The sequence below is a fragment of the Pleurodeles waltl genome, chromosome 10 (assembly GCF_031143425.1).
Source record: "Pleurodeles waltl isolate 20211129_DDA chromosome 10, aPleWal1.hap1.20221129, whole genome shotgun sequence".
NCBI lineage: Eukaryota > Metazoa > Chordata > Amphibia > Caudata > Salamandridae > Pleurodeles > Pleurodeles waltl.
The window spans coordinates 10,168,163-10,646,947 of record NC_090449.1 but is presented as its reverse complement, the minus strand read 5'-3'; the positions used below and the strand labels follow the sequence as shown (position 1 = coordinate 10,646,947).

Genomic DNA, 478,785 nt, shown 5'->3' with positions numbered 1-478,785 from the left:
ATGCATGCATTGTGCCACTTTGTAAATATGGCGCATGGGAAATGCTACCTTAACGCCACATTTGCGTCAAAATAAATGCCGTAAATGTGGAGTAAGGTGGCACTAGGGGTTTATAAATGTGCCCCCTAGTGACTAGCTTGGTACTTCATAAGGAATTACAAACATTGGGGAAGTCGATTGAGAACTGCAATGACAGATGTTTACAGACCCGAGAAGGTCCCTGAAGCGCGCCAGGACAGTTTTGTCCATTAGACTGCTAAGGGTGCACTAGTCCCTGGACCCGGGACCCTCGGATATGATAGGGCCCTATCTTTTGACTGTTTTAAAGCAGATTCACAGGTCATTCCCCCCTGTGATCCTGCTAATGATGTCAGGTTATCCAATCAAAAACTACAGAGACGTCTCCAATATTCACCCCAAAGCATGATGCAAAAACCAAGCATATACAGGATTGGATCCCTGGTTTACCCCTGATTTAAAACCACACACAAAAAATGGAAAGAGGAAAAAAAAAAGGTTTTTTAACCTCTAATTAAGGAAACTTGAGTGGTTTATAAAAATTGCCCTCACCCACTTGAAAGTGGCATGCTTCATCATAGGGCGTCCTACAACACACTGGTGCAGACCAGAGTGGATCAAAGTGTATTCTAAAGTTTATTCTGTGGGTCAATGCACCCGTTGTACAAGGGATCTACTATGCAGAATAAATGTAAAACTGAGTAAGAGGGTGCCCTCCCTAATTTTATTCAAGGTCGGCCTTAGCAGGATTAAAAACTATCATTCAGTGTGAACTCAGGGAGTTAATGCTCTGTCCCCCCCACTTCAATCAATATGTTTCGGCCTGTTGTCGCATCTCTGGGTCAACTGGCCTTCGTCAGGATTTAGATCCCTCACCTTGTCTTAGTACGCCCCATCTTTGCAGGTGGATGTGCAATGTATGGCCATACTTGCCCCTTCTTGTAACACCTTGGAACTTCCCGAGATTCACTTTGTTCTTTCCAAAAGCGGGCTAGGAGTGGGAGCATCGCTCTGTAGTCACACGTTCATCAAGGATTCGACACGGCCATCGCTGCCCACTGTTACCCCTGAATTAGCCAGATAAAAGCTTGAACCCTGTCATAGAGAGCGCCACTAGAAACAGCCCTACAGCTTCCCTTTGAGTCGTGATTAGCTGCAAGCATCCAGTCTTTCTAGAGTCCAGGGCACAAAGCCTCAGAAGGCGTCTGCGCAGGGCCTGAACCTATCCAGACACCAACCCAGGCCAAAGACCTGCTCTGCATTGTAAGCGAACCTCAGCCTCCTGCGTCATCATCTAGGGATCCAGTCCCCTCTGAAGACCTGAGTGGATCCTTTTCAACCAGTTTCCAAAGATCTTTATGAAGGAACCCCGTGACAGTCATCCTCCAGGCCCGCCTTCAGATCCCACCCTGCTGGTTGGGGACAGTCTTTCAGTTCCTTGACAATTAATGAACTTCTGACTATTTTTAAGGTCTGGATCTCATCTAGAATATTTCCTCGGGATGGAAAGTTGACAGCTGTGAAGGCATCCGTACATCTGTCTGATCATAATAAGTTTACACTGATTTCTTTCTTAACTTATTGGTCTAAATAATTGCAAAAACTGGAATCTGTCCAGCTTCAAAGCTACATTGAGCAGAACCACATCCTTGAGTCCTTTCGGGCAGGAGAACAGATTTAGGGGGCCATCCCGACTCCCGCCGGCTGCGGTAACCGCAGGGCCGGCGGGAGCCGCCGAATGTCCGCACCGCGGTCAAATGACCGCGGTGCACATTCTGGCTTTCCCGCTGGGCCGGCGGGCAACCGCCAGGAGGCCGCCCGCCGGCCCAGCGGGAAAGTGCCTTCAACGATGAAGCCGGTTCCGAATGCAGCCGGCGGAGTTGAAGGCGTGCGACGGGTGCAGTGGCACCCGTCGCGATTTTCAGTGTCTGCAATGCAGACACTGAAAATCTTTGTGGGGCCCTGTTAGGGGGCCCCACGACACCCGTTCCCGCCAGCCAGGTTCTGGCGGTCAAAACCGCCAGAACCAGGCTGGCGGGAAGGGGGTCGGAATCCCCATGGCAGCGCTGCAGGATTCTGCAGGCCAGGGGAAAACCGGCGGGAAACCGCCGGTTTCCCTTTTCTGACCGTGGCTTTACCGCCGTGGTCAGAATGGGCATGGATGCACCGCCAGCCTGTTGGCGGTGCATCCACGGTCCCCGGCCCTGGCGGTCTATGACCGCCAGGGTCGGAATGACCCCCTTAGTGTTTCTTAAGTCATCGATTGTTTGCAGAAGCTGGTGGACGTGGGGTGAAGTGGGGAGTTTTGATTTTTTTGGCCTTTCAGCACCTTCCATACCATCAGCCCTAGCGCCCTCTCCCTCAGACTTGAAAATGTGGCTATTTCTAGGAGAGGACTCAGTGGTTGAGGTTTTACCTGCTATGTGCACAGAGAAGATCAGGGGTCTCCCCCAGTCTCTTCATGAATTGGTGAGACCATATCAGCCGGCTCGTCCCCTACCTTCAGTGACCTAGCCCCGCGCACTGGTCCCAGAGTCGAATGGACACGCGTGGGAGGTTGGTCTTTCGCCTACCGAGCCCTGAGATGTGGACTGCCTCACCGGAACCCTTGAGGAGCTGCGCCTGGCTGGCCATTCGTCCAAATCAGCTGAAGAGATGGTGTTTTGAGCCAGCGGGGCCTGGATAGACCCTACCTGTTGTCAAAGCGCTAGGAAACCCTGCATGGGTAGCGAAGCGCTATGTAAGACTATTTAATAATAATAGTTTCTTGACCGGTAGTGAAGATATGGTCATTTTACCACCCTTTAAATCTAGGCCCAACATCTCAGTTGTGGTGTCCCACGGGGTTCTGTTCTCTCACTGATGTTCACGTCTCTATGAAACCTCTCGTCTCCTTCTCACTAATTGGGAGTGAGCTCTTACATGTATGCAGACAACACCCACTTGATCTTTGGGTTTCTGGGGAGTTGTGTAATCTTCCTGACATGGCACCTACCTTAACCTTGGTGAGCGGGATGTCAGAGAAGGGTCACATCTTCCAAGACACTGGATGATTCATGTCTTTGGATGGAGGGACTCCTGAGGCCGCCTGGGCACCTGGGGCTCCCATCCCTCTTCTTACCACACCTGGGGCCTTGCTGGCTTCAGCCTGAGGCTTGAAGCACCAGTGGGCGAGGAGGCCAGCGCTTGCCATAGGCAGTTGCAATAATCACAATGCTCTTTCCCTTTGTCCACAATAAATGCCACGTTTGTGGAATAAATGCCCGAGTCCAGACCCACTGGACTCCAGCAATGCCACCGCCTTGGAAGAAGAGAGACCTCCTGAGTCCTGTCAGCTGATTGAAGGTGCGGCTGCCAGGCTGGTCTAGGGTGGCGAGGAGGCACCAGAGGGTCCGTGGGACAGTCTGTAGGTGAATGATGACTGTAGATAAGACCATACTCCAAGAACTCACCTCTTCCAGATTCAGGCGGTACAAACCTGGGCGCAATCTCCGTCACTCCATCATATCTCCTGTGGGATCTGAGAGTTGGACCCCTCTCCAGTGGGTTCAGAGAGTTGGACCCATCTCCTGTACGTTCACAGAGTTAGACTCATCTCCAGTGGTTTCTCAGAGTTGGACCCATCTCCGTGAGATCTGAGAGTTAGACCCATCTCCTGTGAGATCTGAGAGTTGGACCCATCTCCTGTGGGTTCTCAGAGTTGGACCCATCTCCCGTGGGATCTGAGAGTTGGACCCATCTCCTGTGGGATCTGAGAGTTGGACCCATCTCCTGTGGGCTCTCAGAGTTGGACCCATCTCCTGTGGGTTCTGAGAGTTGGACCCATCTCCTGTGGGTTCTGAGAGTTGGACCCATCTCCTGTGGGATCTGAGAGTTAGAATCATCTCCTGTGGGTTCTTAGAGTTAGACCCATCTCCTGTGGGTTCTCAGAGTTAGACCCATCTCCTGTGGGTTCCCAGACTTGGACCCATCTCCCGCAGGTTCTCAGACTTGGACCCATCTCCCGCTGGTTCTCAGAGTTGGACCCATCTCCCGTGGATCCTCAGAGTTAGACCCATCTCCCGTGGGTTCTCAGAGTTAAACCCATCTCCCGTGGGTTTTCAGAGATACACTCATCTCCCGTGGGTTCTCAGAGTTGGACCCATCTCCCGTGGGTTCCGTGAGTTAGACCCATCTCCTGTGCGTTCTCAGAGTTAGACCCATCTCCAGTGGGTTCTCAGAGTTGGACCCATCTCCTACGGGTTCTCAGACTTGGACCCATCTCCCGCTGGTTCTCAGAGTTGGACCCATCTCCTGTGGGTTCTCAGAGTTAGACCAATCTCCAGGGGGTTCTGAGAGTTGGACCCATCTCCCGTGGGTTCTGAGAGTTGGACCCATCTCCAGTGGGTTCTGACAGATAAGCCCATCTCCCGTGGGTTCTCAGAGTTGGACCCATCTCCCGTGGGTTCTCAGAGTTTTACCCATTTTCCGTGGGTTCTGAGAGATGGACCCATCGCCCGTGGGTTCTGAGAGTTGGACCCATCTCCTGTGGGTTCTGAGAATTAGACCCATCTCCTGTGTGTTCTGAGAGTTAGACCCATCTCCCGTGGATCATCAGAGTTAGACCCATCTCCCGTGGGTTCTGAGAGTTGGACCCATCTCCAGTGGGTTCAGAGAGTTAGACCCATCTCCTGTGCGTTCACAGAGTTAGACCCATCTCCAGTGGTTTCTCAGAGTTAGACCCATCTCCTGTGAGATCTGAGAGTTGGACCCATCTCCTGTGGGTTCTCAGAGTTGGACCCATCTCCTGTGGGATCTGAGAGTTGGACCCATCTCCTGTGGGATCTGAGAGTTGGACCCATCTCCTGTGGGCTCTCAGAGTTGGACCCATCTCCTGTGGGTTCTGAGAGTTGGACCCATCTCCTGTGGGTTCTGAGAGTTGGACCCATCTCCTGTGGGATCTGAGAGTTGGACCCATATCCTGTGGGCTCTCAGAGTTGCACCCATCTCCCGTGGGATCTGAGAGTTGGACCCATCTCCCGTGGGATCTGAGAGTTAGAATCATCTCCTGTGGGTTCTCAGAGTTGGACCCATCTCCCATGGGTTCTTAGAGTTAGACCCATCTCCCGTGGGTTCTCAGAGTTAGACCCATCTCCTGTGGGTTCCCAGACTTGGACCCATCTCCCGCGGGTTCTCAGACTTGGACCCATCTCCCGCTGGTTCTCAGAGTTGGACCCATGTCCCGTGGATCCTCAGAGTTAGACCCATCTCCCGTGGGTTCTCAGAGTTAAACCCATCTCCCGTGGGTTTTCAGAGTTACACCCATCTCCCGTGGGTTCTCAGAGTTGGACCCAGCTCCCGTGGGTTCCGAGAGTTAGACCCATCTCCTGTGCGTTCTCAGAGTTAGACCCATCTCCAGTGGGTTCTCAGAGTTGGACCCATCTCCTACGGGTTCTCAGACTTGGACCCATCTCCCGCTGGTTCTCCAGAGTTGGACCCATCTCCCGTGGGTTCTCAGAGTTAGACCAATCTCCAGGGGGTTCTGAGAGTTGGACCCATCTCCCGTGGGTTCTGAGAGTTGGACCCATCTCCAGTGGGTTCTGAGAGATAAGCCCATCTCCCGTGGGTTCTCAGAGTTGGACCCATCTCCCGTGGGTTCTCAGAGTTTTACCCATTTTCCGTGGGTTCTGAGAGATGGACCCATCGCCCGTGGGTTCTGTGAGTTAGACCCATCTCCCGTGGGTTCTCAGAGTTGGACCCATCTCCCGTGGATCCTCAGAGTTAGACCCATCTCCCGTGAGTTCTGAGAGTTGGATCCATCTCCCGTGGGTTCTGTGAGTTAGACCCATCTCCCGTGGGTTCTCAGAGTTGGACCCATCTCCCGTGGGTTCTCAGAGTTGGACCGATGGGTCCAACCCGTGGGTTCTCAGAGTTAGGCCCATCTCCTGTGGGTTCTGAGAGTTAGATCCATCTCCCGTGGGTTCTGAGAGTTTGACCCATCTCTTGTGGGTTCTCAGAGTTAGGCCCCTCTCCCGTGGGTTCTGAGAGTTAGACCCATCTCCCGTGGGTTCTAAGAGTTGGACCCATCTCCAGTGGGTTCTCAGAGTTGGACCCATCTCCCGTGGGTTCTGAGAGTTGGACCCATCTCCCGTGGGTTCTCAGAGTTGGACCCATCTCCTGTGGGTTCTGAGAGTTGGACCCATCTCCCGTTGGTTCTGAGAGTTAGACTCATCTTCTGTGGGTTCTGAGAGTTAGGCCCATCTCCCGTGGGTTCTGAGAGTTAGACCCATCTCCTGTGGGTTCTCAGAGTTGGACCCATCTCCGGTGGGTTCTGAGGGTTGGACCCATCTCCCGTGGGTTCTGAAAGTTAGACCCATCTCTTGTGGGTTCTCAGAGTTGGACCCATCTCCCGTGGGTTCTGAGAGTTGGACCCATCTCCTGTGGGTTTTCAGAGTTGGACCCATCTCATGTGGGTTCTGAGAGTTGGACCCATCTCCCGTGAGTTCTGAGAGTTGGACCCATCTCCCGTTGGTTTTGAGAGTTCGTCCCATCTTCTGTGGGTTCTGAGAGTTAGACCCGTCTCCCGTGGGTTCTGAGAGTTAGACCCATCTCCCGTGGGTTGTGAGAGTTGGACCCGTCTCCCGTGGGTTCTGAGAGTTAGACCCATCTCCTGTGGGTTCTGAGAGTTAGACCCATCTCCTGTGGGTTCTGAGAGTTAGACCCATCTCCAGTGGGTTCTGAGAGTTGGACCCATCTCCTGTGGGTTCTGAGAGTTGGACCCATCTCCCGTGAGTTCTGAGAGTTGGACCCATCTCCCGTTGGTTCTGAGAGTTCGTCCCATCTTCTGTGGGTTCTGAGAGTTAGACCCATCTCCCGTGGGTTCTGAGAGTTGGACCCGTCTCCCGTGGGTTCTGAGAGTTAGACCCATCTCCAGTGGGTTCTGAGAGTTGGACCCATCTCCTGTGGGTTCTCAGAGTGAGACCTATCTCCTGTGGGTTCTGGGAGTTAGACCCATCTCCAGTGGGTTCTGAAAGTTGGACCCATCTCCCGTGGGTTCTGAGAGTTGGACCCATCTTCTGTGGGTTCTGAGAGTTAGACCCATCTCCCGTGGGTTCTCAGAGTTGGAACCAAATCCTGTAGGTTCTGAGAGTTAGACCCATCTCCCGTGGGTTCTGAGAGTGAGACCCGTCTTCCGTGGGTTGAGAGTGAGACCCATCTCCCGTGGGTTCTCAGAGTTAGACCCATCTCCAGTGGGTTCTGAGAGTTAGACCCATCTCCGTGGGTTCTGAGAGTTGGACCCATCTCCCGTGGGTTCTGAGAGTTAGACCCATCTCCGTGGGTTCTGAGAGTTGGACCCATCTCCTGTGGGCTCTCACAGTTAGACCCATCTCCCGTGGGTTCTCAGAGTTGGACCCGTCTTCTGTGGCAGGGATGGGGCAGAGAGGGTACACATGGCCGGTGACAGGCTGGCAGGGATGGGGCAGAGACGGTAACATGTTAGGTCGGTGACATGCTGGCAGGGATGGGGCAGAGACAGTAACATGTTAGACCTGTGACAGGCTGGCAGGGATGAGGCAGAGACAGTAACATGTTAGGCCGGTGACAGGCTGGCAGGGATGAGGCAGAGACAGTAACATGTTAGGCCGGTGACAGGCTGGCAGGGATGGGGCAGAGACGGTAACATGTTAGGCCGGTGACAGGCTGGCAGGGATGGGGCAGAGACGGTAACATGTTAGGTCGGTGACAGGCTGGCAGGGACGGGGAGAGACGGTAACACGTGAGACCTGTGAGAGGCTGGTAGGGATGGAGCAGAGACGGTAACACTTGAGACCTGTGAGAGGCTGGCAGCCACGGGGCAGAGACGGTAACACGTGAGACCTGTGACAGGCTGGCAGGGATGGAGCAGAGACAGTAACATGTGAGACCTGTGAGAGGCTGGCAGGGACGGGGAGAGACGGTAACACGTGAGACCTGTGAGAGGCTGGCAGGGACGGGGAGAGACGGTAACACGTGAGACCTGTGAGAGGCTGGCAGGGACGGGGCAGAGACGGTGTCATGTTAGGCCAGTGCCTCCAGCTTTGATGAGTCTGTTGGGCTGGGCAGGTGCCCGACACACATCAAGGTCTGGGGGTGAATGTGAGAGGCCGGCAGGCCTGGATGAAGGTAGCAGCTCTGCTACTCAGGTGCCCCAGGCTCTGCTGTGTGTCTCAGTAGCTGGGACACCTCTCACCACTGCCAAGCCCATCACAGGGGTGAGGGATACTGGGGCTGGGGTGGAGTCACGTGTGTACCCCCGGCACTATCGGGGTTTTGGAGCTCCAACATGGTCTGTGACTGATTCTACCCCAGTCCTGTTTGCTTGTGCAGGGCACCGGCCTCTCAGGGTCTCTAGGATCGGTCTTTGCCCGGCAGTGTCAGACGGGTGCCCCAGAAGGGCTGGTAGGGCTGGGGATGGGTCAGTGAACGTTGCCTTACAGGTGAATCATGCTGGCGTGTCCGTGGTCACTCGTCGCACAGGACAGTCAGAGGCCGGTTTCACAGAAGGGTCCCAGGCCGCTCTCAGGCCAGTCTCAGGCCGGTGCCAGTCCGGTCTCAGGCCGATGCCAGTCCGGTCTCAGGCTGGTGCCAGGTCTTTCTCAGGCCGGTCCTATGCAGCTCTCCGGCCAGTCCCAGGCCGGTGCCAGTCCGGTCTCAGGCCGGTCTCAGACCGGTGCCAGTCCGGTCTCAGGCCAATCTTAGGCCAGTGCCAGTCCGGTGCCAGTCCGGTCTCAGGCCGGTCTCAGGCCAATCTCAGGCCGGTGCCAGGCCGGTCTCAGGCCGGTCACGGGCCGGTCTCAGGCCAATCTCAGGCCGGTGCCAGCCAGTCTCAGGCCAGTCTCAGGCCGGTGCCAGCCAGTCTCAGGCCAGTCTCACCAGGGCAGGCCGCAGTGATGGGTTAATATGAACCAGTCCCCACACATGTGAAGAGGGCTGCCTTCATGTCTGGAGTCTGTGGGCGGGGGAGTGTGCGGGGGATGTTGGGGGGCTCACTCCTCAGAAGCCTCTTCCTGCCCGGGCCGGTTGCTTAAGAACAGTGCTCCCCCCGTGAATGAAATTCCATATCCTGCTGGAATCCAGAGCATTTCCGGTCACACTGGTCTCTTCTGATCTCCCTGTAACCAGGAAAGAAAACAAACTTCCCAAACTAGGACTGAGGGTTGTAAACATCACAAGACCGGCTCCTGGAGCACAGGCCTGGGCAGGAGCCAGGAGAGAGCTGTGGAATCAGAGGGGTGTCAGAGAGAGAGCTGTGGAACCAGAGGGGTATCAGAGAGAGAGCTGTGGAACCAGAGGGGTATCAGAGAGAGAGAGCTGTGGAACCAGAGGGGTATCAGAGAGAGAGCTGTGGAACCAGAGGGGTGTCAGAGAGAGAGAGCTGAGCAACCAGAGGGAGCCAGGAGAGAGCTGTGGAATCAGAGGGGTGTCAGAGAGAGAGAGAGCTGTGCAACCAGAGGGAGCCAGAAGAGAGCTGTGCAACCAGAGGGACCCAGGAGAGAGCCGTGCAACCAGAGGGAGCCAGGAGAGAGCTGTGCAACCAGGGGGAGGCAGGAGAGAGCTGTGCAACCAGAGGGAGCCAGAAGAGAGCTGTGCAACCAGAGGGGTGTCAGAGAGAGAGAGAGAGAGCTGAGCAACCAGAGGGAGCCAGGAGAGAGCTGTGGAATCAGAGGGGTGTCAGAGAGAGAGCTGTGGAACCAGAGGGGTGTCAGAGAGAGAGAGAGAGCTGAGCAACCAGAGGGAGCCAGGAGAGAGCTGTGGAATCAGAGGGGTGTCAGAGAGAGAGAGAGCTGTGCAACCAGAGGGAGCCAGAAGAGAGCTGTGCAACCAGAGGGACCCAGGAGAGAGCTGTGCAACCAGACGGAGCCAGGAGAGAGCTGTGCAACCAGGGGGAGGCAGGAGAGAGCTGTGCAACCAGAGGGAGCCAGAAGAGAGCTGTGCAACCAGAGGGGCGTCAGAGAGAGAGAGAGAGAGCTGAGCAACCAGAGGGAGCCAGGAGAGAGCTGTGGAATCAGAGGGGTGTCAGAGAGAGAGCTGTGGAACCAGAGGGGTGTCAGAGAGAGAGAGAGAGAGCTGAGCAACCAGAGGGAGCCAGGAGAGAGCTGTGGAATCAGAGGGGTGTCAGAGAGAGAGAGAGCTGTGCAACCAGAGGGAGCCAGAAGAGAGCTGTGCAACCAGAGGGACCCAGGAGAGAGCTGTGCAACCAGAGGGAGCCAGGAGAGAGCTGTGCAACCAGGGGGAGCCAGGAGAGAGCTGTGCAACCAGGGGGAGGCAGGAGAGAGCTGTGCAACCAGGGGGAGGCAGGAGAGAGCTGTGCAACCAGGGGGATGCAGGGGAGAGCTGTGCAACCAGAGGGAGACAGGAGAGGGCTGTGGAATCAGGGGGGGGGAGGGATCAGAGAGAGAGAGAGAGAGATGTCCAACCAGAGGGAGCCAGGAGAGAGCTGTGCAACTGGAGGGAGGCAGGTGAGAGCTGTGCAACCAGAGGGAGCCAGGAGAGAGCTGTGCAACCAGAGGGAGCCAGGAGAGAGATGTGCAACCAGAAGGAGGGAGGAGAGAGATGTGGCATCAGAGAGATGTCAGAGAGAGCTATGCAACCAGAGGGAGACAGGAGGGAGCTGTGCAACCGGAGGGAGGCAGGAGAGAGCTGTGCAACCGGAGGGAGACAGAAGAGAGCTGTGCAACCAGAGGGAGCCAGGAGAGAGCTGTGCAACCAGAGGGAGGCAGGAGAGAGCTGTGCAACCAGTGGGAGAAAGGAGAGAGCTGTGGAATCAGAGGGGTTTCAGAGAGAGAGAGAGCTGTGCAACCAGAGGGAGCCAGAAGAGAGCTGTGCAACCAGAGGGACCCAGGAGAGAGCTGTGCAACCAGAGGGAGCCAGGAGAGAGCTGTGCAACCAGGGGGAGACAGGAGAGAGCTGTGCAACCAGAGGGAGACAGGAGAGAGCTGTGCAACCAGGGGGAGGCAGGAGAGAGCTGTGCAACCAGAGGGAGACAGGAGAGGGCTGTGGAATCAGGGGGGAGGGGGAGGGATCAGAGAGAGAGAGATGTCCAACCAGAGGGAGCCAAGAGAGAGCTGTGCAACTGGAAGGAGGCAGGAGAGAGCTGTGCAACCAGAGGGAGCCAGGAGAGAGCTGTGCAACCAGAGGGAGCCAGGAGAGAGCTGTGCAACCAGAAGGAGGGAGGAGAGAGATGTGGCATCAGAGAGGTGTCAGAGAGAGTCATGCAACCAGAGGGAGACAGGAGAGAGCTGTGCAACCGGAGGGAGGCAGGAGAGAGCTGTGCAACCGGAGGGAGGCAGGAGAGAGCTGTGCAACCAGAGGGAGCCAGAAGAGAGCTGTGCAACCAGAGGGAGCCAGGAGAGAGCTGTGCTACCAGAGGGAGGCAGGAGAGAGCTGTGCAACCAGAAGGAGCCAGGAGAGGGCTGTGATGCGGTCACTCAGCGTGACACCCAAGCTTCAGGCTCCGCCTGCGTGACTCCAAAGCTTCAGACTCCCCCTGCATGAATCCCAGGCTTCAGGCTGCCCCTGCATGACTCCCCAGCTTCAGGCTCCCCCTGCATGACTCTCAGGCTTCAGGCTCCCCCTGCATGACTCCCAGGGTTCAGGCTCCCCCTGCATGACTCCCAGGCTCCCCCTGCATGAATCCCATGCTTCAGGCTCCCCCTGCATGACTCCCAGGCTTCAGGCTCCCCCTGAATGACTCCCAGGGTTCAGGCTCCCCCTGCATGACTCCCAGGCTCCCCCTGCATGAATCCCATGCTTCAGGCTCCCCTGCATGACTCCCAGGCTTCAGGCTCCCCACGCATGACTCCCAGGCTTCAGGCTGCCCCTGCATGACTCCCAGGCTTCAGGCTCCACCTGCATGACTCCCTAGCTCCAGGCACCCCCTGCACGACTCCCACGCTTCAGGCTCCCCCTGCATGACTCCCTAGCTCCAGGCTGCCCCTGCATGACTCCCAGACTTCAGGCTCCCCCTGCATGACTCCCAGGCTCCCCCTGCATGCCTCCCTGTCTTCAGGCTCCCCCTGCATGACTCCCAGACTTCAGGCTTCCCCTGCAAGACTCCCAGGCTTCAGGCTGCCCCTGCACGACTCCCAGGCTTCAGGCTCCCCCTGCATGGCTCCCAGGCTTCAGGCTGCTCCTGCATGACTCCCAGACTTCAGGCTCCCCCTGCATGACTCCCAAGCTTCAGTCTCCCCCTGCATGACTCCCAGACTTCAGGCTGGCCCTGCATGACTCCCAGGCTTCAGGCTCCCAAGCTTCAGGCTCCCCCTGCATGACTCCCAGGCTTCAGGCTCCCCCCGCATGACTCCCACGCTTCAGGCTCCCCCTGCATGGCTCCCAGGCTTCAGGCTGCTCCTGCATGACTCCCAGACTTCAGGCTCCCAAGCTTCAGGCTCCCCCTGCATGACTCCCAGGCTTCAGGCTCCCCCCGCATGACTCCCACGCTTCAAGTTCCCCCCGCAGGACTCCCACGCTTCAGGCTCCCCCTGCACAACTCCCAGGCTTCAGGCTTCACCTGCATGACTCCCAGGCTTCAGGCTGCCTCTGCATGACTCCCAGGCTTCAGGCTCCCCCTGCATGACTCCCAGACTTCAGGCTGGCCCTGCATGACTCCCAGACTTCAGGCTCCCCCTACAAATCTCCCAGGCTTCAGGCTGCCCCTGCATGACTCCCAGGCTTCAGGCTCCCCACGCATGACTCCCAGACTTCAGGCTCCCCCTGCACGGCTCCCAGGCTTCAGGCTCCCCCTGCATGACTCCCAGGCTTCAGGCTACCCCTGCATGACTCCCAGACTTCAGGCTCCCCACGCATGACTCCCAGACTTCAGGCTCCCCCTGCACGACTCTCAGGCTTCAGGCTCCCCCTGCACGGCTCCCAGACTTCAGGCTCCCCCTGCACGACTCCCAGGCTTCAGGCTCCCCACGCATGACTCCCAGACTTCAGGCTCCCCACGCATGACTCCCAGGCTTCAGGCTCCCCACGCATGACTCCCAGACTTCAGGCTCCCCCTGCATGACTCCCAGGCTTCAGGCTCCCCACGCATGACTCCCAGACTTCAGGCTCCCCCTGCATGACTCCCAGGCGTCAGGCTCCCCCTGCATGACTCCCAGGCTTCAGGCTGACCATGCATGACTCCCAGGCTTCAGGCTCCCCACGCATGACTCCCAGGCTTCAGGCTGACCATGCATGACTCCCAGGCTTCAGGCTCCCCCTGCATGACTCCCAGACTTCAGGCTCCCCCTGCATGACTCCCAGGCTTCAGGCTCCCCCTGCATGACTCCCAGGCTTCAGGCTCCCCCTGCAGGACTCCCAGGCTTCAGGCTCCCCCTGCATGACTCCCAGGCTTCAGGCTGCCCCTGCATGACTCCCAGGCTTCAGGCTGCCCCTGCATGACTCCCAGGCTTCAGCCCCCCCTGCATGACTCCGAGGCTTCAGGCTGACCCTGCATGACTCCCAGGCTTCAGGCTGCCCCTTGCTCTCCCTAAGGCAGGAAGGGCTTGAATAGAGTCAGTCACCTGGCGGAGGCAGGCAGGTTCACAGCTTTCAAACTTCACAGAGTCCCTTTAGGGATGTCTCTGGTCTGCATCCCCAGAGCAGACAGTCTCTTCTGGTCCCTCCACATCAGCCAGTAGCAGGTTCAGTCCTTGATGCTGACACCAATCCTGACCCCCCTCCCCCACCTTCCACTGCAGAGACCTTCTTCGGGGTCCCAGCGAGCAATGAGTGCACGCTGGCCCTGTCACTTACCAGTGCAACAGTCAACACTCACCAAGTACAGTGTCCACACAGTTATGACTGGTCAACTGGCCCACTTCCCAGAAGAACCTCTTAGGTGCCTGGCTTGTGTCCCTGGAAGCCCCCAGGTCAGCCTACCCGGGTCCTCGTGCAGAGGACAGCACCAATGCTTGTTTGTGGCGTTCACTCTCGCCCACAGGTCAGCAGTCTCTCCTTCTGCACCGCTGTCATCGGATATGTTATTTTAATATTTATTATATTTTTTGCAGTTCTGTGTAGCGTGAACTGGACCGGAGGGTACTGGAGCACTTTACATGACCACCAGGTACCTTGCACAAGGACAGGCTTCGTTTTTCGTAGACATGGGGGGATTAAGTCATTTGCCCAGAATCACAGGATGTTGAGCCGACGCCGAGACTCAAACCTGGTTTCCCAGCTCCAAAGTTGGTCCAAACCCAAAAAATATCCTGGCATTGAGTGTGTGCTAGGATCAACTTCTGGACATTGATAATGAAGCCCAGACTCCAAAGAAGGAGGATCATCCATTCCATACGAGTCAAGATGCCTGAGAGAGTTGGGCCATCAGAATGATGTTTTCTAGGTAGACGATCAAGCTCACTCCCTTTGCAGGAAGGCTCTCTACTACCAGCCTCAGAATCCTTTAGAAGCACCACGGTGCCAACGGTGCCAAGGAGAGAACCTTGAACTCGTAGCAGAGCCCTAGCTACTGAAACTGCAGGAAACGAGGGAACAGAATAGGGGCGGTCAAGTACGCATCCTTCGACTCACCATCCAATCTCCTTCTGGAAGTTTGCCCCGCAGAAGATGAATGCCCTCCATCTTGAAGTGTCGGTAAACTATCCAAGGTTTGAAGTGTTTCGGGTTCAGCACAAGGCGGGCAAGCTGCCTTTCTATTCTGGCTGAGAAAACCATTCGGGAGAGGAGAGGTGACCCTGATAGCTCTTTCCCAGGAAAACCCATATTTTCGAGGAGATGAAATCTTGCTCTTGGTTCTTGTATGGAAAACGACATCTTGAGGAGTGGGGAAACCTGGGAGGGGTGCTATAGAATTCCAACTTGTACCCTTGAATAGACTTGAGAACCCATGAGTCTTGGGTCATCGCTTGCCAGCTGTGAAGGAAAACACAGGTTCTGCCCCCCCCAAAGAACCATCTGAGAGAGGAGTAAGTCTCACCTGCAGATCCAGATTCCTGGGAGAATCCGTGCAGTCGCTGTGAGAATGTAGCTTCTTTCTAGCCTTGTTACCCCCACTTTTGGCCTGTTTGTGAGTTTATGTCAGGGTGTTTTCACTGTCTCACTGGTATCCTGCTAGCCAGGGCCCAGTGCTCATAGTTAAGACCCTATGTTGTCAGTGTGTTGTTATGTGTCACTGGGACCCTGCTCGCCAGGACCCCAGTGCTCATAAGTATGTGCCCTGTATGTGTTCCCTGTGTGATGCCTAACTGTATCACTGAGGGTCTGCTAACCAGAACCTCAGTGGTTATGCTCTCTCTGCTTTCCAAATTTGTCACTAACAGGCTAGTGACTAAATTTACCAATTCACATTGGCATACTGGTACCCCCATATAATTCCCTAGTATATGGTTCTGAGGTACCCGGGGTATTGGGGTTCCAGGAGATCCCTATGGGCTGCAGCATTTTTTTTGCCACCCATAGGGAGCTCTGACAATTCTTACACAGGCCTGCCATTGCAGCCTGAGTGAAATAACGTCCACGTTATTTCACAGCCATTTACCACTGCACTTAAGTAACTTATAAGTCACCTATATGTCTAACCTTTACCTGGTAAAGGTTGGGTGCTAAGTTACTTAGTGTGTGGGCACCCTGGCACTAGCCAAGGTGCCCCCACATTGTTCAGGGCAAATTCCCCGGACTTTGTGAGTGCGGGGACACCATTACATGCGTGCACTGTATATAGGTCAATACCTATGTACAGCGTCACAATGGTAACTCCGAACATGGCCATGTAACATGTCTAAGATCATGGAATTGTCACCCCAATACCATTCTGGCATTGGGGGGACAATTCCATGACCCCCCGGGTCTCTAGCACAGAACCCGGGTACTGCCAAACTGCCTTTCCGGGGTTTCCACTGCAGCTGCTGCCAACCCCTCAGACAGGTTTCTGCCCTCCTGGGGTCCAGGCAGCCCTGGCCCAGGAAGGCAGAACAAAGGATTTCCTCTGAGAGAGGGTGTTACACCCTCTCCCTTTGGAAATAGGTGTGAAGGTTGGGGAGGAGTAGCCTCCCCCAGCCTCTGGAAATGCTTTGAGGGGCACAGATGGTGCCCATCTCTGCATAAGCCAGTCCACACCGGTTTAGGGATCCCCCAGCCCTGCTCTGGCACGAAACTGGACAAAAGAAAGGGGAGTGACCACTCCCCTGACCTGCACCTCCCAGGGGAGGTTCCCAGAGCTCCACCAGTGTGTCCCAGACCTCTGCCATCTTGGAAACAGAGGTGTTTGTGGCACACTGGACTGCTCTGAGTGGCCAGTGCCAGCAGGTGACGTCAGAGGCTCCTTCTGATAGGCTCTTACCTCTCTTGGTAGCCAATCCTCCTTCCTTGGTAGCCAAACCTCCTTTTCTGGCTATTTCGGGTCTCTGCTTTGGGGAATTCTTTAGATACCGAATGCAAGTGCTCATCAGAGTTCCTCTGCATCCCCCCCTTCACCTTCTACCAAAGGATCGACCGCTGACTGCTCAGGACGCCTGCAAAACCACAACAAAGTAGCAAGACGACTACTAGCAACCTTGTATCGCTTCATCCTGCCGGCTTTCTCGACTGTTTCCAGGTGGTGCATGCTCTGGGGGTAGCCTGCCTCCTTCCTGCACCAGGAGCTCTGAAGAAATCTCCTGTGGGTCGACGGAATCTTCCCCCTGCAACCACAGGGACCAAAAGACTGCATCACCGGTCCTCTGGGTCCCCTCTCAGCACAACGAGCGTGGTCCCTGGAACTCAGCAACTCTGTCCAAGTGACTCCCACAGTCCAGTGACTCTTCAGTCCAAGTTTGGTGGAGGTAAGTCCTTGCCTCCCCATGCTAGACTGCATTGCTGGGTACCGCGTGATTTGCAGCTACTCCGGCTCCTGTGCACTCTTCCAGGATTTCCTTCATGCACGGCCAAGCCTGGGTCCCCGACACTCTAACCTGCAGTGCACAACCTTCTGAGTTGTCCTCCGGCATCATGGGACTCCCTTTTATGAGTTTGTGTGGACTCCGGTTCACTTTCCTTCCAAGTGCCTGTTCAGGTACTTTTGCGGGTGCTGCCTTCTTCTGTGAGGGCTCCCTGAGTTGCTGGGCGCCTCCTCTATCTCCTCCTCCAAGTTGCGACATCCTGGTCCCTCCTGGGCCACAGCAGCACCCAAAAACCTCTTCAGCGACCCTTGCAGCTAGAAAGGCTTGTTTGCGGTCTTTCTGCGTGGGAACACCTCTGCAAGCTTCATCGCGACGTGGGACATCCATCCTCCAAAGGAGAAGTCCCTAGTCCTCTTCTTTCTTGCAGAACTCTGAGCTTCTTCCAACAGGTGGCAGCTTCCTTGCACCCTCAGCTGGCATTTCCTGGGCTCCTGCCCACTCTCGACACTGTCGCGACTATTGAACTTGGTCCCCTTGTCTTACAGGTACTCAGGTCCTGAAATCCACTGTTGTTGCATTGCTGGTGTTTGTTCTTCCTGCAGAATCCCCCTATCACGACTTCTGTGCTCTCTGGGGGTAGTAGGTGCACTTTACACCTACCTTTCAGGGTCTTGGGGTGGGCTATTTTTCTAACCCTCACTGTTTTCTTACAGTCCCAGCGACCCTCTACAAGCTCACATAGGTTTGGGGTCCATTTGTGGTTCGCATTCCACTTTTGGAGTATATGGTTTGTGTTGCCCATATACCTATGTGCTCCAATTGCAATCTACTGTAATTCTACACTGTTTGCATTACTTTTCTTGCTATTACTTACCTACGTTTGGTTTGTGTACATATATCATGTGTATATAACTTATCCTCATACTGAGGGTACTCACTGATATACTTTTGGCATATTGTCATAAAAATAAAGTACCTTTATTTTTAGTACTTCTGTGTATTGTGTTATCTTATGATATTGTGCATATGACACCAGTGGTATAGTAGGAGCTTTACATGTCTCCTAGTTCAGCCTAAGCTGCTTTTCCATAGCTACCTTCTATCAGCCTTAGCTGCTAGAAACACCTCTTCTACACTAATAAGGGATAACTGGACCTGGCACAAGGTGTAAGTACCTCTGGTACCCACTACAAGCCAGGCCATCATCCTACAGTCGCTTGTAACGCTCCTTTCTGAAGCAGTTTCTGGCGCCTCAGGCATTGGAAGAGCAGAAGGTGGAGTTGTATGAGAAGTCCTGCCCACCACCTCTACTGCCCTGGTAGTAGTCTTGTTGCAGACCTTGGTAGTAACATCGGCAGAATGCACGCCCCCTGACGTGTCTTGTCCTGCAAAAAAAGGGACTGGTGGACCACCTTTTGAGAGACCCTTGGACCTTGTCAAGAGTGTTTTAAGTTAGAGCAAATTTGGAGAGCACTTTAAGGAACGGTGCCCCAAAGGGGCAACCCTGTGCCACTGGACCCGCATCTGAAGATACTACCTCAGTGAGTTTGTGGTAAATATTAATGAGCATTGATCAGCGAAGCTCAGTGGAGATTGTACAATTCGCATTACCCAGCTGGCACACAGCTCATTGAGCCCAACCCAAAAGTAGATCTGGGACGCTGAATCCTTTGCCTGAAGGCCAACTCCAGGATCTTGGTGAGAGGGCCAGAGATGTCCAACAATTTTTCCTGACAATTGTGCCAGGTATGGTCTAGTCCCTTCTTGGGACCTTTGGAATATTTCTTGACAAAAGTGACCAAAGAAGGGTCCACTTCAGGTGTTTGTCACCTTCCCAGGGATATCCGGTCTGGGGCAGTCAGAACATAGCCGGGCCATGACGTCATCAAATCTCTGGTGGATGTCGGACTGGACATAATCAGCCACTTCTTGTGTGGGAAGCCAGTTGGTGGAACATGGGTGGAGTATGTTCCCTAGGTCAAAATAAAGCACCCTAGAATGCTTTTGTAGCTCGTCATGGCGCAACTTATGCTTGCGTTTGCTAGGACTAGGCTTGTTGTCATGATCCGAGCTATCGGAACTAGAGAAATCCAAATCCCCAAGATTCTGGAAAGCTGAAGAGGGGTTCATAGTGGGATTACTGTAGACATGATCATCTGCAAGTGAGTCCACAAGCTCTTCTAAGGCCGCTGAGTGGGGTCCTTTGCAGATTTTCCTTTAAATTTACCTTGCCTGGGAGGAGGGTCAGCACACCAAGTAAAGAGGGGGAGGCAGGTGTCCACCCCTATTGGCTCCCATATCCACGCAGATGCCAGGTAATGGGGCCCAAAGCCATAACTAAGGCTTTATTCACTGACTGCTGGACTCCAGCGTGAAGCACTTCCACCAAGTCTGGCGCCAAACATCCCTCAGGGTCATCATGATATTGGTGAAGTTCCCCTTTAAATGCATCATGCATAGCAGGAGAGACTGCAAAGCAGTTGCTCCTCAGGGGAGGGAAGTCTGGTCAGTGCAACAAGGAGCCACAAGAGGGGGGAATGCAATACTTTATAACCCCCACGGAGGCACAGGATCGATGACAAACACAATAAGGCGTGGACGGAGCTGCCTGCAGCGCTCTAGGCCCAAGGTCTCAGAAATATAACACAACCCTGGAGAACGTCAACCAACCAAGCAATCAATCAAGCACTTGTAGAGCGCAGCTATTCACCCGTCAGGGTCTCAAGGCGCTAGTTGGGGAGCAGTAAGTGAACCACAGCGCCTTCGGGGAGCACACAGGGCCGGCGGCAGCGGCGAGAGGCAACGCGCCATGTATGCATTCACTATAGCCACGCTGAGTGAGCCGGCAGGGAGAGAAAGGTGCGCGCACGTGGTGAGGCGCTCTATCACTGACGTCATTATCTGCTCAGAGCGTGGTGCGCATGAGTTCTGTGTCCTCATGGAATGTTTGTCTTCGAAGCCAGGCTAGGAGTGGTCTCCTGGTGCTCTCCAGGTACTGCATGAATAAATACTCCTCTATTTTGCGTGTCTTGTGGTACACCGGAGTACTACAATTTGGCGACAAGCGGTTTTGTTCTGTTACTGAACCCCGCAGCAGCTGCACCCACTCAGTTCCAGGCATCTTGCCAAAAAAGGCGTCTTGGCATTCACCTCAACAAAGGTTTCTTCTACTCACAGTGTAGGTCATTGCAAGGTGAGAGTTGGCTAATCCCAGAGACTTTGGTGAGAGACCTTTTTGTAACTAAAACTAGAAATAGGACTGCGTGGCCGAAGAGGTGCGCGCGTCCTGCTCCCACTCCACTCTAATGGGTGCGTGCGGCACTGCCGAAACAAACCCGCAGTTCAAGCACAGCCTAGCTAAGGAGAAGCAGACAAAGGCCCAATGCAGTCACAAGATAAGCCCGCAACCATCTCAAGTCAGTGAGAACAGATATGCAAAGTCGGTGCATAGCGCTCAGAATGGGAATCGACAGTACAGCAATAAAGCGTCAAATAGTGCCATCATAGTAGTGGTAATACTATTAACTTCGAATGACACGTGATGGAATACACAGCACCCTTAAACAACACGAAAAAGGGGACGAGGCCCTCTACTGGGTGCGTAGGAGCAAAGAAAGAGGACGCAAGATGGCGTCCCTGAGTTACACAGGCTGAGAGCTCTAGTGGTGCATGTGACTCTGGGTGTTCATGGGAAATGTAGTTTTTTCCATTTAAAGTTCTGATTGGCTGCTGTGAAAATAAAGTAGTCAGAGGAGGGTAATCAGAGCCTCGGCCGGATGTCGAGTCATCCCTGGAGTGCCCAAGGACTGGCCTGGGTGCAAAGGAGCAGAGAGGGTCCAAGGCCTGCGCAGGGTGGGCCCTGGCCCCGGGCCCCAGCCTTTAAGTTATCTGCAGATAGACTTACCCTGATGAACTTGGATATTTCTTAAATAGATTGTTTTAAATACCGTTCTCCTTTTATTTATTTTTAATGTGGATAATGTGAGTCTATTCCACACATTTTGCAATGAAAAGCTGTCTTTAGGTTTCATGCAACATCCATAAAAAAGTTTCTTTTATATCAAAACAGGACCGCACATATCAGAAATGGGGGTGTCGCAGGGATTATTTGCAGTAATGTTACTGAGCTGCTGCTGTGTTAAAATATTGAAAACACACGTCACTGCCCCTGAATATTAGGTGTAGACACAGTTAGACTTTGGCCCAGTGTGTCTGCCACTCTCAGTGATCAGGACAAAGAGGGCAGGAAAGAGCTGAAACTGGATCATAAATTCCAAACAGGGTCCCCAAAATCCTTCCAATGTCTCTGCAGGGAGTACCCCCGAGATCCACGTGTCCCCTCTAAGAGCTGTTTCATGGATTCGCCCCGAAGGATCCTGCATTTGTATGTCAGCCCCTGATCCCCCCCGAGGATGGACAGACCCCCCGCTCTCAGTATCTATGTATTGTCCTTGTCTCGCGCATGGTTTAAAGGTGGAGACCTGGGCTGAGGGACCATTAGTGAGGTTCAGATTCTAATGTGTGTTATTCACTCTAGTTTACAGCCCTGTCCCTTCAGAAACTGACCTCACTCACAGAGAACACCAGGTGACGTCAGGAACGGGGAAAGTGCAATAACCCCGGGTACACTAGGCCTTTATTTCACAGAGAGCAGGTGTGTTTGAGCTCTGGAGAGACTCAGCTTCATCACATTTAGAGTTGGGAGCTGTGCAGTCTGTATCATAGCCGAAGGGAGCTCTGCAGTCTGTAGTACTGCAGGAGGGAGCTGTGCAGTCTGTAGTACTGCAGGAGGGGGCTGTGCAGTCTGTAGCATAGAAGGAGGGAGCTGTGCAGTCTGTAGAACTGCAGGAGAGGCTGTGCAGTCTGTAATACAGTAGGAGGGGGCTGTGCAGTCTGTAGCATAGCAGGAGGGAGCTGTGCAGTCTGTAGCATAGAAGGAGGGAGCTGTGCAGTCTGTAGTACTGCAGGAGGGGGCTGTGCAGTCTGTAATACAGTAGGAGGGGGCTGTGCAGTCTGTAGCATAGCAGGAGGGAGCTGTGCAGTCTGTAGCATAGAAGGAGGGAGCTGTGCAGTCTGTAGCATAGAAGGAGGGAGCTGTGCAGTCTGTAGTACTGCAGGAGGGGGCTGTGCAGTCTGTAATACAGTAGGAGGGGGCTGTGCAGTCTGTAGCATAGCAGGGTGGAGATGTGCAGTCTGTAGTATAGCAGGAGGGAGCTGTGCAGTCTGTAGTATAGCAGGAGGGAGCTGTGCAGTCTGTAGCATAGCAGGAGGGAGCTGTGCAATCTGTAATACAGCAGGAGGGAGCTGTGCAGTCTGTAATGCAGCAGGAGGGGGCTGTGCAGTCTGTAATACAGCAGGAGGGAGCTGTGCAGTCTGTAAAGCAGCAGGAGGGAGCTATGCAGTCTGCAGTACTGCAGGAGGGGGCTGTGCAGTCTGTAATACAGCAGGAGGGAGCTGTGCAGTCTGTAATGCAGCAGGAGGGGGCTGTGCAGTCTGTAATACAGCAGGAGGGAGCTGTGCAGTCTGTAATACAGCAGGAGGGAGCTGTGCAGTCTGTAATACAACAGGAGGGATCCGTGTAGTCTGCAGTACTGCAGGAGGGAGCTGTGCAGTCTGTAGCATAGCAGGAGGGCGGTGCAGTCTGTAGCATAGCAGGAGAGAGCTGTGCAGTCTGTAGTACATCAGGAGAGAGCTGTGCAGTCTGTAGTACAGCAGGAGGGAGCTGTGCAGTCTGTAATGCTGCAGAAGGGAGCTGTGCAGTCTGTAGTACAGCAGGAGGGAGCTGTGCAGTCTGTAGTACAGCAGGAGGGAGCTGTGCAGTCTGTAGCATAGCAGGAGGGGGTTGTGCAGTCTGTAATACAGCAGGGGAGAGCTGTGCAGTGTAGTACAGCAGGAGGGAGCTGTGCAGTCTGTAATACTGCAGGAGGGAGCTGTGCAGTCTGTAGCATAGCAGGAGGGATCTGTGCAGTCTGTAGTACAGCAGGAGGGAGCTGTGCAGTCTGTAATACAGCAGGAGGGAGCTGTGCAGTCTGTAGCATAGAAGGAGGGGGCTGTGCAGTCTGTAGTACAGCAGGATGGGGTTGTACAGTCTGTAGTACAGCAGGAGGGAGCTGTGCAGTCTGAAGGGCGTTGGCGAGAGGGAGCTGCACAGTCTGTACTATACAAGGAGGGAGCTCTGCAGTCTGTAGTACTGCAGGAGGGAGCTGTGCAGTCTGTAATACAGCAGGAGGGATCCGTGCAGTCTGTAGTACTGCAGGAGGGAGCTGTGCAGTCTGTAGTATAGCAGGAGGGAGCTGTGCAGTCTGTAGCAGAGCAGGAGGGAGCTGTGCAGTCTGTAATACAGCAGGAGGGAGCTGTGCAGTCTGTAATACAGCAGGAGGGAGCTGTGCAGTCTGTAGTACTGCAGGAGGGAGCTGTGCAGTCTGTAGTACTGCAGGTGGGAGCTGTGCAGTCTGTAGTACAGCAGGATGGAGCTGTGCAGTCTGTAGTACTGCAGGATGGAGCTGTGCAGTCTGTAGTATAGCAGGAGGGAGCTGTGCAGTCTGTAGTGTAGCAGGAGGGAGCTGTGCAGTCTGTAGCATAGCAGGAGGGAGCTGTGCAGTCTGTAGCATAGCAGGAGAGAGCTCTGCAGTCTGCAGTACTGCAGGAGGGGACTGTGCAGTCTGTAATACAGCAGGAGGGAGCTGTGCAGTCTGTAATGCAGCAGGAGGGGGCTGTGCAGTCTGTAATACATCAGGAGGGAGCTGTGCAGTCTGTAATGCAGCAGGAGGGAGCTGTGCAGTCTGTAATACAGCAGGAGGGATCCGTGTAGTCTGTAGTACTGCAGGAGGGAGCTGTGCAGTCTGTAGCATAGCAGGAGGGCTGTGAAGTCTGTAGCATAGCAGGAGAGAGCTGTGCAGTCTGTAGTACAGCAGGAGGGGGCTGTGCAGTCTGTAATGCTGCGGGAGGGAGCTGTGCAGTCTGTAGTACAGCAGGAGGGAGCTGTGCAGTCTGTAGTACAGCAGGAGGGAGCTGTGCAGTCTGTAGCATAGCAGGAGGGGGTTGTGCAGTCTGTAATACAGCAGGGGAGAGCTGTGCGGTCTAGTACGGCAGGAGGGAGCTGTGCAGTCTGTAGTACTGCAGGAGGGAGCTGTGCAGTCTGTAGCATAGCAGGAGGGATCTGTGCAGTCTGTAGTACAGCAAGATGGGGTTGTGCAGTCTGTAGTACAGCAGGCGGGAACTGTGCAGTCTGAAGGGCGTTGGCGAGAGGGAGCTGCGCAGTCTGTACTATACAAGGAGGGAGCTCTGCAGTCTGTAGTACTGCAGGAGGGAGCTGTGCAGTCTGTAATACAGCAGGAGGGATCCGTGCAGTCTGTAGTACTGCAGGAGAGAGCTGTGCAGTCTGTAGTATAGCAGGAGGGAGCTGTGCAGTCTATAGCAGAGCAGGAGGGAGCTGTGCAGTCTGTAATACAGCAGGAGGGAGATGTGCAGTCTGTAGTATAGCAGGAGGGAGCTGTGCAGTCGTTAGTATAGCAGGCGGGAGCTGTGCAGTCTGTAGCATAGCAGGAGGGAGCTGTACAATCTGTAGCATAGCAGGAGAGAGCTCTGCAGTCTGCAGTACTGCAGGAGGGGGCTGTGCAGTCTGTAATACAGCAGGAGGGAGCTGTGCAGTCTGTAATGCAGCAGGAGGGGGCTGTGCAGTCTGTAATACAGCAGGAGGGAGCTGTGCAGTCTGTAATGCAGCAGGAGGGAGCTGTGCAGTCTGTAATACAGCAGGAGGGATCCGTGTAGTCTGTAGTACTGCAGGAGGGAGCTGTGCAGTCTGTAGTACTGCAGGAGGGAGCTGTGCAGTCTGTAGCATAGCAGGAGGGATCTGTGCAGTCTGTAGTACAGCAAGATGGGGTTGTGCAGTCTGTAGTACAGCAGGCGGGAACTGTGCAGTCTGAAGGGCGTTGGCGAGAGGGAGCTGCGCAGTCTGTACTATACAAGGAGGGAGCTCTGCAGTCTGTAGTACTGCAGGAGGGAGCTGTGCAGTCTGTAATACAGCAGGAGGGATCCGTGCAGTCTGTAGTACTGCAGGAGAGAGCTGTGCAGTCTGTAGTATAGCAGGAGGGAGCTGTGCAGTGTATAGCAGAGCAGGAGGGAGCTGTGCAGTCTGTAGTACAGCAGGAGGGGGATGTGCAGGAGGGAGCTGTGCAGTCTGTAGTATAACCAAGAGGGAGCTGTGCAGTCTGTAGTATAGCAGGAGGGAGCTGTGCAGTCTGTAATACAGCAGGAGGGATCCGTGTAGTCTGTAGTACTGCAGGAGGGAGCTGTGCAGTCTGTAGCATAGCAGGAGGGCTGTGAAGTCTGTAGCATAGCAGGAGAGAGCTGTGCAGTCTGTAGCATAGCAGGAGGGCTGTGAAGTCTGTAGCATAGCAGGAGAGAGCTGTGCAGTCTGTAGTACAGCAGGAGGGAGCTGTGCAGTCTGTAGCATAGCAGGAGGGATCCGTGCAGTCTGTAGTACTGCAGGAGAGAGCTGTGCAGTCTGTAGTATAGCAGGAGGGAGCTGTGCAGTCTATAGCAGAGCAGGAGGGAGCTGTGCAGTCTGTAATACAGCAGGAGGGAGCTGTGCAGTCTGTAGTACAGCAGGAGGGGGATGTGCAGGAGGGAGCTGTGCAGTCTGTAGTATAACCAAGAGGGAGCTGTGCAGTCTGTAGTATAGCAGGAGGGAGCTGTGCAGTCTGTAATACAGCAGGAGGGATCCGTGTAGTCTGTAGTACTGCAGGAGGGAGCTGTGCAGTCTGTAGCATAGCAGGAGGGCTGTGAAGTCTGTAGCATAGCAGGAGAGAGCTGTGCAGTCTGTAGTACAGCAGGAGAGAGCTGTGCAGTCTGTAGTACAGCAGGAGGGGGCTGTGCAGTCTGTAATGCTGCGGGAGGGAGCTGTGCAGTCTGTAGTACAGCAGGAGGGAGCTGTGCAGTCTGTAGTATAGCAGGAGGGGGTTGTGCAGTCTGTAATACAGCAGGGGAGAGCTGTGCGGTCTAGTACAGCAGGAGGGAGCTGTGCAGTCTGTAGTACTGCAGGAGGGAGCTGTGCAGTCTGTAGCATAGCAGGAGGGATCTGTGCAGTCTGTAGCATAGCAGGAGGGGGTTGTGCAGTCTGTAATACAGCAGGGGAGAGCTGTGCGGTCTAGTACAGCAGGAGGGAGCTGTGCAGTCTGTAGTACAGCAGGAGGGAGCTGTGCAGTCTGTAGTACAGCAGGAGGGGGATGTGCAGGAGGGAGCTGTGCAGTCTGTAGTATAACCAAGAGGGAGCTGTGCAGTCTGTAGTATAGCAGGAGGGAGCTGTGCAGTCTGTAATACAGCAGGAGGGATCCGTGTAGTCTGTAGTACTGCAGGAGGGAGCTGTGCAGTCTGTAGCATAGCAGGAGGGCTGTGAAGTCTGTAGCATAGCAGGAGAGAGCTGTGCAGTCTGTAGTACAGCAGGAGAGAGCTGTGCAGTCTGTAGTACAGCAGGAGGGGGCTGTGCAGTCTGTAATGCTGCGGGAGGGAGCTGTGCAGTCTGTAGTACAGCAGGAGGGAGCTGTGCAGTCTGTAGTACAGCATGAGGGAGCTGTGCAGTCTGTAGTACAGCAGGAGGGAGCTGTGCAGTCTGTAGCATAGCAGGAGGGGGTTGTGCAGTCTGTAATACAGCAGGGGAGAGCTGTGCGGTCTAGTACAGCAGGAGGGAGCTGTGCAGTTTGTAGTACTGCAGGAGGGAGCTGTGCAGTCTGTAGCATAGCAGGAGGGATCTGTGCAGTCTGTAGTACAGCAAGATGGGGTTGTGCAGTCTGTAGTACAGCAGGCGGGAGCTGTCCAGTCTGAAGGGCGTTGGCGAGAGGGAGCTGCGTAGTCTGTACTATACAAGGAGGGAGCTCTGCAGTCTGTAGTACTGCAGGAGGGAGCTGTGCAGTCTGTAATACAGCAGGAGGGATCCGTGCAGTCTGTAGTACTGCAGGAGAGAGCTGTGCAGTCTGTAGTATAGCAGGAGGGAGCTGTGCAGTCTATAGCAGAGCAGGAGGGAGCTGTGCAGTCTGTAATACAGCAGGAGGGAGATGTGCAGTCTGTAGTATAGCAGGAGGGAGCAGTGCAGTCTGTAGTATAGCAGGCGGGAGCTGTGCAGTCTGTAGCATAGCAGGAGGGAGCTCTGCAGTCTGCAGTACTGCAGGAGGGGGCTGTGCAGTCTGTAGTATAGCAGGGGAGAGCTGTGCAGTCTAGTACAGCAGGAGGGAGCTGTGCAGTCTGTAGTACTGCAGAAGGGAGCTGTGCAGTCTGTAGCATAGCAGGAGGGAGCTGTGCAATCTGTAGCATAGCAGGAGGGAGCTGTGCAGTCTGCAGTACTGCAGGAGGGGACTGTGCAGTCTGTAATACAGCAGGAGGGAGCTGTGCAGTCTGTAATGCAGCAGGAGGGGGCTGTGCAGTCTGTAATACATCAGGAGGGAGCTGTGCAGTCTGTAATGCAGCAGGAGGGAGCTGTGCAGTCTGTAATACAGCAGGAGGGATCCGTGTAGTCTGTAGTACTGCAGGAGGGAGCTGTGCAGTCTGTAGCATAGCAGGAGGGCTGTGAAGTCTGTAGCATAGCAGGAGAGAGCTGTGCAGTCTGTAGTACAGCAGGAGGGGGCTGTGCAGTCTGTAATGCTGCGGGAGGGAGCTGTGCAGTCTGTAGTACAGCAGGAGGGAGCTGTGCAGTCTGTAGTACAGCAGGAGGGAGCTGTGCTGTCTGTAGCATAGCAGGAGGGGGTTGTGCAGTCTGTAATACAGCAGGGGAGAGCTGTGCGGTCTAGTACGGCAGGAGGGAGCTGTGCAGTCTGTAGTACTGCAGGAGGGAGCTGTGCAGTCTGTAGCATAGCAGGAGGGATCTGTGCAGTCTGTAGTACAGCAAGATGGGGTTGTGCAGTCTGTAGTACAGCAGGCGGGAACTGTGCAGTCTGAAGGGCGTTGGCGAGAGGGAGCTGCGCAGTCTGTACTATACAAGGAGGGAGCTCTGCAGTCTGTAGTACTGCAGGAGGGAGCTGTGCAGTCTGTAATACAGCAGGAGGGATCCGTGCAGTCTGTAGTACTGCAGGAGAGAGCTGTGCAGTCTGTAGTATAGCAGGAGGGAGCTGTGCAGTCTATAGCAGAGCAGGAGGGAGCTGTGCAGTCTGTAATACAGCAGGAGGGAGATGTGCAGTCTGTAGTATAGCAGGAGGGAGCTGTGCAGTCTGTAGTATAGCAGGCGGGAGCTGTGCAGTCTGTAGCATAGCAGGAGGGAGCTGTGCAATCTGTAGCATAGCAGGAGAGAGCTCTGCAGTCTGCAGTACTGCAGGAGGGGGCTGTGCAGTCTGTAATACAGCAGGAGGGAGCTGTGCAGTCTGTAATGCAGCAGGAGGGGGCTGTGCAGTCTGTAATACAGCAGGAGGGAGCTGTGCAGTCTGTAATGCAGCAGGAGGGAGCTGTGCAGTCTGTAATACAGCCGGAGGGATCCGTGTAGTCTGTAGTACTGCAGGAGGGAGCTGTGCAGTCTGTAGTACTGCAGGAGGGAGCTGTGCAGTCTGTAGCATAGCAGGAGGGATCTGTGCAGTCTGTAGTACAGCAAGATGGGGTTGTGCAGTCTGTAGTACAGCAGGCGGGAACTGTGCAGTCTGAAGGGCGTTGGCGAGAGGGAGCTGCGCAGTCTGTACTATACAAGGAGGGAGCTCTGCAGTCTGTAGTACTGCAGGAGGGAGCTGTGCAGTCTGTAATACAGCAGGAGGGATCCGTGCAGTCTGTAGTACTGCAGGAGAGAGCTGTGCAGTCTGTAGTATAGCAGGAGGGAGCTGTGCAGTCTATAGCAGAGCAGGAGGGAGCTGTGCAGTCTGTAATACAGCAGGAGGGAGATGTGCAGTCTGTAGTATAGCAGGAGGGAGCTGTGCAGTCTGTAGCATAGCAGGAGGGAGCTGTGCAATCTGTAGCATAGCAGGAGAGAGCTCTGCAGTCTGCAGTACTGCAGGAGGGGGCTGTGCAGTCTGTAATACAGCAGGAGGGAGCTGTGCAGTCTGTAATGCAGCAGGAGGGGGCTGTGCAGTCTGTAATACAGCAGGAGGGAGCTGTGCAATCTGTAATGCAGCAGGAGGGAGCTGTGCAGTCTGTAATACAGCAGGAGGGATCCGTGTAGTCTGTAGTACTGCAGGAGGGAGCTGTGCAGTCTGTAGCATAGCAGGAGGGCTGTGCAGTCTATAGCAGAGCAGGAGGGAGCTGTGCAGTCTGTAATACAGCAGGAGGGAGCTGTGCAGTCTGTAGTACAGCAGGAGGGGGATGTGCAGTCTGTAGTACAGCAGGAGGGAGCTGTGCAGTCTGTAGTACAGCAGGAGGGAGCTGTGCAGTCTGTAGTACAGCAGGAGGGAGCTGTGCAGTCTGTAGCATAGCAGGAGGGGGTTGTGCAGTCTGTAATACAGCAAGGGAGAGCTGTGCAGTCTAGTACAGCAGAAGGGAGCTGTGCAGTCTGTAGTACTGCAGAAGGGAGCTGTGCAGTCTGTAGCATAGCAGGAGGGATCTGTGCAGTCTGTAGTATAGCAAGATGGGGTTGTGCAGTCTGCAGTACAGCAGGCGGGAGCTGTGCAGTCTGAAGGGCGTTGGCGAGAGGGAGCTGCGCAGTCTGTACTATACAAGGAGGGAGCTCTGCAGTCTGTAGTACTGCAGGAGGGAGCTGTGCAGTCTGTAATACAGCAGGAGGGATCCGTGCAGTCTGTAGTACTGCAGGAGAGAGCTGTGCAGCCTGTAGTATAGCAGGAGGGAGCTGTGCAGTCTATAGCAGAGCAGGAGGGAGCTGTGCAGTCTGTAATAGAGCAGGAGGGAGATGTGCAGTCTGTAGTACTGCAGGAGGGAGCTGGGCAGTCTGTAGTACAGCAGGAGGAAGTTGTGCAGTCTGTAGTACAGCAGGAGGGAGCTGTGCAGTCTGTAGTACAGCAGGAGGGAGCTGTGCAGTCTGTGGTATACCAGAAGGGAGCTGTGCAGTCTGTAGTATAGCAGGAGGGAGCTGTGCAGTCTGTAGTACAGCAGGAGGGGGATGTGCAGGAGGGAGCTGTGCAGTCTGTAGTATAACCAAGAGGGAGCTGTGCAGTCTGTAGTATAGCAGGAGGGAGCTGTGCAGTCTGTAATACAGCAGGAGGGATCCGTGTAGTCTGTAGTACTGCAGGAGGGAGCTGTGCAGTCTGTAGCATAGCAGGAGGGCTGTGAAGTCTGTAGCATAGCAGGAGAGAGCTGTGCAGTCTGTAGTACAGCAGGAGAGAGCTGTGCAGTCTGTAGTACAGCAGGAGAGAGCTGTGCAGTCTGTAGTACAGCAGGAGGGGGCTGTGCAGTCTGTAATGCTGCGGGAGGGAGCTGTGCAGTCTGTAGTACAGCAGGAGGGAGCTGTGCAGTCTGTAGTACAGCAGGAGGGAGCTGTGCAGTCTGTAGCATAGCAGGAGGGGGTTGTGCAGTCTGTAATACAGCAGGGGAGAGCTGTGCGGTCTAGTACAGCAGGAGGGAGCTGTGCAGTCTGTAGTACTGCAGGAGGGAGCTGTGCAGTCTGTAGCATAGCAGGAGGGATCTGTGCAGTCTGTAGCATAGCAGGAGGGGGTTGTGCAGTCTGTAATACAGCAGGGGAGAGCTGTGCGGTCTAGTACAGCAGGAGGGAGCTGTGCAGTCTGTAGTACAGCAGGAGGGAGCTGTGCAGTCTGTAGTACAGCAGGAGGGGGATGTGCAGGAGGGAGCTGTGCAGTCTGTAGTATAACCAAGAGGGAGCTGTGCAGTCTGTAGTATAGCAGGAGGGAGCTGTGCAGTCTGTAATACAGCAGGAGGGATCCGTGTAGTCTGTAGTACTGCAGGAGGGAGCTGTGCAGTCTGTAGCATAGCAGGAGGGCTGTGAAGTCTGTAGCATAGCAGGAGAGAGCTGTGCAGTCTGTAGTACAGCAGGAGAGAGCTGTGCAGTCTGTAGTACAGCAGGAGGGGGCTGTGCAGTCTGTAATGCTGCGGGAGGGAGCTGTGCAGTCTGTAGTACAGCAGGAGGGAGCTGTGCAGTCTGTAGTACAGCAGGAGGGAGCTGTGCAGTCTGTAGTACAGCAGGAGGGAGCTGTGCAGTCTGTAGCATAGCAGGAGGGGGTTGTGCAGTCTGTAATACAGCAGGGGAGAGCTGTGCGGTCTAGTACAGCAGGAGGGAGCTGTGCAGTTTGTAGTACTGCAGGAGGGAGCTGTGCAGTCTGTAGCATAGCAGGAGGGAGCTGTGCAATCTGTAGCATAGCAGGAGAGAGCTCTGCAGTCTGCAGTACTGCAGGAGGGGGCTGTGCAGTCTGTAATACAGCAGGAGGGAGCTGTGCAGTCTGTAATGCAGCAGGAGGGGGCTGTGCAGTCTGTAATACAGCAGGAGGGAGCTGTGCAATCTGTAATGCAGCAGGAGGGAGCTGTGCAGTCTGTAATACAGCAGGAGGGATCTGTGTAGTCTGTAGTACTGCAGGAGGGAGCTGTGCAGTCTGTAGCATAGCAGGAGGGCTGTGCAGTCTGTAGCATAGCAGGAGAGAGCTGTGCAGTCTGTAGTACAGCAGGAGGGGGCTGTGCAGTCTGTAATGCTGCAGGAGGGAGCTGTGCAGTCTGTAGTACAGCAGGAGGGAGCTGTGCAGTCTGTAGTACAGCAGGAGGGAGCTGTGCAGTCTGTAGTACAGCAGGAGGGAGCTGTGCAGTCTGTAGCATAGCAGGAGGGGGTTGTGCAGTCTGTAATACAGCAAGGGAGAGCTGTGCAGTCTAGTACAGCAGAAGGGAGCTGTGCAGTCTGTAGTACTGCAGAAGGGAGCTGTGCAGTCTGTAGCATAGCAGGAGGGATCTGTGCAGTCTGTAGTATAGCAAGATGGGGTTGTGCAGTCTGCAGTACAGCAGGCGGGAGCTGTGCAGTCTGAAGGGCGTTGGCGAGAGGGAGCTGCGCAGTCTGTACTATACAAGGAGGGAGCTCTGCAGTCTGTAGTACTGCAGGAGGGAGCTGTGCAGTCTGTAATACAGCAGGAGGGATCCGTGCAGTCTGTAGTACTGCAGGAGAGAGCTGTGCAGCCTGTAGTATAGCAGGAGGGAGCTGTGCAGTCTATAGCAGAGCAGGAGGGAGCTGTGCAGTCTGTAATAGAGCAGGAGGGAGATGTGCAGTCTGTAGTACTGCAGGAGGGAGCTGGGCAGTCTGTAGTACAGCAGGAGGAAGTTGTGCAGTCTGTAGTACAGCAGGAGGGAGCTGTGCAGTCTGTAGTACAGCAGGAGGGAGCTGTGCAGTCTGTGGTATACCAGAAGGGAGCTGTGCAGTCTGTAGTATAGCAGGAGGGAGCTGTGCAGTCTGTAGTACAGCAGGAGGGGGATGTGCAGGAGGGAGCTGTGCAGTCTGTAGTATAACCAAGAGGGAGCTGTGCAGTCTGTAGTATAGCAGGAGGGAGCTGTGCAGTCTGTAATACAGCAGGAGGGATCCGTGTAGTCTGTAGTACTGCAGGAGGGAGCTGTGCAGTCTGTAGCATAGCAGGAGGGCTGTGAAGTCTGTAGCATAGCAGGAGAGAGCTGTGCAGTCTGTAGTACAGCAGGAGAGAGCTGTGCAGTCTGTAGTACAGCAGGAGGGGGCTGTGCAGTCTGTAATGCTGCGGGAGGGAGCTGTGCAGTCTGTAGTACAGCAGGAGGGAGCTGTGCAGTCTGTAGTACAGCAGGAGGGAGCTGTGCAGTCTGTAGCATAGCAGGAGGGGGTTGTGCAGTCTGTAATACAGCAGGGGAGAGCTGTGCGGTCTAGTACAGCAGGAGGGAGCTGTGCAGTCTGTAGTACTGCAGGAGGGAGCTGTGCAGTCTGTAGCATAGCAGGAGGGATCTGTGCAGTCTGTAGCATAGCAGGAGGGGGTTGTGCAGTCTGTAATACAGCAGGGGAGAGCTGTGCGGTCTAGTACAGCAGGAGGGAGCTGTGCAATCTGTAGTACAGCAGGAGGGAGCTGTGCAGTCTGTAGTACAGCAGGAGGGGGATGTGCAGGAGGGAGCTGTGCAGTCTGTAGTATAACCAAGAGGGAGCTGTGCAGTCTGTAGTATAGCAGGAGGGAGCTGTGCAGTCTGTAATACAGCAGGAGGGATCCGTGTAGTCTGTAGTACTGCAGGAGGGAGCTGTGCAGTCTGTAGCATAGCAGGAGGGCTGTGAAGTCTGTAGCATAGCAGGAGAGAGCTGTGCAGTCTGTAGTACAGCAGGAGAGAGCTGTGCAGTCTGTAGTACAGCAGGAGGGGGCTGTGCAGTCTGTAATGCTGCGGGAGGGAGCTGTGCAGTCTGTAGTAGGGCAGGAGGGAGCTGTGCAGTCTGTAGTACAGCAGGAGGGAGCTGTGCAGTCTGTAGTACAGCAGGAGGGAGCTGTGCAGTCTGTAGCATAGCAGGAGGGGGTTGTGCAGTCTGTAATACAGTAGGGGAGAGCTGTGCGGTCTAGTACAGCAGGAGGGAGCTGTGCAGTTTGTAGTACTGCAGGAGGGAGCTGTGCAGTCTGTAGCATAGCAGGAGGGATCTGTGCAGTCTGTAGTACAGCAAGATGGGGTTGTGCAGTCTGTAGTACAGCAGGCGGGAGCTGTCCAGTCTGAAGGGCGTTGGCGAGAGGGAGCTGCGTAGTCTGTACTATACAAGGAGGGAGCTCTGCAGTCTGTAGTACTGCAGGAGGGAGCTGTGCAGTCTGTAATACAGCAGGAGGGATCCGTGCAGTCTGTAGTACTGCAGGAGAGAGCTGTGCAGCCTGTAGTATAGCAGGAGGGAGCTGTGCAGTCTATAGCAGAGCAGGAGGGAGCTGTGCAGTCTGTAATAGAGCAGGAGGGAGATGTGCAGTCTGTAGTACTGCAGGAGGGAGCTGGGCAGTCTGTAGTACAGCAGGAGGAAGTTGTGCAGTCTGTAGTACAGCAGGAGGGAGCTGTGCAGTCTGTAGTACAGCAGGAGGGAGCTGTGCAGTCTGTGGTATACCAGAAGGGAGCTGTGCAGTCTGTAGTATAGCAGGAGGGAGCTGTGCAGTCTGTAGTACAGCAGGAGGGGGATGTGCAGGAGGGAGCTGTGCAGTCTGTAGTATAACCAAGAGGGAGCTGTGCAGTCTGTAGTATAGCAGGAGGGAGCTGTGCAGTCTGTAATACAGCAGGAGGGATCCGTGTAGTCTGTAGTACTGCAGGAGGGAGCTGTGCAGTCTGTAGCATAGCAGGAGGGCTGTGAAGTCTGTAGCATAGCAGGAGAGAGCTGTGCAGTCTGTAGTACAGCAGGAGAGAGCTGTGCAGTCTGTAGTACAGCAGGAGAGAGCTGTGCAGTCTGTAGTACAGCAGGAGAGAGCTGTGCAGTCTGTAGTACAGCAGGAGGGGGCTGTGCAGTCTGTAATGCTGCGGGAGGGAGCTGTGCAGTCTGTAGTACAGCAGGAGGGAGCTGTGCAGTCTGTAGTACAGCAGGAGGGAGCTGTGCAGTCTGTAGCATAGCAGGAGGGGGTTGTGCAGTCTGTAATACAGCAGGGGAGAGCTGTGCGGTCTAGTACAGCAGGAGGGAGCTGTGCAGTCTGTAGTACTGCAGGAGGGAGCTGTGCAGTCTGTAGCATAGCAGGAGGGATCTGTGCAGTCTGTAGCATAGCAGGAGGGGGTTGTGCAGTCTGTAATACAGCAGGGGAGAGCTGTGCGGTCTAGTACAGCAGGAGGGAGCTGTGCAGTCTGTAGTACAGCAGGAGGGAGCTGTGCAGTCTGTGGTATACCAGAAGGGAGCTGTGCAGTCTGTAGTATAGCAGGAGGGAGCTGTGCAGTCTGTAGTACAGCAGGAGGGGGATGTGCAGGAGGGAGCTGTGCAGTCTGTAGTATAACCAAGAGGGAGCTGTGCAATCTGTAGTATAGCAGGAGGGAGCTGTGCAGTCTGTAATACAGCAGGAGGGATCCGTGTAGTCTGTAGTACTGCAGGAGGGAGCTGTGCAGTCTGTAGCATAGCAGGAGGGCTGTGAAGTCTGTAGCATAGCAGGAGAGAGCTGTGCAGTCTGTAGTACAGCAGGAGAGAGCTGTGCAGTCTGTAGTACAGCAGGAGGGGGCTGTGCAGTCTGTAATGCTGCGGGAGGGAGCTGTGCAGTCTGTAGTACAGCAGGAGGGAGCTGTGCAGTCTGTAGTACAGCAGGAGGGAGCTGTGCAGTCTGTAGTACAGCAGGAGGGAGCTGTGCAGTCTGTAGCATAGCAGGAGGGGGATGTGCAGTCTGTAATACAGCAGGGGAGAGCTGTGCGGTCTAGTACAGCAGGAGGGAGCTGTGCAGTTTGTAGTACTGCAGGAGGGAGCTGTGCAGTCTGTAGCATAGCAGGAGGGATCTGTGCAGTCTGTAGTACAGCAAGATGGGGTTGTGCAGTCTGTAGTACAGCAGGCGGGAGCTGTCCAGTCTGAAGGGCGTTGGCGAGAGGGAGCTGCGTAGTCTGTACTATACAAGGAGGGAGCTCTGCAGTCTGTAGTACTGCAGGAGGGAGCTGTGCAGTCTGTAATACAGCAGGAGGGATCCGTGCAGTCTGTAGTACTGCAGGAGAGAGCTGTGCAGTCTGTAGTATAGCAGGAGGGAGCTGTGCAGTCTATAGCAGAGCAGGAGGGAGCTGTGCAGTCTGTAATACAGCAGGAGGGAGATGTGCAGTCTGTAGTATAGCAGGAGGGAGCAGTGCAGTCTGTAGTATAGCAGGCGGGAGCTGTGCAGTCTGTAGCATAGCAGGAGGGAGCTCTGCAGTCTGCAGTACTGCAGGAGGGGGCTGTGCAGTCTGTAATACAGCAGGAGGGAGCTGTGCAGTCTGTAGCATAGCAGGAGGGGGTTGTGCAGTCTGTAATACAGCAGGGGAGAGCTGTGCAGTCTAGTACAGCAGGAGGGAGCTGTGCAGTCTGTAGTACTGCAGGAGGGAGCTGTGCAGTCTGTAGCATAGCAGGAGGGATCTGTGCAGTCTGTAGTACAGCAAGATGGGGTTGTGCAGTCTGTAGTACAGCAGGCGGGAACTGTGCAGTCTGAAGGGCGTTGGCGAGAGGGAGCTGCGCAGTCTGTACTATACAAGGAGGGAGCTCTGCAGTCTGTAGTACTGCAGGAGGGAGCTGTGCAGTCTGTAATACAGCAGGAGGGATCCGTGCAGTCTGTAGTACTGCAGGAGAGAGCTGTGCAGTCTGTAGTATAGCAGGAGGGAGCTGTGCAGTCTATAGCAGAGCAGGAGGGAGCTGTGCAGTCTGTAATACAGCAGGAGGGAGATGTGCAGTCTGTAGTATAGCAGGAGGGAGCTGTGCAGTCTGTAGTATAGCAGGCGGGAGCTGTGCAGTCTGTAGCATAGCAGGAGGGAGCTGTGCAATCTGTAGCATAGCAGGAGAGAGCTCTGCAGTCTGCAGTACTGCAGGAGGGGGCTGTGCAGTCTGTAATACAGCAGGAGGGAGCTGTGCAGTCTGTAATGCAGCAGGAGGGGGCTGTGCAGTCTGTAATACAGCAGGAGGGAGCTGTGCAGTCTGTAATGCAGCAGGAGGGAGCTGTGCAGTCTGTAATACAGCCGGAGGGATCCGTGTAGTCTGTAGTACTGCAGGAGGGAGCTGTGCAGTCTGTAGTACTGCAGGAGGGAGCTGTGCAGTCTGTAGCATAGCAGGAGGGATCTGTGCAGTCTGTAGTACAGCAAGATGGGGTTGTGCAGTCTGTAGTACAGCAGGCGGGAACTGTGCAGTCTGAAGGGCGTTGGCGAGAGGGAGCTGCGCAGTCTGTACTATACAAGGAGGGAGCTCTGCAGTCTGTAGTACTGCAGGAGGGAGCTGTGCAGTCTGTAATACAGCAGGAGGGATCCGTGCAGTCTGTAGTACTGCAGGAGAGAGCTGTGCAGTCTGTAGTATAGCAGGAGGGAGCTGTGCAGTCTATAGCAGAGCAGGAGGGAGCTGTGCAGTCTGTAATACAGCAGGAGGGAGATGTGCAGTCTGTAGTATAGCAGGAGGGAGCTGTGCAGTCTGTAGCATAGCAGGAGGGAGCTGTGCAATCTGTAGCATAGCAGGAGAGAGCTCTGCAGTCTGCAGTACTGCAGGAGGGGGCTGTGCAGTCTGTAATACAGCAGGAGGGAGCTGTGCAGTCTGTAATGCAGCAGGAGGGGGCTGTGTAGTCTGTAATACAGCAGGAGGGAGCTGTGCAATCTGTAATGCAGCAGGAGGGAGCTGTGCAGTCTGTAATACAGCAGGAGGGATCCGTGTAGTCTGTAGTACTGCAGGAGGGAGCTGTGCAGTCTGTAGCATAGCAGGAGGGCTGTGCAGTCTGTAGCATAGCAGGAGAGAGCTGTGCAGTCTGTAGTACAGCAGGAGGGGGCTGTGCAGTCTGTAATGCTGCAGGAGGGAGCTGTGCAGTCTGTAGTACAGCAGGAGGGAGCTGTGCAGTCTGTAGTACAGCAGGAGGGAGCTGTGCAGTCTGTAGTACAGCAGGAGGGAGCTCTGCAGTCTGTAGCATAGCAGGAGGGGGTTGTGCAGTCTGTAATACAGCAAGGGAGAGCTGTGCAGTCTAGTACAGCAGAAGGGAGCTGTGCAGTCTGTAGTACTGCAGAAGGGAGCTGTGCAGTCTGTAGCATAGCAGGAGGGATCTGTGCAGTCTGTAGTATAGCAAGATGGGGTTGTGCAGTCTGCAGTACAGCAGGCGGGAGCTGTGCAGTCTGAAGGGCGTTGGCGAGAGGGAGCTGCGCAGTCTGTACTATACAAGGAGGGAGCTCTGCAGTCTGTAGTACTGCAGGAGGGAGCTGTGCAGTCTGTAATACAGCAGGAGGGATCCGTGCAGTCTGTAGTACTGCAGGAGAGAGCTGTGCAGCCTGTAGTATAGCAGGAGGGAGCTGTGCAGTCTATAGCAGAGCAGGAGGGAGCTGTGCAGTCTGTAATAGAGCAGGAGGGAGATGTGCAGTCTGTAGTACTGCAGGAGGGAGCTGGGCAGTCTGTAGTACAGCAGGAGGAAGTTGTGCAGTCTGTAGTACAGCAGGAGGGAGCTGTGCAGTCTGTAGTACAGCAGGAGGGAGCTGTGCAGTCTGTGGTATACCAGAAGGGAGCTGTGCAGTCTGTAGTATAGCAGGAGGGAGCTGTGCAGTCTGTAGTACAGCATGAGGGGGATGTGCAGGAGGGAGCTGTGCAGTCTGTAGTATAACCAAGAGGGAGCTGTGCAGTCTGTAGTATAGCAGGAGGGAGCTGTGCAGTCTGTAATACAGCAGGAGGGATCCGTGTAGTCTGTAGTACTGCAGGAGGGAGCTGTGCAGTCTGTAGCATAGCAGGAGGGCTGTGAAGTCTGTAGCATAGCAGGAGAGAGCTGTGCAGTCTGTAGTACAGCAGGCGAGAGCTGTGCAGTCTGTAGTACAGCAGGAGGGGGCTGTGCAGTCTGTAATGCTGCGGGAGGGAGCTGTGCAGTCTGTAGTACTGCAGAAGGGAGCTGTGCAGTCTGTAGCATAGCAGGAGGGATCTGTGCAGTCTGTAGTATAGCAAGATGGGGTTGTGCAGTCTGCAGTACAGCAGGCGGGAGCTGTGCAGTCTGAAGGGCGTTGGCGAGAGGGAGCTGCGCAGTCTGTACTATACAAGGAGGGAGCTCTGCAGTCTGTAGTACTGCAGGAGGGAGCTGTGCAGTCTGTAATACAGCAGGAGGGATCCGTGCAGTCTGTAGTACTGCAGGAGAGAGCTGTGCAGCCTGTAGTATAGCAGGAGGGAGCTGTGCAGTCTATAGCAGAGCAGGAGGGAGCTGTGCAGTCTGTAATAGAGCAGGAGGGAGATGTGCAGTCTGTAGTACTGCAGGAGGGAGCTGGGCAGTCTGTAGTACAGCAGGAGGAAGTTGTGCAGTCTGTAGTACAGCAGGAGGGAGCTGTGCAGTCTGTAGTACAGCAGGAGGGAGCTGTGCAGTCTGTGGTATACCAGAAGGGAGCTGTGCAGTCTGTAGTATAGCAGGAGGGAGCTGTGCAGTCTGTAGTACAGCATGAGGGGGATGTGCAGGAGGGAGCTGTGCAGTCTGTAGTATAACCAAGAGGGAGCTGTGCAGTCTGTAGTATAGCAGGAGGGAGCTGTGCAGTCTGTAATACAGCAGGAGGGATCCGTGTAGTCTGTAGTACTGCAGGAGGGAGCTGTGCAGTCTGTAGCATAGCAGGAGGGCTGTGAAGTCTGTAGCATAGCAGGAGAGAGCTGTGCAGTCTGTAGTACAGCAGGCGAGAGCTGTGCAGTCTGTAGTACAGCAGGAGGGGGCTGTGCAGTCTGTAATGCTGCGGGAGGGAGCTGTGCAGTCTGTAGTACAGCAGGAGGGAGCTGTGCAGTCTGTAGTACAGCAGGAGGGAGCTGTGCAGTCTGTAGCATAGCAGGAGGGGGTTGTGCAGTCTGTAATACAGCAGGGGAGAGCTGTGCGGTCTAGTACAGCAGGAGGGAGCTGTGCAGTCTGTAGTACTGCAGGAGGGAGCTGTGCAGTCTGTAGCATAGCAGGAGGGATCTGTGCAGTCTGTAGCATAGCAGGAGGGGGTTGTGCAGTCTGTAATACAGCAGGGGAGAGCTGTGCGGTCTAGAACAGCAGGAGGGAGCTGTGCAGTCTGTAGTACAGCAGGAGGGAGCTGTGCAGTCTGTAGTACAGCAGGAGGGGGATGTGCAGGAGGGAGCTGTGCAGTCTGTAGTATAACCAAGAGGGAGCTGTGCAGTCTGTAGTATAGCAGGAGGGAGCTGTGCAGTCTGTAATACAGCAGGAGGGATCCGTGTAGTCTGTAGTACTGCAGGAGGGAGCTGTGCAGTCTGTAGCATAGCAGGAGGGCTGTGAAGTCTGTAGCATAGCAGGAGAGAGCTGTGCAGTCTGTAGTACAGCAGGAGAGAGCTGTGCAGTCTGTAGTACAGCAGGAGGGGGCTGTGCAGTCTGTAATGCTGCGGGAGGGAGCTGTGCAGTCTGTAGTACAGCAGGAGGGAGCTGTGCAGTCTGTAGTACAGCAGGAGGGAGCTGCGCAGTCTGTAGTACAGCAGGAGGGAGCTGTGCAGTCTGTAGCATAGCAGGAGGGGGTTGTGCAGTCTGTAATACAGCAGGGGAGAGCTGTGCGGTCTAGTACAGCAGGAGGGAGCTGTGCAGTTTGTAGTACTGCAGGAGGGAGCTGTGCAGTCTGTAGCATAGCAGGAGGGATCTGTGCAGTCTGTAGTACAGCAAGATGGGGTTGTGCAGTCTGTAGTACAGCAGGCGGGAGCTGTCCAGTCTGAAGGGCGTTGGCGAGAGGGAGCTGCGTAGTCTGTACTATACAAGGAGGGAGCTCTGCAGTCTGTAGTACTGCAGGAGGGAGCTGTGCAGTCTGTAATACAGCAGGAGGGATCCGTGCAGTCTGTAGTACTGCAGGAGAGAGCTGTGCAGCCTGTAGTATAGCAGGAGGGAGCTGTGCAGTCTATAGCAGAGCAGGAGGGAGCTGTGCAGTCTGTAATAGAGCAGGAGGGAGATGTGCAGTCTGTAGTACTGCAGGAGGGAGCTGGGCAGTCTGTAGTACAGCAGGAGGAAGTTGTGCAGTCTGTAGTACAGCAGGAGGGAGCTGTGCAGTCTGTAGTACAGCAGGAGGGAGCTGTGCAGTCTGTGGTATACCAGAAGGGAGCTGTGCAGTCTGTAGTATAGCAGGAGGGAGCTGTGAAGTCTGTAGTACAGCAGGAGGGGGATGTGCAGGAGGGAGCTGTGCAGTCTGTAGTATAACCAAGAGGGAGCTGTGCAGTCTGTAGTATAGCAGGAGGGAGCTGTGCAGTCTGTAATACAGCAGGAGGGATCCGTGTAGTCTGTAGTACTGCAGGAGGGAGCTGTGCAGTCTGTAGCATAGCAGGAGGGTTGTGAAGTCTGTAGCATAGCAGGAGAGAGCTGTGCAGTCTGTAGTACAGCAGGAGAGAGCTGTGCAGTCTGTAGTACAGCAGGAGGGGGCTGTGCAGTCTGTAATGCTGCGGGAGGGAGCTGTGCAGTCTGTAGTACAGCAGGAGGGAGCTGTGCAGTCTGTAGTACAGCAGGAGGGAGCTGTGCAGTCTGTAGCATAGCAGGAGGGGGTTGTGCAGTCTGTAATACAGCAGGGGAGAGCTGTGCGGTCTAGTACAGCAGGAGGGAGCTGTGCAGTCTGTAGTACTGCAGGAGGGAGCTGTGCAGTCTGTAGCATAGCAGGAGGGATCTGTGCAGTCTGTAGCATAGCAGGAGGGGGTTGTGCAGTCTGTAATACAGCAGGGGAGAGCTGTGCGGTCTAGTACAGCAGGAGGGAGCTGTGCAGTCTGTAGTACAGCAGGAGGGAGCTGTGCAGTCTGTGGTATACCAGAAGGGAGCTGTGCAGTCTGTAGTATAGCAGGAGGGAGCTGTGCAGTCTGTAGTACAGCAGGAGGGGGATGTGCAGGAGGGAGCTGTGCAGTCTGTAGTATAACCAAGAGGGAGCTGTGCAGTCTGTAGTATAGCAGGAGGGAGCTGTGCAGTCTGTAATACAGCAGGAGGGATCCGTGTAGTCTGTAGTACTGCAGGAGGGAGCTGTGCAGTCTGTAGCATAGCAGGAGGGCTGTGAAGTCTGTAGCATAGCAGGAGAGAGCTGTGCAGTCTGTAGTACAGCAGGAGAGAGCTGTGCAGTCTGTAGTACAGCAGGAGGGGGCTGTGCAGTCTGTAATGCTGCGGGAGGGAGCTGTGCAGTCTGTAGTACAGCAGGAGGGAGCTGTGCAGTCTGTAGTACAGCAGGAGGGAGCTGTGCAGTCTGTAGTACAGCAGGAGGGAGCTGTGCAGTCTGTAGCATAGCAGGAGGGGGATGTGCAGTCTGTAATACAGCAGGGGAGAGCTGTGCGGTCTAGTACAGCAGGAGGGAGCTGTGCAGTTTGTAGTACTGCAGGAGGGAGCTGTGCAGTCTGTAGCATAGCAGGAGGGATCTGTGCAGTCTGTAGTACAGCAAGATGGGGTTGTGCAGTCTGTAGTACAGCAGGCGGGAGCTGTCCAGTCTGAAGGGCGTTGGCGAGAGGGAGCTGCGTAGTCTGTACTATACAAGGAGGGAGCTCTGCAGTCTGTAGTACTGCAGGAGGGAGCTGTGCAGTCTGTAATACAGCAGGAGGGATCCGTGCAGTCTGTAGTACTGCAGGAGAGAGCTGTGCAGTCTGTAGTATAGCAGGAGGGAGCTGTGCAGTCTATAGCAGAGCAGGAGGGAGCTGTGCAGTCTGTAATACAGCAGGAGGGAGATGTGCAGTCTGTAGTATAGCAGGAGGGAGCAGTGCAGTCTGTAGTATAGCAGGCGGGAGCTGTGCAGTCTGTAGCATAGCAGGAGGGAGCTCTGCAGTCTGCAGTACTGCAGGAGGGGGCTGTGCAGTCTGTAATACAGCAGGAGGGAGCTGTGCAGTCTGTAGCATAGCAGGAGGGGGTTGTGCAGTCTGTAATACAGCAGGGGAGAGCTGTGCAGTCTAGTACAGCAGGAGGGAGCTGTGCAGTCTGTAGTACTGCAGAAGGGAGCTGTGCAGTCTGTAGCATAGCAGGAGGGATCTGTGCAGTCTGTAGTACAGCAAGATGGGGTTGTGCAGTCTGTAGTACAGCAGGCGGGAGCTGTGCAGTCTGAAGGGCGTTGGCGAGAGGGAGCTGCGCAGTCTGTACTATACAAGGAGGGAGCTCAGCAGTCTGTAGTACTGCAGGAGGGAGCTGTGCAGTCTGTAATACAGCAGGAGGGATCCGTGCAGTCTGTAGTACTGCAGGAGAGAGCTGTGCAGCCTGTAGTATAGCAGGAGGGAGCTGTGCAGTCTATAGCAGAGCAGGAGGGAGCTGTGCAGTCTGTAATACAGCAGGAGGGAGATGTGCAGTCTGTAGTACTGCAGGAGGGAGCTGTGCAGTCTGTAGTACAGCAGGAGGAAGTTGTGCAGTCTGTAGTACAGCAGGAGGGAGCTGTGCAGTCTGTAGTACAGCAGGAGGGAGCTGTGCAGGAGGGAGCTGTGCAGTCTGTAGTATAACCAAGAGGGAGCTGTGCAGTCTGTAGTATAGCAGGAGGGAGCTATGCAGGAGGGAACTATGCAGTCTGTAGTACAGCAGGAGGGAGCTGTGCAGGAGAGAGCTGTGCAGCCTGTAGTATAGCAGGAGGGAGCTGTGCAGTCTATAGCAGAGCAGGAGGGAGCTGTGCAGTCTGTAATACAGCAGGAGGGAGATGTGCAGTCTGTAGTACTGCAGGAGGGAGCTGTGCAGTCTGTAGTACACTAGAAGGGAGCTGTGCAGTCTGTAGTATAGCAGGAGGGAGCTGTGCAGTCTGTAGTACAGCAGGAGGGGGATGTGCAGGAGGGAGCTGTGCAGTCTGTAGTACACCAGAAGGGAGCTGTGCAGTCTGTAGTATAGCAGGAGGGAATTGTGCAGTCTGTAGTACAGCAGGAGGGGGATGTGCAGGAGGGAGCTGTGCAGTCTGTAGTATAACCAAGAGGGAGCTGTGCAGTCTGTAGTATAGCAGGAGGGAGCTATGCAGGAGGGAACTGTGCAGACTGTAGACCAGCAGGAGGGAGCTGTGCAGGAGGGAGCTGTGCAGTCTGTAGTGTAACCAAAAGGGTGCTGTGCAGTCTGTAGTATAGCAGGAGGGAGCTATGCAGGAAGGAGCTGTGCAGTCTGTAGTACAGCAGGAGGGAGCTGTGCAGTCTGTAGTATAGCAGGAGGGAGCTGTGCAGGAGGGAGCTGTGCAGGAGGGAGCTGTGCAGTCTGTAGTATAACCAAGAGGGAGCTGTGCAGTCTGCAGTACAGCAGGAGGGAGCTGTGCAGGAGGGAGCTGTGCAGTCTTTAGTATAACCAAAAGGGAGCTGTGCAGTCTGTAGTATAGCAGGAGGGAGCTATGCAGGAAGAAGGAGCTATGCAGTCTGTAGTACAGCAGAAGGGAGCTGTGCAGGAGGGAGCTGTGTAGTCTGTAGTGTAACCAAAAGGGAGCTGTGCAGTCTGTAGTATAGCAGGAGGGAGCTATGCAGGAAGGAGCTGTGCAGTCTGTAGTACAGCAGGAGGGAGCTGTGCAGTCTGTAGCATAGCAGGAGGGAGCTGTGCAGGAGGGAGCTGTGCAGTCTGTAGTATAACCAAAAGGGAGCTGTGCAGTCTGTAGTACAGCAAGAGGGAGCTGTGCAGTCTGTAGTACTGCAGGAGGGAGCTGTGCAGTCTGTAGTACTGCAGGAGGGAGCTGTGCAGTCTGTAGTACTGCAGGAGGGAGCTGTGCAGTCTGTAGTACAGCAGGAGGGAACTGTGCAGTCCGTAATACTGCAGGAGGGGGCTGTGCAGTCTATAGTACAGAAGGCGCAGGAGGGAGCTGTGCAGTCTGTAGTACAGCAGGGGGGAGCTGTGCAGTCTGTAGTGTAACCAAAGGGGAGCTGTGCAGTCTGTAGTATAGCAGGAGAGAGCTATGCAGTAAGGAGCTGTGCAGTCTGTAGTACAGCAGGAGGGGGCTGTGCATTCTGTAGTACAGCAGGAGGGAGCTGTGCAGGAGGGAGCTGTGCAGTCTGTAGTGTAACCAAAAGGGAGCTGTGCAGTCTGTAGTATAGCAGGAGGGAGCTATGCAGGAAGGAGCTGTGCAGTCTGTAGTACAGCAGGAGGGAGCTGTGCAGTTTGTAGTATAGCAGGAGGGAGCTGTGCAGTCTGTAGTATAACCAAGAGGGAGCTGTGCAGTCTGTAGTACAGCAAGAGGGAGCTGTGCAGTCTGTAGTACTGCAGGAGGGAGCTGTGCAGTCTGTAGTACAGCAGGAGGGAACTGTGCAGTCCGTAATACTGCAGGAGGGGGCTGTGCAGTCTATAGTACAGAAGGCGCAGGAGGGAGCTGTGCAGTCTGTAGTATAGCAGGAGGGAGCTGTGCAGTCGGGAGCTGTGCAGTCTATAGTATAACCAAGAGGGAGCCGTGCAGTCTGTAGTACAGCAGGAGGGAGCTGTGCATTCTGTAGTATAGCAGGAGGGAGCTGTGCAGGAGGAAGCTGTGCAGTCTGAGGTACAGCAGGATGGAGCTGTGCAGTCTGAGGTACAGCAGGAGGGAGCTGTGCAGGAGGGGGTTGGCGAGGGGGAGCTGTGTCCCGGTTGATAAGTTTCTGTATTCCCTGTTTTTCAGTGCCTGGATCCCACCTCACAGGCCGGAGTGACAGGTGCCCTCGAGCCCACCGAGGGATGTCCGCACTGGGCACAACAGGTGCTGTGCACACGCACAATTGGGGGTGCTCCAAGCATCGGCAGCTTTGCTCCGGTGGGAACCTTTGTGAAGGTTGTTTACCCCTTCTTTAGTAGTGTACCCCTTCTTTGGTGGTGTACCCTTCCTTTGGTGATTTACTCCTTCTTTAGTGGTTTACCCCTTCTTTGGTGGTTTACCCCTTCTTTAGTGGTGTACCCTTTCTTTGGTGGTTTACCCCTTCTTTAGTGGCGTACCCCTTCTTTAGTGGTTTACCCCCTTCTTTGGTGGTTTGCCCCTTCTTCACTGGTGAACCTCTTCTTTGGTGGTGTACCCCTTATTTGGTGGTTTACCCCTTCTTTAGTATTGTACCCCTTCTTTAATGGTGTACCCCTTCTTCGGTGGTGTGTATTGTACATGTTATCAGGTAGTGTTTTTTAACGCACCCTCAGTGGTGTGTGCTGTAGATGTTCTTAGGTGGTGTGTGTTGCACACATTGTTTGGTGGTGTGTGTTGCACACATTCTTTGGTGGTGTGTGTTGCACACTTTCTTTGGTACTGTGTGTTGCACACATTCTTTAGTGGTGTATGTTGCACACATTCTTTGGTGCTGTGTGTTGCACACATTCTTTGGTACCGTGAGTTGCATACATTCTTTGGTGGTGTGAATTGCGCACGTACTTTGGTGGTGTGTGTTGCACACATTATTTGGTGGTGTGTGTTGCACACATTCTTTGGTGGTGTGAATTGCGCACGTACTTTGGTGGTGTGTGTTGCACACATTCTTTGGTGGTGTGAGTTGCACACATTCTTTGGTGCTGTGTGTTGCATACATTCTTTGGTGGTGTGTGTTGCACACATTCTTTGGTGGTGTGAGTTCCACACATTCTTTGGTGGGGTGAGTTGCACACATTCTATGGTGCTGTGTGTTGCATACATTCTTTGGTGGTGTGTGTTGCACACATTCTTTGGTGGTGTGTGTTGCACACATTCTTTGGTGCTGTGTGTTGCACACATTCTTTGGTGGTGTGATTTGCACACGTACTTTGGTGGTGTGTGTTGCACACGTACTTTTGTGCTGTGTGTTGCACACGTACTTTTGTGCTGTGTGTTGCACACGTACTTTTGTGCTGTGTGTTGCATACATTCTTTGGTGGTGTGTGTTGCACACATTCTTTGGTGCTGTGTGTTGCACACATTCTTTGGTGCTGTGTGTTGCACACATTCTTTGGTGCTGTGTGTTGCACACATTCTTTGGTGGCGTGATTTGCACACGTACTTTGGTGCTGTGTGTTGCACACGTACTTTGGTGCTGTGTGTTGCACACATTCTTTGGTGGCGTGATTTGCACACGTACTTTAGTGCTGTGTGTTGCACACGTACTTTGGTTCTGTGTGTTGCATACATTCTTTGGTGGTGTGATTTGCACACGTACTTTGGTTCTGTGTGTTGCATACATTCTTTGGTGGTGTGATTTGCACACGTACTTTGGTGCTGTGTGTTGCACACATTCTTTGGTGGTGTGTGTTGCACACATTCTTTGGTGGTGTGTGTTGCACACATTCTTTGGTGCTGTGTGTTGCACACATTCTTTGGTTCTGTGTGTTGCATACATTCTTTGGTGGTGTGATTTGCACACATTCTTTGGTGCTGTGTGTTGCACACATTCTTTGGTGCTGTGTGTTGCACACATTCTTTGGTGGTGTTTATTATACATTCTGTTCCGTTTCCGTGTACAGTGCACACATTGCAAAATATGGACCCTCCGGCCTTGTGATAAAAACAGAATGTTCAGGATCGCCTTTGAACACGGAGACTCCTGCTGGCTCTTGTGTAAGAGCCGGTTCCACAACATCTGGAGCCGAGCCAGGGGTCCGGAGAGTTGCCTGAAGAGCACGAACAGTGAAGGAGGGAAACATCACCTGCAAGGTGGCCACAGAAGTGCCCCTCTCGAGACAGCTGTGCCACGGGCCCAGGAGTGCCTCTCTAGAGACAGCTGTGCAATAGTCCCATAAGTGCCTCTCTAGAGACAGCTGTGCAATAGTCCCAGAAGTGCCTCTCTAGAGACAGCTGTGCAATAGTCCCAGAAGTGCCTCTCTAGAGACAGCTGTGCCACAGCCCCAGAAGTGCCTCTCTAGAGACAGCTGTGCAATAGTCCCAGAAGTGCCTCTCTAGAGACAGCTGTGCCACGGCCCCAGGAGTGCCTCTCTAGAGACAGCTGTGCAATAGTCCCAGAAGTGCCTCTCTAGAGACAGCTGTGCAATAGTCCCATAAGTGCCTCTCTAGAGACAGCTGTGCCACGGCCCCAGGAGTGCCTCTCTAGAGACAGCTGTGCAATAGTCCCATAAGTGCCTCTCTAGAGACAGCTGTGCCACGGCCCCAGGAGTGCCTCTCTAGAGACAGCTGTGCAATAGTCCCATAAGTGCCTCTCTAGAGACAGCTGTGCCACGGCCCCAGGAGTGCCTCTCTAGAGACAGCTGTGCAACAGCCCCAGAAGTGCCTCTCTAGAGACAGCTGTGCAACGGCCCAGAAGTGCCTCTCTAGAGACAGCTGTGCAACGGCCCAGAAGTGCCTCTCAAGAGACAGCTGTGCCACGGGCCCAGGAGTGCCCCTCTCGAGACAGGTGTACAACAGCCCCAGAAGTGCCTCTCTAGAGACAGCTGTGCAATAGTCCCAGAAGTGCCTCTCTAGAGACAGCTGTGCAATAGTCCCAGAAGTGCCTCTCTAGAGACAGCTGTGCCACGGCCCCAGGAGTGCCTCTCTAGAGACAGCTGTGCAATAGTCCCATAAGTGCCTCTCTAGAGACAGCTGTGCCACGGCCCCAGGAGTGCCTCTCTAGAGACAGCTGTGCAAGGGCCCCAGGGGTGCCTCTCTAGAGACAGGTGTGCAATAGTCCCAGAAGTGCCTCTCTAGAGACAGCTATGCCACGGCCCCAGGAGTGCCTCTCAAGAGACAGCTGTGCAATAGTCCCATAAGTGCCTCTCTAGTTACAGCTGTGCAATAGTCCCAGAAGTGCCTCTCTAGAGACAGCTGTGCCACGGCCCCAGGAGTGCCTCTCTAGAGACAGCTGTGCAATAGTCCCATAAGTGCCTCTCTAGAGACAGCTGTGCCACGGCCCCAGGAGTGCCTCTCTAGAGACAGCTGTGCAATAGTCCCAGAAGTGCCTCTCTAGAGACAGCTGTGCAAGGGCCCCAGGAGTGCCTCTCTAGAGACAGCTGTGCAAGGGCCTCCGGTGTGCAACGGCCCCAGAAGTGTCTCTCTAGAGGCGGCTGTGCAACGGCCCCAGAAGTGCCTCTCGAAAGGCAGGTGTGCAACGGCCCAAGAAGTGTCACTCTAGAGACAGGTCTGCAACTGCCACAGAAGTTGCTCTCTAGAGACAGGTGTGCAAGGGCCCAGAAGTGCCTCTCTAGAGACAGGTGTGCAACAGCCTCAGGTGTGCAATGGCCCCAGAAGTGCCTCTCTCGAGACAGGTGTGCAAGGGCCCAGAAGTGCCTCTCTAGAGACAGGTGTGCAATGGCCCCAGAATTGCCTTTTTAAGAGGCAGGTGTGCAATGGCCCCAGAAGTGCCTTTCTGTAGACAGGGTGCAAAGACCCAAGAAGAGCCTGTCTAGAGGCAGGTGTACAATGGCCCCAGAAGTGCCTCTGTACAGACAGGTGTGCAACGGCCCCAGAAATGCCTCTCTAGATGCAGCTGTTGCACGGCCCCAGAAGTGCCTCTCTAGAGACAGGTGTGCAACAGCCTCAGGTGTGCAACGGCCCCAGAAGTGCCTCTCTAGAGGAAGGTGTGCAATGGCCCCAGAAGTGCCTCTCTAGAGACAGCTGTGCAAGAGCCCCAGAAGTGGCTCTCTAGAGACATCTGTGCAACAGCCCCAGAGGTGCCTCTCTAGAGACAGTTGTGCAATGACCTCAGGTGTGCAATGGCCACAGAAGTGCCTCTCTAGAGAGGTGTACAACGGCCCCAGAAGTGCCTCTCTAGAGAGGTGTACAACGGCCACAGAAGTGCCTCTCTAGAGAGGTGTACAACGGCCACAGAAGTGCCTCTTTAGAGACAGCTGTGCAACAGCCCCAGAGGTGTCTCTTTAGAGACAGGTGTGCAGCGACCCCAGAGGTGTCTCTCTAGAGACGTGTACAGACCTCCAGAGGTATCCCTCCAGAGACAGGTGTGCAGTGGTCCAAGAGACAGGTGTGGAGCACCTCCAGTGGCATCACTGCCCTTGTCCTGGGATTTCTCACAGGGGTCAGTAGCCATGAGAGTTGGGATAACCAGTCACTTGCAAATATCGAGGGACAACTGTTAGCCACACACTCACCCTTAGGGCCCACACCATACCCATACACCAACACCTACTGGGTGGGAACCAGGGCTCACCTATTAGCCACACCCTGTGCCTCTGGAGTTGAGCCATCACATTTGGGATACTGCTATTCCTCAGGAAAAAGGCATCGTGCACAGACCCAGGATACCTTGCATTGACATGGGAGATGTACTGGTCCACCAGGCACACTATCTGCACATTCATCGGGTGAAAGCTCTTTCTATTCCTGAACACCTGTTCATTTCTCTGGGGGGAGGGGCACAAATGCAATATGTGTACCATCAATAGCCCCAATAATGTTGGGGATATGTCCCATTGCATAGAAGTCAGCTTTCACTGTGGCCAAATCCTCCACCTGGGGGAATACGATGTAGCTGCGCATGTGTTTCATCAGGGCAGACAACACTCTGGTCAGCACTATTGAGAACATCGGCTGTGACATTCCTGCTGCCAAGCCCACTGTCACTTGGAAGGAGCCAGTTGCCCAAAAATTTAGCATTGATAACACTTGCACAAGAGGGGGGATCCCGGTGGGGTGATACATAGCAGATATCAGGTCTGGTTCTAATTGGGCACACAGCTCTGTGATTGTGGCCCTGCCAAGTCTATAGGTGAGGATGATGTGCCTGTCCTCCAGTGTTGCCAAGTCCTCCAGGGGTCTGTACATGTGGGGATGTCTCCATTTCCCATTCATCCGCAGCGGTTGTAATCTAGGGGGCAAAACGGGGAGCAGCTGGTCAGTATTCCACATTTCCAAACACTACGCTGCATTGAATGTTGTGACTGTAACAGTATTTTGTTGGAAAGGCCCAAATGGTGCCTATGTGTACTGTGACGCAGTTAGGTGCCATGGCCTGCCCACCCCCTGAAATGGCGTCCACCTGTCCTGTGTGGATGGACATGTGGAAATGTAATTCCGCTGACGTTGTGTGCCGTTGCGGGAGGCGGTCGAGTACCACCGTCCAAATCCTCATTGGTTGTCATTGGGCCCTAGGGGTTACAGTGGCCAATGGTGATATATGCCGGCGGTTACGGTACGCACCGCCGCGGACGTGACCGCCATTTTCTATCTGTTCACTCACTTGCTACCTGACCTTCAACAGTCAAGGACCTACACTGCAAGTGCTGCTGTGACCTGTGTCTGGAACTGACCATGGCTCATGTGACTGGGGAAAGGGCTCCTGCCTTCACCTCGGCAGAGTTGGAGAGACTGGTGGATGGGGTCCTACCCCAGTACGGACTGCTGTGTGCGCCTCCAGACCAACAGGTGAGTACACTGTGAGCACGATGCATGGGGCATGAGTGCATGGAGTGCTGTGTGTGAGGGCCTCGTGTAAGGGAGGTGGTTGGTGAAAGGGTCCTGGGCAGCATGCTGCATGTATGGTGGGCAATGTTTGTGCATAAGGGGATGGGAGGGCTATGGTGGGCCATGAGTGTAAGAGGTGGGACGGTCTGACTGACACCTTTTCCTATGTGTATTTCTCTGCAGGTCAGCGCCCATCAGAAAAAGGGTATCTGGCGTCTCATCACCAAGGAGGTGCGGACCCTGGGGGTCTACGGCAGGCGGAGCACCCACTGTTGCAAACGGTGGGAGGACCTGAGACGCTGGGCAAGGAAGACGGCAGAGGCCCAGCTGGGGATGGCCTCCCAACAAGGAAGGGGTGCCCATCGAACCCTGACCCCCCTGATGGCCCGCATACTGGCGGTGGCCTATCCGGAGCTGGATGGCACTTGAGGGCATCACAGCAGCCACAGGGGGGTGAGTACAGTTTCCCAATATACTACTTGCGCGTGGTGGGGTGGTCTATGGGTGGGGGAAGAGCACCTGTGGGTGCCCCTAGGCCAGGTCGGACATTGCAGGGTAGGTCCCATGTTGGGCAGAGTATGATGTGAACCACTTCCAATCAAGCTAGTAGGCATCTACTACTGGGCAGGGGTCTGTGGGTCTCAGGTATGCTGCAATTGGCGTTAGGTATTCCTGTCCATGGCCTGGTGACTAGCATTGTGACTGTTAGTGCATTGCCTAGTGCGTAGGAATGTTCCCTGTGTGTGTGTGTGTGTGTCATGTACGCCAACGGTGGTGTTGGAGCAGCCATTGACCAAGTGTATCCTTTATCTCTCCCCCCTTTTTGTTTTGTCATCCTGTCCTTCTCTACATTAGCATCATCTGGCGTAGGAGCAGAGGCATTGGCGACGGAGGGAGCTGCATCCCACAGGGCCCAGGAGGCCGAATCCACCGACGGTGAGGGCACCAGTGGGGCAGAGGGCGAGGGGAGCATCACGGCAGAGACTGGAGGGGACAGTTCGGACACAGATACCTCCTCCGATGGAAGCTCCCTGGTGGTAGCGGACACCTCTGTGCCCACCGCAACAACAGGTACAGCCGCCACCCAGCGCACCAGCTCCGCCCTCTCAGCAGCCCCTCAGCCTTCGCCCCGTGCCCGCTCACCCAGGAGGGTGGGCATCTCCTTTGCCCCAGGCACCTCAGGCCCTGCCCAAGGTAGCCCTGCTGCCCTGAGTGAGGGGGCTACTGACCTCCTGAGATCCATCTCTGTTGGGTAGTCAACCATTGTGAATGCCATCCAGGGGCTGGCAGCCCATTTGCAACAAACAAATGCATTCATGGAGGGCATTCACTTTGGCATGGCAGCCCAAAAGAGATCAGTCCAGGCTCTGGCCTCCTCTCTGATGGCAAAAGGAGAGGTATGTATTCCTGTCCTAGCAAGTCTTGGCACTGCTTTCATGCTCTTTTAAATATAAACAGCGAGAGAGCAACATCTTGATTGGCTCAGGAGCCATGCGCAAGCCTCTAGTCTTGCGCTGAATTTGATGCAGTGCAGGGGTGTGAACAGTGAGTCCATCAACCTGAGCAACAAGATGGTTGCCACGAAGATGAGAGTGTGAACCCGGGATGGCAAATTGCAGGCTTATGCTGACTAGGTGAGTGTCCTCAAACCTTTGCGCTACGGCATAAAGTGTGCAAATGTGTATAAATGGCCAACAGCTGCACCTTCTGTGCACCCTACTTCAGGTTGAGTGGTACCAGCCCTGGAAAAGTAGCTTGGTGGGATTATGTGGAACTGGTAAAAGTTTGAAAGTTCTGTACCAGGTGAACAGTGCTAGGATGGGGCTGGTAGTGTGCACCTTTCTGTAGAAGGTCTGTACAGTGCATTGTGTGCAAATGAAAATGTGTTGTGAGAGGACTAAAAGTGTACAGTGTTGCACAGAATGCTGTGAGAGGTGTAATAGTTACTGTGGGGTCTATGATTGCTCAATACTGTACAAGGAGCGACCGTTTGCTTTAAAGACCCTACCCCAGTGTTTTCAAACCTCCTGGAGTGTGTATAATACTGTACAAGGAGTGACCGTCTGCTCTAAAGACCCTACCCCAGTGTTTTCAAACCTCCCGGAGTGTGTATAATACTGTACAAGGAGCGACCGTCTGCTTTACAGACCTTACCCCAGTGTTTTCAAACCTCCTGGAGTGTGTATAATACCGTACAAGGAGTGACCGTCTGCTCTAAAGACCCTACCCCCGTGTTTTCAAACCTCCTGGAGTGTGTATAATACTGTACAAGGAGTGACCGTCTGCTCTAAAGACCCTACCCCAGTGTTTTCAAACCTCCTGGAGTGTGTATAATACTGTACAAGGAGTGACCGTCTGCTCTAAAGACCCTACCCCAGTGTTTTCAAACCTCCCGGAGTGTGTATAATACTGTACAAGGAGCGACCGTCTGCTTTACAGACCTTACCCCAGTGTTTTCAAACCTCCTGGAGTGTGTATAATACCGTACAAGGAGTGACCGTCTGCTCTAAAGACCCTACCCCCGTGTTTTCAAACCTCCTGGAGTGTGTATAATACTGTACAAGGAGTGACCGTTTGCTCTAAAGACCCTACCCCAGTGTTTTCAAACCTCCTGGAGTGTGTATAATACCGTACAAGGAGTGACCGTCTGCTCTAAAGACCCTACCCCCGTGTTTTCAAACCTCCTGGAGTGTGTATAATACTGTACAAGGAGTGACCGTCTGCTCTAAAAACCCTACCCCAGTTTTTTCAAACATCCAGGAGTGTGTATAATACCGTACAAGGAGTGACCATCTGCTTTAAACACCCTACCCCAGTGTTTTCAAACCTCCTGAAGTGAGTATAATACTGTACAAGGAGTGACCGTCTGCTCTAAAGACCCTACCCCAGTGTTTTCAAACCTCCTGGAGTGTATATAATACCTGTGTTTTCAAACATCCTGGAGTATGTATAATACTGTTCAAGGAGTGACCGTCTGCTTTAAAGATCCAACCCCAGTGTTTTCAAACCTCCTGGAGTGTGTATAATACTGTACAAGGAGTGACCGTCTGCTCTAAAGATCCTCCCCCCATGTTTTCCAACCTCCTGAAGTGTGTATAATACTGTACAAGGAGTGACCGTCTGCTCTAAAGACCCTACCCCAGTGTTTTCAAACCTCCCGGAGTGTGTATAATACTGTACAAGGAGTGGCTGTCTGCTCTAAAGACCCTACCCCAGTGTTTTCAAATATCCCGGAGTGTGTATAATACTGTACAAGGAGCGACCATCTGCCTTAAAGACCTGTAGCAGGGCGTACACCGCCGCCACAGCTCGACATGACGCATCGGAGCAGGCCGATGCGTCATGTCCGCGTCTCCCCGTTGTCGGGGCAACGCGCTCCGACCGAGGCAGGGGGCAGGCCGTTGCCCGGGAAACCGGATGGATTTCCCGGCGCGGCGAATTTAAAAGGGAGGACGGCACCGACAGAGGGGGAGAGAGGAGGAGAGCGGAGACGAAGGAGTACAACGCCGAGGAGGAGAGGCAGGAGGAGGACGTGGAGAACAGGAGCCCTGAGGAGACCCAGGAGGAGCAGGAGAGGAGAGACCAGGAGGAGCAGGAGCAGGAGAGGAGAGCCCAGGAGAAGGAGAGGAGAGCCCAGGAGAAGGAGAGGAGAGACCAGGAGGAGCAGGAGCAGGAGAGGAGAGCCCAGGAGAAGGAGAGGAGAGCCCAGGAGAAGGAGAGGAGAGCCCAGGAGAAGGAGGGGAGAGCCCAGGAGAAGGAGAGGAGAGACCAGGAGAAGGAGACCCCGCAAGAGACGGAAGGAGAAGAGACCCCATCAGAGGAACGCTACAACGCCAGCCACGACCCAGGAGGGACGTGGCTTACCAAGGTACGGTCCTTGTGGACCAAAACCAAGTCCACTGTAGATTAAGGGAGGGAATATCACAACGTAAAGGGAAGGGATAAGAGGGCACGGTAACAAGCACATTCGGGCACACCACAAAATCTATCATAAGAAGAGTGAGAGCACCTATAACCCTTAGTTTTCTTCCTCACAGACACCCTCCTTACCGTTCCTACCCACACCCAGACAGGAATACAGAGAACGTATGAAATAATCCGTTTGGTAAAACCCCCTTATTTACCCGGGTGTTGTGTCCTTTTCTTTTCTTATGTTTTCCGGTACTGAGATTCCACCTGAGGGAACCGCCAGACGTCTCCCAGGAAAAGAACCATTGCAACTATATCAACTAGATCGACACTACAGGAACTGTACCGCAACCCCTAAAGAAAACCCGGACACTTGATTACTTAGCTTTTGTATTTTCTTTATTCCACCTTAACCTTAGAATAAACTTCAACGCAAACTAAAACGCATATCTCGTCATCATTGGTATAGTGTTCGATCTGTCACAGTGGTGTCAGAAGTGGGATCAAACTCTGGATCCTCCTCGACAATCGAACGGTATACACAATGAGTGACAACCCCACGCTGGAAGACATGATAAAACAGTTGGCCGAAGGCCAACGCCACCTACAGTTGGTGTGGGAGGCCCACCAGAGGGAGGCTAAGGAGGACCGTGAGGCCTTACAGTCGGCTTTGAAAAGTCAGGCAACCATACTGGCCAATAATCAACTAGTCCATGAGACGGCCATGAAAAAGCTAACCGAGACAATCGCTACCACTAAGGTACATCCTAATGTCCCAAGCTCCGTCCTACAAAAATATCAAGAAGGGGATGATCCCGATTCCTTTTTCACTAATTTTGAAAGGGTGGCCTCAACCGCACAATGGCCAGAAGATAGATGGGGCCAGTATATCGCCCCATTACTTACAGGAATCCTACAAGCCGCCTACCAAGCTGCGAATCCCGGGGGAACAACCCCATATTCCGAAATAAAAACTAGTATATTAGAGCGGGTGGGACATGACACGGAATATTATAGGATCAAATTCAGGAAAATCAAGTGGGGACCGAATGAGGATCCCCGAACCTTTTACTATCGGGTAAACGATTTAGCTTTAAAATGGTTGGGTCTGTCAGGGAATAGCCGGGAAGAAGTAATCCAAACCATTGTTCTCGAACAATATTTAGATGCCTTGCCTACGGCCACAAAACACTGGATCCGTCAACATCCCAAAGTGAATACGGAGACAGCCATTGACTTAGCCTGTGCATACCACCGTTCGGCGGATGTACGAAATATGCCCACCCGCCCCATCATAAAGTCAGGCCTCCTCAACCCCAAAAGCACTCCCAGAGTCCTTCCCGAAGAAACTGTCCCTCGCAGAACCTACGAGCATCCACCAGTACCGGGTCCCCAGTGTTATAACTGTGGAGAATGGGGACACATTGCCCGTATGTGTCCCCGGAAACAAGACACTAGTGAACCCATGGAGATTGGAGTTACCCGACGACGGGTGCTGTGTACAGGTCAGGGCAACCCCAAGTTTAAACATTCCTTAAATGTCAATGGTCGTATGGTTTACGCCCTTATAGATTCCGGATGCAGTCAATCCGTGATAAGGAGGGATTTCCTAGCCCCAGCAGACCAAGAAGTCGAACGTTGGGTAACTATTTGCTGCATCCATGGGGATAAGGAGAGATACCCCTTACAGGCCCTGACCGTAGAGTGGAGGAACTACAGGGATAGCCTTCCGATGGGTATAATCTCCGACCTGATAGAGGAATGTATTATTGGGACAGATTATGAACATTTTCAGGAGATCCTGGATCACGTTCGACAACCAATCCTGACCCAGGATTGGTGGAAGGGTGCCCCCTTTTCGGACAGCGACATAGAGCCCCCCCCTAACCGAAGGAAACTATCACGTAGAGAGAAACGTGTTGGAAAAGCAACCCACCGAGAGAACGAGGCACATAGCACCCCCTCAGGTCTGATTGCCGAGACACATGAAGTACCTGTCGGGTTTCCCCAAAGACAAAGAGAAGATCCTTCTCTCGCTCAAGCTTGGAAGTCAGCCAAAGCAGAAGAAACCGAAGAGGTGGGTCCCTACTTCTTAATTAAAAAGAACCTCTTATACCGCATAACCACTACTCGCTCCGGGGACCGTAAGCAACAGTTGTTAGTCCCCGAGCACTATAGAGAACATGTTTTAACCCTAGCCCACTGTCAACCCGGAGGAGGTCATTTCGGGAGGGAAAAAACAGAAGAGTATCTCCTCCGGCGGTTCTATTGGCCGGGGGTTTTTGCCCACATCCGAAAATTTTGCTCTCAATGTTCCAGGTGCCAACTTACCGAAGCCGGTAGACCTAGAAAAGCACCTCTTATACCATTACCCATAATAGACGTTCCATTTAGTAGAATGGGGATGGACTTGATAGGTCCCATAGTACCTTCCACGAAAGGACACACCTATATCCTAGTCATGGTGGATTATGCCACCCGATATCCAGAGGCCATTCCCTTGAAAAGTATGACAACCAAAACAGTAGCCCAAGCAATGATTAATGTATTTTCTCGAGTAGGATTTCCTCATGAAATACTCACTGATCAGGGAACCCCTTTCATGTCTACCCTCATGAAACAAGTGTGCAAAACGTTAGGCATTTCCCAAATTCGCACCTCAGTGTACCATCCACAGACCGATGGCCTGGTAGAACGGTACAACCGTACCATAAAGACCCTGCTGAGAAAAGTAGTAGAGGAGTCAGGAAGAAACTGGGATCAAAAATTGCCCTTGGTATTGTATGCCATACGTTCCCATGAACAGGCGTCTACTGGACACAGTCCTTTCGAACTCGTGTTCGGGAGACAGCCCCGTTCCCTACTAGACATGGCTATAGAAACTTGGGAAGAAGAGGCAGAAGAAGGGGGGAAACCCTTGTTAGAATATGCCCACGACTTACGATCTCAGTTACAAGGGTTATGGGATACAGTTCGAGTAAATATGGAACAGGCCCAACAGAACCAAAAACAATATTACGATCGAGGGAGTAAATTAAGAGTTCTACTGCCAGGGGACCAGGTACTTATAATGCGCCCCACGTCTGAACGCAAATTGGTGGCAAAATGGCAGGGTCCACATAAAGTATTACGAGCCGTTACCCCAGTCACTTACCTAATTGAAATCTCGACCACTCCACAGAAAACCCAGATTTATCACATAAATCTATTAAAAAAATGGGAAAAACCCGAGGGCCCTAACTCGACCGTAGCCGTGGGCCGGTTCCTATGTCCCAATGGGAGGGTTCAAATTGAATTTTGCCCGACCGAGGCCACTATTGGGGAGAATCTACCCACAGTGAACTCCTCATTAACAAAATTAGAGAGGGAACAGGTATTCAGCCTACTAGAACACTTCAGATCATTTTTCTCCATAGTGCCAGGCAAAACCTCATTGATCACCCATGAAATACGGACTGCCCCAGGTACAATTGTCCGGTTACGACCATACCGTATACCAGAGGCCAGGAAACAGATTATGGAGGATGAGGTCCAAAAGATGCTAGAGTTAGGAGTAATAGAGCCTTCTACTAGTCCCTGGTGCTCCCCAGTTGTCCTGGTACCAAAACCTGATGGTACTATCAGGTTCTGCATCGATTTCAGGAAACTCAACGAACATTCCATGTTCGATACTTATCCGATTCCCAGGGTGGATGATGTATTAGAAAAACTAGGAAAAGCAAAATTCATGTCCACCCTAGATTTAACTAAAGGATATTGGCAGATTCCACTAGCCCCAGAAGATAAAGAGAAAACAGCCTTTGCCACGCAGTCAGGCTTGTATCATTTCACAGTGTTGCCATTCGGGCTACATGGAGCCCCGGCCACATTTCAACGGCTAATGGATAGCCTCCTAAAACCCTTTCGACACTTTTCGGCTGCTTATTTAGATGACGTAGTTATTTTCAGTGAAACATGGAATGATCATCTACTACATTTGCAACAGATATTCCACACTCTGAGACAGGCAGGGTTAACTGCCAATCCAAAAAAATGTGTTATCGGCCAGCCTGACATATTGTACTTAGGATACAAAATCGGTCAAGGGAACCTCCAGCCACAATCTAAAAAGGTAGAGGCTATTCTTAATGCACCTAACCCTGCAACAAAGAAAGATTTGCGTTCCTTCCTAGGATTGGTCGGCTACTATCGAAGATTCATTCCCAATTATTCCACCCTAGCCGCCCCCCTTACAGATCTTCTGGCTAAATCTCGTCCTAATCAATTAGCCCCTTTCTCGGTTCAACAGGAGACTAGTTTCGAACAGTTAAAAATCTTTCTGACTAGAGAGCCCATCCTACGATGTCCCGATTTCTCGATGCCATTCCATCTCTATACAGACGCCTCTGATGTCGGACTAGGAGGGGTACTAACCCAGCCCGATGGGGAGGGGAGGGATCATCCGATAGTATACATTAGTAGGAAACTGTTTCCTCGGGAACGCCATTACCCCACGATTGAAAAAGAATGCTTGGCCATAAAATGGGCGGTAGACACCTTACAGTATTACCTGTTGGGTCGCCCTTTTATCCTCTATACGGATCATGCTCCCCTCACTTGGCTGTCGGCTCATAAAGATACGAATTCACGGATCTTGAGGTGGTTCCTTGAACTCCAACCCTTTTCATTTCAGGTCCGTCACATCCCTGGTCCCCAACAGATCCCGGCTGATTACCTCTCCAGGTACCCGAACTCTACCTCGGTCCTCGATCAGGACCGTTCTTGGGAAGGGGTGTGTAGCAGGGCGTACACCGCCGCCACAGCTCGACATGACGCATCGGAGCAGGCCGATGCGTCATGTCCGCGTCTCCCCGTTGTCGGGGCAACGCGCTCCGACCGAGGCAGGGGGCAGGCCGTTGCCCGGGAAACCGGATGGATTTCCCGGCGCGGCGAATTTAAAAGGGAGGACGGCACCGACAGAGGGGGAGAGAGGAGGAGAGCGGAGACGAAGGAGTACAACGCCGAGGAGGAGAGGCAGGAGGAGGACGTGGAGAACAGGAGCCCTGAGGAGACCCAGGAGGAGCAGGAGAGGAGAGACCAGGAGGAGCAGGAGCAGGAGAGGAGAGCCCAGGAGAAGGAGAGGAGAGCCCAGGAGAAGGAGAGGAGAGACCAGGAGGAGCAGGAGCAGGAGAGGAGAGCCCAGGAGAAGGAGAGGAGAGCCCAGGAGAAGGAGAGGAGAGCCCAGGAGAAGGAGGGGAGAGCCCAGGAGAAGGAGAGGAGAGACCAGGAGAAGGAGACCCCGCAAGAGACGGAAGGAGAAGAGACCCCATCAGAGGAACGCTACAACGCCAGCCACGACCCAGGAGGGACGTGGCTTACCAAGGTACGGTCCTTGTGGACCAAAACCAAGTCCACTGTAGATTAAGGGAGGGAATATCACAACGTAAAGGGAAGGGATAAGAGGGCACGGTAACAAGCACATTCGGGCACACCACAAAATCTATCATAAGAAGAGTGAGAGCACCTATAACCCTTAGTTTTCTTCCTCACAGACACCCTCCTTACCGTTCCTACCCACACCCAGACAGGAATACAGAGAACGTATGAAATAATCCGTTTGGTAAAACCCCCTTATTTACCCGGGTGTTGTGTCCTTTTCTTTTCTTATGTTTTCCGGTACTGAGATTCCACCTGAGGGAACCGCCAGACGTCTCCCAGGAAAAGAACCATTGCAACTATATCAACTAGATCGACACTACAGGAACTGTACCGCAACCCCTAAAGAAAACCCGGACACTTGATTACTTAGCTTTTGTATTTTCTTTATTCCACCTTAACCTTAGAATAAACTTCAACGCAAACTAAAACGCATATCTCGTCATCATTGGTATAGTGTTCGATCTGTCACAGACCCTACCCCAGTGTTTTCAAACTTCCTGGAGTGTGTATAATACTGTAGAAGGAGTGACCGCTTGTTCTAAAGACCCTACCCCAGTGTTTTCAAACCTCCTGAAGTGAGTATAATACTGTACAAGGAGTGACTGTCTGATCTAAAGACCCTACCCCAGTGTTTTCAAACCTCCGGGAGTGTGTACAATACCTGTGTTTTCAAACATCCTGGAGTGTGTATAATACTGTACAAGGAGTGACCGTCTGCTGTAAAGACCCTACCCCAGTGTTTTCAAACCTCCTCGAGTGTATATAATACTGTACAAGGAGTGACTCACTCCTGCTCATCCTTCCCTCCTTCCTGCTCATCCTTCTCTCCTTCCTGCTCATCCTTCTCTCCCTCCTGCTCATCCTTCTCTCCTCCTTCCCTCCCATCCTCCTCTCCTTTCAGCTCATCCTTCCCTCCTTCCTGCTCATCCTTCTCTCCTCCTTCCCTCCCATCCTTCTCTCTCCTTCCTGCTCATCCTTCTGGAAGGAGAGGAGGATGAACAGGGAGGAGAGAAGGATGAGCAGGAAGGAGAGAAGAATGAACAGGGAGGAGGGAAGGATGAGCAGGAAGGAGAGAAGGATGAGCAGGAAGGAGGGAAGGATGAGCAGGGATGAGAGAGAAGGATGAGCAGGAAGGGAGAAGGATGGGAGGGAAGGAGGAGAAAAGGATGAGCGGGAAAGAGAGAAGGATGAGCAGGAAGGAGAGGAGTGTAGGAGGCTTGCCTGGCTTGTAGTGGGTACCAAAGGTACTTACATCTTGTGCCAGGTCCAGTTATCCCTTATTAGTATAGAAGAGGTGTTTCTAGCAGTTTAGGCTGATAGAAGGTAACTATGGAAAAGCAGCTTAGGCTGAACTAGGAGACATGCAAAGCTTCTACTATACCACTTATATCATATGCACAATATCATAAGAAAACACAATACACAGAGGGGGTTATTCCAACTTTGGAGGAGGTGGTAATCCGTCCCAAATGTGACGGATTTACCACCAGCCGTATTACGAGTTCCATAGGATATAATGGACTTGTAATACGGCTGGTGGTATATCCGTCACTTTACCGTCACTTTTGGGACGGTTTACCACTTCCTCCAAAGTTGGAATAACCCCCAGAATTACTAAAAATAAAGGTACTTTATTTTTATGACAATATGCCAAAAGTATCTCAGTGAGTACCCTCAGTAAGAAGGTCAGTAATATACACAAGTTATATGTACACAAACCCAAAATAGGTAAGTAAGAGTCAGAAAAGTAATTCAAACAGTGTAGAATTACAATAGGTTGCAATAGGCAAGCATAGGTATAGGGGCAACACAAACCATATACTCCAAAAGTGGAATCCAAATTACGAATGGACCCCAGACCTATGGGAGCTTGTAGAGGGTCACTGGGACTGTAAGAAAACAGCCAAGGTGTCCAAGATACCCCACCCCAAGACCCTGAAAAGTAGCAGTAAAGTACACCTACTACCCCAAAAGAGCACAATAGTCGTGATAGGGGGATTCTGCAAGAACAAGAAACACCAGCAGTGTACTGACAATGGATTTCCGGACCTGAGGACCTGTAAGACAATGGGACCAAGTCCAATAGTTGCAACAGTGTCCAGGGGGGCAGGAGCCCAGGAAACCCCGGATGAAGGTGCAAGGAAGCTGCCTCCGGATGGAAGAAGATTGGAGTTCTTTAAGAAAGAAGAGGACTAGGAACTTCTCCTTTGGAGGAAAGATGTCCCACATCGCGATGAAGCTTGCAGAGGTGTTCCCACGCAGAATTACCACAAACAAGCCTTGCTAGCAGCAATGGTCGCGGTAGAGTCTTTTGGGTGCTGCTGAGGACCAGGAAGGACCAGGATGTCGCCACTTGGAGGAGGAGACAGAGCAACTCAGAGAGCCCTCACAGAAGCAGGCAGCACCCGCAGAAGTGCCCCAACAAGCACTTAGAAGATTAGTGAACCGGAGTCTATGTGAAGTTACAAAGGGGGGTCCCACGACGTCGGAGGCCAACTCAGAGGGTTGTGCACTGCAGGATGGAGTGCTGGGGACCCAGGCTAGGCTGTGCACGAAGGAAATCCTGGAAGAGTGCACAGGAGCCGGAGCAGCTGCAAATCACGCAGTACACAGCTTTGCAGTCTAGCGTGGGGAGGCAAGGACTCACCTCCACCAAACTTGGACTGAAGAGTCACTGGACTGTGGGAGTCACTTGGACAGAGTTGCTGTGTTCCAGGGACCACGCTCGTCAGGATGAGAGGGGACCCAGAGGACCACTGATGCAGTATTTTTGTGCCTGCATTAGCAGGGGGAAGATTCCGTCGACCCACGGGAGATTTCTTCTGAGCTTCTGGTGCAGGGTGAAGGCAGGCTACCCCCAGAGCATGCACCACCTGGAAACAGTCGAGAAAGCCAGCAGGATTAGGCGCTACAATGTTGCTGGTAGTCGTCTTGCTACTTTGTTGCAGTTTTGCAGGTGTCCTGGGGCAGTCAGCGGTCAATCCTTGGTAGAAGGTGAAGAGGGAGATGCAGAGGAACTCTGGTGAGCTCTTGCATTAATTATCTGAAGAATTCCCCAAAGGAGAGACCCTAAATAGCCAGAAAAGGAGGTTTGCTACCAAGAAAGGAGGATTGGCTACCAAGACAGGTAAGAGCCTATCAGAAGGAGTCTCTGATGTCACCTGCTGGCACTGTCCACTCAGAGCAGTCCAGTGTGCCCCCCAACACCTCTGTTTCCAAGATGGCTGAGGTCTGGGACACACCGGAGGAGCTCTGGGCACCTCCCCTGGGAGGCACTGGTCAGGGGAGTGGTCACTACCCTTTCCTTTGTCCAGTTTCGCCCCAGAGCAGGGCTGGGGGATCCCTGAACCGGTGTAGACTGGCTTATGCAGAGATGGGCACCATCTGTGCCCATCAAAGCGTTTCCAGAGGCTGGGGGAAGCTACTCTTGGTTTAGCATCTTCTGCCAATTTGATCTGCCAATACCCTGCAGTCAAATCAAAAGTGCTAAGATACTTGCCAGATGCCAGTGTATCAATGAACTCCTCTGCCCTGGATATAGGGTGAGCATTAGTTTTTGTTACCTGATTGAGACCTCTGTAGTCTACATAAAACCTCATCTCCCTTTTTCCATCTTTTGTGTGAGGTTTTGGTACAAGCACCACTGGGTTAGCCCATGGGCTTTCAGAAGGCTCAATCACTCCCAGATCCAACATTTTCTGCATCTCTTGTTTGATGCAGTCTCTGACATGGTCAGGCTGCCTATACATTTTACTTTTGACAGGCAGGCTGTCTCCAGTATGAATTGTGTGTTCACACCAGGATGTTGTACCTGGTACAATTGAAAAGAGGTTGGAAAATTGTCCTAGGAGATTGATGCCGTTGTCTTTCTGTTCTGCAGTCAGACAATCTGCCAAAACTACTCCCTCCACTAAGGCATCTGCTTCAGTGGTGGAAAAGAGATCAGGGAGAGGGTCACTCTCTTCTTCCTGTCCCTCATCTGTTGCCATGAGCAGGGTGAGATCAGCCCTGTCATAGTAGGGTTTCAGGCGGTTGACATGAATCACCCTAAGGGGACTCCTGGCAGTGCCCAGGTCTACCAAATAGGCAACCTCACCCTTCTTCTCAACAATTTGATGGAGTCCACTCCATTTGTCTTGGAGTGCTCTTTGGACCACAGGCTCCAATACCCACACCTTCTGTCCTGGTTGGTACTGGATCAGAACAGCCTTCTGGTCATGCCATTGCTTTTGTAGCTCCTGGCTGGCCTGAAGGTTTTTGCTGGCCTTTTTCAAGTACATAATCCACTATGTCCTGTTTAGGAGCTTTAAAAGGTTGTTCCCAACCCTCCTTCACAAGTGTTATTGGACCTCTTACAGGGTGCCCAAAGAGGAGTTCAAAGAGGCTGAATCCCACTCCTTTTTGGGGCACCTCCCTGTAAGCAAAAAGGAGGCAAGGTAACAGGACATCCCATCTCCTCCTGAGTTTTTCAGGGAGTCCCATTATCATACCTTTGAGAGTTTTATTAAACCTCTCTACCAGTCCATTAGTCTGTGGATGGTAAGGAGTGGTGAACTTGTAGGTAACACCACACTCCTTCCACATTGCTTTCAAGTATGCAGACATGAAGTTGCTACCCCTGTCTGATACTACCTCTTTAGGGAAACCCACCCTGGAAAAGATTCCCAGGAGGGCCTTTGCCACTGCAGGAGCTGTAGTGGTCTGTGACAGATCGAACAGTATAAATGCAATGGAGAGGCGGTGGTATTACTTAGGTAAGTGGTTTATTCAAATTAAATGGTGGAAAAATAAATGTTTATCTCAAAGGCGTGGCGGGGTTTTCCCGAAATTATGGCCTTGTTCGTCTTTTCTCCGGATTGGTGATGTCCTCTGTTTCTCTTGTTCTCTCTTTCAGGTGGAATTACCGGTTTGTTCTCTCAGGTGGATCCAGGACGGTACCGGAAACAGAAGGACAGAAAACGCTAGGGTAAGTATGGGGTTTATGACCGGGCTTTCACTCTCTCTATTTTCACTGATTGGGGAAAAAGGTGAGAACAATAGGATGGGGTTGGTGCCAGTGAGGAATTGGGGAATGACCTGACCATAATCTATGACGGGTGAGGGATAAAAGTGTCTCACATGTGGTGGTCGCGGTGCCCTTTTATTCCTCCCTTTCCACCCCTCCTTTATATCCCCTCCCCAATCCCCTTTAGACTAGTGCCCTTTCTTTGTGTCCAAAAGGACCGTACCTTGTTTAGCCACGACCCTCCAGGGTCGTGGCTGGCGTTGTGGTGGTCCTTCTGTTGATCTCTCCTTCCAGGGTTCTCCAGCTCGGGTTCCTCGTTATCTCCAGGATCTCCTCGTCCTCCCGTCCTCGTCGGTCGTTCTTTATGGGGCTCCTCCTCCTTGGGTCTCTCCTCCGGGTTTCTATCCTCCTCTCGCTCCACGGGTCTCTCTTCTCGTTGCGCCGCCGTCTCCTTTTCAATCCTGCCGTGCCGGAAAACCACACTGGTTTCCCTGGCAACGGCATCCCGCCAGCCTCGCTCTCGTTGCGTTTCCCCGACAACGGGGAGACGCGGAAGTGACGTATCGGAACCCTCCGATACGTCACTTGTAGTATTCTGTGCCGGGAACGCCCGGTCACACACCTCTCCCCATGAACGGTCCTGTTCGAGGACCGTAGTAGAATCCGGGAACCGAGACAAATAATCAGCCGGTGCCTGTTGGGGTCCCGGTATGTGACGGACCTGAAAGGAAAATGGTTGTAGTTCAAGGAACCATCTCAAAATCCGGGAATTTGTATCTTTATGAGCGGACAACCAAGTGAGGGGAGCATGATCCGTAAAAAGGTTAAAAGGTCGACCTAAAAGGTAATACTGTAAAGTGTCCACGGCCCATTTAATGGCCAAACATTCCCTTTCGATGGTAGGATAATGACGTTCCCGGGGAAACAGCTTTCTACTGACATATACTACCGGGTGATCCCTACCTTCCCCATCTGGTTGGGCCAGTACTCCCCCCAACCCTACATCAGAGACATCTGTGTAGAGATGGAAGGGTTTCGAGAAATCCGGGCATTGCAGTATTGGGTCTCTGGTCAGATAGGACTTCAGTTGTTCAAAGCTAGCCTTCTCGAGATCTGAAAAAGGGGCTAACCGATTAGGATGGGATTTAGACAAAAGATCTGTGAGGGGGGCGGCAAGGGTAGAATATTCGGGTATGAACCTTCGATAGTAGCCTACTAATCCTAGGAACGAGCGTAAATCCTTTTTCGTTTTAGGGTTAGGTGCATTCAGAATGGCGTCTACTTTCTTAGTTTGAGGTTGCAGAACCCCTTGCCCGATTTTGTATCCTAAATATGATATGTCGGGTTTTCCTATAACGCACTTTTTAGGGTTGGCAGTTAAACCAGCGTTTGCGAGAGTGTGGAATATCTGTTGCAAATGGATGAGATGATCATCCCAGGTTTCACTAAAGATAACTACGTCATCTAGGTAAGCTGCTGCAAAAGTTTGAAAGGGTTTTAAGAGTCTATCCATTAGCCGTTGGAACGTAGCTGGTGCTCCATGAAGTCCGAATGGTAGCACGGTGAAATGGTAAAGACCGGACTGAGTGGCAAAAGCCGTTTTCTCTTTATCCTCTGGGGCTAAGGGAATCTGCCAATATCCTTTAGTCAAATCTAGTGTGGACATATATTTTGCCTTTCCCAGTTTTTCCAGGACGTCATCCACTCTAGGTATTGGATATGTGTCAAACATTGAATTTTCGTTAAGCTTCCGGAAGTCAATACAGAATCTGATAGTACCGTCAGGTTTTGGCACCAGGACTACTGGGGAGCACCAGGGACTAGTCGAAGGCTCTATCACTCCTAGTTCTAGCATTTTCTGTATTTCGTCCTCCATAATCTGTTTCCTTGCCTCGGGTATACGATATGGCCGTAACCTAATAATTTTACCTGGTGTAGTCCTTATTTTATGGGTTATCAAGGTGGTTTTACCTGGCACCACTGAAAAGAACTTTCGGAAGTGCTCTAGTAGGCTATATACCTGTTCCTTTTCTGGTATCGTTAATGTTTCATTTACTGCGGGTAGCCTCTCCCCATCGTTATGTTCGGTTGGACAAAACTCGATATGCGAGTTTTTGCTAGGACATAGGAATCGGCCCATTTCTCCGGAAGTGTCGGAGGTTTCTGGTTCTTCCCATTTTTAAAAAAGATTTATATGATAAATCTGGGTTTTCTGAGGATTGTTCGAGATTTCAATCAGATAGGTGATAGGAGAAACGGCTCGTAGGACCCTATAGGGACCCTGCCATTGTGCAATCAGTTTTTGTTCAGACGTGGGACGCATTATTAGAACCTGATCTCCTGGTTGTAGAACCCTTAACTGACTCCCTCTGTCATAATACTGTTTTTGGGTTTGTTGAGCTCGTTCCATATTTACTCTAACCGTTTCCCATAAACTTTGTAGCTGAGACCGTAAGTTGTGGGCATATTCTATTAAGGGTCTTCCCTCTTCTTCCGCCTCTTCTTCCCATGTTTCAATTGCCATGTCTAAAAGGGAGCGAGGCTGTCTTCCGAACACGAGCTCAAAAGGGCTATGGCCTGTTTAGACCTGTTCATGGGTTCGTATAGCGTATAATACCAATGGTAATTTCTGATCCCAGTCTCTCCCTGAGTCCTGTACCACTTTCCTCAATAGGGTTTTTATTGTTCGGTTGTACTGTTCCACCAATCCATCCGTCTGTGGATGGTACACCGAAGTTTGGATTTGAGAAATACCTAATGTCTTACACACCTGCTTCATGAGAGTAGACATAAAGGGGGTCCCCTGGTCGGTGAGTATTTCATGTGGAAACCCGACTCGAGAGAAGACGTTTATCATTGCTTGGGCAACAGTTTTGGTTGTCATACTTTTCAGAGGAACAGCCTCGGGGTATCGGGTGGCATAGTCAACCATAACTAGGATATACATATGACCTTTCGTTGAGGGTACTACAGGTCCAATCAGATCCATCCCCATCCTACTAAAAGGGATGTCTATGATGGGTAAAGGCATTAGAGGGGCTTTCTTAGGTCTACCTGGTTCAGTAAGTTGGCACCTGGGACATTGGGAACAATACTTGCGTATGTGGGTGAAAACCCCCGGCCAATAAAACCGCCTAAGGAGGTACTCTTCGGTTTTTTCCCTCCCATAATGACCCCCACCTGGTTGACTATGAGCCAGAGTTAGGACGTGATCTCTATAATGCTCGGGTACCAGTAGTTGTTGTTTATGTACCCCTGTACGAGTAGTGGTTATCCTGTATAAGAGGTTTTTCTTAATTAGGAAGTAGGGACCCACCTCCTCGGTTTCTTCTGATTTGGCGGACTTCCAAGCTTGCGCAAGAGAAGGATCTTCTCTCTGTTGCTGGGGAAAACTGACAGGTGCCTCATGTGTTTCGGCTATAAGGCCTGGGTTTTGTCCTGGTGCTTCTTTTCCCCGGTGATTCGCTTTTTCGGCCCGTTTTTCCCTACGTGACAACTTCCTACGGGTTATAGGGCATTCAATAACACTGTCAGAAAAGGGAGCTTCCCTCCACCAGTCTTGTGTCAGTTTGGGTTTTCTAACATGATCCAGGACCTCTTGAAAATGTTCATAATCAGTCCCGATGATACATTCCTCAATCAGTTCTGTCATTATTCCCATAGGTAGGACATCTCAGTAATTTCCCCACTCAACTGTTAGTTTATGTAAGGGGTATTGCTCTTTGTCTCCGTGAATACAGCAAATATTCACCCATCGTTCTGCTCCCTGGTCTGCTATGTTTACTAGATCTCTCCTCACAACAGACTGGCTACAACCGGAATCAATAAGAGCCCATACCGCTCGTCCATTGATGCTCAGGGTCTGTTTAAACTTCAGGTTACCTCTTCCTGTACACAGTACCCTTCGCCGAGTTACTCCGATCTCCATTGGCTCACTGCTATCTTGTTTCCTCGGACACATGCGGGCGATGTGTCCCCATTCCCCACAGTTGTAACATTGGGGTCCTGGTACCGGTGGATGGTCGATTATTCTGCGGGGAACTGGCTCGTCGGGAAGGGCTCTGGGAGTACTTTTAGGGTTGGATAGCCCCGGTTTTATGCTGGGTCGGGGTGGTACACTCCTTATATCCACCGAGCGATGATAGGCACATGCTAAATCGATCGCCATGTCCGTATTCACTTTCGGATGTTGGCGGATCCAGTGTTTTGTAGCCGTAGGCAAGGCATCTAAATATTGTTCGAGAACGATCGTCTGGATCACTTCCTCCCTGCTATTCCCGGAAGGACCCAACCATTTCAACGCCAAATCCTTTACACAATAATAAAAGGTTCGGGGGTCCTCATTCGGTCCCCATTTGATTTTCCGGAATTTGACCCTATAGTATTCGGTGTCATGTCCCACACGTTCTAAGATACTAGTCTTTATCTCTTGATATGGTGTGGTTCCCCCCGGGTTTGCTGCTTGATACGCTGCTTGTAATATCCCCGTAAGTAGGGGTGCGACATACTGACCCCATCTATCCTCAGGCCATTGGGCTGATGAAGCCACTCTCTCAAAGTTAGTGAAAAAGGATTCGGGGTCTTCACCTTCTTGATATTTCTGTAACACAGAACTTGGGACATTGGGGTGAACCTTACTGACAGCAATAGTCTCGGTTAGTTTCTTCATGGCCGTCTCGTGGACCAGTTGATTATTTGCGAGGATTGTTGCCTGACTTTTCAAAGCCGACTGTAAGGCTTCCCTGTCCTCTTTTGCTTCTCGTTGGTGTGCCTCCCACACCATCTGCAGATGTCGCTGGCCTTCGGCCAGTTGTTTTATCATATCCTCCAACGAGGGGGTGTCACTCATTATGTATACTGTTCGGTTGTCTGGGAGGGGTCCTCAAAAATCCCACTTCTGACACCACTGTGACAGATCGAACAGTATACAGGGAGTGCAGAATTATTAGGCAAATGAGTATTTTGACCACATCATCCTCTTTATGCATGTTGTCTTACTCCAAGCTGTATAGGCTCGAAAGCCTACTACCAATTAAGCATATTAGGTGATGTGCATCTCTGTAATGAGAAGGGGTGTGGTCTAATGACATCAACACCCTATATCAGGTGTGCATAATTATTAGGCAACTTCCTTTCCTTTGGCAAAATGGGTCAAAAGAAGGACTTGACAGGCTCAGAAAAGTCAAAAATAGTGAGATATCTTGCAGAGGGATGCAGCACTCTTAAAATTGCAAAGCTTCTGAAGCGTGATCATCGAACAATCAAGCGTTTCATTCAAAATAGTCAACAGGGTCGCAAGAAGCGTGTGGAAAAACCAAGGCGCAAAATAACTGCCCATGAACTGAGAAAAGTCAAGCGTGCAGCTGCCACGATGCCACTTGCCACCAGTTTGGCCATATTTCAGAGCTGCAACATCACTGGAGTGCCCAAAAGCACAAGGTGTGCAATACTCAGAGACATGGCCAAGGTAAGAAAGGCTGAAAGACGACCACCACTGAACAAGACACACAAGCTGAAACGTCAAGACTGGGCCAAGAAATATCTCAAGACTGATTTTTCTAAGGTTTTATGGACTGATGAAATGAGAGTGAGTCTTGATGGGCCAGATGGATGGGCTCGTGGCTGGATTGGTAAAGGGCAGAGAGCTCCAGTCCGACTCAGACGCCAGCAAGGTGGAGGTGGAGTACTGGTTTGGGCTGGTATCATCAAAGATGAGCTTGTGGGGCCTTTTCGGGTTGAGGATGGAGTCAAGCTCAACTCCCAGTCCTACTGCCAGTTCCTGGAAGACACCTTCTTCAAGCAGTGGTACAAGAAGAAGTCTGCATCCTTCAAGAAAAACATGATTTTCATGCAGGACAATGCTCCATCACACGCGTCCAATTACTCCACAGCGTGGCTGGCAAGAAAGGGTATAAAAGAAGGAAATCTAATGACATGGCCTCCTTGTTCACCTGATCTGAACCCCATTGAGAACCTGTGGTCCATCATCAAATGTGAGATTTACAAGGAGGGAAAACAGTACACCTCTCTGAACAGTGTCTGGGAGGCTGTGGTTGCTGCTGCACGCAATGTTGATGGTGAACAGATCAAAACACTGACAGAATCCATGGATGGCAGGCTTTTGAGTGTCCTTGCAAAGAAAGGTGGCTATATTGGTCACTGATTTGTTTTTGTTTTGTTTTTGAATGTCAGAAATGTATATTTGTGAATGTTGAGATGTTATATTGGTTTCACTGGTAATAATAAATAATTGAAATGGGTATATATATTTTTTTGTTAAGTTGCCTAATAATTAAGCACAGTAATAGTCACCTGCACACACAGATATCCCCCTAACATAGCTAAAACTAAAAACAAACTAAAAACTACTTCCAAAAATATTCAGCTTTGATATTAATGAGTTTTTTGGGTTCATTGAGAACATGGATGTTGTTCAATAATAAAATTAATCCTCAATAATACAACTTGCCTAATAATTCTGCACTCCCTGTAAATGCAATGGAGAGGCGGTGGTATTACTTAGGTAAGTGGTTTATTCAAATTAAATGGTGGAAAAAGAAATGTTTATCTCAAAGGCGTGGCGGGGTTTTCCCGAAATTATGGCCTTGTTCGTCTTTTCTCCGGATTGGTGATGTCCTCTGTTTCTCTTGTTCTCTCTTTCAGGTGGAATTACCGGTTTGTTCTCTCAGGTGGATCCAGGACGGTACCAGAAACAGAAGGACAGAAAACGCTAGGGTAAGTATGGGGTTTATGACCGGGCTTTCACTCTCTCTATTTTCACTGATTGGGGAAAAAGGTGAGAACAAAAGGATGGGGTTGGTGCCAGTGAGGAATTGGGGAATGACCTGACCATAATCTATGACGGGTGAGGGATAAAAGTGTCTCACATGTGGTGGTCGCGGTGCCCTTTTATTCCTCCCTTTCCACCCCTCCTTTATATCCCCTCCCCAATCCCCTTTAGACTAGTGCCCTTTCTCTGTGTCCAAAAGGACCATACCTTGTTTAGCCACGACCCTCCAGGGTCGTGGCTGGCGTTGTGGTGGTCCTCCTGTTGATCTCTCCTTCCAGGGTTCTCCAGCTCGGGTTCCTCGTTATCTCCAGGATCTCTCGTCCTCCCATCCTCGTCGGTCGTTCTTTATGGGGCTCCTCCTCCTTGGGTCTCTCCTCCGGGTTTCTATCCTCCTCTCGCTCCACGGGTCTCTCTTCTCGTTGCGCCGCCGTCTCCTTTTCAATCCTGCCGTGCCGGAAAACCACACTGGTTTCCCTGGCAACGGCATCCCGCCAGCCTCGCTCTCGTTGCGTTTCCCCGACAACGGGGAGACGCGGAAGTGACGTATCGGAACCCTCCGATACGTCACTTGTAGTATTCTGTGCCGGGAAGGCCCGGTCACATGGTCCTTAGAGGAATTGCTTCAGGATATCTTGTGGCATGGTCCACAACCACCAAGATAAACCTATTGCCTGAAGCAGTAGGAGGGTCAAGGGGGCCAACTATGTCAACCCCTACCCTTTCAAAGGGCACCCCAACCACAGGAAGTGGAATTAGAGGGGCCTTTGGAGTGCCACCAGTCTTGCCACTGGCTTGGCAGGTCACACAAGACTTGCAAAAGTCTTTAGTGTCCTCTGACATCCTAGGCCAGTGAAACAAGGGGACAAGCCTTTCCCAAGTTTTGATCTGGCCTAAATGCCCAGCCAAAGGAATGTCATGTGCAAGAGTTAGGAGAAACTCTCTGTACTGCAGGGGAATGACCAATCTCCTGGCTTCTCCAGGTTTTGGGTCCCTTGCCTCTGTGCACAAGAGGTTATCCTCCCAGTATACTCTATGGCTGTCACTGACATCCCCATTTTGCTGTTTGACAGCTTGCTGTCTGAGACCCTCTAATGTGGGACAGGTTTGCTGTGCCACACTCAGCTCTTCCCTGGCAGGCCCCCCTCCTCCCAAAAGCTCAGCAGTGTCTGCTGCCAGCTCATCTGGTGAAGGTTCTGCACAGGGAGGAAATTCCTCTTCCTCAGAAGGGGAATCATCTGTAGAAGAAGGGATAGTGGGTAGGGATTTACCCTTGCTACCCCTAGCTTTAGGGAGCACTTGGTCCATTGTTCAAGGATCCAAGTTACCCTGTCCTTTTTGCTTTTTGGCCTGAGCCCTGGTTAAAGCAAATATATGCCCAGGAATGCCCAGCATTGCTGCATGAGCCTCCAACTCCACTTCTGCCCAAGCTGATGTCTCTAAATCATTCCCAGTAGACAGTCTACAGGTAAATCTGAGGCAACCACAACTTTCTTTGGACCAGTAAACCCCCCTCCCCCCCCCCAGTTGTGATTCACAACAGCCATGGGGTGGCTAAGAGTGTGGTTATGAGCGTCTGTCACTTGGTACTGCTGATCAAGTAGGTGTTGTTCAGGGTGGAACAGTTTTTCTATGACCATAGTTACACTGGCTCCTGTATCCCTGTAGGCCTGAACCTCAACACCATTTATTAGGGGAAGTTGCTTGTACTTATCCATATTAAGGGGACAAGCTACCAAAGTGGCCAAATCAATGGCACCTTCAGAGACTAAAACAGCCTCTGTGGTCTCCCGAACAAGACCAACCCCAACTACATTGCCAATAGTGAGCCCAGCTACACCCTTGGATTGGCTATTAGTAGATTTCCCACCACCACTGCTATTACTAGGGGCACTAGAATTTGCAGCAGGGGTTGTGTTAATGGGAGGTTTTGTGTTTTTCTTTGGACAACTGGAATCAGTTGCCCAATGGCCTTAGACTTTACTCAAATAACACCAAGGCTTTTTAGGTTGATTATTGGAAAAGGATTTGGACCCACCACCCCAGAGGATGTTTGGGGGCCTGATGAAGACTCAGAATGTTTACTTTTGTCCCCACCCTTGTCAGAAGACTTACCATCCTTCTTCTTGCCATCCTTGCCACCCCCTGTATGAACTTTTCTGTTCACCCTTGTTCTGACCCACTTGTCTGCCTTCTTTCCCAATTATTTGAGGAGGTCAGATCTGCGTCCACTAGGTATTGGTGCAACAAGTCAGACACACAGTTGTTCAGAATATGCTCTCTCGGAATAAGATTATACAGGCTTTCATAGTTGTAGGAGGCTGGACTGGCTTGTAGTGAGTACCTAGGGGTACTTGCACCTTGCACCAGGCCCAGTTATCCCTTATTAGTGTATAGGGTGTCTAGCAGCATAGGCTGATAGATAATGGTAGCTTAGCAGAGCAGCTTAGGCTGAACTAGGAGACGAGTGAAGCTCCTGCAGTACCACTTAGGCCCTCATTCTGACCTTGGCGGGCGGCGGAGGCCGACCGCCAAAGTCCCGCCGTCAGGTTACCGTTCCGCGGTCGAAAGACCGCGGCGGTAATTCTGACTTTCCCGCTGGGCTGGCGGGCGGTCGCCTTCAGACCGCCAGCCAGCCCAGCGGGAAAGAGGCTTCCACGATGAAGCCGGCTCGGAATCGAGCCGGCGGAGTGGAAGCTGTGCGACGGGTGCAGTTGCACCCGTCGCGTATTTCACTGTCTGCGCAGCAGACAGTGAAATACATTTAGGGGCCCTCTTACGGGGGCCCCTGCAGTGCCCATGCCAGTGGCATGGGCACTGCAGGGGCCCCCAGGGGCCCCGCGACCCCCCCTACCGCCATCCGGATCTCGGCGGTCCGACCGCCGGGATCTGGATGGCGGTAGGGGGGGTCGGAATCCCCGCGGCGGTGCAGCAAGCTGCGCCGCCGCGGAGGATTCAATGGGGCCGCGGTACACTGGCGGGACCCCGCCAGTGGTGCCGGTCCGACCGCGGCTTTACCGCCGCGGTCGGAATCCCCATTGGAGCACCGCCGGCCTGTCGGCGGTGCTCCCGCGGTCCTCCGCCCTGGCGGTCAAAGACCGCCAGGGTCAGAATGAGGGCCTTAGTGTCATATGCACAATATCATAAGAAAACACAATACACAGTTATACTAAAAATAAAGGTACTTTATTTTTATGACAATATGCCAAAGTATCTCAGAGTGTACCCTCAGTGAGAGGATAGGAAATATACACAAGATATATATACACAATAGCAAAAATATGCAGTATAGTCTTAGAAAACAGTGCAAACAATGTATAGTTACAATAGGATGCAATGGGGACACATAGGGATAGGGGCAACACAAACCATATACTCCAAAAGTGGAATGCGAACCACGAATGGACCCCAAACCTATGTGACCTTGTAGGGGGTCGCTGGGACTATTAGAAAATAGTGAGAGTTAGAAAAATAACTCTCGCCAAGACCCTGAAAAGTGAGTGCAAAGTGCACTAAAGTTCCCCTAAGGATAAAGAAGTCGTGTTAGAGGAATAATGCAGGAAAGACACAAACCAACAATGCAACAACGATGGATTTCCAATCTAGGGTACCTGTGGAACAAGGGGACCAAGTCCAAAAGTCACAAGCAAGTCGGAGATGGGCATATGCCCAGGAAATGCCAGCTGTGGGTGCAAAGAAGCTTCTACTGGACAGAAGAAGCTGAGGTTTCTGCAGGAACGAAAAGGGCTAGAGACTTCCCCTTTGGTGGACGGATTCCTCTCACCGTGGAGAGTCGTGCAGAAGTATTTTCCCGCCGAAAGAATGCCAACAAGCCTTGCTAGCTGCAAATCGTGCGGTTAGCGTTTTTGGATGCTGCTGTGGCCCAGGAGGGACCAGGAGGTCGCAAATTGGACCAGAAGGTAGAGGGGATGTCGAGCAAGACAAGGAGCTCTCTTAGCAGCAGGTAGCACCCGGAGAAGTGCCAGAAACAGGCACTACGAGGATGTGTGAAACAGTGCTCACCTGAAGTTGCACAAAGAAGTCCCACGTCGCCCGAGAACAACTTAGGAGGTCGTGCAATGCAGGTTAGAGTGCCGTGGACCCAGGCTGGACTGTGCACAAAGGATTTCCGCCGGAAGTGCACGGAGGCCGGAGTAGCTGCAAAAGTCGCGGTTCCCAGCAATGCAGTCCAGCGAGGTGAGGCAAGGACTTACCTCCACCAAACTTGGACTGAAGAGTCACTGGACTGTAGGGGTCACTTGGACAGAGTTGCTGGATTCGAGGGACCTCGCTCGTCGTGCTGAGAGGAGACCCAGGGGACCGGTAATGCAGCTTTTTGGTGCCTGCGGTTGCAGGGGGAAGATTCCGTCGACCCACGGGAGATTTCTTCGGAGCTTCTAGTGCAGAGAGGAGGCAGACTACCCCCACAGCATGCACCACCAGAAAAACAGTCGAGAAGGCGGCAGGATCAGCGTTACAGAGTTGCAGTAGTCGTCTTTGCTACTATGTTGCAGTTTTTCAGGCTTCCAGTGCGGTCAGCAGTCGATTCCTTGGCAGAAGGTGAAGAGAGAGATGCAGAGGAACTCGGATGAGCTCTTGCATTCGTTATCTAAAGTTTCCCCAGAGACAGAGACCCTAAATAGCCAGAAAAGAGGGTTTGGCTACCTAGGAGAGAGGATAGGCTACTAACACCTGAAGGAGCCTATCAGAAGGAGTCTCTGACGTCACCTGGTGGCACTGGCCACTCAGAGCAGTCCAGTGTGCCAGCAGCACCTCTGTTTCCAAGATGGCAGAGGTCTGGAGCACACTGGAGGAGCTCTGGACACCTCCCAGGGGAGGTGCAGGTCAGGGGAGTGGTCACTCCCCTTTCCTTTGTCCAGTTTCGCGCCAGAGCAGGGCTAAGGGGTCCCCTGAACCGGTGTAGACTGGCTTATGCAGAACTGGGCACATCTGTGCCCAAGAAAGCATTTCCAGAGGCTGGGGGAGGCTACTCCTCCCCTGCCTTCACACCATTTTCCAAAGGGAGAGGGTGTAACACCCTCTCTCAGAGGAAGTCCTTTGTTCTGCCATCCTGGGCCAGGCCTGGCTGGACCCCAGGAGGGCAGATGCCTGTCTGAGGGGTTGGCAGCAGCAGCAGCTGCAGTGAAACCCCAGGAAGGGCAGTTTGGCAGTACCAGGGTCTGTGCTACAGACCACTGGGATCATGGGATTGTGCCAATTATGCCAGGATGGCATAGAGGGGGCAATTCCATGATCATAGACATGTTACATGGCCATATTCGGAGTTACCATTGTGAAGCTACATATAGGTAGTGACCTATATGTAGTGCACGCGTGTAATGGTGTCCCCGCACTCACAAAGTCCGGGGAATTGGCCCTGAACAATGTGGGGGCACATTGGCTAGTGCCAGGGTGCCCTCACACTAAGTAACTTTGCACCTAACCTTTACCAGGTAAAGGTTAGACATATAGGTGACTTATAAGTTACTTAAGTGCAGTGGTAAATGGCTGTGAAATAACGTGGACGTTATTTCACGCAGGCTGCAGTGGCAGGCCTGTGTAAGAATTGTCAGAGCTCCCTATGGGTGGCAAAAGAAATGCTGCAGCCCATAGGGATCTCCTGGAACCCCAATACCCTGGGTACCTCAGTACCATATACTAGGGAATTATAAGGGTGTTCCAGTAAGCCAATGTAAATTGGTAAAATTGGTCACTAGCCTGTTAGTGACAATTTTAAAGCAATGAGAGAGCATAACCACGGAGGTTCTGGTTAGCAGAGCCTCAGTGAGACAGTTAGGCATCACACAGGGAACACATACATATAGGTCACAAACTTATGAGCACTGGGGTCCTGGCTAGCAGGGTCCCAGTGACACATAACAAACATACTGAAAACATAGGGTTTTCACTATGAGCACTGGGCCCTGGCTAGCAGGATCCCAGTGAGACAGTGAAAACACCCTGACATACACTCACAAACAGGCCAAAAGTGGGGGTAACAAGGCTAGAAAGAGGCTACTTTCTCACAATAGTCAGATACCTTACTGCCATGTAACCACCCTTCCAAGGCCTTCACTGAACAGTCCACAAAATCTTTCCAGTCTTGAGAGGACTCTTTTCTGGTGTCTCTGAACTTAATCCTGTATTGTTCAGTGGTTAAGCCAAATCCATCCAAGAGTGTATCCTTCAATACTGTGTAATTGTTAGTGTAGGAGGCTGGCCTGGCTTGTAGTGGGTACCAGAGGTTCTTACACCTTGTGCCAGGTCCAGTTATCCCTTATTAGTGTAGAAGAGGTGTTTCTAGCAGCTTTGGCTGATAGAAGGTAGCTATGGCAAAGCAGCTTAGGCTGAACTAGGAGACATGTAAAGCTCCAACTATACCACTGGTGTCATATGCACAATATCATAAGAAAACACAATACACGGAGTTACTAAAAATAAAGGTACTTTAATTTTTATGACAATATGCCAAAAGTATCTCAGTGAGTACCCTCAGTATGAGGATCAGATATCTACACAAGCTATATGTACACAAACCAAAATTAGGTAAGTAATAGCAAGAAAAGTAATGCAAACAGTGTAGAATTACAATAGATTGCAATAGGAGCACATAGGTATAGGGGCAACACAAACCATATACTCCAAAAGTGGAATGCAAACCACGAATGGACCCCAAACCTATGTGAGTTTGTAGAGGGTCGCTGGGACTGTAAGAAAACAGTGAGGGTTAGAAAAATAGCCCACCCCAAGACCCTGAAAGGTAGGTGTAAAGTGCACCTACTACCCCCAGAGAGCACAGAAGTCGTGATAGGGGGATTCTGCAGGAAGAACAAACACCAGCAATGCAACAACAGTGGATTTCCGGACCTGAGTACCTGTAAGACAAGGGGACCAAGTCCAATAGTCGCGACAGTGTCGAGAGTGGGCAGGAGCCCAAGAAATGCCAGCTGAGGGTGCAAGGAACTGTCACCAGTTGGAAGAAGCTTAGAGTTCTGCAAGAAAGAAGAGGACTAGGAACGTCTCCCTTGGAGGATGGATGTCCCACGTCGTGATGAATCTTGCAGAGGTGTTCCCACGCAGAAAGACCGCAAACAAGCCTTGCTAGCTGCGAGGGTTGCAGTAGAGGTTTTTGGGTGCTGCTGAGGCCCAGGAGGGACCAGGATGTCGCCACTTGGAGGAGGAGACAGAGGGGGTACCCAGCAACTCAGGGAGCCCTCACAGAAGCAGGCAGCACCCGCAAAAGTACCTGAACAGGCACTTGGAAGGAAAGAGAACCGGAGTCCATGTGAAGTCATAAAAGGGAGTCCCACGACGTCGGAGGCCAACTCAGAGGGTTGTGCACTGCAGAACGGAGTGCTGGGGACCCAGGCTAGGCTGTGAACGAAGGAAATCCTGGAAAAGTGCACAGGAGCCGGAGCAGCTGCAAATCACGCAGTACACAGCTTTGCAGTCTAGCGTGGGGAGGCAAGGACTTACTCCACTAAACTTGGACTGAAGAGTCACCGGACTGTGGGAGTCACTTGGACAGAGTTGCTGTGTTCCACGGACCACGCTCGTCAGGATGAGAGGGGACCCAGAGGACCACTGATGCAGTCTTTTGGTGCCTGCGTTAGCAGGGGGAAGATTCCGTCGACTCACAGGAGATTTCTTCGGAGCTTCTAGTGCAGGGTGAAGGCAGGCTACCCCCAGAGCATGCACCACCAGGAAACAGTTGAGAAAGCCGGCAGGATTAGGTGCTACAATGTTGCTGGTAGTCGTCTTGCTACTTTGTTGCAGTTTTGCAGGTGTCCTGGAGCAGTCAGCGGCCCATCCTTGGTAGAAGGCGAAGAGGGAGATGCAGAGGAACTCTGGTGAGCTCTTGCATTCGTTATCTGAAGAATTCCCCAAAGCAGAGACCCCAAATAGCCAGAAAATGAGGTTTGGCTACCAAGACAGGTAAGAGCCTATCAGAAGGAGTCTCTGACGTCACCTGCTGGCACTGGCCACTCAGTCCAGTGTGCCCCCGACACCCCTGTTTCCAAGATGGCAGAGGTCTGGGACACACTGGAGGAGCTCTGGGCACCTCCCCTGGGAGATGCAGGTCAGGGGAGTGGTCACTCCCCTTTCCTTTGTCCAGTTTCGCACCAGAGCTTGGCTGGGGGATCCCTGAACCGGTGTAGACTGGCTTATGCAGAGATGGGCACCATCTGTGCCCATCAAAGCATTTCCAGAGGCTGGGGGAGGCTACTCCTCCCCAGCCCTTCACACCTATTTCCAAAGGGAGAGGGTGTAACACCCTCTCTCAGAGGAAATCCTTTGTTCTGCCTTCCTGGGCCAGGGCTGCCTGGACCCAGGAGGGCAGAATCCTGTCTGAGGGGTTGGCAGCAGCTGCAGTGGAAACCCCAGAAAGGCAGTTTAGCACTACACGGGGATCATGGAATTGTCCCCCCAATACCAGAATGGTATTGGGGTGACAATTCCATGATCTTAGAAATGTTACATGGCCATATTCGGAGTTACTATTGTAACGCTATACATAGGTAGTGACCTATGTATAGTGCACGTGTGTAATGGTGTCCCCGCACTCACAAAGTCCGGGGAATTTGCCCTGAACGATGTGGGGGCACCTTGGCTAGTGCCTGGGTGCCCACACACTAAGTAACTTGTCACCCAACCTTCACCAGGTGAAGGTTAGACATATAGGTGACTTATAAGTTGCCAGGGTCCCAGAGACACATAGACTAAAACAACATATATACAGTGAAATATGGGGGTAACATGCCAGGCAAGATGGTACTTTCCTACAGGCACTCAGTAGCCAAAATGTGTATGTGGTACCTAAGGGGGCTCAGTACATTCCTCCCCCTTCTTGCAAGGGAGGCTCGTGAAGCGGTGATCTGGGCCACCATGTAATCTAGACTAGGCGAATGCCTTGTATCCGGGTTCACCTGCTTACCTGATTGGCTGTCAGCTGGTAATCTGCTGTTTAACCTTCAGAAGAGCTCCCCCGCCTCTCCTTAACTCACCCACTGCACTGGTTACCTGTCAGCGAAAGGAGCGCTAAGAGCGCTATTGGTCACTCATCTGGCCTTTATAGCACCGGCCCTTAGTACCGGAAGTGAAGTATTCAGGAGCTGCGCCTGCGGTGGTCTATGGGCCAAATGTGGCTCCTCCCCTCAGCTGAGGAGTTTAGCCAACAAATCTCCTTCCTCGATTTTTGAAGGGCTTCTCTTCAGTCAGTACTATTTTTAAATGTCCTCCTTGTTCCCTGCAGTAGCACCAGGACACTCTTGAGTAGCTGTGCGCTCTACAAGTAACGCCATTCATTCATTCATTCATTCGTACTGCAGATAGTGTGGGGAGCTGTGGACTGTGGATAGACGGTGTGGGGAGCTGTGACCTCTGGACAGAGAGTGTGGGGAGCTGTGACCCCAGACAGACACTATGGGGAGCTGTAATCCCTGGACAGACAGCATGGGGGGCTGTGACCCCCGGACAGACAGTGTGGGGAGCTGTGACCCCTGGACAGACAGCGTGGGGGGCTGTGACCCCAGACAGGCGGCGTGGGGGGCTGTGATTCCCGGACAGACGGCGTGGGGAGCTGTGACCCGTGGACAGACAGTGTGGGGAGCTGTGACCCCTGGACAGACAGCTTGGGGAGCTGTGACCCCCGGACAGACAGTCTAGGGAGCTATGACCCGTGGACAGACGGTGTGGGGAGCTGTGACCCCTGGACAGACAGCGTGGGGAGCTGTGACCCCTGGACAGACAGTTTAGGGAGCTGTGACCCATGGACAGACGGTGTGGGGAGCTGTGCACAGACAGTGTGGGGAGCTGTGACCCCTGGACAGACAGCATGGGGGGCTGTGACCCCCGGAGAGACAGCATGGGGAGCTGTGATCACTGGACAGACAGCGTGGGGAGCTGTGACCCCCGGACAGACAGTCTAGGGAGCTGTGACCCGTGGACAGATGGTGTGGGTGGCTGTGACCCCCGGATAGACAGTGTAGGGAGCTGTGACCGGTGGACAGACGGTGTGGGGAGCTGTGCACAGACAGTGTGGGGAGCTGTGACCCCCGGACACATGGTGTGGGGAGCTGTGACTTCTGGACAGACAGTGTGGGGAGCTGTGACCCCTGGACAGACAGCGTGGGGTGCTGTGACCCCAGGACAGACAGCGTGGGGAGCTGTGACCCCTGGACAGACAATGTGGGGAGCTGTGCACAGACAGTACGTGGAGCTGTGACCCCTGAACAGACAGCGTGGGGGGGCTGGGACCCCCGGACAGACAGTGTAGGGAGCTGTGACCCGTGGACAGACGGTGTGGGGAGCTGTTCACAGTGTGGGGAGCTGTGACCCCTAGACAGAAGGTGTGGGAGATGTGACCCCTGGACAGACAGTCTGGGGAGCTGTGCACAGACAGTGTGGGGAGCTGTGACCCCCGGACAGACGGTGTGGGGAGCTGTGACCCCTGGACAGACAGTGTGGGGAGCTGTGCCAGACAGTGTGGGGAGCTGTGACCCCTGGACAAACAGCGTGGGGGGCTTTGGCCCCCGGACAGACAGTGTGGGGAGCTGTGACCCCCGGACAGACAGCATGGGGGGCTGTGACCCCCGTAACGACAGCGTGGGTGGCTGTGAACCCCGGAAAGACAGTGTAGGGAACCATGATCCGTGGACAGACGGTGTGGGGAGCTGTGCACAGACAGCATGGGGATCTGTGACCCCTGGACAGACAGTGTGGGGAGCTGTGCACAGACAGTGTGGGGAGCTGTGCACAGACAATGTGGGGAGCTGTGACCCCTGGACAGACAGCGTGGGGTGCTGTGACCCCTGGACAGACAGCGTGGGGAGCTGTGACCCCTGGACAGACAATGTGGGGAGCTGTGCACAGACAGTGCGTGGAGCTGTGACCCCTGAACAGACAGCGTGGGGGGGCGGGGACCCCCGGACAGATGGTGGGGGAAGCTGTGACAGGTGGACAGACGGTGTGGGGAGCTGTGGTCTCTGGGTGGTCTGCTGGTTGTGGACGTTGTCAGGCCCGCAAGGCGCCTGCACACTTTGGCCGCACATCTGCACCGTGAGGCGCTAGCAGCGCCTAGGGCAGTTTGAGGCGCTAGCAGCGGAGGGCAGTGTGAGGCGCTAGACGCACGTGTACAGAGTGGATGAGGGGCGTGGGACCTAGAGAGATAGGACCCCTGATTTCCTCTGCATTATGGGATCTGTAGTTCTGCGTCCATGAGGGGCGGCGTCGCTTCAGCTCTGGTGAGAGTCCAGTACTTGGCGCTACATTGAACATCAACTTGTAGTGACATGAAACCTCGCGCCCTGATTGGCTGCAGCTGTGAGGGATGGGGGGCGGCGGGGGGGCTGGGCCATGTGGAGGGCTTCTAGGTAGGAGGGGCTGGCTTTGCTGATGTCACGAGGGGAGGGGGCAAGGGGGGTTCCGGTTGCACACAGTGGCAAAGAGAGAAAAAATAACTTCAAATAACTTTAAAAAAGTTTTGGGAGAAGGAAGGAGGAGCTGGGGTGCGGGTGCGCGGGCGGGGCGGCGGGCGCCCTTTTGTCTTCCAGCCTCAAAACTTTGCAGAAGTTTCTAAACTTTTACTTGTTATAAAAAGAAGAGCCGAGCAGCACCCCCGTGGCCCCCGGAGGGACCCCCGCCCTCGGCATCTGGAGAGGCGTCTATTTTGGGGTCCGGTTCCCCACGCTGAGGGTTGACGGATCTCCCGGTTCCTGGCGGAGCCCGGATCTGGGGGTTCGGGAGCGGGTCCTGGACGGGGGGGTCTGGAGCCAGTGGGGAGGGAGCTCCTTCCTGCAGGGATTGGGGGGCTGGAAATTAAAGAGGGGGCGGTACCGAGGCGGGTGACCGCAGGCGCCACCGGGAGAGGAGGACACGAGGGCAGGACAGGAGGTGGGGGAGCCGGAGGACCAGAGGCAGGGCCTGAGAACCGGAGACAGGGGACTGAGAACCGGAGACTGAGAACCGGAGACAGGGCCTGAGAACTGGAGACAGGGGAAGGAGAACCGGAGACAGGGGCCTGAGGACCAGAGACAGGGCCTGAGACCCTGAGACAGGGGCCTGAGAACCGAAGACAGGGGCCTGAGGACCAGAGACAGGGGCCTGAGGACCAGAGACAGGGGCCTGAGGACCAGAGACAGGGGCCTGAGACCCTGAGACAGGGGCCTGAGACCCTGAGACAGGGGCCTGAGACCCTGAGACAGGGGCCTGAGAACCGAAGACAGGGGCCTGAGGACCAGAGACAGGGGCCTGAGGACCAGAGACAGGGCCTGAGACCCTGAGACAGGGGCCTGAGAACCGGAGACAGGGGCCTGAGGACCAGAGACAGGGGCCTGAGACCCTGAGACAGGGGCCTGAGACCCTGAGACAGGGGCCTGAGAACCGGAGACAGGGGCCTGAGAACCGGAGACAGGGGACTGAGAACCGGAGACTGAGAACCGGAGACAGGGCCTGAGAACTGGAGACAGGGGAAGGAGAACCGGAGACAGGGGCCTGAGACCTAGAGACAGGGGCCTGGAGGACGAGAGGCAGGAGCCTGAGAACCGGAGGAGGACGAGAGACAGGAGCCTGAGAACCGGAGGAGGACCAGAGACAAGGGCCTGGAGGACCAGAGGAGGACCAGAGACAAGAGGATAAGAGACAGGGGCCTGGAGGACCAGATACAGGAGCCTGAGAACCAGGAGAGGACCAAAGACAGGGACCTGGACAGAAGAACCAGAGGAGAGACAAGGGAACCTGGCTGGAGAACCAGAGAAGAACCAGATATGGAGATTAAACAGAAGAACCAGAGGGGAAAGACAAGGGAGCACATTAGAGAACAATAAGAGAACCAGACTCGAGAGCCTGCACAGAAGCGCCATTGGGGCGCAGACCAGGGAACCGCGCTGGCGAACCAGGCACGAGGATATAGACAGTGGAGCCGGAAAGAGAACTAGACAAGGAAGCTCCGCAGGAGAACCAGGTGCAAGACCCTTGACGGTAGAACCAGAAAGGACAACTCGATAGAGAACTCCACTGGAGAACCAGGCAGAGCCAGAAGCAACAGGGTGGGCAGGAGAACCGGAGGGGAGCCGCAGAGAAGTGGAGCCCCTGAGGGACGACTGCCTGGGAAGTAGGACCTGGACCAGTTACAGGAACCTGGACAGTAGAACCGGAAAGGACAGCGAGACCAGTGAACGTAACTGAAGAACCAGACACAAGAGCCTGGGCAGGAGAACCAGGCAGAACCAGACACAAGAGCCTGGGCAGGAGCACCAGGCAGAACCAGACACAAGAGCCTGGGCAGGAGCACCAGGCAGAACCAGACACAAGAGCCTGGGCAGGAGCACCAGGCAGAACCAGACACAAGAGCCTGGGCAGGAGCACCAGGCAGAACCAGACACAAGAGCCTGGGCAGGAGCACCAGGCAGAACCAGACACAAGAGCCTGGGCAAGAGCACCAGGCAGAACCAGACACAGGGGCCTGGGCAGGAGAACCAGGCAGAACCAGACACAAGAGCCTGGGCATGAGAACCAGACACAAGAGCCTGGGCAGGAGAACCAGGCAGAACTAGACACAGGGGCCTGGGCAGGAGAACCAGGCAGAACCAAACACAAGAGCCTGGGCAGGAGAACCAGACACAAGAGCCTGGGCAGGAGAACCAGACACAAGAGCCTGGGCAGGAGCACCGGGCAGGAGACTAGGGCATGTAACTAAACGTCAGACGTGAAGAGTTTAATGAGGGACGGACCAGGAACAGAATAAGAGAACAGACCCGCGTTTACTGGATGAGGGAACCTGACCAGACAGGTGAACCAGAAACGGCACTGAGCGCGGCCTAGAGCCCCGGAGCGGGTAACCAGAAGTGGAGACCAGGCGTGAGGGCAGGAGTGAGCGCTAGGAGTGAGAGCCAGGCGGGAGAGACCAGGAGAGAGAGCCAGGCGGGAGAGACCAGGAGAGAGAGCCAGGCGGGAGAGACCAGGAGTGAGAGCCAGGCGGGAGAGACCAGGCGGGAGAGACCAGGAGTGAGAGACTAGGAGTGAGAGACTAGGAGTGAGAGCCAGGCGGGAGAGACCAGGAGAGAGAGCCAGGCGGGAGAGACCAGGAGTGAGAGCCAGGCGGGAGAGACCAGGAGTGAGAGCCAGGCGGGAGAGACCAGGAGTGAGAGCCAGGCGGGAGAGACCAGGTGGGAGAGCCAGGCGGGAGAGACCAGGAGTGAGAGACTAGGAGTGAGAGCCAGGCGGGAGAGACTAGGAGTGAGAGACTAGGAGTGAGAGCCAGGCGGGAGAGACCAGGAGAGAGAGCCAGGCGGGAGAGACCAGGAGTGAGAGCCAGGCGGGAGAGACCAGGAGTGAGAGCCAGGCGGGAGAGACCAGGAGTGAGAGACTAGGAGTGAGAGCCAGGCGGGAGAGACCAGGAGAGAGAGCCAGGCGGGAAAGACCAGGAGTGAGAGCCAGGCGGGAAAGACCAGGAGTGAGAGCCAGGCGGGAGAGACCAGGAGTGAGAGCCAGCCGGGAGAGACCAGGCGGGAGAGACTAGGAGTGAGAGCCAGGCGGGAGAGACTAGGAGTGAGAGCCAGGCGGGAGAGACTAGGAGTGAGAGCCAGGCGGGAGAGACTAGGAGTGAGAGCCAGGCGGGAGAGACCAGGAGTGAGAGCCAGGCGGGAGACCAGGAGTGAGCGCAGGAGTGAGAGCCAGGCGGGAGAGCTGGGCAGGAGGCCTGGAGGGAGCGAAGAATCTGGTTTGAGACCAAGATAGGGGAACCTGGAGGGAGCATTGACCAGGAGAAGGAGACCAGAGAACTGGTTGTGAAACACTATCAGGAGAACGCAAGAACCAGACGAGAGAGCGGCACAGCTGGGGAGAGAGGGGCAGCCATGAGAGCTTACACCGCACGACCAGGCCTCTGACACTGGGGAGCTGTGCACGACACTGGGGAGCTGTGCACGACACCGAGGAGCTGTGCACGACACCGAGGAGCTGTGCACGACACCGAGGAGCTGTGCACGACACCGAGGAGCTGTGCACGACACCGGGGAGCTGTGCACGACACCGAGGAGCTGTGCACGACACTGGGGAGCTGTGCACGACACTGGGGTGCTGTGCACAACACTGAGGAGCTGTGCACGACACTGGGGGGCTGTGCACAACACTGTGCATGACATTGTGCACGACACTGAGGAGGTGTGCACGACACTGAGGAGGTGTGCACGACACTGGGGAGCTGTGCACGACACTGGAGAGCTGTGTACGACACTGAGGAGCTGTGCACGACACAGGGGAGCTGTGCACGACACTAAAGATCTGTGCACAACACTGAGGAGGTGTGCTGTGCACGACACTGAGGAGGTGTGCACGACACTGGGGAGCTGTGCACGACACTGGGGAGCTGTGCACGACAATGGGGAGCTCTGCACGACACTGAGGAGGTGTGCACGACACTGGGGAGCTGTGCATGTCACCAAGGAGCTGTGCCAGTGGTGAGCTTTGACACCAGGGAGCTGTGCCACTGGTGAGCTGTGACACCAGGAATCTGTGCATGCCACCGGGGTGCTATGCCACCGGGGAGCTGTGCCACCGAGGAGCTGTGCATGACACCGAGGAGCTTTGACACCAGGGAGCTGTTACTGACACCAGGGAGCTGCAACCCTGGTGAGCTGTGACACCGAGGAGCTGTGCCTCTGACACAGGTACCACTGCCCCCTCTTGTTGTGACATCCCCCGGGCCGCAGGCGGCTGACAACGGGGAGCTGTGACTCTGGTGGTCTGTCGGACACCGCGGAGCTGTGACACCAGGGAGCTGTGACACAGAGGAGCTGTGCCTCTGCCCCCTCTTATTCTGACAGTCCCCGGGCCGCAGGCGGTGACACCGGGAGAAAGGATGCTATTTTGGGACAGTTGCTGACGTTTCCTGTCCCGGGGGGCTCCCTGCGCCCCGGTAGTCGGAGTGACACCCTGTATGCGCTGCCTTTAAAGCACGGACATCTCTTATCAAATAGTGACTGAGGCGTCGAGGCGCTGGACCAGACATCGAGGCGCTAGGCCAGGCACCAAGTATAACTGGTTGGCGCAGGCGGCGCTACAGCCCACCCGGCCCTGCTGTGGGGGTCCTTTGGAGCGCACGCCAGCTCTGGTTCCCCACTATATTTCTGGGCGCGCACCCCGGTGCTCAGGTGCCATGGGCCCCCCATCTGTGCAAGGATTTCGCCATAGACACCCCCTGGGCCAGGAGATGACCTGTCAAGGCCCCGCCCTGGACTGACCACTGATCCAGACCCCTGACCTTGGCACCCCCAAACCTGACCAGGAGCTGCCGTGACCTCTGACCCGGCCACCCATCACCACCTCATGTCCATGGAGCTCTTGGCCTGCCGGCTGGTGCGGTGCCTACCGGGCCCTTTCAGCCTGGACACTGGGGGGGCATCTGTGACACTGGGGGGTGCCTTTGGACGCCAGGACCTACTCTGATTCTGGTGGTGTTTGTGCCCCCCACAAAGGATGCAGGTGAACAGCCCACGGAGGATGGCACCGGTGACCTGCCCCCCTGCCAGCCCCACCGAGCACCGGGCCAGGGCCCCCCACCACCGCCCGCCAGAGGGGCCCCCTCCCGCGCCCCCGCCGCACAGACCAGGTAAGGCTGCAAGCTTCCTAGAACCAGCGGCATTAAACATTGTGAGTAGGGTGGCCATGCTCCCCGAATCTGCCGGGACTGTCCCGGGTTTTCACCAGCGCTCCTGACAGATTTCGGGAAATTTTAGCTCATGTACTGATTTCTAAAGAGTGTCGCCTGAATTAGCTGGGAAGTGATTTATTTTTCTTTTTATTTCCAAAGCAGAGATACTTAGCAGGTGTTATCAGAAAGCAGTTTAATTAACAGGCATTGCACTGGCTTTAAAAAAATTATTTTATGTTCCTGCTCTGCGCCCCTTCCCATGAGTGCTGTCACTCTGTGCCCTGGGTTGAAGTACAGTTTTGGACCCAGCCATATGCGAATCCGTCTTGACCCTGCTCCCCATGGGAACAGTCCAGCCCGAACTGCCAGGCCAGGTCCTCCCTGGACCGGAAACAAGCATCCTGGGACCGGTTTCAGGGTATCACCCTTCACCAGCCAGGCTAGCTGGAATCCAGTGGCACACTGAGCACGGGACCCACGTGTGGCCACGCCTTAGCCACTTAGGGTGCAAATAGCAACACCACAAAATATTCATGACAAAGGGGAGCGTCTGACACGTGTTTCGCTCAAGCTGAGCCAGCCCACACCTTTCCCAAGGTAAAATATTATTATAATAAACCGTCTCTAGCCCCCTCTCATGGGCAGCAGGTTCTAGGGTGTGGGACTGGGGTGTCCCTCCTCCTGGGCCAGTCACCTAGGGGCCTGTCCTTTGGATGTCGCAGCCAAGACCCCGGGCTTGGTCCTTGTGACCCCTGGAGCTGCCTTTGCGACCCCTGGCCTCAGAGGTGGCATATTCAGTGCCAGGGACACAGGTGCAGCCCCCCCCCCCTATCGACATTGGTCGGAGCCTCCACTCTCTTTGTTTTATGTCAAAATGTATTACACTAATAGTGAACAATAAAGTATTATTCACTATTAGTGCAATACAGATGGGCACAGTTAGCTGCAATATGCCCTTCCATGGCAGCTGAGGTGAGTAAGAATGCTTTTAGATGTATGCTGTGTGTGCTTGAAGGTGTGGGTTTATGTGAGAGTGTGTGTGTAAGGTTATATTTGTGTGGATGGGTAACTGTGTGAGTGAAAGTGGAGGCCCAAGGGCGCGTGGTGTCACTTCCGCCCCTGGCATTTGGGTGAATTGACGTCCACCCCGCCACCATCCATGGTGAAGTTTGTTCTTCTTCAAGTCCTTTGAGGGTCCCTGTGACCCCCAACGGGCGTGACCTTTGCCCTGCACTGCAATGGATGCCCCAGGGCACCTGAGGAAGCCGAGCTGGTGGGTTGGTTTATTCCGAGCGAAACACGTGTCCGATGGTACCAGTGTCTGGGCGACACTGCTGTGTCCGGCGTTTAAAAGGATCTGTCCAGGGGCTTTCTGAATAGTTTTGTCTTAGAGAGGCCTTATTGCTTTGTGCACTCAGCAATGTATCTGTTTTCCATGTAGCGCCTAGTAGCAGAGTCTACTATTTCACTGCACAGAGCAGGAGGTGCCATTAGACAAACTAAACTGCACTCGTTTTTATAAAAAACGAAAGATTGCAAAGGTGATTCGGGCCTGCCGGGCTCAGAACCTCAGCAGCGCGTGCATTAACCCAGTGGGGTCTTTTATGGAGGCTGGAAGCTGTGTCTGTTGGTTGCACTCAGTCCTTAGCTCATTCATCTAAAGTACTCATTCTGCACAGTACTCTTCGCACACCCAGCCCCTGCTTAGGTTTTCACCCCCCCCCCCCCCCCAGACACATACACACCAGGTGAGGCTGCTGTGCTCACAACCCCCTGCAGGGGGCGGCAGCACAGGGCTCCTGAGCAGATGCTGGACCGGATATTACCGCCGGAAGTGGGGGGCAGGATTAAAAGTAAACCGAAAAGCTTCAGTCCTACATTTATGTCTCACCTGCCTCGGTTTTTACTTCTCCAAGTCTGGTCACCCCGAGCAGCATGGGGGTGCACCCTGTGTGACGCCGCGGAGCTCCTCAAAGGGGGGCAGGACCCCGAAACTTCACTGCGAGGACGCCACACACTGAATCCTCGACACAAAATTAGCTGCATCCTAAAGCAGTGTTGTTATGTTGTGTTTTATTTGAAATTCGATGAAATGAAAACAGTGACACGTCACCCCACGGATCCGTGTCACTGCCCCCGACTTTTATCCTCTTCACTCAGTGCGTCTCCGCCCACCTTGAAAGGTACTCATTCATTCCTCGACAACAATATTCCTCTTTGTGGAACCCCACAATCCCTGGCTTCCAGTGTCAGCGGTTGTCGCAACAAAGAGCCTCGCTGACTATTGCCATGTCCTGCCATATAATCCATCACACGCTAGCGCCTCAAGCCTTGCCAAGCGCTTCATGCCCCACTAGATCGCAGGACTTGGAGGGGCGCTTGCGAACTGTTTTCAGTTTAATCTTCAGGCCCCAGAAGTATGTGCAACAACCTTAATCTCTCCATCATGGGACTAAGGCCCCCCCCCCCCCCCTCACTGGATAGTTATGTGTTCTGCTTTTTAGTGATCTGGGGAGAATGCCTCTGGCTCTGGTTCAGCTGCCCCAATCCTAGGGCGCTGGCACCAACCATCGATTTATTCTTCAGTTTCATGTCAAATAGTCTCTAAATACTTGTTTCTTTTTTCGTTATTTCGAAATAAGTTGTTTGTTGCTGACTCAGATTGAACTCTCCCCATTGCTCAACAATTTTGTTAGCAATGTTTTCCACAAAGGTTGTGTAGTATTCATCCAGGTCCACAGCCAATCTCAACTGGTGAAACCTGCTTTTCTCTTTTCTCTGGGGTTAGCCATGCATCTATCAGGCTGTTCAATGCTCTCAGCAAGACTTCTTCATGCTCCTTTTCTCTTCCCCTCCCTACACCAAGATGTCTTCTTAGAGGAGGTGTACTTGTGAGTGCCCCTTGAAAATGTTTAATATTAGCTTCTGAAAGATGCTGGTGGTAGACGTCAACCAAATGATAGAAGAGTAAATTCAGTCACATCCAATGTGATAAAAGCCGTCCATGCCTTGGAAGAGGGATGTAAACTAATGTATTGAGATGCAGATTATAAATCGAGACACACGGGAATCTTTGCTCGGTTGATTACCAGTACCAATTAATTTGTGGAACTTATCCATGACCGTGTTTTGATTTTAAACTCTTGAGATCCACACAAAACCTACAATGTCCATCACCTTTTTTCATAAACATGAATAGCGAAAACCATTCCGATATGTCAGCAGGACTTAGAACATGGTACTCACCACCTCATTTTGCATTCCCCTCACTAGCACTGAAATTCATCTGAAACCATGTCTGAATATTATGGCTCCCTCTCGAAATATAATTTTGTCAACTTTCCCCCCCGATTTAGACTTGTGAGTTCAGAGGGCACTTCATAATGACGATTAGACCACACCTTATTTGATTGACTTTATAATAAGTTATGAGAAGAGCCGCATTTCTAATTAATAGTGCAACTTGTGTTTTGTGAACAATGGTTGCTTCTTCTGGGCTTTGAAACAATTTAATAATGTATCAAAAGAGGAGCCCATGGTTATCAGTAATTTACTGACCGCTATGGGTTACCGTTCCCCGTGCTTCAACAAAAGGCATGCTGATACTCCAAGAATTTCTGGTGATGCACAGATCTTAGCACACTCACAAGAAATGAAATTTAAACAGTACTCTTAATGAGCTAATGAATTGTTTTACAAGTTCAGACTTAGCTACATTATTAAACACCGCTGACAGCGCTAGCTGCAGGTCACCGTTGCAACAGTCGAAGTGGATCCCTGCCAGAGTCCCTACTCTGTCGAGCACTCATAGAGGATGTTAGTGGGTTTCACACCTTCTTTGCTGGAGAATAGGGATTTAATAAAGTGTAGAGCGTACTGGAGCACTCAACCCTCTTTTACTAGACTTTACTTTGTGACCAGTGACGTAAGCCTTCCCTTTCACCTTACCCCCGTCATATCAATGCATGACCATACGCTGTCTAACAAACTGATTTCAGCATTTAGCTTCAGACTTTACAAATGGCATCGCAGTGCACGTGGAACCAATACTGACCTACTGTAAAGAAATGGCTCCCTGTTGCAGTTACCCCCCACTTTTTGCCTGATACTGATGATGACTTGACTGAGAAGTGTGCTGGGACCCTGCTAACCAGGCCCCAGCACCAGTGTTCTTTCACCTAAAATGTACCATTGTATCCACAATTGGCACAACCCTGGCACCCAGGTAAGTCCCTTGTAACTGGTACCCCTGGTACCAAGGGCCCTGATGCCAAGGAAGGTCTCTAAGGGCTGCAGCATGTCTTATGCCACCCTGGAGACCTCTCACTCAGCACAGACACACTGCTTGCCAGCTTGTGTGTGCTAGTGAGAACAAAACGAGTAAGTCGACATGGCACTCCCCTCAGGGTGCCATGCCAGCCTCTCACTGCCTATGCAAGTATAGGTCAGTCACCCCTCTAGCAGGCCTTACAGCCCTAAGGCAGGGTGCACTATACCATAGGTGAGGGTACCAGTGCATGAGCATGGTACCCCTACAGTGTCTAAACAAAACCTTAGACATTGTAAGTGCAGGGTAGCCATAAGAGTATATGGTCTGGGAGTTTGTCAAACACGAACTCCACAGCACCATAATGGCTACACTGAAAACTGGGAAGTTTGGTATCAAACTTCTCAGCACAATAAATGCACACTGATGCCAGTGTACATTTTATTGTAAAATACACCACAGAGGGCACCTTAGAGGTGCCCCCTGAAACTTAACCAACTATCTGTGTAGGCTGACTGGTTCCAGCAGCCTGCCACACTAGAGACATGTTGCTGGCCCCATGGGGAGAGTGCCTTTGTCACTCTGAGGCCAGTAACAAAGCCTGCACTGGGTGGAGATGCTAACACCTCCCCCAGGTAGGAGCTGTGACACCTGGCAGTGAGCCTCAAAGGCTCACCCCTTTGTCACAGCCCAGCAGGGCACTCCAGCTTAGTGGAGTTGCCCGCCCCCTCCGGCCACGGCCCCCACTTTTGGCGGCAAGGCTGGAGGGAACAAAGAAAGCAACAAGGAGGAGTCACTGGCCAGTCAGGACAGCCCCTAAGGTGTCCTGAGCTGAAGTGACTAACTTTTAGAAATCCTCCATCTTGCAGATGGAGGATTCCCCCAATAGGGTTAGGATTGTGACCCCCTCCCCTTGGGAGGAGGCACAAAGAGGGTGTACCCACCCTCAGGGCTAGTAGCCATTGGCTACTAACCCCCCAGACCTAAACACGCCCTTAAATTTAGTATTTAAGGGCTACCCTGAACCCTAGAAAACTAGATTCCTGCAACTACAAGAAGAAGGACTGCCCAGCTGAAAACCCCTGCAGCGGAAGACCAGAAGACGACAACTGCCTTGGCTCCAGAAACTCACCGGCCTGTCTCCTGCCTTCCAAAGATCCTGCTCCAGCGACGCCTTCCAAAGGGACCAGCGACCTCGACATCCTCTGAGGACTGCCCCTGCTTCGAAAAGACAAGAAACTCCCGAGGACAGCGGACCTGCTCCAAGAAAAGCTGCAACTTTGTTTCCGGCAACTTTAAAGAACCCTGCAAGCTCCCCGCAAGAAGCGTGAGACTTGCAACACTGCACCCGGCGACCCCGACTCGGCTGGTGGCGATCCAACACCTCAGGAGGGACCCCAGGACTACTCTGATACTGTGAGTACCAAAACCTGTCCCCCCTGAGCCCCCACAGCGCCGCCTGCAGAGGGAATCCCGAGGCTTCCCCTGACCGCGACTCTTTGAACCTAAAGTCCCGACGCCTGGGAGAGACCCTGCACCCGCAGCCCCCAGGACCTGAAGGACCGGACTTTCACTGGAGAAGTGACCCCCAGGAGTCCCTCTCCCTTGCCCAAGTGGAGGTTTCCCCGAGGAACCCCCCCCTTGCCTGCCTGCAGCGCTGAAGAGATCCCGAGATCTCTCATAGACTAACATTGCGAACCCGACGCTTGTTTCTACACTGCACCCGGCCGCCCCCGCGCCGCTGAGGGTGAAATTTCTGTGTGGACTTGTGTCCCCCCCCCGGTGCCCTACAAAACCCCCCTGGTCTGCCCTCCGAAGACGCGGGTACTTACCTGCAAGCAGACCGGAACTGGGGCACCCCCTTCTCTCCATTCTAGCCTATGCGTTTTGGGCACCACTTTGAACTCTGCACCTGACCGGCCCTGAGCTGCTGGTGTGGTGACTTTGGGGTTGCTCTGAACCCCCAACGGTGGGCTACCTTGGACCAAGAACTAAGCCCTGTAAGTGTCTTACTTACCTGGTTAACCTAACAAATACTTACCTCCCCTAGGAACTGTGAAAATTGCACTAAGTGTCCACTTTTAAAACAGCTATTTGTGAATAACTTGAAAAGTATACATGCAATTTTGATGATTTGAAGTTCCTAAAGTACTTACCTGCAATACCTTTCGAATGAGATATTACATGTAGAATTTGAACCTGTGGTTCTTAAAATAAACTAAGAAAAGATATTTTTCTATATAAAAACCTATTGGCTGGATTTGTCTCTGAGTGTGTGTACCTCATTTATTGTCTATGTGTATGTACAACAAATGCTTAACACTACTCCTTGGATAAGCCTACTGCTCGACCACACTACCACAAAATAGAGCATTAGTATTATCTCTTTTTGCCACTATCTTACCTCTAAGGGGAACCCTTGGACTCTGTGCATACTATTCCTCACTTTGAAATAGTGCATACAGAGCCAACTTCCTACACCTACGTTCAGCTTCCCTTAAACAAGCCCAGGGTCTCTACCTCTCCCACACATAGCGACCCTGCTCATATCCCCTAAGGTTCTCCTTCTAATCATGCAACTCTTCTATCTCCCGCCTCCCAGCAATACTTGCCATGTATCCTTCCTACCCGCACCTGCGACTGTCCTTGGAGACAGCTGAGCAGCCAGTAATCCAGAGCTTAATTTGAGCCAGTGGTTTCCAGTGCTCGGCACCACCACCTTATTGTCAACATCAGGACTTATGACAGCTGTCGCACAGTGGTGCTGTTTGTCTAATATTTTGATGAGCACAACAGTTGTTTAATAAGTCAATATACATTAAAAGGACTATTATCTGCCACCAAAGATATAAACAGGGCAACTAGAATTATGTGACAGATGAGGTCCAATTTATGCGGCAAAATTGAGTCAATTATGCAGCACGAAAAGGCAAATTATACAGTATAACGTGGGACATTTAGTAATAGTATCACTTCATTATTTTGTCATTTTTAAACTTGGTAACGCTGTCTTGGCATTAGTTGCAGTTTATTAGCACCAGTTCAATACCCAAAGCAGTGACCTGTCAGTAGTGACCTGTCATCAGTGGTGCATCACAGTCGGGTGTCAGACGTGTTGTGTCTGTCAGCCATGCCATGGTGTATCAGCCGTGGTGTGTCAGCAGAGGTCTGTCAGCAGTGACCGGTCAGCAATGGTGTGTCAGCAGTGACCTGTCAGCCATGGTGTGTCAGCAGTGGCCTGTCAGCAGTGGGTTGTCAGTAGTGGCCTGTCAGCAGTGGTGTGTCAGTAGTGACCTGTCAGCAGTAGGTTGTCAGCTGTGACCTGTCAGCAGTGGGTTGTCAGCAGAGACCAGTCAGCAGTGGCCTGTCAGCAGTGGGTTGTCAGCAGTGGCCTGTCAGCAGTGGGTTGTCAGCAGAGATCGGTCAGCAGCGGTGTGTCAGCAGTGACCTGTCAGCAGTGGCCTGTCATCAGTGGCCTGTTAGTAGTGGTGTATCAGCAGTGACCTGTCAGCAGTGACCTGTCAGCAGTGACCTGTCAGCAGTGGGTTGTCAGCTGTGACCTGTCAGCAGTGGGTTGTCAGCAGAGACCGGTCAGCAGTGGTGTGTCAGCAGTGGCCTGTCAGTAGTGGTGTATCCGCAGAGGCCTGTCAGCAGTGACCTGTCAGCAGTGGCCTTCTGCAGAGGCCTGTCAGCAGTGACCTGTCAGCAGTGGCCTTCTGCAGAGGCCCGTCAGTAGTGACCTGTCACCAGTGGGTTGTCAGCAGAGACCGGTCAGCAGTGGTGTGTCAGCTGTGACCTGTCAGCAGTGGGTTGTCAGCAGAGACCGGTCAGCAGTGGTGTGTCAGCAGTGACCTGTCAGCAGTGGGTGCTCAGCACTGACCTGCCAGCAGTGGGTTGTCAGCAGAGACCGGTCAGCAGCGGTCTGTCAGCAGTGGCCTGTCAGCAGTGGCCTGTCAGTAGCGGTGTATCAGCAGTGGCCTTCAGCAGTGACCTGTCAGCAGTGGCCTTCTGCAGAGGCCTGTCAGCAGTGGGTTGTCAGCAGAGACCGGTCAGCAGTGGGTTGTCAGCAGAGACCGGTCAGCAGTGGTGTGTCAGCAGTGGGTTCTCAGCAGTGACCTGCCAGCAGTGGGTTGTCAGAATAGACCGGTCAGCAGCGGTGTGTCAGCAGTGACCTGTCAGCAGTGGCCTTCTGCAGAGGCCTGTCAGCAGTGGCCTTCAGCAGTGACCTGTCAGCAGTGGGTTCTCAGCAGTGACCTGCCAGCAGTGGGTTGTCAGCAGAGACCGGTCAGCAGCGGTGTGTCAGCAGTGACCTGTCAGCAGTGGCCTTCTGCAGAGGCCGGTCAGCAGTGGTGTGTCAGCAGAGATCGGTCAGCAGTGGTGTGTCAGCAGTGACCTGCCAGCAGTGGGTTGTCAGCAGAGACCGGTCAGCAGCGGTGTGTCAGCAGTGACCTGTCAGCAGTGGTGTGTCAGCAGAGACCGGTCAGCAGTGGTGTGTCAGCAGAGACCGGTCAGCAGTGGGTTGTCAGCAGAGACCGGTCAGCAGTGGGTTGTCAGCAGAGACCGGTCAGCAGTGGTGTGTCAGCAGTGACCTGTCAGCAGTGGGTTCTCAGCAGTGACCTGCCAGCATTGGGTTGTCAGCAGAGACCGGTCAGCAGCGGTGTGTCAGCAGTGACCTGTCAGCAGTGGCCTTCTGCAGAGGCCTGTCAGCAGTGGCCTTCAGCAGTGACCTGTCAGCAGTGGGTTCTCAGCAGTGACCTGCCAGCAGTGGGTTGTCAGCAGAGACCGGTCAGCAGCGGTGTGTCAGCAGTGACCTGTCAGCAGTGCCTTCTGCAGAGGCCGGTCAGCAGTGGTGTGTCAGCAGAGACTGGTCAGCAGTGGTGTGTCAGCAGTGACCTGTCAGCAGTGGCCTGTCAGCAGTGGGTTGTCAGCAGAGACCGGTCAGCAGTGGGTTGTCAGCAGAGACCGGTCAGCAGTGGTGTGTCAGCTGTGACCTGTCAGCAGTGACCTGCCAGCAGTGGGTTGTCAGCAGAGACCGGTCAGCAGTGGGTTCTCAGCAGTGACCTGCCAGCAGTGGGTTGTCAGCAGAGACCGGTCAGCAGCGGCGTGTCAGCAGTGACCTGTCAGCAGTGCCTTCTGCAGAGGCCGGTCAGCAGTGGTGTGTCAGCAGAGACTGGTCAGCAGTGGTGTGTCAGCAGTGACCTGTCAGCAGTGGCCTGTCAGCAGTGGGTTGTCAGCAGAGACCGGTCAGCAGTGGGTTGTCAGCAGTGGGTTGTCAGCAGAGACCGGTCAGCAGTGGTGTGTCAGCTGTGACCTGTCAGCAGTGACCTGCCAGCAGTGGGTTGTCAGCAGAGACCGGTCAGCAGTGGGTTGTCAGCAGTGGGTTGTCAGCAGAGACCGGTCAGCAGTGGTGTGTCAGCAGTGACCTGTCAGCAGTGGGTTCTCAGCAGTGACCTGCCAGCATTGGGTTGTCAGCAGAGACCGGTCAGCAGCGGTGTGTCAGCAGAGACCTGTCAGCAGTGGCCTTCTGCAGAGGCCTGTCAGCAGTGGCCTTCAGCAGTGACCTGTCAGCAGTGGGTTCTCAGCAGTGACCTGCCAGCAGTGGGTTGTCAGCAGAGACCGGTCAGCAGCGGTGTGTCAGTAGTGACCTGTCAGCAGTGCCTTCTGCAGAGGCCGGTCAGCAGTGGTGTGTCAGCAGAGACTGGTCAGCAGTGGTGTGTCAGCAGTGACCTGTCAGCAGTGGGTTGTCAGCAGAGACCGGTCAGCAGTGGGTTGTCAGCAGTGGGTTGTCAGCAGAGACCGGTCAGCAGTGGTGTGTCAGCAGTGACCTGCCAGCAGTGGGCTGTCAGCAGAGACCGGTCAGCAGTGGGTTGTCAGCAGTGGGTTGTCAGCAGAGACCGGTCAGCAGTGGGTTGTCAGCAGAGACCGGTCAGCAATGGACCCCCCAGGGACAGGAGCCGTCGGTCGTCCTCGGACGGGGTCTTTCACCAGCTGCAATATTCACTATTGTTCTCCAGGTTGCCCCACAGGGCGTGTGTAGCAAGCAGGAGTAAAGCGCCTTACAGCTCCCCAGTGCCGCAGGTAGCGCTGTAAACACCAGACTTCATGTGACCCTTCCCAGCCTGCTGTCCCTGCCCGGGTGACGCGTTTGGCACGGGAACCAGAACCCAAGGACCAGTCAGAGATGTCACCTCACACTGAACATGTATGTATCCCAGCGCAGGTAACACACAGCTGACAAGTCTCCCGGGTCCATGCGGGAGGCGATGCGCCAGTCTCGCTTTGATTTCTGGGAGTTGTAGTCCTGTTGTATTAAGGAATTAACAAGACTACAGGTCCTAGGATTGAAAGAAAACAGATTACGCGTGGACCTGGGAGACGCAGGGCTGGTACCTGAGATGCTACAGTTAAATGCAAAATAAAGTGGGTCTTAGCGGCTTCCGGTTCAGAGGTGCGGCTCTAAGCAGCTTCATAGCGCTTAGACCACAGGGCGCTATAATTAGCATACTGTGGTGGGGTACTGTATCTGGCGACCACTGGTGCTCAGCAGTCTCTGGCCACTGCCTCCCCCCCTCAGTCCACAGATGGTGGGTCCCAGACTCGAGCCTCAGGGTTGAGTTGGGGGCCCTGTGACCCCCTGTGACAGGACCACTGTCGGGGTGACCTGAGTCAGCTGCCCCTCGTCGGATCAGGCGGTGCTGGGCTCCGGCATAGTGCCTAGCTAGAGTCTGCTGGAAGGGCTGAACTCTAGGCGCCTGCTGGTGGGGAGTTGTCACGGCTGGGGCGCTCCTCGGATATAGTCCCCCTGGTAGCAGAGGAAACGGGGTGCCCTGGGCTCCCACAAAGTCCGACAGGCCAGGGGCGATGCAGGCTCGCACTGACTGGGCTTTGTGAGCCTGGCTATCAATGGTGCGGCTGGTGCAACTGCACCGGGGCCTAGAAGCCTCAGGGAGGGGGCTGTTGAACCCAGATTATACGCGGTCTGTATGTGTGTGAGTGTATGTGTCTGTATGTGTGTGTGAGCGAATGTGTCTGTGTGTGTGAGTGTGTGTGTGAGCGAATGTGTGAGTGAATGTGTGTGTCTGTATGTAAGTATGTGTGGGTTAATGTGTGTGTATCTATTTGTGAGTGAATGTGTATATGTGAGTGAATGTCGATGTATGTGAGTGAATGTAAAGATGAAATGGCGTGTGACGTCACTTCCGCTACCCCTGCAGTTTGGTGAATTGCCCTCCATGCCACCAAGAGGGACCCATTGAGGTTGCAGGGAGCTCCCCCATGCGGCTCATTTCGAGGTGCTTGGACGCAGTCCTGGGTCCCTGGGCGGTCAGTGAGCAAGCGCCAGAGGGGGTTCACACTCAGGCGAGGCGCTATGTGGAACCTCATTGTGAAGGAGCGGGGGTTGAAGCGACCTTCACTGCCAGCAGCCGGTGACGCGCTGCAGGACCGGGGTTGGGGGGGGCTGCGTGTGTTGAAAGAATCCGCCATCACTGCATTATTCAGGTTGCCCCCCCCCCCACAAGTGCAGCTGCATGCAGCAGCCTGCCGGGCTGTGATTGGCTGACAGACCTGTTATTAGCTGAGTAAATTCCCGGGCGTGGGGATCGTTACCCAGCAGAAGGAATAAACACTTACATAGCGCTTTATGGTCCCTGCGAGACTTCAGATCGCTGCAAGTGACGGGGACATAAAGGGGTGGACGCGTGAGGTGGGAGTGGGGGTTACATTGTGTACCTTATTGGTCTCCATAGCGCTTAGATCTCTCACAGGCGGCTTGGCACCGTCGCAGGGGGTGCACCAGTGCCCCCATCTACCACGACTGAGAGCATCTGGGAAGCGCCGCTGAGAGACAGAGTAAAGCGCTGGGCAGCAGGGGCAGTTACACACCCTCAGGGGCAGGGCTGCCTTACCCCGCTACAGCTCGGGCACGGGTGTAAGTACTGGCACTGCCAGGTACCTGCCTCACGTGCCACCTCTCACCCCACAGTGGCCCAGATGGGGTATGAGGTCAGTGCCCAGGTGAGGGTCCCTGAGCCCCCTCCCTGCTCTGATGGGGGATGAGGGAAGAGCCCGAGCCAGGGTCTGTGAGCCCCCCCCCCCCCACGGGCTCTGATGAATGGTGAGGGTAGTACCCAGGTGAGGGCCTTAGAGCCCCACCCCTCACCTTCTCTGATGGATGATGCGGGCAGTGCCCAGGTGAGGGTCCCTGAGCCCACTCCCAGCCCTGCTGGGGGACGAGCCCGAGCCAGGGTCTGTGAGCCCCCCCCCCCCCCCACGAGCTCTGATGAATGGTGAGGGTAGTACCCAGGTGAGGGCCTTAGAGCCCCCCCCACCCCTCACCTTCTCTGATGGATGATGCGGGCAGTGCCCAGGTGAGGGTCCCTGAGCCCACTCCCAGCCCTGCTGGGGGACGAGCCCGAGCCAGGGTCTGTGAGCCCCCCCCCCCCCACGGGCTCTGATGAATGGTGAGGGTAGTACCCAGGTGAGGGCCTTAGAGCCCCCCCCCCCACCCCTCACCTGCTCTGATGGATGATGCGGGCAGTGCCCAGGTGAGGGTCCCTGAGCCCACTCCCAGCCCTGCTGGGGGACGAGCCCGAGCCAGGGTCTGTGAGCCTCCTCCCCCCCTCATTGATTATTGTAGATGGTGAAAGTAGTGCCCAGTTGAGGGCCTTAGTTCCCCTCCTCACCTGCTTTGATGGATGGTGAGGGCAGTGCCCAGGCTAGGGTCCCTGAACCCCCTCCCTGCTCTGATGGGGGATGAGGAAAGAGCCCGCGCCAGGGTCTGTGAGCCCCCCATTGGTTCTGATAGATAGTGAGAGTACTGCCCAGGTGACGGCCTTAGACCCCACCTCACCTACCCTGATGGATGAAGAGTGCAGTGCCCAGGTGAGACTCTCAGAACCCCCTCACCTTCAATGATGGATATGGAGGGCAGTGCCCAGGTGAGGGTTTCAGACCCCCTCCCCCCCCCGTCACCTGCTCTGATGGATGATGATGGCAGTGCTGTGCGGAGGGTCACAGAGCCCCCCCCCCCACCGTTCACCTGCCCTGATGGATGATTAGAGCAGTGCCCAGCTGAGAGTCTCAGACCCCCCCCCCCCCCATTTACCTGCCCTGATGGATGATGGGGGCAGTGCCCAGGTGAGCATCTCAGACCCCCCCTGGCTTGCTCTGATGGATGATGAGGGCAGTGCCCAGGTGGGAGTCTCAGACTTCCCCCCCACTTACCTGCCATGATGGATGATGAGGGCAGTGCCCTGGGAAGGGTCTCAGAGCCCCCCCTCACCTGCCCTGATGGATGATGGGAGCAGTGCCCAGGTGAGAGTCTCAGACCCCCCCGCCACTCACCTGCCCTGATGGATGATGGGGGCAGTGCCCCGGTGGGAGACTCAGACCCCCTCCCCGCAACTCACCTGCCCTGGTGGATGAAGAGGGCAGTGCCCAGCTGAGAGTCTCAGACCCCCCCCCCTCCCCATTTACCTGCCCTGTTGGATGATGGGGGCAGTGCCCAGGTGAGCATCTCAGACCCCCACTCTCTTGCCCTGATGGATGATGGGGGCAGTGCCCATGTGGGAGTCTCAGAGCCCCCCCCACTCACCTGTCCTGATGGATGATGAGGGCAGTGCCCTGGGGAGGGTCTCGGAGCCCCCCCCCGCACACCTGCCCTGATGGATGATGGGGCAGTGCCCAGGTGAGAGTCTCAGAGCTCTCTCATCTGCCCTCCCACAGCCCACGAAGGGCCGGTTCTACACGCTGGATGTTTGTAACATAACATTCCCAGCGCTGCGAGGACAGGAGGGTTCGAGGCGGAGCTGGACCTGACCTTTCCATCCACCTTCACTGTTTCACACGCGCCTCACGAGGCGCACCTTTTGTTTCACTTGTCTGTCTCAGTCCACGTGCAAGGCCTTCACCATCCAACGAGGAGGGTATTCCACTGGCCCCGCCCCTGGCAATCCTTCCTTCTAGGACCAGTCTGATGTCCTGGCAGTTGGTAACCTAGGCGGTTGCCTAGTCTTGCCTTGCCCCAGCTCTGGCTGTTTCTGGTCTTGACCATTGCCATCAATGTGTGGTCTCTTTAGAGCTCTCAGTAAATCTCCCTCTCCCCCCTGCTGGGCGAGCGTCTCATTTCAGGGTGTCAGGATTGGGCTCCTGTCCCATGTTGGGTTTATGGTCTCACCATTTAGCCAGAACTCTACTCTCCCGCTTAGCTGGGCTGTCTCAGGCACATCTCATGATCTCATTAAAGGGAAAGCCTTATCTCGTGGATTTACCATTGAGCCTGGTCTAACTCTTAGGTGGGTAGTCTGTCTCATTTTATGGTCTCAGGCTGGTAGTCTTGTCTCGTGGTCTCGCCATTTGATCGGTAGTCTCGTCTCATGGTCTCAAGTTGGGTAGGTAGTCTGTCTCATCTCATAGTCTCACCATTGGGCAGATAGTTTAATCTCATGGTTTTATCATTGGACAGATAGTTTTGTCTCATGGTCTCATCGTTGGACAGATGCTTTCATCTCATGGTCTTACCACTGGACAGATAGTTTCATCTCATGCTCACATCTCTGGACAGATAGTTTCATTTTATGGTCTTATCACTGGACAGATAGTTTCATCTCATCGTCTCGTCGTTGGACAGATAGTTTCATCTCATAGTCTCATTGTTGGACTGATACTTTCATCTCATACTCTCATCGTTGGACAGGCAGTTTCATCTCATGGTCTCATTGTTAAACAGATTGTTGCATCTCATAGTTGGGCAGATAGTCATCTCTCATGGTCTCATCTTCGGACAGATAGTTTAATCTCACATTCTCATCATTGGACAAATAGTTGCATCTCATGGTCACATCGTTGGGCAGATAGTTTCATCTCATGGTCTCATCGTTGAACAAATAGTTGCATGTCCTGGTCCCGTCGTTGGACAGATAGTTTAATCTCAGGTTCTCATTGTTGGACAGTTTCACCTCATGGCCTCATCGTTGGGCAGATAGTTTCATCTCAGGGTCTCTTAGTTTGGCAGATAGTTTCATCTCATGGTCTCATCACTGGACAGTTTTGTCTCATGGTCTCATCATTGGACAGACAGTTCATCTCATGGTCTCATCACTGGACAGATTGTTTCATCTCATGGCCTCATCATTAGGCAGATAGTTTTATCGCAGGATTAGGTAGATAGTTTCATCTCATGGTCTTATCGTTGGACAAATAGTTGCATCTCCTGGTCTCATCGTTGGACAAATATTTTTGTGTCATGTTTTCGTCATTGGACGGAGAGTTTCATCTCAAAGCCTCATAGTTGGCCAAATAGTTTCATTTCATGGTCTCATCGTTGGACATATAGTTTCATCTCATGAGCTCATAATTGGACAGATAATTCCATCTCAGGGTCTCATAGTTAAGGAGATCATTTTTTCTCATCATTAGACAGATAGTTCCATCTCATGGTCTCACCATTGGGCAGATAGTTTTATCTCATAGACTCATTGTTGGACAGATAGTTTCATCTCATGGTCTAATTTTTGGACGCTAGTTTAATCTCAGGGTCTCATAGTTAAGCAGGTAGTTTCATCTCATGCTCTCATCATTGGACAGTGTTTTATCTCATGGTCTCATCACTGGACAGAGTTTAATCTCAGGATCTCATCATTAGACAGATGGTTTCCTCTTATGGTCTCATCGATGGGCAGATGGTTTCATCTCATGGTCTTATCACTGAACAGATAGTTTCATCTCATGAAGCCATCATTGGCCAGATAGTTTCATCTTATGGTCTCATCGTTGGACAGATGGTTTCATCTCATGGTCTTATCACTGGACAGATAGTTTCATCTCATGGTCACATCCCTGGACAGATAGTTTCATCTTATGGTCTCATCGTTGGACATGTAGTTTCAGCTCATAGTCTCATTGTTGGACAGATAGTTTCATCTCATAGTTTAATCGTAGGACATAAAGTTTTGTTTCATGGTCTTATCGTTGGACAAACAGTTTCATCTCATGGTCTTATTGGTGGACAGATAGTTTCAGCTCATGGTCTCATCGTTTGACTCATACTTTCGTCTCATAGTTTCATCGTTGGACAGATAGTTTAATTTCAGAGTATCATAGTTAAGTAGGTAGTTTCATCACATGATCTCATCGTTGGACAGATAGTTTTGTTGCATGATCTCAGAGTTGGAGAGATAGTTTTATCTCCTGGCCTCATTGTTGGACAGATAGTTTAATCTCATGGCCTCATCGTTGGACAGATAGGTTTATCTCAGGATTGGACTGATAGTTTCCTCTTTTGGTCTCATCATTGGACAAATAGTTTCATCTCATGGTCTCATCGTTATACAGATAGTTTCATGTCATGTTCTCATCCTTGGACAGATAGTTTCATCTCATGGTCTCATAGTTGGACAGATAGTTTCATCTCATGGTCTCATTGTTGGACAGACAGTTTCATCTCCTGTTCTCATCATTGCACACATAGTTTAATCTCATGGCCTCATCAATGGACAGATAGTTTTATCTCAGGATTGGACAGATAGTTTCATCTTATGGTCTCACCATTGGGCAGATGGTTTCATCTCATGGTTTTACCACTGGACAAATAGTTTCATCTTACGGTCACATCCCTGGACAGATAGTTTGATCTCATGGTCTTATCATTGGACAGATAGTTTCATCTCATAGTCTCATCGTTGGACAGATAGTTTCATCTCATAGTCTCATTATTGGACTGATACTTTCATCTCATAGTCTCATCGTTGGACAGATAGTTTCATCTCATGGTCTCATTGTTGGACAGATTGTTGCATCTCATGGTCTTATTGATGGACAGTTAGTTTCAGCTCATGGTCTCATTGTTGGACTGATACTTTCATCTCATAGTCTCATCGTTGGACAGATGGTTTAATTTCAGGGTCTCATAGTTAAGCAGGTAGTTTCATCTCATGCTTTCATCATTGGACAGTGTTTCATCTCATGGTCTCATCACTGGACAGAGTTTAATCTCATGATCCCATCATTAGACAGATAGTTTCCTCTTATGGTCTCATCAATGGGCAGATGGTTTCATCTCATGGTCTTATCACTGGATAGATAGTTTCATCTCATGAAGCCATCATTGGCCAGATAGTTTCATCTTATGGTCTCATCGTTGGGCAGATGGTTTCATCTCATGGTCTTATCACTGGACAGATAGTTTCATCTCATGGTCACATCCCTGGACAGATAGTTTCATCTTATGGTCTCATCGTTGGACATGTAGTTTCAGCTCATAGTCTCATTGTTGGACAGATAGTTTCATCTCATAGTTTCATCGTAGGACATAAAGTTTTGTTTCATGGTCTTATCGTTGGACAAACAGTTTCATCTCATGGTCTTATTGGTGGACAGATAGTTTCAGCTCATGGTCTATCGTTTGACTGATACTTTCATCTCATAGTTTCATCGTTGGACAGATAGTTTAATTTCAGAGTATCATAGTTAAGTAGGTAGTTTCATCACATGATCTCATCGTTGGACAGATAGTTTTGTTGCATGGTCTCAGAGTTGGAGAGATAGTTTTATCTCCTGGCCTCATTGTTGGACAGATAGTTTAATCTCATGGCCTCATCGTTGGACAGATAGGTTTATCTCAGGATTGGACTGGTAGTTTCCTCTTTTGGTCTCATCATTGGACAAATAGTTTCATCTCATGTTCTCATCGTTGGACAGATAGTTTCATGTCATGTTCTCATCGTTGGACAGATAGTTTCATCTCATGGTCTCATAGTTGGACAGATAGTTTAATCTCATGGTCTCATAGTTGGACAGATAGTTTCATCTCATGGTCTCATTTTTGGACAGACAGTTTCATCTCCTGTTCTCATCATTGCACACATAGTTTAATCTCATGGCCTCATCAATGGACAGATAGTTTTATCTCAGGATTCGACAGATAGTTTCATCTTATGGCCTCACCATTGGCAGATGGTTTCATCTCATGGTTTTACCACTGGACAAATAGTTTCATCTTACGGTCACATCCCTGGACAGATAGTTTGATCTCATGGTCTTATCATTGGACAGATAGTTTAATCTCATAGTCTCATCGTTGGACAGATAGTTTCATCTCATAGTCTCATTATTGGACTGATACTTTCATCTCATAGTCTCATCGTTGGACAGACAGTTTCATCTCATGGTCTCATTGTTGGACAGATTGTTGCATCTCATGGTCTTATTGATGGACAGTTAGTTTCAGCTCATGGTCTCATTGTTGGACTGATACTTTAATCTCATAGTCTCATCGTTGGACAGATGGTTTAATTTCAGGGTCTCATAGTTAAGCAGGTAGTTTCGTCTCATGCTTTCATCATTGCACACATAGTTTAATCTCATGGCCTCATCAATGGACAGATAGTTTTATCTCAGGATTCGACAGATAGTTTCATCTTATGGCCTCACCATTGGCAGATGGTTTCATCTCATGGTTTTACCACTGGACAAATAGTTTCATCTTACGGTCACATCCCTGGACAGATAGTTTGATCTCATGGTCTTATCATTGGACAGATAGTTTAATCTCATAGTCTCATCGTTGGACAGATAGTTTCATCTCATAGTCTCATTATTGGACTGATACTTTCATCTCATAGTCTCATCGTTGGACAGACAGTTTCATCTCATGGTCTCATTGTTGGACAGATTGTTGCATCTCATGGTCTTATTGATGGACAGTTAGTTTCAGCTCATGGTCTCATTGTTGGACTGATACTTTAATCTCATAGTCTCATCGTTGGACAGATGGTTTAATTTCAGGGTCTCATAGTTAAGCAGGTAGTTTCGTCTCATGCTTTCATCATTGGACAGTGTTTCATCTCATGGTCTCATCACTGGACAGAGTTTAATCTCATGATCTCATCATTAGACAGATAGTTTCCTCTTATGGTCTCATCAATGGGCAGATGGTTTCATCTCATGGTCTTATCACTGGATAGATAGTGTCATCTCATGAAGCCATCATTGGCCAGATAGTTTCATCTTATGGTCTCATCGTTGGGCAGATGGTTTCATCTCATGGTCTTATCACTGGACAGATAGTTTCATCTCATGGTCACATCCCTGGACAGATAGTTTCATCTTATGGTCTCATTGTTGGACATGTAGTTTCAGCTCATAGTCTTATTGTTGGACAGATAGTTTCATCTCATAGTTTCATCGTTGGACATAAAGTTTCATTTCATGGTCTTATCGTTGGACAAACAGTTTCATCTCATGGTCTTATTGGTGGACAGATAGTTTCAGCTCATGGTCTCATCGTTTGACTGATACTTTCATCTCATAGTTTCATCGTTGGACAGATAGTTTAATTTCAGAGTATCATAGTTAGGCAGGTAGTTTCATCTCATGATCTCATCGTTGGACAGATAGTTTTGTTGCATGATCTCAGAGTTGGAGAGATAGTTTTATCTCCTGGCCTCATTGTTGGACAGATAGTTTCATCTCATGGCCTCATCGTTGGACAGATAGGTTTATCTCAGGATTGGACAGATAGTTTCATGTCATGTTCTCATCGTTGGACAGATAGTTTCATCTCATGGTCTCATAGTTGGACAGATAGTTTCATCTCATGGTCTCATAGTTGGACAGATAGTTTCATCTCATGGTCTCATTGTTGGACAGACAGTTTCATCTCCTGTTCTCATCATTGCACACATAGATTAATCTCATGGCCTCATCAATGGACAGATAGTTTTATCTCAGGATTGGACAGATAGTTTCCTCTCATGGTCTCATCGTTGGACATATAGTTTCATCTCATGAGCTCATCATTGGACAGATAGTTTCATCTTATGGTCTCACCATTGGGCAGATGGTTTCATCTCATGGTTTTACCACTGGACAAATAGTTTCATCTTATGGTCACATCCCTGTTTTATCTCCTGGCCTCATTGTTGGACAGATAGTTTCATCTCATGGCTTCATCATTGGACAGATAGGTTTATCTCAGGATTGGACTGATAGTTTCCTCTCATGGTCTCATCATTGGACAAATAGTTTCATCTCATGGTCTCATCGTTAGACAGATAGTTTCATGTCATGTTCTCATCATTGGACACATAGTTTTATCTCATGGTCTCATAGTTGGACAAATAGTTGCATTTCATGGTCTCCTAGTTGGACATATAGTTTCATCTCTCTATCTCATCATTGGACAGATAGTTTATTCTTATGGTTTCATCCCATGGTCTTATCGTTGGACAGATAGTTTCATCTCATGGTCTCATCATTTGACAGATAGTTTCATCCCATGGTCTCATTGTTGGACTGATAGTTTCATCTCATAGTCTCATCGTTGTATAGACCGTTTCATATCATGGTCTCATCGTTGGACAGTTTAATCTCAGGGTCTCATAGTTAGGCAGATAGTTTCATCTCATAGTCTCATCATTAGAAAGGTAGTTTCATCTCACGGTCTCACCGTTGGACAGATAGTTTCATCTCATAGACTCATTGTTGGACAGATAGTTTTATCTCATGGTCTCATCGGTGGACATTTAGTTTAATCTCATGGTCTCATTGTTGTACATGTAGCTTCAGCTCGTAGTCTCGTCATTGGACATGTAGTTTCAGCTCACTGTCATTGTTGGACAGATAGTTTCATCTCATGGTCTCATCATTGGGCAAATAGATGCTTCTTATGGTCTCATCATTGGACAGATTGCTTCATCTCATGGTCTCATTGTTGAGCAAGTATTCTTCTCTTATTGTCTCAGTGCTGGTTAGGTGATCTTACCTCATTGCTTCATCGTTGGGAGATACTCTGGTCTCTTGAACTCACAATTGGGCAGGCAGTCTTGTGGTATCACTGTCAGGCAGATAGTCTCAACCATGCGCAGCACATTGGGCAGTTGGCCTATTTTATGGTCCTGAGGATGGCTGAAATCGCTTCATTCATCCTGTTAGGGATTATTTTGTGCTGATGGGGTGTCCGTGCCCCTCCTTTGGCTGCTGGTTGTTTGTCCACAAGGTTTGTTCCCATGTCGCCCAGCAAATGCCTTTTTAGACCCCTCAGAGTTTTCCTTCCTTCTTGTGTGGTTTTGTTTCCTCCCTTTTATCTCCCTCTCAGGTAAGAACTTTAACGTTTTCACCTGGCATCACCCACCCAATGAGAGAGTAAGACTCACGATCCTGCCAACATTGGTAGTGGTGAACAAGCTGCCAATACGAAGCACCATAAAGATAGAAGCACTTCTATCAATGACCATTCAACAGGCAGTGCAGACTACCCGAAGCCTATTAGAGATTTGAGCACTGGTATCAATGACCATTCAACAAGCACCGTAGACTACCCGAAGTCTATTAGAGATACAAGCACCGCTATCAATGACCAGTCAACAAGCAGCGTAGACTACCCGAAGCTTATTAGAGATACAAGCACCGCTATCAATGACCATTCAACAAGCACCATAGACTACCCGAAGTCTATTAGATATACAGGCACCGTGATCAATGACCATTCAACAAGCACTGTAGACTACCCAAAGTCTATTAGAGATACGAGCACCGCTATCAGTGACCATTCAACAAGCACCATAGACTACCCGAAGTCTATTAGAGATACGAGCACCGCTATCAATGAACATTCAACAAGCACTGTAGACTACCGGAAGTCTACTAGAGATATGAGCACTGCTATCAATGACCATTTAACAACAAGCACCATAGACTACCCGAAGTCTATTAGAGATACAAGCAGTAATATCAATGACCATTCAACAAGCAGCATAGACTACCTGAAGTCTATTAGAGATACAAGCACCGCTATTAATGACCATTTAACAAGCAGCGTAGACTACCCAAAGCCTATTAGAGATACTAGCACCACGATCAATGACCATTTAACAACAAGCACCATAGACTACCCAAAGTCTATTAGCGATACAAGCACTGTGTCAGTGACTATTCAGCAAGCAGCGTAGACTATCCGAAGTCTATTGGAGATACGAGCACCGGTATTGTTGACCATTCAACAAGCACCGTAGACTACCCGAAGTCTATTGGAGATACGAGCACCGGTATTGTTGACCATTCAACAAGCACCGTAGACTACCCGAAGTCTATTGGAGATACAAGCACCGGTATTGTTGACCATTCAACAAGCAGCGTAGACTATCCGAAGTCTATTAGAGATACGAGCACTGCTATCAATGACCATTCAACAAGCACGTAGACTACCCGAAGTCTATTAGAGATACGAGCACCGCTATCGATGAACATTCAACAGGCAGCGAAGACTACCGGAAGTCTATTGGAGATACGAGCACCGGTATTGTTGACCATTCAACAAGCAGCGTAGACTACCCGAAGTCTATTAGAGATATGAGCACTGCTATCAATGACCATTCAACAAGCAACGTAGAATACCCGGTCTATTAGAGATACAAGCACCGCTATCAGTGACCATTTAACAAGCACCGTAGACTACCCGAAGTCTATTAGAGATACAAGCACCGCTATCAGTGACCATTCAACAACCACCGTAGACTACCCGAAGTCTATTAGAGATACAGGCACCGCTATCAGTGACCATTTAACAAGCACCGTAGACTACCCGAAGTCTATTAGAGATACAAGCACCGCTATCAGTGACCATTTAACAAGCACCGTAGACTACCCGAAGTCTATTAGAGATACAAGCACCGCTATCAATGACCATTCAACAACCACCGTAGACTACCTGAAGTTTATTAGAGATACCAGCACCGCTACCAATGACCATTCAACAAGCACCGTAGACTACCCGAAATCTATTAGAGATACAAGCACTGCTATCAGTGACCATTTAACAAGCACCGTAGACTACCCGAAGTCTATTAGAGATACAAGCACCGCTATCAGTGACCATTTAACAAGCGCCGTAGACTACCCGAAGTCTATTAGAGATACAAGCACTGCTATCAATGACCATTCAACAAGCGCCGTAGACTACCCGAAGTCGCCGTGAGATGGAAGGAGTGCTATCAACCACCAATCCACAAACAGCCCCGTAGACTGCAGAGTCGGCTGGAGACATAAGGCAGCTTTCAATGACCAAGGGGCACCAAGCAGGTGGACTTCCTCGGATAGGACAGTTGTTAGCGTTAAAACAACACCAGGCACCGTAGACTTCCTCAGATCCAGTCAGGATGGAAGGACCATCATGAATTACCCATCAACACCAAGGATCGGATGCCAGCCCAAGACTACTGGAGGTAGGATGGCCACAAGCGACCCATCAGAACCAAACAATTTAGAGCATCCCAAGACTACTGGAGATGGAAAGGTGGCCCTGAATGCTCCTTCCACACAGCACTGGAGACCACCCAAAGGGTACCGGAGATCAAAGGATGCCCGTGGGTGACCAATCAACACTAGACTCTGCAGGCGTAAGGACTGACTGAGGTGAAGCCCGCTGCCCCATCCCTCTCCCACCACCCGAGGGCCTGACGCCGTTTGCAGGAGTAAAGTACTGACTGAGGAGCCAATCCCCCAGACCTCTCTCACTCTGAGAGGACCTGTCACCCTATGTAGAAGTAAGGTACTGACAGAGGAGTGAAGCCCCCTGCACTACCTCCCCCTCCCTCCCCGAGGGCCTGCTGCCCTCTGCTGGAGTAAGATACTGACTGAGTGACGCCCACAGCCCTACCCCCGAGGGCCTGCCGCCCTCTGCAGAAGTAAGGTACTGGCTGAGGAGTGACGCCCCCTGTTCCAGCCCTCCCCTCCCGTTCCTGATGCCCTCTGCTGGAGTGAGGTACTGACTGAGGAGTGAAGCTCGCTGCTCCAACCCTCCAGTCCTCCGATGGCCTGATGCCCTCTGAAGGAATAAGTTACTGACAGGAGTGGCGCTTGCTGCCCCAGCCCCCCCTTTCTGATGGCCTGCCGCCCTCTACAGCAGTGATGTCCCCCCCCCCCTAGTTCCCCCTCCCCCCAGGGCGCTGAATGACTGCTCTCATTAAGTGAGTGGACAGCGGGTATTGATCTGCGCCGGGGACCCCGGGGCTGGTTTCAGGGGTCCGGAGGTGCGAGGGGCACAGTGAGGCTCACAGAGGGGGAGGGGCGTGGCCGCAAGAGGCCCCTGCTGGATGTGACTGGCTGGCCCAGCCCTGCCCCCTTTAAGTGATGGGGTTTATTTATCATTGTTTGTGATTTTACTTCACATGGACAGGACCAGTTGCGCACTGTAGAGCTCGGGGTCATGTCGGAGTTGGCCCAGTGCGGGGCTCCCACAATGCCCCGCTCTTCTCTGCCCATGGGCAGGGCAGAGAAGCATCTGTTCTGTGTAAAAAGGAAATCAGAGGCACAAGGATTCAAAGAAAACAAGCACTGGCGCGGCCAATAGGTCTGAGCTTGCCAAGCCTGCTTTTTTAAATGTATGTTTCAAGCAAATGCAATTTGCACAATTTTTTTATCAAACATATATATTTTTAAATATAAAGCTCGGGAAAGGCCCAGCACGTCAGTCCTGGCACTGAAGTACACGGCTTGTTTGGCACATGAGGATAACTGGTTAAAAATACTGTCAGTCACAGGGAGGCCAGCAATGGCAGAAGAGCACTGACCGCTCCCCCATGCTGAATAGTGTGGTGGGCAAGCACAATGTGAGTGACAGCTGAACAGACCAATGGATGAAGATGGCTAACAGAAAGCCCTCCCTTTTATTTACATATATATTACATTAATGTTTTTGTCTAGGGCAGACTTAAACTGGGGTAAGAGGGGCCACCTTAGAGCTGTCTGCACAGGGCAGGGGGTGTGCGCTCACTGAGCAGTGTGCCTGCTGGTGCTGCAGATCAAGGGCTCATGTGGGGTGCGCTGGGAGTTTTGTGGTGTCTGTGGAGATGTCCTGGAGGTCTGTGGCAGGACTAGGGTGTTCTGGGATCACTTGATGTACTAGGCTGGATTTGTGGGGGCAGTGGAGGAGGTTATGGTTGTAAGCTCACAGCTGTCTGTTGACATTGGTGTGACCTCTACACAGGGACTCGGAGGGCATGGGTGGACTGTTCTCATTGGTGGAGGACCAAGGATAATTTGCATATGGCTGGGTCCGAATTGAGGTGTCACAATGAGGGAATAAAGGGTGGATTGAAATTCTACCCAGAGTGATTGTCAGTGGTCAGACTATTTACAAGCATGTCACCACCACATTTTGTGTTTTTTTAGGACACTTCCAGAGACCTGCACTCAGCAGAGAGAGAGCGATTGAAGGGAAGGAGCCTGCAACCCAGTGCAGTCCTGCAGGACCAAACTGTTACCCGTGCAGGAGTTGTACATACTTAGTCCTGCAGGAGTACACTGTTACTCATGCAGGAGCTGTACATACCTAGTCCTGCAGGAGTACACTGTTACCCGTGTAAGATCTGTGCATACCTATTCCTGCCAGAGTGCACTGTTACCTGTGCCGGAGCTGTACATACTTACTCCTGCCTGCAGGAGTGCACTGTTACCCATGCAGGAGCTGTACATACCTAGTCCTGCAGAAGTTCGCTGTTACCCGTGAAAGTGCTACAAGACTACACTGTTACCCATGCAGGAATTGTACATACTTAGTCCTGCAGGAGTACGCTGTTACCTATGCAGGAGCAGTAGATACTTAGTCCTGCAGGATTACACTGTTACCTGTGCAGGAGCTGTACATACTTAGGCCTGCAGGAGTATGCTATTACCTGTGTAAGAGCTGTACATACTTAGTCCTGCAGGAGTACATGTAGGAGGCTGGCAGTACAGTGTTACCCGTGTAAGAACTGTACATACTTAGTCCTGCAGGAGAAAGCTGTTACCTGTGCAGGAGCTGTACATACTTAGTCCTGCAGGAGTACGGTGTTACCCGTGTAAGAACTGTACATACCTAGTCCTGCAGGAGTACACTGTTACCCCTGTAAGAGCTGTACATACTTATGCCTGCAGGAGTACATTGTTACCCTTGTAAGAACTGTACATACTTAGCCCTGCAGGAGAAAGCTGTTAGCTGTGCAGGAGCTGTACATACTTAGGCCTGCAGGAGTATGCTGTTACCTGTGTAGGAGCTCTATATACTTTATCCTGCAGGAGAAAGCTGCTACCTGTGCAGGAGCTGTACATAATTAGGCCTGCTGTAATAAACTGTTCCCTTTGCTTGACCTATACCCACTTAGCCTGCAGGAGTTCACTGTTACCTGTTTAGGAGATGTACATACTTAGTCCTGCATGACAAAGCTGTTCCCTTTGCAGGAACTACACCCACTTAGCCTGCAGGAGTATGCTGTTACCTGTGCAGGAGCTGTACATAATTAGGCCTGCTAGAGTAAACTGTTCCCTTTGCAGGAGCTATACCCACATAGCCTGCAGGAGTATGCTGTTACCTGTGCAGGAGCTGTGCACACCTAGGCCTGCAGGAGAAAGCTGTTACCTGTGCAGGAGCTGTACATACTTCGGCCCGCAGGAGTATGCTGATACCTGTATAGGAGTTGTACATACTTAGGCCTGCAGGATTACACTGTTACCTGTGCAGGAACTGTACATTCTTAGTCCTGCAGAAGTACACTGTTACCTGTGCAGGAGCTGTACATACTTAGTCCTGCAGGAGTACACTGTTACCTGTGCAGAAGCTGTAAATACTTAGGCCTGCAGGAGTATGGTATTACCTGTGCATTAGCTGTACGTACTTAGGGCTGCAGGAGTATGCTGTTACCTATGCAGAAGCTGTAGCTACTTAGGCCTGCAGGAGTGTACTATTTCCAGTGCAGGAGCTGTACATACTTAGGCCTGCAGGATTACACTGTTACCTGTGCAGGAGCTGTACATTCTTAGTCCTGCAGAAGTACACTGTTACCTGTGCAGGAGCTGTACATACTTAGTCCTGCAGGAGTACACAGTTACCTGTGCAGAAGCTGTAAATACGTAGGCCTACAGGAGAAAGCTGTTACCTGTGCAGGAGCTGTACATACTTTGGCCCGCAGGAGTATGCTGATACCTGTATAGGAGCTGTACATACTTAGGCCTGCAGGATTATGCTGTTACCTGTGTAGGAGCTGTACATACTTAGGCCTGCAGGAGTATGCTGTTACCTATGCAGAAGCTGTAGCTACGTAGGCCTGCAGGAGTGTACTGTTTCCTGTGCAGGAGCTGTACATACTTAGACCTGCAGGAGTATGCTGTTACCTGTGTAGGAGCTGTACATACTTAGGCCGGCAGGAGTATGCTGTTACCTATGCAGAAGCTGTAGCTACGTAGGCCTGCAGGAGTGTACTGTTTCCTGTGCAGGAGCTGTACATACTTAGGCCCGCAGGAGTATGCTGTTACCTGTGCAGGAGCTGTACATACTTAGACCTGCAGGAGTATGCTGTTACCTGTGTAGGAGATGTACATAATTAAGCCTGAAGGAGTACACTGTTACCTGTGCAGGAGGTGTACATACTTAGTCCTGCATGAGAAAGCTGTTCCCTTTGAAGGAACTACACCCACTTAGCCTGCAGGAGTATGCTGTTACCTGTGCAGGAGCTGTACATAATTAGGCCTGCTAGAGTAAACTGTTGCCTTTGCAGGAGCTATACCCACTTAGCCTGCAGGAGTATGCTGTTACCTGTGCAGGAGCTGTGCACACCTAGGCCTGCAGGAGAAAGCTGTTACCTGTGCAGGTGCTGTACATACTTCGGCCCGCAGGAGTATGCTTATACCTGTATAGGAGCTGTACATACTTAGGCCTGCAGGATTACACTGTTACCTGTGCAGGAACTGTACATTCTTAGTCCTGCAGAAGTACACTGTTACCTGTGCAGGAGCTGTACATACTTAGTCCTGCAGGAGTATACTGTTACCTGTGCAGAAGCTGTAAATACTTAGGCCTGCTGGAGTATGGTATTACCTGTGCATTAGCTGTACATACTTAGGCCTGCAGGAGTATGCTGTTACCTATGCAGAAGCTATAGCTACGTAGGCCTGCAGGAGTGTACTGTTTCCTGTGCAGGAGCTGTACATACTTAGGCCCGCAGGAGTATGCTGTTACCTGTGCAGGAGCTGTACATACTTAGACCTGCAGGAGTATGCTGTTACCTGTGTAGGAGCTGTACATATTTAGGCCCGCAGGAGTATGCTGTTACCTGTGTAGGAGCTGTACACACTTAGGGCCGCAGGAGTATGCTGTTACCTGTTCAGGAGCTGTACATACTTAGACCTGCAGGAGTATGCTGTTACCTGTGTAGGAGCTGTGCATACTTAGGCATGCAGGAGTATGCTGTTACCTGTGTAGGAGCTGTGCATACTTAGGCATGCAGGAGTATGCTGCTACCTATGCAGAAGCTGCAGCTACTTAGGCCTGCAGGAGTGCACTGCTTCCTGTGCAGGAGCTGTACATACTTAGGCCTGCAGGAGTATGCTGTTACCTGTGTAGAAGCTGTGCATACTTAGGCCTGCAGTAGTATGCTGCTACCTATGCAGAAGCTGCAGCTACTTAGGCCTGCAGGAGTGCACTGCTTCCTGTGCAGGAGCTGTACATACTTAGGCCTGCAGGAGTATGCTGTTACCTGTGTAGGAGCTGTGCATACTTAGGCCTGCAGGAGTATGCTGCTACCTATGCAGAAGCTGCAGCTACTTAGGCCTGCAGGAGTGCACTGCTTCCTGTGCAGGAGCTGTACATACTTAGGCCTGCAGGGGTATGCTGTTACCTGTGTAGGAGCTGTACATACTTAGGCCTGCAGGAGTATGCTGTTACCTATGCAGAAGCTGCAGCTACTTAGGCCTGCAGAAGTGCACTAACAATTGTGCCGAAGTTGTAAGAGTTTGCGCTGCAGGAGTACGTCTTTATACCCATCATGAATACACAGCTAGCTCTGCAGTACCTAAACCTAACAGGCATGGCGCCTTCCTTTGCCCAAGCCCCATTTTACAGTGTCTTTCTGAGCTCCTTTTCTGTAAACAGGCCTGTAAATCATGTTCTTATCTTGTCACATTTGCTGTGCATTCAAAGACTGAGGTCAAATGTCAGGCACTGACTTCAGAGGGCACTTTCCTTCGCTTTATTTAAAAATAAATACCATAAAAGCACACCACAATTCACAGTTTTACAAAACAGCAAGTTGTGTAGAAAAAGTTTCAAACATAAAAGGTTGGACTACATAAAAAAATATTAAACATGAGGATTTTCCCTATGGAAATTCGTACCGTATTATAAGATCGTATAATAGTGCAAGATTTTGTATGTTAGATATCAAGAATCAAATACAAGCCTAACCGAACATATCACATAAAATAGAACATTTCTATTTGAAAGTATAAAAATATCTAAGCATAAAAAATACTTTAGACAATAAAAGTGTGTATATTAAACATAAACATTTTCCCTTTAAGAGTTCAAACCATATTATAAGATCATATAAGAATGCAAAATTTTGCATAATAAGTATCAAGAATTAGATACAAGCTTAGCCAGACATATCACATATGATAAGACATTTCTATTTTAAAAAAATATAAAAAATATGTAGACATAAAAATACTTTAAGCAATAAAAAGTAATAGGTGCCTACATTAAAATTCACAAGTGAGTTCATCAACAGCCACTCCCCATGTCTATAGTTGAGTTTACCTCTATTTTTTTAAGCATGTTCAGTCTACAGTGCCAAATGGAATCTAAATATTTTGCCAGACAGCAAGCCACTAGAGCGGATGGATCAGATTTAAAAATTCTCAAAGCCAGTGGACAGTTCTTAAAACCCATTTTCCTACACAAAGGAATAATCCAACGAACTCTCTGATTATGATATGCAGGACATTGGAAAAGGACATGGGTTATAGATTCTTCCCTGGCACAACCCATCGGGCACATCTTCGAAGTGCAGCTAGTGTTGGCCCATTTATGTGTTAGAATGCGCAAGGGGAGAGAGCCTATCCTAAATCTAATATACAACGCACGTGCACGTGGAGAGAGAACTATGTCCATATATTGCGCGGATTCATAATGGCATTTTATTTGTGAGAAGCTGCCCGTCATGGAAGATGGTGAAACAACAGACAATTGTGAAAGATGCACATGGAGCCAAAACGCATCCTTTAGTGTCTGTGTTGCATTTTTTGGAATAGATGGCGGATCCTTCCAATAAGACCCCAAGCCAAGTAGTGTGAAAATCCCTTCTACGTACGCACACCACTGTTAACAAGGACCTTAAAAAAGAGTTTTCCACCTTTGTCAAATCATCTAGATTATAGTGGCTCCACAGCTCGGCTCCATAAAGGGCTCCCCCCCTTGCTTGTAATTTGTAGATTCCGATTGCGGGTGTCACGGCAAAGCTAGGAGATCTATCTGCAAATCTTACGATACCGCTCGTCCGTTGTTTCAAGCGGAGATTTGCTTTCTGAAGATGAGAATGCCATTTGTGCGAATCTTCTAGTTTCAGGCCTAGATATTCGAAATCGGCAACTCTTTCCAGTGCGGCACCCTCTAAATAAATGGGGCGCGGCATCCTACCTTTTCTATCCCCAAACACCATACACTTAGTTTTGGATCGGTTGATTTCCAGGCCGTGATCGTTACAAAAGGTCATGAATCTCGAAAGCAGGGTTGAGAGACCTGTGGCTGTTTGGGATATCAACAAGGTGTCATCAGCAAATAGGAGGCAGGGGATCTTCTGCCCTCCTATTTTGGGGGCGTCATTGGAGCACTCCATAAGATACGGAATCCATGCATTTATGAAAAGGAGAAATAAGGTAGGGGCGAGTACGCAGCCTTGCCTCACGCCACGGGCAGTGGGAAATTTTGCAGTTAGTTCACCTTGCCGACCCCATCTCATTCTACCATAATTGCCAGTATAGAGATCTCTGATGATATTTAAAATAGGGCAAGGGACTCCCGTTTTAGACAAGACCTCCCACAATTTATTGCGGGGTACCAAATCAAAAGCTGATTTTAGGTCAACAAATGCTACAAATAGGTGGCTTGAGTTAACATCAACAACTTTCCATTTAATAGAAATGAAGCGGAATATCTGGTCTATTGTACAGATTTTTTCTCTAAATCCCGCTTGGAGGTGGTTTAAAATTTGGTTTTCCACTATCCATTTACTCAGCCTACTCAACAATTGATAGCAAAATATTTTTGGGAGATTGTCGAGGAGGCTGATGGGTCTGTAGTTTCCCGGGGAATTCCTCTCTCCTTTCTTATAAATAGGCACAATGATTGCCTCTTTCCATGAGTCGGGGTAGGATCTGGTAGTCAAAATGGCATTAGAGATCCTATTGATATACGGGCTCCAGGTGTTCTGGTCCGCTTTAAACATATCGGACGGGATCCCGTCCGACCCAGGGGCCTTCGCTGCTTTTTGGGCAGTGATGGCCTGCGCAGTTTCACTCGGTGTAAAGGGAGGCAAAGAGGACGCAGGCGAATGAGATGTTATCGGCTGTCCCAAACCTGGGTCATCGAGGGCCAGTGGAGAGCCGTACAGTTCTTTGAAATGGTAAAGCCAGGCATCAGAGGTAATATGAGACTCCAAATAGGGGGCTCGGTTCTGATCACTGCGAGATACCAGAAGCCAAAATCGTTTGGAGTCGAGAGCCCTAGCTGCCTCAAATAGGTCACTCCAGAGCCCCTCTTCATACTCATGTTTGCTCTTATTGCATATTAAAGCATAATTACGTCTAGCATTAATAATACCTAGTCTGTCCTTTGTCCTTAATACACTAACCAGGGTATTTTTAGCCTCTCTACACCTCTTGTTAAACCATTTGGAGCAAGGTTGGGGACAAGAGTTAGTCAGCGGCCTTGCACGTTTAGAAAACAACTCTTTCAGGGTAGCGAAGAGGTCCAAATGGAGGGACGTAACTTCGATTGGAGAAAAAGTGAGACTATGGTCAAATAACTGGTGGGAAGAAATTAAAGCACACAGTTTTTCTCGGAGCTTGTTCGATCTCTCAAAAAAGTCCCATCTTACTGTGCGCCTGTTGCTAAACAACTCCATAACAACAGGAGAAGCAGAAAGCGATACAGCTCCTGCCAAGAGAGATCTCTTATACATAATCTGTAGAGGGGCATGATCACTAGTATGTGGATTACCCACTTCCACATCTAGTATGTGGTGCCAAACTCTTAAATCAAAAAAAATGTAATCTAGTTTATTGCTATAAGGACCCCAAAAAAAAGTTGGTCTTGCAGGAGTGTCAGATGGAAAACAGCCATTGCCAAGACGGAGACCATGTAATATCATGAGATCTATTACCTGCGTAGCCCTAACGCAAGGTTTGTATGAATTTTGCTGGGTAGAATGGGGAGGAATGTTCCATACACTATCTTCAGGCTGCATAACCTCTATAAGGTCTAGGTTAAATTCAAGTTGGACATTAAAATCCCCTGCTATTATAATATGATATTTAAGACGGAAGTCTGAAATTAGAGTGTTTAATAGCTCGATAATAGTAGAGCAATGGTTAGAGGGTCCCGGCCTACTATAAATATTTATACAGAGAACGGGGGAGCCTGAGATTGGTTGGATAGCAATAGCCAAAATATCATGGGAATCCACATATATCTCCTTTATTCCTCCCACCGCTGTCGATTTTACCCAGGTACATAAGCCCCCTACTGCCCTACCTGCTAAAGACGGCTTAGCCGGTTTAAAAAAAAACCTAAACCCCTGTCTATGTGTGCAGTGTTTGGCCCAAGTTTCCTGGAACATACATACATTAACATTTTCAACAAATGCCCCCCACTCGGTGTCTGCGAGTTTGCCATTGATGCCAGCCACATTCCAGGACAAAAGTTTTGCTGGTGTCTGGGCAATACAGAAGCTTGATTTCACAAGGGTGTCATCTGGAAGGTCGCTGTCAATAAGCTTCTCCATAAGCGGGTTTGTAAAATTATTGATGTTAACAAATTGTGAATCCAAAGGAGGAACAACACCTGGACTAGGTGAATAGAGTGAGGAACCTGTAGCCCGTCGGTCTGAGCTAAGAATGGAATTAGTGGAGTATAGTCAATCAATGTCAGAGGTGGCCCCTGGAGATTGAAATTGCATGCTGGTTGGCCACTAGAAACAGGACCGGAACTGGTCATTGGGGCAAGGCAGATGGTACACCTTTAGAGACCTGATGGCCTGATGGCCTGATGGTCTGTAGAACGGCTCGAGACCCAGTGGGCTGTTCTAGAGGGGAAGTTCGGCTTCATGTGACCAACAGTGGGGCAGCTGGCGCTGAGAGAAATAGCAGATGACTTCCTATTTGTGTTGCGTGCTTCCATATCTAGAAGACCTGTTACCAGATGAGGGTTTTTGAAATTGAGTTTTATGAAGTCTCGACAACCAGGAAGACCATTTACTCGTTCGGCAGATAAAATGTCATCGTGGATGACTGAGCCACAACCTCTAACGTGTCTTAGCCAATGCGAGGCCTTATTGGCTAGTGAGGCTTTATCTTCTCGCGTATTTGGGGGCAAAGGTGGAACATTACACATATATATATGTAGTTGTTCTTAGTTGGATTAAAATTTTGGCGGGAAGCTTTAGTAGTGTCCCATTTAAAAGGAACATTAGAAGGAAGAGGAATATTGCGTTCGAGAGAGGACATATGCTGGCTATAAGAACGCTGCCCTTCCATAAGGGCTGCTGCGCTTATTGGCGGTGGCAGGGGCTCGGTTGAGGAAACAATTTTTACATATGGGTGTTTGGGTGTTGCAGAATTTGGCTTAGGCTCACCGATAGGGAGAAGAAATTTGCTTTTAAGAAGAGTAGTGATTTCAAGCAATAAAGATTTCAGCTCACCTATTTCACTCTTAAGGCTAAACACCGGTGCTGGCAGGTCATTTAGTAAAGGAACACTCTCCGTATGTGACAAAGTCGTGGAAATTAATAAAGGATTTTCCAGAACTTGGGGGGCCAGAGAGGAAAAGCGGTTAGAACAAGGAATTGTGGAGTATGTAACATTGTCGTTTGCTCCTTCGGGATCAAGATGAGGTGCAGATGGAGAAGAAGAACTACCAATATTAGTAGGGCCTTGGAGAGCTGACACCTGATGAGGTGAAGTAACAGTTTGCGGTTTGGGGGCAGTATACGAACTTGAAGTCAAAAACGGGATGAGGGTACCAGATTTCGGCTCCTTTCGTCGGACCCTCTCCTTATTATTTAAGATCTGTTCAACTTCTTCAATCAAATCATCTATTTCCTTAGCAACACAGTTAGTATGTGGTAACGTGGCCTTATTAGTTTTAAGTATTTTAGATTTTGCAGAGCCCAGTGCGGGGCTGCCTTTCGCCTTACGCTTCCCCATTGAGGATTAGGGCTACAAAAACGATGCAAAAAGAGTTTTAAAAGTGCTTCCCAGCACTATGTAGACTAGTGGCATACCTTAGGGCCCAGAGGGGGGGACCAGGCCGGCCTCCTTCGGTCTCTGTCGGGCGCGGACGGACCCGCCCTTGGCCCGGGCGCGTCACGCGCAGCGGTGTTGCGCAGTGCGCTTTATAGCGCCCGCGATCAAAACAAACTGGCCCCAGGTGGGGGGGAGCAGGCAGCAACAGCAGCAAGAAGCAAGAACGAGCCTGGGACTTGGAGTCCCACCAGGCTCTTTGGCAGCAACCAGGAGCGGTGTTGCGCGGTGCGCTTTATAGCGCCCGCAATCAAAACAAAGTGGCCCCAGGTAGGGGGGAGCAGGCAGCAACAGCAGCAAGAAGCAAGAAGGAGCCTGGGACTTGGAGTCCCACCAGGCTCTTTGGCAGCAACCAGGAGCGGTGTTGCGCGGTGCGCTTTATAGCGCCCGCGATCAAAACAATGTGGCCCCAGGTGGGGGGGGAGCAGGCAGCAACAGCAGCAAGAAGGAGCCTGGGACTTGGAGTCCCCCCAGGCTCTTTGGCAGCAAGAGGGCACTTGTTTACTTTTATTTCTCTGACTTCAAAGTCAGAGGATTTATGTGACAATTGTGCTGGGTACTGGGGTAGCACAGAGTTTTTCTAGCAAACAACATTATTTAAATGCACCTTGTAAGTATTTCAGAATATATCAGAATTATGAACTCAAATGAAGGACATTTTTTGTTATTTCTGAAGCGTGGTGGAAACAAATACTTTAATATGATAAAAACAAATCACTAAACCAGGTGATGCAGTTTCCAGCATTATCATTAGTGCACTATGTAATTTATAAGTAATAATCTATGTGCAAGTAATGGTCATTTCAACTGAAAATGTGTCTGTAATGCCAGTGCAGTACCATACCGTGCACACTACACTCTATGCCACTCCACGTTACTCTGCACCAGTCCACTTTATACCACTTCATGCCACTGTAGCCACGCCCCTCCACTCTACTCTGCACCACTTCACTGTACGCTGCTGAGCTCTACGCCCTTCACGCTACGCCTCTCTAGTCTAATCTGTACCAATCTACTCTACGCCACTGCACTCTGCACCACTCTGCTCTACATTACTCCAGTCTCGGTGCACCAATCTACTCTGCACCACTCCACTCTACTCCACTGCACTCTTCCCCACTCTACTCTACATTACTCCAGTCTAGGCCGCGCCGATCTACTCTGCACCACTCCACTCTACTCCACTGTACTCTACGCCATTCTGCAGCACCGCACTCTGCGCCACAGCACTCTCTGCCAATACACTGTGCGCCAGTGGACTTTACTCTCTAACACTCAACTCTGTGTCCCTGCACTCTGCGCCACTGCACTCTGCGCCACTGTACTCTACGCCACTGTACTCTGCGCCACTCTACTCTACATTACTCCAGTCTAGGCCACAGCAATCTACTCTGCACCACTCCACTCTACTCCACTGTACTCTACGCCATTCTGCAGCACTGCACTCTGTGCCACAGCACTCTACGCCACTGCACTCTGCAACACTCTACTCTGCATTACTCCAGTCTAGGCCACACCAATCTACTCAGCACCTTTCCACTCTGCGCCACTGCACTCTATGCCATTCTGCAGCACTGCACTCTGCGGCACTGCAATCTATGCCACTGCACTCTTCCCCACTCTACTCTACATTACTCCAGTTTAGCCCGCACCGATCTACTCTGCACCACTCCACTCTACTCCACTGTACTCTACGCCATTCTGCAGCACCGCACTCTACTCCACTGCACTCTGTGTCCCTGCACTCTGCGCCACTGCACTCTACGCCACTGCACTCTGCGCCACTACACTGTGCGCCAGTGGACTTTATTCTCTAACAATCAACTCTGTGTCCCTGCACTCTGTGTCCCTGCACTCTGCGCCACTGTACTCTGCGCCACTGCACTCTGCGCCACTGCACTCTGCGTCACTGTACTCTGCGCCACTGTACTCTGCGCCACTGCACTCTGCGCCCCTCTATTCTGCGGCCCTCTCTTCTACGCTTTTAGCTTTCAGCCACGCTGAACAGCGCCCACGCTGGGGCACAACATGGCTGAATTACAGCCAGTATCTCTCCACATGTGAGACCTCTGGGCTTTGCCAATGCTTGTTATGGGACTGAGACGGTGGCACGGAGAGCAGGGTCTTGCAGTATCCTGTGTGTTGCGGTGCCACCTTACAGGGGCTCGCATGGCACAGAGTGCATGGCATGGGGCAGCTCTGCCTAGTCCGTGATGGGAGGGCTCGCCCAGCCGAGGGGCCACTTCCGGGGGGGTCTTGTCGCCAGAGCCCAGGCTCCTGCCAGAGGGGCAGCCGTGGGCCCTTCATACCTCACCAGCAGGATGGCAGCAGCCACGTGCACTCCTCAGACCGTTCCGGTGCCCTCGAGGGGGCGCTCCCGTGCAGGACTCCGGCTCCTGACTGAAGAAACTGGAAACGATCACAGGACGGGAGGGGAAAGAGAAACTTTTTTGCTGAAGCGCGTTAATCTGCAGACCCTTTAGAGGGGGTGATTAGGGGGTACATTCTAAAATGTTTCCAATTTACAACAAATAAAAACATGCTAGAGCAGTATTAACTTATTTTTAATTACATATTTTTTCATACATTCAATTAAAATTATCAAATAACAAAAACACTTAAACATATATGCGTATCATGTAGCAAATGTTATTTACATGTATTGTAAGAGTTAATTTAAATTAATGTAATTACGTTTTTAAATAAATAGATGTTTACAGTTGAAAAAAAGGTTATTAACATATTTTATAATATACTGGGTTTTACATTTTACTCATATATAAACTTTAACATTAATTGTATTTATATTATACAGAGTTAGAATAATTTAATTTAATGGTGCTTACTGTGGGATTTTAAACCACTAACTCCATTGCAGTCTATGGGGGTGTTGCAGTACCGTCGGCTGGCCGTGTGTGGCGCTAGAAGTACTCCCAGCTCTCAGCAGAAGGACATTTATGACTGGCGTCTTTTTGGTAATTGTATTGTATTGTATTGTAATAGTATTTATATAGCGCTTACTACCCCTGACGAGGCGTCGAATCGCTTTTCGGCGAGTAGCACGCTACTCCAGAACCCAACAAGAATTAGTGATGGATTAGTATCGGGAAATAATGAATACAGTTTTAGTATTATTATGAGTTAATTTGAGTCGCGGATATGAGAGTTTGTTAGTTAGATTGACTGGAGTAATGGAGGGGTGGAGGAGGAAAGAAATCCAGAAGTGTTAATTGGGAGTATATCCTTCATTTACTCAACCCAAAGGCTTGAGATGAATAAAAGGGGGGCGGAGGGGAAAGAGGATGTGGAAGGGTTAGGGAGAGCATAGTAGCAGAGTGAGATGAATGCAGGAGAATTTAGTAGGGTTGTGTGGGAGGTCACAGAGGTAGAGTGAGGTTTGGTGAGTTAGATGTGGAGGGAACAGCTTAGGCAGAGATATTTAGGAGATGAAAGTAGTAGAAGGGATTTGAGATGAGTCAGAGTGTGAATGGGAGATAGTTTGATAGAGACATGACATAAGAGTGATGAGTAGATAAGTGTGATAAGATGAGAGCAGGGATTCATAGATATCTAGTATATTAACCCACCCAGGAGCCATGCAATGACCCACGAACATGCCAGGCACAGCACAACATACACACATACATACATATATATATATAAACATACACACATACACACACACAAACACACATGAATACACACACACATATATGTACATACAATACATAATTAGAACCATGGGTAAATATACTTAGTCAAACAGGTTTAAAGAGTGTGTGTGTATTTTACTGTTATGACATAGTAGCGATACATATTTTCTAAAGAACTATACATAACTAGAAAATGTACACATAATCAGAAAAAATATTTATCAACATAGCCATATGCAGTCCATAGTTTCTGAATATGGTGGTTCTGAAGGAAAGAGCCAACTCTTGAGTAATTTTCTGAAGCCAATGAAGTTATCTGTGGCTCTTATAGTTGGGGGTAATAAATTCCATAGTTTGACTGCTTGAACGGAGAAGGATGTACCACCTATAGTCTTTTTCTTGTATGGTGGTGTTCTAAGGCGGGGTGCCAATCTTGAGCGGAGGTTTCTTTGTTGGATGTATTTGGTTATTTTGATTCTGATAAAGAGTGGTCCTGTTCCATATATAGCTTTGTGGGTGATACAAAGCAGCTTGAAGGTGCATCTTCTGGCAACGGCTAACCAGTGTAGTGCTCTCAAGGCAGGGGAGATGTGGGCTTGCGGCTTACATGTAATAGTAGCCTGGCTGCGGAGTTCTGAATACGTTGTAGTTTTTTCATAATAGATAGAGATGATTCATGGTAGAGGCCATTGGCATAATCCAGTTTGGATAGTACATCGAGATAGTAGCTTGCACCTTGTGTGGAAATCCGAAGTAGGGAAGATGTGTCGTAGAGTCTTCAAGGTGGTGAAGCTTGTTCGTAATAGTACCTTTTGAAGTGCAGTTTGACTAGCAAGGGGCTTACATCACTCGATGTGGGTGGGTACATGTCACTCTCCAACCCCTCCCTGAACCCCTCCCCAGCCCTCCCTGAACCCCTCTGTCCTTCCCTGAAGCCCCCTTAGCCCTCCCGGAACCCCTCCTGTCTCTCCCTGAACCCCTCCCTAGCCCTCCCTGAACCCCTCCTGTCTCTCCCTGAACCCCTCCCTAGCCCTCCCTGAACCCCTCCTGTCTCTCCCTGAACCCCTCCCCAGCCCTCCCTGAACCCCTCTGTCCTTCCCTGAACTCCCCTTAGCCCTCCCTGAACCCCTCCTGTCTCTCCCTGAACCCCTCCCTAGCCCTCCCTGAACCCCTCCTGTCTCTCCCTGAACCCCTCCCTAGCCCTCCCTGAACCCCTCCTGTCTCTCCCTGAACCCTTCCTTAGCATTCCCTGAACTACTCCATTCCCTCCCTGGAGCCCTCCATCCCTTCATTACCCCCTCCGTCCCTCCCTGAACCCCTCAGCCCCTCCCTGAACCCCTCCATGGACCCCTCAGTCCTTCCATAAACCGTGCTTGCCCCTACCTGGCCCTCCCTGAAACCCTCCATTTCCTCTCTGAACCCCTCCCAGGCCTCCCTGGACCCCTCTGTCCCTCTCAGAACCCCTCCCAGGCCTCCCTGGACCCCTACGTCCCTCTCAGAACCCCTCCCAGGCCTCTCTGGACCCCTCTGTCCCTCCCTGAACCCCTCCCAGGCCTCCCTGGGCCCCTCTGTCCCTCCCTGAACCCCCCCCCAGGCCTCCCTGGACCCCTCTGTCCCTCCCAGAACCCCTCACAGGCCTCCCTGGACCCCTACCTCCCTCTCAGAACCCCTCCCAGGCCTCCCTGGGCCCCTCTGTCCCTCTCAGAACCCCTCCCCAGCCCTCCCTGGACCCCTCTGTCCCTCCCTGAACCCCTCCCAGGCCTCCCTGGACCCCTCTGTCCCTCCCAGAACCCCTCACAGGCCTCCCTGGACCCCTACCTCCCTCTCAGAACCCCTCCCAGGCCTCCCTGGGCCCCTCTGTCCCTCTCAGAACCCCTCCCCAGCCTTCCCTGGACCCCTCTGTCCCTCCCTGAACCCCTCCCAGGCCTCCCTGGACCCCTACGTCCCTCTCAGAACCCCTCCCAGGCCTCCCTGGGCCCCTCTGTCCCTCTCAGAACCCCTCCCAGGCCTCCCTGGACCCCTCTGTCCCTCTCAGAACCCCTCCCAGGCCTCCCAGGGCCCCTCTGTCCCTCTCAGAACCCCTCCCAGGCCTCCCTGGACCCCTCTGTCCCTCTCAGAACCCCTCCCAGGCCTCCCTGGACCCCTCTGTCCCTCTCAGAACCCCTCCCAGGTCTCCCTGGACCCCCCTGTCCCTCTCAGAACCCCTCCCAGGCCTCCCTGGGCCCCTCTGTCCCTCTCAGAACCCCTCCCAGGCCTCCCTGGACCCCTCTGTCCCTCTCAGAACCCCTCCCAGGTCTCCCTGGACCCCTCTGTCCCTCCCTGAACCCCTCCCAGGCCTCCCTGGACCCCTACATCCCTCCCTGAACTGCTTCTGTCCCTCCATGAATCCCCCGTCCCCATTTTCCAGCCACAGCCCCGTCCCGCCTACATTTACTACTGAAATACATATCTACAGGCTGGAAATGTCTGAAGATGAAGAACGGGAGAGGCACTGCACAGGACGGGACAGGCACTGCAGAGGACGGGAGAGGCACTGCACAGGACGGGGGGGCACTGCACAGGTCGGGAGAGGCACTGCACAGGCCCGTGTGCGGGTTTGTGAGGATGAAGGACGGGACAGGCCCTGCACTGGCCTTTGTGCGGGTTTGTGAGGATGACGTGGAGAAGTGTGGCTCAATGGTTAGAGCGGCAGACCCTGAAGCAGAGATCTGGCTCAAGACCAGGGTTCAAGTCCTGCTTTGGCAGGTCTTGGGCTCAATTCCCCTTGACCAGATAATTCTCGCCTCGGTGCCTAATCTAATTCATGGGTCCCACTCTGCAACTCTGGGCAATAGCTTGCTTAATCTCCACAACGGCCCCAACAGCGCTTGGATGCCTGGCTTCACCCTGGGGGTGCTCAGGAGTGGGTGCCTCACAGGGAAAAGCCAGGAGGGGTTCCATAGCGGTATGAGTACAGCGCCTTGAGACCCTAACGGGTGAGTAGTGCGCTATACAAGTGCTAATTTACATTTTACGGACGGGAGAGGCACTGCACAGGACGTGACAGGCACTGCACAGGCCCGTGTGCGGGTTTGTGAGGATGAAGGACGGGACAGGCCCTACACTGGCCTTTGTGCGGGTTTGTGAGGATGAAGGACGGGAGAGGCACTGCACAGGACGGGACAGGCACTGCAGAGGACGGGACAGGCACTGCACAGGCCCGTGTGCGGGTTTGTGAGGATGAAGGACGGGAGAGGCACTGCACAGGCCAGTGTGCGGGTTTGTGAGGATGAAGGACGGGAGAGGCACTGCACAGGACGGGAGAGCCACTGCACAGGACGGGACAGGCACTGCACAGGCCCGTGTGCGGGTTTGTGAGGATGAAGGACGGGACAGGCACTGCACAGGACGGGAGAGCCACTGCACAGGCCCGTGTGCGTGTTTGTAAGGATGAAGGACGGGACAGGCCCTGCACAGGCCAGTGTGCGGGTTTGTGAGGCTGAAGGACGGGAGAGGCACTGCACAGGTCCGTGTGCGGGTTTGTGAGGATGAAGGACGGGACAGGCCCTGCACAGGCCAGTGTGCGGGTTTGTGAGGCTGAAGGACGGGAGAGGCCCTGCACAGGCCGGTGTGCGGGTTTGTGAGGATAAAGCACGGGAGAGGCCCTGCACAGGCCCGTGTGCGGGTTTGTGAACAGCCTCGTGTAACATGCTAGGAGGACCACTGCAGCTCTACGAGGGCCTGGCAAGTCGCCCAGGTCCATGCGTGATGGGCTGCCCCGACTCCATTCTTTCGTTGAATTTTGGGACCTAAGTATCTTATATGGTTTGAGATTATTTTAAATCTTTACAAATTAAAAACGAGCTCAATAAAACAAATTACATGTGTCCATGTTAAAACTAAGCAACTAGCAGTTTCCTACAAGTTAAAATTGTCACCTGCCTTTTGGGACATGTAGTCTTGTTGAGTCCATTATAACAGAGGACTACAAGTCCCAGGATTCAAAGAAGAAACCCTGGACTGGAGCAGCGCACACGGCATGGGCATGGGAAACGTGGCAGCTATGCAGTTAACATGTCACCACGTGCAGTTTGTGGACCGGCCCCCTGCATAGTTGTCCAGTGGGCCACGCCATGTGTGTTTGAAAACAGCATTTTGCATTCTATGATCTGTGAACGCATACTTCCAAGGTAAAAGCGAAACTACACTTCCCAAGATGCAATTGCTGTCGACAAATATCCCAGGGCAGCTGGCGGCGCGAGACGTGGCGTGGGGATGTTTGGCAGCTCTCTGTGCAGGCCAGGTTTTAAAAGTGTAAATCAAAGATTTTATTTAAAACACACAGAGGGTTGTGGTTTGCAGAGCAGGTTGAAAGATATACAATGTCCAAAAAAGGCAGCATGTCAGGTTCATGCATGGACCCCCCCCCCCTCCCCTGAGGTTTCTCTGACTTCTGGCATTCACCCTGAATCTTCCTGCCCCATCGGCCCCCACTTGTCTGGGACAGGGAGGTCTCGATAAGGAGTCACCGAGCTGTGTGTGGAAAATCAGCTCAACTGCTGCGTCCTGCAGCCTCTCACGGGGTGTCAGGGGGTCTCCCTGCATCATGTTTTGAGTTCCTTGCATCCTGCCGCCTCTAAGGGGGTCTCTCTGCATCATGTTTTGAGTTCCTTGCACCCTGCAGCCTCTCAGCGGTCTCCCTGCATCATGTTTTGAGTTCCTTACATCCTGCAGTCTCTCAGGGGTCTCCCTGCATCATGTTTTGAGTTCCTTTGCCTTCTGCGGCCTCTCAGGAGGTATCCCTGCATCATGTTTTGAGTTCCTTGCTTCCTGCAGCCTCTCAGGGGGTCTCCCTGCATCATGTTTTGAGTTCCTTGCACCCTGCAGCCTCTCAGGGGTCTCCCTGCATCATGTTTTGAGTTCCTTGCATCCTGCAGCCTCTCAGGGGGTCTCCCTGCATCATGTTTTGAGTTCCTTGCTTCCTGCAGCCTCTCAGGGGGTCTCCCTGCATCATGTTTTGAGTTCTTGCATCCTGCAGCCTCTCAGGAGGTATCCCTGCATCATGTTTTGAGTTCCTTACATCCTGCAGTCTCTCAGGGGTCTCCCTGCATCATGTTTTGAGTTCCTTTGCCTTCTGCGGCCTCTCAGGAGGTATCCCTGCATCATGTTTTGAGTTCCTTGCTTCCTTCAGCCTCTCAGGGGGTCTCCCTGCATCATGTTTTGAGTTCCTTGCACCCTGCAGCCTCTCAGGGGTCTCCCTGCATCATGTTTTGAGTTCCTTGCATCCTGCAGCCTCTCAGGAGGTATCCCTGCATAATGTTTTGAGTTCCTTGCTTCCTGCAGCCTCTCAGGGGGTCTCCCTGCATCATGTTTTGAGTTCCCTGCAGCCACTAAGGGGGTCTCTCTCAATCATGTTTTGAGAACCTGGCATCCTGCAGCCTCTCGTGGGCCTCCCTGCATCATGTTTTGAGTTCCTTACATCCTGCAGTCTCTCAGGGGTCTCCCTGCATCATGTTTTGAGTTCCTTCCTTCCCGCAGCCTCTCAGGGGGTCTCTCTGCATCATGTTTTGGGTTCCTTACATTTTGCAGTCTCTCAGGGGGTCTCTCTGCATCATGTTTTGGGCTCCTTGTACCCTACAGCCTCTCATCAGTCTCTGATTTGGCCTCGCTGCATCCCGTCTTATGTGTTCCGTGTATCCTGCAGACCTTCAGCGGGGTCTCCATGCATCATGTTTTGAGCTCCCTGCATCCTGCAGCCTCTCAGGGGGTCTCCCTGCATCATGTTTTGAGTTCCTTGCATCCTGCATCCTCCCAGGGGGTCTCCATGCATCATGTTTTGAGTTCCTTGCATCCTGCAGCCTCTAAGGGGGTCTCTCTGCATCATGTTTTGAGTTCCTTGCATCCTGCAGCCTCTCGGGGGTCTCCCTGCATCATGTTTTGAGTAACTTGCATCCTGCAGCCTCTCAGGAGGGATCCCTGCATCATGTTTTGAGTTCCTTGCTTCCTGCAGCCTCTCAGGGGGTCTCTCTGCATCATGTTTTGGGTTCCTTACATCCTGCAGTCTCTCGGGGGTATCTCTGCATCATGTTTTGGGCTCCTTGTACCCTACAGCCTCTCATCAGTCTCTGATTGGCCTCGCTGCATCCTGTCTTATGTAATCCGTGTATCCTGCAGACCTTCAGCGAGGTCTCCATGCATCATGTTTTGAGTTCCTTGCATCCTGCAGCTCCTAGGTGGTCTCCCTGCATCATATTTCGAGTTCCTTTCATCCTGAAGTCTCTCAGGGGGTCTCCCTGCATCATGTTTTGAGTTCCCTGCATCCTGCAGCCTCCCAGTGGGTCTCCCTGTATCATGTTTTGAGTTCCTTGCAGCCTCCCGGGGGTCTCCCTGCATCATGTTTTGAGCTCCATGCATCCTGCAGCCTGTCAGGGGTCTCCTTGCATCTTTTTTTAAGATCATTGCATCCAGCAGCTCCCAGGGGTTTCAGGGGTTCCACTGCATCCTCCAGGCGTTCAGGGGTTCCCTGCATCCTTGAGTATTTCAAGGGTTCCCCTGCATCCTTGAGTCTTCCAGGAGTTCCCTGCATCCTTCATGCTTTCAGGGGTTCCCCTGCATCATCCAGGCTTTCAGGGGTTCCCCTGCATCCTCACGGCTTTCAGGGGTTACCCTGCATCCTTCATGCTTTCAGGGGTCCCCTGCATCCTTGGGTCTTTCAGGGGTTGCACTGCATCCTTGCGTCTTTCAGGGGTTCCCTGCATCCTCCATGCTTTCCGGGGTTGGGTTCCCCTGAATTCCTCCGTTCCTTGAGTGGTGCGTCTGTTGGGTGGGTGGTGTCTGCCTGGGTGTGGTTGGTTTAAGGTGAGAGGCTCACTGCAAACAAAGACCCCCCTCTGCTGCGAGGTTAGGGCTCCAAGTCCCGGAGACATAGGAGGTCCCCTGCATCCTTGAGTCTTTCAGGGGTTCACCTGCATCCTCACGGCTTTCAGGGGTTCCACTGCATCCTTGAGTCTTTCAGGGGTTCCCTGCATCCTCATGCTTTCCGGGGTTGGGTTCCCCTGCATTCCGCAGTTCCTTGAGTGGTGCGTCTGTGGGGTGGGTAGTGTCTGCCTGGGTGTGGTTGGTTTAAGGTGAGAGGCTCACTGCAAACACAGACCCCCCTCGGCTGCGAGGTTAGGGCTCCAAGTCCCGGAGACATAGGAGGTCCCCTGCATCCTTGAGTCTTTCAGAGGTTCCCTGCATCCTCCATGCTTTCCGGGGTTGGGTTCCCCTGCATTCCTCAGTTCCTTGAGTGGTGCGTCTGTGGGGTGGGTGGTGTCTGCCTGGGTGTGGTTGGTCTCTGGTGACAGGCTCACTGCAAACACAGACCCCCTCTGCTGCGAGGTGAGGGCTCCAAGTCCCGGAGACATAGGGGGTCCCCTGCATCTGCTCAGGGCCACCCCACGGGCTCCCAGCTTCCTTCCTGTCACCTCTAGGGAGCTCTGAAAGTTTCAAATCCTGCCTGGCCCATTGCACACCTCCGGGCTCAGAGGAGCTGACACAGGAGGTCCAGGTGCCTGGGTGGTTAGTGGAAGGAGCGGGAGTCACAGGAGGTCCAGGTGCCTGGGTGGTGGTTAGTGGAAGGAGGTCCAGGTGTCTGGGTGGTTAGTGGAAGGAGCAGGAGTCACATGAGTTCCAGGTGCCTGGGTGGTTAGTGGAAAGAGAGGGAGTCACAGGAGGTCCAGGTGCCTGGGTGGTTAGTGGAAGGAGCGGGAGTCACAGGAGGTCCAGGTGCCTGGGTGGAGTCACAGGAGGTCCAGGTGTCTGGGTGGTTAGTGGAAGGAGCGGGAGTCACAGGAGGTCCAGGTGCCTGGGTGGTGGTTAGTGGAAGGAGGTCCAGGTGTCTGGGTGGTTAGTGGAAGGAGTGGGAGTCACATGAGGTCCAGGTGCCTGGGTGGTTAGTGGAAGGAGCGGGAGTCACAGGAGGTCCAGGTGCCTGGGTGGTGGTTAGTGGAAGGAGGTGCAGGTATCTGGGTGGTTAGTGGAAGGAGCGGGAGTCACAGGAGGTCCAGGTGCCTGGGTGGTGGTTAGTGGAAGGAGGTCCAGGTGTCTGGGTGGTTAGTGGAAAGAGTGGGAGTCACATGAGGTCCAGGTGCCTGGGTGGTTAGTGGAAGGAGCGGGAGTCACAGGAGGTCCAGGTGCCTGGGTGGTTAGTGGAAGGAGCGGGAGTCACAGGAGGTCCAGGTGCCTGGGTGGAGTCACAGGAAGTCCAGGTGTCTGGGTGGTTAGTGGAAAGAGCGGGAGTCACAGGAGGTCCAGGTGCCTGGGTGGTTAGTGGAAGGAGCGGGAGTCACAGGAGGTCCAGGTGTCTGGGTGGTTAGTGGAAGGAGCGGGAGTCACAGGAGGTCCAGGTGCCTGGGTGGAGTCACAGGAGGTCCAGGTGTCTGGGTGGTGAGCGGGAGTCACAGGAGGTCCAGGTGTCTGGGTGGTTAGTGGAAGGAGATGCAACTGTCCAGGTGGGTGGGGCCAAAGCTCTGTAGTGCCTTGAGTGTGTGTGAGGAGTTTGAAATGAGCGCTATTGTGCACCGGGAGCCAGTGGCGCTCCACAGGGGTGGGGTGGTGTGTGTTCCGTGTGAGAGGTTGAGGAGGAGTCTGAGTGCAGAGCTCAGGACGGTCTAGTCTTCTAGTGAGTTCTTTGGTGATCCCAGCGTGGAGGGTGTTCCCCTAGTCCAGCCTGCTGGTGACCAGGGTGTGAGTGAGTTTCTCTAGTGTTGCTTAGGGGCAGTGTGGGGCTGCCCCCAGTTGGAGTCCCAAAGACCCTCCTCTCAGCGTTGAGCTTGAGGCAGTGGGCCTCATTGGTTTAGTGGCTTTGAGGAGTAAGGCGCCAGACTGGCAGCTTGTGCTGTGTGCATTAAGGAATAGATCCATAGAGAGGGTCCTTGGTTGCCAATCTCCTGCAGGGGTGGGGTGGTGTGTGAGGCCCTGTCAAATGCTGCACAGAGGTCCAGGAGGCTGAGAGCTGTGTGCCCCCTCTCTCAAGGATCATGCCCATGTGTTTCTGCAGTGTGGGCAGATCTGAATCTGGACTGTGTGGCACCCAGGAGCTGGTGGTTGCTACTGTGGTCAGGCTTTGGTCAATGAGTCCCTTGCTGCATATGGCAGGAGGGAGATGGGCAGTGCTCCTGCAGAGTTAGGAATGACTGCCGTAGGCCGAGGGAAGGATGCTGCAGCCCTGGAGCTGGTGGGCCGACCCTGGGTGTCTCCTAACCAGGGAAGGTTCAGAGGCCACTCTTCAATGTTGGCTGCTCAGGCTAAGAGAGTCCGTGGCAGCTCAGCTTCCTGGGGGTCGGGGGGGACCAAAGAGGCTAAGCACGGCCCAGCTCAGCTTTCTGCAGGAGGGAACCGAAGAGACTAAGCGAGGCCCAGCTCAGCCTCCTGCAGAAGGAACCGAAGAGTCTAAGCCCGGCCCAGCTCAGCCTCCTGCAGAAGGAACCGAAGAGAATAAGCGAGGCCCAGCTCAGCCTCCTGCAGGAGGGAACTGAAGAGACTAAGCCCTGCCCAGCTCAGCCTCCTGCAGAAGGAACCGAAGAGACTAAGCGAGGCCTGTAGGAAAGTACCATCTTGCCTGGCATGTTACCCCCATATTTCACTGTATATATGTTGTTTTAGTTGTATGTGTCACTGGGACCCTGCCAGGCAGGGCCCCAGTGCTCAGAAGTATGTGCCCTGTATGTATTCCCTGTGTGATGACTAACTGTCTCACTGAGGCTCAGCTAACCAGAACCTCAGTGGTTATGCTCTCTCTGCTTTCCAAATTGTCACTAACAGGCTAGTGACCAATTTCACCAATTCACATTGGCATACTGGAACACCCTTATAATTCCCTAGTATATGGTACTGAGGTACCCAGGGTATTGGGGTTCCAGGAGATCCCTATGGGCTGCAGCATTTCTTTTGCCACCCATAGGGAGCTCTGACAATTCTTACACAGGCCTGCCAGTGCAGCCTGAGTGAAATAAGGTCCACGTTATTTCACAGCCATTTACCACTGCACTTAAGTAGCTTATAAGTCACCTATATGTCTAACCTTCACCTGGTGAAGGTTGGGTGCTAAGTTACTTAGTGTGTGGGCACCCTGGCACTAGCCAAGGTGCCCCCACATCGTTCAGGGCAAATTCCCCAAACTTTGTGAGTGCGGGGACACCATTACACGCGTGCACTACACATAGGTCACTACCTATGTATAGCGTCACAATGGTAACTCCGAACATGGCCATGTAACATGTCTAAGATGATGGAATTGTCACCCCAATGCCATTTTGGCATTGGGGAGACAATTCCATGATCCCCCGAGTCTCTAGCACAGACCCGGGTACTGCCAAACTACCTTTCCCGGGGTTTCACTGCAGCTGCTGCCAACCCCTCAGACAGGTTTCTGCCCTCCTGGGGTCCAGCCAGGCTTGGCCCAGGAAGGCAGAACAAAGGACTTCCTCAGAGAGAGGGTGTTACACCCTCTCCCTTTGGAAAAAGGTGTCAGGGCTGGGGAGGAGTAGCCTCCCCCAGCCTCTGGAAATGCTTTGATGGGCACAGATGGTGCATAAGCCCGGCCAGTCTACACCGGTTCAGGGATCCCCCAGCCCTGCTCTGGCACGAAACTGGACAAAGGAAAGGGGAGTGACCACTCCCCTGACATGCACCTCCCAGGGGAGGTGCCCAGAGCTCCTCCAGTGTGCTCCAAACCTCTGCCATCTTGGAAACAGAGGTGCTGCTGGCACACTGGACTGCTCTGAGTGGCCAGTGCCAGCAGGTGACGTCAGAGACTCCTCCTGATAGGCTCTTACCTGTGTTGCTAGCCTATCCTCCTTCCTAGGTAACCAAACCTCCTTTTCTGGCTATTTAGGGTCTCTGCTTTGGGGAATTCATTAGATAACGAATGCAGGATCTCATCAGAGTTCCTCTGCATCTCTCTCTTCACCTTCTGCCAAAGGATCGACTGCTGACTGCTGAGGACGCCTGCAAAACTGCAACAAAGTAGCAAAGACGACTACTGCAACCTTGTATCACTGATCCTGCGCCTTCTCGACTGTTTTCCTGGTGGTGCATGCTCTGGGGGTAGCCTGCCTCCTCTCTGCACTAGGAGCTCTGAAGAAATCTCCCGTGGGACAACGTAATCCTCCCCCTGCAACCGCAGGCAACAAAAGACTGCATCACCGGTCCTCTGGGTACCCTCTCAGCACGACGAGCATGGTCCCTGGAACTCAGCAACTCTGTCCAAGTGACTCCCACAGTCCAGTGACTCTTCAGTCCAAGTTTGGTGGAGGTAAGTCCTTGCCTCCCCAAGCTAGACTGCATTGCTGGGTACCGCGTGATTTGCAGCTGCTCCGGCTCCTGTGCACTCTTCCAGGATTTCCTTCGTGCACAGCCAAGCCTGGGTCCCCGACACTCTAACCTGCAGTACACAACCTCCTGAGTTGTCCTCCGGCGTCGTGGGACTCCCTTTTGTGTCTTCGGGTGAGCTCCGGTTCACTCCTATTTGTAGTGCCTGTTCTGGCACTTCTGCGGGTGCTGCCTGCTTCTGTGAGGGCTCCCTGACTTGCCGGGCGCCTACTCTGTCTCCTCATCCAAGTGGCGACATCCTGGTCCCTCCTGGGCCACAGCAGCATCCAAAAACCCTAACTGCGACCCTTGCAGCTAGAAAGGCTTGTTTGCGGTCTTTCTGCATGAGAACACCTCTGCAAGCTTCTTCACGACGTGGGACATCCATCCTCCAAAGGAGAAGTTTCTAGCCCTCTTCGTTCTTGCAGAATCCACAGCTTCTACCATCCGGTGGCATCTTCTTTGCACCCTCAGCTGGCATTTCCTGGGCATCTACCCAATCTCGACTTTGTCGCGACTCTTGGACTTGGTCCCCTTGTTCCACAGGTACTCTCGTCCGGAAATCCACTTTGGTTGCATTGCTGGTGTTGGTCTTCCTTGCAGAATTCCCCTATCATGACTTCTGTGCTCTCTGGGGGATATAGGTGCACTTTACACCTACTTTTCAGGGTCTTGGGGTGGGCTATTTTTCTAACCCTCACTGTTTTCTTACAGTCCCAGCGACCCTGTACAAGCTCACATAGGTTTGGGGTCCATTCGTGGTTCGCATTCCACTTTTGGAGTATATGGTTTGTGTTGCCCCTATACCTATGTTTCCCCATTGCATCCTATTGTAACTATACATTGTTTGCACTGTTTTCTAAGACCATACTGCATATTTTTGCTATTGTGTATATATATCTTGTGTATATTTCCTATCCTCTCACTGAGGGTACACTCTGAGATACTTTGGCATATTGTCATAAAAATAAAGTACCTTTATTTTTAGTATATCTGTGTATTGTGTTTTCTTATGATATTGGGCATATGACACCAGTGGTATAGTAGGAGCATTGCATGTCTCCTAGTTCAGCCTAAGCTGCTCTGCTATAGCTACCTTCTATCAGCCTATGCTGCTAGAAACACCTCTCTTCTACTAATAAGGGATAACTGGGCCTGGCACAGAGTGTAAGTACCCCTTGGTACCCACTACAATCCAGGCAGCCTCCTGCAGAAGAGACTAAGCGAGGCCCAGCTCAGCCTCCTGCAGGAGGGAACCGAAGAGACTAAGCGAGGCCCAGCTCAGCCTCCTGCAGAAGGGAACCGAAGAGACTAAGCGAGGCCCAGCTCAGCCTCCTGCAGGAGGGAACCGAAGAGACTAAGCCCGGCCCAGCTCAGCCTCCTGCAGAAGGAACCGAAGAGACTAAGCCCAGCTCAGCTTCCTGCAGGAGGGAACGGAAGAGACTAAGCGAGGCCCAGCTTAGCTTCCTGTAGGATGGAACGGAAGAGACTAAGCCCAGCCCAGCTCAGCTTCCTGCAGGAGGGAACCGAAGAGACTAAGCGAGGCCCAGCTTAGCTTCCTGCAGGAGGGAACCGAAGAGAATATGCCCTTTCCAATTTTCATTTTTATTTTAATAACTATTTCACTGGTATGATACTATTGTGCTCACTTATGATGTTATGAATTGTATACACAGCCTTGAAAAAGCCCCCGGCCTGCGCGCCCATGGGCGAAACACGTGTGTGGGCTGGTCATAGTTTTCAAACTCTTGTATCAAGTCAACAAGAATGTCTGAAGACCATCAAGAATTACATGAATAATAAAAAAAAAACTACAACCTCATATGGTAACTAATCTCCCTCCCACTTAACACTTTCAGAATGATCCGTTTTTAAATTCGGATTCATTTGTTGTGTATGACTGACCTATACCCTCGGTCGTTACCAGTCACAGGTCAGGGCAGTGGCACTCGGGCAGTATCAGTCGTGTTAGACCTGTGTCTCTGTAGCTCCACTGGGATTGGGACAGAGTAAGTCACGTGTTGGGCCGGTGCCAATGAAAGACTAGTGGGAATGGGACAGTCAGTCACAAGTTAGGCCTGTTCAGCGCAGGCAGGATCAGTCACGTGTTGGGCCTGGGCCTCTGAAGGGCTAGTAGGAATGGGACAGTCAGTCACAAGTTAGGCCTGTTCAGCGCAGGCAGGATCAGTCACGTGTTGGGCCTGGGCCTCTGAAGGGCTAGTGGGAATGGGACCGTCAGTCACAAGTTAGGCCTGTGCAGCGCAGGCAGGATCAGTCATGTGTTGGGCCTGGGCCTCTGAATGGCTTGTGGGAATGGGACAGTCAGTCACGTGTTAGGCCGGTAAAGTTGTGACTGAACCACATAGGCCAATAGGGTTGGGCCACCGTCCATCACAAGTAAGGCCAGTGGAATTAGGACAATGCCAATCTGTTGCCAGGCTGGTGCCTGTGAACACCCGGTGGCATTGGGAAAGAAGCAATAAGATGCCAATCAGCTACCTCTGAAAAGCCACCAGGACCACCAGTCAGTCACATGTCATTCAGTGCCCCTGCAAGGCTAGTGGGATTGGGACAGAGTCAGTCATACTTTAGGCCTGTGGAGGCCATGCAGTATCAGTCATATGTTAGACCAGTGCCTCTGAGGACTAGTTTGATTGGGACAGAGTCAGTCACATGTCAGCCTGTGCCCCTGAAAGGCCAGTGGGATTGGGACAGAGTCAGTCGAATGTTAGGCCTTTGGAGGCCATGCAGTATCAGTCATATGTTAGACCAGTGCATCTGAGGACTAGTGGGATTGGGTCAGTCACATGTCAGCCTGTGCCCCTGAAAGGCCAGTGGGATTTGGACAGAGTCAGTAACATGTCCGCTGGTGCCTCTGAGGACTATTGGGATTGGGACAGTCAGTCACATGTCATTCAGTGCCCCTGAAAGGCCAGTGGCATTGGGACAGAGTCAGTAACATGTCAGATGGTGCCTCTGAGGAATAGTGAGTGGGGTTGGGACAGAGTCAGTCACATGTCAGCCGGTGCCCCTGAAAGGCCAGTCCCTCTTGTGAGCTCTGCACAGGGAGCCCAGCCAGGCTGAGGCCTGTGCTGTGAGGCTCGGCTCCTCTCCCTCACTCACTCCTCCTCACCCCTCCTCACCCCAGCCTGTGTGGTTAGAGGGGAATGTGCTCTCCCAGTAGGAAATGCCATTGGGTTAGAGGGAGGAGAGATGAGGCAGGCCCAGGGCCTCTCTCCCCTTCCTGCTTCTATGCAGTGAACACTCTCTGACACCAGCTGTGGTGAGAGAAGCAGCCCCCCCTCCTGCCCCCCAGGCCCCTCCCTCTCTGGAGCCGGGAGCCAGACTCTGGATGCAGACTCTGGCGCCCCCTGGCTGCCAGCCTCAGGGTGTGTCACTTCTCCCTCCTCTGTCACACTGTGCCCTCACTCTCCCTCCTCTGTCACACTGTGCCCCCTCTCTTCTCTCTCTCTCCCTCCACTCTCACACTGTGCCTCTCTCTCCTCACTCTCCCTCCTCTGTCACACTGTGCCCTCTCTCTCTCACCCCCTCTCTCTTTCCCTCCTCTCTCACACTGTGCCCTCTCTCTCACCCTCTCTCTCTCTCCCTCCTCTTTTACACTGTGCCCTCTCTCTCTCTCACGCTCTCTCCCTCCTCTGTCACACTGTGCCCTCTCTCTCACCCTCTCTCTCTCTCCCTCCTCTGTCACAATGTGCCCTCTCTCTCTCACGCTCTCTCTCTCCTCTGTCACACTGTGCCCTCTCTCTCACCCTCTCTCTCTCTCCCTCCTCTTTTACACTGTGCCCTCTCTCTCTCTCACGCTCTCTCCCTCCTCTGTCACACTATGCCCTCTCTCTCACCCTCTCTCTCTCACCCTCCTCTGTCACACTGTGCCCCCTCTCTCTCACCCTCTCTCTCTCTCTCTCTCTCTCTCTCTCTCTCTCTCTCTCTCCCTCCTCTGTCATACTGTGCCCTCCCTCTCTCACCCTCTCTCACTTTCACTCCTCTGTCACACTGTGCCCCCTCTCTCTCTCTCCCTCCTCTGTCACACTATGCCCTCTCTTTCTCTCTCTCCCTCTCTCCCTCCTCTGTCACACTGTGCCCTCTCTATCTCTCAACCTCTCTCCATCCTCTGTCACAGTGTTCCCTCTCTCTCTCACCCTCTCTCCTCTGTCACACTGTGCCCTCCCTCTCCTCACTCTCCCTCTTCTGTCACACTGTGCCCTCTCTCTCACCCTCTCTCCATCCTCTGTCACACTGTGCCCTCTCTCTCCTCACTCTCCCTCCTCTGTCACACTGTGCCCTCTCTCTCTCTCACCCTCTCTCCATCCTCTGTCACACTGTGCCCTCTCTCTCCTCCTTTCCCCCTCGCTCACTTCTCCCTCCTCTGTCACACTGTGCCCTCTCTCTTCTCTCTCTCTCCACTCTCACACTGTGCCCTCTCTCTCCTCACTCTCCCTCCTCTGTCACACTGTGCCCTCTCTCTTCTCTCTCCCTCCCTCCACTCTCACACTGTGCCCTCTCTCTCCTCACTCTCCCTCCTCTGTCACACTGTGCCCTCTCTCTCTCACCCCCTCTCTTTCCCTCCTCTCACACTGTGCCCTCTCCTCACCCTCTCTCTCTCTCCCTCCTCTGTTACACTGTGCCCTCTCTCATGCTCTCTCCCTCCTCTGTCACACTGTGCCCTCTCTCTCACCCTCTCTCTCTCTCCCTCCTCTGTCACACTGTGCCCTCTCTCACGCTCTCTCTCTCCTCTGTCACACTGTGCTCTCTCTCTCACCCTCTCTCTCCCGCCTCTGTCACACTGTGCCCTCTGCTCTCCTCACTCTCCATCCTCTGTCACACTGTGCCCCTCTCTCTCTCACCTTCTCTCACCCTCTCTCACTCCTCTGTCACACTGTGCCCTCTCTCTCCTTCTCTCCACCTCTCTCCCTCCTCTGTCACACTGTGCCCTCTCTCTCCTTCTCTCTCACTGTCCCTCCTCTGTCACACTGTGCCCTTTCTCTCCTTCTCTACCCCTCTCTCACTGTCCCTCCTCTGTCACACTGTGCCCTCTCTCTCCTTCTCTTCCCTCTCTCTCCCTCCTCTGTCACACTGTGCCCTCTCTCTCCTTCTATCCCACTCTCACGCTGTCCCTCCTCTGTCACACTGTGCCCTCTCTCTCCTTCTCTTCCCTCTCTCTCCCTCCTCTGTCACACTGTGCCCTCTCTCTCCTTCTCTTCCCTCTCTCTCCCTCCTCTGTCACACTGTGCCCTCTCTCTCCTTCTCCCCCCTCTCACTGTCCCTCCTCTGTCACACTGTGCCCTCTCTCCTTCTCTCCCCCTCTCACTTCTCCCTCCTCTGTCACACTGTGCCCTCTCTCTCTCCTCTCCCCCTCTCATTTTCCCTCCACTGTCACACTGTGCCCTCTCTCACCTTCTCTCCCCTCTCTCTCCCTCCTCTGTCACACTGTGCCCTCTCTCTCCTTCTCTCCCCCTCTCTCACTGTCCCTCCTCTGTCACACTGTGCCCTCTCTCCCCCTCTCACTTCTCCCTCCTCTGTCACACTTTGCCCTCTCTCTCTCCTCTCCCCCTTCACTTTCCCTCCTCTGTCACACTGTGCCCCCTCTCTCCTTCTCTCCCTTCTCTCTCCCTCCTCTGTCACACTGTGCCCTCTCTATCCTTCTCTCCCCCTCTCTCACTGTCCCTCCTCTGTCACACTGTGCCCTCTCTCCCCTTCTCTCCCCTTTCTCTCCCTCCTCTATCACACTATGCCCTCTCTCCTCTCACCCTCTCTCACTTTCCCTCCTCTGTCACACTGGGCCCTCTCTCTCCTTCTCTCCCCCCTCTCACTTCTCCCTCCTCTGTCACACTGTGCCCTCTCATTTCTCACTCTCCCTCCTCTGTTACACTGTGCCCTCTCTCTCCTCCTCTCCCCCTCTCTCACTTCTCACTCCTCTGTCACACTGTGCCCTCTCTCCCCTTCTCTCCACCTCTCTCACTTTCCCTCCTCTGTCACACTGTGCCCTCTCTGTCCTTTTCTCGCCCTCTCACTTCTCCCTCCTCTGTCACACTGTGCCCTCTCTCTCCTTCTCTCCCATCTCTCTCTCCCTCCTCACTTTACCTATTCTCTTGTAGTCCTCCTTCCTCCTCTTCACTCTTTCACTCGCCCTTTCTCTCTCTCCATCCCTCTCCCCAGGATCCCCACCCCCAGGAGTGCATCCTTCTGTGTGTGGACCTGACTCCAAGGCAGGGGAGTGCCTAGGTCCAGAGAGCACTGTCCAAGGGCAGTGGAGGGGTTGCACTGGACACCTTGACAAACTCCAGGCGGGACGGAGGGTGACTGGGATGCTGGGGTCAGGTGAAGTGACGGTCTCTGTCTCTGCCCCTCTCTCTCCTTTGCTCCCTTCTCTCACTCTGTCTCTCCTCTCTTACTCTCCCCCTCTCCAGTTTTCCCTGCCCTTCCCTATCTCTCCCTCAGGCCAGGTCTCACTGGTTTGACTTCCCTTTTCATGGACGTTAGGCCTCTGGTGACCTCATGTGCTGACACATTGTTGGAAATGGCTCTTTTTGCAGGGCCATCCCCAGTCTTTTTGCCTCCTGCCTCCTATTTTTTCTGACCTGTTTTTGTTGGCTTTAGGACTCTGGGCACTTTACCACTGCTAACCAGTGCTAAAGTGCATATGCTCTCTGTGTAATTTGTACTGTTGATTGGTTTATCCATGAGTGGCATATTTGATTTACTGGTAGGTCCTTAATAAAGTGCACTAGAGGTGCCCAGGGCCTGTAAATCAAACGCTACTAGTGGGCCAGCAGCACTGGTTGTGCCTCCCACATGAGTAGCTCTGTAAACATGGTTCAGACCTGCCAGTGCAGTGTCTGTGTGTGCAGGTTTAAACTGCCAATTCGACTTGGCAAGTCTACCCACTTGCCAGGCCTAAACCTTCCCTTCTACTACATGTCAGGCACCCCTAAGGTAGGCCATAGGTAGCCCCAGGGGCAGGGCGCAGTGTATGTTTAAGGTAGGACATATACTAGTGTGTTTTATATGTTCTAACAATGAAATACTGCCAAATTCAGTTTTCACTGTGCAAGGCCGATCTCTCTCATAGGTTAACATGGGGTCTGCCTTTAAATATCCTTAAAGCGCAGATTCCCTTTGAGAGCAGATAAAAATGTGGAGTTTAGGGTCTCTGAACTCACAATTTAAAAATACATCTTTTAGTGAAGTTGGTTTTTAAATTGTCTGTTTGAAAATGCCACTTTTAGAAAGTAGGCATTTTCTTGCTTATACCATTCTGTGACTCTGTTCGTGGATTCCCGGTCTGGGTCAGTTTGACAGTTGGGCTGTTTTGCACCTCTCGAGACAGTGACACAAAAGGGGGTGGAGGTGTAGCCTGCATATCCTGATGAGCCATCTGAGCTACAGAGGAGTGAGGAGTGGTCGCTTACACCTGAAAGGACAGTGCCTGCCCTCACACAATGCAGTCTCTGACCCCCTGTTGTGCTTCTGGGGCCTGGCCTGAACAGGGAAGGATCTTGCAAATACTTGAGACTTTGCTTTGACGTTTGCCAACTTCAAAGACAGAACTGGGTATGAGAAGAAGACCCAAACCCCAGACTTTTAGAATCTTTCTGGAATCAAGAGCAACCTCTGCCCAGGAGAAGAGCTGAAGAGCTGAATGAGGAGTACTGTCCCTTTGCTATGTTGCTTTGCTGGACTGGCCTGCAAAGGGCTTGGAGTAGAGCTTGCCTCCTGTTGGAAGTCTCCGGGACACCAATGACTTCAGTTTCCTCGACCTGCAGCACTGCGAACGGTGTGTTTGTGCTGTTCAAGAGGAGAAACCACCGCAACGCCACCAATGACGCCGCTGGCCTGCACCGTGACGTGCCGATGCCACACGGAGTCGCATTGCCCCGCTTCACACCGCGACCCTGGTCTCCCTGACGCTGTCATCGGACGACTTCACCGAGCCGCTGCTCGCACCACAACCTGTGGGCCCCGCACTCCGGCATCGCCTGCTCACACCATAGCCTGGGCAGCCCCAACGACGCGGCTCCTGCTGAAACTGGCGCCGCTGCCTGCACCATGGACTGTGGACACCGCTTGTGAGGTACATGAAGCACCGTCCTGCACCGCAGCCCTGGTCCACCGACGCCAGCACCATCGACTTCTGTGTCATCACCAGGCATCCTGCCTGCACCGTGGACACCACTCGTGAGGGTCACGAAGCACCTACCCATCCCACTGGCTTGGGCCTACCAGCGACAGTGCTTCAGCAACGACGACGCCACTTCCTGCACCGTGACCTGTGGATACCGCACGTTGCACCACCCCGCTTCACACCACAGCCGTAATCTCAACGACGCCGCTGGACACCGCCACCGAGCCGCTGCCTGCACCGAGACCTGTGGGCACCGCACTTCGCATCGTCCTGTTTCGCACCGCAGCCCCGACGCCATCCACGCCGGCGCACCTGACTTCATCAGCCTGGAGTTCGATCTGCAACATGTGTGATCTCAAGGGCACGACGACTCCTGCACCGACTCCGCAACGTCAGCGACGCCAATCTCTGGAGCTCACTGCAAGGATCACAACACCCTGCAAATCCAAGGTACTGTTTGTGCATCTTCCCGACACCGTAGCTGGCCCGCAACGCCGCGGCCAGCCTGAACTGTTGGTTTTGTTGATCATGACACCATGATAGCCCCAGGTGGAGCTATCAACTTCAAGGAACTGTATTTTTGAGTAAATTTTGCAGAATTCATATTTTTATTACTGTATGTTGGATTTTTATCGTATTTTGTCTTGTTTTATATAGATAAATATTGGCTATTTTTCTAAAAACTGGTGTGGTGTCCGTTTGTAGTGTTTTCACTGTGTTACTGTGTATTATGTGCAAATGCTTTACACATTGCTTTTGAGATAAACCTGACTGCTCCGTGCCAAGCTGCGAAGGGGGTGAGCAGGGGTTATCTGAGCAGGTATCTCCCTTATCCTGACTAGAGTGAGGGTCCCTACTTGGACAGGGTGCAAACCGACTGCCAACTAGAGACCCCATTTCTAACACACACGTTCTACTCCATTTTTCCTGCTGGTCATTTTTTTGCCAGAATCTTCATTATGTGATCACCCTGGCCTGGGCGCTCACGAAGACTGAGATAGGACCTTGCGACCCCTGACACTGCCTTTACCACCCATGGCATCAGAGGTGGCAAAATCTGTGCTAAGAAAACACGGGCAGCTCCGGCTGTGTTCCATTTTCCTTGCCTTCTGCTCATTCTTAGTTCTGGCCTAAGACAGAGCGTATTCGCTATATAACTAAGGGCTTGGAGCCCGCCCATTGCTTTCCATCCGTTGGCTTCATTGGCACTTTTATTTGCTGCCTCCTAATTGGCCAGCGCATGCCGGCTTCACTTCCTCTTCCTTCATGTGGAGCATGGACCAAGCACTGAGTGCTTCATCTTGATTAGTGTCCTTCCTCTGCGTACCTTGTGGTTGACGTACTATTTTTTCTATCCCTTCCGTATCTCTGTTGCTTCTTCACTCACCCTCCCTTTTCTGTATTGCTTCTGCCCCTCCCACCCCTTTTTCTGTGGTGCTTCTTCCCTTACCTAGAAGGGGGCCTTCTCTGTTTTGCACCCCATCACCTCACAAACAGAACTGGTAATTACTCTGGCCCCATCCCATTCCATTGTGTTTTTGCTCACCAGACCACCTCAGTGTGGACCCAGCCGTAGGTAAATCAGTCTTGACCCTGCTCCAATGGGAAGAGTCCAGTCCGAAGTGCCAGGCCAGGGCCTCCCTGTGGGTCTGGGATTTACACTTCCTTTGTGCAAAGATTAATGTCTCTAAGATATTTTTGTCTCCAACATCTCTCCTGTGATTTATCAATTCCACTCTCACTCCCCCTTTCGCCTCTCCACTCTCTCTCTATTCTAGTTCTGTTTTTCTTTTTCCTCTTCTCTGATATTTCTCTTTTGTTTTATCTTTCTGTCACTCTCTGTAGCTCATTCGTTTTCTCCATTTCTTAGTCTCTTGCTGCTCATTAACCCTTCTCTATACTGTCTTTTCCTCTTTCTGCTTCAATCCCCTTCTCTCGCTCTCTTTAAATCTCTGTCCCTCCCCATCCTCTCTTCTCTTTAACTCTTTCATCCTCTTCCCTTTGCATTGTTTTTCCTCTCTCGCTCTCTTTCTCTCTCCATCTCTCCCTCTCCTCTCTCTGTCTCGGTCTCTCTCTCTTTCCCCTCTCTCTCTCTCTCATCTCTCTTTCTCCCTGTCTCTCTCTCTCTCTGTCTCTCTCTCTCTTCCTCTCTCTCTGTCTCTCTCTCTCGCTCTTCCTCTCTCTCCCTCTCTCTCTTCCTCTCTCTCTCTCTCTCTCTCTCTCTTTCTCTCTCTCTCCATTTGTCTCTCTCTCTCTCTCCCTGTCTGTCTCTCTCTCTCTCTTTCATCTCTCTCACTCTCTTCTCTCTCTCTCTCATTCTCTCTCTGTCTCTCTGTCTCTTTATTTCTCTGTCTCTCTCTTTCCTCTCTCTCTCTCTCTCTCTCTCTCTCTCCCTGTCTCTCTCTCTCTCTCTCTCTCTCTCTCTCTCTCTCTCTCTCTCCCTCTCTCTGTGTCTCTCGCTCTTCCTCTCTCTCTCTCTCTCTCTCTGTCTCTCGCTCTTTCTCTCTCTCCCTTTGTCTCTCTCTCTCCCTGTCTGTCTCTCTCTCTCTCTTCTCTCTTTCCTCTCGCACACTCTCTTCTCTCTCTCTCTGTCTCTTTCTGTCTCTCTTTTCCTGCCTGTCTTTTCCCCACTCCTCCCCCCCTTGGCCTGAAGTCCCCTCCCCAGCCCTGCAGTGTTTGGTGGCTGAGCCCCCGTCACAGCAGCAGATGTTGCCCCAGGGCCCACCCCCACCCCAGGGTGACATATGCTGCCCCGAGGCTGATGGGACTCAGCTGTTGATCTCCTGCCCCGGGTGAGACCCTCTCCCCTCGGCCCCCGGGATCCTCTGCTGGGGAGTGGGGTGGGAGAGTTAGTGCCCACATGGCCCCCGTTTCCTTCCTGTACCCTCTGACCTTTAACTTTCACCCTCTCCTTATCTGTCCGTTGTCCGCCATTAGCCCTCCAGACCTTGTCTTGGGGTTGGAACCGAGAACTCACCCTCGTGGAGGCAGACCTCAGTCGCAGAGAGCGTTGCCTGTGGGCTAGGTGGAGAGTGCAGCCTGGCAGCAGACCTCAGTCAGTGGAGGGGGGGGGGGGGAGGCAGGCGGCGGGCAGCCTAGCAGACCTCAGTCAGTAGTGGGGATGCACCCTGGCAGGTGGTGGGGTGTGCAGCCTGGCAGCAGACCTCAGTCAGTGGTGGTCGGGTGCAGCCTGGCAACAGACCTCAGTCAGTGGAGGGGGGGCAGCCTGGCAGACCTCAGTCAGTAGTGGTGTGAGGGGGGGTAGGCGGAGAATGCACCCTGGCAGCAGACCTCAGTCAGTGGGGGTGGGGGGCGGGAGGCTAGGTGGAGAGTGCAGCCTGGCAGCAGACCTCAGTCAGTGGGGGAGAGGGGGGCAGCCTGGCAGACCTCAGTCAGTGGTGGTGTGAGGGGGGGTAGGCGGAGAATGTACCCTGGCAGCAGACCTCAGTCAGGGTGGGAGGCTAGGTGGAGAGTGCAGCCTGGCAGCAGACCTCAGTCAGTGGTGGGAGGCTAGGCGGAGAATGCACCCTGACAGCAGACCTCAGTCAGGGTGGGAGGCTAGGTGGAGAATGCACCCTGGCAGCAGACCTCAGTCAGGGTGGGAGGCTAGGTGGAGAGTGCAGCCTGGCAGCAGACCTCAGTCAGTGGGGGTGGGGGGTGGGAGGCTAGGTGGAGAGTGCAGCCTGGCAGCAGACCTCAGTCAGTGGGGGAGGGGGGGCAGCCTGGCAGACCTCAGTCAGTGGTGGTGTGATGGGGGGTAGGCGGAGAGTGCAGCCTGGCAGCAGACCTCAGTCAGTGGTGGGAGGCTAGGCGGAGAATGCACCCTGGCAGCAGACCTCAGTCAGGGTGGGAGGCTAGGTGGAGAATGCACCCTGGCAGCAGACCTCAGTCAGGGTGGGAGGCTAGGTGGAGAGTGCAGCCTGGCAGCAGACCTCAGTCAGTGGGGGTGGGGGGTGGGAGGCTAGGTGGAGAGTGCAGCCTGGCAGCAGACCTCAGTCAGTGGGGGAGGGGGGGCAGCCTGGCAGACCTCAGTCAGTGGTGGTGTGATGGGGGGTAGGCGGAGAATGCACCCTGGCAGCAGACCTCAGTCAGTGGTGGGAGGCTAGGCGGAGAATGCACCCTGGCAGCAGACCTCAGTCAGGGTGGGAGGCTAGGTGGAGAATGCACCCTGGCAGCAGACCTCAGTCAGGGTGGGAGGCTAGGTGGAGAGTGCAGCCTGGCAGCAGACCTCAGTCAGTGGGGGTGGGGGGTGGGAGGCTAGGTGGAAAGTGCAGCCTGGCAGCAGACCTCAGTCAGTGGGGGAGGGGGGGCAGCCTGGCAGACCTCAGTCAGTGGTGGTGTGATGGGGGGTAGGCGGAGAATGCACCCTGGCAGCAGACCTCAGTCAGGGTGGGTGGGGGTGGGAGGCTAGGTGGAGAGTGCAGCCTGGCAGCAGACCTCAGTCAGTGGTGGTGTCTCTGGTGTTTGAGAGGTGCTGGTTGGTTCTGGTCTCTCAGGACAGCTGTACTTGTCTCTGATTTCGGGGGAAAGCTGCGCGTCTCTTACATGTATGGAGACATCTCGTGGCTATGTTTCAGGACTGTAATGTATGTGTTGTATAAGTACATTATGTTGGACTCCGGTGACTTGGTCGCAGCACCCTAACTTTGGTCCCGCAAGTATAAACATGTGGGGGAGGGGGACATGGATCTCATGCCTCCCCACCAACAATGTTACCAGATGACTCCATGCCACCAAAAGACACTTTTTCCAGTCCTGGAATTGTGTTTAATACTCTAATGCGTTTTTGGGAGCTGTAATCAGGTTTGTAGTGTGTTGCACTCTTCTCTGTGTTTCTGTAGCACTTTCTTGCCCCATAGCACTTTCAGGGCAGTTACATAGGTAGCTGCTCCCTGTGGGGGCTCCAGAAATCCACTTATGGTTCCCCAGGCTCCTTGAACCCACCTAGGGGGTTCCCTGGCTCCAGTGGCTCTAGGGGTCTCCTGCCTCATGCGATGCACTTAAGGGTTCCCTGTGATTTGCTTGGGGCACTGTGACTCCTGACCCCACGCTGAGGACCCACGGCTCCTCCAACCCACCCTGGGTCCCTCTGCTCCTGTGATCCACCCAGAGGCCACCTGGCTCCTGGGAGCCACCTAGGGGTGCTGCAGCTAATGCAACCCACCCAAGGGCACCGTGGCTCCTCCAACCCACCCAAGGGCACTGTGGCTCCTCCAACCCACCCAGGGGCACCGTGGCTCCTCCAACCCACCCAAGGGCACTGTGGCTCCTCCAACCCACCCAAGGGCACCGTGGCTCCTCCAACCCACCCAAGAGCACCGTGGCTCCTCCAACCCACCCAAGGGCACCGTGGCTCCTCCAACCCACCCAAGGGCACCGTGGCTCCTCCAACCCACCCAAGGGCACTGTGGCTCCTCCAACCCACCCAGGGGCACCGTGGCTCCTCCAACCCACCCAAGGGCACCGTGGCTACTACCAACCCACCCAAGGGCACCGTGGCTCCTCCAACCTACCCAGGGGCACCGTGGCTCCTCCAACCCACCCAGGGGCACTGTGGCTCCTCCAACCCACCCAAGGGCACCGTGGCTCCTCCAACCCACCCAGGGGCACCGTGGCTCCTCCAACCCACCCAGGGGCACCGTGGCTCCTCCAACCCACCTGGGGGTCCCTTGGCTCCTCCAACCCACTTAGGGGGTCCCCTGGCTCCTCCGATCCACTAAGGTGCTGCCTGGCTCTTGTGGCCCATCCGAGGTTGACCCTGTGATTTACTTGCGTTCTCAGGATGCTGTATCCATTGCGTAGGTCTCAGACGCTTTAATTTACTAGTAACTGCCCCTGAGGCTCACTTTGGGAGACCTATAGGCTCATATGGCCCTCCTGTTTCTCCCAAACTCCTGCCACACAATAGGGGATGCTGAGGTTCCTGCAAACCACCATGTCGTCTGCATCAGTTGACCCCAGTGTAGGAAGCTGGCCAGTGTGCGGTGGACACCTATGCCAGTTATGCACAGGTAAGTACTTAGAAAAAGCATAAATGTGCAAGGGCCCTATAGTGGAGCCAAACCACATGCTAAAAAAATGGATTGCACATGGGTGTCCCCCACCAGAGTGTATGGAGTAGTTAGACAAGCGCCGGGGGTGAGTAGATTCCCAAAGGATAAGCACCTACAAGATCCCCAGCGCCTGGGTGCAGAGAGATAAGTTACCCAGTTTTCCCATGGGCTAACATGGCGACGTCATGGTTGGAGAATGCAGAAGCTAGACCAGACCAGTGGAACCCAAGGGCGGATTCTGGGCTAGGAGGACCTTCAAAAGAAGGGGACAGAGTCCATTCCAAGCAGGAGTGTCCAGGTGGGGCAGGAGCCAATGCCAACGCGTCTGTAGCTGAAGACCCGGGTCGACAGTGAAGGATGAAGTCCAGCTGTAGGGTCCAGGAGCTGCAGAGGAGCCCCTGAAGTCACCTATGAGCTGTCCCTCGATGGTCGCCGGATTTCAGATGGGTCAGTGGTCAGGATGGCCACCAACAAGCACAAGCAAATACAAGAGGAGCTGTTGGAAGTTTTGCAGAGCTGAAGAAGACCAGCAAGGTCCTGAGGACTCGACCCTTGGAGGGGAGTCCGGGCTGACCCTCAGCAGTCGGGAGAGCCAGAAGAAGCAGTCAGAGCCCCCACAAGCAACCCCCGGGCAGCAGCCTCAGGAAGTCGCAGTGGGGCCCGGACAGCACACCTGGAGAGCTGGAGCAGCAGAGAGGAGACTGTTCTTGCAGAGGTAGAGTGCTGGGGGCCGGGGCTACCTGGAGCCAGAAGATCCCTTGGAGCAGGAGTTAACGAGCGTTGGTTGGTGCAACAGTCGCGCAACAGTTGCGGTGGACTTGGATTCTGTCCCATTGGCAGAGGCAAGGGCTTACCGTCTCCTACGTTGGACAGAAGGCAGAGAAGACCCAGGGCCTGTGTTGGACCTGTGTTGGAGAATCTTCGCGGATCCAGAGGACAGAAGATCCCACCAGCCGAACGTTGTTGTCTTAGGTGCCTGCGGATGCCGGGGGTAACTCTTTCACTCAAAGGGAGATTTGTTCTTTCTTCTTTGGTGCAGCTGAAGTCTTGCCAACCCCAGAGGATGCACAGCTGTGGAAATGTTGCAGATTGTTGACAGGAGCCACAGAAACAATGTTGCAGGGAGAGGTTGTCTCAATGTTGCAGTTTTGTTTTGTTCCTGTGGAATCCAGCAGCGGTACCTGGGACCAGGAGCAGAAGAGGTCTTTGCAGAGAGGTCCTGGTGGAGCCGCATGACGAATCTGGGGACCCACACTCAAGGGAGTCCATAAATAACCCAAAAAGGGGGGTTGATCACTCTCTGGAATGACCACCTATCAGGAGGGGTCTCTGACAACAGCTACCTGGCCTACCCAATCAGATGCTCCCAGTGGCCTCTGCCCACCTTGGTTTCAAAATGGCAGAACCAAGTGGCCACTTGAAGGAGCTCTGAGCACCGCCTCTGGGGTGTTGGACAGGGGTGTGGACACTCCCCCTTCCTTTATGAGTTTCGTGTCAGAGCGGGGACCTTTGGTCCCTGGACTGGTGAAAATCAAAATATAAAAGGAGGGCACCCAATGTGCCCTTCAAAGCAGTCCGGTGGCATGGGGAGGCTGCCCCTCCCAAGCCATGGAACACCTATTTCCAAAGGGAGAGGGTGTTGCCCCCCTCTCCCACAGGAAATCCTTTGTTCTGCCTTCCTAGGCATGAGCTGTTCAAACAGCAGGAGGGCAGAAACCTGTCTGAGGGGTGGCAGCAGCGGGGGCTGCCTGCAGACCCTGAAAGGCTAGTAGGAGCAGAACTGGGGGGTCCTCTAAGGAACCCCCAAAGTGCATGGAATCATGCTACCAATAATGGAATCAGTATTGGGGATTGATTCCGACATGTTTGATACCAAACATGTCCAGGTTCGGAGTTAACATTATGTAGCTGGGCACAGGTACTGAGTGACCTGTTCCCAGTACTTGGCTTAAATGGCTTCCCCTCACTTACGAAGTCCAGGGAATTGGAACTGGAGTTCATGGGGGCACCTCTGCTCATGCAGGGGTGCCTTCACACACATGTACGTGCACCATGCCCTCTGGGTTAGGAGGGCCTACCATAGGGGTGACTTACGGTGACCTTGTGCAGTGACCTGTAGTGAAAGGGTGCGTGCACCTTTCACACCGGCTGCAACGGCAGGCCTGCAGACACAGTGTGCATGGATGGGTTCCCATGGGTGGCACAATACATGCTACAGCCCATGGGGGACCCCTGGTCTACCAACGCCCTGGCTACCTAAGTACCATCTACCTGGGACTTACAGGGGTACACCAGTATGCCATTTGTGGGGTGTAAAGGGTACCAAAGCAACCAAATTTAGAAGTGAGAGCACAATCACTGGGGTCCTAGTTTGCAGGATCCAAGTGAAGTCTAAACACACTGACAACAAGCAAAAAGTGGGGGTAAACATGCCAGAAAGAGGGACTTTCCTACGTCCGGTGTCAGAGAGAGAGTCAGTCACTGGTCAGGGCAGTGTCCCTGAATGACAAGGTACCAGGAAGAGAGTCACTCACTGGTCCGGGCGGTGCCCCTGATAGGCCAGGTGCCAGGAAGAGAGTCAGTCACTGGTCAGGGCGGTGCCCCTGAACGATCAGTTGTCAAGAAGAGAGTCAGTCACTGGTCAGGACGGTGCCCCTGAAAGATCAGTTGTCAAGAAGAGAGTCAGTCACTGGTCATGACGGTGCCCCTGAAAGATTAGTTGTGCCCCTGAAAGATTAGTTGTGCCCCTGAAAGATCAGTTGTCAAGAAGAGAGTCAGTCACTGGTCAGGGCCGTGCCCCTGAAAGATCAGGAGTCAGAGAGAGAATCACCGGTCAGGCTAATGCTCTAGAAGGATGTCAGGCAGAGTGGGCCCCACCGTGGGTCACATGGCATGTGTGATCGTGGCACCCTGGTCCTGTGGGATCCGGGAGCCCCGGTGGGGCCGGTCCGCCTCTTCCCAGCCACACACCATAGTTTTTTAGCACCATAAAGGCGCCTTTGTTCTCAATGTTTTTGTGAAGCAAACGCTGCTAACACCTGCCCCTCCCCCGCCCCGGAGCGGGTAGAACCTGTTCTTCAAGGGCAGGACAGTGCAGCGCTTCTCCTGGGGGTAGGGCATCCCTGACACCCCCTCCCCCTCCACAAGGAATCACCTCACTCAGTAGGGACTCCCCGACCAGGAGAGCACAGCGAGTCAGTGTGAGTGCAGGGACTCGGGGAGCTGCGCCCCGAGATCTGCCACCTCCATCCATTGGCAAGAACTGTGAGGGGCAGAGAGACTTACCCCCTCCCTGCCCCCTTCAGATTGTGGAATAGGGGGACCCCCTGGTTGATATCAGCCCCACCCAGAGCGTAAAGTGGAAATTCGAGATTAAAGGCGACAGACAGAAGATTTCTCTCCAAAGCAGCGCTGCACAGCGCCTGTGTCTCCTCGAAGCGCTGTAACCAGAAGCAATCTCTGCAGAGGGGACGCCGAGACCCCTCTGGCTTGGTTATTGTTTGATTGGGGGTAACTGGATGTTGAGCCCCTCCTAAACCCTTCTGCATGTCATGGGGGGACCCAGCAGAGTAAAGGAAGGGGGAGACACCATTTCTAGGCCGCAGCCGCCCAGGCAGTGCAGCTGTCTGGTCTGCTAAAGCCTTCCAGGGTACATTCTGGAAGCTTCCCCCAGAATGCATTCCTCCCATTGCTTACCATTGGCTTTGTCACTCACATTTGCTTGCTTTCCGTTTGCTGGCTCTATTTGTTTTAGACTGTCCAGCTTGTCTCTGCCCATCCTGTTTACCATGGCTCCCTGTATTCTTCCACCAGGGCTCCCTTTCTGTAAACAGGCCTGTAAAGGTTGTTCTTATCTCCTCACATTTGCTGTGCATTGAAAGACTCTTCCAATGAAGCTTGGTGTTTACTTTTCTTTCTCTGACTTCAGAGTGAGAGGATTTATGTGACAATCATGCTGGATACTAAGGGTGATTCTGAAGTGCTACAAACAAATACTTTAACAGGATCAAACAAATCCCTGCACCAGGTGATGCCTCTAACACACATTCTCTTCAGTGCGCTGTACAGCTTTAAGAGTAAAATTGTATCTGCAAATGGATATTCCAATCGAAAATGCGTTGTCTGTAAAGGCAGTGCGCTACCACACCATGCATACTCGGTCTACGCCACTGCGCTCTGCTGTGCACCACTCCACTCTGCACCACTCCACTCTACGCCCCTCCACTCTACCCTGCGCCACTCCACTCTACGCCACTCCACTCTGCACCACTCTACGCCCCTCCACTCTACCCTGCGTCACTCCACTCTACGCCACTCCACTCTGCACCACTAAACTCTACGCCCCTCCACTCTACCCTGCGCCACTCCACTCTACGCCACTCCACTCTGCACCAGTTCACTCTACGCCACTCCACTCTGCGCCACTCACTCTATGCCACTCCACTCTGCACCACTCCACTCTACGCTACTCCACTCTGCACCAGTTCACTCTACGCCACTCCACTCTGCGCCACTCTACGCCCCTCCACTCTACCCTGCGCCACTCCACTCTACGCCACTCCACTCTGCACCACTCCACTCTACCCTGCGCCACTCCAGTCTGCACCAGTTCACTCTACGCCACTCCACTCTGCGCCACTCCGCTCTGCACCACTCCACGCCACTCCACTCTGCACCAGTTCACTCTACGCCACTCCACTCTGCGCCACTCCACTCTGCACCAGTTCACTCTACGCCACTCCACTCTGCACCACTCCACGCCACTTAATTCTACACCACTAAACTCTATGCCCCTCCACTCTACCCTGTGCCAATCCACTCTACGCCACTCCACTCTGCGCCACTCACTCTACGCCACTCCACTCTGCGCCACTCCACTCTACGCCACTTCATTCTACATCACTAAACTCTACGCCCCTCCACTCTACCCTGCGCCACTCTACTCTACGCCCCTCCACTCTACTCTGCGCCACTCCACTCTACGCCACTCCACTTTGCGCCACTCACTCTATGCCCCTCCACTTCACCCTGCGCCACTCCACCCTGCGCCACTCACTCTACGCCACTCCACTCTGCACCAGTTCACTCTACGCCACTTCATTCTACACCACTAAACTCTACGCCCCTCCACTCTACCCTGCGCCAATGCACTCTACGCTACTCCACTCTATACCACTCCACTCTATACCACTCCACTCTGCACCAGTTCACTCTACTCCACTCTGCACCACTCCACGCACTTAATTCTACACCACTAAACTCCACGCCCCTCCACTCTACCCTGTGCCAATCCACTCTACGCCACTCCACTCTGCGCCACTCACTCTACGCCACTTCATTCTACAGCACTAAACTCTATGCCCCTCCACCCTACCATGCGCCACTCTACTCTACGCCACTCCACTCTGCACCAGTTCACTCTACGCCCCCCCACTCTACCCTGCGCCACTCCACTCTACGCCACTCCACTCTGCGCCACTCACTCTACGCCCCTCCACTCTACCCTACGCCACTCCACTCTACGCCACTTCATTCTACACCACGAAACTCTACGCCCCTCCACTCTACCCTGCGCCACTCCACTCTACGCCACTCACTCTACATCACTAAACTCTATGCCCCTCCACTCTACTGTGAACCACTGCACTCTACGCCTCTCCACTCTACGCCCCTCCACTCTACACCACTAAACTCTACGCCACTGCACTCTACACCACTCCACTCTACATCACTAAACTCTACGCCCCTCCACTCCAGTCTACGCCACTCCACTCTGCGTCACTCACTCTACAGCACTAAACTCTACTCTGCATCACTCCACTCTACGCCACTAAACTCTGCACCGCTAAACTCTACGCCACTCCGCTCTGCACCACTCCACTCTACGCCCCTCCACTCTGCATGACTAAACTCTACTGTAGGAAGCTGGCCTGGCTTGTAGTGGGTACCAAGGGGTACTTACACTCTGTACCAGGTCCAGTTATCCCTTATTAGTGTAGAAGAGGTGTTTCTAGCAGCTTAGGCTCATAGAAGGTAGCTATAGCAGAGCAGCTTAGGCTGAACTAGGAGACGTGTAAATCTCCTACTATACCACTGGTGTCATATGCACAATATCATAAGAAAACACAATACACAGATATACTAAAAATAAAGGTAGTTTATTTTTATGACAATATGCTAAAAGTATCTTAGTGAGTATCCTCAGTATGAGGATGCCAAATATACACAAGATATATGTACACAATACCAAAAATATGCAGTAATAGCAAAAGGAAGTAATGCAAGCAATGTAAAGTTACAGTAGATTGCAATAGGAGCACATAGGTATAGGGGCAACACAAACCATATACTCCAAAAGTGGAATGCGAACCACAAATGGACCCCAAACGTATGTGAGCTTGTAGAGGGTCGCTAGGACTGTAAGAAAACAGTGAGGGTTAGAAAAATAGCCTACCCCAAGACCCTGAAAGGTAGGTGTAAAGTGCACCTACTACCCCCAAAGAGCACAGAAGTCGTGATAGGGGGATTCTGCAAGGAGAACAAACACCAGCAATGCAACAACAAGAGTGGATTTCCGGACCTGAGTACCTGTAACTCAAGGGGACCAAGTCCAAGAGTCGCGACAGTGTCGAGAGTGGGCAGGAGCCCAGGAAATGCCAGCTGAGGGTGCAAGGAAGCTGCCACCGGGTGGAAGAAGCTTGGTGTTCTGCAAGAACGAAGAGGACTAGGAACTTCCCCTTTGGAGGATGGATGTCTTACGTCGTGAAGAAGCTTGCAGAGGTGTTCCCACGCAGAAAGACCGCAAACAAGCCTTGCTAGCTGCAAGGGTCGCGGTTAGGGTTTTTGGATGCTGCTGTGGCCCAGGAGAGACCAGAATGTTGCCACTTGGATGAGGAGACAGAGGGGGCGCCCAGCAAGTCAGGGAGCCCACACAAAAGCAGGCAGCACCCACAGAAGTACCTGAACAGGCACTTAGAAGAAAAGTGAACCGGAGTCCACCCAAAGTCACAAAAGGGAGTCCCACGACGCCGGAGGACAACTCAGAAGGTTGTGCACTGCAGGTTAGAGTGTCGTGGACCCAGGCTTGGCTGTGCACGAAGGAAATCCTGGAAGAGTACACAGGAGCCGGAGCAGCTGCAAATCACGCGGTACCCAGCAATGCAGTCTAGCGTGGGGAGGCAAGGAGTTACCTCCACCAAACTTGGACTGAAGAGTCACTGGACTGTGGGAGTCACTTGGACAGAGTTGCTGAGTTCCAGGGACCACGCTCGTCGTGCTGAGAGGGGACCCAGAGGACCGGTGATGCAGTCTTTTGTTGCCTGCGGTTGCAGGGGGAAGATTCCGTCGACCCACAGGAGATTTCTTCAGAGCTCCTGGTGCAGAAAGGAGGCAGGCTACCCCCAGAGCATGCACCACCTGGAAACAGTCGAGAAAGCCGGCAGGATGAAGCGATACAAGGTTGCTAGTAGTCGTCTTGCTACTTTGTTGCGGTTTTGCAGGCGTCCTGAGCAGTCAGCAGTCGATCCTTTGGCAGAAGGTGAAGAGGGAGATGCAGAGGAACTCTGGTGAGCTCTTGCATTTGTTATCTGGTGAGATCCCCAAAGCAGAGACCCTAAATAGCCAGAAAAGGAGGTTTGGCTACCTAGGAAGGAGGATTGGCTACCAAGAGAGGTAAGAGCCTATCCAGAGCCTCTGACGTCACCTGCTGGCACTGGCCACTCAGAGGAGTCCAGTGTGCCACAAACACCTCTGTTTCCAAGATGGCAAAGGTCTGGGACGCACTGGAGGAGCTCTGTTCACCTCCCCTGGGAGGTGCAGGTCAGGGAAGTGGTCACTCCCCTTTCCTTTGTCCAGTTTCACACCAGAGCAGGGCTGGGGGATCCCTGAACCAGTGTAGACTGGCTTATGCAGAGATGGGCACCATCTGTGCCCATCAAAGCATTTCCAGAGGCTGGGGGAGGCTACTCCTCCCCAGCCTTCACACCTATTTCCAAAGGGAGAGGGTGTTACACCCTCTCTCAGAGGAAGTCCTTTGTTCTGTCTTCCTGGGCCAGGGCTGGCTGGACCCCAGGAGGGCAGAAACCTGTCTGAGGGGTTGGCAGCAGCTGCAGTGGAGACCCCAGAAAGGCAGTTTGGCAGTACCCGGGTTCTGTGCTGGAGACCCGGGGGATCATGGAATGGTCCCCCCAATGCCAGAATGGCATTGGGGTGACAATTCCATGATCTTAGACATGTTACATGGCCATGTTCGGAGTTACCATTGTGACGCTGTACATAGGTAGTGACCTATGTACAGTGCACACGTGTAATGGTGTCCCCGCACTCACAAAGTCCGAGGAATTTGCCCTGAACGATGTGGGGGCACCTTGGCTAGTGCTAGGGTGCCCACACACTAAGTAACTTTGCACCCAACCTTCACCAGGTGAAGGTTAGACATATAGGTGACTTATAAGTTACTTAAGTGCAGTGGTAAATGGCTGTGAAATAACGTGGATGTTATTTCACTCAGGCTGCACTGGCAGGCCTGTGTAAGAATTGTCAGAGCTCCCTATGGGTGGCAAAAGAAATGCTGCAGCTCATGGGGATCTCCTGGAACCCCAATACCCTGGGTACCTCAGTACAATATACTAGGGAATTATTTGGGTGTACCACTATGCCAATGTGAATTGGTGAAATTGGTCACTAGCCTGTTAGTGACAAATTTGAAAAGCAGCGAGAGCATAACCACTGAGGTTCTGGTTAGCAGAGCCTCAGTGAGACAGTTAGGGGGTGATTCTGACTGCGGCGGACGGCGGTCGCCGCCCGCCACGCGGTTCCCGCCGAAAGACCGCGGCGGTCATTCTGGCTTTCCCACTGGGCTGGCGGGCGACCGCCGAAAGTCCGCCCGCCAGCCCAGCGGGAAACACCCTTCCCACGAGGACGCCGGCTCAGAATTGAGCCGGCGGTGTGGGAAGGTGCGACGGGTGCAATTGCACCCGTCGCGAATTTCAGTGTCTGCTAGGCAGACACTGAAATTCTTTTTGGGGCCCTCTTACGGGGGCCCCTGCAGTGCCCATGCCATTGGCATGGGCACTGCAGGGGCCCCCAGGGGCCCCGCGGCACCCCCTACGGCCATCCTGTTCCCGGCGGGAGAACCGCCAGGAACTGGATGGCGGTAGGGGGTGTCAGAATCCCCATGGCGGCGGAGCGCGCTCCGCCGCCATGGAGGATTCTCAAGGGCAGCGGTGTCCCGCCGACTTTCAGTTTCTGGCCGCGGCTGAACCGCCGCGGTCAGAATGCCCAGCGGTGCACCGCCAGCCTGTTGGCGGTGCTACCGCCGACCTCCGCCATGGCGGTAATTACCGCCAGGGTCAGAATGCCCCCCTTAGTCATCACACAGGTAACACATACAGGGCACATACTTATGAGCACTGGGGCCCTGCCTGGCAGGGTCCCAGTGACACATAGACTAAAACAACATATATACAGTGAAATATGGGGGTAACATGCCAGGCAAGATGGTACTTTCCTACATCTACACCACTAAACTATACGCCACGCCACTCTGCACCACTCAACTCTATGCCACTTCGCTCTGCACCACTCTGCTCTACACTCTTCGCTACTGCACTGTGCACCAGTTTACGCTTTGTCACAGCACTCTACTCTGCAACATTCCACTGTACGCCTCTATAACCTGGATCACTTTACTGTGTGCAAATACACTCTACTCCACTCTACTCTACACCCCTGCACTCTTCACCACTGCACTCTGCACTGTACACTGCTCTATTCTACTCTGTACCACTCCACATACAGCACTGTACTTGATGCCTTTACACTCTACACCTCTGAACTCTACACCTCTGTAATGTCTCTACTGTCTATGCCACTTAAATGTACTGTAAACCACTGCACTCTACTCCACTTACTACGCACCTCTCTACTCTGCACCACTCTACCCCATTGCACTCTACTCTGAAACAATCTTCTCCACTCAATGCCCTTGCACTCTAGGCCAGCAGCTCTGCGCAATTATAGCCCACTCTACTCAAAACCTTTGCACTCTTGGCCAATGTACTCTACACCACTTCACTCAGAACAAATGCACTCTACGCCAACTACTCTGGACCACTGCACTATGTGCCACTGCACTCTACGCCAACTACTCTGACCACTGCACTCTGTGCCACTGCACTCTATGCCAACTACTCTGGACCACTGCACTCTGCACCACTGCACTGTATGGCAACTACTCTGGACCACTGCACTCTACGCCAACTACTCTGGACCACTGCACTCTGTGCCACCGCACTCTCCGCCAACTACTCTGGACCACTGCACTCTGCACCACTGCACTGTATGGCAACTACTCTGGACCACTGCACTCTGTACCAATGCACTCTACGCCAACTACTCTGCACCTCTGCACTCTACGCTACTGCACTTGACCGCAACTGCTCTGCATCACTGCACTCTGTGCCAGATACTCTTGACCAGTGCACTCTATGCCACTGCACTCTACGCCAACTACTCTGGACCACTGCACTCTGCATCACTGCACTGTATGGCAACTACTCTGGACCACTGCACTCTGTACCACTGCCCTCTATGCCACTACTCTGCACCACTGCACTCTGTGCTACTGCACTCTACCCCAACTGCTCTGCACCACTGCACTCTACGCCAACTACTCTTGACCAGTACACTCTATGCCTCTGCACTCTAAGCGAACTACTCTGGTCCACTGCAGACTATGCAATGCGACACCATTGCACACTGTCATTGCACTCTACGCCACTTTATTCTACTCTGCACCACTGTACTGCATGCCGCTGCTCTCTATGCCACTCTTCTCTGCACCACTCTACCCCACTGCACTCTACACCACTTTACTCTACTCCACTCAATGCCCTTGCACTCTAGGCCACCCTACCCTGCACCATTATAGCCCACTCTACTCTAAACCTTTACACTCTACGCCAGTGTTCTCTACACCACTTTACTCAGAACTAATGCACTCTATGCCAACTACTCTGGACCACTGCACTATGTGCCACTGCACTCTACGCCCACTACTCTGGACCACCGCACTCTACGCCAACTACACGCCAACCACTCTGGACCACTGCACTATGTGCCACTGCACTCTACGCCCACTATTCTGGACCACTGCACTCTACGCCAACTACACGCCAACTACTCTGGACCACTGCACTCTGTGCCACTGCACTCTACGCCAACTACTCTGGTCCACTGCACTCTGCGCCACTGCATTCTACGCCAGCTGCTCTGGACCACTGCACTCTAGGCTACTGCACTCTACGCCAACTACTCTGGACCACTGCACTCTGTGCCACTGCACTCTACGCCCACTACTCTGGAACACTGCACTCCGCACGACTACACTCTAATCTGCAACACTCTGCTCCACTGCAGACTATGCAATGCGACACCACTGCACACTGTCATTGCACTCTACGCCACTTTATTCTACTCTGCACCACTATACTGCATGCAGCTGCTCTCTACAGAACTCTTCTCTGCACCACTCAGGTCTATGCCACTCTGCTGCATTTTACGTCACTGTACTCTACACTTTTACTCTCTACCCTCCACCACTTCACTCTACTCTAAAATAATCTACTCTACACCACTGTACTCTACGCCTCTCTACTCTATCACTGCACTCTGCACCATTGTACTCAGAACCAATGTACTGTACACCCCTCTACTCTGCACCACTATACATTACGCCACTTCACTCTAGGGAACTCTCCTCTACGACACTCCACTCTACGACACTCTATCGTGACACTGTAGTTAACTGAACTCTACTTCCTTCTCCAACACTCTACTCCACTCTATGCCAGTCTACAACGGTCTACGCCTCTATGCCACTTTACTCCACTCAATGCTACACCACACTGTTCCACTTTACGCCACTCCACTCATGCACTCTGCGCCACTCTGTGCTGCTCCACTGTACAACTATCTACTCCACCCTGTTGCTCAGTGCTGTGACAATCTACTTCGCTTTACGACACTCTACTCGCCCTACAACACTCTTCTGTATCTGTCCTTCTCACCCCACCCTCTGTCCACCACAGACCGTATCTGTCCTCCTCACACGACCCTCTGTCCACCACAGACTGTATCTGTCCTCCTCACACGACCCTCTGTCCACCACAGACCGTATATATCCTTCTTGCATCACCCCCTGTCCATCACAGACCGTATCTGTCCTCCTCACCCCACCTCCTGTCCACCACAGACCGTATCTGTCCTCCTCACACGACCCTCTGTCCACCACAGACCGTATCTGTCCTTCTCAAACCATCCTTGTCCTCCACAGACTGTATCTTTCCTCCTCACACCACCCTCTGTCCACCACAGACCATATCTGTCCTTCTCACCCCACCCCCTGTCCACCACAGACCGTATCTGTCCTCCTCACACGACCCTCTGTCCACCACAGACCGTATCTGTCCTCCTCACATGACCCTCAGTCCACCACAGTATATATCCTTCTCGCACCACCCCCTGTCCACCATAGACCATATCTGTCCTTCTCAAACCATCCTTGTCCACCACAGACTGTATCTGTCCTCCTCACATCACCCTCTGTCCACCACAGACTGTATCTGTCCTTCTCACCCCACCCCCTGTCCACCACAGACTGTATCTGTCCTCCTCACACGGCCCCCTGTCCACCACAGACTGTATCTGTCCTTCTCGCACCACCCCCTGTCCACCACAGATGGTATCTGTTCTCCTCACACCACCCCCTGTCCACCACAGACTGTATCTGTCCTTCTCACACCACCCCCTGTCCACCAAAGACTGTATCTGCACACCACCCCCTGTCCACCACACACCGTATCTGTCCTTCTCACACCACCCTCTGTCCACCACAGACCGTATCTGTCCTCCTCACACCACCCCCTGTCCACCACAGACTGTATCTGTTCTCCTCACACAACCCCCTGTCCACCACAGATTGTATCTGTCCCTCTCACCCCACCCTGCCCACCACAGACCGTATCTGTTCTCCTCACACCACCCCCTGTCCACTACAGACTGTATCTGCACACCACCCTCTGCCAACCACAGACTGTATCTGTCCTTCTCACACCATCCTTGTGCACTACAGATCGTATCTGTCCTCACACCCCACCCTCTGTCCACCACGGACCGTATATGTCCTTTTCACACCACCCTCTGTCCACCACAGATGGTATCTGTCCTCCTCGCACCACTCCCTGTCCATCACAGACCGTATTTGTCCTTCTCACCCCACCCCCTGTCCACAGGGCTGGAAAAAAACGAAAGATGCCCAGAGCAGAGAGAAAGAGAAAAGGGGAAGAAAAAAGGAAGAGAGAAACAAGGGGTGGCATTGGAGGAGGAGAGGAACAATGAAGAAAGGGAGGGAGGCGGGGGGTTTAAAAACTAGAGGGAGGGCAGGGGGGAAAAAAGGAAAGAAACCAACAAAAGGGAGGAGGGGAAAAAGGAGAGAGTGAAAAGGAAGGGACAAGCAGGGGAATAGAAAGAAAATGACAATAGAAAGATGTATCAGAAAAAGTGTTGTCTCAAAAAAACGGGCACAGCCAGAGGTTGTCTGCTCAGCAAATGGAATTACACAAGGGGACTAAACAGCGGAAGAGATGGTAATCATGCTGAAGAATGATAGAGTGTATATATAGTATATATATATATATTGTGATAGAGTTTGATATGGCCATTCGCCTAAGGCGGACCACTGTATATTGTCATTCAGTCCAAAAGTGTTGGTATGCAATCTCCATACCCATCTCTGTTCGTACAATAAAAGCTTTTGTTTTACGTTACTCACTGTAGGTTTAAGTTGATCTAGTACCACCCATTTCATATGGTCGGGATGGTGATTGTTGGTGACGTAATGCTCTATCAGTCTCGTGGCATCTCTTTTGCAGCGAATGGTGCTTCTGTGTTCGCAGATGCGTGTGCCCACTCTTCTTGTTGTCATCCCGATGTATTTCAAATCACAGGGACAAGTAATCATATAGACGACATTCTTGCGGTTGCAGTTGGTCATCTATCTTAGTTCCCACGGTGTTTGTAGGCCCAAATCCACTGTGAGGGTTTTCTTGGTCAATGCACACACGCTACAGTTGCCACATGGGAAGTGTCCTTTTGGGGGTGGTAGATCCCACAGTGTTCCTTGTCTGTTTCTAACAGGACTATCCCGTGGGCGGTTGTGGACGATCTTATCTCGGATGCTCTTGGCCTTTCTGTAGGCATTCATGGGTAACTGAAAAGGAAGTCCACCAGAGGTAAGAATTTTCCAATCATCATTTATTATCTTTTTGATAATATTGGATGCTGGATTGAAAGTGGTCACACAAATTAGTGTGTCTTCCTTCCTGGTTCTGGTGGTGGGTTGTAGTAATGTTTCTCTGGGGCTGATGCAAGCACGTTTATCAGCTCTCCTCAAGAGGTAATCCAGGTATCCTCTTGATTGGAGTTTGTTAGTAAGCTGATGAGCATGTCTCTTGTAGTCTGTGAGTTCTGTTCAGTTCCGCCGAAGGCGGAGAAACTGTCCTACTGGTAGGTTCTCTCTAAGGGAACGAGGGTGAAAACTTTGAAATTGCAGAAGGTTATTTCTATCAGTTGGTTTGTAAAATACCTCTGTTATGAGGGAGCCATTCCTTTCAGTTATTAGAAGGTCAAGAAAAGAAATGGCCAGATCTCCCAAACTAGCTGTGAATCTTAGAAAAGAGTTCAAGGCATTTAACCATATGACAAAGGTGGTAGCTTCCTCCTTCGTGCCTTTCCAGATAAGGAGGATGTCATCGATATATCTTTTCCATATTTTGATGTTGTTGAAGAAAGGATTGTCTTCTGTGAGCACCATTTCTTTTTTGAAATGGTCCACATATAAACAAGCCAAACTCGGGGCGAATGTACTCCCCATTGAGTTACCCTGAATCTGTAAAAAGAAATTTTATCAAATTCAAAAAGAATTCTGGTCAGGGCCAAATGGGCTAGATCTAGGACGAATTCTGGTGGAGTAATAAAATTCCAGTCGCTATTGTTCAGTAGATCGCTGATCACTTCTAGAGTTGCCTCCTGTGGGATGTTGGTATACAGTGACTCCACATCCAGAGTCATCAGTTGTTCTTTGTCCGTGTCAAACTCGAGATTGCTTAGTAGTGAAAGGACATCTTTAGTGTCTTTTAGATAGGTAGGAATCCGTTTCACAAATGGTTGGAGGAAGCACTCGCAAAACTGAGACAGTGGTTCCAAAACGGAGCCAATCCCAGATACTCTTCGTCTCCCTGGGAGTGGGTGTTTATTCTTGTGGATCTTAGGTAAGATGTAGAAATAGGGTATTTTAGGGTTGGTTTGGTTTGGTGTCCTTCTCACACCATCCTTCTCCACCACAGATGGTATCTGTCCTCCTCGCACCACCTCCTGTCCACCACAGACCGTATCTGTCCTCCTCGCACCACCTCCTGTCCACCACAGACCGTATCTGTCCTTCTCACACCACCCCCTGTCCACCACAGACTGTATCTGTCCATCTCACACCACCCCCTGTCCACCACAGACTGTATCTGTCCTTTTCGCACCACCCTCTGTCCACCACAGACTGTATCTGTCCTTCTCACACCATCCTTCTCCACCACAGATGGTATCTGTCCTCCTCGCACCACCTCCTGTCCACCACAGACCGTATCTGTCCTTCTCACACCACCCTCTGTCCACCACAGACTGTATCTGTCCTTCTCACACCATCCTTGTCCGCCACAGACCTCATCTGTCCTTCTCACACCATCCTTGTCCACCACAGACGGTATCTGTCCTCCTCGCATCACCCCCTGTCCACCACAGACTGTATCTGTCCTTCTCACACCACCCTCTGTCCACCACAGACTGTATCTGTCCCTCTCACACCACCCCCTGTCCACCACAGACCGTATCTGTCCTTCTCACACCACCCTCTGTCCACCACAGACTGTATCTGTCCCTCTCACACCACCCCCTGTCCACCACAGACTGTATCTGTCCTTCTCACACCATCCTTGTCCGCCACAGACCTCATCTGTCCTTCTCACACCATCCTTGTCCACCACAGATGGTATCTGTCCTTCCCACACCATCCTTGTCCACCACAGACTGTGTCTGTACACCACCCCCTGTCCACCACAGACCATAACTGTCCTTCTCGCACCATCCTTGTCCACCACAGACTGTATCTGTCCATCTCACACCATCCTTGTGCACTACAGACCGTATCTGTCCTCACACCACCCTCTGTCCACCACAGACCGTATATGTACTTCTCACACCACCCTCTGTCCACCACAGACCGTATCTGTTCTTCCCACACCATCCTTGTCCACCACAGACTGTGTCTGTACACCACCCCCTGTCCACCACAGACCATAACTGTCCTTCTCGCACCATCCTTGTCCACCACAGACTGTATCTGTCCATCTCACACCATCCTTGTCCACCACAGACCGTATATGTACTTCTCACACCACCCCTGTCCACCACAGACTGTATCTGTTCTCCTCACACCACCCCTTGTCCACCACAGACTGTATCTGTCCCTCTCACATCACCCCCTGCCCACCACAGACCGTATCTCTTCTCCTCACACCACCCCCTGTCCACCACAGACTGTATCTGCACACCACCCTCTGCCCACCACAGACTGTATCTGTCCTTCTCACACCATCCTTGTCCACCACAGACTGTAGCTGTCCTTCTCACCCCAAACCCTGTCCACTGCAGACTGCATCTGCACACCACCCCCTGTCCACCACAGACTGTACAGGGAGTGCAGAATTATTAGGCAAATGAGTATTTTGACCACATCATCCTCTTCATGCATGTTGTCTTACTCCAAGCTGTATAGGCTCGAAAGCCTACTACCAATTAAGCATATTAGGTGATGTGCATCTCTGTAATGAGAAGGGGTGTGGTCTATTGACATCAACACCCTATATCAGGTGTGCATAATTATTAGGCAACTTCCTTTCCTTTGGCAAAATGGGTCAAAAGAAGGACTTGACAGGCTCAGAAAAGTCAAAAATAGAGAGATATCTTGCAGAGGGATGCAGCACTCTTAAAATTGCAAAGCTTCTGAAGCGTGATCATCGAACAATCAAGCGTTTCATTCAAAATAGTCAACAGGGTCGCAAGAAGCGTGTGGAAAAACCAAGGCGCAAAATAACTGCCCATGAACTGAGAAAAGTCAAGCGTGCAGCTGCCACGATGCCACTTGCCACCAGTTTGGCCATATTTCAGAGCTGCAACATCACTGGAGTGCCCAAAAGCACAAGGTGTGCAATACTCAGAGACATGGCCAAGGTAAGAAAGGCTGAAAGACGACCACCACTGAACAAGACACACAAGCTGAAACGTCAAGACTGGGCCAAGAAATATCTCAAGACTGATTTTTCTAAGGTTTTATGGACTGATGAAATGAGAGTGAGTCTTGATGGGCCAGATGGATGGGCCCGTGGCTGGATTGGTAAAGGGCAGAGAGCTCCAGTCCGACTCAGACGCCAGCAAGGTGGAGGTGGAGTACTGGTTTGGGCTGGTATCATCAAAGATGAGCTTGTGGGGCCTTTTCGGGTTGAGGATGGGGTCAAGCTCAACTCCCAGTCCTACTGCCAGTTCCTGGAAGACACCTTCTTCAAGCAGTGGTACAGGAAGAAGTCTGCATCCTTCAAGAAAAACATGATTTTCATGCAGGACAATGCTCCATCACACGCGTCCAAGTACTCCACAGCGTGGCTGGCAAGAAAGGGTATAAAAGAAGGAAATCTAATGACATGGCCTCCTTGTTCACCTGATCTGAACCCCATTGAGAACCTGTGGTCCATCATCAAATGTGAGATTTACAAGGAGGGAAAACAGTACACCTCTCTGAACAGTGTCTGGGAGGCTGTGGTTGCTGCTGCACGCAATGTTGATGGTGAACAGATCAAAACACTGACAGAATCCATGGATGGAAGGCTTTTGAGTGTCCTTGCAAAGAAAGGTGGCTATATTGGTCACTGATTTGTTTTTGTTTTGTTTTTGAATGTCAGAAATGTATATTAGTGAATGTTGAGATGTTATATTGGTTTCACTGGTAATAATAAATAATTGAAATGGGTATATATTTGTTTTTTGTTAAGTTGCCTAATAATTATGCACAGTAATAGTCACCTGCACACACAGATATCCCCCTAACATAGCTAAAACTAAAAACAAACTAAAAACTACTTCCAAAAATATTCAGCTTTGATATTTATGAGTTTTTTGGGTTCATTGAGAACATGGTTGTTGTTCAATAATAAAATTAATCCTCAAAAATACAACTTGCCTAATAATTCTGCACTCCCTGTATCTGTCCTCCTCACACCACCCCCTGTCCACCACAGACTGTATCTGTCCTTCTCACACCACCCCCATCCACCACAGACTGTATCTGTCCGTCTCACACCACCCCCATTCACCACAGACTGTATTTGTCCTTCTCACCCCACCCCCGCTCCAACACAGACTGTATCTGCACACCACCCCCTGTCCACCACAGAGTGTATTGGTCCTCCTCACACCCCCCTGTCCACCACAGACTGTATCTGTCCTTCTCACACCACCCCCTGTCCACCACACACTGTATCTGTCCTTCTCACACCTCCCCTTGCCCACCACAGACTGTACCTGTCCCTCTCACACCACCCCCAGTCCACCACAGACTGTATCTGTCCTCCTCACACCACCCCCTACCACCACAGACAGTATCTGTCCTCCTCACACCACCCACTGTCCACCACAGACTGTATCTGTCCTTCCCTCTGTACACCACAGACTGTATCTGTCCTTCTCACACCACCCCCTGTCCACCACAGACTGTATCTGTCCTTCTCACCCCACCCCCTGTCCAACACAGACCGTATCTGTTCCTCCCACACCACCCTCTGTCCCCCACAGACTGTATCTGTTCTCCTCACACCACCCCCTGTCCACCACAGATGGTATCTGTCCTCCTCACACCACCCCCTGCCCACCATCGACCGCATCTGTCCTCACCCCATCCCTCTGTCCACCACAGACTGTATTTGCACACCACCCCTGTCCACCAGACTGTATCTGTCCCTCTCACACCACCCCTGTCCACCAGACTGTATCTGTCCTTCTCACACCACCCCCTGTCCACCACAGACTGTATCTGTCCTTCTCACACCGCCCCCTGTCCACCACAGACTGTATCTGTCCCTCTCACACCACCCCCTGTCCACCACAGACCGTATCTGTCCTTCTCACACCACCCTCTGTCCACCACAGACTGTATCTGTCCCTCTCACACCACCCCCTGTCCACCACAGACTGTATCTGTCCTTCTCACACCATCCTTGTCCGCCACAGACCTCATCTGTCCTCACACCATCCTTGTCCACCACAGATGGTATCTGTCCTCCTCGCATCACCCCCTGTCCACCACAGACTGTATCTGTCCCTCTCACACCACCCCCTGTCCACCACAGACCGTATCTGTCCTTCTCACACCACCCTCTGTCCACCACAGACCGTATCTGTCCTTCCCACACCATCCTTGTCCACCACAGACTGTGTCTGTACACCACCCCCTGTCCACCACAGACCATAACTGTCCTTCTCGCACCATCCTTGTCCACCACAGACTGTATCTGTCCATCTCACACCATCCTTGTGCACTACAGACCGTATCTGTCCTCACACCACCCTCTGTCCACCACAGACCGTATATGTACTTCTCACACCACCCCTGTCCACCACAGACTGTATCTGTTCTCCTCACACCACCCCTTGTCCACCACAGACTGTATCAGTCCCTCTCACATCACCCCCTGCCCACCACAGACTGTATCTGTCCTTCTCACACCATCCTTGTCCACCACAGACTGTAGCTGTCCTTCTCACCCCAAACCCTGTCCACTGCAGACTGCATCAGCACACCACCCCCTGTCCACCACAGACTGTATCTGTCCTCCTCACACCACCCCCTGTCCACCACAGACTGTATCTGTCCTTCTCACACCACCCCCATCCACCACAGACTGTATCTGTCCTTCTCACACCACCCCCATTCACCACAGACTGTATTTGTCCTTCTCACCCCACCCCCGCTCCACCACAGACTGTATCTGCACACCACCCTCTGTCCACCACAGACTGTATCCGCCCTCCACATCACCACCCCCTGTCCACCACAGACTGTATTGATCCTCCTCACACCACCCCCTGTCCGCCACAGACTGTATCTGTCCTTCTCACACCACCCTCTATCCACCACAGACCGTATCTGTCCTTCTCACACCTCCCCTTGCCCACCACAGACCGTATCTGTCCTTCTCGCACCACCCCCTGTCCACCACAGACTGTATCTGTCCATCTCACACCATCCCCTGTCCACCACAGAGTGTATTGGTCCTCCTCACACCCCCCTGTCCACCACAGACTGTATCTGTCCTTCTCACACCACCCCCTGTCCACCACACACTGTATCTGTCCTTCTCACACCTCCCCTTGCCCACCACAGACTGTATCTGTCCCTCTCACACCACCCCCAGTCCACCACAGACTGTATCTGTCCTCCTCACACCACCCCCTACCACCACAGACAGTATCTGTCCTCCTCACACCACCCACTGTCCACCACAGACTGTATCTGTCCTTCCCTCTGTCCACCACAGACTGTATCTGTCCTTCTCACACCACCCCCTGTCCACCACAGACTGTATCTGTCCTTCTCACCCCACCCCCTGTCCAACACAGACCGTATCTGTTCCTCCCACACCACCCTCTGTCCCCCACAGACTGTATCTGTTCTCCTCACACCACCCCCTGTCCACCACAGATGGTATCTGTCCTCCTCACACCACCCCCTGCCCACCATCGACCGCATCTGTCCTCACCCCATCCCTCTGTCCACCACAGACTGTATTTGCACACCACCCCTGTCCACCAGACTGTATCTGTCCCTCTCACACCACCCCTGTCCACCAGACTGTATCTGTCCTTCTCACACCACCCCCTGTCCACCACAGACTGTATCTGTCCTTCTCACACCGCCCCCTGTCCACCACAGACCGTATTTGTCCTTCTCACCCCACCCCCTGCCCACCACAGACTGTATCTGTCCCTCTCACACCACCCCCTGCCCACTACAGACTTTCTGTCCTTCTCACACCATTCTCTGTCCACCACAGACTGTATCTGTCCTTCTCACACCATTCCCTGTCCACCACAGACTGTATCTGTCCTTCTCGCACCACCCCCGTCCACCATAGACTGTATCTGTTCCTCTCACACCACCCCCTGCCCACCACAACTGTATCTGTTCTGCTTACACCACCCCCTCTCCACCACACACTGTATCTGTTCCTCTCACACCACCCCCTGCCCACCACAGACTGTATCTGTCCCTCTCACCCACCCCCTGTCCACCACAGACTGTATCTGCACACCACCCCCTGTCCACCACAGACTGTATCTGTCCTTCTCACCACACCCCCTCTCCACCACAGATTGTATCCGTCAATCTCACACCACCCCATGTCCACCACAGACTGTATCTGTCCCTCTCACACCACCCTCTGTCCACCACTGACTGTATCTGTTCTCCTCACACCAACCCCAGCCAACCACAGACTGTATCCACCCTCCTCACACCACCCCCTGTCCACCACAGACTGTATCCGCCCTCCTCACACCACCCCCTGTCCACCACAGGCTGTATCTGTTCTCCTCACACTACCCCCTGCCCACCACAGGCTGTATCTGTTCTCCTCCCACACCCCCTGCCCACCACAGACTGTATCTGTCCTCCTCACACACCCCTTGTTCACCACAGACTGTAGCTGTCCTTCTCACCCCAAACCCTGTCCACCGCAGACTGAATCTGCACACCACCCCCTGTCCACCACAGACTGTATCTGTCCTCCTCACACCACCCCCTGTCCACCACAGACTGTATCTGTCCTTGTCACACCACCCCCATTCACCACAGACTGTATCTGTCCTTCTCACACCACCCCCATCCACCAAAGACTGTATCTGTCCTTCCCACACCACCCCCGTCCACCACAGACTGTATCTGTCCTTCTCACCCCACCCCTCTCCACCACAGACTGTATCTGCACACCACCCTCTGTCCACCACAGACTGTATCCGCCCTCCTCACACCGCCCCCTGTCCACCACAGACTTTATTGGTCCTCCTCACACCACCCCTGTCCACAACAGACTGTATCTGTCCTTCTCACACCACCCTCCGTCCACCACAGACCGTATCTGTCCTCCTCACACCTCCCCTTGCCAACCACAGACTGTATCTGTCCTTTTTGCACCACCCGCTGTCCACCACAGACTGTATCTGTCCTTCTCACACCACCCCCTGTCCACCAGACACTGTATCTCTCCTTCTCACACACCCCCTTCCCCACCACAGACTGTATCTGTCCCTCTCACACCACCCCCAGTCCACCACAGACTGTATCTGTTCTTCTCACCCCACCCCCTCTCCATCACAGACTGTATCTGCACAACACCCTCTGTCCACCACAGACTTCATCTGTCCTCGTCACACCACCCACTATCCACCACAGACTGTATCTGCACACCACCCTCTGTCCACCACAGACTGTATCCGCCCTCCTCACACCACCCCCGTCCACCACAGACTGTATCTGTCCTTCTCACACCACCCCCTGTCCACCACAGACTGTATCCGCCCTCCTCACACCACCCCCTGTTCACCACAGACTGTATTGGTCTTCCTCACACCACCCCCTGTCCACCACAGACTGTATCTGTCCTTCTCGCAAAACCCCCTGTCCACCACAGACTGTATCTGTCCCTCTCACACCATCCCCAGTCCACCACAGACTGTATCTGCCCTCCTTACACCACCCCCTGTCCACCACAGAGTGTATTGGTCCTTCTTACACCACCCCCTGTCCACCACACACTGTATCTGTCCTTCTCACACCTCCCCTTGCCCACCACAAACTGTATCTGTCCCTCTCACACCACCCCCAGTCCACCACAGACTGTATCTGTCCTCCTCACACCACCCCCTGTCCACCTCAGACCGTATTTGTCCCTCCCACACCATCCTCTGTCCCCCACAGACTGTATCTGTTCTCCTCACACCACCCCCTGTCCACCATAGATGGTATCTGTCCTCCTCACACCACCCCTGCCCACCACCGACCGTATCTGTCCTCACCCCATCCCTCTGTCCACCACAGACTGTATTTGCACACCACCCCTGTCCACCAGACTGTATCTGTCGCTCTCACACCACCCCTGTCCACCAGACTTTATCTGTCCTTCTCACACCACCCCCATTCACCACAGACTGTATTTGTCCTTCTCACCCCACCCCCGCTCCACCACAGACTGTATCTGCACACCACCCTCTGTCCACCACAGACTGTATCCGCCCTCCACATCACCACCCCCTGTCCACCACAGACTGTATTGATCCTCCTCACACCACCCCCTGTCCGCCACAGACTGTATCTGTCCTTCTCACACCACCCTCTATCCACCACAGACCGTATCTGTCCTTCTCACACCTCCCCTTGCCCACCACAGACCGTATCTGTCCTTCTCGCACCACCCCCTGTCCACCACAGACTGTATCTGTCCATCTCACACCATCCCCTGTCCACCACAGAGTGTATTGGTCCTCCTCACACCCCCCTGTCCACCATAGACTGTATCTGTCCTTCTCACACCACCCCCTGTCCACCACACACTGTATCTGTCCTTCTCACACCTCCCCTTGCCCACCACAGACTGTATCTGTCCCTCTCACACCACCCCCAGTCCACCACAGACTGTATCTGTCCTCCTCACACCACCCCCTACCACCACAGACAGTATCTGTCCTCCTCACACCACCCACTGTCCACCACAGACTGTATCTGTCCTTCCCTCTGTCCACCACAGACTGTATCTGTCCTTCTCACACCACCCCCTGTCCACCACAGACTGTATCTGTCCTTCTCACCCCACCCCCTGTCCAACACAGACCGTATCTGTTCCTCCCACACCACCCTCTGTCCCCCACAGACTGTATCTGTTCTCCTCACACCACCCCCTGTCCACCACAGATGGTATCTGTCCTCCTCACACCACCCCCTGCCCACCATCGACCGCATCTGTCCTCACCCCATCCCTCTGTCCACCACAGACTGTATTTGCACACCACCCCTGTCCACCAGACTGTATCTGTCCCTCTCACACCACCCCTGTCCACCAGACTGTATCTGTCCTTCTCACACCACCCCCTGTCCACCACAGACTGTATCTGTCCTTCTCACACCGCCCCCTGTCCACCACAGACCGTATTTGTCCTTCTCACCCCACCCCCTGCCCACCACAGACTGTATCTGTCCCTCTCACACCACCCCCTGCCCACTACAGACTTTCTGTCCTTCTCACACCATTCTCTGTCCACCACAGACTGTATCTGTCCTTCTCACACCATTCCCTGTCCACCACAGACTGTATCTGTCCTTCTCGCACCACCCCCTCTCCACCACACACTGTATCTGTTCCTCTCACACCACCCCCTGCCCACCACAGACTGTATCTGTCCCTCTCACCCACCCCCTGTCCACCACAGACTGTATCTGCACACCACCCCCTGTCCACCACAGACTGTATCTGTCCTTCTCACCACACCCCCTCTCCACCACAGATTGTATCCGTCAATCTCACACCACCCCATGTCCACCACAGACTGTATCTGTCCCTCTCACACCACCCTCTGTCCACCACTGACTGTATCTGTTCTCCTCACACCAACCCCAGCCAACCACAGACTGTATCCACCCTCCTCACACCACCCCCTGTCCACCACAGACTGTATCCGCCCTCCTCACACCACCCCCTGTCCACCACAGGCTGTATCTGTTCTCCTCACACTACCCCCTGCCCACCACAGGCTGTATCTGTTCTCCTCCCACCACCCCCTGCCCACCACAGACTGTATCTGTCCTCCTCACACACCCCTTGTTCACCACAGACTGTAGCTGTCCTTCTCACCCCAAACCCTGTCCACCGCAGACTGAATCTGCACACCACCCCCTGTCCACCACAGACTGTATCTGTCCTCCTCACACCACCCCCTGTCCACCACAGACTGTATCTGTCCTTGTCACACCACCCCCATTCACCACAGACTGTATCTGTCCTTCTCACACCACCCCCATCCACCAAAGACTGTATCTGACCTTCCCACACCACCCCCGTCCACCACAGACTGTATCTGTCCTTCTCACCCCACCCCTCTCCACCACAGACTGTATCTGCACACCACCCTCTGTCCACCACAGACTGTATCCGCCCTCCTCACACCGCCCCCTGTCCACCACAGACTTTATTGGTCCTCCTCACACCACCCCTGTCCACAACAGACTGTATCTGTCCTTCTCACACCACCCTCCGTCCACCACAGACCGTATCTGTCCTTCTCACACCTCCCCTTGCCAACCACAGACTGTATCTGTCCTTTTTGCACCACCCGCTGTCCACCACAGACTGTATCTGTCCTTCTCACACCACCCACTGTCCACCAGACACTGTATCTCTCCTTCTCACACACCCCCTTCCCCACCACAGACTGTATCTGTCCCTCTCACACCACCCCCAGTCCACCACAGACTGTATCTGTTCTTCTCACCCCACCCCCTCTCCATCACAGACTGTATCTGCACAACACCCTCTGTCCACCACAGACTTCATCTGTCCTCGTCACACCACCCACTATCCACCACAGACTGTATCTGCACACCACCCTCTGTCCACCACAGACTGTATCCGCCCTCCTCACACCACCCCCGTCCACCACAGACTGTATCTGTCCTTCTCACACCACCCCCTGTCCACCACAGACTGTATCCGCCCTCCTCACACCACCCCCTGTTCACCACAGACTGTATTGGTCTTCCTCACACCACCCCCTGTCCACCACAGACTGTATCTGTCCTTCTCGCAAAACCCCCTGTCCACCACAGACTGTATCTGTCCCTCTCACACCATCCCCAGTCCACCACAGACTGTATCTGCCCTCCTTACACCACCCCCTGTCCACCACAGAGTGTATTGGTCCTTCTTACACCACCCCCTGTCCACCACACACTGTATCTGTCCTTCTCACACCTCCCCTTGCCCACCACAAACTGTATCTGTCCCTCTCACACCACCCCCAGTCCACCACAGACTGTATCTGTCCTCCTCACACCACCCCCTGTCCACCTCAGACCGTATTTGTCCCTCCCACACCATCCTCTGTCCCCCACAGACTGTATCTGTTCTCCTCACACCACCCCCTGTCCACCATAGATGGTATCTGTCCTCCTCACACCACCCCTGCCCACCACCGACCGTATCTGTCCTCACCCCATCCCTCTGTCCACCACAGACTGTATTTGCACACCACCCCTGTCCACCAGACTGTATCTGTCGCTCTCACACCACCCCTGTCCACCAGACTTTATCTGTCCTTCTCACACCACCCCCTTTCCACCACAGACTGTATCTGTCCTTCTCACACAACCCCATGTCCACCACAGACTGTATCTGTCCTTCTCACACCACCCTCTGTCCACCACAGACCGTATCTGGCCTTCTCACCCCACCCCCTGTCCACCACAGACTGTATCTGTCCTTCTCGCACCACCCTGTCCACCATAGACTGTATCTGTTCCTCTCACACCACCCCCTGCCCACCACAGACTGTATCTGTTCTGCTTACACCACCCCCTCTCCACCACACACTGTATCTGTTCCTCTCACACCACCCCCTGCCCACGACAGACTGTATCTGTCCTTCTCACACCATCCTTGTCCTCCAAAGACTGTATTTGTCCTTCTCACCCCACCCCCTGTCCACCACAGACTGTATCTGCACACCACCCCCTGTCCACCACAGACTGTATCTGTCCTTCTCACACCACCCCCTCTCCACCACAGATTGTATCTGTCAATCTCACACCACCCCCTGTCTACCACAGACTGTATCTGTCCCTCTCACACCACCCTCTGTCCACCACTGACTGTATCTGTTCTCCTCACACCAACCCCAGCCACCACAGACGGTATCCGCCCTCCTCACACCACCCCCTGTCCACCACAGGCTGTATCTGTTCTCTTCACACCTCCCCCTGCCCACCACAGGCTGTATCTGTCCTCCTCACACCACCCCCCATCCACCACAGACTGTATCTGTCCTTCTCACACCACCCCATGCACCAAAGACTGTATCTGTCCTTCCCACACCACCCCCGTCCACCACAGACTGTATCTGTCCTGCTCACCCCACCCCTTTCCACAACAGACTGTATCTGCACACCACCCTCTGTCCACCACAGACTGTATCCGCCCTCCTCACACCATCCCCTGTCCACCACAGACTGTATCGGTCCTCCTCACACCACCCCCTGTCCACCACAGACTGTATCTGTCCTTCTCACACCACCCTCTGTCCACCACAGACCGTATCTGTCCGGGAAACATCCTTTTTTACGACTTTTTTATTACGAAAGTCGTGGTTAACGAAAGCGTAACAACACTTTTTTTAAGCACGACTTCTTATTTTTGTGCCTTAACTACGTATGTTCTGAACAACGAACATGCGTGGTTAAGGTACAAAGAAGGGAGTTGGCGAAGGTAAGTGGTGGGTTTAGGTTTTGGGGTGGGGGGTCAGGGGGTTTTAGGTTTCGGGGTGGGGTTGGGGGGGTGAGGCGTTTTTGGTTTTGGGGAGGGGGTGGGGGTTAGGGGGTTTTAGGTTTTGGGGTGGGGTTGGGGGGTGGGGCGTTTTTGGTTTTGGGGAGGGGTGGGGGGTTAGGGGGTTTTAGGTTTTGGGGTGGGGTTGGGGGGGTGGGGCGTTTTTGGTTTTGGAGAGTGGGTGGGGGGTCAGGGGGTTTTAGGTTTTTGGGTGGGGTTGGGGGGTGGGGCGTTTTTGGTTTTGGGGAGTGGGTGGGTGGTCAGGGGGTTTTAGGTTTTAGGGTGGGGTTGGGGGGTGGGGCGTTTTTGGTTTTGGGGAGTGGGTGGGGGGTCAGCGGGTTTTAGGTTTTGGGGTGGGGTTGGGGGGGTGGGGTGAGGGATGTAGGGTGAATGGTGCCTATTGCTAATGATTTTATCAGGAATGCCTTTACAACGAAATATTGTTGTTAAGGCATGTGGTAAAATCATTAGTAGTAAGGACGAGGTCGGTGTTCCGACCTCGTTGTTAAGGTTAGTAGTTGTTTTTAATTCGGTGTTCCGTCATATAATCTATCTGTCCTTCTCACACCTCCCCTTGCCCACCACAGACTGTATCTGTCCTTTTCGCACCACCCCCTGTCCACCACAGACTGTATCTGTCCCTCTCACACCACCCCCTGTCCACCACAGACTGTATCCGCCCTCCTCACACCACCCCCTGTCCACCACAGACTGTATCGGTCCTCCTCACACCACCCCCTGTCCACCACAGACTGTATCTGTCCTTCTCACACCACCCCCATTCACCACAGACTGTATCTGTCCTTCTCACACCACCCTCTGTCCACCACAGACTGTATCTGTCCTTCTCACACCACCCTCTGTCCACCACAGACTGTATCTGTCCTTCTCACTCCACCCCTCTCCACCACAGACTGTGGCAGTCATTCTGACCCTGGCGGTTGAAAACCACCAGGGCAGAGTGCCACGGAAGCACCGCCAACAGGCTGGCGGAGCTTCATTGCCAATTCTGACCGCAGCGGTAAAGCCGCAGTCAGAAAAGGGCAACCGGCGGTTTCCCGACGGTTTAACCCTGCCCCAAAGAATCCTCCATGGCGGCGCTGCTCGCAGCACCACCATGGGGATTCCGACCCCCTTCCCGCCATCCTGGTCCTGGCGGTAAAAACCGCCAGGAACAGGATGGCGGGAACGGGTGTCGTGGGGCCCCTGGGGGCCCCTGCACTGCCCATGCCACTGGCATGGGCAGTGGTGGGGCCCTCCTAACAGGGCCCCATAATGATTTTCAGTGTCTGCCTAGCAGACACTGAAAATCGCGACGGGTGCCACTGCACCCGTCGCACACCAGCAACTCCGCCGGCTCCATTCGGAGCCGGACTTCATCGTTGCTGGGGCTTTCCCGCTGGGCGGGCGGGCGGCCTTTTGGCGGTCGCCCGCCCGCCCAGCGGGAAAGTCAGAATGACCGCCGCGGTCATTTCACCACGGTGCGGTCTTCTGGTGGTCTCCGCCCGGCGGGTGGCGCCCGCCGCCCGCCGGGGTGGGAATGACCCCCTGTATCTGCACCCCACCCTCTGTCCACCACAGACTGTATCCGCCCTCCTCACACCGCCCCCTGTCCACCACAGACTTTATTGGTCCTCCTCACACCACCCCCTGTCCACAACAGACTGTATCTGTCCTTCTCACACCACCCTCTGTCCACCACAGACTGTATCTGTCCTTCTCACACCTCCCCTTGCCAACCACAGACTGTATCTGTCCTTTTCGCACCACCCGCTGTCCACCACAGACTGTATCTGTCCTTCTCACACCACCCCCTGTCCACCAGACACTGTATCTGTCCTTCTCACACACCCCCTTCCCCACCACAGACTGTATCTGTCCCTCTCACACCACCCCCAGTCCACCACAGACTGTATCTGTTCTTCTCACCCCACCCCCTCTCCACCACAGACTGTATCTGCACAACACCCTCTGTCCACCACAGACTGCATCTGTCCTCGTCACACCACCCACTGTCCACCACAGACTGTATCTGCACACCACCCCCTGTCCACCACAGACTGTATCTGTCCTTCTCATACCACCCCCTGTCCACCACAGACTGTATCTGCCCTCCTCACACCACCCCCTGTCCACCACAGACTGTATTGGTCTTCCTCACACCACCTCCTGTCCACCGCAGACTGTATCTGTCCTTCTCGCACCACCCCCTGTCCACCACAGACTGTATCTGTCCCTCTCACACCACCCCCTGTCCACCACAGAGTGTATTGGTCCTTCTTACACCACCCCCTGTCCACCACACACTGTATCTGTCCTTCTCACACCTCCCCTTGCCCACCACAAACTGTATCTGTCCCTCTCACACCACCCCCAGTCCACCACAGACTGTATCTGTCTTCCTCACACCACCCCCTGACCACCACAGACCGTATCTGTCCCTCCCACACCACCCTCTGTCCCCAACAGACTGTATCTGTTCTCCTCACACCACCCCCTGTCCACCATAGATGGTATCTGTCCTCCTCACACCACCCCTGCCCACCACCGACCGTATCTGTCCTCACCCCTTCCCTCTGTCCACCACAGACTGTATTTGCACACCACCCCTGTCCACCAGACTGTATCTGTCCCTGTCACACCACCCCTGTCCACCAGACTTTATCTGTCCTCACACCACCCCCTTTCCACCACAGACTGTATCTGTCCTTCTCACACAACCCCATGTCCACCACAGACTGTATCTGTCCTTCTCACACCACCCTCTGTCCACCACAGACCGTATCTGTCCTTCTCACCCCACCCCCTGTCCACCACAGACTGTATCTGTCCTTCTCGCACCACCCCGACCACCATAGACTGTATCTGTTCCTCTCACACCACCCCCTGCCCACCACAGACTGTATCTGTTCTGCTTACACCACCCCCTCTCCACCACACACTGTATCTGTTCCTCTCACACCACCCCCTGCCCACCACAGACTGTATCTGTTCCTCTCACACCATCCTTGTCCCCCACAGACTCTATTTGTCCTTCTCACCCCACCCCCTGTCCACCACAGGCTGTATCTGCACACCACCCCCTGTCCACCACAGACTGTATATGTCCTTCTCACCCCACCCCCTCTCCACCACAGACTGTATCCGCCCTCCTCACACCACCCCCTGTCCACCACAGACTGTATCTGTTCTGCTTACACCACCCCCTCTCCACCACACACTGTATCTGTTCCTCTCACACCACCCCCTTCCCACGACAGACTGTATCTGTCCTTCTCACACCATCCTTGTCCCCCACAGACTGTATTTGTCCTTCTCACCCCACCCCCTGTCCACCACAGACTGTATCTGCACCCCACCCCCTCTCCACCACAGATTGTATCTGTCAATCTCACACCACCCTCTGTCCACCACAGACTGTATCCGCTCTCCTCACACCCCCCTGTCCACCACAGACTGTATCTGTCCTTCTCACCCCACCCCTCTCCACCACAGACTGTATCTGCACACCACCCTCTGTCCACCACAGACTGTATCCGCCCTCCTCACACCATCCCCTGTCCACCACAGACTGTATTGGTCCTCCTCACACCACCCCCTGTCCACCACAGACTGTATCTGTCCTTCTCACACCACCCCCTGTCCACCACACGCTGTATCTGTCCCTGTCCACCACACACTGTATCTCTCCTTCTCACACCTCCCCTTGCCCACCACAGACCGTATCTGCCCCTCTCTGCTCTGCCTCTCGTCTCTCTGTCTCCGCCTTTCATCACACGCTTTGTCTCCCCATACTCTCCTCTGTCCGTATTGGGCTCGGTCTCTCGTCCCGTCACCCTGTCCATGTCTTCTTCACGAGCGCCCTCATTTTTCGGTCGTGCCGTCCATTCCTGATAGGATCTGTCATGCTACAGTGCATAGCGCCTAGACATCTGGAGCTATACTTGTGGCGCTCTACCACTACACACATGGTAGCACAGTGGGGGCGTATCCGGTTCGGTCAGACACCCTGGGTGTATGTTGCAGGCTGAGGGAGGGGTGGTCGAGTGACAGGCACATGGGCGCTGCATGGCAGACTTCTGTGAGAGGCGCTACAGAGCCAGGTATGTCCAGACTGACGAGAGGCTGCAGGGGCTGGGGCACATCCAGTCATGTTTGGCAGCCCCGCCCCCACCACATGGTCCCCCCCCCCCCATTATTGTCAGCAGTTCCTCCTCGGGCCTTCTTCCCGTCGCCATGGTAACGGGAGGAGAGGGGGCTGGGGAGGCAGAGGCGAGGCCAACACTACAGAGGGTGCAGGAGGGAGAAATAATGAAATAAAAAGCGGTGAGTGTGCAGACTGCGGGAGGAAGAGGAGGGCGGGAGGAGGAAAGGAGGAGGAAGAGGAGGGCGGAGAAGAGGAAGCAGGCGGCGGAGATCACTGCGGGGGCTACCTGCCTGAGGAGACCCGGCCTCCTCCAGCCTCCGTCCATCTGTCCTGCACGAGCCTCAACCAGCCACCGCCAGCCTCCACCAGCCTCTGTCCATCTGTCCTGCACGAGCCTCCGCCAGCCTCCGTCTCTCTGTCCTGCACGAGCCTCCACCAGCCTCCGTCTATCTGTCCTGCACGAGCCTCCACCAGCCTCTGTCCATCTGTCCTGCACGAGCCTCCGCCAGCCTCCGTCTCTCTGTCCTGCACGAGCCTCCACCAGCCTCCGTCTATCTGTCCTGCACGAGCCTCCGCCAGCCTCCGTCTCTCTGTCCTGCACGAGCCTCCACCAGCCTCCGTCTATCTGTCCTGCACGAGCCTCCACCAGCCTCCGTCTATCTGTCCTGCACGAGCCTCCACCAGCCTCGGTCTATCTGTCCTGCACGACTCACAACCAGCCTCCGCCAGCCTCCACCAGCCTCTGTTTATCTGTCCTGCACGAGCCTCCGCCAGCCTCCGTCTCTCTGTCCTGCACGAGCCTCCACCAGCCTCCGTCTATCTGTCCTGCACGAGCCTCCACCAGCCTCTGTCCATCTGTCCTGCACGAGCCTCCGCCAGCCTCCGTCTCTCTGTCCTGCACGAGCCTCCACCAGCCTCCGTCTATCTGTCCTGCACGAGCCTCCACCAGCCTCGGTCTATCTGTCCTGCACGACTCACAACCAGCCTCCGCCAGGCTCTGTCTATCTGTCCTGTACGAGCCTCCGTCCATCTGTCCTGCACGAGCCACAACCAGCCTCCGCCAGCCTCTATCTGTCCTGCACGACCCTCAACCAGCCTCCTCCAGCCTCTGTTTATCTGTTCTGCACGAGCCTCCGCCAGCCTCTGTCCATCTGTCCTGCACGAGCCTTAACCAGCCTCCGCCAGCCTCCGCCCATCTGTCCTGCACGAGCCTCAACCAGCCTTCGCCAGCCTCTGTTTGTCCTGCACGACCCGCAACCAGCCTCCGCCAGCCTCTGTTTATCTGTTCTGCACGAGCCTCCGCCAGCCTCTGTCCATCTGTCCTGCACGAGCCTCCGTCTATCTGTCCTGCACGACCCTCAACCAGCCTCCGCCAGCCTCAGTCCATCTGTCCTGCACGACCCTCAACCAGCCTCCGTCCATCTGTCCTGCAGGAGCCTTAACCAGCCTCCACCAGCCTCCGTCCATCTGTCCTGCAGGAGCCTCCACCCACCTGTCCTTCCCCAGCCTCCCTCGGTGTGACCGGGCGGGAGCCTCGTCTACCTCCCATCCCTCTGTGCCACGGGGGGGACAGAACCTTGTCTGAGGTGGGAGGGGGTGAGCTAAGGTTGATTTGACCAGCACGTGCCAGTGTCTCGAGGGTCCAGAGAGTCACCGGCCTCTACACTTGGGTGACCCCAGGATGTGCCTCGGTGCCAGTTGCGGGCGCAGACCCTAGTGCCTGGAGCCACAAGGTGGCACTGCGGTCTGCCTACCCTGTTTGAGGAAGGCAGACCTCTGGACTGTCATTGTATGCCCTGGTGTTGGCAGAATGATCATGCTCCCTGGCTCCACGGAGGTGCCAGTCCTGCTTGTAGGGTGCCAGCTCTGCTCCCGTGCCAGGCTCCTTAGTAAGGAACTGGCAGTCCGGCCATGATAAGTTCAGTCGTAAGGTGCCCGCATCGGTGCCAGGTGATGCTTACTAGAAGCTCTAGCAGTGGTGCCCCGATGCCTACAGTAGTAGATGTTGGGATTAAGACACTTTTGTAAGGCAAAGGTTTTTAAGACATGGCGTTTGGTGGTCACGGCTTGCTACTTTTACATGGAGTAGGCAAAGGGTCTTTCTTGACACCTACTAAGGCAGATCTTCGTTGACATTGTCCAAGGCGCGGTTGTCATTGGCTTGACTAAGGCAAGGTCTTTGTAGGACAGGAGAAAGGTAGTGTCTTTGTAGGCCTGGAGTAAGCTAGGGGTCTTTGTAGGCCTGGAGTAAGGTAGGGTATTTGTAGACCTGGAGTAAGGTACATTCTTTGTAGGCCTGGAGTAAGGTACATTCTTTGTAGACTTGGAGTAAGATATGGTCTTTGAGTAAGGTAGGGTCTTTGTAGGCTTGGGGTAAGGTAGGGTTTTTATAGGCTTGGAGCTAGATAGGATCTTTGTAGGCTTGGAGTAAGGTAGGGTCTTTGTAGGCTTGGAGTTGGATAGGATCTTTGTAGGCTTGGAGTAAGGTAGGGTCTTTGTAGGCTTGGAGTTTGATAGGATCTTTGTAGACTTGGGGTAAGGTAGGGTCTTTGTAGGCTTGGAGTTGGATAGGATCTTTGTAGACTTGGGGTAAGGTAGTGTCTTTGTAGGCTTGGAGTTGGATAGGATCTTTGTAGGCTTGGAGCTAGATAGGATCTTTGTAGGCTTGGAGTAAGGTAGGGTCTTTGTAGACTTGGAGTTGGATAGGATCTTTGTAGGCTTGGGGTAAGGTAGGGTCTTTGTAGGCTTGGAGCTAGGTAGGATCTTTGTAGGCTTGGAGTTGGATAGGATCTTTGTAGGCTTGGAGTTGGATAGGATCTTTGTACGCTTGGAGGAAGGTATGGTCTTTGTAGGCTTGGAGCAAGTTAGGGTCTTTGTAGGCTTGGAGTAAGGTATGGTCTTCATGATCATGGATTGAGAGAGGTTCCCAGTTGATGTGGGATAAGGTTGGGCTCTTCGTTTACATGTGCTGAGGGTCTGGACAACATCAGTCTTCACTGACACACGGTCCTTTGTTCCCATCAGCCAAGGGCTTGGACTGTGACCGGATCTTCTGTGGCACGTCCTCAGGTGTGTGGACTACTACAACAGCCTTTCTCAGCATGAAGTAAGAAGAGGGCACTTGTTGTGTCTTCGGTTTGGGTAACTGCACAGGTCCTAGCAGTGACTGAGATACCGGTCCTTTGTGGCATAGAGTAATGGACATACTCCTGCGATGCAGTAAGGCACAGGTCTTTGTTGGTGTGGTCGAACTGTCTGTCCATCCCCGGGTCATTGCTGATCCAGAAGAAGGCAGAAGCCACAATCGACCTGAACTAAGGGTAGGGTCCTCATTGCTCAGGACTGAGGCCGTGGTCAGCGTCTCAGGTGTGTTAAGATACTAATCGCCCTTCACACGGACCAAGGTAAGGGTCACTCTACGTAGAGAAATAGGAAATGATCATCACTGGCATGGAGTAGATGCCATTCATACTTGGTGAGGTCAAGGATAAAGGCCAGCAGTGCCATGGAATAAACCAAAGGGAGTTGTGTCGCGGACGAAGGCAAATGACTTACACTGGCATAGACTAAGCTTTCAGTCACCCTTGGTATTGTTTAAGATAAGGGCAGTATTGTCAAGGACTGAGGGAAAGGGTCACGGCATTGACTAAAGCATTGTCATCATTAGTGTGGTCTATGGTGCGGGCGAGCATCGGCAACAACTAAGGGAAAGAGGTCTTTGGCATGGGCTTGGGTAAAGGATCATTGCTGACATGGACTAAAATATTCATCTAAAATATTGATCTTCTTTGGTATAGGCTAAGATAACAGCCAATGCCCGCATGAACTGAGGCGAAGAAGTCTTTGGCATGGTCTAAGATGAAGGATCATCGTTGATATGGACGAAGATGAAGGACCATTGTTGATATGGACCAAGATATAGATCATCGTTGATATGGACCAAGATATCAATCATCAATGATATGGAATAAGATATCGATCATCATTGATATTGACTACGATATCGACCATCATTGATATGGAATAAGATACTGATCATTGTTGATATGGTATAAGATACATATAATCGTCCATATGGACTAAGATATTGATCATCGTTAATATGGACTATCATATCGATCATCATTGATATGGGCTATGATATCGATCGTTGTTGATATGGAATAAGATATCGATCATCGTTGATATGGACTAAGATATCGATCATTGTTCATATGGACTAAGATATCGATCATCGTTGGTATAGTCTAGGATACCGATTATTGTTGATATGGACTAAGCTATCGATCATCATTGATATAGTCCATGATATCGATCATCGTTGATATGGTCTGATATTGATCATTGTTGATGTGGACTTAGATGTCAATCATTGTTGGTATAATGTAAGATATCGATCATCCTTGATAATAGTCCATGCTACCGATCAAAGTGGAGATAGACTAAGATATCAATCATCATTGATATAGTCTATGATATCGATCTTCAGTATAGTCAATTATATCAATCACTGTTGATATGGCTTAAAGTAGGAGCCGACACCAGCATGGACTGAGGCAAAGAAGTCTTTAGCATGGACTTAGATGAAGGATCATCGTTAGTTAGGTCTGGGATGAGGGCCAATGTTGGCATGGAGTGAGTCAATGGATCATTGTTAACATTGTTTTAAAAAATGATGAATGATATGGTCGAAGATAAAAGTCAGCATGCACATGGCCTGAGGCAAAGAGTCTTAGGCATGGACTAAGGCAGAAGATCAGTGTTGGCATGGTCTATGATAAGAGCCGACACACGCATGGCCTGAGGCAAAGAGTCTGAGGCATGGAATAAGGCAGAAGATCAGTGTTGGCATGGTCTTTGATAAGAGCCGACACACGCATGGCCTGAGGCAAAGAGTCTGAGGCATGGACTAAGGCAGAAGATCAGTGTTGGCTTGGTCTTATGATAAGAGCCGACACACGCATGGCCTGAGGCAAAGAGTCTTAGGCATGGACTAAGGCAGAAGATCAGTGTTGGCTTGGTCTATGATAAGAGCCGACACACGCATGGCCTGAGGCAAAGAGTCTGAGGCATGGGCTAAGGCAGAAGATCAGTGTTGGCTTGGTCTATGATAAGAGCCGACACACGCATGGCCTGAGGCAAAGAGTCTGAGGCATGGGCTAAGGCAGAAGATCATCATTCACATGGACTAAGGCAAGGACTTTCATTGGCCAGCACCGAGGTGCCACTCTAGGGTGGCACGAAGCCTCTAGATGTACACGGAAAGGAGCAGCGTGCAGGGTAAGTCCCCATGCTCATGGCATGACCATCCTTTCCCACCTGGCACCAGCTGTGCACATGCATGGGAGAATGAGTGAGGGAGGGAGAGCTTGGAGCCACAGGGGGCCTGCAAGGGGCCTCTGAGGTATGTGGGCAAGAGGAAGCAAATGATGCAGCAAGTAATGAACTAAAGACATGTGTGAGAGGTGAATGAGTGGTGAGATAAAAATAAGGAATGACGTGAGTCATTGGATGAAGAATGGGGAGTGACATGAGTGGGGAAGTGAGTGATGAGATGAAAAATAGGGAGTGACATCAGTTGGGGAGTAAGTGATGAGATGAAGAATGGGGAATGACGTGTCATGAGATGAAGAATGGGGAGTGACGTGAGTCATGAGATGAAGAATGGAGAGTGACATGAGTCGGGGAGTGAGTGACGAGATGAAGAATGGGGAATGGTGCAAGTCAAGGGTGAATGAGTGAAGAGATGAAGAATAAGGAATGATGTGAGTCATGAGATGAAGAATGAGGTGTGACATGAGTGGGGGAGTCAGTGATGAGATGAAAAATAGGGAATGACATGAGTTGGGGAGTGAGTGATGACATGAATGGGGAATGACGTGAGTCATGAGATGAAGAATAGGGAGTGACGCGAGTCATGAGATGAAGAATGGGGAGTGACATGAGTCGGGGAGTGAGTGTTGAGATGAAGAATGGGGAATGGCGCAAGTCAGGGGTGAATGAGTGATGCGATGGAGAATGGGGAGTGACATGAGTTGGGGTGAGAGTGATGAGATAAAGAATAGGGAATGACGTGAGTCATGAGATGAAGAATAGGGAATGACGCGAGTCATGAGATGAAGAATAGGGAGTGACACGAGTCATGAGATGAAGAATGAGGAGTGACATGAATCAGGGGTGAACGAGTCATGAGATGAAGAATGGGGAGTGACATGAATCAGGGGTGAATGAGTGATGAGGGGAAGAATGGGGAGTGACATGAATCGGGTGAGTGAGTGATGAGATGAAGAATGGGGAGTGACATGAATCAGGGGTGCACGAGTGATGAAGAATGCGGAATTACAACACTCGGGATGAATGAGTGAGATGACAAATGGGAGTAGGGAGGGGAGCTTGTGGGGTGGAGGGGGAAATGGAGCTCAGTGAATGACTGAATATATGAAGAAATGAGAGGGGCGAATGAGTGCCTGAAGTGAGGGAATGAGGAAGTACCTCAGTTAAGGGGTGACTATTGAATGGCAGCACATGTATAGCGCCTCATAGCCTCCCAGTGAGTCTGGGCGCGCCTCGGGAAGAGTGCGCTTGGAAAGCTCGCATACGGTTTGACCTCTGAGGGAGATATCTGAGGGTCATTCGGCTTGAAGACGTGCTTCTAGGAGCATGGCATGCACTGCTGCACACGTGTGAAGCGTTGCAGAGAGTGAGGGAGAACAGGCGCTGCACTTGCCACTGTTACACGTCAAAAATCACACCTTCTGTCTGGAGGGTCGACAAGAGCCGGGATTCATGTCCCCGGGCCTGTGGTGGAACCAGTGCTCCAGAGTTAGGTTGTCTGGACAGAGCCGACCCCACTCGCCCGCTCTGATTGCAGGGACCGTTTAACACGAATCAGTGCGCCTAGAAGCAGGACTGAATGATACATGAGTGACGCCACAAGGGAAGGAACAGAACAATTCTTCCCCCCAACCTGTTGTAGGTCAGTCTGTCACTTACCTGTGCCTGAAGGAACTGTGTATGTGAATTGATTAATGAGTGTATGAATGCACGAAAATGCAAGAATACGTGATTAAATCCTTTATCACTCTATTCTTTAGGTGAATTCATTTGTGACTAAAGTATGAAAACGTGACCACATGCATTCTGAAACGAATGGAAGCATGATCCAGTGTTAGTATGCACGTGTAAGTGAAAGTATGGATGAGTGATTAAATGTGTGAATGCATTCAGGAGAGAGTGACCAAGAGCATGTGTGAATGAATGAGAAGAGGGTAAATGGATGGGGAAGGATGTTTCAGTGAAGATCACAAGTGAATGAATGGAAGGGCTCCTGACGTAGTGAATAATGTCTGAATGCATTAATGAGGGAATGACCGAGAGCATGTGTGAATGAATGAGACTGGGGTAAATGGATGGGGGGGGATGGTCCCGTGAAGATCACAAGTGAATTAATGAAAGGGCTCCCCACTTAGTGAATGAATGGGTGGGTTAGGGAAGTAGCAAGGTGAATGAATGTTTGACTGAATGAGTGAGGGTATTAATGGTCACCTTTGTCGTGGTACCACTCCCCGGACCTCCAGCTCAGACCCCATGTAGATGCCTCACCAGCAGGCATAAAGGAGCATTGGCAAATGCAATAGGTCTGTGGTGTGCCTAGTGCAGGCTTGGCCCCGAATGTGTTCTGTACCCCACATACCTCAGCTCAAGGCTGTGTGAGGTGTGTTTTCAGACAATCTGTAATGTTGGGTAGGTGCTGTGCAGAGCACGTGATCTGGCGGTTGTTGTGCTGAGACATGTTTTGTCATGTGATGGTGGCACACGAGTTCTGACATGGACAGAGGAGATGCAGACTTCACAGCCATGATTAATGCTTTCACACTGCGAGGGGGAGGGGCCTGTCCATCAGGGGTTGCCAGCTTCCCGGGACCTTGTGGACATCTTCTCTGGCTGTCAGATTCCTTCTCTGTTTCTGATACCCAGAGCCTCATCACTCCACATGCATTTGGAATGTGTAAGTCTCCATTTAGTTTACTTACTGATCTGTCACTCTCTGTCACAGGTGAAGCTGGTTCACGTGGACAGCAGATATCAGTCAAAAGGGTTTGCAGGAATGTCAGCAAGTTTCTTGATCAGTGGATTTTCCTTTTGATCTAATCCTTTGTAGGGACCTCAAAGCTTTTATAAGTGATGTGTGGGGGGTAGGAGGGTCTGGCTATGCCGACCCAGGCAATAATCCCCGCCCATTCCCCTAGCCCCGCTCCTCCAGTGTTAGAAGAACAGTGATGAACTCAAAGCCCCGCCCCCTCCCAAGACCTCAAGACACTCCTCCCCCTCTGATAGGGTAAAAATATTTTTATGGTTGACATGTCTGAGGCACATGTTGTGGGCGTTAAAATTGCCGTGATCTACCATGGTTTTCAAGTACTGTTTGGAAAATGACTTGAAACGCCGGAAATGTTTTTTCCATTTATTTCCTCATATTTTATAAACCACCGGAATGTGATGGAGGCTGCATTGTAGATGTTGGAGCCTGAAGGTTAGTTCTTGACTAACCCTCTCCCTAAGGAGTTCTACATTCCCGGTATTCCTACCCGACACTGTGTCTGGTTAAATATCAGGTAGGAAAGGACTGAAAAAAGGGTTAGTTTCCCAGGGGATCCACGCATCCTGAAATTGCATTCATGCATCCTGCATTCATGTATCATGTATTCATGCATCCCTTATGCATGCATCCCGCATTCATGCACCCTTCATTCATGCACCCCGTATTCATGCATCCCACATTCATGTATCCCGTATTCATGCATCCCCTCATTCATACATTCCGTATTCATGCATCCCGTATTCATGTATCCCGGATTCATGCATCCCGTATTCATGTATCCTGGATTCATGCATCCCTCATTCATGCACCCCTCATTCATGCATCATGCATCCCGTATTCATGTATCCCGTATTCATGCCTCCCGTATTCATGCTGCGTCCCGTATTCATGTACCCAGATTCATGCATCCCTCATTCATGCACCTCTCATTCATGCATCATGTATCCCGTTTTCATGCATCCCATATTCATGCATCCCCTCATTCATGCACCCCGTATTCATGCATCACACATTCATGTATCCCGTATTCATGCATCCCCTCATTCATGCATTCCGTATTCATGCATCCCGTATTCATGTATCCCGGATTCATGCACCCTGTATTCATGCATCCCGTATTCATGTATCCTGGATTCATGCATCCCTCATTCATGTACCCTTATTCATGCATCATGCATCCCGTATTCATGTATCCTGTATTCATGCGTCCCGTATTCATGAATCCCGCATTCATGCATCCCGTGTTCATGCGTCCCGTATTCATGCATCCCCTCATTCATGCACCCCGTAGTCATGCATCCCACATTCATGTATCCCGCATTCATGCATCCCGTATTCATGCACCTCGTATTCATGTATCCCGTATTCATGCACCCCGTATTCATGCACCCCGTATTCATGCACCCCCTATTCATGCTTCCTCAAATAGCTGATACAGTATAATTCATTTCAAAAGTAGGAATAACCATGAGGAATTCCCAAAGCAGTGTAGGGGTGGAAGGCAACATCTGGATTTGCTGGTCCAAGGGATCATAATATCAGACCTCACTCCTAGGTTCAGTGCTGCACAAGGGGGAGATGGGGGGCTCCTGGCTTGTTTGGACAGAAGAGTGGAAGGCTATGAATTGATTTCTTCTACTCTTGAAGTTCCTTCGATCTCAGAACTGTCCAGGGTCTTTCCTTCATGTGACATGCACCAGGGGTGTGGAGATGTTATTCTGCTCCTCAGACACAGATGTTGTCTGTGCACATTTCACAGGGAAGGCTGTCTTGTCATCACATCTGGCCCAGAGGTCTCTTGTAGATGGTGAAGATTGAAGGTACCAGGGGGGAGGTCCCCGGGGGGACTCCAAACCCTCACACAATATCTGTTTGACCCTTGATGAAATAATTAGTGTGAGGAGGCATGGAACAACCTTTTCCTGCTAGCTGCTTCATATGCAGGCAGTTAAAATGTTGACTAGCTGTGAGTATTATAAGATGAACTCATTGTAGGTTTTAACGCACTTGACACGTGCATTATGTTTTTTTAAATAACTAAAATGGGCATATTTGCCAATGCTTCGTGAAAATGCATGTGCAGCTACTGACCACCGAAATTCCATGTGTGTGTTACCTGTAACAGGTTCGAGCAGCTGTGTTACAATTAGGTTTTCTTTTACAGTCCGCCTGTAACTGTACGTTCGTGTATCTGGTGTATCTTTTCTGACAGTGCTCGATACAAAGGGGCGTTGAGGCGCTACAGGAGATGGGCCGCACACCAAGGTAGTGTTTGGTGGAGCTCCAAAGTTTGTAGCTAACAAAATAAATCACCGAATCTGCATGTGGTATATGTTATGTGAATATCAAAAGCTGCTGCAATTAGTTTGGCAAACTCGGGAGCCAAGGACGTGCCCTTGACCGTTCCTTTTAATAACATACAGCAATACGTTTCTCTTATACGTCCCATTTCAGCACATAACACCTGTAATATGCCTGTTCTTAAACCATGTACACATTTGCTATAAAAGCAAATGACGCATGATTTAGGTATATACCGTCGCACTTTGTACGACCGGACATTTAGCAGTAATGTAAAAACATATCTTTCTGGCTGTGAAGTGATCAGGAATGAAGCCACCCCGCCCCCCTTGAGGGAGCTCTGTATTTTGACTGTAATCGCAGTAAATCACGTCACTCCCTTATCTTACCTGTGCTGCTGTCAGGAAAGGCTCTGTTTGCAAGCCTCGGCCCACGTCAATATAAGATTCTGAGTTGGGGCTTGAAGAGTATCACACCTACTCCCTAAAAGTGTTTTTCTACATCTCCTGTGCCTTCATTCAGTCCTGCGGGTGTCAGATGTTAGTAATGAATCCTGCCCTTCTTATAACCTACTTCAGTGGATTAAAGATGCGCAGCTAACATCTGTACAGGGCCTTCAAGTCACTGGTTCAGAATGATTCACACGGTCAGCTCAGGCTCTCATCCTTCCAAAGTCAATACAATCAGTGCCAGTTTAAGCTGGCTAGTAACAACCCCACAACCAAAACACTCTTTTGAATTGCTTTGGGTAAAAATGCGCTCTAAAGAGTACACACTTTATGGAATTTTCGAAGTTTTAACCAAAGCATGTAGGGTCACCCCACTACCCAGGACAGACAGCCTCTCCTCTTTGAGGTCTGGCTACAGAAAGCAAGGGGTACATGCCTGGGGACCCTCTGCATCATGTGCACTGACACTGGAAGTGTGCGGGGGCACTGGCAGGAGAGGAGAGGAAGGGACCAGGCACTTACACAGCTTAACTGAGCTCCCAGAGCACCCCATTCCAGGTACCTGCAAGCAAAAGCGCTACATAGCGCCGAGTGAGCACCGGCCTGAGCGCAGTCAGCTTTCTAGGGAGGCAGAGCACAGGAAGGATATCAAAGGGCCCAAACAATGAAGAGAAAAAGACACCCCCCCTACCCGAGTCCTCATCACTGACAGTCATGACAGCAGGGGCTCTAGGACATGGCTTTGTTTGATGACGTCAGCAGGGGTTTCCAGACCTCTGGTGACGTCGTTCACCCTTTTAAAAAGTGGGGCTTGCGACTAAGGTAGAGTGACCCAGGAAGCAATCAGAATAACCCTTGACCTCACCCATCCCGCACAATGGGGTCAAAGTGCAATGGGAGAGAATTCTCAATCCTTCTGGGAAACAGTTGAAAATGTGAAATAGGAGACGTCATCACAGGAAGAGTCTGCAAAACCTGTGACAGTGAAAGGGAAGCCTGATGGAGGCAGGGTCCCCGCCGCCGGAAGGGGCAGGGCCCTAGACTGGTGAAGAGAGCTCCCTCTCACCTCGGCTTGTGGTCATGAAAAGCCAAACACTCCTCAGGTGTTTCTCGGATTCTTGTGGTCGAACTTTCCCAAGACACAGGAACAAACTCTGGTTCCACAACTTCCGGAAGCGCCTGGGTGAGGCTGGGAGCCAAGTTTCAACCAACAGTGGTGTGTCAGGGCACTGCTGCCAAGAGGAAGTCCCAGACTGGAGCAGTTTGGTGGGGATGGTGCCATGTCCTGGCCTGGGCCTTGCATCTCTAGACCTCCAGCGGTCTCGAAGAGACTTCAGAGTGGGCTGTCGCCTTGTCCTTCTCCCAAGGACCAGAGGAGCTCCATAGCTCCCAGGCACTGCTGCCAAGAGGAAGTCCCAGACTGGAGCAGTCTGGTGGGGATGGTGCCATGTCCTGGCCTGGGCCTTGCATCTCTAGACCTCCAGCGGTCTCGAAGAGACTTCAGAGTGGGCTGTCGCCTTGTCCTTCTCCCAACGACCAGAGGAGCTCCAGAGCTCCCAGGCACTGCTGCCAAGAGGAAGTCCCAGGCTGGAGCAGTCTGGTGGGGGTGGAGCCATGTCCTGGCCTGGGCCTTGCATCTCTAGACCTCCAGCAGTCTCAAAGAGACTACAGAGTGGGCTGTCGCCTTGTCCTTCTCCCAAGGACAAGAGGAGCTCCATAGCTCCCAGGCACTGCTGCCAAGAGAAAGTCCCAGGCCGGAGCAGTCTGGTGGGGATGGAGCCATGTCCTAGCCTGGGTCTTGCATCTCTAGACCTCCAGCGGCCTTGAAGAGACTACAGAGTGGGCTGTCGCCTTGTCCTTCTCCCAAGGGCCAGAGGGGCTCCATGGCTCCCAGACACTGCCTCACAGGCTTCCAGGCATTAGATCTGCTTGTAGACAGGCAACTCCTGGCTTCATATGTTTCTGCAGAGGATCACACTGTTACTGGTCAACACGAAGCCATCTTCGCTCATGCATGTGATTAGGCAGGGAACAAGCTCTTGAGAAGGGGAGAGGAGCTGACATTTGTAGGGCATTCCAACCCCAAAGTAGCCAGTAGAGGGGTTTGGCTGGCTGGAGACCCACCCAACTTCTTAGAAATCTTTCGTGGGAATTTGCTTTAAGCTGCCCAGATGTCTTGTCCCTGACCTTGTCTGTTCACAGTCACCTCCTCCAAACTTCCTGTTTAGCTGCTCACCGACCCCCTTTGAGGTCAAACATACCAGACACCCCTAGCAGTCTAAGTCCAGCTGTGGCCGAGCACGAGCGTACAGTGGGTTTCAGGCACGCCCCTTGCTTTCCATTGGTTGGCGTTATTGTCACTCTTTTCTACTTCCTTCTTCGATAACTTGCCCTGGTCATCTTGTGCGTGTTCTTCCATTCAGCGTACCCACTTTACTTGTGTATTTCCACTGCTCATTTCCAGAGAAAACTACTTTTGTGCTTAAACGCTTCTTGAGAGTGCATTTGTTTTCCATCTGTCTCCCTCGTGTGCTGCTTTCTCCCCCTCCCCCTCCATATTGCTCTCTCCCATCCATCTGCCTTTCCTCCCCTGCACTGCTCTCTCATTTCCTTTAGCTTATAAGCACTCCACGAAAGCATGTGTTTTTCAGCTTTCTCCCTCGTGTGCTGCTTCTCCTCCTCCATATTGCTCTCATTTCCTTTTGCTTATACGCACTCCTCGAGTGCATGTGTTTTTCAGCTTTCTCCCTTGTGTGCTTCTCTCTCGCCGTCTCCTCAGTGTTGCTCTCTGTCATCCATGTGCTTTCTTCCGCCCAGGTCCATGTGCATCACTGCTCCATGTTGCTCTCTCTCGCCCTTGTGCCTCGTGGTTTTCTCGTGTTCTCACTCTCTTGTGCTCCCCCCTTGGGTGCTGCCACAAGGACCCCTCAGTGGAATGATGCAGCTTCCATCCTGCCATAAAAAACATCTAAAAGTCTATTATTTTGACCATGCAGCACAGTCACATTCCTGTACAGCAGCAGCAAATGCAGAGCAGTAGGGCCTATTGACTGCACTGGCTTCTTGGGTCTGGAATGAAAGAGCAGCTGCTGTAAGAGCTTTATAATACACCTAAATCTGGCTTTCAGTCAGCCCCTTCAGCCATTGGCTTATTAGGATCCGCCTCTTTCAGCGAGTGGCTAGAGAAACCGCCAGTCGTAGGTTAGATCAGCCCAGAGCAATATGTCTGTCTCACTTTCATACTATTGGCTGTTTGGTGTGCCTGTCCACCTGCTGCACAGGGCTCCCATTGCAATGCACAAGGGGCTACTTTTCGTATGAAAAATACATTCAGACATTCCACCTTTCCTCATACTGCGTTCCTTGAATGCACTGGGTATATAAAGACCTTTACTTTACTGCAGCAGGCATTGCTAATACCACCCCTACGATATTAATACTGGCACAAATACCATCACAAGAATACCACCCCACCTGCACTGCTAGAGGGAGGCATCCACTGTCCCTGTCTGCCTGCCTCATGTGGTAAACAAACTCATGAGTAAAAAATACAGACTTTGGCCCTCATTACAACCCTGGCGGTCAAAGATCACCAGGGCTGTTTTGGAGGTTGCACCGCCAACAGGCTGGCGGTGCAAACTTGCATATTACGACTGTGGCGGAAGCGCCGCGGTGGCACTGACGGAACCGGCGGTTTTCCGCCACATTGGTCCTGGCGGTTCTCTGCCACGTTGGTCCCGGCGGATTTAATCCTCCAGGCCTAGGGGATTACGAGTCCCCCTACCGCCAGCCTTTTCATGGTGGTAGGAACCGTCATGGAAAGGCTGGTGGAAAGGGGAGTTGCGGGCCCATGCCTTTGGCATGGGCAGTGCAGGGGCCCCCTAGCACGGCCCCATAACGCTTTTCACTGTCTGCACAGCAGACAGTGAAAAGCGCGATGGGTGCAACTGCACCCGTCGCACGGCCGCAACACCGCCGGCTCCATTTGGAGCCGGCGGTGTTGCGGCCGACATAACTAGGTTTCCGCCCGCCGGCCCAGTGGGGATGTCATAATGGCCACTGCGGGAGTGCGGGCACATTGGCGGCCGCACAGTGGTTACAACTTGCCGGGCGGCGGTTGCCACCCGCCAAAGTTGTAATGAGGGCCATGGAACGCCCTCTTCATCCATTGGTCTGTGCGAGTGTCAATCATATTTCACTTCTCCCACCACAGCACAGGGCAGGGGTCAGCCCACTTCAGCCAATAGCTGTCTTGCCCTGTGAGTGGCAGCATTTTGCATGATCACTTGTGCACATCTGTGTAAACGGAAGTGATCTCCACTGCCAGGGCTCATGGAGCAACACTTTTTTCTTTCCAATTCTATCCTTTTTACAATTTACCTCCCAGACAGCGCATGCTGTCTGTTGTTACAAAGACCTACTGTCAGCTAACAGTGGGCTTAGAGCCAGCCCATTGCTTACCATTGGTTGTCTTTACTGTCACTCTCATTTGCTTGCTTTGTATTCGTTATCTTGTGTGAGCTTTCTTTCCTCTTGTTTGTCCCTCTCCTGGAGCCTGGACGTGTCACTCATGTCCTTTGACTGCTTGCTTTTCAAGCACTGTTTTGTTCTTTCAAGTTAAGCACTACAAAGGAGTGCATTTGTTTTCCAGCTCACTCCCTCATGTTTGGCTCTCTGTGGTGGCGTAACAATAGCCCCCGTAGTCCCCTCGGTGCAGGGTGGCCCGAGCTTCAGTGGGCCCCTTCAGGACGCTGTACGGCCAGTGGTCCCATGGCCTGAGAGCCCTTGACTGGTTCCAAAGCGTGAAGGGCTCCATCCTTTTATTTTGGTGTGGGGGGGGCGGGTGAAAGTGGTTCTATTGGAATTAGCATGGCAGATTTAAAGTAGGATGCTAAACGGCAACATTTTCATTTTTTGCTGCAGATCGAGGAAGAAGGTAAATATAAGTGCTTTAGTTGAATGTCGGCCACTGGGATTATAAATCAGGAAAAAAAGAAATTATGAGGCAGGGTTGAGCAATTTATGTGGCAAGAAAAGTCCAGTTACGAATTTACAAAGTCAATAGCTGTAACTCAAGCACATGTGAGACCTATTGCATTGCCAATGCTTGTTTTAAACATTTTTTTCCATAGTCATACTACACGGATCATCAGGGATGCTGTACAACATTGCTAAAAACCGTTGGCACAGCCAACAGGTCCCAAAGGCAAGACCTATTGGCTTTGCCAATGCTTGTTTATTGTTGTAGATCTCCTTTTGTCTTTAAACTTTCCTTTCAAGTCACAGTCAATTAAAGCCAATAGTAGTTTTTCTCTTCACCAAGTTAAGTTGTAAGGGCCCCTGCCACATATGAATCCCCATACTATTCTATTAAGACAAGTGATGGTCAGTTTTAGATTTTTTTTCAGTTAAACGTTTTTGTATTCTTCAAATTTTTGTGGCGTACGCTTGGAAAATAAATAATGATTAGTCCAGCATGCTAAGGTAAAACCTATTGATTTCGCCAATGCTTTTTGTTCTAGGCAGTGATGTATCGAGGTTGAAGGTTAGAAATTACCTTGGTCTGTTGCCATTCCATGCAGGGATATCACGTGATAGAACAGGGACACCAGTTGCTCATGTTTTTTCTGCATGAATTCATACAGTGAGAAGGAAGGATATAAATGCCTTTGATTTCTTAATTTCGCCTATATGACTTTGCATGGTCCATCTGCTATGATATGTACTGTTACCTTAGAGTTGGCTTAGAGCCCGCCAGTTATTTCCTATTTGTTGGCTTCATTGTCACTCAAATTAGTTTGCTTTTTATTTGTTAGCGGGTGTGGGCTTTACTTCCTCTTCTTGTGCGTTTCTCTCCCCTGAAGCATGGATGCATTACTGTGCCCTGACACAGATCACCATTTGGGGCACTATTTTTTTTTGTTTAAGCACTCTACTAGGGTGCATGTGTTTCCAGCTGTCCTTGTAGTGTGCTTCTCTTCCCCTTTCTGGCTGCTCTCTCTTGCTCATGTTGTTCTCCCACCACAACATACATGATGTGTTCTCCCTCATCTGTTCCACCCCGCCGCATTGTTTTCTCACCTGTGTCAGCAAATAAAAAGAAAAAAACAGCTGCATCATTTTGTAGGTTCACACATGCCTGGTTCACGTGCCTGCAAAATGATGCAATGGGCATTTTTCTTTAGCCATGAGGCACAGCATCAGGGTTACTGTAGAGCATAGCTCAAACACACTGACAAAGCCAGTAGGTCCAAAGGTGAGACTTATTGGTGTCTGGTAATAGCCAAGACCCTTTAATTTTACTAAAATTATGTAAACAATTTACCTACTTATACGGGCTTTTAGCCAGCCAGCTTCAGCCTTTGATCTTTTGATATCAGTCACATTTTTGTTCCACCCACCACAGACAGCATAGGGATGGGGGTCAGCCCACTTCAGCCATTGGCCGACTTCATTGCTAGAGACGGAATTCTGCTCTTTCACAAGGATCACGTCCCCTCACAAAGTAGTTTAATTCAGTTCCAGGGATTACTGTGGCAAAGTGGTTTCATGAGACCAAAAAGCACACACACCATTTAAGCAATGTTGTTAGGCTCCCCAAAAAATAAAGACATTGACAGGGCCAAAAAGCCTATTGTCTTTGCAAATGCTTGTTTAGCATGCAGTGGTGGAGAGGCATGAGAGGACACAAACGCCTGTGATCTGAAATTAGGTCCGGCCTGTGAAGTTGCATTAGCGCTATAGCCAGACCATGTTTTTCCTAGAAATCCATACACTCACACTATATACATCCACAGAGGGGCTTTTATCAGCGCGCATCATCCATTGGTGGGGTACACCTGAGATTGACATTTGGTTCCACCCACCACAGAGTGCAGCATGGGCCAGTGGCTTCACCTACTTTACCCATTGGCTTCCTTCACTTTGAGTGACTGTAGAGAGCCTGTGCACATTGTGAACATCCACCTAAAAGTAGTTCCATTTCATAAGCCCAGTTAGGTGATAATTCATTTTCATGGCAGTTCTAAAGGGGCTACAGTGGCATTTTAACCCCGTAGCTGGTCTGATTGCCTCGTCAGGTGGTGATTTATTCTTCTCTCCTTTAGTAATAATAATAATAAAATAGATGGTGCAGCTGAAAGGCTTGGTATTTAAAAAGCATCACTAGAAACCCGGCCACATTAGTGAATGTTTTTAACTTAGAAGGTTTATTGCAAGTTCTTGGTGGCCTCGTCGCATGTTTTTATTTTTTTCTGTTTATTTTTGTGTCCTGTGCTTCAAATAAAAAATAAAAAAAGCTATCCATCGAGCCAGCTTGCTAGTTCCTGTTTTCTATGCAGTGTTACCGTGACATAGCATTGAAATGCCTGTGGTCCTTAGTCCGTGCAGTGATACAGTGAGATTGGAGGTTGGAGATGTCTGTGGTCAGTTTTCATTCCCTGCAGCGTGCACTGAGGTGGTTGTGTATTATTCCTTTCAGTTTGCAGTGAGGTGGGTTATGTATTATTCCCTGCAGAGTGCAGTGCAGTGGGTTATGTATTATTCCCTGCAGTGTACAGTGAGGTTGGTTATGTATTATTCCCTGCAGTGTGCAGTGGGATGGGGTTACATATTATGCCTTGCAGCATGCAGTAAGATGTGCTATGTGTTATTCCCTGCAGCTTGCAGTGAAGTGGGTTATGTATTATTCCCTGCAGCGTGCAGTGAGGTGGGGTATGTATTATTCCATGCAGTTTGCACTGAGGTGTGTTATGTATTATTCCCTGCAGAGTGCAGTCCTGTGGGTGATGTATTAATCCCTGCAGCGTACAGTGAGGTGGATTATGTATTATTCCCTGCAGTTTGCAGTGAGGTGGGTTACATATTACTGCCTGCAAAGTCCAGTGAGGTTTATTATTCCCTGCAGCATGCAGTGAGGTGGGTTATGTATTATTCCCTGCTGTTTCCAGTGAGATGAGTTATGTATTATTCCCTGCAGTGGTTGGTTATATAATATTCCATGCAGTTTCAACTGAGGTGGGGTATGTATTATTTCCTGCACCATGCAATGAGGTGGGTTATGTATTATTCCCTGCAGCGTGAAGTGAGGTGGGTTCCATATTACTGCCTGCAGAGAGCAGTGAAGTGTATTATTCCCTGCAGCATGCATTGTGGTGGGTTATGCATTATTCCCTGTAGTGTACAGTGAGGTGAGGTATGTATTATTCCATGAAGAATGCAGTGAGGTGGGTTATTTATTATTCCATGCAGTTTGCAGTGAGATGGGTTATGTATAATTACCTGCAAAGTACAGTGAGGTGAGTTATGTATTATTCCCTGCAGCATGCAGTGAAGTGGGTTATGTATTATTTCCTGCAGCGTGCAGTGAGGTGGGTTAAGTATCATTCCCTTCTGTTTGCAGTGAGGCGAGTTATGTAATGTTCCTTGCAGTGAGGTGGGTTATGTATTATTCACTGCAGAGTGCAGTGAGGTGGGTTATGTATTATTCCCTGCAGTTTGCAGTGAGGTGAGTTATGTAATGTTCCTTGCAGTAAGGTGGGTTATGTATTATTCCCTGCAGCTTGCAGTGAGGTGGGCCATGTATTATTCCCTGTGGAGTGCAGTGAGGTGGGTTATGTATATTCCCCGCAGCGTGCAGAGAGGTGGGTTATGTATTATTTCCTGCAGAGTGCAGTGAGATTGGTTATGTATTATTCCCAGCAGCATTTAGTGAAGTGGGTTATGTATTCTTCCCTGCGGCGTGCAGTGAGGTGGGTTACATATTATTCCCTGCAGCGTGCAATGTGGTCGGTTCTGTATTATTCCCTGCAGATTCCAGTGAGGTAGATTATGTATTCTTTCCTGCAGTCTGGTGGGTTCTGTATTATTCTTCGCAGCGTGCAGTGTGGAGGGCTAAGTATTATTCCCTGCAGCTTGCAGTGAGGTGGGTTATGTATTATTAAATGCAGTGTGCTGTGAGGTGGGTTGTGCAGTATTCCCTTTAGCTTGCAGTGGAGTGGGTTATGTATTATTCCCTGCAGTTTGCAGTGAGATGGGTTATGTATAATTAACTGCAACATACAGTGAGGTGGGTCATGTATTGTTTCCTGCAGCATGCAGTGATGTGGGTTATGTATTATTCCCTGCAGCGTGCAGTGAGGTGGGTTATGTATCATTCCCTGCTGTTTGTAGTGAGATGAGTTATGTATAATTAACTGCAACGTACAGTGAGGTGGGTCATGTATTGTTTCCTGCAGCATGCAGTGAGGTGGGTAATGTATTATTCCCTGCAACGTGCAGTGAGATGTGTTATATATCATTCTCTGCTGTTTGTTGTGAGATGAGTTATGTATTATTCACTGCAGTGTGCAGTGAGGTGGATAATGTATTATTCCCTGCAGTTTGCAGTTAGGTGGCTATGTAATGTTCCTTTCAGTGAGGTGTGTTATGTATTATTCAATGCAGCTTGCAGTGAGGTGGGTCATGTATTATTCCCTGCAGAGTGCAGTGAGGTGGGTTATGTATTATTCCATGCAGTGAGGTGGGTTATGTATCATTCCCTGCAGCGTGCAGTGAGGTGGGTTATGTATTATTCCCTGCAGTGTGCAGTGAAGTGGGTTAAGTATTATTCCCTGCAGAGTGCAGTGAGATGGGTTATGTATTATTCCCAGCAGCATTTAGTTAAGTGAGTTGTGTATTCTTCCCTGTGGCGTGCAGTAAGGTGTGTTATGTATTATTCTCTGCAGCATGCAGTGATGTGCGTTATACATTATTCACTGCAGCGTGCAATGAGTTGGGTTACATATTGTTACCTGCAGCGTGCAATGTGATCGGTTCTGTATTATTCCCTGCAGTTTTCAGTGAGGTAGATTATGTATTCTTCCCTGCAGTGTGGTGGGTTCTGTATTATTCCTTGCAGCGTGCAGTGTGGTGGGTTATGTATTATTCCCTGCAGCTTGCAGTGAGGTGGTTTATGTATTATTCACTGCAGTTTGCAGTGAGGTGGGTTTTGCAGTGTCCCCTTCAGTTTGCAGTGAGGTGGGTTATGTATTATTCACCACAGTTTGCAGTGAGGTGGGTTATGTAACATTACCTGGAACGTACAGTGAGGTGGGTTATGTATTATTCCCTGCAGCGAGGTGGGTTATGTATAATTCTCTGCAGCGTGCAGTGAGGTAGGTTATGTATCATTCCCTGCGGCGTGCAGTGAGGTGAGTTAAGTAATATGCCTTGCAGTGAGGTAGGTTATGTATTATTCCCTGCAGCTTGCAGTGAGATGGGTTACATATTACTGCCTGCAGAGTGCAGTGAGGTGTATTATTCCCTGTAGCTTGTATTGAGGTGGATTATGTATTCTTCCCTGTAGCATGCACTGAGATCGTTCTGTATTATTCCCTGCATCATATAAAGAGGTGGGTTATGTATTCTTCCCTTTGGTGTGCAGTGAGGTGGGTCACATATTATTCCATGCAGCGTGCAGAGTGGTGGGTTCTGTATTATTCCCTCCAGTTTCTAGCGAGGTTAATTATGTATTCTTCCCTGCAGCACGCAGTGAGGTGGGTTATGTATTATTCCCTCCAGTTTCCAGCGAGGTTAATTATGTATTCTTCCCTGCAGCGTGCAGTGAGGTGGGTTATGTATTATTCCCTCCAGCGTGCAGTGAGGTGGGTTATGTATTCTTCCGTGTACCATGCAGTGAGGTGGGTTAGGCATTCTTCCCTGGATTATGCAGTGAGGTGGGGTATGCAATCTTCCCAGCAGCATGCAGTGAGGTGAGTTATGCATTATTCCCTGCAGCGTGCAGTGAGGTGGGTTATGCATTATTCCCTGCAGTGTGCGGTGAGGTTGATTATGCATTATTCCCTGCAGCGTGCAGTGAGGTAGGTTATGTATTATTCCCTACAGCGTGCGGCGAGGTGGCTTATGCCTTATTCCCTGCAGCATGCCACAAGGTGGGTTATGTGGTATTCCCTGCAGCTTGCGGCGAGGTGGGTTATGTATTAATCCCTTCAGCCTGCGGTGAGGTGGATTATGTATTCTTCCCTGCAGCGTGCGGTGAGGTGGTTTATGTATTATTCCCTGCAGCGTGCGGCTAGGTGGGTTATGTATTATTCCCTGCAGCGTGCAGTGAGTTATGTATTAATTATTTCCTGCAGCTTGCGGTAAGGTGGGTTATGTATTATTCCCTGCAAAGTGCAATGAGGTGGGTCATGTATTATTCACTGGGGCTTGCAGTGAGGTGGGTTATGCATTCTTCCCTGCAGCATGCAGTCAGGTGGGTTATGTATTCTTCCCTGCAGCGTGCGGTCAAGTGGGTTATGTATTATTCCCTGCAGCATGCAGTGAGGTGGGTTACATATTGTTCCCTTCAGTTTGCAGTGAGGTGTGTTATCTAATATTCCCTGCAGCGTGCAGTGAGATGGGTTATGTTTAATTCTCTGCAGCATGCGGTGAGGCGGGTTATGGATTATTCCCTGCAACATGCGGTGAGGTGTGTTATGCATTATTAATCTCTGCAGTGTGTGGTGAGGTGGGTTATGTATTATTCTCTGCAGCATGCAGCGAGGTGGGTTATGTGTTATTCCCTGCAACTTGCAACGAGGTGGGTTATGTATTATTCCCAGCAGCGTACGGCGAGGTGGGTTATGTATTATTCCCTGCAGCTTGTGGTGAGGTGGGTTATATATTATTCCCTGGAGCTTGCAGGGAGGTGGATTATGTATTCTTCCCTGCAGTGTGCAGGCAGGTTGGTTATGTATTCTTCCCTGCAGCATGCAGTTAGGTAGGTTATGTATTATTCCCTGCAGCATGCAGTGAGGTGATTATCTATTATTTCCTGCAGCTCGCGGTGAGGTGGGTTATATAATATTCCCTGCAGCTTGCAGTGAGGTAAGTTATGTATTGTTCCCTGCAGCATGCAGTGAGGTGGGTTATGTATTATTCCCTGCAGCGTGCAGTGAGGTGGGTTATGTATTATTCCCTGGAGCTTGCAGTGAGGTGGGTTATGTATTTTTCCCTGCAGCGTGTGGCGAGGTGTGTTAAGTATTGTTCCCTGCAGCGTGTAGTGAGGTAGCTATGTATTCTTCCCTGCAGCTTGCAGTCAGTTGGTTCATGTATTATTCCCTGCAGCGTGCAGTGAGGTGGGTTATGTATTCTTCCCTGGAGCTTGCAGTGAGGTAGGTTATGTATTCTTCCCTGCAGTGTGTGCTGAGGTGGGTTATGTATTGTTTCCTGCAGCGTGTAGTGAGGTCGGTTATGTATTCTTTCCTGCAGAATGCAGTGAGGTGGGTTATGTATTATTCCCATGCAGAGTGCGGTGAGGTGGGTTATGTATTCTTCCCTGCAGAATGCAGTGAGGTGGGTTCTGTATTATTCCCTGCAGCGTGTGGTGAGGTGGGTTATCTATTGTTTCCTGCAGATTGCGGTGAGGTGGGTTATATATTATTCCCTGCAGCGTGCAGCGAGGTGGGTTATGTATTATTCCCTGCAGCTTGCAGTGAGGTAGGTTATGTATTGTTCCCTGCAGCGTGCAGTGAGGTGGGTTATGTATTGTTCCCTGCAGTGTGCAGTGAGGTAGGTTATGTATTCTTCCCTGCAGCATGCAGTCAGATGGGTTATGTATTATTCCCTGCAGTATGCGGTGAGGTGGGTTATGTATTATTTCCTGCAGCTTGCAGTGAGGTGGGCTATATATTATTCCCTGCAGCTTGCAGTTAGGTAGGTTATGTATTGTTCCCTGCAGCATGCAGTGAGGTGGGTTATGTATTATTCCCTGCGGTGTGCGGTGAGGTGGGTTATGTATTATTTCCTGCAGCTTGCGGTGAGGTGGGTTATATATTATTCCCTGCAGCTTGCAGTGGGGTAGGTTATGTATTGTTCCCTGCAGCGTGCAGTGAGGTGGGTTATGTATTATTCCCTGCAGCGTGTGGTGAGGTGGGTTATGTATTATTCCCTGGAGCTTGCAGTGAGGTGGGTTATGTATTCGTCCCTGCAGTGTGCGGTGAGGTGGGTTATGTATTATTTGCTGCAGCTTGCAGTGCGGTATGTTATGTGTTGTTCCCTGCAGTGTGCAGTGAGGTGGGTTATGTATTATTCCCTACAGCTAGCAGTGAGGTAGGTTATGTATTATTCCCTGCAGTGTGCGGTGAGGTGGGTTATGTATTATTTCCTGCAGCTTGCGGTGAGGTGGGTTATATATTATTCCCTGCAGCTTGCAGTGAGGTAGGTTATGTATTGTTCCCTGCAGCGTGCAGTGAGGTGGGTTATGTATTATTCCCTGCAGCGTGCGGTGAAGTGGGTTATGTATTATTCCCTGCAGCGTGCAGTCGGGTGGGATATGTATTATTCCCTGCAGTGTGCGGTGAGGTGGGTTATGTATTATTTGCTGCAGCTTGCAGTGCGGTATGTTATGTGTTGTTCCCTGCAGTGTGCAGTGAGGTGGGTTATGTATTATTCCCTGCAGCTAGCAGTGAGGTAGGTTATGTATTATTCCCTGCAGCGTGCGGCGAGGTGGGTTATGGTTATTCCCTGCAACGTGCACTGAAGTGGGTTATGTATTCTTCCCAACAGCGTGCAGTGAGGTGGGTTATGTATTATTCCCTGCAGCGTGCGGCGAGGTGGGTTATGTATTATTCCCTGCAGTGTGCAGTGAGGTGGGTTATGTATTATTCCCTGCAGCTTGCAGTGAGGTAGGTTATGTATTGTTCCTTGCAGGCTGCAGTGAGGTAGGTTATGTATTCTTCCCTGCAGCATGTGGCGAGGTGGGTTATGTATTATTCCCTGCAGCGTGCAGCGAGGTGAGTTATATATTATTCCCTGCAGTGTGCAGTGATGTGGGTTATGTATGTTTCCCTGCAACTTGCAGTGAGGTAGGTTATGTATTGTTCCCTGCAGTGTGCAGTGAGGTGGGTTATGTATTCTTCCCAGCAGCGTGCAGTGAGGTGGGTTATGTATTATTCCCTGCAGCGTGCAGTGAGGTGGGTTATGTATTCGTCCCTGCAGTGTGCAGTCAGGTTGGCTATGTATTCTTCCCTGCAGCGTGAAGTCAGGTGGGATATGTATTATTCCCTGCAGTGTGCGGTGAGGTGGGTTATGTATTATTTGCTGCAGCTTGCAGTGAGGTATGTTATGGGTTATTCCCTGCAGTGTGCAGTGAGGTGTGTTATGTATTATTCCCTGCAGCATGCAGTTAGGTGGGTTATGTATTATTCCCTGCAGCATGCAGTGAGGTGATTATCTATTATTTCCTGCAGCTCGCGGTGAGGTGCGTTATATAATATTCCCTGCAGCATGCAGTGAGGTAAGTTATGTATTGTTCCCTGCAGCATGCAGTGAGGTGGGTTATGTATTATTCCCTGCAGCGTGCGGTGAGGTGGGTTATGCATTATTCCCTGGAGCTTGCAGTGAGGTGGGTTATGTATTTTTCCCTGCAGCGTGTGGCGAGGTGCGTTAAGTATTGTTCCCTGCAGCGTGTAGTGAGGTAGCTATGTATTCTTCCCTGCAGCATGCAGTCAGGTGGTTCATGTATTATTCCCTGCAGCGTGCAGTGAGGTGGGTTATGTATTCTTCCCTGGAGCTTGCAGTGAGGTAGGTTATGTATTCTTCCCTGCAGTGTGTGGTGAGGTGGGTTATGTATTGTTCCCTGCAGCGTGTAGTGAGGTAGGTTATGTATTCTTCCCTGCAGAATGCAGTGAGGTGGGTTATGTATTATTCCCTGCAGCGTGCGGTGAGGTGGGTTATGTATTCTTCCCTGCAGAATGCAGTGAGGTGGGTTCTGTATTATTCCCTGCAGCGTGTGGTGAGGTGGGTTATCTATTGTTTCCTGCAGCTTGCGGTGAGGTGGGTTATATATTATTCCCTGCAGCGTGCAGCGAGGTGGGTTATGTATTATTCCCTGCAGCTTGCAGTGAGGTAGGTTATGTATTGTTCCCTGCAGCGTGCAGTGAGGTGGGTTATGTATTGTTCCTTGCAGTGTGCAGTGAGGTAGGTTAAGTATTCTTCCCTGTAGCATGCAGTCAGATGGGTTATGTATTATTCCCTGCAGCATGCGGTGAGGTGGGTTATGTATTATTTCCTGCAGCTTGCAGTGAGGTGGGTTATATATTATTCCCTGCAGCTTGCAGTTAGGTAGATTATGTATTGTTCCCTGCAGTGTGCAGTGAGGTGGGTTATGTATTATTCCCTGCAGTGTGCGTTGAGGTGGGTTATGTATTATTTCCTGCAGCTTGCAGTGAGGTGGGTTATATATTATTCCCTGCAGCTTGCAGTGAGGTAGGTTAAGTATTGTTCCCTGCAGCGTGCAGTGAGGTGGGTTATGTATTATTCCCTGCAGCGTGCGGTGAGGTGGGTTATGTATTATTCCCTGGAGCTTGCAGTGAGGTGGGTTATGTATTCGTCCCTGCAGTGTGCGGTGAGGTGGGTTATGTATTATTTGCTGCAGCTTGCAGTGCGGTATGATATGTGTTGTTCCCTGCAGTGTGCAGTGAGGTGGGTTATGTATTATTCCCTGCAGCTAGCAGTGAGGTAGGTTATGTATTATTCCCTGCAGTGTGCGGTGAGGTGGGTTATGTATTAATTCCTGCAGCTTGCGGTGAGGTGGGTTATATATTATTACCTGCAGCTTGCAGTGAGGTAGGTTATGTATTGTTCCCTGCAGCGTGCAGTGAGGTGGGTTTTGTATTATTCCCTGCAGCGTGCGGTGAAGTGGGTTATGTATTATTCCCTGCAGCGTGCAGTCAGGTGGGATATGTATTATTCCCTGCAGTGTGCGGTGAGGTGGGTTATGTATTATTTGCTGCAGCTTGCAGTCCGGTATGTTATGTGTTGTTCCCTGCAGTGTGCAGTGAGGTGGGTTATGTATTATTCCCTGCAGCTAGCAGTGAGGTAGGTTATGTATTATTCCCTGCAGCGTGCGGCGAGGTGGGTTATGGTTATTCCCTGCAGCGTGCACTGAAGTGGGTTATGTATTCTTCCCAACAGCGTGCAGTGAGGTGGGTTATGTATTATTCCCTGCAGCGTGCGGCGAGGTGGGTTATGTATTATTCCCTGCAGTGTGCAGTGAGGTGGGTTTTGTATTATTCCCTGCAGCTTGCAGTAAGGTAGGTTATGTATTGTTCCTTGCAGGCTGCAGTGAGGTAGGTTATGTATTCTTCCCTGCAGCATGTGGCGAGGTGGATTATGTATTATTCCCTGCAGCGTGCAGCAAGGTGAGTTATATATTATTCCCTGCAGTGTGCAGTGATGTGGGTTATGTATTTTTCCCTGCAACTTGCAGTGAGGTAGGTTATGTATTGTTCCCTGCAGTGTGCAGTGAGGTGGCTTATGTATTCTTCCCAGCAGCGTGCAGGGAGGTGGGTTATGTATTATTCCCTGCAGCGTGCAGTGAGGTGGGTTATGTATTATTCCCTGGAGCTTGCAGTGAGGTGGGTTATGTATTCGTCCCTGCAGTGTGCAGTCAGGTTGGCTATGTATTATTCCCTGCAGTGTGCGGTGAGGTGGGTTATGTATTATTTGCTGCAGCTTGCAGTGAGGTATGTTATGGGTTGTTCCCTGCAGTGTGCAGTGAGGTGGGCTATGTATTCTTCCCAACCACACTCTCTCTACCTCACTCGCTGTCTCTACTTGTGCATGAATCTCACCTCAGTCTCTACCTCAGCTGTTCTCTCTCCACAGCTCCTCTTTTTGTTCTTAACCCGCACTGATCTATCTTTTTTCTGCCTCACTGCTCTCTCTGACCTGCCTGTCTCTCAGTCCCTCGCTTCTCATTTCGCCCCTCTCTCTAGCTCTCCTCTCTCTGGTTTACATTTTTGCTTAATTATGGACTCGCCATAATCTGGGGATTTTATCAGAAAATCATTTCTAACTCAAACAGAACAAAAGTTACAAAAAAATATTGCAGCTCGTGTTCCTGGGCACCAGAAGGCTTTTGGCAAAGGTTGGCTGGTCATCCTTCGATTGGTTATTGCTGTAGGTGGGGGTGAAATTGGTGCTAAGGCGATGAAGTCTTTTCCCAGACACTGTTACCGGGTGTGAAAATGCAAACCATTCAAGTAATATTATCAGAACATGTGCTGCATTATGTCACATAATTAGTCTTTTCTTGCTGCATAATTTAGTGACCCTGACACATGATTGGTCCCCTCTACCACGTAACTCCAGGGCCCTGCTCGCCAGTCTCCCTCCACCCCGCTCTGCCCCTTCCTCGCTCTAATTCACCTTTCTAACTTCCCTCTATCCACTGCAGGCGTCAGTGCACTTCCACCCTCCCACCAACACCTCACATTTCTTTCTCCCGCTTTACTGCCTCAGTATACTCAGGGCCACTGGAATTATGTGGCATGAGAGGGCTACGTTATAAAGCAGAATTATAAAGTGTCACCCCATGGACTGGTGGAGATCCTCTGACCCGCACTGTGACTTCCAGTAGGCCAGTCGTGAAGGGTGAGTCATCTTCAATGAATGACCTCTGCAAGTAAATCTACACTTACGAGCAGTGACTCCAGGACCCTGTTAAGGCATGGGCACAGTGGGTTCTGGCCCACGCATGTAAGGCCACGGGTGTCTGTCCTGTGGGGTCCCCAGGACAGATAGGTACCATCCTCCCTGTCCGAGTCACAGCTGTAAGGCCACGGGTGTCTGTCTGTCCTGTGGGGTCCCTAGGACAGATTGGTACCATCCTCCCTGTCTGAGTCACGCCTGTAAGGCCACGGGTGTCTGTCCTGTGGGGTCCCAAAGGGAAGATGTGTCCCACCCTCCCTGTCCGAGTCACGCCTGTAAGGCCACGGGTGTCTGTCCTGTGGGGTCCCAAAGGGAAGATGTGTCCCACCCTCCCTGTCCGAGTCACGCCTGTAAGGCCACGGGTGTCTGTCTGTCCTGTGGGGTCCCTAGGACAGATTGGTACCATCCTCCCTGTCTGAGTCACGCCTGTAAGGCCACGGGTGTCTGTCTGTCCTGTGGTGTCCCTAGGATAGATCGGTACCACCCTCCCTGTCTGAGTCACAGCTGTGAGGCCGCGGGTGTCTGTTTGTCCTGTGTGGGTAAAGGAGGACAGATCTCTGACACCCTCACTGCCCGAGTCACGTCTATGAGACAACGGGTGTCTGTCTGTCCTGGGGTCACAGAGGGCAGATCTGTGACGCCCTCCCTGTCCGAGTCACAGCTATAAGGCCGCGGGTGTCTGTCTGTCCTGGGGTCACAGAGGACAGATCTGAGCCACCCTCACTGCCCGCACACTGCGCTGCACGTCACCCACAGGCTGTGGTTTCTTTGACTTCTGTATCCCCGGCAGGAGGGCAGCCGGTGAAGGGGGTCAGTTATGGGCACACAGATCTCCGTCCGCCTGCAGTGGCCCGGCAGTGGCCCAGAAGAGATGCCCGTAGGCGGGCATTTAGCAGCCGCCAGCTTCTGCCCGGAGTGGGTCGTCTGCAAAGGGCAGAAGGTGGCCCTGGCGAGCTTCCCTGCAAGGGAAGGACTCTGAGAGGTCAGTGGGGCTTCGGAAAGCAAGGGTCCTGCCAGGCCAGCGGGGCTGGGGCACGGTCAGTCTCCTGTCTTTTTGTCCCTGTGAATGTAACTTGTTACTAAGCCTGTGCCAGTCTTCCTGTGTGACCTCCGGTGCCCCCTGCGGGCTGCTCCTGCTGCGTTGTATTTATGTAAACCCCGGGCACACAAGATACTTTACGACCTATAGGCCTGCCTGAGACCCCCACCACCCCCCCCCGCGCCCCTCTTCCAGGTTTCCCTGGGCTTGTGCCCCCCACCCCAGCTTCCCCTCTTCCAGGTGGTCCTAGCCTGTGCCCCACCGGCCGCCCCTCTTCCAGGTGGCCCTGGGCTTGGGCCCTCCAGCCGCCCCTCTCCCAGGTGGCCCTGGGCCTGGGCCCTCCAGCCGCCCCTCTCCCAGGTGGCCCTGGGCTTGGGCCCTCCAGCCGCCCCTCTCCCAGGTGGCCCTGGGCTTGGGCCCTCCAGCCGCCCCTCTCCCAGGTGGCCCTGGGCCTGGGCCCTCCAGCCGCCCCTCTCCCAGGTGGCCCTGGGCCTGGGCCCTCCAGCCGCCCCTCTCCCAGGTGGCCCTGGGCCTGGGCCCTCCAGCCGCCCCTCTCCCAGGTGGCCCTGGGCCTGGGCCCTCCAGCCGCCTCTCTCCCAGGTGGCCCTGGGCCTGGGCCCTCCAGCCGCCCCTCTCCCAGGTGGCCCTGGGCCTGGGCCCTCCAGCCGCCCCTCTCCCAGGTGGCCCTGGGCTTGGGCCCTCCAGCCGCCCCTCTCCCAGGTGGCCCTGGGCCTGGGCCCTCCAGCCGCCCCTCTCCCAGGTGGCCCTGGGCTTGGGCCCTCCAGCCGCCCCTCTCCCAGGTGGCCCTGGGCTTGGGCCCTCCAGCCGCCCCTCTCCCAGGTGGCCCTGGGCTTGGGCCCTCCAGCCGCCCCTCTCCCAGGTGGCCCTGGGCTTGGGCCCTCCAGCCGCCCCTCTCCCAGGTGGCCCTGGGCCTGGGCCCTCCAGCCGCCCCTCTCCCAGGTGGCCCTGGGCTTGGGCCCTCCAGCCGCCCCTCTCCCAGGTGGCCCTGGGCCTGGGCCCTCCAGCCGCCCCTCTCCCAGGTGGCCCTGGGCCTGGGCCCTCCAGCCGCCTCTCTCCCAGGTGGCCCTGGGCTTGAGCCCTCCAGCCGCCCCTCTCCCAGGTGGCCCTGGGCTTGGGCCCTCCAGCCGCCCCTCTCCCAGGTGGCCCTGGGCCTGGGCCCTCCAGCCGCCCCTCTCCCAGGTGGCCCTGGGCCTGGGCCCTCCAGCCGCCTCTCTCCCAGGTGGCCCTGGGCTTGGGCCCTCCAGCCGCCCCTCTCCCAGGTGGCCCTGGGCTTGGGCCCTCCAGCCGCCCCTCTCCCAGGTGGCCCTGGGCTTGGGCCCTCCAGCCGCCCCTCTCCCAGGTGGCCCTGGGCTTGGGCCCTCCAGCCGCCCCTCTCCCAGGTGGCCCTGGGCTTGGGCCCTCCAGCCGCCCCTCTCCCAGGTGGCCCTGGGCCTGGGCCCTCCAGCCGCCCCTCTCCCAGGTGGCCCTGGGCCTGGGCCCTCCAGCCGCCCCTCTCCCAGGTGGCCCTGGGCTTGAGCCCTCCAGCCGCCCCTCTCCCAGGTGGCCCTGGGCTTGGGCCCTCCAGCCGCCCCTCTCCCAGGTGGCCCTGGGCTTGGGCCCTCCAGCCGCCCCTCTCCCAGGTGGCCCTGGGCTTGGGCCCTCCAGCCGCCCCTCTCCCAGGTGGCCCTGGGCTTGGGCCCTCCAGCCGCCCCTCTCCCAGGTGGCCCTGGGCTTGAGCCCTCCAGCCGCCCCTCTCCCAGGTGGCCCTGGGCTTGAGCCCTCCAGCCGCCCCTCTCCCAGGTGGCCCTGGGCTTGGGCCCTCCAGCCGCCCCTCTCCCAGGTGGCCCTGGGCCTGGGCCCTCCAGCCGCCCCTCTCCCAGGTGGCCCTGGGCTTGGGCCCTCCAGCCGCCCCTCTCCCAGGTGGCCCTGGGCTTGGGCCCTCCAGCCGCCCCTCTCCCAGGTGGCCCTGGGCTTGGGCCCTCCAGCCGCCCCTCTCCCAGGTGGCCCTGGGCTTGGGCCCTCCAGCCGCCCCTCTCCCAGGTGGCCCTGGGCTTGGGCCCTCCAGCCGCCCCTCTCCCAGGTGGCCCTGGGCCTGGGCCCTCCAGCCGCCCCTCTCCCAGGTGGCCCTGGGCTTGGGCCCTCCAGCCGCCCCTCTCCCAGGTGGCCCTGGGCTTGGGCCCTCCAGCCGCCCCTCTCCCAGGTGGCCCTGGGCTTGGGCCCTCCAGCCGCCCCTCTCCCAGGTGGCCCTGGGCTTGAGCCCTCCAGCCGCCCCTCTCCCAGGTGGCCCTGGGCTTGAGCCCTCCAGCCGCCCCTCTCCCAGGTGGCCCTGGGCTTGGGCCCTCCAGCCGCCCCTCTCCCAGGTGGCCCTGGGCCTGGGCCCTCCAGCCGCCCCTCTCCCAGGTGGCCCTGGGCTTGAGCCCTCCAGCCGCCCCTCTCCCAGGTGGCCCTGGGCTTGGGCCCTCCAGCCGCCCCTCTCCCAGGTGGCCCTGGGCCTGGGCCCTCCAGCCGCCCCTCTCCCAGGTGGCCCTGGGCTTGGGCCCTCCAGCCGCCCCTCTCCCAGGTGGCCCTGGGCCTGGGCCCTCCAGCCGCCCCTCTCCCAGGTGGCCCTGGGCCTGGGCCCTCCAGCCGCCCCTCTCCCAGGTGGCCCTGGGCTTGAGCCCTCCAGCCGCCCCTCTCCCAGGTGGCCCTGGGCTTGGGCCCTCCAGCCGCCCCTCTCCCAGGTGGCCCTGGGCCTGTGCCCGGTGTCTGGATCCGCAGGAGGGAGGAAGAAGCCCAGCAGCAGATATCCAGGAAGGAAGCCCCCGCACACCCCAGTTTCAGAAGCTCAGGGTGACTGCCATGAGGTTGGGAAGTAAAAGGAACAAGCATTGGCAACGCCAACAGGCTGCTGGCCCTAAATGCAGAGCTGTTACCTTTGTCAATGCTTTTTGTCAATCACATCCGACGCGGCCGCACAGGCTGCATGGCGAGCAGTCATCAGCGTATTTCTGTACAAAAAACCCATTGCATGATGCCTGCCAGTGCACACGGACACGTGTGTTGGGACATATGCATGTGTGCGCATGCGTCCTGAGGCAGGGCGGCCTGTTTAGCTCGAGCGCGCAAGTGATTTGACCTGTTGTGATTTTTGTGGAGTGCTGGAGGCGGGCGAGCACACGAGGAGATAAAGGAAAAAAGCAGGAGAGAGTAAAGTAACGCATGTACTCCCTCAAGGTCCTGAATACTAAATAAGAGTCCCTGCAAGTATGCGGTGGAAGGATACAAGAACTCGTCCAATCAGAACTCTACAAGACCCAGGGCCTGATTTAGTTTGTCTGCAGGGGTTACTGCATCACAAACGTGACGGATATCCCATCAGCCATATTACGATCCCATTATATCCTACGGGAATCGTAATACAGCGAACAGAATATCCATCAGGTTTGTGACGAGTCACCCATCAGCCAAACTCCAAATCAGGCCCCAAAACGCTACTGGGTGGGACAAACACAAGAACAGGGAGGAAAGCCATACAATCAAGAGGAGGAAAGTAAGATAGACAGCAAAGCCATCCAATCAAAAGGAGGAAAGTAAGATAGACAGCAAAGCCATCCAATCAGGAGAAGGTAAGTAAGATAGACAAAAAAGCCACCCAATCAGAAGCAAGGGGCTGACGTAAAAAACATTCTATCTGTGTTCTGTATTGCAAACTTTATGTCTGGCCACAAACAGCTAAGGCTCTCTATAGCTGAGACTTAACATTTCCCTGAAACTCCTCATATTCTGACTGCTGAGAGGACACAGCAAAGTAATTGCGTAGAAATCTTTGAAATAAAAGTACATTGTTGTAAATTAATCTAACAGTAAAATGATCTAAAACATACCTGAGGAAGAGATGCGTACAACTTCGGTACAGTGAGTGGCATGTGTAGGATGGGGGAGAAACTGTAATGATGACGAAGAATTGTGGGGAAACGAGGAGACGGCTACCCACAGGAGTGAAACTGTGACACAACAGTTCCTACATTGAAAGTTCTTCGGTTTTGCGATGACTGGAGAACTCATTCCTAGGACCTTTTTTTATTGCTAAGGTAATAAGATGCCCAATAACAGTGTGACTCCGCCTGCTGGTTACAGTGTGACTCCGCCGGCTGGTTACAGTGTGACTCCACCTGCTGGTTACAGTGTGACTCCTGCTGGTCAGTGTGACTCCCCCTGCTGGTTACACTGTGATTCCCCCTGCTGGTCACAGTGTGACTCCGCCGGCTGGTTACAGTGTGAGTCTGCCTGCTGGTTACAGTGTGACCCCTGCTTGTTACAGTGTGACTCCTCCTGCTGGTTACAGTGTGACTCCGCCTGTTGGTTACAGTGTGACTCCGCCTGCTGGTTACAGTGTGACTCCTGCTGGTTACAGTGTGACTCCACCTGCTGGTTACAGTGTGGTGTGACTCCTGCTGGTTACAGTGTGACTCCTCCTGCTGGTTACAGTGTGACTCCGCCTGCTGGTTACAGTGTGACTCCGCCTGTTGGTTACAGTGTGACTCCTGCTGGTTACAGTGTGACTCCGCCGGCTGGTTACAGTGTGACTTCGCCTGCTGGTTACAGTGTGACTCCGCCTGTTGGTTACAGAGTGACTCCGCCTGCCGGTTACAGTGTGACTCCGCCTGCTGGTTACAGTGTGACTCCGCCTGTTGGTTACAGTGTGACTCCTGCTGGTTATAGTGTGACTCCGCCTGCCGGTTACAGTGTGACTTCGCCTGCTGGTTACAGTGTGACTCCGCCTGTTGGTTACAGTGTGACTCCGCCTGCCGGTTACAGTGTGACTCCGCCTGTTGGTTACAGTGTGACTCCGCCTGCCGGTTACAGTGTGACTCCGCCTGCCGGTTACAGTGTGACTCCACCTGCTGGTTACAGTGTGACTCCTCCTGCCGGGTACACTGTGACTCCGCCTGCCGGTTACAGTGTGACTCCTCCTGCTGGTTACAGTGTGACTCCGCCTGCTTGTTACAGTGTGACTCTGCCTGCTGGTTACATTGTGACTCCGTCTGTTGGTTACAGTGTGACTCCACCTGCTAGTTACATTGAGACTCCACCTGCCGGTTACAGTGTGACTCCACCTGTTGGTTACATTGTGACTCCGCCTGTTGGTTACAGTGTGATTCCACCTGCTGGTTACATTTTAACTCCGCCTGTTGGTTACATTGTGACTCCGCCTGTTGGTTACATTGTGACTCCTCCTGCTGGTTACAGTGTGACTCCACCTGCTGGTTACAGTGTGACTCTGCCTGCTGGTTACATTGTGACTCCGCCTGTTGGTTACAGTGTGACTCTGCCTGTTGGTTACATTGTGACTCCGCCTGCTGGTTACAGTGTGACTCCGCCTGCTGGTTAAAATGTGACTCCGCCTGCTTGGTACACTGTGACTCCGCCTGCCGGTTACAGTGTGACTCCGCCTGCCGGTTACAGTGTGACTCCGCCTGTTGGTTACAGTGTGACTCCGCTTGCTGGTTACAGTGTGACTCCGCCTGCCGGTTACAGTGTGACTCCGCCTGCTGGTTACAGTGTGACTCCGCCTGCTGGTTACAGTGTGACTCCACCTGCTGGTTACAGTGTGACTCCGCCTGTTGGTTACAGTGTGACTCCTGCTGGTTACAGTGTGACTCCGCCTGCTGGTTACAGTGTGACTCCGCCCGCTGGTTACAGTGTGACTCCGCCTGCTGGTTACAGTGTGACTCCACCTGCTGGTTACAGTGTGACTCCGCCTGTTGGTTACAGTGTGACTCCTGCTGGTTACAGTGTGACTCCACATGCTGGTTACAGTGTGACTCCGCCTGCTGGTTACAGTGTGACTCCGCCTGTTGGTTACAGTGTGGTGTGACTCCTGCTGGTTACAGTGTGACTCCGCCTGTTGCTTACAGTGTGACTCCGCCTGCTGGTTACAGTGTGACTCCACCTGCTGGTTACAGTGTGACTCCGCCTGTTGGTTACATTGTGACTCCACCTGTTGGTTACATTGTGACTCTTCCTGCCGGTTACACTGTGACTCCGCCTGCTGGTTACAGTGTGACTCCGCCTGCTGGTTATAGTGTGACTCCGCCTGCTGGTTACAGTGTGACTCCTGCTGGTTACAGTGTGACTCCTCCTGCTGGTTACAGTGTGACTCCACCTGCTGGTTACAGTGTGACTCCTGCTGGTTACAGTGTGACTCCTCCTGATGGTTACAGTGTGACTCCGCCTGTTGGTTACAGTGTGGTGTGACTCCTGCTGGTTACAGTGTGACTCCTCCTGCTGGTTACAGTGTGACTCCGTCTCCTGGTTACATTGTGACTCCGCCTGTTGGTTACAGTGTGACTCCGCCTGCTGGTTATAGTGTGACTCCCCCTGCTGGTTACAGTGTGACTCCTCCGGCTGGTTACAGTGTGGCTCCACCTGCTGGTTACAGTGTGACTCCTGCTGGTTACAGTGTAACTCTGCCTGCTGGTTACAGTGTGACTCCCCCTGCTGGTTACAGTGTGATTCCCCCTGCTGGTCACAGTGTGACTCCGCCGGCTGGTTACAGTGTGACTCCGCCTGCTGGTTACAGTGTGACTCCGCCTGTTGGTTACAGTGTGACTCCGCCTGCTGGTTACAGTGTGACTCCTGCTGGTTACAGTGTGACTCCTCCTGCTGGTTACAGTGGGACTCCGCCTGCTGGTTACAGTGGGACTCCGCCTGCTGGTTACAGTGGGACTCCGCCTGTTGGTTACAGTGTGACTCCTGCTGGTTACAGTGTGACTCCGCCGGCTGGTTACAGTGTGACTCCACCTGCTGGTTACAGTGTGACTCCTGCTGGTTACGGTGTGACTCCTCCTGCTGGTTACAGTGTGACTCCGCCTGCTTGTTACAGTGTGACTCCGCCTGTTGGTTACAGTGTGACTCCTGCTGGTTATAGTGTGACTCTGCCTGCCGGATACAGTGTGACTCCGCCTGCTGGTTACAGTGTGACTCCGCCTGTTGGTTACAGTGTGATTCCTGCTGGTTACAGTGTGACTCCGCCTGCCGGTTACAGTGTGACTCCGCCTGCTGGTTACAGTGTGACTCCGCCTGCTGGTTACAGTGTGACTCCGCCTGCTGGTTACAGTGTGACTCTGCCTGCTGGTTACATTGTGACTCCGCCTGTTGGTTACAGTGTGACTCCACCTGCTGGTTACATTGAGACTCCACCTGCCGGTTACAGTGTGACTCCACCTGTTGGTTACATTTTGACTCTGCCTGTTGGTTACAGTGTGATTGCACCTGCTGGTTACATTTTAACTCTGCCTGTTGGTTACATTGTGACTCCGCCTGCTGGTTACAGTGTGACTCCACCTGCTGGTTACAGTGTGACTCCGCCTGCTGGTTACATTGTGACTCCGCCTGTTGGTTACACTGTGACTCCGCCTGCCGGTTACAGTGTGACTCCGCCTGTTGGTTACAGTGTGACTCTGCCTGCTGGTTACAGTGTGACTCTGCCTGCTGGTTACAGTGTGACTCCGCCTGCTGGTTACAGTGTGACTCCGCCTGTTGGTTACAGTGTGACTCCTGCTGGTTACAGTGTGACTCCACATGCTGTGAGTGTTTGCAGCTGGTTACATTGTGACTGTTCACTGCTGATTACATTGGGAGTATTCACTGCTCGTTACATTGTGACTGTTCTCTGCTGGTTACATTGCGACTGTTCATTGCTGGTTACATTGTGATTGTTCACTGCTGGTTACATTGTGACTGTTCTCTGCTGGTTACATTGCGACTGTTCATTGCTGGTTACATTGTGATTGTTCACTGCTGGTTACATTGTGAGTGTTCACTGCTGGTTACATTGTGCCTGTTCACTGCTGGTTACATTGTGCCTGTTTGCGGCTGGTTACATTGTGACTGTCCGCAGCTGATTACATTGTGACTGTTCGCAGTTGGTTACCTTGTGCCTGTTCGCTGCTGGTTACATTGTGCCTGTTTGCAGCTGGTTACATTGTGACTGTTCACTGCTGATTACATTGTGAGTATTCACTGCTGGTTACATTGTGACTGTTCTCTGCTGGTTACCTTGTGCCTGTTCGCTGCTGGTTACATTGTGCCTGTTTGCGGCTGGTTACATTGTGACTGTTCACTGCTGATTACATTGTGAGTATTCACTGCTGGTTACATTGTGACTGTTCTCTGCTGGTTACATTGTGCCTGTTCACTGCTGGTTACATTGCGACTGTTCATTGCTGGTTACATTGTGATTGTTCACTGCTGGTTACATTGTGAGTGTTCACTGCTGGTTACATTGCGACTGTTCATTGCTGGTTACATTGTGACTGTTCGCAGCTGGTTACATTGTGCCTGTTCGCTGCTGGTTACATTGTGACTGTTCGCCGCTGGTTACATTGTGCCTGTTTGCTGCTGGTTACATTGTGACTGTGTACTGCTGGTTTCCTTGTGATTGTTCACTTCTGGTTACAATGTAACTGTTCCTTGCTGATTACATTGCTATTGTTCACTGCTCGTTATATTGTGACTGTTCAGTGTTGGTTACTGTTCAATTGTCCACTGCTGGTAGCATTGTGACTGTGTACTGCTGGTTACTGTACAACTCTTAGCTGCTGGTAGCATTGTGACTGTTCACTGCTGATTACATTGTGAGTATTCACTGCTCGTTACATTGTGACTGTTCTCTGCTGGTTACATTGCGACTGTTCATTGCTGGTTACATTGTGATTGTTCACTGCTGGTTACATTGTGACTGTTCACTGCTGATTACATTGTGAGTATTCACTGCTCGTTACATTGTGACTGTTCACTTCTGGTTACATTGTGACTGTTCACTGCTGATTACATTGTGAGTATTCACTGCTCGTTACATTGTGACTGTTCTCTGCTGGTTACATTGCGACTGTTCATTGCTGGTTACATTGTGATTGTTCACTGCTGGTTACATTGTGAGTGTTCACTGCTGGTTACATTGTGCCTGTTCACTGCTGATTACATTGTGAGTATTCACTGCTCGTTACATTGTGACTGTTCTCTGCTGGTTACATTGCGACTGTTCATTGCTGGTTACATTGTGACTGTTCACTGCTGGTTACATTGTGAGTGTTCACTGCTGGTTACATTGTGCCTGTTCACTGCTGGTTACATTGCGACTGTTCATTGCTGGTTACATTGTGCCTGTTTGCGGCTGGTTACATTGTGACTGTCCGCAGCTGATTACATTGTGACTGTTCGCAGTTGGTTACCTTGTGGCTGTTCGCTGCTGGTTACAATGTGCCTGTTTGCGGCTGGTTACATTGTGCCTGTTCGCTGCTGGTTACATTGTGACTGTTCACAGCTGGTTACATTGTGCCTGTTTGCGGCTGGTTACATTGTGAGTGGTCACTGCTGGTTACACTGTGACTGTGCACCGCTGGTTACATTGTGCCTGTTCACTGCTGGTTACATTGTGCCTGTTCACCGCTGGTTACGTTGCGACTGTTCACTGCTGGTTACATTGTGACTGCGCACTTCTGGTTACATTGTGAGTGTTCGCTGCTGGTTACATTGTGACTGCTCGTTGCTGGTTACATTGTGACTGCTCGCTGCTGGTTACATTGTGACTGTTAACTGCCGGTAACACTGTGACTGTTGGCTGGTTACAATGTGTCTGTGTCCGCAGTGACTGCTCGTTACTTAAACAAGCCTTGCTGCATAGTAACCTGAACAAGGTTGAAGGCTCCTCCTCCTGGGAGTACCGGGGCCATGATTACCACTTTCCCACTCTGCCCTTTGCACCAACCTGCAGTTTTACCCCTGCAGAGAGACTGCAGCTGGCTCCTGTCTTATCACCCAAGATAAGGGCATCTGGATGGCACCAGCAGCCAAAGGGCATTCATAATAGTTTGGGAACGTGGATGCTTGATGCATTGGGGGTGGGGGTCATTGAGTGTGTGGGCGGGGTCAAAGGTGTGGCTGAAAATATAATATCTTGTACAGTTTTTTGGTCTTTGAGCGTCAGGTAGTTGCATATAAAATAAAGTGTAGGTTAAATGAAAAATACATTTTGAATAAGTTGTTACTTAGTGGGAAATGCACCAGGGTACATTATGAAACCTCCATTAATGCCTGCAGGGGTCTGTGTGTAACCAGAGAGCCACGGAATTAAATCTTGTTTGTTGCAGAGGAGAATAGTCACTTGTGTAATTTTAGTGCTATGAGGTGGCACCCTGTGACAGAAAGCGCTGTGAATATGCAAGCCACTATTTTAAAATTGCATTAACCACAGTATAAGATGGGTGCTAGAAAATGCCCAAAAAAGATAAAATGGTGCTTCCTGCAGTTTCTTTTACATAACTGTCCCTTCACCACTTTTACAATTAAAATCAAGTAATTCACAGCACAGTTGTTCACTCTTTGCACTAACACTGGAAAAGAATAAGGCCCTCATTACAACCCTGGCGAAGACCGCTGGGCTGGAGATTGCGGTCTCCAGCCTGGTGGTCGTCACTAGACCGCCGACGGTATCAGGACCCTGCATACCGCCATGGATCTCAGGTGGTTGGGAACCGCCATGAGATCCATGGCGGTAGGCACTATCAGTGCCAGGGAATTCCTTCCCTGGCACTGATAGGGGTCTCCCCCACCCACCGCTACCCCCCCACCCCCCTGCTACCCCCCAAAGGTGGCACAACCCTCCTCCCCACCACGACCCCGAACATGCACATATACACACCCCTACATGCACACACCCCCAACATGCACATATACACACCCCTACATGCACACACCCCCAACATGCACATATACACACCCCTACACGCACACACCCCCAACATGCACATATAGACACCCCTACACGCACACACCCCCAACATGCACATATACACACCCCTACACGCACACACCCCCAACATGCACATATACACACCCCTACACGCACACACCCCCAACATGCACATATACACACCCCTACACGCACACATACACCCTGACAACACATACCTGCATACATACAAACAGACATGCACACCGTCCGACCCGCACACATTTCCCATACACACAACACCCCCCTGCACGCATACACTCACTCACTTACCCCTCTACACTCTCACACGCACACCCCCATGCACGCACACAACACACAACACCCCTCCACCCCCTTCCCTAACGGACGATCAACTTAGCTTGTCCGTTGATCCTCCGGGAGGGGACGGGATCTATGGGGGCAGCTCCACCACCAGAACACCCGTCACCAGAACACCGCCACACCGAATCATGGGACGTGAGTCAGTGGGCGGAGTTCTGTTGACGTGGCGGTGGAGGTTAAGCAACCTCCACTTTCCCGCCGTCCGCCAGTATGGCTGCTAGCGGCTTTCCGTACGAAAAAGGACGCCGGGCTGCCAGCAGTCATAATGCGCGGCACGGAATACCGCCACCACTGGCGGTCTTCAGCACGGCGGTACCTCGGCGGTCTTGCGAAAAGACCGCCGAGGTCGTAATGACCCCCTAAATCTCTGTCATCACAAAGCCTGGAGTGATTAGGTCAATGAAAGTCAGTACCCACCCCAAGCATCCTGTACATCTGCAGGTTAACTCAGAGGGCACATTGGCATTTCTTTGAGGTAGAGGATGTGGTGTAAGGGCCGGAGCTGCCAACTTCCAAGCTGGGGAGCTGGGGGCACCGGGTTTGGGTCTCAGCATTGTCCCAACAACCTGTGATCCTGAGCAAATCACTCAATCTCCTGTGCATACAATTCAGCGCCTTGAGACCCTTGTGGGTGATTTGCTGCACTTTACACATCCTAGCTTTTATTTCTTTTCAGGACAGCAGCCCCCCTGACAGGAAGGCTTGTTTAGCTGTCTGCCTGGCTGTGGTTCCACAACACAGGAGACTCCCTGAATGGCACTTCAGCGGAGGCGTTGAAACTATTAATAAACTGGGTGCTCCTCTTTTAACAAAAAGTAGGAGAGCGGTTTTCATAAATTAAAAAAGTATGAGCATGTCATGCGCCTCAGATCCCGCCCACTTCCATCTTCCACCTATGTAGCGCACACATGCTTGAAAAGATTCTAGGCACTAGTCTTGAGAGAGGCCCTACCTGCTGGAACTTGAAAAGTAATTCTTACATTCAGTGTTAAATGGACTTAAGTTCCCCTCCTGGTGAGGGGTAATGGAGGGAGCTGCACAGCTTGTCCCCCCCCCCCCCATTCGCTAGAAGTCAAACCCCAGAATGAAGCTAGCCTAAAATGGCTTTTCAGCACAAATATTCGCTCTGTGAGTTGACCGCCGAAGGAGGGGGAAAGCAATGGACTGTGAACTGCAGGGAGTCTAGTACGGCTCCTTGTCTGCAGCGGTCTGGGTCTATTCCTTGCCTGCAGCGGTCTGGGTCTGTTCCTTACCTGCAGCGGTCTGGGTCTGTTCCTTGCCTGCAGTGGTCTGGGTCTGTTCCTTGCCTGCAGCGGTCTGGGTCTGTTCCTTGCCTGCAGCGGTCTGGGTCTGTTCCTTGCCTGCAGCGGTCTGGACTGTTCCTTGTCTGCAGCGGTCTGGGTCTATTCCTTGTCTGCAGTGGTCTGGGTCTGTTCCTTGCCTGCAGCGGTCTGGGTCTGTCCCTTGTCTGCTGCGGTCTGTTCCTTGTCTGCAGAGGTCTGGGTCTGTTCCTTGCCTGCAGCGGTCTGGGTCTGTTCCTTGTCTGCTGCAGTCTGGGACTGTCTCTTGTCTGCCCGCAGCCGCCTGGGACTGACCCTTGTCTGCAGCAGTCTGGGACTGTCCTTGTCTGCAGCGATCTGGGACTGTTTGTTGTCTGCAGCGGTCTGAGACTGTCCCTTGTCTGCAGCGGTCTGGACTGTCCCTTGTTTGCAGTGGTCTGGGTCTGCCTTTTTGTCTGCAGCAGTCTGAGACTGTCCCTTGTCTGTAGCGGTCCGGACTGTCCCTTGTCTTCAGCGGTCTGGGACTGTCCCTTGTCTGCAGCGGACTGAGACAGTCCCTTATCTGCAGCAGTCTGAGACAGTCCCTTGTCTTCAGCGGTCTGGGTCTGTTCCTTGTCTACAGCGGTCTGGGTCTCTCCCTTGTCTACAGCGGTCTGGACTGTCCCTTATCTGCAGCGGTCTGGACTGTCCCTTGTCTGCAGCGGTCTGAGACAGTCCCTTGTCTGCAGCGGTCTGGGTCTGTTCCTTGTCTACAGCGGTCTGGGTCTGTCCCTTGTCTGCAGCAGTCTGGACTGTCCCTTGTCTGTAGCAGTCTGGACTGTCCCTTGTCTGCAGTGGTCTGGACTGTCCCTTGTCTGCAGCGGTCTGAGTCTGTCCTTTGTCTGCAGTGGTCTGTACTGTTCTGCAGCAGTCTGGGTCTGTCCCTTGTCTGCAGCGGTCTGAGTCTGTCCCTTGTCTGTAGTGGTCTGTACTGTTCTGCAGCGGTCTGGAGTGTTCCTTGTCTGCAGCATTCTGAGACTGCCCCTTGTCTGCAGCGGTCTGGACTGTCCCTTGTCTGCAGCAGTCTGAGACAGTCCCTTGTCTGCAGTGTCTGGGTTTACTCCTTCTCTGAAGCGTTCTGGGTCTGTCCCTTTTCTGCAGACAGTCTGGAGCTGTCCCTTGCCTGCAGCGGTCTGGACTGTCCCTTGTCTGCCACGGTCTGGACTGTCTCTTGTCTGTCTGCAGCCATCTTGACTGTCCCTTGTCTGCAGCGGTCTCGGTCTGTTCCTTGTCTACAGCGGTCTGGATCTGTCCCTTGTCTGCAGCAGTCTGGACTGTCCCTTGTCTGCATCGGTCTGGACTTTCCCTTGTCTGCAGCGGTCTGGGTCTGTTTCTTCTCTGCAGCAGTCTGGATCTGTCCCTTGTCTGCAGTGGTCTGGGTCTGTCCCTTGCCTGCAGCGGTCTGGACTGTCCCTTGTCTGCATCGGTCTAGACTTTCCCTTGTCTGCAGCGGTCTGGGTCTGTTTCTTCTCTGCAGCGGTCTGGGTCTGTCACTTCTCTGCAGCGGTCTGGGTCTGTCCCTTGTCTGGAGCTGTCTGGACTGTTCCTTGTCTGCAGCGGTCTGCATCTGTCCCTTGTCTGCAGCAGTCTGGGTCTGTCCCTTGTCTGCAGCGGTCTGGACTGTTCCTTGTGTGCAGCGGTCTGCATCTGTTCCTTGTCTGCAGCGGTCTGGACTGTCCCTTGTCTGCAGTGGTCTGGGTCTGTCCCTGTCTGCAGCAGTCGGGACTGTCCCTTATCTGCAGTGGTCCGGACTGTCCCTTGTCTGCAGTGGTCCGGACTGTCCCTTGTCTGCAGCGGTCTGGACTGTCCCTTGTCTGCAGCGGTCTGGACTGTCCCTTGTCTGCAGCGGTCTGGACTGTTCCTTGTCTGCAGCGGTCTGTATCTGTCCCTTGTCTGCAGCAGTCTGGGTCTGTCCCTTGTCTGCAGCGGTCTGGACTGTTCCTTGTCTGCAGCGGTCTGCATCTGTCCCTTGTCTGCAGTAGTCTGGGTCTGTCCCTTGTCTGCAGCGGTCTGGACTGTTCCTTGTCTACAGCGGTCTGCATCTGTTCCTTGTCTGCAGCAGTCTGGACTGTTCCTTGTCTGCAGCGGTCTGGACTGTCCCTTGTCTGCAGCGGTCTGGACTGTTCCTTGTCTACAGCGGCCTGGGACTGTTCCTTGTTTGCAGCGGTCTGACCTCTCCCTTGTCTGCATTTCTATTAAATAAAACAGGCACTGGGGATAGCGCCTAGAAGTTTTACGTAGTGGATGATGTGGACTGACCGATCTCCTCATATACGATTTTTTAGTGTGTGTGTGTGTGTGTTATTTTTTCTGAAAACATGAGACTGGCTGCACTCCTGAGGCTGCCCCTCGGCCAGACCTAGAGATGAAGGACTTCAAAGCAGCCGCTCAAGGGGGGGCCTTCACCTGGGACTACGGAGACACCCCCCCGCGTCAAGAAAAAACTGAACCCCTCTTTTTAGAATTTACTTATTTACTAGACGCCCCCCCCCCTTTTTTAGGTGCACTGCCCCCCACCACTTTTCCTCTCTGCTCCTCTCCTCATCACATCTTTTTAATTCCACCCCCCCCCCCCCCCCCCGCGCATCTAGATTTCTTCCTTTCTCATTTTTTTCACGACTTTTTGCCCTTTTTCCGTTTCAGACTTTTTCCCCTTCCCTTACCCCTCCTGCCGCCCACCTCACAACACGCCCAGCCGTAGAGGTGTCTCCTGCTCAGACACGTTGTCTCTGTGACCCCGGGGGCTGGTTCTGCACACGGTACCCTGGGGTTACCTCTTCACCTGTCTCAGAGTCAGAAGAGGCTAGCGCCTACTGCGTACACAGCGCTATAGGAGACCGCTAACCCAATGAAGGGCGTGCAGGCAACCACCGAGATCCGGGGGTGCAGGACGGGCAACTCCTGCCAAATGTAACCCAATAAAGGGGTGCAGACGAGAAGGAAGATCCGGGGGCGCAAGGCAGGCAGGTCCTGGCCTGTGTAAACCCAATAAAGGGGTGCAGACGAGAATGAAGATCCAGGGGCACAAGGCAGGCCCTGGCCTATATAAACCCAATAAAGGGGTGCAACGAGAAGGAAGAATCGCGGGCGCAAGGCAGGCCCTGGCCTATGTAAACCCAATAAAGGGGTGCAGACGAGAATGAAGATCCGGGGGTGCAGGACGGGCAGCCCCTGGCCCACAGGTCCCGGTGAGGGGCCGGGGACCCGCCTGTTGCCCGGTGCCACCCTGGGCCCGCCCGGCCTTTGTCCTCCCCATGGCTCACCTGCGCCTCTCCCTCACCTGCAGACAGTCAGCCCTCCAGGTGTGTGGGCCCCGCCCTCTCTGACAGCTGTTTGTAAGACTCCGCCCCCTGACACCTCACAGGGCTGGGCTCTCACCTCCTCTTCAAAGAAAGACACCTCCCCACCCACCCTCTCCTTCTGCTCCCTCTTCACTGAGGCAGGCACTGGGAACCGGCACTGGAGAGCTGTAGTCACCGCTCGGTCTGGCACTGGTGAGCTGTAGGAACCGCTCGGTCTGGCACTGGAGAGCTGTAGTCACCGCTCGGTCTGGCACTGGAGAGCCGTAGGCACCGCTCGGTCTGGCACTTGTGAGCTGTAGGAACCGCTCGGTCTGGCACTGGAGAGCTGTAGGAACCGCTCGGTCTGGCACTGGAGAGCTGTAGGAACCGCTCGGTCTGGCACTGGAGAGCTGTAGGCACCGCTTGGTCTGGTACTGGAGATCTGTAGTCACCACTGGATCTGGCCACTGGCACTGGAGAGCTGTAGTCACCACTACGTCTTCCCACTGGCACTGGAGAGCTGGAGTCACCACTGGGTCTGGTCACAGGCACTGGAGAGCTGGAGTCACCACTGGGCCTGGTCAGAGGCACTGGAGAGCTGGAGACACCACTGGGTCTTTCCACTGGCACTGGAGAGCTGTAGTCACCACTGTGTCTGACCACAGGCACTGGAGAGCTGGAGTCACCACTGGGTCTGACCACAGGCACTGGAGAGCTGTAGACCCCGTTGGCTCTGGCCACAGGCACTGGAGAGCTGCAGACCCCACTGGCTCTGTCCACAGGCAGTAGAGAGCTGGTGTCACCACTGGGTCTGACCACAGGCACTGGAGAGCTGTAGTCCCCGTTGGCTCTGGCCACAGGCACTGGAGAGCTGTAGAACCCACTGGCTCTGTCCACAGGCACTGGAGAGCTGTAGTCACCACTGGGCCTGACTACAGGCACTGGAGAGCTGTAGACCCCGTTGGCTCTGGCCACAGGCACTGGAGAGCTGGAGTCACCACTGCGTCTTCCCACTGGCACGGGAGAGCAGGAGTCACCACTGGGTCTGACCACAGGCACTGGAGAGCTGTAGACCCCACTGGCTCTGTCCACAGGCAGTAGGGAGCTGGAGTTACCACTGGGCCTGGTCACTGGCTCTGGAGAGCTGGAGACACAGGTGGGTCCGGATCACTGCTGAGAATACGAGTCGAGTTACGCTGCTCTGAACCACAGGCACTGGAGAGACGCAGCCACAGGTAGGCCCAAGCCACTGTCCAGCAGTGGGCAGTAGCCATCCGTTATTACAGGCCCTTGTTACTGGCACTGGAGACCTGTAGTCACTGCTAGTTCAGGCCACTGACCGCAGAGAGCTGTAGTCACTGCTGGTTCTGGCCACTAGCACCTGAGAGCTGTAGTCACTGGTGGTTCTGGCCACTGGCACCTGAGAGCTGTAGTCACTGCTGGTTCTGGTCACTAGAGCCAGAGAGCTGTAGTCACCTGTGGGTCTGGCCACTGTCACCTGAGAGCTGTACTCATCTGTGGACCTGACCACTAGTACCAGAGAGCTGTAGTCACCTGTGGGCCTGGCCACTAGTACCAGAGAGCTGTACTCATTTGTGGGCCTGGCCACTAGTACCAGAGAGCTGTAGTCACCTCTGGGCCTGGCCACTGGTACCAGAAAACTGTAGTCACATCTGGGCTTGGCCACCAGTACCAGAGGACTGTAGTCACCTGGGGGCCTGGCCACTAGTACCAGAGAGCTGTAGTCACCTGTGGGCCTGGCCACTGATACCAGAGAGCCATAGCCACATGTGGACCTGACCACTAGCACCAGAGAGCTGTAGTCACCTCTGGGCCTGGCCACTAGTACCAGAGAGCTGTAGTCACCTCTGGGCCTGGCCACCAGTACCAGAGAGCCGTAGCCACCTGTGGGCCTGGCCACTAGTACTAGAGAGCTGTAGTCCCCTGTGGGCCTGGCCACTGTCACCTGAGGGCTATAGTCATCTGTGGGCCTGGCCACTGTCATCAGAGATTAGTCACCTGTTGGCCTGGCCACCAATACCAGAAAGCTGTAGTTACCTATGGGCCTGGCCACCGTCAACAGAGAGCCATAGTCTCCTGCGGGCCTGGCCACTAGTACAGCTTGGCCACTAGTACCAGAGAGCTGTAGTCACCTGTGGGCCTGGCCACTGGTACCAGAGAGCTGTAGTCACCTGTGGACCATGCCACTAGTACCAGAGAGCTGTAGTCACCTGTGGCCCTCACCACTAGTACCAGAGAGCTGTAGTCATCTTTGGGCCTGGCCATTAGTACCAGAGATCTGTAGGCACCTGTGGGCCTGGCCACTAGCACCAAAGAGCTGTAATCACTTGTGGGCCTGGCCACTGTCACCAGAGATCTATAGTCGCCTGTGGGCCTGGCCACTATCGCCAGAGAGTGGTAGTCACCTGTGGTCATGGCCACTGTCAGTGAATAGCTGTAGTCACCTGCAGGCCTGGCCACTTTCACCAGAGGGCTGTAGTCATCTGTGGGCCTGGCTAATGTCCCCAGAGAGCTGTAGTCACCTGTGAGCCAGGCAGCTGTCACCAGAGAGCTGTAGTCACCTGTGGGCCTGGCCACTGTCACTTCAGAGCTGTAGTCACCTGTTAGCACGGCCACTGTCAGTGGAGAGCTATAGTCACCTGTGGGCCTGACCACTGTCACACGGAGATCTGTAGTCACCACTGGACTTGGCCACTGTTAGTGAAGAGCTGTAGTCATCTGTGGGCCCCGCCACCAGTACCAGAGAACTGTAGTCACCTGTGGGCCTGGCCACTAGTACCAGAGAGCTATAGTCACCTGTGGGCCTGGCCACTATTACCAGAGAGCTGTAGTCACCTGTGGGCCTGGCCACTGTCAGTGGAGAGTTGTAGTCCTTATGGGCCTGGCCACTGTCACTGGAGAGCTGTAGTCACCTGTGGGCCTGAGCTGTAGTCACATGTGGGCTTGGCCACTGTCACTTGAGAGCTGTAGTCACCTGTGGGCCTGGCCACTGTCACTAAAGAGCTGTAGTTACCACTAGGCCTGGCCACTGTCACCAGAGTGTGTCGTCACCTGTGGGTCTGGTCACTGTAACCAGAGAGCTGTAGCCACCACTGGGCCTGGTCACTGGCTCTGGAGAGCTGGAGACACAGGTGGGTCCGGATCACTGCTGAGAATACGAGTCGAGTTACGCTGCTCTGAACCACAGGCACTGGAGAGACGCAGCCACAGGTAGGCCCAAGCCACTGTCCAGCAGTGGGCAGTAGCCATCCGTTATTACAGGCACTTGTGACTGGCACTGGAGACCTGTAGTCACTGCTAGTTCAGGCCACTGACCGCAGAGAGCTGTAGTCACTGCTGGTTCTGGCCACTAGCACCTGAGAGCTGTAGTCACTGGTGGTTCTGGCCACTGGCACCTGAGAGCTGTAGTCACTGCTGGTTCTGGTCACTAGAGCCAGAGAGCTGTAGTCACCTGTGGGTCTGGCCACTGTCACCTGAGAGCTGTACTCATCTGTGGACCTGACCACTAGTACCAGAGAGCTGTAGTCACCTGTGGGCCTGGCCACTAGTACCAGAGAGCTGTACTCATTTGTGGGCCTGGCCACTAGTACCAGAGAGCTGTAGTCACCTCTCGGCCTGGCCACTGGTACCAGAAAACTGTAGTCACATCTGGGCTTGGCCACCAGTACCAGAGGACTGTAGTCACCTGGGGGCCTGGCCACTAGTACCAGAGAGCTGTAGTCACCTGTGGGCCTGGCCACTGATACCAGAGAGCCATAGCCACATGTGGACCTGACCACTAGCACCAGAGAGCTGTAGTCACCTCTGGGCCTGGCCACTAGTACCAGAGAGCTGTAGTCACCTCTGGGCCTGGCCACCAGTACCAGAGAGCCGTAGCCACCTGTGGGCCTGGCCACTAGTACTAGAGAGCTGTAGTCCCCTGTGGGCCTGGCCACTGTCACCTGAGGGCTATAGTCATCTGTGGGCCTGGCCACTGTCATCAGAGATTAGTCACCTGTTGGCCTGGCCACTAGTACCAGAAAGCTGTAGTTACCTGTGGGCCTGGCCACTGTCAACAGAGAGCCATAGTCTCCTGCGGGCCTGGCCACTAGTACAGCTTGGCCACTAGTACCAGAGAGCTGTAGTCACCTGTGGGCCTGGCCACTGGTACCAGAGAGCTGTAGTCACCTGTGGACCATGCCACTAGTACCAGAGAGCTGTAGTCACCTGTGGCCCTCACCACTAGTACCAGAGAGCTGTAGTCATCTTTGGGCCTGGCCATTAGTACCAGAGATCTGTAGGCACCTGTGGGCCTGGCCACTAGCACCAAAGAGCTGTAATCACTTGTGGGCCTGGCCACTGTCACCAGAGATCTATAGTCGCCTGTGGGCCTGGCCACTATCGCCAGAGAGTGGTAGTCACCTGTGGTCATGGCCACTGTCAGTGAATAGCTGTAGTCACCTGCAGGCCTGGCCACTTTCACCAGAGGGCTGTAGTCATCTGTGGGCCTGGCTAATGTCCCCAGAGAGCTGTAGTCACCTGTGAGCCAGGCAGCTGTCACCAGAGAGCTGTAGTCACCTGTGGGCCTGGCCACTGTCACTTCAGAGCTGTAGTCACCTGTTAGCACGGCCACTGTCAGTGGAGAGCTATAGTCACCTGTGGGCCTGACCACTGTCACACGGAGATCTGTAGTCACCACTGGACTTGGCCACTGTTAGTGAAGAGCTGTAGTCATCTGTGGGCCCCGCCACCAGTACCAGAGAACTGTAGTCACCTGTGGGCCTGGCCACTAGTACCAGAGAGCTACAGTCACCTGTGGGCCTGGCCACTATTACCAGAGAGCTGTAGTCACCTGTGGGCCTGGCCACTGTCAGTGGAGAGTTGTAGTCCTTATGGGCCTGGCCACTGTCACTGGAGAGCTGTAGTCACCTGTGGGCCTGAGCTGTAGTCACATGTGGGCTTGGCCACTGTCACTTGAGAGCTGTAGTCACCTGTGGGCCTGGCCACTGTCACTAAAGAGCTGTAGTTACCACTAGGCCTGGCCACTGTCACCAGAGTGTGTCGTCACCTGTGGGTCTGGTCACTGTAACCAGAGAGCTGTAGCCACCACTGGGCCTGGCCACTGTCACGTCACTGGAGAGCTGTCGTCACCTGTGGGCCTGGCCAATGTCACTGGAGAGCTGTGGTCACCTCTGGGCCTGGCCACTGCCACCAGAGAGCTGTCATCACTTGTGGTTCTGGCCACTGCCACTAAAGAGCTGTAGTCACCACAGGGCCTGGCCACTAGCACCAGAGAGCTGTAGTCACCACAGGGCCTGGCCACTAGCACCAGAGAGCTGTAGTCCCTATAGGACATGGTAACCGTCACCACAGTGTGTTGTCACTTGTGGGTCTGGCCACTGTCACCAGAGAGCATGTTCTGTGCTGCAGTTTCTCTTACATGCTGTATGCTGCAGGTCCTTTTCCATGTTCCATGCTGCAGGTTGTCGTCCATGTTCCGTGCTGCAGGTTCTCTTACATGATCAATGCTTCAGGTTCTCCTACATGTTCCGGGCTGCAGGTTCTGTTTCATATGTTCCTTGCTGCACATTCTTGTATATGTTCTATGCTGCAGATTCTCATATATGTTCTAAGCTGCAGGTTCTCTTGCATGTTCTGTGCTGCAGGTTCTCCCAAATGTTCTGTGATGCAGGTTCTCTTGCATGCTGTATGCTGTGTGTTCTCGTCCATGTTCCGTGCTGCAGTCTCTCTTCCATGTTCCGTGCTGCAAGTTCTCTTACATGATCCATGCTGCAGGTTCCCCTACATGTTCCGTGCTGCAGGTTCTCCTACATGCTCCATGCTGCAGGTTCTCTTACAAGTTGTATGATGCAGGTTCTCTTCCATGTTCCGTGCTGCAGGTTCTCTTCCATGTTTCGTGCTGCAAGTTCTCTTACATGATCCATGCTGCAGGTTCTCCTACATGTTCCATGCTGCAGGTTCTCTTACATGTTGTGTGATGCAGGTTCTCTTCCATGTTCTATGCTGCAGGTTCTTTCCATGTTCCATGCTGCAAGTTCTCTTATATGTTCCATGCTGTAGGTTCTGCTACATGTTCCGCGCTGCAGGTTCTGCTACGTGTTCCGTTCTGCAGGTTCTCCTACATGTTATATGCTGCAGGTTCTGCTACATGTTTTGTCCTGCAGGTTTTCCTACATGTTTATTGCTGCAGGTTCTCTTAAAAGTTCCGTGCTGCAGATTCTCCTACATGTTCCATGCTGCAGGTTCTCCTACATGTTCCATGCTGCAGGTTCTTCTACATGTTCTGTGCTGCAGGTTCTTCTACATGTTCCGTGCTGCAGGTTCTGCTACATGTTCCGTCCTGCAGGTTCTCCTACATGTTCCATGCTGTAGGTTTTCCTACAAGTTCCGTGCTGCAGGTTCTCCTACATGTTCTGTGCTGCAGGTTTTCTTACAACTTCCGCGCTGCAGGTTCTCCTACATGTTCAGCACTGCAGGTTCTCCTACATGTTCCGCGCTGCAGGTTCTCTTACAACTTCTGCGCTGCAGGTTCTCTTATATGTTCTGTGCTGCAGGTTCTCTTACAACATCCGCGCTGCAGGTTCTCCTACACGTTCCATGCTGCAGGTTCTCTTACAACTTCCGTGCTGCAGGTTCTTCTACATGTTCCGTGCTGCAGGTTCTCTTACAACTTCCGCGCTGCAGGTTCTCCTACATGTTCCATGCTGCAGGTTCTCTTACAATTTCCTCGCTGCAGGTTCTCCTACATGTTCTGTGTTGCAGGTTTTCTTACAACTTCCGTGCTGCAGGTTCTCCTACATGTTCTGTGCTGCAAGTTCTCCTACATGTTACATTCTGCAGGTTCTCCTACATGTTCCGTGCTGCAGGTTCTCCTACATGTTCCGTGCTGCAGGTTCCTCTACATGTTCCGTGCTGCAGGTTTCTTTCACCGCCTGTGGATTGATAGGGGTGCTCCAGATGCACAGAGGGGGAGACCCCTGTGGAGGGTGAGGCAGCTGCAAGACTTTGCACCCATGAGGCAGACTCCTGCTCCTCCGCCGACGCCTTTACTGCTCTGACGCACCGTGTGATCTGTGACCAGAGGTCCTCCTGCGCAGGGATTCACCTCCTGCTCCTCCCTGCCCCAGTCACTGATCCCTCATTCACCTCCCCATCCCTACCCCACCTCCTCGTGCCCAACCTACCTCCTCCTGCCACCCCTATCCCTGACTGACCTCATCTCCCCCTCCCCTACCTCATTCATCCTGACCCCATCCCTGCTCCCCAACCAACACCCTCTCCCTCTTTCTGCCATCTCCATCCCTGAATGACCTCACCCCACCCCCTCCATCACTGACAGACCTGACCCCATCCCCTCCATCCCTAACTGACCTCACCACAGCCCCTCCATCCCTAACTGACCTCACCCCATCACCTCCATCCCTGACTGACCTGAACTCAGCCCCTCCATCCATGACTGACCTCACCCAAGCCATCCATCCATAACTGACCTCACCCAGCTCCTCCATCGCTGACTGACCTGACCCTACCCCTCCATCCCTGACTGACCATGTAGTATCTGAGCAGGCACTGCTGTCTGAGGCATGTACGATCTCTGTGCCCTGAGAAGGCACTTCTGTCTGAGGCATGGAAGATCTCTGTGCCCTGAACAGGAACTGCTGTCTGAGGCATGTAAGATCTCTGTGCCCTGAGAAGGCACTGCTGTCTGAGGCATGTACGAGCCGTGTGCCCTGAGCAGGCACTGCTGTCTGAGGCATGTAAGATCTGTGTGCCCTGAGCAGGCACTGCTGTCTGAGGCATGTAATATCTGTGTGTCATGAGCAGGCACTGCTGTCTGAGGCACGCAAGATCTGTGTCCCCTGAGCAGGGACTGCCGACAGAGGCCTGTAGAATCTGAGTGCCCTGAACAGGCACTGCTGACAGAGGCATGTAGGATCTGTGTGCCCTGAAAAGGCACTGCTGACTAAGGCATATAGGATCTGTGTGCCCTGAAGGATATGTGTGACCTGAGCAGGCACTACTATCTGAGGGTGGGTCTCAGACCCACAGAGGGCTGTACTCCACCCTCCCTACCTCAGATCTACTCCTGCCCCCCCCCCCATGCAGTGGTAAATCAGCTGTTTCCGTGTTTACTCCCTCCAGAAGGGCCGGTCCTGCCTGGAATGCGCCTGTCCTTCCCTGGCCTGAGGCTGAGGGCGGCACTGCCTCACCTGCCTCACGTCACAGGGTGAGGTCTGGGCAGGTCACGCACACAGGTGAGGCCTCTCAGGTATGTAGCACACTCCCCCACAGGCACCTGAGGCAGGAAGTCTGCTCTCTGAGCCTGAGGTCACAGTGACATCTCAGTGAGCTGAAACACCCTGACATCAGGCAGCTTGTCTGGTGCTTTACTGCTCTAGGAGGGCTGGGGCAGTGTCAGACATATGGCAGGCTGGTGTCTGGTGCAGGGTAAGGCACACACAGGCTGGTGTCTGGGGCAGGGTCAGACACACACAGGCTGGTGTCTGAGGGTGTGTCAGGCACGCACAGGCTGGTGTCTGAGGGTGTGTCAGACACACACAGGCTGGTGTCTGAGGGTGTGTTAGACACACACAGGCTGGTGTCTGGGGCAGTGGCAGGCACACACAGGCTGGTGTCGGGGGCAGTGGCAGGCACGCACAGGCTGGTGTCTGAGGAAGTGGCAGGCACACACAGGCTGGTGTCTGGGGCAGTGGCAGGCACACACAGGCTTGTGTCTGAGGGTGTGTCAGGCACACACAGGCTGGTGTCTGGGGCAGTGGCAGGCACACACAGGCTGGTGTCTGAGGGTGTGTCAGGCACACACAGGCTGGTGTCTGGGGCAGTCGCAGGCACACACTGGCTGGTGTCTGGGGCAGGATCAGACACACACAGGCTGGTGTCTGGGGCAGGGTCAGTCACACACAGGCTGGTGTCTGGGGCAGGGTCAGACACACACAGGCTGGTGTCTGGGATGCCTCCCTCTACAGACTCCCCGCCTGGGGTGGATGTTAGCAGTGTTAGGTGGACAGGATGAACCTGCTGCCCTTCCTGCCAGAGCTGGGTCTGCCCACGAGGTTGCCAGACTGCTCTTCTCTGTGCCTTCATGTTATACACCCAGCACACACCCCACTTCCAATGACATATAAAGGTCACATCCGAGTGAATTTATGAAGCCAGGCTGCTCTGAGGGGCTTGTAACATGCACAGGGTGCACCACTGGGGTATGTTAATATTAAGGCTCCAGTTGCCCGTTTTCTTTTTACTGATTTTTATAGATAAATACAGACAGAAAAAGATGTGTTTCCTGTCTGTTTTTATTCTTAAAAGCGGAAAAATTCGGGTTGTCCTTCATGAATTCCAGGACAGCAGCTGCGCAGATAGACAGCCCGGGGAGTTCAAAACAGCACGAGATTTCCTTAAATACAGCCATGTGTTGACATAGATCTGTATATAATGCTGTTTACCCGAGGGTGTATTGTTTTGTTATATTTGGCTGTTTAATTTGCAGTAACTCAACAGGCATCAAAGTTTGAGCGCATGTTTATCAGTCAAAGAAATGTGGAAATTTACAATTTTATGACTCCTTTTATTCTCAAAACACAAAATAAATGTGGATAAATACAGAAGGAAATGGTTAAAAATAATAATTACCATAAAACTGGAACCATAATTATTATTTGTGATACCTAATACCTCAAGGGCTGAACTCCTAGGTCCTCCTTACAAGATCGCGGGACGGCGATATTCCTGGTCAGTTTTGGGCATCACGTGATCCTGCCCCCAGTGCACCCAATATTACCAGTTTCAGGTCTGTGTTTTCTTTTAGACCTTCGACCACTCCACCCTGTCGAGCCACAAGCGTTGCAGCCTCTGGACACCCCCTAACCAGAACATCCCCCCCCAAATCAACCTCCCCACCCCCAAAAAGTGCCTGGTGCTGGCTGTGGCAACTTTTGAGTTGGACCCAGTTACTGGGAGTAGAGTGCTCTTCAAGCCACTGATCTGCTGTTGTTATTTTTAGGTCTTGCCTGGTAGGCAGTGCTTGCTGTGTGTGTTGCAAGAAGTGTTGGGAGCTCACAGCGGATTAGAGCCCGCCCATTACTTCCCATTGGTTGGCTTCATTGTAACTCATTTGCTTGCTTTCTTTTGTTTTAGCTTGTGTGGGTTTGACTTTCTCTTCATGGGTTTGTCCCTCTCCTGGAGCATGGGCACATTACATGTATCCTTCCACTGCTCAATTTCAGGCACTACTTTTTTTTCTTTTTGTTGAAGCGCTCCACGCATGTGCCAGTGTTTTTCAGCTGTCTCTACCACGCACTTCACCCCTTCACTTTACTCGCAATGGTCTTTCTCTGCCTGTGTGCTTCTCCTCGCCCATGTGCTCACCCTTGTGTGCTTCCCCCACCTCTGCGTTGCGCTCTGTCTCATCCGTTTGCTGTCTCCGCTCCACGTTCCTCTCTGCTTGTTTGCCTACCTGTGCCACCCATTTTGCTTTCCTCCATGCTTTCCTGCCATGTTGCTTCTGCCTGTCCCCATGTTGCATCCCCCCACCCCTGCAGTCTGTGATTCTACCCCCTCCGAGTTGCTTCATCCAACCAGCGTTGCTTCCACCCTACCTATTTCTTTTCTCTTTGTTTACTGATCCAACTCGGAGCAAGTACTGACCCAAAACCCATCCATGTACCTTGCATTGCAGAAACAGGTCTTCCAGAAACAGCCAGAACTTTGAAAGAGGGTCAGTTCCTTACAAACCAGGGCTAGGTCATGATTAGTCATTAAATGCGAATGTATGTTTTATATTGTTTTTGTTTAAAAATATGCTTTTGTTTGGTTGGCTCAGAAAAACAGCAGCTGCCTTTTGATGTCATGAACAGCAACACATGATCTCAAAAACTCTTCATATTTCTGGCCCTATGAACCCATTTAAATATCTCTTTACATTTCTTTGCCTTTTTTTCCCTCTTCCAGGCCCCTCCCAAGGAGCCCCCTTGCTGGTGAAAAGCTTCTCTCTGGAGCCAGGACCTGGACAGGAGCAACGAGAGACCCCTCAGAGACTCTGCTCGGACCCCGGACCCTGCAGAAGCAATGGCACCCCCAAGGAGCCCCCCACACCCAAACCTGTAGCCTCTAAGCGCCCACCTGGCCCGAAACCTCAAGGTAAGGCGCTGTGCTGCTGTTCAAAGGCCAGGGCATGGGAGCCATGTATTCTACAAACAAGTTCAATGCTGAACTCTTGGTAAAGAATTAACAAGGGCCCCCCACAACGCATGCGATTCACTAACAAGTAACTGACTGAGGGCCTGATTTAGAACTTGGCAGACGGGTTACTCCATCACAAATTTGACAGATATTCTATTCGTCGTATTGCAATCCCCGTTGGATATAATGGGATCATAATATGGTGGACGGGATATCCGTTACTTTGGGGCGATGTATTCCTGTCTGCCAAATTCTAAATATGGCCCTTACTCCTGGAAATTCTAGTGTAACAATGTTGTTTACGCTGTCCGTGCCCTCTCAGTCACTGTTTGCCACTTTTCCAACGTGGCCCATTCAGGAGGAGCTGAGGGGGCTTCAGTGTTAAAAAGCGCCTATTTGAGTCTTCGTGCCCCGATCACTGTCCCTAGAGAATGACTGGCATCAGGGTAAGGCCAGTCCTGTGGGGCATGTGTGACTCAAGGGCAGATCACTGCTCCTAAAGAATGACTAACATCAGGGTAAGGCCAGAGGTGTGGGGCATGTGTGACTCAAGGGCAGATCACTGTTCCTAAAGAATGACTGACACCCGGGAAAGGCCAGTCCTGTGGGGCACGTGTAGCTCAAGGGCACAGGAGAGAGATGCTTCTGTGAGCTCACTCACCTGCCAGGTACCTTCTTTTGACATTCAGGGGACTGCAAAGTCAAAGACTGAAGGCTCAGTCTTGGACGGTGGTGTGTGGATCAGTCCATAGTACATTTTCCATGTGTATCAATCACTATAACTATATAGCACCCAAGCAGTGCCGCTGTCTATGAAACTCTCATCCCTGGGAGACGGTGCAGTTGTTGTAGATTGAGCAGCACAATGGCCTCTTGTGTGACTATAAAGGGCATCACCCCCTGCTAGACCGGGGAGTAATGTACTTACGTCCAGGCAGGATTCACCTGGGTCGTTGGTTTCACCAAAGTTTGCTTTAGGCGAATAGGCCAGACCATTAGAGACCTTTGGCCCAGAAGAAGGCCCTAGACCTGGATAGGCTAACTACAGGGGCTGAAACGTGTTGGCTTAGGGAGATGGATTGAGCCATTTTCCTCACCTGCCATCTCATTAATGTTTTTAGATATACCCAAGGTACCCAACATTAAGGGTGATGCATCTGGGTACCCCAAGGTATTTTTAACTTATCTGGATCCAACCATCTGTCCAGTTGTTCTTTATCTAAGAACTCCCTTCTTCTTCCGGGTCCATCACGAGGTCGAGACCGTCCTGGCGGAGCTGTGCTGCCGGAATTGGGAAAGGTTGCCTGTGACAAAACATGACACAAACTGTGTGTGAGGTTTCCTCTTCCCATGTGAGCTGACAGAATTCCTGTGACGTCAAACAGTTTCCAAATAAGAAAAAAGTCCCCTGTTTTTGTTCGAGCTGTCATAACTTGTGGTGTTGTAGCCCTTATCTAAGCGAAACATGCGTTGTCTACAGGGCAAACTGTAGATGTTTCAAAGTGTTGTCACCAGTAGTCCCTGGCACTGAAAGGGCACACACTGTGCATATTGTGCAGGAGCACGAGGCCACCACTCAGTCAGGTCCACCAATGGCTGAATGTGCCCTGTGCTCCAGGCTTTAATAAGTGGCGGGTGAAGCACAATGTGAATGGCGCTACAGCAGATCAGTGACTGAAAACCCCTATAAGTATAGCATATATATATATATGTTTTTATTGAAAGCAAAATGTTTTGTCTAATGCCAAACCTAAAGGAGAAAAGAGGCATGGGACAAAAAAGGATCGAGCCAGAGAGAAGAAGCGAAAAAGCTAAAAAATAAACAAATACCCAGCGAGAATGTACATTTTATAAATTGAAACTGTGAAGGGAAAAACCAAGAGGAGAGAGACATGCAGAGAGTGGAAGAAGGCGGAATCAGGGCACTGGGAGAGTGATAGACCAGGTGAAGAACAAACCTACAGATATAAAGGTTATAAGAAACCACAGTGAGACTAGAATAATGTGAAAAGAAATTGAGAGGGAGAAAAAAAGATTAAAAAAGAGGTCAAGACAGAAAAAGGCGAAAGAGAGAGATAGTCATGAGTAGGTGCATTCAAAATTGTATTTTCTCTTTTTGCAAAATGCCCTGAAAATTGCAATAATACTCAAATGGTGTGAAATGGGATTTGCCAATGTCTCACATGAAATTTTCATGCAAGAGCATTCCGTACATAAAAAAATATATAACGCAGGAAACTGGGAGGATTGTGCGGCAGAATCAGCAGAAAGTGGCCAGGATGGACAGAGAAGAAGCACATGGAGGGGAATTTGGATCAAAGGATGGGTTGAAAGACAGATGAAACAGCACATTAGGGAGAGAGCAACACAGAGCATGAGATGGGTATTTGGGAGGGGAGAAGAAGCACACAAGGGAGAGAGAACATCACATTAGGGAGAGAGCAACACGGAGCATAGGATGGGTATACGGGAGGGAAGAAGCACATAGGGGAGAGAGCTGAAAACACATGCTCACAGATTGACGAACTAAAAAGAAGAAAGTAGTTCCCTAAAAGTGAGCAGTTGAAGGATACAAGTCAGTTAAGCAAAGGGAGGGTTATGTTCCAAAGGAGGCACGAACACAAAAAGGACAAGATGAGATGAGGCAAGCCATCAGATACGAAACAAGCCGAATAAGCATGACAAAGCCAAGCACATGGTAAGCAATGGGCTGTAAACCCACTGGAAGTTCTTGGTAAGCCTGAATTATGTCTTTGGTAACTGTACAATTTGCATTGTCTGGTTGGTGAGACCTAGTGACACAGAATTGCATAATATTACATTTTGGTTGTTTCATGAATGTAATTTGTAGTGAGTGAGGGGGAAAAGACGAACAAAGAAGAAACAGATAAAAAATGAACGAGAAACAGGTGAAATGTGAAAATTAGAAACTGGAAATGATAAAAGGTAAAAAATGATTAGATAAGTTGAAGAGCTAAACCAGAGAAAGAGAAACACTGAAGCAAGAAGAGGGAAAACAAAGTAAAAAGGTGTAGCAGAAAAGAAGAGAAAAGTAAAAAATAAAGAACTAGAAGTAAATGTGCAAAAGAGGAAAAAATCAGAGAAAACCACGAGAGGAAAAAATGTGAAAAAAGAAAGGTAAGCCAAAAAAATGTGAAAAAGAGAGAAAGACCAAAAATAGTAACAGAGAAGAAAAAAGGATAAAGAAAAAAAACAGTAATACAACAAGAAAGACACAGCGAAAACAAGAAAGTGAGTGTGAAATTGTAAAAAAACAAAGAGAGAAAAAAGTGCAAAAAACAAATGATGTAATAACTGTCGGTAGATGGTAGAAAGACTAGAAAGAGACCCAGAAGGAGACAAGGCGAAGAAGAAGGGTCGAGAGAGACAACAAAGCCCTCCTTCCCCGGCCCAGAGAGAAGGGCAGGTAGCGACCAAAGGGCAGAGAAGGAGAAAAGGTACAAATGATAAACTGAGAGTAAATACTAAAAAAAGAAAAGAGAGGGACAAAGCATGAAAAGGAGAAACTGGGGGAGAGAAAAGGCAAAGGGGGATACTGAAACAGAAAAATGGCAAAACGAAACCTAGAGAAAGAGACAGCAGGTGAAAACGTGAACAATAAAGAAAGTGAAGATTGTGAAAGAGCTGCCCAGACATAGAGGGGGGGGGGATAAACGGAAAGAAACGTTGGAAAATAGAATGAAAAAGAAAGATGAGACATTGTAATGGGAACTTAATAGGAGAACTAGAAAATATGCAAAAAGAAAATGTGAAACAAGAGGAAGATAAATGTGAAAAGAGATGCGGGGGAAGGAGATCTGGGCCTCACAGGAGATGGAAATGGGAAAATAATCATTGAGAGGCAGAAAAGTATAAAAAGTCCACAGAGAGAGACAACATGAAAACGAGAGCACATAAGAGCCCTCTAGGAGAGAAAGTAAGAGAGTGCAAGGGGGGGAAGAGATGTTGTGAGGGAGACAAGAGAATAAGAACTGAAACGAGGAGAGTGAGTGTGAAAAAGAAACCAAACAGTGTGTAAAGGTGAAGGAAGAAACCCACTGAGAGAAGGAGGATGTGAGGAAGGGAGAAGTGGGAGTTCCGGAATGAGATGCCCGAGAGGGTGAGTGAGACACAGAGCTGTAATGGGAAGCAGGCTAAAGGCAGGTGCACAGTCAGTGTTCATGCTGATGAACAGACTAACCCCCCCCCCCTACACACAGGTGTGAGCAGGGTCATGCACTGAGTGAGCTATCAATCCATTAATTGCTGCCTGAGGGTGTCACTCAGTCCTTGGTACTCCTTCGCCAGGAGCGGTCTCCTCAGTGCCTAATTTGAGCCGGTGGTTTCTGGTGCTCGGCACTACCAGTTAATAGTCAACACCGCACTTATGACAGTCTGTCTCATGGTGGCGCTGTTTGTGCACTTTAAAGATGAGTAGAGCGATCGTTGTTTATTAATTCAATATACATTAATAAAAAAAAACAATACATGTTGCTTCCAACACTCTAAATATTCACACTTGTAGGAGTGTGATGGTTGGTAGTCGAGTAGGTCCTGTCATTAGCAGCGCTCACAGTGGCGATGTGTGGTGCAAGCGGCGGTGGCCTCCCGACGCAGGACCCGGCACTTATTTACTTACAAATTAAGCACTGCATCAGAGACTTCCTTCTAACCCACCTTCTCTCTCTTGCCATCTTAGTACCTCCCAAACCGGCCCACCTACAGAGCGCGAGGAAGACCCAGCTGCCTGACGCCATCCCGCCGCCCCCATCCCGGCCACTGCCTGCGGACCCCCGGCTACCCAAGAGCCCCCTGCCCCGGACCGACAGCAAGGATGAGCTGGGGCTGTCGGCAGTATCCTCTCTCATCGAGAAGTTTGAAAGGTGAGGCTGGGTGAGGGTTAGAGGTATGAGGTAGTGTCACAGGTGGGCAGGGGAGGGATCAGAGGTATGAGTAGCGTTCAGGGGTGGGCAGGTGAGGAATCAGAGGTATGAGTAATGTCATGGGTGGGCAGGGGAGGGATCAGAGGTATGAGTAGTGTCAGGGGTGGGCAGGTGAGGGATCAGAGGTATGAGTAGTGTCACCGGTGGGCAGGTGAGGGATCAGAGGTATGAGTAGTGTCAGGGGTGGGCAGGTGAGGAATCAGAGGTATGAGTATTGTCACCGGTGGGCAGGTGAGGAATCAGAGGTATGAGTATTGTCACCAGTGGGCAGGTGAGAGATCATAGGTATGAGTAGTGTCATGGGTGGACAGGTGAGGGATCCGAGGTATGAGTAGTGTCACTGAGGTAGGTAGGTGAGGGATCAGAGGTATGAGTAGTGTCACTGAGGTGGGCAGGTGAGGGATCAGAGGTATGATGTAGTGTCACTGAGGTGGGCAGGTGAGAGATCAGAGGTATGAGTAGTGTCACTGAGGTGGGCAGGTGAGAGATCAGAGGTATGATTTAGTGGCACTGAGGTGGGCAGGTGAAGAATCAGAGGTATGAGTAGTGTCACTGAGGTGGGCAGGTGAGGGATCAGAGGTATGAGTAGTGTCACCGGTGGGCAGGTGAGGGATCAGAGGTATGAGTAGTGTCAGGGGTGGGCAGGTGAGGGATCAGAGGTATGAGTAGCATCAGGGGTGGGCAGGTGAGGGATCAGAGGTATGAGTAGTGTCAGGGGTGGGCAGGTGAGGGATCAGAGGTATGAGTAGTGACACCGGTGGGCAGGTGAGGACTCAGAGGTATGAGTAGTGTCACCGTTGGGCAGGTGAGAGATCTGAGGTATGAGTAGTGTCAGGGGTGGGCAGGTGAGGAATCAGGGGTATGAGTAGTGTCACTGGTGGGCAGGTGAGCGATCAGGGGTATGAGTAGTATCACTGAGGTGGACAGGTGAGGGATAAGAGGTATGAGTAGTGTCACCGGTGGGCAGGTGAGGGATCAGAGGTATGAGTAGTGTCAGGGGTGGGCAGGTGAGGGATCAGAGGTATGATTAGCATCAGGGGTGGGCAGGTGAGGGATCAGAGGTATGAGTAGTGTCAGGGGTGGGCAGGTGAGGGATCAGAGGTATGAGTAGTGACACCGGTGGGCAGGTGAGGACTCAGAGGTATGAGTAGTGTCACCGTTGGGCAGGTGAGAGATCAGAGGTATAAGTAGTGTGACTGAGGTGGGCAGGTGAGGAATCGGAGGTATGAGTAGCCACCGGTGGGCAGGTGAGGGATCAGAGGTATGAGTAGTCCCGGTGGGCAGGTGAGAGATCTGAGGTATGAGTAGTGTCAGGGGTGGGCAGGTGAGGAATCAGGGGTATGAATAGTGTCAGGGGTGGGCAGGTGAGGGATCAGAGGTATGAGTAGTGACACTGAGGTGGGCAGGTGAGGGATCAGAGGTATGAGTAGTGTCACCGGTGGGCAGGTGAGGGATCAGAGGTATGATTAGCATCAGGGGTGGGCAGGTGAGGGATCAGAGGTATGAGTAGTGTCAGGGGTGGGCAGGTGAGGGATCAGAGGTATGAGTAGTGACACTGAGGTGGGCAGGTGAGGGATCAGAGGTATGAGTAGTGTCACCGGTGGGCAGGTGAGGGATCAGAGGTATGAGTAGTGTCAGGGGTGGGCAGGTGAGGGATCAGAGGTATGAGTAGCATCATGGGTGGGCAGGTGAGGGATCAGAGGTATGAGTAGTGTCAGGGGTGGGCAGGTGAGGGATCAGAGGTATGAGTAGTGACACCGGTGGGCAGGTGAGGACTCAGAGGTATGAGTAGTGTCACCGTTGGGCAGGTGAGAGATCTGAGGTATGAGTAGTGTCAGGGGTGGGCAGGTGAGGAATCAGGGGTATGAGTAGTGTCACTGGTGGGCAGGTGAGAGATCAGAGGTATAAGTAGTGTGACTGAGGTGGGCAGGTGAGGAATCAGAGGTATGAGTAGCCACCGGTGGGCAGGTGAGGGATCAGAGGTATGAGTAGTCCCGGTGGGCAGGTGAGAGATCTGAGATATGAGTAGTGTCAGGGGTGGGCAGGTGAGGAATCAGGGGTATGAATAGTGTCACCGGTGGGCAGGTGAGAGATCAGGGGTATGAGTAGTGTCACTGAGGTGGGCAGGTGAGAGATCAGAGGTATGAGTAGTGTCACCGGTGGGCAGGTGAGAGATAAGAGGTATGAGTAGTATCACTGAGGTGGGCAGGTGAGGGATCAGAGGTATGAGTAGTGTCATGGGTGGGCAGGTGAGAGATAAGAGGTATGAGTAGTATCACTGAGGTGGGCAGGTGAGGAATCAGAGGTATGAGGTAGTGTCACAGGTGGGCAGGGGAGGGATCAGAGGTATGAGTAGCGTTCAGGGGTGGGCAGGTGAGGAATCAGAGGTATGAGTAATGTCATGGGTGGGCAGGGGAGGGATCAGAGGTATGAGTAGTGTCAGGGGTGGGCAGGTGAGGGATCAGAGGTATGAGTAGTGTCACCGGTGGGCAGGTGAGGGATCAGAGGTATGAGTAGTGTCAGGGGTGGGCAGGTGAGGAATCAGAGGTATGAGTATTGTCACCGGTGGGCAGGTGAGGAATCAGAGGTATGAGTATTGTCACCAGTGGGCAGGTGAGAGATCATAGGTATGAGTAGTGTCATGGGTGGACAGGTGAGGGATCCGAGGTATGAGTAGTGTCACTGAGGTAGGTAGGTGAGGGATCAGAGGTATGAGTAGTGTCACTGAGGTGGGCAGGTGAGGGATCAGAGGTATGATGTAGTGTCACTGAGGTGGGCAGGTGAGAGATCAGAGGTATGAGTAGTGTCACTGAGGTGGGCAGGTGAGAGATCAGAGGTATGATTTAGTGGCACTGAGGTGGGCAGGTGAAGAATCAGAGGTATGAGTAGTGTCACTGAGGTGGGCAGGTGAGGGATCAGAGGTATGAGTAGTGTCACCGGTGGGCAGGTGAGGGATCAGAGGTATGAGTAGTGTCAGGGGTGGGCAGGTGAGGGATCAGAGGTATGAGTAGCATCAGGGGTGGGCAGGTGAGGGATCAGAGGTATGAGTAGTGTCAGGGGTGGGCAGGTGAGGGATCAGAGGTATGAGTAGTGACACCGGTGGGCAGGTGAGGACTCAGAGGTATGAGTAGTGTCACCGTTGGGCAGGTGAGAGATCTGAGGTATGAGTAGTGTCAGGGGTGGGCAGGTGAGGAATCAGGGGTATGAGTAGTGTCACTGGTGGGCAGGTGAGCGATCAGGGGTATGAGTAGTATCACTGAGGTGGACAGGTGAGGGATAAGAGGTATGAGTAGTGTCACCGGTGGGCAGGTGAGGGATCAGAGGTATGAGTAGTGTCAGGGGTGGGCAGGTGAGGGATCAGAGGTATGATTAGCATCAGGGGTGGGCAGGTGAGGGATCAGAGGTATGAGTAGTGTCAGGGGTGGGCAGGTGAGGGATCAGAGGTATGAGTAGTGACACCGGTGGGCAGGTGAGGACTCAGAGGTATGAGTAGTGTCACCGGTGGGCAGGTGAGGGATCAGAGGTATGAGTAGCGTTCAGGGGTGGGCAGGTGAGGAATCAGAGGTATGAGTAGTGTCAGGGGTGGGCAGGTGAGGGATCAGAGGTATGAGTAGTGTCACCGGTGGGCAGGTGAGGGATCAGAGGTATGAGTAGTGTCAGGGGTGGGCATGTGAGGAATCAGAGGTATGAGTATTGTCACCGGTGGGCAGGTGAGGAATCAGAGGTATGAGTATTGTCACCAGTGGGCAGGTGAGAGATCATAGGTATGAGTAGTGTCATGGGTGTGCAGGTGAGGGATCAGAGGTATGAGTAGTGTCATGGGTGGGCAGGTGAGGGATCCGAGGTATGAGTAGTGTCACTGAGGTAGGTAGGTGAGGGATCAGAGGTATGAGTAGTGTCACTGAGGTGGGCAGGTGAGGGATCAGAGGTATGATGTAGTGTCACTGAGGTGGGCAGGTGAGAGATCAGAGGTATGAGTAGTGTCACTGAGGTGGGCAGGTGAGAGATCAGAGGTATGATTTAGTGGCACTGAGATGGGCAGGTGAAGAATCAGAGGTATGAGTAGTGTCACTGAGGTGGGCAGGTGAGGGATCAGAGGTATGAGTAGTGTCACCGGTGGGCAGGTGAGGGATCAGAGGTATGAGTAGTGTCAGGGGTGGGCAGGTGAAGGATCAGAGGTATGAGTAGCATCAGGGGTGGGCAGGTGAGGGATCAGAGGTATGAGTAGTGTTGGGGGTGGGCAGGTGAGGGATCAGAGGTATGAGTAGCATCAGGGGTGGGCAGGTGAGGGATCAGAGGTATGAGTAGTGTCAGGGGTGGGCAGGTGAGGGATCAGAGGTATGAGTAGTGTCACCGTTGGGCAGGTGAGAGATCTGAGGTATGAGTAGTGTCAGGGGTGGGCAGGTGAGGAATCAGGGGTATGAGTAGTGTCACTGGTGGGCAGGTGAGCGATCAGGGGTATGAGTAGTATCACTGAGGTGGACAGGTGAGAGAGAGGTATGAGTAGTGTCACCGGTGGGCAGGTGAGAGATCAGAGGTATGAGTACTGTCACTGAGGTGGGCAGGTGAGGGATAAGAGGTATGAGTAGTGTCACCGGTGGGCAGGTGAGGGATCAGAGGTATGAGTAGTGTCAGGGGTGGGCAGGTGAGGGATCAGAGGTATGAGTAGCATCATGGGTGGGCAGGTGAGGGATCAGAGGTATGAGTAGTGTCAGGGGTGGGCAGGTGAGGGATCAGAGGTATGAGTAGTGACACCAAAATGGCAGGTGAGGACTCAGAGGTATGAGTAGTGTCACCGTTGGGCAGGTGAGAGATCAGAGGTATAAGTAGTGTGACTGAGGTGGGCAGGTGAGGAATCAGAGGTATGAGTAGCCACCGGTGGGCAGGTGAGGGATCAGAGGTATGAGTAGTCCCGGTGGGCAGGTGAGAGATCTGAGGTATGAGTAGTGTCAGGGGTGGGCAGGTGAGGAATCAGGGGTATGAATAGTGTCAGGGGTGGGCAGGTGAGGGATCAGAGGTATGAGTAGTGACACTGAGGTGGGCAGGTGAGGGATCAGAGGTATGAGTAGTGTCACCGGTGGGCAGGTGAGGGATCAGAGGTATGATTAGCATCAGGGGTGGGCAGGTGAGGGATCAGAGGTATGAGTAGTGTCAGGGGTGGGCAGGTGAGGGATCAGAGGTATGAGTAGTGACACTGAGGTGGGCAGGTGAGGGATCAGAGGTATGAGTAGTGTCACCGGTGGGCAGGTGAGGGATCAGAGGTATGAGTAGTGTCAGGGGTGGGCAGGTGAGGGATCAGAGGTATGAGTAGCATCATGGGTGGGCAGGTGAGGGATCAGAGGTATGAGTAGTGTCAGGGGTGGGCAGGTGAGGGATCAGAGGTATGAGTAGTGACACCGGTGGGCAGGTGAGGACTCAGAGGTATGAGTAGTGTCACCGTTGGGCAGGTGAGAGATCTGAGGTATGAGTAGTGTCAGGGGTGGGCAGGTGAGGAATCAAGGGTATGAGTAGTGTCACTGGTGGGCAGGTGAGAGATCAGAGGTATAAGTAGTGTGACTGAGGTGGGCAGGTGAGGAATCAGAGGTATGAGTAGCCACCGGTGGGCAGGTGAGGGATCAGAGGTATGAGTAGTCCCGGTGGGCAGGTGAGAGATCTGAGGTATGAGTAGTGTCAGGGGTGGGCAGGTGAGGAATCAGGGGTATGAATAGTGTCACCGGTGGGCAGGTGAGAGATCAGGGGTATGAGTAGTGTCACTGAGGTGGGCAGGTGAGAGATCAGAGGTATGAGTAGTGTCACCGGTGGGCAGGTGAGAGATAAGAGGTATGAGTAGTATCACTGAGGTGGGCAGGTGAGGGATCAGAGGTATGAGTAGTGTCATGGGTGGGCAGGTGAGGGATCAGAGGTATGAGTAGTGTCACTGAGGTGGGCAGGTGAGGAATCAAAGGTATGAGTAGCGTCACCGGTGGGCAGGTGAGGAATCAGATCTATGAGTTCATTATACAAAGCAATTAATTTCCAGTTCCAGATCTAGGCCTCCTTCGAAGGTGGTTGGCATCCCCTTGGGCTGATGGAAGGGGATGTACATCAGATAGAGAGAAAGTAAAACTGATCTGGGGCCCGGTTAGAAGGTGGCTTGAAGTCTTGTTGGGCTGATTCCATAGTATGTACAACAGGTAAACCTCAGACGACATACCTGCGGCCCTGTTTAGAGGTGATTTGATGTGTTGTTGGCTCAACTCCTTGTCTTGTGCATCAGATATGGAGCAGGTAATCTAAGCCTGAGGTCTTGCCTGAAGGTGGTTTGTTGCCTTATTTACTTAACCCCATGGATGTGTAGTTCATGGACATAAAAAATCATGGCTTCTGGTCCTCTATGGCAGCGGTTTGGCATCTCATTTGATTTAGCACATTAGTGATTCTCACATGGAGATCTTGGTTCACAGGTCCAAGAACATGATTGAAACATGTTTGAAGTTACCTTTGAACTTGTTTTAACTTGTTCCAGGAGTATGTCTTCAGTGCAGGTCCCACAGATGGTTGCTTGGTGCAGACCATCATCACATAGAATGAGTGCCTCTCATGAATGAGGATAGCATAACACAGAGACCTCCACATGCCTCTCCGTGCCTTGGTGGCACTCATCCCTGTGAGAACCTCTTTCAAGCAATGTGATCAGGTCCTTCAGCTGAGGCTCGCCCCTCGCGCCCACGCTACACTTCCACTCCTAGGCCATGGGTATGGGGTTGTGCTAGGTTGATTTGGGAAGGCACACAAGATCCTTTTGTTCCCTGGGTACTAGCTTGCACAATCTACAGGGGATCTGTAACATAACATTCTGATTGAGGTGGTCTTCTTTTCACAGAGAGCCCATAATCCTAGCGGTGGATCGAAGCGCCCTGTGTCCCAGCCCAGGGACAGACTCGACTCTGGAGACTGGATCCAACAGTGACGCATCGCAGGCCAGCGGTCCTCCTGAGCGGCGGGGCTCCTTGGAGTCCAGCTGCAGCCTGGGTGAACATTTGCACAAGCTGATGGACATGGCAGAGCTCCAGGACCCACCAGAGCGGGGAGGGTATACCACAGACAGCCTGGAGCGTCGGCACTGCTTGAGGGTCTCGGCCGCCCTCCCGGCTCATGATAGCGGTGGGAAGGTGGCCAACAGGGACAGCGGCATAGACAGTATCAGTTCACCCTCCTACAGCGAGGAAATTTGCTTTATCAGTGGGGAGCAGGCGCTGGACGCCAAGGACTCTGAGGACTGCTCCGAGCAGGCAGCGGGCACCACCGCACTGCCCATCCTCACCCGCAAAAGGCGCTCAATGCGGGACTCTGAGTTGGACAGTGACCTAGAGGAGGGTAGTGCGGATGAGTCAGATGTGCACCAGATACAGAGGCTGGACTCCTGTGAGGTAAGGACCCCTTGCTGAATGCAGAGGAGGAGGGAAGGAGGTGGAACCAGGAGTTGTGAAAGTTGCAGGGACCACACTATGCTACAGGAGGCGCCATGCAGTGATGTTGGCCGGGCCGGTCCCCATGGGTTGTGGAAGTTGTAGTTCATACTCTGTAGATAAAGGGTTACTAGACAGTGGTACAGAAGAGCCCACTCCTTGAGGGGCTGAAGAGCTGCTGTTGGTACCCCTGCTGTGCCAGCGTAGTACAACACGTGTACCTGAGCCACAGGGATGCTGTGGAGCTAGTGACGTAGGGGTACAGTAGTAGTTCTTGTCAGTCTTAGTCCTCCACCAGTGCTGTGGTTCTCCTGTGATGCTGTAGCTTTGCAGTAGCGGTGAGAGCTGTGCTGAATTATTGTTTGAGTGATGCTTGTACGGTGCTGTGGTGGTTGTGTAGCAATGCAGTGCTGTCATGTTGTAAAATTCCCATAGCGCCAGTACCGCAGTTTTGTTGTGGCCTTGCTGCAGTGGTCTGGTTGTTATGCTACAAAGAAGTTTTGTAATTTGTGTGTGTAATGTTAATCTGTTGTGCTCTAGGGGACAGGAGACGTGCTGCTTTGACGGTGCACTGGCCCAGTAGCAATGTGTAGTTAGGCTGCTGCTGTTCATTAGCGATAATATTGGTGTACCGGGCTACTTTATACATTAGTGTTCTCGTTAAAAGTAGATACTTTCCACAGTTTTGCAGCTTTGCTACTATTAAAAACAAGAAAACACATTTATGTGGGGGTGCTGTGGACCTCTGAGGGTCCCGGTTGACTTAACAAATTGACCTTTGAGCCTTAGGTGAACCAGTGAGAGTTGACAGGGTTTACTGCCCCACAGATTTGAAACCTACAAAACCGCAAGAAGCACAATCTAGAAAGTCTTTATTCCCAAGAGGATAAATGGAGAAGTGCTAAAGACTGAGGCCTCAGAGCAGAGATTGCTTGTCAGTGACGATGGACAGCTTACAGAATTAAATACAATCTTACAAACAGTGCAGAACATGTGTTGTTATGTATTCAGAAAGTTTCACATGAAAAAACATAATGAATAAATAACAAACCATGGTACAATTTCAGAAATACTGGGACCAAAAATACTATTACAGGTTGAACTTAGAGAGGGTCTTGGCATAGTAAAAGCCTACCTTCTGGCCATCTCATGCAACTCAGGTCTTACAGGGTCTAGTGAACATATCTGTTTGTTCTCATAAAGTGAGTTTTATCAGCATTTGTTCAGATGATGCCGTGTTGTTTTTCCAAGTACATCCCACTCAGAACTATCCTTTATTCTCAACCAAAGGAGCAGTGGGAGATTTTCCAGGGTAGTTTCTATGAGTGTTGACTAACCCTTCTGCAGTTTGATTGGCTTCTCTTCTCAAGAGCAATTAAACTACAGCAGCATTGAATGCACTACATAACATTACAGCTTGTGGTTTGTTAATGATTTAACGGTTTATGCTTCACCTTCATAGTCAAAAGTTTTGGTGTCGGTGAAGAAGTACAAATGTGCTGGTGGTCTGATTGTAATTCCAGAGTGAGGGAAGGGAGCTCCCAGGGGGTTTCATGGTTTGTGCTTTCTTCACCATAAGCAGCAAAGAAATAGATTTGAAGATGTAGGCCCCTTTTAAAAGCAAAGCTGTTCCGTCAGGACTGACCTTTAACAGCATTTCAAAATTTCCAGTTTTGTGATATTAAAATTTGGGTCTTGTTGCTTTATTTTGACGAGATGATCACAGTCATGTTTCAAAGCCAGGTGTTCTATGCAAAAAGGCCTCACGGGTACCCATGTTCAATGCCTTTTTTAAGAAGAAATCAACATTTGTGTACAAATAAATCACAGTTTATAGCTGCTATTTCTCTGATGCCCCAATAACTGGTCAACGGCAAGTTATCCAACAGTTGTACCTAAGTAAGGTTATGCATGCAGTGGGCTTGCTGTTCAGATTGGTAAATATTTGCCTGGATTTCTTAGGGACAGTCGTTTTCTACACTGCAGAAATTCAACCAGGTGTGAAGTGTGAAACTCATTTCACTGTCTGCTAATAGACCAGATAATAAAGGCATCTGTGTAAACTTTGCAGATAATTAAATGATGTCTATAAGGATTCATTATGTCTATTAATCATTTGTGAAAGGATTAATATAATCAAAAATAAAGATTTTCAAAATTCACCACAAACAGATTAACCAGTGTAGGGGTGAGAGTAGCTCCCATTGCTGTTCCTCTGGTGTTCAGAATTTCATCTTTGACCACAAATGCTTCTGCCTGTGGAATATTAATACACAGGGACTCCGTTTCTATGGTCACAAGGATATTGTCGTTCTGATCAAAGGTGAGGTCTCCAATTATTTTCATCATCTGAGTCTAATCTTTGAAAGGTGCTGCTGAACGTTTTACAAGTGGTTTATTGAAGTGGTCAGTGTACAGTGTAGTTGGCCTATGGTTCCAGCAATGATTGACTCCCTGTAACAAGGGCTGTAGCTGGATGACCATATTGCTGGACTTTTAATCAGTTGGTCAATAATGCTGATACTTTGGGATCAAAACTTTTTAAGAATGTAGCTTCTTGTAAAGTCTTTTTACAACCAATATGTAGTAAGTGTCTAAACCAATTTCCGAAGTTTGCTGGTAGGGGCTAGAGACTTTTTGTAATGATTGTCCAGTACCAAAGATACAAGAACAGAACGGTGTCAGATGTTCTAATGCAAAATTGCATGCTGGTCCGTAGCCAATGACTTTCTCCGCCTGCCCAGTTAGAGGCTGCTTGGCCTTTAGGATAGCCCAAAGCAGGTGAAGAATGGAGCTCAAAACTTCAAAATAAACAATTCTCAAAAAAGGAGAAAACACAAAAGAAACCAGAGAGAGCTCTAAAAAATAACAAACATGCTCTTAGGAGGAGTTGCGGATGTGAGCTAGCAAACAAGGGAAAATGCTGTCCAACGCGATGGTGCCAGGTGGCATCATTAGCTTGAAGTCTCCTTAGGTAGCCCACTACTATTCATGGCCTGCAAACAAATGTCATAAATCTGTATTGGTTAGGCGGAGCAAGGAGCCTGGCAGTGCCCCGCCATCATCGTTTTTCTTGCCACCATCTTGGATCTTGACAGAAATGCTGGCCCACGGCACAGATGAGCTGTCATGTTCTACCCAATCTCCACAAGCGCCACTCTCCTGGAAAATGCCCAGAACCACTTCTGCCAGGATTACTCACGTTCAGGCGAAAAAGTGCAGGCTCGTAGCGATTCCTGACCATACGGTGAGTCAAGACAGTCCTCCGAAGGATTAAGTTGCAATAGACCCCTCTGCCATAATCTGTGAAGTTCAGGTTAACAAGGCCTCCACCTTTATCTGCTGCTTTGGTGGTGGCCGGGGTATTGTGCTAGAGATTTTTTAATGTTTGAAATTTCATTTTAGATAAATGTATTCTAACTTAGCTGTTCACTGATTCCAGTTCATCCATCCCAGTTAGATTTCATGGTTAATATTTCACAGTTCACTGTGGCTAATGGGAGATGGAGAGAGGACGGGTGCAACCTTTGGGATTTGTTGAGGATTCATAGACTGTTGCTGTCCTGGAGCTGTAGAAAGCTGTGGTTCTCTGGCAGTGCTGTAGCTGTGCTGTTTTGATGCTGTACATGTGCTGTGGTGAAACTGGAGTGGCATTGAACTGGTGCCACAACAGTGTATCCTTTGGCCTCTCACACATTCATGTGGCTTTGCTTTTAGAGGAGCTACTGACATGCTGTGCTGAACCGAATGTAGTGAGGTGAACATTGCAATTGTGCTGTAGCTCTGCTTCCATGTTGCTGTAGGTTTGCTGTCGTGGTGCTGCACCAAGAGCTACTGTAGCTGTTTTGTGGCAGTGCTGGAGTGCTGTTGGTTGTGAAGCTTCTCATGGTTTGGCTCGGCAGCCAGCTGTCGCCAGACACTTATGTGAGCATCACCAGGAGAGGGGCTTTGGCTCTGCCCACATGTTGGGAGACAACAGCTCATTTTTTGATTGCTCAAAAAGTTGTGTGCATCCACAAAAAAGTGCTTCCCATCCACACAGCTGTGATTATTTTGTTTATCTACCCTAATGCCTGAGCTTGAACTTTCACGGGCAGACTCATGACACTGTAATGCTATTAAAGTGTCCTAGATAAGTAGATACTATTTGGTGTCTTTCTCTGGCGGCAGCACAGATGGGAGGAAGACCAACATTAACCTAATGGATTTTTAGGTCTGGCTTGACAGTGCATACATAAGCCAGACCTACTGGCATTGCCAATCTTTGTTTAATGCAGTAGCAATGCTGTTGCTGTACTGTGGTGGTGCAGAAGTTGTACAGTATTGGTAATGCAGAAATGCTGTGGTGCTAGGGCGGTGGTGTGGTGGTAATGCTCTGGTACTGTATACAGTGCTGTAGTGTTGCTGAGGCCTTGCTATTACCACACCATTGTAAATGTTTGTCAGTGCTGTAGCAGTGTTTTAAAGGTGGTGCAGCAGTTCTACACAACACTCTACCAGTGCTGTAGAGGTACTGCAGCATTCTTTTACAAGTATTGGGGCGGTACTGTAGAAGTCCTTGAGCAATACTGAAAGTAGTGCTGAAGTAACATTTTTGTGAGTGCTGTGGAACCCACAGTGCAGGTTCACGTGCTGTAGTAGTGCTGTAGCTGCGTTGGAGTGGCTGTATAGTAATGCTGTACCAGTGCTGTTGCCGGGTGCTATAGCAATGGCCTGGTGGTGCAGTACTCACAATGCTGTGGTGGTGCTGTAGTCATGCTCTTGTGTTGTAGGCGTGCTCTTGTTAGAATGTAACAGTGTGTGGGTAGTGCTGTACCACTCCATTAATAGTGCTGGAGCGCTTAGAGGCACTGATCGATGCTGCAGAAGTGATGCTGTGGCTCTTGAGGTGCAGGATTGGGGTCCTGCTGTTATTGTTGCAGTTGTGATGCTGTGCCAGTGCTCCTGTGGTTCTTCATTGGCTTTGCAGTGGTGCAGCATCCATCTTGCAGTTGTGCTGTGGTAGTGCTGGTGGCCCTGTTACATTTTGGGCTGGTGGTATAGTGGCGTAGCAGCTGTGTATCACTTCAGCGGGGTGCAGTGCTGCAATGGTGCTCTTCCAATGCTCTATTTGTACTATAGTAATGCTAAAGTACTGCTAAAATTGTGCTGTAGCATTGCTGCATGTTTGCCAGCATGCGTCTGCAGTGCTGTGGTCGTGTTGGTGCTGCATTGTAGTTGTACTAAAATGGGGCTGGAGGGTGCTATGTTCATACTTTTGCAATTCCGCGGATGTGCTATAACAGTGCTGTGATAGCCAGTATACAGCAAACCTGCAGGACTGGATTGAGTCAGTAGTGCTGTAGTGGGGTAGGCATGCTGTGCTGTGGTGATGTTGGAGCTGTGCTGTAGTTTTAATGAAGAGGGGCTGTAGTGGTGTTGTGGTCATACTTTTGCAGTGCTGTGGTTGTGCTGCAATAGTGCTGTAGTATTGCTGTATATTGGCTATGGTGAGTAAGTAGTGCTGTGGTGAGTGAGCAATACTGTTGTGGGTAGGCATGCACTGCTCTAGTGGTGTGCGTCTGCTCTAGCCATGCAGTCATGTGTCAATGGTGGTGCTGTAGTTTAGAACTTGCAGTACCTCTGCTAAGTTGCATTTTTTCAGTGCTGTAGCGCTGCAGGAGAGTTGGAGTGTTGTAAACAGTCTGTGGCTCTGGTGCAACCGTGCTGTCGTAGTGCTCTTTTAGTGCTGTAACCACGCTTCCACAGTAGTAGGTGTGCTGTGATGCAGTACTCTGGTGCTGTGGCAGTGTAGTGCAGTGATGGTGCTGTACCATCACTGTTCTGTAGCCGCTTTGCTAAAGTGCTGTAGCTGGTGGAGCTGGGGCGGTACTGTACTTGTGCACTCATGGTGCTGTTTCATAGGTATACTGGTGCTCTAGCCGTGCTGTCTTAGTGTTAGAGTGCTGCAGTCTCTGCGCTTTAGCTGTGCTGTTGCCTTAGTGCTGATGCAGTGGTGTGTTCATCGTGCTGTGGAGTGTGCTTGCTGTACTGTAGCAGTGTAACTAGAGTGGAGTGGGTGCATTGGTGAGTTAGATGTGCTGTAACTGTGCTAGGCTGTCTTTGTAGCAGTGCGATAGTTGTGCTTAGAAGTACTGGATAGGTCCTCCATGAAGTATGTAACTGGATGGTAGCGCTGCTGTATTGATGCTCGGATAGTGCTGTGGGGATACTGTAGCAATGCTCTAATGGTGTCGTACTGGTGTTGCATTGGTGTTGCACTAGTGTTGCTTTGGTGTTGCACTAGTGTTTAACTGGCATTTCACTAGTGTTGAACTGGCGTTGCACTAGTGTTACACTGGTGTTGCAATGGCATTGCACTGGTGTTGCACTGGCGTTGGACTAGTGTTGCAGGTTTGCACTAGTGTTGCACTGGTGTTGCAGTAGTGTTGCACTGGTGTTGCACTGGTATTGCACTAGTGTTGCACTGGCGTTGCACTAGTGTTGCACTAGTGTTGCACCCTTGTTGCACTAGTGTTGCACTGGAGTTGCACTAGTGTTGCACCTGTGTTGCACCCGTGTTGCACTAATGTTGCACTGGTGTTGCACTGGTATTGGTAAAAAGTGACGCACCATTTACAATTATGTAGAAGTGCTGTACCCACAACATTTTGTTGTGTGATACAGTTGTGCTGTAGTGGTTCTGTATATGCAACAAGACAGTCCTGAAGGAATTATTTATTAAATAGTACTTGTAAAGCTTATGATTATTAAAAATAAATCTATTATCATTGAGTATGGTTTACATGAATAGTCAATTCAGGGCAACTATATAGAGAGTATTCCGTGCTGGAAGAATGGGAAAATAGTAGATTTTAATGTTTTGAATTAACAAGGAGTGAACATAGTGGTAACATTTATACAGTACACTCCATATAAAACATAAAAGTAATCAATATGCTTAGTTTTCTAAAAGAGTCCTATGTGGCATACAGTGTCGCTCACCCTCACAGCACAGTCTCGGAGACAGAAGTACTGAAAATTCTGATACATTTGGCTTTATTCGCGGATTGTCGACGTTTCGCCTCTATAAGGTAAATCACCTGTGTGGCCATCTTCAGGCCATCTTCAGGACAATGCTGATAGAAAAGAATCCTAATTGATAAAGGATGGGTACTTACCATTTGCATAAGCTACCTAAAATGAATCCAGGGACCTGGTGTGTGCTGTGGTGTTGGCTTGGCTGTGTAATGAAGCTGTGGGTCTGCTGGAGTGATGCGGTACTGGTGCTGTTGCAGTGCTGTACCGGTGCTGTTGTTGTGCTGTACCAGTGCTGTTGTTGTGCTGTACCAGTGCTGTTGTTGTGCTATACCAGTGCTGTTGCCGTGCTGTACCGGTGTTGTTACAATGCTGTACTGGTGCTGCTGCAGTGCTGTACAGGTGCTTTTGCAGTGCTGTAGTGGTGCTGTTGTTGTGCTGTACCAGTGTTGTTGCCGTGCTGTACCAGTGCTGTTACAGCGCTGTACCGGTGCTGTTGCCATGCTGTGCCGGTGCTGTTACAGTGCTGTACAGTGCTGTACCGGTGATGTTGCCGTGCTGTACCGATGCTGTTGCAGTGCTGTACTGGTGCTGTTGTTGTGCTGTACCGGAGCTGTTGTTGTGCTGTACTGGTGCTGTTGCCGTGCTGTACCAGTGCTGTTGTTGTGCTGTACTGGCACTGTTGCAGTGCTGTACTGGTGCTGTTGCAGTGCTGTACTGGTGCTGTTGTTGTGCTCTACTGGTGCTGTTGCCGTGCTGTACAGGTGCTGTTGTGCTATACCGGTGCGGTTGTTGTGCTGTACTGGTGCTGTGTGCTGTACCAGTGCGGTTGTTGTGCTGTACTGGTGCTGCTGCAGTGCTGTACCTGTGCTGTTGCCGTGCTGTACCGGTGCGGTTGTTGTGCTGTACTGGTGCTGCTGCAGTGCTGTACCAGTGCTGTTGCCGTTCTGTACCGGCGCTGCTGCAGTGCTGTACTGGTGCTGTTGTTGGGCTGTTCCGTTGCTGTTGTTGTGCTGTCCCGGGGCTGTTGCCATACTGTGCCAGTGCAGTACCGGCACTGTTGCAGTACCGGCACTGTTGTGCTGTTGTGCTGTACCGGCACTGTTGCAGTGCTGTACTGTTGCTGTTGTGCTGTCCCGGTGCTGTTGCCATGCTGTACCGGTGCTGTTGTTGTGCTGTACCGGTGCTGTTACAATGCTGTACTGGTGTTGTGCTGTCCCGGTGCTGTTGCCGTGCTGTACCGATGCTGTTGTTGTGCTGTACCGGTTCTGTTACAGTGCTGTACTCGTGTTGTTACAGTGCTGTACTGGTACTGCTGCAGTGCTGTACCGGTGCTGTTGCCGTGCTGCACCAGTGCTGTTGCTGTGCTGTACTGGTGCTGTTGTTGTGCTGTACCGGTGCTGTTGCGTGCTGTACTGGTGTTACAGTTCTGTACCTGTGCTGTTGCCATGCTGTACCAGTGCTGTTGCCATGCTGTTCCGGTGCTGTTGTTGTGCGGTACGAGTGCTGCTGAAGTGCTCTAACGGTGTTGGTGCTGTGCTGTACCAGTGCTATTGCCAGGGTATACTGGTGCTGTTGCAGTGGTATAGTGGTGCTGCTGCAGTGCTGTACTGGCGCTGTGTTGTAACAGTGCTGTTGCCATGCTGTACCAGTGCTGTTACAGCACTGTACTGGTGCTGTTGCCGTGCTGTGCCAGTGCTGTTGTTATGCTATACTGGTGCTGTTGCCGTGCTGTACTAGTGCTGTTGCTGTGGTGTACTGCTGCTGTATTTGAGCTGTACTGGTGCTGTTGCCGTGGTGTACAGGTGCTGTTACAGTGCTGTACTGGTACTGTTGCCATGCTGTACAGGAGCTGTTGCAGTGCTGTACTGGTGCTGCTACAGTGCTGTACCGGTGCTGTTGCCACGCTGTGCCGGTGCTGCTGCACTGCTGTACCTGTGTTGTTGCCGTGCTGTTGTTGTGCTGTACCGGTGTTGTTGCTGTGCTGTACTGGTGCTGTTATTGTGCTGTACCGGTGCCGTTGCTGTGCTGTACCCCGTTACAGTGCTGTAACGGTGATGTTGTGCTGTACCGGTGTTGCTGTGCTGTACTGGTGCTGTTGCCGTGCTGTACAGGTGCTGCTGTTGTGCTGTACCGGTCCTGTTGCTGTGCTGTACCGGTGCTGTTACAGTGCTGTACCGGGGCTGTTGTTGTGCTATACCGGTGCTGTTGCCGTGCTGTACCAGTGCTGTACTGGTGCTGGTACAGTGCTGTACTGGTGCTGTTGCCTTGCTGTAGCCGTGCTGTAGCCATGCTGTACCGGTACTGTGTGTTGCTGCAGTGCTGTACCTGTGCTGTTGCCGTGCTGTACCACTGCTATTGTTGTGCTATACCGGTGCTTTTGCCGTGCTGTACTGGTGATGTTGTGCTGTACCAGTGCAGTTGTTGTGCTGTACTGGTGCTGCTGCAGTGCTGTACCGGTGATGGTGCCGTGCTGTACCGGCGCTGTTGCAGTGCTGTACTGGTGCTGTTGTTGTGCTGTACATGAGCTGTTGTTGTGCTATACTGGTGCTGTTGCCGTGCTGTACCAGTGCTGTTGTTGTGCTGTACCGGCACTGTTGCAGTGCTGTACTGGTGCTGTTGTGCTGTCCCGGTGCTGCTGTTGTGCTCTACTTGTGCTGTTGCCGTGCTGTACTGGTGCTGTTGTGCTGTACCGGTGCGGTTGTTATGCTGTACTGGTGCTGCTGCAGTACTGTACCAGTGCTGTTGCCGTGCTGTACCGGTGCTGTTGCAGTGCTGTACTGGTGCTGTTGTTGTGCTGTACCGTAGCTGTTGTGCTGTCCCGGGGCTGTTGCCATACTGTGCCAGTGCTGTTGTGCTGTACCGGCACTGTTGCAGTGCTGTACTGTTGCTGTTGTGCTGTCCCGGTGCTGTTGCCATGCTGTACCGGTGCTGTTGCTGTGCTGTACTGGTGCTTTTACAATGCTGTACTGGTGTTGTGCTGTCCCGGTGCTGTTGCCGTGCTGTACCAGTGCTGTTGTGCTGTACCGGTGCTGTTGTGCTGTACTGGTGTTGTTACAGTGCTGTACTGGTACTGTTGCAGTGCTGTACCGGTGCTGTTGCCGTGCTGCACCAGTGCTGTTGCTGTGCTGTACTGGTGCTGTTGTTGTGCTGTACCGGTGCTGTTGCAGGCTGTACCGGTGCTGTTACAGTGCTGTAAATGTGCTGTTGCCATGCTGTACCAGTGCTGTTGCCATGCTGTTCTGGTGCTGTTGTTGTGCGGTACGGGTGCTGCTGAAGTGCTCTAACGGTGTTGTTGCTGTGCTGTATGAGTGCTACTGCCATGGTATACTGGTGCTGTTGCAGTGGTATAGTGGTGCTGCTGCAGTGCTGTGCTGGTGCCGTGCTGTAACAGTGCTGTTGCCATGCTGTACCAGTGCTGTTACAGCACTGTACTGGTGCTGCTGACGTGCTGTGCCAGTGCTGTTGTTATGCTATACTGGTGCTGTTGCCGTGATGTACAAGTGCTGTTGCTGTGCTGTACTGGTGCTGCTGTTGTGCTGTACTGGTGCTGTTACAGTGCTGTACTGGTACTGTTGCCATGCTGTACAGGTGCTGTTGCAGTGCTGTACTGGTGCTGCTACAGTGCTGTACCGGTGCTGTTGCCATGCTGTGCCGGTGCTGCTGCACTGATGTACCTGTGCGTTACCGTGCTGTACTGGTGTTGTTGCCGTGCTGTTGTTGTGCTGTACCGGTGTTGTTGCTGTGCTGTACCAGTGCTGTTGTTGTGCTTTACCGGTGCTGTTGCTGTGCTGTACCCCCGTTACAGTGCTGTAACGGTGATGTTGTGCTGTACCGGTGTTGTTGTTGTGCTGTACCGGTGCTGTTGTCGTGATGTACAGGTGCTGCTGATGTGCTGTACCGGTCCTGTTGCTGTGCTGTACCGGTGCTGTTACAGTGCTGTACCGGTGCTGTTGTTGTGCTGTACCGGTGCTGCTGTTGTGCTATACCAGTGCTGTTGCCATGCTGTACCTGTACTGTTGTAGTGCTATACCAGTGCTGTTGCAGTGCAGTACTAGTGCAGTACTGGTGCTGTTATTGTGCTGCACCGGTGCTGTTACAGTGCTGTACCTCTGCTGTTGCCCGCTGTACCAGTCCTGTTGCCGTGCTGTACCAGTTCTGCTGTTGTCCTGTACCAGTGCTGTTGCCGTGCAGTACCAGTGCTGGTTCTGTTGTTGTGCTATACTGGTGCTGTTGCTGTACTGTACCAGTGCTGTTGCCGTGCTGTACTGGTGCTGTTGTGCTGTACGGGTGCTGTTCCTGTGGTGTACTCGTACGGTTGTTGTGCTATACCAGTGCTGTTGCCATGCTATACCAGTGCTGTTACAGTGCTGTACTGGTGCTGCTGCAGTGCTCTACCTGTGCTGTTGCTGTGCTGTACTGGTGTTGTTGTTGTGCTGTACCAGTGCTGTTGCCGTGCTGTACCGGTACTGTTGCCATGCTGTACCGTGCTGCTGCAGTGCTGTACCAGTGGTATACCGGTGCTGTTGCCGTGCTGTACTGGTGCTGTTGCCGTGCTGTACCGGTGCTGTTACAGTGCTCTACTGGAGCTGCTGCAGTGCTGTACCAGTGCTGTACTTCTGCATTACTAAGATGTACCGGTGCTGTCACGGTGCTGTTGCCGTGCTGTACCGGTGCTGTTGCCTTGCTGTACCGGTGCTGTTACAGTGCTGTACTGGTGCTGCTGAAGTGCTGTACTGGTGCTGTTGTTATGCTGTAGTGGTGCTGTTGTTGTGCTACTTCGGTGCTGTTGCCGTGCTGTACTGGTTCTGCTGCAGTGCTGTACCTGTGCTGTTGCCGTGCTGTACCTGTGCTGTTGCCGTGCTGTACCAGTGCTGTTGCCGTGCTGCACCAGTGCTGTTGCTGTGCTGTACTGGTGCTGTTGTTGTGCTGTACCGGTGCTGTTGCAGGCTGTACCGGTGCTGTTACAGTGCTGTACCAGTGCTGTTGCCGTGCTGTACCTGTGCTGTTGCCGTGCTGTACTGGTTCTGCTGCAGTGCTGTACCTGTGCTGTTGCCGTGCTGTACCTGTAATGCGTGGCGCTGCAGTGCGGTCCGGTGCTGCGGTTACAGCGGTACCAGTATGAGTCTGCAGTGGTGCTGTAGGTAACCTCAGCAGGTGTGGTGCTGCAGCAGGGCTTGTGCGGTGGTGGCGTGGAGTAGGTCATTACTTCTGCCTTCCGTTCCCTTAACGAGGTTCATGGGGATCTGATTGTGGGGTCCGGGGCTGGGGGGGGGGCAAGAGCCTGTGGATCCTGTCCCCCCCCCAGTCTGATCATGAAGAATCAAATGCGAATCTACAGATTCTTCTAACTGATGGGCGACCCCAACCCCCCTTCGGTGACCTTACTGTGGTGGTGGGTCTGGGGTGGGTCTGTACTCAGAAGGGTCTCTACTGAGTCTGTCCTGAGATGGGTATGTACTGAGGTGGGTCTGTACTCAGATGGGGCTGTACTGAGGCTGTCCTGAGATGAGGCTGTACTGAGGCTGTCCTGAGATGGGTCTGTCCTCAGATGAGGCTGTCCTGAGATGGGGCTGTCCTCAGATGAGGATGTACTGAGGCTGTCCTCAGATGAGGCTGTACTGAGGCTGTCCTGAGATGAGGCTGTACTGAGGCTGTCCTGAGATGGGTCTGTCCTCAGTTGAGGCTGTACTGAGTCTGTCCTGAGATGGGTCTGTCCTCAGATGAGGCTGTACTGAGGCTGTCCTGAGATGGGTCTGTACTGAGTCTGTCCTGAGATGGGTCTGTCCTCAGATGAGGCTGTACTGAGGCTGTCCTGAGATGGGGCTGCACTGAGATGGGTCTGTCCTCAGATGAGGCTGTACTGAGTCTGTCCTGAGATGGGTCTGTCCTCAGATGAGGCTGTACTGAGTCTGTCCTGAGATGGGTCTGTCCTGAGATGAGGCTGTACTGAGGCTGTCCTGAGATGGGTCTGTCCTCAGATGAGGCTGTACTGAGTCTGTCCTGAGATGGGGCTGTACTGAGTCTGTCCTGAGATGGGTCTGTCCTCAGATGAGGCTGTACTGAGGCTGTCCTGAGATGGGTCTGTCCTCAGATGGGGCTGTACTGAAATGGGTCCTGTAAGAAACTGGAGTATTAATGGAGGGGGTAAGTACCTCCTTAAGTAATAATCACAACCCTTGTCAGCTGAGCCATCAAAGTGATTAAATGAACCTGAGCTCTGCCCCCTGGTAGCTTGGCACAGAGCAGACAGGCCTCACCTAGGGCAATGTGTAAACTGGCCTGCCAACTAGATCAAAACCTACGCTGTGAGAAGGTCCTGGGGGCTGAAGGGGGTGGTGCCTCGTGCTGAGAAGCACATTAAGGGGGTCATTCAGACCTTGGCGGACGGCGGAGGCCGTCCGCCAAGGTACCGCCGACAAATGACCGCACCGCGGTCAAAAGACCGCGGCGGCCATTCAAACATTTCCGCTGGGCCGGCGGGCGCTCTCCAAAAGAGCGCCCGCCGGCCCAGCGGAAATGCCCCTGCAACGAGGACGCCGGCTCAGAATTGAGCCGGCGTAGTTGCAGGGGTGCGACGGGTGCAGTTGCACCCGTCGCGTATTTCAGTGTCTGCAAAGCAGACACTGAAATACTTTGTGGGGCCCTCTTATGGGGGCCCCTGCAGTGCCCATGCCATTGGCATGGGCACTGAAGGGGCCCCCAGGGGCCCCGCGGCACCCCCTACCGCCATCCTGTTCATGGCGGGTTTCCCGCCATGAACAGGATGGCGGTAAGGGGTGTCTGAATCCCCATGGCGGCGGAGCGCGCTCCGCCGCCATGGAGGATTCAATGGGGCAGCGGTAAACCGGCGGGAGACCGCCGGTTTACCCTTTCTGACCGCGGCTGAACCGCCGCGGTCAGAATGCCCTTGGGAGCACCGCCAACCTGTTGGCGGTGCTCCCGTGGTCGGTGACCCTGGCGGTCACCGGCCGCCAGGGTCAGAATGACCCCCTAAGTGCCCAAACCCTCTCCTTAAAAAATATTTATATATATAAGTTGCGGAAGCAATTGTTGAAGTCCTGGGTTGTTTCCACACCCATTAATGGCAATACAAAGCCTCTGAAAATGACCTGAAAATCAGTGTAAACAGTGGTTTTCAGCTCGTTTTCCTGTCTCTGTGTGATATCGGCTCCTCACCGGGTGACCCTGTGATTTGAGTAGATTTCATGTGTCACACTGTGGCATCGTGTGAGTTGGCAGGTCTGTGTAAAGTATGTATGCAGTATCAAAACAGAAATAAACTCAAAATGAAAAACCATGATAAGGCCAAAAAAGAAGAACTTAAAAAAAATGTGTAAAATAGAGTATATTTAAAAAAACAAAATAACACCAAAGTGACACAAATCTCATAAGGGGAGATGAAGATATGAATTATTATTAAAGTTTTAAGAAGGAATATCACCAAGAAGCGCAGAGTGCCAATGATTACCAATGTTCATGCTAGGCTGGGACCTTGGCGCAACTGGAGGCTGACTGCAAAGGAGCGCAGTTCGAGTGCCCTACCCGGGCAGCTGTCCTTTCGGTTCCGGGTCTGTGCCCTGAGACTGAACAGGTGCTGGGTGGTCCAGGAAGCTCAAGGGGGACCACAGGCCGCCTCTGTTGATAGTGCAAGCAGCACCTCTAAGGGGCGCTCGTCTCTCTGATCAGGTAACCTCTGACCCTCTGGTCCTCCCGCTGTGGATACCACCTCCAACTCGCGGAAGCCTCTGAAATGTGTGTGTCTTGGGGTGCACTGGTGACTGCTCCTCCCAGCTCTTTTCTCACTGGTGGAATATCAGGGCCATTGGTCGGAAGACGTCCTGCCCAATGGCCTTGGTTACTATACAGATCTGTCATGGCACCTTTTGTTCTTGGGCAACCAGCCTGTCTGCACCATAGTCTGCTTGGCACAGGTACTCCTTTGAGATATGGTTGGAACACCATTCGCTTTACCCACCTGCAAGTGACTATTACCCCTTCGGAGATCACCAGTTTACCTTTTGGGTCCACCTCTCATCTAAGGGACACTAGGGCATGCTCTGCCCTGACCTCCCAGGGTTACCTTCCCCCAGGGCCCCATTGACCACCCCTGTGGAGGGCCCATCTGTTTCCTAAGACAGGCATAGTCCCTAGCATCCACCAGGACTGGTAACAGTCATCACACCTGGGTGGGTGAAAGGGCGTTCTAGGCTTCTGCCCTTCAGAACTTCCCACCTTGTGCTTAGAAGAGGTTTGGGAATCATTTCCCACCAGACTTATGGGCCCCTTTGGGTAACGCCTCTGTTTTATCTCTGCCTTTCCTCCCCATCTGTTGGAGGGACCCCGAACTACCCTTCCTGGGGTCCCTCCCAGGTACCGTTTTGGACACTCTGGTACTGACCAAAAGTCATCCTCCTGCCCAAGCACTCTGGGTACAGTGAGTTGTGAATAAATTAGAGGCAAGTGCAGCTCTGTGCTCCTTTATCATTAGATTACAAAGCCTATCATAATCCACTCTTGTGCTCTTCACCCAGCCATCCAGTGCCTTACTCGATAAGTTCACAGAACCCACCTCTGACTAGTGTGATTGGTCCTGGCTATCCCTGGACCTCAGATGATTCTTCTAAGTTGTCAGACCAATCTTAGTGATAAAGGCTTCCTTCATAGAGGCATAAAATATTTCATCTGCTCAGCTACTTCTAGAGCCAACAGGGTATCCATCCCAGCAGTTGGCATGTACTTCCACAGACTAGTACCCACCCCAGTCCTCCTCTGGGACTCTGTGCATACGTAGGGCCACCTCCTATGCTGCAAACCACTTATCAGTGCCATACCTCACCAGGCCTTAAAAGATCTGGACGACTTTTACCTCTTCTACGTACTTAACAGTCGCTGCCACCAACATTACTAGACTTGGGAGGTGATCTTTACCTTCTGGTCCAGTTCTGGCTACCTTCATAGGCCAGCAGGACTAGTTTCTTCTTCTCCAGGGCCAGTGCCATTTTCGTTTCTTCCAGACAAGGATAGCCAATTGTAATTTAAAGTTTCTCTCTGTTTACCTGTCCTCCAACTCTGATTAGGTCACGCTCTGTGGGGCACACTGCTGTGGACAAAGCAGGTAACTTAGATCCTTTGGGCTCCATCTCCTCCCCTGATAATGGACCCACTTCAAAGACAATCTCCTCTCCCTCCTCCATGTCTTCCTGCTCCTCTGCCTCACCCTCCTCTTGCTCCTGTGTGTTGGACTGCAGCATGCAGACTTCCTCCCATGCTCTGAGGGGTATCTGGTAAAGGTCCTTCTTGGACAACTTTGCTTTTTTCAGTCCTCTCTTCTTACACAGATTACTGAAATCTGTCATGCTGAGTCTCTCAGCGCTACTCAGATCCACTTACATTCTTCCAAAAATCACAGGTGCAAAACCAGAGGGTATTAGTAAAATTTAGGAAAAACAATAAAACGCCAAATTAAAGACTAAAAGTGAATATGAAAAATATAAGTCAGATTACAAAAGGGATTTTTGATTGTAACCTACATTACTGAGTGGTACTGCAAAACACAAGTCCTGGATCCCACCGCTGAACACCAATGTAAGAAACTGGGTTATTGGTTGAGGCGGGAAACACCCACCTCAAGGAATAATCAGAATCTTTGTCAGAGTGAACTTTCGGGGTCACTAACTTACCTTGAGCTCAACCTACAGTTAAGTTGGTGTAGCAGTACTTCGGTAGTGCTGTGGCAGTGATGCAGGGATTCTGTAGCAGTGCTTTGGTGCTGTAGCCGTGCAATGCTGTATGTGTTGTTTTAGGGTGTAGTGGTGCTGTGACTGTTTCAGCGTTGTACCTGTGCCGTGACTTATAGTTGTGGTCTGCAGCAGTACCTACATAGCTGTGCTCAGGTGCTGTACAGGTGCTGTAGCAGTGGCTGGTATGCTGTCGTACTCTTCTTGTGGTACTGCACCGGCGCCAGAGTCCTGCCACTGCAGTGATCTAGTTCTTGTGCTGCCCTGCAGTCTTGATGCCCCAGTCGTTCTGTTGCTCCACATGTGCCTTACACTCCCTGCTGCAGCTATGTGGTGCTGTAGTGCCGCGGTCGATGTGGCGTCATAGTGGTCTGGTGCAGTATTATTGTAGTGCCCTGATGGCACTTTGGGGTGTAGTGCTGCAGTGGTGTGTCCATTTTCAGCAATGCTTTATTAATGGTGCAGTAGCCACACCATAGTGTGAGGGAGCACTGCACCCAACGCGTGTGCCTGCAGTGCTGTACCTCTGGCAGCACCGCAGAGGTGTGTAACAGTGCAAGTTGTGCTGGAGAGGTGCTGTGACCGTACAGTACCAGTACTGGTGGCCTAGCATTGGGATGAAGGAGCATGCTGCCTCTGCCCCTGGGGAGGTTGATGGTTGCCCCTAGTGCTCTCTACACCCTTCGAGAGCAGCCTCCTGGTCCTCAGTGCTGCCTTCACTCTGTCCGAGGAGCGTGCTGCGGATGTGCACACCTGTGATCTGTCCATCTTTTACTCTCCACAGTGCACGACCCACCGGAAGGTGTTCCACATCGCCAATGAGCTCCTGCTCACCGAGAGGGCATACGTGTCCCGCCTGCATCTGCTGGACCAGGTAAGTCCCCCACCCCCATCGGAGAGTATGTGCCACATTCTGCATCAGGTGACCCCCCCAAGAGAAGATGTGCCACCTTCCACATCAGGTAAATCCACCCTCCAGACAGCATGTGCCACCGTGAGCATCAGGATACCCCTCCCCCACCATGCAGCATGCCCCACCTCCTGCATCAGGTGAGCCCCTCCCCCACCATGTAGCATGTCCCACCTCCTGCACCAGGTTAGGCCCCTCCCCCACCATGTAGCATGCCCCACCTCCTGCATCAGGTGAGCCCCTCCCCCATCATGTAGCATGCCCCACCTCCTGCATCAGGTTAGCCCCTCCCCCACCATGCCCCACCTCCTGCATCAGGTTAGCCCCCTCCCCGCCATGTAGCGTGCCCCACCTCCTGCATCAGGTTAGCCCCTCCCCCACCATGTAGCACGTGTCACTTTCTTAATTTGCTGCATCACGTGGACTACTGCCCCCTTATTTCCTGACACATCATCTGCATCAAGTGGCTACAGACCAGTACATGAGGAACAGCCAAATCGCTCATCCCTGCCCCCGCGCCACCAGGAGTGCGAGAGGAAGTCCCCTACTGAAAGTTATACAATTAACATAAATACTGTCCCTCTGCCATCTGGTAGCCCACACCACTCTCTCATAAAACAAATCCAAGCTCTCCTCACCTGCCCTAGAAACCTATCCTCGGGGTATTTGTGTAACCACAAATAGCTGTTTATTCACACAGACTTCCAAACTTCCACAACTCTACACTATTCACGCAAACAAAGAGGTATTTACACTAAATAATTTAAAAAAAGTTGATTTGAACATCTCAGGCTGGATCAGTATGTGCGTCCTTCAAGGACCTTGGCCGTGGGATGCCCCGGATGCTAGAGCCAAACCAATCACAAGCGTCTGGAAACTGAACCTTCTTGGTTTGGCTCCAGACTGCTTTAGCTCCGAGAGGCCTCCTCGAATCTTCGAAAAAGAGAAGGACGAAATACACACAGTTGGGTCCAACTACTTCAGCCATTGGTTTTCATGCTTTTTTCATGGTCGCCATTGATCAGATGGGCTGTGCATCGCAGCCATAGTATTTTGGAGATGGCTAGATCGCTCCCTTTGTGTTACAAGTAGTCATTTTGTTAGATTATGTGTGCCCTCTGATGTATTTGCTCTGTTGACATAACATGTTAATTGGTGGTTTATTTCTCCTATGTAAGAAGTGCCTGCTGTTTTAATGCCTTAGCCAGTTATAAAACAATGTTATTCACTAATCCACCCTTGCATGTTTAATGGGTTTACTTTGCTATCATGATAACATGTTGGATTTAACATTTTTGCAGTATCTGCCTTTTATGTTGACCATTTGACTCCTTTTCATAGCACTCTTCTTTGGGCATACAGCTTAGCTCCCCTAACAAAGTCTATTTTGCAAAGTGACCATATTCCCATGTTGTCATCCAAGATGCTGCTTTATTGCGTGATTTTCTTTCTGTGGTAGCCGGTGGGCGCACACACAAGATTGCTAAGCTGTTACCAAACCATTCCACTAACTAAAAGCCCTGACCTATTGGCTTTGCCAGTGCTTGTTAGATTTGGTTTCAAATGAACTCGACACACATCAGAGAATGCAACTGAAGAAACTCAGGCAGTTACTAACCAATCTGAATGGACTTGTGTCTTATCCATCAACTTTACATCTGTTTTCTGTACCATCCTCAGTGTTTTGATGTCACCAAATGTGTAAACTGGTAATTGCCAAGAAGTGTACATCAGCCTGCTGAATGCAGGACAGAGGCCTATGAGCCTGCTATAGCCTGGGCTAGAGAGAACATAGAATCCATCCCTCCTCCCCAAGAGATTGTTGGGGTCTGCCCTCAAATGATATATACCCTCCTCGCCCAAGCACCCTTAGGAAAGTATCCCTCTCCTCACTCCTGCATCCCTCTGCGTACAAGGTCAGCTACTGAATCTCAAAGGCAGATCCCTCCACTGTGCTTTGGTCCAGCTTGTGCATGCTGGTAGTAGCCTGTGTGTCTGCTTCGATCACCACGTGCGCAAATGCTAATGCAAAGAACTGTCTCATGAGGGCCCAAAGTTGGTAATATCACCCCATCAGTGTTTATATTGTGCAGAAGATTGAAACCGCTTCCTTTATATCCACCTTTTATATCTGCAAACTCTTTCTATTTCCAGAAACCCCAGGTGAGACAGATGTGTGTCTCAACAGCTAATCACAAACCATGTTAAATAAGATTGGTGACTATACAAGCAAACATTCTACAACATTTCGCCCCGTCATTGTAATGCAAGCCTTCTTCAGGATAACAGAAACAGTTCTGTTGTTGGTTCTTCGTCATGGGTGTGCTCACACTCTTTCTGTCTCTGTCCATGCTTTCTCTAAACATGCACTCCTCTCATTCACACACACACTGTGCTCAACTGTACCCACGCTCTCCCATCCCAGGCACTTGTTATGTCATCACACAGTCACAGTTTGTGCACTCACCATTCCTCTGCCCCCAGGTGTTCTGTGCCAGGCTGATGGAGGAGGCCCGCAGCAGGGGCTCGTTCCCTGTAGAGGTGGTAATGGGTATCTTCTCCAACATCTGCTCCATCTACTGCTTCCACCAGCAGTTCCTGCTGCCTGAGCTGGAGAAGCGCATGACGGAATGGTAAGTCGGACAGTAACGGCAATTAGGAAGAGGGCAATAGAATTATAGACACTGAGGGAGGAGGGCTTTGAGGTGAGAGTGAGAAGAGCTCTGGACATCAACAGGCAAGTGCAGCTTTGGGAAAATGGACAAAGAACTAAAGCGATTGAGGTTGGTCATTGGGAAGAGGACGGGAGTTTATGGATATGTGAATGGGATAGAAACATTTACCTCTTCTGCCGGCCCCAGCTGTGCCCTCTGCCTGTCCTTACCTCTTCTGCAGACCCCAGCTGTGCCCTCTGCCTGTCCTTACCTCTTCTGCAGACCCCAGCTGTGCCCTCTGCCCGACCTTACCTCTTCTGCAGACCCCAGCTGTGCCCTCTGCCCGACCTTACCTCTTCTGCAGACCCCAGCTGTGCCCTCTGCCCGACCTTACCTCTTCTGCAGACCCCAGCTGTGCCCTCTGCCTGTCCTTACCTCTTCTGCAGACCCCAGCTGTGCCCTCTGCCCGACCTTACCTCTTCTGCAAACCCCAGCTGTGCCCTCTGCCTGACCTTACCTCTTCTGTAGACCCCAGCTGTGCCCTCTGCCTGTCCCTACCTCTTCTGTAGACCCCAGCTGTGCCCTCTGCCTGTCCTTACCTCTTCTGCCGACCCCAGCTGTGCCCTCTGCCTGTCCTTACCTCTTCTGCCGACCCCAGCTGTGCCCTCTGCCTGTCCTTACCTCTTCTGCAGACCCCAGCTATGCCCCCTTCCTGTCCTTACCTCTTCTGTAGACCCCAGCTGTGCCCTCTTCCTGTCCTTACTTCTTCTGTAGACCCCAGCAGTGCCCTCTGCCTGTCCTTACCTCTTCTGCAGACCCCAGCTGTGCCCTCTGCCCGACCTTACCTCTTCTGTCGACCGCAGCTGTGCCCTCTTCCTGTCCTTACCTCTTCTGCAGACCCCAGCTATGCTCTCTGCCTGTCCTTACCTCTTCTGCAGACCGCAGCTGTGCCCTCTGCCTGTCCTTACCTCTTCTGCAGACCCCAGCTGTGCCCTCTGCCACTCTTTATCTCTTCTGCACACCGCAGCTGTGCCCTCTGCCTGTCCTTACCTCTTCTGCAGACCCCATCTGTGCCACCCGCCTGTCTTTGCCTCTTTTGCAGACCACAGCTGTGCCCTCTGCCTGTCCTTACCTCTTCTGTAGACCCCAGCTGTGCCCTCTGCCTGTCCTTAACTCTTCTGCAGACTCCAGGTGTGCCCTCTGCCTGTCCTTACCTCTTCTGCAGATCCCAGTTGTGCCCTCTGCCTGTCCTTACCTCTTCTGCAGACCCCAGCTGTGCCCTCTGCCCAACCTTACCTCTTCTGCAGACTCCAGCTGTGCCCTCGGCCCGTCCTTACCTCTTCTGCAGACCCCAGCTGTGCCCTCTGCCCGTCCTTACCTCTTCTGCAGACTCCAGCTGTGCCCTCTTCCTGTCCTTACCTCTTCTGTAGATCCCAGCTGTGCCCTCTGCCTGTCCTTACCTCTTCTGCAGACTCCAGCTGTGCCCTCTGCCTGTACTTACCTCTTCTGTAGACCCCAGCTGTGCCCTCTGCCTGTCCTTACCTCTTCTGCAGACTCCAGCTGTGCCCTCTGCCTGTACTTACCTCTTCTGTAGACCCCAGCTGTGCCCTCTGCCTGTCCTTACCTCTTCTGCAGACCCCAGCTGTGCCACCCGCCTGCCGTTGCCTCTTCTGCAGACCCCAGCTGTGCCCTCTGCCTGTCCTTACCTCTTCTGCAGACCCCAGCTGTGCCCTCCCCTGTCCTTACCTCTTCTGCAGACCCAGCTGTGCCCTCTGCCTGTCCTTACCTCTTCTGCAGACCCCAGCTGTGCCCTCTGCCTATCCTTACCTCTTCTGCAGACCCCAGCTGTGCCCTCTGCCTGTCCTTACCTCTTCTGCAGACCCCAGCTGTGCCCTCTGCCTGTCCTTACCTCTTCTGCAGACCCCAGCTGTGCCCTCTGCCTGTCCTTACCTCTTCTGCAGACCCCAGCTGTGCCCTCTGCCTGTCCTTACCTCTTCTGCAGACCCCAGCTGTGCCCTCTGCCTGTCCTTACCTCTTCTGCAGACCCCAGCTGTGCCCTCTGCCTGTCCTTACCTCTTCTGCAGACCCCAGCTGTGCCCTCTGCCTGTCCTTACTTACCTCTTCTGCAGACCCCAACTGTGCCCTCCCCCTGTCCTTACCTCTTCTGCAGACCCCAGCTGTGCCCTCTGCCTGTCCTTACCTCTTCTGCAGACTCCAGCTGTGCCCTCTGCCTGTCCTTACCTCTTCTGCAGACTCCAGCTGTGCCCTCTGCCCGTCCTTACCTCTTCTGCAGACCCCAACTGTGCCCTCTGCCCGTCCTTACCTCTTCTGCAGACCCCAGCTGTGCCCTCTTCCTGTCCTTACCTCTTCTGCCGACGCCAGCTGTGCCCTCTGCCTGTCCTTACCTCTTCTGCAGACCCCAGCTATGCCCTCTGCCTGTCCTTACCTCTTCTGCAGACCCCAGCTGTGCCCTCTTCCTGTCCTTACCTCTTCTGCAGACCCCAGCTGTGCCCTCTGCCTGTCCTTACCTCTTCTGCAGACCCCAGCTGTGCCCTCTGCCTGTCCTTACCTCTTCTGTAGACCCCAGCTGTGCCGTCTGCCTGTCTTGGGATGAGGACTGTGCAAGTGTTGTGTCTCTGTTCCCTCCACTCGTGCCTCCTCTGGACTGAACCCTATGTGTTCTTCAACGTCTTCTGCAGGGACAGGAACCCACGCATCGGGGACATCCTCCAGAAGCTGGCGCCCTTCCTCAAGATGTACGGCGAGTATGTCAAGAACTTCGACAGGGCCATGGAGCTGGTCAACAGCTGGATGGAGCGGTCAACGCCATTCAAAGTTATCATTCATGAGGTGCAGGTAAGGACACAACTGGATCAGGACAGGCACACAAAGCTCAGGTGGGAGTGGGCGCTGGTGAGGTTGTGGCCGGATATGGCCCCACTGCCCGGAGTATGGACATCATGACCACACTCGGCTTCTGCTGCCCATGTTGCTCCAAACCCATGGTTGTGTTATTAAGACCAGTCTTGGTCAGCTGTTATCTTGAGCATGCAGGATAAGCTCCAAGTTGGGCTCCACTTACTAGATTTGGGTAGCGGTGTTGGTATTTACACTGCTTTAGCCACACTAGGCTGGCCCCATGGACTGTCTTACCCATGTTAGGCCAGGCCCTGGCTGTGTTATGCATAATAGGATAGTCAGTGGTAGCATTATCCAAACTAAGCAAGGCAGGCTGCATCTGTGTTTCCATCCTCGGTCACGCCTGGTTGTGTAATACCCATGCTAGGCTACGGTCTGGTTGTGTTATATCCATGCTGGGCAAGGGTCTGGTTGTGCTATATCCATGCTAGGCAAAGGTCTGGTTGTGTTATATCCATGCTGGGCAAGGGTCTGATTGTGTTATATCCATACTGGGCTAGGGCCTGGTTGTGTTATACCCATGCTAGGCTAGGGCCTGGTTGTGTTATACTCATGCTAGGCTACGGTCTGGTTGTGTTATGTCCATGCTGGGCAAGGGTCTGGTTGTGCTATATCCATGCTGGGCAAGGGTCTGGTTGTGTTATATCCATGCTGGGCAAGGGTCTGCTTGTGTTATATCCATGCTGGGCAAGGGTCTGCTTGTGTTATATCCATGCTGGGCAAGGGTCTGGTTGTGTTATATCCATGCTGGGCTAGGGCCTGGTTGTGTTATATCCATGCTAGGCAAGGGCCTGGTTGTGTTATATCCATGCTAGTCTAGGGCCTGGTTGTGTTATATCCATGCTAGGCAAGGGCCTGATTGTGTTATATACATGCTAGGCTAGGGCCAAGTTGTATTATATCCATGCTAGGCTAGGGCCAGGTTGTGTTATATCCATGCTAGGCTACGGTCTGGTTGTGTTATATCCATGCTAGTCTAGGGCCTGGTTGTGTTATATCCATGCTGGGCTAGGGCCTGGTTGTGTTATATCCATGCTGGGCTAGGGCCTGGTTGTGTTATATCCATGCTAGGCTACCGTCTAGTTGTGTTATATCCATGCTAGTCTAGGGCCTGGTTGTGTTATATCCATGCAGGGCTAGGGTCTGGTTGTGTTATATCCATGCTAGGCTACGTTCTGGTTGTGTTATATCAATGCTAAGCAAGGGCCTGGTTGTGTTATATTCATGCTGGGCTAGGGCCTGGTTGTGCTATAGCCATGCTAGGCTACGGTCTGGTTGTGTTATATCCATGCTGGGCTAAGGCCTGGTTGAGTTATATCCATGCTAGGCTACGGTTTGGTTGTGTTATATCCATGCTAGTCTAGGGCCTGGTTGTGTTATATCCATACTAGGCTAGGACCAGGTTGTGTTATATCCATGCTAGGCTAGGGTCTGGTTGTGTTATATCCATGCTAGGCTAGAGCCAGGTTGTGTTATATCCATGCTAGGCTACGGTCTGGTTGTGTTATAGCCATGCTAGTATAGGGCCTGGTTGTGTTATATCCATGCTGGGCTAGGGCCTGGTTGTATTATATCCATGCTCGGCTAGGGCCTGGTTGTGTTATATCCATGCTAGGCTAGGGCCAGGTTGTGTTATATCCATGCTAGGCTACGGTATGGTTGTGTTATATCCATGCTAGTCTAGGGCCTGGTTGTGTTATATCCATGCTGGGATAGGGCCTGGTTGTGTTATATCCATGCTGGGCTAGGGCCTGGTTGTGTTATATCCATGCTAGGCTACAGTCTAGTTGTGTTATATCCATGCTAGTCTAGGGCCTGGTTGTGTTATATCCATGCAGGGCTAGGGTCTGGTTGTGTTATATCCATGCTAGGCTACGGTCTCGTTGTGTTATATCAGTGCTAAGCAAGGGCCTGGTTGTGTTATATTCATGCTGGGCTACGGCCTGGTTGTGCTATAGCCATGCTAGGTTACAGTCTGGTTGTGTTATATCCATGCTGGGGTAAGGCCTGGTTAAGTTATATCCATACTAGGCTAGGGTCTGGTTGTGCTATATCAATGCTAGGCAAGGGCCTGGTTGTGTTATATCCATGCTAGGCTACAGTCTGGTTGTGTTATATCCATGCTAGCCTAGGGCCTGGTTGTGTTATATCCATGCTAGGCAAGGGCCTGGTTGTGTTATATCCATGCTAGGCAAGGGCCTGGTTGTGTTATATCCATGCTAGGCTACGGTCTGGTTGCGTTATATCCATGCTAGGCTACGGTTTGGTTGCGTTATATTCATGCTGGGCTAGGGCCTGGTTGCGTTATAGCCATGCTAGGCTATGTTCTGGTTGCGTTATATCCATGCTAGGCTAGGGCCTGGTTGTGTTATATCCATGCTGGGCTAGGGCCTGGTTTGTGGTTTATCCATGCTAGAGGCAAGGGCCTGGTTGTGTTATATCCATGCTGGGCTAGGGCCTGGTTGTGTTATATCCAAGCTAGGCTACGGTCTGGTTGTGTTATATCAATGCTAGACTAGGGCCTAGTTGTGTTATATCCATGCTGGGCTAGGGCCAGGTTGTGTTATATCCATGCTAGGCAAGGGCCTGGTTTTGTTATATCCATGCTAGGCTAGGGCCTGGTTGTGTTATATCCATGCTCGGCTAGGGCCTGGTTGTGTTATATCCATGCTAGGCTAGGGCCTGGTTGTGTTATATCCATGCTAGGCTACGGTCGCTTGTGTTATATCCATGCTAGTCTAGGGCCTGGTTGTGTTATATCCATGCTAAGCAAGGGCCTGGTTGTGTTATATCCATGCTAGGCTACGGTCTGCTTGTGTTATATTCATGCTGGGTTAGGGCCTGTTTGTGCTATAGACATGCTAGGCTACGGTCTGGTTGTGTTGTATCCATGCTGGGCTAGGGTCTGGTTGTGTTATATCCAGGCGAGGCTAGGGTCTGGTTGTGTTATATCCATGCTGGGCTAGGGCCTGGTTGTATTATATTCATGCTAGGCAAGGGCCTGGTTGTGTTATATCCATGCTAGAGGCAAGGGCCTCTTTGTGTTATATCCATGCTTGATCAGGCCTGGTTGTGTTATATCCATGCTAGGCAAGGGTCTGGTTGTGTTATATCCATGCTGGGCTAAGGCCTGGTTGTGTTATATCCATGCTGGGCAAGGGTCTGGTTGTGTTATATCCATGCTAGTCTAGGGCCTGGTTGTGTTATATCCATGCTGGGCTAGGGCCAGGTTGTGTTATATTCATGCTAGGTCAGGCCTGGTTGTGTTATATCCATGCTAGGCTACGGTCTGGTTGTGTTATATCCATGCTGGGCTAAGGCCTGGTTGTGTTATATCCATGCTGGGCTAGGGCCTGGTTGTGTTATATCCATGCTAGAGGCAAGGGCCTGGTTGTGTTATATCCATGCTGGGCTAGGGCCTGGTTGGGTTATATCAATGCTAGGTCAGGCCTGGTTGTGTTATATCCATGGTAGGCAAGGGTCTGGTTCTGTTATATCTTTGCTAGGCAAGGGTCTGGTTGTGTTATATCCATGCTGGGCTAAGGCCTGGTTGTGTTATATCCATGTTGGGCAAGGGTCTGGTTGTGTTATATCCATGCTAGTCTAGGGCCTGGTTGTGTTATATCCATGCTGGGCAAGGGTCTGGTTGTGTTATATCCATGCTAGTCTTGGGCCGGGTTGTGTTACATCCATGCTGGGCTAGGGCCAGGTTGTGTTATGTCCATGCTAGATCAGGCCTGGTTGTGTTATATCCATGCTAGGCTAAGGCCTGGTTGTGTTATATCCATGCTGGGCAAGGGTCTGGTTGTGTTATATCCATGCTAGGCTAGGACCAGGTTGTGTTATATCCATGCTGGGCAAGGGTCTGGTTGTGATATATCCATGCTAATCTAGGGCCTGGTTGTGTTATATCCATGCTGAGCAAGGGTCTGGTTGTGATATATCCATGCTGGGCTAGGGCCTGGTTGTGCTATAGCCATGCTAGGCTACAGTCTGGTTGTGTTATATCCATGCTGGGCTAAGGCCTGGTTGAGTTATATCCATACTAGGCTAGGGTCTGGTTGTGCTATATCCATGCTAGTCTAGGGCCGGGTTGTGTTATATCCATGCTGGGCTAGGGCCAGTTTGTGTTATATCCATGCTAGGTCAGGCCTGGTTGTGTTATATCCATGCTAGACTAAGGCCTGGTTGTGTTATATCCATGCTGGGCAAGGGTCTGGTTGTGTTACATCCATGCTGGGCAAGGGCCTGGTTGTGTTATCAATACCAGGCATGGTGCCTGGGTTTTATCCATGGTAAGGCAGGACTGCTGACTACGGTACATATACTAGACGAGCTACTGGATTCTGTTAGGTTGCAGCTGGCTGAGAGCCCGCCCATTGCTTACCATTTCTTGCCTTCACTGTCACTCTGATTTGCTTTCTCCTTATTTGTTAGATTGTGTTTGCTTTGTTTCCTCTATGTGTGTTTGTCCCTTCCCTGGAGCATGGACGCATTACTTGTGTCTTTTTGTTTAAGGACTGCACGAGAGTCCATGTGTTTTTCAGCTGTCTTCCTTGTGTATTTATGCACGTATTGCTCTTACTCTGGCTGCATGGTTGCATGCTTCTCCCTGCCTCTCCTCTGCATTTTGGTCACCCTTGTGTTCTTCTCCCCCTTGTTGCTTTCTCAGAATGTTTCTCCTACAGCTGCACATTACTCTCTTTCCATTTGCACCCCTTCCCGCGCCCTCCATGTTGCTTCCCCCACTCACGCCCAATGTGTTGTTTTGCCCACACCCTGTGGTGCTTACCCACCCTACCGTTGCTTTCCCACTCCCCAGACTCTGCGTTGCTTCCACCACCCACTTGTGCTTTTTTCCCTTTTTTGTTGATGGATCCTATTTAGATCAGTAAACAAAAAGAACAAAACAAGTGCTTGCATCATTTTCTAAAAGCACAGATTATGGATGGAGTGTGGTACAAATCAAACATCCACCCCCAGTCACAGATCTGGGTTTAATCCATCAGTTTTTTTGCTTGCCATGCCATTCCAGTATGCACCCAACTGTATGCAAATCAGTCTTGGCCCTGTTCCCCATGGGAACAGTGCAGCCCGAACTGCCAGGCCAGGTCCTCCCTGGAACAGAAACAAGCTTCCTGGGACCGGTTTCAGGGTATCACCCTTCATCAGCCAGGCTAGCTTAAATCTGGTGCCATAGCAAGCACGGGACCCACGTCTGGGCATACCCTTCCCACTTGGGGCAACAAATGCAAAAACAACAGATGATGGACAAATGTGGACCATTTCACACCAGCCACAAAGAGCTAGGTTTAACCCACTGTTTTTTAACCCACCACGCCACCCCAGTTAGGACCCAGCTATATACAGATCAGTCTCGACCCTGCTCCTTATGGGAACAGTTCAGCCCAAACTGCCAAGCCAAGTCCTCCCTGGACCGGAAACAAGCATCCTGGGCCCGGTTTCAGCATATGGCTGGGTCCAAACTGGGATGGCGTGGTGGGCAAAACTTGGTGTGCGTGGCAAAGCCATTGACAAAGCCACTAATATGCCCCAAAGGCAAGACCTATTGGCTTTGTCAGTCCTTGTATTCCTGCTGGTGCTTTTATGACCCCCGAATCAGGGGTAGCAGGGGTAGTGCCAGGGTTAGCAGAGGGCAGCTGATATTCCTTTCCTCAGAGTCCAGGTGACCTATCAGAAATCCCCCCAGGGATGGTTCGCATCAGCTTAAAGGGCTGGATCTGAGCTAGAGGTAGGTGAGCTGATCATCCAAGGTGGTGGGGTGTGGGCCTGTTTGGTAATTCAAGGCAGCACCCTGAAGAAGCATGTGAGCACCCCAAGGGAAGGGTTAGTCTTCTCTGATAAGCACCAACAGTGAAACGCCTGAGGAGATTTCCAGTACTGCATTAACTATCAATGAATGAATGAGGGTTTTTGTAAAGTGTAAGTTACTGCCAGAGTGTCGCGGCGCTGAGGCAGTAAGTAGGCGTGGCCGTCCTTTAGGGCGGAGGGGCCACGCCCCTCCACCTTTTGCCCCTCATGAAGAGTGCCGGTCAGCCTGAACAAAGGTCAGCCTGACAGACACTCTCCATGTTCAGGTCAGGCTGCCAGGAGCGCAAAACTCCTGGCTGCCTGAGATTAACTTTGCTGGGCTGAGGAGGTCACAGCTCCTATGGGTGTGAACTCCTGGGCTCAGAAAAGGTGCCTCGAGTCCCTCCCCCGGGTGACGAGGGAAGCGTCACCCATTGACACTCGCCCTGGGTACTTCAGGTTTAAGCCCTGAAGTGCCCAGGGCGAGTGTCAATCAGTGACAGTGCCTTGAACCGGATTCTCTTCTTACCTGGCAGTCAGTGCAGCTGGTTACCATGTTGGGAGATGGAGGCCTGCTTGGGAAGCTTCAATAAGAAGCGAATTGCCATATTCTGCACCATTTGTCGATGATGGATTAGATAAGCCGGTGCCCAATCGAGTATCGGACTGGTGACCACCCTATGAACTGTGTGACTCATGAACATGTTTACCTCAGTCTACCCATGTGCCTTGGCAGGGCTGGCGGCACGTGTTCAGTGTAGTCAGCTGTTCAGGTGGACACCAGGGGCCATATTACAGAAGTGCCCCGGGGCCAGAATGGGCATGTGCACCCGCTTTGCATGCCCACGGGGTACTTTGGTATTACAGAAAAGGCCACAGAAGCATGTACAACCCTTCTGTAATACAGATGGCACTGGCGCGCATATAGCGCTATCACCAGACGGTGTCCCCTCATTTGCATGGGGTCCTGGCCCCATCCAAATGAGGCAAACCTTTGCATGTGTGCCCGCACCATATTATAGACACGGATGTAGAAGCAAAGAAACTGTCAGTAGGCAAGCTGACAGTGTGCCCCTGATGTGAGCCCTCTGTAGAGGAGAAACGGTGTCCCATGGATGCCCCATACATCCCCTTGCAGGCGGGAGCAGTCACTCACTGCACCCGCCTGCAAAGGGATCTCCAATCCCCCTTAAAAGTGCACGCGGGTTGCCGCCTGCACAATGAACCATGGGGCAGCTTTAAAGCAGCTGCCTTGTTTTTCATTTGTATGCGCTGGCGTCAGGGCAGCACAAGTTCACGGTTGCCCTGGGGGCAGCGCATTCAAGGCAATAGGGCGCACTTTCTCTGCTCGCGCCCAGCACACCGCTTCCATGGTGCGCTGTGGTGCAATCAGAGAAAGTGCACTCTTTGCGCAGTAGGGCCCCTGGCTCGCTATTGCTCGGGAGAGACCACTGGTACGGGGGATACAGGTGGGCCTGGGTCTCCGGTAGGACAGGCAGGTCTCAGCTGCCATTCATGTCTGTGTGTCTAGAACATCTAACTGCATGGTCTGCACTGTGCCTCACATCTTCTGCTTTCTATTCTAGAGCGAGGAGATCTGCGGGAACCTGACGCTGCAGCACCACATGCTGGAACCGGTGCAGAGAATCCCGCGCTACGAGCTGCTCCTCAAGGACTACCTCCAAAAGCTGCCCGAGGGCTCCTGCGACAGTCGGGACGCCGAGAGTGAGCGAGCACTTCCCTTTCTTTAAGCGGGTTTAGAACAATTGTCTCCAACCAGTCGTTTACGAGCTACCAGTAGCTTCCAGACACCTCCAGAGTAGCCCGTGGCTTTGAGTTCATTTTTAAAGTAGCACATGGTCATATGTTTTCTTTTAAAGTTAGGTGAAGGCTGTGTTTCACGTTATTATCACCAGGCTGCAGATAGTAGGGCCTGATGAGGAGCAGTGCTGGAGTCAGATTTATGACCCTAGCTGGGGTACAGAGGTGAAGAACTGAAGCACCGAGGCATTTAAATCTTAAATAAAAGTTAACAGTATTGGAGGTGAGAACAAAATTATGTTCTCAATGCTTTTAAATTGTAGAAAATTAAAATGAAAAGTTACCCTTTGATTAAGTTACTTTTTCATTTTCATTTTCCACTCTGCCATATTTATAATTGAAAAAATAGTCATTTTTTAAATGGGAGGAAATTAAAGTGCAGAAAAATGTTCCACATTATGAACATGTTTGGACTTTATATTCTCCAGATCCCTAAGCAATGGAGGCGTAAATGACACAACACTCTGGCAGCTCTGACTTCTGTCCAACGTGTCAGTCAGGTCTCAGGACCATGATCATGCTTTTGCAGTGATTCGCGTCACACCCTCGACTGCTTAAATCCAAATGTGTACGGAGAGCTTGAGTCTGAGACAGACAGACATGGAAAACCCTGCCCTCGGTTCCACTTCCTTTTTCCACAATAATGCAAGGTGGATTTTCTGAATTCTTGGTATAAACGTTCAGTTCAGCCTGTGAGTTACACAAAAGATGCCCACTGGGCCCACCCCTGCAAGTTAGTGATAGAGACCCTACTGGGTCTCCAGCCTTACTCTCCCCTCTGCTGCTGCACCCAGGGCTCTGTCCTGCCAGCTTGTGACAGAGAGCCCCCCACACATCTCCATCCTTACCCTGCCCTCTGCTGCTGCCCCCAGGGGTCTGTCCCGGGCCCCTGCCACCTTGGGACACAGAAAACTCAATATACCTCACAATACTACATGTCTCCTCCAGAGTAGGACACAGTACTCAGGTTGAGGCTTCTAGAGCTGGGCACTATGTTCCAGGTATGACCTCCAGACCTGGACACGATATTCTAGTTGCAGCTTCCAGGGCTGGACCCAGTGCGGTAGTTGAGGCCTCCAGAGACGGACACAATACTCCAGGTGACGCCTTGAGCGCTGCACACAATACTCCAGGTGACGCCTTGAGCGCTGCACACAATACTCCAGGTGAGGCCTGGAGCGCTCCACACAATACTCCAGGTGAGGCCGGGAGCGCTGCACACAATACTCAGGTGAGGCCTGGAGCGGTACACACAATACTCTAGGTGAGGCCTGGAGCGCTGCACACAATACTCCAGGTGAGGCCTGGAGCGGTACACACAATACTCTAGGTGAGGCCTGGAGCGCTGCACACAATACTCCAGGTGAGGCCTGGAGCGCTGCACACAATACTCCAGGTGAGGCCTGGAGCGCTGCACACAATACTCCAGGTGAGGCCTGGAGCGGTACACACAATACTCCAGGTGAGGCCTGGAGCGCTGCACACAATACTCCAGGTGAGGCCTGGAGCGGTACACACAATACTCCAGGTGAGGCCTGGAGCGGTACACACAATACTCCAGGTGAGGCCTGGAGCGCTGCACACAATACTCCAGGTGAGGCCTGGAGCAGTACACACTATACTCCAGGTGAGGCCTGGAGCGGTACACACAATACTCCAGGTGAGGCTTCCAGAGAAGGAGACAATACTCCAGGTATGCTCTTTAGAGAAAGACACAACACTCAAATCAAAGTTTATAAAGCCCAGCTACTCACGCGTAATGGTCTCAAGGCGCTGAGGGCGTTTGTCCTCTGAGCTCCACATTTCCTCCTGCCGCAAGCCTTAGACCATGGATCTCCAACCTTTTCTATAGTGAGAGCTACTTCTGCTCTAGAAATGTGCTCTCGAGCTATTAGAAATTGTTATAACTATAAAATAGTGGCCACATTGTTATGTTAAGATTACACTATGACCACCGTAAACAGGATTATCATTAGTGACCACCCAAGAATTTCAGGCGAGGTTACAGCACAAATGCCAGCAATGACAAAATAACAGCCAAAGCATCACGTGCCCTCTGGCGCTAAGAACATAACCACAGCAGTAAATCTCTGCAGTGCAGCTTGAATTATCATTCCTCTATCAACTTTAAATGGGTTTTGGAACTGCAACATTTTGGGCCTGATTACGACCCTGGTGGATGGGATACTCAGTCCCAAATGTGACGGATATCCCACCCGCGTTTTAAAGTTCAATAGGATATAAGGAACTTGGGATATGGCGAACAGGATATCCGCCACGTTTGTGGCTGAGTATCCGATCCGCCAAGCTCGTGCTCGGGCCCTTTGTCTTTATCCCCATGAAGTTTCTGAAGTTACAGCCACTGAAAAGCCACTTCCCATGGAGAAACAAGAAGAAAACCTTTTGTAAAAAACGTAATTTTCGACTCCAAAATATCAACACATCGGTTTTAATTTTTAGGGAACACAGACGTACAAATACCTCATTTGCCAGATGCGGAAGGCGCTCCTTCACTTACCTTCCCCCAAACTGTAGAATGCTTGACCTCTAACCCTTGGGCAGAACAATAACTTATTAGGTTTTGGTTGTTTGCTAAAGCCGCCTGTTTGCATAGGATGATTGCATTTGAGCCTGGTAGACCTCGGCGCTGGGGAGCCCTTTGGGGTACCCATGCGCCCAATAAATCCACCTGAATTCAATGATTCTACCTCAAGCGCGCTGATATTACAATCACAGGCCATGGATGCTCGCCAGTAACACCAAGGATGCATGCAATGTGCCAATAACGTCCACCATCATAACAGGGCGACCATTGTGCCAAAGTTACAACATAATCTCATGGTGCCCAACACATCAGTTAGGAGCACACGAGAGTGGCCATCATAATGTAGGGGAAGGCCAAAAGTAGGCCAGTGCTCTTAATATTTCAATCATGACTGACAGTATGCCACAGTTATACCAAGAGTGCCCAAATAAGCCTGGGAAGACCATTATTATGCCATTACTAATGTTATGCTGTGAATGGACCCGGTTGTGCTAGAGATGAATCACTTATGACTGGAGGCAGCTTGCCCTTTACTTTAACGTCAGGCATAAACTAGCGCACATGCAGATCAATACACCATATGCTCTTCAATGTCTCAGCTCTGGTTCCATATACCTTGCTCTCCTCGGCTCTTGGCCTGAGCATTTCAGCCTTCTTTAATGTCTCTTTTAGTGAGATTCTAGGCCCAGCTTAACTTCCGAGAGCTACTTCTAGGGTCGGGTGAGCTACCAGTAGCTCACAAGCTACTCGTTGGAGACCCCTGCCTTAGTCACTCCACATTTACTCCTGTACAAGACACAGTACTAGGTATGTGAGGTGTATTATAACAAAAAAACATCCTTTTCTATAGGTTTTACCTTTCCCTGCACACCCTACATTTACCCATGCTTCCCTTCCCTTGTAATGCCCTTCACCCCCTGTGTGACCCTGTGGATGGCCTGCGCTAGGTCAGGCACGCCCTTGAAGACTTCTTCTCGCACCTGCCAGTTATAATGATTGAACTGCAAACCAACCAGGGAAGATAAAATGACCACATTCCCTTGATGAGCTTAAATACGAGTGAATCATATGTCAGGAATTGCACAAAAGAAAACGGATGAGTAACTTAGCTTGAAGTACTGTAAATAAATAGAAAACAGGCCTCTCTAGGTGTACACACTTGACCAATGGGAAACAAGCAGGTTTGCTTGAGTGCAACAGCATAGTTGTGTTTGCAAATGTTATCATTTTTCATATGAATATCCCTGGCCCACCTGATGGACTGCTCCCAGGGGAGAGAAGCAATGCTGCACAGATATGCTCTGGGAGTTACAAGCTCAAGGAAAAGCAAAAAGTGTAAGAAAATAAAACAGATCCAATATATATCCCAGAAGTTTAGCCTTACTTGAGATACATATCTGAGAAATAGGAAGAAAGCTCGCTTGTCTGAGTTTGGCCACAAAATTGTTTTTACAAAGGCTGTGGAACTACTGGTAGCATCATAGCCGTGGTTGTCTCTCTGTAAGCAGTCACGATTAATGAGACCCCGTGCTTAATTTGACCCGGTGTTTTATGGTGCTCGGCACCAGCACTTAATTGTAAACACCGGAACTTATTGCAGCCAGCCACATGGTGGAGCTCCTTTGTCAAAATTTGTAATGGACACAACAACAGCTGACTAATAACTCTATACACATTAAAAATGACTAATACCCGTCGCCCAAAGAAAGAAAACAGCTTGGGTGGCAGGTATTAGTCATCTTTAAAGTATAAAAGGTTTGAGTTGCCAGTAATAGCGCAGTGAGGGGTACAAGTTGCAGTGGTCTTCTGACTAAGGCTCTGGCACTTATTTCTTTACAAATGAGGTAATTTGTGCACCAGCGCAGGCGGAGAGGATGGGTTATCGGATCTAAGAACCAGACTGTCTTCTCAGGACAAAGTAGTTGTGAGTGCCCCGCCTCACACACCCACGCTGCCCTTGGAAGTGTGCTCAAGGAGTGAGACACAGCCCCGCCCCCAAAGAAATAGATCACCCCTCACTACTTCCCCTGCCCAGCTTCCACTCGGAAACTCTTACCAGGACATAATGTTGTTTACAACCGAGCTTTAAATTGTGCTCCCTCTCTTCTATTGCAGAATCTCTGCAGCTGATTGCGACCGCCGCCGAACACTCCAACGCAGCAATACGGAAAATGGTGAGACTTGTGTTTCCAGGTTCAAGAGGTTCCGTGGGTCACTTTGCAGGGCTTATTTACGAGCCCAGTGCGCCGCTGCTCGGTCACTTTTTGTGGTGCACCGACGGCCCATAGCGCAGGCCCATATCTACGAGGCCACGCAGAACCACTTTGTGTGGCTTCTCATGGCCTTGTAGATAGGGTGTAAGGCAAAGCAGCACAAGCGACTGCGTTGCCTTACGCTGCATCAGGGAGAAGTGTCATGAGCGTTGCGGTGGGTTTTGCCGCATTACCAGATTACGAGAATCTGTAAACCTGGGAATGTGCTAAAACTGCACGCCTCCCCAGGAGAGGCGTAACAAGGACAAATATCTCTATTTCTCCATGTTGCTTCCTCTTTCTGCCAAGTGCCGCACACATACAAAGAGGAAAAGGCCTCCCAGGATTGTTTTTGTGCAGGAAGGTGCCCCATGATGCAAGGGTGCCTGCGTTGGTGTTAGGCTGCTATTTATGCACCCACGCAGGGGGAGAGGACAGAAGTGCACTGTATCTTGCACATACGGTGCATTTCTGCCCTTTCCGTGTGTTGCAGGGCAGCGCAGCAAGGCACTTACTGTGCTGCCCTGCGCTACGGAGCTTGTAAATGTCCCCCCAGATTTGCTGGGATTGAGACTTAAGTGCCTCATATTGCCAGGGAACTTGCATTGTCTGTACCCTAAGAGGGTTGCCTGTGTGCTTCACATGGCCTTCAGCTGGCACTGTCGGCCTGTGAAATTCCCACTGGCAAATGCAAGCAAAGGTACATACCTTCAACAACATGATTTGGAACTGGTCGGGTGGCTGCTACGCTGTGGCTACAATTACTCTGCCCCTTTAAATGATTCATTGAGTGAGGAAACGCTGGAGCATCACAAGAGCCAAGACTAACATAGAATAGGGCCTCAAATGTACACTTCGGAGACATCCCATGTCTTACCCCTGACTCTCCTTCTCTTCACAGGAAAGGATGCACAACCTGCTGAAAGTCTATGAGCTCCTGGGGGGTGAGGAGGATATTGTGAGCCCAACCAATGAGCTTATCAAGGAAGGCCACATCCTGAAGCTCTCTGCCAAGAATGGCACCACACAGGACAGGTACCTCATACTGGTGAGTAACCAAGAGTAGACAGCACAGGTACCCTGCACTGGTGAGTAACTGACAGTAGGCAGGACAGGTACCCTACAGTGGTGAGTAAAAGAGAGTAGGCAAGCCAGGACAGGTACCCCAGGCTGGTGAGTAAAAGAGAGTTTGCAATACAGGCACCCTGCGCTGGTGAGTAACCAAGATTAGGCAGGAGAGGACAGGTACTCTATGTTGGTGCGTAACAGAGAGCGGGCAAGGCAGCACAGGTACATTGTGCTGGTGAGTAACGGAGAGCGAGCAGAACAGATGCCTCATGCTGATGAGTATTGGAGAGCAGACAGAGCAGGACAGGTGTGCCATGATGCTCAGTAACAGAGAGCAGGCAGGACAGGTACCTCATCCTGTTGAGTAATAGATCAAGCAGGACAGGTACCTCATACAGGTCAGTAATAGAGCTGCCAGGGCGGGAAAGGTTCCTCATGCTGGAGAGTAACGAAGAACAGGCGGGTAGAACATATGTCTCATGCTAATGAGTATCAGAGAGCAGGCCGAGCAGGACAGGTACCTTAGATGGTCAGTAACAGAGCAGGCAAGACAGATACCTCATGCTGGTAAGTAACAGAGCAGTCAGGACAAGTACTCATACAGTTGAGTAACAGAGCAGACAGGGCAGGACAGGTCCCTCCTGCTTTAGAGTAACAGAGCAGGCAGGACAGGTAACTCATGCTGGTGAGTAACAGAGTATGGAGGATGGGTACCTCATGCTAGTGAGTTACAGAGCAGGCAGGACAAGTACTCATACGGGTGAGTATCAGAGTTGGCAGGCAGGACAGGTACCTCATACAGGTGAGTGACAGAGCAGGCAGGACAGATATCTCATGCTGGTGAGTAACAGAGCAGGCAGGGCAGATACCACATACAGGTGAGTATCAGAGCTAATTGGCAGGACAGATACATCATACAGGTTAGTAATAGAGCAGGTGGGAAAGGTACCTCATACAGGTGAGTAACAGAGCAGGCAGGACAGGTACCTCATACAGGTGAGTAACAGAGCAGGCAGGACAGATATCTCATGGTGGTGAGTAACAGAGCAGGCAGGACAACTATCTCATGCTGGTGAGTAACAGAGCAGTGAGTAACAGAGCAGGCAGGACAGTGATCTCATGCTGGTGAGTAACAGAGCAGACAGAACAAATATCTCATGCTGGTGAGTAACAGAGCAGGCAGGACAGATATCTCATGCTGGTGAGTAACGGAGCAGGCAGAACAAATATCTCATGCTGGTGAGCAACAGAGCAGGCAGGACAGATATCTCATGCTGGTGAGTAACGGAGCAGGCAGAACAAATATCTCATGCTGGTGAGCAACAGAGCAGGCAGGGCAGATATCTCATGCTGGTGAGTAACAGAGCAGGCAGGACAGATATCTCATGCTGGTGAGTAACAGCGCAGGCGGGACAGTTATCTCATGCTGGTGAGTAACAACGCAGGAAGGACAGGTACCTCATATAGGTGAGTAACAGAGCAGGCAGAAGAGATATCTCATGCTAGTGAGTAACAGAACAGACAGAACAAATATCTCATGCTGGTGAGTAACAGAGCAGGCAGGACAGATATTTCATGCTGGTGAGTAACGGAGCAGGCAGAACAAATATCTCATGCTGGTGAGCCACAGAGCAGGCAGGGCAGATATCTCATACAGGTGAGTAACAGAGCAGGCAGGAGAGATATCTCATGCTGGTGAGTAACAGAGCAGGCAGGACAGTTATCTCATGCTGGTGAGTAACAGAGCAGCGAGTAACGGAGCAGGCAGGACAGTTATCTCATGCTGGTGAGTAACAGAGCAGGCAGGACAGATATCTCATACAGGTGAGTAACGGAGCAGGTAGGACAGTTATCTCATGCTGGTGAGTAACAGAGCAGGCAGAACAAATATCTCATGCTGGTGAGTAACAGCGCAGGCGGGACAGTTATCTCATGCTGGTGAGTAACAGAGCAGGCAGGACAGATATCTCATACAGGTGAGTAACGGAGCAGGTAGGACAGTTATCTCATGCTGGTGAGTAACAGAGCAGGCAGAACAAATATCTCATGCTGGTGAGTAACAGCGCAGGCGGGACAGTTATCTCATGCTGGTGAGTAACAGAGCAGCGAGTAACGGAGCAGGCAGGACAGTTATCTCATGCTGGTGAGTAACAGAGCAGGCAGGACAGATATCTCATACAGGTGAGTAACGGAGCAGGTAGGACAGTTATCTCATGCTGGTGAGTAACAGAGCAGGCAGGACAGATATCTCATGCTGGTGAGTAACAGCGCAGGCGGGACAGTTATCTCATGCTGGTGAGTAACAACGCAGGCAGGACACGTACCTCATACAGGTGAGTAACAGCGCAGGCAGGACAGTGATCTCATGCTGGTGAGTAACAGAGCAGGCAGGACAGGTACCTCATACAGGTGAGTAACAGAGCAGGCAGGACAGGTACCTCATACAGGTGAGTAACAGAGCAGGCAGGACAGTTATCTCATGCTGGCGAGTAACAGAGAGCAAGCCATCGACAGCATCTTCTTACTCCAGTACTCCTGAGCCTTGTGCTGGTGCCAGTGACCCCTCCCCAGCCAGAGAGCAGCAGGAGTCTCTTGGAGGCAGCTGGAAGGAGGGGTGAGAGGTCAGCCTGGTGTGTGAGGCAAGACCCGCATGGTTCTCCATCACATTACCATAAACCAGGGCCCATTTAACTTGTCCATAGGCTTGTCTCTACACTGAGATGTTGCTGCAGTTCACAGAATTAAGCGCTTCTGCTCAGGTTTTACCATGTAACCAGCATTCACTGAGTGTGTATGTGGTGCCTCTGGCAGTGAGTGTTTCTTACTTGAACCCTCTTCTGTCCCCAGTTCAATGACCGGTTGCTGTACTGCGTGCCCAAGCTGCGCCTGATTGGACAGAAGTTCAGCGTGCGCGCGCGGATCGACGTGGATGGGATGGAGGTAGGACTACGTCCTCAAGGGGGTGTAGGTTGGAAAGTTGGCCACATGAGGTGACCTCTGTCTGTCTCTCCCTGTCTCCTAGCTGAAGGAAAGCAGTAACCTCAACCCGGCGCGGACCTTCCTGGTGTCAGGGAAGCAGCGGTCCCTGGAGCTGCAGGCCCGGTAGGATATACACCTAGCAAAGTGTGGAAACCTGGGCAAGATGTGTGCCTGGTGCCATCATATGTCGCATGCACCCCTCGATGTGTAATAAATGAACCAAGGCATGTGCCTGGCACCATCGTATGTCACATGCACTTAACAATGTGTGAAAACCTGTCCAAGATGTGTGCCTGGTGCCATCGTATGTCGCATACACCCCTCGATGTGTAAAAAATGAACCAAGGCATGTGCCTGGCACCATCGTATGTCACATGCACCTAAGAAAATGTGAACAGATGTCCAAGATGTGTGCCTGGTGCCATTGTATGTCACATGCACCTAACAATGTGTGAAAAGATGTCCAAGATGTGTGCCTGGTGCCATTGTATGTCACATGCACCTAACAGTGTGTGAAAACCTGTCCAAGATGTGTGCCTGGTGCCATCGTATGTCACATGCAGCTAACAATGTGTGAAAACCTGTCCAAGATGTGTGCCTGGTGCCATCTTATGTCAGATGCACCTAACAATGTGCAAAAACGTGTCCAAGGTGTGTGCCTGGTGCCATTGTATGTCGCATGCACCCCTCTATGTGTAAAGAAATGGACCAAGGCGTGTGCCTGGCACCATCGTATGTCACATGCACCTAACAATGTGTGAAAACCTGTCCAAGATGTGTGCATGGAGCCATCGTATGTCGCATACACCCCTCGATTTGTAATAAATGAACCAAGGCATGTGCCTGGCACCATCGTATGTCACATGCACTTAACAATGTGTGAAAACCTGGCCAAGATGTGTGCCTGGTGCCATCGTATGTCGCATACACCCCTCGATGTGTAAAAAATGAACCAAGGCATGTGCCTGGCACCATCGTATGTCACATGCACCTAAGAAAATGTGAACAGATGTCCAAGATGTGTGCCTGGTGCCATTGTATGTCACATGCACCTAACAATGTGTGAAAAGATGTCCAAGATGTGTGCCTGGTGCCATTGTATGTCGCATGCACCCCTCTATGTGTAAAGAAATGGACCAAGGCGTGTGCCTGGCACCATCGTATGTCACATGCACCTAACAATGTGTGAAAACCTGTCCAAGATGTGTGCATGGAGCCATCGTATGTCGCATACACCCCTCGATTTGTAATAAATGAACCAAGGCATGTGCCTGGCACCATCGTATGCCACATGCACCTAAAAATGGGTGAAAACCTGTCCAAGATATGTGCCTGATGCCATCGTATGTCACATGCACCCCTCGATGTGTAAAGAAATGGGCCAAGGCATGTGTCTGATACCATCGTATGCCACATGCACCTAACAATGTGTGAAAACCTGTCCAAGATGTGTGCCTGGTGCCATCTTATGTCACATATACATAGCCATGTTGGAGGACATGTCCATGGTGTGTGCCTGGTGCCATCTTATGTCAGATGCACCTAGCGATGAGTGAGAACCTGTCCAAGGTGTTTGTTTCTGGTGCCATCGCATGTCACATGTGTATAGCCATGTGTGGCGCCATCTTTTGATGCGTGTACCTAGCAATGTGTGAGGACATGTCCACAGAGTCTGCCTGGCGCCATGTTGTGTACACCTAGTGATGTGTGAGAACATGTCAATGGCATGTGCCTGGCACCATGTCATGTCACGTGTACAAAGGAATATGTGAGGTCATGTCACCAGAGTGTGTCTGGCGCATCTTATATCGCAGACGGAGCTTGAAGCCTTGAAGCAGCAGAGGACAGGTCCATGCCCCTCTCCCCCGCCCCTCCCCCAGGGTAACATCTCTGTCTTTCTTTTTCAGAACTGAAGAGGAGAAAAAAGACTGGATTCAGGTAGGAGGCCACCTTCATACATTTTTCTTTTCTGGGGGCATCTTGGGGCGCAGTTCGCAGTTGTTGCTGTGACTGAGCTGGCATAACAATGTCCCTTACCTGGGTGTAAAAGCAGCCCAGAGCCTGCATCACACCACCAGACCCCTGACAGGAGACATCCTAGAACAGAGATGAATATCTCATGAATATGTCGCCCCACCCGAACCCCAGATCTTACTGTTACTAGGATTGCCCCGCAGCTCATTAACATCCCCTGCCTGATCTCTCGGCGAGTGAATAACTGCGCAGCACCTATTTAAGATGTTTCCCTACTCGTCGTGATGCTTCAGTGCCCTCTGGGAAGCCAGAGGAGCTAGGAGATGTAGGAGTGAAGCCGGCTGGGCTCTGGCCAGTGCACCTCTAACAAGTGTAGCTCCAGGCGAGCAGACGTAATAAAAAATGCCCTGGAGTAGAGACATTCACTCAGGACTGGCACAAGATGTGTTTTTGTACATTAGAGAGGCAACACAAAATAAAGTATACAAATAATCAGAGGTACTACATCAACAGAAAATTCCTTATTGTTATTCTTCAGGATCACAACCAACGCGTTTCGCCCAAAATATAGCTTCATCAGGGCATAGAACCTAAGAATGGTCTATATCACGAAACGCCCGGACAGAATCAATGTAGTAGCTGTGAAAGGCACAGCAGTCATCCAATTAAACCACTCAGGATTACTCATGAAGTATGTGAACCGTATTAGGTCCAACATTCCGTACAAATGGTGCAAGCAACACCTCCTTGATTTGAATACGGTTGCAATGAGTTTGCAGCATCAGTAGTGTTAGCTGTTTTGAACACGCCCATTGTACGTAATGTTGGGAGCATTGAATACTGGACCTAACACAGTTCAGATACTTCATGAGCACCCCTAAGTAGTTTAATTGGATGGTGGCTGTTCCTTTCACGCCTGCTACATTGATTCTGTCTGGCCCATTCTTAGATTCTGTGCCCCGACAAAACTCTATTTTTGGCAAAACCTGTTGGCTGTTCTGTTCTAGAAGAAAAATGAATCTAAAGAAAAATACATTTTGTGATTGATTTTGTGAATCAGATTATTTGTATACTTAATTTAATGTGTTGCCTCTCTAATGTACAACAATGATCTTTGTGTTAGGTTACTGGGTAGCTAACCTGTAGAGGTGGGCAGCAGGTGAAGTTATTTTGTTGGACTCACAGGTGGTGCGGTGATCCATAGCTCCCTTTTGTTGTGTCTTCTGGCACGAGATGTGGTACAAGATACCGTGCTTCGGGGCACCAGCAGGACCCGGCAGGTGCTGAGCTGGGCCCTCTGCGGTACCTTTCAGTCCTGAGGTTACAGCGGTGTCACCTCTCAGGTGATGTTGTTTGCTATGAGGGGAAGAGTGTCTCGCCCTCACTGAGATGTATGCTGTCCGACATGGTCCCTAAGCACATGTGCCTGACTGTCCCAGCCCCTCAGAGCCATGACCTGTTGGAGAATGCCGTGACCTAGTGTATCCGGCACACACCACCCAGTATCCGCTCAGGTGCAGCAACAAGAGGCAATCCTCCCATCGCCTCCAGCCCCCCCTCCAGGTTGACTGTGAAAGGGCCCTGGCTCCTTGGGGTTTTTGCTGGTCCCACTTGCCTCTTCAGCCCTTTGGAGACCCCCTCGGTCTCACACTGTATGTTTTCCTCCATCCAGGCAATCCAGGTCACCATCCTAAAGCACGAGCAGTCCTTGGAGACCCTAAAACTGAACTTGTCACACAGGGAAGACGACGACTCGCCCCCGAACTCCCCGGTACGTTCCAGATTCATGGTATGTTCAAAGCCTCATTTCATCTTCTTGGTAATAGGTTAATTGTAACTGAAGGGGAGGACATTGCGCAGAGGACCACCTTTCACCCCTGCCTGGGCGTAGGCTTTTCTCCTCTCATCTTCATCCTTCCTTCAAGGTAACGTGGGTCTGTCCTCCCACCACTTCAGAAGGAAGCCAGGAAGGCGGTCACCGGCCTCATTCCAGCCTAGCACAGTATTTGGGGCCCTTCCCTGCTGGAAAGAGATCCTGTGGCCTCGAGACTAGTTATATTTGTGGGAGGAAGTAAGTCAGAAAGAGGGCTGGACACTTCTAACCATGCAAAAGAAGGAAAATGTCACCCGATTCTTCAGATTTTTTGTATAATTATGAAATTGCTGCATTTGCCACATAATCCATCATCTGATGCACAATCTGCAGGTTTTAACAAAAAATGTTTGTTTCTAGCTCAAACAGATCAAAAGTTACTAAAACGCTGCAGCACGTGTTCACGCACAGTAGAAGGCCCTTTGCAAAGGTTAACTGGTCGTCTTTCATTTGCTTATTTATGTATTTGATTGTTAAACTAGTACTAATGAAGTGAAATCTTTGCCCAGTCTGAATTAACGTGTAAAAATGACCAAATAATGAATTAATACTATCAAAGAACGTGTCGGTTTAATGCCACATTATTTGACTTTTCACACTGCATAATTGAGCGAGCCCTGACGCATAATTTGGTGCTCCCCTGCCGCATAATTTCAGTGGCCATCTGCTGGAAGTCATAGTGATACCGAAACAAAATATCTTAGCAAATACAACTTGTAATATTCCAGACGTAACACTAGAGGGCACGAGTGTGCAGAGCTTGGGACTCAACAGTAGACCCCAGATGCAAACCACTGGTAAAAGCTAGTGGGTCCCCTGAAACGAAAAGTCGTTCTTAAAACTGTGCTTCGTAGATCAACACTGCCCTCTAAGGGACACTTGGAATATGGTCATTCTTTGTAAAAGTTCTGCATTTGAGGACTGACTTCTGGAAATCGTGGGAAGAGCTGTTCAGGTGGAGTGAGGGGCTGCACAGCAGCTATGAAGAAACAGCGACCCCCCCAACCTTCACAATCCCGGCATGATGCACTGTGTGATTCCGTGCACATCTCTGGCTGAGCAGAGGCTCTCAGGACACTTTGAGTGGAGACAGCTCTGTGCAGGAGGCTGAGGAGACTTCACAGCCACAATGTCTGGTGGCCACTAAACCGTGCCTTGTGGCTTTCACCTGTGACAAGTAGAGCGGTTGAAGGCTCCCCAGGTGGTGTCTGAAACTGGACACTGACAGAGAGTGACCCTTCATCACCACTACCTTGTTACAGGATTGTGGAAGCTTACAGCCGAAAGCTACACTGAAGTGTGGTAATGCACACTTTTAGGTGTGAATCCAGTCCTGTAAGGCAGTCAGTGATGACGCAGGACAGAGGGCACTGAGCTATGAGGGGGTGCCCTGCAAGCAGAGGGGTTCAGTGAAGGAAAGAAAGAGGGGAGCTCGGAGTAGAGGTCACACCTGTCCTTCACAGCGAGAAGTGCCTAGGTTGTAGCCCGAAGGCGCTTGCTTCCTGGGGCCCTGGGAGATCAGAGATTCCAGGCCACTGTGCCCCCTGGGTTCTGTCATTCACCACTGGTGCCCCAGGGCCACACTGCTCTTGGGCACGCGACCTTCTCAGTGTAAGGCGGTGGACCAGTCAAGGATGACTCTAGGAGCTATGGCAAGGGTTACTAGCTTCTGATACACTGAGGCCCATATTTATACTTTTTGACGCTAAACTGCGCTAACGCAGTTTAGTGTCAAAAAATTTAGCGCCGTCTAACGCCATTCTGAAGCGCCATGCGGGCGCCGTATTTATGGAATGGCGTTAGCCAGCGCTAGCAGACCGGCGCTGCCTGGTGTGCGTGGAAAAAAACCACGTAGACCAGGCAGCGCCGGCGTAGGGGGAAAATGGCGTTAGGGCGTCTTAAAATGGGGCAAGTCAGGTTGAGGCAAAAAAATCGCCTCAACCCGATTTGCGCCATTATTTTCGACGCCCAGACGCCATTTAAATGACTCCTGTCTTAGTAAAGACAGGAGTCATGCCCCCTTGCCCAATGGCCATGCCCAGGGGACTTCTGTCCCCTGGGCATGGTCATTGGGCATAGTGGCATGTAGGGGGGCACAAATAAGGCCCCCCTATGCCACCCAATTTTTTTTTAAAAAAAATAAAAAATTATACTTACCTGAACTTACCTGAATGTCCCTGGGGTGGGTCCCTCCATCCTTGGGTGTCCTCCTGGGGTGGGCAGGGGTGGCAGGGGGGGTCCCTGGGGGCAGGGGAGGGCACCTGTGGGCTCATTTTGAGCCCACAGGCCCCTTAACGCCTACCCTGACCCAGGCGTTAAATAGTGGCGCAAATGCGGGGTTTTTTGACCCGCCAACTCCCGGGCGTGATTTTTGCCCGGGAGTATAAATACGACGCATTTGCATCGCCGTCATTTTTTTAGACGGGAACGCCTTCCTTGCATCTCATTAACGCAAGGAAGGCGTTCACGCAAAAAAATGACGCTATTTGCCCATACTTTGGCGCTAGACGCGTCTAACGCCAAAGTATAAATATGGCGTTCGTTTTGCGCCGAATTTGCGTCGAAAAAAACGATGCTAATTCGGCGCAAACGGAGTATAAATACGGGCCTGAATATTCAGTTGAAAGTTCTCCTTGGAAGGGGGAAATTATGTTTTTTGAAGCGTGAATCTTTTCTGGATTCAGATGCTGTGCATCATTCCGCCATCTTGTGGTTGGATCCAGAATTGCCCAACTTTTAGTTTTTTTTAGTCAAGTAGGTAAATGAAACAGTTAAAACTGGGATATCTAAGAGAATACTGCCCATTAACCACTGACTGCCCCAGGACCTACACACACACTCTGACTCCCTCACTCCAAGAATGTGTCTTTACCAGTTAAACTCCAGGCTCACACTTGTACTGGGGGAAGTTAGACAGAGGGCCAACGTGAATATCTCTGCACTTCTAGGTTTCTGATATACTCGCTCCAAAGCTCCTAAACATGTTCGAGACCAGCCCTTGTGGCGCTGTGGTCCTCGCAGCGACTGATGAGGTCCGGCCTTGCACGCACGCCTGAAGAGGTGTTGAAGAGACAGATATATATAAAATGGCATTATGTACAGTCTGGGTATTAATAAAATCTATATTTTGGAAGCACCATTTTATCGTAAACCTTTTTGCGCATTTTGTAGCAGCCTATCTTATACTGTGTGTAATGCAAGCTTAAAATAATTGATTGCATATTCACAGCGCTTTCTGTCACACGCTGTCACCTCATAGCACTAAAATTACACAAGTCGCTTCTCCTCTGCACCAACCAAGATTTAATTCTGTGGCTCTCTGGTTCCACACAGACCTCTATAGTGCATTAACCCATAGAGGTTTCTTAATATACCATGGTGCATTTCCCACTGAGTAACAACTTTTTTTTAATGTATTTTTCGTTTAAGCTGCGGGTTATTTTATATGTAGCTACCTGATAGAGAAAGACTCCAAAAAACTCACACAATCGAAGGGAAGCAGCAACAGAGATGGTGCCAGGGAGGTCTTCGTCAGAAATACTGTTAAGACACAAACATGTAAATCAGCACAGCCTGGAAGGCAGAGGCGGGCATCAGAGACAGAGTTTAAAGGCCTCTGTGGATATTCCAGCGGCGACGAGGCGCTAGAACAAGGCACTATGAGCTACCATGTGGTGGGGACTCAGGTTGGAGATAAGGATTATCTTCTTAAGAGATAAAGATGTAGGTTTATGGTACCACTCCCCACAGGCCCGAGGCCAGCATCAGACAGGGAAGTGCTTTAAAGCAAAGCTTAGGGCAGAGGAGGGCTGGTGAGGGTGTGAGTTAAAGGCGGGATAGAAGGAGCCACCAGGGCAAAAATAATTGCTTCCCCCCTAGCAACCCTCTTTCTATCTCGCCTCTCCAAATCATTTGATGCTGCTTCAAGTCACCTGGACTGCATCGATGCAGGCCTTCCTTTCAGTCCCTGCAAACACCATCATGTACCGCAAAAAACATCTTTTTGCTTTGTTCTGAAAATGTTAATTATTATTATTTTTGAATGTTTATATGCTTTCATATCACTCTATCATTCGTCAGTTTTTCAAAGCTTTTTCCTTTTTCTTCATTCCGAGTAAACATTTCTCTTGTAGAATTCATTCATGTCAATCAACTTTCATTATTTGTCATTTCAAGATTGTAGAGATAGATAGACAGATAGATAGATTGATAAGCACGATGATAGATTGAGAGATGGGTAGATAGATAGACAGATAGACAGATGAATAGATAGATAGATAGATAGATAGATAGATAGATAGATAGATAGATAGATAAAGCACAATGATAGATAGATAGATAGATAGATAGATAGATAGATAGATAGATAGATAGATAGATAGACACAATGATAGATAGTTAGATAGATAGATAGTTGGATAGATAGATAATCACAATGCATCCCTTTCCCGTGAGTTCACTTATATTCTGAGTCTGTCAGTGCAGCAGAGCACCCTCATTCACTGGGCATCTTGTTATCCACATTAAGCCGCAGTCATTCTCCTGTGATTCTCAGTTGCCATGTCATCTCTGCGTGGACTTCAAGCCCTGTTGCGATGACGAATACATCCCTCAGCGGTCTCTGCTCATTCAGTCCTCCCATGACCTCAGTGTAACTCTGTTACCCCCGCGTTTCCATTCACAAAGAGGCCCCCAGTCCCGGCGCCAGCTCGTAGAATAATCTTGTGACTGCGTTTAAGTTTTAAATGTTTGTATCTTGCTCCGCTCTGTTTCCCCCCAGAACACGGATCTGGGTAAGCGCGCCCCCACGCCCATCCGGGAGAAGGAGGTCACCATGTGCATGAGGTGCCGCGAGCCCTTCAACTCCATCACCAAACGGAGGCACCACTGCAAGGCCTGCGGGCATGTGAGTATGAGTGACAGCAGGAGGGGTGGGCACTGCCAAGGAGGCCTGAGGACATGTGAGTGAGTATGACTGACAGCAGGAGGGGCGGGCACTGCTAAGGAGGCCTAAGGACATGTGAGTGAGTATGAGTGGCAGTGCGGAAGGCAGGCCCTGGCCACAGAAGTCTCCGGACATGTGAGTGAGTATGAGTGACAGTGCGGAGGGCAGGCCCCGGCCACAGAAGTCTCCAGACATGTGAGTGAGTATAAGTGACAGTGCGGAGGCCAGGCCCTGGCCACAGAAGTCTGCGGACAAGTGAGTGAGTATGAGTGACAGTGCGGAGGGCAGGCCTGGCCACAGAAGTCTCCGGACATGTGAGTGAGTATGAGTGACAGCGTGGAGCAGAGACCAACGACAGAGACCTGCAGACATGCAAATAGGGGCCCTGGCGGAAGAGGTGAATGTTTCGCTGGGGAATATTCTTGCTCCTCACTCCTCAGCAACAGTCACGACCTGGGGACATGCCCCACACAGAGGCCTCCTTCAATGTCAGGGCCCTGGAAGGGCCGGTGTTTGTAGCCAGGAGGCCTCTCCTACCTACAGAGGGGTGCAGACATGTCAGAAAGGGCCACACCTGTGTAGGCGTTTGTAACCCTGAGACATATCCTGGTTCCTCATCCCTCTGTGCACGCAGACAAGGACCCCAGCTGGGACAGGGGATTGCATCCAGGGGTTTGTGAGTATGGACCACCGCTGGGCCAGGGGATTGCATCCAGGGGTTTGTGAGTATGGACCACCGCTGGGCCAGGGGATTCTATCCAGGGTTTGTGAGTATGGGCCACTGCTGGGCAAGGAGTTTGTATCCAAGGGTGTGTGAGTATGGACCACAGCTGGGCCAAGGCTTTGTATCCAATGGTGTGTGAGTATGGACCACAGCTGGGCCAGGGCTTTGTATCCAGGGGTGTGTGAGTATGGACCACAGCTGGGCAGGGGTTTGTATCCAAGGATATGTGAGTATGGACCACAGCTGGGCCAGGGGTTTGTATCCAGGGGTATGTGAGTGTGGACCATAGCTGTGCCAGGGGTTTGTATCCAATGGTGTCTGAGTATGGACCACCGTTGGGCCAGGGGTTTGTATCCAGGGGTATGTGAGTGTGGAGCACAGCTGTGCCAGGGGTTTGTATCCAATGGTGTGTGAGTATGGACCACCGCTGTGCCAGGGGTTTGTATCCAGGGATTTGTGAGTATGGACCACAGCTGGGCCAGGGGTTTGGATCCAAGGATATGTGAGTGTGGACCACAGCTGGGCCAGGGGTTTGGATCCAATGGTGTGAGAGTATGGACCACAGATGGGCCAGGGTGTTTTGTCCAGGGGTATGTGAGTATGGACCACAGCTGTGCCAGGGGTTTGTATCTAATGGTGTGTGAGTATGGACCACAGCTGGGCCAGGGGTTTGTATCCAATGGTGTGTGAGTATGGACCACCGCTGTGCCAGGGGTTTGTATCCAGGGGTATGTGAGGGTGGACCACCGCTGGGCCAGGGGTTTGCATCCAGGGGTTTGTGAGTATGGACCACAGCTGTGCCAGGGGTTTGTATCCAGGAGTATGTGAGTATGGACCACAGCTGTGCCAGGGGTTGGTATCCAATGGTGTGTCAGTATGGACCACAGCTGGGCCAGGGGATTGCATCCAGGGGTATGTGAGTACTGACCACAGCTGGGCCAGGGGATTGCATCCAGGGGTTTGTGAGTATGGACCACCGCTGGGCCAGGGGTTTGTATCCAGGGGTATGTGAGTATGGACCACAGTTGTGCCAGGGGGTTGTATCCAGGGATATGTGAGAATGGACCACAGCTGTGCCAGGGGTTTGTATCCAAGGGTATGTGAGTGTGGACCATAGCTGGGCCAGGGGTTTGTATCCATGGGTATGTGAGTATGGACCACAGCTGGGCAGGGGGTTGTATCCAGGGGTGTGTGAGTATGGACCACAGCTGGGCCAGGGCTTTGTATCCAGGGGTTTGTGAGTATGGACCACAGCTGGGCAATGGGTTGTATCCAGGGGTATGTGAGTATGGACCCGAGCTGGGCCAGGGGTTTGTATCTAGAGGTTTGTGAGTATGGACCACAGCTGGGCCAGGGGGTTGTATCAAGGGGTTTGTGAGTATGGGCCACAGCTGGGCAGGGGGTTTGTATCCAGGGGTGTGTGAGTATGGACCACAGCTGGGCCAGAGGTTTGTATCCAGCGGTTTGTGAGTATGGACCACAGCTGGGCCAGGGGGTTGTATCCAGGGGTTTGTGAGTATGGCCCACGGCTGGGCCAGGGGTTTGTATCCAGGGGTTTGTGAGTATGGGCCACAGCTGGGCAGGGGGTTTGTATCCAAGGGTGTGTGAGTATGGATCACAGCTGGGCCAGGGGTTTGTATCCAACGGTTTGTGAGTATGGACCACAGCTGGGCCAGAGGGTTGTATCCAGGGGGTTGTGAGTATGGACCACAGCTGGGCCAGGGGTTTGTATCCAAAGGTATGTGAGTGTGGACCACAGCTGGGCCAGGGCTTTGTATCCAAGGATATGTGAGTGTGGACCACAGCTGGGCCAGGGCTTTGTATCCAGGGGTATGTGAGTATGGACCACCGCTGTGCCAGGGGTTTGTATACAGAGTGCATGTGAGTATGGACCACAGCTGGGCCAGGGGGTTGTATCCAGGGGTTTGTGAGTATGGACCACAGCTGGGCCATGGGTTTGTATCCAGGGGTATGTGAGTATGGACCACCGCTGTGCCAGGGTTTTGTATCCAGAGGTATGTGAGTATGGACCACAGCTGGGCGAGGGGTTTGTATCCAAGGGTATGTGAGTGTGGACCACAGCTGGGCCAGGGGGTTGTATCCAGGGGTTTGTGAGTATGGACCAAAGCTGGGCCATGGGTTTGTATCCAGGGGTATGTGAGTATGGACCACCGCTGTGCCAGGGTTTTGTATCCAGGGGTATGTGAGTATGGACCACAGCTGGGCCAGGGGGTTGTATCCAGGGGTTTGTGAGTATGGACCACAGCTGGGCAGGGGTTTGTATCCAAGGGTGTGTGAGTATGGACCACAGCTGGGCAGGGGTTTGTGTCCAAGGGTGTGTGAGTATGGACCACAGCTGGGCCAGGGGGTTGTATCCAGGGGTTTGTGAGTATGGACCACAGCTGGGCCATGGGTTTGTATCCAGAGGTATGTGAGTATGGACCACCACTGTGCCAGGGTTTTGTATCCAGGGGTATGTTAGTATGGACCACAGCTGGGCCAGGGGGTTGTAGCCATGGGTTTGTGAGTATGGACTACAGCTGTGCCAGGGGTTTGTCAGTATGGACCACAGCTGTGCCAAGGAGTTTATCCAGGGAGATGTGAGGAAGGGCACAGCCTCACCAGGCATCTGTATCCCACCCAGTTGTCTCCTAGTGAAATGAAAGAGAGATTTTTGTAGTCAGGCGGTAGATACTGGTTGTCAGCGGTGGCCAGCACGTGTATGATTGCCACACCAGAGGAGGTGTATCCTGTCACACAGGCCTGTGCGCGGATGGATGGGGGTTGCACCCACAGGGCACATCTTTGACGTGCCACCCTGCAGGCATGTAGGAAGGCTCCCACCTGGGCAGTCAGGAGTTTATTTGCATAGGGCTGGCACTGAATGCCCTTCAGCAGGGCCTAGTGAGGTAGGCGTAAGTTCCAGGCTCGGATTGGGAAGGCGGGCAGTTAGTTATTGCCCGCGGGGCCTGTGGCAAAGGCCAACTGTTTAGCCATTTGTTTCCAGCTGCAGATATACTCCCAATATGTCCGGACCGCCCTGGCTGCTGCACCCAACCTGAAAGGCTGCTGAAGGCTTGGGGCAGAGGTCGGACTCAGTGTGACCAAGGACAGGCCCTGAGTGGCTCATTGGCATGTGCAGTAGGGCACTGGGCCAAACTGAGCGGGCACAACATGCGGTGGGTCTCCCCCATCCTGAGTCACTGAGAGAGACCACGAGGCCTCGGGGAGTGGGGTGCCATGTTTGAGCGTCACGCGGCACTCATGTCTGGGGGGTGGGTGAGGGGGGGGGCTGTGGCGCACGGAGCAGATTCCAGAGACCACTGTTGTGTCTGCTGCCAGCTCGTCACGTTCAAGACTGCAAGGGGGGGCTCCCGCTTCCCACTGAGAGAACATAAAAAACTAAGCATGACAGGCAAACTAAGCAAAGCTAAAAACTGATCTGACAACTCAAAACAATTGTTTTTGATGAAATTACTGCAAAAAACATTCATCCTGGGACAGAATGACAAAGGGAAGGAATAGTAGACATGGCGGGGGTGTAACAAGATGGAAAGAGAGAGGGGCAAGGTGTGGAGAGAGTGGAGAAGAATGACCAAAAGAGAGAAAGAGAAAAGGAAATCAGGAGAGAGAAAACAACTCCCCAAATACTGACTAAGAAACATTTTATGAAGTCATTATCCACAAGTCTGACCCTGGGCATAGCCCCACCTTCTGTCCTGTGCCCTTTCTATGGGTTGAGAGTGAACCCCAGTGAGTACCAGCCACGCGTAGAGCCGGCCAGGTGTGTAATCACTAGTCGCGACATGTGGACTGGCCGTGTCCTGCCTCCTGCCCTCACCTGTCTGTGGACTCTCTGTGTTCTGGTGTGTACCCCTAAAGCTGTGGTGTCTCTTGCAGGTGGTGTGTGGAAAGTGCTCCGAGTTCCGAGCGCGGCTGGTGTACGACAACAACCGAACGAACCGTGTGTGCACGGACTGCTACACAGCGCTGCACGGCGACAGTCCGGTGCTGCACAGCCAGGCGCCCCAGAGGAGGCGCTCCATCCTCGAGGTAACGTTCAAACGCCGGGCCGGCCCCCTAATTCCGAATCTACTAGAGATATCTGGGCCGTATTGCACGGGACACTACTGGCGTGCGAGCCCGCTTTGCGCACCTCTGGGGAACAATGGTATTACAGAAAGGGCTGCAGACGCTTGTGCACCCCCCTTGTAAGACAGATAGCGCTGGCACACTTGTAGGGCCTGCAGCCCGCTTTGCGCACCTCTGGGGCACAATGGTATTACAGAAAGGGCTGCAGACGCTTGTGCACCCCCCTTGTAAAACAGATAGCGCTGGCACACTTGTAGGGCCTGCAGCCCGCTTTGCGCACCTCTGGGGCACAATGGTATTACAGAAAGGGCTGCAGACGCTTGTGCACCCCCCTTGTAAAACAGATAGCGCTGGCACACTTGTAGGGCCTGCAGCCCGCTTTGCGCACCTCTGGGGCACAATGGTATTACAGAAAGGGCTGCAGACGCTTGTGCACCCCCCTTGTAAGACAGATAGCGCTGGCACACTTGTAGGGCCTGCAGCCCGCTTTGCGCACCTCTGGGGCACAATGGTATTACAGAAAGGGCTGCAGACGCTTGTGCACCCCCCTTGTAAGACAGATAGCGCTGGCACACATGTAGGGCCTGCAGCCCGCTTTGCGCACCTCTGGGGCACAATGGTATTACAGAAAGGGCTGCAGACGCTTGTGCACCCCCCCTTGTAAGCCAGATAGCGCTGGCACACGTGTAGCGCCTGCACTATTGAGATGGCATTCCCTCGGTGCATGGGGGGCGTGGCCACATGCAAATGAAGGGCTCTTTGCTGCTGCCACTGTGCCATATGATGGACACGGGCATAGAGGCAAACATGCCCATGGAGTTCCCATGGACCCACCCAGACGCCTCCTTGCAGGCAGGTGCAGTCACTCACTGCACCCTCCTGCAAGGGGGCCTCTCTCCCCTCTTGAAAGTGCAGACGGGTGCTGCCTGCACAGAGAAACACGGAGCAACTTCGAAGCAGCTGCCCCGGGCAGCACTGGCTCTCGACTCCCATGTGGGCAGCACTTTCTCTCTGAGTGAACCCCTCTCTCCATGAACCTTTCCCTGAGTGAATCCCTCTATGAACCTTTCCCTGAGTGAACCCCTTTCTCTATGAACCTTTCCCTGAGTGAACCCATCTCTCCATGAACCTTTCCCTGAGGGAACCCCTCTCTCTATGAACCTTTCCCTGAGTAAACCCATCTCTCCATGAACCTTTCCCTGAGTGAACCCCTTTCTCTATGAACCTTTCCCTGAGTGAACCCCTCTCTCCATTAACCTTTCCCTGAGTGAACCCCTCTCTCTATGAACCTCTCCCTGAGTGAACCCCTCTCTCTATATGAACCTCTCCCTGAGTGAAACTTTTTCTATGAACCTCACCCTGAATGAACCCCTCTCTCTATGAACCTTTCCCTGAGTGAACCCCTCTCTCTATGTACCTCTCCCTGAGTGAACCCCTCGCTCACTGAACCTTTCCCTGAGTGAACCCCTCTCTCTATATGAATCTCTCCGAGTGAACCCCTCTCTCAATGAACCGCTCCGTGAGTAAACCCCTTGCTCACTGAACCTTTCCCTGAGTGAATCCTTCTCTCTATGAACCCCTCCCTGAGTGAACCCCTCTTTCTATGAACCGCTCCATTAGTAAACCCCTCGCTCACTGAACCTTTCCCTGAGTGAACCCCTCTCTCATTGACCCATCTCTCTCTCCCCCACAGAAGCAGGCCTCGGTGGTGGCAGAGAACAGTGTGATCTGCAGTTTCATGCATTACATGGAGCGAGGGGGCAAGGGCTGGCACAAGGGCTGGCTGGTGGTGCCCGAGAACGAACCCCTGGTGCTGTACATCTACGGAGCCCCGCAGGTGAGATGCCAGGTCTGGAGGTAGGGGGTCCACCCACCAGTGCCATGGCACCTCCATGGACCACTCAACCCAAGGATGGCACTGATGTGTTAGACACTCTGCCAAGGATAGCTGGTAAAGACTAGATTAAACTCCTAGCAAAGCCTTTTCCACATAATACTCTCTGAGGGCTCCCTGTGTAACACTCACACAATCTCTACACAGGGAACAACCTTACAGCGCCCTCTTCTGGCACCTGCTGTTTACAACATGCTTGAAAATACCTGCAGAAAACACTACATTTAATGACCCACTACCCAACCAAATAACATTTATTATCAGTTTATTAAAAAACACTCCAGAATGTTGAGTTATAGCCACAACAGGATTTAGTAGTATAAATATACACATATTATAGCAGATCTAACACAATCCCAAGGGTAGATGGGTCCTTGGACACATCAGCAACTCCCAGGGAAGGTGGTACCTCACACACATCAGTAATTTCCAGGGAAGGTGGTACCTCAGACACATCAGTAACTCCCAGGGTAGTTGGTACCTCAGACACAGCAGTAACTCCCAGGGAAGGTGGGACCACATGCACACCAGTAATTCCCAGGGTAGGTGGTACCTCAGACACATCGGTAATTCCCAGGGTAGGTGGTACCTCAGACACATCAGTAATTCCCAGGGTAGGTGGGACCTCAGACACGTCAGTAATTCCCAGGGTAGGTGGGACCTCAGACACCAGTAAGTACCTGGGTAGGTGGAACCTCACACACATCAGTAATTCCCAGGGTAGGTGGGACCTCAGGCACATCAGTAATTCCCAGGGTAGGTGGGACCTCAGGCACATCAGTAATTCCCAGGGTAGGTGGGACCTCAGACACCAGTAATTCCCAGGGTAGGTGGGACCTCAGACACATCGGTAATTCCCAGGGTAGGTGGTACCTCAGACACATCGGTAGTTCCCAGGGTAGGTGGTACCTCAGACACATCAGTAACTCCCAGGGAAGGTGGGACCTCAGACACATCAGTAACTCCCAGGGAAGGTGGGACCTTATGCACATCAGTAACTCCCAGCGTAGGTGGGACCTCAGCCACATCAGTAATTCCCAGGGTAGGTGGGACCTCAGACACATCAGTAATTCCCATGGTAGGTCGTACCTCAGACACAGCAGTAATTCTCAGGGTAGGTGGACCTCAGACACATCAGTAACTCCCAGGGAAGGTGGACCTCAGACACATCAGTAACTCCCAGGGAAGGTGGGACCTTGGACACCAGTAACATGTAGGATAGATGGGACCTCAGCCACATCAGTAATTCCCAGGGTAGGTGGGACCTCAGTCACATCAGTAATTCCCAGGGTAGGTGGACCTCAGACACATCAGTAACTCCCAGGGAAGGTGGGAACTCAGCCACATCAGTAATTCCCAGAGTAGGTGGGACCTCAGTCACATCAGTGATTCCTAGGGTAGGTGGGACCTCAGTCACACCAGTAATTCCCAGGGTAGGTGGGACCTCAGTCACATCAGTAATTCCCAGGTAAGGTGGGACCTCACAAACACCAGCAACTCCCAGGGAAGGTGGGACGGCACACCCACCAGTAATTACCTGGGTAGGTGGACCGTAGCCACCAGTAATTCCCAGGGTAGATGGGACCTCAGACACCAGTAGCACTCAGGATAGATGGAACCTCAGCCACACCCGTAATTCCCAGGGTAGGTGGGACCTCAAACAGATCACTAATTCTCAGGGTTGGTGGGACCTCAGACACATCAGTAATTCCCAGGGTAGGTGGGACCTCAGACACATCAGTAATTCCTAAAGTAGGTGGGACCTAAGACACCAGTAATTCCCAGGGTAGGTGGGACCTGAGACACCAGTAATTCCCAGGGTAAGTGGGACCTCGGACGCCAGTAACATGCAGGATAGATGGGACCTCAGCCACATCAGCAATTCCCAGGGTAGGTAGGACCTCAGCCACATCAGTAATTCCCAGATTAGATGGCACCTGAGACACCAGTAATTCCCAGGATAGGTGGGACCCCACACCAGTAATTCCTAAGGTAGGTGGGACCTCAGCCACATCAGTAATTCCAGGGTAGGTGGGACCTAAGCTGCAGCAGTAATTCCCAGGGTAGGTAGGACCTCAGTCACATCAGTGATTCCTAGGATAGGTGGGACCTCAGTCACACCAGTAATTCCAGGGTAGGTGGGTCCTTAGTCACATCAGTAATTCCCAGGGTAGGTGGGACCTCAGACACCAGTAATTACCTGGTTAGGTGGGACCTCACACATCAGTAATTCCCAGGGTAGGTGGGACCTGTGCCACACCATTAACACCCTGGGTAGATGGGACCTCACCTACACCAGTAACTCCCAGGGAAGGTGGGACCTCACACACACCAGCAACTCCCAGGGAAGGTGGGACCGCACACACACCAGTAATTACCTGGGTAGGTGGACCTTAGCCACCAGTAATTCCCAGGATAGATGGAACCTCAGCCACACCAGTAATTCCCAGGGTAGATGGGACCTCAAACAGATCAGTAATTCCCAGGGTAGATGGGACCTCAGACACCAGTAACATGCAGGATAGATGGGACCTCAGACACGTCAGTAATTCCCGGGGTAGGTGGTACCTCAGACACATCAGTAATTCTCAGGGTAGGTGGACCTCAGACACGTCAGTAATTCCCGGGGTAGGTGGTACCTCAGACACATCAGTAATTCTCAGGGTAGGTGGGACCTCAGACACGTCAGTAATTCCCAGGGTAGGTGGGACCTCAGCCGCATCAGTAACTCCCAGGGAAGGTGGGACCTCAGTCACATCAGTAATTCCCAGCGTAGGTGGGACCTCAGTCACATTAGTAATTCCAGAGTAGGTGGGACCTCAGCCACATCAGTAATTCCCAGGGTAGGTGGACCTCAGTCACATCAGTAATTCCCAGGGTAGGTGGGACCTCGGTCACATCAGTAATTCCCAGGGTAGGTGGGACCTCAGTCACATCAGTAATTCCCAGGGTAGGTGGGACCTCAGTCACATCAGTAATTCCCAGCGTAGGTGGGACCTCAGTCACATTAGTAATTCCAGAGTAGGTGGGACCTCAGTCGCATCAGTAACTCCCAGGGAAGGTGGGACCTCAGCCGCATCAGTAATTCCCAGGGAAGGTGGGACCTCAGTCACATCAGTAATTCCCAGGGTCGGTGGGACCTCAGTCACATCAGTAATTCCCAGGGTAGGTGGGACCTCAGTCGCATCAGTAATTCCCAGGGTAGGTGGGACCTCAGTCACATCAGTAATTCCCAGGGTAGGTGGGACCTCAGTCGCATCAGTAATTCCCAGGGTAGGTGGGACCTCAGCCGCATCAGTAACTCCCAGGAAAGGTGGGACCTCAGTCACATCAGTAATTCCCAGGGTAGGTGGGACCTCAGTCACATCAGTAATTCCCAGGGTAGGTGGGACCTCAGACACATCAGTAATTCCCAGGGTAGGTGGACCTCAGTCACATCAGTAATTCCCAGGGTAGGTGGGACCTCAGTCGCATCAGTAATTCCCAGGGTAGGTGGGACCTCAGTCACATCAGTAATTCCCAGGGTAGGTGGGACCTCAGTCGCATCAGTAATTCCCAGGGTAGGTGGGACCTCAGCCGCATCAGTAACTCCCAGGAAAGGTGGGACCTCAGTCACATCAGTAATTCCCAGGGTAGGTGGGACCTCAGTCACATCAGTAATTCCCAGGGTAGGTGGGACCTCAGACACATCAGTAATTCCCAGGGTAGGTGGGACCTCAAGCACCAGTAATTCCCAGGGTAGGTGGACCTCAGTCACATCAGTAATCCCTGGTGCCTGTCATAAAACCCTGCAATTGCCCTGGAGTCTCCAGCACTTGTAATGAAGCTGTGGCTGTCCCTCTTCCGCAGGACGTGAAGGCTCAGCGCAGTCTGCCATTGATTGGCTTCGAGGTGGGGCCACCAGAGGCCGGTGACCGGATCGAGAGGCGCCATGCCTTCAAGATGAGCCAGAGCCACCTCGTCTTCTACTTCAGTGCGGAGACGGAGGAGCTGCAGCGCCGCTGGACTGAGGTGCTGGGCCGCGCAGGGCGGGGCGAGGAGTGGACACATGGCTGCGCCATCATGGAGGATGACGAGGAAGCTGAAGGGAGTGGGTCAACCACAATCCTCACAGGTGCTGGGAACACCTGAGCCCTGGTGCAGAAACACTCAAGAACCGGCACAGGAGACCTGACCCTGGTGGAGGCAGATCCTGCCCACCATGGTGGGACTTGGTCAGAGCCCCTGGGCAAGAAACAGCTGAGCCCCCAAGGGAAGGAGGCAACACCAGGGCCTTGGAAACAGGAAACACCTGAGACCCAACAAGGGACACATCTGAGAATCCCAGAGGAGGGATGGAAAAGAAGCCAGCCCTGGCATGTGGGAATCACCTGAACTTCTACGTCACAAGACCGAAGTCCCCCAGGAAGGTGGAGGGCAGGAACAGGTGAACCCCATAGCATCCAAGCCAGTTCCCTGCAGCGCCAAAAGTTTTTTGTGGCCTGCCACTGCCATCCGCAACCTTCCATGGAATCGCCAAGCTCTCAACGCGTTACTTGAACTCATATCGGGCACTTTTATGTTTTTTTTTTTACATCTTCTCTATCTATTGTTATTATTTTAAAATATTTACCGGAAAAGTTTTTTTTACAGTCCTATGTTGTTTGTTTTTCGTGTATGTAAAGATAAAGAAAGCCATTTGTAAAGAAACCGTTTCTGGGGATTTTGTCAAACAGGATGAGAGCTCGTGGCGGTCCTCAAGCTTGCGGGCAAGATGTGCTTGCACGGCCATGGCGTCCGTGGCCAGGGGTTCACGCCTCGCATGGATTCCGTCACCCCTAGTCAGTCCATGGCTGTGCCCTGAAATGAGGACATCTGGCAGTGAGAGGGATTGTTCGACATTTGCCACTCACTGGAAGGCTCACCTTGAGAGGTGAGGTGGTCTCCATGCACGATCCATGTGTCTCTATCCCGCCTTTCATGTTTTTATTCATAATAGTACCTACCATGCTGTGGCAGCTGCTCCAGGTGTGTCTCGACTGCTCCAGGTGTGCTCCACGTGTGTCTCGATTGCCCCAGGTGTGTCTTAACTGCTCCAGGTGTGTCTCAACTGCTCCAGGTGTGTCTCAACTGCTCTAATTGTGATCCAGGTGTGTCTTGACTGCTCCAGGTGTATCTCACTGCTCCAGGTGTATCTCGACTGCTCCAGGTGTGTCTCGACTGCTCCAGGTGTGTCTCGACTGCTCCAGGTGTATCTCACTGCTCCAGGTGTGTCTCAACTGCTCTAGGTGTATCTCAACTGCTCCAGGTGTGTCTCACTGCTCTAATTGTGCTCCAGGTGTGTCTCGACTGCTCTAATTGTGCTCCAGGTGGGCCTCAACTGCTCCAGGTGTGTTTTGACTGCTCTAGGTGTGCTCTACGTGTGTCTCGACTGCTCCAGGTGTATCTCACTGCTCCAGGTGTGTCTCGACTGCTCCAGGTGTGTCTCGACTGCACTGTTTGTGTCACGATTGCTCCAGGTGAGTCTCGACTGCTCTGTGTGTGTCACGACTGCTCCAGGTGAGTCTCGACTGCTCCAGGTGTGTCTCGACTGCTCCAGGTGTGTCTCGAGTGGTGCTCCAGGTGTGTCTTGATTGCTCTAGGTGTGTCCTGATTGCTCTAGGTGTGTCCTGATTGCTCCAAGTGTGTCTTGACTACTCCAGGTGTATCTTGATTGCTCTAGGTGTGTCTTGACTGCTCCAAGTGTATCTTGGCTGCTCCAAGTGTGTATCGACTGCTCTAGCTGTGTCTAACTGCTCCAGGTGTGTCATTTAGGCTCCAGTATCACATTCTGTGAGATCTAAGATTTGGGCCAAATGTCTGAGCAGAAGGCCTTGCCCCTTGCAGATCTTTAGGAAGGATCTACCCTTGCTGCGGAAGAGGCTTACTGTTAAGGGCAAGGGCCAATCAGGGGCAGCGCAGCATCTGACTTGGAGCAGTGCGCTTAAAGCGAGCATTAGTTTTCTTTATCTGCAGTCGCCTGACCCCCATCCTTCGCCTGATATCTTAGGGCCTGATTTAGATACTGGCGGATGGGTTACTCCGTCGCAACGGATATCCTGTCCGCTGGGGGGAGGAGCCAAAATGGCGGCCGTGTCGGACGCCTAATCCGTGAGCTCTGACTCGGGCTCACGGAAAACATCCTGTAGGGCGCTCCCAGAGCGGGACTCGGCACCTAAAACACAGCATCTAAGCCCGGGAGGCCATCGTGCTGCTGGAGAACCGAGCGGCACTGAGTGAGGAGACGGGACGGCCGGGGCCCGTCGAGGGCCGTGGGGGAGCCGGAGGCTGCGACATCGCGTGATTCCAGGTGGCCGCGGAGGCTGAGACGGCGCTGGGCTGCTCGCTAGCTGGGCGACAGCGGCGCGAGGTGAGGGGGATGAAACAGAGGGGGGCCGTATTTGTACACGGCTTCTCCCCTCTCCCCCTGCTCCCCCCTCTTTCATCGGACAGCAGCGGCTGCCGCGATTAACTCGGCTTTCCCCTGCCAGGCGGAGCGCCCTCACATCCGGAGAAGAGGAGCAGGGGCGATAGTGTGCCGTGGCCGGGTGCCGCGCGCTGCTCCGTTGCGAGGACCTGGAGCAACAAACCGAGGCAGAAGTGGCGAAGCAGTTGCGGTGCATTCGGAGGGGAGCTGCGCCAAGCCAGCGGGCGATCACCCGGGCCCGGCGGTGATGCCCATGTGATCGAGGGACAATTCCCTCTACAATGCCCAAAGTCGAACTCCTTCTCCCCCGCGGAACGGGGGCAACAGCACCACTGGATCAGTGGGGGAGGGTTGACTGGGCGGGAGGGACCGGAGCTCTCCCCCCCCCCCCCCCCACCCCGCCATCCTTTATCTTTTGTCCCTGCCATCCGGCCCCCCTCCCCCGTCTCTGCCAGTGGTCACATTCATACGCTGGAGCGGTGCTTGGGGCGGGCCGGCTGGAGTGACCCAGACCGTCCAGAATCTTATTTTGCTGGCGGTGGCTGGGCACATCGGAGGAGGGAACATGCTCCTGTCCCAGGACATTTAACTATCAGCGGCAGTGTTTAACATTTATTTGCCCACGACCTGCACTGTCGCTGACCGGCTCGACCAAGGGGAGTCGCAAGCAGACTCGGCTGCGCCACGGCGAGGAATCACATACCAAGGGGTGGACACGCACCAACAGTGAACTCCGACGCCCAAGCAGCACATAACAACGCTGCTCTACACCACAAGAGCTGCCCAACAGAAACGCAACATGGCCGGGAAATCTAAATCCGCAAAAAAAAAAAAAAACTAAATACGTCTGGACTGGCACCGAGCGATCAACAGCTAATACCGACCTTACAGTCGCTGGAAAGCACACTCCAAGCCCACTCTACACAATTTGAAAAAGTATTGCAGGTGATCATGGACACTAAATCCTCTCTGGAACTTAAAATAGACACAGTATCACAAGATTTGAATCTACTTAGAGTGGACCATCGCAATCTGGCGGAGAGAGTGAAGTCAACGGAAGATGTGTTAAATGTGATGAATCCTACGGTCTCGGATAATCAAAAACAAATTCAACGACTGGATGCAGAGGTGAAGATCCTATGGCGACGCGCTGAAGAAGCAGAAAGCAGATCCCGGGGCAATAATGTTCGCTTCCTAGGGTTCCCTGAGAAACTACCAGAACAGAGTACGGAAATATTCTTAGAGCAACGGCTAATCAAATAAGTGATAAATGGGTCCCCATTGAAATTCTTCTCTGTGGAAAGGGCGCACAGAGTCCCGGGGAGGTCGCCGTCCCGGGGCCAACCACCTAGACCACTGATAGCAAGATTCTTAAACTACAGAGACCGCGGTTTAATATTACAGCAATTCCGTAGCAAAGGCCCATTCCGACACGAAGACTCAGTGGTTAATGCCTACCCAGACTTCACCCAAGAGGTACCGAAACAACGTAACTCTTATGCAAAAATCAAACAACACCTCCGCGAGCACAATATTAAATATGCTCTTCTATTCCCTGCTAAACTGAGAGTAATATCAGAAGAGCTTACCCACATATTCACCTCCCCTGAAGATGCCTGGACGTGGTTGCATGCCAAAGGCTTCGCACAATCCCAAGAGGGAATGAACGGGGGAGAGGAATGGTTTACCTCTCCATCGCGGAAGCGCACCAAGAAACGTTCCAAGGGACAACCCACGGAAAAACAAGCAGCAGAAGAAAGGGCAAAAGTACTGAAAGAAACTCCCCTGTACACGCAAAATTCCTTTGAGGCACTCCGGGCGGTCCCTACGACCAACTCGGACTCCGACTCGGCTAGCTCGGACTCCACGATAACAGAAGTGCTCAAGGGCCCGAAGCTCACCCCCAGATCTGCGGATGCACTGTGAATGCAAGCTGCTAGACCGCTTTTCCACCCGAACTGCGCGACAAGCCGAAGGGGGCAAGGGTGGATGATGCGGGAATCAACTCAGAGGATGCCGTTGCCACCTATGAGTATCTTTTGAACAATTCATTCCTCTTTATTGTGAACACTGACTAATGTCATTGTGCATGCGGTCCGGGGGGGGCTAACACTTCGGGAGCGCCCATACATATGCGCAGACCATGTCTGTGAAAGGATGTGAGCCCCGTATAAGAGCCACATCTGGTTGCCAAAATAGCTCCCCTACAGGTATTAGCACGGATACAGGTTTTCTTAAGTAGTAGTGTGTTGAGTAGTTTACTACGAGTTCGTAGTTGTGTGAGAGAATTAGTTGGGGGGGGAGACAGTTAAGTTGTATACAATAGGTCAACTCAGAACACAGAGAACACTGCTGCGGTTGTTAGCCTTAATTATATATTTGGTGAGGATGTTGGGGGCCCGGACGGGCATTGCAACCTGGAGCGGGTTACATACACACCAATATGAAATAGTTACGTGGAATATGAGAGGATTGGGTGCACCAAGTAAAAGAGCTCGGGTATATGCACGCCTCAGACGCCAGGGAGTACATATCGCTATTCTACAAGAAACACACCTACTGGAGTAGGCCTTCGCTAGAGGAGTATTGATATGGATAGCAGGTGGCGTCCCATTTGTCCAAACCTCGCATAGGATAGATCAGGGGGGCAGATATGTGGCAATAGAGGGGCAATTAGACGGGAGACAATTATCGATAATTGGGATCTATGCCCCCAACCGTGCAATAGCGGAAATCCTGGGCATGCTTACCCCAGCATTATTGGTAAACCCTGCAGGCCCGGCCATCTGGGGGGGGGCGACTTCAACAGCACACCGAACGCAGTGTTAGAAAAATCAAACACCCCCCCAAAAGGATCAATAAATAGAAATGCCAGGTGCCCCTTGCTGACATGGGCGGGTGATATGAGACTCTATGACCTATGGCGCATGAAACATCCCCAACAGAGGGAATACTCATTTTACTCAATACCTCATAAAGTGCACACTAGAATAGATATAATATGGGGGACCCTGGATATATGCGCACTGATCAACGGGACAGAATACCTGGCCAAGACACTGTCGGATCATTCGCCGCTTAGACTGACACTAAATTGGGGCAGGAGATGCTCGGTAATCCCTACTTGGCGATTACAAGTGGAAGCTCTCCAGGACCAGGCATTCGCAGAGGGACTGAGCACGACACTGAGTCAGTACTGGGAAATCAATAAAGATTCCACAGACACAAGAGCAGTAGAGTGGGAAGCACACAAGGCGGTCGTCAGAGGACATTGTATCTCGTCCACTTGGGGAGTGAGACGCGCCCTTCACGCAGAGATTAGTAAATTGGAAAAGGAACTGAGAACAATGGAAACAGCAGTGGCACGAAATGAGACACCTTACACAGTGCTAAAAGAGGCGTGCACAAAATATAATGAAGCAGATTCTCGTCTCCACCGACACGACCACAAATATCATCTAATGCACCTACAAACGGAGGGAGATAGATCGGGCAGGCTGCTGGCATGGCTCCTTCGCGAGAACCGTCAGCAGTCTCCCATAGGGACTATAAAGTTAGATGAAGGTAAAATGGCCACTGCGCAAGAAGAGATAAATGGGCCATTTAGGGAATACTACACAAACCTTTATACCAAACGCACAGTATGCACGGCCGAACAACTTGAATCCTTTCTTGCAGGATCACCCTTGGCGCAACTGTCACAGGCAGATAGGGAGATGCTGGAGGCCCCTCTCAGAATGGAGGAACTGGACTTAGCTTTAGCACAGATGCCCAGGAACAAAGCGCCAGGCATAGACGACCTCCCAATAGAATACTACTCTATGTATTCGAAACACTTAAAGCCTCACCTGCTGAGTGTTCGAGGAGGCATGGAGCCGTAAGATATTGCCCCCCACACAGAGAGAGGCAATAATAGTGGTTCTTCCTAAGCAAGGTCGCAATCCCACAGACGTTAAATCCTATAGACCACTCTCACTCCTAAATCTCGACTGTAAAATCCTAGGCAAAATATTGGTTAACAGGTTAGCTCCCATCATACACACTTTGATACACGACGACCAAAATGGATTTATCCCAAAACTTAATACCTTTTTAAACATCCGTACATTGCTGAGTGTAATGGGAGGCACCCCCCGGATGCATATGATGAAATGGTACTTTCGTTGGATATTGAGAAAGCATTCGATACACCAGGGTGGGACTTTTTATTTGCCACTATGCGGAATATGGGAATCGGCCCTAACTATATACAGAGGATACAGACACTGTACGCCAACCCACAAGCCAGGGTGAAAACAGGAGGGGTTATATCCGATAGCTTCCCGATCACCAGAGGCCACAGGCAGGGATGCCCCCTATCTCCCTTGTTGTTCGCTATAGCGATGGAACCACTAGCGACTCGAATACGGGCCATGGAAAATAGTTGGGGAATAATCAGGAGTGGGCTACACCACGTTATATCATTATATGCAGACGACGCCCTAATATACGTGCGGAAAGGGAGCGAGTATGGGTCTGTGTATCCAATTCAGTATCCACTGTAACTGTGCGGCAGCGTAATAGAGTTCGAAATTGGGGGCTCCCAGGCCACCCGCACCTACTGGGCGCTGCAGTGTGGAGAGTGCGACGCGCGCTGTGCCCCCTCCCCATATAAGCTGCAACAGGATTGCGTTCAAGTTGCGAAAGAAACTCTTGGGGATCAAGAGTGGCAGAGCCGCAAAGTAATATAACAGCCGGGGCAATAACAGCATGTTTGCTACCGCCATTCTGCCCAGAGGTGACAATGGCAGTTCGCTCCAGAAACGCAGCAACCCCTTCATAGAAGCCAGTGCTCTCCCCAGGTTCCCATCTCTAAGATCCTCAGCTCTATGATATATGTGCACCCCCAAATATTTGAACATGTCAAAACACCATTTCAGGTGTCCTGCTGGGGCCTTTTCTTTTCTCGACGGGGACCATATGGTTAGTGGGAACACACACGATTTCCATACGGACCATATGGTTAGGTTTCAGAGTTGACGGGTCTGGTGTTCGCAGTTGATCCTAAATCCTGTCTGTTAGGGCTGAGAACGAGAGAAAAGAAACATAGGCACCTACATAAGTTTGCAGACCTAGCATATGTGATGTACAAAAGATTGATAGCTATGAATTGGAAAGCGTCCATAGCAGCTGATTTGAAAACCTGGCACATCCTGACATTGCGCTGGGCCCGCACAGAATCTCTGGTACTACGAAAATTAGCAAGGGAGGGCCAACAACACACAGGATGTGAAGCCTGGGAAACTTTAGTGAACAGATTAGAGGCCAAGAACGATGAGAGACCGCCATGAACCTGACAAAGTGACAGCTCTGGAGATAAGTTGGATTGCACCAGACCACCTCTAACATAACCAAGCAAACCGGGCGAGATATATCACAATGGTTGAGAGTGCTCCCACTCCCACACCCTCAAATCGCTGCTATCCACAGCGGCTAACAAGAGATGAGTAAACAATTAGAATATGAACAATAAGTACTACTGCACCATATGCCACAAATAGACATCAGACCGGTACCCCCCACCACCACAAACAAAGCATGAACCAGCAGGGAATAGTATAACCAGGCAGCTAATTGCATGGCAACTAACACCACACTGCAAGACCCATCACCCAGATACAGCAGACAAATACCTTCTGAGTATTATAATAAGACCTAAGTTATGTTTTTATTGTTTGTTTGTATGTATATCTTATATCAGATCAACCAAATCCTGCCAATGTAAATGCAAAATTTCGGAAATTAGATTTGTATTGAAAATTTAATAAAAAAATACATTTTTAAAAAGAAAATCCTGTCCGCTGAAACATAAATTTCATTATATCCTATGGGATTTATATTTCAGGGGGCGGGCTAGGAGTAACCTGTCCATCGAAATCGGCCCCTAAGCCTCTACTGTGTCGACGAGAATCAGCGTTTTCTATCATTCTCTGCTTTACTTGATGATCTTGTCCACAAACACTCTCATGTTCGGGTGCGTACTCTCATGCTCATGTGCGTACTCTCATCTTCAGGTGCGTACTCTCATCTTCAGGTGCGTACTCTCATGTTGGGGTGCGTACTCTCATGTTGGGGTGCGTACTCATGTTCGGGTGCGCTGTTTTCACAAATTGAGGTCATTTGGTGTTATTCTTCTGGACAATCTCTGATGGTGACTTCCCCTTGCTAGCGTGTGAAGTTGTGTGACTGTCACACAGTACTTGACATGTTGCTGCTACAAGTACACCTGCTGTAGGTTTGGCCTTTCAACAGCTCTTCTAATTGTAGCCGTGAATCTCTCTGTGGTCCACACTGGGGAGAATCTACCTGAGAGTCACCCATAGTAATCACCCAAACTCTTGGAGATCTGTTCCATTAAAGGTGGCCCATTACCCATCCTGAGTGAATACCCATCGAGACCTGGAAGTGCAGCTTCAGCAGAGGGAGACGAGACTGCAGGGCATCGGAATTCTTCATCAACAACAACTCATAGATGATGGCCTGACCCTACTAGACAACAGAAATCAAGACATTTGTGAGGTTTATTGTTAAGACCAAGGGCCTGGCTTTCAACCACAACTACATTAGAACTTGCTTTAAAACAAAACTTTCGAATCCTGGGGTCTTCAAACTGGGGGGCAGGCCCCTCTGGGGGGTGCCTCAATTGATCCCAGGTGGGGTAGGGGTGCCATGCTCTGGCCAAAAAAAGCATTATACGGATAACTGGGTATTGTTTTAGGGTGAAATAAGTGATCAGCAGTGAAGCCCTCTGTACTGTGCCATCACTGACATGTTTTGTCATTTATATCCAAGATGGGAGTGTGTGCCAAAAGGGAAGGGACTCCAAATACTCATCAGAAACCTCACCCCACTTCTAATAATCACACTGTGGATGCTTTCACAGGTTACTAAGGCCTTTCTGACCACAATAATCTGCTTGGCATCGTGTACTTGACTACATTCTTAAAAGAGTAACAGAACTTAACTGCAATGTTTAAATAAGTCTGGACATAAACTATCTAAATCTTAAATTGTGATGAAAATGCTATGGTCATCCTAAGAAACCCTCAAGTTGAAGAGGTGTTTGGGAAGGGGGTGGGACCAATTGCCTAGGTCAAGAGATTGGTGGCCCTTGGACCGGGTTTCAAAATATATCTAGACTCAAAATGTCTTAACCCGTCGGGGAAGAGGAAAGAAATGCGGTAACCTGTGGAGGCAGAGAAGAGAAATGTATGAACCCGTGGAGGCAGAGAAGAGAAATGTATGAACCCGTGGAGGCAGAGGAAAGAAATGTGTGAACCCGTGGAGGCAGAGGAGAGAAATGTGTGAACCCGTGGAGGCAGAGGAGAGAAATGTGTGAACCCGTGGAGGCAGAGGAGAGAAATGTGTGAACCCGTGGAGGCAGAGGAGAGAAATGTGTGAACCCGTGGAGGCAGAGGAGAGAAATGTGTGAACCCGTGGAGGCAGAGGAGAGAAATGTGTGAACCCGTGGAGGCAGAGGAGAGAAATGTGTGAACCCGTGGAGGCAGAGGAGAGAAATGTGTGAACCCGTGGAGGCAGAGGAGAGAAATGTGTGAACCCGTGGAGGCAGAGGAGAGAAATGTGTGGACCCGTGGAGGCAGAGGAGAGAAATGTGTAAACCCGTGGAGGCAGAGGAGAGAAATGTGTGAACCCGTGGAGGCAGAGGAGAGAAATGTGTGAACCCGTGGAGGCAGAGGAGAGAAATGTGTGAACCCGTGGAGGCAGAGGAGAGAAATGTGTGAACCCGTGGAGGCAGAGGAGAGAAATGTGTGAACCCGTGGAGGCAGAGGAGAGAAATGTGTGAACCCGTGGAGGCAGAGGAGAGAAATGTGTGAACCCGTGGAGGCAGAGGAAATAAATGTGTGAACCCGTGGAGGCAGAGGAAAGAAATGTGTGAACCCGTGGAGGCAGAGGAAAGAAATGTGTGAACCCGTGGAGGCATAGGAAAGAAATGTGTGAACCCGTGGAGGCAGAGGAAAGAAATGTGTGAACCCGTGGAGACAGAGGAAAGAAATGTGGGAACCCGTGGAGGCAGAGGAAAGAAATGTGTGAACCCGTGGAGCCAGAGGAAAGAAATGTGTGAACCCGTGGAGGCAGAGGAGAGAAATGGGTGAATCCTTGGAGGCAGAGGAGAGAAATGGGTGAACCTGTGAAGGCAGAGGAGAGAAATGGGTGAACCTGTGAAGGCAGAGGAGAGAAATGTGTGAACCCGTGGGGGGGGGGGGGGCAGAGGAGACAAATGTGTGAATCAGTGGAGGCAGAGCAAAGAAATGTGTGAACCCGTGGAGGCAGAGTGTGAACCCGTGGAGGCAGAGGAGAGAAATGGGTGAATCCTTGGAGGCAGAGGAAAGAAATGGGTGAACCTGTGGAGGCAGAGGAGAGAAATGTGTGAACCCGTGGGGGGGGGGGGTGCAGAGGAGACAAATGTGTGAACCAGTGGAGGCAGAGGAGAGAAATTAGTGAACCCGTGGAGGCAGAGGAAAGAAATGTGTGAACCTGTAGGGGGGCAGAGGAGAGAAATGTGTGAACCCGTGGAGGCAGAGGGGAGAAATGTGTGAACCTGTGGAGCCAGAGGAAAGAAATGTGTGAACCCGTGGAGGCGGAGGGGAGAAATGTGTGAACCCGTGGAGGCGGAGGGGAGAAATGTGTGAACCCGTGGAGGCGGAGGGGAGAAATGTGTGAACCCGTGGAGACAGAGGAAAGAAATGTGTGAACCCGTGGAGACAGAGGAAAGAAATGTGTGAACCCGTGGAGACAGAGGAAAGAAATGTGTGAACCTGTGGAGACAGAGGAAAGAAATGTGTGAACCCGTGGAGACAGAGGAGAGAAATGTATGAACCCGTGAAGGCAGAGGAGAGAAATGGGTGAATCTGTGGAGGCAGAGGAGAGAAATGGGTGAATCTGTGGAGGCAGAGGAGAGAAATGTGTGAACCCGTGGAGGCAGAGGGGAGAAATGTGTGAATCAGTGGAGGCAGAGCAAAGAAATGTGTGAACCCTTGGAGGCAGAGGGGAGAAATGTGTGAACCCGTGGAGGCAGAGGGGAGAAATGTGTGAACCCGTGGAGGCAGAGGGGAGAAATGTGTGAACCCGTGGAGGCAGAGGAAAGAAATGTGTGAACCCGTGGAGGCAGAGAGAAATGTATGAACCCATGGAGGCAGAGGAGAGAAATGTGTGAACCTGTGGAGGCAGAGGGGAGAAATGTGTGAACCCGTGGAGGCAGAGGGGAGAAATGTGTGAACCCGTGGAGGCAGAGGGGAGAAATGTGTGAACCCATGGAGGCAGGGGGAGAAATGTGTGAACCCGTGAAGGCAGAGGAGAGAAATGTGTGAACCCGTGGAGGCAGAGGAGAGAAATGGGTGAATCTGTGAAGGCAGAGGAGAGAAATGTGTGAACCTATGGAGGCAGAGAAAAGAAATGTGTGAACCCGTGGAGGGCAGAGGAAACAAATGTGTGAACCAGTGGAGGCAGAGGAGGGAAATGTATGAACCTATGGAGGCAGAGGAGAGAAATGTATAAACCTGTGGAGGCAGAGGAGAGAAATGGGTGAATCTGTGGAGGCAGAGGAGAGAAATGGGGGAACCTGTGGATTCAGGAGAGAAATCTGTGAACCCGTGGAGACAGAGGAAAGAAATGTGAGAACCAGTGGAGGCAGAGAGAAATGTATGAACCCATGGAGGCAGAGGAGAGAAATGTATGAACCTGTGGAGCCAGAGGAAAGAAATGTGTGAACCTGTGGAGGCAGAGGAAAGAAATGTGTGAACCTCTGAAGGCAGAGGAAAGAAATGTGTGAACCCGTGGAGGCAGAGGGGAGAAATGTGTGAACCTGTGGAGGCAGAGGAGAGAAATCTGTGAACCCGTGGAGCCAGAGGAAAGAAATGTGTGAACCCGTGGAGGCAGAAGAGAGAAATGTGTGAACCCGTGGAGGCAGAGGAAAGAAATGTGTGAACCCGTGGAGGCAGAGGAGAGAAATGTGTGAACCCGTGGAGGCAGAGGAGAGAAATGTGTGAACCCGTGGAGATAGGAAAGCAATGTGTGAACCCGTGGAGGCAGAGGAGAGAAATGTGTGAACCCGTGGAGGCAGAGGGGAGAAATGTATGAACCCGTGGAGGCAGAGGAGAGAAATGTATGAACCTGTGGAGCCAGAAGAAAGAAATGTGTGAATCCGTGGAGCCAGAAGAAAGAAATGTGTGAATCTGTGGAGGCAGAGGAGAGAAATGTATGAAACCGTGGAGCCAGAGGAAAGAAATGTGTGAACCCGTGAAGGCAGAGGTGAGAAACGTGTGAACCCGTGGAGGCAGAGGAGAGAAACGTGTGAACCCGTGGAGGCAGAGGAGAGAAACGTGTGAACCCGTGGAGGCAGAGGAGAGAAACGTGTGAACCTGTGAAGGCAGAGGAGAGAAACGTGTGAACCTGTGAAGGCAGAGGAGAGAAACGTGTGAACCCGTGGTGGCAGAGGAGAGAAACGTGTGAACCCGTGGAAGCAGAGGAGAAAAATGTGTGAACCCGTGGAGCCAGAGGAAAGAAATGTGTGAACCCGTGGAGGCAGAGGAAAGAAATGTGTGAACCCGTGGAGACAGAGGAGAGAAATGTGTGAACCCATGGAGGCAGAGGAGAGAAATGTATGAACCTGTGGAGGCAGAGGAGAGAAATGGGTGAATATGGGGAGGCAGAGGAGAGAAATGTGTGAACCTGTGGATTCAGGAAAGAAATGTGTGAACCCATGGAGGCAGAGGGCAGAGGAAAGAAATGTGTGAACCCTTGAAGGCAGAGGAGAGAAATGTGTGAACCCGTGGAGGCAGAGGAAAGAAATGTGTGAACCTGTGGAGGCAGAGGAGAGAAATATGTGAACCCGTGGAGATAGAGGAAAGAAATGTATGAAACTCTGGAGGCAGAGGAGAGAAATGTGTGAACCTATGGAGGCAGAGGAGAGAAATGTGTGAACCCGTGGAGGCAGAGGGGAGAAATGTGTGAACCCGTGGAGGCAGAGGAAAGAAATGTGTGAACCCGTGGGGGCAGAGGAAAGAAATGTGTGAACCCTTGAAGGCAGAGGAAAGAAATGTGTGAACCCTTGAAGGCAGAGGAAAGAAATGTGTGAACCCTTGAAGGCAGAGGAAAGAAATGTGTGAACCCGTGGGGGCAGAGGAAAGAAATGCGTGAACCCTTGAAGGCAGAGAAGAGAAATGTGTGAACCCGTGGAGACAGAGGAAAGAAATGTGTGAACACGTGGAGGCAGAGGAGAGAAATATGTGAACCCGTGGAGGCAGAGGAAAGAAATGTGTGAACACGTGGAGGCAGAGGAGAGAAATGTGTGAACCTATGGAGGCAGAGGGGAGAAATGTGTGAACCCGTGGAGGCAGAGGAAAGAAATGTGTGAACCCGTGGGGGCAGAGGAAAGAAATGTGTGAACCCTTGAAGGCAGAGGAGAGAAATGTGTGAACCCGTGGAGACAGAGGAAAGAAATGTGTGAACCCGTGGAGGCAGAGGAGAGAAATATGTGAACCCGTGGAGGCAGAGGAAAGAAATGTATGAACCTCTGGAGGCAGAGAGAAATGTCTTAAGCTCAGAGTGTTCTAGGGCAGTAATTGCTGACAAGGTACGGCATCCCCGAACTTGACCCTAAGACGGCAAAGCACATGATTTAACTGGGGTAAGATTCCTTAAATGGACTGGAGAGATTGCTGAGAATCAGTCAGGACAAGTTGCTGGACGTGACGGTCCATTTGCTACCACCCTTGCTATGACTGGCGAGGCATCCACCAGAGGAATGAGCGTGGATGTGAATTGTGTAGGGGTTGGATATATTGCACAATTTCTTTACTACCGACACGTTGGCAGAGAGGCGGAAATCAACATTTAGGAGAATCGACCCAAGGTTGATATATGTGGCTCTCACAGGAGATGGATCTAAAGCTGAAGATGACGGCTGCCAGTAACTTGGCCATGGTCCAGCTGGCTGTAAGAAGACTTGTTCCAGGAGGTGTGCAGTAGGCTGGTGACAGCTCTGAGCCAGTGCACGGTTAAATGGCAAAGTCTGACTTCTTTATTGGAAGACAGAACCCAGCAGGACACCTAGGGAGTCAAGGAACCACAGCAACTCTCTGCCTGAGAGCTGCAGGACTCGCACGGTACTCCAAGAGAACATACTCGACAGACACGTTCAATGACATCACAAAAATAATAAAGTCAGACATAACAACAATACTACATCACCCCTCTTCCTTACATAAACAAACAAGAAGTGTAACCGTCACCAAAACTAAAAATTAGGATAAATCGCAATCCTGCAGTTTAACAGGAAACCTAACCCTGCGGCCGACGCAAATCTCAAGGGGAGGGGCAGGCGGGGAACAGGGATGGGAGAAATAAATAAAACAAAAAAAAAGTACCTGTTTCCACTGCCGTCGCCTCCCTCCTCTCCTGATGCTGTTGGCGTCCCAGCATTTCCTGGGACAGAAGCACAGTCGCCCCCCCCCCACACACACACACACACACAATACAGGTGCCACTCTCATGCTAAAGCTAGCATGAGAGCAGCACGAGGATTGGTCTGAGACACTTGGTCTACCTCTCAGTCAGTACACTGGAGTATGTGCTGTTTCTCAGTGTGCAACACAGTCGGGTTGGAGAAACCTAAGTGCACATTTGTGTTTGGCCGTGAGTACGTAGGGCCAGATTTACAAGGCCCTAGCGCCGCCGGAGGGTCACTTTTTGCAACACTCTGCTAGTGCTGTGCTCTGCCACACGTACAAGGCAGTGCTAATCCACTTTGTGGCATAACGCCGCCTTGTAAATATGGGCCCCTCTGACTAGAGATAAATAGATAATTTATGTTTTCTCCGGCAGCAGCACAGATGGGAAGAGGGCAGCCATGAACCTACATGGATTTTAGGTCTGGCTTGAATGTGCAACTGTCCCCTGGACTTTTAACCTGCACCAACATTATTCTACAGTTCTTGGCTTCCACGCACGTACATATCTTTCCCCATGCTGTTTACGTGTAATCCTTCACATAGCCATACAACATTTTTCTAAAGCCAAACCTATAGGAATTGCGAGTGCCTATTTTTTATTTGAAACAACAATGGTTGAATAATCTTGGCAACAACCAATGTTAATTTTCCTTTCGCCTGTAGATGGCAGTCTTGTGCCATCAGCAAACTCTTTAAGCCTGGCCCAGACACAGTATGGCTTCCAAGCCTCGTGCTTTGTGTAACACAAAACATACTATACATGTGGCCAAATTACACGGTATTTACTGTACCTGTAATACAAAAAAATTACATTCTCACATATATCACAAAAGTGTGAACATCAAATTTAGATTTAATACCACAATAAAAAAAACTTGGCATTAGAAAAACACTGTTTAATGCCTCAAAGATTGCACGTTACACTCCCTTTATACAGGGATATAACTCTACTAATTATCAGGTGCCTTTAAAAAAAAAAAAAAATTATATTTATATATTGCTTACTAACCCTGACGAGGCGTTAAAGTGCTTTTCGGCAAGTAGCTCGCTACTCTGGAACGCAAAAGGATAAGTGGTGGATTACTAAAGGGAAATATGAGTTATTTTGAGCGGCGGACGTGCGAGTCTGTTAGTTGGATTGAATAGAATAATGGAGGGATGGGAGCGGGAAGCGTCCAAGAAGTGTTATTTGGGAGATCGCAGTAGTAAGAGGAGGTCTGGGATGAGTAAAGGAGGGATAGAGGAGGGAAGAGTCCAGGAAGTGTTATTTGGGAGATCGCAGTAGTAAGAGGAGGTCTGGGGTGAGTAAAGGAGGGATAGAGGAGGGAAGAGTCCAGAAAGTGTTATTTGGGAGATCGCAGTATTAAGAGGAGGTCTAGGGTGAGTAAAGGAGGGATAGAGGAGGGAAGAGTCCAGGAAGTGTTATTTGGGAGATCACAGTAGTAAGAGGAGGTTTGGGATGAGTCAAAGGAGTGATACATGAGGGAAGGGTCTAGGAAGTATTCTTTTGGAGATCGAAGTAGTAAGATGAGGTCTGGGATGAGTAAGGGAGGGATAGAGGAGGGAAGAGTCTAGGAAGTGTTATTTGGGAGATCGCAGTAGTAAGATGAGGTCTGGGATGAGTAAAGGAGGGATAGAGGAGGTTTGGGATGAGTAAAGGAGGGATAGGGGAGGGAAGAGTCCAGGAAGTGTTATTTGGGAGATTGCATTAGTAAGAGGAGGTCTGGGGTGAGTAAAGGAGGGATAGGGGAGGGAAGAGTCCAGGAAGTGTTATTTGGGAGATCGCAGTAGTAAGAGGAGGTCTGGGGTGAGTAAAGGAGGGATAGAGGAGGGAAGAGTCTAGGAAGTGTTATTTGGGAGATCGCAGTAGTAAGATGAGGTCTGGGATGAGTAAAGGAGGGATAGAGGAGGTTTGGGATGAGTAAAGGAGGGATAGGGGAGGGAAGAGTCCAGGAAGTGTTATTTGGGAGACTGCAGTAGTAAGAGGAGGTCTGGGGTGAGTAAAGGAGGGATAGGGGAGGGAAGAGTCCAGGAAGTGTTATTTGGGAGATCGCAGTAGTAAGAGGAGGTCTGGGGTGAGTAAAGGAGGGATAGAGGAGGGAAGAGTCCAGGAAGGGTTATTTTGGAGATCACGGTAGTATGATGAGGTTTGGGATGAGTCGGGAGTGGAGGCAGAAGATATAGTGAGAGGTACAGGGTGAGACAGAGTAAAGCATTGGAGAGAGTCATTTTTCTTCTACAAGTACCTTCTGACACCTCACACATAAAATCAGAGCAAACCTCCAGTCATAAATAGAAAATTATCTTGTGATTTAATGATAATATGATTTTACCTGCCACACAATAATAATCTGACTCTGACTCCGACGAGGAAGCTTTTCCTTACTAACGTGACTTACTGAAACAAGTGCGCTTTCTCAAGGACAGGGCAAAGGACGAGGAGGGAATGAGCACCGAGAATAAGTGATACAGAACCAATTCCCTCCGAACGAGCTGGAGGGGTGAACATCGCTCTGCTCCAAATGTCCCACTTATCATTAGCGGAGTGCGACCCGCGTCAGAAGCGTTGGCACAGTCAAGTCTTTTCTACCACTTTTACAGTCCACACCAGGAGGGGCCTGAGCTGGGTGAGGGTGGGTGTCTCTTTCAGGTCAAGCACAGTTGGTGTGGACCAGGAGGGCAGATTTGTTCTTGTGGAGCGTAAGCTAGGCGGAACCCCAGAGTTACTAGGAAGCATTTATGCCCCCAACTCAGAGAAACATACATTCCAGAGCTGGTTGTGAGAATAGCTAGCTAAGTGTGTGCAAACTCCCTGGATTCTGGGGGACATATTTAATTGCATTCTAGATGTCATGCTAGATTGGTTACATACACCCTTCCTCAGGCCCAGAAGTTCCACAACACAAAGGTACTGTCACTCTGGCCTAAGCAATGTTTCATGACGTACATGTGGAGGCTCCGCAACCATAGGGCCACACTGTATTCATTTTATTCTGCACCCACAAGATCCGTTAGTATTTCTCTGAATATATAAGTAAGACAGTTTCTGACCATAACCCTCTGCAGATAGCCCTGGCTTGTGGCAAAGGTCATTCCCCCAAGCCCTCATGGCACCTTGAATGCTCCATATTAGAAGACGCTCCATTCCGCCTCACCCTCACCGAGAGAATACAAGTTTATGTCGAGGAAAATGACAGACAGGCCCCCTCGCCAACAACGTAGAGGGAGGCCTACACAGGAGAAGCACAAGGTCACTGTATCTACTCCGTGGTGGTCACACATGGAACCTTAGAGATGAAACTGTGCAAGGTTGAAGATTACAGTGTCCAAGTCAAGGGACAGTTGGTGAGCGTCATCACACTCCGAAAATCACTCATGATGGCACATGAAAAGCAGGCCATCTGGACAGAAAGACTGTGATGGTTAGGCTAACCGCCATTATGGCTCAGACTGGAGAGGATGGGGGGAAGGATGCTGGTGTGGCTCGTCAACCAGGAAAATGTGCCCATTTCATTACTTCAAACTGCATGGTAAGCTTTCACTCATACCCAATAAGACATCCGTGTCGCTTTATAGTGTAGGCTCCTTTAAGGTAAACCCACTGGCACTGATGCAGTTACTGGTGACTTCTTAAAAGAAATGTTTTTATCAAGGGACTCCTGAGCAGAGGGATGAGATAGACACTTCCCTAAAATCCAAACCATTTGGGAGGCCATACAAGACCAGACTACTTCATGTTGATGAGAACTGATGAGTTCCCCTTTATCACACCTATGCTGATGTTCAGGTGCCAAGGTTGGTTCCCTTGTATGAGACAGTAGCCCCTGATGGCCTGCTGCCACCGACACCCAGGAAGACCCTACTAGTCTTGTTACCCAAGCTTGATACAGATGGCTACCCTGAATTCTGACAACAAAGGTTCTTAGTAAGGTTTCAGCATGTAATGCAAGCGCATGCTAAACAGATCCACCTGGATCAGAACGGTTCTGTGCCTGGGAGGAGACTGTCGCTGGACATTAGGAGACTGTACTGAGCTATGCAAGCGCCTCGCAGCCTGCGTGGTCCTTGACCTAGAAAAGGCCCTGCACTGGGAGCACCTGTTCAAAGTGCTCGCCACATTCAGCTTTGGAAAGCGTAACACAGTCCATCAGGCTGTTCTTTATGAACCCCACTGGTCCTGTTGGGCAAGCTGATTCCTGCTGCCTTTGAAATGTGTAAGGCAGACTCAGCAGGGAAACCCCGTCCTCCTTGTTTCTTGTGCTTGCTATGGAGCCACTGGCCATCACACTAAGACGACTGGACGGGGGAGTCTGGGGTATCCCACTAGCTGACAGAAGTCACATGGGCCCAGATTTAAGAGGGCCTAGCGCCATTCTAACGACACATTAGCATCATTTGTTACGCTAACATGGTCCAACAAAGTCAAAAATCGCCAGCACTTTTAACACCTGCTCAGAGCAGGCGTTACAGGGAGGCTCCCTTTGGTTACAATGCGCCTCTGGGTGCTTTGCAGGATTAGCGTCAACATTTTTGACGGATCAACACAAAACTTTCCATGCACAACAGGAATCACCGGGGCACTTTTTGGGGGGAAATTTCAAGCAGATTCATCAAACAGTGAAAAAGATACAGGCAAGTCAAACAAAGCTTTTTCTATGGAAACATGGTCCTAACTATACCTACCTACTGGCGACGGCCAACAGGTCATATATATACATTTGCAGTATACAAAGCCACGGCCAGGAGTCGAAGCTAGTCCCCCATGCTTTATAGTCACTAAGTCACATCACCTCCAGTGAGAGCTCGGCTCGCATTCCAAGAAGACCTGGAGCAAAGCCAGGCCCCAGCATCTAGCTTCAATTTTCAATGGCTTGCCCACATCTACTACTGGTGCAGAGTGCACAACTCTTCATTTCTGCTGGGTAATGGTAGGAGGCATATCAACTGGCTACATGAAGTCCAGCGGTATGCACAAACACCATCGCAGTCCAAACTAAGGGAAGAGTTCCAAGGCAGGGAGAGGGCAGGGTAAATGCATATCCATGCCCTATCTCACACAACATTAAGTTTAAATATGTGCAACTTACTGCTCTACGCAGGTCCTTTTCGTCTCCTGCTAACATCAATAAACTGTTTTCTAACGCCAATGCCCTGTCCTCGCTGTGCCGCAGACCGCGGAGGCCTCCGGCACGGTACGGGTGTCCTCCCTTAGGGGCTCAATTGTCAGAGATTTTAAGCAGGCTGGCGGCTAGCACTGGGCAACTTAAATAGTTGGGAGGCCTGTGCTTTGGGGCTATACAATTACCCCAAGAGAGTAGCTCCAGCTTGGGAATCTCCATGCTATGGTTGCCAAACAGTAGTCACTATGAAGTGGGAGAGCACATTATCTTCCTACATTAGCAGCGCGGCTCCAAGCCGCCTCAAAGTGGGCTGAGAGCAAAGCCCTGCACAGAGAAGAAACCAGGGTCTTGTAGAGGCGCCCAGCTGCCAACGACTGGGACCACACACTGATGAATCCAGGAGGATTCAAAGATGGGAACTCCAGCACTTGGCTCCCTCTGAGGCCTCCCGACGAGCTCCATCTTGGGATCCCAGCAGGGACATGGGCCTGGATGTTACATACATCAGGGCCTCTCATGTAACAGTGACCATCATCCTTACAGCTGTGCCCTGGTTCTCACCCACACTCATCTCTGCCCTCGCCACCTTGCCTTTAATGGGTTGGGGTAGGATATCAGTCACCAACCCCCACCACCCCCCGGTAGAGCAGAGTGCACGTCTGTCTCAGGTACCACTATCATGGTCTGCCCCTGCCTTGATACAAATGGATAAAGGTTACGGTTTACAGTTAACCGGTTCATTGCTCTCTCGTCAGCTGAGCTTACACTATCATTCGGAAAGAGAGTGTATTTTCTCACAACATACCTCTGTCGGACAGTAAATGTGCATCATACCTGTCTCTGCTGCTAATCCGGTCTACCTATCAGTACGGGTGGGGATCAACTGCGAATGGAACTGCTTGTCTGTTTTAAAATAATGAATTTTTATAATAAATATATATGCATACTCAGAGGGGTTCTCATCTTCTTCCATTGGTCTCTTCAAGTGTCAATCACAGTTTGCTTCCACCCACCTCAGTCTACAGCATGGGCAGTGGCTGCTGTGCACTGAGTGCTAACGCTTTGATCCCAAGTGCACAGCCATCTGAGGTGCACACTTCAGTGCCTGGGCCTCAACAACTCATTCCTTTTTATATTCCTTATAGGTTTGCCCATTCTTTGCATAAGTTTACAAAAAATATATTTTAAAAAGCACAGCTGACTTACCGAGGTCAGAGATACTGGCTTTGCTTACGCTTGTTTTAAAATGTATTTTAGAAAGAAGAAATCCATGTAACCTCACCCTTTCTTTTTTACTATGTTTATTTATGGGGGTGACACCCATAAGCACCCCTTTTTTCAAAGCACTCCCTACTCACCGTACCCTGAACTATTTGTCATTACTTTTTCATTTTAATGTGATTTTTCCCCGTTTACACTTGTGGATATTTGATTTAAGTACCCCAGGATGCTTGTATCCCCGGGTGATTAAGGCCCTCCAGAGGTATCACCCCACCTTCAGATCTGCAAAGGCCGGCAGGGTCTTGACTCTGAACACCCCTTATCAGGTCAGGTGGTTTCACAGCCCTCTCTGAGGCCACGGACACTCCACAATCACCCACCCGGATCAGGACTCCTCTCCAAAGCTGCCGGCTCCGTGACAGGGTAAGTACCACACGGCCGTGGATGTGTCGCAGTGTGCTCAAACTGGATGGAAGCAAGGCAGAGGGCCTGATATGGAGTTTGGAGGATGGGTCACTCTGTCACAAATGTGACCGATTTCCCACCCACAGTTTTACGATTCCCATTGGATATAATGGGAGTTTAACTCTAAATCAGGCCAGAGTCTCTGCTGATTGAGAAAAATATATTATGACACAAAGCTCTAGATCGTCAATTTCCCTTGGCCTCTCTGAAATCTCCAGGTATTTGAAGGCTGATCCCTCTCTCTCTCTCTCTCGTGGTCCAAGTAACCTCAGTCTCTTTAGTTTGTTTTTCCGTTTTCGCATCACTGCAAAAATCACCCCAAAGTCCCTCCATGTGCAAGTCATCTCAGCCTGTGTGCTTGCAGCTTGGTTACTGTCAGAGCATGCCAAGTAGCACGCAAATGCCCCTCTGGCATTTGTGGGCTTTACATGTGCACCACTTTTTTTGGGGTGCATTAAGGGGGGCCCTAGTCCCTTAGGCACCCTTGGGTTTGCATTTCCTAATTTGGGATTTCCGATTGCCTTTAGGCCCATATGAAGGAATGGTGTAGCATTTCTTAAGTTTTGATTTCCTAATAGCGATTCCTAGTCTAGGATTCGCTATTTAGGAAATGCAAAATAGGAATTTCATACATCTGGCCCTTAGAGCATCACCCCACAGAAATCAGCTGGCCTGAGAAACTTCCACCATGCGAGGGCAGCAAGGTAAAAGTTCAACAGTTCCTGGTCCAGCAACGGGTGCCATCTAAGACAGAATGGTAAGAAATGTCCAAAAAAACCACTATTTTAATCACTTTTCTGGGCGTTTTGAACATGGAGTTGAAGAGCCAACAGGGATTTACCCAATCTTTTGAACACAGGATTGGGGGGTCCACTCAAGGATTCACCCAATCTTGGTTTTAAGCGTGGGGTTGAACATTCCATGCAGGGATTCACCCAATGTTTTAAACATGAGGTTGGAGTGTCCATACAGGGATTCACACAAAGTTTTAAACATGGGGATGTCTTAAACGTGGGGTTAGAGAGTCCATACAGGGATTCACACAATGCCTAAACGTAGCGTTGCGAAATCCATACAGGGATTCACACAATGTTTTAAACGTGGCGTTGAGGACTCCACACAGTGATTCACCCAATTTTGTGAACGCAGGGTTGGAGAGTCCTTACAGGGATTCACACAAAGTTTTAAACGTGGCGCTGTAGAGTCCATACAGGGACTCACACAATATGTTAAATGTGGCATTGAAGAGTCCACACAGGGATTCACTCAATGTCTTCAACATGGCACTGGGAGAGTCCACAAAGGCATTCACCCAATGTTTTGAGCACAGGGTTGGAGAGTCCACACAGAGATTCACAAAATGTTTTGAACATGGGGTTGAAGATTCAGCACAGGGATTCACCCAATGTTTCAAACGTGGGATTCGAGAGCCCATACAGGGCCTTACCCAATGTTTTAAATGTGGGGTTGGAGAGTCCATACACGGATTCACATAATGTTTTCAATGTGGCGTTGAGGAGAACACATAGGGATTGACCCAATGTGTTGAAAGTGGGGCTGGAGAATCCACACATGGATTAACCCAATGTTTTAAACGTGGGGTTGGAGAGTCCATACAGGAATTTACACAATGTTTTAAACGTGGGGTTGGAGATTCCACACAGGAATTTACCCAAAGTTTTAAACATGGCATTTGAGAGGCCGCATCACGTTTCACACAATGTTTAAACGTGGCATTGGAAAGTCCATAAAGGGATTCACACAATGTTTTAAACATGGGGTTGCAGAGTCCACACACTGATTCACCCAATGTTTTAAACATGTGGTTGGAGAGTCTACACAGGGATTCACCCGATGTTTTAAACATGGGTTGGACTGTCCATACACGGATTCAACCAATGTTTGAAACATGGGGTTAGGGAGTCTATACAGGGATTCACGCAATGTTTTAAATATGCAGTTGGAGACCCCATACAGGGATTCACCCAATGTTTTAAACATGCGTTTGGACACTCCATACACGGATTCACCCAGTTCTTCACCGCTGAGGTGGGTAGTGGTCACTATCATTATGTTACTAAGCGTGTGTTGGATGCTGACGCGCCTGAAAGCTGTCCTACCTTATTTATTTTTCCAACCAGATGTGGTTTGTCCTGCGCATAGTGTTTGACACAACTAGCAGTGCTGGGCATCACTTCCTTTGTGCCCTTGTATGCTGTGTTATCTGTTCTGCATAACCCATTGGGTGTGTTTTGTTCATACATTTAAATAAGTATGAAACTTATGTGGCTCAGTTTAGGAAAACAAACTCACAAACTGAAACTACACATATCTGTGATAGTATTGAGGCCTTATATAACCGCCGCTGCCACTTTTACTCACCAAATCATTGGCATTCGCATCCTCATTACAACATAACACGTCAGAAAATGATAAAGATACATTGTTTTAATCCTCAGAAAAGGTGTTCCTTTTTGTAAGTGATTTACAGTCTTGGCAAAGAGGGGAGTCCTGGTGCCTCTGTGGCGGAAGGTGGGTCTGGGCCTTGCCTCGTTCCGGGTCCTTCCTCTCGGTGAAAGGACCGGTGGAGACCTCGGATGGCCAGGTGCACTATACCGGCTGTGAGCCGCAGTCCCACAGCCCCGGCCATGTTTGTAAGCATCGCAGAGGTCTACGCTTGCTGGCTAGGGGGGCTTCCAGCGGAGGAACCTCACTGCTGAGAATCCCAGCAAGGCTACAAGGAATCTCTTTATAAAAGGTATAAATATGTAAAAAAACAAAATATATGATCGCTGCCTTGTGTTTCTTTGCTGCATCGGTTAAGGTGCTGCTTATGCCCCTAAAAATTTATTTGGAGTTATTTTTTCTTCCTACGCACAACTGTCCACCCGTCCGCAGCCGCCTCCTCTTGAAAGTCTGTCTCAGTGGAGTCCACTTTTGGTGTTGTTTCATGGCTGCCAGGTGACGCTGCCTCTGGGGAGGACACACGGACCAGTGAAGGGGGCTCCTCGCAATCCATTGCCTGGAAACAAGAGAAAGATATTGAGCTGAGGTAGGGCTATCCATGTCTCAGCCCTTCCTATGCCTGCCAGCCCAGTACAACACCCTTTACACCTCTTCCTGCAAGGAGAGGTGCCCCCTGCAGCTAGCAGCTCCCAGGTCCACCGCTTACATTTAAATATCTACCAGCAGTAAGCTCCGCTGACCCGCCACGCAATGTGATGTTGCAGAACTGCCAGATTGTCCCCAGTGGCTGCTGCAGGCCGCATTGCAATACCTGTCCTGCCTCACAATACACAATGCTGGCAACCAACGTGCCTTGGTGTCTGATGTGCTTACCTTTGAAAACACTAAATAAAAGGCAGGCAGAGATGGCTAGGATACCCCCTGAGGGGGGGGGGGGGGGCTATTTGTTGGGTTCCAGCCCCAGCCCTCCAAAGTAACCTGAATCTCTCAAGATCCCTGTAAGTCAGTCCATCTCTGCTAGTCCCTTGGAGCTTTGAAACACTGAAATGCACATCTGTATCTACCCTGGTAATACACCCAGCAACTGAGCAGCTCCTCGCGTGTGCACACAAGCTGCTAGAAGCTTCTACTTGTGGGCACTATACAAATACCATGTCCTGGTTTATCCAGTAAGTGACTTCACCTCTCACAAAAAAACCTCTTGGTTAACTACAAGCCATATGTCTGCAAGGCTGACAAATGAGGATCAGTGACTGGGGTTATTAAAGGGGCTTCAAAGGCGCTAGATGTGGAAGTGAGGGTGTGGATGGGCACTGCCTGTGTCTTACTCTCACTCAGTCAAGTGAACGCTCTCGGGGACAGAGTCTTTCACTCAGACAGATATCCGCTCTATCACCCAGTGGCACGGCAGTCTGGCACAGATGATGGCCGATGCCTCTCGTTCTTGGCCAAGGAGCCGGATCTGAAAGGTATGCTATAAGCAAGATGCATGGGCGAGAAAAGCTCCCTTGGTACAGTACAGTGGGACGATGCTAATGCTAATTACAGTCTCCTGGGTATAAATGATCATTTTGATGTGCCCCAAGCAGTAAAACCACCATTTTGATATTGTACACACAAAACAGAAGCTATGGAATTCAGATCGACAGATGTCACCACATTAAACACAGGTCCCGGCTGACATCTAATAGAAGCAATTACCTCCTCTTCTTCGTCGTCCTCCTCTTCCTCGCTGTCGTCTTCCTCTTGGCCTGGCGCTCGGCCCTGCACAGCGCTCACTTTTACATGCTTCTTCCTTTGGCAGAGCTGGGCTAGCCTCTCCTGCATGGCTGCCACCTCACCGCGCTGGCACTGCCGACTGAAGGTGCAGAGCTGCTGAGCCACCTGGGGCCCCGGATAGAAGGGACAAACCACAGGTTACAGAGGAAGAAAATCATCTCACACGCACTAACCTGCCTCTTTACTGGGTATTCTTTCATCTACCGCTTCGTCTTTTAGTTGCCTTTTGTTATTTGTTCAAACCAGACTTTTCACTAATCTGCTTTTCCTAAAACTCAATCTAATGTTGATCGTGTCTGATAAATTGTCAGGTATTCAAAAAGTCATCCCTTCATCAGACAGGCACTAAACCGGCTTCCTAGTCATTTACTGAGTATTCACTAAATCCTTATCATTGTTGGATGTTCACTAAATCCACCACATTGATGGATATTCACTAAATCCATCTCATTGTTGGATATTCACTAAATCCATCTCATTGTCAGATATGCACTAAATAAACGTCATTGTTGAATATTCACTGAATCCACCTCATTGTTGGATATTCACTAAATCCACCTCATAGTTGAATATTCACTAAATCCTTCTCATAGTTGAATATTCACTAAAACTACCTCATAGTTGAATATTCACTAAAACTACCTCATTGTTGAATATTCACTAAATCCACCTCATTGTTGGATATTCACTAAATCCACCTCATTGTTGGATATTCACTAAATCCACCTCATTGTTGGATATTCACTAAATCCACCTGGTTGTTGGATATTAACTAAATCCACCTGGTTGTTGGATATTCAACAAAAGTACCTCATTGTTGAATATTCACTGAATCCACCTCATTGATTATTCACTAAATCCACGTATTTGTTGATTATTCACTAAATCCATCTCATTGTTGAATGTTCACTAAATCCATCTCATTGTTGAATGTTCACTAACTCCATCTCACTGTTAAGCATTTACTAAATCCACCTCAGTGTCTGCTATCAATACATCCACCTCCCCGTCAGCTTATTATTGCGTATGTACTAAATTCATCTCATTGCCAAGCATTCACTAAATCCATCTCATTGTTGAATATTCACTAAATCCATCTCATTGTTAAGCATTTACTAAATCCACCTCATTGTCTACTATCAGTACATCCACCTCCCTGTCAGCTTATTATTGCGTATGTACTAAATTCATCTCATTGTTGAATATTCACTAAATCCATCTCATTGTCGGACATTTGGTAAATCCACCTCTCTACCAGATATTAGTTAAACATTTCTTTGTCAGATAGACATAAAATCCTCCTATTCATCAGATATTTACTAAATGTACATCCTTAGTCAATCATAGCAAAATTTGCCTCCATCCATTTTTACCACATCTGCATCTTGAGTAGTTTTCACTAAATCTAGCAGTTTAGCTGCCATTTACCAATGTTGCTTTTGCTTGCTTTTCACTTTATCGGTCTCCAAATCTCCATTTAGTATACCTGTACCTTAATTTAATATTCACCAAGTCTGCCCTTTTCGCTGTAAGTTCCTACATGTATCTCTTAATAAGGCAGTCATTGATCCTTCCTTCAGCTACAGCATTAAAGAAATATGCGCCTTTGTCCCACAGTCACTAAATCCACCCCTTAGTCTACATCAGCACTGAAGAAATATACTTTGTCTGTTAGCAACACAAATCCACCCCTTCGTCAAGTATTCTACCCCTTCATCAACATTCAGTAAATCTTCCCCGGCAATCACTAAACTGCCTCCTTGTCCAATATTTACTAAATAAGCTTCTTCAACCAGTATTTACTAAATCTGCCTCTTTCTTCAATATTACTCAAAGGTGCCTGGTCATCTGCCATATCTTAAACCTGCCTTTTCATTGGTACTCTCGCCAAATCTACCTCTTCACCCAATATTCACTAGTTTGATGTCTTTCTCAACTATTGATTTATTTTACTTTCATGTCTGGCTTTTAATTAATCTGTTGCTTCTTTCAGAATTGTCTTAATCTGCACCACTGTCACCTTTTGAGGCTACACCTTCACTAAGGGGGTCATTACAACCCTGGCGACGGCGTTAAAGCGGCGGTGTAAAGAAATGGCTCCCTGTTGCAGTTACCCCCCACTTTTTGCCTGATACTGATGCTGACTTGACTAAGAAGTGTGCTGGGACCCTGCTAACCAGGCCCCAGCACCAGTATTCTTTCCCCTAAAATGTACCATTGTCTCCACAATTGGCACAACCCTGGCACCCAGGTAAGTCCCTTGTAACTGGTACCCCCGGTACCAAGGGCCCTGATGCCAGGGAAGGTCTCTAAGGGCGGCAGCATATCTTATGCCACCCTGGGGACCCCTCACTCAGCACAGACACACTGCTTGCCAGCTTGTGTGTGCTGGTGGGGAGAAAATGACTAAGTCGGCATGGCACTCCCCTCAGGGTGCCATGCCAGCCTCACACTGCCTGTGGCATAGGTAAGTCACCCCTCTTGCAGGCCTTACAGCCCTAAGGCAGGGTGCACTATACCACAGGTGAGGGCATGGGTGCATGAGCACTATGCCCCTACAGTGTCTAAGCAAAACCTTAGACATTGTAAGTGCAGGGTAGCCATAAGAGTATATGGTCTGGGAGTCTGTCAAAAACGAACTCCAAAGCTCCATAATGGCTACACTGAATACTGGGAAGTTTGGCACCAAACTTCTCAGAATAATAAACCCACACTGATGCCAGTGTTGGATTTATTAAAAAACGCACACAGAGGGCATCTTAGAGATACCCCCTGTATTTTACCCAATTGTTCAGTGCAGGACTGACTGGTCTGTGCCAGCCTGCTGCTGAGAGATGAGTTTCTGACCCCATGCGGTGAGAGCCTTTGTGCTCTCTGGTGACAGAAACAAAGCCTGCTCTGGGTGGAGGGGCTTCACACCTCCCCCCTGCAGGAACTGTAACACCTAGCAGTGAGCTTCAAAGGCTCAAGTTTCGTGTTACAATGCCCCAGGGCACTCCAGCTAGTGGAGATGCCTGCCCCCTGGACACAGCCCCCACTTTTGGCGGCAAGTCCAGGAGAGATAATGAGAAAAACAAGGAGGAGTCACTGGCCAGTCAGGACAGCCCCTAAGGTGTCCTGAGCTGAGGTGACTCTGACTTTTAGAAATCCTCCATCTTGCAGATGGAGGATTCCCACAATATGATTAGGGATGTGCCCCCCTCCCCTCAGGAAGGAGGCACAAAGAGGGTGTAGCCACCCTCAAGGACAGTAGCCATTGGCTACTGCCCTTCCAGACCTAAACACACCCCTAAATTCAGTATTTAGGGGCACCCCAGAACCTAGGAAACTAGATTCCTGCAACTTAAAGAAGAAGAGGACTGCTGAGCTGAAAAAACCTGGAGAGAAGAAGAAGACACCAACTGCTTTGGCCCCAGCCCTACCGGCCTGTCTCCCTCCTTCAGAAGAAAACTGCTCCAGCGACGCTTTGCCGGGACCAGCGACCTCTGAATCCTCAGAGGACTGCCCTGCTTCCAAAAGACCAAGAAACTCCTGAGAACAGCGGCCCTGTTCAACAAAGACTGCAACTTTGTATCCAGAGGAGCAAATTTAAAGACCCCTGCAATCCCCGCAAGAAGCGTGAGACTTGCAACACTGCACCCGGCGACCCCGACTCGACTGGTGAAGAAACAACACCTCAGGAAGGACCCTCCGGCGACTCCGAGACTGTGAGTAACCAAAGTTGCCCCCCCTGAACCCCCACAGCGACGCCTGCAGAGGGAATCCCGAGGCTCCCCCTGACCGCGACTGCCTGACTCTGAAATCCCGACGCCTGGAAAAGACCCTGCACCCGCAGCCCCCAGGACCTGAAGGATCGGAACTCCAGTGCAGGAGTGACCCCCAGGAGGCCCTCTCCCTTGCCCAGGTGGTGGCTACCCCGAGGAGCCCCCCCTTGCCTGCCTGCATCGCTGAAGAGACCCCTTTGTCTCTCATTGAAACCTATTGAAAACCCGACACGTGTTTGCACACTGCACCCGGCCGCCCGAGTGCCGCTGAGGGTGCACTTTCTGTGCTGACTTGTGTCCCCCCCGGTGCCCTACAAAACCCCCCTGGTCTGCCCTCCGAAGACGCGGGTACTTACCTGCTGGCAGACTGGAACCGGGGCACCCCCTTCTCCATTGAAGCCTATGTGTTTTGGGCACCACTTTGAACTCTGCACCTGACCGGCCCTGAGCTGCTGGTGTGGTGACTTTGGGGTTGCTCTGAACCCCCAACGGTGGGCTACCTTGGACCCCAATTTGAACCCCGTAGGTGGTTTACTTACCTGCAAGAACTAACATTACTTTACCTCCCCCAGGAACTGTGAAAATTGCACTGTGTCCACTTTTAAAATAGCTATATGTGTTTTATGTAAAAAGTATATATGCTATTGTGATTATTCAAAGTTCCTAAAGTACTTACCTGCAATACTTTTCAAATGAGATATTACATGTAGAATTTGAACCTGTGGTTCTTAAAATAAACTAAGAAAATATATTTTTCTATAACAAAAACCTATTGGCCTGGAATTGTCTCGGAGTGTGTGTTCCTCATTTATTGCCTGTGTGTATGTACAACAAATGCTTAACAGTACTCCTTTGATAAGCCTACTGCTCGACCACACTACCACAAAATAGAGCATTAGTATTATCTCTTTTTACCACTATCTTACTTCTAAGGGGAACCCTTGGACTCTGTGCATACTATTCCTTACTTTGAAATAGTGCATACAGAGCCAACTTCCTACAGGCGGTAAGACCGCCAACAGGCTGGCGGTCTTTTTTTTAGTATCATGACCATGGCGGTTACCGCCATGGTCATCCGCCGCTTCCCCGTTCCAGCCCGGCGGCCGTGACAATACCGCCGCCGGTATTGTGACCCGGCTTACCGCCGTGGATTTCCAGCGGTAGGAACCGCCATGAAATCCATGGCGGTAAGCACTATCAGTGCCAGGGAATTCCTTCCCTGGCACTGATAGGGGTCTCTTCCCACCACCCACCCCGACTCCCTCCCCTACACCTCCCACCACCCCTGCCACCCCCCAAAGGTGGCATGGCCCCCCTCCCCACCCCACCCCGACCCCCGACACTACCTTACACATACACACCCGACACGCACGCAGGCACCACCAACACACATACACGCACACACACCGACATACATGCCAACATCCACACACACACGCAGACACGTACATCCACATTCACGCACACATCTATACAGACATATATAGAGACAGACAAGCACACATTTCCGAAACACGCAACACCCCCGCAAGCATACACGCACTCACACACCCCCCTACATACACAGACGCACACCCCCATGCACCCACACAACACGCCCCCACCCCCCTCCCCTAACGGACGATTGACTTACCTGTTCTGTCGATCCTCCGGGAGGGGACGGGAGCCATGGGGGCAGCTCCGCCAACACCACACCGCCAACAGAACACCGCCGCGCAGAATCAGAGGACGTGATTAGCTCGGCGGTGTTCTGTTGGCATGGCGGTGGAGGTGGAGCAACCTCCACTTCCCCGCCGCCCGCAAGTATGGCTGTTGGTGGCTCTCCGTCGGAAAAACGACAGAGGGCAGCCAACGGTCATAATACGCCGAGCGGCAAACCGCCACTACTGGCGGTCTTCCGCACGGCGGTCCCTCGGCGGTCTTCTTAAAAGACCGCCGAGGTTGTAATGACCACCTAAGTGTTCAATAAATTCACCTAATTGTGCGGCGTTGTCTTAACCGGGCATTTAATTTGGTATTAAGATACTTGTCTAGTATTCACTCAATCTGCACCTTAATCTGCTACTTACTAAATACAACTCTACCAATGCTATTGAATAGACCCAAATGTTCATCTCATCATCAATTAATACGTCTCGTGCTGGACAGAGCCTAAACCTGTCTGGAGGATATTGATTCGGTCTCTTTGAAAGACCTTAGTTACATCTGCCCATTTAACTGGTTGACCTTTCTCTTCTTCAGGTTTTCACGAATATAACTTCTCAGTTGGTATTCAGAACTCCGTCTCTTCATCTGGTGCTCACTAAGTCTACGTTATCTGGTTAGTAATATATCTGCCAATGTGAGATTGTGGAATTCTACCTCTCCATTCGTTATTTGATAAATGTGCCTCTTCGTAAAAGTATTTATATTGCCTAAAATGATGGTTTGCTGAGTTTTCACCATTTCTTTATCTTTATCAGATATTGCCACAATTCAACACATCTAGTCCTCACTACATGTGTCACCCCACGTAGCACTGTGCAGGCCCACATCTGTGTCCAGGGTTCACTGAATCAGTGGATCGGTGCACCATTACAAGTAACACACACCTGCCCAGGTTACTTGGCGGCTATCTTTCACATTTGGGTTCGGCGTGCTGTGCACTGCTCTCAAGACCACAAGCCCTGGCTTGTTTCGGATCTCCCTCACCTCAGGCAAGCTGCCGTCTTCCACCAGGGTGTCAAACTCGGTGTTCATCAGCTCCGACAGGAATTCCTCCACTTCATACTGCTCCAGGTCAGCTGACAGGGAAAGAAAACAGGTTTTCAGCAGAGAATGGAATGAGTCATGCCTTTACCCAGAGGAGCGCAGAACTACCTAAAGCAGGTCGAGAACAGCAAGTATGAAATAAGTCTGAAAAAGATCTTTATCTGGAGAATGCAAGGATTGTGAGCCTGCTGATGAATCTGCCACCCTGTGCACAGCTCCGGGGGGTCTCTACCCTGTCAATGAATCTGCCACTCTGTGCACAGCTCCGGGGGGTCTCTACCCTGTCAATGAATCTGCCACTCTGTGCACAGCTCCGGGGGGTCTCTACCCTGTCAATGAATCTGCCACTCTGTGCACAGCTCCGGGGGGTCTCTACCCTGTCAATGAATCTGCCACTCTGTGCACAGCTCCGGGGGGTCTCTACCCTGTCAATTAATCTGCCACTCTGTGCACAGCCCCGGGGGTCTCTATCCTGTCAATTAATCTGCCACTCTGTGCACAGCCCCGGGGGTCTCTATCCTGTCAATTAATCTGCCACTCTGTGCACAGCCCCGGGGGTCTCTATCCTGTCAGTGAATCTGCCACTCTGTGCACAGCCCCGGGGGTCTCTATCCTGTCAATGAATCTGCCACTCTGTGCACAGCCCCAGGGGTCTCTAAACTGTCAAAGAATCTGCCACTCTGTACACAGCCCCGGGGGTCTCTAAACTGTCAAAGAATCTGCCACTCTGTGCACAGCTCTGGGGGGTCTCTACCCTGTCAATGAATCTGCCACTCTGTGCACAGCCCGGGGGTCTCTACCCTGTCAATGAATCTGCCACCCTGTGCACAGCCCCAGGGGTAGGGTCTCTATCCTGTCAATGAATCTGCAACTCTGTGCACAGCCCCAGGGGTCTCTATCCTGTCAATGAATCTGCCACCCTGTGCACAGCCCCGGGGGTCTCTATCCTGTCAATGAATCTACCACCCTGTGCACAGCCCCAGGGGTAGGGGTCTCTATCCTGTCAATGAATCTGCCACTCCGTGCACAGCCCCAGGGGTCTCTATCCTGTCAATGAATCTGCCACTCTGTGCACAGCCCCGGGGGTCTCTATCCTGTCAATGAATCTGCCACTCTGTTCACAGCCCCGGGGGTCTCTATCCTGTCAATGAATCTGCCACTCTGTTCACAGCCCCGGGGGTCTCTATCCTGTCAATGAATCTGCTACTCTGTTCACAGCCCGGGGGTCTCTATCCTGTCAATGAATCTGCCACCCTGTGCACAGCCCCGGGGGTCTCTATCCTGTTAGTGAACCTGCCACTCTGTGCACAGCCCCGGGGGTCTCTATCCTGTTAATGAATCTGCTACTCTCTGTACACACCCCAGGGGTTTCAACCCTGTTAATGAATCTGTCACTCTGTACACAGCCCCAGGGGTCTCTAACCTGTCAATGATTCTTCCACTCTCTACACACCCCAGGGGTCTCTATTCTCTCAAATGAAACGGTAAGCATACGAAGATGTGTGGTGTACCTTGTTGAGTCTTTGTGTAACTCATTCGATATTCCGACATTTGTCTATTGTTCCTTTGTTCCCTAGGTTACCTGTGTCAACCAGTTGACTTGACTCCAAGTTAACTCACATATTTTTGAACATATTCGTGTTTGTGATATTTACTTTCACTAATGAACTGTATAGGTCCTGATGAAGCGTCAATGGATCCGGCTGGACCAATGGACGCGAAACATGTCGACCAGTTAAATTAAGGTCCTTTTAATTTCAATGAGCCTTGATTTGATCACCTTAGAAAGACTTTGAGCATTATCCTCATTTTTCTTTCAACACTTCATTTTTAATCTTGGTCTTCACCCATGTTATCTTGATCTGAATAAATGATGGTGGTTTATGGATGAATAACCAATTTTAACTTATTTTTGCACACTTTTGGTGGTGACTTTGAGCATCACGTTACTTTGGCTGAGAGCACCCTAGCACTGGAGTGCCCACTAGGCATTGCAGCGCCAGCCTAGTGAGGAGCAATTCCCAATGATGATGCTAGTCGTCCAATGTGATGCTTGAGGGTTCTAGCTCCTGAGATCACAGGTCTCCTGGTGTTATTGTTTGGAACAGTGTACTCTTTTTCTATTACTACTGCTGGAAGGCTGTACACTGGACCAGAATACTCCTGGTCCCTCTCTTCTTTGTTTGTACTCTGTACACAGCCCCAGGTGTCTCTTTATCCTGTTAATGAATCTGGCACTCTCTGTATACAGCCCTCGGTGTCTCTTCACAATGTTAATGACACTCTTTGTACACAACCCCAGGGGTCTCTCCATCCTGTTAACGAAACTACCACTCTCTGTACACTGCCTTAGGGGTCTCTTTATCCTGCTAATGAATCAGTGATTCTCTGTACACAGCCTCTGGTGTCTCTTTACATAGTTAATGAATCTGCCACTCTCTGAGCAAAGTCCCACTGTGTCGACACTGTTACCTACTGTAATGTTATCTGTATTTAACCACCAGCCCCATCTTGAACACTGACTCCATTTTGTGCTTAGCTTAGCTGCAAACACCGTCACATTGGTGGCGCAGGTATTTTTCCGTGCACAGCTTATTAAACTTATTTTGCTCTTCACACCAGGAAAAGGAGCAAAACATGGGGAAGCGCTGAAGGTGAGCAGGTACCCGGCTGAGAATGTTATGAGGGAGGAAGGTTCAGCTCGGTCTTGGAAAAACGCAGTGAGATTTGGCCAGTCTGGTGTGTGTGTTCTAAACACTAGGGGGGGGGGAGGTTCTAGAACATTCCTCTTATGTCCGTTTAAGGGATATAAGGTGGGGGGACTTGGGGACTAGAGGAAGAAGGAACTCATCTGAGAAGGGATGCCTTGCTCAGAAAATAAATCCCATTGCAGTTTATTCTCCCTTCTGTCTCGGTCGTTCTGGGTTCCACCACCTGAAGTTGGCAGGAAAAGGGATGAAGCCGGGGTGTCAAGCGCCATGGCGATGCATTTTTAATTCTTATTTTCAGCTTTGCATTGTGCATGAATACGTAGCATATATAATATTGCATTTTCTTTGTTTCTGTGATCATTATTTTTTTTAATGCTGTGATTATTTTTCGAACTGCACATGTGTTGCTGCATTTGAAATAAAAGCTCATGTTATTCTTTCCATGTATGAAATTTGAGAAGTGTCTTAATACATTCATTACTCAGACTAAGAATGCTGCATTCTTAGCATTCCTTTCACTGCATTCCCTCTCAGTCTGAAGCAGAGCAGAACAACTACATATTGACACTGCCAAGAAGCTGCTCTGTTAACCCCCCAACACACACACACCAGGAGCTCTTCATATCCTCACTTTAGACAGAGCCCAGAAATCAGCACTGCCCAGGAGGATTGCTCCCTATCTCACTGTTAGTTACACAGTGACTGTACCTAGAAGCCATGCGGTGCCCATGAAGGCCACCCTTCCCTCTCACCATTACTGTGGAAATACTCAGCCACGGCTCCCACCATCCACTCAGCCTTCTCCTGGCTGTAGGCACCTCCAAAGCCGTTGTCCACCGCGATCTGAGGAACAGAGCACAGAGACAGTTACAACAAGAGGCAAGGCTTCATAGGTGAGAGCTGAGGGGCTGCCAGGCAACAGAGGCAATAGCAAAAGGTGGAGGACTGCAAGAGGCAGAGGAGGTTTCAGAATTGACTTGCGGGTGGGGGAGCAGAGGGGACCAGGGATGGAAGAAGATAGCATTCATGTGGTGGAAGTGTCGGGGGCAGCGAGGCACTCGGGGAACAGAAGAATTGGGTGGAAGAAGCCATGACAGATGCGGGGGGAATGAGGAGGGAGGGAGAGAGTGTCAGAGACTACAGGGGACTTTGACCAAGGTACATGTTAGAGAAGAAAACCCCACGGGGGAGGAAGGAATGTGAATGGAGAGGGTTGGGGGAAGCCAGTGGAATCTGAAGGAGAGGAACTAATGATAAAAACGGCAGGCCTGTCAAAAACATTTGCAACGGGGCATAGGAGTAGATCAGAACAGAGGAACGCAGACATCTCAAGTTGTCCCACATGAGGATTCAGGATACCACCCTATTTGCTGTCTTAAGCATTCAATTGCTTTTACTCTGGTGGGAGTGCAAAGGAGTGGCACTCGTGCCTTCACAGACTTTGGGGCAATTATCTCTATGGTCGAGTTGAGCAGTGGGAGAATCCCAGAACTGCTTCAAAAATAATGAAGTCTGGAGAGAAACAGATACCCCATCCATGAAGCTTCCTCTATATGCCGAGGAGCTGCCCCTGCCATCAGGACTGCGTCTCCTTCGCATTGTAACTCTTAACCCTAGTGTTTACTAGATGACTACTGCTGAAAGGTAAAGATAGGATGCACTTTATGTGTCTATGAGTCAAGGACGACAGCACCTCAAGACCCTCACAGGTGATTGGCCGAGCTCTATAAATGTTTGATTGATAGCATTCTCAGTCCCTCTCATGACACCTAACCTACGCAGCAGTATACGCTTTTCGCTCATTCTTTTTATTTAAAAAAAAAAATACAATTTTACCATATCTTGTCCTAGGATTGTGTGGTTATTTGTGAGGGGGACACCAATATCTGTTTTTCTCTAAATGGGATTAACTCCCCAAGTTCACACACACTGCTGCTGGTAATGTCCTCCTGTGGACACAGATTCCGTTTGATGAATGTGAAGGGAAAGGACATATAGGATGGCCCCGAGGAAACCCCCCACACCTTCTATGGTTATTAACCTCACTAAGTGGTCATACAGGAGACATCCATGAAGGCAAAATAGATTCTTGGAGACTAATTTCTAGTCTGATAACTTCCGCTAGGCTTTATGTGGGTTTCGGGGGCCATGTTTGATGACAAACTTCTTTCCCTTTACACAAGTAACAATCAAAATGGAAACAGTGCAATATTCTATATACGGGGTGTTACATTTGACTCTGTAACCACTTGGATGTATACTACCTTTGTTTACAGGATCTATTTTTTGAGCTGTCCATTTGAAATAATGCGACCGGAAACTCATCTTACGTAAGGAAACCTATAAAACTGTTATTTTGTAAACTGCTTGTATGCAATAGTAACTGTTTGCATGGAAAGTACTCAGCTACCCATTTGGATCTTCTTCAAGTTATGGAAAATTGGAGAAAAAAAAATATAAGAACCGTCCCTGATGTGCCACCCGTAAACAGCCTGGTAAGGCACAACATTTTCAACAATATGCACACCTATACCTGTTTCTAGACCGACAGATCCTCTGTAGCTTCTGGGTGAACCCAATGGGCATTTACCTGCCGGCCTGTAATCAGTGCTGCTTCTCGTCTGCCCCGGGTGGATGGAATGTGCATTGATGTGGCTCCCTGTAACCAGTGCACGTCATGTGCTGCTCCTGGGTGGAAGCAATGGCCATTTATATCTCTGCTTGTAACCAGTGCACTTCATGTGCTGCTCCTGGGTGGAAGCAATGGCCATTTATATCTCTGCTTGTAACCAGTGCAGGTCATGTGCTGCTCCTGGGTGGAAGCAATGGCCATTTATATCTCTGCTTGTAACCAGTGCACTTCATGCGCTGCTCCTGGATGGAAGCAATGGCCATTTATATGTCTGCTTGTAACCAGTGCAGGTCATGTGCTGCTCCTGGGTGGAAGCAATGGCCATTTATATCTCTGCTTGTAACCAGTGCAGGTCATGTGCTCCTTCACTGTAGCTCTTGGAGACAGAATTTGGCGTTTCTTCTGGCTGCATGCATCCAGTGCACGCCATGGAGGACACTGTCACTTCTGAGTAGACCATAGCAAGGTGACAAAGGGATGAATGCAATGTATACATTTGGCAACAAGCTACAGCCTCACCCTTCCTTTTGCCCAGACTACTGTTCTTTCTTTTCAGCTCTTATTCCCACACTGCCTTCCCTCAACCTAACACATTCTTTGTCCAGACTCTACTAGGTGTCACCTTTGCAGACTACTGTGTCTCATGCATACACTGCCCCAAAGGCTGGGATTCGGTCACTCTTGGGTTGACTCCTGTGGTGTTTCCTGCTGGTTTGGCACTGACGTCAGAGGGATGGTACTCTGTTAATCCTGGGTTGACTCCATATTGGACTTCATTGTTGCTTAGCACTAGGTCAAGGGGCTGTGATTCTGACGCTTCTGTGTGACAGCATATAATGTTTCATCGTTACCACTGCCACCAGATGGTAGCTATATGCTTGCATACCTGCTCACATAATCACTACACAACTGCATGCGCAGTCGCTAGATGACAGCCTACACAACAGACTGCATAACTTATTAAAGACATACAATGTACCACATTATATGACAGTTTACGACACCTTTATACACAGGTAGGCATTGCAAATTACTTATAAGCTGTAACTCACAGCATGACACACTGTAGGCGGGTCGCTCTGCTGCTATGGCCTGCAGGTTGGGTGGCTCTGCTGCTATGGCCTGCAGGTTGGGTGGCTTTGCGATCTGCTGCTATGGCCTGTGGATGAATGGCTCTGCTGCTATGGCCTGTGGGTGGATGGCTCTGCTGCTCTGGATGGATGGCTCTTCACACTGGTGCTCTCGCTTGTGGATGGATAGCTCTTGCTCTTGCTTGTGGGTGGATGGCTCTCTGCTGCAATGGCCTGTAGGTGGATAGCTCTACTATGGCCTGTGGGGTGGGTGGGTGGCTCTACTGCTATGGCCTGTGGATGTTTGGCTCTGCTGCTATGGTCTGTGGGTGGATAGCTCTGCTGCTCTGGATGGATGGCTCAGCACACTGCTGCTCTGGTCTGTGGGTGGATGGCTCTGCTGCTCTGGATGGATGGCTCTGCACACTGCTGCTCTGGCCTGTGGATGGATGGTTCTTGCTCTGGCTTGTGGGTGGATGGCTCTCTACTGCAATGGCCTGTGAGTGGATAGCTCTGTTCTCTGCTACTATGGCCTGTGGGTGGGTGGCTCTGCTACTTTGGCCTGTGGGTGGGTGGCTCTACTGCCACTGCAGGTTGGGTGGCTCTGCTGCTATGGCCTGTGGGTGGCTTTGTGATCTACTGCTATGGCCTATGGATGAATGGCTCTGCTGCTATGGCCTGTGGGTGGATCACTCTGCTGCTCTGGCTTGTGGGTGGATGGCTCTCTGCTGCAATGGCCTGTGGGTGGATTGTACTGCTGCTATGGCCTGTGGATGGATGCCTCTGCACTCTGCTGCTATGGCCTGTGGGTGGATGGCTCTGCTGCTATGTACTGTAGGTGGGTGGCTCTGCTGCTATGGCCTGTGGGTGGATGGCTCTGCACTCTGCTGCTATGGCCTGTGGGTGGATGGCTCTGCACTCTGCTGCTATGGCCTGTGGGTGGATGGCTCTGCACTCTGCTGCTATGGCCTGTGGGTGGATGGCTCTGCACTCTGCTGCTATGGCCTGTGGGTGGGTGGCTCGTGCCTAGCTGATGCTGGGTCTAGCACGGTCGCTAGGGCCTTGCAAGCGGTGGATTGCTCTGCGTTCCTTTGCTCTGGTCTGAACGGCCCGTTTGTGAGTCAAGCCCCGCGCCAGCCCGGCCTGGGGAGGAGGTGTAGGTTAGCGCTCGTGCCGTGGCCGGTTCCACTTCACTGAACGCGGGAGGGGGCGCCTCACTGACCTGCAGCACGGCCCAGTTCTCCAGCGCCGCGCGGATCCCCTCCTGGAGCAGCCCGCGGCTGTCGCTGCTGGCCGCCATTACCGGAGCTCCCACTCCGGGTCCGCGCGAGATTCCCACGTGCGCCGCAAGTGCCAATTAGGCGTGCCCAACCCTCGAGCGGAGAGAATAGATCCCATCCCAAGATGGATGCCATTGTCGTGCGTAGCTCTGCTCGCGGACATTTTAAGATGGGAATAAACAAACTACGTATCCCATGAGCACCGTGTGGAACGTAATCTGTAACCAATCGTACCCAACATAACCAAGGTCCCAACCAATCATATTGTTCGTAATAGTTTGTATTGGCGCCTAAGGCTTCCATCTTTCTGCTCATGACCGCACCAAACAAGCATTTGCAATGCAATGGGTCACGTGTTTGCTCCAGTTAGCGCTATTGGCGTTGTAAATCCGGACTTTTCTTGCCACATAAATAGATAATTAAAAGTAAAACAGTTGACATCAGCGAGCTGATTCAAAGCGCTACAGCTGCCATGAGCGTGAGAGCGAAGGAGAGACACAAAAGGAAAAAGAAGTTCACTTGCAGTCAAACGTATTGGCAAACGTGCAATTATCCATATAAAAGGGTCAGTTTCCAAGGCGGTAACAAAACCGCACCATGGAGGGACAAACGTAAAGCATTTACCAATGATGACAAAGGATTTTTGAAAGGCACGCCAACCAACCAGTGAACGTGAAGGGCGTGCAGTGGGTGTGGTTAAAAGCCCCCGTAGATACCAACACATCGGAAAAGTAGCGCTTGCACGTTGCTATGCTCAACTTAAAAATCGCTAATCTTTTCTTAAATCTGCTGTGTTATTTTTGGACTTCTGCTATGATACAGTTCACAAAAGTGAGCCACTCATGAAACTCAACAAGGGCGTTTTGAGGACCCCGCCAAATCAAGAATAGATTGTCAATGTACCTATGCGTTGGGCGCTGCAATAAGCCCAAAAGATCAGGTCGACCAGGGCCGTACAATTCGCCATTGCATGGAGGTAGGCAACATTAAAGTATCAATTTGATCACAGCCCTTTTGTGAGTGTGACACACAATGGGAATAGTGGCTAGGTAAGCATGTGGGTGACAACACTCTACCCCCATACACCGCAGTACTCCATGTGAACAACTAGAGCAGAGGTCTCCAAACCTTTTAATGCAGTGACCCCCCAGTTGAAAAATAAAAATCACTGGGCCTCCCTTCAGAATGTTTCAGAAATATTTCATAAAGATATATGTTTAAATATGTCTAGATATATTTAAACATTGCAGGTAAGTACTGTTGCCATTTTAAAATGAAATAACATGCTTCTGCTTAAAACAAAACACTGTTTTCTGTGAAATGCTTCTTTTGTCCAGAGCCTGGTGCCCCCCCCTGGGATCAGTGGGGCCCCCCTAGGGGGGCTCGCCCCCCAGTTTGAAGACCCCTGAACTAGAGAGATATGGAGGTAGTACAACCTCTGTCCACTGTTGCCACAGTGTGGTGGATTACTTGAGGTTATTAGCTGGACACTGGTCTTCACTCGCCTAGCGTGAAGTACGCCGCATATCCTAATACACTAGTTCACTTTTCTAAAACAAACTTACCTACAGAAAAGTGGAAATACTCTTGTTATAATGTTCGTTTTTTAATTATTGTTTTTAGTACTAGGCCCACACTCTTCTCTTTGTCCTGAGGAGGCCACAAGGAAAAGGCCAAAACACGTCAACATTTACCACCAAGGAGTCCACTAACAAAAAAGAAAAGGGAAATTAGTAAATCTTGATTAAACCAGTCCAACCACAGCGAATCTATTGGGACTGTTCACCATCCTACTCGGCGACCTCAACTTCCACCTTGATACCCACGATGACCCCAACATCACAAACCTCCTGGACAACCTCACAACTCTCAGCCTCAGAAAACTCAGCAACGGGCCCACCCACAGAGCCAGACACAGTCTTGACCCCTTTTTCTCAGCACGGGACAACATCACCATCTCCGACACCTTTGAACACCATTAGACCAACCACAAGTGCGTCCACTTTGCCTACACAAAGAACACAGCACGCCACTACGCCCTCTGTCCCCTTGGCAGATGCTGGGGCAAAGTTACAGAAGCACAACTCACCAATGCTCTCTCCCACCAGATGCAGCGGACACAAATGAATCCGCACGCAATCTACACTGCTGGTTATCGTACTGCGGCGACCACATAGCCCCCCTGAGGAAAACAGCAGGAAATGGACAGAGCAAAACACCTAAATGATTTACGGCAGACCTACAGAAATTAAAGCAACCATGCAGACAACAGGAACAGAATTGGAGGACCAGCAAATCAACCGAACACCACAAGGCCTACAAGAATGCAGTCACCAAGCACCACCAGAATATCAGAGCCACCAAAAAAGCCGCCTTCCAAGCATGGCTCAACACCAGCATTCACAATAGCAAAGAGCCCTTCACCATCATCAAAGAGTTTGTGAATCCCGGGACAGGCACCTTATCTATCCCTCCCTTCCAAGACCTCTGCAACAACCTCACCACCTTCCTTCACCGAAAAATACAGGACATCTGCGAAGGCTTCAGGAACCAAAACCTGCCAGCATCGCTCACCACTACAGACCTAGCACCTCAACAGATCCTGAACTCAACTCTTGGACCCCCATCACCAAAGAGGACACCCAAAGACTGATGAACTCCATCCACTCGGTAGCACCCTTGGATCCATGCCCTAGTCACATCTTCATCCTGGCCAGCTTCACCATAGCACCGGAGCTCTGACGAACCATTAACCGATCCTTCAAGACCACCACCTTCCCCTCAGACTGGAAGCACGCCGAGATCAACCCGCTACTCAAGAAACCCACCGCCGACCCAAGGGAGCTTAAGAACTACAAACTCATCTCTCTGCTCCCTTTCCCCACCAAGGTAACAGAGAGGCCATCAACCATCAATTTGCCAAATTCCTCAAGACACACCATATCCTCGACACATCCCAGTCTGGATTCAGAAGCAACCACAGCACTGAAACCGCACTCCTAGCAGCCACAGACAAGATAAGTATCATACTGGACCGAGGAGGCACAGCTGCACTCATCCTCCTCAACCTCTCTGCTGCATTCAACACCATATCGCACTCCACCCTTTGCGACAGACTATGCGACGCCAACGTACGAGATAAAGCACTGGATTGGATCAGGTCCTTCCTCACCGGAAGAACACAGAGTGTCAGACTACCGCCATTCATGTCAGGACCCAAAGACACATGCTGCGGAGTGTCCCAAGGATCTTCGCTTAGCCCGATGCTTTTCAACATCTACATGACCCCGCTCGCCAAGATCATCAAACAACACGGGCTAAACATAGTATCCTAAGCCGACGAAACCCAACTGATCCTCTCCCTGTCAAAGGACTCTGCAATGGCCAGGAAAAATTCTCATAACGGGATGAGAGCAGTCGCCAACTGGTGAAAGCCAGCTGCGTCAAACTTACCTCGGAAAAGACAGAGATCCTCATAATCGGCTTCACACCTTTTGCCTGGAACGCTTCCTGGCCGTCCACCGCTCTTGGAAACGTCCTCGCCCTCATGGACCACACACGCAATCTGGGCATCATCCTGGACTCCTCTCTATCCGTGACCCACCAAGTCAACGCTGTCTCTTTGTCATGCTTCCTCACCCTCCGACTCCTACGGAAGATTTTCAAGTGGATTCCATCCGACACGAGGAAGACAGCTACCCACGCACTCGTCACTAGCAAACTGGACTACGGCAACACACTCTATGCCGCCAGCACCAAGAAGCTTCAATCAAGGCTACAAAGAATCCAGAATGCAGCAGCCAGACCCATCCTGGACATCCCCGACACAGCCGCATCTCCTCCCACCATAGAGACCTACACTGGCTCCCAGTCAACAAGCGCGTCACATACAAATTCCTGATCCACACATACAAAGCACTGCACAACATAGGTCCGGCGTACCTCAACTACTGCCTCGCCTTCTACGTACCCCACAGGCATCTCTGTTCTTCCCAGCTTGCCCTCGCAGCCGCCCCCAAGATCTGGAAAAGCACAGCAGGAGGAAGATCCTTCTCCTACCTAGTAGCCCGGACATGGAACACACTACCTCTCAAGCTCAGGCAGACCGCATCACTGAAGCAGTTCAGGAAGGACCTCAAGACCTGGCTTTTCAACTAAGCAGCACGCCCACAAACAGCGCCTTGGTGTGATTGGCCACGCTCTACAAATCTCTGATTGATTGATTGACCTTTGTAGCTGGTCTATGGACTACCTCGGGTATCTAGATACACAAAGATGAACTAGACCGTCCACATTATCATGAACTTCTTTGAGGTGTTTGCACCCTACACTGGGAATAGGCATTTTGTTTTGAAATTTGTAGGTTGTCTTTGTGAAATTGTGATTGCATTGTGATCATATTGTATTGACTCTGTCTTTGAGGATTGTGATGGTATTCTGATTGTATTATACACTGTATATGTGAGCACTCTAAGATTATGGTCATTCATGGTACTGAATAAACCTGACTTCCTTGCCCGGAAGGCTTGTTTTAAAAATTTAAGTGAGAAATAAAGAATAATATAAAAATCTTATTTGTCCAATAGTAATTTGAGTATTATTGTCTATTGATTAATTCAAGGTATCTATCCCTCACAAGTCACTAGTTTGTTTTGCATAACCCTTATTTGTCTGGGGGGGTGGGGGCGGCTGGGGAGTATTCAGCCTCAAGGTGTGTTTTTTTCTTCCCTTCAGTGTTATGGTTCAATCGCACACCCACCTGATGAGTCATTACTTCTGGGACCGATGTGGGATATTGGTATTTGATTAATTCTCTCTGAAGAGTTTTGTCAGCGGATCGTTATCGGCGGATGCTCTCATTTTCAACGTTTTTTCTGGGAGAAACAGAGCTTGCGGACATCTTGTCAAGCTTTTAGGGTATTTACCCCTTGCATCCAGCTGGGATGTAGTGTTAATTTGATTTCCTTTCTAGATTGCAGATGACCGTGTGCATGGGTGTCATGAGGAGCAATCAGGGGCTGTTGACCCAGAGTTGGCAGGATTGATAGACCTTGTGGTCCCCAATCCATTAATAGCGTGATGGCATTCACACTACACAATTTGCAAGCCACCTCAGCCAAGACTGTTAAGGGTTCTAAAGGTGTCTTGCTGTTGACACACCCTCTGGGTGTAGGTGAGGGCCCCATTGGGGCCCAGAATTTCCAACCCTCAAAACATGTGGTGGAGTCATTTGGGGAGTTGCACCAATTCTTCAGTCTACTAATGTAGACCTTAGCCAGGTTGGCACAAGACCCGGTTGCCCTTTTCTCTTTAAGCACCACCAATCAGGATCAGGAGGATACGTAATCTCATCACTCTTAAGACCCAGACAAGTCGCCCAAACGGGCGAGAGATTGGCATCCCTCTGGACGTGCGAAAATGAAAGAGAAGACCAATTCGATCAAGAGCCCGATGACCGGGATCTAGCAAAAGGACTTTTTGATTCTGAAGACATACAGCATACCCGCTCTCCGGAGTGGAATCTGTCTGCTACAGTGGCGTAGTACCTCAAGCAATGCCTTAGACACCACTTGGACAAGGAGGTGCTTAACAAATTACGAGCCGAATGTCCTAGGCCATCCATAGAAGGTAAAGTTGCTGCCGTCCCAGATATGGATATGGGCAAACGTATAAAAGACCCCAAGAGAAATATCAATAGGTCCTGGCGCTCAGGCCAGCACAAGTTACTCAACATTGCTGACCGACTCCCAAAGATTCTGGAGATTACGTAGTACGCCAAACACACAGGAGATCCAGGTGACCCAGAGATCCTCTCAGGTTGGGCCCATTGGGCCCAGAGGGAAATATGCCTTTTGGTTAATGTCAATTGTGCCCTTTCTATGGAATGGAGCCATACAATCATCCTTCAGCTGGACATAAAACTCAGCAGGATACGTCAACAAACGAATGATCTTCCACCAACCAACCAAACCAACCAGATGCCTGCAATCCACCTCCTTCCTCGCAGACACCCCCCAGATCTGCCGATTTAACAGCTTAGGATGCTTCTTCTCTCACCCGGTGGCCAAAGCTTGAAACAACATTCCCCTGCACCTCGGGAACACTGCATCACTCTGGGAATTCAGGAAAGGACTCAAGACATTACTATTCGAATGAACAGAGCTAGCAACTCCAGCACCTTGATACTGGTGATTTGCAGCACTTTATAAACCCTGATAGATTGAGTGAGCTAGTCTCTACAGAGGCAGGTCCTGAAGCCAAAGGCCAATTGTTTGGTGATTCTTTCATCAAGTACCTGGTGAAGTTTGTCCAGATATTGACAGCTTTGGATAAGGCTAAAGCCTCTCTCACAAGGTATTCACTCCTCAGGTTTGTGGACGGGGCGGACAAGGATGGGGCCATTTACCCAGCGATTTCCTACACCAGGGTTCCAGAGAGAATCAAGGCTCCAGACGTTCTGACTGGAACGACCAACTTAGGTATAAACCACCTTTCTTCCCCTCCAAGACCAAATTTAACTGGCTGTGCTTCCCGAAACAGCGGCAGAGGAACCAAAACTTCCTCAGGCGAGAACCAGATTTTCTTCCCTTTTGGGGGGCAAAAGCACACAATGTCTTCACAACTGGGAGGAGATTTCACCCGACGCTTGGGTGCTTCAGACAGTACAAGACTTTCACATATAGTTCTGGGGTACCGTACCCCAAGACAGCCTTACAGTCCATTGCATCTTTTTTTCTCCAATGAGATTTCCACCCTCATCAGCTTAGAAGCCAAAGGCGCTATAGAAAGAGCCTTCCTTATCCCAAGGGATTTTCTGAGCAACGTTTTCATTGTAAAGAAGAAGGACAAAGGGGTGAGACCTGCTCTGAATCTGCGAGAATTCACTGAATGGTTAGTGTACTGTCACTTCAAGATGGAGGGCATCCATCTTGTGCAGGACAGCCTCAGAATAGGGGATTGTCATGTCATACTGGTCTTGATGGATGCTTATCTGGTTATCCCCATTTTTTCTCACCATCACAGGTTTCTTCAGTCCTTCGCAGAGCTCAAATGCAGGAGTTCAAGATCCTTCCCTTTGGTCTGTCATCTATCTCTTGGTGTTTCTTGGAGCTCCTCAGACCAGCGGTTGCATGGCTGAGATCACAGGGCTGCAGGTTGATCATTTACTTGGACGACATAATAATCATGGCCCAAGACAGGGACACCCTCATAGAGCAAGCCCAGATGATGGGCCATCTTTTGGAAGACTTGGGGTTTGTGATCAACAGTCCCAAATCAGATTTGATACCAAAACACAGAACGGGCTTCCTAGGATTTACCATTGACTCGTCTCACTTCGCCAATTGGCAAGGATAGTGGGACTTTTGTTGTCCTCTTTACAGGTCATATTTTCAGGATCACTGTAATGCACTGCACTGTAGTGGTTGAAGCAAATCCATCTCCAGAAGAGAATATCTTATCCGGAGGAGGTACCTGTAGACAGTCCCCACAGTATAGACACTCAGGAGAGGTAAATTTGGGTTTTTGAGGTAAGTATTTATTAGTAATTTGAAATAAGAACTGATGAAAAGTCAGTACGACGTTTAGCGCCGGTTTCTTCTCTGGAGTGGTGAATATCTTCCTTCTAATCTGTGTCCCTTTTCTTCCTTTTCTCTAGGTGGCGTACCGGATCGTCCTCATAAGGTCCCGGATGTGACATACAAGAAAAAGGGAACACATACCGCTGGTGAGTGGAACGAACGCCTTATAACACGTCTTCTACTTATATGTTTTACTGGGGAAAAGGTTTAAGGAGGGGGGGGGGGTTTATGTGTGATATAGGTGCCAGTGAGGACTTCAGGGCTTGTGTATATTCCGTACTTTACCCTTTTGTGCTCTCCCGGTGCTCTTTAAAGTGCCCTTCTCTCCTCCCTCCCCTCACCCTGCCTCCCTCCCTTCCCCAGCGTTTCTCCCCTTTTATTGTGCCCCTCGGTTTGTCCAGAAGGACCGTACCTTGTAGAGCCACGACCCTCCAGGGTCGTGGCTGGCTCTGTGGAGGTCCTCTCGTCGGTCTGGGCTGGTCTCCCCTGCTTCCGGTCGGGCGCTGTTCCTCTGGGTTCGGGTTCCGCCGCTTCCAGGCCACTGGGGTCCTCCTCCGATGTCCTCGTCGCCGTCTCTCTCTTCTTTCTTAGGTTCGCCGTCGCCGCCGTCGTTCTCCTTCCTCTCTTCCTCCCCGGCTCTCTCCCTCTCGACCGGAGCTTCCGTCTTTTGGCCGCCTGGTGGCCAATCCGGAGCCTCCTCGTCATCGGAGGTTGCCGAGGCAACCTCAGGACGCTGGCCTCGTTGCGGACGCGTTCCCAGGGGAACCTGGGAACGCGGCCGTAGCGGTTCCGTTTCTGCCGGTTCCCCGCTGTTGCCCGGGGCGGCCCGGTCACACACCCTTCCCCAAGAACTGTCCTGCTCCAGGACAGGCGAAGACAGAGGAAACCGGGACAGATAATCAGCGGGGGCCTGGTGAGATCCAGGGACGTGCCGAACCTGAAAGGAGAACGGTTGCAGTTCAAGGAACCATCGCAGTATCCTGGAGTTAGAATCTTTATGCGCAGCCAGCCACGTAAGAGGAGCGTGATCCGTGAATAGTATAAACGGCCGCCCTAGGAGATAGTACTGCAAACAGTCAATGGCCCACTTGATAGCCAAGCACTCTCTCTCTATAATTGGATAGTTACGTTCCCGGGAAAACAGTTTTCTACTGATGTAGACCACCGGATGGTCAAGCCCCTCGCTATCTGGCTGAGTCAGAACCCCTCCAAGCCCAACATCCGATGCGTCAGTGTAGAGGTGAAACGGCTTCGTAAAATCTGGGCAGTGCAGTATGGGATCGGAGGTTAAGGAAACTCTCAACTGTTCAAAACTCGCGTTTTGCGTCTCCGAAAAAGGCAAAAGTCGATTGGGATATTGTTTAGTGAGTAGGTCCGTAAGAGGTGCTGCTAAGGTGGAGTAATGTGGAATGAAGCGCCGATAATAGCCCACTAATCCTAAAAAGGAGCGTAATTCCTTTTTCGTGTGTGGAAGAGGGGCATGTAAAATGGCATCCACCTTCCCATTTTGAGGTTGTAGTGTACCCTGATTAATCCGATATCCCAAATAGGAGATGTCGGTTTTACCTATCACACATTTCTTGGGATTGGCCGTCAAACCAGCAGTTTGAAGGGCTTGGAATATTCTCTGTAGGTGTATTAAATGGTCCTCCCATGTTTCACTAAATACGACTACATCATCTAGATATGCAGCGGAGAATGCAGGATAGGGTTTTAGAATCCTATCCATTAACCTTTGAAAGGTTGCAGGGGCTCCATGAAGCCCAAAAGGTAGTACTGTGAATTGATATAACCCGGACTGGGTAGAAAAAGCTGTTTTTTCTCTATCTTGAGGAGCTAAGGGAATCTGCCAATACCCTTTAGTTAGGTCGATAGTAGACATGTATTTTGCTTTCCCTAGTTTTTCGAGAACATCGTCCACCCTAGGGATGGGATAGGTGTCGAATAGGGAGTTTGAGTTAAGTTTGCGGAAATCTATGCAAAACCTGACGCTACCATCAGGCTTCGGTACTAGGACAACCGGTGAACACCAGGGACTAGTGGACGGTTCGATGACCCCTAGGGATAACATTGTTTTGATTTCTTCTTCGATTATGTGTTTTCTAGCTTCTGGAATACGATACGGGCGTTCTCTTGTGATCTTCCCGGAGCTCGTGCGTATATTATGGTGAATTAAAAACGTCTTTCCTGGTTTCTCTGAAAAGAGTGGTTGCCATTGTTTTAAAACCTTAAGGGCTTGTTGCTTTTGCCCTTCAGGTAAAGTATCGTCTACTATGGGTAGGGTACTTTCAGTATCGGGGTTGGTAGGGTAGAACTCGATATCTAGGGTCTTGTCGGGACACACAAACTGACCCATTTCTATGGAACGTTCAGGTTGTGCGGGGGTCTCCCATTTTTTTAGCAGGTTTACATGATATATTTGTGTTTTTATTGGACGGGAGGATATTTCGATAAGGTAGGTGACAGGGGAAACTGCTTTGATTACTCGATATGGGCCCTGCCATTTGGCCAGGAGTTTATGGTCGGAGGTGGGTCTCATTATTAGGACCTGGTCCTCGGGTTGGAAAACCCGTAGTTTACTTCCTTTGTCATAATAGGACTTTTGTGTTTGTTGGGCCTGTTCCAGGTTTGCGTGTACGTCGGTCCATAAGCTGTGTAGGTGGTTCCTCAATTTTTTCGCATATTCTAACAAAGGAGTCCCTGCTTCCTCAGCCTCGGCCTCCCAGGATTCTACCGCCATGTCTAAAAGGGAACGAGGTTGGCGTCCGAAGACCAACTCAAAGGGGCTATGCCCCGTGGATGCTTGCTCATGTGTCCGTATGGCGTACAACACTAGGGGTAACTTTTGATCCCAATCCTTCCCTGTCTCATTGATAGTCTTTCTCAGCAGGGTTTTAATGGTTCGATTATATCTTTCGACTAGTCCGTCAGTTTGAGGATGGTAAACGGAGGTTCTGATCTGAGCTATCCCCAATGTTTTACACACTTGTTTCATTAAGGTGGACATAAAAGGGGTCCCCTGGTCCGTGAGGATTTCATGTGGAAACCCAAGACGAGAAAATACGTTAATCATAGCTTGGGCCACTGTCTTGGTTGTCATACTAGTCAGGGGAATGGCCTCTGGGTATCGTGTAGCATAATCTACAATGACTAAGATGTAGGTGTGTCCTTTTGACGAAGGAATCAAAGGTCCCACTAGATCCATCCCTATTCTTTTGAACGGGATATCGATGATGGGAAGGGGTAGGAGAGGTGCCTTCCTAGGCCGACTAGGTTCGGTTAACTGACAACGGGGACATTGGGCGCAATACCTACGTATGTGGGCGTACACTCCAGGCCAATAAAACCTTCTGAGCAAATATTCCTCGGTGTTTTCTCTCCCAAAGTGTCCTCCCCCTGGGTGATTATGAGCTAGTGTAAGAACATGTTCCCGATAGTGGGTAGGTACCAGAAGTTGGCGTTTACGTTCTCCCCGTCGTGTGGTAGTAACCCGATATAATAAGTTTTTTTGCACTATAAAGTAGGGACCCACCTCTTCAGTCTCCTCTGTTACTGCCGACCTCCAGGCATTGTTAAGGGAGGGGTCCTCTCTCTGTTGTTGGACAAAAGTACTAGGAACTTCATGAATTTCTGCCACTATCTCTCCATAGGTGTTGTCACCTTTCGTCTTCCGATAGTCCCCTTTTCCCTGTCGTTTCTCTCTTCGTGACAACTTTCTACGATATAGCGGACACTCAATATCACTCTCTGAAAAAGGTGCCTCTCTCCACCAATCCTTAGTTTGTTTGGTATCTCTGACGTAGTCTAATAGTTCTTGGAAGTGGATGTAGTCTGTCCCAATGATACATTCCTCGATTAACCGGGGCATTATCCCCACTGGGAGGAAGTCCTGATAGGGTCCCCACCTGATCTGGAGTATCTGTATAGGATACTGGGCCTTGTCCCCGTGTATGCAACATATAGATACCCATTGTTTCTCTTCTATATCATTATTTATCAAGTCTTTCCTAATTACTGATTGGCTGCAGCCGGAGTCAACCAGGGCATATACACTTTTCCCGTCCACTTGTATCATCATTTTAAATTTTAGGGCGCCCTTCCCGGTACATAACACCCTTCGCCTTGTCATCCCTATCTCCATTGGTTCTCCCATTTCTTGTTTCTGGGGACACATACGTGCGATGTGTCCCCATTCGCCACAACTATAACATTGGGGTCCCATGGTAGGCGGGCCTTCAGGAACCCTACGTGGTACTAGATAGTCGGGTGGACTTTTTACAAATGTCTTTGGGGTCGGTAGAACTGGTTTAATGATACTTCGCGTGGGACAGTTTCTGACATCGGTGGATCGATGAAAAGCACAGGCCAGATCAATGGCCGTCTCAGTATCCACTTTTGGGTGTTGTCTTATCCAGTGTTTTGTGGATGGGGGTAGACCATCTAGATATTGTTCCAGTATAATGGTTTTGATGACTTCCTCCCGACTATCTCCAATATGGCCTAACCATTTTAATGCTAGATCCTTCACACGAAAATAAAAGGTTCTAGGATCTTCGTTGGTGCCCCATTTGACTTTACGAAATCTCATCCTGTAATATTCTGTGTCGTGACCCACCCTTTCTAGTATACTTGTTTTTATGTCTTGATAGGGGGTGACACCACCTGGGTTAGCGGCTTGATATGCTGATTGTAAGAGACCGGTGAGCAGGGGGGCCACATATTGTCCCCATTTATCTTCTGGCCATAGGGCGGAGGAGGCTACCCGTTCAAAGTTGGTGAAAAAGGATTCCGGATCCTCTCCCTCCTGATACTTCTGTAATACGGAACTAGGTACATTCGGATGTACCTTACTAGCGGCGATAGTCTCCGTTAGTTTTTTCATCGCACTTTCATGGACTAACTGGTTGTTCGCCAGTATGGTCGCCTGGCTCTTCAGAGCAGATTGTAAGGTTTCTCGGTCTTCTTTGGCCTCTCTCTGTTGGGCCTCCCATACGAGTTGTAAGTGTCTTTGCCCTTCCGCTAGTTGCTTAATCACGGTCTCTAACGATGGACTTTCACTCATTGTGTATACTGTCTGGACTGTTTTATGGAGAGGGATTAGAAACAAGATCCCACTTCTGACACCACTGTAGACAGTCCCCACAGTATAGACACTCAGGAGAGGTAAATTTGGGTTTTTGAGGTAAGTATTTATTAGTAATTTGAAATAAGAACTGATGAAAAGTCAGTACGACGTTTAGCGCCGGTTTCTTCTCTGGAGTGGTGAATATCTTCCTTCTAATCTGTGTCCCTTTTCTTCCTTTTCTCTAGGTGGCGTACCGGATCGTCCTCATAAGGTCCCGGATGTGACATACAAGAAAAAGGGAACACATACCGCTGGTGAGTGGAACGAACGCCTTATAACACGTCTTCTACTTATATGTTTTACTGGGGAAAAGGTTTAAGGAGGGGGGGGGGTTTTATGTGTGATATAGGTGCCAGTGAGGACTTCAGGGCTTGTGTATATTCCGTACTTTACCCTTTTGTGCTCTCCCGGTGCTCTTTAAAGTGCCCTTCTCTCCTCCCTCCCCTCACCCTGCCTCCCTCCCTTCCCCAGCGTTTCTCCCCTTTTATTGTGCCCCTCGGTTTGTCCAGAAGGACCGTACCTTGTAGAGCCACGACCCTCCAGGGTCGTGGCTGGCTCTGTGGAGGTCCTCTCGTCGGTCTGGGCTGGTCTCCCCTGCTTCCGGTCGGGCGCTGTTCCTCTGGGTTCGGGTTCCGCCGCTTCCAGGCCACTGGGGTCCTCCTCCGATGTCCTCGTCGCCGTCTCTCTCTTCTTTCTTAGGTTCGCCGTCGCCGCCGTCGTTCTCCTTCCTCTCTTCCTCCCCGGCTCTCTCCCTCTCGACCGGAGCTTCCGTCTTTTGGCCGCCTGGTGGCCAATCCGGAGCCTCCTCGTCATCGGAGGTTGCCGAGGCAACCTCAGGACGCTGGCCTCGTTGCGGACGCGTTCCCAGGGGAACCTGGGAACGCGGCCGTAGCGGTTCCGTTTCTGCCGGTTCCCCGCTGTTGCCCGGGGCGGCCCGGTCACAGTACCCTTGCCAAAAGAGGCCAGAATGGAGATGAGCTGATGGCTGAACCACATGGAGGCATGGAACGGCTGAGCAATTTTCGGATTGGTTCCATATGTGGTGATCAAGTTGGATGCCAGCTGCTGGGGCTTGGGCACCAGATGTGGAAATATCTGAACCAGAGGATGTTTGCCCAAGGAGACGCTGTGCCTACATATCAATTGTCTGGAGCTTCTGGCAGGCCCTTTCACAATTCACAGCTTGGTGAAGGATTGAGTGCCTTGCTCTATTTCCTTGAGAATGGACAACACCTCAGCTGTACAGAATGTGAACAAATCAGGGGGTACGAGATTGAAAGCTCTAGCAGAGATAGCCAATGGCTCTGGCACTACTGCCTAGATGGAGAGATTTTGATATCAGCAGTTCTCCTTCCTGGCACGGCCAACACAGTTGCAGATTGGAAGTCCTGGTTCCTTGAGGACCACAGTAACTGGAGGCTTCATCCCCAGTTATTCTACCTCATTTGCGAAAAACAGGAGTGGCCAATCAGGGATCTGTTCGGCTCAATATTGAATGCACAAGTTCCTCAAGTTTTCAGTTTGAGACCAGATCAAGAAGCCGTCGCAGTGGAAGCCTTTCTTCAGTATTGGAGCAAGGGTCTGAACTATTCCTTCCCCCTCTTTCATAATGATCACCAGAGTGGCAACTCAGACAAGGCGTCAGGAAGCGGAATTATTCCTAGTGACACTGCCTTGGAAATCCCAGGCTTGGTTTCCTCTTCTCCTCAAAATACCAGTCCATTGTCCGGTAGTATTCCAGACATTTCAGGACATCTTAAGTGGACAGAAGTCATTCATCCAATGATCAAGGAGGGACTCCTGATGCTGATGGCATGTAAAATATCAGGAGACATTGGAGCTTCTCAGGCCTTTTGAGGACAGCTTCCTACTTTATGGCACAGGCTTGGGCATCAGCGAACCACAAATGATATAGGTTGGCATGGGTTGCCTGGAACAGTTGGTATGTGGAATGACATTTGGATCCCATGGGTTCCGACATTTTAGTACTTGTCTTAAATATTTTAGTTGAGTTGGCAGAGGTAGGGAGAGCATACTTCACTGTTAATTCCTTCAGGTCGGCGATTTCAGCTGGACATTGTCCTCTTGCAGGTAAGCCTATTGGGTCTCATTCTTCAATATGCAAATTAATAAAAGGCATCAGACTGGCTAATCATCCAATGTTGGTACAATCAGGCTTGGGACATGAGTAAAGTACTACTTCTGTTTATGAGATGGACAGGCAATAGTGATCTGTCTAGGAAGTAACTCTTTGGAAAATTGACCACATTGTTATGCCTTAAATCCTGCAAAAGGGTTTCAGACATCTGAGCATTGGATATAACAGATAGGTCTTTTACTCAGGAGGGAGTAATATTTTCTGTTTCCAATCACATAAAAACAGGTACAAGGTCTGTGTTCTACCCTGAGTTCCCAAAATCATTCAAGTTGTGTGTGGTGCAGTGTTTACAAGAGTATGAGAGTGCTTCACAAGAGGTACGACCCAAGGGAGTAAGACAGCTTTTGATCACCATTACCAAACCTCATCAAGTGGTCTCTTTACCCACCATGGCTAGATAGGTTATAGGGGTAATGCAGGAAGCCAACATCAATACTTCCCTTTTTGAGGTTAAATCGACCCGGAGGGCAGCGTCCTCGGAAGCTTTAGCAGTCGGTGTTCGATTGAAGGTATCTTGCGTGCAACAGATTAGCCTTCTGATTCCACGTTTAAGAAGTTCGATTTCAAAGCGGTGTCCCGGTAGGCTGGGTGGTGGTGAGTAAGCTTTGAACAAGCATAATCCAGGCTCCACACCCTGCCGTGGAATGAAAAATTCCCGGCTAGCGTGAAGGAAAATTTGAATTCTGTTAAGGATAAAGAGGTGAAGATTATTCCGCCCTTTGTCTTCTTTTCTGCACGAAACCCCCCTGTTGAGGGTACAGTTGAGGATCAGTGTTCACATTTGCATTCTTTATTATAAAGTCTCTGGAACAATAGTGCCTAGATTAGTTTCTTTCTAGTTGTAAATGGTGGCAATTTATTCCCACTGTTCTTGTTTTGTGTACATCTTGCAAATGCACACGACTGGTTATTTTTCTGTTTTTTTTCAGCTAACAAAGAGAAACAATTAGTTTCTTCCATGCCCAGAAATTGAATAACTGCAGCTTCGTTCGCACAAAGAAAGAGAACATGTGGGAGATGAGGCCCCATTATGAACTATTACGGATATTATGATTGGTTGGGACCTGGTTTTGTTGGTTACGATTGCTTAAGATCTTGTTATAATGCTCACTGTGCTCATGGGATATGTAGTTTGTTTTTTGGCTTCTGTGAGAAGTAAAGGAAGTTGAAAAGCATAATCTTCGCATTCGTGCCCTTAGTAGAATTACAATTTTCCTCCACGCTAGCTAGGACATTTTTCAATATCTGCTGCGTTTCGCGCCAGTCACCTCAAGAGATCTGCATTGTCCCCAATGTTTGAAGTAAAATCTAGAGTGCAAACCTGTGTGGTGAATGACAGATCTGCTCACTCAGAAGCAGCTGTTCTTCAGTCAGATACAGCTGTGTATGCCTTCAAAGGTTAAATACATCACCCACTTACCTATAAACATTTCAGTACTCCCCTTTCCATAACTTTAACCAGCCTCAAATTTTAAAGTATGGAAATATGAACACTGAACGTAACAGAGTGAAATTCCTTGTTTTGCAAATTAAATGCATTTATAGCAAAGTTCAGATTGCAACATTAAATAACCATACATAGCAACATTTTGGAAGAGGAAAATGGGAGATTAAAAAAAAATCAGAAGAATGTATTTCTCCCATTGACTTCTATTGAAGCAGAGGCAATTTCAGGGGAGAGGGAGCCAAAATAAAGCAATTTTTGCCTGAAAAAAGGAAGAGTCTCCCACGAGAATCAGGTCTATTGGCAGGTATGAATAACGTGCACATTTAATGCAAAACCTGTAGCAGGTAATTAGACGTAGCCATTATAAGCAACCATTTGATATCACATGTATAGATTAAGCGAGCCTAAATATTATTAACTTTGTACATCATACTTACCCAACCTCAGAGAGAATAGGGAAAATGTATAGTGGCGCACGGACCACATGCCCCAGGCGCCCATCAAGAGTCACAGATTTTGTAAATATGGTATGGAGCTGCCCAGAAATACTGCACATCTCGGAGGTGACGACCTCCATTCTCCCCATGGACCCACTCCAATGTTTGCTGGACGCTTGTCCAATCACTAACGAACCAAACAACTTGTTCACTTCCAGAGTTTGGCTTTCATTTTAGCAAAACACCTAATAGCCATGGCGTGGAAATCTAACATTGCTCGAGCTCTGGGACATTGGCGGAAGGATGTGGTTAAGTAGGCTTAGGCAGAAATACTGTAGCTGTACACCTAGATATACAGACCGGGGGGGGGGGGGAGTTGTCACCCTCTGGACCAATGGACACCTACCTTGGGAAAATGGAGCCAAAAATGGACACATACCCCTCTTGAAAGTAGAGCAATGCTGGTAATTGTTGGGGGTGGCGGGGCAACACAGCCTCCCACAAGGGCATGAGCTCTGGGAGTTTATCAACCCCATACAGTCTCCCTTGTACAAGAAACAATACCACAACATGTATGGGGAATGATAAGAATGGGCTACTCTGGCCCGTTTCACAGGTAAGTAGGTCACTGACTTGGTGATCTAATTGTTGGCATGGAATGTGGTAGTGATGGCCGAGTGTTCAGAGAAGGGTGGGGGAGTTCCCCTTACGGACTAAGGCGGTCATTCTGACCGCCACGCGGTTACCACCATATGGCCGCTCCGCGGTCAAAAGACCGCGGCGGCCATTCTGGCTTTCCCGCTGGGCCGGCGGGTGACCGCCAAAAGAGCGCCCGCCGGCCCAGCGGGAAAGGCCCTGCAACAAGGAAGCCGGCTCCGAATGGAGCCGGCGGAGTTGCAGGGGTGCGACGGGTGCAGTTGCACCCGTCGCGATTTTCACTGTCTGCTAAGCAGACAGTGAACATCTTTATGGGGCCCTGTTAGGGGGCCCCTGCACTGCCCATGCCAGTGGCATGGGCAGTGCAGGGGCCCCCAGGGGCCCCATGACACCCGTTCCCGCCATCCTGTTCCTGGCGGTAAAAACCGCCAGAAACAGGATGGCGGGAAGGGGGTCGGAATCTCCATGGAGATTCAGCCCATGCACGGGAAATCCGGCGGGAAACCGCTGGATCCCCTTTTCTGACCGCGGCTTTACCACCGCGGTCAGAATGGGCTGGGAAGCACCGCCAGCCTGTTGGCGGTGCTTCCGTGGTCCCTGGCACTGGCGGTCTTGGACCGCCAGGGTCGGAATGACCCCCTAAGTGGTTTCACACACATCATAGTGTCATGCTTCATCATTTGACCACCTGAGTATATGATACCTGGACTCGATAGGTGAACAACTTACTGTGAGCAGAGACACTCTTCCTAGATAAAGACGTGTGAGGGGCGGAGAGGGGTGGGTGTGAGGTGGGGCACTTTGGTAGAAGGGAGGGCCTTTAAACCCTGGCATCATTCGGGCACGAGGGAAGCCAATGTCTGCAAGCTGTTAGATTGCAGTTTTCTTTTGTTGCACTGAGTATCAGGTGGTGGTCATATGGGTGACCAGATATTGTGCAATGTGTACTGTATCCGATGTTCCGCTGAAGTGTTACGGTAAGAACGGAAAAGTCAATGGTGGGGTCGCAGTGTATTGTGCATATTGTATTTTCCCAAATGTGATGTCGCGTGAAACATCGAATAAAAAAGTATGGAAAAAAGTTAGCCTAAGTATTAATTCCATTTTGAATGTTGACTTTACAATTTCAGGTTGAAAGGCCTGATCACACATTTGGGCAGTTTCTTTGCACAAGAAGTTTTAGTTTTTCTTCCCACTGCAGATGCTGTATTTTTCTAAAAGTCTACTGTTAGTGAATAGGCCTTTCATTATGTATTAGACGACTGATAGTGACGCTCTCACTGGGAGGAGAGGGCGAAGCCAGGAAGTGTCACTCGTGAAAAGAGCTGTCTGAACCCCAAGATTCTGGTCAGAGTAACAACGCAAGGACATAGCCATGTATGAACCAATGGAAAGGCGTGTGAAGCTAGGAGAAGCTTGGAAGAAAATGATTCGTTCCTAAGAGTGGGAACGAGTTGCGCTGTTGCAACTCGTGTATTGGTGAATTATAGCACGTGTACCTTAGACTAGGGAAGCAGGTCTTGGGGGTGCTTGATGACTTCAAGCAGAGAAGACCCCGCCTGAGACCTAAGGCTTCATGCCTAAGCACTCCGATTCTCCCATCTGAAACCTACATGTGGTTTTCTGAAGCGGACATCTTACCCTGTTTTGCTTAATTTAAAAGCCATTCTCGCCCAAATCGTTTTCATCTTAGATTAGGGATTTTCCTTTATGGAACATATTTGCGGCATACTCTGCGTTCTATTTGTAATTCTTACTAGCGTGCGATTTTATGTAATCTTGAAATATCGACTTTTAGATTATTTCAATCTGTAATAATAATGGCTGAAATGTAAGTACTTATGTAACTAATGATTTGGTTTGAACTAATTTGCTAATAAATCCTTTTAAACTCACTTCAGTTCTTTTTGTCATTTCCTGTGAAGTCCCATCACTATTTATGGAAATTAAAGTAAATGATAGGTCCTTTCCACTCTCCTTGTTGACTAACAAAGGTCCATACGATCAACGGTGGGGGTTGTATATAGGCATTCGCAGCCTTCCACTGTATTCAGCGGTCAGACTGGACAGGACTTATTGGGAACAATGATTCCAATCTTTTTTTCAATATTACAAAAACAGTCTCTCCCCAATTATTGTTAACAAGCAACCCTTCCTGGATTGCAAATGTCAACCTTGAGGTGCCTCTGGCTGCAAGAGGAGGGCAGGGTACGCCAGTAATGTCAACTCAAGGAAGAGACAGACATTGAAGAAGAAGCCCTCGCTGGGGTACCTGCTAGCTCAAAGAAATGCAAATGTGTGCAATTGGTTAGTCAGCAGATTTACCGGCCGCGTAGGAGCCAGAGTATAGTGACAAGGGACCAGGGTGTCCTTGTTTTCAGGCATTTCTTAGACACCGCATACACTCTCTCTTCAAGACCTTTTGTTTTCAGCAGTGGGCCTAGTTGCCCCCTCTCCCCATTGCTTACAATTGGTTGGCGTTGTTGTCACTCTAATTTGCTTCTTATTGGTGAGATGCTGAAGGCTTCTTTTCTCTTCATGTGTTTGTTCCTCCGCTAAAGCATGCACTCATTACTTGTGTTTTTTTAGGATAATGATTTGGCTGACTTCATTTCCTGTGAAGTCCCATCACTATTTATGGAAATTAAAGTAAATGATAGGTCCTTTCCACTCTCCTTGTTGACTAACAAAGGTCCATACGATCAACGGTGGGGGTTGTATATAGGCATTCGCAGCCTTCCACTGTATTCAGCGGTCAGACTGGACAGGACTTATTGGGAACAATGATTCCAATCTTTTTTTCAATATTACAAAAACAGTCTCTCCCCAATTATTGTTAACAAGCAACCCTTCCTGGATTGCAAATGTCAACCTTGAGGTGCCTCTGGCTGCAAGAGGAGGGCAGGGTACGCCAGTAATGTCAACTCAAGGAAGAGACAGACATTGAAGAAGAAGCCCTCGCTGGGGTACCTGCTAGCTCAAAGAAATGCAAATGTGTGCAATTGGTTAGTCAGCAGATCTACCGGCCGCGTAGGAGCCAGAGTATAGTGACAAGGGACCAGGGTGTCCTTGTTTTCAGGCATTTCTTAGACACCGCATACACTCTCTCTTCAAGACCTTTTGTTTTCAGCAGTGGGCCTAGTTGCCCCCTCTCCCCATTGCTTACAATTGGTTGGCGTTGTTGTCACTCTAATTTGCTTCTTATTGGTGAAATGCTGAAGGCTTCTTTTCTCTTCATGTGTTTGTTCCTCCGCTAAAGCATGCACTCATTACTTGTGTTTTTTTAGGATAATGATTTGGCTGACTTGCCACCATCCTGAGCATTTGATAGTTTCATCAAGTTGGTATGGAATAGTACAATGATCTACAGTTAATGTTTTATTTGCGCGTCACAGTTAGAATCTGCTTGGTATGTTCTGAAAGCATCTGTCATGGTTTCACTCATCTCCTAAAGCATGGTGGGGACGGCCTCAGGGATTGGCTTTGTGGAGTCTCATTGATAACACGATGATGATTGCCGCACTATACCTGGTCTGGAGCAGGGACAGTGTGTGCTCTCGCAGTGTGACTGAACCAGAGAGGGAGAACAGACAAGTGGAGAGAGTTCACAAGTTACAGCTGGCAACCATGGATTTAGTTGCTGAGGAGAAGAAGGCAGCAGCAACGTTGGAAATAGCTGCTTTGGAGAAGAAGGCAGCAGCAACCTTGGATGTAGCTGCTGAGGAGAAGAAGGCAGCAGCAACCTTGGAAATAGCTGCTGAGGAGAAGAAGGCAGCAGCAACCTTGGATATAGCTGCTGAGGAGAAGAAGGCAGCAGCAACCTTGGATATAGCTGCTGAGAAGAAGGCAGCAGCAACCTTGGATATAGCTGCTGAGGAGAAGAAGGCAGCAGCAACCTTGGTTATAGCTGCTGAGGAGAAGGCAACAGAAACCTTGGATATAGCTGCTGAGGAGAAGAAGGCTGCAGCAACCTTGGATATAGCTGCTGATGCGAAGAAGGCTGCCGCAAACCTGGATATAGCTGCTGAGGAGAAGGCAACAGAAACCTTGGATATAGCTGCTGAGGAGAAGAAGGCTGCAGCAACCTTGGATATAGCTGCTGAGGAGAAGAAGGCAGCAGCAACCCTGGCCCTGCAGGTAAAAAACATTTGCCCTAGAGGAGAAGATTCTGCGAGTCCATTAAAGGAGCCAGTGAGAACTGGGCTGGAAGGCAAAGAGAGCCTCTGAGTCCAGGGATTGGAGTGGACAGTGAAGTGCCCAGGAGAGGCAAAAGAGTTCACATCCCCAGAGACCTGGTACCTGGTTATGTGGTGAGGGATGACACAGATAAATGGTTTGAAGCATAGGATGTGGCTCTCGATATACAGAGACTCCCAGAGGAAGACTGTGTTGGGGGGGGCGGGGGGGCTAGTCTGACCAAGCACATGCCCATTGAGAGCAGGGAAACATTATTGGTTCTTTAAGTAGCTGACCAGATGAAGTATGCATCCATGAAGAAAGCCCTTAGTGATAAGGTTGGCCTGACCCCTGAGAAGTATCGCCTGAGGTCCAGGGACAGCCAGAAACAATCACACCAGTCAGGGGTAGATATTGTGGATTTTTCCAGTAAGGCACTGGGTGGCTGGGTGAAGGGCAGCAAAATAAATGATTATGAAGGGCCGTACAATTTGATGACGACAGAGCACATTTTAAGCAACTGTTTTACAGAGTTGTGCCAGCACATGATAGACACCAGGCTCACTGTGGCCAGAGAACTTGGGAAAGAAGCTGACCTCTGGATCAGTACCAGAGTGTCCATAAAGGTACCTGGCGGGGACCACAGGAAGGGTGGCTCAGATACCCCTTAGCACACAGAAGAGAACAGCTTGGATAAAACAGAGAAGTTCCCCAAAGGGCCAGAAAAGAGTTTGGAGAGAAAGGATTTCCATTCCCCTACCGTGTAAAAAGGGGGAAGGTTTGATAGGAAGAAGCACAGGGTGTCCCTTCACCTGCTCCGATGTTATGACTGTCTCCAGTCAGGACACAAGAAAGGGGGCTCTATGTGTCCCTGGAATCTCCCAGAGGTGGGACATCCACCGAGATGGCCAGTGCTGCCCTAGGGGGAGGTTATCCCCAAGAGGAGAGTATAGAGCATAGCCTATTACCCCCCCAGTTCGGAGATGGAACCAGGAGGCTAGCTGGTGATCCTGGAGGGTAGTAGCCTTCACTTCTAGGAGGTCACAGTGAATGGGGTCCCTATCACTGCTCTGCAGGATACCTGTGCTAGTCGGACCATGGTGGTAGCAAGGCTGCTTTCTGCAGAACAGCATCTGTCAGGTCAGGTATGTAGGGTGACCCATGCCCATAGGCAAGACTTTTTCCACTCTATGGTCGTGGTATCCGTAGAATGGGAAGGTGTACTTACCCAGAGGAGGGTCATCACCAGTCCCAAATGTCCATTTACAGCATCCTTGGCAATGAGCTTCCACTGGTGAGAAAAGAGACGGGGAGGGTGGTCACCAAGGATGCCTCAAAAACACAGATTTCTAGGGGTATTGTTCTTTTTTGCTTTCCTTTTCTGTGTCTTTTCACTTTCTGTGATTCACTTTCACACTTATCATACTCTTTCTGTTTTCTTCTCTGTCTCTCTTTTCTGATTACATAATTTCTTTCCCTCCTGTATCAAATACACAAAAATGAATTATATGACCTGATTGTTGGACACCATTTTACCATGTAAATTAGTCCTAATGAAAGAAATCATACAAGGCCGCTATTGGTTTGCTGTTTTGGGCCTTTAGCCATGCTTCATCATCTCACCCTGGTCAGGGCACTTTAGATATTATCTAACCAGGATTATGAGAGATAAAAATACCTTAGAATCACCCAGGTGTCCCTTTATTTGTGAGCACCTGTGGTATATTAAAAACCAGAATAGGGCTGTCTGCAGGATAGGGTGTCCCTATATCCTGTGTTAGGAAACAAGATTTAGGGCCTCATTACAAGTTTGGTGGTGGGACCGCCGCATTGCCATGTTGGCGGTCCCAAAAAACCACTATGTTGGCGGTCTTCCAGATTGCCCTATTACAAGTCACACAGGCAGGATCGTCGACCACCAACCAAAAACATCAAACCACCAAAGGCACGGAGGCCTGCAAATAGGCAGTCAAACCTCCAGCGCCTACAGCACTTGACTAACCACTGACCGTATTACAAGCACAAAGTTGCCATTGTGGACACCCATTGCGGTCAGCCTAGTTCATGGTCACCAAAGTAATATACAACGGCACAATGGATGGATTTTAAAACAACACAGCTGACACTCTGGACACACCTGCAAAGGACACTATAAAACATACCCCTTCACACACCAAAATCCTAATTGTGGTAATCCACACATCATAAATTAGGCATTCACTTTTTTTTCAATGCCCATACAAAACCCTGCAAACACCACTCCACTCACACCCTATTGCACAGCCCCTGTTTAGCAAGTCACTTTCACCTATTTTTATATATTTAGTTTTTACACCATGTCACGTTCAAAAAATTCCTGATTTTCCGAAGATGAGATGAGAGTCATGGTGGATGAAATCATGAGAGTAGAACCACAATTGTTTGTAGCACAAGTCCAGCAAACTGCTCTGTGTAGGAAAATGGAAATATGGGACAGGATCATTGACAGGGGGAATGCTGTAGGCACCACCCTGCGCACAAACGAGGACATCAGGAAGAGGTGGAACAACCTCAGAGGCAAGGTCTGTTCCCTGGTCTCCAGGCACCAACTGCAGGCCAAGAAGTCTGGCGTTGGCCCTTCCAGTGCCCCATTACATCTATTTCCAAGGGAGGAGAAGGTGTTGGCCATCCTGAGGTCTTGACAGGAATACGTGGGGGAGTGGAGTCTGATAAGTCACAGCACAAAAAATGTCACCTAAATGCCATGTCATGCATGCTCATAGCTCACCTTCTGCCACTTGTACTGTTACTCCGCCCACCAGCCCAGTGTTTAATTGTCCAAAGACCCCTTTTTGTGGACTCCCAATTGAAGTGAGCTCACCTGGGGGAGAACATTTGTATAGTGTGTGTAGTACAGGGACTGACATGACTACAAGTCCCAGCATGCACTGTTACTGTTATACATAACACCTGCCCAGTGTTTCCTTCTCCAAATACCCTTGTTTATCAACTTCCAAATTAAGTGTACTCACCTGGGGGGGTCAACATTTGATTAGGGTGCATAGTACAGGGACTGACATGACTGCAACCCCCAGGAAGCACTTTTTAAATAACCCCAAACACTCCAAATACTCCTGTTTGTGAACTCCCAATTGAGGTTTTCTCACCTGGGAGGATGCCATGGGCTAACTGTTGGGAAGTAGAGGGAGTGACATGACTGCAAACTCCGATAGCCCCTGTTTCTCCAAATCCAAACATCAGCCCAGTGTACACTTGCCCACATACTGTTGTTTGTCATCTCTCTAACGCCCTTCAGTCACCTAGGATAATAGCATTCCTCAAATGTAGGGAAGTAGAGGGAGTGACCTGACTGCAAACTCCGATAGCCCCTGTTTCTCAAAATCCAAACACCAGCCCAGTGTACACTTGCCCACATACCGTTGTTTGTCATCTCTCTAGCGCCCTTCAGTCACCTGGAATAATAGAATTTATCAAAAGTTGGGAATGCCCTCATGTGAGGGAGTGACATGACTGCAAAGCCCAATAGGTACTGCTACGTCAAGTACCAACACCAGCCCAGTGTTTCCTTCTCCAGATACCCTTCATTGTCAACTCCCAAATGAAGCGTACTCACCTGAAGGGGAGACAACATGTGGATGGTGTGTGTGGCAAAGGGGCTGGCATGAATACAACTCCCAGGAGGCTCTGTTACCCCAACCACCAGCACAGTGTCTTCCTCTCAAAATACCCTTCTTTGGTACATCCCAAATGAAGCTGACTCCCCTTGGGGGATGTGATATGCTTGATGTGTGTATGACAGGGAGTGACATGACTGCAAATCCCAGGAGGCACCGTTTCCATAAGCTCAAACACCAACATAGCACTCCCTGTTCCAAATGCCCTTGTTTCCCAACTCACAAATTAAGTTTACTCACCTTGGAGGGTGAGAAATGTACAGTGTGTGTAGTAGAGAGAGTGGCCTGACTGCTGAGGCCAGTAGGCTCTGTATCCCTGTAGACGGGTCTCCGCGACCGCGTCTCCTACCACCCAGAACTGGCACCACTCGGTCGGCTCGCTCGATTCACTTCCGCGTTCCCATGGTAGCATGGGAACGCTGTTGGACGTCACGGGAAAGGAGTTCCGGGCGAGGGAACTACAAGAAATGAAGGACTACACAGCGCAGCAGAAAGATGCGGAGCCGGAGGAGCAGGAAGGAGAGAGAGACGCCGACGCCGAAGCAGAAGAAGACTGCAGACCCACACGGGAACGAGAGGAAAACGAAGTCGTTTTCCACGAGAAACGAGAGGCGAAGACCGAAAAAACCCGCCACGGCCCAGGAGGGTCATGGCTCCTCAAGGTACGGTCCCTCCTGGGGAAAAAGGAACACAAAAGAATAACAGAGGCACAGGGGAAGGGAACCGGGGAGGTGGGAGAGGGGGGAGCCCCACTGAATCACTGGGGAAGCACCTTTGGGCACCGTGCTGTCTACTGAAGAAAGAGACAGAACGTGACTCCAATAAACAAACCCTCACCCTCACAGTGGGATACCCTTCACCACCAGACACCCTGAGAGATCCCTCCCTGCATGTACCTCTAATAAAGGAAGCCCACGAAAGCGCCCCACAACATACTTACCCAAGTTTTCCTCTGTTTGTTTTCCGGTACGCTCGGGAGACCCCAGGACCAGACGTCTGCCGAACCTAGAGGAAGATCCAAAAGACAAGACGATTAACAGAGACCAAAGAACTCCACAAGACCTATAAATAACACATGGGGGGTGCCGGGGCCGGGGTTGGCGGGAGCACGCCAACAGGCTGGCGGTGCCCCGCAGGGCATTCTGACCGCGGCGGTTTGGCCGCGGTCAGAACAGGAAAACCGGCGGTCCGCCATGGGGGATTCCGACCCCCTCACCGCCATCCTGTTCCTGGTGGTTCTGCCCACCAGGAACAGCATGGCGGTGAGGGGTGTCGTGGGGCCCCTGGGGGCCCCTGCAGTGCCCATGCCAATGGCATGGGCACTGCAGGGGCCCCCATAAGAGGGCCCCACTTTGTATTTCAGTGTCTGCTTTGCAGACACTGAAATACGCGACGGGTGCCACTGCACCCGTCGCACATCCTCCACTCCGCCGGCTCCATTCGGAGCCGGCATCCTCATGGAGGGGTGTTTCCCACTGGGCTGGCGGGCGGCCTTTTGGCGGTCGCCCGCCAGCCCAGTGGGAAACCCAGAATACCCGCGGCGGTCTTTTGACCGCGCAGCGGTATTCTGGCGTTTCCTCCAGGCGGGCGGCTCCCGCCGCCCGCCGGGGTCAGAATGACCCCCATAATGTACTAGATTAACTCAACAAAATAAAAGATAATAAAACTTCTTCCCTCATATATCAGACTCAGACCCTTTTGTACCGCCCAAAGCCTACCACAGTGGTGTCAGAAGTGGGATATTCCCTCCCGAAGGCTACTGGATGGTGTACAAAATGGGTGAAAAACCAACTCTAGAGGACATGATTAAACAGCTAGCGGAGGGCCAGCGCCACCTACAATTAGTCTGGGAGGCACACCAACGGGAGGCAAAGGAAGACAGAGAGGCCCTACAATCAGCCCTAAAAAGCCAACCTACGATCATGGCTAACAACCAGCTCGTACATGAGACTGCGCTGCAGAAACTAACGGACACCATAGCAGCCAGCAAAGTACACCCCAATGTCCCGAGCTCTGTCTTACAAAAATTCCAGGAAGGAGAAGATCCGGACTCCTTCTTCACAAACTTCGAACGTGTGGCCTCTTCCGCTCAATGGCCGGAGGAACGGTGGGGACAGTATATCGCACCACTTCTCATGGGGATTCTGCAAACGGCCTACCAGGCCGCTAACCCGGGTGGTACCACCCCATACAAGGATATAAAAAGGAGTATCCTAGAAAGGGTTGGTCATGATGTAGAATACTATAGAATGAAGTTCCAAAAGGTGAAATGGGGACAGAACGAAGATCCTTGCACTTTTTACTTCAGAGTTAAAGATCTAGGCTTAAAATGGTTGGGGCCCCTAGGAACTACCAGAGAAGACGTGATAAAAACAATTATCTTGGAACAGTATTTAGACTCCCTCCCACATAGCACCAGGAACTGGATAAGGCAACACCTGAAGGTCGATACTGAACTCGCCATGGACCTGGCCTGTGCCTACCACCGGTCTACGGATATAAAATTCCTACAGCCTAGACTGACCATGAAGCAGATACCAACGCCGCCAAAACCGACCCCAAGGTATCCGCTGGAAGAATCCGGGTCCCACAAACAAGGGGAGGGTCACCCGATGCAACAACCCCAATGTTTTAGTTGCGGAGAATGGGGTCACATAGCAAGGGTATGTCCCAGAAAAACCGACGGAGTCGAACCCATGGAAATTTGGATTACCCGACGTAGGGTACTATGTACAGGCAAGGGGAATTCTAAATTCAAACAGGTCATCAAGATAAACGGACATCCTATCTATGCCTTAATTGATTCGGGTTGTAGTCAATCCGTAATCCGAAAAGACTTAGTGGACACTACGGACCTAACCCAAATCCGTGGGTCACTATTTGCTGCATACATGGAGATAAGGAACAATATCCCCTAGCGTTGGTCAAGATAGAATGGGGCGAGTACCACGACTTCCTCCCAGTGGGGGTTATGGACCGGTTGATTGAAGACTGTATTATTGGGACTGATTATATCCGGTTCTATAACCTCCTAGATAAAACCCGAATACCGAAAGAGATCCCAGACTGGTGGACAGAAGCACCCTTTTCTAACAGCTTTATTGAGTGTCCTCGGAGTCGCAGAAAACTAACCCGAAGTGAAAAAAGACAAGGGAAATTAAAGTTTCAGGAGACCAGAGAGGAAGCAAAACGCGACAAATTAGTAGCAGAGATTTGTGACACAACTGTTAATTTTAGAACTACAGGGAGTGCAGAATTATTAGGCAAATGAGTATTTTGACCACATCATCCTCTTTATGCATGTTGTCTTACTCCAAGCTGTATAGGCTCGAAAGCCTACTACCAATTAAGCATATTAGGTGATGTGCATCTCTGTAATGAGAAGGGGTGTGGTCTAATGACATCAACACCCTATATCAGGTGTGCATAATTATTAGGCAACTTCCTTTCCTTTGGCAAAATGGGTCAAAAGAAGGACTTGACAGGCTCAGAAAAGTCAAAAATAGTGAGATATCATGCAGAGGGATACAGCACTCTTAAAATTGCAAAGCTTCTGAAGCGTGATCATCGAACAATCAAACGTTTCATTCAAAATAGTCAACAGGGTCGCAAGAAGCGTGTGGAAAAACCAAGGCGCAAAATAACTGCCCATGAACTGAGAAAAGTCAAGCGTGCAGCTGCCACGATGCCACTTGCCACCAGTTTGGCCATATTTCAGAGCTGCAACATCACTGGAGTGCCCAAAAGCACAAGGTGTGCAATACTCAGAGACATGGCCAAGGTAAGAAAGGCTGAAAGACGACCACCACTGAACAAGACACACAAGCTGAAACGTCAAGACTGGGCCAAGAAATATCTCAAGACTGATTTTTCTAAGGTTTTATGGACTGATGAAATGAGAGTGAGTCTTGATGGGCCAGATGGATGGGCCCGTGGCTGGATTGGTAAAGGGCAGAGAGCTCCAGTCCGACTCAGACGCCAGCAAGGTGGAGGTGGAGTACTGGTTTGGGCTGGTATCATCAAAGATGAGCTTGTGGGGCCTTTTCGGGTTGAGGATGGAGTCAAGCTCAACTCCCAGTCCTACTGCCAGTTCCTGGAAGACACCTTCTTCAAGCAGTGGTACAGGAAGAAGTCTGCATCCTTCAAGAAAAACATGATTTTCATGCAGGACAATGCTCCATCACACGCGTCCAAGTACTCCACAGCGTGGCTGGCAAGAAAGGGTACAAAAGAAGGAAATCTAATTACATGGCCTCCTTGTTCACCTGATCTGAACCCCATTGAGAACCTGTGGTCCATCATCAAATGTGAGATTTACAAGGAGGGAAAACAGTACACCTCTCTGAACAGTGTCTGGGAGGCTGTGGTTGCTGCTGCACGCAATGTTGATGGTGAACAGATCAAAACACTGACAGAATCCATGGATGGCAGGCTTTTGAGTGTCCTTGCAAAGAAAGGTGGCTATATTGGTCACTGATTTGTTTTTGTTTTGTTTTTGAATGTCAGAAATGTATATTTGTGAATGTTGAGATGTTATATTGGTTTCACTGGTAATAATAAATAATTGAAATGGGTATATATTTTTTTTTGTTAAGTTGCCTAATAATTATGCACAGTAATAGTCACCTGCACACACAGATATCCCCCTAACATAGCTAAAACTAAAAACAAACTAAAAACTACTTCCAAAAATATTCAGCTTTGATATTAATGAGTTTTTTGGGTTCATTGAGAACATGGTTGTTGTTCAATAATAAAATTAATCCTCAAAAATACAACTTGCCTAATAATTCTGCACTCCCTGTAGCCAGAGACAAGACCCTACTCTCGCTCATGCCTGGAACACGGCTAAAACAGAATCCACGAACGAGGTGGGTCCTTATTTTCTAATACAGAAAAACCTACTCTATAGACTAACTACGACTAGTACAGGAGAAATCAAACAACAACTAGTTGTGCATGAACCCTATCGAAACCAAGTCCTGTTCTTAGCTCATAACCAGCCAGGAGGGGGTCACTATGGTAGAGAAAAGACTGAGGAATATCTCCTACGGAGGTTCTATTGGCCGGGGGTCTATGCTCACATTAGGAGATACTGTTTACAATGTCCTAGGTGCCAACTGACCGAACCAAGAATGCCCAAGAAAGCACCCTTACATCCCCTACCCATTATTGAGGTTCCTTTTAGCAGGGTGGGTATGGATTTAGTCGGCCCTTTACTACCATCATCCAGAGGACACACGTATATTCTAGTCCTAGTAGACTATGTTACGAGATATCCGGAAGCGATTCCCTTATCCAGTATGACTACGAAAACGGTGGCCCAAGCCATGATAACGTTCTTTTCTCGGACAGGGTTTCCCCAAGAGATCCTGACTGATCAAGGCACCCCTTTCATGTCAAATCTTATGAAAAAGATATGTAAATTATTAGGGATCACTCAAATAAAAACTTCTGTATACCACCCCCAAACGGACGGTTTAGTGGAACGCTATAACCGTACCATAAAAACATTATTGCGGAAAATAGTAGATGACTCCAGAAAGGACTGGGATCAGAAGTTACCCCTGGTTCTTTACGCCATCCGGACTCACGAACAGTCCTCTACAGGACATAGTCCTTTTGAATTAGTCTTTGGAAGCCAACCACGTAGCCTTCTAGACATGGCCGCTGAAACATGGGAAGAGGAAGGAGAGGAAGGAAAACCCTTACTAGAATATGTTCACAAGTTGAAAACTCAATTACAAACCCTATGGGAAGATGTACGTAGGCATCTTGAGAAAGCATAAACCAATCAAAAGACCTATTACGACAAGGGAAGTAAATTACGATCTTTCCTCCTGAACGACCAAGTCCTTATAATGGGACCAACATCTGAGCATAAATTATTAGCTAAATGGCAAGGCCCCTATAGAGTTATCAAAGCAGTGTCTCCCGTCACCTACCTCATAGAATTAAGTTCACAACCAAAAAGAACCCAAATCTACCATATAAACTTACTAAAGAAATGGGAACCAGCAGAAGAGATTGATAACCGATTAGCTATCGGATTTTTTATCTCGCCATCCAGAGAACTAGGCTTAGAGCTCTATCCCCAGGGAAAACAGAAACCGGAGGGAAACCCCTGCATAAACAGTTCTCTTACTGAAACTGAGAAGTTACAACTGTCCACCCTCTTACAACAACACTCACATTTTTTTTCTGAGACACCGGGGAGAACCACATTAATCCACCACAAAATAAAAACTCCAGAGGGACAGACTATCCGCCTCCAGCCCTATCGTATACCCGAAGCCCGGAAACATATAATTGAGGAAGAAATAGAGAAAATGCTAGCCCTGGGGGTAATTGGACCCTCTGTTAGCCTGTGGAGTTTCCCGGTAGTTCTCGTCCCAAAACCTGACGGGTCTGTTCGGTTTTGCATCGACTTTCGCAAACTCAATGACATATCACTCTTTGACACGTATCCTATCCATCGAGTCGGTGACGTCTTAGAGAAGTTAGGGAAAGCGAAATACCTGTCCACAATTGATCTACCAAAAGGGAACTGGCAAATTCCCCTCGCACCTGAAGACAAAGAAAAAACAGCGTTTTCGACACAATCAGGCCTATATCAGTTCACAGTATTACCCTTCGGTCTCCACGGTGCCCCCGCTACCTTTCAACGCCTGATGGACCGGCTTTTAAAACCATTTCACGGTTTTACAGCAGCATATTTAGATTACATTGTAATTTATAGCGACACTTGGCCCAATCACTTACGCCATCTCAACGAGGTGTTCACTGCCCTGGCGGAAGCCGGGCTGACCGCTAATCCAAAAAAAGGGGAACTGGGGAACTCGGAAATATCCTATCTAGGTTATGTGATAGGCAATGGGACCCTCCAACCACAAAAAAACAAAATAGAAGCCATAATGCAGGTGCAAAAACCAAAAACCAAGAAGGACCTACGATCCTTTTTAGGGTTAGTAGGATATTACCGCAGGTTTATACCCAGATACTTTACTATCGCCGCCCCTTTTACTGATCTCCTGGCCAAACAGCGCCCCTCCACGTTGGGCCCATTCTCAGAGTCACAGAGTACTAGCTTTGAACAGTTAAAGAAATCCCTGACCACTGACCCAGTGTTGAAGTGCCCTGATTTTTCTATGCCGTTCCACCTATATACTGACGCTTCTAACGTCGGTCTCGGTGCCGTCCTCACCCAACCCGACAAGGAGGGTCTTGAACACCCCGTTGTCTTTATCAGTAGGAAGCTCCTTCCCAGAGAATGCCACTACCCCACTATTGAAAAGGAGTGTTTAGCCATAAAATGGGCTGTGGAAAATTTACAATACTACCTTTTGGGCAGACCGTTCGTGCTTTATACCGACCATGCCCCTCTCACATGGCTAGCCTCCCATAAAGACTCCAATTCTAGAGTGTTACGGTGGTTCCTTGAGCTCCAACCTTTTACTTTCCAGGTCCGCCACGTCCCGGGTTCTCAGCAGGGCCCTGCCGATTACCTGTCCTGGTTCCCCACCTCCTCGGTCCTCTACCAGTCCCGATCATGGGATGGGGAGTATAGACGGGTCTCCGCGACCGCATCTCCTACCTCCCAGAACTGGCACCACTCGGTCGGCTCGCTCGATTCACTTCCGCGTTCCCATGGTAGCATGGGAATGCTGTCGGACGTTACGGGAAAGGAGTTCCGGACGAGGGAACTACAAGAAATGACGGACTACACAGCGCGGCAGAAAGATGCGGAGCCGGAGGAGCAGGAAGGAGAGAGAGACGCCAAAGCAGAAGAAGACCGCAGACCCACACGGGAATGAGAGGAAAACAAAGTCGTTTTCCACGAGAAACGAGAGGCGAAGACCGAAGAAACCCGCGCCCGGCCCAGGAGGGTCGTGGCTCCTCAAGGTACGGTCCTTCCTGGGGAAAAAGGAACATAAAAGAATAACAGGGGTACAGGGGAAGGGAACCGGGGAGGTGGGAGAGGGGGGAGCCCCACTGAATCACTGGGGAAGCACCTTTGGGCACTGTGCTGTCTACTGAAGAAAGAGACAGAACGTGACTCCAATAAACAAACCCTCACCCTCTCAGTGGGATACCCTTCACCACCAGACACCCTGAAAGATCCCTCCCTGCATGTACCTCTAATAAAGGAAGCCCACGAAAGCGCCTCACAACATACTTAGTTTTCCTCTCTTTGTTTTCCGGTACGCTCGGGAGACCCCAGGACCAGACGTCTGCCAAACCTAGAGGAAGATCCAAAAGACAAGACGATTAACAGAGAACTCCACAAGACCTATAAATAACACATAGGCCCTCATTCTGACCCTGGCGGTCGGTGATAAAGCGGCGGCCAAGCCGCCAACAGGCCGGCGGTCCAAAATATGCAATTCTGACCCTGGCGGGAACTGCCAACACAGCCCGCCAACTTAACACTCCGCCCGCCACAGCGGTACAAACAAACAGCGCGGCGGTTCCCGCCAACAGCCAGGCGGCAGACAATGTACCGCCCACCCTATTACGACCCACCAATCTGCCACCTTTTCCGGGGCGGGAGCACCGCCGATAAGAACACGGCGGAAACAGACTACGAACGGGAAAACGCTCACCTCTACGCACTCCACGCGAGATTCCGGCAGCATGGAACCAGAGTTGCAGGTCATCCCCGCACTCCTATTCCTGCTCATATACCAGGAGCACGCCCGGCGGCGCGGAAGACATCGGTGAGTACTGCACCTACGACACAGGGGAGGGAAAAGATTACCGGCACACACCCACCCACCCACACCCACTACAACACACACATCAATGCATTCCCACAGATCACTGTCACAACCCACAAACCACCCCCCTCCGAAATAATGCAAAGACCAAAAGAAGAGATCATAAACGGGCAGATATATTGAAATATGGACACCAGTAATCGCAATAAATAAATAAACTATATACAAAATATATACAGCTACTAAATGTAGTCCAACCACTGTCCGTGGATCACAGGGTTCCTGTGCAAAGGGGCAAGGCCCAGTCCCACGACAAGAACTCCACGGAGAGAACACTGCAGGGGCATCAGAAAGAAAATCGGACAGGCACCTCAGGGGGAAGGGAAGGGGGGGCACCTCAGCCAATTGAGTACACGACGCCAGATCCACGAGGGGACTCCATGACCACTGGCCCATCCTGGGGAGAGCAAAGCCACAGTCCAAACAGTCCATACAGTGGGTGGCCTGCCCACTGGGCCATCCTGGGGAGAGCAAAGCCACAGTCCATACAGTCCATACAGTGGGTGGCCTGCCCACTGGGCCATCCTGGGGAGAGCAAAGCCACAGTCCATACAGTCCATACAGTGGGTGGCCTGCCCACTGGGCCATCCTGGGGAGAGCAAAGCCACAGTCCATACAGTCCATACAGTGGGTGGCCTGCCCACTGGGCCATCCTGGGGAGAGCAAAGCCACAGTCCATACAGTCCATACAGTGGGTGGCCTGCCCACTGGGCCATCCTGGGGAGAGCAAAGCCACAGTCCATACAGTCCATACAGTGGGTGGCCTGCCCACTGGGCCATCCTGGGGAGAGCAAAGCCACAGTCCAAACAGTCCATACAGTGGGTGGCCTGCCCACTGGGCCATCCTGGGGAGAGCAAAGCCACAGTCCATACAGTCCATACAGTGGGTGGCCTGCCCACTGGGCCATCCTGGGGAGAGCAAAGCCACAGTCCAAACAGTCCATACAGTGGGTGGCCTGCCCACTGGGCCATCCTGGGGAGAGCAAAGCCACAGTCCATACAGTCCATACAGTGGGTGGGCTGCCCACTGGGCCATCCTGGGGAGAGCAAAGCCACAGTCCAAACAGTCCATACAGTGGGTGGCCTGCCCACTGGGCCATCCTGGGGAGAGCAAAGCCACAGTCCATACAGTCCATAACAGACCCCACTGCCACTGGAGGAGGCAAGTTGGCCAGAGGACATCCTGCAGCCCTGCCCGAGATAGATCCTGCCCTGCCACGTCTGCCAAAGGGCCAGCGGTTCTTGCCTTGAAGGGCCCAGTTCAGCGGTTCTTGAGACGGCGGGGCCCAGCGGAGCGGTGCTTGAGACGGCGGGGCCCAGTTCAGCGGTCCTTGCCCTGAAGGGCCCAGTTCAGCGGTTCTTGAGACGGCGGGGCCCAGTTCAGCGCTCCTTGCCCTGAAGGGCCCAGTTCAGCGGTGCTTGAGACGGCGGGGCCCAGCGGAGCGGTTCTTGAGACGGCGGGGCCCAGCGGAGCGGTGCTTGAGACGGCGGGGCCCAGCGGAGCGGTGCTTGAGACGGCGGGGCCCAGTTCAGCGCTCCTTGCCTTGAAGGGCCCAGTTCAGCGGTCCTTGCCTTGAAGGGCCCAGTTCAGCGGTTCTTGAGACGGCGGGGCCCAGTTCAGCGCTCCTTGCCCTGAAGGGCCCAGTTCAGCGGTGCTTGAGACGGCGGGGCCCAGCGGAGCGGTTCTTGAGACGGCGGGGCCCAGCGGAGCGGTGCTTGAGACGGCGGGGCCCAGCGGAGCGGTGCTTGAGACGGCGGGGCCCAGTTCAGCGCTCCTTGCCTTGAAGGGCCCAGTTCAGCGCTCCTTGCCTTGAAGGGCCCAGTTCAGCGGTTCTTGAGACGGCGGGGCCCAGTTCAGCGCTCCTTGCCTTGAAGGGCCCAGCGGAGCGGTGCTTGAGACGGCGGGGCCCAGTTCAGCGCTCCTTGCCTTGAAGGGCCCAGTTCAGCGGTGCTTGAGACGGCGGACGGTCTATGGCCAACTGCTAATTGCCTGGTGGTGCCCTCCTGGGCAGCGGGGATGGTGCTCCTTCACTGCCCACCTGGGCTGTGGGTGGTGGGGCCCTCCTGGCCAGCTGGGCTGGGTCCTCCCTGGGCAGCGGCTATGGGGGTGGTGGGCTCTCCCGGGGCAGCTGTGCCGGTTCCTCCAGGGGCAGCGGCTATGGGGGTTGTGGGCTCCTCCTGGGCAGCAGGCCTGCTGCCTGACCTCTCCGACTTGCTGCCCTTGCCCTCCTTAGTCGTCGGCCTGTGGCCCTTTCCTCCCTTTGGAGCTGTGGCTGGTGACTGTCTCTGGGTGGTGTCCGGGGGGGATGTAGAAGGCGGGCTCCTGCGGCGCCCCTTCCGCCTTCTGCTCCTCTTCCCAGGGGGTGGGCTGGCTGTCCCCTTGCTGCTGGGCGAAGATCCAGACATGCGGGCTGGCGGGCTCCAATACCCCTGCACCCTTGTCAAGGGGGCTGCAGGGCTGGTGGTGGCTGAGGTGCTCTTCTTACCCCGACGAGAAGGAGGGGGGGCTCAGGGTCAGGAAAGAAGTTAGTAGTGGCGAGGAAGAGCTTCTTGGGACAATGGAGAGTGGTAGGTACAGTGGGAATGGGAGTGGAGGGAGAGGATGTGGTTGTAGGTGAGTCACGTTTGCTGTCTTTGGGTGCAGGTGCAGGAGGGATAGGCTGTCGTGAGGTGGATGGCTGTTGGGTGGGTGGGTGGCTGCGTTTGTGTGGTGTGGAAGAGGGGGTGACAGACACAGTGGGAGAGGACACAGGGGACGTGTAAATGGCAGTGGGGGTGGTGACTGCACGTGTGCGGACTGGAGTGGAGGGTGTGCTGGTGATGGAAACACTGGCTGATGGTGAGGTGAATGGAGGTGTGAGTGTAGACGTCACGGAGGGAGGAGGGAGACGAGGAGGTGGGGGTCACAGAGGTGGTAGTGACTGTTGGCATGTCTGCATCGGAATGTTGCGTGTGTGAATGTCTGCGTGATCTGTGGTGCTTATGTTTGGATGAGCTTCTCTTGGGTGTTGAGGTGTGTGCAGGCTGGTCTGATGGTGTGGGTGGGACAGGCAGAGGAACAGGAGACTGGGAGGAGGGAGTTAGTAGAGGCAGGCAGGAGACAGGGACAATGGCTGCCGTCAGTGCTGAGGCCAGAGCCTGGAACGATCGCTGATGGACAGCCTGACCCGAATGAATGCCCTCCAGGTACGCATTGCTGCGATGAACCTCCCTCTCCACCCCCTGGATGGCATTCAAAAGGGTAGTCTGCCCAACAATGAGCGTTCGGAGGAGGTCAATGACCTCCTCACTGAGGGCAGCGGGGGTAACAGGGGCAGGGCCTGAGGTGCCTGGGGCGAAGGAGATGCCCGGCTTCCTGGCAGAGCGGGCACGGGACGAACGCGGAGGGGCTGCTGGGAGGGCGGAGATGGTGCGCTGGGTGGCGGCTGTACCTGTAATGGCGGGGGGCACGGATGGTGCCACCCCCGCAAGGGAGCCCCCTTCCGAGGACGTGTCCGTGTCGCTGCAGGCTCCAGTCGTCCCCGTCGTGGAGCTCCCCTCGCCCTCCGTCTCACTGGTCCAGTCTGACTCTGTGGCATGGCCCTCCTGGGCCATGTGAGATGCAGCTCCCTCCTGCCCCAATGCCACTTCTCCTCCGCCTGATGATGCTGATGCACACAAGCACAGAAAGACAAACAAAAAGGGGGGAGGAGAGAGAAATAAAGGGATATTGAGTACATGGATCTCCGGTACAGTTAGCGGACATGACAGACACAGATGCCCCCTGCACTAAGTTGCGCACTTGGGGTCCGCTACGCATTCCGTGGAACATGCCCTACACGCCTAGAGTTGACAACTGCACCCATGGATGACACGGCCCAGGGATGGCTGTACTGACAAACTACTGAGGGTGGTGGCTGGGGACACAGGGGCTTACGGGGGTGCCCAGCCTACAGATATCGCCCTGGCCTAGGGGGACCCCCAGCCATCCTCCCCCAACCAGACACCTCCACTGCGCGACAACAGAGTAGATAATGCTTGTACTCACCCCCTTGTGTCTGCTGTGCTGCCCTCACGCGCCCATCCAATTCAGGGTAGGCCACCGCCAGGATCCGGAACATCAGGGGGCTCAGTTGACGGCAGGCACCCCGCCTACGTTGGGAGGCCATCCCCAGCAGAGACTCGGCGGTCTTCTTGGTCCCGCGGCGGATGTCCTCCCACCTCTTGCGGCAGTGGGTGCCCCGTCGATGGTGGACCCCCAGGGTCCGGACTTCCTTGGCGATGGTACGCCAAATCCCGATCTTCTCATGGGCGCGGACCTATGTGACACGTACAGGGAGGGAGAAATACCACGTTCAAGTTTGTCAGCATTTTCCTTTCCAGTGGCCCAACGCCCCCCATCCCCGCCAGGCCCCCCGCCATGCCCAACATGCCCCCCATCCCCGCCAGGCCCCCCGCCAGGCCCAACATGCCCCCCATCCCCGCCAGGCCCCCTGCCAGGCCCAACATGCCCCCCATCCCCGCCAGGCCCCCCGCCAGGCCCCCCGCCATGCCCAACATGCCCCCCATCCCCGCCAGGCCCCCCGCCATGCCCCCCGCCAGGCCCAACATGCCCCCCATCCCCGCCAGGCCCCCCGCCAGGCCCCCCGCCATGCCCAACATGCCCCCCATCCCCGCCAGGCCCCCGCCATGCCCCCCGCCAGGCCCAACATGCCCCCCATCCCCGCCAGGCCCCCCGCCAGGCCCAACATGCCCCCCATCCCCGCCAGGCCCCCCGCCACGCCCCCGCCAGGCCCAACATGCCCCCCATCCCCGCCAGGCCCAACATGCCCCCCATCCCCGCCAGGCCCCCCGCCAGGCCCCCCGCCAGGCCCAACATGCCCCCCATCCCCGCCAGGCCCCCCGCCAGGCCCCCAAGCCAGCCAGTGTCCCCAAATCCAGATTGAATTAAACTCACTTGTTGGTCTGGAGGACCGTAGAGTAGCGCATACTGGGGGAGGACCCCATCCACGAGTTTCTCCAACTCCTCTCCAGTGAAGGCAGGGGCCCTTTCCCCAGGTGCAGCAGCCATTGTCCCTTCCAGACCGAGGTCACAGCAACACTTGCAGTATAGGTCCTCTCCTGTGAAAGTTCAAGTCGCAAGTGGATAAGTAGATAGAAAATGGCGGTGACGTCCGCGGCGGTGCGTACCGCGGCGGTGCGTCCCGCCACCGCCGGCGCCCTTCGCCATTGGCTCCTGAAACCCATAGGCTTCAATGTTAACCAATGCGGCTTTGCGCCGCGGTCTTCGCCCGCCGCCCGCCGCGGTGTGCCACGCCAGCGCATTGACCTCACATCCCATTGTCACACTTCACAGGTCAGGCAGCCGCCATTTCCAGGGCCCACATGGCTCAATTTCAACTGCGTCACACAGGCCTAGGCCTTGCATAGCCACTCAGACACGCCATTCACTGCATAGAGAATCGTATACTGTGCTAGCTGTGAGTACGTACCTGTGGGTTGCTTGACTGTGTGCTCCATGTTGTCCTTCCTAGGCACCGTCCGCTGGGTTGGGCGAGGAGACGGATGAATCCTCCCGTGTACCGACCGCTGGTGGACCTGTCGACAATGGAAGAACGCCACATTATCCTGACCTACCGTCTTAACCGTGCCACTATCCATGAACTGTGTGCCCAGCTGGAGCCCGACCTGATGTCCCCCATCCGCCAACCCACAGGGATTCCCCCTCTGGTGCAGGTCATGTCAGTACTCCATTTCTTGGCAAGTGGGTCATTTCAGACAACCGTGGGAATTGCTTCTGGGATGTCTCAGCCCATGTTTTCGAAGGTGTTATCCAGAGTGTTGTCTGCCCTGATGAAATCCGTGAGGAGCTACATCATTTTCCCTGAGGTGGGCGAATTGGCTACAGTGAAGGGTGATTTCTACACCCTTGGACATATTCCCAACGTAATTGGTGCCATTGATGGGACCCATGTGGCTTTGGTTCCCCCAAGAGACAGGGAGCAGGTGTACAGGAACAGAAAAAGTTACCATTCAATGAACATCCAGGTGGTGTGTTTGGCTGACCAGTACATCTCGCATGTAAATGCCAAATTCCCAGGGTCAGTGCATGACGCCTACATCCTAAGGAATAGCAGCATCCCTTACGTGATGGAACAGCTACAGAGACACCGTGTATGGCTAGTGGGGGACTCTGGGTACCCCAACCTGTCGTGGCTACTGACCCCAGTAAGGAATCCCCGGACCAGGGCAGAGGAACGGTACAATGAGGCCCATGGGCGTACTAGGAGGGTGATCGAACGCACCTTTGGCCTCCTAAAGGCCAGGTTTAGGTGCCTGCATATGACAGGTGGATCCCTAATGTACTCACCTAAGAAGGTGTGTCACATCATCGTGGCCTGCTGCATGCTTCACAACCTGGCTTTGCGCCGCCAGGTGCCTTTCCTGCAGGAGGATGGTCGAGACGGTGGTGTTGTGGCAGCGGTGGAACCTGAGGAGAGTGACGAGGAGGAAGACGACGGGGCTGAAACAGACAACAGGGACAGAATCATTGAACAGTACTTCCAATAGGACACAGGTAACATTTCAAAGATAATTTAGTAAATGTTAACTACTCTCCAGCATCTCTGCTGCCTGTCTATTTGCCCCAGTGTATGATGACTGAGTTTTGGCTTTTCCCTCCCTATTTCAGATCTGGGGTCCCCACTACGAGTCCTGTGCTTCGTTTCCCCATGGACTACAGCTTTGTGGCAGCTGTTTGTTGACTTCACCATGTACAAGGACATATTTGCACTGTCATGTCAATTACAATCTATTGAAATCACAGCCAGACTCCAGATATTTTGGTGCAAAATAGGTGTTTATTGAAGTGCTCAAAATCGGATGGGTGGTTTCAAGTGGGTGGGGGCTATGGTGAAGGAATGTCCATGGCAGAGTCCAGAGTAACAGTCACACAGGTGCATTGTCCAGAGGCCTGTGGAGAGATGGAGCATGGGCAGTTCAAGGATGGACAGGGTGACAATGTGGGACAGTGGGATGACATCAGGTGGTATCCATTGCTGGCGGGGGTCTTGACATCCTACTCTGTCTTCTTGCGAGATCTCAGGGCCTTCTTGCGGGGTGGTTCTTCTCCTGCAGGAGGTGGGGGTCTGGTGGGCTGCTGCTGTGCGGGGGCCTCCTGTCCACTAGCGCCGGCGGAGGTGGTTGGCTGTTCTTGGTCCAGGCTAGTGGCAGGGGCCCTTGGGTGTTGTTCAGTGTCCGCCCTGGTGTTTACGAGGTCCTGCAGCAGCCCTACCATGGTAACCAGGGTGGTGTTGATGGCTCTGATGTCCTCCCTGTACCCCCGATAGTGTTCCTCCTGCAGTGCCTGGATCTCCTGGAACCGGGCCAGTACCGTCGCCATCGTCTCCTGGGAGCGGTTGTATGCTCCCATGATGGTGGTGAGGACCTCGTGGAGAGTGGGTTCCCTGGGCCTCTCCTCCCCCCCCTGTCGCACAGCTGCCCTCCGAGTTCCCCTGTTTCCCTGGGCCTCTGCCCCCTGGCCGGTGTGCCCACTACCACTGCCCCCAGGTCCCTGTTGTTGTTGGGGTGGTGGGTTATCCTGGGTGCCCTGTAGTGGTAGACACACCGCAGATTGACGCGCCCTGGAGACAGAGGCATGGGCCCGCTGGGTGGGAGCTGTGCTGGTGTTCCCAGAGGGGTTAGGGTCTGTAGTGGCCTGGGCCTGTGTGAGGGGAACCGACTGTCCAGAGGTCCCCGATGGTCCGGGCTGGTCATCGGTGTCCAGGTCGACAGAGCTGCTGTCATCGCTGACGGCCTCTTGGGTGGGGGGTGTGGAGAATTCTGGCCCCTCCGCCGCGGTGTGTTGACGGTCGGGTCCTGCAGGGGTATAGAGGTATGGTTATAGTTTCAATGTGTGGCATATGGGTGTATCTGTGGGTTCTCGTGTCCCCAAGTGCTGGCATTCGTGTGTGGGGGCTTTGGTGAGGGTGGCTTGTGGGGGGGATGTGTATATGCATTGGGCATGCTTTGGTGATGGGTGTCCATGCTTAGTGGACGCATGCAGGCCTATGTTTTGGGATGTGTGGGTTGTGATGGTGAGACATTGGCGGGGAATAGGTGTGCTGGGGGTGGGGGTGAGGATGGTGGTGGGGGTGAGGATGGTGGTGGGGGTGAGGATGGGGGTGAGGGTGGGGGTGAGGATGGGGGTGGGGGTGAGGGTGGGGTTCGAGGATGGGGGTGAGGGTTGGGGTCTGATTTGGCATGCAGGTGGGGGGGAAGCAGTATTGAAGCTTCAACTTACCAGTATCCATTCCTCCGCCGACTCCTGCGAGGCCGTCAGGATGCAGGATGTTCAAGACTTCCTCCTCCCATGATGTGAATTGTGGGGGTTGAGGTGGGGGTCCTCCGCCAGTCTTCTGCACGGCGATGTTGTGCCTGGATACCATGGAACGCACCTTCCCCCGTAGGTCGTTCCATCGCTTCCTGATGTCTTCCCGATTTCTGGGGTGCTGTCCCACTGCGTTCACCCTGTCGACAATCCTCTGCCATAGCTCCGTCCTCCGGGCAATGCTGGTGTATTGTATCTGTGTGCCGAACAGCTGGGGCTCTACCCGAACGATTTCCTCCACCATGACCCTGAGTTCTTCGTCTGTGAAGCGGGGTTGTCTTTGGGGTGCCATGGGGTGGTGTGTATGATGTGTGGGGTGGAGTATGTGTATTTAAGTGAGTTGAGTGTGGTGGTGTGTGTTGTTTTGTGTGTGGATAGTGTGTGGGTGATGGTGTTGAGTGGCTGTGGCTGTTATTTTTTGGATGCTGGTGTCTCGCTCTTGCCTTCTTTACGAATTTTTTAGCGTAGGGGTTTGTGGGTGATGTGGGTGGGTGTTTTATATTGTATTGTGTGTGTGGGAGTGGTGTGTGTATGTGTATCAGGTGTGTGGGATTCAAATCGTCCAATGTGGCTGGGTTTTGTTAGTTTGTGTGTATTCTGACCGCGGCGGTGTGTCCCGCCAATGGAATACCGCGTTTGAATGACCGCCGCGTGGATTCGTGGGTCGTAATGGCATGGGCGTATTTCTGTTGGCGTGACCGTGGAGGTTTTGTCACCTCCACCTTTCCGCCGACCGCTGGTCTGGCGGTCTGTTGTGGCGGTCGGATTTTCGGAGGTTTGCCTTCTGCGGGTCAGAATGACCGTGGCGGGTTTCCGCGACCGCGGCGGGATTATGGAGGATTTCTGACCGGCGGTAGGCGCCTTTTACCGCCGAGGTCAGAATGACCACCATAATGTACTAGATTAACTCAACAAAATAAAAGATAATAAAACTTCTTCCCTCATATATCAGACTCAGACCCTTTTGTACCGTCCAAAGCCTACCACAATCCCTCACTCCAGACACAAGCCCAGGGCCCATACGCCCAAATAGCCATGTCTGTAAAATTCTATTGATGTTCACTCCCCTGAGAGGACACCATATGGAAATGGTGGGAAGTAGAGAGAGTGACTAGAATGTAAAGTCCATTTGGCCCTGTTTACCTAACTCCAACAAGAAAACCTGTTTCACTTGTCCAAATCCATCTAGTAGAGAATTCCAAATGAACTCTACACACCTGGGAGGATGAAAAGTGTCAAGTGTGTGCTTTAGAGACAGTGACATGCCTGTAACTCCCAGGAGGCACTGTTTTCCCAACTCAAACACCACACCAGTGATCACTTGATCAAACACCCTTCCCTGTTAAGTCAGATTTGAGGTTTACTCACCAAGGAGGGATCAGGATACAGATCATACCCAACTCTGCGATGTCTCTGGCTACCGAGCTCCATCTTGACCTGCTAACCCAAGATGTAACTATTGAGGACAGGCAGGACAGCTTACCCAGTATGCAAAACAGTGACCCCAAAGACCTCAGGGTGCATCACCAGAATAGTATTGGCAGCAGACTGCAGTAACCACATGATGACTCCTGTCATCTATACAACAAACTCTTGGGTCTGCCTGCATCCCATTCGACTAGGCCTCAAAGTGGCCCAAAAACCTAGCTTGTGTAGCCACAGTTTAGCCTGCACTGGTGGCAAGATGACATTCTCAGACCATCCCCCCAAGGGACAATGGTTTGCTCATCTTAGCAGTTGTTTCAGGTAAGGACATCTGGCATGCTCCACAAATGTCATGTCAATTCAGTCAATACCATGTGTATCCTGTCACAATAGGATTAACCGCAAATCAAATGGGAAACGGCCTTAACAATGTGGGCTGAGCCACATGTGCCATTTCTCTGCAAGCTGAAACATGCTTGCCCGAACCACGCATAGGTTTGAAGTCTGCCTTAACCATGCATGTGCCTTAACCATGCATATGCGTGGTTAAGGCAGAGAGCGGACTAGCAGTCCCAGTCGGATCAGGAGCTGGAAGCATTGGGAGAGTTAAGTGGGGCTGGGTTGAGGGGTAGTTTTATGGGGTCAGGATGGTTTTAGAGCTCAGGGTGCGGAGGATCAGGTTAGCTCATTTGGACTGGGTGGAGGTTAGGTTTTTTGGGCAGGGAGCAGAGTTGTAGGAATTGGGACCTAGTTGGGGGGGCAGTTTTTAGGGGTGGGGTGGTTTTAGGGCTCAGGGCGGGGGAGGGCGAGTTAGTGTTTTTGGACTGGGGAGGTTAGGTTAGTGTTTTGGGCAGGTAGCAGTGTTTTAGGAACCGGGGCTAGGTTTGGGAGGATAGTTTTCAGGGTGGGCGGTTTTAGAGCTGAGGGTGGGGGGGTCGAGTACATTTTTGTTTTTGACCGGGGAGGAGGTCGGGTTAGTTTTTTGGGCAGGGAGCAGTGTTTTAGGAGCTTGGGCTGGGTTTGGGTTTGTTTTTTTGGACAGGGGGAGGTCGGTTAATTTTTTGGCCAGGGAGCAGGGTTTTAGGGCTCAGAGCGGGGGACTCTGTAGTTATAAGGTCTTGGGAAGGGTTTCAGGGCTAATGGGAAGGGGCACTTTCCAGGAGTGAGGTAAATTTTAGGGCTCAAGGCAGGGGGGCTGGGGTCAGGGTAGTTTTTAGCAGGGTGCAGGGTTTTAGGCATTGGGGTGGGGGAGGACATGGGGTAGTTTCAAAGGCAGAGCAGGGTAGATTTTAGGGCTTAGAGCAGGGGTGTCAGGGTACTTTTAAGGGTAAGGCAGGGTCAGTTTCAGGACTCAGGGCGAAAGGGGTTTGGGGCTCAGGTCAGGGGGAAGGCGCAGTTTTAAGGGCTGGGGTGGGGTGGATTACAGGGCTGGGGTATCAGGTGTTAGAGCGCAGGGCAGGGGGGAATTTACCACGCATATTCCTTTCCCAAACATGCTTTTACAACAAATTTGTTGTAAAGGCATGCGTGGTAAAGGCATGTGTGGTGAAGACGCGGTCGTTGTTCAGACCACATGTGAGGTTCAGACATGTGTGATTCCATCAAACAAGCAAATCAAATATGTACAAGGGCTTTGTGCAATGTCACTGTAAACTGCTGTAGGTAGATGTCACAATACAACCAGTAACATTGTGTCTTTTACATCAACAGGTCGAGCGGCCTCTGGCCACACAGAGGCCACTGAAGAGACCGCCACTATACCGGTGGATGAAGCGCTCAGTGATGAAGACACTCCTGGACATCTGTATGTGGAGGACAGTTCTGGCCCATCTGGACAACCTGGTCATACACCAGGAGTGAGCCTAGCTGTGGCCACATCAACACCACCCCTCCCAGTTTCCTCTACATCACGGGCAACCATGCGCCCCCCAACCTGTGTCCGTAGCACAGTGTCAACCATCTCGTGCCCCCACCAGTCCAGGATTCTGAGTTGCAACACAACACCTCTGACAATGACGGTCCAGGGACCAGTGGGAGAGGGCACCTTGTGGTAAGAGGACAGGCCTGTGGGGGTAGGGTGCATGGGAGGGATGCTGTGGGCCAGCGGGTGAGGCCACTGGAACTTATCTTGGCCAGGACACCATCCGCCTCATCTTGGGGGTCTATCAGGAGTCCCAAGGCATGATGGACCAGGTACTTTATGAACTCTGGGAAATGAAGCAGCTGCAGAGGGACTTCCATCAGGAAATGCCTGAGCTTTGGGAGGCTCACAATACCAACATGTCCTCCCTAACAGGTGTTCTGAGGAGCAGTAACAACAACCTGAGCAGGGTACGACAACAGCACTCTACCCCTTCCATTGGCGCATCTACACTGGGCCCTTCATCTGTGCCAGCCACTGGAAGGGAGGCCCTGTCAGGAGAAGAGCCAGTCCCAGACACCCCTACCTCTGTAGCAGCAGATCCCCCCCGACCACACACGCGAGGACGTCCAGTGAGGAATCAAGGAGGTGCGGATGGCAAGACGCCCACCAGTGTCAGCAAGTGACCTCTTCCAAAATGACCTTCTTTGTGTGCCACTCTGTTGACTGTTCTTCAACGAGCTTTCATTTCCTATGGGAGGAGTACACTGGACTCTGGACTTCCAGTGGTGTGGCATCTACTCCAGTGATTTCAACCACCATGACTGACGCCTTCACTTTTCTGTTTTATCATGCCCCAATTTATATTTTGCACAAATTTCTAATAAATTCACCTTTCACAAAGTCATTGTCTGCTTGCTTTTGTTTCACATTTAGCTATATACTGTAGAGATATAGGACCATGTGAAGTAAATGAGGAAGACACAGGATACTAATGCAAGGAGGGAAATGTTACTGGTACAGTGTCCTGCTACGGATCACTACCAACACACAAACACATTGGTACTAGTGTCTGGTCACAACAAACATGTTATTCCACTGTACAGCATATAGGCTGTTGAAATGTCTGGACTGCTGGACTGTCATAGCCAAGAATGGCTGACTTATATTGTGTCAAAGTACACATACCAAGGTACAGCCACCCAGACCATGGAAGGAAAGGCCTTGTCAGGCACTATCCTGTGTAATAGCAAACAGAAAAGTGGATGATGTCACCAACTTGAGCCTTACCACATACCACACCAGAGTAATCTACCATCACATGAACCAAGGTACAGGCAGAGGGCAGTACAACATTCCCTGACCACCGGCCCATCATTATCAAATGATCATGCATCTGGTGGTATGACACAAACATATGTCAGTGTTGTGGCACAGGCCCTGTGGCCTGCAATGACGAAACATATCTACAGCTACATGCAGGTCATACAAGAAGAGTGTTTAGCCAATGTGTAGGGTGAATTCCTTGCTCGCACTTGATGACTACAGATTTCATGCCCACATGATGACACACATGATGCAACTGGCCTAACACAGCCCACTAAACAAGTACAATGTGCACTTCAGACTTTCCACCCAAACACTGTTCAAGCTGCCTTGGCACAGGTCCCACATACACCAAAATCTGTGACCTACATTACCTGGGACAACCCATGTCCACTTCCTATGTTAGAACAGCATCAGATAGCTGCCAATGTCACAACTCTGAAATGCCCACATGTGGATGTCATGGTGACGGAACCTCTACAAAGACAAAACAAGGAGTTTAGATTTGAACACAGCTATTACACAAATCACATAACAAGCGTCTGGAAATGGAATAACATCACAGTGAGATTGTCACAAACAAAGCAGATACATCAAGGTGGGGATATGTCAAAGGCTATTTCTTCAAGCACCCTTTGGCTGAATATTGCAGAATATCAGCTCCCTAGTTGTTGCCAAAACACGCAACTCCACACACTCTCACAACTACAGTTCTTCGTACAGTCATTACATCACATGACATATTTACATTCATGAAAAGTAGCTGTTGATTAGATCTTCCTGCAAGTCAGCTCCTTTCTCTTCACCACTGTCAGCCTCACTTGGCATTTCATGAGTCTCACCTGGTGACACTGCAGCTGCCCCTCCTGTGGGATGTACGGGATATTCCTCCGCAGTGCGAGGTTGTGGAGCGTGTAGCATGCCACAGTGATCTGACAACACATTCCTGGGGAGTAAAGAAGGGCTCCACCAGTCCGGTTAAGACAGCCGAATCTGGCCTTCAGGTGCCCAAAAGCCCACTCCACTACCCGCCGTGTTCTTCCATGGGCCTCATCGAAGCAGACTTCCCCTGATGTAGTTGGATTCCTTAGTGGTGTCAACAACCAAGGATGGTTTGGATATGCGGAGTCTCCTGTTAAGGCATGGGACATATGTGCAACAATGAGTCACTCACTTCATGACTGTAGCATCACACATTGCACACACACAAACAGGACATATGTGACTTACCAACCAGCCAGGCCCTCTCTGTGTACAGTGGTGATATTAGCTGGGGTATGGTGCTGTTCTGCATTATGAAGGAATCTTGGGCTGAACCCGGATAACGGGCACAGAATTGTGAAAAGTAGAGATCCACCAAACACACAACTTGCACATGGATGGAATAGAAGTTCTTTCTGTTGCGGTATACTTGTTCATTGGCCTGCAGTGGGACTAAGCCTGAATGTGTGCCATCAATGGCTCCCAACACATGTGGGATGTGGGCAAAACCATAAAAGTCAGCCTTCACATGGGCTAAATCCTCACGTTGGGGAAACTGGATATAGCTGTCTAAGTCTTTCAACATTGCTGAGAGGACATTCTTTAACATCAGACTGAACATAGGTTGGGGCATGCCTACTGGCAGGGCCACTGTATGTTGGAAGAAGCCTGTGGCCAGGAAGAGCAATACTGACATGACTTGTACAATGGGGGGTATGCTGGTTGGATAACTAAAAGCTGGAATCAAATCTGGCTCCTATTGACAACATAAATCCACCATTTTTCGCCTAGTCGGATGATATGGAGCATGATGTGTCTGGCAGTGGATGGTAGATAGGAGGTTGTCGCATCCTTCCTCTCCCTGGGTACCTATGTATGACGATACATGATTTCGAACATTAGTCATTGTGTCCACAACAACATACATTATGCATGTCAATGATATCATGTGGCAAGGCAATTCTGAATGGATAAACATTGCAACCAGTACACATCGCAGCTGCATATAACAGAAGGGTCACATGTGGCCGGCATGGTATTACACACATATGGTCATAACATGTATATGGACCAATCAACTGCCCTTTGTGACTGAGTATTCCAAATGCCAAAATGACCATTGACGTTGCTGCACTGTGTGCCTCTTTTAAATGACATCTGTGCCCTGCACCATACTACAATAGTGTTTGAGTAATAGGACCTACGTGACAGGACAGGATAAGCATGTTTATCAGGTCAAAAATAAATTTTCGTAGGTGTGAAGTAGTTTCTACAGCCCAATATAGCATTTCAGGCCACAAAAACGGCAGCTGTCTGACCTACTCCCCTGGACATTAGGAACCGCCTGCGACTGCTGGTGGGAGTTTTCATGGCAGTAGGCGGTTGCAACCGCGGCAGACACAGCCATAGGCTAACATTGTTGTCAGTGGCAGTCACAGGTGAATGGCTCTGTCCGCTGGCTGTGATGACCGCGTACATGGCAGATGTGACCGCCATGTTTTGCAGATTCACTCACTTGACTGTTGACACTGTTACCAGCAAGACCTCCATGACTGAGCTGCTGTGTGCCGCCTCTGGGACCAATAATGCCACATCCAGCAGGTGATAGGGCCCCTGCTTTCTCTCCAGAGGAGCTGGCTAGGCTGGTGTCTGAGGTCCTACCCCTGTATGAACAGCTCTATGGCTCACCAGAGGAGCAGGTAAGTACCTCAATTGCAAAATTTTCTCTGTACTTCACCATGTTTTCCCTCCTCACAGGCTTTAATGTTCCTATGTGTTCCAGTTAAATCACTTGTGTGCCTGTTGTTGCAGTCTGTGTGGCATCAATGGGATGGACAATGTGCAGATATTGTTGGCCAGTGCCGTATGTTAAATTCAGTCACATTGTGTTGTGTGAGTTTTTTGGGGTTCTTGATCCTCCTTGTGTTGGATGCACATAACTAGATGAGGAGACATTACTGCCATCCACTGACCTCTCTTTCCTCGTGAATGTTGTAAATGTCAGACAACATGTATGTGTGTTACAGCATGAGCTGTGTATGCATGTTGTATGAGTCAGTTTAGAGTCATGTGAGCAATGTGTATGGTGCTACAGATCTTTCAATCCACATCTGGCCTTGCTAAACTGTTGTTTGGAAGGCAAATCATGAGTCGCTCTGCCCTTCAGGTTGCCACACACCACATGCCAAATTGCTGTTGGCTACATGATGTACTGTCACGCATGGAAGTGATGGGAATGGAGTGTCATTTAGATTCTATCTGCACAGCCTGCAGAGACCAGGGCCTGTAAAACGTATCTCCCAGTATGTACCTAGTCCGGGCTGTGGGAGAGTCACTATGGCTACGCAACTGTGGCACTGTGCACACTATCTGTAGTCCAGCAGATCCTGTCATGCAGCCAGTATGATGCCCTGGTGGCAAAACCTGCCCTGAATGCCTCATTCCTTGGCCATGATATGTGAGTCAGTAGCTTGGTAACTGTGGCAGGCGGAACGGTATAAAAGCAACGGAGAAAGATTATGGTGGTCAGGTAAGTGGTTTATTTAAGAGTTTGGCTTTTTATTTTTATTTCCTTCTGTTTACAGGGTGTGAAAGTCTCTGGACGTCTTCTTCTAAGCTTCTCATTGGGTTTTATTCTTTCTTCTGTGTCTCTTAGTTTGATGGCTCCTCTGTCTCTCGGATGGCTCCAGTGGTATGTACCGAAAAAGAAGGAAAACGCCAAGGTAAGTGGGCAGTAAGTCTGGGTTTGGGTTTTTGTAACACTAAAGGGGAAGGGGAAAAGGGGTGGGGTTGTGCTGGTAGTGTGTTGTGGTAACGTAAATAACAGCCTTACAGTGCACGTTTTATGTGATTCACTTGTGACTAGATACGTGCTCTCCAAGGTCCCTCCCCAGCCCTCCCTTACTCTTTTCCAGGTCCCTTCCCCAGTGCCCTCTTAAGCTGGGTGTTTCCTCTGGTGTCCCACAAAGACCGTACCTTAGCAAGCCACGACCCTCCTGGGTCGTGGCTGGCTCCTGGGTGTTCCGTCCGCTGAGCGCCTCCGTCGACACTCTCCTTTTCCACCGTCTCGTCTTGGGTCAGAGTTGCGGCGATCCTCGTCAGTTCCTCTGGTCGGGTTCCGTTTTTCCGCGTCTCTCCTCTCGCACCTTCTCCTTCACCTTCCTCTATCTCGTGGCCACTCCCCCTCTTCACTGCCGCGGCCCGGAAGCCCTCTTGTGGTTCCCTGGCAACCAGGAAACGCGGTCCTCCTTCAGGGAGCGTTCCCACGGAAACGTGGGAACACGGAAGTGACGTGTCGGGACTACCCGACACGTCGGTGTCCACCATTGCCGAGGATGTGTTCGGGTCTGCCCGATCACAGTAACATAGCAGAAACAGTACAATGCATGCCTCGTTAGTTGGAAGCCATCTCAGTAGGATGGACACCTATTCCAAAGGAATGTTCTGTGTACAGGTATATACCACAGAACTCCACCCATGAAGTGGCGTGAGTCTGCTTTTGTTATTCCACATGTCCACATATGGACAGGGAATACTCTTTCTGTACCCACCATGCCAGTCTCTTTCTTGTTAATCATGTGTAATGTTGGAGTTTGTACTCTGGCAGTTGCCTGTAGGGACTGTATGCAGAGAGCCATTCTCAGAGAGTGTGGAATTGTTGGTCCAACCATGCCTAAGGAGTTTACCCATCAGAAGCCGCACAGGTGTGTAGTGTTTCATTGTGGCCCGCATCACAGTAAAGGTTGCTAGAGCATGTGCTACTTGATTTCAGTAAGCGTGTTTAGTCATTGTAGGTCATGAGCAGGGTAGTGGTTTAGTCTGCAGATGAAAATATACATGTCTGTAGTCATGTCCCTGTACTTATTGACTTGTGTGTGTCACACTTGGGGAGTATTGAGAAATAGTAAAGTCCTAACTTGATGTCACTGACATGTATGTGACACAGCCATTTGTGATTAAACTTGTGATCATGATCTCTTGATTTGTCTTCTGCATCCATGCAGGTCAACACCCTCAAAACAAGACACTATGGAAAGCCATCGCCCAGAAGGTGTGGACCCTGGGGGGCCACAGCTGGTGGAGCGTCAACCGCAGGAAAAGGTGGGCGGACCTGAGACACTACGCCCAGAAGATCGCTGAGGCCCAGCAGGGGATCTCCTCCCAACGTGGACAGGGCGCACGTCGGACCATGACCCCCTAATGGCCTGCATTCTGGTGGTGTCCTATCCAGAGCTTGATGGGCATTTGAGAGCAGCACAGCAGCCACAAGGGGGGAGTACAGGACATATTTCTGCCTGTCAAATTGCCATGTGAATGTGTTAGATTCTGACGGCTCCCTCTGAGAATTAGAGATGAGCCTTGTGTGACACAGTAGATGAGTGATAGTTTGTGTAGACATGTCATGTGTTGTATACTGATGTGCCTTGCCTATTGGCCCAGGGACTTAGGGCACAACTGTGTACGATTCACAAACCACTTGCTCTCCAGGGACAACATGTGGCTGTGTACATTAATTAATCAAGTATTTTTGTTGTTGTAGTGCTTGTAAATTCTATGCAACAGACCAGTACTCCTCAATGTTACAGGGCAAGGGTAAGTAAGTGACGGTCACTGTCCTCAGCCATGTGTCTGAGTAAATGAGTATATTGGCATCTGCCCCCCAGAGGCTAGTTGTCTTCAGCATATGATGGGTGCTGGTGCCTCACTGCAGTCTGTAATGTGAAGATGGCCATCACACATGTGACAGAGCCTACATTGTACTTTGGGTGCAGCTATAGATCAATACGTTCCCTTGGTAAGTGAGGCAGGTCCATTGACATGATTTCAGGTGCCATCACTCTTTTCAACATTCCATGTCAGCATGTGTCCCTTTCTCTTTTGAAAAACATTTGTGAGCTGCTGTTTCATGCATGGTCCACTTATGTTAATGGGATAATGTTGGTATTCCCTCACATATATGTGCATGGCAAACTGTGTGTGGAATAGGACATTACAATGAGGAAACATTTCATGTTGTGCCACAGACAGCAGTGTGTCACCATTGTTTATTGGCTGACACATTCCCTCAGGCGTCATAGCATGTCATTTGGTATGTATAAGGGGCATGACAGGTAGGCCTAGAGTTTAGAGTCACAAGGTGAATATCTCTGCCCTTGATGTGGCATCATGTGGAAAATTGCATTGCGCATGTGTAACGGGTAAGTTTTGTTACCTGAGTGTTTTTCCGGTATCAAGGACTGACTTGGAGTTATGTTGAAATCCCATGTATTAGGGTACAAGCATTCATCCACAGACAGACATCTGGACTGAATGACCATAATGGAGACAATGATGTAGCTTCCAATTGGGCAACATGTTGAGGGCCTTCTACCAGTGCTTGCAAATCCCTGGGTCTCTCCAACATCCAAGGGACTAATTGCGTTCACCGATGCACTCAGAGTACGTCATTGTAAGGAGTGCCAGACATTAGTGGTGATTTACCTGGGGCTTCTTGATTCATTGTGTTGTGGATTTTAGAGACATCTCTCCCTGCCATATTGCACATGATGTCTACTATGTCCACTTCCATGCGATATGTGTGGCCTATGTGAGCAACATTAGTTCTACCTCCTTGACTCCATTGGGACAAAAATCACTTGGGGAAGTATGAATTGTTGATATGTTTCCAGTGTGAATGAGTATTTTAATTTCACCTTCTCCAGGCTATTGTACTGTTGTCAGCAACATGGCAGGATTTTGGAGCATCCTTACTTGTTGTTGGGTCTTTATGTATGTCACAAAAAGATGTGTGCATGGCCTTGTGTGGGATCTGTGGGAATTCATTTTGCATTGGCCTACTATTGTATGACAACATGTAGCTGAGGTCTACTCTACGGGGCAAAGCTTTGAGGGGGATGGGGTCTCCTACTTGTTGAATGGTTATTGTGATTGCACAATTTCAGACATGTAATTTTTGTTGTCCGAGATCCTGATTTTCTTGTGGGAAATTGTTGACAGTTCATATGGCATGCATGCATATGGTGTAGTACATGTATGGGCCACTTAGGGATGCTGGGGCCTACTTTATATCATGGTAATGTTTGCAAATCAGAGATGTTGGTCAAGTGTGATCATGTATTGGTGATTACCCTATTTCTCTTTGTATTTGCAGCATCAGCACCGGCAAGCGAAGGAGATGGGGCACAGCTGAGTAGGGAAGCAACAGGACCTTGGGTCAAGACACCACAGACATAGAGGGACCGAGTGGCCCAGAGGGCGAGGGGAGTGCCATGGGGGAGACCGGAACATCCTCTTCATCATCAAATTCTTCCTCCAGTTGACACTCCCTAGTGGTGACGGATCCACTGGGGCATCTCCCTGTATCATCTTTGTCCGCCACCCCGTTCTATCACCACCCTCCCTTTTGCTCCCCACGCAGTTGGCTGTGCTCACTCACCAAAGAGGGTGGGCGTCTCCTTTACCACAGGAACCTCCGCCCCAGCCCCTGTGACCCCTGATGCCCCCAGTGAGGAGGGTATTGACCTCCTGAGAAGTATCTCTGTGGGTCAGTCAGCCATTGTGATTCCATCCAGGGATTGGCAACCCAACTCCAACAAACAAATGCATTCCTGGAAGGCATTCATGGTGTAATGGCTGGCCTACAAAGATCTCCTCACTGACAGCAGCCAGTCACCCCCCACCTTCCGTCCCCCCTCCACCTCCCTCTTCTCCATTCAAATTCCCCTTTTCCCACCTACCCAAAGCGCACAGACTGATCCACATACATCCACCTCAACACACAAGTGCGGCACACATATACACAAGCACCACAAAACACACCAGCACTCAAGCAAACCATAGACATCCACAGCCACAACAACAGTCACCACGTCCCCAGACACCCCCACCACCCCAGAGCTACACACACTACATCAGGCATACCCACATACACCACCGCAAAAGTCAGTGACACACCCACCACAGGCAGCATACCCGCAGACACCATACCTACAGACACCCAGACATCCACCAAAAGCACCATACCCGCAGACACCACACAAACAGACACACAGACCTCAACCACATCCATCATACCCGCAGACACCACCCCAACAGACACACACACATCCACCACTCCATCCTCCATCACCTCCACCTCACAGAACCCAAAGACACACAAATGCACTCACTCACCCAGCCAACAGACACCAACCAAATACAAGCACATCTCCCAGAAGCACCCACCCACAACATTCACATCAACATAGCAGAAAACCACTCCCTTGACCTCGAAATCCCCACCCCCTTCTGGTGACCATCCCTGTGTCCCAAAGAAAGTTTTTTTGTTTGACCATAACCTTTACCCTGTTCCCTCCACCCTGTCCCAAACCCAAGAGGGCCCCACTCACCTCCCAGCCCCTCCTTCCCACCTCCAAGGCCTCCCCTGCCCCCCTGCTTGGATCCATACCTCTTCCCCCAAGAAGAAGCCCACTTCTCCCAAAAAGCAATCCACTTCTTCCAAACCTCCACCTCACAATTTCCACCCCCAGTGATCCCTGGGGTACCTGCCTACCCAATTGATGACCCTTCCTCTGGAAGTTTCCTGGTAGTTAGGAGTCAAGTGAGGGCACCATGATGTCTGTGTGCCAACACCCATGGACAGGCAAATGGCCTTGGACTTTTCATATTTCTGATTTAATGAACACAAATAGTGTTTTTTGGGGTACACATTTGTCCTGCCATTCCTTTTCTGCCTTTATGTTGTTCCTGAGTAGCCTGTGTTGTCTGCCTACGGCTGTGTGTGTTTCAGCCTGATTGCTGCTCCGTTTGCTGTTGTTTGCAGTATCTGACTTTGTGGGCAGTGCTGGCGTCCCCCAAGACAAGGATTCATGTTGAGATTATGGATATGTTGCTGTAAATGCATTGGTGGTGTCATGGCATTGTGTACTGTTTGTTAAGTAATTCATCTTGTGATGTCCAATGTGAGCATGTATGATGTTAGACTCGTCCCCCTGATATGAATTATGTATTAATCTGATGTGTGTTAGCTTGAGTTTTGTTTGTGCAGACATGGAGTGTGTTCAGTTGTGCTGCCTCTGTTTGCATTTGACTGTGCATGCATCCATTTAGCTGTGTATACCTTGCAGCTACTTCGTGTTGAGGTATGTCCTATGCAGTTGGAGTTGTATGTGCTTTGTTGACTTGCACTTCCACATTGTACAGATAGGCATGTCATTTGGGTTTAGTATTGTTTGTCCCAAAGATACCTGAAGGGACATTTCCTGTGCAATAGTTGTTTTAGGGGCAGTTGCAAGGTGATATGTGCCCCAGTGCAGCCCCCTTTCCTCCTAGGTGTTCCTGCTGGCTCCATCCCAATTGTGCAGTTATTGTTTGCATAGTGAGGTTTGTATATTTTCCTTTCTAACTTTTCTACCTTTTGTGCATCCCATTGTCCTTCCATTGTGTTGCAATGTGTGTGATATGTGTGTCCATTGCAGGGGTGTTTACTGGGAGTGGTGTTTGTGTTCCATGCGACATCCATACATATGTGTGTTTCTAATGTGGTGACAGTCTATGTCATGTGTGCAATGTGACTGTGTGAGTTGTATTTGTAGATGGTCAGACGTGTTTTTGTGCTGTTGTGGTGCAATGTGAGTGACCTGCCCAAATGGGGCGTATTGTGACTGTGCATGTGTCCTGCTTTGTGTGTAATTCTGATCCGGGACACATAGACACATGTACTTGTTGCCCGTAGCATGACCCCCAGATCATGTGGACAACAGCGCAACAATCTGTTGGTGCAGTTAATGACACAGGTAGGTGTGTGTACTTACAGTTGGTTGTGTCCATGGCGGCGTTGATTTGGTGCACCTTCGATGATCCTCTGAAGTGGTTGGACATGCATGATGGGCTCCATGGTGGCACCGGACATATAAGGCTGCCTGCAAGTGAGTGTCTCCTTTTATAGTCCCTGTTTCTGCCTACTGAGACATGGTGGTTGATTGCCACAGTCACAATGGCGGTGTCCAACCAAATATTTGGTCTGATTACAACTTTAGAGGAGGTGTTAATCCGTCCCAAAAGTGACGGTAAAGTGACGGATATACCACCAGCCGTATTACGAGTCCATTATATCCTATGGAACTCGTAATACGGCTGGTGGTATATACGTCACTTTACCGTCACTTTTGGGACGGATTAACACCTCCTCCAAAGTTGTAATCAGGCCCATTGTGTCCGTCGGCAACACAGGCTCCGTCGGCAACCCAGCCTCCGCCGGCCTATTTGTGCTGCCTTGTGACCATGGTGTTCTGTGCTGCCTAGCAGTGCTGGCGGGACCACGGAGGTCTTTGCTTCATACACCAGCATGACTCGTAATATGGCGGTCTGACAGCCAACTCAACGGCAGTCGGACTGGCGTCACCGCCATGGCATTCCATGGAACGCCAAACTCATAGGGGGTCATTCCGACTCCCGCCGGCGGCGGTAACAGCACGCCCGGCGGGAGCCGCCAGAAGACCGTACCGCGGTCAAAAGACCGCGGCGGTCAGTCTGAGTTTCCTGCTGGGCTGGCGGGCGACCGCCAGAAGGCCGCCCGCCAGCCCAGCGGGAAACCCCCTTCCATGAGGATGCCGGCTCCGAATGGAGCCGGCGGAGTGGAAGGGGTGCGACGGGTTGCACCCGTCGCGATTTTCAGTGTCTGCTTGGCAGACACTGAAAATCATAGTGGGGCCCTGTTAGGGGGCCCCTGCAGTGCCCATGCCATTGGCATGGGCACTGCAGGGGCCCCCAGGGGCCCCACGACACCCATTACCGCCATCCTGTTCCTGGCGGTGAAAACCGCCAGGAACAGGATAGCGGTAAGGGGGTCGGAATCCCCATGGCGGCGCTGCAAGCAGCGCCGCCGTGGAGGATTCCCTGGGGCAGCGGGAAACTGGCGGGACACCGCCGGTTTCCCGTTTCTGACCGCGGCGGTCAGAATGCCCATGGAAGCACCGCCAGCCTGTTGGCGGTGCTTCCGCGGTCGTTGGCCCTGGCGGTCGGTGACCGCCAGGGTCAGAATGACCCCCACAATGAGGCCCTTAGCCTTGTAAAATGTGACCTCTAAGCGTTCAAGGCTTTTTTCAGGACTTTGTACATTCCCCCAAATCTCCATTATTCTTTATACAGTCAAGAGTTCTATCCTTGTTAGTCAGACCTACAACAGATAACACTTAATCATGCAAATGAATGACTCGCCCCCTTTTTCATACATATGTTGAGCCTATTTTTCAGGATATTTTAAGACATCATAAGAAGGGAAAAGAAACAATCATTCCTTGCAGAGTGCTGGTACTCTCTAGAGACATTCTTCATATGTGTGAAGAACACACTACATGACAATGCTCCAATGGGAATTATGTTTACCAGCAGGTCATGGTCTCCCATGTAGCTTGGAGATGCAAAGGTTAGCACGTGTTTCTGGAATGAACTTTCTCTGTGGTTCACTGCGTCTTTGCTACAGAATCATAATACCATGTTGATGCAGCCAGGCCCTTGCTACATGAATCTGGGATTTCCTTTGCAGAAAACTGTTTCTTCCTGTTGGAGATGGTTAAAGAACAATGGAAATACACAGAAGTATTCTAAGAAGTTAACTGTGTTGTGAAAACAGAATATTTGAATGTTTTCCTTGATCTGCAAGACTATAAATATCACTTATGGTTATCCTGTGATGGATCAGGAAGAAGTCTAAAGTCAGAACTATGTCGCAAATGTTAGGCATTTATGATTATGGGGAAAAAATTCAGAGATAAAATAATGTTTAAATGAGTATCCCAGTTAAAAAATCAAAGGATATGAATCTCTGTGGTAATAATAATAACTTTATTGTCTCATTTTTTAAAAATCACATACAATAAAAAAACCAATATGGTACAAACTAAATTCAATAAAAGACATACCAAATGTGCCTTCTGAGGTCAGGGTGGGTGGAGCTCAGAGGGCTCTACTCTGTGGAATTCTGTGGAGTTGGCTAATACCTCAGTGGACTTCTGCAAAGTTCAGCGTGTGCGGAGTGTGGCCTCCTCTACCACCCTGGTCTGAATGCGCCTGATCTTGGAAGCGCTAAGCAGGGTCTGGCGGCCCGACCCTGCTTAGCGCTTCCGTGGTCGGGCGCATTCAGGCCAGGGTGGTATGGCAGAGGCAGCAAAAGCTGCTTTTTCAGTCCTCTTGTGCTGCCAGTGCCCACCAGCCTGGAGCCTGCTGCTCTCAGCCACACCTGCACACTTCCCTTCACCAACTGCCCTCCTTCACAAACTTGCTAAGGAGGGCCAAGTACACCCCCTGTCTTCCACCAGCCTTGCAATCGCTTCCTCTGCACTTACACACAGCCTCAGACCATCCTTTCTTTAGGGCCCAGCAATAGCAGGAGCAATTCAGCTCACCACCAGCAGCCTGGTATTTTCACAAAGTGCCTAGCTTGGCTTGTCACTCGGTTCTGAGGCACTCTCTCAGGCCACACACATCTCTATCTGGTGGGGGCTGTCGGACTACCACTCAGCAGGTGATGGTCCCGCGCTCTCCAGTTCTCCCTGCAGGCCTCAGCACCACACCCCATAACACCACTTCCTTTCCAAGGGACTCTGGGGAGACAGGTTCTTTTCAAGTGGAGCTGTAACTGTACATTTCCTTTTTTCCAAGCAAAGACCCCCCTTATGTGCAAAAACTATCCATGCCCTGTGCCAGTCCCCATGTGCACATAGAAGAGAAAGCGAAATGAGGGTCTGACCTGGGTCCTTCCAGGGTTCCTGTTGCCAGCGGTCCGGATCTCTGCCTCCCTCTGCCCCCTCTCCTGGGCTGCTGAGGACAGTGAAAGGAGGGAGGCCTGGATCCAGAGCAGGGACCAGTGCAGCCCCTCAGCAGCACCTCAATACCGACCAGCAGAATAAAGTGCAGCCGAGTTATGGGCCACACAGAGCAATCGCAGACTGCCTGCATTTGCACTGTGCGGCCCATAACTAGGCTGCAGTGCGCTAGCGGAGTTTTTTTACCGAACTCCGTGCTCCAAGCGGAGCGTGGAGTGCCAAAAACTCTGTTAATTCCATCAGCAGAACAGAGTTCACCACCCACCTTGTTCTTTCTAAAAACTTAACAGGAAGCATTACATATAAAACATCAACAATCATATGCCTGGTAGTGTTAAATTCCTCCGCAACGGTAACGCTCCCCATCTCCTAATTGCTTGAGACAAGTAGGTAGCTATGTGACCAATGACTTTTGGTGTACAGCCCATGAAACAAGATAAGATTGCATCCTCAATAGTTTTAACTCCCTCACTGTCAAAGATAGATTTCAGGTACTTCCTACAAAGATAGAGAAGTTTAGGGCAAAGTCAAGAAATATGCTTCAAAGATTCCCGCCTTACATGGCATAGCCAGCACAAACTGATGGCTCTCCGACACCTATTCCATTGGCCATCAATTAGATACATGGGTAAGTAAAAAAGTTTAAAATGCAGGTAAAGTTTTTTTCCTTAGTACCCATGTTGAAATCAATATATGGTGGTTGCTGAGACTAGTTTAGAGTTGGCAAATCGCTTTATGGCTCCCGTTGTTACTCCCGCTTTTTTCGCAAATGCTTTAAGTGGTCCTTCCCCCAGCACATGGTGTGGTGCTTTACCAACAAGATTTCAGCACTGCCCAGGTCTGGGATGAGGGTCGACAGCCCGATGATAAAGCAACCCATAGCAGTGGGTGAGGGTTTTAGGTCCTGAAGCTAACGCGCCCTGCGTAACTATTCATTGGGCCACATGGCAGAAGTTGTGACGCTAGTCCAGCGCTTTGCAGGATTAGCTAATCCTGCAAAGCACGCAGAGGCCCATTGTAACCAGAGGAAGCCCCCTTTTAACGCCTGCTCTTAGATTTCCTGGCACCATTTTTTCACCCCCTAACGGGGGAACGCCCCCTTTGCATACACTATGCCTGGTGCAGGCATGATGTAACGCAAAGGGTAACAAAGTGGCGCAATGCATGCATTGCGCCACGTTGTAAATATGGCGTGGTGTTTTTGGCCTTTTAATGTCACATTAGCATTAGCATTAAAAAATGACACTAATATGGCGTTAGAATGGCGCTAGGCCGTCTTAAATCTGGGCCTGAATTTGAGACAATAATACCTGTAAAACTTCAGGACTCAGTAGATCTTTGTAAGAACATGTTTTACATTAAACAAAAGAAGGGGGTGATTTGGGATAAACCTGGATGATGAACTATTGTTTAACAAGAAAAAATTAAATACGTTTTGGAAACATCAAAATAAATACATTAGTGTTGAATCTACAGCAGAAACTGTGTGATCAAATGAATCCCATGAAAGTGAGAATTGAGCGCAATATAGATGGCTCCCACGAGTAGAGCATCACATGGAAATAACTGAGAGTTTCTGTCAATGTTTTTTAATGTATGGGTTTTTATTGCCATTTTTACGACATCAAGATGCAATAGTGACAGATTAAAATGAGATCACGATAACAGCATTTCAGAGGAAAAGAACCTAAGGTCCCCCATCCATCTCCCTGATTGCCTGGATCGTGTCTTCAGCCCGGTCATGTCAATATAGGGACTTCAAGCGTTGTCATGAAAAGAGGTCAGTCGCCACAAGCCCCCGCAGTACTGGGAGTGACCTTGCCTCCCCACACCCTACACGCGGGGGATCCAACCCCCTGCATTGCACAGTACATGGAGGCGGGACATCTGGGCATTCCAGTAAATCAGTGAGCACCGCAGGCCAGGCCTGCAAGTCATCCACCAGTGTATCATTCCTGCGGGATTTACGCATTCACCACTCCTCCGCGTTCACCCATTCAGCCATGTCTCTCCTCCAGTCAGCGTACTTCGGGGCCGCCAGCGATAGAGACTCGATGGCTATTCTACGTTTAGCCAACGTTATCCCTAGAACTAAGAATTTTCTGCTTAACTTCTTTTTTCTTTTTAACTGGAACCTGTCCCAGGAGGCGTTGCCCTCTGCCCCTGCGAATGGCCCAACCCATGGCAGTGCCCGGGGAAGTGAGTACCTCATCCCAGTACTCGCCTAGGCACGGGCAACCCCAAATTATGTGTATGGAAACCACATCCATATGTTTATATCTGGGACAGGCAGAGGACCTAGTAGAGTCTCTCCTTGAAACCAGCCTGACCATTCTCTCCCATGTTCTGCAAATTTGCTTCACCATAGCCGGTACGGTGGGCAAGAACCTGGCACCCATCCTCGCACCCACCCAATAGCTCAGTAAGGACGTTGCCCCCACAGGTTCCCCTCAGTAGTCCGGTTTCCCAGTTCACTCTGTCTCAAGACAGTGACCTGCATGTTCCAGCTGAGCTGCAAACTAATACAATTCCATACGTGGTAGCTCCAAGACTCAAAGGGCGCGTTTAAGTGTAGGCAGACCCAGGTGCCACCGCCCGAGGCCCATAACAATTTGACAATTAGTTTATCCAATTCCATGAACACCTGCCTGGGGATCTCCTACAGGGTTCCCTGAAAAATATAGAGACAGCGGGCAGTATGATCGCTCCGACTACTGTCAGCTTCCCCATCAAGGACAGATGTAAGGTAATCCAGAACTTTATTGATGGTTTCAATCTCTCCAACACTCGCCCAGTATTGGCAGACCCAAACTCCATCGTTCCATGGGCCGATCTACTCCCCAAGTAGCTGATGTCCTTAGTGTCCCAGGACAGGTCAGTCCAAGGAAGGCTTCCATCGGTTTGCCAAACAGTCCTCACATGGCACACAATCTGGATTTGGTGTGGTTAACCATTAACCCAGATATTTCGCCAAACCCAAGGCGGAATGCCAGCATGATGGGCCTGAATTCTCGGGCCATCGCAAATAAAGTAGGGCATCGTCCGCGTGCAAGGAGATCACGAGTGGTCTCCCCTATCTGCACACCCAGCCCCAAGTCTCTGTCAAAGTTGTCCAATTATCTAGGGCAAAGTGAGTCCCTAAAGTAAACTGGAAACATTGTTGTCTTAACTTATAAATATGTTTTTTCACAGGACAGTTCATGAAATCCAGTGTATATTAGTGTATACCCTTCCGCTCTCATGAATCAGTTTGGTTTATCAAATAAGCCCATAACCAATCCAAATGTGTCTGTGCAGCAAACAATTATTGTTGAAACCATGTTTACATGTAGACAAGAGTTTGTTGAAGTTGTTCCTGGGTTACAAATGTTCCTGAATTACAAACACAAAATCTATTCAGTAAAATAACAGGGATTGGAGCTATGATACTTAAAGGTGGCCTTTGAGGTTGTATATATTGGGCCTGATTGACAAAGGTAACTTATATGTTTGAGTTCTGTTCATAAAGCTATTGGTGAAGCCCCCTGACTCTCCTATCTTCTATCTGCGGAGCTCACCACACACGTAGGTGTACGCTTTAGGAGTATATGTGAGAGGTACCAGAGGAAGTGGTGGTAAATTGGGCAATATATCCTTATAAACTGGAGGGATTTTAAGGTACTTTAAGGTATGGTTTAGTGAAGGACATGTTAATACAGAAACATACCCACAAAAGAGTCAGGCCATTGCTGTTCTCTAACTTCACTTCTAAATTTACTACAGCCCTAAAGGTGACACGTCAGGCATCAATGTACTCTAGTCCAGCCTTGGAATGAATCAAGCACCACACATAGCCACTCACGGCTACTGCAACAAAAGACCATAGAAAATAATGGTGCGGGGGAATTAAAATAACATCCTGTAGTAAATAACGTTGAATAAAATACATTAATAGTTGACTTTTAAATTAAATATCTACTTTAGTGTTAACAATTATAAGGATAAATTCATTCATTATTTTAGCAATTTTTCATTTAATAATAGACATTATTTAAAAAATAAATTACACTTTAAAAAGTGTATTCTAGAAATAAAGATAACTTAAATTAATAAACATAACTTTTAACAAAAAATATTTATAAATGAAGTTAGTATACTTAAAATAATTAAGTATTTTCATAAACATTTAATTTGATGTGCTGTACCACTAATATTAGTTCTAGATCTAATTTTTATTTGAAAAAAAAAACAATTGTTTATATTATTTTAAAGAACAACAAACTTTAATAACTTTCTGATGACTATACCATTGGGAAATCTCCACTACGCTTCTGCCTACATGTGCAGATTTACTACGGTAACTTTACACTTGTAAATCGTGTTGTAGGAGACACCAGCCCCTGACTTCAGGAGTGGACACATATAAGTTTATACTAAGTGGATAACAGGCAGAAAATCTACGTGTGTACATTCACCTTTTGTGAATAGGGCACCATGTGTAAATAAAAACATGAGTTCCAATTAAATATGGCAGGATAAGCTTCAGCTGTCAAATAATAATGAGCCCATCTTAAATTTACAAGTTAATTACCTCCAATTTACTTTGGACGTAAAGGGGGTCATTCTAACCCTGGCGGTCGGTGATAAAGCGGCGGCCAACCCGCCAACAGGCAGGCGGTCCAAAAAATGGAATTCTGACCCTGGCGGGAACCGCCAACTCAGCCCGCCACTTTAACACTCCGACCGCCACGGCGGGACCGACAAACAGCGCGGCGGTCACCGCCAACAGGCAGGCGGCAGACAATGTACCGCCCACCCTATCACAACTCACCAATCCGCCACCTTTTCCGGGGCGGGAGCCCCGCCGATAAAAACACGGCGGAAACAGACTACGAACGGGAAAATGCTCACCTATACACACTCCACGAGGAAGGAGGACAGCATGGAGCCCGAATTACACATCCTAATCAAATCAAATCAAATCATTAGCATTTATAAAGAGCGCTACTCACCCGTGCGGGTCTCAAGGCGCTAGGGACAAAGGGGGTGGTTATCGCTGCTCGAACAGCCAGGTCTTTAGGAGTCTCCGGAAAGCGGAGTGGTCCTGGGTGGTCCTGAGGCTGGTGGGGAGGGAGTTCCAGGTCTTGGCCGCCAGGAAGGAGAAAGATCTCCCACCCGCCGTGGAGCGTCGGATGCGAGGGACGGCGGCGAGTGCGAGGCCAGAGGAGTGGAGGGGGCGGGTGGGGACGTAGAAGTTGAGCCGTCTGTTGAGGTATTCCGGTCCCTTGTCGTGGAGGGCTTTGTGTGCGTGGGTGAGAAGTCGGAAGGTGATCCTTTTGCTGACTGGGAGCCAATGCAGGTGTCTCAGGTGTGCGGAGATGTGGCTGTTGCGGGGTACGTCGAGGATGAGGCGGGCTGAGGCGTTTTGAATGCGTTGCAGGAGATTTTGGAGTTTGGCGGTGGTCCCAGCGTAGAGGGTGTTGCCGTAGTCCAGGCGGCTCGTGACGAGGGCGTGGGTCACGGTTTTTCTGGTGTCGGCGGGGATCCAGCGGAACATCTTGCGGAGCATGCGGAGGGTGAGGAAGCAGGCGGAGGACACGGCGTTGACTTGCTTGGTCATGGTGAGAAGGGGGTCCAAGATGAAGCCGAGGTTGCGGGCGTGGTCTGCGGGGGTCGGTGCGGTGCCGAGGGCCGTGGGCCACCAGGAGTCGTCCCAGGCGGACGGGGTGTTGCCGAGGATGAGGACTTCAGTTTTTTCAGAGTTCAGCTTTAGGCGGCTGAGCCTCATCCAATCTGCGACGTCCTTCATACCCTCTTGTAGGTTGGTCTTGGCGCTGGCGGGGTCCTTGGTGAGGGAGAGTATAAGTTGGGTGTCGTCGGTGTAGGAGGTGATGATGATGTCGTGCTTGCGTACGATGTTAGCGAGGGGGCTCATGTAGACATTGAAGAGTGTAGGGCTGAGTGATGAGCCTTGAGGTACGCCGCAGATGATCTCAGTGGGTTCTGAGCGAAACGGAGGGAGGTAGACTCTTTGGGAGCGGTTTACGAGGAAGGAGGCGATCCAGTCCAGGGCCTGGTCTTGGATCCCGGTGGAGCGGAGGCGGGTGATTAGGGTGCGGTGACAGACGGTGTCAAAGGCAGCCGAGAGGTCGAGAAGAATGAGGGCGACTGTTTCACCATTGTCCATCAGGGTTCTGATGTCGTCTGTGACTGAGATGAGGGCGGTTTCAGTGCTGTGGTTGGTTTGGAATCCGGTCTGTGAGGGGTCGAGCAGGTTGTTGTCTTCCAGGAAGGTGGTCAGCTGTTTGTTGACGGTCTTCTCTATTACTTTGGCTGGGAAAGGCAGAAGGGAGATGGGGCGGAAGTTTTTCAGGTCGCTCGGGTCAGCCGTAGGTTTCTTTAGTAGGGCGTTGACTTCGGCGTGTTTCCAGCATTCGGGGAAGGTAGCAGAAGAAAAAGAAGAGTTGATGACGGTCTGGAGGTGCGGGGCGATGATGTTGTCGGCTTTGTTAAAGATGAAGTGCGGGCAGGGGTCCGAAGGGGCGCCGGAGTGGATAGAGTTCATGATGGATTTGGTTTCTTCCGTGCTGATGTGGGTCCAGTTGTTGAGGGTGATGGTCGGGGATGTGGGTTCGGTGGTGTTAGGTTGGGTCTGGTGTCCGAAGCTGTCGTGGAGGTCGCTGATCTTGCGATGGAAGAAAGTGGCGAGGGATTCGCATAGATCCTGTGAGGGCGTGACGGCGTTGGCGTTGGCGTTGGCGCTGGGGTTGGAGAACTCCTTGACGATGCTGAAGAGTTCTCTGCTGTTGTGGCTGTTTTTGTCCAGTCTGTCGGTGAAAAAATTCCTTTTGGCAGTGCGGATCAGGTGGTGGTGTTTGCGGGTAGCGTTCTTGAGGGCGGTCATGTTGTCAGCGGTGCGGTCCTTGCGCCAGGCTTTCTCAAGTGCGTGACAAGTTTTCTTTGATTCTTTGAGGGTGTCAGAGAACCAGAGGGGTTTCTTGGTGTTGTTCTGTCGCTGCGAGCGTTTGAGGGGAGCAAGGTTGTCTGCGCAGTTGGAGATCCAGTTCGTGAGGTTGAGGGCTGCGACGTTGGGGTCGGTCGTGAGGGTGGGTTGGTTGGCGGCGAGTGCGGCGAAGAGTTGCTCTTCAGGGATCTTGTTCCACTGTCGGCGAGGGATGGGTTGAGTGCGGAGGTGGCGGGTCTCGCGTCGGAATGTGAAGTGGACGCAGCTGTGGTCGGTCCAATGAAGGGCGGAGGCGTGGCTGAAGAAGACGTGTTTGCTGGCGGAGAAGATAGGGTCGAGTGTGTGTCCGGCGATGTGGGTGGCAGTGTTCACCAGTTGTTTGAGGCCGAGGTTGGCGAGGTTGTCGAGCAGGGTGGTGGTGTTGGGGTCGTTGTTTTGTTCCAGATGGAAGCTGAGGTCGCCTAGGAGGATGTAGTCCGGTGAGGCGAGGGCGTGCGGGGAGATGAAGTCGGCGATGGTGTCGCTGAAAGGGGCGCGAGGTCCGGGAGGACGGTAGACGAGGGATCCTCTGAGGGTGGTCCTCGGGTCGGTGCGAATCTGAAAATGCAGGTGTTCAGCGACAAGAGGGGAGTCTTCAGTGGAGGTGGTGACGCTGATGGAGTCTTTGAAGACGATGGCGATGCCTCCTCCTACTTGGTTGGTGCGGTCTTTCCTGGAGATCTTGTAGCCTTCGGGGATGGCGGTGGCGATGTCTGGAGCAGAGGAGGCGTTCATCCAGGTCTCCGTGATGAAGGCGACGTCCGGTGCTGTGGAGTCTAGGAGGTCCCAGAGTTCAACGGCGTGTTTGTGAACGGAGCGAGCATTGACTAGGATGCACTTGAGGTGGTTGATGGCGCGTGGGCTTGTGGTCGTAGTTGTTGCGTGGTGGAAGATGCGTTTGCAGGAGTTGCAGGCGAAGGGTCCATGGGTGCGTTTGGGGTGAGCTTGGAAGCAGGTGTTGGAGCGTCCTGGGTTGAGGGCATGGAGGGTGGTGGGGTCATAGCGGATCATCGGGGCTTGGGAGCGCTGGGGACCAGGGGTCATGGCGCTGGGCGCGGGCCAGGCGCGGACGGGCGCAGACGGGCTTGCCTCTGGCGCGCCTCCGGCGCGCCAGCGGCGCACCTGCAGCGCGCTCCCGCAGCACAGTCGCGCAGCGGCTGCCATATGAGGTAGGAGGGGGGGGAGGGGTCAGCTGGGGGCGAATGGGAGCTGGGGGGCGGGGGCGTGCAGGAGGTCGCGGCGGGAAAGCGCAAGGGGGGGGGACAGGTAGAGTGAGAAGAGCTGGGGGAGGGGGGTTTAAGGGTGGAGGGGGGAGAGTGTTAGGAGGTTTAGGAGATTAGGGAGAAAGATAGGTGTAGGGTTGTGAAGATAGGGGAGGGGGGGTTGTAGAGGTGGGTGAGGGTGAGAGGTAGAGTGAGGGGATAGGAAGATAGGTAATAGAGGGGGTGGTGGGAGGGGGGAGAGATAGAGAAATAGGTAGAGAGAAAAGGTAGATAGAGAAATCGATAGATAGGGAAAAAGATAGAGAGATAGGAAGATAGGAGGAGGTGGAGAGTGAGGGAGTTGGATAGTGGGATAGAGAGATGGAGAGATAGGTAGATAGGAGGAGTGAGGGAGGTAGAAAGTGAACGGGTTAGATAGGGGAGATAGAGGGGGGGATGCAAGTGGGGGAGGGGGATGAGGCAGGAGCAGGAGGGCAGGCGCGGGGAGAAGAGGACGGAGGAGGCAGAAGAGCCGAAGGCAGAAGACAAGAAGACAGGAAGAAAAGAAGAACAGAAGAAAAGAAGAACAGAAGAGCAGAAGACCGGAAGGACTGAAGACCGGAAGAGCAGAAGACCGGAAGAGCAGAAGACACACAGAAGAACACAGAAGAACACAGAAGAACAGAGAGGAGTACAGAAGAACAGAGAAGAATACAGGAGAACACAGAGGAAGACAGAAGAAGACAGAGGAAGACAGAAGAACAGAGAAGAATACAGAAGAACACAGAGGGAGACAGAAGAACACCGAGGAAGACAGAAAAACACAGAGGAAGACAGAAGAAGACAGAGGAAGACAGAAGAAGACAGAAGAACACAGAAGAACACGGAGGGAGATACAAAAAACGAAGAAACAGGGTGCAGAATACCACAGCAGAAGATGAGGAAGAAGAGAAGAGGAGAGAAGACGGGGAGAAGAGGAGTACAGAAGAAGAATACAGACGAGGAGCGAGGAGGAAGAACAGAGAAGAAGGAAAGAGGAAAAGAAGCAGGAGCAGGAGAGAGGGTGAGTAGCGCGGGGCAGAACGAGGGGCTGGGAGGTGGGGGGTACTTACTGTGGGGTGGGTCTCAGGAACTCAGGAACCTGGAGGAGCTGCAGCGGCAGGGGGAGCGACCTACCCTTGGGTCAAGGGTCGCTACCACTGTCGCGCAGCGGCCGCCATATGAGGTAGGAGGGGGGGGGAGGGGTCAGCTGGGGGCGAATGGGAGCTGGGGGGCGGGGCGTGCAGGAGGTCGCGGCGGGAAAGCGCGAGGGAGGGGGGGACAGGTAGAGTGAGAAGAGCTGGGGGAGGGGGGTTTAAGGGTGGAGGGGGGAGAGTGTTAGGAGGTTTAGGAGATTAGGGAGAAAGATAGGTGTAGGGTTGTGAAGATAGGGGAGGGGGGGTTGTAGAGGTGGGTGAGGGTGAGAGGTAGAGTGAGGGGATAGGAAGATAGGTAATAGAGGGGGTGGCGGGAGGGGGGGAGAGATAGAGAAATAGGTAGAGAGAAAAGGTAGATAGAGAAATCGATAGATAGATAGGAAGATAGGAAGAAAGGAGGAGGTGGAGAGTGAGGGAGTTGGATAGTGGGATAGAGAGATGGAGAGATAGGTAGATAGGAGGAGTGAGGGAGGTAGAAAGTGAACGGGTTAGATAGGGGAGATAGAGGGGGGGATGCGAGTGGGGGAGGGGGATGAGGCAGGAGCAGGAGGGCAGGCACGGGGAGAAGAGGACGGAGGAGGCAGAAGAGCCGAAGGCAGAAGACAAGAAGACAGGAAGAAAAGAAGAACAGAAGAAAAGAAGAACAGAAGAGCAGAAGACCGGAAGGACTGAAGACCGGAAGAGCAGAAGACCGGAAGAGCAGAAGACACACAGAAGAACACAGAAGAACACAGAAGAACAGAGAGGAGTACAGAAGAACAGAGAAGAATACAGAAGAACACAGAGGAAGACAGAAGAAGACAGAGGAAGACAGAAGAACAGAGAAGAATACAGAAGAACACAGAGGGAGACAGAAGAACACTGAGGAAGACAGAAAAACACAGAGGAAGACAGAAGAAGACAGAGGAAGACAGATGAAGACAGAGGAACACAGAAGAACACAGAAGAACACGGAGGGAGATACAAAAAACGAAGAAACAGGGTGCAGAATACCACAGCAGAAGATGAGGAAGAAGAGAAGAGGAGAGAAGACGGGGAGAAGAGGAGTACAGAAGAAGAATACAGACGAGGAGCGAGGAGGAAGAACAGAGAAGAAGGAAAGAGGAAAAGAAGCAGGAGCAGGAGAGAGGGTGAGTAGCGTGGGGCAGAACGAGGGGCTGGGAGGTGGGGGGTACTTACTGTGGGGTGGGTCTCAGGAACTCAGGAACCTGGAGGAGCTGCAGCGGCAGGGGGAGCGACCTACCCTTGGGTCAAGGGTCGCTGACCCTTACCAGCCTACCCTAACATCCTACCGGCTATTGTCTACCTGCTCATCTACCAGGAGTACGAACGCCGGCGCAGACGACAACGGTGAGTACTGCACCTACGAAACAGGGGAGGGGGGAGGAGGAAAGGTTACATGCACACACATACGCGATACATCCACCCCCCAACCCACCCCCCCAATACCTACACACCAATGCAGAGCAACAAGTCAGAGTGACACCCCCCAAACCCCCCGGAAGAATGCAAAGACATAATTAAAATGAAGTTAAAAATTTATGTATAAAATAGGTTCATTGAAGTCATGGTAAATATGCCATATGAAATATACAAAAGAAATAATGAACATAGTGCAAAGTATAAACATAGTCAATAAGTTCTGCACAGTCCGTTAAATATCCATAGTCCGTGGGCCAATGTGTACAAACACATGGGCAAAGCCCACACAGGAGACCGGATACCATTGGAGAGAACACTGCAGGGGCATCAGATGATAAAACAACAGGCACCTCAGGGGGAAGGGAAAGGGGGGCACCTCAGCCACATGAGTCCACGACGCCAGATCCACGAGGGGCCTCCATGCCCACTGTACCATCCTGGGGAGTGCAAAGCCACAGTCCATCAGATGGATAACCGACTCCACTGGTATTGGAGGAGGCATGGTGCCCAGAGTGCTTCGTGAACACCTGCTCGACACAGAACCAGCACTGTCAATGGACCAGCGGTGCTTGAGACGGCGGTGCCCAGCGGAGCTGTGCTTGAGACGGCGGTGCCCAGCGGAGCGGTGCTTGAGATGAAGGGCCCAGCGGAGCGGTGCTTGAGATGAAGGGCCCAGCGGAGCGGTGCTTGACAGGAAGGCCCCAGCGGAGCGGTGCTTGACAGGAAGGCCCCAGCGGAGCGGTGCTTGAGACGGCGGTGCCCAGCGGAGCGGTGCTTGAGATGAAGGGCCCAGCGGAGCGGTGCTTGACAGGAAGGGCCCAGCGGAGCTGTGCTTGAGACGGCGGTGCCCAGCGGAGCGGTGCTTGAGATGAAGGGCCCAGCGGAGCGGTGCTTGAGATGAAGGGCCCAGCGGAGCGGTGCTTGAGATGAAGGGCCCAGCGGAGCGGTGCTTGAGAGAAAGGCCCCAGCGGAGCGGTGCTCTTCACGGCGGGGCCCTATTCAGCGGTGCCTGTCTTGGCGGGGCCCTGTTCAGCGGTGCTCTTCACGGCGGGGCCCTCTTCAGCGGTGCTCTTCACGGCTGGGCCCTGTTCAGCGGTGCCTGTCTTGGCGGGGCCCTGTTCAGCGGTGCTCTTCACGGCGGGGCCCTCTTCAGCGGTGCTCTTCACGGCGGGGCCCTGTTCAGCGGTGCCTGTCTTGGCGGGGCCCTCTTCAGCGGTGCTCTTCACGGCGGGGCCCTGTTCAGCGGTGCCTGTCTTGGCGGGGCCCTGTTCAGCGGTGCTCTTCACGGCGGGGCCCTCTTCAGCGGTGCTCTTCACGGCGGGGCCCTGTTCAGCGGTGCCTGTCTTGGCGGGGCCCTCTTCAGCGGTGCTCTTCACGGCGGGGCCCTGTTCAGCGGTGCTCTTCACGGCGGGGCCCTCTTCAGCGGTGCTCTTCACGGCGGGGCCCTGTTCATCGGTGCCTGTCTTGGCGGGGCCCTGTTCAGCGGTGCTCTTCACGGTGGGGCCCTGTTCAGCGGTGCCTGTCTTGGCGGGGCCCTGTTCAGCGGTGCTTGTTCTGTCTTTCAAGGGAGCCAGACCTGGCCAAGACTCCCCGCTTAGTCGCCCTCCGACCTTGCGGTAGCGGGGCCCTCCTGTGATGGAGTCTTGGGCCCGTGGGTGTCGTCCGTCACACCCGGTATGGGGCTGGTGGGGCCCTCCTGGTGCGCTCGGCTGCTGCATGTCTTCTCCGCCCTGCTGCCCTTGCCCTCCTTTGCTGCAGCTCTCTGGCCCTTGCCTCCCTTAGATGATGTGGCAGGTGACGTGGCAAGGCCACTCTCCTTGGTGGCAGCCGTCTCAGGCTTTTCGCGTCAGCCCTTAATTTTTCTTGTCCTCTTCCCAGGGGTTGGGCTGGCTGTCCCCTTGCTGCTGGCCGATGTTCCTTGCCTAGGAGCTGGTGGACTCCAATAGCCCTGCACTATGGTGATACTAGATGCAGGGCTGGTGGTGGCTGAGGTGCTCTTTGGACTCTTACCAAATGGAGGGGGTGGGTCAGGTGATGCAAAGAGGTTAATTTTGGAGAGGAAAAGTTTTTTAGGAGCAATGGGAAGGGTAGGTGCAGTGGGTATGGGAGTGGAGGAAGAGGATGTGGTTGTAGGAGAGTCAAGTGTGCTGTCTATGGGTGCAGGTGCTTGGGCTGGAGGCTGTCGTGAGGTGGATGGCTGTTGGGTGGGTGGCTGCCTGCGTTTGTGTGGTTTGGAAGAGGGGGTGACAGACACAGTGGGAGAGGACACAGGGGACGTGTAAATGGCAGTGGGGGTGGTGACTGCACGTGTGCTGACTGTAATGGAGGGTGTGCTGGTGATGGAAGTACTGGCTGATGGTGGTGTGCATGCAGGTGTGAGTGGAGACGTCACAGGGAGGGAGGATGGAGACGAGGAGGAGGGGGACACAGAGGTGGTAGTGACTGTTGGCATGTCTGCATCTGGATGTTGTTTGTGTGAATGCTTGTGGGATCTGTGGTGCTTATGTCTGGATGAGCTGCCCTTGGGTGTTGAGGTGTGTGCAGGCTGGTCTGATGGTGTGGATGGGATAGGCTGAGGAACAGGAGACTGGGACTGGGTGGAGGGAGTTAGAAGAGGGAGGCTGGAGACAGGGACAATGGCTACCGTCAGTGCTGAGGCCAAAGCGTTGAACGATCGCTGATGGGCAGCCTGACCCGAATGAATGCCCTCCAGGTATGCATTGCTCCGATGCACCTCCCTTTCTACACCCTGGATGGCATTCAAAAGAGTAGACTGCCCAACAATGATGGTCTGGAGGAGGTCAATGACCTCCTCACTGAGGGCAGCAGGGGTAACTGGGGCAGGGCCTGAGGTGCCTAGGGCGAAGGAGATGCCCACCTTCCTGGGTGAGCGGGCACGGAGCGAAGGCTGAGGGGCTGCTGGGAGGGCGGGCCTGGTGCACTGGGTGGCGGCTGTACCTGTTGTGGCGGTGGGCACGGATGTTGCCCCCACCGCAAGGGAGCTCCCTTCCGAGGACGTGTCGGTGTCGCTGACGTCTCCACGGGTCCCAGTTGTGGAGCTCCCCTCGCCCTCCGTCTCACTGGTGAACTCGGAGTCGGTTGCATGGCCCTCCGGGGCCATGTGAGATGCAGCTCCCTCATGCGCCGATGCCACTTCTCCTCCGCCTGATGATGCTAATGCACACATGCACAGGAAGAAAAAGAAAATGGGTGGGGGGGAGAAATGAAGACAGGTTGAGTGCATGCATTGGCAACACTGTTGGCGGAGAGGACAGACACAGAAGCCCCCTGCACTACGCTGCGCAATCGGGGTACACTACTCAGTTCTTGTGACTAGGCCTACAGGTCTATGGATGACAAATGCACACATGGGTGATGCAGGACCATGGATAGCTGTACTTGGCACCCTACAGAGGTGGGGGGCGGGGGCACAGGGCCATGCCTAACGGAGGGGACTAGCCTACAGAAAGCGCCCTGGCCTTGAATCACCCACAGCCCTCCTCCCCAACCCAGACACCTCCACTGCGCGCAAAGATAGCAGAATGTGCTGATACTCACCCCCTTGTGTCTGCTGTGATGTCCTCACGCGCCCATCCAAATCGGGGTAGGCCACCGCCAGGATCCAGGACATCAGGGGGGTCAATTGGCGGCTGGCACCCCTCCTACGTTGGGAGGCCATCCCCAGCAGAGACTCGGCGGTCTTTCTGGTCCCGCGGCGGATGTCCTCCCACCTCTTTCGGCAGTGGGTGCCCCGTCTGTTGTGGACCCCCAGGGCCCGGACGTCCTTGGCGATGGCATGCCAAATGTCGATCTTCTGATGGGCGCTGACCTATTTGACATGTACAGGGTGGGAAAGGAAATATCATCACTTTTCTGCATGGTAGATGTGAGTGGCCCCCCCTCCCCAACCTTGCCATGTGGCACATGTTCCCATCTGTCGTGCGTTGCACTCCTCATTCGCTCCCCTCCCCACCATCTTACATACACCCCACTCAACACAGGCATAGCCCATTCAGCGTGCACCCTGTGTATTAACCTGTTGGTCTGGAGGACCGTAGAGTAGCGCATACTGGGGGAGGACCCCATCAACAAGTTTCTCCAATTCTTCGGAAGTGAAGGCAGGGGCCCTTTCCCCAGTCGCAGCAGCCATTGTATCTCCCAGACCGAGGTCACAGCAGCACTTGCAGTATAGGTCCTCTCCTGTGGATGATCAGGTCTCGAGTGATTAATCAGATAGAAAATGGCGGTCACGCCCGCGGCGGTGCGTACCGGGGCGGTGCGTACCGCGACCGCCGGCGCACATGGTCATTGGCTCCTGAGACCCATAGGGTTCAATGTTAACCAATGCTGCTTTGCGCCGCGGTCTTTGACCGCCTACCGCCACGGTGTGCCACGCCAGCGCAGTGACCTCACATCCCACTGTCACACTTCACAGGTCAGGCAGCCGCCATTTCAAGGGCCCACATGGCATGATTTCTACTGCGTCACACAGGCCTAGGCCTTGCATTGCCACTCATACAAGCCGTTCCATGCATAGCGATTTGTGTACTGTGCAAGCTGTGTGAACGAACCTGTGGGTTGCTTGACTCTGTGCTCCATGTTGTCCTTCCTAGGCACCGTCCGCTGGGACTTGCCAGGAGAAGGATGAATCCTCCCGTGTACCGACCGCTGGTGGACCTGTCGACAATGGAAGAACGACATATCATACTTACATACTGGCTTGACAGAGCAACTATACATGAACTATGTGCCCAGCTGGAGCCAGACCTGATGTCCCCCATCCGCCAACCCACAGGGATTCCCCCTCTGGTGCAGGTTCTGTCAGTACTCCATTTTTTGGCAAGTGGGTTGTTTCAGACAACAGTGGCCTTATCATCTGGGATGTCTCAGCCTATGTTTTCTAAGGTTTTATCCAGAGTGTTGTCTGCCCTGATGAAATACATGCGGAGCTACATTATTTTCCCTGAGGTGGGCGAATTGGCTACAGTGAAGGGTGATTTCTATGCCCTTGGACATATCCCCAACATCATTGGGGCCATTGATGGGACCCATGTGGCTTTGGTTCCCCCCAAAGACAGTGAGCAGGTGTACCGAAACAGAAAAAGTTATCATTCGATGAATGTCCAGGTGGTCTGTTTGGCTGACCAGTACATCTCCCATGTAAATGCCAAGTTCCCTGGGTCAGTGCATGACGCGTATGTCATGCGAAATAGCAGCATCCCTTATGTGATGGAACAGCTACAGAGACACCGTGTGTGGCTAATTGGTGACTCTGGTTACCCCAACCTGTCGTGGCTACTGACCCCAGTGAGGAATCCCCGGACCAGGGCAGAGGAACGGTACAATGAGGCCCATGGGCGATCTAGGAGGATCATAGAAAGGACCTTCGGGGTCCTGAAGGCCAGGTTTAGGTGCCTGCATATGACAGGGGGATCCCTCATGTACTCACCAAAGAAGGTGTGCCAGATCATCGTGGCCTGCTGTATGCTTCACAATCTTGCATTGCGACGCCAGGTGCCTTTTCTGCAGGAGGATGGTCCAGATGGTGGTGTTGTTGCAGCTGTGGAGCCTGTGGAGAGTGAAGAGGAGGAAGACGACGGGGACGACACGGACAACAGGGATACAGTCATACAACAATACTTTCAGTAGCACACAGGTAAGAAACAGCCACCCCAATTTACATTTACTTAAGGCCTCATGCGTCTCCACTGTCTGTGTTTCCCCCCAGTTCCTGTTAACTGATTTGTGACTTTCCCTTCCCTTTTCAGAGCTGTATGACCCACTGCCTGACTTCAGCTTTGTTTGCCCATGGACTAAAGCTTATTGAAATTGGTATGTTGTCATCACAAAGTAACTGGACATTATTGAACCGTTATGTGTAATACATTTGTTAAGAATACAAGCAGACTCCTGTTTATTTAAGTGGAATAAGTGATTTATTTTAAGTGCTAGATATAGGTAAATGATTGGGAAGCGGGGATGGGTGATGGTGGAGTAATGTCCATGGCAGAGTCCAGTTCTCAGTCGCACAGGTGCATTGTCCATATGCCTGTGGAAGGATGGAGCAGGGGCAGTTCAAGGTTGGACAGGGTGACAATGTGGGACAGTGGGATGACATCAGGGGGTATCTTAGGCTGGCGGGGGTCTTGCAATCCTACTCTGTCTTCTTGTGAGATCTCAGGTTCCGCTTGCGGGGTGGTTCTTCTTCTGCAGGAGGTGGAGTTCTGGGGGCCTGTCGTTGTGTGGGGGCCTCCTGTCCACTGGCGCCGGCGGAGGTGGTAGGCTGTTCCTGGCCTGGGCTAGTGACAGGGGCCCTTTGGGGTGCCACATGGTCCCGGAATGTGGGGACGATCTGGGTAAGGGCCAGGACGATGGTCCCCATTGTGGAACCGATGTTCCTCAGTTCCTCCCTGAACCCCATGTACCGTTCCTCCTGCAGTTCCTGGATCTCCTGGAACCGGGCCAGTACCGTCGCCATCGTCTCCTGGGAGCAGTGGTATGCTCCCATGATGGAGGAGAGGGCCTCTTGGAGAGTCGGTTCCCCGGGCCTGTCCCCCCCCTGTCGCACAGCAGCCCTCCCAGTTCCCCTGTGTTCCTGGGCCTCTGTCCCCTTGCCGGTGTGCCCACTACCACTGCCCCCAGGTCCCTGTTGTTGTTGGGGTGGTGGGTCAACCTGGGTGCCCTGTAGTGGTGGACACACCGCTGATTTACGTGCCCTGGAGACAGAGGCATGGGCCCGCTGGGTGAGAGCTGTGCTGGTGTTCCCAGAGGGGGTTGGGTCTGGTGCCTGTGGCTGTCTGTGGGGAACCGACTGTCCAGAGGTCCCCGATGGGCCGGGCTGGTCGTCTGGCTCCAGGGAGTCAGAGCTGCTGTCATCGCTGGGGGCCTCTTCTGGGGGTGGGATGGACATCTCTGGACCCTCCGTGGCGGTGTGGTGGCGTTCGGGTCCTGCAGGGGTATAAAGGTATGGTTATTGCTTCTGTGTGTGGGATTTCGTGTGATGGGTGGGTGTCCGTGTACCCATGTGCAGGCATTTCCTTGTGGGGGCTTTTGTGAGGGTGGTTTGTGGGGGTGATGTGTGTGTGCAGTGGGCATGCTTTGGTGATGGGTGTCCATGCTTTGTGGTCGCATGCAGGGCTTGGTGTTGGGATGGGTGGGTTGTGATGGTGAGGCTTTTGCTAGGGGTTGGTGTGATGGGGGAGGGGGTGAGGGTGGGGGTATGATTTGGCATTCAGGTGGGGTGGGGGTGGGAAGCAGTAGTGAAGATTTGCCTTACCAGAGTCCATTCCTCCGCCTACTCCAGCGAGGCCCTCAGGATGCAGAATGTGCAAGACTTCCTCCTGCCACACGGTAAATTCTGGGGGAGCAGGTGGGGGCCCGCCGCCAGTCTTCTGCACCGCTATGTTGTGCCTTGATACCATGGAACGCACCTTCCCCCGTAGGTCGTTCCATCTCTTCCTGATGTCCTCCCGATTGCGTGGATGCTGTCCCACCGCGTTAACCCTGTCCACTATCCTTTGCCATAGCTCCATCTTCCTGGCAATTGTGGTGTGCTGCACCTGTGCCCCCAAGAGCTGGGGCTCTACACAGACTATTTCCTCCACCATGACCCTGAGTTCGGTGTCACTGAACCTGGGGTGTCTTTGGGGTGCCATGGGGTGGTGTGGTTGAGGTGTGGGGTGGCGTTTGTGGTGATGAGTGTGGTGCGTGTGGTGGTGTGTGGTGTTTGGTGCATGGATTCTGTGTGGGTGATGGTGTTGTGTGCCTCTGTGTTGTGGGATTCTCTATTCTGTGCTCTGTCTCTAGCCTTCGTCAATGATTTTGGGTCGTAGGGGCTTGTGGGTGTGTGTTTTATATTGTGTTGGGTGTGTGGGAGTGGTGTTAGTATGTGTATCAGGTGTGTGTATATCGGACTGACCAATGTGGCTGTGTTTTCTATGGGTGTGTGTATTTTGACCGCGGCGGTGTGTACCGCCAATGGAATACCGCGTTTTAAAGACCGCCGCGTGGATTTGTGGGTCGGAATGGTACGGGCGTATTTCTGTTGGCGTGACGGTGGAGGCTTGGTCAGCGCCATTTTTTCGCTGACCTTTGGTGTGGCGGATTATTGAGGATGTCGGGTTTTCAGCGGTTTGGCAGTTGCGGGTCAGAATGACCGTGGCAGTTTGCCGCAGCGGTGTGATGGCGGCCTTCTGGCCGGCGGTAAGCGCCATTTACTGCCGAGGTCAGAATGACCCCCAAAGTGTAGTAACTGATCGGTAGGTACTTTTTTTAGGCTCTGTATTGTCAGGGGATCAGTGATGGACATTATGGCCCTCATTACGCCCCCGGCGGTCGGCGGTAATATGGCGGGAAGTACTGCCAACAGGCTGGCGGTACTTACTGCCATAGTATGACATTGGTGGGTTGGCTAAGGCCAACCCGCCAATGTACCACTCTGACCGCTACGGCGGTAACTGCTGGATGGATATCTCCAGCCCGGCGACCATCCCTGATCCGTCTGTGGGATTATGACCCCGCCTACCCCCATAGTTTCCATGGCTTCCTTACCGCCACAAAAACCATGACAGTAGGCACCATCAGTGACAGGGAATCCCTTCCCTGTCACTGATAGGGGTCTCCCCCTCCCTCTCCCGTTACCCTCCCACCCCTGCTGCCTCTCCAAACTCCCCCCACCCCCCTACATTCACACCCCCTTCACACACACACACATACACACACCCTGTCCCACAAACATCCATACATGCATACATCCACGCACACACTTTCAAAAATACACATAGACAAGCAGTCACAAAACGCAACATACATGCACTCACACTTCCATACATGCACACTCGCATCCAACACGCAACACACACATGCATCCACGCACACACAAACATTCACACATAACCCCCCCACACACACAACACCCCCTCCCCTGTTGGAGATCCGACTTACCTGTGTTCAGGGGGTCCTCCGGCAGGAGATGGGACGGGGTGATGCTGCCACCAGCAGCGCCTGCCAGGAGAACACCGCCAGGCCGTATTATGGGTCATAATACTGCTGGTGGCTGTCTACTGGCGTTGTGTAGCTGCTGTCAGCAACTCCACCTTACCACCATCCGCCGGCATGGCCACAGCCAGATTTCCGCCATCCTTCTGGCGGAAATCCAGCTGTGGTCATAATACAGCGGATGGCTTGTAGCCACGGCGACGTCGTATGGCGGCCGTCACCGCAGCGGTAGGTGTTTTTTACCGCCAGTCTCAAAATGAGAGCCTATGTCTTGTCACAGTATTTAAAGCATGTTACATCTTTTACATTAGGATTTTCAAATACTTTTTTTCAGAGGGACACTGAGAATCAGACATTCTGGCCCAGATGTAAGAGGGCCTAGCTCCATTCCAACACCACATTAGCATCCTTTTTTGAAGGCCAAAAACACTGCGCCATATTTACAGAGTGGCACATTGCACTTCTTTGTAACCCCTTACGCCACATTATAGCTGCACCGGGCATAATGTATGCAAGGGGGCGTTCTGGTACTAGGGGGGCCAAAATAATGGCACAAAGAAATCTAAAATATTTATTTGTATATTTTGTTCCAGGATTTTCAACAGATCAGGCATTAAAAGGAGGCTCCCATTGGATTCATCGGGCCTCTGGGTGCTTTGTAGGATTAGCATCAAATTTTGTGGCGTTAGTCCTGCAAAGCGCCGAACTAGCGTCACAAATTATGATACCTGTTCCCTAACTACCGCCAGGGTGTGGTATTTTAAATATGGCGCACACATGGTGGCATTAGGGGGGCGCTAAGGGGATGATCCATCTGGTTCGCCCATGTGCCTCATTATAAAGTTTCTCTGTCCCTGTCCTGGCATTCCTCACAGGGGTCAGCAGCCATGATAGGTTTGGGTAGCCAGAATCACCTGCAAGTATTGAGGGAGCACATTTAGCCTTGCACAATCCTACAGGGTTAACACCAGAGGCATACACTAACATAAAGTGGGCGGGGACCAAGGCTCACCTATTAGCCACACCCTATGCCTCTGTAGTTGGGCCATCACATTTGGGATGCTGCTATTCCTCAGAACAAAGGCATTATGCACTGACCCAGGACACTTAGCATTGACATGGGAGATGTACTGGTCCGCTAGGCACACCATCTGCACATTCAGTGGGTGGAAACTCTTATGATTCCTGAACAGCTGTTCATTCTGGCGGGGGGGGGGAGACATACGCAATATGTGTCCCGTCAATCGCCCCAATAGTATTGGGGATATGTCCTATTGCATAGAATCCGGCCTTCACAGTGGCCAAATCTTCCACCTAAGGGAAAGCATTGTAGCAGCACATGTGTTTTACCAGGGCAGACAACACTCTTGCCAGCACGATTGAGAACATTGGCTGTGACATTCCTGCTGCCAAGCCCACTGCCACTTGGAAAGAACCTGTTGCCAGGAAATGGAGCACTGATAGCACTTCCACAAGAGGGGGATCCCAGTTGGATGATGATGGATGAGATCATTTCAGGCGCCAGTTGGGCACACAGCTCTGTGATTGTGGCCCTGTCCTGTCTATAGGTGAGAATAGTGTGCCTGTCCTCCAGTGTAGCTAAGTCCACCAGGGGTCTGTACACGGGGTATGTCTCCACCTCCTATTCATCCGCAGCGGTAGGTATCTAAGGGACACAAGAGAGAGTAGGCTGTCAAAATTGGAACAGTGAAACCACAACTGCAGTCCACATGGTGCACTGATGTATTGGGACAGTGTTAATGGCAAGGTATGTGCCAATCATCTGTGACGCAGTTATTGTCGAAATGACTGTTCACCCCCCCAAAAAATGGTGACCACCTGTCCTGTATGTAGGGACAGGTGGAAGTGAAGTAATTCCGCTGACATTGGGCATCGTAAATTCCTCATTGGATAATATGGGGCTGTATGGAGTACAGCGGCCAATGGGGATCTACGCAGGCGGTGAAGGTGTACACCGCCAAGGACGTGACTGCCATTTTCTATCTGATTTCTCACTTGTTTCCTGACCTTCAACAGGAGAAGACTTACACTCCTTGTGCTGCTGTGACCTGTCTCTGGAACCTACCATGGCCCGTGTGACTGGAGAAAGGGCCCCAGCCTTCACTTCGGAGGAGTTGGAGCGACTGGTGGATGTGGTCCTACCCCAGTACGGACAGCTGTATGGGAATCCAGACCAACAGGTGAGTACACTATGGGCACGATGCATGTGGGAAGGATGCATGGAGATATGTGTGCAAGCATCGTGTAAGGGGGTGGAGGGATGGGGGAATGTCTTGTGGCGGTGTACATGGTGTGCACTGGGCTATGTGTGTGCCATTGGTGATGAAAACAGGTATGGTGGGCCATTTGTGTGACAGGCTGGACTGTTTGTTTAATGGTGTTATCATGTCTGTATTGCCTCTGCAGGTCAGCGCCCATCAAAAGAAGGGCCTATGGCATGCCATCGCCAAGGACCTGCAGACCCTGGGAGTCTATGGTAGGCAGAGCACCCACTGTCAGAAATGGTGGGAGGACCTGAGACACTGGGCACGGAAGACCGTGGAGGCCCAGCTGGGGATGGCCTCCCAACAAGGAAGTGTTGCTGGTTGGACCCTGACCACCCTGATCACCCGCATACTGGCGGCTTCCTACCCTGAGCTGGATGGGTGCTTGAGGGAATCACAGCAGCCACAAGGGGATGAGTACAGTGGGTATCATTACATATTTTGCCTGGTGGGGTGGTATCCGGATGGTGGATGTGTGTAAGTGGGTGCCCCTAAGGCCAAGCCAGACATTGCACCATGGGTCATCTGAAGGGTAATGGGTGTTTGGCACATACATGTAACCTAGCTTGTTAGCAGTCCATTTCAGGCAGGGCATAGTGTGTCCCAGGAGTACTGCACTTGGCGGTGTGTGGTCCTCATCTTGTCTTAGTAACTAGCCACATCACTGGTAGTGCAATGCATAGTGCTTAAGCCTGTTCCCTGTGTGTGACGGTGATGTGTATTCCAATAGTGGTGTTGGTGCAGTCATTGACCCAGTGTATCCTTTGTCTCCCCCCCTTTCTTGTTTTGTCATCCTGTCCTTGTGTGCATTAACATCATCTGGTGGAGGAGCAGTCCACCTCACATCAGCATAGACCCCATGCACCTGCACCCAAATCCAGCAGACATACACCTCCTACAACCACTCCCTCTCCCTCCACTCCCATCACTCCTACCTCCTCCCGCCCCACTGTCCATAAAAAGCTTTTCCTTGCCCAACTTGACCTCTTCCCCCCGTCCTGCCCGTATGAGCAGGGTACCAAAGACCCAGCCCAGCACCTCAGCCAAACAGTCCATGGGGACGGTGGTGGCACCCAGTGCTTGAGTTGTAAATAAATAAAAAGGTGCTGGTGCTCAAAGCCCTCCTCTTAAACACGCGGCTGCTGCAGTTAAATGTGATAGCACAGAATACTGGAGCAGTGAAATCCTGAAGCCATCTTGGGCCTCTTCAATCCATATGAAGCCACTCCCTGCCCCTTCAGTTCACTCATGGAGCTTTCTAATTTCTCCCTTTGTGACGCTTTTTCGTTTTTCCCTTTCTCCGTCTTTCCCATATGTGTCTTTTGCTCGCAGCAAATGCTTGAGGGAGAAGAAAAAGCCCCAGCCCTCAAAAATAAGTGCCGGTGCTCTGCACCGAAAACAACAAGCACAAATTAAGCACTGGTGGCACCACCTACGCGTGGTGGTAAGGATACCACACCTCCATCGGAGAAGGGGAAGGAGCCTGCACCTCCATCAAAGAAGGGGAAGGAGCCTGCACCTCCATCGAAGAAGAGGAAGGAGCCTGCACCTCCATCGAGGAAGGGGAAGGAGCCTGTACCTCCATTGAAGAAGGGGAAGGAGCCTGCCCCCCATGCAAGAAGGGGAAGGAGCCTGCACCTCCAGGGAAGAAGAGGAAGGAGCCTGCACCTCCATCCAAGAAAGGGAAGAAGCCATCCATCCAGGAAGGGTAAGGAATCCACGCCCCATGTAATGGAGGAGACAAAGCCCTCTACTCCAGCAGAGGCTGTCAGGGTGACACCTCCACCACCACCAGCTGTCACGGGGCCCCCACTCCAGCTGAGGAAGTGCAGCCATCAGCAACTGCAGAGGCTGCCCATGAGGCACCTCCATCCGCCACCACACTGCAACTATCAGCAACTGCAAAGGCTTCCCAGGAGGCACCTCCATCCACCACCACACTGCAGCCATCAACAACTGCAGAGGCTGCCCAGGAGGCACTTCCATCCACCACCACACTGCACCCATCACCACCTGTAGAGGCTGCCCAGGAGGCACCTCCATCCGCCAAAACACTGCAGCCGTCACTGCCAGCGGACGCCATGTAGGCCACCCTCCAGGGGCTGCTGTATGAGGGGCCCTCTCCAGAACCAGTGGAGAAGTCACCCACCTGAGAAACTGTGGCCTTGCACTCCCCAGGACAGAGCAATGGGCATGTTGCCCCATCCAGAACCAGTGGGAAAGTCACCCACCTGAGAGACTGTGGCCTTGCACTCCCCAGGACAGAGCAATGTGCATGGTACCCCATCCAGAACCAGTGGGAAAGTCACCCACCTGAGAGACTGTGGCCTTGCAATCCCCAGGACAGAGCAATGGGCATGTTGCCCCATCCAGAACCAGTGGGCTTGTTCCCGCATCTGGCTGAGGTGCCCACACTCCCCCTGAGGTGCCTGCCCACTTGCAAACTGATGCCCCTGAAAAGTTCTATCCGATGTGGTCAGGACTTGAGTTGGCCCTTCGACTGTTCCCTGTGGCCATGTGGGCTCTTTGAACATTGGACTGGGCAGTGTCCCTTTGTGTAAATGTGTACATATCTGTTTCATTGACAAATTGATAAATGCTTTAGATGTTGATTTGAATACAATCACTTTCGTCCATTCCTGTTGTCCTTGCATTATTCTGCCATGAATCGGGTGCAATTTTTTTTTTCATGTGCATCTGGTTGTGTTTATGGGGTGTGTGTGTCAGGTGTGTGTTGTGTGTTTGTGTGTCACTCTCGTTTTCCTCCCACCCTCCCTTGTGTGCTAGGCGGCTGTACTCACCATCGTCATCGGCATTGGTGTTCCAGGTGGAGAATAACATAGAAGATCATTGGGAAAACTTGCAGTTCAGGTTAGATGGCGGTGTTCTTCCCTGTGTCTGCAATGGTGAGTCCTTTCTCTTCTGTGATGCGTTTCCGCCAGGCTTTTGATGGAATTGGTGGCAGTTTGCAGTGTCTTAATATGGTGGGCGGTACTTTGTTTCCTGCCTGGCTGTTGGCAGCTACCTCCTTGGTGAGTGTTGTTTCCGCCCTGGCGGTTGGTGTGGTACATTGCCTGTCTATGGGAGTTCTCACCGCCTTGGTCTTAATTTGGCAGTAATTACTGCCAGCCTGTTGGCGGTATTACTGCCACTTTACCACTCACCGCCAGGGTCTTAATGAGGGCCGTAGTCTTGTAACACCTGGCTAGGAGTTGGAATTGGTCTGAGATTGTATTTGTAGCTCTGAGACCTCACCTGGGAGTCTTCATGGGTCCCTCATCATGCTGGGCCACACACACAGGACTCTACACAACCAAGAACCCGCATACATTAACCACTGCCGGTACGTCCACCAACCGTCAAGAAGACTACGCTCTGCCTCCCTTTCACTTGCCCATACTCCCCCTACCGAAGCAGAAGTGGAGGACGCTCCTCTCACGTCCCAGCAAAAACCTGGAACAGCCTCCCTATACACCTCCAGACCATGTCCTCACTTCTGGAATTCCAAATGGCCCTCAAGACCTGGCTGTTCGAATAAGCCTCCAGGACCTGCAAGCGCCTGCACACTCTGTTGGGTAATTTGCCACGCTTTAAAAATCCTGATTGATTGATTCATGTCAGGTTCTGACATCTGTAAAAGGTTGTGGAAATTCCACTTGAGATCTTCTCCTTGGCTCACTGCAATTTGTGGGGCCTTGCAGAAGGTATGTATGAAACATTCAACATCTCCATTGGTCTTGAGCTATTGAGGCATGTATTTTAATGCTTGATTCCAAGATGGATTAGGTATTCACTAAACTTGGCCCCTTGGAACATGGGCCCATTGACTGTCCTGCTTTCTGTTGGTAACCCCAGCATAGCAAACATTTTCTCAGGAAGGGAACGTATTCTGCCCATGGCCATAGATTTTGTGAGCTCCATCACAGGGAATTTGGTGTGACCATCTATTATCACCAGTGTTAGTCTCCCATCTGGGAAACTGATGAATTCCATGCTGACATTTGGTCCATGGTCTCCCGCACAGTTCTCTGGTCACAGCAGGAGTTGGGTACATTCTCCATCCCATCAGCCCACAGGCCTGGCATGGTTGACCCTGTCTGTATTGCCTTGCCATCCCTGAGAACCAGACTTATTTCCTTAGTTGAGATTTACGGCCTGATTTAAAGTTTAGCAGATGAGTTACTCTGACACAATGGTGACGGATATCCCACCCGCCGAAATATAAATCCCATTATATCCTATGGGATTATATTTCAGCGGACAGGATATTTGTCACCATTGTGACGGAGTAACCCATCTGCCAAACTCAAAATAGGCCCGAAGTCTTTGCAATACTCTGACCCCACTACTCTTGGACACATTGTTTGTGTTACTACAATGTGTCGTCCTCTCAGCAATAGCCATTCTTCTGAGGAACCCGGGTCATCCTTCACTCTCCACAGCTGTGTGAACAAGTATTTCCTGTTGGGTTTGGATGATGCATGCTTTTCAGGAAGTCCTTCAACTTGCATTATCTCATGGCTTGCAATGTATTGCGGGTGCACGCGCCCTGTGTGGAGGCAGATGTGATTTTCTCTGTCAACATGGCCTTGGGGCATGACCCTTGTACCACTAGGGAACAGAGTCCTTCACCTACTCACTAGCTGTCTTATCCCTTGTCAAGGTGTTTGTGTATGTCTTGATACATAGCCTGCAGGATTACTGATCCCAGGTCTCTATGTGACTGTAAATGTATATTGTTGGGGCTGGACCACTCACCTCCTAATTCTTGGCCTGGGATGTTGACTGGTGCCTTCAAATAAGTTAACGAGTGGCTTGTGGCCTGTCTCGACCTAGAACTCCTGACTATAGAGACAGATGTGGAAGTGGAGGCATGCACGCTTGATGGCCAGTGCTTCCTGCTCTATTTGTGCACAGGTGGTTTCCATGTTCATCAGTGCCCTGCTCACAAATGAGATTGTTCCCTGTCATTCTTGCCTCTGCACCAGGACAGCACTGAGTCTCAGTGGGATTGTGTCAACAATGAGTTCCGTGTATTTGCAGGTATTGAAATGCATCATTGGGTGCTGTGGAACAAAGCCTGCTTGATATTGGTGAATGCTTTGTCTTCGTCTGCTCCCCATGCCCAGCTGGGTGGGCCTTTGCCCATGCTCACAGATGTTCTGATAATGTAGCCAGGTTAGGCAAAATTTCCCACAGTAGCTAACCATTTCTAGGAAGCTTCTCATCCTGTTGCATTTTTTGGGGATGGGGGCATTATGTATTGTCTCTGGCTTGTGGGGGTCCACCTTCAGGCCAACTTTTAAGACTATTTAGCCCAATAATGAATCTGTGTTTTAAAGAAGGATCACTTTTTCTTATGAAGTGTTATTACCTGTTATTTCAGCCTTTGAAGCATCACCCTCAATTGGTCCTCATTCAAAGTAAATTAATATATCAGTTGTCACTAATGCTAATGGCAACCTCGAGGTCTGTCAGTGCCATTCTGGACAGCTCAGCTGCTGATAGTATCTGAAAATTGAGTGCTTGTCTCTCCGTAAACCCAAATGAAGGGAAATTGTTGTAATGCTTGGTCTAGGAGAAGCTGTTGATAACCAGCACTGAGGTAAAGCTGTAAAAACCCTGGCGCCTCACTGAAGTCTGCAGTGATGTTTTCCAAGGTGGGCGTAATGTACCACTCATACCTGGTAGCCTTGTTAAGAAGTCGCATATCGATGCATAGACATACGGCCCCAGGTTGTGTCAGCTTTGTGGTGATGACCATGGGGGACACCCATAGAATAGGGTCACTGACCTTTTCAATGACATCCATCTGTTTGAGTCTTTCTAATTATTTTCCTGCCAGAGGGCAAAGGTGAAAAGGTATTCATCTGTACCGGAGGACTATTGGTTTCACAGAGTTGTCAATGTGGAACTTGAAGGAGGTCCCCTAGGGCATCCTTGCCCATGGAATAGATCTTGAACGTATGCAGCAATGGCACCTTACATTCATGTACTTAGGACTTCCTCCTTGTGACAGCTCAGCAATGCGCATTCCCCCTCTGAGGTGATATGGAATTTAACTTGAGTCTTTGTGCTTCTGTTTTGCACAGTCACATGCATGAGTCCTTCCAGTGTTAGAGACTGTTGCCCTCTGTAAGCGTAGATGTGTTTCCTTGTATGGTTCGGTGGGTGTCTAGGTTTTAATGGTTGGTATTGCTTAATATTCACAACATTAACAAAAGTACCTTGGCATCCATGATGACTAACTCACAGATCGATTGGCCCCTCCATTTGTCATTGCCTTGCCAGTTGAAAGACACAAAAATATGTCTTTGTCTCCATAGTCATGGTTGTTCTGCTGGCCAGGAGTCATGGTTTGAGTTGGTGTTGGCTGGTATTCATGGTACTTTTCATCCAGTATGAGGTAAAGCATTGTCAGATTGGTGTGCGGTACCCCTGGGGTTTCTTTCCTTCCCTCTCTCCATACTCTAGTGAGGAGGTTTCCCTTGCCTCACTTCAAGCATTTCATTCATGTCGCTGGGCACCTGGCATATGTATGCACCTCCACGCAGCAGTTGCCGACTCTTTGCATCCCTGCAGGTTGTTGGGGTGGGGTTACTTCTTACTGCATACACCACCTGTTTCTTAATTTTCACTGCTTCAGTGTTGCTTAGGTGAGTCGGAGATCTGATTAAGGCCTCCTCTATTTCTTCCACTCTGCTGTTGGAGAGTTTGTGCAGTCAAGCAAGGATCTGTATGTATTTCATCATTATCCCTGTTTTAGGCAGGATTAATTGTCTCAGTACTAGAGATTTACATCCCTAGATAATCTGAGCCATGACTTCTTCCCTACTGGTCATCACTGGTGCAGGTGCTGGACATCTCCCACAGGCAGGTATAAAATCCATTGATTGGCTCAGCCCGTCTTTGCAGTGCTTGCTGCAATGTGAAGTGCTCATAGTCTGGTTGAGCTGCAGGCCAGAATGTGCTGTGAAGTCTGCTATTGCGGCATCACACTCATGGTCAGCAGTAGTGCCAGGAAGATTCTTGAACAGCTCGTACACTTCCTCGCCTGCGAAGTGATGCAGGAGTTATCTCCTCACTGTTCCATCGGGCTCCCTCGTGGCACAGAAGTAGTTGTTGAGGCGGCTCACCCATGTCTTCCACCGGGAAGCAGGATCCACCAGATCACTGAATGGCAGCAGCACGGACGTGGAGGTGTGTGTAGCTGCTCCGCTGGGAAGGGACAGCACAAGTAGTGGCGTCTAGGTTTTTTTTGTGCTGTTAGTTGTTTATAATCCGTGATGCCTGGCTATCTGTCATCTTTGAGGTCTATAAGTGACTCTTTAGTTGCGATTATGTTTGGAGTGGCGTTGCATGCCTAGCGATACTCCCTGAAATCACCCTGGTGCAGAGGTGTGCACAAGGCATTATTTCTCCTGTTAGGCCTCTATGATAAGCAGGCAGTGCCTGAAGGGTCGTGTGAGGCCATTATTTGGATTTTTGTTGCAGTTTTTGTGGTCTGCTGGGCCAGTTTTTACAGTTGATTTCCCTGATACTAAAACAAGCATTGTGTAGGAAGCTGGCTCTGTATATACTATATCAAAATGAAATATAGTGTGGACAGAGTCCAGGGGTTCCCCAAGAGGCTTAACAGAGGCAAAAATAGATAATTCTTTTTTTTTTTATAAAGACATTTTTATTGATTTTGCAAAAGGTAAAACAGTGATACATACATGTAACTAGGCGCCAACGGGCACCGAACAATGGTCAATCCCAAGTCCCAGACAACACCCTGGTGGGAAGAGTATGTATATCTCTGCAAAGTGTCCCATGAATGTTTCCACCCATTAGAGGGGGGAGGAGGAAGGGCCTGTTTAGGCTCTTTCAGTGGTGAGCCCGTCGACAGTGCAGGGAGGTTGATTGTTGTGGCCTCCCACTTCCCCCAAAAATAGATAATTCTAATGCTCTATTTGTGGTAGTGTGGTCGAGCAGTTAGGCTTATCAGAGGGTAGTGTTAAGCATTTGTTGTACACACACAAGCAATAAGTGAAAACACACACTCAATGACAACTCCAGACCGATAGGTTTTTATATAGAAAAATAACTTTTGTTAATTTATTTCTAGAACCACAAGATTCATTTAGCAGGTAAGTACATTAAATGAAAGGTACTTTGCATAGTAATACTTAGAACTTTGAATGGAATCAACAATGTACACAGTTTTCTTTAAAACGGCAAAAAGCTATTTTAAAAGTGGACACACTGCAATTTTTTCAGCAGTTCCTGGGGGAGGTAAGTAAAGTACAGTTTTTGAGGTAAGTACCACACTTATGGGTTCAGTCTCCGGGGCATAGGTAGCCCACCGTTGGGGGTTCAAGGTAACCCTAAACACCCAGCACCAGTAACACAGGGCCGGTCAGGTGCAGAGGTCAAACAGGAGCCAAAATAACGTGGGCCCAAATGGAGAAAGGGGGTACTCCGGTCTGCTTGCAGGTAAGTACCCGCGTCTTCGGAGGGCAGACCAGGGGGATTTGGAGGAGTACTGGAGGGGCCCCAAGTAGGCACAAAAACCACACCCTCAGCGGCACGGGACGGCCAGGTGCAGTGCGCAAGCAGGGCATCAGGTTCTCAAAAGAACTCTATGGAGGGACCCGGGGGTCACTTAGGTGCTGCAGGCAGGGTACCGGGGGACCTCTCAGGCAAGCCACCAACTGGGCAAGGGTGAGGGCTGCCTGATGGTCGTTGTTGCACTGGTGGTCAGTTTCTCTCAGGCCTGGGGGCTGAGGGTGCAGTGCTTCTCCAGGCGACAGATATCTTCGTCCAGGGCAGTCACGGTCAGGGGGTGTAGGAAAGTACCATCTTGCCTGGCATGTTACCCCCATTTTCACTGTATGTATGTTTGTTTTTGCCTATGTGTCACTGGGATCCTGCCAGGCAGGACCCCAGTGCTCATAATGTATGCCCTGTATGTGTTCCCTGTGTGGTGCCTAACTGTATCACTGAGGCTCTGCTAACCAGAACCTCAGTGTTTATGCTCTCTCTCTGCTTTTAAAATTGTCACTGCAGGCTAGTGACTAATTTTACCAATTCTCATTGGCCCACTGGAACACCCTTATAATTCCCTTGTATATGGTACCTAGGTACCCAGGGTATTGGTGTTCCAGGAGATCCCTATGGGCTGCAGCATTTCTTTTACCACCCATAGGGAGCTCTGACAATTCTTACACAGGACTGCCACTGCAGCCTGAGTGAAATAACGTCCACGTTATTTCACAGCCATTTTCACTGCACATAAGTAACTTATAAGTCACCTACATGTCTAACCCTCACTTGGTGAAGGTTAGGTGCCACGTTACTTAATGATTGGGCACCCTGGCACTAGCCAAGGTGCTCCCACATTGTTCAGGGCAAATTCCCCGGACTTCGTGAGTGCGGGAACACCATTACACATGTGCACTACATATAGGTCAATACTTGTATGTAGCGTCACCATAGTAACTCTGAACATGGCCATGTAACATGTCTAGGATCATGGAATTGTCACCCCAATACCATTCTGGTATTGGGGGGACAATTCCATGCATCCCCGGGTCTCTATCACAGAACCCGGGTACTGCCAAACTTGCTTTCCGGGGTCTCCAATGCAGCTGCTGCTGCTGCCGACCCCTCAGACAGGTTTCTGCCCCCCTGGGGCCTGGGCAGCCTGGTCCCAGGAAGGCAGAACAAAGAATTTCCTCAGAGAGAGGGTGTTTCACCCTCTCCCTTTGGAAATAGGTGTGAAGGGCTGGGGAGAAGTAGCCTCCTCCAGCCTCTGGAAATGCTTTGATGGGCTCAGATGGTGCCCTTCTCTGCATAAGCCAGTCTACACCAGTTCAGGGATCCCCCAGCCCTGCCCTGGCGTGAAACTGGACAAAGGAAAGGGGAGTGACCACTCCCCTGACCAGCACCTCCCAGGGGAGGTGCCCAGAGCTCCTCCATTGTGTCCCAGACCTCTGCCATCTTGGATTCAGAGGTGTTGGGGCACAATGGACAGCTCTGAGTGGCCAGTGCCAGCAGGTGACGTCAGAGACCCCTCCTGATAGGTGCTTACCTTTCTCAGTAGCCAATCCTCCTTTCTGGGCTATTTAGGGTCTCTCCTCTGGGCTATTCCTCAGATAACGAATGCAAGAGCTCACCAGAGTTCCTCTGCACTTCCCTCTTTGACTTCTGCCAAGGATCGACTGCTGACTTCTCCAGGACGCCTGCAAAACCGCAACAAAGTAGCAAGACGACTACCAGCAACATTGTAGCGCCTCTGCTTGCTGGCTTTCTCAGCTGTTTCCTGGTGGTGCATGCTCTGACAGTTGTCTGCCTTCACCCTGCACTGGAAGCCAAGAAGAAATCTCCCATTGGTCGACCGAATCTTCCCCCTACCAACGCAGGCACCAAACTTCTGCATCACCGGTCCTCTGGGTCCCCTCTCATCCTGACGAGCGTGGTCCCTGGAACACAGGAGCTGGGTCCAAGTGTCTCCCACAGTCCAGTGGCCATTCTGTCTAAATTTGGTGGAGGTGAGTCCTTGCCTCCCCACGCCAGACAGTAATCCTGGGTACTGCGTGATCTGCAGCTGCTCCGGCTTCTGTGCACTTTTCCAAGGATTCCCTTGTGCACAGCCTAGCCTGGGTCCCCAGCACTCCGTCCTGCATTTCCCAACTCGCTGAGTTGGACTCCAACGTCGTGGGACCCTCCTTTGTGACTCTGAGTCGACCGCTGACCTCAGGTCTTCTAAGTGCCTGTACCGGTACTCCTGCGGGTGCTGCCTGCTTCTGCGGGGGCGCTCTGAGTTGCTGAGCGCCTCCTCTGTCTCTTCCTCCAAGGGGCAACATCCTGGTCCTTCCTGGGCCCCAGCAGCGCCCAAAATCTTCAACCATGACTCATGCAGCTAGCAAGGCTTGTTGGCGGTATTTCTGTGAGGAAACACTCCTGCATCCTACAGCACGCCGTGGGACATCTTCTGTCCACAGGAGAAGTTCCTGGCACCTTCGTTGTTGCAGAATCTTCGGCTTTTTCCACCCGGAGGCAGCCCTTTTGCACCTTCATCCGGGGTTTAGTGGGCTCCTGCCCCCCCTGGACACTTGCGTGACTCTTGGACTTGGTCCCCTTCCTTTACAGGCCCTCAGGTCCAGGAATCCATCTTCAGTGCTTTGGTAGCAGTTGTGGTTCTTGCAGAATCCCCTATCTCGACTATACTGTCTTTCTGGGGTAGTAGGGTAACTTTACTCCTACTTTTCAGGGTCTTGGGGTGGGGTATTTTGGACACCCTTACTGTTTTCTTACAGTCCCAGCGACCCTCTACAACCTACCATAGGCCTGGGGTCCATTCGTGATTCGCATTCCACTTTTGGAGTATATGGTTTGTGTTGCCCCTAGGCCTATTTCTACCTATTGCATCCTATTGTGATTCTACATTGTTTGCACTACTTTTCTTACTGTTACTTACCTGATTTTGGTTTGTGTACATATAATTTGTGTATATTACTTACCTCCTAAGTGAGGGTATCCTCTGAGATACTTTTGGCATATTGTCACTAAAATAAAGTACCTTTATTTTTTAGTATTTTTATTTTTATTTTTTTTATTTTTAAGAGTTTTCTATAGCGCTAGCAAGACCGAGAGGGTAACAGAGCGCTTTACAGCATGACAGGAAGTAAACATAAGAATAAACATGATAAACATAAGAATAAACATAAGAAACACAACAAGACAAGAGTCATTTTGTACAATGGGGGTACAAGTGGGTTCTCACGGATAGAAGGGTGGCAGTTCGGGGAAGGGGGGGTGGAGAGGGAGAGACCCTTATTACTGAGAGGGGTGGTTTAGGAGGAATTCTTTCAGTAGTTTCTTAAAGGACAGGTGGGAGGTGTTAGATCTGATGTGGATGGGTAAGGAGTTCCATATTCTCGGAGCGTTGTTAGAGAATGAGCATGATCGAGTTTTTTGCTTGTTGGGTTTCGGAAGGAGGAGGAGGAGAGAGTTTGTGCTTCTCAGAGATCTGGTTTGACCAGCTTTCACTAGCTTGTTAGCGAGGTATTCAGGTTTTCCAGTGTGAAGGGCTTTGTGTGTCAGGCAGGCAGTGCGGAACAGGCAGCGGGCCTCAATCGAGAGCCATTTCAGGTTCTTCAGGGCTGGGGAGATATGGTCAAATTTGTTAGTTCCTGTCACTAGTCTAGCTGCTGCATGAAGAGTGGACCTCATAGGGGCGAGTCGGGATTTGGCCGTGCCAGTGAGGATAGAGATCCCATAGTCTAGTCTTGAGAGTGCCAGTGCTTGAGTGGCCTGTTTGAGGTCATCGTGGGGTATGAAGGATTTGATTTTGTGAAGAAGTTTAAGGCTGCGGAAGGCATTATTAGCGTTTGACTTAATATGGTCCTGCAAGGTCAGGTTAGAGTCCAGAGAGATTCCCAGGGATTTGACCGTGGTAGATGGGGAGAGAGTGCAATTAAGGGCGTCAATAGATTTTAGCCATTCTTGCAGTTGAGGAAGCTGGTTAGATTTCGAGAGGAGGAGTATTTCCGTCTTTTCATGATTGAGTTTGAGGTGGTTATGAGAGAGCCAGCAAAGGGCTTCTTTAAGGGTATTGTTCAGGTGGTGGATGTCATCTAAGGAAGATAGTTCAATATAGAGTTGCGTGTCATCCGCATAGAGGTGGAAGGGGATATTAGCTCGGGTGAGGATAGTGGTAAGAGGGTCCATGTAGATGTTGAAGAGGGTTGGAGAGAGGACAGAACCCTGGGGGACCCCTCTGGTAATGGGGGAGGTGGGCGAGGTCGAGTTTAGAAGCTTTACTAGTTGTGTACGGTTTTGTAGGAAGGAGGAAAACCAGCGGAGGACAGTGCCTTCAAGTAACTCTGAGTATTGTGTTTTCTTGTGATATTGTGCTATATGATACAAGTGGTATAGTAGGAGCTTTGGATGTCTCCTAGTTCAGCCTAAGCTGCTCAGCTATAGCTACCTCTAACAGCCTAAGCTGCTAGAAACACCTCTATTCTACTAATAAAGGATAACTGGACCTGGCACAAGGTGTAAGTACCACACTATAAGCCACACTATAAGCCAGGCCAGCCTCCTACAGGGGGTCCTCGGGATTCCCTCTGCAGTCCTCGTCGTGGGGATGCAGAGAGGTCAGCCCAGGGTGGGCACATTGTCGGAGTCACCTGGGGGTCCTCTCTGGATAGTTGGTTTCTTTGGACACGGGTCTGGGGCGTCAGGTGCAAAGTAGTTGGACTCACACTGCTGGAGTTAGGTGAGAGTCCCTTTAAAGATGGTTTCTTTGTCTTCTTTATGGACATGTCCGCTGTCCACAGGGGTTTCTTGGTCCTCGGTGATGCAGGCAGTCCCCTGGAGGCTTTTCAGGCGTTGCTGGTCCTGCAGAACGTGTTGCTTCTTTTCTTGCAGCTTTTTGAAGCAGGAGACAGGCCAGTAGGGCTGGGACCGAGTCAGTTGGTGCCTCCTTCCCTTCTCTGTGGGGTTTTCATCTCAGCAGTCCTTTTTCTTTCTTGAGGTCATCAGAAATCTGAAGAGCTGGGTTCAGTGTTGCCCCTAAATACTAAATTTAGGGGTGTGTTAGGGTCAAGCGCAGTAGCCAATGGCTACTGTCCCTGAGGGTGGCTACACCCTCCATGTGCCCACTCCCTCTGGGGAGGGGGGCACATCCCTGTCCCCATTGGTCCTAATCCTCCAAAGCAAGATGGAGGATTTTTCAAGGACTGGGTCACTTCAGCTCTCTACACCTTCGGGTGGTCCTTGCTGAGGGGGTGACTCCTCCTTGTTTTTCTCCTTATCCCTCTGGACTTGCCGCCAAACGTGGGGACTTGTCCGGGGTGCCTGGCATCTCCACTGGCTGGAGTGCCTTGGGGCACTGTAACACCAGGCTTGAGCCGTTGAGTTCCGGCAGGGGGATGTGTAAAGCACCTCCACCCAGGACTTCGTTTCTGACCACAGAGCGCACAAAGGCACTCACCCCATGAGGTCAGAAACCCATCTGGAAGTGGTAGGGTTGCACAGACCGGTCAGCCTTGCACTAGCAGTTGGGGTAACATACAGGGGGCATCTGTAAGATGCCCTCTGTGTGCATTTTTCAATTAATCCCACACTGGCATCAGTGTGGGTTTATTGTGCTGATAAGTTTGATATCAAACTTCCCAGTATTCAGTGTAGCCATTATGGTGCTGTGGAGTTCATTATGACAGCCTCCCTGACCATATACTCAGTATGGCTACCCTGCACTTACAATGTCTAAAAATGGACTTAGACACTGTAGGGGCATGGTGGTCATGCAGCTATGCCCTCACCTGTGGTATAATGTATCCTGCCTTAGGGCTGTGAGGCCTGCTAGAGGGGTGTCTTACCTATGCCACAGGCAATAGTTTGTGGGCATGGTTCTCTGAGGGGAGTGCCATGTCGACTTTGTCTTTTCTCCCCACCAGCACACACAAGCTGCAAGGCACTGTGCATGTACTGAGTGAGGGGTCCCTGAGGGTGGCATAATACATGCTGCAGCTCGTAGGGATCTTCCCTGGCCACAGTGCCCTTGGTACCAGGGGTACCTTTTATAGGGGACTTCTCTGTGTGGCAGGGCTGTGCCAATTGTGGAGACAAAGGTACAGTCTAGGAAAAGAACACTGGTGCTGGGGCCTGGTTAGCGGGGTCCCAGCACACTTTCAAATAATAACTAGCATCAACAAAAGGCAAAAAGTGGGGTGGGTTGACCATGCTAACAGTGGCATTTTCCTACACATTGCCTTGTAGCAAACTGAGATCCATGCAGTGTGCTGCATCTTTGTAATTTGAAAACTGGTCAAATTAGCAAATATTGGTCACTTTGTTAGGTCTCATTCATTTATGGGTGCCAATTTTATTTCCTGGGTACAGCATCCATGGATGAGAAGCAGTGCGAGTAGTGAAGACTCAGGATGTCCTAAAAAGAATGCCGCACTCACGGTGTTTTAAAAAACAGAGATACTATTGAATAGCCACACAGGTTGGGGGGGTGAGTACTACAATTCCCATGAATCTGTGCGCTGAAGTTAGCCGAATGAAGACAGCGCTTTAAGTCCATTCCGAACTCTGACTGAAACGGAGCTTTTGAATGGCTGTCTGTCCGCGTGCCAGTAAGGGGCGGGGTCCTCCGCCGTGGAACTGTGGAAGTGGTATCCTGCGCGGCGACCGTTAGTTGAGAGAGCGCGCTCCCGCGCGCTAGTGACGTTCCTGCCAGGCGGCGGAGCTCAGCGCGCAGGCGCGGTAGCCCGCCCCGTGCCCGCGCCTCCTTGTCTCGCGCGGCTACCCACGCGCGCGCGCCGGCACCGCGCTCCCTTAGAGGCAGAGTGCGCATGCTCCAGGCTCGCGCTGCCGCCCCGCCCCCCCTCCGGCTCGCGCCGCTTCAGACACAGAGCGCGCGCCCGCCCGCGAGAGAGGCCGGTAACAGGAGAGGGGGAGTGGGAGGAGACCCCCCCCGAGCAGGTGAGGGGGTGCGGGGAGGGCGGGCCTGGGGGGCCCCTTTGGGGAGGGAAGGCTGGGCCGCTCTGAGGGGGGCTGTGGGGGATTTGTGCCCCCCCCTCACTGAGGAGGGGGGTGCACACTCCTCCCCCCCCCCAACCCCCCCCGTCAAAGAGGGGCCTGCGTGTGTGTGAGGGGGGGTGTGTGCCGGTAATGTGTGGACCCTTTCAGGGAGGGGGCTGTCAGTAGGTGCCCCCCCCGTGAGGAGGGGGCGTGGTAGTACAGCCTCATTGGGGCTGTTGTTCCAGGGGTGTGGGGGTGTTGTCAGTACGTCTCCCCCCCCCAAAACAATAAGGGGGTGGGCCTATGTCCATGTGCATCCGGCTCCTCTCCCTGCAATGGGGAGGGGGGTCTGTGCCCTCTCTGTAATGGGGAGGGTCTGTGCACACCGGTCTGTGGTGCCTCCTCTGCTGCTGTCACCTGGGGGGAGCAGACTTTATGTACCTGGGGGTCTGTGGACACCGGTCTGTGGTGCCTCTGCTGCTGTCACCTGGTGGGAGCAGACTTTATGTACCTGGGGGTCTGTGGACACCGGTCTGTGGTGCCTCTGCTGCTGTCACCTGGTGGGAGCAGACTTTATGTACCTGGGGGTCTGTGCACACCGGTCTGTGGTGCCTCCTCTGCTGCTGTCACCTGGGGGGAGCAGACTTTATGTACCTGGGGGTCTGTGGACACCGGTCTGTGGTGCCTCTGCTGCTGTCCCCTGGGGGTAGCAGACTTTATGTACCTGGGGGTCTGTGGACACCGGTCTGTGGTGCCTCTGCTGCTGTCACCTGGTGGGAGCAGGGCTCTGGTACCTTGGGGGTCTGTGGTGCCTCTGATGCTGTCACCTGGTGGGAGCAGGGCTCTGGTACCTTGGGGGTCTGTGGTGCCTCTGATGCTGTCACCTGGTGGGAGCAGACTTTATGTACCTGGGGGTCTGTGGACACCGGTCTGTGGTGCCTCTGCTGCTGTCACCTGGTGGGAGCAGACTTTATGTACCTGGGGGTCTGTGGACACCGGTCTGTGGTGCCTCCGCTGCTGTCACCTGGTGGGAGCAGACTTTATGTACCTGTGGGTCTGTGGACACCGGTCTGTGGTGCCTCCACTGCTGTCACCTGGTGGGAGCAGGGCTCTGGTACCTTGGGGGTCTGTGGTGCCTCTGCTGCTGTCACCTGGTGGGAGCAGACTTTATGTACCTGGGGGTCTGTGGACACCGGTCTGTGGTGCCTCTGCTGCTGTCACCTGGTGGGAGCAGACTTTATGTACCTGGGGGTCTGTGGACACCGGTCTGTGGTGCCTCTGCTGCTGTCACCTGGTGGGAGCAGGGCTCTGGTACCTTGGGGGTCTGTGGTGCCTCTGATGCTGTCACCTGGTGGGAGCAGAGCTCTGGTACCTTGGGCGTCTGTGGTGCCTCTGCTGCTGTCACCTGGTGGGAGCAGGGCTCTGGTACCTTGGGGGTCTGTGCACACCGGTCTGTGGTGCCTCTGCTGCTGTCACCTGGTGGGAGCAGACTTTATGTACCTGGGGGTCTGTGGTGCCTCTGCTGCTGTCACCTGGTGGGAGCAGACTTTATGTACCTGGGGGTTTGTGGACACCGGTCTGTGGTGCATCCTCTGCTGCTGTCACCTGGTGGGAGCAGGGCTCTGGTACCTAGGGGGTCTGTGGTGCCTCTGCTGCTGTCACCTGGTGGGAGCAGACTTTATGTACCTGGGGGTCTGTGGACACTGGTCTGTGGTGCCTCTGCTGCTGTCACCTGGTGGGAGCAGACTTTATGTACCTGGGGGTCTGTGGACACCGGTCTGTGGTGCCTCCGCTGCTGTCACCTGGTGGGAGCAGGGCTCTGGTACCTTGGGGGTCTGTGGTGCCTCTGCTGCTGTCACCTGGTGGGAGCAGACTTTATGTACCTGGGGGTCTGTGGTGCATCCTCTGATGCTGTCACCTGGTGGGAGCAGGGCTCAGGTACCTTGGGGGTCTGTGGTGCCTCTGCTGCTGTCACCTGGTGGGAGCAGGGCTCTGGTACCTAGGGGGTCCGTGGACACCGGTCTGTGGTGCATCCTCTGCTGCTGTCACCTGGTGGGAGCAGGGCTCTGGTACCTTGGGGGTCTGTGGTGCCTCTGATGCTGTCACCTGGTGGGAGCAGACTTTATGTACCTGGGGGTCTGTGGACACCGGTCTGTGGTGCCTCTGCTGCTGTCACCTGGTGGGAGCAGACTTTATGTACCTGGGGGTCTGTGGACACCGGTCTGTGGTGCCTCCGCTGCTGTCACCTGGTGGGAGCAGGGCTCTGGTACCTTGGGGGTCTGTGCACACCGGTCTGTGGTGCATCCTCTGCTGCTGTCACCTGGTGGGAGCAGGGCTCTGGTACCTAGGGGGTCCGTGGACACCGGTCTGTGGTGCATCCTCTGCTGCTGTCACCTGGTGGGAGCAGGGCTCTGGTACCTTGGGGGTCTGTGGTGCCTCTGATGCTGTCACCTGGTGGGAGCAGACTTTATGTACCTGGGGGTCTGTGGACACCGGTCTGTGGTGCCTCTGCTGCTGTCACCTGGTGGGAGCAGGGCTCTGGTACCTTGGGGGTCTGTGGTGCATCCTCTGCTGCTGTCACCTGGTGGGAGCAGGGCTCTGGTACCTAGGGGGTCCGTGGACACCGGTCTGTGGTGCATCCTCTGCTGCTGTCACCTGGTGGGAGCAGGGCTCTGGTACCTTGGGGGTCTGTGGTGCCTCTGATGCTGTCACCTGGTGGGAGCAGACTTTATGTACCTGGGGGTCTGTGGACACCGGTCTGTGGTGCCTCTGCTGCTGTCACCTGGTGGGAGCAGACTTTATGTACCTGGGGGTCTGTGGACACCGGTCTGTGGTGCCTCCGCTGCTGTCACCTGGTGGGAGCAGACTTTATGTACCTGGGGGTCTGTGGACACCGGTCTGTGGTGCCTCCACTGCTGTCACCTGGTGGGAGCAGGGCTCTGGTACCTTGGGGGTCTGTGGTGCCTCTGCTGCTGTCACCTGGTGGGAGCAGGGCTCTGGTACCTTGGGGGTCTGTGGTGCCTCTGATGCTGTCACCTGGTGGGAGCAGACTTTATGTACCTGGGGGTCTGTGGACACCGGTCTGTGGTGCCTCTGCTGCTGTCACCTGGTGGGAGCAGACTTTATGTACCTGGGGGTCTGTGGACACCGGTCTGTGGTGCCTCCGCTGCTGTCACCTGGTGGGAGCAGACTTTATGTACCTGGGGGTCTGTGGACACCGGTCTGTGGTGCCTCCACTGCTGTCACCTGGTGGGAGCAGGGCTCTGGTACCTTGGGGGTCTGTGGTGCCTCTGCTGCTGTCACCTGGTGGGAGCAGACTTTATGTACCCGGGGGTCTGTGGACACCGGTCTGTGGTGCCTCTGCTGCTGTCACCTGGTGGGAGCAGACTTTATGTACCTGGGGGTCTGTGGACACCGGTCTGTGGTGCCTCCGCTGCTGTCACCTGGTGGGACCAGGGCTCTGGTACCTTGGGGGTCTGTGGTGCCTCTGCTGCTGTCACCTGGTGGGAGCAGACTTTATGTACCCGGGGGTCTGTGGACACCGGTCTGTGGTGCCTCTAATGCTGTCACCTGGTGGGAGCAGGGCTCTGGTACCTTGGGGGTCTGTGGTGCCTCCGCTGCTGTCACCTGGTGGGAGCAGGGCTCTGGTACCTAGGGGGTCTGTGGACACCGGTCTATGGTGCCTCTGATGCTGTCACCTGGTGGGAGCAGGGCTCTGGTACCTAGGGGGTCTGTGGTGCTTCTGATGCTGTCACCTGGTGGGAGCAGGGCTCTGGTACCTAGGGGGTCTGTGGTGCCTCTGATGCTGTCACCTGGTGGGAGCAGGGCTCTGGTACCTAGGGGGTCTGTGGTGCCTCTGATGCTGTCACCTGGTGGGAGCAGGGCTCTGGTACCTAGGGGGTCTGTGGTGCCTCTGCTGATGTCACCTGGTGGGAGCAGACTTTATGTACCTGGGGGTCTGTGGACACCGGTCTGTGGTGCCTCTGCTGCTGTCACCTGGTGGGAGCAGGGCTCTGGTACCTAGGGGGTCCGTGGACACCGGTCTGTGGTGCCTCTGCTGCTGTCACCTGGTAGGAGCGGGGCTCTGGTACCTAGGGGGTCCGTGGACACCGGTCTGTGGTGCCTCTGCTGCTGTCACCTGGTGGGAGCAGGGCTCTGGTACCTAGGGGGTCTGTGGACACCGGTCTGTGGTGCCTCCTCTGCTGCTGTCACCTGGTGGGAGCAGGGCTCTGGTACCTAGGGGGTCTGTGGTGCCTCTGATGCTGTCACCTGGTGGGAGCAGGGCTCTGGTACCTTGGGGGTCTGTGGTGCCTCTGATGCTGTCACCTGGTGGGAGCAGGGCTCTGGTACCTAGGGGGTCTGTGGTGCCTCTGCTGCTGTCACCTGGTGGGAGCAGACTTTATGTACCTGGGGGTCTGTGGACACCGGTCTGTGGTGCCTCTGCTGCTGTCACCTGGTGGGAGCAGGGCTCTGGTACCTTGGGGGTCTGTGCACACCGGTCTGTGGTGCATCCTCTGCTGCTGTCACCTGGTGGGAGCAGGGCTCTGGTACCTTGGGGGTCTGTGGACACCGGTCTGTGGTGCATCCTCTGCTCCTGTCACCTGGTGGGAGCAGGGCTCTGGTACCTTGGGGGTCTGTGGTGCATCCTCTGCTGCTGTCACCTGGTGGGAGCAGGGCTCTGGTACCTAGGGGGTCCGTGGACACCGGTCTGTGGTGCCTCTGCTGCTGTCACCTGGTGGGAGCAGGGCTCTGGTACCTAGGGGGTCCGTGGACACCGGTCTGTGGTGCCTCTGCTGCTGTCACCTGGTGGGAGCGGGGCTCTGGTACCTAGGGGGTCCGTGGACACCGGTCTGTGGTGCCTCTGCTGCTGTCACCTGGTGGGAGCAGGGCTCTGGTACCTAGGGGGGTCTGTGGACACCGGTCTGTGGTGCCTCCTCTGCTGCTGTCACCTGGTGGGAGCAGGGCTCTGGTACCTAGGGGGTCTGTGGTGCCTCTGATGCTGTCACCTGGTGGGAGCAGGGCTCTGGTACCTAGGGGGTCTGTGGTGCCTCTGATGCTGTCACCTGGTGGGAGCAGGGCTCTGGTACCTTGGGGGTCTGTGGTGCCTCTGATGCTGTCACCTGGTGGGAGCAGGGCTCTGGTACCTAGGGGGTCTGTGGTGCCTCTGATGCTGTCACCTGGTGGGAGCAGGGCTCTGGTACCTTGGAGTCTGTGGTGCCTCCGCTGCTGTTACCTGGTGGGAGCAGGGCTCTGGTACCTAGGGGGTCTGTGGTGCCTCTGATGCTGTCACCTGGTGGGAGCAGGGCTCTGGTACCTTGGGGGTCTGTGGTGCCTCCTCTGCTGCGGTCACCTGGTGGGAGCAGGGCTCTGGTACCTTGGGGGTCTGTGGTGCCTCTGCTGCGGTCACCTGGTGGGAGCAGGGCTTTGGTACCCGGGGGTCTGTGGACACCGGTCTGTGGTGCCTCTGCTGCTGTCACCTGGTGGGAGCAGACTTTATGTACCTGGGGGTCTGTGGACACCGGTCTGTGGTGCCTCTGCTGCTGTCACCTGGTGGGAGCAGACTTTATGTACCTGGGGGTCTGTGGACACCGGTCTGTGGTGCCTCTGCTGCTGTCACCTGGTGGGAGCAGGGCTCTGGTACCTTGGGGGTCTGTGGTGCCTCTGATGCTGTCACCTGGTGGGAGCAGAGCTCTGGTACCTTGGGCGTCTGTGGTGCCTCTGCTGCTGTCACCTGGTGGGAGCAGGGCTCTGGTACCTTGGGGGTCTGTGCACACCGGTCTGTGGTGCCTCTGCTGCTGTCACCTGGTGGGAGCAGACTTTATGTACCTGGGGGTCTGTGGTGCCTCTGCTGCTGTCACCTGGTGGGAGCAGACTTTATGTACCTGGGGGTTTGTGGACACCGGTCTGTGGTGCATCCTCTGCTGCTGTCACCTGGTGGGAGCAGGGCTCTGGTACCTAGGGGGTCTGTGGTGCCTCTGCTGCTGTCACCTGGTGGGAGCAGACTTTATGTACCTGGGGGTCTGTGGACACCGGTCTGTGGTGCCTCTGCTGCTGTCACCTGGTGGGAGCAGACTTTATGTACCTGGGGGTCTGTGGACACCGGTCTGTGGTGCATCCTCTGCTGCTGTCACCTGGTGGGAGCAGACTTTATGTACCTGGGGGTCTGTGGACACCGGTCTGTGGTGCATCCTCTGCTGCTGTCACCTGGTGGGAGCAGGGCTCTGGTACCTAGGGGGTCTGTGGTGCCTCTGCTGCTGTCACCTGGTGGGAGCAGACTTTATGTACCTGGGGGTCTGTGGACACCGGTCTGTGGTGCCTCTGCTGTCACCTGGTGGGAGCAGACTTTATGTACCTGGGGGTCTGTGGACACCGGTCTGTGGTGCATCCTCTGCTGCTGTCACCTGGTGGGAGCAGACTTTATGTACCTGGGGGTCTGTGGACACCGGTCTGTGGTGCATCCTCTGCTGCTGTCACCTGGTGGGAGCAGGGCTCTGGTACCTAGGGGGTCTGTGGTGCCTCTGCTGCTGTCACCTGGTGGGAGCAGACTTTATGTACCTGGGGGTCTGTGGACACCGGTCTGTGGTGCCTCTGCTGCTGTCACCTGGTGGGAGCAGACTTTATGTACCTGGGGGTCTGTGGACACCGGTCTGTGGTGCATCCTCTGCTGCTGTCACCTGGTGGGAGCAGGGCTCTGGTACCTAGGGGGTCTGTGGTGCCTCTGCTGCTGTCACCTGGTGGGAGCAGACTTTATGTACCTGGGGGTCTGTGGACACCGGTCTGTGGTGCATCCTCTGCTGCTGTCACCTGGTGGGAGCAGGGCTCTGGTACCTAGGGGGTCTGTGGTGCCTCTGCTGCTGTCACCTGGTGGGAGCAGACTTTATGTACCTGGGGGTCTGTGGACACCGGTCTGTGGTGCCTCTGCTGCTGTCACCTGGTGGGAGCAGACTTTATGTACCTGGGGGTCTGTGGACACCGGTCTGTGGTGCCTCTGCTGCTGTCCCCTGGTGGGAGCAGACTTTATGTACCTGGGGGTCTGTGGTGCCTCTGCTGCTGTCACCTGGTGGGAGCAGACTTTATGTACCTGGGGGTCTGTGGACACCGGTCTGTGGTGCCTCCGCTGCTGTCACCTGGTGGGAGCAGACTTTATGTACCTGGGGGTCTGTGGACACCGGTCTGTGGTGCCTCCACTGCTGTCACCTGGTGGGAGCAGGGCTCTGGTACCTAGGGGGTCCGTGGACACCGGTCTGTGGTGCATCCTCTGCTGCTGTCACCTGGTGGGAGCAGGGCTCTGGTACCTTGGGGGTCTGTGGTGCCTCTGATGCTGTCACCTGGTGGGAGCAGACTTTATGTACCTGGGGGTCTGTGGTGCCTCTGCTGCTGTCACCTGGTGGGAGCAGACTTTATGTACCTGGGGGTCTGTGGACACCGGTCTGTGGTGCCTCTGCTGCTGTCCCCTGGTGGGAGCGGGGCTCTGGTACCTTGGGGGTCTGTGGACACCGGTCTGTGGTGCCTCCTCTGCTGCTGTCACCTGGTGGGAGCGGGGCTCTGGTACCTTGGGGGTCTGTGGACACCGGTCTGTGGTGCCTCCTCTGCTGCTGTCACCTGGTGGGAGCAGGGCTCTGGTACCTTGGGGGTCTGTGGTGCCTCTGCTGCTGTCACCTGGTGGGAGCAGGGCTCTGGTACCTTGGGGGTCTGTGGTGCCTCTGCTGCTGTCACCTGGTGGGAGCAGGGCTTTGGTACCCGGGGGTCTGTGGACACCGGTCTGTGGTGCCTCTGCTGCTGTCACCTGGTGAGAGCAGGGCTCTGGTACCTTGGGGGTCTGTGCACACCGGTCTGTGGTGCCTCTGCTGCTGTCACCTGGTGGGAGCAGACTTTATGTACCTGGGGGTCTGTGGACACCGGTCTGTGGTGCATCCTCTGCTGCTGTCACCTGGTGGGAGCAGGGCTCTGGTACCTTGGGGGTCTGTGGTGCCTCTGATGCTGTCACCTGGTGGGAGCAGGGCTCTGGTACCTTGGGGGTCTGTGGACACCGGTCTATGGTGCCTCTGATGCTGTCACCTGGTGGGAGCAGGGCTCTGGTACCTTGGGGGTCTGTGGTGCCTCCGCTGCTGTCACCTGGTGGGAGCAGGGCTCTGGTACCTTGGGGGTCTGTGGACACCGGTCTGTGGTGCCTCTGCTGCTGTCACCTGGTGGGAGCGGGGCTCTGGTACCTTGGGGGTCTGTGGACACCGGTCTGTGGTGCCTCCTCTGCTGCTGTCACCTGGTGGGAGCAGGGCTCTGGTACCTTGGGGGTCTGTGGTCTCTGCTGCTGTCACCTGGTGGGAGCAGGGCTCTGGTACCTAGGGGGTCTGTGGTGCCTCTGCTGCTGTCACCTGGTGGGAGCAGGGCTCTGTTACCTTGGGGGTCTGTGGTGCCTCTGCTGCTGTCACCTGGTGGGAGCAGGTCTTTGGTACCCGGGGGTCTGTGGACACCGGTCTGTGGTGCCTCCTCTGCTGCTGTCACCTGGTGGGAGCAGGGCTCTGGTACCTTGGGGGTCTGTGGTGCCTCTGCTGCTGTCACCTAGTGGGAGCAGGGCTCTGGTACCTTGGGGGTCTGTGGTGCCTCTGATGCTGTCACCTGGTGGGAGCAGGGCTCTGGTACCTTGGGGGTCTGTGGTGCCTCTGCTGCTGTCACCTGGTGGGAGCAGGGCTCTGGTACCTTGGGGGTCTGTGGTGCCTCCGCTGCTGTCACCTGGTGGGAGCAGGGCTCTGGTACCTTGGGGGTCTGTGGACACCGGTCTGTGGTGCCTCTGATGCTGTCACCTGGTGGGAGCAGGGCTCTGGTACCTTGGGGGTCTGTGGTGCCTCTGATGCTGTCACCTGGTGGGAGCAGGGCTCTGGTACCTTGGGGGTCTGTGGTGCCTCCGCTGCTGTCACCTGGTGGGAGCAGGGCTCTGGTACCTTGGGGGTCTGTGGTGCCTCCGCTGCTGTCACCTGGTGGGAGCAGGGCTCTGGTACCTTGGGGGTCTGTGGACACCGGTCTGTGGTGCCTCTGCTGTCACCTGGTGGGAGCAGGGCTCTGGTACCTTGGGGGTCTGTGGACACCGGTCTGTGGTGCCTCCTCTGCTGCTGTCACCTGGTGGGAGCAGGGCTCTGGTACCTTGGGGGTCTGTGGTGCCTCTGATGCTGTCACCTGGTGGGAGCAGGGCTCTGGTACCTTGGGGGTCTGTGGTGCCTCTGCTGCTGTCACCTGGTGGGAGCAGGGCTCTGGTACCTTGGGGGTCTGTGGACACCGGTCTGTGGTGCCTCTGATGCTGTCACCTGGTGGGAGAAGGGCTCTGGTACCTTGGGGGTCTGTGGTCTCTGCTGCTGTCACCTGGTGGGAGCAGGGCTCTGGTACCTAGGGGGTCTGTGGTGCCTCTGCTGCTGTCACCTGGTGGGAGCAGGGCTCTGTTACCTTGGGGGTCTGTGGTGCCTCTGCTGCTGTCACCTGGTGGGAGCAGGTCTTTGGTACCCGGGGGTCTGTGGACACCGGTCTGTGGTGCCTCCTCTGCTGCTGTCACCTGGTGGGAGCAGGGCTCTGGTACCTTGGGGGTCTGTGGTGCCTCTGCTGCTGTCACCTAGTGGGAGCAGGGCTCTGGTACCTTGGGGGTCTGTGGTGCCTCTGATGCTGTCACCTGGTGGGAGCAGGGCTCTGGTACCTTGGGGGTCTGTGGTGCCTCTGCTGCTGTCACCTGGTGGGAGCAGGGCTCTGGTACCTTGGGGGTCTGTGGTGCCTCCGCTGCTGTCACCTGGTGGGAGCAGGGCTCTGGTACCTTGGGGGTCTGTGGACACCGGTCTGTGGTGCCTCTGATGCTGTCACCTGGTGGGAGCAGGGCTCTGGTACCTTGGGGGTCTGTGGTGCCTCTGATGCTGTCACCTGGTGGGAGCAGGGCTCTGGTACCTTGGGGGTCTGTGGTGCCTCCGCTGCTGTCACCTGGTGGGAGCAGGGCTCTGTTACCTTGGGGGTCTGTGGTGCCTCCGCTGCTGTCACCTGGTGGGAGCAGGGCTCTGGTACCTTGGGGGTCTGTGGACACCGGTCTGTGGTGCCTCCTCTGCTGCTGTCACCTGGTGGGAGCAGGGCTCTGGTACCTTGGGGGTCTGTGGTGCCTCTGATGCTGTCACCTGGTGGGAGCAGGGCTCTGGTACCTTGGGGGTCTGTGGTGCCTCTGCTGCTGTCACCTGGTGGGAGCAGGGCTCTGGTACCTTGGGGGTCTGTGGACACCGGTCTGTGGTGCCTCTGATGCTGTCACCTGGTGGGAGCAGGGCTCTGGTACCTTGGGGGTCTGTGGTGCCTCTGATGCTGTCACCTGGTGGGAGCAGGGCTCTGGTACCTTGGGGGTCTGTGGTGCCTCTGATGCTGTCACCTGGTGGGAGCAGGGCTCTGGTACCTAGGGGGTCCGTGGACACCGGTCTGTGGTGCATCCTCTGATGCTGTCACCTGGTGGGAGCAGGGCTCTGGTACCTTGGGGGTCTGTGGTGCCTCTGATGCTGTCACCTGGTGAGAGCAGGGCTCTGGTACCTTGGGGGTCTGTGGTGCCTCTGCTGCTGTCACCTGGTGGGAGCAGGGCTCTGGTACCTAGGGGGTCTGTGGTGCCTCTGCTGCTGTCACCTGGTGGGAGCAGGGCTCTGGTACCTAGGGGGTCTGTGGTGCCTCTGCTGCTGTCACCTGGTGGGAGCAGGGCTCTGGTACCTTGGGGGTCTGTGGTGCCTCTGCTGCTGTCACCTGGTGGGAGCAGGGCTTTGGTACCCGGGGGTCTGTGGACACTGGTCTGTGGTGCCTCCTCTGCTGCTCTCACCTGGTGGGATCAGGGCTCTGGTACCCGGGGGTCTGTGGACACTGGTCTGTGGTTCTGATGAATGCTTTCTGCTGTGCATAGTAGACCATGTTTTATTAAGACATATTCTCACTGAAATATCCCATAGATCAGTGCTTCCAGCATTTTTAGAACCACTACCCACTTTTTATTACAACAAACTTTCACAAGCTCCCCAGCTATAACTCACATGAAGCATGAATTTGTTTTTTTTTGTTTTTATCTTGGTAAAACATTGAATTAAAAATGTGTTGTCTGCAAACAGTCAGTCATTCATTGAAATGGCCACTTAATTTACACAGAAATAAAGTTTTATATTTAAATCTATATCAGACACATGATCATGTGTTGAAAATCGGGCTTCAGTGAATATTTATCATTACACATCACCAAGTATAGTGTCGTGATTTGTTCTGATCCTACTCGAATCTTTGTTTCCATCACACAGAATTACAAAAAAAGTGTTTAGTTTTGTCCTTCTAAGTGCTTGGTATGTACAGCTCATTAACTGGTATCTACATTTCGTTGTGTGTTAGGAATAAATGACATCCTCCGGCTTTCATTTCATGTGTCATGTACCCCAGCAGGATGTACCAAAGTTCACTTTACTTTTCTCTGACTGCAGAGTCAGAGCAGTTTGTAATACTCAGCCTCTCTGTTAAAAATAAGCAGCAGAAAACATAGCCTGACATCATGTTTCTTTGAAGCGCTGCAAATGAAACATAAATACAGAATTTAAAGGCATCTTTACTGATTCCCTGGACTTGGGCGACACACCAAAAATTGACTCTCGACCCACAGTTTGTGAAACATTGCCATAGACTATTTTTAACAACTCTAAAGATTGACAAACGTAGTTTAAAAACAGACAATTGTACCACAACAGTGTATAATATCTACTGCTTCAATAATCCGAAATCTTTTGAGATCTAAACATTAGAAGTACATATTTAGATTGAAAAGTTAATAATGTAGGACAGTAAGACATTGCATAGTACAGATCGTGACTTGTACAGTTACACAATGAGCAAGCAGCATGTGTAGTATCTGGGGTGGTTTTTACATCTTGCCTGCTAGGCAGTGCTACCGTGAGACACGTTGTTAACTTACAGTGGGCTTAGAGCTTGTCCATTGGTTGGCTTTATTGTCACTCTTATTCGTTTGCCTCTTATTCGTTTCTGTAGTACCCAGTGTGATATTATATATGTACTTATTAATGTAATCTTTGTTCACATTGTTTATGGTATTGTTACCTCTCTTTATATCACTGATGGAAAATGACATGTATTTCTTATATGAAGTGATTTGTTTATGGACTGTTGATTTGCGATCTCTCATCCAGATCTTTCTAGTGGATTGCCATAATTTGTTACAAATACAAGATATGATAGCTAACATTGGAGAGTCTAAATATTTCTCCACAATAGATTTACCTGCTGCATGCCATCAGATTGCTCAGACTCAGGACCCTTAATCCCTTACCTCATTTAGTACACCTTTTGGGGTGTTTAAATATTTACGACTGTCATTTGGCCTGGAGTCAGCTGCCAGTGTTTTTCAGAAAATTATGGATGCATTGTTTGGTAGTAGGTTCAATGTTCAAGCGTTCCAAGATGACATCCTCATTTTCACCAAAACCAAAGCACATCATCTTGAGATTTTACACTAAGTGTTATGCATTTTAGAGGAAAGGGGCATGAGGGCTAAGCCTGAGAAATTTAAATTAGTGGTTTGCAGGTTGACTGGGGCATACTGTATCTCAAGATAGTATCAAGCCAAAATTTAGCAGTGTGTAAGCCATTGTTAAGGCACCTTCTTCAAGTGACAAAGATGCATTTTGCTCCTTCTTAGGCTTGTGTGAATATTATACTGTATTTGTACCAGGGTCTGCGTGAATAGTACAGCCTATGGGATACTTGTTCAAAAAAGGGTTCTAAATTTGATTGGTCATCTGAGGTGAATAAAACATTTGTCAAAGTGAAAAGTTTGGTGGGGAATGTCTCTGTGGTGAGTGCCTGTATGCCAAGTAATAAATCTGTTATCACTGTTGATGCGATGCCCGTCCTAGAGCTATAGGTGCAGTATTTAGTCTGTGGGTAATGCAAAAGGAAAATACAGTAGCCATTGCGTCAAGGATGCTGAAGGAGGCAGAGGTACACTACAGTACCATAGCGAGAGAAGCCCTCACGTGTTGGGGTGATACAGAAGTTCTAAGCATGCATTTGGGTAATAGCATGTGATGTATTTACTGATCACAGACCTTTAGTGCACTTATTAGCGGCTACAGCTTGGGCAAAGAGCGCCCGTCAGTGAGACTTTTCTTCAGATAGAAAGAGTATGATGTAACAGGGGTAAAATCTTCAGGGCGCATTGTCTGTCTTGTTTACCTTTGCCTAGCTCTGATCCTATGGATGATGAATTTGAAAGTGTGTGTGTGTTGCAACAATTGATACCTGTCGGGGGGGGGTGCGGGCTCCAAAACCGAGATTGAATGGCTGGAAGCCACAGAGAAGGATCTGGTTTTATGCAAAAAGTTTGACTTAATTGAAAAGAGTTGGTCTAGTGAAAAAGGTTTGTCAGGAGAATCGAGAACTTTATTTTGGATTTAACCTGAGTTACCATGTGAAAACAGATTGTGTATGAGAAATGGATTGTTCATACCTCCCTCAGGTTTGCGTGGTGGCATTGTCAAGATTGCTCATGAAAGGCACCTGAGCATATCTGCCACATGCAGAAAGATTCGCCAGAATTATTGGTGGCCAGGGATGGACAAGCCAGATCAATGAGTGACCTCAGTGCCAGGTGTCGAACAAGCTTTGGAACTCAAGTTCAAAACCTCATCGTCCACTATCACTGCCTTTCATACCTGGGACAAAGTTACGTTGGACTCTGCCCGTTCCATATTTTATCATTGGATCTGAGGTTTCTCATTGTTTTAATCAATTATATCTCAAAGTGGATATACTTTTCCTTTGTGGGTTTCCCAACACCAAGTATGCACTACAGTTTTTTAGAAGAGTTTTTAAAGTGGAAAAAAGCTCCCAAGTGCATTGCTGCTGACAATGGGCTTCATGTTGTCTCCAAAACAGATGGAAAAAAATCTAGAGGATTCTGATAGTCAACATTTGCTAATTGCACTGCATAGTCCCTCTTAAAAAGTTTTGGTAGAAAGGACCAGTCTTCGTTAAAGAAGGGTATGCAAACTGCTCTCTCATCAGATCTTGATGTTTATGAATTCCTAGAAAGAAAGATCTGGGCATATTTAACAACCCCACAGTGTATCACTGGAATTTCTCCTTTTTACTTTGGTGAGGGGCAGGGAAACAAGGTCTAACTTGCTCCTGTAGGGCTGCAGATTGCTGTCTGATATAGAAGACCAAGTGGAACATGAATGGTTGAGTTGTGTGATGAAAAGTGTTAACGAGACGAGAGTATTTTTTTGATGAGGAAAATAATGTGAAAGAGAGAGTTTTTGAGGAAGTGACTATGTTTGTACATGTTCTGGTCATGAAGAATCTCACAACAGATGTTTCAAAGCAGGTACACATTCCAGTTCACCCTAATCGGGCTCAAGAAGTCCAAATGGCACACCCGAGTTTGAGGTTTGCATTAACAAATCTAAAAATGGTGTGATACAAAGAGAACAGGCTATGGTGAAGAAGGAATGTGTCCACGCATGGGTTCAGTGTTCCCGGCCCATTAAACAACCTGTCGGACTGCTGGATTTGAGCTTACTTAATTTTTTGTGTGTTAAGGAGAGGGGTGAAGTATATCATCTGTGTACTTATTTTTTTATATTACATTTTGTTCACATCATTTATGGTACCGTTGCATCTCTTTATATCACTTATGGTAATGACGTGTTTCTTATGTTCTGTGGTTGGAGTCAATGGAGGATGCTAGAATTCTGGAGTAAGCGCAGTTGGTTGAGAATTGCAAGTTGGCAGACGCTTCAAGGGTTGTGGGTCTGTTGGAATAAACTACAGTTATCGTTACTAATTGGATTCCTCGTATTTGGTGTGACCACAGAGTGCTTCATTCATCCCTACTACAGTTACCATGTGTGGGTGTTGTGTTTTAAAATTCTATCTAAATGTGTATTATGTCTTTATGGAATGTATCAGCTGGAATTCCGATGACCTCACAGATTCTGAGCTGGGCAGTTGCGGAGCTGCTTTTGACTCAGTGGCTGTGAGGACGTTGGTGTTGACAGAGGAATAAATCTTCTTGTTCCAGACAAAGAAGCTTCTTGGAGTTTCCCTTATTTCATGTGGAGGATACAACATCTTTTGGCGACGAGCTGGTCAACACCATTTGAACCCACGCGACCTCACCTACTTCTTCGTGTCCTTACAGCCTGTCTTTCGGTTACTTCTGTAATCAGTATTCTTGCTGCCGGCATCCTTTTTAGGGAGATGTTCGCTGGATGATTGCGGTAACATTTCTAAAGCGCCGTTTTTCTTTATTTTTTCACTTACGTGCAACATTATTTTGTTGCCAGGTAACGGACGCCACGCGGAAGAGCGAGGCAATCTGCTATCTAGTTTCGGATCCACGAGGGATTACGGCGTCTGGACGCCTGCATTCCTGGCTCGCTACAATTTTGGTTGCTAAGTAAAAGACTCCACGTTTGCACGTTCTCTATTTTTCGAAGACTGGATGTTTGCGATAAGTTGTTACTGTTGACAGAGTAGTCAACTTTCTGGCGGTATTGATCCTCATCGAGTCTTTTGGGAATCGCACGGCTCAGTATCTGTCTCAAGTTTGGTTGCTGAGACACGATACTCACCTAGTTTTCACTTTCATCACGAGTTTTGCACACGCCCTGTGCAAATTACGTGCAGCAAAGGATTTTTTTTTCTAACTGGCGCTTCGCACGCTCGCACCCAGCTGTCTGTTGTTTCATTTTACTTTCAATATGCAAACAGCTAACTTACCTTTATCTTTTCTTCCTGAACCTGGCATCCCTGTGATAAGATGGCAGCATTGGTTTAAATCCTTTGAGAGCTATTTGGTTGCTATTGATGGGGTTAACTTTTCTGCTGCTCGCAAGAAGGCGATTTTGTACAATTGCTTTGGCACAGAAGGGCAAAGAATTTTCGACCATCAACCCCAGGCGCAACCTTTTGCCACTGGTGATTGGGACGTGTTCCTTAAAGCTGTGAGAAGATTAGAAAACCACTTCAATGATGACCTCAGCATCATTGTTGAGAGACACAAATTTTTCACACGGAAACAACTTCAGCATGAATCAGTTGACAGTTTTGTAGCTGAACTTCTAATTTTAGCGTCTACTTGTGAATTTGTAGGTCCTTTGGATCAGTATCTCAGAGATCAACTGGTTGTTAATTGTTATGATGCTAAAAATCAAGAAAATATCTTATGTTGTAGAGACCCAACGTTGAATGAAACGTTGGAAATTGCTAGAGGAATTGAACTTTCTATGTTAGCCTCTAAAGAATTGGGTAAAGTGAGAGGGTTTCCAGTTGAAGATGTTTGTTTGGTATCACAGTAATCTAAAACTGTTATGTCCATTACCCCTGATTTGAAAAAGAGCAACACCAAAAAGCTTTTCTGTTTCAGGTGTGGCTCTAATTCACACTTGGCCAATTCCCCTATTTGTCCAGCTTTAGGAAAAACATGTATGAAGTGTAAGAAGACTGGTCATTTCGCTCGAGTGTGTAAACAAGATCAAAAGGTGATGTTGGTTGAACAGCAACAATTTGTGGAGAGGCAAGTGGGCGAGTGTGGTGATTTGCATCTTTCCAAAAAGTGTATTCTTATGGTTAATGATGCATCCAATTGTCTGGTCTTAAGTGTTCCAAAGATCCGGTATGTGAAGTTATGATTGGTGAAGTTAAATTGAAAGTTACGGTGGATTCAGGTTCACCAATAACGATTGTTTCTGATGCAAATTATCATTCCTTTTGGAGTGACTCTCCTTTATCTGCTCCTGATATAAAAACCATAGCGTTTGATGGCCAAGAGATTGATATGTTGGGGTACTTTATTGGAAAAGTTGGATACCAGCACAAGAACATCGACACTAAAGTATATGTTGCCAAGAGAGGGTACAACATTTTGGGGTGGAAGGATCAGGGGCAGTTTGGTATGGTGCTTAGGCCAGGCACCGATCAACCCATTACATTGGTGGGGAAAGTGGAGGTTAAACTAGATTCCATCCAGGATGTTCTTATTAAACACTCAAAGGTTTTCAGCAATAAGCTTGGTTTGGTGAGGGGGTATGAACATAGGATTATTCTCAAACCTGATGCTGTTGTACATGGGGTACGTAATGTGCCTTTGAGTGTCAGGGGAAAATTGAAAGCGCATCTGTGTGAGTTATGCAGTGATGGGGTTATTGAACCAGTTGACTCTTTACAATGGGTGTCTCCAATTGTAGTCGCGGTTAAGAAGACTGGAGAGTTAAGATTGTGTATAGACTTGAGATCGTTAAACAAAAATATTTTGGTTGATTGCTTTCCTTTGCCCAAAATTCAAGAGTTATTGGCTCGTTTGGGGGGAATTAAGGTTTTCTCTACAATTGACCTTAGGTCTGCCTACCATCAGGTGGAGTTGAGTAAGGAATCCCGTTCACTCACCACGTTTATTACCCCGTTTGGGGCTTTTAGATTTTTGCGAATGCCTTTTGGCTTAGCCTCCGTGGCGTCTGTATTCCAGAAACTTATGTTTCAGTTATTTGGTGACATTCAGGGTGTTTTAGCTTACCAGGATGACATTTTAATTGGTTCAGAATCTTTTCAAGATCATGTACTCATGTTGGACAGAGTTTTGGGAATTCTGAATGACCATGGGATTATGGTTAGAAAAGACAAGTGTAAGTTTATGGTAGATTCAGTTGATTATCTAGGTTATCAAATTTCTGCACAAGGTATTCTTCCCAAAAGAGATTTATTATTGGCTATTGAGAATTCCCCTGCTCCTAATAATAAAGATCAGGTGAGATCCTTTTTAGGTCTTTGTGAGTACTACTCACGCTTTGTGCAAAATTTTGCTTATTTGTCGGAGCCGTTAAGGAGGATTCTGAGGAAGGGGGAAAAATTTGTATGGCTGGAGGAGCAGGAGCAAGCTTTTTCCACGCTTAAGTCTCTCATTGTACAGGCTCCTGCTCTTCATCCGTTTGATGAGGATCTACCTTCAGTAATTACAGTGGATGCAAGTGGTGTTGGTTTGGGAGCCATTCTTAGTCAGATGGAGAAAGGGAAGGAGCATACAATCGCATTTGCATCTAGACGTCTATCGAATGCTGAAATGAATTATAGCACGATCGAGAGGGAGGCGTTGGCTTGTGTATGGGGAGTTAATCATTTCTCAACATATGTTTGGGGAAGGGAGTTCACGCTTGTCACAGATCACAAGCCATTGGTCTATCTTTGGAACGATAAAGTTTTTAATAAAACCAGTCCTAGGCTGACTAGATTGTTAGCCAGGTTGTATGAATTTAATATGAAGGTGAAGCACATTTCAGGGACAAATAACTGCAGGGCAGATTTCCTGTCTAGGTGTCCGGTCAATAACACTAGAATTGAGAGACTGTCAGTCGAGGAAGACGTTGTGGTGGGCATGATTGATGGTGCGGTTGCAACTGGTGAAGTCATCTCTAGGCCAGTTTGGAAAGAGGCGGTGAGCAAGGATAAGTTTTTACTACTCCTTAAGAAGTATATTCGTGAAGGTTGGCCTATGGGTGGGGGATTGTCAGATGTAATGAAATCTTATGGCAAGATCAAGGAGGAGTTAAATGTGGAAGACGATTTAGTTTTGAGGGGAGAACGTTTGATTCCTCCCAGTGAGCTAAGGCTCAGATTAATGAAGTTGGCCCATCATGGGCATGTTGGTATTACTGGTACGAGAAGACGTTTACGTCTATATTATTGGTGGCCAGGTATGGATTCTGAAGTAGAAGTAGTAATTAAGAATTGTGGTAGTTGTAGAGTAGCAGATAAAAGTTTGCACACCAGGGAGGTGCCTTTGTGTTCTGTACCCTTCCCTGACAAGCCGTGGCAGAAGTTGGGTCTAGATTTTATGGGTCCGTTAAGAGTTTGCAATGATGGGAAGAAATATGTATTGGTTGCAGTGGATTATTTTTCTAAGTGGGTATCATATACATTTTTAAGAGAACCGAATACCACCATCGTGATTGATTTTCTTGAAGGAGATTTTTCATTGGGAGGGAATTCCGGAGTTTTTAGTCTCTGACAATGGTGTACAATTTATCTCACATCAGATGGTGAACTTTTTAACCCCTTCTGTGCCGCGGACGTAGTGGTTACGTCCTGCGGCACAGTGCTGCTGTGCCGAGGACGTAACCACTACGTCCTCGGCACACAGCCCAGAGGGAGCGCTCTCGCTCCCTCTGTGGGGTTCCCCCCCACCCCCCCAAGTCAGGGATGGAAGGGGAAGCCCTTCCCCTCCCACCCCCGACCCCCCCCAACCCCCCCTGTGACGTCAGCGCGCGAGCGCGCGCTGATTAGTCACAGGGTCTCCCCCATCGCGCTGGAAGCAGAGCTTCCAGCGCGATTGAAAAAGAAATGCTTTTGCATTTCTTTTTCAATCCCATGGGGGAGGCCCCGAGAGGCTTCAAAGGGAAGGAAATGTATTTCCTTCCCTTTGAAGTCTCTCACAGGTTTCAAAAGCTGGATTGCTTGCAATCCGGCTTTTGAAACCCCACTAGACACCAGGGATTTTTTTTTTTTCTTGAAATTGGCAAAAGGGAGCGACCCCTTGGGCAAGGGTCGCTCCCAGGGGGGCATTTTTTTAGGAAGGCCTTTTCTGCCCCCCCCTGGGGGCAGAAACCTCTAGGCACCAGGGACCATTTTTTTTTTTTTTTTTTTTTTTTGTGATGAATTCTTTTTTTTTAGGTGGGGAGCGATCCCTTAGGCAAGGGTCGCTCCCCTACGGGGCAATATATATTTAGGCCATTTCTGCCCCCCTTGGGGGCAGATTGGCCTATTTTGATAAGGCCAATCTGCCCCCAAGGGGGGCAGAAACCATTAGACACCAGGGAGTTTGTTTTTGCGCGCGAATGTCACGCAACAAAGCGACCCCTTTGGCAAGGGTCGCTCCCAGGGGGGGCAATTTTTTGGGAAGGCCTTTTCTGCCCCCCCTGGGGGCAAATCGGCCTATTATTAGGCCGATCTGCCCCCAGGGGGGGAAGAAACCTCTAGGCGCCAGGGCAATTTTTTTTTGTGTTTTTTTTTTTTTTTTGTTCTTTTTTTTTTTTTTTAGAGATGGGGAGCGACCCATCAGGCAAGGGTCGCTCCCCTGGGGGGCAAATTGTATTTAGACCATTTCTGCCCCCCTGGGGGCAGATTGGCCGATTTTAGGTCAATCTGCCCCCAAGGGGGCAGAAACCACTAGGCACCGGGGATTTGTTTTTTGGCGCCAATGTCACGCAGGGGGAGCGACCCCGTAGGCAAGGGTCGCTCCCGGGGGGGGGGGTGTGCCGGTTGGGGGGGCAAATTTATTTTAGGCCATTTCTGCCCCCCCGGGGGACAGATCGGCCTATTATTAGGCCGAACTGCCCCCGGGGGGGGGGCAGAACACTCTAGGCGCCAGGGCAATTTATTTTTTGTGTTTTTTTTTGTTGTTGTTTCTTTTTTTAGAGATGGGGAGCGACCCATCAGGCAAGGGTCGCTCCCCTGGGGGGGCAAATTGTATTTAGACCATTTCTGCCCCCCTGGGGGCAGATTGGCCGATTTTAGGTCAATCTGCCCCCAAGGGGGCAGAAACCACTAGGCACCGGGGATTTGTTTTTTGGCGCCAATGTCACGCAGGGGGAGCGACCCCGTAGGCAAGGGTCGCTCCCGGGGGGGGGGGGGTGTGCCGGTTGGGGGGGGCAAATTTATTTTAGGCCATTTCTGCCCCCCCGGGGGACAGATCGGCCTATTTTTAGGCCGAACTGCCCCCGGGGGGGGGCAGAACACTCTAGGCGCCAGGGCAATTTTTTTTTTTTTTTTTTTTTTGTTGTTTCTTTTTTTAGAGATGGGGAGCGACCCATCAGGCAAGGGTCGCTCCCCTGGGGGGGCAAATTGTATTTAGACCATTTCTGCCCCCCTGGGGGCAGATTGGCCAATTTTGGGTCAATCTGCCCCCAAGGGGGCAGAAACCATAAGGCACCGGGGATTTGTTTTTTGGCGCCAATGTCACGCAGGGGGAGCGACCCCGTAGGCAAGGGTCGCTCCCGGGGGGGGTGTGGGGGTTGGGGGGGCAAATTTATTTTAGGCCATTTCTGCCCCCCCCGGGGGACAGATCGGCCTATTATTAGGCCGAACTGCCCCCGGGGGGGGGCAGAACACTCTAGGCGCCAGGGCAATTTTTTTTTTGTGTTTTTTTTTGTTGTTGTTTCTTTTTTTAGAGATGGGGAGCGACCCATCAGGCAAGGGTCGCTCCCCTGGGGGGGCAAATTGTATTTAGACCATTTCTGCCCCCCTGGGGGCAGATTGGCCGATTTTAGGTCAATCTGCCCCCAAGGGGGCAGAAACCACTAGGCACCGGGGATTTGTTTTTTGGCGCCAATGTCACGCAGGGGGAGCGACCCCGTAGGCAAGGGTCGCTCCCGGGGGGGGGGGGGGTGTGCCGGTTGGGGGGGGCAAATTTATTTTAGGCCATTTCTGCCCCCCCGGGGGACAGATCGGCCTATTTTTAGGCCGAACTGCCCCCGGGGGGGGGCAGAACACTCTAGGCGCCAGGGCAATTTTTTTTTTTTTTTTTTTTTTGTTGTTTCTTTTTTTAGAGATGGGGAGCGACCCATCAGGCAAGGGTCGCTCCCCTGGGGGGGCAAATTGTATTTAGACCATTTCTGCCCCCCTGGGGGCAGATTGGCCAATTTTGGGTCAATCTGCCCCCAAGGGGGCAGAAACCACTAGGCACCGGGGATTTGTTTTTTGGCGCCAATGTCACGCAGGGGGAGCGACCCCGTAGGCAAGGGTCGCTCCCGGGGGGGGAGGGTGGGGGTTGGGGGGGCAAATGTATTTTAGGCCATTTCTGCCCCCCCAGGGGACAGATCGGCCTATTATTAGGCCGAACTGCCCCCGGGGGGGGGGGCAGAACACTCTAGGCGCCAGGGCAATTTTTTTTTTTTTTCTTTTTTTTTTTCTTTTTTTTTTTTTTTTAGAGATGGGGAGCGACCCATCAGGCAAAAGTCGCTCCCCTGGGGGACAAATTGTATTTAGGCCATTTCTGCCCCCCTTGGGGGCAGATTGGCTGAGTTTAGGTCAACCTGCCCCCAAGGGGGCAGAAACCACTAGGCACCGGGGATTTGTTTTTTGGTGCCAATGTCACGCAGGGGGAGCGACCCCGTAGGCAAGGGTCGCTCCCGGCGGGGGAGGGTGGGGGTTGGGGGGGCAAATTTATTTTAGGGCATTTCTGCCCCCCCCCCCTGGGGCCGGCTGAGCTACAGGCCAAACACCACAGGTAGGCACCTTGCAAAAAACACCTCTGTTTTCTGTGAAAAAATATGTTGTGTCCACGTTGTGTTTTGGGCCATTTCCTTTTGTGGGCGCTAGGCCTACCCACAGAAGTGATGTACCATTTTTATCGAGAGACTTAGGGGAACGCTGGGTGGAAGGAAATTTGTGGCTCCTCTCAGATTCCAGAACTTTCTGTCACCGAAATGAGAGGAAAAAGTGTTTTTTGGGCCAAATTTTGATGTTTGCAAAGGATTCTGGGTAACATAACCTGGTCAGAGCCCCGCAAGTCACCCCATCTTGGATTCCCCTGGGTTTCTAGTTTTCAAAAATGCACTGGTTTGCTAGGTTTCCTCAGGTGTCGGCTGAGCTACAGGCCAAAATCCACAGGTAGGCACTGCTTTTTATAAAAAAATTTGATGTGTCCACGTTGTGTTTTGGGCCCTTTCCTTTCGTGGGCGCTAGTCCTACCCACACAAGTGAGGTATCATTTTTATCGGGAGACTTGGGGGAACGCTGGGTAGAAGGAAATTTGTGGCTCCTCTCAGATTCCAGAACTTTCTGCCACAGAAATGTGAGTAACATGTGTATTTTTAGCCAAATTTTGAGGTTTGCAAAGGATTCTGGGTAACAGAACCTGGTCCGAGCCCCGCAAGTCACCCCTCCTTGGATTCCCCTAGGTCTCTAGTTTTCAGAAATGCACAGGATTGGTAGGTTTCCCTAGGTGGCGGCTGAGCTAGAGGCCAAAATCTACAGGTAGTCACTTTGCTAAAAACAGCTCTGTTTTCTGTGATATGTCCACGTTGTGTTTTGGGGTATATCCTGTCGCGGGCGCTAGGCCTACCCACACAAGTGAGGTATCATTTTTATCGGGAGACGTGGGGGAACGCTGGGTGGAAGGAAATTTGTGGCTCCTCTCAGATTCCATAACTTTCTGCCACAGAAATGTGAGGAACATGTGTTTTTTTAGCCAAATTTTGAGGTTTGCAAAGGATTCTGGGTAACAGAACCTGGTCCGAGCCACACAAGTCACCCCTCCTTGGATTCCCCTAGGTCTCTAGTTTTCAGAAATGCACAGGTTTGGTAGGTTTCCCTAGGTGGCGGCTGAGCTAGAGGCCAAAATCTACAGGTAGTCACTTTGCTAAAAACAGCTCTGTTTTCTGTGATGTGTCCATGTTGTGTTTTGGGGCATATCCTGTCGCGGGTGCTAGGCCTACCCACACAAGTGAGGTACCATTTTTATCGGGAGACTTGGGGGAACATAGATTAGCAAAACAAGTACTATTGCCCCTTGTCTTTCTCTACATTTTTTCCTTCCAAATATAGGAGTGTGTGTAAAAAAGACATCTATTTGAGAAATTCCCTGTAATTCACGTGCTACTATGGTCACCCCGGAATTCAGAGATGTGCAAATAACCACTGCTCCTCAACACCTTATCTTGTGCCCTTTTTGGAAATGCAAAGGTTTTCTTGATAGCAATTTTTTACTCCTTATATTTCAGCAAATGAATTGCTGTATACCCGGTATAGAATGAAAACGCACTGCAGGGTGCAGCTCATTTATTGGCTCTGGGTTCCTCGGGTTCTTGATGAACCTACAAGCCCTATATATCCCCGCAACCAGAGGAGTCCAGCAGACGTAACGGTATATTGCTTTCGATAATCTGACATTGCAGGGAAAAGTTACAGAGTAAAACGTAGAGAAAAATTGATGGTTTTTTCACCTCAATTTCAATATTTTTCTTTTTCAGCTGTTATTTTCTGTAGGAAACCCTTGTAGGATCTACACAAATGACCCCTTGCTGAATTCAGAATTTTGTCTACTTTTCAGAAATGTTTAGGTTTCTGGGATCCAGCATTGGTTTCATGACCATTCCTGTCACTGACTGGAAGGAGGCTGAAAGCACAAAAAATTGCACAAATGGGGTATGCCCCAGTAAAATGCCAAAATTGTGTTGAAAAATTGGGTTTTCTGATTCAAGTCTGCCTGTTCCTGAAAGCTGGGAAGCTGCTGAGTTTAGCACCGCAAACCCTTTGTTGATGCCATTTTCAGGGGAAAAACCACAAGCCTTCTTCTGCAGCCACTTTTTCCAATTTTTTTGAAAAAAACGAAATTTTCACTGTATTTTGGCCAATTTCTTGGCCTCCTTCAAGGGAACCCACAAAGTCTGGGTACCTCTAGAATCCCTAGGATGTTGGAAAAAAAGGACGCAAATTTGGCTTGGTTAGCTTATGTGGACAAAAAGTTATGAGGGCCTAAGCGCGAACTGCCCCAAATAGGCAAAAAAAGGCCCGGCACAGGAGGGGGAAAAGGCCTGGCAGCGAAGGGGTTAAGGAAATGTAATAAAAAGCATCTTACTACTGCTTTATATAGCCCGCAAGGGAATGGTTTAGTAGAAAGGGTGTGAACAGGATGATCAAGGAGACCATTCAATTGGCTGTCAGTTCGGGGGTTAATGTGCAAGAAGCGGTTTCAGAAAGGATCTGGAGTTATCACAACACGCCACATTCTGCTACAGGTGTTGCTCCTTTTGTGCTTTTGAAGGGTAGGCACTCTGGTAATGAACTCTCTCCTGAGTGGGTGGTGCAAGAAACTTTGGGGAGTGATGCAAACGTTGATCTCAGTCAAGTAAAAGAAAAGGTAGAGAGACATCAAAGTAGGAGTAAGAGAAGATATGACAATCTCAAAAGAGTTAAGACGTTTCCATTTGCTGTCGGTGATGCAGTTAGGGTGAAGAAACCTCAAGGGAAAAGGATGGGAGTTTCTAGTTTTTTTTCCTATCACTAAGGTTATTAGGGTGTCTAAACATTCTGTTATGGTGGAAGGAGGCAAATGGTGGAGCATGAGGAATGTGGTGAAGGTTGCTGTTCCGGTTCCAGAGCCAAATAAAGGGTCGTCTGACATTTGGTTTGATGGTGGTTATGATGTTAATGTGGGTGATGGTGGTACCTTGGAGAGGGGAGTGTGCGAGGAAGTGAGTCAAGGCGGAGACCTTCAGGGAGGAGGTTCTGGACTGCTCTTAGGGAGTTCAGAAGGCAACTTTCGGGGTGATGGAGCATTGGATGTTGGTAGTGGTACTCGCACTACTTGCGTTCTGGACCAATCTGAGAGGTCCAAGGAAGGTGTGATTCAGGTGGATACGAGGGAAGTGTTGGATAGACCTAGAAGGAACGTGTCTAAACCTAAGTATCTTAATCAATATGTTATGTATTGAGGGTAACCAGTTTTTAATGGTGGTTTGGTGGGTTGTTTATTTTTGTTTTTGTTTTTATATTTTTTGGGGGTCATTTTGTTTGAAAGGGGGAAGATGTGTTGTGCTTTAAAATTCTATCTAAATGTGTATTATGTCTTTATGGAATGTATCGGCTGGAATTCCGATGAGCTCACAGATTCTGAGCTGGGCAGTTGCGGAGCTGCTTTGGACTCTGTGGCTGTGAGGATGTTGGTGTTGACAGAGGAATAAATCTTCTTGTTCCAGACAAAGAAGCTTCTTGGAGTTTCCCTTATTTCATGTGGAGGATACAACATCGGGCTTTCCTTCTGCTTGTGTTTGTGCGTCCCTGGAGCAGAGACACTTAACTGTGTCATTACTGTGCTTGCCTTTTCAGGCACAATTTTTAAATTTTATTTAAGCATATCGCAGTAGTGAATGTGTTTTCCTGCTCTCTCCCTAGTGTGCTTCTCTTCCCCTTTTTGTGCAGCTCTGTCTCACCTATGTGGTTGTCCCTCCTTCGCCATCCTCTGTGATGCTGTCCCCCTCGTTTGCTGACCCTGCCCGAGTTGCTTTTTCACAGTTCCCCCCCCCCCCCCAAGTTGTTCTGTCTCACCTATTTGCTTGTCACCTTCCCTCCACAGTCCACATTGCACCCCTCACTTGATTGCTCTCCCGCACCCTTGGTGTTGCTTCCAGACCCACATGCTGCTACTGCCCCCCTCTCCCCTCACCTTACTTCCCTCACCCTTTTTGGCCCATATCGCTTCTGGGCCTCCCTCAGTGTTGCCTTCTCCTACCTTTTAAAAAAAAAAAAAGGGAAAATCTTTTTTTTTCTTCATTTTTATTTGTCTGTTTAGCGACAAATATGTGAAAAAAAGCTTTCACCTCGTGTTTTTTAAAAAAAAATTTTATTATTTTTTTATAATTTTGCAGGCACCTACAAATTATTTAGCCATGCTGCATAGCATCGCTGATGCTGTGCTGCATGGCTAAAGGGTATAGGAAAAGCCAATACGTGCCAAAGCCGAGACCAGTTGACTTTGGTGATAGCGTTTGAATAACGTATTGGCAATCAGTAGCTCCCCCCCCCCCCCCCCCCCCAACTTTTCACATTTCTGAATAATTTGCTCATTACTGTGTCAGGTTTTACCTGAGTATAACATTGTGGACTGCTAGAGAGTGCAAAATAACTGCTATAAGCAACTCAAATTATAGCTTTTTTTTAAATAATTACTTTCAACCAGCCTTTCATGCATGGTTTTTTATACGTTGCTAAGTGACTCTGTCTTAAGTATTCCAAACTCTCAATAAAAAGGTTAGACTTTCAGTGAAGGAGAACTTTAAATGTTTTAATTCAACTCTTTCCATATTAGAGTTTTAATACAGTCCACCAAACCCTAAGCTAGTAAAAATATCAGACCGATGGAGTGCAGCGGCAGCCTCTAAAACACAAACCAGAGGGGTCCAATTCCAGTCATCTGGACTGTGACAAAAAAGGAGCCTTACAAATATTTTCCATAGATAGCACTTCTTTTCCATTTTATCTAGAAAGTTTTAAAGCGCTGGATTTCAGCGGCATAAAGTGCTAGAATTGTTTAGCTTCTTGCATTTTCTAAATCAACTTAACCTTTTTTTCCTTGGGCCTTAAATTTGGGATAAGCTATATTTTGCTGATAGGCGATGCACAGGGATAATTCCAGAAAGAATGTTGGCCGCAGTTACCCCAAGATACTGGTAGCCCTTGGCAGCTTCCAACTCTCGGATAGTTATTGTCCAGTGTGGTGCGGACGTAAATCCTCTCAAAATAAAAAATGCTTACTGTCAGCTCTGCGCTTTGGCGTGAGAGGCCTGAGCAGTGCCCCATCGGCGTAAGATCCACAAGGGCCAAGTTAGCGTCGATTAAGGTAGTTTCTACTGGTGCATTCGTTGCAGAAAACTGATGACTGTGCACCGATAATGTGAGTGCATCCTTCCTAGCTCCATCCCTCCAAACTTCTGAAAAAACTCAAAGCTATCCCTTCAAGAAGCAATTTAGTTGTGGGTAAGTCTTCCTGCGTCTTCATTCTGTAAGGCAAGCAAGAAAGAATCTGTTCCTCACAAGTGGACCAAACGACCTCATGCTCACATGTCCCAGTTATTCCCTCTGCTATTTCTTGCTCCTTAAGCTTTCGCTTTCTAAGCGTCCGCGCATAGAGCACTGGTGATGCTTGCAAATGTTACTGCAAATAAGCCCAGATTTATATTTGCATTCCATTGCCTGCTGAGGAGGAAAGAAACTTATAAGTCTGGCCTTCTCTACTTCAGCACATTATGTGACTCTTGGGAAAATCAGTCCTCATCTGTGTGTCCCTGTTCCCTCGTTTGCCATAATTGTGAGCAAATTCCATGCATTACGGCAATGACTGTGATATATTTTGCAATTCAAACTCGGAAAGGTCTTGTCAGGCAAATGTTGTGGGCTTGATTATCAAAGCTATTTTGATGTATGTCAAGTCTCAAGCTTGTCAGCTTTGGCTTACAGGTGAAAAAGTTGATTTTTGCGGTGATAACTCCGCTTCCCATCACAGCCGATGAATGAACCCTGATCTTGTGGCCCACTGCCACCATTGCTGCTACCAATGAAGACCATCCACCTCTGGAATTTCAGCTGAGCCTTGCCCCCACTACGCCTTCACCAAAGGACTCCTACCCATCAACGAAGCACTAACAGCTGCCATCCTCAATGCCTCCATTGACTCGCCCACGTTCCTGGACACCTGGAAATATGCCACTGTCGTTCTCCCTGCTCAAGAAACCACCCTCAGACCCAGCCACACTTTCCAACTACAGACCGATTTCCCTCCTTCCTTACCCAGAAAAGGCTTTAGAGAAACTAATCAACTGACGCCTCACCGGCCACCTCAGCAATCACCGCCTCTTCTATGCCACGAAGTGCGGATTCAGGCCCAGCTACAGTACAGGAACAAGTCATTGCCGCCTCAGATGACATCCACATTATCCTTGACAGAAGAGACACAGCAGCTCTCGTCCTCCTGGATCTCTCTGCAGGATTTGCTATGGTCTCACACCCTATCCTGATCAGGTGCCAGCACATGAATGGCATCCAGGTACCCACTCGTCGCAGGAGCTGCTCCTTCTTAGTAGTTAGAGCAGAAGCTGTCAGTCTGGCATCTTACTCCTTTGAAGCCTGCAAACTCATCTACGGAGTGCCTCGAGGTTCATTGCTCAGCCCTACCCTCCTCAATGCATGCATGACCCCTCCTGGCCAATGTCATCCGCAAACACATCAGCAACCTCTTCTGCTCAGACACCATGCAAGTGGTACTTTCCCGCTCGACCAACACCCCAACACAATTTTAGATTTAATCTCTAATATTAATTTTTACAGTAATGGCTCAAATGTGTTTTTAATTGATGCCTCTGAGAAATGGTATTTAACGTTCCCTTAAAAATTAAATGATAGGTTGATGACACTGCCTGTAACTTTCAACTCTTCCTTTTTTTTTTTTTTTGTCTCCTTCAACTTTGAGATAATCTTTGGGGTGCATCTTATTTTTAAAACCACTACAAGCCTCGCTTCAAATTGTATTTGTATATATATAATCATGGAGAACTGTTGTCAGAATTAGTTGGAACAACTGTCAGTAATGTGAGCGCAGCTTGTAGCGCGCTCTCCGTGCCTGGTAAATGCTTTGCAGTTATGAACCTTATGTACAGTTTTGAACACCTGGGTGCAGCCAGCGCTTTCCTGTACCCGCACCACACACCGCACATTAGCAGTTCGAGGATTGTACTGCGGGACTTGCCGTGGACCCCAAAGCACATGCCCATGGTTTGTAGAAGTAGGAAT

General features: G+C 51.6%; 3 protein-coding genes across 8 annotated transcripts in view; 2 read left to right on the top strand and 1 right to left on the bottom strand.

Moving 5' to 3' along the window:
- The first annotated feature begins 85,871 nt into the window (after window positions 1-85,871).
- On the top strand, window positions 85,872-312,513 carry FGD1 (FYVE, RhoGEF and PH domain containing 1). Of its 6 annotated transcripts, none has more exons than XM_069209353.1 (18): window positions 85,872-88,226; window positions 239,985-240,173; window positions 244,915-245,098; window positions 252,021-252,567; window positions 270,148-270,237; window positions 272,758-272,906; window positions 275,627-275,783; window positions 283,244-283,382; window positions 288,139-288,197; window positions 289,177-289,323; window positions 292,191-292,283; window positions 292,366-292,445; window positions 294,230-294,260; window positions 295,969-296,067; window positions 300,950-301,075; window positions 305,739-305,891; window positions 307,624-307,767; window positions 311,674-312,513. In XM_069209353.1, exons 1-18 carry the CDS (start codon window positions 88,094-88,096, stop codon window positions 311,953-311,955), a joined length of 2,802 nt encoding a protein of 933 aa, XP_069065454.1. In that variant the 5' UTR covers window positions 85,872-88,093; the 3' UTR covers window positions 311,956-312,513. The 6 variants fall into 6 exon arrangements, with proteins under 6 accessions (XP_069065454.1, XP_069065453.1, XP_069065456.1 ...); XM_069209352.1 differs by having other exon boundaries at window positions 87,961-88,226; window positions 295,969-296,085; XM_069209355.1 differs by lacking the exon at window positions 85,872-88,226 and adding an exon at window positions 185,239-189,212.
- A 23,504-nt stretch (window positions 312,514-336,017) lies between these two features.
- On the bottom strand, window positions 336,018-352,113 carry TSR2 (TSR2 ribosome maturation factor). Its single transcript, XM_069209348.1, has 5 exons — window positions 351,980-352,113; window positions 347,808-347,898; window positions 344,285-344,376; window positions 337,752-337,934; window positions 336,018-336,606 (listed from the first exon to the last, which is right to left on the bottom strand). The coding sequence occupies exons 1-5, from the start codon at window positions 352,055-352,057 to the stop codon at window positions 336,442-336,444; spliced, it is 609 nt and encodes a 202-aa protein (XP_069065449.1). The 5' UTR covers window positions 352,058-352,113; the 3' UTR covers window positions 336,018-336,441.
- A 97,198-nt stretch (window positions 352,114-449,311) lies between these two features.
- Window positions 449,312-478,785, top strand: part of WNK3 (WNK lysine deficient protein kinase 3) — a 577,357-nt gene continuing 547,883 nt past the window's right edge. Inside the window, exon 1 of the mRNA XM_069209347.1 lies at window positions 449,312-449,421. The gene's annotated coding sequence lies outside the window, so the exon portion shown is untranslated. The remainder of the gene's footprint in view (window positions 449,422-478,785) is intronic.

Bases quoted from the DNA above. Each gene is read 5' to 3' on its own strand.
- FGD1 (XM_069209350.1), top strand. From the start codon at position 228,854: ATGAAGATCCGGGGGTGCAGGACGGGCAGCCCCTGGCCCACAGGTCCC. The intron at 289,324-292,190 runs GTGAGTAACCAA...TTCTGTCCCCAG, and splicing joins AGGACAGGTACCTCATACTG to TTCAATGACCGGTTGCTGTA. The intron at 301,076-305,738 runs GTGAGTATGAGT...TGTCTCTTGCAG, and splicing joins ACTGCAAGGCCTGCGGGCAT to GTGGTGTGTGGAAAGTGCTC.
- TSR2 (XM_069209348.1), bottom strand. From the start codon at position 352,057: ATGGCGGCCAGCAGCGACAGCCGCGGGCTGCTCCAGGAGGGGATCCGC. The intron at 337,935-344,284 runs GTGAGGGAGATC...CCGGGGCCCCAG, and splicing joins AAGACGGCAGCTTGCCTGAG to GTGGCTCAGCAGCTCTGCAC. The intron at 336,607-337,751 runs GTAATTGCTTCT...TCTTGTTTCCAG, and splicing joins AGGACGACGAAGAAGAGGAG to GCAATGGATTGCGAGGAGCC.